Source organism: Leucopleurus acutus, assembly GCF_964270905.1.
Source record: "Leucopleurus acutus genome assembly, chromosome: 10".
Taxonomy (NCBI): Eukaryota; Metazoa; Chordata; class Mammalia; order Artiodactyla; family Delphinidae; genus Leucopleurus; species Leucopleurus acutus.
The window spans coordinates 78,402,508-78,939,602 of NC_139153.1; the positions used below are offsets into that span (position 1 = coordinate 78,402,508).

Here is a 537,095-nt window from a genome sequence, read left to right on the forward strand (position 1 = left end):
TGCATCAGAACCAAGACCTAGAAGCGAATTCTGTTTACAATTCCTGAGCAGTCTTTTTCTAATCATTTTCTCGCATCATTTTTTTTCTCCTATTAATTTTGTTTGTATTAGTAGGAAAAAGAAAAAGAAGAAAAACTACCCCCACCCCAGATGACCATTCTCAACACGGCCTGATAGGATTCTTCCTGGAGAAGACTTGAGCTTGGTAGATGCATCTTGTTCTACAGGGATCTCTGTCGACTTCTCTTTTTATGCATTTAATGTGCTTCCCCGGTGATAGCCTAAGGGTGCTTTCACTAAACAATTAATGTAAGGCATCTCCTGGGAACCTAATGGGTATTTAGCAGTAAGTTCACTTCCAGTGAATGTATAATGTGATATTTTGACAATGCATATAGAGGAGGCGCAGAAAGGTGAACTTTTCTCCAACAAGGTAATAAACTACCTACCCAAACTTCTCACCCTTCTGCTATTGTTTGGGGACAAAGGAGAACCAAGCTGTAATTTAGTATATTGTTGTGTGTGCCTGCCTTTGCTGTTTGGGCATAGTACCACACCACTGTTCACTGGTACTAATGTAACGTACAAGTCTCAATCTATTAGTGAAAGTAAAATTTGCTGTGACATTTTGATTCTGAAGCCGCGAGCAATGAAAGGGGTAGCACGGCACAGGTTATTTGTATTATGTTAATAAAAAATGATGCTACCATATAATACCAATGCTGAGCAGAGAACACTGATTAGTATTTTCCCAAAGTTACAGTCTAATGTTAAAGTGGTTGAATACCAAGGTTTTAGATTTAATCACGTCATCATCTTAATAAATACTTTCAAATGTTGCCTGAATTGTCTTTGGTTAACAAGAAAAAACTAAAACAATAAGATGGATACTTAGCTTTTCGCCCTCTGTAAGAGTTTCTAAAGATAAAGATCATTTGTATATGAAGAAGGTTTTATCAGAATAGTCCATTTTCCCATCTCAGAATATGTTCTTAATCTGGATTAAAATTATAAGCAGAAATAAACTAAAATAATAACATATTTCTCAACAAACAGTAGATTTTGATACAGTACACAGCAAAGTAACTCATGTATTATTTCAACTTTAAAGCATACTTTAAAAAAGCACTTCCTTGTATTCTTTCACCTGTTTGCTTGAAGTGCTCATTTAATACACACAGGTATGAGCATATATGTGTGTGTATATATTGAGACATATATAGAGACATCTATTCATATAGATGGTTCAAATGTTTCTTTTAAATAAGCCTGGTAATTTACAAAGTTAATAGAAAGCAGTCCCCATTCCAAACTTATTTAAATCTACGTAACATACTTTTTCAATTGTGCTTGCTATCCCCATGAAGTTTGCACTCACACTTTTATTTCAAATTAATGTCTTCTTTATAGTGTCAGAAAATACTGGAGGAAAACCCTGTAACACAACATAAAGCACACACAGAACAAATAACCCCCAAGGAAGGAGAACTTATTGTCATATTATCGTCGCTGTTACTGCTCCTGTATTTTCACGTCCATAGTGATCTATGAATATTTCTGCGGCATCTTGAAGAAAACAAAGCCCAACTCTGCAAATATCTTCCCCAAATCAGAATTCAAATGATTTCAGTGACTATCCTCAGAAACTGTTATTTCCCAGTGAGACCAAACGTGGGCAGTAACAATTACAAATCAATTACCATAAAAACATTCTATCATTTTTGCCCTCCTCTTCCATATCCTTGGGGCTCTCAACTGATATTTTCCCATGTACAGTGGACTCTGTGCTCCTGTCTGTTAAGCTTACTAAGCGGGTGTGCCTGTTTGAATTATTATTGAACTTGTGTAGCCAACTCATATGTTGTGAAAAGCATTGCATAAACAGCTGCATCACGTATTAAGCATAGCAATTGCATTATGAGGTCAATAAAAGATCGTAGGCAAGATATCTGGAAAGTAATTACTTCTCTTTAATGAATATATAGCCTACTAATTTCTGAGTGCTGTAGGCATAACAGTGCTATATATGTTTTATAGTTTATAAATAAATCGTTATTACCTTACACAAAGAGTAGAAATACATCCTTGGAAGAAAAGTTAATTTGTTGTAAAGCGGAACATTTTGTTTAAACTACTAACATGTAATGGATTATCATGTAAGTCCAATATGCTGTAATTGAGGATTACCTCTCTCAATGTGGAATATTCAATTGCATTTAGTACATCTGGGAGAAAACTGTATTTTCATCTCAGCTCTCCTCTACGTTAAAAGCATGATTTATAGGGCTTCCCTGGTGGTGCAGTGGTTGAGAGTCCACCTGCCGATACAGGGGACGCGGGTTCGTGCCCGAGTCCGGGAGGATCCCACATGCCGCGGAGCGGCTGGGCCCGTGAGCCATGGCCGCTGAGCCTGCGCATCCGGAGCCTGTGCTCCGCGGTGGGAGAGGCCACAACAGTGAGAGGCCCGTGTACCGCAAAAAAATTTTTTTAAAAAAAGCATGATTTATAGCATATATTTTATGTAGGGAATAATGGCAATACAAAGTCAACCTTATGCTATGAATAATTTAGAATTATTTCTTTAGTTTAAATATATTTGCATGCAAATTACATGATATAATTATTCTCACATAGAAGTCTGGCTTGCCTTGGTTTTTTTTGTTTGGTTTTTTTTTTTCCCAGTAGCCCATTTTTCAAGGTGTAACCTCCACATTTATTATGAATTGCCAATTTAAGTGTGTATACTTTGCATGTGTGCTCTCTCTCTCTCTCTCTTATCTAAGCAATATTGAGATTAGAATGTCATGTTATAATATCATTTATTAGATAATATTGCAAGAGATGGTTTCATCAAGGCATTAATTTCCCATTTTATTAAATAAAACCATAATAAACACCTCCTGATAATTTTAAATTTTAGAAGTCTGAAGCACATTTCGCAAGTCTACAGAGCAACACCACTACCTTCCTAATTCTTGAAATGTTGGGCAGACATCACAGAAGAAGAAAATTTTTTTCGGTAACAGAAACTGTGACAAAGCAGCAACAATTGTTAATGCTCTATTGTTAGTACCACTTGCTTATTTCTAAGAAGCTCTGGTCTTTTTACAGACTCCAAACACCAATTGAGAAATCACTAATGTTTAGCAGTTAGAATGAAGTCCTTCAGAGAATTTTGAAACTGCAAAGATTCAGTTCTTTACATTTAACTCTCCATTTATTTCTTAACTTGTTCATATTATCTACATACAATTGAAAAAAATATCCCATCCATGTTTGAAGATGACCTGAAGTAAAGAAGTATGGATTTCACCTGATTCACAGAACTAGGCATTTCTTAGACCACAAAATAGATAATTTAAAAAAAATCATTCAACAGTATTAACAAGAGCATCAATACCTGTTGTAAAGCGGACCAGCCATCCTAAAACACCAACGCAAGTTACCCTGAGCTAAAAGTTGCTACCCCTGCTTCAGGGCAGGGAGGAAGGAGGGCAGAAGGAAATGAAGAGTCTGCTCCAGCCTTCACCCTCCACCCACTGAAATCCCACGTGATCACGGAAACGAGATAACCAGCTTCTCATGTCACTTCTCTCTCTAACCATGTAACCTCAGGAGACCTAGACAACTCTTAGCTTTAGTTTCTGTGCGTGTAAAAGTTCGCCTTAAAAGAGTCACAGCTCCTTTCAATCTAAACTTTCTGTTATTTCAACTTCTGAAGGAGAGCAATAATGGCAGAGGAATGGAAAGGCAGAAAATATACAAAAGCCAACGTTTCTTAAGTGCCTCGCATGTTCCTGATTCAGGTTTAAGGGCTTTACTTCATTAGCTCATTTATTCCTCACAAAAACCCTAGGAGGCAGGCACCTGTATCACCTCCATTCTATCATTGAGGAGATTGAGGCACAATGAGGTAAAAAAGCACAGAACCAGAAAGTGGCAGGGAAGTCCCTGGCGGTCCAGTGGTTGGGACTAGGGGTTTTTACTGCCGAGGCCCAGGTTCAATCCCTGGTCAGGGAACTAAGATCCCACAAACCTTCTGGCGTGGCTGAAAAAAAAGAAAAAAACAGTGACAGAACCAGGATAGGAAACCTCCTCTGTCTGGATGGGATGCTTGTCTCTTAATCTCTACAGAAAAGGTACTGGCAGCATGGAAAAGTAAGGGATGCCAGGAGTGAAACCTGGCCTGGTAAGGAGCTGGTCTTACAATTGGCAAGAATAGGCTTTGAGAACTTACTGAAGGGCCATAAAGACAGGGGTCCACTCGCCTTCATCTTGGGCTTTCCCATCTGATACCATTTGTAGATATCAACCTTGCTTTAAAATATTAAGCAGTATCTACACAAAATTGACATGATTTTTTTTATAGCCACACAATGGACTGCTCATGCTGGCACTTAAAAAATAAAACTAACTTAACTAGGATTGTGTAAGTACCTTTCCATTAAGCATCAAAAATGAAAGTTTGGGAGTTCGCTGGTGGCGCAGTGGTTGAGAGTCCGCATGCCGATGCAGGGGACACGGGTTCGTGCCCCGGTCTGGGAAGATCCCACATGCCGCGGAGCGGCTGGGCCCGTGAGCCATGGCCGCTGAGCCTGCACGTCCGGAGCCTGTGCTCCGCAACGGGAGAGGCCACAACAGTGAGAGGCCCGTGTACCAAAAAAAAAAAAATGAAAGTTATCTGAGAGGTTATAGTGATAGAGGAATAATCTAGGAGTTTGAAGTCATAAATTCTGCTCCGGGGTCCATTTTTAACTAGCTCTGAAAGCTCAGCTAAGTCTCAACAACGGTAGGTCTAAGTTTTCCCATCTATAAAATGAAGGGTTGATTCCAGTTTCTCAACCACCTCTAATATTTCATAATTATTTCCTTAGCTCCATGATCATTATACAGAATAAGACTATTAAAGCCAGACCCACGTGCACTTAAACCATTCAATCCCCCATTTGGCCAAGATGGGCTGCCTGAGATGCACATTGGTAGATTTAGTTTAATATTCATGTCTAAAATATCTTTTGAGCACCTACTTTGTACAGAAACAAATAAGCTACAGCTCCTGTTCTGGACGAGATCACATTCTAGTATGATTCACTATTTTAATCGCATACAAACATGTTGTTACTGTTTTAAAGATAAGCACCATACTTTGATGACTCCATCTCTGACAACAATGTTAATCAAATTTTAGTTTGCACACAAGAAGTACAGGGAGACTTTGCTTCAAATGCATATTCTCACTCAGGAGGCCTTAGGGCCCCAATACTCTAGGTGATTCTGAAGTGAATAGTCTAAATTCGAGAAACACTAATCCAGAGCCCTGTCTTAAGTGTGCTGCATGGGACCTGTGCACAACCAAGGACCATCCTCTCAATACTATTCTAAGTTTAACAAAATCCATTTTACAACTACAGCAACCCCTACTGGACAGGTCTGAAAATAACAACCTGTTAAAGCTGTTTCCAAATCACTTGGAAGGGACAGTAAAACCACACCCTCTTCAGTCAATGTAGCCAAGCTAGAAGATGTTGAAAGATTAAGCATAGAAAGGTGCCAGTCCAAAAGAAAAACAGTATAAGTAACAGGGGCAAAATCTATGAGAAGCAGCAAAAGCAATTTAAGAGTGACATTTACAGTGATACGAGCCTACCTCATTAAATAAGAAAAATCGCAAATTAACAATCTAGCCTTACAACTAAAGAAACTAGGAAAGGAAGAATAAACAAACCCCATAGTTAGTAGAAGGAAAGGAATAATAAAGATCAAAGCAGAAATAAATGAAATACACACTAAAAAAAATAGAAAAGATCAATGAAACTAAGATCTGGTTCGTTGAAAAGATAAACAAAATTGCTAAACCTTTAGCTAGACTCGTTAAGAAAAAAAAAGGATAGCTCAAATAAAATCAGAAATAAAAGTTACAACTGACACCACAGAAAGGATTATAAGAGATTACTACAAACAATTATACTCCAACAAACTGGAAAACCTAGAAGAAATGGGTAAACCCTTAGAAACATAAAATCTCCCAAGACTGAACCAGGAAGAAATAAAAATATGAATTTCAGACTGATTCCTAATAAGGAAATTGAATCAGTAATAAAAAAAAATTCCAAGAAACAAAAGTCCAAGAGCAGACAGATTCATAGATGAAATCTACCAAACATGTAGCACCTATCCTTCTCAAGCTATTGCAGAAAATTTCAGAGGAAAGAACACTTCCAAACACATTCTATGAGGTCAGCATCACCTTGATACCAGAACCAGACAAGATAACGTGAAAAAAACAAAATTACAACCCAATATCAATGATCAAGTTAGACGCAAAAATCCTCAACAAGATATTAGTGAACTTAGTTCAACAATACATTAAAAGAATCATACACCATGACCAAGTGAGATTTGTCCCAGGGATGCAAGAATGACTCAAAATCCAGAAATCAATGTGATATGCCATGTTAACAAATTGAAAAATAAAAATTATATGATCATCTTATTAGATGCAGAAAAAGCTTTTGACAACATTTAACATCCATTTGTGATAAAAACTCTCAACAAAGAAGGTATAGAGGGAGCAAACCTCAACATGATAAAGACCACATATGACAAACCTACAGCCAACATCATACTCAGTGGTAGAAAGCTGAAAATTTTTGATGGGAAATTTTGACGGGAGAGGCCACAACAGTAAGAGGCCCGCGTACCGCAAAAAACAAAACAAAACAAAACAAAACAAAAGGCTGCTGGTGAATGCATTCACAAACCCTGTATTATGTATCAAATGCATGCAGTATCAAAGAATATCTAGAGGTTAAGCTGCTCAGCACTGCCTCCAGCCCAGAGAGATGACTCTTCTAAAACCCAGACATTCCCAAACTCAGGAGTGGACTTTCCTTAGTGATAGGGGCTGATGGCCTGGGCCTGGTCCCAGCTTCTAGCCCAACCCCTAACAAATGGAGGTCCAACAAATGGAAAAGGTAAATTAACTTTTTAGTTTTAATATTTTTTTCAAGGGCAGAAATTGTGGGGTTTTGATTGATTCCAATAATAACTTTCTTTTGCCTTATTTGGACTATAAAGGGCTAATTTTCCCCCTAATCTATCCATGAATGTATAATATTTTTAAAAGACAGCAATCAAGATTCCTGATGGTTAAGCAAAATATTTGGAAATGTTATCCATGTCCCCTCCATGTGAATACGTAGCCTTGCTTTTAGGAAAGAGCAGAGGGTATATGACATTCTCTGCTTAGGAACAAGGACCATAATCTACTAGCCACATCTACTCCCAAGAGAAGAATATTATACAAAGGTACCAGGCTCTCGGACTTCAACTGAGCAGTTTCCCAAGCATTTTATGACATAATGTAGAGCAATATGTATGAGTGAACACCAGAGCAGAATCCTGATGATATATCATGAACACAAGTTACTTGGGTAAGTCTCTGTATTATGATGGATCCTAAGTTTAATGGAAGTGGGAATACACTCAACCCCCATGACCCTGTGCCTGAAGGAAAGGAAAGTTGCAAGTCTCATTTGCTTTTTTTTGTTTTTTTGGCTGCACCGCACAACTGGTGAGATCTTAGCTCCCCAGCCAGGGATCCAACCCACGCTCCTGGCAGTGAAAGTGCAGAGTCCCAACCACTGCACCGCCAGGGAATTCCCTCATTTCTTCTTTATCACTCAGTCACTCATAACCTAGAGGTCATAAGTGCTTTCATCCGTTGGAATTTCAATTTCTATATGAACTTAATATTCCCTGTACTTTAAATTTATAGAATCAAGATTTTTACATATGGGAAGAGCTAATGGTAATGGTAACCCACATGTATTCCAAGTTCTTCCATGCACAGAAAGAAAACTGAAGCCAGAAGAGTGTATCAATCAATAGCACGGTTTTACTACCTAAGTCTGTTTTGTAGAGGAATAAAATTGATATATGTGAAGATCTTTGAATATCTAATACAAAAATTTAAAATTTTCAACCACATACTTGTACACCACAAACCACACTTGAGGTAGCAGTTAAGACTCAGTTCAGTCTAGAATGTTTTCTTATTGTATATTTTACTTTAATATCACTCCACCCCTTAGTAAAGATCTCTTCTGTCTTTGAACTCTTACTGCACCCAAAATCTACACCCCAGCTGAGCATATGGTATATAAGGGTAAGGGGCTCAGGACCTGTGAGCAGACAATTTGTTTCTGAATCCTGGTTCTATCACTTACTGACTAAATGACTTTTGGGATAATAATAACAAAATATTTGGTGGTGACTTCTAATTATGTATGTTCTAAGACTATAAAATCACAGAATGTTGTAACAGGGGACTTCCCTGGTGGCGCAGTGGTTAAGAATCCGCCTGCCAATGCAGGGGACATGGGTCAGGTCCCTGGCCCAGGAAGATCCCACATGCCGTGGAACAACTAAGACCGTACGCCTCAACTACTGAGCCTGCGCTCTAGAGCCCACGAGCCACAACTACTGAGCCTGCAAGCCACAACTACTGAGCCCATGCACCACAACTACTGAAGCCCGTGCACCCTAGAGCCCATGCTCTGCAACAAGAGAAGCCACTGCAGTGAGAAGCCCACGCACCACAAAGAAGAGTAACCCCAACTCGCCACGACTAGAAAAAGCCCATGTGCAGCAACAACAACAACAAAAAATTAATGTTGTAACAGAATAACTTAAATTTACATATCACCTTTCTCCAACTCATCTAGGGTATTTTACATACAGAACATTTTACGGAGATAGTCTAATTTGTCATACTGCCCTCTAGTGATATAAGGTAGTGTTATAGTAACCCCATTTTAATAAGATTAGTTTCTATTCTATATGGACTTAAATATATCAGGCATCAAATCATGATCAAAGATATAATATGTAGACAAAAGCCCCTTTGGCATAATTAAAATGCAAAATGAATGCCTGTCCTTTCCTCTAATATAACCTAATTAAAGTTCTGTGCATTATTTTCCAAATAGAGTAAATCAAGTTTAAAGAAATGAAAGGAATTTTCTAAGTTTTTGCACAAAGATTGTGATAGAACCTAGGCTAAGAGCTAGATCTATTCTCTTTAGCTTTTTCACAATTTCTGCAAGACTACACTATGGGCTTTTAAGTTATCACCTTTAAGTTACATGTCGCTGGTGGTGGTCCTTTGCAAGGAGAGAATAAAGCAATGCCAGTTGTCAGGCCACTGTTAAATTCAGTAGTATATACTATAACTTCCAAACATAATAAAGATTTCTCTGTCTTTATAATTGCTATAAGGGAACCATTTGAAACACAAAAGTGCATTGCTTTTCACTGTTGGCCTTTGAGCTCAAAAGTTTATGAAAACTTCCTTTGTGGAAGAAGGAACCCTTCTATGCATCATTCACTTCTTAAACAAGTCCAAGACAGGGAGATCTGAACATTTGACACCATTCAAGCTCTCAGTTTAAAAGCAATGCAGGGGCTTCCCTGGAGGCGCAGTGATTGAGAGTCCGCCTGCCGATGTAGAGGACACGGGTTCGTGCCCCGGTCTGGGAAGATCCCACATGCTGCGGAGAGGCTGGACCCGTGGGCCCGTGGGCCCGTGGGGCCATGGCCGCGGAGCCTGCGCGTCCGGAGCCTCTGCTCTGCAACGCGAGAGGCCACAATAGCGGGAGGTCACAACAGGGAGAGGCCCGCGTACCGCAAAAAAATAAATAAATAAATAAAATAAAATAAAATAAAAGCAATGCAATCCTTTTCAGTATCTAAAAGATGAATTTGGCCTCTGAGATATGTGTGATGTTTGTTTTTTAAGGCTGCCAATAGCCATATTGAATAGTTAGTTCAATAAGAGGTACATATACATATTCTGGTTCTTTGCTTCACTTCTTTGTATGAAGAAGTAGATCTGCAAAATTTTATAATACATTGTCTTTGCTTAATAAATTCCATCCTCCATGTAAAATAACCTTAAAGTTAGAATATCTAGAGATGTTAAAAAGCAAATGATAGTATTTCAGTAGTCTCCTGCCAGCTGCCCTCACACTCGGATCCTAGTGTTTAGCATGAGGCCAGGGGGTGGGACTGAAGGCTCCAACCCTCCAATCACAAGGTTGGGTTTCCAGGATACCAGCCCCCATCCTTAGGTGGGGTCCAAAGTCGCTTCATTAACAAAAGAAAAACGTATTAATGGCTCTCATCACTTAGGAAATTCCAAGGTTTTAGGAGCTCTGTACCAGAAACAGGACAAAGACCAAATACATATTTCTTATAAATCACTATATCACAGGCACAATGTTGAAAGATGGACGGCAGGAGGAAGAAAGAAGCCGAAGTTTTTCTCTCCATGCCCATTCTCTGCCTCAGCATTCCCACAATGGTTCCAGCTTTAACTGGGTGACTCCAGTCTCTGAGCTTAGGTAACATAACCCCATCCACCTTTGTCTTAAGCCTGGGGTTGGAAGTAACATTTTGCTCTTGCTAATCTCTGGGATGCCTCATCTTCCTCCCACAATTCTGCTCTTCTGCACTTCCATCACCTGAGTAACAAATTTCCTGCACTAAATTCTCTGTTTTAAATACTTAGATTGGTGTCCATTTTAATGGTAGACCACTGAATGATGTATTCTATAATAGAGAAAAACTGAAAATAGTTTGAATTTCCATTAACGAGAGGATAGTTAATTATGGTACTGTCACTCTGTAGAAAATCTCACAGCTATGATTATAAAGGCTTCTTTATAGGATTATAAAGACTTCTAAGGAACAAGGAAATGATTATGATACAATATATATTAGGTGGAGAAGAAACATACTGTCTAACTTTAACAGAATAATGAGAATCTCTGTTTTAGGGTGTTGATGAAGTTATGGGTGACTTTTTACTAGATTTTAAATTTTTCCTGTAATGTAATATCGTGGAGGGTAATCTGCTTTGTTCAGTCTACCGATTTAAGTGTTAATCTCATCCAAAAATACTTTCACTGAAATATCCAGAATAATGTTTGACCAAATATCTGGCCACCATGATCCAGCCAAGTTGACACATAAAATTAACCATTACAATTAACAATTACTCTTTAACTAACTTTGAAACCATCAGGAAAACTACATCCCAGGCTTAGGACTTGTAATTTCTCTCTAGCTCAGGGGACAAGGGGAGGTGTGGCAGTGTGACATCAGCTGGTCATGGGGCGGGGAGGGGGCACTCACATCCCTTGACCCAGTTGAGCATCAGGAACTGAGTGTCCTACTAGTTTGCATTTCCCCACATTTAAATAGCTAGTTCATGATGGAAGAAAAAAAGAAGATATAAAGTGAGTCAAATTTCCCCATCTGCCAACGTGATAAAAGATAGAGTAGATGGGATATTGGGTACCTTACACTACCCATCCCCAACTGTCACATACATCTCAATTCTTGGTATTCCTTACACATGCTTTTTTTGTTTTTAACTCAGAATTTATCCAGAGAACTATTCAACTATTTCCAAGGCATCACAGCAACTCTTCTCTCACATAGATGAGAGTATGTGATGGGGAAAAAATCTTCAATATTGGGAAGCAGGAAAAATGCATTAAAAAAGAATTTGAGAGTGAGTACAGGTTATAACTTAATAAAGATGTTAATTCCTTATTGCATTATTAAGACATCATTCCCTAAGTTAAGGTGGATTTTTAAAAGTCCTTATGTTTATACTATGGCTTGTCCTTTTTAAGAATTATTCAGAATGCATCATATTTGGTAGAACATCTGTATAAGGAAATTAAGAAAGATCTCAAACAAGTATGTGCCTTAAACCCAGGAAATAATTCAGTCTGGGTTATTCATTGAATGAGAAATAAAACATGAATTCTGGAATTCATTTTAATGCCAGTGTTTTCTTAAAATATTTTATTTCTTTGAGTGAGTATGCATATGATTCTGATATTAGAAACTTCAAATTATGATATTCACTCAGAGTTTAGCATATAGTAGTAATAATGACATGGAGTGATGGTAGCAAAACATGATTCCTCTACATAAGATAGAATAGCAGATGAACATTAAAAAAAAAAGAAGCAAATTCAAAGAGCAATTTATTCAGTGGCCAGCAAGAAGGGATTTGTATAATCTAGCCTAGAGGAAACACACATAGAGATGTGCTTCTGGGAGTCTGGTCTAATGACATAGATGACCAAAGCTGAACTTTAACAAAAATAAATTGATTCTTCTCTCCAGTCAAACCTCAAGCCTCTATGTTTAGTAGCCATGAGCTTACCAGCAGGTTTCCTAACATGAAAAAAGATTCAGTGAAACATCAAAGAACAACATAGATCCTTAAAATATCTTAGTCACTGATCCAACTAGAGTAGGTGGTACTTCATGAAATGGTACTAACAATCCGGTCCCTGCAGCATTTAAAACTCCAAGTTAGAGAACTGATACAATTGCACAACAATGTTAAATGAGACTCAATTATGTAAGTGAATACAAATACATGTTCACTTCTTCAGATATATTAGTTTATATTCTGGAAGCTTTCTGTAATAACATTACAGCAAATGACTCCTTAGTTCACCAAAAATTTCTGCACCCCTTTCCATAGTGTAGAGTAGTCATAAGAATTGTTGAGGGGGAATTGTTTCTCAGGTTCTTCGTATGTAAAGGAGCTGTATGACTCATTCTTGACAACATAATAGCAGAAATGGTATGCTGCTGCAGATGATTGAGTGAATATACATTCTCTATCCTCATTCTTCCCATCTGTCCATTGAATGAAGAAGACTGGTGCCCCAGAGGATAGTATAATCACAAGCCCATAGCAGACTGGATCCCTGAATCACCACATGGAGGAAACCCACACACCAATCAGGAACACCTGAATTGGATTGTTACGTGTGCAAGAAAATAAGAATGCATGGATATATGGCTCTAGAGAAACAATATTATCAACAGGCTTAAGTTTGAGGGCTGTGTTTGTCTATTATTTTGTGTTTTTGTAGTACCTAATGTTCTAGCAAGTCCAGCACATGCATAGTTGATTTATGAGTTATACTTTCAAGGTCATAAAATATCCCTCATCAAATTTTTTAAATCTCCCACTTTAGTTTGTCATATCCTCTGTATCTCACCATTAAGACCTTCTAAACCAATCTTCCTTAAAGCAATTATGTTTCCTGAAATGTCATCAGATATCAATCACTCATTAGTGTCCTGAGCCATGGATCAAGGTAGAGTCTTGAGGGAAAAGACCCTAGGATGTATTTATTTTACAGAAGGAATAGGGTCAGAATGATGGAAGAGTTCTTCCCCGTAAGGGATACATAGCAAAAGGGTCTAAGCAACGCTAGAGTTGCATTAAAGCATTTGGATCCTGAAAATGGGAGTTACAGAGCTCTAACATTTGCCAGGAATAACTATTACAGTCTAAACTGTTGTTGGATATTCATCCTAAACTCCCAGACACTGACAAAAGCTGCATTTCTTGATGTAAAGGCAGAGAACCTATATTTTGGCATGTGTTGAACTTCAGTATAAAACTACTTTCTGTCCATATTTTTACTGTGTTGTGCCCATAGTACCTCCAGGTGTGCAAAGGGCTCATGGAAGTTAGAGTGAGAAACCGTATAAGTAACCCACATGCCAACATCAATACAGTGCTCTCAGTAACTCTTTAGAGATGTCATCTAAACACTTCACAGAGAACTTCTCTCCCTGCAGAAATGAGGGAATCATATTCTTCATAACCCATGAAAATCTATTTCCGCCAAAGAGCAGGATATCTCAGCATCTGTTGTGTGGTTCAAGTGACCTAATAGATTATGTAACATAAATGAAAAACAATAAAGTATAATGTTGACACAGACACAGATTGAGTTGGCTGTCACAGTAAACAAGGGCTGATTACCACAATAAAACAAAAAAGAAAAATAGGGATATGCGAAACAAAGATGAGAGTCAGGAAAAAGTCCTTACTGACAGCCATTATAGTTATGTTATTGGCATATGATAGTTTGGATGAAGAAACTTGAATTAAGTTTCACCCCCCAAAATCATTTTGAATTCTTTATACTTTATCAATGATCATAAATCTCAAATCAGTTTTAGAACAGTACATGGTATATAGTAGCTATTAAATAAATATTTGTTCGATGAATGGATTCATTAAAAAAGACACAATGTAGACAACACTATGTGAAGTTGATATTTGAAAAGAAAGAGGTAGGTTGGCTACTAAAGGAAAGAAATGAAGGGCTCAGTAACTTATTTTTAGTGGGAAATATGAAGATTTTAAAAGACAGCCAGAAGGATCCATCAGAATTAGAGAGGTTGAAATATAAGCAAGGAAAAAACAGAGTAGTTTCAGAGAAGAGATGGGCTCAAATCCAAGGATAGATTAACCTTAAGAAGAGGGAGAGGGACTTCCCTGGTGGTGCAATGGTTAAGAATCCGCCTGCCAATGCAGGGGACACGGGTTTGATCCCTGGTCCGGGAAGATCCCACATACTGCAGAGCAACTAAGCCCATGCACCTCAACTACTGAGCCTGCGCTCTAGAGCCCGTGAGCCACAACTACTGAGCCCATGAGTCACAACTACTGAAGCCCGTGCGCCTAGAGCCCATGCTCCGTAACAAGAGAAGCCACCGCAAGGAGAAGCCGACACACCACAATGAAGAGTAGCCCCCGCTCACTGCAACTAGAGAAAGCCTACGCGCAGCAACAAAAAAACCCAACCCAGCCAAAAATAAATAATTTAAAAAAAAAACAAAAAGAAGAGGGAGAGTGGGAGATACCTGGCAGTCCAGTGGTTAAGACTCGGCACTTTCACTGCTCAGGCCTGGATTCATTCCCTGGTCTGGGAACTAAGATCCCAAAAGCCACATGGCACAGCCAAAAAAAAAGAGGGAGAGTGCTCTAATGCTCTAACGTAACAGAAATGAAGAGGATGGACTAACGACAGATGCTAATAGGCTTTGGTGCTTCATATGGGGAAATGAGGAAACTCCCAAAAGATGGTGAGTATTTTCTCTATAAAACTAGAGATAAGTGAAGAGAGGAGGGTAAAGACCAGAATCACAGATTTAAGGAGCCCAGAAAAGACTTGAAATAGACATTATGGTAAGTGGGAAAGTGAGTCGCTCTAGTATTATGGGTCAGTGTTGACAAACACTTGAAATTGATTATGAGTCTAAGTGAAACCATTTTACCCCTGTAGTGGGGTTTTCTTCCACAGCTCTTAGCTTCTAAAAATAGGCGTACAGAATTTTCCAAGAAGAAGAAGGCTGCAATTCTTCCAGAAGAGAACAAAAAAAGAGAGGATCAAGTAATTATTTAACATCACTTAGAGGGTTTTGAGATGACAAGCTATCTGAATATAAGCTGAAAATGGAGGGAAGTGACAAAAGAAAACTGATGAATAGGGCAAAAATAGAGTGATCAGTAGACCGCAGGTTCTGGTGAGGTACAGGTATTGAACAAGCAACAGAAAGGAGAAAACACTATGATCAGAGAGCTAAAATAGGGATTTTGAAGGGGGAGAACTCGTCTCTGCTGATAAGGTCCAAGTGTGAGCTAATGAAGAAGTGAAGATGGTTGCAGATGGGGAGTTTGAGGAATTGAGAAGCCACGCTATTGGATAAGCCATCCAAGGACATTGGATCCCCAGGATGAAAGCCAGATACTTTGTGGGAGTGATCTGCAGCTACATGACAGCATCTTTACACACCGTTGTAAAGCAATGATACTCCAATAAAGATGTGAAAAAAGTAAATAAATAAATAAATGAGGTAGAGTGACTGCACTGAGGAGGGGAGGAAATACACCTCAAGAATCCAGGTATTGTATAAGATGGGAGAGAGGTAATGTCTAAAAGAGACTGTAGGATCAATAGACACCAAGCACACCCACTCTTCATAAAAAGCCCCTGCCTGGAAGGACTTCAGAGGACCTGGTGCCTGGATGGGAGTTCACCTGAAGGATAGGGAGAAAGGTCTGAAGGCTGAGGCTGAGCAGGTAAGGGAGTTACCTGGGTACGGAGTGATAGCTATAGAAGGCACAATAGTCGCATTGAGGATTGAAGGAAGGAGAGGAGGAACAAGGAAGTTCAGAGCATTATGGGAATAAACCCAACCATAGCAGGCTGAGTGACGATCAGTATTAGCAAGGCCTTTGATTCGACACACATAGGACTTGATGCTTTTTTGATATTATAAAAGATAAGTGAGTAATTTCAGGTTATCTTTGGTTAATCACTAAATATGACCATTTATTTCTGTTAAATAAATTATGCAGATCAGCTCTAACCGGGGCAAGTCACACACCGCAGTCCCAACTATATATTTTATTATAATTTGGGATGAAATTAATATTACCTATTTGTCTTGAAAATATAGCACACGTGTATACCTTTATTTAAAAGTCAAAGGTGAAAATCTTAAAAGGATTTAGCAAATAAATTAGTTATAAGTCGATTGTTTAATTTTGCTAATGAAGGAAGGAAAATAGTTCTATGTTTCAGAAAAATATGCTTGCCTTTGATGATATCAGATTGAAACCAGTAAAAATTAATAAATTTTCATTAACTCCGGCCATGTCTTAGAAACAAGGAGGAGGGAGTATGTCTGGGGATCTTGCAGGTACACTGGAGGATAGCTGCCTGTCAGATGTATTGAACAGTTCCAGGGGCGGCTCTGCCTCGGTGAGCAGAGCTGTGATAAGAAGCCAGAAGAAAGGAGCACACTTTCTATGGGGCTGGAAAACAAAGGGCAGAGCATGAAACACACACAACAAACACTCCGAGAAGAGAAACTACACAAAAGAGCAATCAGTCTCTGTGTGAAAGTATTGTTTTTTTTTTTAAGGTGAACTTCCTCACCTATTTGAAGATCCAATTTACCAAATTATAACATTTGAAAATTACTGTGATCTACTATCATAACAAAGCCATTGATGTGTGCAGACACTGGTGCGTGTTCTGACGCCTCTGCCTTTGTCTCTTGTTTTTCAAGTGACTGCCTGATAATCGGCGCTCTTTATCTCCTCAAAGACCTCTTAAGGTCTAAAGAAATTAAATCCTTGGAGGAATCATTGAGAGATATTAGATGTGCAAGAGTGAATTTCTAGTGTGAAGGAGCTTAGCACAGGCATCTTTTCTGTTTGTGTGAAAAGAAGAGCATCCCTCCTTTTTGTGGTCCACCTGGCAGAGCTAGATCCTTGGCTAGATCTAACAGCATTATCACAGCAAGTGAGGGGTCTGACTACTGGAAGGGGCACTTCCTAATTCAATGCTTTGGTGCCAGGCATCCTCTTAGACGCAGCATTGTAACAGGATGTGGTTTGGGCAGTACTTTTTCTCAGAACAAAAACATGAGGAATACGGTGCATCTGTCTGTCCATCAGCTCTCTAGGTGACACACTGAAAGGCAGCAAGACCTGGAACTCTGTCTTAGGAACCCATCTGACATCCAAAACACAAATGCTTCCATAGCCTAAGTTCATACTACTTTCCACTGCGTTCCTAGAAGAACTCAAAAACTAACCCTTCTTAGTTAGCATCTGTAGTTGCAAATAATCTCTAAAGAACGTTTCCTTCATAGTTTCTTTAATTATTATAAAGACTTCTCAGATATTCCCAAGGATATTGACAAGGGCTCAAGTGATATTAGAATCTCTCCTTAACTTTGTTGATATCTGGGGGGAAAGAATTGCCTGAGTCATTTTAAAACAGAAGACACTGTGTCTATGTCTAAACAAAGAAGCACCTCCAGACAAAAAGGGGTCAATCATATAAAATTAACTGAAAGACCAAGACATGTGCTGAAACTTACCTCTTTCTCCCCCATATTTCTCTACCCAGCATTCAGACTACTCTTCCCCTTCCTTTAGGCTCAGTGTCTTCCAAAGGTCAAGAGTCAGTATTGACAGGAGGCAATGGAAACATAAGGGGTCTAATTTAAAGTCCTGAGTCTACACTTCTGTTGCCACCGTTCTCATCTGTTCGCTTGTGTTCCGGCTGTGACAACCTGCCCAGTTATGGTCACCTGGCACCTGCATGTGAATCCACACGATAGCCCATCTTCCATGAAATGCTCTTTATTTAGCCATGTCATGAGCTATGATGTGTGAAAAAAATTCACGTGACCACCTGAAGTCTATAAAGTCAATGACAGAACTAGACTCACACCAAAAGGAAAACTTACAAACATTTGTGTTTATTTACTGGTAAGCTTTATTTGACAAATTTCATCAAGGAATTGAACGGAGGCTGGATTGTAATCAAGGAAGATAAAGTAGAGGGGATAATATGTTTTAAATATAGTCATTTTAAAATGATGATAACTAAATTGCTTTTCTGTTTGTGCCACGGGCACATGATTGAAAAAAGAATTTAGACTAAATTCAACGATTACTTGAAATAATGGAAAGTGAAGCAACCTAGGTGTTAGGAGTTGTGCATGCTCTCCTGCAGGCTCACAACCACGCCCATATACCCCGGTAAGATACTAGGCAAGTCATTTAATACCTCCTTTTCTCTCGTTTGTATCCCTATCTCAGCAAAAGGTTCATGCCCCGAATCTCCAGTTCTGAATTTATCAGAATCGGTTAATGATCAGACAGGAGCTCCACCCCAACCCCACCATAACCTCACCATAGATTGAATACTGTCAGCTGATCCAGAGTTTGCATGTTGTATTTTATGGATTGACACACTGTCAAACGTGCTAAAAAAATAATAATAATAATAAAAGTCAATCTGGTCATGGTATATAGTATATTAAAGCCAACTGCTGTAACAGGCAAACCTATAAACAGGTGAGAAAGATGATTTTTCATTCAAGTAAAGAACAGCAGTTGATGTGGAGCGGAGGGTATGATGACCCCATGTAGTGGTTTAGGGATGCAGGCTCATGGGGTCTCTGCAGACTTCAGCATGTGGCTTCCCACGGTTGCCCTAAGTTCTCACCAGCATTTGGAGGAAAGAAGGCAAATGGAACAGCAATGCAGTTTCCAGAGACCAAGCCTGGAAGTGTTATATGTAACTTTTGCTGTATTTTCAAAAGGAAGCGAAAGCAGATTTGGAGAGCAGCTAACCGGTCTTTGCCTTGCAAAGACATATCCAAAAAGTCATTTCACAGCAGCATATGAATGTATACATCCTTGAAGTCCCAGCTCAGGTCCTCTTTATTCCAGAAAAATTTGCTTGATTACCACAGGCCTCAACAATTTCTTCCCCCTCTAAATGTTTTATCTGTACAATGTATTTTGACACTTTATTATCTTGTCCTGCTATTTCTTTGTGAAAGTATGTCTTATTTATTAATACCACAGACTCTTGAGAACAGAGATAGCCTTCAACTTCCTTGTCTGTCTTATCTCCCACCCTCTCCATTGCCATCTAGCACAATGAACCTAGTTAAAAACCATTAAATGAAAATAAATTTCATTAGTTCATCTTGGTGATTTTTTTTTTCAAAATACTCATACATGTAAGCTGTATGAGGGGCATCTGTTTTTCTCCCAGTCCCCTTCCCAAGAACAGTGCCTGGCATGTCAAAGGCACTCAAAATTGTTTGTTGAATGAAAAACAGAGGTTTTATAATTCTATATTCTGTGATCATCATGCCCTGCTACTTTCCTTTGGGTCAAATACTTATAAGAAATTCTAGCAGTTGATGATGATAATAATAATAATAGCTAATATTTCCATAGTGTTTTTTATATGTCAGATATATAGAAAAATTCATTTAGTGCACTATTTTGAAGTAGTCTCTAATGTAAGTTCCTTGTATATATCTATCTTCTGAGCCAACGCTAACCTTCAGAGAGTCCTTGTGCAAATTAGAAAAGGCACAACAGGCTATACCATTCACTAATCTATATTATCAAATAGCATCCAGAGCAGAGACTTGTTCGTGATTGTTGAATGGATGGATGATGGGTGGACGGATGAAAAAAAAAATACCATTTGAGTGGGCCCAAGTGATAATACTTCCATATACTTCTCTTAATTGTCTGATTTGTTCTGATTTTTCTGCAATAATAATATGTCATTCAATGTATAAACTTATTTCAAAGAGAAAAAAAGAAACATATAAGTAATAAGTGAGAACAACATGCATCAGTCTGGATGAGTACATTTTTAATTAAGAAAGAAAATGGGTATAATGTTCATACCTAATGTCCCTTTAATTTCTAAGGTATATTCTTTCTTTGATAGAATTTATAAAAAGTTACAAATGTTCATTAAGTACTAAACCGATTTATACTTTATTTCTGCGGTTGAAGTTTGTAGAAGTTGAGCTAAATATTTATAATTAACCTTTTATTTTTAAATAATTATGGATACACAGGAAGTTACAGAAAAATCATAAAGAAAAGTACCATGAACCTTCACCCAGTTTCTCCCAATGGTAATATCTTAAATAACTATACCACAATAACAAAACCAGGAATTGATTGTACACTGGTACAGTCCACAGACCCTATTCAGATCTTAGCTATTTCAGATAGTCAAATTTCTCCAGTTTTATGTGTGTGTGTGCGTGTGTGTGTGTGTGTAGTTCTATGCAATTTTATCACATGTGTAACCACCACCAAATCAAGATACAGCTAAAGGATAGAGCCAAATAATGTTTTAAGATTAAAATGTCCCCAAAATAAAATTGTTAAATCTTTTTCCTAATGTTGTCATTAGACAGTTGGTGGAATTATAATTGTTAGTTGTCAAAATAATTTGGACAAATAAATAGGGATTATTCTCACCATTTTTCTACTTAAAAATATATCAGGATTTGTAGGGAAAAAATCATCTTAGATGCTCCCAGGGATTTTTCTATTTAGAAAGGAATCTGGTAGAGACGACTTTTGTACAATAATCATCTCATCTTTTGGTCATGTTCTTTATCATTTTATAAATAAAGGTCTGTAGTTTCAGCGTTCAGAATCTTTATTCATCTCTTAATAACAGATGATGCAATGTAAGTACTCTGCCACCAGGTGGTGGTCCCTCCAATATGTGCTTTGAGATTCAAATTAAAACTAGGAATGATTTTCCATTTAACTCTCCAGAATATAACTTCCTCTGTTCTTTATATTTAGCTATTTCAATAGTCAGATTTAGCCAGGTATTCAAGGATATCTATCACCGGCCCTCAATTTCTTTCTCAGGTCTATCTCCCATACTTCCCCTGTATGAGAAACATTTGCTATGTCAAATCTGGTCTGTTCACTACTTCTCACATATGTTTTTTCTCATTACACTTCTGTATCATATTCATCTTTTTTTTAAAAAAAAAGTGTCAGAGTATAGAGCCTGGTACTAGCAGGGGCTAAATAAATGCTTACAGTAGCCTTTGCTCGTTCAATCCTCTTATCTAAAGGGCCTTACCACCTCCTCTATCTAGCTACAAAAATCCTTCAATGAAAGCTCAATTTCGATGTCACCTCTTCCACCATTATCCCAGCAGGAAGTGATCTCCCCCCTGCCATACTCAGGTAGTGTTCTGTTTTTAGCACCACTGTAGCTCTTCTACACTGCCTTAAGTTATAGGTTTTGAACATTAATCCTCTATTTTAATCTCCCATGGCCCTTAGAACAGTTTTTTGGGTATTCAGTGACTATTAGTTGAATTAATGCATTTCAATATCATAGTTTAGAGAAAAAAATTAAAAGGAAATTCCTATAACTATTACCTTTTTCTGATTCTTAACTTTTCTTTATGATTTATCCTGAATTCTAACTTGAAGTCAAATTTCCTACACGATAGTTTAAAAGTCATTGAAGCACCACATCGTTAAACTTTGGGTGGCTGGAATCAATATTCTTTGAAGTATCAACACTTCCTTGAGATACTCAGCCCTACTGTTGAGGCAAATTACCAACCTCTTTCCAGGTTAATCAAAAGTTGGATTCTCTTCTATCTTACCTACTACTTGAATCACTTAAAGAGACTCTTCTTTTCCAGTCCTAGCTCCCTCTTTGCCCTTGAATCTCTCTGCTTACTGTATAAGCTTCGTTTTAACATCGAACATCAGAACCTTTAAGAAAAACACTACTCTTTTTTCCTTATTAAAAGGACACATTACAAACCCTAGCTATGTTTTCTTTTATTAGAATTAGTTGCTAGATGACCTTGAATTGTATGCGCAATAGATCTTCTTTCAGAAACATTCTAGTAATAACTTGAGTTCCCAACCTGTCCTAGTACAGAGTTCCCAGAGCTGTTTCCTGAAAGAGTTTATGTTCTTCCTAAAGAAGAGAACATTTTAAAATAAAACTATTTTAAAATAAGGTTTGGGGATGGAAATTTAAGGCAGTTTCATGACAGTAACATTGATCTCTTTTGGCAGTTCTGATATTTATGTATTGGGTTTTCTCAAAGCTAGGTCACCTTTCTCAGCAACCATTTGCTGTTTTAAAAAGTGATTTCCTAAAGACCAAAGACTACCTTTTTCTATTTAGGGTCCAGCTTCACTGTCAGAACTTAAAATTCTCCAGACTCCTATGGCAGAGCTGCTTTAGGTCAAAGTACAGCTAGATATAAATGCCCAGATCTACCCTCAAAAAGGTCTCAGTCTCCAGAAGGGTTAATGGTACTGCTTATGACACTCGATAACTGTTCCAGTCGACTATTATGACTACAGACCCCCATGCCTAGAGCTCAGACTTGGTTTTTATTAGTTCTGCAAAAACTGGATTCAACAAACATTTATTCAACATCTATTATGTGCCACATATAGTACTAGACTGAGGATGTAAGATGTGATTTCTACCCTTGAAAAGTTTATTGTATTTTGGTAATTTTTTTACTCTGACCCTGAGCCTAATATCATCTAAATAATTGATTTCCCAGACATCCTGAATCTTAGAATGTTTCAGACCTCACCATTGCTATGACCTGTGATCAAAAGATTTTTTCTTTTAGTCTTAATCCATTGAGCTCTGGCAACCACCCAATAAAAGAGGAAAAATTGCTCAACAAACAGTAGATAATTAAATCTGAGATCACCCTAAGTCTACAAATTTTTTTTAAAAAAGGAGGGGTGGGCAAGAGAAATCATCTAAGTCAGTGCTCCTCCAGTACTTTAATGTGTATAACGATCACCTGGGGATCTGGTTAAAATGCAGATTCTGATTCATTAGCTCTGGGGTGGGACCTGAGACTCTCCATTTCTAGAACTCTCTCAGCTAATATCCATGCATTTGGTCCATAAGTCACACTGTAAGCAACAGGCTCAAGCTTTTTTCCCAGTTCTAAATGAAAGCAAAGCACGAGGACCCAGTTAATATGGTTCTATACTCAGTGAACACTATTGAAAGAGGTCGGTCAGTCAGTACAAGAATTAGTGTTTTAAAAAGTTAGCAGATGGAGTTACCCGGTGGTCCAGTTGTTAGGACTCAGCACTTTCACTGCTGTGGCCCGGGTTCAACCCCTGGTCGTGGAACTAAGATCCCGCAAGCTGCGGGGCGCGGCCACAAAAAAAAGGCTTAAAAAGTTAGCAGAAACTTTGTTGGGGTTCAAGAGGTGAGCAGCGTTCTTTTTACCTAATCAGGACATAAAATTAAAAGAGGTTAAAACAGTAAGACCATTTGTTAAACACTTAAAAATTGAATTACTATATGATTCAGCAATTCCAATTCGGGATATATACCCTCAAAAAACTGAAAGCAGAGACTCAAGGAGATATTTATACATCTATGTTCATAGCAGCACTATTCACAATAGCCAAAGGATGAAAGCAACCTAGGTATCTACTGACAGATAAATGGGTAAACAAAATGACATCTGCTCCAACATGGATGAACTTTGAGGATATTATGCTAAGTGAAATAAGACAGTCACAAAAGAACAATTACTGTATGATTCCACTTGGGTGAGGTATCTAGGTAGTCAAACTTGTGGAGACAGAAGATAGAATGGTAGTTGCCAGCGGCTGGGGAAAGGAGAGAATTGGGATTTATTGTTTAACAGGTACGGAGTTTCAGTTTTGCAAGATGAAGAGTTCTGGAGGTGGATGGTGGCTATGGTAGCACAACAATGTGAATACCACTGATCTGTGCACTTAAAAATGATAAAATGTTAAATTTTATGTTATGTGTATTTTACAAAATTTTTTTTAATTAAAGCATGTTTTAAAACATTTATACAAGGGTGTGAACTATCCAGTGGAATAACAGTAGGGTGTCTTTGGAGCCAGATTTGTCTTATAAGAGTTCAAGCTCAAACCAGCAGTGGAAGAAATTATAGACTTCTCTTTATTCAATTCAGGCAGAAAAATCAATTAATAGGATGACTTGTACCCAGGATTACAGACTATAGGACTAGCCCCTTTGTAGCACATGAAGCTTCTATTGTCATGGAGACCACAAACAAGGACTCAACACATCTGTCAGTATTGTAATAAGAATTACCCTGTAGCTCTATAATCTTAGGTTTTGTGTCCTGGCCAGAATTCTCTGGTTCTATGTTGATAGCCACAACTTTCATGAAAAATAAAATTGTTCACTAGTGGATAAGTGTCTTTTAACTCTGAGAGCTCTTGTTTTAATTAAGTACATTTATTAAGTAAATCCCAACCTTGTTAATGATTTTGGGCAAAACTTAATCTGCAGATTTGGTATTTAAACTATTTGTAAAATTAGATAAATATCTTTTAAGATTCAGCCTTGTGATTGAATATGTAATTGTGGATATATAATTAAATATGCAAAATATGTAATTAAGTTAATTGATTTCAGCTTTCTGATTTCAAATTGAAAGCTATAGGATCATCTAATTACATTTGTAAACATTCTTGAAATGATTAAGAGTATGTGGTTCAATATATCTATAAATTTTAGTTGTTAGATAGATCAGAGTTCAGTACCTGGAAAGTTTTACTTGTTAGGTTAAATATTTGAAGTATTTATAAATGAAAGTTGAATATATTGAATTTATACAGTTTTATTCTCTATTTTTTTATTGAAGTATAGTTGATTTATAATGTGTTAATTTCTGCTGTACAGCAAAGTGACTCAGTTATACACATATAAACATTCTTTTTTTGTATTCTTTTCCATTATGGTTTATCTCAGGAGACTGGATATAGTTCCCTGTGCTATACATTAGGACCTTGTTGTTTTTCCATTCTAAATGTAATAATTTATACCTACCAGCCCCAAACTCCCAGTCCATCCCTCTCCTTCCCCTTCTCCCCCTTGGCAACCACAAGTCTGATCTCTATGTCTGTGAGTCTGTTTCTGTTTTGTAGGTAGGTTCATTTGTGCCATATTTTAGATTCCACATATAAGTGATACCATATGGTATTTGTCTTTCTCTTTCTGACTTACTTCACTTAGTATGTTAATCTTTAGTTGCATGAATACAGTTTTAAAGGTTTAAGGAAATTAAACCAATGAACTGTGAAAATGGACTGATTACTAAAGTTGTTTATTCTTTTCTATCTAAGTTGATTGAACATTGATCAAAAGCCCCCTTAAAAATGATTACTAAAATTCATATGAAAATACATATAAAATATAAATGAATATCAAACAGCTTAAGAAAAACAAGATTTTGAGTTTAATGCTTTAATAAACTTAGTAGCAATTTAAAAGACTAAGGAAACAGAATCTTTTCTGTGCACAAAAACTGCTTTAAAACCACCAAAAATCTCCTATTAGTACTCCTAGATCATCTTAGGTATTCTGCCTATTTGAAAAGATCAGAAGTAGATTCCAAAAACTTGTTTGATGAAGTTATACAGCCTTCAACCACTTCATCATTCCCCCTGTGGTTGAGTAGCCAGGACAAATTCAAAGGCTTGAGGCAAAACTAGGGTCCTCAATAGGCCTGCTTGAGAGGACGCTGGGTCTAGAGAAGGTCTGAGAAATTAGTTGTCTATGCCAAGCTGGGTAACCAAGTGTGTAGTATGACGGGGCTGAAAGCCAGAAATCAATTATGTAAATCATAGCTGAGGAGTGGATAAGGTATCAGTGTTAGAGCTTGCAGTGGGGTAGAAGCCAGGCAGAAGAACTAGAAGGCTAAAAACAGACAAGAAGCTTCCTGAGAGCAAATAAAACATTATTCTTATTCACCGCTGTGTCCACAGGCCTTCCAGGGCCTAGCAGGGTTTCAAGCATAAAGTAGGTGCTCAAATATCTATTGAAGGAATGAAAGACAAGATAACAAGGCTTAAAAAGGATCTGGGAGACAAAAACTAACGGAGAGGGGAAAGTAAACGGAATGTCACTTGTACAAAGACTTTAATAACGAAAGGAATGAACATCCTGCCCATTGTTGTGCCTTTCGATGTGGTCAGCATTGATTCAACAGGTGATTGATAATATCAGGAGGATTGAGAGGGTTTGTGGGCAGAAGCTTCTTCTGGTAACAGATAATACCTCTAAACTAAAAGCAAGTCATCAGTGAGGATCTCAAAGACCTCCAGCATGCCCGATTTCTGGAATGGATAGGGATTACCATTCCCATAGACCAGTATTTCTTGGGGTGCGCTCTGTATCCCATAAATCCTGTAGGATGGTAATAGGTGTAACTTGAAAAAAAGGCATCCATACAGGATTGCCTGTTAAGTAATTCCCAAGCCTAAATTATTCCACCTAAATTAACTAACTTTTCAGAACTCGTTGGACGAACCTATATCCAAGCTAAAAGAAAAACAAAACAAAAAAAACCCAAAACCCCAAGCAAACAAACAAAAAAACCAGATATGAATAGATACTACCCTTTGCCAAAAAAGAGGTGGGGGGGTTCTCTCATCAAATAAGTTTAAGAGGTGTTAAGCTAAACAAAAATAAACACAATGGTTTTTCTCTTTGCAGGACTTATCAGAATAATATTTTTACGTTCATTGTGAATTTTGAAGGGAAGTGTGCCATTTTGACCCTTTAACCCAGAGTAACTCTGGGAAATAATGCTTCATGGAACCTGCTTAGACCACCTTAGGTCTGAAAAATAATCCGCAAGCAGTGCTTCATGGGATCGTGAAATTTGGCTTTGTGGGAGGTCGATTTTTTTTCAATGTTTTAGTTCATTTGATTCTATTGTTGGCGATATTTTCCCTCCAAACAGAGCTATGATATGCAACTATGCAACGTCATGCCAACTTTTAAGAACTGTATAAATACAGGCAAAGTTTGCATGCTACTTTCACAGTTTTCAAAGAACTTTCCGTCATTTGTTTAAGCCCCTCCAGTATTCCTGTGAAAGAGTCAAGGCACATGTGTCCATTAGAAGCAGAAGGACCAGAGATGTGACATCTTATGCACAAGTCACGGCTCAGTTCTATTTCTTTTTTCTTTTCTTTTTTTTTTTTTTTTTAATTCTATTTCTTGATTTAGAGGTCAGGTTGCACGATTTTTTTTTTTGCATGATTTATTTTTGAGATGGGTTTGTCTGTTATCAGCTGAGCAAATGTTTATTCTCTTCCCTTATCAAGTGTAGTATAAAAGAAACCATGATGACACAACTGAAATGCAAATTTGAGGAATTAAATATGTATACTTGAATTTTTTTTCCACAGGCAGAACCAGTTACGATAGTGATCAACCCAGCAGCTTCCATTAGAATCTTCTTCAGATGAGGTGATATCTCATCCAGAATATGCAAAGTAATCTTTCTCCCACTTATGTGTACTTCGTTTTCTAAATAAACCTTCTCAACTTTCATCAATCACACGATCAATCAATTAAAATGGTTTCCCTTTCTTGAGTATTGCACTAGCCAGCTGACTCAGCAAAAATGCATCTCAACATGACTTACATGTTTCTACGTAATTTCTTTTTCTTAAGTTTGGGTGAAATGTCAAAAAGATTGGTCTTTGCTGACACAGGTTGTCAAAGTCAGAACTAAAAACTATCCTCAATTCTTGATTCTTCAGGTGACCAAATCCAAGCCACTCACCAAAATCTCTTTGCATAATGGATATTACAGGAAATCTTTCATTCCTGAAGTTCCCCCAAAATAAGTTGACAGTTCCATGCTTAGAGCACTTAAAGAATTCTAAAGTAATAAGAGAGGCTGATATAGATTCCCCAGCATCTCAATTTCCTTTCTACAGCCTGTAAATATGAAACTGTCAGTGTTTACAGGGTAGGAACCTTATTTTATTCATCTTATGTTTTCTAAGTGCTTGGTACAGTGTCTGGCCCAAACCACAGGTTCTAAAAATGTTTATTATTCTTATTAACTTTTCTGCCTGGCAGATATAAAAAAGTTGCCATTAGTGTTTGGCCCAATCCCAGCATTAAGCTGAAGCACTGGGAAATCTGGTTCCACGATACTTAAAATTCCTTTCCCCAAAATATTCAAAGTATCAGATTAGCTGACAACATAAGGGCCAGAGATAAGAGAGCATCCATCAGGATTTTGGTGTTTTGGTTTTATGAAAACCTTGAGAAATTTTGTTTTGAAGCTGATATTTTCAAAAAAGTTCTTTGAATTTTTTTTAGAACATTTCAGTCACTGTTTTTCAAGGGAAATTTTAGTAATTTTTCCAACTGAATGGAAAGCTATACAAAGATTAAACAACAAAGATTTTTTTTCCTTTGGAAATTATTCATGCCCTGCTTCTAGGATTGCCAGGGGAATTGAATTTTTTTTAAAAAAAATTAACCAAGCAACAGATCAGCGTTATATTGTGCTAGAGAAAACCTAAACTCCAAAATTCAATTTTATGTTTCTTTCTAAACTTGGAGCCCATGGTTTTCAAATGGCTTAAGTTACCCAAATAATTTTGCATGACCTAGAGCCAAGTTTATTTTTTTATGTTTCTTTATTGATCTTTACTAATTTTTCTTTTCTTTCTTTAGTCTCATGTGGGTAACATAAAAGGATTTGAGTTTGTTTATATCCGTCAGCAATAGGGCAACCCACATTTGGCATAACACTATTGATACATTCACCATGTTTTTCAGAAGTCATTTTTCCACTGCAATTCTTGTACGTTATTCTGTAGTTGGATGTGATATTACTCCTATTTTAAATGCAAGAAAACTGAAGCTCAGTGTCAAACAGCTTAGTAGAACAGTTGCAATCCACATGTAGAACTACTAGATTCCAAGGCGTAATGACGCTCCGCTTTCCAGTGGTTCTCAAACTTAGGTATGCATAAAATCACCCGGGATGGTTGCTACAGACAGATGCTCAGGCACTGCTTCTGAGGACTGTGCCTCAGTAGATCTTCTTTGAGCTAAGAAACCTGAATTTTTAACAAACATCCCAGATGGCTCTGAAGCATTTCTTCCACATTCCAATTAAGACTCGACTACACCTGCTTCCTCTTGTCTGCCTCTAAAAATGAAGTAAGAACATACATACCCACAGTCTCAGCTCTACCACCAATTATGTAGCATAAACCAGAGTAAACCACTTTTCCTGTTTGGATCCTCATGTATTCAGCCTGTTAAATGGGAATCATTATATTTTCTTTACCTCGAAGAATGGATACAAAGATCAAATGACATGGTAGATGCCACAATGTTTATAACAGTGGAAAGTGCTATTTAAAAGCAGAGTATTAAGGTGTATATTTCAATGACAAAAAAAAAACCATAAAACACAAAGCTTATTTGGATGCTTTGACATAGGGTTATCTAATCACAATATAGCAAAAAATAGTTATACATTCAGTCCACATCCATAAGCACTTCAACCGACTTAGCCTTAGCCAAAATGGCTATGGACTGTAGAAAATCCTTTATTAAAGTGCACACACATGCATGTGGACCTGTGCGCACGCACACACACACACGTGCATATACACACATTGTTGCCACTGCTAAGTTAGTGGGCATATTTTCCACTGTCTCCCCTCTAGACATCACCAAACGATAAAAGATAACAACTCCTTTTAAAACAATGCAGATGGGTTAACACCCAAGTACCCATGACTGTTACTGACACTCCCGCCAACCCACATGGGCATCCCCAGACCCCATGGTGGCTCCTTTCTCAGGTATATGCACTTCCACTACCCTCTTCAGAGGGAGAAAGTTTCTGAAACAATTGGTATGACAAAAGAGACTGACACCAAACAGTCACAGCTTGACTTCATGGCACACCACATGGAGTTTTTCTAAAAATGAAGAAACTTTAGCATTTCCTTGTTATTTGAGGGTGTAATGCCATAAGCCTCCCACCTATCCTGTGTCGGCTTTGAAATGAGCAGACTGGCTGGAAAACAAGAGGCAATTTGCATGTGAAGAATAAACAAACAGAAGTCTGTTGCACACCATGTAAAAAAAAATAATGTCTTTGTTTAGAAAAGAGGAGCAGCAAAGTTTAAGAGAGGGAGATAGCAGGTTAGTAACACAGCATCTTTCCCTTTCTGCCTCCTAATACATATTTTAAATAGCCTGACTCGACCTCAATACATCTTCAGTAGCCTTCTCCCAGGCCTCCCTGATTCAAAGCTTTTCCCCACTCCAATGCATCAGGCACACAGCTTCAACTTTCTTCAATAATGTTCTCACCATCACCCTGCACTCATTGATTCAATCGTTTTATAGTCAATAGCATTGAGTCTATATTCCTTGCCTGGTATTCATTGCCTTCCCTAAAACTTTTTCCTCTGTCAAATTTCTAGTTATTCTTCCATTTGTATCTCACCTCCCCCCTCATCCCCCAACCTACACACATTCATACACATCCACCCATTTCAATAAGGTCAATATCTTCGTTATCTCCCAATTCAGGTATTCTCATCTCTGCTTCCTTGTTTCCACTGATTTTCAGATCAGTCTAAAGATATTTAGTGACACTCTGTGTGCTTAAGTGACTTACAAAGCCCAGTAAGGAAATTCTCAAAAATGTTAAGATTTAAAGAGGTGGTATCTAACACACGTAACAAAACATTTATTCACATACACACACACACACACACACACAAATACATGCAGAAAAGACAGCCTATGTGATTGCTAAAATCTATTTTCTATTTCTCTTGAGAACACACTCATCTTCATGTCCCAGCCCTCCTTCAGAAAAGTGAGGCCACATGTCTCAGTTCTGGCCATGGGATTGGGACAGAAGTGATATATGTCTCTTGCAGGCCTGGCTCATAAAAGCTTACAAACATCTATCTGCACTCTTTTTCTTCCTCTGTCTTTCACCAGCTACAGAAGATCAAAGGGAGCTCTGGAACAGTGCAATCTAATAGAAATGCAATATGGTTACATGTGAAATTTAAAATTTTCTAGTCATCATACACACACACACAAAAGAAAAAGTAAAATTAATTTTAATACTGTATTTTATATAATCTAATACATACCAAATATTGTCATTTCCACATGTAATCAATTAAAAATTATTAATTCGATTTTTTACATTTTTTTATCACATTAAGTTTTCAAAATCCATGTGTATGCCACACTTGCAATACATCTCAGTTTACACATAGATCACATTTCAAATGCTCGCTAGCCACATGCGGGCTCGTGATGACAATTTTGGTCAGCGTGGCTCTAGGGGATGGTGGAGTCCCGAGATGGAAGGAGTGGGGACTCTGAATCACTGCATGAAAGGCCACCTCCAAAGTACTCTCTATGAATTGCTACATGAGCAAGACCTAAACTTCTGCTTTGTAAAGCTACTGGGATTTTGAGGTTGCTTATTACAACCTTACTTAATACATTCCTATTATATAAATGCATGACAATACACTTTCAGATACTTTTACCATCAAATCATTGGTACAGACAGAGGGCACCATAGGAATCTAGAGGAGACAGGAGCTCCGTAGGCTGGAGTAGCCCTGGGTGACTTCACAAAGGAAAATTGTATTGGAAAGAAGAAAAACTAAAATAAACAAAAAAGAACAAGGAAGACATTCCAGGGATGAGTCAAGGGCCAAAAAAGTCTGTGCATATAGAATGTAATTTCACAACAAATTAGTCTATCATAGTAAACTGTTCTTTTAGGAGAATGGTGAAATTATGGCAGAAGACATCATTTGAGACCCTATTGGGACCATTTTAACTGACAGACTGAGTGGATCTGAACTTTAAATTTTCTAAAGTACATCTCATAATATTACTTTTTTGCTCAAGAAATATTTTTTTAATCCTATGCAGAATAGTCTAGTAGAACCGTTTAAATGAATTAAACTAGAATGACTTGAAACAGAGAAGTCAGTTTGGAGACAGTTGCAGTAATTTTGGCAAAAGAAAATAAGGTCTGAAGTAGGGAGTCTGAGAAACGAAAGGGAGAATGAAAAAAGGAAAAAAATCATTTAGGTGGTACCTATCATTCACCAAGTTCATTCACGTTTAATCCCCCTTAAAATGTTATGAGTAATATCACCATTTTTACTAAGTAAAAGTAAGCTTAGCGAAGTGAACTAACACATTCAACTTTTCACACTAGTAGATGCTAGACCTAGGATTCAAACTTAATTTCACTATTCTTTCCATCTTAGAAAGAGAGTCATTGTGGACTAATAAATTGGCTTTAAAGCATATCAATTTGGCGGCACTTAGAAGAGTAGTACAAAGTACAACGGGAGAAGGAACGGTTAGAAGTTTAAGAATATAGGAGAGCAAAGCTCTCAAAGTGGTAAGGACTCTGTGCTTCCACTGCAGTGGGCATGCACGAGTTCAATCCCTGGTCAGGGCACTGACATACCACATGCTGCTCAGCCAGAAAAAAAAAAAAAGAACTTGCCACAATATTGTGAGTATCTATTGGTGATGAATTGTTCAACTTTTGTGTGTTTGATATATTCAGATACTCTGAATAATACAATATTCTCAAATGTAACTTTGTAAAAGTTCCTTCATGATTTTTTTGTCTATAATTCTAAGATTGATTGATGATTTTTCTATTACAAATATTGCTCTTCCCTATCAGATCACGATCCCCATTATCATCGCAACCGTTTACTGAGCACTTACTGTTTTCTAAGAGTCACATGAGTACTGTAACATACAGTATCTCGCTGCATTTTTGTAACTAGAATGAGGTGTTATTATCCTCACTTTGCCTGCAGGGAAACTGAACTCAGGTAGGTTGCATTGCACAAGGTTACTAAACCATCAAAACTCTTGATGACACAAAGAACAGTATTGTTTAGAAAAATACTGACCTTGAAAAACCTAAGTTTAAGTGATCCCAAGTAGACTAGACTCTGAGCATGAAAAAAACTTTATAAATATCTTGAACAATTCATTTTATTTGTATACTTTTATATGCATATCCAAGTGTGATAAAATATAAAATTTATGTCTAAATAGATATTAAAACCTATCTTCCATATGTAGAAAATCGGAATTTTCTTTCTTTTAAAGTCATATAATATTTTTCTGTTATTTATTTGTTTATTTATTTATTTATTTTTGGCTGGGTTGGGTCTTCATTGCTCCATGGGGGCTTTCTCTAGTTACGGCAAGCGGGGCTACTCTTCATTGTTGGGTGCGGGCTTCTCATTGCAGTGGCTTCTCTTGTTGTGGAGGATGGGCTCTAGGCGCACGGGCTTCAGTGGTTGTGGCGCACAGGCTTAGTTGCTCTGTGACATGTGGGATCTTCCCGGACCAGGGCTCGAACCTGTGTCCCCTGCATTGGCAGGTGGATTCTTTACCACTGTGCCACCAAGGAAGTCCTGTCAGCATCTTAGTAATAAGAAACCATTGTATCATATATAATTCGCATCATTTTTTTCTTTCTTTACCAACAAGCCCCTTAACCATGAAATTTTGGGGAAAAAAAAGAATGAGCCAAGGGTGGGGGGGAGGGAACAGCTAAATGCAATTCCCTAAATAATATACATAACATGGAGAGCTATTGAGATGTCTTTCTCTTCTTCTTATCAAAATACTCATCTTCTCATTATGGAATTGACCTCCCAATGATATATTTCAATATCTCTTGAGAAATTCACTGTGTCAAGCTATCAGTAGCATGTCAAGGAAGAGTAGGAAGTATGAGAGGTCCACCCAGGGTGCCAGCAATAAGAGATTATGTTGTCTATAGAAAACCTTAAAACAATGATAAAACCAACTAAAAGTTGATCTGCTTTTTTTTGATCACCATGTACCAGATTTTGAACAATGTCAGTCATACTCTTCTCTGCCAGAGTGGGCTACTCTCACATATCATTTCCCCTTGGTTCCCAACTGGATCATCATATGCAAAAAAGAAAATGAGGTTAACATGGAGAAGTATGGGACAGTAAATGCTGCTTGGAGGAGAAGCTTGTCAATCATTCCAGGTGCCGCTACAGAAGGGTTAACTGATTCCCAGGATATAGAAATTCTAATATTCACAGAGTTAAGAGCTTCACACAGAAGGTTTCTTTAAAGGTTTTCCTACTCACTCCCAATACACACAAATAAGAAAATGATAACATCAAGCTTTTGTGTAATTAACAAATCAGATTAAAATTGGCAATAACACATTTCCTTCTTGTTCTTTTCTGTCATACACCACACCCTAAGGCAGAAGCAGATCTCACAGAACAGCTTTCTCTGCAGCCTGGAGGACTGCTTGGCACCTGGATAATGAGGCAAAAGCCTTAAACCCAAGGTTTTTGAAGCTATACAAATTGAAGTGTAGCAAGATCATTGGTCAGGAACCAAGAAAAGTGGAAAAATTGTGACTTTTTTATACATAACATTTGTGTTCTTCTGGTCCCTGTGGTTACATTCACAGTAGACAATCCGTGTTGACAAACTATCTTTTATAGACTTTGTGGGCTAGTTGCATAGGGCTTTTATTTAAATTTTTTTTTTTAATTTACCCCTCTGGAACCATGTGGGTAGACAGGTGTTAGGGTTAAAAATTCATATGGTATGTGATAGGATTTTGGTGAGGAAATGGAGCAGAAGGGATGGACATTTTAACAGCTTGTGAGGTTTCAGAAGTGAAAAGGGAAGGGGGAGAAGTATTTTGCCCATTGAAAAAATAACTGAAATATACAATTGTGCATACTGAGGAATCAAAAGGTCTGGCTCTAAAGTTAGAAAAGAAATAAGAAGTCAAAGATATTTTGTAAGGACTAAGAGTCCATGTAAAATAGGGATTGTTTTTCTTTTCTAGAGATTTTTCTACTTAGCCCAACGACACATTAATTCCATTATTAATCAATAAATCAACATGAGACACACAGAGAAAGAAGTAGGCAGACTCCTCCTGTAATTTTAGTTCTTAAGAGCCTGTCTGCATCTATTCATTTATTCAGCAAGCATTTGTTGTACTCTTAATATATGCAAAAATCCTACTAGCAACTTTGCAGGAGGTAAAGAGATTTTTTAAAAAATCAGTGATATTCCATTTAGTTTATAAATAGGAAACAATATAATAATAAAAATCGTTATAGTTTTTGCAAGCCTCTATATACATCTTTGGGAAGGTGTTTTACATGAGTTATTTATAATACTAACAATAATGACATATTTTATTTATTTATTCCCATTTTATAGGAAATTGGGGCTCAGAGAGTCTCAAAGATCACAGAAATGGTACACAGAAGTCAATATTTGAACTCAAATCTTTCTGTACATTGCTATATGAAGAACAACGAAAGAACATGTAGGAAGCAGCAGTATCACAGTACAAAATAATTCAAAGGAAAAAAAGAAGTGTAATTTCAGCCCTCTTCTCTCTGCATTTTCATGAGTTTCAACATCATTAACATCAATTTCTATTTTTCCATTTATTCAATAATTCATTTAACAATGAATCCCTAATGATACCTGGTGCTATTTTAGTGTTGGGAGGCAGAGGTAAATAAAACAAAGTCCCTGCCCTTATGGAGTTTACCTTCTAATGTGGTTTATTGCAATAAACAAATAAACAACTATAATGTCAGGTAGTGGGAATTCCCTGGCGGTCCAGTGGTTAGGACCCGGCACCTTCACTGCTGGGGGCCCAGGTTCAATCCCTGGTTGGGGAACAAAGATCCTGCAAGCTGCGTGGCATGACCAAAATATTTTAAAATAAAAATAAATAAATTTAAATAATAATGTCAGGTAGTGAAATGTGTCATGAAGAAAAATAAAGCAGCATAGGAATAGAGAAATGGTTCTACTATAGACCATTTACAACAATCTTTCAAAAGACGCCACTCTGGGGAAATGACATTGGAGGTGCTGCAGTAGAGTGAGCTATGCAAATACTTAGAGATGGACACTCTGAGTAGAGGGAAACACTATTAAACTAGAACATATTCAAAGAGGTCAAGGGACAGCAAGGGTCCAGTGTGTGTGTGGCTACAGCAGAATGAGTGATGGAAAGATTGGCGGAACTTCAGGTCAAATGTGGAGTCAGGTTATGTATAAACCAGATACTGTGGATTCTTGGGGGTCATTAGATTCTTTAATTTTATTTAAAGTGTGATAGGAAGCTATCGGAGAGTTTTGAGCATGGAAATCATATCATACAATGCACAATTTTTTAAAAATCACCCTGATTGCTACCTGGAGAACAGACCCTAGAGGAAGCAAAACTGGAAGCAAGAAAACCAATTAGGAGATTGTTTCAGTTCTATAAGGAAAGGATGACCTTTTCAATACATGACACTGAGACGTGGGTATCCATATGGGGAAAAAAAGTGAATCCTACCCTCTCTCTCTTTTTTTCTTTTTTTAAATTTTTTGGCCGTGCCATGTGGCATGTAGGATTTTACTGCCCCTACCAGGGATCGAACCCTCACCCCCTGAGGTGGAAACTCAGAGTCTTAACCAGTTAACGCCAGCTAAGTCCAAATCTCGATCTCTAATTCACATTAGACACAAAACTTAGTCTGAGAAGGCTTATAAGCCTAAATGTAATTGATTGTGTACTTTTAATACTATTAACTATTGAATTTTGTCAAATGCCTTTTTTCTTATCAAATGATAATACATTTATTCTCCTTAGCTCTATTAATATTTTGAATTATATTAATGGTTTTCCTCTTGTTGAACTACCCATACAATCCTGAAGAAAACCCCACTGGGTCATAATGAACTTTTAAGTGTCCTTGTAATCTGTTTGCTAATATCTGATTTACAAGTTTGGCATTGATCAGCTATAGTTTTCTTTTTGGTATAATTTTTTCAGGTTTTTATACCAATTTATACTTGTTTCATCACAAGAATTAGGAAGTTTTTCTTCTTTTACTATGCCCAGAAAAAAAGTATAATTAGCTTCATGATAACCTTATCTTTACCTATTTTGTAGAATTTTGTATCTTGCAACTCATACCTAGACTGGAAATTTGAGAGATATGATAGAAAAATATCATAAAATTAGATTTTGCCGGCTACTTCTGTGAGGGGTTACGAATATATATTTGAAGGGAGGCTCTTCAGACTGATATATCCGTTGAAAAGAAAGAAGGTAACAGCAAGAGTTTTTGTTGCAAGAGATCTTATTTTGCCAGGAGCAAGAAATCTAAGACTGCTAAGGGTTATATTATCATGCATTTTTCAGAATTTGCAAAAGCCCATTAGGTAGCTTCCAGTCAAATAAAGTATAAGCAAAAATTAGGTGTGGGATGGTAGAACTTGCGGAAAATTGAGTTGTGATGTAGGAAGAGCTAGAGAAAGGGGGAGCATGATCTGACAGCCTTCCCCAAAACCCCTCCTGCAATGTGCTCTAGCCTGACAAAATAGAGATGCAGACGTAGAGAATGGACATGTGGACATGTGGGTGGGAGAGGTAAGGGTGGAGGGGGAGTGGGACGAATTGTGAGATTAGGATAGACATATATGCACTACCATGTGTGAAAGAGATAGCCAGTGGGAACCTGCTGTATAGCACAGGGTGCTCATCTCAGTGCTCTGTGATGACCTAGATGGGTGGGATGGGGGTGGGGGGGTGGGAGGGAGCTCCAAGAGGGAGGGGATATATGTACACATAAAGCTGATTCACTTCATTGTACAGCAGAAACTAACACAACATTGTAAAGCAACTATACTCCAATTAAAAAAAAACTCCCTATTAACTGTCAATAAATAAAATAATTTCGCTATTGTGAGGTTTAAAAAAATAGTAATAATTATCTACATTATAAACACCATCTACATGGACAAAAAAAAACTATTGCATGATATCACTTATATGTGGAATTCTAAAAAGCCAAATTCATAAAAACAGAGAGTAAAATGGTGGTTACGAGGGGTGAGGGTAGGGACAGGAGGCTAGGAATAGGAGAGATGTTGTTTAAGGGTACAAACTTGCAGCTAGTGAAGCCAAGCAGGACCCTGGGGGGCTCCTAGGCATGGAAGCCTTTCTGTGTTCTCCATTTCTTTTTTGAAAATAGGCTTCAGTCTCCACGAACTTCCCCAAGTTCCAAAGGGCAGGTTCAAACAGTTGCTAATCAGGGAAGGGAGGGGATGCAGAGACAAGGGAGGAGCGGTCAAGAAACAAGAGTGCAACCTTGGGACAGGGTCCTGGTTCTGCCTCAAGGGATACACATAACAATATCTTTGAGCTCTTCTACAGAACTAAAACCCCCAACAAATGGAAGATGTTAACTACCTGAAGAAGCATTCTTCATTCCATAGAGAAGGTCACTGTTTGATAACCTCAAGAACCACGGAAGCGCATCAGGAGATCACCTGAGGCCAGATTAAAGGAATGCAGGCCCAGCACACACTGTGATCACTATCAGCAGTCTCACCCTTGAACCATTGCCATAAAACTCCTCACCAAATGCCCCCCAGGTTGGGACACACAGTTTTGAGCTCATGAGCCTCCTGTGTCCTCCTTTGCCTGGCAAAGCAATAAAGCTATTCTTTTCTACTTCATCCAAAACTCTGTGTCCAAGATTCAATTCAGCACCGGTGCACAAAGCTGGAGTTTTTGGCATCACTAAAAGATAAGGAGGTCCTAGAGATCCAATGCACAGTATAGTGAATATAGACAACAATATTCTATGACAACCATCACACTTGCTAAGAGTCTAGATATTAATTTTTCCAACCAAATATTATTTCCACAAAAAAGAAAGGGTCATTATATGACATGATAGAGTTGCTGTTGCTACAATGGCAATCATATTACAACATATAAATGTATCAAATCAACACACTATACACCTTAAATTTACACAGTGTTATATTTTAAATATATTTCATTTTGATAGATAGATAGATAATAGATAGATAATAGATAGGTGATAGATGGATAGATAGGTGATAGATGGATAGATAGATAGATAGATAGATTAAACACCACCATCCACATACAACAAACCTGGGGAAAACTTGTCCTTTCCTGTTGATCTAAGGAACAAGCAAAGACTAAAGCCAGTGTTAGGAGGATGAGAGAAATGGGCAGAGTTCTGAAGCCAATTGCTAAGGAGCAGGAATTACAAAGGGAGGCAAGGGTGAGGATTTTGATAGCAGTCTGTATTCAAGGACCGTGACTACATGAGAAAATCCTGAATAGCTGGTAATGTGGAAAAGAATTTCAATAAAGTAGCAACTGATTAGACTGTTACAGCATTTGCATTGTCAAAAAACAAAAAGTCCAAGTGTGACAAACAGAGGCTTGTCCTTCATTGCTTATTCCCTGGGCTTAGGTAACTCATGCTCTACCTGTTACCCCATCCCCCAACAAACAACTCCTGATAGAGGTAAGAGGCTAAAGTGGTGCAGCTCCTACAAGAGAAATCCCTCTCTATCTCCTTCCGCTGTGGTCCTGGGAAACAAGGAGCCAGGCAGAGTCTTCTGTTGAGCTAACCAAGAAGCCACCTCCCCTGCCAAGACAGAGATTTCTTGTTCTTCCTGCCCAAGAGAGTGTTAGGGACAGTTAAATGTGTAATTTATTCATTGTCAAACCACGTGGAGCCATACCTGGACCGAACCTCAAGGAAAACATATCATCTGGAATGGGCACTAGATGCAGTAGCTATAAGTGGCGAGGAGGGAGTGGTTTTCTAGTTGCAGCTGATACTGTTCTTAAAATCATCAACAGGAACAAAAACACACATGTGCGACTGTATGTGCGTCCCCACACAAGGGGTTAGGAAACCATAAGTCAAATACAATAGACTGTTATATTTTCTGTCTAGTAACTCTTATCTCCTGGAAGAATTGCTCTTGTCCAATGGATAATCTATTATGTATGGTTCAGACAGGGCCAACCTCACCTCCTCCCTGGCCTCTGTTCTATGTATTGTTCAGATACAGCAGTCAACAAAATAGACCAAATCCCTGGCCTCCAGGACTTCTCATTCTAGCCATTAGAGAAAGTCAGAAACACAAAAATTAATGCATATAAGATATGTCCAAAAATCATAAATGCTAAAAAAACCAAGAAGTGGAAGGGGGATGAAAGTACATTATTTAATAAGTCCATAATTGTTTTCAAAATAACATTGATTAGATTTTTATGCACAATATGTTCCATAATTTTGGAAGACAGAGAAACTCAGATAGAAAATAATAATCACCGATGAGTAACTTTTGAAAATTTGTTTCCTTCTTCTTTATCAAAAAAGTTATTAAAGTTTTCTCCTACATCTGAAGCTTATCTAGTCAATACTGAAAATATTTTCAAGCTGATGTAAAATAACCACCAAAATATACCTTTTCTTTCATTTTATGAGATGGTGAAGAAATCTGCAAATATTCCAAAATTCAGTTTTCTTTGTGTAGAACTGTCAAAGCAGAATCAGTGACTTTTAAGTATTTCAAATCCACCTGTACAGACTCTTTCTACTTTTTCAGAAATATACCATTCGTGTGTAATCATTTGGCTTTAAACCATGTGCAGAGGAAACAATAGAAGGAAAGGTTAGTCATGTAATCATTTTTAAAGAACATATATTAAACCATATTCCTAGAAATTCATGAAGTTTTAAGAAGAAAAGATTGTATGTCATCAGCTTAGCCATGCCGAATAAGAAAACTCATGCATTAAACATCGCAAAAGGAAGTAATACAGCTTTAGTTCAATCTGTAATTTGTGAGCTATCACAGAGATTCTGGCTTGGCATGACTCAGAAATGTTCACTGAATGTCATTGTAAAGGTTTGAGAGGACTCTCTAAGGACCAATTAAGGGATGGAGAACTAGGGAAGATTGTTCACCAGTAGGAAAAGCAAGACTAATGGTGCAATATGGATGTGGTTTTCCAATTTTCTTGTTTTGTCTGTAACTAGGGAAACACAAACCTAAAATTAATAATAATAAAAATAATAGTAAACATCACATTCAGCTGTTTATGATCATTCAAAAGGGATTTTCGTGTACTTCATTCTGGACTTGTCCCTTTAATTTCCAACAGCCTCCACCCCCAAACACCGAAGGAAGTCATCGACTGCATTGTCACTACTCCTTTGCCATGTGTGTGTGTGTGTGTGTGTGTATACATCTATATATATATACACATATATATTTCCAACTTGAGTTCACTTTATTATGACTCAAAAATAGAAATCAAATATTCTTATTTAAGTATAGAAACAGAAAATTTTAAGAAATATTCTTTTTTTTTTTTTTTTTTTTTGCTGTACGCGGGCCTCTCACTGTTGTGGCCTCTCCCATTGCGGAGCACAGCCTCTGGATGCTCAGGCTCAGCGGCCATGGCTCACGGGCCCAGCCGCTCCGCGGCATGCGGGATCTTCGCAGACCGGGGCACGAACCCGCGTCTCCTGCATCGGCAGGCGGATTCTCAACCACTGCGCCACCAGGGAAGCTCTAAGAAATATTCTTTATCAACTTAGACTCATTATCAACTATCAGTTTTCATGTTTTATATATTACACATTATGCGTGGATAATTGATACATATCTTTTAGCTTCTAAAACAGTTGAGAGCATGTAATGGACACTCAAGTGTTGATTTAATTGTTAAACATATGTTGATTTAATTGTTTAATAATTAACTAATAGAGTAATTGGGCTGGCTGGACTATGTGTCTTTACTATGACCTTTAGGTAAAAAAAAAAGACTTTCCTCTCTTCTATGATGTATTGTTAACCTAAGCCTAGCTGATATTTTTTGAGATTTAATGAGAAAGTTACTGGGTTCACTACAGATAATGCTTCCTTTCACTTAGGAGTGGCTGTAAGTCTGGACTATGAATGGAGAAGTCTACAAAAGGAAGGGGGACGGAATGGAGGGATAAGCAGGTTTTCTCACTGAGCCCATGGATTTTAATTTTCTCAAACGTGAGGATCTTCTTCTATATTTTTCTATACGCTCACAATGCCTGATGATAAGTAATAAATCCTCAAATAACATGTGTTATGTTAAGGAAGAACAGAAATTTAGAGAAAATTTAAATCCCTTATAGTGACTGTCCTGAAGAGTTTCCTACTTTCTCTTTGGTCTCATTTTCACTTCTGGGTTGCTTTCATGATTTCAAGTTTAACTTCTGAAATAAACCAGAACAATTTCTGTTCTCAAACTGTGGAAGGGTGGAAAGCCTTGCAAAATAGAAAAGTCCAGTACCAGGTCCAGTTAGAATAACAAGTAAAAACTATCTTAGAGTCTTGGGTTGAGTGAAGTCCTGGTCCAGAGGTAGTGGGTGGTGAAACAGAAAGAACTCTGGGTTGACAGTCACCAGGCTTGTCCTTTTAACCAGGTTGCCTTCCCTCTCTGAGACCCAGCTTCTTCATTTGCAAAAATAAGAGACTGAATCATATGTTGCATTCCAGCTCTGATTTTTTGTAATTCTAACAATTTCCCTAAAGCATGTATCTCACAACAATTTACAAATACCACGGGTACATTTCACACAGACATGCCAAATATCAAAGTGAATAAGTATTCTCTGAAGATCTTTTGTTATTCACTTTGCTATGACCGATTGGTATGTAAAAGGCTGAGTTCCATCCAGTGTAAAGTAAGTCATGAGCATATTTTGTACAACTACTATAGAAATTGTCACAATACTTTTTCTCTGCTATTAGTTTAAAGGTCCTTCAAATTCAGTAGACTGTGAGCTCCTCCAGGGCAGGTACTCTTCCCTAGTCATTTTTGTATCACCAGTGCATGACATTTAGCATGAAAAAACATTAACATCTTTAATAATTGACCTGGACGGTTTATCCAGGCTGGAGAAAAGCATGCTGACTTGATCTCACTTCTAATGTATGACCATGAACTTCTAGAGGGTCCTCAAAGCTGCCTGGCAATCATACTGTATTTTCCTGGTTCGCTCAAGCAACACTTGTAGATGTTATTTCAGAATTCATGTTCTATCCTCAATCCTCCAACACCCCCTGCTTCATACTTGCTTCAAAAGTAAACAGCCACAAGCTCCCATATGCTTCCTATCAGCACCTGTACCCATATGATATTTCTTCCTGCTACTGTTAAGGATGAACTGTCCATGCTCCTGAGCAAGTCGACCCACCCACGTGTACAATAGATTCCATCCTCTCACACCAATTCAAGGATAATCATTCCTTCAGTAATTTTCCTCATTCTCTATAGAATCATCACGTTCTCCCTCTCTACTGGATCTTTTCCATCAGTGTACAAACATGTTATTATATCTCTCATCCTGAAAAGAAAACTCTCACTTGACTCCACTTCTGCCTCTTCCTGCTGCTCTATTTCATTTTGGAATCCAATCAGACCTCTCATTTTTTTTTTTAAACTGAATCTACACTTATCAAAGTCACCAACGACCTCCACCTGCTGTTAAGGTTGGCAATTCTCAGTACTCGTCCTACTGAATCTCTCAGCAGCAAGGGGCTTCCTTAAAACACTTTTCTTATTTGTCTTCCAAGACACATACTCCACTGGTTCTCCTAGTGGCTCACTGCATTCCTTCTCAACCTCCTTTGCTGGTTTCCTCTCATTTTCCAAAATGGTGGACACCAAGGCGCAAGCTTTGACCTTCTTATTGTCTATCTTTTTATTTATCAGAGCCATGCCCATGGGTTTTAAAATGACTAGAATGTTGACCACTACAAAATTTATACCAAATGTATACCTTGAGGACCAACTTACCTCCTAATAACCAAAGTTGTATATCCAGTTGCCTCCTTAACACCTCCCCTCTGAAGTCTGATAGGCTTCTCAAACCCAGTCATTCCTCAAATCAAAGTCATAAACTTCTCCCTCAATCTGTTTCTCTCTCAAGCTTTCCGTCCTAATTATCACTCAGCAATTCCAGTAGCTCAAGCCAAAAACTTTGGAGTCATTCTTGATTTCTCTCTTTCTCTCACATCGCAATCTGTCATCAAATCCTGTGAGATACAGCTTTAAAATATATCCTCAACTACATCGTTTTTTACCACTTTCACCATTCTGGCTCGAGACACCATCATCACTCACCTGAATCATTACAATAGCTCACTTCTTTTGGTGTGCTTTCCTTGAGAAAATGCTCAGCACAGCAGCCAGAGTGACTTCACTATGTCAAAGAGATCAGAATTCTTCAATCTTTTCATACCTCACTCAAAGTAAGAGCACAAGGGGGTGGGGTGGGGGAGCGGGGACATGGAGCCTCATCAATATTATCAAGCCCCTTAAAGTTTCTCTGATCTCCTCCATTCCCCCTTGCTATCTCCCCACCAGCCACAGTGGTCCCCTTGCTGTCCCTTGGACACTCCAGGTACACTCCTATTCAGATCTTTTTCTTGCTATTTCCTCTGCCCACAACATTCCTCTCCCAGGTGGCTTGCTCCCTCACTCCCTTCAGGTCTTACTCAAATGTCAACTCAATGAAATTGTCTCAGTCCTCCCTTTTTTTTTTTTTGGCCTCATTTTTTGCGGGATCTTAGTTCCCAGAACAGGGATCGAACCCATGCCCCCTGCAGTGGAAGCACAGAGCCCTAACCACTGGACCACCAGGGGAGTCCTTCAGCCCTCCCTATCTAACATTTCAACCCTTCCTCACCAGCCTTCAGCAGTCTCTAACCCCCTTTTCTGCACTATTCTGGAACATAGTAAGAGCCTGTTAAATATATATTTAATGAGTGAACCAAAAGAAAGTAAGCAACAAAAAGTCTGTACTAGATACTTTTTCATTTTATCAAATGTCTCAGATTCATGAAGCATGGCCTAAGAAAGTCCTCTAAAGTCTTTCTAGAATTAATAGATAGGAGCTGTTTGTAATTAGCATATAAACCTTTTGGAAACAATTGGTTTCCAAAGGTTAACATCTTACTTAAAATAGTTTGAAAGATAGTTTGAAGAAAATGCTCCTTGTGAATGAGAAATATTAACAGGTGAAAATTACCCAGAAATAAAGATAGTTCATCTTTGCTACAGACTTAAACTGGAATTCACTTTTTTTTTCTCTAAGAAGACCTAGAAAGAGGAGGACAAAATTTAAATATAATTTGAATTAGATCTTCAACCACTAAAGAAAAAAAATTAGATAACACACCAAAATATACAGTACCTACCTAATACATACACAGTAGGGAAATAGCACATGGAAATTCCCTTCCTCTAGTACATTATATATATTATTATTTTGTAAAGTATTTTCATAATTTACCATAGAAACCATTTGTCATATCATAACCACAGTATTTTCCAAAGCAATTTAAAATATCTATCCCTGGGGAACTTCCCTGGTGGGTCAGTGGTTAAGAATCCTCCTGCCAATACAGGGGACACGGGTTCAAGCCCTGGTCCAGGAAGATCCCACACGCTGTGGAGCAACTAATCCTGCACGCCACAACTACTGAGCCTGAGCTCTAGAGCCCATGTGCCACCTACTGAGCCTGTGTGCCACAACAACTGAAGCCCGCGTGCCTAGGGCCAGTGCTCCATACCAGAAGCCACCGCAATGAGAAGCCCACGCACCGCAACAAAGAGCAGCCCTCACTCGCCACAACTAGAGAAAGCCTGTGCACAGCAAGGAAGACCCAACACAGCCAAAAATAAATAAACTAATTAATTAATTAATTAAATAAAAAAATTCTATCCCTGGGACTTCCCTGGTGGTCCAGTGGTTAAGAATCTGCCTTCCAATGCAGGGGATGTGGGTTCGGTCCCTGGTCAGGGAACTAGAATCCCACATGTCACAGGGCAACTAAGACCATGTGCCACAGCTAGAAAACTCACATGCTCTGGAGCCCTCGTGCCACAACTAGAGAGAAGCCTGTGCGCCACAACGAAAGATCCCGTGTGCCACAACTAAGACCCAACGCAGCCATAAATAAATAAATGTATATATTTTTAAAAATAGATCTATCCAAATTATATAGCTTTCTGCTATAAAGAAAGAGATTTGACTACTAAGTAGAATAAAACTTAAGACTTTCTTTTTTGCTTATTTTACTATTTTTTTAAGGAAAGACATTACTACTTTGGCATTGCCTTCATGAATTACCTTATTTAATTGCTATTGCAGATATTTCAAATATCTACTATTGCAAATATTTCAGATATTGAAAAATAAAAGTCATGAACACAGTTGAATTTAAATTTTATACTTCATCCTGGATACTAAAGGGTAAAAGGGTGGTAACTTGGTTAGTAACTTCTTATCATATAATGTAAGTGAACATTAAATGAAAAGAAATACAATCATTATTTTTTTGAGGAAAGAAGATGTTCGGCCACCTTCTGATGATTTCTTAGCCTGGAGGGAAGCTTCTGAATATAAGCTGCTAGAATGACAGTGGAGATTTGAAGTTCAGCAAAGTCTGGAGAGATTTAGGAAAACAAAGAAAGAGGTTTAAAAAAAAGAAGAAGAACTATGAAATTAGTTCTTAATCCAGAGGGCCAGGTTCTCCTGGTTTCAAATGAGCTCTTGAACTGCAGTCAAGCTGCTCAGAAATGGGGGTTGTTGATTGAAATTTTGAGGAAGTGGCTTGCTACTTCTGTTTGTTAGTGATTTACCCTTCCTCCAGACATTATATTACCTTCTTTCAAACCTGCGGCTGAGTCTACTGTTTAGTGGACGGTTTTCATTTACCCATCAAAGCACCCTCTGCTCTTCTTTTCAGAGTATTGTCCAGGGGTGCATACAGGAAGATGAAAGGAAGGATATAACGTCAATGGTCAGAGGCAGAAATTAGCTACAGTTATAAAAATAAGTAGTAGATATCCAGTGGTTTTGACTTTCTTCTCTTTGAACATCTCCCTGGAAAGTTGGGGCAGGGAGAAGAATGTCCCTTCAGTTCCTACAGAGTTTTCCTCTCTAGTTAGTCATAAACCTGAGTGACAGAGAAAGGATGATCTAAGGCCCCTGCTGCTCCTAGAAACAGAAACCTGTTTAAGAATGCTTTTACATAATCTTGCACAGAAGCCATCATTATATGTGTGCAACTTCTAACTCCACCCCAAACCGCCGCCAATTAAAGTGACAACAGTCCTAAAAATCATGCTGAGAATCATTTCTCCAACCTCCGCAGCCCTTCCTTTTTTGGATAGAAGGCATATAATTTCTCCTTTCTTCCTTTCGGTTATATCCCTGTGCATTTCCACTGGTGGATGAGGTAAAAACCTTGAACTATCGCACTAGCCTCCATTCCATGGCAAATTGCCATATAACGGCAGTCGCACCCCCTGTCTTTTCACATAAGGCCATCAGCCTTTCTTAAGATGATAAGATATTAAATGTAAACATCATATTAGCCATTAAGATGGATGAAAACTGAGTTTTCAAACTTATTAGTCTGTTCTGCTTGTACTTGTGATAAGCCAAAGAAAAGAGGTGAAAATAAAAGCTACCTAGAGTGATGATATTGCTGCATGACTAGCCTTGAGCCCTCAGACCCCAAATCACAAGCTTGTGAAAAGTTAGCCAAAGGGAATGAACATCTATGTTAGTAGTCTAGTTAGCAGGGAACACAAGCCAGGTATGTATATGCACATGTGTGAGTGTGTATGTGTCTGTGTGTATCTTGCTACTTTCTACTGATACACTTTGGAAGGCCTACTTCATCCCTGTGTAAACCATGCAATACATTCCCACTTGAAGCAAGGGGAAACCAAATAAATCATAATTAACAGATTCTATCCTGAACCAAATGCCAGCCTCAACCCAATCTCTATGCTGGATTTTGCTCTGCTGTAGATTGTACATCATTGCTTTAATTGGCCTGAGTAAACAGGAATCCCACCTACCTACTGGCATGATATTTGTGTGTCCTCCCTTGTCTCTGTTGTGGCTGAAAGATCATAGCCAAGCAGAAACACAACACACTTTTCACTTTCACTCTACAACTTGCTGTCCCCACCAAACATATACTCTGGTGAGGACGTGCTGACAATCCTCTATGACGTGGCATTTGTCAGAGGTGTTTCAAAAGTAGCTGTAATATGTATGAATACTCCCACAATATTTGCATTATCCAGCCAACAAGCCATTCAATCTGGGCATCCTTACCAGAAAGAGAACCTCAAACTTGACTCACTATAACTCTACAGAAAACTTATTTTAGGAAAAGTAAAGTGTCATTGGTGAAATGCGGCCCAAGCACTGCTGAGTGTTCTGGAAGGTTTAAAAAGTACACATTCCTAAAGATGAGAAGGCCAAGGCCTGAAGGTTTAGAATCGTTCTGGAGATTTTCCAGAAGATAGTGGGAAACCAGAGTAAAAGTGCTAGTTAACGCTGGTGCAAAACAAGGACTACTCCCTGAAGAAAGGGTCTGGAGGAAATTTAATACAGTAACTGAAGTAACTAGAGAGATGGGAGAATCTCAGGAAAGTAAAATTTGAAAAGTTGTCAAGGTTTGTAATTTATATAAAAGCTACGAATAGGGGCTTCCCTGGTGGCGCAGTGGTTGAGAGTCCGCCTGCCGATGCAGGGGACATGGGTTCGTACCCCGGTCTGGGAGGATCCCACATGCCGCGGAGCAGCTGGGCCCGTGAGCCGTGGCCGCTGAGCCTGCGCATCCGGAGCCTGTGCTCCGCAACGGGAGAGGCCACAACAGTGAGAGAGAGGCCCGCGTACCGCAAAAAAAAAAAAAAGCTACGAATAAGGTCAATTAGACTTTGTCACCAAATCAAAAAATTTCAAAACCAGGACCTAAGCCATGAAATTTGAAGGAGATGTTATTAGGATAAACCAATCACCTTTGTGAATAGTACATTTACGATACAGATTTCATCAAGGAGTGGCATAAACTAGAAGTTAGATATGTTGGAAAGAGAGCAAAATGATAAACCTATAGAGAAAGGAAATCAGGTTAAATGTCTCTGAGGTTTTTCGTTTGTCTGCTTGCTTTGCTTTTGTTTTGTTTTAAGTAAAAGTAAATGAAGACCATGTTGTTTTCACACAAAACACCATTTTATGTTCTTATTAGTCTGTCAGCACTGGACACAGTGGACTGTTTGTCTCATCTAAAGAGATGTTTCCTTATTATGTCAATGTCAAGAGTATGGTCTTACGCCCACTTGCCGGTTTGAATCTTGGATCCACCACTTACCAGCTAATGATTGTGGTAAAGTTACTGAACCTCTCTATGCCTTCATTTCCTTAGTTCTAAGATAGTAATGACCTGGCCCACCTCTGAGAGTTATTGTGAAGATTAAATAAGATACTCCACGTAAAGCATCTAGCACAGTGCAGGATATATAGCAAGCGCTCAATTAGTTTAAAATATCATCCATAATAAATAAGCCATTTACTCTCAAAATAATAAAGTGACAGGCCCAGTGTCTTAACGATTCACCTATGCTCTGGGAATCCTTTTTCCTCGTCTTGATGTAACTATCACAAAATGTTAAATCAATGAATTTATCCATCTGTAGAATCAGCTATTGCCACAAAAATACTGCATAACAAATAATCTCATACTCTTGGTGTCTTATATCAACAAATACTTATTTTTCTTGTTCATGGGAGTTCAAGTTTTGCTGATCTCAGCCGGATTCAACTGGGTTTGGGTCTAGGGCAAGAGCTAGTTCAGACCTGTCCCGTGGGTCTGATTCTGGGGTCAGACTGAGGGCCAGCAGCCACTGGGACAGAGTCTCATGGCCATGGCAGAAGTGCAGGAGCAAAGCGAAACTGTGAAAGTGTATTTTAGACTTCTAGAACACTCCTTGGGCCAAAGCAAGTCACATGGCCAAAGCCGATATTAAACGGGGCAGTAAAGCATCCTCTACCCTCAGTGAGAGGAGAAGGGAGTGAATGTGCGCTGAACAATAATCCTATCGCCAACTGATAGAGAAGGTGGGAATTTTAAAAGAAAGAATAGTGTGGGGAGGAAGTCCTGCCATTTGTGACAACGTGGATGGACCTCTAGGGCATTATGCTAAGGGAGATAAGTCAGACAAAGACAAACATTTATCCATGGAATCTGAAAAAGCCAAAGTTGAAAAAAAGGGTGGCATGGTGGTGACCAGAGGCTGTGGGAGGCAGGGGTTGGAGAATTAGGGAGCTGTTGTTTAAGGGTGCACACTGGCAACTAGTAGATAAATAAGTTCTGAAGATCCAAAGCACAGCAGTGATTATAATCAACAATACTGGTAGACACTTCAAAGTTGCTGAGAGACTAGACCTTAAGTGTCCTCACCACAAAAAGAGGATGATAATTAGGTGATGTGACAGACGTGTTAGCTAACACTATTGTGGTCATCATATTCCAATATATCAAAGTATCATACCAACAGATTGTGAAGCCGAATCCAGCCTCTGTACCCGGACATTGAATTAAATCTCAGAGACAGGGTGAAGTAGAAAAGAATAGCTTTATTGCTTTGCCAGGCAAAGAGGGCCACAGAGGGCTAATGACCTCAAAACTGTGTGTCCCAACCTGGAGGGGGTGGTGAGCAGTTTTATAGTAATGGTTCAGAGCGGGCATGATCAGCACATGGACCTTCTTCTGATTGGTTGGTGGTGAGGTCATCGGGAGTCAGCATCATCGACCTTCTGGTTCCAGCCTGTGGGCAGCATACTGTTAATTTCTCCCACCTGGTAGGGGTTTCAGTATCTGCAAAACAGCTGAGATATTGTTATGTATATCCCTTGAGGGGGAATCAGGACTGTGCCCAAGGCTGCACTATTGTTTCTTTTGACTGTTCCTCTCTTGCCTCTGCATCCCCTCCCTTCCCTAATTAGCAACTGTTTGAACCTGCCCATTGAAACTCAGGGAAGGTCACTGAGGCTGAATGAAGCCTATTTCCTGTCATCAAGAAATAGGGGAGGGGTCTTCCCTGGTGGCGCAGTGGTAAAGAATCCGCCTGCCAATGCAGGGGACACGGGTTCCAGTGCTGGTCCGGGAAGATCCCACATGCCTCGGAGCAACTAAGCGCGTGCGCCACAACTACAGAGCCTGTGACCTAGAGCCCGCGAGCCACAACTACTGAAGCCCACATGCCTATAGAGCCCATGCTCCGCAACAAGAGAAGCCACGGCAACGAGAAGCCCGCGTACCACAATGAAGAGTAGCCTCCACTTGCCGCAACTGAAGTACGTGCACAGCAACGAAAACCCAACGCAGCCAAAAATAAATAAATTAATTAATTTTTAAAAATAAGGGGGACACAGGAAGGCTTTTGTGTCCAGGAGCCCCACAGGGTCCTGCTCAGTATCAATCGTACACCTTAAACTTAAACAATGTTATATTTCAGTTATATCTCAATTAAAAATAAGAAAAAAAGGAATGTGGGGAAAGATCCTCATTGTAAAGCAGATAGCCAGAACTCACACTCAAGATGCATTTTTCACTTTAAAATGAACAGAGTCAAATTTGACAAATACAGAGGGAACGTATAATGGGAACATTAGGCTATTCCCTAGGAAATCCAATAGACCCCAGCACCCAGAGCTTCTAGAAGGAGAGTGGCATGATCTCAAAAGTACTCATTGCATTGACAACATGAAAATGGTAACATTATTACTCACTCAAGAATTATTACACATTCAACAGTGTGCTTATGTCTTTCAATTAATATTTCTTAACGGAAGGATCTATGCTGTTCAAGAAATGTCATGGAGCCCGTGGAACCATGGTATGGCCTCATTTGTCTTAACTATAAAATACCTTGTTAGAATTTGCATATCAATAACAGCAGCAACACAAAACAACAATACATCTTTAGCCCTATGTTATGAAAAAATATTAGAAAGAAGCAAAGTCCTGAAGGAGATAAAAAGATGCTGGGACCGTATGTCCAGAAGCAAATGCACTGCGAGGGTTCTGGTCAAGGACATCAGTTACTTTGTAAGTGAATTGGAAGTCCTCATTCTGCTGTAGCTTAGAAATCTGATTATCCCAGAGCTTGTAAGAAATCAGCTTTAATCCTCTTTTAAATGTCATTCAACACGTTCTCTGCTGCACATGGGATGCAAATGAATTTCCTTATCAGATCCTTTCTAATTCATTTTCCTTCCACAGGACATTCTCAGAAATTATTTAAGACTGGACTCTGAAAATTGTTCCAATCTTAAATAACATGTGTTTGAAGCATATTGTCTCTCCAACCAGCAAATCACTCCTGCGTCATTATTCAAAAGCAGTTTCTTGTTACTCCACATAAAAATTAAACATGAAATTTTTCTGACATATCATGTCCACATCTAGGCTTCTCTCTGTATATTTCAGAGTTGGCTCAAAATGAAATTTAAAAATCTCAGCATTGTCTACCTTATTTGAAAGAAACCAGATTTTCTTAGTATTGTGAGATCATAGCCAAGATTGCAAGGAGTTGGGGCATATAATTCAAGTTTTGCTTTCTTCAGATAGAAAAAAATAGTACTGGTAATTTCCCCTCAAGCAGACCAAAAGGAAAATGGAGTCCAAGTCCTTGGTTTTGAAACAGGAGGGAAGGAGGCAGGGCACAACTTTTGAAAGAATGACGTAGCCCGATGACATGACATAAATTGATTGGAACAAACAAGCCCAAGATGGCGGACAAGTCGACTTCCACTAGACCTTGAGCCTCAGTATACCCTCTCTGTAACACATCAGCAAGCTAAATGACACACCCACAGGCGCCATGACTGTTCAAAGACTGAAGGTAAGGATCAAAAGTAGGTGGTGTCCCAATTCCTGGAAATCCCCGACCCTTCCTAAAATAGCTGAAATACTCCTCCCACTCATTAGACTATGAAATTACCCACTCCTATAAAAACTGACAACCCCATACCCTGGGGCCTTTTCTCACCTTCAAAGACGGCTCACACTGTCTGTGGAGGGTGTTTCTCTCTAAATAAATCCACTTCTTAGCTATCACTTTGTCTCTCACTGAATTCTTTCTTCAATGAGACATCAAGAACCTGAACTTCATTACGTCCTGAAACCAGGTGTGTGATCTCAGTTGGAAGAGTGTGGGTTTTGACCAGGTTCAAGTCCCGGCCACGTGGGTTCAAGTCCCCATCTGAGGTGCACGGTTTCAGCTTCAGTCCCAAATCTATAGGATAACATGGGGAAAACTACATTTTTGTAAATTATTTTCAGTTGGGAAACAAAAATTTGCTGTTGTACGGATAATTAGGCCCTTTCAAGAGGCATAGCTGTCGAAATGTGCCTTTAATCAGTATAAGATGCAAAGTGTGTATTATCTAAAACTAAAGCTACACAGTTGGTTAAATCCATGATTTGGAGATTTAAGGTGAAATGTATAAAGCTTTATTAACCATGTGCGGACCACCTAAGGAAGACTTGGGATGCATGATTTATATTTCTCTTTTTGCTTGGACCTTGATGCTCGTGTAAGTATTAAGTGATTTCATTTACTCTACACCAGTATTATGTTTTTGGTCTTCTTAAAATTTATCTTGTTATTGAAGATCAGTATTAGGTTTAGAGCTGGGAGAACGTCAGTCTGTAATTTCCCTAAGATACAGCATTTTTTTTGGATCACCTGGACATTTTATATTTATGATATAGATGAAAATGGATACCTATGTGAAGTTAACATGTATGACTCCCAGTATTTGAATCCCATTCCCATGTTTCTGAAACCAAGCAGGACCCTGTGGGGCTCCTGGGCACAAAAGCCTTTCAGTGTCCCCTTCTCTGAGTTCCAAAGGGCAAGTTCAAACAGCTGTTAATCAGGGAAGCAAGGGGATGCAAAGACAAGGGAGGAGCCTCAAGAAACAATAGTGCAACCTTAGGGGCAGGGTCCTGGTTCTGCCTCAAGGGATATACATAATGTTATCTTTGGGCTCTTCTGCAGAACTAAAACCCCACCCAATGGAAGAGGTTAACCACTTGATGAAGCATTCTTCATTCCAGAGGTCACAGTTAGCCCTTCATCACCTGACGCCAGATGATCTCTGGATTGAAGGGATGTGGGCCCTGCACAGCACCCTGATCCTTATCTGCAACACACCCCTGGACTATAAGATTCCTCACAGGTACCCGCCCCCATCCCTCCCACACCCCAACGGGTTGGGACGCAGTTTTGAGGGCATTAGCCCTCTGTGGTCCCCTTAGCCTCACAAAGCAATAGAGCTACTCTTTTCTACTTAACCCAAAACTCTGTCCCCGAGATTTAATTCGGTGTCGGGGTACAGAGGCCAGATTTGGCTTTGAGAATTCCTCACTGAATGGGTTTTGGTAGAAGAAAAAACCTGTCCCCCAGGGTGGGGGAATTAAACATCTAGATACTTGTTTATTTGGCCTCTTTTACAGCTAAGCAGTACGCATGAACTGGGACTGGTCAATCAGCCATAGCTGCCACAGGTTTGATTCCCTGAACTAACAGAACAAAACTCAAGAGTGTGGAAGATCCATGTTGGAGGTGGTAACAAAGGTTCAAGATAGACTCCAGGGTTCCACAAGCAGAGGCAGTCTTGACCTCGCTGGGATGGTAAGGACTCCTGCCCTGACTAATATGGGTCACCTTGGGCAAGTGACTTAACTCCTTGAAGCCAGTTTCCTCATCTATAAATTGTGGACAACAATAATGAATACTTCCTAGAATTTTGGTGATAAATATAAAAGATAATATACGTAGTTAGCGTAGTATCTGGCACATAGTATGTGCCAAATCAATCGTTATTAAGAAATACAGGCTTTTCCCTCGTGGTCCCGTGGTTAAGACTTCACGCTTCCACTGCAGGGGGTTCTGGTTGGATCCCTGCTTGGGGAACTAAGATCCCGCATGCCTCGTGGCAGGCGCTGCCAAAATAATAATATTTTTAAAAAGAAAAGAAATACATTTCTGTGGGGTCTGAGTAAGGCAAAGATATGTCTATTTCCCAAGCACGACAGTTGGTGTGGGACACTATGGTAGGCACCCACCATGGTCAGCCATTGGCCTGAGTCAGTTAAACTAGTATTTAACCTCATGGAGACCGCCATTTCTTTTGTTCACCTTCACCTAGACCAAGGGTGATATAAGGACCTTAATATATCTAGTGGAGGGTATTAAAGGAAAGGCAGAGATGGGAATTCCCTGGCGGTTAGGACTCCGCGTTTCCACTGCAAGAGGCACGGGTTCAATCCCTTGTCAGGGAACTAAGATCCCGCATGCCTTGAGGCACAGCCAAAAAATAAAATAAAAAAAAAATAAGGAAAGGCAGACACACAAATATATAACAGTAGGAAGACACAGAAGAGAAATGATCGTCTTAAACCACTTAAGAATGTTGCCTGGAGAATATTACAAAATTCTAGCAATCATTCTTCCCAGCTTTAACATTTGGGGGCACAGTAGGAATTCTTGGCCTGAACAAGAAAATATTAACAAAAAGTCCCAAAACAAGTGTCCTAGCCCACGGAGTGAATGCTTTCCCAATTTCGAAAGTCACGCAGTATCACTCCCACAGCATTCTATTAGTTAAAAAGAATCACTAAAGTTAGCCTAGATTCAAAACTAAGCAAAACACACACATACACACACACAAACACTTCTTGATGGAAAGAGTGTAAAAGATTTTGCAGACAAGCTTTTAAAACTCCATTTGATATATTATTATATTTATTATATTTTTGACTCAGGTTCTAGGTTTTTACATATGTATTCTGGGTCTGGGATACTGAACATACCACATATTTTGAGATCTAAGACTATAGCTCAAACATTATTTAAACAAAACTATTATATAGCATGTAGTAGATATTTTTAATTAAGGCATCTTTTACCCTAAATTCTCTTTTCAGAGTTTGGAAATATGTAGCAAATGTAACAGACAGAATATATTAGCAAAAAGCATTTGTCATAGTGGGAACTTTCTCAAAATAATTGTTAAAAATACAAATTAGATGTAAATGCTATGTATTTTTGTAGGCAACAGATGATATTAAATAGTCTTGTAGATAAGGTTCCCGCAAACTTCCCTCCCTAGAATTACCAGTGCATTAGAAATGATGCATTTGTTAAAAAGTGATGTCCTTAGCTTAAAAGTTTGTATAATCAATTCTATGGTACACATATTTTGGCATTATTTTTTAAAAAATTTTATTTATTTTTATTTTTATTTTTGGCTGTGTCTTCGTTGCTGCATGCAGGCTTTCTCTAGTTGCAGTGAGCGGGGGCTACTCTTCGTTGCGATGCACGGGCTCCTCATTGCGGTGGCTTCTCTTGTTGCAGAGCACGGGTTCTAGACATGCGGGCTTCAATAGATGTGGCACGTGGGCTCAGTAGTTGTGGCTTGCAGGCTCTAGAGTGCAGGCTCAGTAGTTGTGGCTCAGAGGCTTAGTTGCTCCGTGGTATGTGGGATCTTCCCGGACCAGGGCTCAAACCCATGTCCCCTGCATTGGCAGGTGGGTTCTTAACCACTGCGCCACCAGGGAAGCCTTTTGTCATTATTTTAATTAGGAATTATTCATCACAATTTGTTCCAGATCAAGTCTAATGTCTGAGTCTGTGACCCTCTGCTAGTTCATTACTTTAAAAGAAACTCAATTTAATATTCATTGACAAGTATATTATCCTTATTTAGGGAAGACAAATTGTACAGCTAACCTAAAAATGATCAGATACAAACAAAATTCACTAAAATTGACTCTCGCCTCATGCTTTTGGTTTGATATGGTATGACCTGCACTTCTGCCCTAATGTAATTCTCTTATCCAGTTATCATCCAAGCAGTCCCATGGGAAGTTCAGGTTTATGCTTTGAATGTGAGTATCATTTCCTTCCTCAGAGCAAAGAAAACATGAGAGTTTCTTGGGGGAGAAAAGCCTTTATCTGAAGGACAAAATGATAGCCATGTTCTAATATAAAACTGGGGGAAAATTTTTATCTGTCAAAGAAGAGTTAGAAGTTGAAAATGTGAATAAATTATTATGATTCTGTAACTTGATTTTTAATGCCATGAATCAAAGCCTGGGCTGTGACCATGATGTTTAAGAATGTCCCTCTTCATCAAGTCCCAGAAAACTAACCTACACCATTCTCTGTCCCACTTCATGATGTCACATTTTGTTACCACATTTTCCTTTCATTATATATGGTTTTGTACTCTTAATTAACTGTTTTATATGAATACTGTTTCCCCAACTAGATTGTAAATTCCCCAAACACTAAAAATTATTTGTATACACTTCTTAATGCCTTCCTCACTATTTAATAAAGTATTGGATATAAATATAATGGGCCCTTGCTAATTATGTAATTGTTTTTTATTTGAATTTAATTAAATTATTGAGAAGTAACATGTTAAACTTACATCTAAATAGAGTCAAAAATAACAATGGATATCAGAATCAGTTTAATTTTGTATAACTAATCTCTTCAAAGTAAAACAAAACTTTGATGATAAAAACATCAAGTAATGACCAATAATTATCATTTATGTTTTGACAAACAATTAATTATTCAGCAATAATACAAGCTAAAGGAGTAAAAAAATAACAAACAGTAAATTGTCAGAGAAAATAAGTGAGAGCTGAAATAATTGTGGTGATTCAGCTTTGTTAATTAAAATCTCCATTTAGTTATCTCTTTATTAAAAACAAACTAAAAAGAGTGACTCAAAGAAGACAATTTTTAACTTAGATAAGAACGTCATGATGGGACGTGGAATGAAAATTTCAGGAGTTGAAGATGTTCAGTTAGACCATAGAAGGTCAGAGCATGAAGAAATCTTAAAAATGGCCAATATACCAGCCTGACATATCAGAGATCAAGAGATTTGCTATACATGTAAAAATTGGTGACTAAACCAAGAATAGAAAAAACTCCCGGTAAGTGCTCTTTTTAGCACAATATACAGATATTCACTCATCTATCATGAAGAGTAATGCACATTGGCTTAATTGTAAATGCTGTTGTTTGGAATCACCTAAAAACTTCTTCTTTTCCAAGGAATGTCTCAAATTGTCCATTTATCATCTTTTTTCACCCCCTGTACAATATGTCAATAGAGTATTTACTGCTAACCTTCCAAGGTGGTAGAGGAAACATACCTGTTCACATCATCTAGCACATCATGGACAAGGAAAAACCTGGATTGAAATGGACTCTTTACCAGTCTGAGACTACTTATTGCCAATAGATAAAGTTTGGGCAATCAAGGGTTAACTTCGTATTCAAATCTCTCATTATATTCTTAAAAATTAATTCCACTAAAAATTAATGTAAAATTTAATTATTAAGTGCATATTTTAATAAATACATTAGCTTGTATTCCATGAGCATTCTGGCAAAAGAAAGCAAGCATTAACCCAAATGAAGGGCTTCTTTCATTAATTTAAGATATGTCCAAAATATGTAATCAAAAGATAAGTTTGGCAATGAATGCTGGAGAGGGTGTGGCGAAAAGGGAACCCTCTCGCACCGTTGGTGGGAATGTAAATTGGTACAGCCACTATGGAGAACAGTATGGAGGTTCCTTAAAAAACTACAAATAGAACTACCATATGACCCCAGAATCCCACTACTGGGCATATACCCTGAGAAAACCATAATTCAAAAAGAGTCATGTACCAAAATGTTCACTGCAGCACTATTTACAATAGCCAGGACATGGAAGCAACCTGAGTGTCCATTGACGGATGGATAAAGAAGATGTGGCACATATATACAATGGAATATTACTCAGCCATAAAAAGAAACGAAATTGAGTTATCTGTAGTGAGGTGGATGGACCTAGAGTTTGTCATACAGAGTGAAGTAAGTCAGAGAAAAACAAATACCGTATGCTACACATATACATGGAATCTATAAAAGAAAAAAATGGTTCTGATGAACCTAGGGGCAGGACAGGAATAAAGACACAGACATAGAGAAGGGACTTGAAGATACGGGGAGGTGGAAGGGTAAGCTGGGACAAAGTGAGAGAGTAGCATTGACGTATATACACTACCAAATGTAAAATAGATAGCTAGTGGGAAGCAGCTGCATCGCACTGGGAGATCAGTTCTGTGCTTTGTGACCAGCTAGAGGGAGGGTGGGAGGGAGATGCAAGAGGGACCGGATATGAGGACATATGTATAGGTATAGCTGATTCACTTTTTATACAGCAAAAACGAACACAATGTTTTGTAAAGCAATTATATTCCAATGAAGATGTCAAAAAATAAAAAATTAAATTAAAAAACTAATAAAATAAAAAAGATATGATATATTTGGAAAATATATCATAAGTAAAAATCATCAGAGTACTCACACAGAGTCGGTAATCAATAAATATGCACTTAATAAATAAGACTATTTTCTTCTAGCTAGTGATAGAGCTTTATCCCTTTTTGCCTGTGGACTTACTGTCCAGAAAAATTGTAAAAACCTTGTACAAAAATAAGTAAGAGCACCAGAAAGTAAATTATCAGGGCCAGATGTAGATGCATAAAACAGACAATACATGCTCCAGTAGTTCAGTGGACAGAGAAATGCTTGGCGGGGGTGGGAGGAAAGGATGACTCACATAACTGGACTGGATGTTGTTGTTACAACAGAAACTCCTCAGAAAAAAATAAGAATGATTCTGCAATTAAATCCTTTGAAGAGTTGTTTCACTGTTTCCATACAGACAGCTTTTGAACGCGTTATTGTAGGACAGCATACCCAACTGAAGAGCAAAACTCGTTTTCAAAAAACGCCTTTTCCTTATTACCTGAGGATCAGATAATAAATAATAATAATAAATGCAGCTTGAGGAGGAAAAGCCACACTCCCATTTATTCTTTTTTGTGTTTTACCTTAAAAGAAGCTTTGATATTTTTATACATCAGTCAGCATCCAGCTCATTTCCGTGCCGGTCTGTTAACCTTCTCCCTCTGGACACTTGGGATATTAATATTATCCTCTGTAACAATCAGCAGAAGAAATAAAGCATTTACACAAATACTGCAAATTAGATTAAACTGCAGTTCTGATGTAACCCTGTGACACACAGTTTCTTGTGAATTAAGCCAAATGTACAAGCATTTAATGACTAATCCTTTTAGGTATTTTAATGCCCAGATGAAGATTTATTGAGGAGAAAGGGAAAGCATATGCGGTTTTCCGTTAGAGCCTGCCTGCGGGCGGAGGATTGAGCAGATTGGCTTTTTTTAATTAATATTTCAGTTCTTTGTGTTTTGGCGGGCAGGTTGCACGTGGCCCTGGTACTGAACGGACAGCTCCTTTCTCTTAGGCTGTGTGCTGGGGGCTAGCAGTGTAGGAGGGCAGTGGCAGACCCAGGAGAGAGAAGAGGACGAAGGGGCGGGAGAGTGAAATCGAGTGCTGACTCCCCCCGCCCACGCTCCACACAGCCATAGGCTTGCCTCCTCTGGAAATTAACCTACTGATGTATATTGGTAAAATCAGTCATACTAGAAGCCTGCTCAGTTCATCCACAAAAGAGGAGGAGAAAGCTTGTTAGACCCTCCTCCCTCCCCTGGGCTTACTACAAACAACTTTTCTAATGCTGGGAGGAGACCTTTGAAGATAAGAAAGGCAAGTTCGCCTGCATTTTAGGAATCCCTCCTGCAGATGGGAAGATTCTAACTACTGAAATCTCCAGGATCACATTTGTTTTTAATGTTATGAAACCTTGTTGAATAAAGTAATACATGCGAGTGGAGTGTGTGTGTGAATACATGTGTATATACATGAGTGTGTGTGTATATATCTGTAAGTATATAGAGAGACAGGGAAATAGAGTAGATATAAATATAGATAGATACAGACACAGAGCCTAATCCATGAACTTAAAAATATCAATGATCTTGAAAAACTTCTGCTTTTTAATTTAATTCAATTGTACACTGCTTTCAAACAAAGTTTGAACTTTGTTTTAAGGTTCATCTAGAAAATATATATATATAAGGCTCATCCAGTTATAAGAAAAAAGATGTAAGGAACTGTGAGCTATTGGTAACCACATGTTGTGTTCATTTAAGGGCCTCGAAACATTAAAATGTTATCACAGAAATGTGAGTTGGAAAATTTAAGGATTTTTCTGACTGTGTTCAACGTCATTGCTGATGTCCTCTGAGTCTAGGTCTCCTAAATAAAATACTTTAAGTATATATCAACTATGTCACAAGTTTGTGTTAAACTAAGACCTAGAACTTGTATTCCTATTTACATTTCTCCCCTTATGGCAGATATTAATGACTATTGTTTCTCATTTTCAATTCTCCCCTTCTTCTGGGCAAATAGGGAGATTACACTCTCCCTGCCCTGTAGTTAACCAGAGCCACATGACTAGATCTGGTCACCATATTTCTGGAACAAAGGGTAATTTACTTGTACCAGAACCTGCAGAGCCCTCCCCAACCTTCACCGCCTGATAATGCAGAGATAAAGATCTCACTAGATCCCTGAGGCTACGGAAATGGAGGCTAGCCGCCCTGGCGAGGTCTCCAAACCCACAATAGATTGTGTGCTTGAGAGAAATAAATTTTGTTGTGTTAAACCACAGAGATTTTGGACTTGTTTGTTACCACATTGAAGCATGTTGTAATTTGACTAATAAACTCCTTTAAAAGAAAAAAAAAACCAGTAAGCTGCCCATGGTCAGAATTGTCAATGATTGACATTTCTTGGGACATTATAAACCAACACTCTTCAAAAAAAAATAAAATGCAAGCCACATAAGTAATTTTAAATATTTAGTAGCCACATTTTAAAAAGAAACAAGTAAACTTACTGTTAATAATATATTTATCAATATATCCAAAATATTATCTTTATAATTAGTACAAAAATTGAGATATTTTACATTACCTTTTTCATACTAAGTATTTGAAAATCAGGTGTGTATTTTACACTTACTACACATCTCAATTTGGACTAGCTTCATTTCCAATTGCCAGTGCCTTCTAGTCAAACACCACCAAACACATGTCTGTAGCTGAAGAAACTGGGTTTATAACATGTTGTAATAAGGGAGGACACACATCATGAGGGATCACGGAACACCCAATAAAGTGTGTTAGAAAGAACTGATAGGATCTGGGTCTTGGTTGGGTGATTTCAGGGATGGTCCAAGGGAGCAAATGTTCACACTAGATTAAGTGCTCTCAGAAAGAGGGAGAACTTTATAATTGGGTATATCAATAAACTTTTTATAGAGAGGAAAAACTGAAGATAAAGCTGTATTGGTGAAGAAGCAGCAGTCACCAATATTAACCAAGAGAGGTGGGCTTCCCTGGTGGCGCAGTGGTTGGGAGTCCGCCTGCCGATGCAGGGGACACAGGTTTGTGCCCCGGTCCAGGAAGATCCCACATGCCGCAGATCCCACATGCTGCGGCTGGGCCCGTGAGCCATGGCCGCTGAGCCTGCGTGTCTGGAGCCTGTGCTCCGCAATGGGAGAGGCCACAACAGTGAGAGGCCTGCATACAGAAAAAAAAAAAAAAAGAGAGAGAGAGGTGTATGTCGAGCACTTTTGTGTTCTGTGTTTGGAGATGCTTATAGAGTAGTCTTGTTTCTGTCTTGATCCATCATGGTCACAGAGTGGCCCTGTCTGATGTTGATGTTCTGTGAGATGGTTTGTGTTCAGCCAAACACCAAGATCTGACTGTGAGTGTCAGGCCAGCCTGTAGCAACACCAGGGCCTAACTGATAATACTAGTCCAACTCTTGGACATTGGGCGGGGGTGGGGGTGGGGGGGGAGGGTCAGTTTGTTTTTTTATTCTCAGAGTGCCTGTGTTAGTCTGCAAAGTCTGCCACAACAAAATGTCAGTGACTGAGTGGCTTAAAGAACAGAAATTAATTTTCTTACAGTTCTGGAGGCTGGAAGTCCAAGATCAAGGTGTCAGCAGGTTTGGTTTCTCCAGGAGCCTCTCTCTTTGGCATAAAGATGGCTGAGTTCTTATCATGTCCTTACACGGCCTTTTCTTTGCAGGTACACATTTCTGGTGTCTCTCCCTCTTCTTATAAGGACATGAGTCATATTGGATTAGAGCTCCATTCTTGTGACCTCATTTAACCATTTTTTTTTTTTAAATATTTATTTACTTACTTGGCTGTGCCGGGTCTTAGTTGCGGCATATGGGATCTAGTTCCCTGACCAGGGATTGAACCCAGGGCCCCCGGCAGCAGAAACTCAGCGTCTTAACCACTGGACCACCAGGGAAATCCCAACCTTAATTACCTCCTTAAAGGGACCATCTTCAAATATAGTCACGTCGGGGGTTAAGTCTTCAATATATGAATTCTGGGGACACAATTCAGTCCATAACAGTGCACAATAGCCACGTGTGCCTAGTTGTTACTGCATAAGACAGCACAATTATTTCAGACAATCTGAAATTGATTGTGTCTATCTGCTAGAGTCACACTGACTGGAGATATTTCCCAGGAGACTCCAAAAGATTTTGCAAATTTCACTGCTAGTAATGGAGCTCTGGATTTTCTTTTGTCTTTCTTTTTCTTTATGTTTCTTTCCCCTATAATGTAATGCACTGACTTCATGGTAGAGTTCTGTAATCAGGTGTGAAGATGGCCCAATTTTCTGCATTGGTGTGGAGTTGCATGAGTTAAATAAAATGGGTGAAACATCTTTCTGCTTTTTAGCATTTCTTAATGCCCAGTCAATGAATCACTGCTTAAAAATAGATTTTATGGTGTCATAAAACACTAACTCTGTCATTTCAAGTCACCCTACTGACATTCTTTCCAACCAAGTAAGAGTCATAACACAGCCTCAGTCTCATGTTCGATATACCATCTTGGGAAGAGATAAGATTACCTTTCTACACTTATTTCCTACTAAGCCAGTAGTCTTACTTATCTGTGGAAGTATGAGTTAGGTTCCATGTTCTCTGGGAAAAACACAGATTTTGGAGTTATCTTTGGTTTGCTAATTTTGTAAAGGGAGAAAAAAATGTTAGCGTGAATAATTTGAAATCCTAGACTTCTTTAAAACTTGGGTTATTTTGGTCACCATAATCTATACAACAGTGGTAAATAAGCACATGGTCAAGGTATACAATTTCTTCATCTCAAGAATTTTGAATTTTGCTGCCAGTGTTAGACCTGCGCGGTCTCCTAGGAGTTTCGACTCGCCCAGGAAACAACAAGAGTCGGAAGCCGATGCAAAACGCAAGAGGTTTATTGAAGGCCGGTGCACCGGGGTTCCTTAGTCCTCACGTGGGAGGTCGAAGAAGGAACCCTTTTGGGCGCGAATATGTCAGTTTTATAGGTTCCCACTTCCCCGTATGTAAATTATAGATTTGGTTGTGTTCTCCTGCTGATTGGTCCCGGCTTAGGCTCGGACCAGAGAGGGAACTTGTCCCCAGCTGCCTGATTGGTCTTTGACAGACATCTTTTTTACATTTTGTTATCTCCCTCCTTCTCCCCAGCTGCCTGATTGGTCTTTGACAGACACCTTTTTTACATTTTGTTATCTCCCTCCTTCTCGGAAGGGGGCCGGACATCCTGGAAATTCACCCATTGTCTAAGAAGCCCCTATTGTCTGGAGAGTTCTTAATCATTAGCTGGAACAATGTCCCTCGAGTCCCACACCAGCTGTATCTGAGATACACTGGACCTCGTCAATGAAAAGTCCATTGAAATGATGTCTCTCTAACATCCTGCATTACTACACCTCCTCTACCACCAGCGTCCAGATAATTAATGGAAGAGCTTCTTCCTCTAGGTCAAAACTGAATGTACCAAAGCAGAGAAACTACATGTGCTTAGTTTTGTCACCATCTAAATCTTAGCATTCAAATTGGAACACACTCCTGAAAGACTAATGCTGTTTCAACGTATTTAACTAGGGAAAGAAACCTGTTCTCTTTAACGGCTGGCACATAAATATATGAGAAGTAGATAGTGTTCAATCATACAAAGAACCGTACACTGTATTATTTATCAGAATGTCTGCATTCATTACAGATATTTCTAATATATGACACATATTTAATACATCAGAGTCTATACGTGTTTCCAGGGTCTTGTACCAGAGAGAAATCTCAATGCTAGGTTTAATCTCTAATTCCTCCAAAAGGGAAGGCTTGAGAGGTGTCATTTTCACATCTGAAGATCACAAAACATTAACCCATACTGTCCCACTTCACTGAACTTCTTAAAGTGGACATTCCGTGACACGATCTACTCCCAGCCAGGTTAGCAGGATATCCCTCAGGTGAAAAAGCTCCAAGTGGGCTGTCTTCTTTTCTGTGCTTATTTCTTCCTTCAGTTAAGACTCTCTACCTGAAGACAGAGAGAGAGAAAGGGAGTGAGTGGTTGAGAGAAGAAAAGGAAATTGATGGAGGGAGGATTACCAAAGGGCAGGAATGGCGATAGGCTGTTTCTGGGACGGCAATCTCCATCCTTTGCAGAAAACATTAAGAGACAGAGGAGATTTAGAGTGTGTCTATAGGGCTTCCCTGGTGGCACAGTGGTTGAGAGTCTGCCTGCCGATGCGGGGGACAAGGGTTCGTGCCCTGGTCTGGGAAGATCCCACGTGCCGCGGAGCGGCTGGACCCGTGAGCCATGGCCGCTGAGCCTGTGCGTCCAGAGCCTGTGCTCCACAATGGGAAAGGCCACAGCTGTGAGAGGCCCGCGTACCGCAAATAATAATAATAATAATAAAAAATAAATAAATAGATTGTGTCTGTAGGTTCCCTCAAGGCTTTCTGTGAATCCAGAATGGAGAAGTGTCCCCTTCTGATTCTAGACTTCTAGAACACAGTCTCTGACATGGAAATTAGTAGCAATGTAGACATTTCTGTGAAGACAGACAAACCAGAATTCAGTGTTGGAAAGGATGGTCGTGGAAGAGACACAGTACTGCTCATCACGATTAAGGTTGATACAAACCTAATGAGGCAACTTGACCTACCAGCAAGAAGGTTATTTGCAGAAATAAATCATAACCAATCATTTTAAAGCACACTCTCAGTTACGACGTGGTTCCATATACACGTACCCGCATTTAATGTCACCTGGTCGCGAGAGAGAGCTAAATGGTTAAGTAACTTTTCTGAAGCCACAGAGCTAACCGGTGGCACGATCTACGTATTCTTCATCATCCTCTACTTGCTCAAAGGGAAATCAAAAGAGAGAAATGTATCTTCACAATTCTCCAAGGACCACATGAACCCTGTAACCAGAAAAGACTTTGGAGGAAGGGGCGTTACCACAGGCCACCAAAAATGGCAGGGCCCAAGTAGAAAAAAAAATTTTTTTAACTGAACATCTTGTTGGGTAAGATGTGCAATAAAGCAGAACTGGTACACATTTCTGGACAATATCCCTGGGCATTCCAGGCAGCAGACAGATAGTGGGGAAAAAAGGAATACGGTAAATATGGGTGGACCTGGAGTTTCAAAACAGAACTATTCAAGGGTAAGTAAAAGACAGACATGAGGTTTAAACAGCATGCACAGAGCGTGGAGATTCGGCGAGATTACATAATGAAGTCGAGAAAGTGTAAAAGCAAACACTAGCGCAGCCAAGTTGAAGAATAAAAGGGCGATTGCACCAGAGATTAAGATAAATAAAATAATAAGGCATTGTTCCAGGACATAAGGAAGAAAAGGTCAATGGAAAAATAAATGGGACCTCTGAGAGGCTGCTGGGGTAATTGACAGAAGAGGAAGACAAAGCTCTTTTAGTTTAAAAAAAAAAAAAAAGAGGAGGCCTTGGTTGCCTGATTGCCTCAAAGCTCCCCAAGGCCACTAGGAGGGAGAAGAAGCAGAGGCAGGGGCTTGGGGTCAGCAACCAGGCAGACCCACAGGGGTTGGTTAGAAGGTAGGTGATGTGACATGTGCTAGGGTGACCAGGACTCAAAGTATTGCAGATGGAGAAGCACACACGCTCCCCCTCCCTCAACCATGTCACTGAGAAGATGCCCAGTATATTGAGCCAAAGGTGAGACAGAAGCCTTTGAAGATTAGCGGGGAGGGAGCTAAAACAGCAGAATCCCAGGAAGGCATATGGGGACCCTGGGGCAAAAGTGGGGGGAGAGGGGGAGGAAGGGGGGGATGAAGAGGGGGGAGAGAGAAAGTGAGAAGAAAGAGAAGAAAGAAAATTCAAAAAAAATTTAAAGACCAAAATGTTAATTAAGTCAGGAGGAAATACAAATTAGCCATAAAAGAAGCGGGAGGGTGCGGGTAGCGAGTGGTCCTTTCCCTGGATCCTGAATGAGGGGCTTTGGACTGAGTGGATGCAAGCGTCTGAGTTCTAGCTCTGGCTCCGGCCTTGTCGCTCGCTTAGTTGTGTGACTTTATACATCATATGTCAGCAAAGGGTAGGATCCTGTGACCTCTGAAGTCCCTCCCAGCCGGGTTTTCTTTGGTGCCATCTGTCCAAGGTCTGCAAAAATGGACCCTAGGGAAGCAAGGATGTCCTACTAATAAAGGCTCTCTTCTGGGGCCTTCTTAACAATCCCCTCCTTCCAAATAATAATACCCAACATTTATTAAATGCTCCCCTCAGTCCAGGCTAATGACAGAGATGATAGATAGACAGATAATAGATAGGCAATTTTTCCACTTAAGCCTCACAACAGCCAGAGGAGCTAAGTGTTAGTAACTTTTTTTTTTCCATTTTACAAGTGAGAAGATTAAGTAACTTGCTCAGGTAGAACCCGGGATTGAAGCTCAGGTTCTGTGGTTCCAAATCCAACAGTCCTATTGCCGCATCTCGGTTACGAGGGGGTCCCGGAGGCCAGCAGTGGATCCACAAAGCCACAGCCTCCGTGGGGCTGGGAAGCGCGTATAAGAGGAGCCTGGCGGGTACCGCCGGCCGCCCCTGTGGCCTGGCTCCGGGTGTGCGCCGCAGCCTCAGAGCATCCGTGCGGAGCCGGCCGGCCTCTGCCACTGCCTACCAGGGATAGAGCCAGAACCCGACCTGCCTGGGTAGGGCGGGCAGACTCTGGAAGCCCCATACGCAGTCTGTCAACAGGAAACTGAGGAGTCAGATCAAGGAGCCTGGATTTGCAGCCAGAGGCGTCAAGATGACCCTCCCTTACTGCAAAAGAAACCTGGGCCGGGCCTCAATGTGGGTGCAATGTGGGTATGTTCTGTTAGGCATCTAGAAAGGAATGGAGATGTGGGATAAAAGGAGGAAATTAAAACCTGGAAAAGTTTAGATGCAGTAGAAGCCAGAAGATGTAGTAGGGGGGAAAAAGTCTGGATCTGATGCCAAAAATCACTGAGTTAAAAGCTCGTGTGACCTAGGCTATCACTGAAACCTCTTTGACCCCCACTTTCACTGCTTGCCTACCTGCTGGGCGAGGGAGGGTCCAGGGCTTCAGGGTCCCCGTTTGCACTCATACCTACCTCATACTGACACTAATACACACTCCACCTACCCCAGAATACGTAACTCCTTGGTATGCTGTAAGGATACAATGACACCATCGTAAAGAGCTCGGAACGGATCTGACACGTTTAAGTGCTCAGTGTTAGCTGCTGTCACTTTACTGTTATTCTTTGCTCTATAAAAAGAAAGTAATGGGGAGAGGGAGTGTTCTCGGCATCAGAGGAGTCAACACTTGTAAAAGTGCTTAGTAAACGAAGGTTCCATTTACTGAAACGGCCGCCGGCCGACTTCCCAAAACCCCTAGTGCGCTGCAAGGCTAAACCACCGAGGGAGGAGAGAGCACGCAGCGCGGTCCTTTCCGAACTCATGCATTTCTTAGCTAAAAGAGGCAAGTTTCCCTTGGGAGAGCTAGGCCTCAGCTTCCTGTCACAAAGAGCACAGCCAGCCCAGAGGTCTCCAGGCGCCGCGCCCTCCCGGGCTCGCCCCGCTGCCTGGGGTTGAGCGCCCCCAGACCACGCGGGGACGACAAGGCAGGCGCTACAGGCGCCCCGGCTGCGCTGCCGGGAGAGGGTGGGAGCCCCGGTCCAACCAGGCAGCTGCCGCAGAAGGGCGAGGAGTCCGCCCTCTCGGATGAGGGCCTCCGCTCCAAGTTTCACTGTTATCAAAGGGAAGACTTCAGACGGGAGAGTTCTTCTGTTTAATTTTCGACTAATAAGTTCGCGAGGCGTTTTAATTGCTTGCAAATGCATTTTCTCTGTACGATTACGGAATCCATGTTGCCTGTGGGCTGCAAGGCTAAGGCGGAATACAGATCCGCATTAGGCTTTTGACAATCAGCCCAGAGGGCGGGGCGGTAGGGTCCTGCCGGAGGAGGTTTTACCGAGGGGGAAAAAGAAACAAGAAAGAAAGAAAAAGAAAACGGAGTTTAAAAAAATCAATGACAACTCTTAAACTGAAATGACTGGGGAGTCTATCAGAAATGTTAATTTCCCCTAAATATCCCACAGCTCTTTTTAAGACTGGTCTGCCATTTCTCATTTGCAATTAAGGTAACGTTTTTCAAAAAGTGACCCTTCTGTTGTTGAAGGAAGAATGGGGATGCGGGTGGGGATTACCAAGAGGAAGAAGAGTTAGCAAAGCCTAACTGGAAAGGAAAGGGGAGGGACCTTTAGAAAGACACCCAGAGTTGGCACCAGCTGAGGCTAACTGAAGTAAGAAAGGCAAGTTATTCATTTTTGGCTGGGGGGGGGGGGAGGCGGAGTCTGACCCCGAGCACCTACATACCCACGTTGCCATGACTTTTCTCCCTTAATATCCTGGTCCTGTAACTGGGTCAAGTTTTCGATTTCTGCCTCCTGCCCAGAATCTGCCTGATTTGGAGCACTCTTCTCTGTCCACCTTGGCTAATCAGGAAAACTGAATGAACCAGGGATTAGGATACTGCCTGGTGGACCCAGCATGTTTCCCTTTCCACCACCTGAAGGATTGACACCACCCACCCACTCTCCCACGGTTACTGCTGGTAGATGCTAGGAGAATCACACCAGAGTAGGTCCTTGAATAAGAAGAGGTTGCCAGGTCATTAAAAGCTTGAGTAACTGTGAAACTGGGGCTTCTTGAGCGAGGGCCCCCGAGGGCTCCCTGTGAGGTTGGCTCTTGAAAACCCCAGGCTGAGTTTGTCTTAGAAGACTAACCAGGGTGGAAGTGCTCATGGAGATTCACAAAGAAGTGAGGGCAGATAGAACCAGAATAAACACCACTAAGATAGGACACAGCAGTTGTTTACTTTTTTTTTTTTTTTTGAATCTCTAAAGTCACTTCTGCTCTTTATGTGCATCCGGAATAAGGAGTGGAAGGGGCTTGGAGGCTTGGAAGGGTTAGGAGAAGTACTGATGAACAGATCTACACTTCTTGGTCACTTTGTGGAAAGAACATAGTAGATTTTTCAGTGTTCCACTGTCCTCCTGTACAAGTACCCTTCCAAAGCCAGGGTCTTCGCGATCATGAAAACTGTCTCCTATTGTGCCAGCTCATGTCTGGGCTCTGGAACTGTGTGCCCCGCTGGAGCAGAACACACTAAATGTCATTCTTAGACAATGTACACACATGCTCTCTTAAGGCATAAGTTTAATGGATTCAATCTCATCTACCTTCCTCTAAAGAGGAAGGAAGAAACAAAAGAAATGAGGAAAAACAGAGGGAGGAAAGAAGATACTGTGGTTGATGTATGTGTGTATCCAAGGAAGTATTTTTGGTTGAAAATGCCCAAATAATTACAGTCCTTAACCACTCTACTTCACTTGGAATTATGCAAGCAATTCTGTAGGAAAAGTCTGTTCAAGCAACAGGAGAACAAAGTCCATAGAAAATCCATTTGGAGGAGCAAAAGAAATCCCAAGTAGGAATAAGAAGAAACAGGAGGAGGAGAAACACATGTTTGATAAAACTAGGGACAGGCACTTGCTTGTTGTTACTTGTCCACAAAACTCAAACACGCACTGAGTGGCAGATCCTTTCTATGGAGATGCTTGGGACTGGATGAAAACTGGGGTGACCAGTACGGTACCAGCCTAGAAGCCCAGGAAGGGACCTGAGCTTTCTACACCAGAGTCTGAACTGTAGGAAACCATTCAGAAACTCTCTTCTCTAGCTCTGGATCCTAACCAAAACAAACCCGTTAGATATAAAGATTTCTCTGCTGATTCCTAAAGTGGCTGCGGTGGAACAATCCCTCCTGGAGTGGAGCGTGGACTCAGAAGGCAGAGCAGAAGCGCTGGGTGCTAAGAGAGACCCTCTCCAGCTTCTAGGGTGCCGGGCTGCAGGGTTGCTCTGTGCTTTTATGAGCTATCTTGAGTGCACCGGAGCGGGGCCGGCTTCGGGCTCAGGCTGGGATGCTCACTACCGGTTTCCCCAGGGAGGGAGCCCCAGGCGATTGTCACTGTGTCTCCAACTCACCGTGGCCAGTTAATTCAATTACACCTCCCGCTGGAGAATGTGTGGCCAGTCGCTCTCCCGGAAAGGGCCAAAGCAGAGAAAGGGGAATTAGCTTCGCTGAAAAGCCCAGCCTTTGGGTCAAGCAGGATGGCACTTATTAATTGCTCAAGACTATTAATTGGATGGGAAGGGAAGGTGGTGGGGGGGACTGTCTGACAGAAACAAACCCCGCGCGCGCTCATCACACACACACAGACACCAAGCACAGCACACACCTGCCTCAATGAGTTTCTTTAGAAAAGGGGCGCGCCAAGCAACCCCAGAGCAGATGGAAGGGAGCTGCTGACCAGTATGTACATATGGCGCTGATGATTTCCCCAACTTCTCTTTCACGGACAAACAGCTTTTTTTCTTTTTCTTTCTTTCTTTTTTTTTTTTTTTAAAGTTGGGATGAGGCGAGAGGGAGCAGTTGGCCAAATGGGGTTTCCCTACCGTTTAGACGCTGGTGTGGGAAGCTGGGGCACTGGGATGGGAGGAGAGCTTTCCAAAGAAGCCATAGGCCCTGGCAAAGTAGACTCCTAAGCTAAAGGAGATGCTGTTTACCCTCCCCGCTTCATCTCCTTTAAATACAAGTTTTTTTTCTCATCCCTCGTGATCTTTACTTTCCTCTGATACCACGGCGTGGGGGGGGCGGTCAAGAAGCACAGTAAATGAAGCCTGGACACCTTTTGTCTTGGTACCTAGAAGTCACTCAGGAAAACCGGGTGGGGTTAGGGAATCAAGGGAGAGGTACGTTTGTCAGTTCTTCGGTGATGTCCAGAAGGGTTCAGATGGCCGGGACAAATGGAGGTCATTCTGTGGATGTACTCAGCTCCAGGCCAGAGCTCATTACCGGGAGTACCAGAAGTGCAGGGGCCGCGTGTGGACCTTCGCCCCGACAGGGCCAAACGCAGAGGCCAAATGCGCTGGGACAGCAGTCAGAGCAGGCGGCCAAGACGTCCTGAGCCTCCTGGTCGTTCCCGAGGGAGAGGGTTTTGCGTCTGCTGCCTGGACCTAAGCCGGGCAAAGAAGGTCCCTTCGCCTTCAATGAAGATGTATCTGACAGTAGGGGAGTTGAGGGAGGGGTTTGCGGCTTGTCTGAGAAGGGGCCGTCCTTTCCCATTTGAGCTGGGATTTACTGGGAAACCAACAAGGCCACCAGGAAAAGCGCGTCTGGCCATTCTCTAGATAACCTACGGGCCCTGCACATTCTTCTGGGGGGAGGTTTGTACCTCCGCAGGGGCGGGTGTTCCTGGGGTAAGGTGTGGGGGGCAGGCCCCGGCTGCCACGGACGCGTATTTTGTCTGTGGGTGGAATATAGAGGCCTCTCTCCGTCCTGGCAAACAAAAGATTCCACTGCAAGCATTTTGGGAGTCAGCCTCTCAGTGGCAACGGCCTTTATCTCACCCCTCCTACTTAAAGATCAAGTTGGTCATCCTTCCTTTTCATCTCGTTGAGCTGACTTCATTAGACCAAAATATGGAATTTCGAGAAGTTGGGAGGGGGGCACTTGCGCACCCTGAAAAGGGGAGCAAGTGCTGGCAGCTGATCCCTGCGCAGGACTGAAGCACCGCGGATCTCCATCTCAGACAGTGCATTTCAATTCTTGTCGTGTGGCTTTGTCCATTTATATAAAGCAAAGAGTGCTGAGTGACAGCCCCAGTTAGCCTGCATGAGCAGATCCTAATAAACCCTCCCAAACCCCGACCTAAAAAAAAAGGAAAAGAAAAAAAAAAAGCCACATGCCTGCCTGTTTGCCTGCGGCTTGTTATTAAGACACCTTCTCAGCTTAAGCACTCAAAAGCCAACCAAATGCAATGGCAATTAAGACGAAATTACCCCTTCTATCTCTGAGATGAGTCTGGGGCCAGCCGGTTCTTAGGAGGTAGGCAGGGCTGGTGAGCGGACTCAGCAGAGCCTCAGTATTGCGGGCCTGTAGCCACTGCTACCCGCTCTAGGCGCTAGACCACTTGATGCGGGAAGATGAATTTTGAATGAAGCGAAACTCAAATACTGTTTGGAAGTCGAGAAATCCACCGAGGAGACAGAGATAAGTGTGCACTGCCTCCTTCCTGCCCTCTCTTTGTAAAATATTACTTTCAAACATTTAAGGGTCTGGGGGGGGGTAATGGTATTCAAATACCTGGTGCCCCTGCTAAATGGTCCATACAACATTCAGCAGTCTTTTCGAAAAAGAAGTAGTAAAACACAAAAAGAGGGGGAAAATAGGTTGGGTTGAGGAGTGGAAGACAACGTTTCACCTAAATGTAGAATCTTGTCACAAGTCTTTATTCTCTTATATTTTTCTTAAATATATGGCCAGTTACACTCTTTCTTTATGATGGAAACTTGGGACTGTCCATCATGGTTATTTGTTTTAAAGCTGCTGAAAGTGTAAGCTACTGCCAGGTGTTGCTTTTCAAAAAAGGGAAAAGAACCCAAATTCATGTAAATATGGAAAGAGGAGTATTGTTCCCACTTGGGCAAAGGCAGATACCCCCAAGTCTGGGTGAAATTGATTTGGGTACTCGTTGGAAAAAGCAGCTTTCAGCATCCAGGGAGTGGAACCAATAGGCATGAACACTTACTTGTGTAAAAGGAAGCTTTAATTAATATATATTTCTATCTCTAATATACACACATCGGGGCTAGATCTTTATCTTCACAATAAAATGTGTGCAAATGCTCTCTGCAGAGATGAGTCCCCACCTCAGTCGGTATAGAAAAGCATGATAAAGGTTGGAAAAAATGGATAAAAATGTTGAAAGAACCTCCAGTTCCTTATTAGGCGAAGATACAATATTTATTCCTTGTCTCCTGGGATAAATCTCTTCTGCCTATTGTCCGCCCAGTTCTCAGTGCTGATGCTTAATTTTCAAAACTTCTATATTACCAAGGGACCTACGACATCAGCCAAAGAAATACTCAGCAAGTACAAAATCTGTTCCAGGGAGCTGCTTTTGTGCAGAGGGAAAATTTTGTTCCTACAGGTTTTTAAGTGGGTACGAGGCAAGGAGCTATCTGATCTGGGCAAAGCCGTTACAATTTAGATCTCTATCTATAGAACATTTTTTGTCCTTAAAAAAAATTGGAAAATACAAGAAGTTTGGATTTTTTTCCCGATTCTTTTTTTGGAGGGGGAAATTGCATCGTAAGCTTTCGGAGAAACCCAACATGTCAACTACCTTTCCGGGACTAGTCCACGATGCCGAGGTATTATTACTTTTTTTTTTTTTTTTGAGCGCGCGTGTGTGTGGCGGCGGCGGCGTGGCGGCGGCGGTGGAAGCTTCCCCTGTCTCTAATTTATATCGGACCGTTACGTTTAATTATAATCTGGCTTTCGGGGGAAGTTAAGGAAGGAAAAGGGAGAAAGTTCGTTATGACATCTGTCGCCAGGAAGGGCAACTCTCTGCCACGTTAAGAAACATTTGGCATAATGAGGGGAAAAACATAATCCTAATAATAAAGAAAGGGAGGAGGGGGTGAGAAAAGAGATAGAGATGGGAAAAAGATACTCAGAAAGGCAAAGAGATTGATGGGGTGGGGGGCGGTAGGTGGACAAGGGGGTGGGGAACACGCACCCCTTTTGGAATGGGCTTATTCTAGGAGACTAAAGCAGAAAGGGGGGAGTCGGATTCCCTGCCCCAAATGGTTAAGAAAATGAGCAAGTTGGGCGATTTGCACAGACTGGATTTTTTTTTAATATATAGATAAAAGATTTTGAGCAGCTCTGGCAGAACATCCCAGCGTGCACAGCCGCGGCATCTCGTCGTTGGCAGCGGGTTGGAGTGGCGAGGCGCTGCGCCTGTGGACGCTCTCGTTCTGCTGCCCGCAGCCCCGGAGTCAGTGGCAAATCTGGCTCCCGGGTCCGGCTCCCTGTGCAAGTTGGGCAGGGGCTGTGTGCGTGTGTGTGTGTGTGTGTGTGTGTGCGCGCGCGCGCGTGTGTCACCCGCACCTATATAGGGTGGGGGATATTTTTCCGAGCTCTCGACTGTGAGGACGAGGCCGCCCACCCCCAGTCCGCCTGCTCGCACAGGCTCCCCGGCGAAGGCGCGCAGCCCGGCTGCGGCTCGGCACGAGCCCTGCGCGCTCGCGCCCCTCGGAGAGCCGGAGAAAAGCTCCCGGCTCCGGGACAGCCGCGCCTCGGTTGCAAAATGACAAACCTCAAGTTTTTCTGCTCTCCCTTTTCCCCCTCTTCCTTCCAGATACGTCACGACGGATCAAACAGCTACCGTTTGATGCAGCTTGGCTGTCTGGAGTCCGTAGCCAATTCCACTGTCGCCTATTCCTCCTCTTCCCCTCTAACTTACTCCACCACCGGCACCGAGTTTGCGTCCCCCTACTTCTCCACTAACCACCAGTACACCCCGCTCCACCACCAGTCCTTCCATTACGAGTTTCAGCACAGCCACCCGGCCGTCACTCCCGACGCCTACTCTCTGAACTCGCTCCACCACTCGCAACAGTACTACCAGCAGATCCACCACGGGGAGCCCACCGACTTTATTAACCTGCACAATGCGCGGGCGCTCAAGTCGTCCTGCCTGGACGAGCAGAGGCGGGAGCTGGGCTGCCTCGATGCCTACCGCCGCCACGACCTGTCCCTCATGAGCCATGGCTCTCAGTATGGAATGCACCCAGATCAAAGACTCCTGCCAGGGCCCAGCCTGGGGCTGGCCGCCGCGGGAGCCGACGACTTGCAGGTAAATAAGCATGCAGCGAATTTGCGCCCTCCCTCCTCTCCTCCCCCTCCCGCGCCGTTAATAATCCGACTGTAAGCCGTCTCCCCGCGCCACCTCTCTCTCTCTCTCTCTCTCTTTATCTCTCTCTCTCTCTCTCTCTCACACACACACACACACACACACACACACTCACACACACGCGCACACACACACACCACTTAGGGAAAGTTATCAAAACAATTAAAGGAGGCGTGTGCCACTCTGTCCCTCTCATTGGAGCAGGCATTTCACCTGGACGCTCGGGAGTCCAGCTAGCTGCGGGTCCCCCACTTTCCGGCGTTCTGCACTGAGGTCTTTTGTGAATCCACATTTCTGTCCCTGAGGCATGGGGTGGGGGAGATCACGTAGGCTGGGGTTGAGCCAACTGGACTCAGCGTAAGACCCGATGAGTTGATGACCAATCGTACCCTCAGTCTCGGAGCTTTGCTGCGTCTACCCGCGTGTTCCAGGCATTTGTCCCAGACTGAACTTGTGGGGCGCGTACTATGAATTGGGGGGGCTGGTTTGTTCTCAGAACATTTGGGGGACCCTGAGCGCCAGCTAAAATTTCACCAAATATCCTAGATCGTTGTGGACAGTAAAGAATCGCAAATGTAAGCCTCAAAAATTTACCCCAATGAAAGGCTCTGCACAATGCAATTGGCCGGGGTGTGGGCTTGAGCCTGATTCTCGCTGCCCGAGGAGCACCCAATCCCGTCACCTGGCTGAACGAGTCACAACTTTGTTTTCACTCTCCAAGCCATTAATTTTTACAAAAGATGCAACTCCTTAGAAAGAAGGAAAGGAAACAAGGGAAGAGAGAGGGGGAGAGAAAATGAATAGGAAGGGAGGAAGAAAGGAGAAAAGGTAGGGAGGGAGCGAGGGAGAAAGTAATAAAGGGAGAAAGAGAGGAAGGAAGGAAGGAAGGAAGGAAGGAAGGAATTCAGATATGGTGAAGGCCATGACTCAATCAAATGATCTCTCCTACTTTCTCTCTTAATGTATTTTTGCACATTGTTTGCCAACAATAGAATATATGATTATGCAGACATACTGTCACAGCCACATTTCAAACAAATAAGTCCACACATGTCCCAAACAGAACCCAGAAGACACGAATTTGTGCATTCTTTTGGCTGAAAGTACAGCTCTGCCTCCGAGTCCACACGAAGGTGGCCACTTTCTCCAAGGTCCCCAAAATGAAAGGAGAGATACTGGAAGAGCACGAGTCGGAGACATAAGAGATCCCTCGTTGCGCACAGAAAATCTTTCCCCCTCACTTACCTCTGAGCAAGGGATTATTTAAAAATTAAAGCGAAAGCTCTTACAGCCCCAACAAAGAGCCCAAGCCAAAAAATCCGCGCACGAGAAAAAAGGTTTGGCTCCATAAACCTTGCTTTCTACATTTACATTCACAAAATAATTTTATACGCTCAGGGCATTTTTACATTTTTCACAAGGATCTCCTTATGTCTCAAGAGGAAAAAAATCTGCCATTCAATGCTTAGCTCAACTAAAACCTATTTACTCCTTTTAATAGCCACGTCTGCCGCTGATTTTTTTGTATCTGTACAAATTTTTTTCCTGTGCTAGGCACAAAGCCGGGCATTTTTCAAAAGAGGGGATTAGAACATTTGCAAGCACGAGACAAAGAGCGAATCCCGTGCAAAAGAACACCGTAGTTTATCCAATTTTCGACTTAGTGCCATTCAACTGGTCATTTATGCAATGTCATCCGACCAAACAACATGTTTTACTTATGAGGGGGAGAAGTTTGTTAAGTGAAGAGACAAAGATTCATTTCCTCTAAGAAAATAAACATCTTAACGGTGCGCCAGAGACAGGGAGGGAAAGTGATTCACTTCCTTGGAGAACTTCTGGCCTCTACCTTTTCCATTTCAGACATTTTGAAAACTTTACTTTCATCCTATGTCTTTTAACATTCTTAACCTCCTTTTTGCCATTTTTTGCTCATAGTGAGGGAAAATTCATCATGAGAGAAACACTCCAAGACACTAGAAGAAATAGAGGAGAATGGTATATATTTATGCATCTATGTCTACAGAAGGGTGTATATACATTTTTGATACAGATATAGAAGCAAGTTGTAAGTTTGGCAAGTTATTTTCTTCCACCCCTCCTGGACTTAGTTGTCAGAATGAAAAAGAAAAAGAAAAAAAGTCATAGCTACTTTTAAAAAGAGAAATGGGGAGGGGATGTGTGGGAGAAACCCGTCTCTCTCCTTTTATTTCTTCCTTTTTAAAACATTCATCAGCATATGCCTCATTTCAAATGCAACAAATGTAAATATACTTTTCCCTGCACAGAATTTTAAGTGAAAGTCCAATGGTTTGGAGGGCGGTCTAAGTCTGCCTAACAGATGCAAACAGTCTTGTGGCTTCAGTTCCATCTTTGAGTCCCCTAAAAAGATTTGCTATGGCCAACAAAGGAAACTGTCACACCTTTTCCCATCACCGCTTTAATTTATGCTCAGTCTCCAACTTTTTTTTTTTTCATATTGATTTGATAATCACTTTAAGGCAGAACAGTTAAAATAAGAAAGAACTCGTGAGTAGGTTGAAAAGGGGGGTCTTACAGGCCTGCCTCAATATGGTGAAAATGGGGAAGCGAAAGGGAGCCAGGGCTGTAAAGGTTGTTTTGTAAAGTGGGTTTTTATTATGCACCGACTCTCTCCGCATTTACTTAACTCTTCACGGGCTGTTGGGTAGGTTAACACCCTTCAAGGCCTCTTTCAAGTCCAATACCTCGTTTGTTTGTAAAGGAAAATGAGCCTTTAACACATTTCGACTCAGAAAAAAGAAAGAAGACAGAGAGAGAGAAATTTTTATTTTTCTTCATCAAAAATCAGCAGACCTTTTCCTCCTTCCCAGCTGAAATGATCCCTCAATCCATTAGGAGGCTGAAGATCTACAGTGAGTGACACTGAAGGTGTTTCCTCCATGAGACACACTTTGGGTAGCATGATAGGATGCTCCTACATCTGGCGTAAAACAGAACCCTCCTAAGATATCTTGAATCCTGCACTTGAAATAGCTCCTCTGAGCTCCCAAGAAACCCACAGTGCCAGACTTGACGCTTCTGGTGTCATTTGCTTCACGCAGAAAATGCCGTGGAAACTGTCTATATATGTGCTGTGTGCCTTGACGGAGACTCAAAGGGTTTCTCGTTCTCTTATGCCAAGATAAAAGGCACTCCTGCGCTTTGAAGTGTAATATTGTATGGTGCTGTAAAATGCATACCTTAAAATTTATACAACTTTTAGATTGTGGTTTTTCTGGCACTTTTTCCCCTTAAAATTGTGTGTGCTTCCAAACTTGCTTCAGCTCAGCGGTTGCATTTAAATGTCTACTTTGGGGTTATGGGGAGATGGGGTTCGGGGTGGGACAGGTTGAAAGACTTAACTAATGTATCTCTTAGTATCTATATGAGTGATTTTCTTTCTTTTTTTATTAAGGGCTCTGTGGAAGCCCAGTGTGGGCTCGTTCTCAATGGCCAAGGTGGAGTGATAAGAAGAGGTAAGGAACAACATATTAAAACTAAACATTCTTCTCTCATCTGTTACTTTGCCTTCAAAGTCCAGTGATGCTTTTAAACATCAGATCCCCAGCTGATGATAGAGGAAACAATGACTCTTGGTCAATTACTCTTGTCCCACACAGGCATACCCACATGAAAAAGTTTCCCTTCCTCTACTGAGGCTTGAACCAGCCTGTGTCCAAAAGGCTGTGATAGAAGAGATTGGCTCTTCCTCAATGGAGCAGTGACAGAACCAAAGTTAGAGGCAAAAAAAAAAAGGGAAAAAATCCTTCTCACACTCCCTTTTCCCATCACCACATCCTCGAGCAGAATTTCTGGTCTCTTTTAGCCCTAAATGTGCCAGCCACAGCCTGGGTGTTTGAGGTAATGATGTTAGCTTGAGGCTTTGAGAGGTTAAATTCATTGGGCTTCAGCGAAGGCTAATGAAACACCAATATTGTAGCTGCCCTCGTTTTTCTAAGTGTCCAGAACATTTCTTTCTTTAAGGGAGGGTGAGAGGAGGAGGTGGTGTTAACTGTACCGGATAAAGCTTTCTTGTTCCCATCTGTTGAGGGAAACATCTGAATCCAGAGTTGCCCATGGAATTGGAAGGTGGGGGGTAGGCAAGAGTGGAGAGCTGCTGATTTTGGCTCAGACACTGATGGGAGCTGCATCTCAAATATTCCATTTTGACAAAAGCTTTTGAACTATGACATTTTAAGGGCCTCAAGGCAGTGCCAATTTTGCTGGCTTCCCCACTTCACTGTACCCAGAGCCTCTGAAGCTTATTTTCCTAGCAAGCTGAGTAACCCGAGGAGCACACGAGGCAAGGCGGACCAGCTGTTACCCCAACTTCATACGAATTAATAAGATGTGGCCTATTCACTAGGACTAATTCCAGCTCCAGGGCCGCAGTTGTCTCTAGTAACCGAACCACTAAAAACTGAGTCATTTCTGATAGCACCAAATAAATGTCCTTCAGTCCCTCTCCACCCCTTTCAAAGCTTGTTAAAAGACTCCAGTGTTTTTCCAAAGAAAAAAATGCATCTATAGGAAGCAATGGATTATTCCATGTTTAAACTGCAGGTTTTACAACCCAATGTCCAATGTGAAACTCCGTTTAAATTGAGCTGGGAAGAAAACAGAGTTTTCCTTTGGGAAACTGACTATTGTCAGAGTGGATATTTGGAACTTCCATTAAATGGAAGATGGCTATTTAGATCTTTTGTTTCACCCCATGGCGATTTGAAAATTATTATTTTTTAAACTACTACTGTTGCTCCACAGAGATTTTTAAAAATGAGCCGTATTAAGCTTGTCAGACAGGCCAATACTCAGCCATTTTGAAATGACATGAAATAGGCCCAGACTAGTGAAAATTGAAATAAAATATACATATTATTGGAAAGAGGGATTAAAATACACAGTGAAAGAGGGACCAGGTGACGTGCTGATCCGGGTCCGTTGGGGTGTTCACACGAAAGGTGAGGCCAAGTACTCAGGGCGCACGGAGATGTCGGTGGTGCTGAAGGACAGCGCCACTAATTAGAGCCCGGAGCTGTCTCCTCCCAGAGCCCGGCTCGCGCTACTGCGTTTTTGCGTTCAGTTCCGCAGTTGCTCCAACATCACCTTCTCAAATGCTTGGCAATTACATCCGATCGTACAATAGCTGGCAGGGGATGAGAATTATGAGGCCGAGGCGGAGAGCTGGAAGGGAGGCGGCTGTGCAATCAGTTGAATTTTCGTTAAGAGATTTAGGGGATAGCCCTCACCACCCGCCCAAGAAAGGCCAAAGCTCTCCAGTCACTACAAGATGGAAACTGCGTGCCTGTCCTCTCAGGGCCATGGAAATGGTCTTCCTTAGGTAACGTTTGATTGCTCTTGTAGAATTCGGTGTCATTCACCTAAAAATAGGAGCCGAATTTATTTTAAACCAAACATTGATCTTTTAGAAGAACGGCGTGGCTCCAAGGAGAGAGGGGAGGTAACTTGGGGTTTACGACTGTATTGTTTGACTAAAGCCTAATCCTTCCCCCCTCCATGCAAAGGCATTCAGAATTTAGCTGCTGAGTTTATTCCATTTCCACGTGTCTTAGAGAAAGGCCAATTAATTTAGTTGAGCCTCGGAGACCAGGGTGTGTGTCTCTGTGTGTCTGTTTACTCTGAAAGGATCAATGTTCAGGACACTTTGCAAATGGATAGCAAGGAAGTCTTGCATTAAAAGGTGATGTTTGTCCTGCCGCCTGCCCAGCTCTTTCATCTCAGGACTCCCCGTTTTTGAAGAAACGCTAAGGAAGTCCCTTCTCTCTATTGTCACTGGTAGCACACAGGATTCTAACATCAATAGCTCGAGTCACCTTTGTTCATCAAAAATCGGGAGGGCTTTAACTCAAGCGCTCTGCTATGTCGCCATATTGTGCAATAGCTCAGATGGAAAAGTCTGTTTCTCTTCTAATCCATGCTTTACAGGTGACTCACCATATGAAACATGATTTCTTGAAAAGCAAAACTTTTTGCCATTTTTCCTCTCCTGCTGAGCTCTCGGATGAACTTACATTTCTAATGATTTCCAGAATTTACTGTGGGAGGAAAAAAATAGATTTCACTTCTCAAGACCCCTGGATGCTCTTTTAGAAAAAAAGACAGTGCCCTAAATGCCCTACACGAATTCATCAGGGAGAGGCTGTCCTGTTTGCAGTGTGGTACGTGTGCTTGTCGGGGGGAGGTGTGTGTCTCAGTTCTTTAAATTTGGCCACTTCTGTTTGCAAAGAACAAAATACCATTTCCCTGACTCACTCTGGTAAGTGGCAGTTACACTGTCTTTGCCCATAATGAAGCCCTATAGCCAAAGAACGCGGAAGAGGGTCAGCGGCGAGGTAATTACCACCTAGATAAAATATTTGCCACCGCGTCGGAGGTGCAGCTCCCCGAGCGCTCACTCTCGGTTAATGGTGTGCGCGATTTTGCCCGCAGCTCCGCCACTCCAACCATCAGAACCAATAATCTTTACTTTACCCTGTGCTCGCGTATCGATAGCTTCTCTCGCCTCCGGCACTGGCTTTGATATGTTAATATTTCTGAGTAGCAAATTCTGCAGAGATCATATTAATGTTGTACGTACAGAGTGGAGCTTTGCCTTCGTTGAATATTCAGATACTGGGTTTCAAAAGGCATCTCTTGAAGAAATGAAGCTTCTATTTACAGGAGTCGTCTGTGTTTTTAATCATTAAAAAAAAAAAGGAGAAGAAGAAGAAAAAGAAAGGGAAACCCACTCTTCTTTTCCCCTTGAATCTTCCGAGGCTCCCTTATGGCCCCTTCCCCTTTGTCAGATGCTCATCCCTTTCATTTCTCGCTCTGAGAATTTAATAGTAGGACAACAAGTTGATGACGACGACGATGATGATGATGAAACTAATAGTGAGAGGATCCAGATTGGAAATGCAGGAGTAGGGGTTCAGTTGGCCCATGGCTTTCAGAAGAGGATGGAGATGAGATGAGAAGACCCAGCTTTTTCATATTTGGGTGGAAAGGGACATTTTGGCCCTGGTCTTTTTTTTTTTGTGAAATCGGGATGGCAAACTCAAAAAAAAAAAAAAAGGAAGAAAAAAAGAAAAAAGTGAAGAGGGGAAGCGCCCTTGTTTCGCTTTGTGATCACTCTGCCTTGCAGCCCCAGGCTAATTTCAGAAGCTTAAATACCGCCATAGCCTCTGGGCCACGCGGAGAGGGAGCGGACCCGGCCACGGGAAGGAAGGAGCGCTTACTGGATTGCCCGTGGCTACACAAAATACAAACTACTTTGAATCAAAACATTTTGGGGGAATTAATATGATCTGAACTCTGCACGTTTTAAGAGAGCTGGAGTGCGTCAGATCGCTTAGAGGTGACTGGCACACCAGCGGAGGCATTTACGCTGCGGTGCAAACACTGTCAGATCTGATTTAATTTAAAAAAAAGGAAAGCTTCCGTGAAAGGGGGCTTACCATCAGTCGCCCAGTCTGCCATTAACCGGGTGGATGGACCCGACCACTCTTCCCGTCTGCAGCCTTCACGGCTGCCCACAGGCGGCTTGAGCAGAAGGATGAGATTTCCTTTGTTTTTTCGGGTTTCGCGAGGGCCCTGGGCTTTGGAACTGGAGTTAGAGAGAGACTTTGACTCTTTCAGCAGCTCCTGGAAGGAGTAAGATTAAAGGGGGGGGGGGGTGAGAAGCCCTATTCCTTTTCTTTTGTCAGAGCCCCTGGAATCTCTGTTTATTTAAATCACCAAAACTCATCCCTGTGGCTCATCCACTGTGAAAATATTGTCAGAAATACACCTGGGGCTTCGCCTGCCGTCTTAGTGCCCAAACACAGATGCTGCAGATGCAGAATTCAGTCTCCTTTATATGAAGTATAAAATTCATGTACCAAAGGATCTAGAGGCATGGTTTGTTGGAAATCTATTTTAGGGGCAGGGGGAGCTACTTTTCCATAGCCTACTGATGTCTCTCTAATTTCTTTATTGCTTTGGACATCACCAAAAGCCAAAGCACTCCCTGCACACACGTTACACACCGACCACTACCTTTAACCAGTAGGTCTCTCCGTGCAGACCTCCCTTTCTTTTGTTCTGCGTGGAATCTCGACCTGGATAAGCGCATTCAGACTTGGTAACCCAGTAATACCTGTAACGACATATCCTTCCCCCAAACAGTGCAACTAGCCGCGGATGCAGCATCCGAGGCCTATTTGACTGCAGTTAGGCCCCTTAGCCCTTTACTGTTTGATTACAATTAACATCTGCTTTGCGTGGAGGGAGGGGATTACGTGGGGCGAGGGGTGGGTAATTGGGACTGAGAAGGGCGAGAGGCTAGAGAGAAAGCAGCCGAGAATGCTCCTACCCTACCCCGTTTACACGCGCACCTCACAGAAATGCAGCCGCAGAACAAACAGGGACAGGAAACTCCTGTAATCACACATTTTTTAATGTGTCAGAAAAAAACGAGCGATCACTGGAGATGAAGAAGGGGAGAAAAAAAAATCCCTGCCATTTGTATTTCTTTCATTTGAATTGTAAACATCTGTTTGGCTGTAAGGCGAACAGAGCATTTATTTTGCTCTCCAGATTTGGTCTAATGATGTCAACACCGAGGCGGCGGCGAGTGGGGCGGCGCTGCGGCTTTGGAGAGGCTGCGCGCACGGGCCCGCGCCCGGAAGCCCGCGGGAAGTATTGATCGCACCTGCGTAGCGTGCGGGGCCTCTAGCCGTCCTCAGCTCTGCTCCGAGGCGGGAAGGCACCCGGAGGGGAAGAGTAGCTTAGAGGCAGCTTTAGGGGTTCCAGGGGAGCCGCAGTTCCTGGGAGAGGGCGCGGATTCTTACCTCTGCCCTAATTGCCTGGAAGGAGAAGAGGAAAAGCGGACCCAGGCAGAGGCCTGGCTTTCCGATTCCGTAGCTGCGTAAAAAGTGGGCGGGCCTTGTCGCGCTCTGCAGCTTGCGCCCAGCGCCGCGGCGGTTGTTCGACACAATGGTAAGGTTGAGTGGCCTTAACTCGGGTTAACGAGCAGGCGTGCGTCCGTTTTCCGTTGTACCTCCTCACAATAAATAAGGGAAATAAATGGAGCAGGTGTGAGCATCCCCATTTTTGAGATGGGCAGACTGAGGCCCAGAATTACCCGCCTAAGGTCGCATGGGTCACTAGTTGGCCAACCTTTTACCTCTTTCCCTCCCCCACATCGTCCCCAGCACGCCAAGGCGGGTGCAGCCCCATCCCCGTGCTTTTTTGGCCTCACGGGATCTGACAAAGTCTGGCCGCTGGAGGATCTGCATCTCTGTATTTTGTGCTGGTTTTGTTCCCCACACAGGCTTTGGTTGACTTTTCACTGTAGTTGTGGCAAAGTTATCCCTTTTATGATAGCCGCGTCCTAAAAAGTGACCTTGAGTAGATGATTTCTTATGCTGTTACTATAGCTACCCATCTGAGTTTGCAGCATCACTGGAAGTAGGAAGCTCTATCTCCAAATGTCGATTTTTAAAATAGTAAATCCCATGGAAGTATTGCATCTGTGCACTATGAATGGAAAAGGGGTGTACTCTAGAGAAGTTTGGCATGAGGACCCTAGCTATGGCACCAGAGACACCCCTAACTGGAGTGCTGGGTCTAGAATGAATATTGCATAATTTCAATAAGAGCTGACATTCAACACAGGCACCAAGAGGAACTTCAGCTAGTGACACTGGGGAGGAACACTCTAAATGGCTTGACGTAGTTGACCCTTTCATGACTTTCCTTTTCTGAAATCTCATCATTGCCATCTGTAGTCTGGAGCCCCTTAGAGATGTCCCATCTTCATTCCAAATGCAAAACTCTGGTTATGTTGACCTATTACTCTTTTCTTTCTCCTTAAAAAATAAACCACTGGGAAGAAAGACATCAGGTTCCCCACATGCTGCTGTAAACTCTACAAGTTGCCAAATCTTTAACCAGGACAAGAGAGTTCCCCAAGGCTGCAGCAATGCCAAGTATCAAAGTAACAGAAATTCCCTTTAAAGATGCTGTGACATAAAAAATAAAAGACTCTAGAGTTGATGGCTAATCCTGAATACAAAATAAATCCTCCAGGCGATTTGTGGGTGCATAAAGCATATTCTTAATATGCAGCCTGTGTGACTTACCTAATAAATGCTTATTTGAGCATAAGCCAGAAGGCTAACCTGGATGCAGGAGAGAAGACCCAGGGCCCAGAGAGTTCTCTCTTGGCTAGCTGGCAGACTCAGTGACTTCCCTGAGAACAGCTGGCTTTCAGCACAGGGGGTTCACTTTGCCCAAAGGGGGCAGTTTTCCAATTGGAGAAAGCCCAATATAACTCCTTCTTTTACAAAAATTATAATCTTCTGCAACTCCCTAAATTTGATTTTTAACCTACCGCAGATTAACAAAGATAGGAAAGTTCTAAAATTGTGCCCTTTCCTTTCCTGGAAAACAACATGTACACTGATAATGAACTTGAGACCAGCTGGGTGAGAGTCTTGTGTTCTCCACTGTGTGTGTACTGGCTAGCATGCAAGAGAGGAAGATTTATGTAAGAATATAAATTTGCTGATGATTCATAGTGACCATAGTTGAAAGCCCATTTTCAGGAGAAAATGTGTGACTTTTGAGTAAAAACATTATTATTTATTTCCTTTCTTTTTCTTTTCTTTCTTTCTTTCTTTTTTTTTTTTTTCGGCTGTGCGTGCGGCTTGTAGGAACTTAGTTCCCTGACCAGGAGTTGAAGCCAGGCCCCCAGCAGTGGAAACTCAGAGTCCTAACCACTGGACCACCAGGGAACTCCCTTATTTTCTTAATATTTTTGCTTCAGATGACCTCACTATTGCCTAAGTCCTAAAGCTAACAGGGTCATGATTCTTACAACACAACAATAAAACCCAGATTCACTGATATCTAGCTTACTTTCCTGTTCATCTCAACTTTTGACAGGTCACTTGAGTTTACTTTTAAAATACATTTTGCATCTAGAGGTAAAAAGTGAGAGTATCAGTGAAAGTATAGTGGTAGTTTCTAGACCAGAAATCTGCAGAAATTATTATTATTTGTTTAAAAATTCTCTCTGAGATTGTGAGGTGGGGAAGCACAGTTGAATTTGTTTTTCCAGCTCCTGAGGCAGGCATTTGTATATTTTTTCACTATGTTGGCCACAAGTTTAACTGCCAAGAAGAATTTCAGTTCGATCATTGAGACTATGACCTTTCAGGCTTCAAACTGAGGGCAGGTTTCCAGACACCAGCATTGGGAATTTAGCCAAGTGTACAGGACTCGTCTTCCAGCCTGTAGAGAGCTGGCTGCTTGGATGTTCTCAATATCCGGTCCTGTGTTTTGGAGTAGGGGGCATTCAGGGTGATCTCCAGCCTCGGAATGCTTAGGGTGAAAGACCCGGGTCCTAGCACTTTCAGGGGAATCTTGGATAACTGTAGGACAGCAGGAGGAATTCCAGAAAGCACAGGGGTAGAAACACTTTAAGAGTGGGGCAAAGTTAGCCTGTTCTCTGCACCCAGGTCCAGGGCCCCTTTTTCCTTTTAAACATCCTCCCAGATTCCTTAGCCCTGGTGCCTAGAAAACACACCTGAATCTGAATGCCACAGACCTGATGGACATAACATTCCATCTGAGCTGCTCACTCAAGGAAGGGAAGGCAGGTGGTGACTCCTACACCAGTGCTTCTCAAAGCGTAATGAACAAAACTACAAATAGAACTACCATACGACCCAGCAATCCCACTACTGGGCATATACCCTGAGAAAACCATAATTCAAAAAGAGTCATGTACCAAAATGTTCATTGCTGCTCTATTTACAATAGCCCGGAGATGGAAACAACCTAAGTGTCCATCATCGGATGAATGGATAAAGAAGATGTGGCACATATATACAATGGAATATTACTCAGCCATAAAAAGAAACGAAATTGAGCTATTTGTAATGAGGTGGATAGACCTAGAGTCTGTCATACAGAGTGAAGTAAGTCAGAAAGAGAGAGACAAATACCGTATGCTAACACATATATATGGAATTTAAGAAAAAAAATGTCATGAAGAACCTAGGGGTAAGACAGGAATAAAGACACAGACCTGCTAGAGAATGGACTTGAGGATATGGGGAGGGGGAAGGGTAAGCTGTGACAAAGCGAGAGAGAGGCATGGGCATATATACACTACCAAACGTAAGGTAGATAGCTAGTGGGAAGCAGCCGCATAGCACAGGGAGATCAGCTCAGCGCTTTGTGACCGCCTGGAGGGGTGGGATAGGGAGGGTGGGAGGGAGGGAGACACAAGAGGGAAGAGATATGGGAACATATGTATATATATAACTGATTCATTTTGTTGTAAAGCAGAAACTAACACACCATTGTAAAGCAATTATACTCCAATAAAGATGTTAAAAAATAAGTAATGAGCACATGAATCACCTGAGGGACTCGTTCAAATGCAGACTCTGACTCAGAAGGTCTGTGGTTGGGCCTGAGATTCTGCATTTCTAACACGCTGCCAAGGAGATGCCAATGCTGCCAGTTGAGAAGTACCCTTTGAGTAAAAATATTGGACAACACTCTCTTGCCCATTTTTCTTCCTCCACCTACTTTTTCCTCATTTCCCTCATAGAACTTGACCGTTTTCTGGAGATGGGTCTTAAGATTACCCATAACTGAAGAAATACAATGTATGCTCAGAAAAGCAACCTTTGAATTTGAACTTGCCACTGAACCTCCAAAGCTCTGCCCTCAGATTATTCAGGGCACAGGGAGGAGCCTTGGATCCTGAGGCTGTACAGCCACTGCATTAGCAGCGTGGACACTGGCTCAGGATTTTTGCGTTAAGGGAGGATCCGGCAGTAGGAAACCCTCCCCACTGATGATCACTTTGGGTCCTCAAGTCTACTTCAGCTGCCTGAGGTTAGGGGATGTTCTCTGTTATTCCTGGAGGAGAGAAGAGCTCCAGGGGGCTTTCTGGACCTTGGAGACAGAAGGCTTCTGCTCCAGGAGCCCCAGCAGGGCGAAATTGCTTTAGTGATTTTGCTAACAGCAGTTAACTTTGCTTTGTTCTCTACTAGTAATAACGATAATAACAAATACAGTAACATTATTGGCCATTAACATTTAATGTGTTACTGTTACTATGTTCTAAGTCTGGTGCTGTGTTTGATTGTGTGTGCTGATCCTGACAGCTGACATATGTAGAGAAATTTGACCAATTATCCACTCACATGGGTTGGGAGTTTCTGGCAATGGGCACATGAGTTTTAGTGGTACCTGGGGATTGAATGACTCTGGTGCCTATAGTTGTTAGATGATCGAGGGGAGAGAGATGGCGCTTCTCAAACATTTTAGAAAAGAGCTTCAAAACTTTTGTCTATATAGTAAGTCATGGATTAAAAAAAAACCCTATCCATTGTGTATATGCGTGCACATACAAAAACACACACACACAGAGCCATGGATATATAATATCTACCCTTTGTGGGTATTTACCTAATTGAAGTGTTTCTTGTTGTGGATGATGTCAAAATTAAATTTGGTGGGCCAGCCAACACTCCATAGGATGCTAATTTTGGCTAAAATATTTTAATTTTTATACCCTCACAAATATTTTCTGTGTGATATTTGAAAGACAAACCTTGAGTGTTATTTGAAAGGACATCTTCAGAGCAGCTTTCTGAGATGATCCAGGTGATATATGTATAAGGAAAATTGTGCCAGGTGTTTCCAAATCCTATGTAGTGTTGTGATAGTAAGTTTATCACATGTGTTTTATGTTGTTATCTGCTCACACAGTCACTAATATATAATATACATTTCCCTCCAAAGGTGGCACCTGCGTGGTCAACCCCACAGACTTGTTTTGCTCTGTCCCTGGTCGTTTGTCCCTTCTCAGTTCTACTTCCAAATACAAGGTGACCATTGCTGAGGTGAAGAGACGCCTCTCACCACCTGAATGCCTCAATGCTTCACTCTTGGGAGGCATTTTGAGAAGGTAAGAAAAAGGTGTTTTCTGGCACTGCGGTCTTCTAACTGTACTGGTACCACGCTCCCCAACCCTCAGCCCTTACATTTTCTGTCCCATGTTGAATACCCCATGTAGTCAGGTCTTCTCATCATTTTACTCCGAATGTCAACCTTCAAAACCTAGCTTTTGTTTGTTTTCGGACAGAGCAAAATCCAAGAATGGGGGTCGCTGCCTGAGGGAGAAACTGGATAGGCTTGGCCTGAACTTGCCAGCCGGAAGACGGAAAGCAGCCAACGTTACCCTCCTCACTTCCTTAGTTGAAGGTATGACTTTTTAGCTCTGCAAGGTAATGATGGAAGGTTAGCAATTCTTTGAAATTCACGTTTGTTTGATTATGCTGTTTCATTTTTGTCTATACTGTTACGATAGTTACAGGTGAATTTCCCAACTAATCATGATAATGAAGATTAAATTAGACTTAATATAAGGCTTAGATATGGATTCATAAACTATCATCTGATTTACTAATCTTGGCAGTAATAGGAAAGAAGATAACAGTAGAAGATTTAGGTACTTAGACAAGTATTCCCCACATAACAGCAACAAAAAAACTCTGCAATTGTCATTTTTATTATTGTTTATTTTAGCGTTCAGATAAATCTGGTTTAACTCATTGTTATTCAGTGCAACATGATCTACAGGATAAATAATAATCCTTTATAGAGAGTTCACAGGACTCAAGGCATGGCACCAAGCCTGAGAGCACATTGACATCTCTTAAAGTACAGTGAAGTTCCACGGCTTTATGTGTGGGTAAGCTGACTCACAGAAAGGTTAAGGTTCGCCAGTGGGGTAGACGCAGATGTGGAAACATACTCCCAGAAGTTTTTGTTTTCCAATTTACCTTTTCCCTTGTGTTTCTTCTGTAAGAACTAAACTTTACATATTCTCATTCAGTCTTCTAAGAAGAGGTATTATTGGAGACCTTTTAAACTTTGTGGAGGAGCTTTTGAATTCAAAGGAGAGTTCTTCCATAACCTAGAATGCTATTGCTTTAAATATGAACGAAGAAGCCTTTTTGCCAAACCTTATCTGAACACACCTATGACACTTTTCTTGCATTGGTTTCTCACTTGACCATAAGACACTGTAGGAAGTAAAAGGTAAGTGAAACATACAAACAAACATCTTGCCTTTTTCCAAATTATCAACACACACTACTTACTGAACAACTCTGTGAAGTAGTGTGTTCTTGACCTTGGTCTTGGCAAAATTGCTTTGGTGATTTTGGTTTTTTTTTTAAAAATATTTATTTAGGCTGCACCAGGTCTTAGTTGTGACACATGGGATCTTTAGTTGCGGCATGTATGTGGGACCTAGTTCCCTGACCAGGGATCAAACCCGGGCCCTCTGCATTGGGAGTGCAGAGTCTTACCCACTGGGCCACCAGGGAAGTCCCTGATTTTGCTATTAACAGGTATCTTTGCTTTACTCCCTAATTGTAATAATGATAACAACCACAATAGTATTATTGGTCATGAACATTTAATAAGTGTTAACTGTTACTATGTTATATATCTTGTGCGGTTTGCTGTGTGTACTAATACTAAGAGCCGGCATATGGTAAAGGAAGTTGACCCATAATCCATCCATGGGGGCTGGGCGTACTAAAGGAAGAGCAAAGTAGAAAAAAATGACTAATGGATTGATTCTAAAGAGAGACAGATTCCCGCTTAATTTAAGTGAAAACATCATGAAAATGATAGCTATCTAACAAAAGAACAAAATCTGTTCAAAATATAAGAGTGGATTCAAGAATCGTATGAATCGTAGAACATGATTGGTTCTCAAACCCAATTCCACAGTAGAATCATGGGCCTGGGCCCCATTCCCAAACCACTTGAAATGCAATCTCCGGGGGTACGGCATAGGTGTCTACATTTTCAAAAACACCCCCTGATGTGTAATGAGGCTTAAGGATCATTGACTTAAATGTTCCTTGAGATACTTTTCATGTAACTGGTGTGAAAAGTAAAGGCCCTAAGAGAGACCTTTATCCAAGGTGTCTGTGAAATGTCTATCCAGTAAAACCTGAAGAACCCTAAAAGGGTATATTCAGAATTCTTCTTATTGATTTTTATGTTAGCCCACAACACCAGAGCACCCTGTGTGGGAATCACTGATGGACGCTCACAGAAAGGATACAGGTTAAAACGTGAAATCCTAGGACAATCCCGTGGTCTTGCCATCTACTCTTCCAGCAAAACTCTCCTATCACAAAAGTGCTTCGCTTGCGTTCGCCTCTGCTCACAGAGGTGTCACATCAGCCTTGGCTGATGGAACTTAAGACTGCGTCCTTCTCAGATACACCTCACTTTAACTGGATGCTTTTGAAATCCCCCAAATATTCATGGTGTAGAGAAATAAATATTGTTGAATTCCAGGCATTCTGATGGAACTGAGGAAATGAGATTTAGGGGCAAAGGGACCTTTTACATTCCTCAACTCCCCACATGTTACATTATGACCCTCAAATGTGTGCATTCTCTCTCTCTCACACACACACATGCGTCTTAAGTTTCACTACTATGTACTATGTTCTGTGGTATTTTTATTCTATTTCATATTTTTGTATTCTTTTAAAATGCTGATTGTAAACCCACTACTTTTAAATGCTGAGTGTAAGCCCACTAAATTTATTTCAAGACTCATTGTTGAGTCATGGGTCATGACCCATGGTTTAAAAAACTACATAGTGGTCTTAGGACAAGAGGAGAACCTAATATGTGTGACCTTTGTCCTCTTTGTGCTAACATGGATTTAATTCAGTTATTTCAAGCTTGTTTTGCTTATACCATTTTAGCTGGTAAATTAAAACTTTACCATGGTTACTGGTTGGTATTCATAGACCTTGAATCGACCATGTCTTTGGTAATATTTTTGCCCCTCAATCAAACATTTTTGCGGGAGCCAGTGACATTTTAGATTAGTTTTTTCCAGAAATTCTAAAATGAGATTTCCAACTGTCAAAAATGGTCCATCAGCTTTCTTGTAGACCTAAGGTTCTGTAGGAAAGAATACTAATTGTTTTCATCATTTAGAAACTTTTTACCTTCCTGATGGCCCAAGACATTGCTGGGGTTCAGTCCAGCAATGGTTCAATCCTTCCCCATTTTGGTACAGCACTTGAGAACAAGATAATTCTGACTGGCTTTATTCCTCCTCGACCACACTTGGAAATAAATCTCCTTAAGGTCGATCTTCTGCGACTTTTTAGTACTTGTCTCGGCCCCTTTGTGGGGATGCTTTGAATACAGCCTTGCCATTGATGCTGTTTTGATAAAAATCCCAAAGAAAGAGTAGTGTATGGGGACCCTGCTAGACTCTCCATGCAGACATGATTTACCCTTTGTCAAGATTCAATCAGTGAACAGTAAGGTACCTTATAACAGGGAATGAAATTAGCAAATGAAGGTATGGTTTTCAAAAACTACCCTTGTCACTAACCTCACAGTGGTTTCATCGTGATATTCCTAGGTTTCCACATTTGCCTTGGGTTTTCAATCATTTTGCTTTAAATTATTTTATAATCATTTCCCCCTGTATTTCTTTTAAATGGAGTCACTCTACTAATAGTGCCATTCTAGCATCATTGTCAAATCAACATCTTAGAGTCATTATTTTAGGAATTTATGAGAGGGCTATTTCATGCAAATTTATAATATTTAAATTATTCACAACATTTCTGTTACAAATAGCATTGTGCCTAATAATCAGTGGGATGAAGAACTCAAGACTGACTAACTTTTTTCATCAGATAAAGTTGTTTGAAAAGTGAACATTTTAGTAAGGCACATATTTAGAGTGGGGATTTTTTTTTGGTCCACGTAGCACAGATATATTTGACCTACAATGAGATATGAGTATTTGAATTCAGAGTCCACTGAATGTAATACTGGATCATATTCCTTTTTTACCCATATGTCTTCATTTAATGGGGTTTAGATATATAACTAATGGTTGGTACAACTTCTTGTACCCACTTTTCATAAGCCTGGAGTTCTTTTTATTTTCCCTTGTTAATCACATTGCTATGACTTCTCCTTTGTCCACTCTGGTATCTATAACATTAGAGAGTTGTCATTTTCTGGAAAATTCAGGGGATTAGAATTGCTTAACCCGATTCGCTGATCTTCCTGAGATCTTGGGATAATCCCAGACTCTTCCAGAGTGGGAGAAATTCTATATCTGGAAAACATTCAAAGAGTTTGGCCAATATTATTGTTCTAGTTCTAATACTCTTGCTATATATTTATTATTTATGAATCACCAATTAGCTGCTTCCTCTATATTTTATTCCAGAACAATCTTTGCAACGTTGGTGGTTGTTAAAACAAGTATAAGGGGTCAATTATGGCAGGAATGAGGAGTCATTCCTGTCTATCTCTCCCACCTCACTTGAGGTTTTCCAAGATGGCCAAAGTTGTGGAGTGCTGCTGGAGGGAAGTTTTGTTCGCTTGAGGGGGGTGCTTTCCTGGGACTTGCAAAGGCTCATAGAGCATTCTCAGGCAGCACCAGGAGTTCCAAAAGCATAGTTGAGTCCTTAAACATAAATGCCTTGGCTTTCAGTTTGTCATGACCAGATATCAAGTTCTGTTTATATATATATTTAAAAAACAGTATGGGGCAGTGAAGGGTATAAATATGCATCAGCAAAAGAAAGGGGACCATTTACACATATTGTGTGTGGTATCTATTCACTCTTTTCAAATCTAAACCTTTTGTCCCTTTTACCTCCTTCTTTAGTTTTCCCTCCCTCCCTCCCTCCCTCCTTCCTTCCTTCCTTCTTTCCTTCCTTCCTTCCTTCCTTCCTTCTTTCCTTTCTTTTTAAAGTAAGCTCCCGGCCCCTGTCCTGCACATCTCACCTCATCCCTTGGCCTAGTACCTCCACCTCTGCCCCCAGTAATAACACTTTTGACATTTGGCTGACTTTGGGCAGGTTGCTTAACCTGACTGACCTTCATTTTCCTAACTTACAGATAAGGATCACACTATCTGTGATGTTTAGGGTAATGCTAGCTGTTATAACAGTTAATTTCCAAATTTTCAGTGGCTTAACACAATAGAAGCTTATTTCTAACTCTTCACAGATGACGTGGGTGTTTCTCCTCCGGGCCCTTCCTTCCTCTTAGTCTCATTCAGGGACCAGAGTACTTCCACCTCTAGCTATGCCCTCCTCGAGGTCCTGGGAGCCCTAGGCATTCAGCTCACAATAAGGAAAGACACGATGGTGAAAGGACACAGCTTCCAATCCACTTGGCCAGGAATTGGCCCACGTTGCTACCGTATACATTCCATGACAACTAGTCCCATGGCTATGCCTAATTCCAGAGGCATGAGATATACCAGAAAATGTAGTGTCTAGCTGGGCAGAATCTTCTCAGCAACAACTCTATAGTATAAAAGAAAGGACAAATCTTGGACGGTCCAGGTCCCATTTCTGCCACATCTGCCTTGTGTGTCTTTTGTAGAATTAAATACATTCGCTACATTAAACACTTGACACAGTGGGGCAAAGAGACACTTAATAAAAATTAGTACCTGTTCTCTTGTCTCTTTCTCCCTAAACAATAGTGTTACTTAATAGCAGAATTTACTCAGGATCATAAAACTTTAACCCTGGAGGGAAATGGAAGATTGAGTAGTCTAAGGCAGTGGGACATAGCGCACATGGTTAAAGAGTATGCTTCTGGAGCCAAATAACCTTGTTTGAACCCACTTCTACCACTTACTAGCTGTGTGCTCTAGGGAAAGACTCACAACCTCTCTGAGCATCAGTGTCCTTACCTATAAAGGGGTGTTAATAATAGTACCCTCCTCATAAGGTTGTTGCCGGAGTGAAATCAGAATGTTTATAAAGCAGTTCACAGGGTGCCCAGCAAAAAGTTGGTGTCGATAAATTTTAGTTATCTTTATTCTCAAATGAGAAAACTAAGGTACAGTGAGATTAACCATTCTGCACAGGATCACGGGAGCAGCAAGGAGGAGAACCCAGGTCTTCTGGTTTGCAACGTCACCATGTGTTTTCCACTCGGATTTATGTTAGTGGCATGGATTCTGAACAGTTGCATTGCTGAACTACTTCTGAATTTAACTATATATTTATAGTTAGAGTTACAACAGTTATAACAATATAACTAAGGAATAGAAAGAAGTTATCAATTCCTGAGCCTGTTTTTCACCATGGATTGGACATCCGTGCTGCTAGGAATCCTGGGCAAGCTTGTGGGGCTTTTTTGCATCCAATAGTACAAGCTGTTTTTAACATCCTGATGCACCATCTGCTGCCACTTAATCCCCCAAAGTTAGGATGACATTAAATCTTGGTTCTTTCTGTTTTTCTGGAATAATTATCAATAGTGTCTCTTGTACTTTCAAAAGGGTGCCAATCTAGTTAGTTAGTTAGGAGACTATCCTACAAAACCTTTTCCTTCCACTTCAGCCAAATCAACCTAAGGTAGGAGACAGGAATGTAATCACTTGGTGCTATTTCCCCTTTGTCTTTAATCCTGAGCCTATATGGTTGCATTTCCAAGAAACCAGGGAAAAGAACGATCAACTTGACAATGAATGCTTTCCTATAAACGAGATATTAGGGAGTAAGTTTTCTTCGTACGATTAGTCCATGGCTTTTTAATTTAGGAAGAGGTATTGTTCACTACTTGAGGCTTGTAGGATTCAAACGCCAAAATCCTTTTGCCAGGTATCAGTGATAATACACGCACAGGGCACACTCAGCATTATTTGCTCTTCTCTCGGAATTTAGGACAAAGGTGCTATTCCCCTTGTCTTCACACAGGTACCAGAGTGGGTTTCTCTGGGTGTGTGGAGCTTAGGGCTAATCTCTGAGGACGCACAGCATGGCTGTAGGTCTGAAAGGACCATCATCCCAACATAACTCCTTCACCAGCCATTCCAGACATCACATTTCCACCTAAGTCCCTCCTCTGGGATAAAGGTTTCCAGCTTTCTTCTAAAACTGTATGTGATATTAAAAGGGTAATACATTGACCCCTTGTTATATTGTTATAATAGTTCTAACTGGTGATCACTTTAGTCACACGATGACCTGGAAGAGCCTAATCACTAGGGGACCCTGGTGTCCCCTTTTGCACACAAACACTCTAGCATTGACAATGTCTTCTCGGGCACAGCTTTGCATTTCAGAGCTGCCAGTGGAATTGGACTCAATAAGTAAATGCTAGTGCAGTCTATGTTAGTCATTTTAAGGTCTTTCTTGGAAAAATGCCTTTTTTTTTCAGGTATTATCTGTAAATTTCTTATTCTAAGTCATGGAATGGTTTCTATCGAGAGACCCTGCTTTGATAATTGATCATTAGGTAACAATTCGATATTGTTGTCTAATAGCTGAGAACTCATGTCTATCAGAATTTTCAATAATTGATCTCAGTATCTTACAATATTGTGGATAAATAGACATCATCTCAGAGGAATCTTCTTAAATCATTCGCTTACTTCCTAATAGTGCTCCCCTGACCTGTATCTTATGGTTTCATTCATTTTCAGGGAGAAACGTGTTTACATGTAGAGGGTAGAGGATATAGGCTATTGCACATATGCCCTTGTGTCTGACTGTGTGCTTGTGGTGTGCTTGGATTCCTACTCCTATTCTGGCACAAAAAAACAAATGTATCCAAGCCTGTTCGGCTCAGTCCTGCCTTTGCCCCTTTGGTCCAGCATGCTACTCACTCCTGCAAATCACGAAGCTTCCTCAGAAGCACGTCTCTGCATTACTTTCCTAGGTTTTTTCTTTTTTCTACTATGCTGTCTTTCAAAGTTCATGCCAACTAATGCGCTTCTCAAAACTCAGTTTCTGCTTTTCTCCATTGTTTACATTTGTCAAAATGCGTAGGTGTTCTAATAAAATGGTAGATTGTAATTATTCCTAATGATGTCTAACTCCTACTGAATAGTAATGAAAGTTTTGGAATTGCTTAGGTTTTAATTTACAACAAGTATTTGAGTTTAGATGAAATCTTTCTAAGAACTGAGTCAGAGAGCAGTTTTGCTTTTTAATTAATATAATTTTAAGTAGGTAATTCGTTAGATGGTAAAAATTCAAAAGTTACAAAGGATATATAGTGAAATGTCTCCTTTTCACTCTATTCCCCATTTAGATCCCCTCCTGGAAGAAACAAATGTTACTGGTTTCTCTATTTCCTTCCAAGGATATATATGTATATGCATAGTTTTGGTTTTTATTTTAAAAATTATAGCACTCTATACACACTGTTCTACACATTTTTTCACACATTATCTTAGTTTTATTTTCAGTTTTTACAAGTTGTTCATTCTTTTAAACATGCACAGTATTCCGTTGTTTGAGTGCATCATAATTTATTTAACCAGTGACCTACTAAATATCATATAGGTGCTTTTAATCTTTGGCTATTACTAATAATGCTACAATAAGCAACCTCACACTTACATAAATAATTCTTCAGATATGCAAGTATATCTGTTCAATAAATTCCTAAGAATGTGTTGCAGGGTCAAAAGATATTTGCATTTGTAATTTTAGAAGATTATTGGAGGGAAGAGATATGGGAACATATGTATATGCATAACTGATTCACTTTGTTATAAAGCAGAAACTAACACACCATTGTAAAGCAATTATACCCCAATAAAGATGTTAAAAAAAAAAAAGATTATTGGAAGATGGCTCTTTACAGTGGTTGTAAATTTATAATTCTATCAGTGATGGGGGTAAGAAGCATCGATATGCTAGTACTTCCCTATACTCTAGCCCAAGCAGGGTGCTATCAATTTTTTGATCTTTGCTAATTTGAGTGGAAAAAAAAATAAACTACCTCTATTATGAAGGAGGTTGAGTATATTCTTAGGAGAATTTTATGAGCTTTTTTGTCTGTTCACTTACTTTGTACCAATAGGGTAATGTTTTACATTTTTCTCATTCATTTGTAAGTGCTCATTGTATATAAGGAAAACGGGCTGTGTGCCTCTGATATGAGTTGCAAAGCGTCTCCACCCCTGGCTCTGGTTTGTCTGTTTACTATTATGAGTTTTTTGTTTGGTTGCTTATTTGTTCAGATCTATGTCATGCAGAACTTTTTTATATTGATATAATCATATTTCTCATATATTTTATTCCATGGCCTTTCATTTTTATTGTAATATTTTGAAAGTCCTTTTTTATCCCAAGATTATAAAATATTTCTCCCATGTTACCTTCTAATTACTTTGTGGATCTATATTTTATGTTTAAATCTTTGATCCATCTGGACTTTTTGTTGTTGTTGGATGTATGATATAGATCTAATTTTACTTGTTTTTTTTCCCCGGATGGCCAGCCAGTTGTCCCAACATCTTTTATTGATAATCCGTTTTCCCCTACTGTTATGAAAAGCAAGTTTCATCTTACACTAAATCTCCTTAAACAAATATACTTTTTTAATCGACTGACGACTTTGGTCCCCTAACAGTGTCTCTCCTTTACCCCACCACATAGCCATTTTTGTTTCTAGAGTGTGTATTATATCAGCCAAATAAGGCAGAACTCAGTATGCAAGAACCCAGATAGACAGAGGTCTTTACAGTTTAATATTAACTCCATGGTAACTGGTTTTTTTTTGCGGTACGCGGGCCTCTCACTGTTGTGGCCTCTCCCGTTGTGGAGCACAGACTCTGGACGCGCAGGCTCAGCGGCCATGGCTCACGGGCCCAGCCGCTCCGCGGCATGTGGGATCTTCCCGGACCGGGGCACGAACCCGTGTCCCCTGCATCGGCAGGCAGACTGTCAACCACTGCACCACCAGGGAAGCCCTGTTTTCTTTTTTATTGATATAAGCCACAGAATCCTTGTTTTGGGGGAAGGTGTATATTTCATCCCCACATAATGCTTTCCCTTCACCTTAGGACAACCCTGGTTTGAGATGAGGTCAGGAGCTTCCAAAAAATGCAGATGCCCTGGCTCCAGAGATTGAATGACAGGGGGTGAAACCCTGGTGTGTGTGGAGTGTGTGTGTGTGTATGTACACATGCTTGTATACACACATATTAAACAAACTCCCAGGTTATGGGAATAGCAAGGATTGAAAAACACTGTCTTCAAGCATAATCTATTTTACTAAATGGCTCCACTGATGCAATGATATACTCAACGGGTTTTTTATATATTTCATTCTTTCTAGCAATTCTCTTTTGCTCTAGTTTTTCACTTATATACTTTGGAAGGGGTGCCTCGCAAGATTATTGTTATAATTAACCAATAAAATATTTGAAAGCTTTTCCATTTAACAAATGTTTACTAAGTACCTATTACGAATTGGGCACTGTACTAAGCACAGAGTATGGAATGGGGAACAAAACTATCGCTTTGAGGAACAAAGTGTTGGTATTTAAACAAAATCCTCGTTAAATAGGGAAACTACCACATTATAAGGCACTTACCTATAGTGTAGATTATGTGATATATAGTGTTACAGAGTGCACTCCTTTTAGAATCTTTCTGGAAGCCTGTAACGGGTACATTAAACCTGTCCTTCAGCTCTAGGGTTTACTGAAGCTTGATATTTTTTTATAACTTTTTAAATATCTCATCCAGATTTGAAAATATTCTCAAATTTTCTATCTAATAGGTGCTTCTCAGAATAATCCCAGAGAGAGGTTTGAATGTGCTGTTTTCCATACATGTAATTAAAATTGAAATCACAGATATGTGACTGGAATTTAACACATATGAATTGTTGCTTTCATTTAATAATATTGGGTATTACAATAAGAAGTTAAACCTGAATTCTTTCTAAGGCAATGAATTTAGTGACAGTTGGTGAGAATTGTCTAGCGAATAACAATGTAAAAGTATCCTTTAGTACAAATTAGTTTTAGATATTGATTTACAGTTGTCTAAAGTACATTTTCTTCTAAAATACAATAATTCTAAAAGGAGAAAAAATCCTTAATGACCGGATAAAATGTTGAAATTAGGTGTGTTCATTTCTATTTTAAAAATGCATTTAGACCTGTTTCAGGTAAAATAATGTGGGAACCCGGGATCTCAGTAAAATGATCAATCCACTTTCCTCAGAAAACATGTTTTCCACTAACTTTCCATTTCTGGGCTTCACCAATAATTGCCATGTAAGTGTTTCCTAATATTTACCTTTAGTTTCTTACCTTTTGCTTTTGAGTGTGAAAAATGGATGCCCTGAAAAAGAGCAGTCTCTTTTTATGCTCTTCCCGTATTCTGTAACTTTGCTTGTGTTGGTTTTTTGAGAGAGAGGTCCTCAACATGAGTCATTAACTGCTGCTGTTACTATTGAAAAATGCTTAGTGTTTTCCCCTTTTTTGGAAGGGGGGTGTCACTACTTGGCATAGAGAGCCTAAAGCCTTGCACTTAGAATATTCTGTCCAAGCTCTCAAACTATCCCGCATGTATCCTACTTCTAAAACAGTAATTTTTGGAATGACATGAAGTACAATGGACGTATTTGCCAAAGTTACTGTGTTGCTTCAGTGGTGTAAAGAAGCAGAGGTGGGGTGGTCCTGGTTTGTCAGGTGGCACAGTGCATTGAAATAAAGGAAGAGCTTAAATCCTCTCTGGAAAACAACCACCACGGGGCATCCCACCTCATCGTGCACAGAAATGAGACAGCAGCTGCCATGTTTGCTCTATGGGATCTAGCCCTCCAGGGATCACTCTGTCACCCCAGATTACTGCACCTACTTGTTCACGTGGGTACTTCGTCTCCCCACAGAGACAGAGAAGCTCGTAATTCTTTATTTTCACAAATCAGTCAAATCCCCTAGAGTCTTATTCACATGTTTTCTGCTCCAAAATTTTCTATTTTTCTTAAACCCGTTGACTCTAAGATATCTGTGGTACAGGATTGAACTGTAGATTTGTCATTGTTCCTGAATGTCATGTGTCTTTTAATCCATGGATCCATTAATTAATTCATTCTTGGGTCCTCACACACAAAGCTTTTGTGGCATGGTCTACACATTTTAACCACACATCAGAGTGTCTTCACTTGCCACTTCTTTTGATGTAGCATCGCTATACATCCAGTAACAATGTTACGTCGCAAGCAGGAGAAAGCAGTAAACAGAGCTAAGGGAAGGAAGGATCTGGCTGTCAGTGTAAATGTAAATAGCAGCTGTTCCATTCAAACTGTTTTTAAAACTACCACACGGTGAGAGGTTTGCCTAAAATGGGCCAGATCCTCAAGAATCAGGTTTTAACACAAAATTTAAGAGGCACGCTGCCATCCTCCTGTTTGCACTGTTTCACTTCTCCTACTATTGCACAAACAGTAGAGGGGAAAAAAATATATGTATATACACACATATATGTGTTGATATTATATATCAACACATATATTGATATATAATATCAATATAATGTCAGTGAACACGTACAGACTATAGATAATGCTTATGTAGATGCAATATAACTTATAAAGTGCTACTGAGGTGTTTCTGAATTTGTTGTTGTTGTGACTACTATCATTGATATGACTGTCATCTTCCTAGAAACAGGGACAATCTTTGGTGCCCTTTTATATCTGCCTTTACTCCTCCCTAGCACTTTGCCTTGAATGAAGTAGGTGCTAAATATATATGTGGTGAGAGCTTGCTTTTTTAAAGTTTTAATGGTCAAGTAAGTATTGGCTTGATTGAGCTTTAAAAATACTGTTGTTTTCCAAACTGGAGTCCATGGCCAAATCTTGCCTTGCCAATAAGTCATTTTTACCCCATGTCTTTCAGATTTTGTGAAAGAACGAAAGTTATTTATCATTATACTGTACTTAAGAAGCACTGTATTTTTTATAAGGTACTGAAGAAGTACTATACATAGTACTAAAAGGTACTGAGGCTCACCATAAGGCCTGATAACGCTAGTCCTGTAATTAGGCAGTATAATCTCTTTAGCAACATAATGTTGTGAAATTGATATAATTCAATTATTTCCCTTTCCAAAGTGTTCCCACTTCTTTGAAAATTTATGTGGACCTTTTGCCAGTGTTTTGATAGGTCTCCTGGAAAAGATATCTGAATATTTAGGATACATTGAGAATAGGTTGTAGGTTGGGCAGCAACAAAATGACATGCCCATAGAGCTTTTCCCCCAGGGCATTCATGTGTAAGATCTCAGATGTCCATCTGGTCTAATGGTCAGAGCCTCCAGGGGAATCAAAACTCCTAGACTGTGCTTCTGATTTTCCCCCTCAATTTCCCAGATACCCCTGCCGGGTAAGTAGCTTCTGTTTCTCCTTGTTTCTTAACCCCACCCCACCCCCAAAGCTCCTTTCTCTTGGATTATTTAGAATGAATAGGAAAAATGATTCACATGACCACAACCAGGAATGAGGCTTGAGGAAAGAGAAGGTGTTCCTCTTGTTGAATTTGGACATTAGTGAGAAACTGACTTTTATTGTCTGCCAACGAAATTAGTGAGAAACTGACTTTTATTGTCTGCCAACAGGGGAGGCGTTACACTTGGCTAGAGATTTTGGCTACACTTGTGAAACAGAGTTTCCAGCCAAAGCAGTAGGAGAACATCTTGCCAGACAACATATGGAACAGAAAGAACAGACAGCAAGAAAAAAGATGATCCTAGCGACCAAGTAAGCAGAATGGGGAAGACTCTGTGTGCGTTCATCCTGTTTTGTTTTTTTTTTTTTTCATTTTCTTTGAATGAGGGAAACAGTTTAGAAAGCACCTGGTCTCTAAGGGGGGTCTCACACACCAGCAGCTAGATGTATTAAACAAGGACTTCCCCAACATTGCACCCATAGCAAGATTTGCAAACTGTATAGTGATGGAGCTACCACCGACACTGACAAAAGTTCTTAGAAAACCTCTTCGGAATAGTAGGAATGCCTAACATGTCTAGGAGATGTAGGTTCCAGGCAAATATGCTGGTTGGTTGCTATGCAATTCGGTCTAAGCCACTCACTGTGCCTTAATAAATGAGAAGAAAGATCTTAAAATGCTGTAAGTTCTCAGAGAATGTGAAACATTGAGGACCCAGATGCATGAGAGGTAACAGAGAGACCTCTGGGATCAAGGATTGGCATCATTGCCCCCATTTTTTTCTTGTATATAATTAAGCAAATAATCCCAGAACTGCCCCAGCCCCTGTAGTGATATTGTCGAAAAGAAAAGATAGAATGTGTGAGAAAGCTCCTGAAAATTGTAAAAAGTTCAATTAAAATGTGAATTAAAATAATGAGGGAAATGATGTGGAAAAGGGGAAGCTTTCATAAGATAACTTCAAACTCCCTCAAACTTGAAAGTTCTTTGATAATTAATGAAAGAACTACCATTTACTGTGTGAAAACCCAGCAGAACCTTAAGTACTACTCAAATCACATTCAAATTTTTAGAAGAGGACTTCTAGAAACAGTGCATGTTGGGACTCCATGCTTCCACTGCAGGGGTTGAGGGTTCGATCCCTGGTCGGGGAGCTAAGATCCCGCATGCTGCGCTGCATGGACAAAAAAAAATTTAGATGAAAATCTTTCAAGTGGTAGCTAATTCTTGCTCTCTTCTCTTTACTGAAACAAGTTATTGCTACAGATAAACCATTAATAATCTTATTTAATTTCCTAACTCTATATTCAGATTTTAGAACTAAGAGTCCCAGGTGGTTAAATTATCATTTATACATTAGTTTCTTATTTGGGGAAAACTTGTAAAGAGAAAGTATGTGGTAGATCGTGTTAGAAACATTGCTTCTTAGAAACTGATTTTTTAAAATGACTTTACGATATGTTGGCTAAAATGTAAATGTCTCAAAATGCACAAAACCAAAAATAAATATTCCTCCTTCTACTACATCTAAAGTAACATGGATCTTCTTACAAATTTAAGGTTTTGTGTGGCATACCTACCACCCGCCAGGCTTTTGCCCAGGAAACGTTAAGTCCATTATTTGGGGTTTGTGCTGCTTGTGGCTGTCACTGTTTGGGTTTCAGATATATTTATTCATTGCTCTTATGAGAGTACTAGATAATTCTCTCACCTTGCCCCAAAGAAAAGGGAAATGAAAGGTGGTGGCAAAAGAAGAGAAAAGACAAAACAAGGAGATAAAGGGGAAAGGAATAGCAGAAAGACAGAAGGAAGACTAAGAGTTAGAGAAAGAACATTATAAGGGATGTAACACTTGGATTTAAAATTTTGAGAGGAGCTTTGTGCTAGGGAAGCTGCTGAACACTTGCTAGTAGAAAGACCTAAACCTAGATTTTTTGTGCAGTTTATCTCCCTGGGGGTGGTGCGGGGGGTGGTCTTCACTTCTACTTTGCTTCTACTTTTTCCCTCTTCCAAACAGTTTTTGACCCAGAGGGGTCTTCATCCTCCATATTTCAGTTTTACCAGAAGGAACTGAAAGTACATGTAGTTCGTTCGTTTGTATCCTTAATGTAATCTCAGGAGACTATAACAAATTACTACAGATCAGGAGAAATAGACAGTGCTAGAAGTTAGGTAGCATCTCCTAGGTGTTCCCAAAGCATATCATTCTAGCTGGTAGGATTTTACAAATTTCCCAACATGCATACCCATGTGATACCTCTTGATACTATGATACTATATACTATATACTAATGATATATACTAATCATATATATATATATGATACTATATACTATATACTATATACTAATGATACTATTATCCCCAAATACTAATTATCCAAGAGAAAACACCTTCATGTTTCCTACCTCAAAATTACTCGGTGGTGGTTTTATCATGCATTTTCTAAGACTTTCACCCCCTGATCCAGAGAAATCCTTCTTGTCTTCCTTCCTCCAGATTCTAGAACTGTTCACTCCCACCATCCACAGCAAGGCCACCATTAAATTTCCAAACACAAGCTCCCATTTTCTTGGGAATTCCCATCACTCTGTCTAAGTGTTTGGGAGTCAGTGCATTCAAACTGATGTTGAGATTTTGTTTTCACAGAAGTAAATGTTAGAAGAACTTGGGAGAAGTACTTTCATATTTGTCAAAGTTGTATGGAAACATCTATTTTATAGTAGTGGATTCAACTAGGGAGTAGTATTTCCCTTTTACATGGGATCTAAGTAATGTATATTATTTTAGGTGATATTTTGAACTTTGATTTCATGAAATATTTCAAGAACATGTAATTCTCTTTGATCCCTCTTCCTGTAGCTGGACATTTGCAGACCATTACATGTCAAGCAAGAATTGAATTCACTAATTCCAATTACCTTACTTTAAGTAAGAGTAAATAGGCTATAAACATCTAGAAATTAGGAGACAGACTAAATGTTTTGTTTTTGTGGTTATTTATATCCATTCCATCTTCTTATTAGATCATGTGAAACAAGAATTGAAGAATCGGAGACTATGCAGTCATAGCAAACATACTCAATACAAGTAGTCATCAATATAAGTAGATAAATTAAGGGGTGTGTGGGAATAAATGCCTTTCTGCAACATATTAATGGATCCAACATGTGTTCTGAGTAGTTTCTAAATTTTCCAATGGTAAAGCATTGGCTGTTTTCGATTAAAATGCTCAGTGTTGAAATTAAGTAATCTACCTGGATATTCATTACATTCTAATCAGTTCACCTTTCTTTGTTCACAGGACTGTGACAATTGTATCAAAAATATATACAAAATTCAAAATTCTTTAGATGAGAGATCCAATTGCTGATCCACATGGGCACAATGGCTTACATATTTCTTTTTTACCTCTATGAATAACAGATTCTGTTGTATTTAATTATACTGCCGAGTATACAATTGTAAGAAAGCCTCATTGATTAAGTGCCGTTACCCTCCTAATTCCTCTTTATTCCCAGTGCTTTGTTGATTAACCAAACATTTTCGTGTAATTAGATAATTATTTAAGGGGGGTAATAGAAACTGAGTTAGACAGTTTTTGAAATCTAAAAATGTACTGGACAAAACATTTATTTGATTTATGAAAAACACATTTAAACCTCTTCATTGAATTTAGAACTAAATATGATTAACCCTTGATCTGCATTAGGGTAAAGCGGAATAGTTAGCGAGTTTTAATTTTAACCATAACATTAATAGTCAAAAGGAGAAACAGAACTTTAAATTCAGACATCAGCTAAAAAATTATATCCTTAAGGACAGTGACGTAAGTGATAAAGTTAGAATTTATGATTCATCGAAGATCATCTTGTGTTACGTAATTCATAATGTGACATTTTGTTTGGAGAAATAAGAGTATTTCTTACTGTAGCTTCATAGATAAAAATTTAAATAAGAATAAAACTAAGCATAAAAATAATAACTCTGTAACTGTCATAATGTGATGATGATAATTGCCTAAAGGAAATCTACAAAATTGTCATCTGTTTTTAAGTCTGGAGGCTGTCCAAAGTCAGTGAATTAAGCAGAAGAATCAAATATCAAGGCTGAAAATTCTGAAACTTCTCCTGATACAGCTTCATGTGTGGAGTAGTTGAATTGCTTAGCATAAGTTAAATTTTTCCACACTTGCCTTTTCTTCATTTCTTCCTCAACTTTAAGTTTATTGTAACTTGCTCTGTTGTTTAAACAGTAAAGAAGTTGATTTGCCAACTTTAAATTAGTTTATTCAATTATCCGAGAAATTCCCATATCATAACACACGAACTAAAGCAATGGTTTAACCTCCACTTAAATTTTTAATACATTTTAATCTGATAGAAAATTAAGAGACCAGTCGTTAAACAACTCCAATATTCCTTTGTAATAATGCATCATACTGATGACCTACCACGTAGTAATTCACATTGCTAGTCTGAAAAGTGATAGCAAGAGTCTGTATTTTAAAATTTAGTAAGACATTTTCTAAAAACAAAGATAACAATATATCTCACTATTAAATAACATAAAGCACAACAGATAATGATGCCCCACCAAATGTCATCGTTTGATGCTAACAAATAATATCAACATTTAATTTAAGTTGCTACTCGTTAATTAAACATAGGCAATGCACCTGAAAGTCAGCCAACTGAGTCTAACTCAGAACAGAAAAAGTGAGAAGTTCAGATAAAATATTTTCAGTGGAAGTACACACATGCACTGTTAAAACATGCCTTTAGATACTACATCTGAGACGCAACCAAACATTAACAGGTGGTGTGGAGGATCCTGTTTGATTTAGAGCAGGTAAAGACTTACCTGTTTGTTGTTTGGCTTTTCCTTTCCCTATGACCCTCTTTTACTTTCACTTCTGTTCAAAATGAGTAAGGCAAATTCTGTGAAATGATGATATTTGAACACTGGCATTAAAACTGAGACTCATTGCTTGTAAAAAAAAAAAAAGTCTCACATGATCTCCAGAAGAATTCAATAAATATGGGGTACCTTATAATAAACAAGCCTCCTCTGATTTTAACTCAATGGTACGTTGTTTGGGCCTCAAGACATTTTGTCACTTTGTAGTAGTTTTTTGCTTAATGACACCAATGCTTTGGAGAGGACTTTGTGGCTGGGCCCATGCAGTGGCTTTCACTTGGAATAATTTGACCCTTCTGTACTTGATTTTGGCCCCATAGGTAATTATAGTCAGGGCTACATTATTACATTTTGTGACTGCCCATTGCAAATCCAGACAGAAAACCTAATCACCATCATAGTATGCCTTGAATGTGGAGTGGTTTCACTTAGTTGATGGATTCTTTTGAGCGATTCCTCGGCAGTCTTTTACTTCACTCTTCAGCTTCTGCATTAATCTAGTGTTTTGTTGTTAAAAAACACACACACACACGGTTCCTTCATATGTTTGCTTCTTCAGAATTGTATCTTTTGGACTATGTATCACAAGGGCTTTACTGTTATCGAACAATCATGGTAATATGAAACCAATGATCAGAAATCATAATCATTTAAATTAAGAAAAGCAGCAGAAAAATGCCCTTGCTGATACTTTTTTGCAAGAAACTATCTTACGTGGAGCACAATGTAATCATTTTTCTGAGACAAAATGAGGCTAGTAGACTAAATTTGGGTGATTGTCTACTTCAAATATTAAAAACACAAATTTAGTCCAGAAGAGTCTGAATTATAATGAAATATTGGGGAAAGGGATTTCCCAAAGTCTACTTGAATCATGGCTCTGAAATAAGCCTATAGCTTGATTTAAACTTGTTTACAGACAGGATACCCCACCCCCAGAATCACATTTTAAGTTTTTTAAAGGAATTATTAATTGCGGTCCTGTTTTATAGATTTTCCCTTATACTGAGGTTAATCTATGAATATTCACCTTAAAAATGAACGTTGGTTTTGTCAATGTTCCTGGACTGTTACTCACTTGAAAGTCTTCATGATCATCTTGAGAGCATGATCAACTCGAGAGCATAGTTGCTATTGTAACTCATTGTAACCTCATCTGTATGTCGTAGATGGAACTTCAGAGGTTGCTTTATGATACTTATCTAGTCCTCTTTTAAGAGAGAAAACAAGCCTTTGGAAAAATAGCATGGGATGAAATTAAAGCCCCGTCTCAAGAGTTCAACTTTAATTTTGAATCTTTTATTTTAGACAAATTTGTAAAGAATTTCAAGACCTCTTGAGCCAAGATAGATCACCGCTGGGATCCTCCAGACCCACTCCAATTCTAGACCTTGACATCCAGAGACACTTAACACATTTCAGGTAAGAATCGTTTTTCAATTTGTTCAGACTCTCTTCTAAATTGTTAAAACCATCTTTATTAACCCAGACGTGTGTAGTCCTATCACAGTTCCATTTAGAGATAAAACATATATATATATATATATATGGTGACTGCCTGAAATTTTTGAAATTCCAAGCACCTAAGATCAAATTGTAAAAGTAACTAAAGCATGAAGCACTTTGGATCAGAAAACTTATAACTTTGTGTGATTTCAAAGAACCTGTGACTGTGAGCACTATTATTTCAAACAATAGCACTTTTAGATCAGGATCCTGAAATCCTTTAAACAGTTCTTTACCTTGATTAGGTGAATCGTTGAATAGGCAGACGATGTGATAGAAACTAATGGGACATCCGAGACTGATTTTCCAGGAGTACGCTAATGATTTCTCTGCAGTTAGAAACCGCGCATGGTTCTTAAGTTAGACCACACAAGCATATTTTAAAGAACCCAGGATGTATTATTGAAAGTATATCTTAAATTTCATTTTCTGAAATTCTTTGGAAGAGAATAGACTATTTTTCTTGGTTAATTTATGCCCTGGTTGCAATGTGGAAACGAACATGATAATTTTTCAGGTGCCTTCCAAATGTTAAACTCTAGAATTCTAATGCCTACATGACATTTCTCATCAATAAAAATTTTTATTTATCCTCTTTTTATTATTATCATTTAGTTTAAAAAATCAATGCTAAGGAAAGACCAACATAATTAAATTTCAAAATGCTTTCAATACCTCTCAATGATTATAATGCTTTTGAGGAAGATATTCTGTTATACAAAATAATGGATATTTAAGTAAGTTGGAATTTTATCTGCAACATCAGAGACTTTTAAATAAAATACTTAATTTTTCATCATGTCACAATACTCCTCAAGGTGTAATAGACACCTCTCCGAAGATTAAAGGATTTGTCTTCTAAAAATGCACCAAATGTAGGATAAGTTCCCAGGACTTTTCTTCTACCATACAATTGGGTTAGTGAAGGTGAGTGTACTAAAACTGGGAGAAAGCGTATTGCTTAAAAGTTAAGAGCAAAAGACTTTGGAGTCAAGAGAACGGTCTTCAAATCCAGACCCTTAATACATCTGAGCTGGATTATTTGGGGTAATGTATGTACTCTTCTCAAGCTTTTCTTTCCCTAGCTTTTAATGGAATAAGAACCGCTCCGTGACATGGTGGTAGTGAGCTAAAATGAGAAAATGAATACCGAGTAAGCATTCAATAAATGATATACTGTTTACTGCACCACTGATCCAAGTTTTAAAAGTACAAACTGCTCTACTATCATATCTGTACAAATTTTTCCCGCATTTTTATTTGTATACATACTTAAGGGATTAATAGTTTTTACAGAAGTTCAATTCACAGCTTAATAATTTTTATACAAGTTCAATTCTGGATTTAAGGAGGTTTGTTGAGTTACAGATTTACTCCAAGAAGGAACTTACTGTTGGAATACAGAGAACTGGGGCTCTCTGTCATGTCTGCTAGGTCATTTCCAATCACAGAGGTCATAGCCTTTATTGGACAGTGAGCTGTCCTTTTTCAAGGCTCAAAACAGACTACGGCATCAGTGGGTAAATTGGATATCAGCTACAGTGTAAAATAAATAGGCAAACTATTTGTCTGTTTAGCGTACGTACAATCTGCTAATTTGTTGATACCTGAGTCATCTGCCAACTTAATGCCACAGAACTCTTTAGAGAAAACTTTCATTTCTGAACTTGAGCTGAATGTTTCCTACATGTGCTTTATATGCTCTTTGGTTCCTCCCCATGCAAAATATAGTAACAAGCTAGTCTAGAATTACCCAGAGAAGCTAGTCTGATGTTTCCTAGAGAAAAGCTAAATATATGGTAAATTGTTCCTCCTCATTCTCCGTAAAAAAGAGAGATTACATTTTGGGTATAAAACTCTCGAGAAGATATATAGCTGCAGATTCTCAGTCACAACAATTTGAAATGTACAGCCATATCTTAACACATTTACCATTACATGGTATATCTACTTATAAATGTATCACCTATAAAACTTTGGTATTATTATTGATATGTTGAATAGTTAGCTATCAGAAAGTTACGACTCCCATTTATTATGCTTTTGTAATGTTTGTCAGATTTTTTCATATATTTTGCTTTAACTACATTCTGATTATTTATTTAGATGAAATCTTCTGGATTTCACAATGGCGGGTAGTATGACGTTAAAAATCACTTAACCAAAATTCACTTTACGGCAAATTTCCTTAATTATATCTTTTTTTAAAATTGTGGTTAAAAAAACACAACAGCATTTACCGTCTTAATCACTTCTAAGCGTACAGTTCAGTAATGTTAAGTATATTCACATGGTTGGGCAACCAGTCTCCAGGATTTTTTTCATTTTGCAAATCTGAAACTCTATAGCCATTAAACAACAAATTTCCCCTTCCCCCCAGCCCTTGGCAACCACCATTCTACTTTCTGTCCCTATGAATTTGACTAAATACTTCAAATAAGTAAACTCATACAGTATTTGTCTTTTTGTGATTGACTTATTTCACTTAGCATAATGTTTTCAAGGTTCATCTATGTTGTAGCACATGCTAAATTTCCTTTCCTCTAAGACTGAATAATATTCTATTGTACATGTATACCACATTTCGCTTATCCAGTCATCCATTAGTGGAGACTTGGGTTGCTTCTGCCTCTTGGCTGTTGTGAATAGTGCTGCTCTGAACATGGGTGTGCAAATATCTTTTGAAGATCCTGCTTTCAATTTTTTTGGATATATGTCCATAAGTAGAATCACTATGTCTATGGTCATTCTATTTTTAATTTTTGAGAAAATGTCATATTGTTTTCCAATGTGCCTGCACCATTTTACATTCCCACCAACAGGGCACAGGGTTCTAATACCTCTACCTCTTGTTATTTACTGTTGTGATTTTATTTGCGGGGCAGATAGTAGCTATCCTAATGAGTGTGAGGTGATATCTCATTGAAGTTTTGATTTGCATTTCCTTAATGAATATGACGTTAAGCATCTTTTAATATGCTTGTTGGCCATTTCTATGGCATCTTAGAAGAGCTCTTTATTCACATCCTTTGCCCATTTGTAAATCTGGTTATTTGCTTTTTGTTGTTGAGTTGTGGGAGTTCTTTATATATTCTGGATATTAACCCCATATTAAATATACAATTTGTAAATATTTTCTCCCACTCTGTAGGTTGACTTTTTATTCTGTTGTGTTCTTTGATGCACAGAGGTTTTTGATATAGTTCAATTTGCCTATTTTTATTTTTGTTGCCTGTGTTTTTGATGTTATATCCAGGAAATCCTTGCCATATCTCGTGTCATGAAGCTTTCCCCCAACTGTGTTTTCTTCTAAGAGTTTTAGAGTTTTAGGTCTTATGTTTAGATCTTTGATCCATTTTGAGTTAATTTTTGTATATGGTGTAAGATGTGTCCAACTTTATTTTTTTTGCATGTCTTAAACAATATTCTTTTAAACAAAAGTTTTAAACATGGTTGACATTTCCAATTAAAATCCAAGTTTAAGTCTGCTGATGTAAACCGAATTTAAGTGTGTGTTTCTTTTGGTTTTTACTGTGTATTTATTAAAAGTAGCCTCAATAAAATATCTTAATAGGACTGTAAGATCAGCTCGTTGCCTGACCTTGGAAAAATACCTCACACTTTAGAAGTGTAGCTCTTAAACCTGGGTTCATAGTGGAATTTCCCTTAGAGCTTTTTAAAAGTCTTGAGGCCAAAAAAAAAGCCAAAAAAAGAAGACAAAAGGGAATTCCCTGGCTGTCCAGTGGCTAGGATTCTGTGATTTCACTGCCGAGGACATGGGTTCGATCCCTGGTTGGGGGACTAAGATCCTGCAAGCTGCATGGTGTTGCCAAAAAAAAAAAATCTTGAGGCCTGAAGTATACTTTTAAAGATCTATCTAATTCAATAGGTCAAGTCTAGGATTGGACTCAGGCATCTGTATAACTTGCAAAATCTGAAGTTGATTCTGATAATTAGACAGCTTTAAGTCTAGACAGCTCACAGTCCTAGGATATTCCAAGACTATTAGCTTCTTTTCCCTTGGAAGAAAAACATTTCTAAGTCTTTTTTTTTTTTTTGCGGTACGCGGGCCTCTCAGTGTTGTGGCCTCTCCCATTGCGGAGCACAGGCTCCGGACGCGCAGACTCAGTGGCCATGGCTCACGGGCCTAGCCGCTCCGCAGCATGTGGGATCTTCCCGGACCAGGGCACGAACCCGTGTCCCCTGCATCGGCAGGCGGACTCTCAACCACTGCGCCACCAGGGAAACCTCTAATTCATTTTTAAAGTGACATTGAGAATTATGTAAAGTTCTGTCTTATACTCTAATGAATTAAAGAGATTCTGCATCTATTATCCTGCTAGTAATCTGGGTAACAATGTGTTAGCATGGAAGGTGTCTCTTTCATAATTTCCTACTGATGGTGGTAACTTTAATTTGATAGAAGCATCAGCTCAAGAGAAAAATGTGTTAGAAAGGAAACATACCACATCTGATGTTGAAAACAGTCCATTAGCAGAGTCTGATTTTCCACTGTTTTTGCTGAGTGCTGTCTGGGAAAGAAGTAAGGAGAGAGTGTGACTGGATAAGCATAGAGACGACTCTGATTAGTAGCATCAACTTGTGCTACTATTTTATTTCGTCAGAATCTCCTTCCCAGTGCAAACCACTTGAATTACATCTTCCAGGGTGGCTGATTTGGTACCTGGAGAACCATGGCTTACTTTCAGCAGATTGAATATGTCTAGGTAGAGCTAGGGAATGATTTGGCCTTGGAAAGCCCAGATAACTACTTCCAGTTTTCTGTGGTAACTGACATATCAGGGTGCTCTGGGAAACGGTGGGGAGAGTAGTGACCCTTCTCGTGATCGACTCACAGCCTGGAAAGCTGCTTGTTTCTATCAAAATGACAGGAGGCAGGTTTATCCATTATTTATACTTTACTGAGTACCATCCAAAGTGTATATTGCTTTAGAGACCAGAGCAGACACCACAGCATCTACTGGAAAGGGGAAGATGATTGATTGAAATCTGCGGAAGTCCCCACAGACACAGTTCCCCGGAATGGTGATGACAATTAGACCAAGGTGGCGTGGGACTTCGCGGACAGAACAGACTCAGCTCAGATGAAACCAGAGCCCTAATTTTCTGAAATGTTAGGAATTCCCTTCTTTGAGATCTCAAGAAATCTTAATAACTTTGCCCTTCTTTGTGTCTTATGTTCTCCTAATATCCTTGAATCTAAAGTCAAGCAAAAGCACGTTGAACAACGTAAGTAAGGGGAGGAAGCTAGACTATTTTTAATGCTCAGTTCAGAGAAAACAACCTGTTGGGAAAATGAGGTTGTTTTCTTTCTCAACACCCACCTTGGGAGCGTGATATTTTACTGTTTCTTGTATTTTACTGTGCTAAGGGCAGGTGGTGCAAAGATGGCCAAAGGATTGTCCCATCTTTAAGTACTTCTGAAGTGGAAGACAGTTACATACAAAGACTTAAAATATAACATAGAGAGATTATAAGAGTGTTAAGTAGAGTGCAGGTAATTACCTGGGATAATTGGGAAAGGATTTCCCCCCCTTTTTTTTTTACTGTAAATATTTTTTTATTGAAATATAGTTGATTTACAATACCGTGTCAGTTTCAGGTGTACAGCACAGTGATTCAGTTTTACATACATATGTATCTCTTTTTTTCAGATTCTTTTCCCTTATAGGTTATTGCAAAATATTGAGTATAGTTCCCTGTGTTATACAGTAGGTCCTTGTAGGATTTCCTCTGTCTATCCACAGTACTTAGCACACAGTATGTGCCCAATACCTATATGTTACTAAATGTAGAATACGATACTAACTCTGTTTTGTCTTGGATATATTTGCCTCTGGTTCATTCCCAGGGCCTTGGTGTTTTCATTGGACCATGGGCTGGGGAAGTGAAATGTTCAATGTGCTTGAATTCTTCTATTTGAGTCACAAAGTATACTGACATCACATCTTCTTAGAAATAGACCCTCCTACAACTCCCATAACGCTTTGGAAATAAGAAATGCATAGGCTGTCCCCGATGTCTGTGTTTGCTGGTGATTAAATTCTCCTCATTGATTCTCCGTGTTGGAAGGCCCCTTAAGTTCCCCACTCTCCTCCAACATTTGAATCTTCCCTCCAACATCCCTGTCAAGTTGTCACCCATCCCAGGCTCGATAACTTCCAGTGATAGGCTGCTCTTTTCGTGCCTCGGCATCCCTTCTATCTCTGACAACTCTATTAGCAATGCCTTCCCTCCGTTGGGCCAAGATCTGTCTCCCTAACATTCCCACTCCTTGGGGGCCCTATAGAGTCAGTTTAATCCTGTTTCCCTCCCAGTTTCTAGAGGCAGCGCTCATGTCTCTCTGAATTTTCTCTTCCTGGGCCGTTCATCCCCCTTCTCTTTATGTTCTACGTATGACATGCATTCCAGTCAACTCAACTAGAATCTTCTGAGTGCTATGTGCTTGACAACACACTGAAGATAGGATGTGTGTCTCTATTTAAATGTGGACACGTCTTCTCCAAGGAGCCTAAGATGTGTATAGTTTTTGTTTTTTGTTTTTAGTTTTTCATTTTCTTGGGACGGGAAAATGGTGGGGAAGGCAACCAGGAGTGGAGGATTTTATTAATCTTGTGGAAGCATTTTTAGTGTCAGAAGAGAAATAAAGAAATTTCAATTAAATCTCTAATCCCAGAAGAAAACATCGTAAAATAAATTACATGCCTAGGCTTAGATTTAAGAAACAGAATTATTGACCCCTTCAGGATGTTCTGCCAGTTCAAGGGGACTTTGAAGACCATTTTATTTAAGAATGTTGGAAATAATAGGCCTGAATTGTGAAGGAAAAAAAATCCTATGTTTTCCACACTGAAGCTCCTTTATGTAAGGCTGAAATTAAACTTTAAAACTTTAACCTAGACTCCAAAAGTGCACTTACATTCTCCACTTCAAAGAAAAACATACCTGTAAGTGGTCTTATTCACTACTTAAGTAAAAAAGGACAGCCTGTATTTACATAAGAGAAAAAAACCTCTTTCCCTTGAAGTAAAACTTTCAATAGAAAAAAATGTAGACTATAAAAACAGGCAACAGTTTTCACTTCCTTAGCAGGTAAGTGGAACCATGATGCCCTTCTTGCATGAATCTACATTAAATTACTTACCTTTACTTAACGTTAAGCAAGAAATTAAAGTGTAAATCACTTGCCAGTATTTATTGTCCTTCACAAAGTGCGTGGCCCCAAACCAAATGCTGCAGGAGATATGAACATAAAAACATCTATTGCAGGTGATTTGATGACATTTTAATGGATTTTTAGGTTCAGCACATAGGAGACTGGTAATTCAAACAAAAGAAACCAGAAGCAACTGTTTCTAATAAAAATTTACAAACATTGTCCCCTAACCATTACATGTGAATAATTTGGTGAATTTGTATTTAAATAATTTCTATCTTTGTTGATCTGTGGGTTGGGGGAGAGACAGCACGAAATCATGGGAAATACTCAGAATGGATATCAGGGCGTCTAGCTCAGTCTCCTCTCGGTTTCCGGCTGGAAGTGTGGATTTAGAGCAGACCTTTACCAGTCTGGCCTCTGCACGTTCATCTGTAAATTGACAACAGTTAAGCTGGATGATCTTGAAGGCTCCTTCTAAGCTTCTTTATTCCATTCTCCATTTACTGCTCAATCAGTCATTTATGCTGTGTTTCCATGTGATCTCACTTCTTCTCTTTATGTTTTAGCAACTTGTTCATTTAAAAAAGTCAACAGCTGATGGAAACTATGTATTTGGTGGTGAGCACACTGTTGTATATACAGAAGTAGAAATATAATGTGCACATGAAACTTACATAATGTTATAAACCAAGGTTACTTCAATAAAAAAGTTTCCCCAGAAGTCAACAGTTGACTAAATTCATCTAAGAGAGCACGAGTCCTCAGCTTAGCATTTTCCTTCCCCTATTCTACAAAGAAAATATGAATTGTCTGATAGGGAGAAATATAAGGACATGGTTAATTTATCCCCAAAAGCTCTATTTCCATATGTAAAAAATAGGGTGGAGATATCAAAAAAAATGTCTTTACCTTCAAAAAATTGACTTGGATGTGATTGACTTTGGTCTCTCCTAATGTGTGTGCAATGATTATACCCTTAGCTTCCTTTGCTAATGAGATGGAGTGAAGTAAAATGGAATCACAAGGACTCAATCCCTTTGGGACCTCAGAGTAAGTGGCTGAGAAAAACAGGAGAAACGTGCCCTTAGAGTGATGGATAGGCAATCACGTCTCCCAACCTGGCAGAGGTTCAGGACAGTCATAAATGCACTTCTCCAAAGTGAGTTTCACAGTCCCATGAGCTGCTCCTTGAAAGTGTGTCATGGTCAAGTGTTTTTTTTGACTCAAGAAACCCTGACTACCATACTCCTCTAGAGGTACGCCAACGCAATTGGCATGTTATAAGCTCCCAAAACTGGTTTTGAATGGAAGGAATGCTTAGCTTCCTGTCTCCAAAACTTGATCACAGAAACTGTTTTTTTCTCAGAATACCTATTAACATTCCATGGAACTAAGGCTCTGCAGAAGTTCTTGGGGGAAATACTGGAAAAGTTCAGCTTCCTCTTTTACCCGGGGAGGTTAGCCAACCCGGTATTTAGGTGTCATTTCTTGGCTCTAAGGGAACATGCCTAACTCCCTAGCTACATTTAAACTATTCAGTACTGTTTCTAAAATACTGATGTTTTGGACCCATCCCAAACCAATTAAATCAGGATCTCCGGGGTGGGACCCGCACGCTGGCATTTTTTTAAATAAACTCCCTGGGTGATTCTTGCATGTATCTAGGGCTGAGAACCACCAGCTAAAGAAACCATAGAACATTTGTGGGTGCTGACAAGGCCTTGCTAACAAGTGAGTTGCTACTCACTACCAGAGAACCATATACCTTAATTATGCACCTCAATTAAACTCCATTTTAAAAGCCCTGGGGGCTAGGGGATAATATAATTTATGTAGAAAATAAGCACAATCAGTCAGTTTCCTTTTTCTCTGCTTCCTCAACCAGTTTGGCTAGAAAGGATAGATGCCATCAAGTTCTGGGTGCTTAAGACCCAGCTGCTTTCCTCAGGCTGAGGTCTCTTCCCATGACCTATATTCAGGAGTTGTGCCACTTCAGAGAGAAGAAGCATCTTCCCCTCATGGTTCTGAAAAGAACTAAGGTTTTGCAGAGAAGCCCCACAATCCTTTGCTGGTGTTCTCCAGGGTCTGTCTCCCAGCCTCCTGCCCTCATGGCTGTTCTCATGAGTGGAAGAAGGCATTTTTCCATCTGCCACCTAAAAGAGTAGTGAGGAGTACAGACTGAGCCTCAGGCTACAGTTGGACCTAAACCTGCAGTCTCTGAATAATCCAGGAGAGAAGGAAAAGGAGGCTTGTCTTCCCTTTAAATCTTGCTGCCTGCATGCCTCCCAGAGGCCGGAAAGCAGAACTGAGGTTGATAACAGTGGCATCTCTATGCTATTCGGAAAATCAAAGGTACATGAGACCAAACACCCACTGGAATGATGCAACATAACAAAATGATAGGAACAATAGCCCAAACTATTTCAACCTTTACACACACCAAAAACTTCTCCAGATAGAAAGTTGAAATTTGACAAAGAAAAATCAGCTTTTGCTTTAATTATCTAAATGATGATGGTAGAGTATTTTCTCTTGATTTTCAGTCTTCTAGCTTGTAGTATAATAGTATCTACTACTTCCAGCTTTTTGTATCCCAAAAGAAAGCTAGAAGAATCCGTCCTTAGTTGTCAGACACAACTGAGTGAGGCAGTCCTCAGTGGCAAATAGGAGTGAGACTTTTATTTTCCTTTTAATCCTGTTAAATCAGTGTTCCCTTAGTAGGTGGAAAGGATGTGTTTGATCCCAGGCCCAACTCTTTTTTTTAAATTCAAGTACAGTTGACTTACAATATTATATTAGTTTCACGTGTACAGCACAGTGATTCAGTATTTTTACAGATTATACTTTATTAAATGTTATTATAAGATAATGACTGTAATTCCCTGTGCTCTACAGTATATCCTTGTTGCTTATCTATTTTATACAAAGTAGTTTTATCTCTTAATCCTGTAACCCTAACTTGCCCCTCCCCCCTTCCCTGTACCCTCTGGTAACCACTAGTTTGTTTTCTGTATCTGTGAGTCTGTTTCTGTTTTGCTATAGTCATCCGTTTGTATTATTTTTTAGATTCCACATATAAGTGATTTCATACAGTATTTGTCTTTCTCTGTCTAATTTGTTTCACTAAGCGTGATATCCTCTAGGTTCATCCACATTGCTGCAAATGGGAGGTTTTAATTTTGTGTGTGTGGCTAATACATACCACATCTTCTTGGTCCATTTGTCTGTTGATGGACAGTTGGGTTGCTTCCATATGTTGGCAATTATAAATAATGATGCTATGAACATTGGGGTACATGTATGTTTTTGCACCAGTGCTCTCGTTTTTTTTTTCTGGATATATACCCAGGAGTGGAATTGCTGGATCATACTGATAGCTCTATTTTTAGCTTTTTGAGAAACCTCCATATGGTTTTCCACCAATTTACATTCCCATCAATAGTGTATAAGGGTTTCCTTTTCTCCACATCATCACCAGCATTTGTTATTTGCAGACTTTTTGATGATAGCCATTCTGACAGGTGTGGGGTGATGTCTCATTGCTGTTTTGATTTGAATTGCTCTAATAATTAGCAATGTTGAGCATCTTTTCATGTGCCAGGCCCAACTCTTGCCAAGATAGGAAGAATTCAGGGGAAGATTCCATAGGAATTTGCTTTAGGCTATGTTTTAGAAAATTGCCTGAGTGGTTTAATTTGAATTCGTTTAGACAAATCAATTAAAGTAATGATAAAACATTTCCAAAGGACAATTAGAGCAATATGGAAACAGCTTTGTACCACGGCTCTAGCGGACAAGAGAGCTGGTGAAATGTAAACCATATTTACTTAGATTAAGGAAAGTTAAGCAGCTCTTGTTCCTCTGGTATATGTTCATTCAGAATCCTATATTAACCTATATTCCAAGTAAGCACTGAAGCTTTGGAGTGTCTAAAGCTAAATACGTAAGGCCTTGTCCACAAGCAAAAGAAATTCATTTAGCCAGAGGTCACAGGGAGTTTGTGAAATTTCTATTATAATTCCTCATCATTAATGTCAAATAGTTTGTAAGTATAAATACTGTTGGAGTTAAAGATGGGTTGTTAATAACACCTTATTAGCAAAATTACACAGGGAAAAAGGAGAAAGGATTATAATTTATTCTTTTTCAAATAGCAATCTCTTTTCTACCATCCTCTATTTCCTGTTTCATTTCTGTCTCAATTTCTTCATTTTTAATCCCACTGATAGAGAATACATTTTGAACTGTTGCAGTATATTTTCCTTTAAAAAGTTAAAATCTATATCTATAGGACGTATTCAGGTTAATAAAAACAGTGTTAAGTCAACAACATGTACATGTGCACGCACACTCAAACAAACACCGTCTCCCTAGAAAGGGTGGTTCTACCCTGTGGTATCTCTCCAGCTGCTGAGATGTGAACACACTTTAACACTTAGGGGGAAAGTCAAAAGTAGAGCTTCACCTCTGGATCCAGCAAACAGCCAATTTGAAGGGATGGTTTATGTGGAAGAAAGATGCTCTAAAGAATGTTAATTAGGAAGTCTAGCAAAATAGGAGTTTTTAAAACCACGAATAAAATTAAGTAGATGACCGTTAAATATAAGTTACATTTTCTAGAACATCAGGTGCGTAAACAGTCTGGATTTTCTCAGCAGGTGTCTGTCAGAACCCTGCTCCTCAGGGTGAAATAGGAAAATTAAATCAATGAGCTGGAATCTGCTTAGACAGAGAGAGAATAGTTCAAGGTAAATGGAGTTCTAAGCCTGACTAGCTATGATCTGAAGCTCACATTTTGATCCTCCCTTTATGGTTTAGACTTACTGATCTGGTGTGCCTTTTCCCTAAGAATTGCTTGAGTCAACTCTCTCCCTCTCTCAACATACTGCAAACAGATATGTTTTCCTTAATCTTTCCTAAATTTCACATCATTGATTTAGCCCACCAACTAAGCTTTTTACCACGGGAAGGTATTTCAGCACTTTGGTTCTGCTAACCAGTGCAGGAATTTTTCTCTCTGTTTTAATACCAGCCATTAAGTTACAAATCCATGACGCTGTCAATCACATTGTCAATTAAGGTGTGGAGGAGAGTGGGATTAATGGGAAAGCCTTGCAGCACTCCACTGGAAACTGAGGACCCTTTAGCCCTTGTTAACTCAATTATTACTGAAGCCATGCAGCATTTCAGCGATCACTTCTATTTCTTAAATATTAGCCCTTAAATTAGTAATAACCCATTACATGAACAAATTGCAATAATCCCATTCAATGGAATACCTACCAGCAATAAAAAGAAATAATCTATTGATAAACACCAAAACATGGATGAATCTCAAAATTATTAGGCAAAGTGAAAACAGACAGTCATAAAAGTCTATAGACTTCATGATTCAATTTATACGACATTCGGGGGAAAAAGTAAAAACTATAGAGATAGAAATTAGAACACTGATTCCCAAGATCTGGGGGTGGGATCTGACCGAAAGGGATCACGAGAAAATGTTTTGGGTAATGGTGGTCATTACACAACTGTATGGGTTTGTCAAAATTCAACGAACTATATACCTAAAAGGGCTAATATTATCGTATGTAAATTTAAAGTCGGTATACCTGATTTTTTAATATATCCCATTTTAAGAAATTCGTTAAGGACTAATTAAATGTAATTTAATAACCTAGAATTTCTAAAATCTGTCTCTTTTCTCCTGCTTTAATTCTTAAGGCACGTTACTCTGTTCCATTTCACTACTTCCTCCCCATTTTCCATGAGTTTTCAAAGGTTACCTAACCACTCAAGTGTCTCAGAAACACATGCCTCTGTTTTCTTTATCCTGAAATAGGAGTTTCCTATACTTGAAAAAAAAAGTTGCAGTTCCATTAATACCATTGCCAGTTTTAAAGATTAAACTCTTTGAAAAGAAAGCGAAGTTTCTTAATTACCATTGAATCTTTCACTTGCTAACGTAGCACTCTCTCCCCCAGGCCTCTCTCTGCATTGTTCCTCTTCCTCATTCTTGGAACAGAACTTCAAACTAAATCCTATAGGCCTGGGCAACAGAGTCTCCTGAATGAAACCGAGGAAACTTTAGTCTTTGCTAAGTCAATTATTCCATACACGGGAGTCCCACCTCTTCATCCTCAAGGCTGCTGCCTCCTGGAAATGATAAATGCCCAGATGCTGGCAGCAGACGATGTCAGGTAGAGTGTAGGTTGACAATAGGAGCGCTCTACCTCAGTCCTGTTTGTTTTAGTTGTTGCTGTTGCCTGGTGGTTTGGTTTTATTTTGTAACAACCCTTCGTATTTTTCTTTTCTTAAGATTAGACTCTAACTTTCTTTTAAAATTTAATTTCATTTATTTATATTTTATTTTTGCCTGTGTTGGATCTTCGTTGCTGCGCGTGGGCTTTTCTCTAGTTGTGGCGAGTGGGGGCTGGTCTTTGATGCGGTGTGCCGGCTTCTCACTGCGGTGGCTTCTCTTGTTGTGGATCATGGGCTCCAGACACACGGGCTTCAGTAGTTGTAGCACGCGGGCTCAGTAGTTGTGGCAGTTGGGCTCTAGGGTGCGCGGGCTCAGTAGTTGTGGTGCACGGGCTTAGTTGCTCCGTGGCATGTGGGATCTTCCCAGACCAGGGATCAAACCCGTGTCCCCTGCATTGGCAGGCGGATTCTTAACCTTTGCACCACCAGGGAAGTCCAAGACTCTTACTTTTGATTACCAGTTTATGGTAAGAACTCAAGCCACAGATTGTTGGAGATACATATAACATCTTATTTGCCATTTACGTTAAAATCTAGGATACTTCGATGATCACTTATGCTCTAAGTGATATGGCTGCATATAGCTCCCACTTTGATGATGAGATCTTGCCCTCACTTATTTTCTTCCCATTGTCTTCTCTGGGCTCTAGTTTTACACTTTTGGGGGGGAATGTTACTCCTTTCTCCTCAGAATTCTATTTTTCTCATCACTTTGGCAAGTTTCTATCCTTTAGCAGGAGCACATCTTTTTCAATATCTTAATCAAGGGAACAGGAAACTAACTCCTTTTTTTCCGATATCATCCAAGATACTTTGAAGGTTGAGTGATTTTTAGATTGGCTGAAAAAAAAAAAGAGGGAGGACAAACAAAGGTACACAAGCAGGAATGACCATCGTAGGTTTGAGGATAGAGAAGAGATAAGCCTTTCAAAAGTAAAATAATAGAACATATGATTATAAAGGGTGAAGGAAGGAGAGCTGGAAAATGCAAATACACTAAGAAATCTGATACAACATTTGTATTGTCTGCCACTGTTCAGCAAAATGTTTTAAACGTGGCATGAAGATGATACACCTAGAACAATGCTGATTGTCTCTCTAGCTTGTCTACTTGAGGACAAACTTTTAGATGAAGTTCAATTTAGAAGGACTTCTATATTTTGACAACCTACTTCAAACCATCATGGCTGCTGTTTAGTCCAGGTAATATTTACTTGTGAAATGCTCTCTGATATTAATCTGATGAAAATAGATGCAAATGCCAAATATAACTTAAAGATTAAACCTGTGGCTAAAAAATATTTTCTAAGGGCAAAAAAATGACCTTATCAAAGATTTTAGAGATTTGACTATAGTGTGTTACCTTACAGATAGATGACCTTAGTTTATTTTCTGTCTAGGACTGAAAATCAGCCTCTTCTTTCTGTTTTTCTCTTATTTTTCTGCAGACTCTACATTATCCCTTTTCTCCTTTTTGTATGTCACTGTGAATGAGATATATACCTATTTTTCTGGAATGGCTGGGGCTAAAAGAAAAACATGATGTTCCCAGAAATTCTTTTAATCATTCTGTGATTTCACATTTTGTTCTGTGCTGTTCTCATATAATATTAGATTAATTATTTAGATTCATAAACCTTACCGAAAACTGCTAGAACAGAGGCTATACCTTGCTTTTAGCATCATCCTATGTCGTGTTCCATGCATAATTTTGATGTGCAGGTCATGTGAAATCAAGGACATTAACAACATTTACATAATGTTTTTTATGCAGAATGATAACACTTCGAGTCCTTACTTTTTTTTTTTTTTTTTTGCGGTACGCGGGCCTCTCACTGTTGTGGCCTCTCCCGTTGTGGAGCACAGGCTCCGGACGTGCAGGCTCAGCGGCCATGGCTCACGGGCCCAGCCCCTCCGCGGCATGTGGGATCTTCCCGGACCGGGGCACGAACCCGTGTCCCCTGCATCGGCAGGTGGACTCTCAACCACTGCGCCACCAGGGAAGCCCAAGTCCTTACTTTTCTTACGTTGACTATTTCACAGTTTGAGACTTACCTGTTGAGATAAGTGGTTTTTCAACATCTATAACCTTCTGTCATGTCCTTGGTTTTAAGAAGTGTGCCATAAGCATTATACCAGTGAATTGAAGCTTAGTGCTGGAAAGAAACTTGCAGATGTTTTCGTCAGACTGTTGTCGTCTTACAAGGCTACATAACTTCCCACAAATCACACAGTGCCCAAGGTTGAAGGCAGTGTGAAGAACTCTGTGCAAGGAGGTCTCAATCCAGGGCGAAGGTGACAGTGCAGTTTACTAAAGACCAGGTACATATTTTAGAAGTAAGGAAGGCCATCAGTCAAGAAGGGATGCCAGCCTGAGAATTTTTCATTATGGCAACCACTCTTCTCAACATGGAAAAGTAAAACATTTATACAGACACATCTACTTTGTATCTGGCCTTTTAGAACCCTGGTCTTAGACAGGAAAGTGAGGAGGAATGATCTTCCAGGTCTACAAGTCTGCCCATAGAACAAAGTTAAGTTAGAGAAGCTGAGCTAAAACTGCCAACAGAATGCGATTTCTCACAGAGAAGGTGTAGAACGCACCCACAGCCTGAGAGGAACATAGATAAGCACAGAGGCAGTACGGAATTTCTCAGGCAGATTATTTAACATTTCTGGATATCAGTTTCTTCACCTGTAAAATGGAAATAATAATACTTACTTCTTACAGTTGTTGACAGGATTTTGTGAGGGGGTACAGAATAAAGCAGTTAGAACAGGGCCTGGCATGTGGTCAGGACTCAAATATTGGCTATTAACCTTAATGTTTACCCAAGTGGAACTAAATTCTCTATATTCAGCCTAGATGAAAAGGGGAGTCACAACTGAGAGAACACGGCAATAGAGAGGAAAAACAAATTATCTAACGGTACGAGGAGCCCTGAACAGGAGTAAAACAAGAGAAAAGAGGCAGTTTTTGCCCAGGGCCAAGCATCTAGACACTAATAGATGGCTTCATTTGGTTCTTTTTTTCAGGTGCCGCCATGATTAGTTCTTCTAGCACTTCAGTTAATTCCATTTATGTCCTTCCTCCCTGATTAAGTCCTAAAACATTTGGATTCCCCTCTACTTATATCGTTGGAGAAATAGAGCTGAAGTCAGTTTTCCTGCTCAGCAATGCAACGTATGCATATGCTTGAACTATGATGATGCCTTATGTTACAAACTTTGGTATACCTAGTTGGCAAAACATTGACCAGTCTTGTTTTCTAAATAATTGGAGACTGAAATCTTTTTTTCTTTTTAACATATGTTAATTATGACTTAGGCATAGGGCAGGCTTTGTAAAATGTCTGGATGAAAGATGGTGGCAACCTATAAAATATAAAGGACATGCAGAAAAGTTTCCTCTCAGCGTGAACGTTCCACAGCCAACAATAGCTACCATTTATTGGAGCACTTCCTAAAAGTCTGGCATCGTCTTGAGTCTTCTGTGTGTATTAACAGAGCAACAACTCCATGTGCTAATCTTATTATTATCACCACTGAGGCATATCAATAGGCTACCTGAGATCCTAAATCCCTCATCTGCAATAGTTTAAGATCTTGTAATTTTTGCCCCTAAAGATTACATACCCTGGGCTTCCCTGGTGGCGCAATGGTTGAGAGTCTGCCTGCCAATGCAGGGGACTCAGGTTCGTGCCCCGGTCCGGGAAGATCCCACATGCCGTGGAGCGGCTGGGCCTGTGAGCCATGGCCGCTGAGCCTGCGCGTCCGGAGCCTGTGCTCCGCAATGGGATAGGCCACAACAGTGAGAGGCCTGCGTACCGCAAAAAAAAAAAAAAAAAAAAAAAAAGATTACATACCCTAAGAAGGATAATTAGCTAGTTAACAGATTGTGAAGGATGGTACTATTTGATTTTAAAACTGCTAATGGGACTTCCCTGGTGGCACAGTGGTCAAGAATCTGCCTGCCAATGCAGGGGACACGGGTTTGATCCCTGGTCCGGGAAGATCCCACATGCTGCGGAGCAACTAAGCCTGTGCGCCACAACTACTGAGCCCACTCCCCCTAGAACCCAAGTGCCACAACTACTGAAGCCTGCTTGCCTAGAGCCCGTGATCCACAGCAAGAGAAGCCACCACAATGAGAAGCCCATGCACCGCAACAAAGAGTAGCCCCCGCTTGCCACAGCTAGAGAAAGCCCGCACACAGCAACAAAGACTCAACGCAGCCAAAATAAAGAAATAAAAATTAATTAATTAATTAAAAAACTGCTAATATCACAATAACTGAACAACCTAGGGCTTGTAAGCAATTAATGGCTTCATATATTGAATATACAGTATATATGCCATGCTATTTATAGATAGATATAATATATGCATGATATATGTCAGTCATGTTTTTCTATATTTTACAAGATATGAGTTATGGGGAGAACCTGGCAGTGTCACTTCAGAAACAATGGACACAAATGAACCATCTGGGTGGGTTTTGTTCACAGAAAGAATGAATCTACACTTATGTATTTGTTCAGCTAGAGATGATATTTGTTGTGGTTGGAAGGGCTACCGACGCTGAAGTTGCTCCAACCCTCCCTACGCTGGCTCACTAGTTATGATTATTAATGAATTAGTCATCTGCGGAAACCCCCAAAAAGAGTGGCTTGCATTAGATAGAATTTTATTTTTCTCTCATTTAGGAGACTGGAGGTGAGTAGGTTCCTGCCATCTTGTTTTGTCCTCAGCTGCACAGGTCCATAGCTATTTTGAGAGGAAATAGAAGGCACACCCTTTCCTTTTAAGAAGGTGGGAATTGCAAACATCGCTTCCTCTGTGGTCTATAGTGGAAGGATTAGCTCTGTGTCTAAACTTAGCGGCAAGGAAAGCTTGGGAATGTTGTCTCCAGCGGGATGGCCTTGTGCCCAGATAGAACTCCATAACCTTGAAGAAGAGAAGAATGAAGTTAGAGGAGCAGCTAAACCCCAGGCAGACTCAGCCAATTTTGATCTCTTCTCGGGTGATATATGCTTATATAAGCATACGTGCCATTCTTAAAAACGAGATGATTCCCACACAATAGAAAGTTGTATTTTCTGGCTTTCTTAATGAGATCGAGACTCAGAGTCAAGTCGTGCGTTAAACACTCAGAGCTGCTAATAATTAGTGCCTATCAAGTCTATCAGTGACGTTTTCTTCCAGATAGTCCCTGAATTTCTTATTGTTCAGAGCAATACATTGACTTGTATCTACCTTCCACAATGCTTGGCGCCGTTTCGGATCACAATAAATGCCTGTTTAATGGACTGTTCTGGATTAAATGGGGGGATCTGTTGCCCCATATCATACTGCAAATTGCTCATCTCTTTTTTCCTACCGCTTCTCATTTCCAGTTTGATCACTCATGGCTTTGGGACCCCAGCAATATGCGCAGCCCTAAGCACTTTCCAAACAGTCCTCAGTGAAATGCTAAACTACTTGGAAAAACACACTACTCACAAAAATGGCGGAGCGACGGATTCTGGCCAAGGACATGGCACCTCGGAGAAAGCCCCCCTGCGGAAAACTTCAGAGGCTGCTGTGAAAGAGGGCAAAACAGAAAAGACTGACTAGCTACATCAAACAGAATCTATTTCCAGAGAGTCTTGCTGCTGATATTTTTTCTAATATATATATCATTGAGGGTGATTAATCTTCAGTGGACCAAATCTCTGCCCTCCCCCAACCCTCCATAAAAAACAAAAATGGAAATGAAAAATGAAACAAAAAAGGACAAAACCAAAAAAAAAAAAAAGACAAAAAAAAAAAGGAAAAGAGCAGTGTAACTGTGTGATGAAATTGTCACTTTTTAATTTTATGTTATGATAAACTCCTTTTGTGCACGTAATTTATTGTTCCGAATTATATACATCACAGTTTTTAAGCACTTCTGGACTTTGGAGAGGCAGCACATGCTTTTTCACATCTAACTGTTGCACTTTCTTATCCAACTCTGTAGTTAGGGATCAGAAAGCATGACCAAACTGGACTCCACCACCAGCGCATACAGCGCCAGTCTTTCTTGACTTAATCCCCTATAACAAAACAGTGCCTCTTTCCATTAAATAGACCAATCTGGCAATCAATCCATCAATAAATGCTCTGGGAACTGAAAAGGGCAGTCATGAATCTTTGTCCTGTGAATTGACAGCAATTTAAACATTTCGGTCACCGCTAACCCACTTAACTACCAGTGCCTTGGTGGTATTTAAAAATTCCAGAAAACTCTGTCCCCTCTTTGTGTGACTATTCCACCCCACCCTAGGTCCATTTTTTAAAGAAGAGACTCAGCAGAATATCGAAGAGAAAAAAGATGACCTCTCCTATCCATTCTCCTCACTTCCCCAACCTAACTGTTCAAGGAAACAGACTGCGTATACTGGGTCAGGGCAGGCTGGATATAGGAAAGGGTAGCTTTGCCACCTGGGGTCCTGACGGAAAGCTGTGGTATTGTCTTGCCTGGAAAAGCAAGGGAATAGGAACAGCGATCTTTCCAGGAAGCCCTGCCCCTCAGAGACAGAAGAGGAGCCCAGGGAACTAGTGGAGGCCCCTCAAAGTGTTAGCGGCCAATGATTGTATGGTTAAAATGACAGCCGTTATTCTTTTTCTACTTTTGTGATTCTGCAACCTGCCCGATAGCTGTGTTCTAAACCGTTAGAGGCACAGAAGCATTCAGGTCTGTGTTCAATAAAGAAAACAAAAACAGAATGATCAGAGAAGGCTTTTGCTTTTAAGATGTTTCCTTTTTTCATAGCTTGTTCTTAAGCTTTATTGTCCTGTAGTTATAATACTGAAAACAAGGGGTTCCTGGCTGCAAAGGCCAAGGGCTAATTGAATGAAAGTTCAGACCATTAAAACTTGAATGTGTCAAGAAACCTGACTGGTACCACATAGTACTAACCTTTCTACTGTTAACAGTTTTCAAAGTTCTAAGCAAATAAAGATGTAGGTCATCGTCTATGAAAAAACTCATTTAAAAAATATGTGGACTCCAGACATCGTTTAGCATGAAAATATTCTCCTATCGTTAACATATATCAATTACTTTCAGAATGTCTCTGCCACATTATAACCCGATGAGGAATATTATTATTTTTTTAATTGAGAGAAAATTGCTTAAGAATTTTCATTAAGGGATCACAGAAAATATTTTTACCTAACAATAATTCTTAAAATCATTCGACTTCTATCTTCAATCTTATACAGAAAAGAGGAACATAATCAATGAATATCTAAATTTTCTAGACTAAATTCAGTTAACAAAACACACTAGTAAGGAATTCTATAATAAAGGGGTTTTATAGTTACACAGTAGAAGAATTTAAAATAAAGAAAATGTAAAAGTAATGAATTGTGACTTCATGAGTTTATCTAGTTCCATTTTTTAAATTTTACCGTTATTCATGGCTTTAAATTTTTTTGAAATAAAATAGAATAAAGCTGAGATTCTGCTGCAGTTCCAAATTTTATCACAAAATAAATTGTTTCCATTTACATGAAAATTCTCATACTGTAAAATATACATGTGAAACAAAAATGAATATTTCAGTTTAATAAGTAGTAGGAAAGCTATATACACGTAATGTGGGCTACTAATATTTCCTTAATGAAATTTCCACATTGACTTTTATTCCTTTTAACAATACATATGTATTTAATATGGCATTTTCATATGCATATCTGCTAAGTACTTAATGTAGTTATATACCATGTCAAATGTTTACCCATAATCAGATAAAAAATTAGATCTGGCTTATAGTACCAGCTTACTTCTCAACCCATAGTTGTGACTAGTTGGGGTTCTTAACACCTCAATGGGGTGTTATTATTTATTAGCCTTGGAAACAGAAGTATAACTATAACTACAGTGCATATTATTTACCAGGATTTTGGGTGTCTTCAGAGCCTTAAATGGACAGCACCCATCATTTAACTTAACCAGCCATTAGGACATAAGTGAATTAATGGACTGGTCATGTTTAGAGTAATTATTTATTATCATATTTAATAGACATTGTTAACATACCTACTTTTGCCTTGTATATAAGGTACTCAACACTTTTTAAATAAATGAGTAAATGAATGTGTGTGTGTTCTTTGTCCAAAGTGGGCCAAAGGACTTTTTACTTTTGATTTTTTTTTTTTGATACCCATTGCTTCAATCTGGCTGGCTTCTTCCATGGTAATTTATGGATAACACATTTTAATGAACAGGGAAATATTTCCACTCTATCACATTAGTTGCAACTAGATGCATTTAATATAAAACAATAAAAACAAGTAGGTAAGTATCATAATTTCAACAAAAGTAAAGTTATAATTGTTATCAGTATCATAGTTTATAGTTAAGGAAGGTAAGTCACCAAAATCTGATTTTCAGTGTTACAGTCAATAATAAAGCAATGAAAAAGCTTTCCAGATTAACTACCACTGGCCAAGACAATTTGTCCAAACCTCTCATACTTACTCAAAATTAATATACTTAAACTTAGGAAAAATTGAGTCAAACTCCTATAAAAAGAAATGTTCATTTTAAGGCTGTTTCAATAACCAATTTAAATGCCACGTCTATGGCTATTTCACTAGAGTTACCATTTGACTTAAGTTTGGTGGTTCTCGAAAAATAAAGGAAAACTGAATTATTCTATATCTTCTTCTCTGGAAAGATCAGATTCCTGGGAAGATGCCTACTCTATTCTCTTGCATCCTTCTTTTCAGATGCTTTAAAAATGGGTAATTCTTTCTGGCTTTGCAGTTCCTTTTTCCTTTCCCTTCTTTGAGGGTGTGTTTTCTTCACTGTCTAAGACAGAACATGACCCTCTAGCACCTATGAGCATCCTGACCCTAGTGTGACAGTGATAAGAATTTGACTTTTGTCACCTGGCGCTTTTAAAGTAAATGTGTCAATGAATTATCCTATATTTTCATTGAATTTCATTCAAATTTCATAATTTCATTACCCTATATTTTCTTCCTTTTGGGCTTCTTTGGAGGCATTTTTGACCAGTGCAATTTTTTCTTTTTCTTTTCTTTTTTTTTTTTTTTTGCGGTATGCGGGCCTCTCACTGTTGTGGCCTCTCCGCGTTGCGGAGCACAGGCTCCGGACGCGCAGGCTCAGTGGCCATGGCTCACAGGCCCAGCCGCTCCGCGGCATGTGGGATCTTCCCAGACCGGGGCACGAACCTGTGTCACCTGCATCGGCAGGCGGACTCTCAACCACTGCGCCACCAGGGAAGCCCAACCAGTGCAATTTTTAAAATGTATCAGCATCCTTTACACAATGAATATGCCATCTCCCTACATAGGCCAAGTCAATATATGAGAGGTGACCTGACATAGTGACTAAGAGCGTAGACTCTAAAGCCAAATAACCTGGGTTCAAATCATGGATCTTTCGTTTGCTTCTGTGCGGCCTTGGGCAAATTGCTGAACCTCTCTGGGTCTCCATTTCCCCTTCTGTAAAATAAGGATAATAATAGATACCTACTCACAGAACTACTGTCAGAATCAGAGTTAATATATATAAATTGCTAAGACCAGAATAGGGGCATGGTTAGGGCTATGTGAGTGTTAGCTATTGTCATTAATACTTAGAGTTGGGACAAACCATATTTTTTATCTAGATATCAGTTTCTCGAATCCTTCCTATATGTCAGGCTCTGTCTTAGAGACTGAAGATAAAGCGAGGAATACAGCATTTTTCTTATGAGTTTCTCGCAGTCTCCTATGAAGATCCCAGCCGTTATAATATGGTAAGTGCCCTGATGTAAATTTGCACGAGTTATCCCAACACAAACCAGACGCAGGTCCTGGGAACTGAGGGGAGGAGAGGGGAGAGGGAGAAATCAAAGGAGGGGTTGTAAAGGTGGAAGGGAAGGGAAAGGTGGAAACCAGGAAGAGGAGACTTTACGGTTCTGGGCGAATTAAAAATATTTGGGGCAGGATGTGATTTTGAAAACTAACCAATGCCATTTATATTTCTGGTTATTCCTATACCTCTGCTCCATTTTCGAGGGCACCTAACATTTTGTCCATACTGCCTCAGGGAAGGAACTTGACCCAAGGGAATGCAGGCAACAAAGGAATTGAACTTTTATACAAGTTTTCAGTTTCAAAATCCTAGGCCTTAAGGAGGACTTGAGGTTTAAAAGTATATCAGTCCGGACCTTTTTCCTTCCTCCGCACAGACACACACACACACACACACACATACACACACACACACACACACACACACACACACACACACACGGAGACACAGACACATTGGAGCCCATAAAACAGTTCCCAGTTTGGTGAAAGAAGGAGAGGATTAAAGAAGAATTGAAGAAAGGGTAGCTATCGTTGCATCTCTCTGAGAAGGGGCCACATCCTGGGGGTGCGTCTGGTGATAGAGGGAACCACGTCTTCACCCCAGGGGAAGGTCCAGGGAGGAAGACCACCCAGCATCATGCAGAAGCAGAGGTGCTGTCTATGTGGGGTGTGTCTAGGCAGATGGTTCTCAGACAACCTCACAGGGTTTCTCCAAAGGAGGTTCTCTCAACATGGCCTGGAGAGACCAGGATGATGTGTGTGGGAGCAGAAAACAAAGAAGCAGCTATTCCTGAAACCCATAGAGATACAGCAAAAAAAAAAGGATATTTCAGGCCCACCCAGAAGCAACTCAGGTAGCGGGCAAGCAATGCAGGTTGGACCCATGTACACACAGGAGGAACATGACACACATGTCAATCAAAGACCAGATGGGATATTCAGATGTACCACTTGGAGTCCAGTCAGGAGGACAAAAACCTTTTTAGGGATTTCAAAGAGAGAGGATTTAATAAAGATAACAGGTGAAACAGGTGTTAGAAAGTTGAAAGAGGAGAAAATGAGACACTGAATCACCCAAATACTAGTAATTTGAAAAAGTAGTGACCACCCTATAGATGAGAGAACAAAAGGAAAGAGGTGAGGTTACCTGAATCTGGGAGCTTGGAAGAGGGCATCCCCCTCCCCACAGTTGTTGCTTGAATGTCTGAGATTAATGCTGGTGGTACCTCTGAGGGGGTAGAGTTTGGCTAATGCTGGGATTGCGAAGAAGCTGGAGGCTAGAGCCATAACCTTCCTATTCTGCTTGAGGGTTGGGGACAGGAATCGGAAATACCTGGAGCATCTTTCTGTCTCCTCTTCCTTCGAATTCTGACCAGTATCTCCCATTGTCAGAACCTAATTAGAAGCTTGCTGGCAAAGGGTTATGAGAAAGATAGTTTCAGAAAGGCAATACAGAAAGGTGGGCATCTCTGCAGCTGCCAGCGTCCACAGATGGCGATCCAGGCCACATGGTCCCCCACACAGTTTGGTGGTACATGAACCTTCTCCACCCAGTTTTGGGACACAGATGCAAACCAAGAGGACCCTGAATGGACTGAGATAAAATTTCTGCCACGTTTAAAATGAAGGCTCAAATATATATAAAATAAAGTGACATTTCTCATATATCCAAATTGACACAAAGGCATTCATACCTACTACTTTTAAAAACTGTATTTCAGCTACTTCCCATGTGCATTGCAGAGGATTCAAAAGGACCAAGACACTTAAGAAAATTTGAAATAACCCCCCATAAAAGGCAGAAAAAAATAAGTAGGGCTTCCCTGGTGGCGCAGTGGTTGAGAGTCCACCTGCCGATGCAGGGGACACGGGTTCGTGCCCCGGTCCGGGAAGATCCCACATGCTGTGGAGCGGCTGGGCCCGTGAGCCATGGCTGCTGGGCCTGCGTGTCCGGAGCCTGTGCTCCGCAACGGGAGAGGCCACAACAGTGAGAGGCCCGCGTACCGAAAAAAAAAAAAGCTAACTGTATGCGTAAATATTAGTATCATTTATCTTCCTACCACACCCATTCTCCCTGGGCAATATTTTCTTGTATAATTTCAACTATCATGTCTTTTCTTGTGGCAAAGACCAATAGCCATCTGATGAAAGTCCATTGGGCATTTGTCCTGGGTGTTTACCTATGCTGAGGGTTGGCAAACTTTCTCTGTAAAGGGCCAGATAGTAAATATTCTAGGCTACACAGGCCATATGATCTCTGTTGCAACTACTCTGCCATTGTAGCATGAAAGTAGCCATAGACAATATGTAAGCAAATGGCCATGACTGTTCCAAATAAATCTTTATTTACAAAAATAGGCATTGGGATGGATTGGAGCACGCATTCCTGTAGTTTGCTAACCTCTAACCTAGATTAAATTTCTCAGCGTTTCCTGCTGTTTGTAGCTATATGATTAAGTTCTCTCCATTGGAGGAATAGAAGTGATATTTGCCATGTCCAGATTTTACCAATAAAAACCAGCCCTGTCCTTACTTTCCTTCATGTTATGTCCTCTTCTTCCTGCTGCATGAGTTGACAGTGAGGCCCTAGGGCAAGAATTCTCAACCTTGGCTCTACTGGACCTTCATTGTGAGGGGCTGTCCTGTGTGTTGTAGGATGTTTAACAGATCCTTGGCTTCTATGTACTAGATGCCAGTAACATCTCTCCTAATTGTGACAATCAAAATTGTCTCCAGACATTGTTACATGTCTCCAGGGAGAGAAAATCACTCCTAGATAAGAACCACTGTCTTAGAGTTGCCAGAAACACAAGATGGAAGGTACCTGGATCCCTGAATGACCATATGGAAGAGAAGTGCACATTTCTCCAAGCTAAACTTCTACTACACTAAACCACTGAAATTGGCGGTGGGCGTGGAGGGTAGGAGGGTCTATTTGTTAGCCTACCCTAACACAGTACTGATGAATTCCAAATCCATATCTCCACCGTTTTTCCAGCCTCTGGCCTTGCTCTTTTTTATTCCATTCTCCACACCACAGAAAATCATTCTGAAAAGCAAATCTGATTTGCACATCGCAAATAAAACACTTCATGGCTTACTGTTGCCCTTACAATAAAGTCAAACTCTTCTAGAAGATTTACAACATCCTTCTGACCTGGTGTTTGCACTCTTCTCCAGCCTCCTCCAGCTTTATCTAGTATCTCTGTTTCCCCCATCACATTCCCTCCTCCTCCCAACCACATACACACTCCATGGTCCAGCCACATAAGCCTTTTATAAATTCATGAAACGCTCCATGATCTAAGATTTAGCTCATTAGTTCTCTTAGCTTGAAACCTTATGTTCTACCTAAGCTCCTTCACAAGCCAACTGCTGTTTATCTTTGGGATATCAACTTTGAATTCACTAATTTGGTGCAACTTTTATGAGTTTTCTATTGCTACATAACATTTTGCCACAAACGTAGTGGCTTAAAACAGCATCCATTTATTTGTGCACATTTCTATAGATCACAAGCCAGCCAGGCTTAACTGGATTCTCCGCTTAGACTCTCAGAAGGCTGAATTCAAGAAAGCAGCCAGGATGGGAAGGATCCACTCCCAAGCTCATTCAGATGGTTGGCCAAATTCATTTCCTTGTGGTTGTAGTATACTAAGGTCCCCATCTCTTTGCTGGCTGTCATCCAGGGGTCACTCAGAGCTCCCAGGGTCTGCTCTCAAGTCTTCATCACATGCTTCCCTCCATGTTCAAAGCCAGTGACAGCACATCAAATCACAAGTATCTCTCTGACTTTTCCTTCAGCTACCAGCTGGAGAAAACTGCTTTCAAAGGGCTCACAGGATTAGATGGTGCCCACCCAGGTGATCTTCCTTTTGATTAACTCAGCATCAACTGATTAGTGGCATTAATTACTTCTGAAAAATTCCTTGATCACCCAAGTTAATATGCTTATGAATGTGATATCACATTATATTCAGAGTCCCCGGGGATTAGGGTGGGCAATCATGGGAGTTCATCTTTAGAATTGGTCCTACCACAGAGGCCTTTTCTGATTCCCTAAACCAAGTTGCTTTTCTCTCCCATTTATCCCTATCATGTCACTTATTAAAGACTTTTTAACAATAATTTGCTCAATTATCTTTCCTATCAGACAGATAATCCCCAGTTTCCATAACTGTAACATGAGGATAATTAAAGTATTCACATCATTAGGTTGTTATAAGGGTTAAATGAAAATGTCCATGTAAAACAATAACTGAGCCTGAGGCATACTAAGGGCCCAAATGATGTTAGCTGTTAATATTATTGCAAATATTGGAATTGTTAGTATTAAACATCATTAGGTTTTGAAGTGGGAATCCATATATCTTGCCTATTATTGTATTCTCAGCAACTAGCCCAGCGCCTACCTGGCATATGACTGGTAAGACATGAATGATGGGCAAATGAGGCAAATTCAAGGACTTGTCCAGGGTCTATAGAGAAAATATGTAAGGTTCTTTCTAAGAAAAGAGACCATCATAAATTACTGGGAGCCCCAGAAGTGTTTTCAGATTCACAGTGCCAGAAAGAAAAGTGATAGGTGCAAAATACCTCCTGCATTAACACAGAAGGTCATTGTCATATTCAGTCTCCAATGTATAAACCCTGTAAGCATGTTGCTAAAACCAAGATTTTGAATAAAAGAGCAATGCAAAATAAAACTGACAACTTATTGTCTCATGGACAGCAAAGCATTCTTGGTACAAAGTATCATATCGTCAAACGGCACTGAAATGGGTATAAATACTTACTGTTCCTCATTATCCTAATTATCTCTTTAAAGCCTATTTACTAGCAGTTAAGATGTTTTCTTTTTTCTGGGGTAATGGAGAGGGTATGGAGAAGCTGCATTTCCTTTCTGGCTTCCTAAATGTTTTCTCTAATTAGTTAACTTCCATTTACAGTGGAAGATAAGTTCTGTTTTCTTAATGAATGACAGAATTCCATTGAAAATTATAGTCTTTTATCCTAGAGGTTATAAAGCCATTATAAAGGCTTTGAGACAGAAGACTGTTATCATGGTTTTATTGAAAGCGTTTTGGAGAAGATTGCCTGTGACTGCCTTAGAACAGTATTATGCTCAGAGCATACTGTATATAAGCTCTCCCTCTAATGCCTACTACCCTGTATGAAAGCATGTATTTAATTGTTACATGGACATATAACTCCTAGAACAAGTAACAGTAACTTTGGGAATTCCACATTTCTTTACAAATTGGTCAAGCTAAAATTCTAATTATCAGCAACAGATCATAGTGAATAACAAAGACTTTCTTGAACCGAGAAATTTTTCTTATAAAATCCTCTCACAGTCATTATCAGGATGGCAACTAATCAAATTTATTCATCTATTTATTCATTCAACAAATATTTATTGAGAACTTAGTATATGCAGGTCATATGCTAAACATTTAATAGAAGATTCTGAATAATTTCAGCCCTAGAACTTTAAATCCTATTCAACTTTTTGTTTTCATTGGTCTTGTTTCTTTAAGATTCATATTAATTTCTAGTCCTAGACCTGAGAGATTAATGCTCATTTCCTGGCTATACAGCAATTCTTTTTATGTACGTATTTTTTAGTGAGTCCTTGACTAGAAATATGGTATTTTATTTTATGCATTAATTCATGTATACCCCTAGATTCTTCAAAAATAAGATTTAATACAGCTTTCAGAAACTTAGACAAATAATAACGTACTACATGTTAGGAACAGGAAGAAATACAAAGGCAAATTAATGATAAAGGTACAAAATAGAGCCAGAAATAAGGCTAAAACAAAATAGAGTTATGAATATTTACAGTACTGCAGGTAAGTAACAAGTTTAACTCTGAGCTTTCTCTAATAGCAAAATGGAAATTGAGCATTTATTCAATTCACTGTGTTTGTGCCTAAGACTAAGCCAAAACAGTTGGTCAGCAGAAATACAACTATTCCTGAAACTTAGATTAAGGGAGGAAAAACATTTTTCAAAAGAATCCTTGGAAAAAGAACTACGCATGACATTCTTTCAGCAGATTAGAGTTTCTCAGCCTCGGCACCTTTGAAATGAATTAACAAATAGACCAATTGTGTTAAGTGTGATGATGAAGACAAAATGACAAAGATTTAATTTAGACAAGAAGAGATAAGGCAAACCCCAGGAATGGAAAAGAATATGACCTGAAGGATGATGGCATTTACCCAGTCCAAAGCGGGAGGGGAGAGCATTCCTGGTGGAGGAACTGCGTGTGCTGAGCCCCCAAGGAGGGACAGAGCTTGGCGTCTGTAGGAGCTGTCAGAGGTCAGTGTGGCTTCCATGGGGTGAGTTAGGAGCAGGTGAGTCAGGGGTGGGAGTGGGGATGAGACTGCAGGAATGTTCCAGACCTGCGGTCCCACTGAAGATCCTGTGTTTCATTATTAAATGCAATAGAGAGCCAGTGAGGGGTTTTTTGTTGTTGTTTTTTTTTTTGCGGTATGCAGGCCTCTCACTGTTGTGGCGTCTTCCGTTGCGGAGCACAGGCTCCGGACGCGCAGGCTCAGCGGCCATGGCTCACGGGCCCAGCCACTCCGCGGCATGTGGGATCTTCCCGGACCGGGGCACGAACCCGTGTCGCCTGCATGGGCAGGCGGACTCTCAACCACTGCGCCACCAGGGAAGCCCCAGCCAGTGAGGGTTTTTTAATCCAGAAAGTGATGAAACCAACTGGGGTTTTCAGTCCTCAAAACCTCTTACCATCTGCCCTTTAGAACTCTTTATCTCCTTCTTTCTTTTTAGGGCTCATTTCCCGTTGGAAACAGGTGAGTGATTTTGGGAGCGTGGAAATAAGTGTTTTAAAATCTTATTATTGATTAAAAACAAAGCAGGTGCATGTCCGTAGGATCAGGTGGACAAAGAATGTTGGCAAGATCCCAGGGGGCGACGCTAGTATCTGCCCGGCCCCCTGACTCTCAGAAACAGGTGTGAGCATGATAATCTTCATTTTCAAAAACCAGGGTTGCTGAAGCCCTCCGTGAAGACACCCACATAAAGATCACGTCAGAGCCACTGTCTTCGAAGTCGAGGTTTCGAATTTCCGGGAAGGAGCTGCTGATAGTGGATCTGGCAGTCAACTGATGTTTGGGTATTTGCCACGTCATGTTTTATCTTTAGTATATGGCTTCCTTGGGAAGTGAACTTGACATTTTATATGTATTCCAACCATTTTTGTAAAGTATAGTCAAGCATGTTTCTGTTTTGTTTTTCATTGAGATATAATTGACAAATAGCATTATATTGCTCTTTTCCGGTTATCGCAGCGCGAGGCACCATGAACAGCAAAGTCTCCGGCGACTCCCTCTACGAGGTGGTGCGGGAAGTGCTGCAGGGGAACCAGCTCGAGCGCTGGAAGTTTTTGCAGACGGTGTAGCTTCAGATCTGCCTGAAGAACTATGACCCTCAGAAGGACAAATGCCTCTCAGGCACCGTCCGGCTTAAATCCACTCCCGTCCCAAGTTCTCCGTATGTGTTCTGGGGGACCAGCAACGTAGTGATGTGACGAAGGCTGTGAATATTCCGCGTATAGACATCGAGGCACTGAAGAAAGTCAACAAGAATAAGCAACTGGTCAAGAAGCTGGCCAAGAAGGATGATGCCTTCTTCTCTTCAGAGTCTCTGATCAAGCAGATCCCACGAATCCTGGGCCCAGGCCTGAATAAGGCTGGCAAGTTCCCTTCCTTGCTGACCCACAATGAGAACATGGTGGCCTAAGTTGATGAAGTGAAGTCCACAATCAAGTTCCATGTGAAGAAGTTGCTGTGTCTGGCAGTGGCTGTTGGCCACCTGAAGATGACACGCGATGAGCTTGTGTTCAACATCCACTTAGTTGTCAACTTCCTGGTGTCATTGCTCAAGACAAACTGGTAGAATGTCCAGGCTTTGTACATTAAGAGGACCATGGGCAAGCCCCAGTGCCCGTACTAAGGCACAGCTTAGTAAACCATACTCCCACCATTAAAAACAAAAACCATAAAACATTATCTTGGTTTCAGGTGTACAATATAATGATTGAATAGTCGTATGTATTGTGTTAACGATAAACCTAGTTAACATCCATCACCATCTACAGTCAAGTGTTTTGAACATGTCTGTGAACTGAACTTAATTTTCCATATAAACAAGGTTAACAATTTCCTTTCAGAGAGGTGAAAAGAGCAGTATTGGAGACTAAACATGTGTTAAACAAAAACTAACCTGGGTTGGGCTTCCCTGGTGGCGTAGTGGTTGAGAGTCCGCCTGCCGATGCAGGGGACACGGGTTCGTGCCCCGGTCTGGGAAGATCCCACGTGCCGCGGAGTGGCTGGGCCCGTGAGCCATGGCCACTGAGCCTGCGTGTCCGGAGCCTGTGCTCCGCAACGGGAGAGGCCACAACAGTGAGAGGCCCGCGTACCACAAAAAAAAAAAAAACAACTGATCTGGGCTTAGTTAAGGAGAAGCTTCATTCAAAGTGGTCATTCAAAGGGGTCAGGAAGGGAAGGGGGCCTATTGCGGTAGGGAGAACCCCCCAACTGGAAGATCTGCGGGATCTCAACGGTCCAGCAGGAAAGAATTTTTCTTTAATACAGGATGGGGAGTAAACAAGGCTAGAAGGAATCTGGTGTGGGGAAATAAGTGGAGTGGCAGGACAGTTAATCCAGGAATGTCTTTCCTTTGGGTCAGCTGATCCTCAGAAGGGTGGTTAAGGAAGGCTTGTACACTGGCTCAGAATGAGCGTAACTCAGAGTTCAAGGGCTCGGGGGAAGGAGACCAGCTTCACTCTAGTTTGATCAAGTCAGGTATTTTGTTCAGATTAGTCAGTGGGTACAAACAGTTCAACCCGTCGTTTATGAGACAAGGAATGAGAATGTGGAGGGTGTGTGTCTGGCATTGCCAAAGGTCAGCAAGGGGACATCTGGCTCTTATCTAAGTCATATGGGGGAAAATGTTTCTTGTCAGTAAGGCATTTCCCTGCACATAGAAGAGTGGGAGGATTTCTTAACCATTGCTGTTTCCCAAGAACACAGGGCTCCTGTAAAGTTTAACATTGTCACACGAATGAGATTGTTCCCAAAACTGATGCACAAAATAAGCAAAAAATACTGAGACTAGCCTAAAGAACTCCAGTTCATGCTGTGTTAATTTTTAAAACTATGAATGTTCCTGTGATATCAAGGAATATAAATATTGATGACATTAGTATAAAAATGCCCACCTTACCTTCTTTAGAGATAAAATGGGAAGAAGCCACTCCTATTTGAATAGGTAAGAGTCATCTAGATTTAGCATACAATTGTTTATTTAAAAAACAGAGGACAGAGATGGGGCAAAATCAGTATGTGAAGTTGAATGTGCTTTGGATTGATCAATGGTTTTAAACGAAATGAATCTTTCAAGTGTGAGGTTTTTTCAAAAAAAAAAAAATCCTATGCCTACCTAATTAAGCCATTGGTCCTGTCTTCTTTGGTATGTTAAAGTACTTTTACCCATGCAACCCCCCGAAATGGCTGTTTTGTATGTTTGACAAGTGTATCATTTCTCATTTTTTAAATTCATAATAATTATTGCGTAAGAAATGAAATATATGTTGTATGAAAATATTGTAACATTAAATTTCAAATTAACTAGAGTTCTAGAATTAAAAGTAATAATTAAAATATTATTTATATGATTAAAAACCACTTAGAGACACTGGCAGAGTAAAGTAGTCATCAAAAAGGATGCCCAATTTAATATCTAATTAAAAGTTCAGCCAGAAAATTCTCGGTGGCAATTCCTTAATAGCTACCACCTTGACAATTTTTAAAAATTGAAGTATAGTTGATTTACAGTGTTGTGTTAATTACTGCTGTACAGCAAAGTGATTCAGTTATACATATATACATTCTTTTCATATTCTTTTCCATTATGGTTTATCACAGGATATTGAATACAGTTTCCTGTGCTATACAATAGGACCTTGCTGTTTACCCATTCTATATATACCAGTTTGCATCTGCTAACCCTAAACTCTGAATACATCCCTGTCCTACCCCCCACCCCCTTGGCAACCACCAGTCCGTTCTCTCTGACAATTTTACTAACTAATTTTTGAGGAGAAATTTATTTCTGGGTAGGTTTTTTTTTTTTTTTTGCGGTACGCGGGCCTCTCACTGTTGTGGCCTCTCCCGTTGCGGAGCACAGGCTCCGGACGCGCAGGCTCAGCGGCCATGACTCATGGGCCCAGCCGCTCCGCGGCACGTGGGATCTTCCCAGACCGGGGCACGAACCCGTGTCCCCTGCATCGGCAGGTGTATTCTCAACCACTGCGCCACCAGGGAAGCCCCTATTTCTGGGTATATTTTATCCTACCTTGTTCTTATCTTTTTATATAAACACATAAATGCCACATAAACAGAAAATGCTGCCTTGAAGTTTGCTAAAATGTGTAACAAACTTCCAGCAATAATAAAAGGGAGTATATAAAACCCCAAACCTCCCAGCCCCTCAGAACATGTCTGTAGGCAGGACTAAACTCTGCAGATCTAATGTACAGAGGCCAGCTAGTCACAAAAGCTCACCTGTACAGACCCACTAAGGATAGGTCTAGGTATACTGTTTCTAATCAAAGGAGCAGATGAACTTCAGTCTTATTTTGGCCATGTAATAATATTGTGGCCCAGGTTTTAAGTTGACTAAAACAAAGACAAATCTGTCGGAAGACTGTTCTCCATGAGTCTCCTGTGTTTCTCTCTTTTGCACTGACAACTCTGGTCTGAACTATCTCTTGGAGGTTGTTTGTATTGTAAACATTCGTGGGAGATAAAATAGTGTCTACTTCTGGGGCAGGGGATAATCATGCTTCTGTTTACTGCCCTTTATAAAAGACGTGTTCCAGGGGAACACATGTGATCTAGGGGAACAGTTCCATTTTCTTAACTCCTTGCACTTTGTCTTCCTAATCAAAACTTGGCACCGACAGTGATCACCGCAGTGGAAGAAGGGATGAGGGCGGTGGGGATATTTGTGGATGGTGGAGATGTGTACATGCAGGTGACAGGGAATGAAAATATGATCAAACAGGCAGTGAGATCAAAAAACTGAGGGAACTTCCTGCATATCTTCACACACTTACAGGAGTGGCATAAATACACAAGGTTTGGGATAAAATCATCTATAGAGGCGGGGCTCTGGAAGACAATCTCTGCCCCCAAAACTTTTTAAAAGTTATTTTTAAATGTTTCTTGAATAACTAGTAAACAAACAAGCAATTATAGGGCACAGGTTTATCTGACTACTAAATATTTTAGGAACTATAAGGCACAGATTTACCTTACTAAATAAACTAGTAACCATAGGGGTTATATTTATTTTCCCTATAACTCATTTCACAAGGAAATACAAAATGGATGAAATATTATGCAAATATAGAAGATAATTCACAGAGATACAGGAAAAGTACAGGGTTATGTCATGATGAATGTTTTTGAGTCATGCACCAATTACCAATTCCCTGAAGAAGAAAAGAGTTACAATAAAAAATAATTTTTCATTCTCATAACAGGAATTAATGTAACCCTTACTGTGCCTCTAAATTTTTGCACCCAGAATTTTCACATTATTCACATTACTGTCTTCAGACGTATACTTCCTTTCCAAATATCAGCAATAGCTCCCAAGGCCTTGATAAGCAAGAGAGCGTATTCTACTGCCCTCTGCTGGAAGATGGAGTTATCACCCATCAACTGGAGAGGAAATGGCTGCTCTCTCCATAATCCCTTCAACTACTAGTTATCACCAGACAGCTAATGTATCATCTAATGTAGATGATGGATATGGATATAGATAGACAATATATGAATAGATTGATGGCTATCTAGATATAGATAGATAGATAGATACTAGATGAATGGCAGATAGATGATGGATAATAGATGATAGATAGATAGAGATGATAGATAATTAATAGGTGTATAGATAGACTATTATTCAGAGACAAGACTGAGCATATTCTGCCACTATACTAGATCTATTTTCCGATCTAAGTCAAACTTCTATAAACCTGCAAAATAAATCTAGGATAACACTTTTAAATGGTAAGCACTTGACAAGTAGGGAATGTGGAAGGAGATGCTCCTAACCAACGTACAGATAACTGATAAGCTGAAGATGCTCAGGAGAGGGGAAAGATCTAGGTTAGACACAGGAAAATTGTTGTCAAATCTCCATTTACTTATGTGAAGTCCATGAGCGCACTTCATACAACATTTAATAAATAGCTGCATTGCACTGTGCCTTAGATCACCCACCTTTAAAGTTTTTACTCCAACATTCTGAGCACACTGAGGGTGACAAATAAACTGTGTGTGCTTCTGTGTAAATTTTCTTAAAATATGGATGCTATATTTAATGTCATAGTATTATCAGAAGCATAGATTTAACTCAAAGTTTCCAGAAGGGTTATGTGAAATATAATGGCTTAAAAATTTGATAGGTCTTAGTTTGGGAACATGCTGTATCCTCCCTTGACAGGTACTGCTGACACTCCCTTCTGAACGATGCCTCCATCCATGACTCACTGGGGTCGTGTTTGGGCTGGAACACTGGCTCAAGGGTGTTATCCCATCATCAGGCAGGGAACAGGCATGGGTTTTAGACTCAAATAAACTTGGAATTTGATCTTGGCTCTAACAAAACATTGAATAACTGTTAGAGCAAACACTTGTGTAGTATGCACCGCGTTTAAGAGCCCCTTCACGTACTTAAGCCCCAGAGTTAGTAAGTCACGCAGTCTCTTCCCTGAATTATATTATCCTCATTTATAAAATGAGAGTAAAGAGACACAGCTTGCTGGATTTGGGGCAGAACGAGGGAAAATGTATACAGAGTGTGGAGCACAGATCCTCGTAACTAGTAGGTGCTGAAAAAAAATGTTGCTGGTATTTTTGTCCCTTAACGACTTGGTCCTTATGGACTACCTGACATTTATCCAGTTTCTAACAGCAGTAAATCACTCAATAAAGCCACTGCAGAGTCTTTCTGCAGAATTCAGAGCTAGAAGAAAACCAAAAAATGACCTTTCCTAGACCCTCCATTTGGAGGGTGGAGACCCAAGAGCATGTGACCAGCTAGGAGAAACTGGAGCCCCTGTAGAGAATCGGAAGAGAGAGAGAAACACCCTTCTTTTCACATGTGCTATTGCTTCCCCAGCTCTTTCCCCCTTATTTATTCGTGACCAGCTTGGTTAGACACAGCCATAAGACGGTTTCCCTTTCTCCGACCTAGCTGAGATGATGTTCGCAACCAGAGCGGCTATGAAGGTGGGGTTTTCCTACTTCTAGCACTCACATCTTAACTAATGGAGTAATCCCATGACTTACCAAGACCTGGACCAGCCCACCCTATTTGAACTTGGTATTTATTACAAGAATCTACATGTCCCAAATGCATAGAACAAGTGAAAATCAATCCATTCTCATGAGTCATTATTTAGAAGCAACGTGAGATCCGGGGACCACAGTAGAGTTGTATTAGGTTGTCATTCTTGACTCACAGAGTCTCTTGGGCAATGAGGTTTCCTCCCTGCAGGTTCAATGGCTTTAGGAAAGATGTGTTTTATTTCCTTTCAGCAGGCATGTCTTCAGCCCAGATTACTCCATTAATCATTCCATAATGTCCTCCCCTGTACAGAATGTTTACACTCCTTGGTTGCCTTAACCAGGTGAAGTGGTTCCTCCAAAGGATCAAAATGTTATCCTTCAAATCTTTCCTCATGTGTCTGTGGCTCCAACCTGCATAACTATGTAACAGATGGGATGGTGCCATGACTACACCTTACTTGTGAGCCACGAAATTATGTGGTTCATTCATAAACCCTCTGGTGAAACAGGCTTTTATGACTCTAAGTTGGAAAATTTGAGGGGATTTCCACTTAACTTCATGTGAGTTTCCATGGTACTAATCAGTACATTCCAACTGCATGTGGTATCTTTATTTCTTAAAAAATACTCTAAATTACTACCCCTGTAAATATAATACAAATTTATATGGCAATAAAGTCACATTTAAGAATTCTTCACTTCTCAAAATATATTATCAGTTTCCTTTTTTATAAATGATCTTTTAGTGTCTTAAAAATATGCTTTGTTTTGTAAACACAAAAAATAGCAATTTTACTAACCTGGTTTTTGAAGTCTCATTTTATCAGCTAATTAAGAACGTGAGAGAAATAGGTGCTTCATATATATTTATGCATATTTTTCTTTGTTTTAAACATACCTTGTATTTTTGTTTGCTTCCTGCCATTAAATAGACTGAACTTCTTCTGACACCTTCTTGAATATATGGGAAAATAGCTTTTTTTTTTTTTGAAGTACAAATGTTATATTAGTTTCAGGTGTACAACATAGTGATTTGACATTTATATACATTATGAGATGGTTACCACCATAAATCTAGTTACCATAATTTAAAATTATTGCAATATTTCCTATCTTGTACATTATATCCCCATGACTTATTTTATAACTGGAAGTTTGTACCTCTTAATCCCCTTCACCTATTTCACCCTCCCCCCTCCATCTGCTGCTCTCTGGCAACCACCTGTTTTCTCTATGCTTCTGTAAGTCTGTTTCTGTTTTGTTTATTTATTTAGTTATTTTAGATTCCACATTAAAAGGGAATCATAAAGTATTTTTCTTTTTCATCTGACTTTTTTCATAACACCCTCTAGGTCCATCCATGTTGTCACAAATGGCAAGATTTCATTCTTTTTTACGGCTGAATAATATTCAATTGTGTGTACATATATACATACTACATCTTCTTTATTCATTCGTCTGTTGATAAGCACTTAGGTTTCTTCCATAGCTTGGCTATTGTAAATAATGCTATAATGAACATGGGGGTGCATATGTGTTTTCAAATTAGTATTTTTATTTTCTTCATGTAAATACTCAGAAGTGGAATTGCTGGATCATATGATATTTCTATTTTTAATTTTTGGTGGAAACTGTTTTCCATAGTGGCTCCTCCAATTTGCATTCCCACCAGTAGTGCAGGAGGGTTCCCTTTCCTCAACATCCTCACCAACACTTATTTGTCCATATGGTCTTTTTAAATAAAGAGCAAATTATTATCTAGGCTCAAAAGCTCCCATCAGTTAATCAGTAAATGTTTACTGAGGACCTACTGTGCTCCAGACACTCTTCTAGGCACTGGGGATGTATCAGCAAATAAAACAAACTGATGTCCCTGCCCTCATGGAGCTTGCATTCTTACTTGTGTTACCTAATGGAAGATCTAGGAAACAAGATTTGAGTTCGAATCTTTATTGTGCAATTTATTCTCCATTGATCATTTCACTTCTCTTAGCCTTATGGCTTTCCTTCCTATTAAATAATTGTTTTTTAAGATACCTTTCATCCACCTCATTTGAGTGTTTTGAAATTTAAAATAGCAAGGATACAGAAAGCCATGTACACAAAAGAATAGAGGAGGCATTTATGGGATACACTAGGGATAAGTTGTATTGTCTACCCTCAAGGAAGTGTTAATCTTGTGCAAGGAGATGGCTATGCCATGAGATATATAATGATTAATCACTAAACTGCGTGCTGCTGACTTTAACTGCAGTTGGAGAAATCAAGGAGCACTAACTACTGGGGGATGATTCAAGGAGAACGTAAAACTTGGACTGGTTCCTAAATAATATTGAAATTGGGAAGAGAGTAACAAAAGTCACTAATGGAGATTGGAATGATGTAACAATTATGAAATGTACAATTATGTAATGATGTACAATTATGAAAATTGCTTGACAAGGACTGAGAGAAACAATAAACCGTATGAAGGGCATGGAGAAACATTTTGGAGGCCTTAAAGTCCAGACAAAGAGTTTGATGCAATAGAGTGGAAGTCTCAAGCATGAAGGGGAGACACCAACAGTGCTGTCTTAGGAGGGTCTAAGCTAGATACTGAGTCTGCTGTAAGTTTCCCTCAAAAATAGGCATGTCCTGACATTGTCAGCCTCTCCCAGGGATCAGAAGCCTTCCTTTTCCAGACTTAGTGAACTTCTGAAGTCTTGGAAGAAGAGGAGAAATATATGTACCCCTTGTGCACCAGAAGAAACCTGTCATCACTATACCTCTAGGTCCTCCACCTGCAACTATTTGGGAAGATCCAAAGGTGACACAAAAGTCTTGACTCAGCCTCCCTCCCTAAACCTAAAGAAGAACAAATATTAACATTCTACCTCATTTGCTTTTTATATATCCATTTGAGAACAAACTGCAGGCATAATGCTGCTTCATCCTGGAATACTTCAGTGTGTGTTTCCTAAGTGTAAAGGTATTCTCTCTTTTTTAAAAAAATTAATTTTTATTGGAGTATTGTTGATTTACAATGTTATGTTAGTTTCTGCTGTACAGCAAAGCGAATCAGTTATACATATACATATATCTGCTCTTTTTTAGATTCTATTCCCATATAGGTCATCACAGAGTATTGAGTAGATTTCCCTGTGCTATACAGTAAGTTCTTATTAGGTTATCTATTTTATATACAGTAGGCAAAGGTATTCTCTTATACAGCCACAACACAACTTTCAAAGTCAGGAACTTAGTATTGATAGGATACTATTTATAATCTACAACCTTATTTAGATTTTGCTAATTATACCAATAAGGTCTTTTAAAGAAAAAGAGAATATCAAATTATGCACTGCATTCGGTTGTCCTATCTCTTTAATCTCCTTTAATATGGAACAGTTTCTCCATCTTTCTTTTATTATATGAGCAATTATTTTGTCATATATCTTTCAAATTGCATGTGCCCTGTGTTCCCTCCTCATAAGGGAAAAGGAGTAATTTTACAGTAGAGACACGTGGCAGACACCATTGGAGCCAAGCAATCAGCATTAATAGCACCAACCATGACAGAGGCTGACATCATTTGCCTCCTGATAGGATGCAATGAGAACACATAATTTCTGTGCTATTCCTACCCAAAATTCATAACATGAATCTAATTTTGTTCTTTTATGTCTAGTAATATGCCCAAAACATTCAAGCAAAATGTCTCTACTTGCATTCTACCCTTGTCTATCTGTCATAATTGCAGAATGAACCATGTGTCATTAGATCACAAGGACTGAGTTCTACCACCTCTATTTTTTTTTTTTTTTTTTTTTTTTTTGCGGTACGCGGGCCTTTCACTGTTGTGGCCTCTCACGTTGCGGAGCACAGGCTCTGGACGCGCAGGCTCAGCGGCCATGGCTCACGGGCCCAGCCGCTCCGCGGCACGTGGGATCTTCCCGGACCGGGGCACGAACCCGTGTCCCCTGCATCGGCAGGCGGACTCTCAACCACTGCACCACCAGGGAAGCCCCTACCACCTTATTTACTTCATGATTTACTTCATGAGCAAGAAAAGGGTGAGTGCTACAAAGACAACTCCAAGTATATTTTTTTCACTTGTAACCACATCTGGGTGTCAAGGCTCCCATCATTTCCTCTACCCTTTGTATCTAACCAATTATGTTCTCACTATTTCTCTGGATGTAACTATGTACACCCATAATCTGGAAAGCTGAAGTGAAAATTTAGTTCCTATCCAATGTCCCAGAATTTGGAAAAAAAAAAAAAAAGATTGCTTATTATGTTATTTTTTATCTGATTCCTTGAAGCTGGTGTAGACTTTTTCACTTGAATTAAAAGGCCCAAAATATTTTTAAAATATTTGTTAAAGTAAATTTTCTTTCTCTTTTCCCATGAATGCTCCAAGTATAATATTGCTATTATTTGCATAGAAATTGAAAGCTATATTTTTCCCATTGTCTAATAGCGAACTATGCCAAAGTTCAAATTTTCAGAGCCATATGAAGTTTCATTCCTTATGAAACCCAAGCTACATGCTAATGAAAAGAAATATTTTCTTTATCAGCATTTGCTATTTATCTTCCTTCACCATATTTCCTTCATTTTATTTATTTCATTTCGTATCAGGGATTAATCTGAAATGTCTGATTTTAATTACAAATCCCCTTTATACAAAACTTTTTAAATATGATTTTTTTTTTTTTTTTTTTTTTTGGCCACGCCATGTGGCATGTGGGATCTTAATTCCCCAATCAGGAATCGAACCTGTGCTCCCTGCAGTGGAAGCGTGGAGTCTTAACCACTGGACTGCCTAAATATGATTTTTAATATAATTTATTCCTAACCTGAGATCTTGTGGATAGGGAATGTCAAAGGCTTATAACAACTTTCTTTTAAAGATTTCAAAAGTAATGATCCAGGGAATAGACACGTGAGAACTGCTGGGAAAAAAATCAAAGAGGTGAAAGCAAACATAAATCAGTAAGTAAAAGTAGAGCCAGATTTGCTTTCCAAAAGGATGGTCTACTCCCTAATGATACAAGTCGCTGCGTGGGCCCAAGGGTGTCCCTGAACCTTGCCATTCCTCCTGATTTCCTTACAGAACAAAAAAGATAACCAGGCCTCTGTTGCATTAGTTCAACTAGAGGTAGCTCCCCCCCAAAAAATTATAGTAAATTAGTAGACTATATTTTTTAACCAAAACCATTCTTTTTAAACATAGTTTTAATAAACCACATAATGAAATTTCACACCTAGGTTTTAGGATTTTGTTACAATGTCTCTAAAATAATTTTAAAGTAATTAAGTAGTGTTATTAAACCAAAGGTGGTATTATTGCCGCTTTTTAAAAATCAACTCATATATATAAGGTTTGAATGAGTTACACCACTGAACAAAAATATTTGACGACATCAGTAAGCCAATTATCCACCATCCTATGCACATTTCTGGTCAACCGGGAAAATAGATATATATTTTTTTCTTTTTTCCTCCCACTGCGTGAGATCGTTAGCTGGATGAAGAAACAAACTACTGAATGCTCTTTGGAGGCATGGACATCCATTTCTGCATCCAGGAAGAGCGCAGTCCCCCTGCTGGAGCCCCACCCAGCTCTGGCTGCCTCTGGCTTACACACAAAGTCTTCATTCAGGTCCCAAATTCAGGAGTGTCGAGTTGAATTAGATTCATCTTGAATCATTTCCTTAGCTTTAGAGCTCCACTTTCAGATATAACCATGGAAAAAGATCAATCAAGGGCACGTTCCAGTATCATTCACAGGATTTCTCAGTTGCCATTGGGAGGGGGTGTCTTTATATTTTCACAATGCCTGGTACACGTTCCTCCTGCGCCTCTCTTTGTGTTCTTCCTTCTCCTCTGCTTCCCTTAAGTTGTTTTTTGTTCATGTTTGTTTGTTTGTTTGGTTTTGTTTTTTGCTTCCCTTAAGTTTTAGCTGCACATTTACATTCTTCTAGAAATTCTTTATGAATACAATCATATTCTGACTAGCACTAGCTTTCCCTCCTACCCGTTTCCCTGGATCAGGCATTTACATATATAAGAGGGTTTCAGTCTCGTATGCATTGCTTCTCTAATTAAATACATATTCCCAAAGGACAAAGGAATCCTACTTCTATTTCTTCTCATTTCCAGATCATCCAGCGGCTAGTGCAGTACATGGGATAACACCTAGACACTTAGAGCTTTGCCTGACACAGAGAAATGCACAGTTCATTCATGTATTTGATTTTCATTGTTGAGCTCATTCTCCTGTGGTTAAGTTACACTGATACGGAAGTCAGACACATTTGAAAACTGCATTAAATGAAGAGAAACACTCAATTAGTATTTTCATCAGTTACTGTGAGTTATAAAAGCTCATGAACTACAGTCATGGCAAAACTGTAATCTGGTTCTATCAACTGCAGTACTTCATTATTCTTATATGTCTCTCCACAGAAGAAAGAGCAAATATTGTATCCATCATCACAAAGCTTTTAAGAGAGTGTGCCAATGTTAACGTGTGTGTTAGGGGACGTGCTTGTGTCTTTAGATGCTTTTAATCAGTAGACCCGCGGAATTAAAGAGAAAGATACTTAAAAAGTCATTTGCACGTGAGAGTTAGTAATGAACTACAGAAGCAAATTAGGTGAAGGTGAAAAACTAAGAATTAGAAGGTGGAAGAACCGGGGTTTTGTCCCAGCCCAGCACTTGTGATCTCAGGCGAGGCATTTCATCTTCCTGAGCCCCAACTTGCTCCTCTGTAAAATGAAGGGCCTGGCATAATGATTCCTTATGTTCCTTCCAGCTCCAATACTGGCCTCCCAAAGTCCTCACACAGAACAGTTAGAACTAACTGTTCAACCTAGGGCTGCTTCCTTAGAGCTGGCTGGATTTAGTTGAATTGAAATTTGCATGGAATAATACATATTTTCAATTTATATTAAAAATATAAACTGTATCACTCTAAAACTACACTATAGAATATTTTTCTTTCAAATCCTGTAGGAAAAAAAAAAAAAGAGATTGACAGTACTAAGGCTTCTTTCTTTTATGTGCCCTAGACTTGTTTGAGGATTATGATTTAAAATCTCTTAGAAAATTACAAAGTTATTCCAAAATGTCCCATCTTAGTGGTTGGACCAGCAAACCCTAGACTACTGTTTCTCAACCTCAGCACTTTTGACCTTTTGATGATTCTTTGCTGTGGAAGCTGTCCTATGCATTGTTTAATGTTTAGCAGCATTCCTGGTCTCTACTCACTGGATGCCAGTATCACCCCCTACATGCCAAATCGTGACAATTAAAAAATGTTTCCAGACATTTCCAAATGTCTTTGGGGCATTAAGATCATCTCCACGTTGAGGACCACTTCCTAGACAGAAAGTCAACAGCCCACCACTGGCTCTATCTGTTTACCTCCCTTTCTGTCCATTTTCTAACTTTCTTTCCCTATTCATCTTTGTTCCCTTTCCTCCATTTGATTTCTTTTTTTCTCTTCCTTTTATTCTTCTCTGTTTCTTTTTTCTGTCTCTACTGCATGTGATTTAGCTTTTCCATTGTCCAAACCACTGGCACTAGGAGGTCAGAGAGAAGCTGACTCTGGACCTTGCTGAGCACCCATAGAATGGCTATAAGGCTAAGGGGACAGCGTTGAAGTCAAGGGTGGGCTCAAATCCTTTTTCTGCAACATTTACTTGTTCTGTGACAACTTGGCAAAGTTGCTTAATCTCTTTGGGCCTTGGTTTCCTCATCTGAAATGCCTTTTTCATAGACCTTGTGAAGATTAAATTAAGTGAGCTAAACTATTTAATGTCCTTAGCTTAGGGCATGAAACATGGGGAGGTCTCAATAGGCAGCAGCTATTACTTAATAACATTATGTTACTAGAAATGAGGAAGCTATACCTCAGTCACAGTGAAGAGATTTTAAGAATATAAGAGCTCACAATAGAAATTAAAGCATTATCACTATATATATATACCATATATAGTATATACTACAGTATATATGTATATACGGTATATATGTATATACCGTATATAGTATATACTACAGTGTATATATATATATATATATATATATATATATGTTGATGCAAAAAAAACCTTTTCAGTTAAAAGTTGAATAAGTTCCAGTGATCTAATGTATGGTGAAATTATAGTTGCATTATGATTGTATTATATTATTATATTATATTATATTATATTATATAATGGACTTGAAAGTTGCTATGAGTAGAGCTTTAATGTTCCCACCATAACAACAACAAAATGATAATTACATTAAATGAAGGGTGTAGCTAACCTTATTGTGGTAAACATTCCACAATATACATATATGTGTATCGAATTCACATTGTTTGCCTTAAAATTATACATTGTCATATGTCCACTGTATGTTGATAAAGCTGGAAAAAAATCAGTAAAGTTTTAACTTAGAAATAAAAAAAAATGAAAGCATTATGTTAGTTGTCAAAACAGGTACAATCTAATTAGCCGAAGAAAATAAATGTAGAATAAAGGGCCAAGTTAGTGATGGTCATCCTTTCAGTCTTTCTGCCGAGTTACATTAAAAAATTGCTAATTCCATCCAAGTGTCTGAAATGTGACCCTTTCACAGGAACAACTGCATTTATTCTCGAATGTAAGTCAGTGGTACTAGAAAATATATTACTATAATAATCATTCCAAAAGTAATTGCTCCCTTCTTCTATTGAAGAAAAAAATGTTAGCTGGAAACAATAATTAAACTCACTAAATAATGTTTGGAGAAAATTTTTGAAACACCCTGATTTCCAAAGGCTTGAACTGATATGCTGCTTCCCTTCAGGTTGAATGTGATTTGGAAGGCCTCTTTTTGTAGCCAAAGTCATTTTTGCTGTTGTTGGAATCACTTGGGTAATAGGTCACTTTGCAGCCAACATTATAAGATGCTTTAAAGTTGTATTCCTCATTTTCTAGTACTGTCGCCATACTAGAACTGAAATGAAAAGTATTTGCAAAAATAACATCAAGCTCACTGATTTAAAAAAAAGAGCCATTGTCCCAAGAAACCAAGTTAAGAATGATCTAAGGTCAGGCTTGTATTCAAGATTTGTGAAAATCAGAAAAGCTAGTAAAGCTGTTAAGTCCTGGAACAGATCCTTTTTAGCATCTCCAATAACTGACTAGTTGCTGCGTTGCTGCCGGAGCCAGCTCTCTCCTTGATCTGTCATTCAACAGGCAGGCACAGTGAGTCACAGAATCCTGATCTTGGATTCTGAGACCCAGGGAGGTCAAAAGACCAGATACTAAGTACACTGGTGTCAAGGCCAGGAGTAGCCTCCTCTTTGGTTCACTGTCCAATGCTGTTTTCTTTCCTTGGACCAAGGGTGATAAGAGATGTGGCCCTGAAGGTAGGCTTCCACTAGTGCGTGTGTAAATCAAGATCTGGGGATGCTCAGGGTGAGACTTTATGAGACACACTCACCAGTGGCAGAATAGGGAACAGTTTCTCCTATTAAGAAATGAAAACTCTGGGATCGTAGATCCTGATAAAGAACAAATAGACCCTCCCCCCTACACATACACACACACATGCGTTTCATTTACTAATCACTAATCATGATTTCTATTTGAAATAAAACAAAACTCCTAGGCAAAAACGGAAAATTTGTCTGAACTAGGGCATTTAAACTCTAGATAGAAAGTGATAAGTTACTTAAGGCTTTACATTAGAATATAAAATACCATTTAATGTAGTTGCATAGTCAAAATCACAAACTCTTCTCAGCCTATAATATTTCACCTCCTTTGATAAGACAGTAAAATCTTTCCAAGCAATTTCCTTCTCTGATTTGCCTTTATATCTGCATAATGTGCTGCAAAAAAAAAAAAAAAAAAAAAATAGGCCCTTGGTAAATATTTATTGAAATAATGGGCCCTATAAAAGCATCAGCTTCAGAAGTTGCAAATACGACCTAATGCAAATTTCCATTTCAATTCCCTGGAAGCTTACAGAGAGTTTTCATGCCAAAAACTCCATATTTCATCTATTGACCAAAATTGTGAAGGAAACTGGTGAGAGAGAGAGATGATTAAAAACTGACTGTCCATGCTTAGTTGGGTCTTAAAATATTTTTTCACTCTTTGTTTAGGTTGTGATGGTGGAGTTAATAAAAATAGTTTACAACAGGAAAAGAACACACTTCATAATTTCTTTAGAAAAAATAGTGAAAGCAATTAAGGAAAGATTTAGAAAGAATGACTTTTCTATTATTGTGTGCTCATTAAATTGTCTAAAGATTTTGTTGTTGTTGTCATTGTTTAAAATCATTTATAGGGGCTTCCCTGGTGGCGCAGTGGTTGAGAGTCCGCCTGCCGATGCAGGGGACCCGGTTTCTTCCCCCGGTCTGGGAGGATCCCACGTGCCGCGGAGCGACTGGGCCCGTGAGCCATGGCCGCTGAGCCTGCGCGTCCGGAGCCTGTGCTCCACAACGGGAGAGGCCACAACAGTGAGAGGGCCGCGTACTGCAAAAAAAAAAAAAGTATTTATATATACCTTTCTGTGAGTTAAATTGACACAATATTACTGTAGTATGGGGAGCAGAAAGATTTGATTACACAAAAGAATCCAGAAATAAACGTTACTGTTTATTGTTTAAAGCAACAAAGCTCTAATAGCTTAAAGAGTTTTGAAACTGGCTCCAAACTGGTTTGGAGTGTGATCATTGGATAAATCCTCTGCAAAGGGTTTATTACTTTTCTGGAGCAAACAAACGTCCCTCAAAAATGATGACAAATGAAAGCCTAAGTGCCCTTCATCCATAACCTAAATAAATAAATTTCCTTTTTTAATTCTATAAAGTTACCTACAGAAATCCAATTAAATACAGAAAAAAAGCGATAATGACAGAAGCAAAACAATCAGAGACTGACAGACCAATAAGGCTACTGAGTATAATTACTGTGATGTTATTTCTACTAATAGAAATCAGATAACGTGGGCAGTACATGGAAACATGGGCTCAGTAAATGTGTGTAATTCCCCAGTCAGATAATACTTATACAGATGCAGAAATAATGGCATCTTCCACATATTCCTCTCAATGCCAGTCCTTTACAATTAGTAACCTGCTAAAGTTGCAACAGAATGTCAAGCTAAGCTCATGGAGTAGAATCCCAATACCTTGGCCTCATTAAGGACCTCCCGCCCAGCGCTATACAGGCTGTGTTACACCACCCCTGACAGAGGTCGCCCAGGCTCTGCTTGTATTTTGCAGGGATGGTCAGTTCACAATCAAAGCTGCCTTTCCCAGAACTTTAAATTTTTAGGAAAAAATTTTTCTCACATTGAGTTTAATCGGCCTCCTGGTAACATCTCTGTACTGATCTTTATCCTGTATCTTTACAGGAAAAGAGCGTTATTTCACCTAAAATGTTTTGAGCACATCTGGGCTAGCCACTTTGCTATATGCTGGCAATGTAAAATTAAATCGACAAATGCCAACTTCTCCCCCAGTCTATACCTTCTTCCCCAAAACCAGCCCCAAATATTAGAAGACAGGGTTCACATCCCCAAGTTTTCTCTATTCTTGGATGACTATCCCAGTCTCCTCAACTCCTTCTCCCTTGACATGGTGTCCAGGATTTTCTTTAATCTGGTTGCTTTCTTTTAGCGTTATTTGTATTTATCAATGAGGTCTTAAGCAGGTCACCCCTGAAATTTACTAATGTAACCTGGGATTTCCCTCACTCTCTGGGTTTGTCAGTCTCAGTAAGTTGTTGGGTATGATGCTGATGTGATCATTGTGTTCCAGAAACCACAAGGACCTTCTGCAGGGGAAAACTGTACATATTTTCTTTTTTGCTGCTCCGCGCGGTTTGCAGGATCTTAGTTCCACCACCAGAAACTGAACTCGTGCCCTCGGCAGTGAAAGCACAGAGTCCTAACCACTGGACCGCCAGGGAATTCCCAAACTGTACATATGTTCACCTCTATCAGTCTCTGATCTTCCCCTTCACACAATGTTTTTGCTACTTTTATCTTTGTTAAGTTATAGCTTTGGGGATTTGTTCCAGAGTATTAGCCTGTTAAAATGTTTTTGAATCCTCATCCTGTAATCCAAGGAACTAACTCTTCTCCCCAATGTTTAGCACCTGAAAAATAATGGACACATATTCTAATTCTTCTTCTGAGTCACCATTTTTCTTTAATATTAGAAAGAATAAGACTAAGAACGAGCCCCATAGCAAAGTATTGAAACAATTGCCTCAAACTGGTTTCCATTCATCAGTCAACCTCTTTGGGAGAGAATTATTCAAATAGCTGCCAATCTGTGGTTGTAACAGTAACTACAACATACTGAGCACTTTCCTTATGCTGGAGGTCATAAGCATTTCTTATGTATTATCTCATTTAATCATCATGAACACACCCATGCAATGATTATTGCTATGCACATGTTTCATATAATGAATGTGTCTCTTATATGGAAATATATTTCAAGTGTTTCTTTCTTTTTTTTTTTTAATTTTAATTTTTTGGCTGCATGGCATGCAGGATCTTCGTTCCCAGACCAGGGATTGAACCCACACCCCTTGCAGTGGAAGCGCTGAGTCTTAACCACTGGACGGCAAGGAAAGTCCCTCAAGTGTCTCATACAGGAAAATTATGGGTCAGGGAGGTTAAGTAATTTTTTAATATCCAAGAGAGTAAGAAGTGGATCTGCAATCACACATGTCTGTCCCACTCCAAAGCCCATGTCCTGAGTCAGAAGGCAGGCCGTCTCCACATACCATGGCATCACTCAGCTCAGACTGGGGAGCCAATGAGAAAGTTTTGAAATGTCTCCGTGAGCTCCAGATACATTATGGGCCTGATACTCAGTCTAGTAAATCTATAGCAAAGGACATGAGGATACATGGAATGATCTCTTCTTCCTGAAGCCACACTGGTGCCTTGGGATATCCCCTCTTTCCCTCCCAGACCGCATGACTAACCACTTTGACAACCTAAACTATCATTTTTCTGAGGAAACAATAGCGTAATTCCCCACCTGTAACTTCTAGAGCCCCTCTTCTTCCCTCTTTCTGAAAAATGAAGTTTTTTTCCAGCCTCAGCTATTAGACATTGCTTCCCTTTTGCATGTGTTATCAAAGGTTACTGATCATAATTTCAAGATCAAAACTTCAAACTCTTGACTACATTAAGATGTCACTCATCTAGACTTGACGCTTCATCTCTTTCAAAGCGTTAGTTAGGTACTAACTATTAAAATGATAGCCTCTTCCCTCAAGCTGTATTCTTTTCTTTTTTTACATCCTTATTGGAGTATAACTGCTTTACAATGGTGTGTTAGTTTCTGCTGTATAACAAAGTGAATCAGCTATATGTATCCATATATCCCCATATCCCCTCCCTCTTGCATCTCCCTCCCACCCTTCCTATCCCACCCCTCTAGGTCAAAGAGCACCGAGCTGATCTCCCTGTGCTATGCGGCTGCTTCCCACTAGCTATCTATTTTACATTTGGTAGTGTATATATGTCCATGCCACTCTCTCACTTTCTCCCAGCTTACCCTTCCCCCACAGCCCATGTCCTCAAGTCCATTCACTACATCTGCGTCTTTATTCCTGTCCTGCCCCTAGGTTCATTAGAACCTTTTTTTTTTTTTTTTAGATTCCATCTATGTGTGTTAGCATACGGTATTTGTTTTTCTCTTTCTGACTTACTTCACTCTGTATGAAGTAATGTCCATCCACCTCACCACGAATAACTCAATTTTGTTTCCTTTTATGGCCGAGTTATATTCCATTGTATATATGTGCCACATCTTCTTTATCCATTCATCTGTCTATGGACACTTGGGTTGCTTCCATGTTCTGATTATTGTAAATAGTGCTGCAATGAACATTTTGGTACATGACTCTTTTTGAATTATGGTTTTCTCAGGGTATATGCCCAGTAGTGGGATTGCTGGGTTGTATGGTAGTTCTATTTTTAGTTTTTTAATATATTCTCCATACTGTTCTCCATAATGGCTGTATCAATTTACATTCCCACCAACAGTGCAAGAGAGTTCCCTTTTCTCCACACCCTCTCCAGCATTTATTGTTTGTAGATTTTTTGATGACGGCATTCTGACTGGTGTGAGATGATATCTCATTGTAGTTTCGATTTGCATTTCTCTAATGATTAGTGATGTTGAGCATCCTTTCATGTGTTTGTTGGCAGTCTGTATATCTTCTTCGGAGAAATGTCTATTTAGGTCTTCTGCCCATTTTTGGATTGGGTTGTTTGGTTTTTTGACATTGGGCTGCATGAGCTGCTCAAGCTGTATTCTTATCCTTCCTTTGTTTTCTTCTAAGATGATATTCCTAAAAATGTGTGTGTGTGTGTGTGTGTGTGTGTGTGTGTGTGTGCGTGTGATTAGTATTTATCAAAAGGTCAGGGTCAGTTCTCTTAAACTCTACCCTAGAGGGTCCCAGAGAGCTGAGATTTTGCTGCAACATGTTCAGACAGAAATACTTCCATTTTAAACTTTTCATTCATTACTATTTGCTGCTTTTAAATCTCATTAAGTCTACGTCTAAGAAAAAAAAGCTTATATATCATCCAGTAAATTCGCCTCATTTTATAGATGAGAAAACTGAGACATGGAAAGGTCAAAGGACTTGCCCAAGATAACATAGCTGGTAAGTGAAAGAATCTTCTTATGTTAAAGAAATAAAGAGAGTCATAGAATACACATCATTCTCTATTTTTCTCAAAATGCATGAATGTGAGTTTTAGGAAGTAGTTCCAAAGTAATGCTAATTTCTCCTAAATGTTCCTTGTGCTTAAGAGACATTTCAGCTCTGATGTTATGCATCGTTATGTGTTTATTCATGCTTTAAAGGTTAGATTTCTGCTCTACATCTTTCCATGTCTTTATTTGCAAATTTTTCCTCTCCGATATGTATTGGTCTATTGGTTGCATTTTGAAACCAAATTGTTTAGTGTTCTCACCCTTTGAGATTGCCCCTTCTTAAGTCAATAATATGGAAAATATCCAGAATGATGGAAGTACCTGTCCTCCTGCATTGGTCACGCCAGGGAAAATGAGCACCTCTCACATTGTGTATGTGAAGTATCCATTGGTATTGGAAACAATTGTTCTCTGGCTGTTTGCACCATTTACTCCAAGCCCACTCCCCGCCCCCCGCCCCCACCTTCCATTCCTTAACCTCTTTATCTCCAGGAGATAGAAATTTGAAAACTGTCCCTTTGGCAACTTCACAGCCCCACAAGTAAACAGAAAAGCCTGAGGACTTCAGAACATCTAAAATATGCAATAAAATTACTTCTCCTCCTCAAAGTTCAAGACCAAGTAGAAGTTTCCATAGTCACACTGCTTTTCATTCTCACAAGGGATTTCACTTTAAAAATTCACAATTGTGCCCTTGATTAAATATTGTGGTTAAAGTAAGAAATGCTATTTCCTTTTCAATGTTTGCCTCAATCTGTACGATCACGAAGAGTCGTTCTGGAGATCATTCTACCCCCGTTTAATTTTTTTAAAACCCCCTTATGCAAACATTAGTCTCTCTTATTTTGTTATCTCATACCCAGATCGCTGACACCTATGTGGTAGCAAAGCTCTATAAATCTAAGGGCAGGGGTTCGAATTGTAGTTTCACACATTCAACAGTAATTTTTCCAAATTGATGTTAAAAATACATAATCAAGATTCCCCCAAAATATGATCATGAGAAAGCTTCCAGATAGAAACACGGTAGAAAACTAGAGTTAGACTACCACAATGAAACGTGCTCCTGTCACAACTTATTAATCGACGTGGTGATCGTGCTTCGTGAGGAGTAAGAGGTGGAGGTAGTATCTTGGTATGTCACAAGTCAGTGCTCTCTCGTCTCTCTTCCTTTGCCTGTTTATGAATCCAGGACAAAAATAACTCTGGAAAAAAGTAATTGTCCAAAACTACTGTCTTCTTCATTTCGGAAGGAGGAAGGAAATAAGGAAGGGAGGGAGAGAGGGAGGAAGGAAAGAAGAAGAAAGACAGTATCACAGCACCGTGGGCAAACTGCTGAGCCTGTACAGAGTCGGGAGATCTAGGCTGGGGTTCCCACAGACACTTTCTAAACAGGAAATTGTGCACGTCCCTAGCTGATGGAAGCCTTCACTTACTTGACACGCAGCTCGTGTCTTGAGTTGATGAGGGGAAATTAAATTGTTTTACAAAGTGACAGTATGGAATAGATTCCTTTCATACTGTGTTGTTGTAACAAATTCTCACCTACATTCCCATCGTATAGCTCAGTACCCTGGCTATTAAATAGCTTACACGACCGCCCATAATGAGAGGGGTCGGGGTCCTGACTGTGACAATAATCCTAAGTCTTGGTGTTTACCATTTTATTATTTGTGTGTCTTAGGAAGACGGAAAAGGGAAATCCAGGCGGACCGTGTATGGTGTAAGAGAAAAGGCAGTCCATCAGGCAGCCGCAGAGGGAGAGAGCTCATGAAGCCTTAACTCACAGGTGCCAAGGTAAGGAATAGGGGGAGGAAGGAAGGAAGTCTGAGAACTTTAGACAATTCTTAATTAGATTTTTTAGAAGAAAGAAGAAGTGAGACAAGAGAGTGCTAACAGCTGACCTTGATTTAATATAATGATATTTTTCGGTGAAATTTAAAAAAAAAAAGTTAGAAACTTACTCGGAAAACCGCCAGCAGAGGGCTCCAAGCTAGGTGCATTCACCTCCATTAGTGGCTCCTACATTTATCGGAAAATAGTCCCTCTATCCGAGGCTGAGAAAAGGGGGGTATTACTAACTCGCCTGTCTACTATTATAAATATAAGTGAAATAAATATAAGTGAGAGGGGAAAATACGAATATAACTACTTGGGATGTCTCCAGTACGCTTCTATTTAGGCAAGCCTGTGCCACCCCTGAAAAAAACAAAAACAAAACAAAAAAATGGGCATAGGACAAGACGAAGTGGAAAATGAAATGATGATGAAAATACATATTTTGCTCGTTTATCTTCCCTTCAAAATCAGAGGGTTTTTTGCCTTTGCCTTTATTTTGTTTTGCATTTATTGAGTCCTTGCGGAAATCTTTCCTTACCTCGCGTTGATTGGAAGGTTAAAGCGAAATGCAACAGAAAGTTAAGAGCGAGAGAAGCTGGCTCAAGTTAGGAAATTTTTCTTAGTAAAGAATGAGATTTTATTTGTACATTTTTTGAGGCACTTGAACTTTATAGATGCTTAAACACTTATTTCTAAAATTAGTAGATATGATAAAAATCGAGCTTTTAAAATGCTCTTAAGCAATAAAAGGTTTTCAAGAACTGGAAGAAATCGCTGGAGAAGAAAAAAAAAATCGAGCGGCCGTGCAGGATTTGCTTACACAAAATCCCGACAGAGGGCGCTGTTGCCCGTTCAATGACTTACGGAAGGTTCCCTAAGAAAAATTTCCCTTGCAATTTCTAGGATTTTTTGAACAAGGCTCACGTTGAAAAATTGACTCGGACTTTAATTGTACTTATGTATTTCTTTGAGTAGCTCTTTATATGTGTGTATATTTTTAAATTTATGCTTCATTCTTAATAAACCAGATTTCAGTTTTTCTGAAGAGTTTACATAAATGTTAACCAAATATTTCCAGACGTTTCTAATTTTAAAAATATCTATTTCACCATAAAATAAAATTACATATGAAAATTTGAAATTATATCTATGTGTATATGGCTATATAAATAGTTACACTAAAAACATATATTTTAAAGTAGTTTTTTTAATATAAAAGTATCCCTCTGAGGTTTTCTTTTAGTTTCAAGTTTTAGAGTTTATTTATTATAGACTAAGCAATGATATACCAAAAAGAGATGAAAAAGGTGTTAAAAGCATTCAGAGGAAAAAAAATTAAGATTTTTTTCCAAGTGCTTTTTATTTGGGTTGGAATGATCTTTAGGTAAAAAAGATAAAGGAGTTATTGGTTTGAAAAGGAAAAGACAGTTATTCCCATTAATAAATTTCTGTCTAGAGAATCTGAGTTTCCAAGTCTATAATATTTATCTTGCAAAATATTGATCTGGGACTGATTTTAGTTCTGGAAAGGGAGGGTAAAAGCCGTTTCAAATCCCACCACACAACAAAATTAGGAAGAATGCCTCCCCATGTCCAGACTAGCTCTGGGAGCAAAGAAGGAAATCTTCGCTCAAGCTCCTAGTGGAAAATCTGTACAGATTTTGTATACTTTAAGCTGTTAATGTTTAACGTAGAGGAAAGGAGAAAGGAAGGAAAAAGGAAGGAAGGAAGGGAGTCAGGGAGGGAGGGAGGGAGGAAGGAAAACGGGATGGAGGAAAAAGGAAGGAGGGAAAGGGAGGGAGGGAAAGGCAAAACATAAAAATTAAACAGGAAATGAAGAAAGGGTTTATTTCTGAAGTTCCTTCTGAAGCACCTTCTTCGAGTTCCTTTCATTTGGCTTATCTTTGAAAAAATTAAATTAAAAATCTGCAGAATTTTTCATTCTGCACGATATGAAGCATCTCCCTGGTTTTTATCGAATCGATATCCACCGTGGTTGGCCGGAGCCCTCTCTTCTGAGCGCACAGCAGCGCTCAGCAGTCCTGAGATTTACAGACAATCGCCCTTTGCAGATTCACTCTTATCAGGTTTAATAACTTCCACCCCAAATTGCCGTGGTCCCTCCTCATTCCCTCCTGTCATTTATTTTCTGCCCCAGGGGCAGAGAGCCTTCACTGGACTTCCCTTCTGGCTGTGGGAATCCTTCCGCACCCTGGAAGGAAGTAGAAAAAAGGGGAGGTGGGAAAAGGGGCCAGTGAGGCAAGTATTCACTTTATGATGAAATTCGGAAACGCTGTGCCTTAAAGGGTGCCCATTTTCGAAGTTTGGTTAACTTTGTTCTTGTTGATGTTTATGTTTTCCTTTTCTTGGGGGGATAAAAAAGCTATACAAATCACCTTACCAAGAAAAAATACACTCAAAACAAACAAAAACCCACACACCCTATAGTATTTTTCAATATCTCCTTGAAAAACATTCTGCTTAAACCTTCCAGAGGTTCAGGTGACCATTTCTTGACTCTCCATGATTAAAATCACTGAAAAGTTATAGACAGCAGATGCAGATATAAAATGTCCCATGTCTCTGCAAAGAAGGCTTGAAATTAATATTGTGTTATTGTGCATGTATGTTGCTCCCTACATCTGAAAAAAGAAAGAAAAGAAAAAAACCTTCATAAAATGGAGACTTCAGCCAAGAAAAGAATGGCACATGAAATCCATTGAAAATACAGACAAACAACCCTTAAACGATAAGCAGTACAGACTGAGGTGCTTCATACAGTATTTAAGGTTTCAAATTTGTTGGGCAGAATGACCGGAAAATATGAGAAATGGTCACTGTGGTGAGCCGGGTTTTTTGTTCTACAGTGACTAAGGTACAGTGAAAAAAAAAGAAAAAGTTGTGTAGCCATCAACACAGAGAGATCACCCTTAAAATCCCCAAATCCAGCTTTCAAAACCCTCCTGCTGAACAAACAAGAAGAGGAGCTTTTGTGTTTAAAAATCTCAGTAATGGTCCCCCTTTAAAAATCTACATAGAAAATGGGGGACTGTTGGCACCCTGGTTTCTCCTTATGAACCATAAAGACTTTAGTCAGTGGCTACAGTGATTCATCATTTTCAATATAGAGGTTTTTAAATGTCTATATTTATATTAATCACACTGACCGAATCTCTCTCCTTTAAATGCATGTTCAGAGTCTGTAGGCTCTGTGTGACCCAGGGGTGCTTATATAACTAAATGTGGGTGTCTGGGTATAAATGCGTGTTTATGATTTTTATAATATATATGTCCGTGGGTTGCATCTAACTCCTGTGTGTGTAATAATGTTTTTCTCTCAGCTGAGGCTTACTTCTCCAGCCTATTGTTTGAGACAACAGATATAAGTTGCGATGGGAGAGGAGCGTCGGATTTGGTGTGTATCCCCCATTTCCAATTATAGATGGATCATTACAGACAGCGGAGTCCTGAGAAGCCAGACATCTGCTCCTCACATGAATGCACTCACCTCCTAGAGACCCGGCTGCCATCATGCTCTGGAAGCTCGTGGAGAATGTCAAGTACGAAGATATCTATGAGGTGAGCCGACACCCCCGGTTGCATCTTAGAGCTTTGCAGATAGAGAATTTGAGCTTCTTGACACCCCCAACTCATCTATATTTTTAAGCTTTTGCTCGTAGGTTTCCGGTCGGTTTTCTCAGCTTTCTCCAACTTTTGGAAAAGCTGGCTTGGGGAAACTTCGCTATTCTGAAAAAGGACTTTAAGATGGAAATCTGACTACTTTAACTTAGGGGATTTCTCTTTTTTTTTTGTTATTTTATTTTTCTTTCTTCGTCGCCCCCCCCCCCTTAGGATCTGATGGGGAACAGTGGTGCTAGTGAATGTGGGCAGAGAAAATAGAGACTGATAAAGGCAGAGGCTCTCCACGTTTTGAGTGTGGGAGAGAATTAGGTTTTCAAGACTACTTCGTAACAGATTCGAGCTTTTAATTTTTGTTTTCAATAACATTTTTGAAATCGATAACCAACGGATCCCAGTAGAGGACGAAAATATAGAAGGAGGGAGGTCGACGGATAGACGGACAGATGGATAGATGGATGCAGAGACAGCACAAGCCAAGGAGCCGTAGCAGACAATTTTTTAATTTTCTTTTTTTCTCGTGTTTTGCTTCTTTGAGAGTCGGGGCGTCCAAACCACCCCATGTCTTGGCATTTTTAACGAAAATTTCTGCCCGGGTTGAGTGCGCACCATTCTTTACCGCTGAGGCCAGGGAGACTCGGGTGGAGATGCTGCCCGAAGCCAGGCGGGAGCCTGCCTCCCCGCGGGCGGGGCGCCCCGGCCGTGCGCTCGGGTCTCGGGCGCCGACGGAGCGGCGGGGCGGCGGGGCTGCCGGGCGGAGAGGGGACGGCGGCCCAGGACCGCGGAACTTCGCTCCGAGCTCACCAGCCTGGGAGTCCCCGAATTAGGCGTGAGGGGAAGCGGGGAAGCGAAGATTCCGAGGAGACGTCGAGGGAGGGAAGCGGGAAAGAAAAACTTGGCGGAAGGCGAAGAGAAAGGGGCAGAGGAGTAAGGGACGGGGAAGGTAGAAGCTGGCGAGCGGGCAGTAGTCGGAGGTCGGAAGGAGGGGAAGTCGGAGAGGGGAGGGAGGACGAGAAGCCAAGTCTCGGGCGATCGACGCGGGAAGCGCTCGGTCGGACGAGGCGGTCGCGATGGGACGCAAAGAGGATCCCCAGCCCGCGGGGGACACGCCATCCCGCCGGCTCCGGGACGACTCCTGAAAGCCGGGCGGGGAGCCGCCTTGCGGACGCTAGAAACGGGCTCCTCCCGACGCCGCCGGCCCAGCCCCGCGACCCAGACTGCGGCTCCGCGGAGCCCGCGCGCGCCCCGCCGCTGCCCGGTTGCGTTTCGCAAGCAGCGCCCGGCGCCCGCGCCTGGAGCCTCCCAGCTCTGCCCAGCCCCGAATCCTGATTTTGGGGTGTGTGTGAGTGTCTGTGCGTGGGTGTGGGTGTATGTGTGGGAGAGAGAGAGAGAGAGAGAGAGAGAGGAGATTCGTCTTTCTGCGGAATGATGATTGGGGCTTTCCTTTCCTCTTTGTGGTTGTGTATTGACTGTAACGAAGAGCCGCGCCTCCGCCTGGTGGGGTTTGTTTCTGTTCGGCCTCCTCTTCCTTCTTTAACAGGCGGGATAATGCTCTAGTCGAAGGAGCTCGAACTGTCCTAAAGAATGTGAGCGCCCGAAGTGGGCTTGGCACGGGCGGGGAAGGGGCCACGGTGTAAATAGCTCAGGGTATACAGAGAGGGACTTCACTGGGTTCCGAAAAGTAAGCAGGATAAAACTCGTTCTAAGAGTCTGGAAGGTAGACTGGCTAAATGGGAAAGGAGGGAGGGAGAGAAGAAAGCAGGGAAGGAGGGAGGGAGGAAGAGGGAGGGGTGGAGTGGAAGAGGGAAAGAGGGCAGAATAAAGGGGGAGGGAGAGAGAAGAGACACACACACACACACACAGAGAGAGAGAGAGAGAGAGAGAGAGAGAGAGAGAGAGAGAGAGAGAGAGAGAGGGAGGGAGAAAATACTGCAGGTATTCCTATCTGCCTAATTTTTCTGCTCAAAAAATATAGGAGAACCCGCAGCCCGGTGGAAGGAGCCTATTTAAGTCGGGAGGAAGGTTGAACTTTAACAGAAATGGCAGTTAGGCCAGTTGAACGGGTTCCTGAAACATCCAAAAAGGTTTTCTGTTGCCCCTGGCTTTGCCTGGAAAGGATAAGTTTAGTGTACTTGAAGATTGATTGCATATATTTTAAATTGAAGTAAAAAAAAAATCACAGACTGCAGGAGCACTAAAGAGGGAAAGGCTGCACGAGGGATGGAAAGCCCCCATCTCGCCCCTATCCTTTAATAAATAAGCATAATCTCCAGTATGCGTGAAAGTCTGCAAACGTCACTGTAAACAACAGGGCCCACCGGTTTACTTTGCTCTCCCCTCCAAAGGAGGAGGCAACGCCTTTTTATTTTGTTTTTTAATCTGCACAGGAAGCACCTAGGGCGATCCATTCTTCCCAGTAGGAAAGTCCCTCTCCAGGAACCAGGACACCTACGTTCTGCACAAGCCCCCAGCGATGCTCTCTCCCTCACCGCCTGGTCCAGGGGAGCAGGGGCTGCTTTACGCGCGTCCCCGGCTCAGTTAATTGAAGTTCTGCCTCTTTCCTGCTAAACTTTTTCCCCGGTCTGCCTTCGCCAGCCCCCTCGTCTGATTACATCTAGTAATTCTCCACTGAATGAACGTCATTTACAATAGTAGGGAGCTCTGCGTCCGCTGCTGCTTCACGCTCCATTTGTCCTCCATTCTCCCTTTAAAGTACTCGTGTAATATTAATAGTCATGAATATCAATTATTATGAGGAGGTGTAGGCAAGCGGAGGGAGGAAGGGGCGGCCGAGCAGTCTGAGCCCAGCTTCGGGCGGAAGAGGACTGCTTCTGGAGCCCCGAAGAACCGCAGAAGAAAAAAGCCAAAAAAACAGCAAGAGACCGATGAACAGCTCTGTGTGTGTGTGACAGGCGACGCCAATCTCGTTTGGTGGGGGGGTAAATTTTTTTTTTTTTTTTTTGATGGCTTGTCCTGGAAACACCTCAAGCTCGGCTCCTGTGTCCAGCTCGTTTCTCTGCTGGACTCCTTGATTTTTTTTTTAAAATCATTGTTTGATTTTGGGCAGTAACCAGGCTTTTTTTTCCAGATGTTAGTGCACACCTATTCGTCCATGGTGAGTCCGGATTCACGTTGTACCAGAATTGCATGCTCCCTCCTCTTACTGTCTCTCTGTCTCTGTCTCCTGTGTGTGCGTCTCACTCTCTCGTCTCTGTCTTCCTTCGAGCGCCTTTGGCTTGGTAATTTAGCACCATAATTGGACGAGGCTGCAGCTGCTTCTCTGCATTGTGTGTTCGTCTGAGCTCCATGAGTCAACTGGGGAGAGGGGGGAGGCCGAACAGAAAAACTTTTTGCCATTGCAGTTTGGAAATTTAGGTGATTATTTCTCCAAAAAGAACCATGGGGACTTTACCATGGCATTTCCACAGAGGAGAGGGAGAAACTCACACACACACACACACACACACACACACACACACACATACACACACACACCTCCCCCCTCCCTTTTCACTGAGTTTAACACTCAGGACCAGCGCTAAGTTGTCTGGGCCTTTATTTGTTCTTTCCCACCCCCTCCCAACCCCAGGTCCTTCATCTTCACTCCCTGGAGTAGGACAGCAATAGATATATTTAGAAAAGCAACCTTAGAAAAACTCCTGTGAACCACAGTTCAACTTTAACAGGGACTCAGGATATGATTTTGAATGAGATCCATTTCAATCAAACACTACATAAATTATTTAATTCCTCTTGGGGAGGGAGGGGGGACTGGAAACTCAGATCAGGCAGATTCCTGGGTCTCCTGGAACGACCAAGTCGTGTGGGGAGCTCCTGGTCAGCCGGCTGGGTTAGGAAGAGTAACAACAAAGCCAATAGTATGAAGTTTTATTTGTCATGCTTTGGGCCTCTGGAAGCGTTAGGAAAAAATAGTTTAAAACACCCAGAAAAGCAAATACCCTATGTCAGACTCCTGTATTTTTCATTAGGGAATTGAGAATCTCCCCCCATACACACTGTTACTTTACCCTCACCCCTTTTGCCGGCTTTGCACCCCAACAGAGGGCTTAGATGTTGGTTAAGTGGGTGATTCTACCCCTTTTCCCCCAAAGCCTCGCATTTGGAATTGCTGAAATCATGTACCCTCTGAGTCAGCTTGGGGGTCTAAGTTTCAGACTCTTGCGTCCCCTGTCTCGGGAAGAAGAAGATGCCGTAGGTGGGCTTCTCCATTTGTCGATTGTATTTTTTCCTCCCCTTCTCTCTCTCTCTCTTTCTCCTCTCCGCTCCCAGGACCGGCACGATGGCGTCCCGAGTCACAGCTCACGGCTCTCCCAGCTGGGCTCGGTGTCCCAAGGACCTTACTCCAGCGCTCCGCCGCTGTCCCACACGCCGTCGTCCGATTTCCAGCCACCCTACTTCCCGCCCCCTTACCAGCCGCTCCCCTACCACCAGAGCCAGGACCCCTATTCCCACGTCAACGACCCCTACTCCCTGAACCCCCTGCACCAGCCCCAGCAGCACCCCTGGGGGCAACGACAGCGGCAAGAAGTGGGTTCAGAAGCCGGCTCTCTCCTGCCCCAGCCTCGGGCCGCCCTGCCCCAGCTCTCGGGCCTCGACCCCCGGAGGGACTACCACTCGGTCCGCCGGCCGGACGTGCTCCTGCACTCAGCACACCACGGCCTGGACGCGGGCATGGGTGACAGCCTCTCGCTGCACGGTCTCGGCCACCCCGGGATGGAAGATGTCCAGGTAACGGCACACAAACAAACACACAGTAAACAAATAACAAATGCCCCGGGTGGGGGGTACAGGCGGGGAGGGACAGCTGTGTCTCCTTTGGGGGAGGTAGTTTTCATCTTTAGAACAGCACCAGCTGGACACCACGTACGTAACTGTGTGTATACGTGTATGGCTCTCTAGTGGCGATTTCTGGAGGTCTGATGATGAAAGCCAGAAGCACTAGAAATGAAAGAATGAAGAAGAAAAATATATGTGTGTTTGGCTAGTTTAGGATCATCAGAATCAAGGCTAGATGTTTTTGCCTTAGCTGGGTGACTGCTTCCTGTTCTCTTGCGCTTCGTGTGAGCAAGCTGGGTGCCCTCCCCAACCCACCCGCTCTGCATGCCCAGTAGTGGGCCTGGGCCCCCTGACATGGCAGGTGGAGTCCTGACTGCCTGAAGCTACAGCATGGAGGTGCAGGGACCTCTACAGAGGTTCTTGCTGGATTTGCAGAGACGTTGTTAAGCATGACAATGCACAGTGGAAGAAAAACATGTGCTATTTTGTCCAAGCCAGGTCTTACTTTGAATGTCCCATGAGCTGTTGAACCCTTTTCCAAGATAACTGAGTTCCAGGGTCGTTATCTGAGAAATTGAAGACTTGTGAGGAGAGACCCAGAAAGTCATAATTCTGTTTGGGAATTCATGAGGACACATATGATTTTGGAGATTCTTTTCCCCCTTTGGACCATTAAACGACTGTGGAGCAATGTTCTCCACATCCCTCTCCAGTCCTCCTGTCCACTAATACCCTCTCCCCAGTGTCACCACCCCAGTTGAAGAGACATCATATGTTTGTTTCTTAAAAGGCTCCAAACACTCCCCCACCCACTCACTATCCCATCTTCAATCTACACAATGGAGCCTGATTTGGTGGAGAATACTTGGTTAAACTAAACAAAGAAACATCAAAGAAATGATTTATAAAAACTCTCTGGGTGATTCTGAGCAGGTCTCCTTTTCCTCCCTAATTTAAATAGTCTCCAGAAAAGATAAATATGGTTGAAAGGTATTCAATGGATCCTTCGGTCTCATTGGCATGGTTGTATATATTATGCATCATTATGGACATACCTCTGAAGAAAAGGAAAACAATATGGGAAAGGGAAAGGGTGCATGAGTCCTTCCTCTTTACCTTGCTGAAGAAAATGTATTTTGAACAGTTAAAATGTGGGGACAGAATTAAATGCTGTCTGTGTGTAGTCTATGATGGCTTACTGCTTTAAAGGAAATTCAGTTATTTAATATTTCCAAAAATGACAGAATCACCTGAGTTGTGGCTGGATTTACCCATAGTCATAAGAATGGTAGTTTTGTTGATTTAGCCGAGCTTAACTGTCCCTGTCTGGAGATAATGCTCATTTCAGAATATCATATGAGAAAGGAAATATTTAATCGTGTTTTTTTTTAATGCATTGGGGTAATATATGTCTGGGGGGAAAAGTTTTTAAATTAACCTTTCTGGGTACGGTTCAAAGTGCTAGATAATGAAAGTGGATCAACTCATCAGCATTGCTGTTGGCAATGCTGCACTGGCCGTGTCACCACACTCGGCAGGCCTAGTGGTTTAGGCGACGGAACCCAAGGATTGCGCCCAAAGAGGGAACAGATTTCTTTGGTTTTAGTTTTTTGTTTTTTGAAAGAGAGAATTGTGAGAGGTTTGGAGTGTTTGGTCAAATGCAAGGGACCAGAGAAAAACAGGGCCAGGTCGGTGTGCATTTGGGAGAGCACCCTTGTCCGAGTTGTGGCCGGAGCTTAGACCCGGGAGGTGGACAGAGCCCAGAGCAGAGACGGCGCAGGCCCAGGGCCCTCGCTGCTCCCCGCCCACCCCACCTCTCCCCGTTCCTCCCCAGATGCATCCCAGCAGGTTGCCTGGCGAGGTGGGGAGGCCCGCGGGACTTTCTCGGGTCGACCCTCACTGCAAGGGGTCGCGGGTGATACACTCTGCGCCCGTCCCAGGAGGGGAACTACAGGGGCTGGGGCGATCTCTGTCTCCGCCGTGATGACAGGCGTCCTGAGGCCGGGGTGTTGTTGACGTGACACGGGGCAGGTGACAAAGAAAGACAGGGGAAGAGATGGACCTAGGACCAGACCCTCGAATCCAGAGGCTCTGCCTCCTCCGTCCAGTCCCGGAGGATCCACTTCTGACTTAGGAATCTGGAACGCGGTGGGGGACGGCGGCTGAAGTTGCAGGAGCTGATGGCGGTTTCGGCGTTTCGCGTTTCCTGCAGCTACGGGATGCGTGGGCTGCGCCCCACCTGTCTGTAAAAGGGACCAGGGGTGCCTCAGCCTGGACCCCAGTCACTCGTTCCATCTCAAGGGCCTGTTGTGTGTGCCGGATCCTCCTCCCCAATCCAGCCGCGGATCAGGCAGATCCCAGGGCGCTGCCAGGCCGGGGGCCCTCACACCCAGCGGTGCTCACCTGGCCTAGGGCTGGGGGGAGATGTTGTGTGACCCAGACACACGCGCGGGGCCACCGCCCCGACCGTGAGAGAAGCAAATGAGGAGAGCTAATTAACCAAATGCTTCTAATAATTTTTTAAATGAAACTATAAAACCCTGTCAATTTCTATTTCAATTTACTCACAGGGGCTATTAAGCCAGCAGATCGCTGCTTGGGTTCTGGGTATGCTACATTCTACCCATTGTGTGTGTGTGTGTGTGTGTGTGTGTGTGTGTGTGTGAGCGCGCACGTGGGGAGGGGCGGCTGTGTTTAAAAGTCAGAAAAACAACATCAGAAAGAAAGAGAGCGTGAGGTGACAGCTAGTTTGGAGCTTGTTTAGTTGCTGTGAACACCTCTTTCCTTCTTCCGATCTTTGCTCCCTAACCTCTCATCACCTTTACTACCTAAGAGTGTAAACATATAAGGATGTTAAGTCAAAGCCCTTACACACACACACACACACACACACACACACACACTCAAACACACCCTAGTGTCTTAAAGCAACCCCTGGTATCACTTTTAACTAAAGAAGTCTAGTAATTACGAGTCGGAGTCGTTTTTCTGAGCTTCCGCACGCAGTCCTAATTAAATCTTTACGATCCTCCCTGTGACGATTAAGCGCCAGCATGCTGCGTGAATATCCTGTACAAAAACCCAGCAGGCGTCCGTAATTAGATAGAAAATCAGACAAGAGCCTTCTCATTAACTACCACAACTACCCCACGTCGCTGATGAGGCGTATATACATATTTACGTACCGACGTGAGGGTGAGGTGTGGGCGCTCACGGTCCGGGGCCTGTGAGATCGCGGATCTGCCCACCCACAGACACAGGCGAATATTTCTGTTCTGCGTGGACACGTCGCCACTGTAGACACGTGAGCACAAAAGGCGTGAATCGTGTGTGTGCGCGCCCGTGTGCATGGTGGGGTCTGCTGGGAGTTCCGAACAAGTTACATGAAGCATTTTTCTTTTTTTTAAAGCTTTGTACTATTTCTTAAGTTGGAGATGGCATGTTGCGATATGGAAAATGGTCCTTACGGAGAATAACAATTTCCCCCATCTTTCTGAGAACAGAAGAGTGGCTACGAAAAACGAAAAGAAACAAATGAACATGACCCCTCCATGATTAGATTGTCTCGTTTCTAATGTGCTGCTTGTTTGGGGTACACAGTCTCTTCCTTGTGATGAACACACGCCCTGTCTGGGGACGCAGCTTAAGTGGGTGGGAAGTGCTGTCTAAACACAACCCCCCTTACAAGCCCTTTGCTTTTTACTCCTCTGTAGAGTGGGTGACAGATTAGTCCAAACGCAGGTGTCTAAGGATCAAGGAAAGCAGCTGTACGTGGCAGAAAGGCCTAGCATTGATTTTCTCTTGGGAGTAGGGGGAGGGAATCCACTGCCTTTGGATGCCCTGGGATGCCCTGTTCTGGTGCATCCTGACAGTAAGAATATCATTCTAACAGCTATTTCCCCTCTGAAATGCAGCCAACAACTAGGGTCGAAACTTTCCTTCTCTGGGATGAAAATGGCAAGGAAGGTGAATGTTCTTTGCCATTACCCAGGTGCTGACTGGGAGATCCTCCGTGTGTGTGTGTGTGTGTGTGTGTGTGTGTGTGTGTGTTGGTGTGTCTGTAGTTACTGCCTTTCTAACAGGTGTGCTTCTTGCTGGGTAGCAGAGGTGGCAGGGTTGGGAGGGGAGCAGATTGTGCAGGTCCCCCCAAGCGATTGTCCTGCGGCAGGAAGCTCACCCAGCACAGGGATGTGTGTGAACTGCAGTGGGTGTGCGGTCCTGACAGCCTGCAGACGTGTTCCTATGTGTTGCTGTTCGCATTCCATTCCAAATTGCTCAGACTTTAATTAAAATCCTATAACGTAAACTATTATGTATTTGTAAAATGACTCTGGGGTTAAATGCACTGGGATAGCATAGAAAACAGAAACTGCTCTGACTAATATTGGTGAAAATCTTTCAGTGCTGCTAGATTTTCACAACTCATAAGAGCAAATAATATAAAAGTTTATGTGTCTATGTAATATCTATGTTTAACGTAATAACTAAACCAATCCTGCATCCCAGATGTCTCTCACAGTTTCCTTTTTCCTCTTCTTCCATTGGAAGAATTTATAATTTGGGTGTATTTCATTTCTGTGTCCATTTGGAGGTAATAATGATAATAATAAAACCTCCCTTTGTGAATTAATATAAATGGAAATAACAGCAACTCCAGTTTGGAATGACATGATTTATGAGTGTGATTCTTTAATATCCAGTCGATTTGAATAGTGATGTTTTTATATTCACAGTCAGTTGAAGATGCCAATAACAGCGGCATGAATCTATTGGACCAGTCTGTCATAAAAAAAGGTATGGATTCTTCCCCCCGCAAAGTAAGAAAAGTTTCCTCTGCGTTCATGTCTTTATGATGAGTTTTCACTTTGAAGGATTTCATTATTTTATAAGACACAAATGTTTGTTCACAATCATAGCACAGCGACTATCTGGATGAAAATGCCTGTTGGGAAGAAGGAATGGGGGTGGGGGACCGCAGGGAGAAACCCGGATGAGAGAGACAGAGGAATAGAAACTATTGCCATTTTTCTCACAGTACCTTCGCTAGCAATTCTGGATACATTGTAAATAATTGAACTACCATCACGTATGGAACTGGCTGGGAGACACTGCTTTCAAAAATATGCTATAATTATTTCATTGATAACTGGAGTTTGTTGAGCTAAAAACCCTATGCCATTAGGGGTAGCTCCTTCTCTCTTGGCCTTTGTATTTGATTTTTGGGGTGGTAATTTTGTTCCTAGTTCTCTGTGTTTTATGAGTTGTTTCTTCAGATTTTTAAAAATTGTGCCAAATGTGTTGCTAAATATGCTGTTCCTGAGAAGCTGAGCCGGGCTCTGCACATTTCTCAATCTTCCTACATATGCATTCATGATTTAGTGTGACTGTGGAATCACCCCATACTGTTAAAGGGCATGTGATATTAACAAATGTTTGCAGTCTCTTGTACAGCTGTAAGCAAAATAATTAACTAATTAAACTAATTAAATGTAATTACAATAACTCATTTCGGGCGTATTGCAGCTGCTTAATTTTTCCCCCCTCTTCTCTGACAGTCACTGAGAGAATGCCTGGCGATTAGAATGGCTGCCTGCCGAAAGGCCCCAATGTCACTCACATGCCACAAATTTAGGAGTTTGAATGTGTAAACAGTGCAATCTTTAATTATCACAAGAACTGGTATTTGGAGCTACAATTTTAACTACTGTAACTCTTTCTTATCGATGCTGGACAAGGCCTGTCCTTCTGTTTGGTGTCAACAATCCCTAGCTGCAGTCACTTCTGATTCCTTTGAGCCAGAGGACATTCACAAAAACAATTAAAAGAGAAAAAGATGCTTCAGAAAGTAATGCAGAATCAAGCCGGTAGAATAGGAGGGTTGTGAAGGAAGGATTCCAAACAGGGTGAGGTGTCCTCAATTTTCTTCTCTCACAAAAGCAGAAAACGTCGCTTTGAGAGGTGGGAGGTGGGAGGCGGAAGCTGTCCCTGAAATGATGCCATTTGGCTTTGGAACGTAATATCCCCAAGAAGACTACTAGGGTTTGGGGCAAAACTCTTTTAAGTGTTGCTCCAAACATCTCTCCTGCTCTTCTTTAGATAGTATCGTTTGGGTTTTTAATGCCGGGGTTTGGGTTTGCTGGGACACTCAGGCTCGTGCTTTGATTTGCAACTGCGCTGACAGCTCACTTTCACCATTTCCTCCTGGGTCTTCTCTTCTGGTTAATTGCTGGTTGATGGGAGGTGGGTATGGGGAGGAGGAGAGGCGCTTCGTCATTGGCTTTCTTGGTTTCTTTTCTGTTTTAGTTTCCCGTCCCTTTTCATGGAAAGCTAGAACCCCTTAGCTCAGGGTTCTGTATCCTAGAAACAGCGTTGGGGCTGGCTGTAGGGCATGCCCAACTGATGACCAATCAGAAATGTTCTTAACAGCCAGGCCAATAAAAATATTTGGAACTTAGCTTACCTAACAAAATGGAGCTGAAAATATTCTTAGATGTGGGATGCTTTGGTTTCAGGGCTTGTATATGTTTGTCAGTGAAATGTGAATACATATGTATATGGGTATCTCCAGGAATAAGAAGAGGAGAATGCTGACTGTCACTGGTTCTGTTCTGGAAACTCAGAGTACTTTTTATGGCCTCCAGAATCTTTTTAAAAAATGTGCATCTTAAAGTATCTAAGTGGCACCCCAGTCATTTTATTGATTTAGGGAGTGTGGTATGAATATAAAGTGTGAGGTCAATTCTATTATTTAATATTTCAAGCATTTGCTTTATTACATGATGAAAATATACTAATATATTTTTATCTTTAGAGAGCCATGGGCAAAAGAGGAATAAGTGGTTGATTTACTTTTCTAGATCACTGTGAATCACTTAAAATAAGGTTATGGGTTCATTAGCTCCTTCCCTGCCCTCTGGTCTCCCGTCTTTGCCCCTCCACCACATTTATGAGGGATGACTCCCAGAGATTAATTTCATAAAAGAGGAGGTGAGAACGTTTCCTGAACTAAATATTCTAAATTTCAACAACTGGCAAGGGACTAGGTTGCTTTATTTGTTTTCTAATGGGCTTTTAGAGAGATTTAAAAAATTCTACCTTATTAATAAAAAAGGCAGCAACTGGCCCAGGTTTAGGTGTCTCTGCTTCTGTGTGATGTATTGAGGCGGAAGACTTAGACATACAGGATATATGTCTCTCTGTGTGTGTCTCTCTCTCTAATTATGGAAGGTCTCCCTCCTAAAATTTAACCAGTCCCATTTTCACCCCATAGATTGTAGGTGAGCTCTCTTGTTATGTTTGCTATCTGGGCTTAGCTGACATTTCTGAAGTAATTTAGTTAAGAGGAAATGAGTTGTTCCCAGTAGAGAGAGCAAACGAGTGGAGTGAAGGTAGCCAGCGTGATAAATGGCTCTTTCATTTGAAGATCTCCAGAGCTCGTTTACGGCTAATTTTCTGTATTGGCCCCCTTTGAGCTATTAATGCAGTCGGCAGGGACGGGGGCCCCTCTCCTCTTAGCTGCCCCATTAGAGCTCCCATTAAGCCAGCGAGTCTCAGCTCCATGGTAGGAGTGGGGGGAGTAATGAAAGGTGCTTTTTAAACTCTCCTAATCTAAACCGGCAGAGGGTGGTTAATACGATTTGAAGGGGGCTGGTCCACGAGCAATCAATAAAGTAATAATGAGAAGGATTCGGTGCATTAACAGTCTAAAAATCCAACGAGCCATTAAAAAATCATTCTTAACTCTCAGTTCCATTAAGATTAGGAATCTGGGCTGGGAGGGGACAGGGTGGTGCCCAGCTCACGTAAATGATCACTGCCACCATCCGACAGCCTAACCTAAAGGAGGCTCACCTAGGCTTTCAGAAAAAGTTTTTGGTGCAATTAGAGGCCAATATGCAATCGGCTTGACACCTTAGGTAGCAGAAAAGATGCTGGGATTTCTTGGAAAGGCCAGGGTGGCTGGAGTCCAAGGTCCAAATGTTGTGACTGTGGGGCATTTTCATTGGTCTTGGGGATATCCTGTTTGGTTAGTTTCAGTCCAACCTCCTGTTCTCTCCCACTTTTTCCCCGTTAGTCTGGCCCCTTCCCCACATAAGCACTTTGATTGGTGTGGATTTTCTCTGGGTGGGGGGAGATATGGAAATTGCCAATTTCAATTACAAGGGGTTCTGTTGGGATTCCTCCTTCTGGCCTAGGAGGTGAAAGCTCCCAGAATCTGTTGGAGCCTTTGAGAAGGGTATGAGTTTCCTCTCAAATGGAGAGGTTCACATTTCCAGAGCTGACTTGGATCCCAATTGGTATTTATTCAACTAGAGACTCTCAGTTTCCAGCCACCCAGGGAGTAATCAGAGTTCATAGAATTTCAAAGCTGGAAAGGTTAGACACTCTTCTCCAACTCCCATCCCCACCCCCCAGTGTGGAAACTGAGACAGAGAGAAGACAAATTATTTTCTCAAGGTCCCACACACCGAGTAAGTGATGGGACCTAACTCAGCCTCTTGAAGGCTTTGCCCCCAAAGGATGCCAACACTGGACGTCTTTTTTTTTTTAAGTTCCAGCTTTCTCTGTGGGAATCCTTTTATTTTTCTTTCCAGCATTTCAGTGCTCACATTTCTACCCATGCTCTTATATACACGTGGAATAACATTTAGCCAACAGGTAGATGAGAAACAATGCAAGTATGAGGAAAGCGGTGATCTGCTGGTAAGAAGTAATTATTTCAAGCAATGCTCTACCTCTTGTGGCTTCCTGGTGTAGTTTCCACATCTAAGTCCAGGTACATTACAGAGGGACTTATGCTTCAATCTATTAGATGGGTTCATTTCTTCCTTCTCTCCCACCAGCAGGTCACACCCACAGAGGACCTGCCTCCAGTCAAACACAAAGATCTCAAAGCTGTGATTTCATACTTAAGTTTAAAGAGTAAGGATGAAGAGCTAACTTATTAACACTTGGGCTCTGTAGAGTCCACTAATGAATAAGATTTTCTCCAGTTTTCCTTCCTCTCTTAAATAAAACTCCAGTCCTTGTAATGAAATATTGATCGTTTTTTAAACCTTTCTGTCTTTTCCTCCCATATAATGCAAGTTTAAAGAGAGGGGAGCAAATGTGGGAGGTGTTACGTCCAGAAGTTGGCCATGCTATCCAACTGAGAACTGAAGAAGAAAAAAAAACCTCTCAGTTTTAATGTATGCACAGAAAATTGTAAACATGTAAAGAACTGAAAGCTTCACGCTGAGTTTTGCTATGCTCCATTTCCTTACCATTTCCTGCTGTCGCTTTAAACCTATCTTAGTCATCTCTGGGTTCCGTGAGCAGGGCAGTGCACTCATAATTACTAACAAATCAACCGGGCCCTGTTGCTCCCTGGGTTTATTGATAAGCTGGAGGAAAGCAGAAGGGAAAAGACAAAGAGGATAAAATATGGGGTTAATCAGCTGAGGAAAGCATGTGTGACAGTGGTGGGGAAGGTAGATGCTAACAGTAGGATGGACTTAGAAAAGCGCAGGGACAAGAAATATGTAAAGTCTAGTTTAGGGGACCAGCGCAAAGGCCCAGGTGGGAGAGAGGTTTAGAACCTGAGGACGGGAGAGTAGAGGGTGCAAACAAGATTGATACTTAAATTAGAAAATAGAAATATAACCTGAAGCACCTCTGCTCTAATAGTCTTGGTCTTTGAGGGGAAAAAACAACGCCACCCTCCTCTTCCCCCTCCCCCTAGACAGCAGAATGCTGAGGGGAGCTGACTGAGTGGGTGATGTTTAGGCGATAATGTATATGCAAAAACGTACAGCCCTTGGGAGGGAGCGATACACATTCCCCAAAGGAAATTGCTCTTGTCTGGTAAATCAGGCAATTAACAATAGTGAAATTAGAGGGCAGGTTATAGAATGTCTCTATAGACCTAGGTTTTCAAAAGATTTGGCGCCTGGGACTGTGAAAAGCAGGTAGAATTCCAGTTCTCAGGAGATACTCAGTTATCCAGTCCGGGAAATAGGAACTGAACTTACTATTTTCAGCTTGGTGCTAAGGTGTAGGGCAAGCCATTAAAATATTCTTTCTAAATAGTATTGACATTTTAAAATGTTGCTGAATATCAAAGATGAGATTTTTTTATACATTTTATTTCTGTATTTCATACCATGTTAAAACTACAAAGGGCCGTCTATATTTTGGGGAAAAGTTTTTCCAGGGTTACCATGATTATATATTATTTGCTTATAGTGCTTGAATATGAATCCGAAATATAGAAATCAGGACTGCAGTGAAAAAAAAGACATATTAAAATAGATGTGGATATTGTGCAAGATAATTAAATGACAGGGTGTTCCCACCCCAATCACTGTTTTTTTAAGTAAGTCACTTAAATCCGTATTTTACTCAAATTTAATTAATACACTTCAAATTTGCATTGGTTTACTCTCAAATGAGAAGCACTTCACTGATGAGACTATGATCAGGAGAATCAGAAATAAGAAAGCCCCTCTGTAACTCCCCACCACCACCGTGACAGGGCAGAAGAGTCACTCTGGTACCTAACATCATTCATCTGCCCTGAGACAGACTCTGTAGACAGATCCAGAAATCCCAAAATGTCTACTAAGAAGTAGAAAAAGGGAATGCTTCAGTCTTCCCATCCACTTTCCTCAGAAGGCCCTTTCTGCAGGTGTTTGTAAAGGGCCAAATGCAATTCATAGTGAATAAAAGATCTGGGACCTACCTGGCTTTTAGGAGTCTCTAAATAATCATGGAGGTCTGAGTGCTAGGATCTGTGGTAGAGAGAATAAGCTGTTTCAAGAACCCTCAGGGTGGTTAGTCTGTTCTAGACAAGGGAGGTTATATAACTTATTTGGTGTGTGGGGTTCTAGGCTCCAGATGGTAGAAAGAGCATATCTTTCTCTTCCTAGAGTTATAGAATGAGACAGAGTCTTTATTAAAGAGGGGGAATGGAAGCATCCTTTTCATGCCAGAAACATTGCATAAATCCCCTGGACTGGTGATCACCAAATAGTGCTTGAGGGGCTTCAGATCCCAATGGAAGTAGCTAAGGTGTAGGGCAAGCCAGGAGGGGATGTTGCCTGCCCAGTGGCTTCTAGAGCCTGCAGAAGAAAAATGGGCATCAGCAGTGTAGAAGTCCAAGGGAAGGAGACGGTCAGGGAACTGGGAGGCTGACCTTTCACTGTTCCTCATTCCCAGCTCATTGCCAGCCTCTGGTTCTATCAAGCCCCGCCTCTTCCTGAGGTGCAGATGACACTGAAACACAATTAAACAGAAATACAGGCTGAAGAGACTGAATGCGCCTGGGTAGCAGTGGCAACCAGCTGTCAGCTCTTATTAACTTCCGCATAAAACATACCTTGAGTGCGGTTTGTTATCAATTACTTGCCGAAATGAAACAACTGGGGCAAGGCAAGACCGCTGCTCACATGAATTAGAGTGATTGGTTGATTGATCAGGGCACCTGTTGTAAATCATAACTGCTCCAAACAATCACCAGCCGGTGCTTTACATTAATTTGTAAACAAAATTCATGTCACCGCAGAATTGCTTTCGCTGGAGAGGAGCATTTGGGTTCATTTCTAAACGAATCTGTTGTTAGGATGTTGGAAAGAATGGGATCCACTGTAGAGAAATGAGCAGCTCTTTGGGGCCCAACTCCCCTGTTTAATGGTATTATTACTTGGCTGTTCTTGGGCAGGGTGACAGATGGTGCCCACCCTCCTGATCCTTGCCAGTGATGACCATAGATTTGTGTCCAATAGGAGAGGAGGGAAGGGTTCCCATAAAGACCATTGGTATTACTATTTTATATCATTGATAGGGGTGATCACCTTCAGGCTTCAGCACCAAATGTGATTATCAGGAGACAGATCAGGACACTAAGATTCAGAGAAGTTTAGTGAGATGTTTAAGGTCACACAGCCAGCACGTGATGGAATCGAACTTGCCAGGTTTCACAGCACAATCCAAACTCTGGGTTGCTTGTTTTTCTTGATTTGTGTAGTGAGCGGGACAGTGGCAAGCGACTCTCACACGTCCACACGCATGGGGTAAGTTTCCAGAGGGGTGATGGCTTTTGCATTTGTTTGTACACAGTGCTCTGAACGCACCGCAGAACCACGGGAACAAACACTTCCTCCTGCAGCTTTCCGCTTGGCTCCTGCCCTGTGGCCTCGCCCCTGCGCACTCAGCGACACATTCTATCGGCCGGTCACCAGGATCGAAACCCGGTCACCTTTATGGCATTTTTTTTTTCTCCCTCTCTAGTTCCGGTTCCTCCCAAATCTGTGACTTCTCTGATGATGAATAAGGATGGCTTCCTGGGAGGCATGTCTGTCAACACCGGTGAGGTGTTTTGCTCGGTCCCCGGCCGTTTGTCTCTGCTCAGTTCAACTTCAAAATACAAAGTAACTGTGGGGGAAGTTCAGAGACGGCTGTCGCCCCCCGAATGCCTCAATGCGTCTCTCCTCGGCGGCGTCCTCAGAAGGTAACCCCCCGTATCGACCACTTTTGATACTGCGCGGTTGCCTAGCAACCGGATCCCTAAGTGCGTGCAGCTGCCGCCAAGGGCTCCGCGCGCCTCCGTACGCTCCGCCTCGCCCTTCCGCTCACCTTGAGGGCTGGGAACCTTCCACTTTCACTGCCCGGCACCTGGCGCCCCTCTTCCCATCCCCAGGACCCTTCGGGGCATTCTCTACCTTGAATGGGACCCACAACCTAAACTTACCTAAAACAGGAGTTTCATGGAGCAACCCCTTTCGTACCTGCAATGTACTCTGATCTCTACTTTGTTTGAAAGTGCACTTGGCAGCCGACTAAGTTGGTCCAGTCCCACTAATGCGTTGTGCCTCGCAGTTTGTAAAGCTCTGTTCTAGACTTGTGTGACTTCCTTTCTTCAGTACTACCACCAGTAATAACAATGACACCACTTTAGAAGTATTGACAATTATTCCTTGGGGCCATTCATATGCTCTCCGATATTGGAGAAAGACAATCTTATAGACTCCTTGTGGAAACTGGGGAAGGAGGTGGCTTTTATCTTAAGATTCAACGCCTCCCCCAAAGTCCCTGCTAACGCCTGAACCCTTTGGTTAGTGTCCCTGATATGCAAGTGACATTGCATGAGATGAATTTTTCAAGTTAGCCTATCTTGGGGGTTGAAAGTCCCTTTCTTTCCTAAAAGTGGCTGGGTGAACAGTACAGCAAGAGAGGTCAGAGTAACTGTTTATTTCTTGTAGTTTTGCTCAGACCTTAGCACATAAAGGAGGGTCGTTGGGAAGCAGTAAGGGTGTGACCCACAGACTTTTCTCACTTTGAGTCCTTTTGCTCTGGTCTACTTTGTAGTTCAGTTTTCAACTGAGTCCTTTGAGCCCCACAATGTGGAAGTTTCTTTCAGTCACCCCTGGGCATTGATGGTGGGTGTATGAAACTTACTATGCGATTAAGTGAGATAATCAATATAAAGTGCTTATCCCATAACTAAACTCTCTCTAATGCTAGTTTTAGTGTTATTATGATTACCATCGTCATTAGTGCCCTTCCCCCTTTAACCCAATTCCATTTTATAGCAATTCTTGACCTCTTCCTCTCAAAGCCCATCTGTTTCAGGCCAAGCCTTCTCCTTTCTGGACCACACAGTTCTTTCCCTTTTTTTGGCAAGGTTGTACTTGCCCGGTTTCTGCTCACCTCACTGGCTCCATGACAAGGAAAGAGCTGGGCTTGTGAATGTGCAACTTCTACCTTCTCTGGACCGACAACCTACACCCTAATTATTCCCATCTGGTATCTTTTTTTTTTTTCTCACCAGATAAAAACAGTAAACGACTCAATTTTTTTTTATGCTCTGTATTGCAGAAATTAAGCAAACCTCAGCAAACTATCAGCAAATAACCAAAAGGAAGAAAAAAAAAAGTGCTAACCTCAAGTTAAAACCTCTTCAAGCTCCACTGGGCTTTAGATTGCTAAGTCTAAACTTTGTTTCAGGAACACTCTGAGGTTAATCAGAATGTTAATTCTTGCAATTTCAGAGCCAAATCGAAAAATGGGGGGAGATCTTTGCGAGAAAGGCTAGAAAAAATCGGTTTGAATTTACCCGCGGGCAGGCGCAAGGCAGCAAATGTCACGTTACTCACCTCCCTGGTGGAAGGTAAGCAAGACGTTTGGCCATTTCACGAAGTGGTGGAGCTTAACTGTCGGCTGAAGGCTGACATTTTACATGTTTTATGATTAACTGGAAATCATTGCAATTGTTGTGCCCTTTTGAGTTGGATGTCAAGCGATTGCTTGAGAGAAGTTCAAAGGTCCTTTTACTTAGAGGGAGTGGAATTGTCCAGAGGCCAAGGGACAATGCAAGGGTCCCTGAGCTCTGGAGAGTGCTCAGGTCTAGTCTCCAAGCCAGTGTAGGGGTCGTCTCTGCCGCCAGGTGCAGGACATGGTGCCTGAAACACCCTCTGTATGAACTCCTGCAACAGTAACTCTGTAAGAAGCAATGCATTCTATACCCCTTCTCCTTCCCAGATTTTACCTGAGTCGTCAGTAGTAGAAAACACAGTTGGTTTATGAAACTATTATTGCATTCATGACCTCTAATGGTTATTTTAAAACTCATGTCACTCTCAGGGCCCCTATCTCCTGCTGATTACCTGGGACTTATTGTTATTGAAATACAGCTTTGTAAGATCAGTGACCCAGGAAAAATATGGGGTGGGGAGTGAGGAAACATGGAGGGGAGTCGTGTATGATCTTCAGCTGTGAATTTAAAGGCCCATACTTATAACAAACACACTCTAATTTGCTCACCATTTTGGGATTGCGGATGATATTTATGGTATGTAATAAACAGGATCTTCTCCACAGTCTAGAACAAGAGGATCTGCATTTGAATCTGTGGGATGTGGAAGGGATAGGAAATAGAGCCAGATGGACCTAATGGAGGAAGTTGTAGAATTTTCTCTAGAGTCTAACATGTAGGTCTTGGTTTTTTCTTCTACTTTTATGGATGTGATATTATGACACTCCTGTGGGGAGTTAGTTTTTAGAGGAGGGGATCTTAGAATATTTAGGCAGCAACCATAAAGTCATCACATTTACAGGCAATGCACTTTGCTATCTTTAAGGCAAAGTTGCCTGGCCCAAACTCACCCCCAGGGACAGCGGTCACTAAATGTCTAGACCACATTTATTAGTGGTTGACTTTTAGCCTGGGGGTTTTACTTTTTGCCCTTTAAGGCATTGCTAATATCACAATCTTCATTTTGAAAAGCAGTCAAAGTAATTTCAGCCCAAGACGGATTTAGGTGGAAAAGGAAGGAAACTGGAAAACGCACTGAAATGCCAATATTCATTTGGCAGTTTTCAGTGTTATGAGCTGTTGTAAGCACTGTACCTGAAGTCTTTGGTTACTATGCTAATGATGATTAAAAGTAAGTCATGCTCCTTAAAATAACGTAGCTATGGGATAATTCAACATATCTCTTTTTCCTGTCGGGATCTTCCCTTGAACCCTGAAGGCTGTGCTTTAAAGGGCAATAATGCTTTATTCGAAAGGGGCTTCCACATAAGTTAAGGAATCTTTCAGCTGTCCAGGTTTTCTATAGCTGCTGTGTCACCTTTGTGCAGTAGAAAGTCCTTAAGTAAGAGAATGATGGCAGAAACCTCTGAAGAGGAGAAACCTGAAGCCTAACTGGCAGGAAACTGACAAGGAGATTAAATATTTCATTGCCGGATAGAAACGGATCCATATACGATTTACATGTTCTTTAATATATGTGGACATAGACACACAGGGATCTATATTTGTATATATTAGTTATTATAGGAAGATACAAAAGATAGGAAGACTTTTAAATTTTATTTAAAGCAGGTGTAACAGATGCTTTAAAAAAGAAAGGGGGAATCTGGCTTGACAATCCAGCTCACTGTCTATCTAGGTTGACAGTTGTAACAGTTGTCACAGTTGTCTATCTAGTGACAATTGCAAGGTGGTTCCTGAATGCCTGCCCATCTTTCCCTTAAGACAAAGCATGGGGTGTGGGAGACCTGAAGCTGTTCAGGGGATGTCTAGCTAGGACTTGGCTGGAAGGATGATCAGGGAGAGGCTGGAAAGAGCGGCAGGAACAAAGTTTGTTCCATCAACGTCAATTACGGTCTGAGAACCATGTTTAGTTTGGGCATCTGTCTCATCTTTGCTATTAACCCTTAACAGTTGGCCTCTTTTGTAAATAATAACAGAATTGACCAGGGAACGCCTCCTGCCCTTGGGATGGTCAGGGACTGGGTGCCGATTATTTCCTCTGCGGTTGTCTTTTCAGGAGAGGCTGTTCACTTAGCTCGGGATTTTGGGTACATTTGCGAAACGGAGTTTCCCGCCAAAGCTGTTTCTGAGTATTTGAACCGGCAGCACACGGACCCCAGTGACCTGCACTCCCGGAAGAATATGCTGCTGGCCACCAAGTGAGTGTCCTGGACTCGTGGTCCTCATCCCAGACTCCCAACCTGCGGAGCCGCCTCGCTTGGGAGGAGGCGGTGGGAGCGGCAGCGCAGACTTCCTCGGTGGGGCAGGGAAGCAGCTCAGTGGTGGAAAGCCCGCGGATGGCTGGCTAGGGAACCCTCCCATCTCCGCCCCCCTCCGCACCCACCCCTCAGCGTTGATTATGGGCTTCGTATTTGTGTGTTTTCTCTATTTCCTGGTTTCTGAGAGGGATGGCATTATTAATCCGAATCCAGGCTTTTTACAATTCACATCCCCAACCCTGGGGATGGCAGGCAGACCTTTTCCGGTTGGGTCCCTGTTCCAGTTCTTTCCTGCATCCCTGGATGCATTTTTCTCCGTGGGGTCCACATCTCCCTGTCTTATCCACACAGCCACGCGTGCTCGCTCAGGGTGTCTATATGTCACCCACGTTCACCCATCTCTACCCGCAGCTCTAATTACTCTCTTTCCAACGTTGCTGTTTGGCATCTTCCACAGACGTAAAATTTACTACAACTCCAGAGGGGAAAATAGTAAATCTCTGGCTAAATTTAGGTCTAGAGCTCATTTGAACTTTTACAGTGGGTTTTCTATTTATTTGATTTACTCCTGTCTTTGGCTTCGATGTCATATTGCTGGTGTTTTATGGCCGGCTCAGGCCTGCAGTGGGCGGCGCTGCGTGCGCCAGCACGTTTCTCTCGCAGGCGCGGCCCAAACAGCGGCGCTCATTTATTTAGTGCTGGAGGACGCGGTTTGTTCCGTTGACAGCGTAATTTAAAGAAATATATGGAAGGCTGAAAAATCATTTGCTCAAATTTGTCCAGATGTTTTTGAGACGTGATTGGAATTTGATTGCCCCTTTCCGCAGGGTCAAAAAATATTAATGTCCCAGAACTTTAATTGCTTACAGACCCTGGTTTGGGCTTTGAAGATTTAAAATGTTTGACTCTAAGCATTTGTTCTCCTCAGTTCAGCATTTCCTTTTTGGCACTTTGGTAATGAGTACAAACTTCAGGAAAGCCTTTAACCGTCTCTTCCAACGATCAAAACCTGGCACCCACCGTCTTTTTAGAAGGCTTTCCTCTGATGTACCAACTAGCAATATAATAGATCTTTATCAGTAAATCGCCCTCTTACCCCTTGCCCTGGTGGCTAGTGGCAGGGGAACTGTTGGTGCTTTATAAAGAGTAAAGGTACTTTGGGGAAAAAATAAAACTAAAGTGGCTAAATTAGATGACAGGATTCCACAAACAACCCTGTGGTTTCCCTAAAGAGTGCTTGTGGCTTCTCTTAAGGCCAGCACTTCTTAACCTGGGGGGAGTATCAGAATCAGCTGGGGAGCATTTTCAAGATAATTATTTGTGGACCTAGCCCCAGGCTCCCTGAGTGGGAATCAGTGAGGGTGGAGGCCTGGATGTGTGTATCTGAACCCCACAGATGATCCTGAGGTATGTCTGACTTAAGAACTGCCCTATTTAGGTCAGAACTGTTACCCGTTTCTTCCTGGTTGGGAGGATGTATGTATGCATTTCGAACAGAGAAACGAGTGGTGAGAGGATTCCTGGTAGTGTCCTCTACCCATCAGCCTTAAAACCAAACACCTTTTCTGGCTGCTGCAGGTTGGGGAGGAGGTATTCCCCATCTAATTTGGCCATTTCTCCTCCTGGGAGTAATCCCCTGGGAAAAGGTGCCCCAGGGTCACTGACGTGGGCCTCCAGGTATCTGCCCTATTCACCTGTTGGCCAGGCCAGATGTCACCAAGTGTCAGACTCTCCCAGGGAGGCCTGTGATTGGCGTTCTGTAGTTTTTCTTTTCTCACCACCCTGGAGACCAGGTGGAGGCAGGCTGGCAGAAGTCTGCCAGCTTGTGTGAAAGGCTATGACCTTTGGGATGCCATACCCCTGACCACAAGGTGAACCAAGCCACTGGACCTTCAGGGCTAAAATCCTTTTGTCCACCTCCTATATTAAAAATTTCTCAAATAAGTTTAGTCCATAGTTAGGCATGCAGGATTTCTAAGGCTGGGAGATTCCTCTAAATTGTCAGTGCCTTGAAATAAAAACCTTCAACAATAAAAATCTACCCTCCCTGGAGTCTTAACCATCTACCTTTAGGTTTTATTTAAACAATGTGGGAATCCTTTTATATGGACAACAATATTGTTGTACAAAGATCTTCGGTAGCCTGTACTTTAAAAGAAAGGGAAAAAGGGGTGGTGGTGGTGGGAATACTTCCCTTCTCACATGCTGCAGGTAAACAGCTTTCTGCTTTGAATGGAATCAGCATTCTCTCCTGGAATAAACAGTTGCTTGCCCTGGGCCACGCAAGGCTCCAGCAATCTGCTTCTGTGCCAGGGACAGGCTTGTGGCCCAGGGCCCTAACTCCTTCCCGGCTTTTTGAGTCTGATCACCAAGAGGTTGGAGAGGCAGGGGAGAGGAGGGGGAAAGGGCTTTTAGAGGAACTGTCAGGTAAGAGCTAAAAGTTACTGAAGATTGCAAATCAAACGCTAAAGCCTAAAGCACATTTCCCAAAGCCGGGTTTATGCAGTCCTGGGATGAAGGGGGAAAGACGGGCAGGGGGCGGGGGGGGAGGCCAGGCTTCGGGATGGAAGGGGTGCCTAAAATCCCCACCCCCGCTTTCCTTCCAGTCCCAGCTGCTCTAGAAGGGAGAATGCTGGGAAAGGAAACAGAGCGGAATCGCCCACATTAGCCTCGCTCTCCGGCTCTCCCGTGACTGGCGCCCCTGGGCTCTTGTGAGCGTCTCCTTTAGAATGTCAATGACAACGACACTGAGGGTGGTTTTTGTTGTTGTTGCTGTTGTTTTGCTTTCTTATTGTTGTTGTTCCTCTCCTGCCCCTTTGCAGGCAACTTTGTAAAGAATTTACAGATCTGCTTGCTCAGGACCGGACGCCGATAGGAAACAGCCGGCCCAGCCCCATCCTGGAGCCGGGGATCCAGAGCTGCCTCACGCACTTCAGCCTCATCACGCACGGCTTCGGCGCCCCCGCCATTTGCGCCGCGCTCACGGCCCTGCAGAACTATCTCACCGAGGCGCTCAAAGGCATGGACAAGATGTTCTTGAACAACACCACCACTAACAGGCACACGTCTGGGGAAGGCCCAGGTAGTAAAACTGGCGACAAGGAGGAGAAACACAGGAAATGAAAAATTTAAAAAAAAAAAAAAGGAAAAATGTTTTAAATACAAAAGGAAAACAGAAAAAAATTTTAATTTTAGCTCTAAAAATATTGGATTGGCTTTGGAAGAATTATATTAGGTAGAATACACATACAATCAAAGTTAAAAAAAAACAAAGCTAAATAACTTAAAAAAAAAAAAACTTGAGGCGTACCACGGAGCAACAGTATCGGTTCTCAGTGTCTATTTCAAGATACACTTGGAGACAACCGTCCGGATTTTCCACTTCGGTTCTTTCGAGCTTAGTAATACTGATAATAAAAAGAAAACCATGATTTTTTTTTCCCTTTGGAAAATAAACATAAGACTAAACGTGAGAAAACTCTAACTTATTGGAAGAAAATCGGAGAAACCGTGTCGGTGTCAGTGCTTTGAGAGCTGGTTGACTGAGACGCACGAACTTTTTAAATTTTTAATATATTTTTAGGAAACTCTCTGGCAGTCCCCGCCCTTCCACCTCACCTCGCCCCTCTCCCAGCCACCCTTTTTCTACGTTGCCCTCCCTCTCTCCGGCTGTCACGGGAATCTTCCGGGATGAAAAGGCGTGTGGTTAGCCCTCTGGTGCGCTGTTGTGGTCCCCTTGGTGACCCCGCCCCCGCCCCGCCCTGTGTCCTTAACTCAAGGGGGCCCAACTCCGGGCCGTTTGCTTAATTAGGGAGGGCGAGGGCGGGCGGGGCGGGAGGCCCGCGGGGACGCAGGCGGTGGCTGCAGCTCTCGGGCCGGCTGGCCGAGGAGAGGCTCCCGCGGCCCGGCCGAGGAAAATCCAGACCAATAAGTTGATTCAGCCTCCTCATCAGTTCTTTTCCGAAACGTTACTAGTTCCCAGCCTTGCCAGCATCTGCCTACAGAGCATCTTGCATTTGTTATCATATGTGTCATCTACCAATTTTAAGAACAATAGTAAAACCCAAACACAATATGAATACGTTGATTAGTATGTAATTCCTTCGGAGGGGTATGTACCATTTCATTCTCTTCTGTTTTCCAAAGCTTTGCCCGCATGGTTTATGAGCTTCTTCAAAGAGGACTTGGGCTTCCTACACAATCTATAAGGTACAGAGAAAAAAAAATTCCGATCCCTTTTTAATCACAGCCTGTGTGTCAGAATTCTGCAGGTGCACTTCTTTAAAGAAGCTCAAAGGGAATAATTTAGAAAGTGGCCAATAAGAGATTGAAGCAGCTTTGAGTCTAGTTGCTAACAGATACCTCAACACAGAATTCCGGGGAAGTGGGGAGCTGCTAAATGAATGTTAGGGGAGAGGAGTAAGTGTTCTTGGAGCCCAGTATTTTAACATTATTGCCTTGCCTTTAAAGCGGATTCCATTTCCTTGGGCTCTTTGGTGATTGTGGGGAAAGCAGCAGCTTTGCTAGTGGTCGAGTGGTCGCGGGGAGGGGCGTGGTGCAAGCTCCCGTGTTTCAGCAACAACTGCTTTCTTACAAGATGCTTTATGAATGAGGCGTTTTTCCCCTCCCAGACGTGCACTTGTTTTTGGCAATAATGGTAAAATAATGCAAAGTGAAAGGATATGTATTTCAGCTTTGAATGGTACTGTCTGGATACACTGGGACTATTCCCAGTGGATAAAGTTTCATACATTTAATATCTCTCACTTCTGGCAGCCCTGCTCCTTTCTTGGGCTTCACCTGAGCATTATCTTGAAATAAGATCTGAAACCCATTGTTCCCACCATCCCTAAAGCAGTGGGAAATCCCCAGGGGCGAAGGAGTGGATGACCTAGGTCTCTAAATAGAGTGTGCATGAACGCATCTCTTTAAACAAAGTAGGCATTAGGACCTTTGCAGCATCCCTTGAATAGAAAGATCCAGAGGTTTGTTCTGCAGGATTTACAGTTAGGACCCATGGGGACTCTCAGGTCTGCTGCCCCATGGGCCTTGGCCTGGGGAGGAGGGAGGTTAGAGGGTCGGATTTAGGAACCTGCTGAGTTTTGCACTGACATTTTAATGGGGGGGCTGAGTTAGGGAGCTGGTTTCGGAGCACCAGGAGGGCCCAAGCAATGGTTGATGTCAGACCCCAGCCCATCCACGTCAGCTTCTTTGGGGGCCTCTGGGTGTTCAGGGCTCAGCCATAGATGAGTTGACAGGAGTGCAAAGGCCGGGAACTAGACCTCAGGGAGCGTGTAGACACTCCATCTCTTCCCAGCTCAGAAGCCTGCGCCTTTGTCCGAGGGCCTGGCCGCTTGCATTAGACGTATTCTGATTGCCAAAGGCCGGGAGAAACCGCACTGAAAACCATCGTCTCCTTTCCTTGCAGGGCAACGCGCCCCACGCGTGTGACGTGCGAGAGACGCGATGGACGCGCCTTGCTCTTACTGTGCAGGTCCCGAGAGCGTGGGGTCCACTCGCGCCCAGTCGTGTTGAGGACATAGAATCAGCCGCTGGAGGGGCCGCGGGCCGCGCGGGCCCTTCCCGCTCTCGGTCTCACCCTAAGGGCTAAGGCGACCGAGAAAGCCCGGTGCTCCAGTAGGTAATGGGGCGGCGCCCCGCGGGCTGCAGGCGGGAGGGGTCTCAGCGCTGCCCGAGCCCCTTGCTGCCAGCGGCCGCCCCGGGCGCGTGCTTCCCGAGGGCGAGTGGCCTAGAAATGTCCAGGGGATCGGAAGCTTCCCCCGCCTTTGCCGGTACGAAATCTCTCCACCCTCAGGCTCCCAAAGGCGGGTGATGGGGTAGGAATTGTCTTACTGGGCTACGCAGGCTCCTTCGTCGCCCTTCGCCCTCCTCCGGGCGTTCCTTTGGCGCCCGGGCTGAGCAGAGAGCTTAGCATCTCTCCCCCGCACCCCTCCTCCACGCAACGTGGAGAGAACCCACTGCCCCCTCTCCCTACCCCACTTCTCCTTTCCTGTACGACCCCCGCCCCCTTGCTTTCGTTAGCCAGGCCTGCTACGTTTATCTGATAATTGAGTTATTAAAAGATTTGGTTTCCTTGGGCCCATAAATCAATAAACAGTGGGATTAACTCAAGAGTTTGCCTTTTAAGTCAAGGGAAACGTTTTAAAGCAAGCCCCTTTGAGTCTTGTTTCCAAACTAAACAGGTGAGTTGCAGCTCTCGCCCCCCCCCCCCCCCCGCACTCTTAAGACACTGTATCCAAGCCGCGTGCCCACTCCTAAGTGCCCGGTCCCAAACCAAAAGAGCTAAAGGTAGAAAGCAAGAGTCAGGACGTGGCAGCGCTGCCCTCACACTTTCCACTCTGCAAGTTCCTTTGGAGGTTCTAAAGGTCTCCTGACCATTCTCTGTCCAGTCCTGCCTCCTCTTGCACGTATTGTGGCTCTCCTGGAAGCAAAGAGAGAAGAAAAGGGCTGTTCTGGGCGAGGATTCTCCCCTAGTTAGCTCGCTTTCTTTTTTCCTTCTCCCTGGCACCACATCCTTAGCTTTCTCCAGCCCTACATAAAGAACTGAAGAACCTTTCAAAGACCTGGCTGTTTTATTTTCTTTGGCCAAGGAAACCACTTTTTCTCAAGCAACTATTTTATATCCTATGAAAACTTCGGTCGAATGGAAAACCTGAAATACCCCAAACTTATCTACACACTGTTCCTCCGGTACAAAGCCTTACTTAAAAGGGCAACTCGTCCCTACTTAGAGTGTTTATAGGGAGTTTGTCCTCACATTTGATATCCTGTATGCGTAATACATTCTGTGGAAAGGAGTTAACCTTAAACCATCTGATGTTGCCTCAAGAGCCCAAACAGTGTTTCCCCTCCTGTGCTGATGTATGTTAAATGATCAGGTTAAAAAAAAATAATAAAATTCGTTTTGTTTTCTTTTAAAAAGTAGAATGAACACTATTCTTCTTGAAATGCCAAAATCGACTCCTCTGTTGAGTTGGTCTCTAATTCACTAACATTGTTTCTGACAACAATCGAGAAATATCAATCTATTGACTCTTCACGAGAAGAGCTCTGGAGGGTATCCATGTTAAGTTTGTATATATTTATTTATGCTTAATTTAATGGGAATGTGTAAATATGGTGAGCAGGTAGTTTGGGATTATTTATCTGTGAATCTATACCTCTGTGAATGGGTGGTTAAAAAAAAACAAACAAACCGCTTGACCCTAGGTAGAATCCTATCTGAATTTTTCTGTTCTTTATAGACAAGCTGTTATGGTAATGGGTAGAAATTGGTTTATTGTCCAGTGTTGACCTGATTTACATAAATAAAAAGATTGTTGTGTTTTTGTTGTGTTTTCATCTTCAGTTTCTTGAGTATAGATATTGTTTAATTCTACAGACAGAAACAATTTATGGCCAAGAATTTTTTTCTTTTTGTCCCCCCCAATCATTGAAACACAGGCAGTGTTTTCCTTACAATAAATACAATAAATTTTGCCTCCCAGAAAAAATGGACACTTTTGTTTTCACTAGAAGGTGTTTTTGATTCATTAAAATTCCAAATTGACACTCTTCTCTCCTATTTCTAGCTGGATTTGCAATAAAAGCCCACGTTAACTGCATCTCTTGGTTTATATTGCCCTTTAAAAAAATGAGGTTGTCAAATTACTTACTTCCCAGGTTATTAAGAGTCTGTGTCCCAGGAACGAAGGGCCTCTGGGTCCAAGTCAAAGATAATGCTCCCTTCATGTTGCTGGTGGGATGGCATTCTGCCATGATGTCTTTGACGGAGATGGTGCAGGACAGAAGCCCACAGGGCCAGGTATGGGCTCCTGCACCCCACACCTTGGGATCTGGGGGAGTTAACTGGCTCACTTCAGGACTGAACCCAACCCTGACCTCACCAGCAGTGCAAGGCCTTCCGTAAACAAATGAGGAAAAGCTCCCTTGACCAGAGGAGGAAAGAGGCTGTCTTAGGAGGTTTCCTACCTTAGGCTCAGAGGATGCCCAGGGAAGCCAGAGCTTTTCTCATTTGGGTTAATGGGCTGCAGCCCAGCCCTAATGGGCTGCAGTGATCAAACATCTTCTCAATCTGTATTTCATCCCAAGGCTTGGGTGTCTTCCCTGAGGCTAGGAAAGTAAATCCGTCCAAGCTGTTAAACGGTATGGGTATGCACGAGTCACTGTTTCTCTTTGGACCTCAGTCTTTATCTGTAAAATGTGGGCCTCCTAAGGTCCTTTCCAACATTGTCTAGTTTAATTGTAAAAAGCAGGAACAGCAACATGTATATATTTAAGGATAACTGGCAAAGTTAAATCTCGAAAACCCTGGATTAGGAGAGTGCTTAGCATAGAGTTGGCACTCAGGTAATTAATAATATGCCTCCCATATCAATTTTCTGTTTTTCAGATGACTCATTCCCAGCTGGACTTCCCTATAGGGAAAGACAGAAAGGACAATGGAATCTGCTTTATGTGAGATTTTCCACTTCTTGGCTTCCCTATTAACTAAAGAAGGGGGGGTATCATGGCTAGAATTATAAATGAGTGAATCAAAAAGGGAAGGGAAGTAGAAGGAAGAAAAAAATACACAAGGGAAGTGTGATTAAGAGGGCGTGCAATCCATTTATCTAGAAAGAAAATAGGTATATGCCTTTGTCTCTGGCTCAAATGTTTTACATTGAGTTTCCTTTTCATTTGCCTTTTGGAGAGTGAGGGGTTGGCGGTGATGAGTAATTTCCATACCCTATGGCAAGTTTTCCTACTGAAGGGTTAACACCAGCTCTGGAGAAACAGACCTTCCATCTATTATTCCATAGGTAAATTCCAGACCACCTCCTCTTTCCACCACCATTTGACAAGGATCTGAGACAGTCACCCCAAACTCAAGATCCTGAGGGGCCTGAATGTGGGGAAAGAACTTGAGGAGAGGGAAGGAAAGATAGGAAGCCAGAGAGAGCCTTGCCTAACAAAATGGCCCTGGGCTGCTAGTTACAGCTCCTCGCCGGCCCTTTTGTTACTGTCTTAACCAGGCTGCAGAAGGAGTAAGGAAAGAACGGCAGCTGGAGCCGCTAGGCCGTGGACCCTGACCACAGGCCCAGCGCGGGGACGCTGGGTGACCTTGGAGGAGGTGACCTGGAGGCAGCCAGCCCAGGTGCGTGGCTTCCAGTGGCCAAGAAGCCCGCCTGCTCGCCCGCCCGCATTAGCGGCTTACGGGCCCTGATTAAAAATAACGCTAGGAGGAAGAAGAGCCGATTGTTTTTTTTATGAGGCCACATTGTTTCTCTTCATTTGCAAAAACAGCCCCATGGGGTCCTTTCCCTGGGACCCCGGGCAGCCAGAGCTTAGAGCCACCAGAGATATACTGGCCCGATGGGACGTGTGTCTTCTTGGGGGCGCTCATGACTCCCGACGCAGGCTGCCTTCCGTGCGTGGACTTCGAAGGCGGTTGTGTCATGTCGAAGCCTCAGAAATTAAATGTGCAGCTCACAAGTCCATTAATTTTAGCTTCCCATTAATCTATTTAAAAAGTGAACCAGCAATGGCTCTATAAATACAGTCCTATAAAGTTGAACTCCTTCCCATAAATCTTCTGAGTTGTTTATTTACATGTATTCCCTCGCCCTCTAACAAGCTTCGTTTCAACTTGGGGAAGACCCGAACCGACCCGACCCGCCACGGGGTGGGCTCACCCCTTCCCAGCTTCCCCGCAGGAATCGTGGGCGCCTTGGAAAGGAGGAACTGCGCGGGGGCAGAACACGGAGGGCGAAAACTCAATTTTCCTTCTTGACTTTGTTTCCTTGTGTCTATCCCAAACTCATGCTCTCCGTTATTTCCCATCACAAGCTCCACACTGATTTATACCGTCATAAACAGCATTCTTACGACTATAACTTCTGTCATAGCTTGGGGTGAGCTCCTTTTTCACATTCCTGGCAGCCACTACTTTTAAATCAGGCCTCATAAATAATCCCAGCGCTTCCTGAGGGCGAGTTCAGTCAAACGTCTCCCCGGGTCCACTTTCTTGGCACGGGTCCCTCCCTCAGGTCACAGGTTGGAGCACTCCCACCGCCTTTTCTCACGTTTCCAGGACGCAGCCGCGGACAGCAACGCGGAGACTAGGCACCAGCGCTGAGCCATTCACACCCCTGGCCCAGTCTGCGTGCGTACGTATCGCGCGTAAGCCGTCCCTGCCCGCTTGGAGCGCACGCACGCGGCGCCCCTGCCCGCGACTAGGCACGCTCTCCGGGTGGCTGGGCCGAGTGTCAACGAGCGCGCACGCGCGGACGCCTACGCACGCGCACGCACGCACGCGCCGCGGCGCCCCGGGGCGTAACTCCGGGCCTAGCGACTACCCAGGGCGCGGTCGGCGCGTCAGGCTTTTCGCTCCGCGCCCTGGAGGTTAAGTTTGCAAACGGCTGCGGCGTGAGCAACGTTTTTCTTTTTTTTTCAAACTGTTTATGCTGAGATTGAGGGAGCCTTTTTGTCACACAAGTTCAACACGTTCTACGCTGCCGCTGGTCTCAAACTAGCAAGGTCAAGCGGCGATTTTTGGCCCATTTGTTCGGAACCTATTTGTTCTTTCCCACTCTGCTGCTTTTCGCTTTTTCCCTTCTCTCGGATGGGCTGCAGCCTTCTGGAGCTGACTCAGGCGAGAGGCGTCCAGACTCAAATAGGGGTCACACATGCTGCCGGGAGAGGCCTCTGCATAAAAATGCTCTTTAAAAATTTTAAAAAGCAGCATAATAGCCAATGGACTTAGCAAAGCGTGACCTGCCCAGGCCGCTCGGAGGGCAGGCCTGGCAGTCATCTGTGTCTGGACCACCAGTCAACGTCCGGGACGTACCTGTTCGCTGACGTATTAGCAAACGTTTCAAGGATGTGGCTGTCAGCTGTCATTAGCCCACGCGTTTTACCGGGAGGAGGGCACGTCCGGGGCGTGTTTGCGTAGAATATTCTGGGGAGGTCAGAATCTGACCTCTGGAACAGTCAAATGTTCCTTCTTGTACAGACATTTATCAAATGACTGGAGAAAAGCTGGCACGTGAGCACTGGGGTACAGAGGCGTGGAAGGGACGCTTGCAAGTCTTTGGGGAAACTCGGACCCAAATCGGACACAAGTCACCCCAATGAGTTCTAGCGCTCCCTGCGTGAACCGTCAGGTCCTGAACGCTAGAACCTGGCGTCCGGATGCGCAAGTAGAGGCCGGGCAGCTCGGAAACACCTGATGACCTGGAAGCGCCGGTGGCTGTTCAAGTGGGCAAAGTGAGTGCGACCATCATCTGAGTTTCTAAGGAAACAGGATATTAGATAGCTTCTACACAGCAGTGGATTTTACTGGGAAACGGTCCACCCTTGTAGGTTTGGGAAGGGGTGGGGAGGGGTTGTACAAAATGGCTGGGAAAATGCCAATCAATGCAGAGAAAACAGGTGTAAAACCAAACCAAATCTTAGTGCTCCATTAACCAACTACCCCCGCCGCTGGCGCCCCCAGAAAAGGTGCTAGTGCTGACTTTGAGGTCAAAGTATCAATCTTGGACTAGGTTGAATTTTGTGTATATGTTAAACTCATTGATAAATGATTCTACCAGAAACAAGGTATGAGACCTGTTTTGGGGGTTGTAGTTAGGGCTGTCTCTCTCTCTCTCTCTCTCTCTCTCTCTCTCTCTCTCTCTCTCTCTCTCTCACACACACACACACACACACACACACACAATATGGGAATTCCCTAATAGCAGGACTACAAAAACGTCCACAAAAAAACATTTACCAGTGTGAATTTTCTTTTCCAAGGGAGTCCTATGTGTTAAGGAACCCAGGAAAGGTTTTTTTTTTGTTGTTTGTTTGTTTTTTAGGTATTAGGGCTCTTGCATTCAAGAGAATTCTTTTGGCCAGAGATTCCTAAAGATAGGAAACTACCAAGATTTGAGGCAGAAGCACAGTTGACTCGTTTTATGGGTTGTTTCACGCACTTTCCCTTTTGCTGTTTTTAAGAAGGGGTTAGGGTTAGGGTTAGGGAAGGGGTGGGTACGGCACAGGCCTGAGCCCTACCAGCAAAATGGGCCCACTGAATGATTTCATTCCCTTTTATGTGCAATATAAATATTCTTTTCTTCTTCAAAGATAAGGGCCATTCTAGACAATGGGGTCAAATAGTCCAAAGAAGGATCAAGCTGATCTGGGTCCCTGTGACCTTTACCCTTCCTTTAATTCTCAATAGTGAACATCTGTGTTTGGTGGCCAGTGCCTGAAAGTAATAAAGACAATTAGAGCATTTTATTTTTTCTTGGGGGAGGGGTTTGGATGCTGGTGTGGAGAGGTGAAAACTTTATGATACTAGTCTGCAGGATGAAACTAGGGCAGTAGCAGCCGTTAGACCTTGTTGCTCTGTAGGCCCTGAGGAGTGGAGTGTGGTAATCGTGTACACTGAAGCTGTAGGTGATTCATACTGCTCCTTTCTCGATGAGGCTGTGGGCAGTCTTTTCTTACAGTCCTATCATTTGTCACCTCTGCACCAGAAGAAGATAACGTCCACCTCTCCCCGGCACTGTTCTGAGTTTACTTCCAGCTGTGAGGACAGTTAATGAGGTTCCTGAATACCTCCTCACTTTCCTCCTACTTTTGTGAAAGCCCTTCTCTCTCTTGCACCTAAGAACAAACTAAAGCCAAACCAAACCCAAACAACTTGACAAAACACAAACACCCACCACATGTTAATTTATTGAGAAGTATTTCAGCTTCCACTGTGTAAAACTTCAAAGTCCACCCATCTTGAGGCCATTTGAAAGGGGCTCAAGTTCTGAAAGAATAAGATATTCCAGAGATAACCAATTAGAGAAATTTATTTCCAAAACAAATATCGAGTGAAATAACACGTTTTTCTCAGTATGTGGTGTCCCTGTGGCACTCTGCTGTGGGTTTTTGATGATTCAAAGCTTGTTTCTTGTAAAGGACATGTATCTGATCTTGAATGAGCAAACCTATTACTAATACATGCATAAACTTACATAACAATTTAAGACTCTTGCGTGAAGTTAAAGTTGAAAAGTAACAAACTACACACACATGCACATACACAGATATAGAATCTCAGTTGCAGTGAAACATTTTTCCTAATGGAGATTTTTGGAAAAGTCCTATTTTTAATATTCTAAAATTCGTACAAGGGGTATGTCTAAGAATCAGAGGATGAAGCCTTCAAATGAGGGTATTGTTTTCCTGTCAACTAGACACTGGATGGCTTCTCTGCATGTCCTCACTCGAACGTGTACCCAGGAACATGTGTCTGCAGGGCAGTCGTTCTGCGTTTAGTCTCATATGTGCACAGGCACACGCAGAAGACTGTTTTCATTCATCATTCCTCCTTGATGTTAAACATGTGTTGGGAATTTTAGAACTCAGACTTCTCCAGATCATATTTGTGACTTTGTTATCACACATGCAGTTTAGAAACCTACAAGGTGATAACTAGGTTATTCTTCCTCTCTCTCTCATTTTTTTTTTTTTTTTTTTTGCTGTTAATAACTCTGTCCTTCTTCCTTTCCTCTCCCCCACTGGCTCCCCCCTCCCCAGCATTCTGTCAAGCAGTAGGCTGTAAAATAGTTATCCAGACCAGCAGCCAGGCAAGTGCCTTTTGAGAGTAATTTCTGCCCCAAGCGTTTAGCCCAGGGCAAAGCAAGCGTGCTCTCTAACTGATCAACCTGGATATTTCATTATTCATTAATTTACTGTTTAACCAAATCCCACTCATTATCAGAGGCAACGCTTGGCAGAGCCCAGCGAACAGTAGCAGTTGGTGTCAGGCGTGGAGAATTGGCCCATTTGATCCTGGGCTGTTTTATTATTCAACACCACTGACTGGGAAAAAGGTCCATGAATAATAAAGAGCCAAAGCGTGTTTGAACTGAGAAGCATGACACAGCCTTACAAAACAGCAGTTAGAAAATTAAAGGCAAGGTGGCCCAGACTTTGCATTTTTTATCTTGGCTGTGGGCACAGACATTTATATCCCTACATTGTTTTCAATGATTTTTTTTTAAGTCCTGAAGACAGAGGCATTTGTTTCAGTCAGTCTCACCCTTTCAGAACAGACCATTGAAGAACTCAGGAGCAAACTCACACGGTAAGAAACAAACATGCCTCCAGATGGGAGCTTGAAAACATAATTTCTAACCTCATAATCAATTAGGTCCTTTGTGGCCCTTCTCAGCTTTGGGGAAGATGTGGGTGATTTTAATTCTCCTTTGGACCTGCCGTCATTCATACCCTGGGTTGGTTTAATAAGATAATTCATGATGCTGATCAAATGCACGTTAAGTTCCCTCTCTGTCCAATTGGTTCCTTGACAAGTCTTTGGCTTTATAAGTACCTGGCCACAAAAATACATATAGCAAGGGTTTTAGAGATCCAATAGGTAATATCTAAAATCTCATTAATATGAGAGAAGGGCCTATGAAATATATAGATGTGAAGGGAAAGTTTATGTTCCCCCAGAAGCACCTTTTTTTTGTTTGTTTACACAGGCAATGGAGGTCATAAATTCTTTCCAGCTCTGTTAGATCTGTAAATGCAGTTGTATTGAATACACCTGTTGGATCCACTGGTGGTGGGCCTGAAAGTATGACTGTCTTTAGAACTGACCCGCCCTGTCATTCTACTCACATATCCTTTTTAGTCATTGCTTTATAGTCCCTGAATAAGTATGATGAGACAGAAAACAGTAATTGTAACAGTACCTTTCGTATGTTGCCTTCTACTGCCTCGCAGCCCCTTCCTTTTATTCACATACAGCCTACCTTACACAGAGAAATAAAGCACATGAGCTGTAGCTCTTTCATTTAAATGAGCATAGTTGTGTAGGAGGAAGTTTCTAGGGACCAATAAAGTCCATATGGGCTGCCTATACTCATAAAAGTTATATAGATGTAATCTTCCAGGAGTCTTCAGAACTTGGTCAGGGTAGAACTGCCTTGGTGCTAATATACTTACACAAAAAAAGGCCCTGTCCAAAGGTGGTGGTGGTGAGATCAAACCTCAGAGGATTTTTAATGTGGAAATCGCTAAACAAATGTTGAAAGCACTAGGGGGAGGCTTGGCTTTTTCTTACCTCAGGATAGTCTCTTGCTTGCCTTGGATGCATTTGGAAACTATTGTCAACGTGTTGAATGTAAAGTAGGACAAAATGTTAACATGGAAAAGTTCCTTTTAACGACATCAGCCTGACCACTTCATTTTACAGATGCTTAGAGAATGGCTTGTCCAGTTTCACGCGTGTAGATCCTGGCAGATTGCCATTAGAACTTTAGTTTCAAAGTGCTCTTTCCTCTACAAAAGATCTTAGGACTTTGGTTTTTATTCTAAATAAGTGTCAAATTGTTTTTCTAACATATCTTTCAGTAGTTTTGAAGAAGAGGCCTTAAAAAATTCTGATCCCATGGGACTGAAGTACAGTATTTTAAAGACAGATCCCTTACGACAGATACTCTCTTGGCATTACAATTTTTTGTATTAGTTACAAAAGGAAGGTGAAAAGTGTTCCTCCAACTTAGTTGGGATTGGAGGGTCAGGTTCATAAGATAAAGAACTCCCTTGTTTGTCCCTCCTGATGTGGTGGACCAGGTTCTTCACTTATTTTCAATAAAAGTGAGTGTAAGTTAACAGAACTCAGTGTGAACATGATTGAAACTTGTGGCAGATAAAAACGATGCTTTGACTTCTCAGATCATGCCAGTTATGATTAAATCTGAAACCACACACCTTTAATATGATCACATGTGAAGAACTCCCAAAGTGAAGAAAAGTGGACACTATGAGCCAATTCATCCATTTGAGAATCACAGGGTCTCTGTTCTGCCTTTTATTCCAGTCTTGCTCCAGACTGAGGTACTGAATCTTACCCTCCAGGGAGGTGTGACTTTAGGACTCTGAAGCCTCACTGATGCCCCTTTCAGTCCTTGAGATTTATAACTTGGAAGAGTCTATAGAAGCAGTGTGGGAGAAGCAGGTCTTCATACTCCCTAGAGAAGAGACGCTGTGTTGGAAATTGGGAAGGGGAAGAAATCTTAGCATTTTTCTGGGCTTGATGGATCATAGGGACAAACAGACCCAACTTAAATATCACCTCATCTGAGAAACACTTCTTTCCTAACTCCTTTACCTGCTGTTATAATTACTTGTTTTAACTTCTTGTCCCAAGATTCTCAACCTTGGCTGCACATTAAAATCACCCAGAGAGAGTTTAAAAAAATACTGATGTCCAAGCCCCATCCTCTGATTTGAGGATTTGATCTGAGACACTGGTATTGCTTCAGAAGATCCTCAGGTGATTTTAAGGTACAACTGAGACAACAAATCAATGCATTATGTTCTCAGAGCACTAACTTCATAACAGGACACTTCCCCATTGTCCTATTATGAAAGTTTCTCCCTGGCCACCTCATATGATGAACTCCAAGTGTAAAGACCACGTCTTAGTCAACTTACATGAAACATGTAGTTCTTACTCATTCATTCAGCAAACTCTTGCTGAGCAATTACTAAATTGCAGAATTTGGGGACACATCAGTAACAAGACAGACATGGGCTTTTACCTGTGAAATGTACAGTCTTTAGTCCTGGAAGGCAAGTATGTTGACCCTGCCTTTGTGGATCTATCTAGGGTTATCTGATAGTTGGCCAAGAGGCATCTTAGTATGACAGGTAATTGTTGAGTGCCTTCTCTGTGCCAGCCACTGTGCTAGTTCCTGGCTAGGTTAGGGCAGATGCACAAGGCTGTAAGGGCTCTCAGTTTGGACATGGTTTTATCTGTGCTTTGCATTGACCCACCCTGTGTTTCCTAAACCCTGTACATTTGTGAAATTTTTGTTTAACCCTCACCTACACAACGTAGCTCAGATTTTTAAAATCTAAAAGTTTTCGACAGATTGCTAAAATTCCTGGTGGTTTCAACTCCTAATGATGCACTTTAGATGGTAAATAGAATGAGTATGTATTGATATTTATAGATTGTTTCCATTTCTTTTACTCTAGTTCCACCCCAAGCTAGGACACAGTATATTTTTCAGGTAATAATGAATTTGAAGTTTATATCTGCATATCTTAATATGGTATGCCTCATCAACATTTCCTTCTAAATCAAAGTATCCATTATATTTACAACATTTGCATTCCACTTTATGAAGTATTTTCATTGACTTAAGTAACATCATGTAATTTGGTCCTCGCAACAAGTTGGAGATGTAAAGTGGGTGCAAAAGCACCTCTCTTGATTTTATCGGATGAGAAACCTAGGCTCAGGTTGAGACTCAAGGTCAACTTGCAGGTAGTTGGAGCGCAGATAAGGTCCATGCTCTTTCTATCATTCCATACTGCCATACTTAACAGGAGGCTGTATCTACAGGAACCACAGAAATTCACAAATACTGTACTAAGTTTTGTTACAGAACTTGATATGCAAAAACGACAATGGTAGTGTTTTATTGTATAATAGCATGATACATATTTTAACACATACTAATTTATATCAACTGGACAAAAAGGTGTATACATTTGTGAGAAGTTGGAACTATAGAATATTTTAAAAGGATGCAGCTTTACCTCTTTCAAGTATACAGAAGAAGCATACTTGAAATAATTAAAGAATCCTTTCAGAAATTCTTAAGAGTACTCTGGTTAATAATAAGATTGCTTTGTAAGCATACTCTCAGTTATTTGTATGTAAATAAGTGCTCCTCAAGTGCTCAAGAATACTAAAGACAGTGTATTCTCTTAAGCAGTTTATGTACTCTCCCTGTAATCTGTATTTACACTGGCCAATTGTTCAGCAAGTCTTTTCTCCATTGATATGGTAAAGAAAACTTCTGCTCAGCCAGACCTTTGTCAGGTCAGAAATTCTGATTTAAGTGAGTCTGAATTAATGAGGTTTTACTTTATTTGCAACTTAACAGGTTTTGAACCACATATATGCTTTTATATACACTTATAACTTTACTAATATATGCATTTTTATACATGTAAAAATATTCTGCAGAGCTACCGACTTGATTTACCAATGAACCTGAGACGTTTCAAATTATTTTATAGCTTCTTAGCATAGATTTGCCTTAGTCCATCTGTAGCAGTGGAGGAAAAATTCTGTTTCCTTAAGTCCTTTTATGAGGGTGCCAAAAGGTATAAAAATATGAAGCCATTTAATAGCCAGGCTCTTTGAAAATACCGAGCATACACAGTGTGCATGCTAAGTTTAATCACACTGATGGATTTACATGTAATGTCTCAATTCCAGACTCCCTCATTAGTGCAGTCAATCTTGAAGTTCTCCCCGGTGAGTGAAGGGTGAAGGTGACTTCGACACGCGTGAAAGAACGGCTGGATATTGCCAACACCCAGAAAAAGACAGTGGGAAAAAATCTCTACCATATGAGGCTATAATCCTAGCTGTGGTCAGTGTGTTGAAAGCTTTATATTTCCTGACCACAGGCTCTTTCTATAAAATGGACAGGGAGAAGGGATATTCCCAGGATTAGCCAGCTGGCTATTTCTATATGCTTATTAAAATTTCTGGAAGAAATGGTGGGGCCTTTAAACCCTTTTAAAATATATCCACTTGAGAAATCCTAAATTTCCCTCTCACCTGAATTTAGTGCAAGAGGGCTGGATAACATATTTTCAAACTTAACTTTTGACAGTTGCAGCAAAGAAATGGGAATACAGAAGATGGTGGTAAAAACAGCGGTAGTAGCAGAAGCAAGGAGAGAATCCAGATGTCACCTTCATAGGAAATCTTCTGTTCTAAGGACCCGCAGGTCAGGCTTTATTAATTTTGGACAAGACACAGTTTCATTCCATCCCATGCAGGGTGCAGGGATGATCTTGTCTTTTGGAGGCTGCATTTGGAAACTACTGTCTCTTTGTATTCAATATCCACATGCTATTCCCCTAGCTTGCTGAGTGAATCCCTGCACAATAGTGGCGTTAAGGAAACCACAGCACAGGCAATGCATTTGACTCTTTGTTTAGGGAAGAAAAAGCAACTTAACGATTAATGTTCATCAGTAGACACTGGTCATCAGGTATCCTGTAGAAGTAGCATTAGAATCAGGTCCACTAATGAGACATCCTCAGTATTTAGTCAGGCCTGCCGGGCCCGGGGACATTCTGTTTCATGGTGTTCCTCCTCTTTTTTATTTTAGAGAGAGATTTAATAAGTGAAGCTGAGATGTGCACTCTTTCTCTCTTTTAATCTCCCTCTTTCTCTTTTCCTCTCTTGCACTTTATCTCTTCGTCTCTCAAGATAGATAGATAGACAAATAGACGTAAAAGATAGATGTAGAAAATGATCTTCATCCTTTCCTTCTTCCTCTTCTCCTTTGAATAGATCACTGAGCCCACCAAATCTTCCTTTTTAGGTGTAGGACTCCCAGGATATACCTAGGGGAAATCTAATGTACTTTTCTGTCTTGGAGTTTTATCATTCCAGTTGAGAGACTATGTCTCTTTCTTCTAATTGGTATCTTCAGAACCAGTGCCTAAGCACGTGTATCAGACTGGTGCCTTGAGCAAATTCAAAGGATAATCTTTTGTCTAAAAGAGTAATGAAAGCGGTAATTTATATTTGTTTAGCTTTATTACAGTTGATAGCGTGCCTTCACCTATTTTGTTTCATTTAACCCCCACCACAAGTTGTCTGGAATATTATGAACTGCACAGAGTTGGCTGAGTAAAGGGAAGTCAGGGAAAGTTAACAGGCTTTGTCCCGTGACAAGCAACGAAGAGACTTTCGGCTGATTCTCTGGAAGCCTTCTAATTGGCAGTGGACATCCTGTCACACCAGAATCTTCTAAACTACAACAGAAAACCACACTTATCAATCCAACTATGATAATTTAGGTAAATAATGAAAGAACGAATTAGATGAATTTTAAGTGTGTGTTTCCAATCATCTAGCACCTGAGGAGAGGTGTATGTCCAGGTCAAGGACAGTGGGACAGGAGAAAGAGAGGACACTGAATTTTGAGAAATATCTGTCTTTCTGGCGTCTAGCCATCAGTACTTAGGGCACAGGAAGACAAAAAGTAGCTTATATGATTATCCACAGAAGGAAGGAATGAAGGGAATATAAGGACAGAAAGGAAAGCAAGATAGAAAGACAGAAATAAGAAATAAAGAATGAAGTAAGGAATGGGCAAGTGAGATCATAGTAATACCACCATTCTTTATCACAGAACACCTGATATTTAGGACCCTAAAATATTATGTTTAGCGTCGGCCAGACATTTAGTAAGACTTTGAGACAAAAAAAGCCTTCCTCCCCTCTAAGGTCTCTTCTACTTGATTTTTGATGCCAGAAATTTCCCTGACACGAGGCAAAGTTTTTCAGTTCTCTACTACCAATTTAAAAAACTTAAGTACCACTATACACGTAGAAGAGTATGTGGCACGGATGACTTTCAATCAAAGTAAAAATGACGATTTCAGCTTATTTCCTGTTTGGATATAGGGGAAGTATTTATAACTAAATATTCTTTGTGCCTTTGACAATGTGATGGAGTTGCTGTTGAACTGAAAACGAGTGGAGGAAGTCAGCGGGGCCTCTTAACATATCAGTGGAGAAACCTGGCCTCCACTGCCTTAATCAGGGCCAGGCGCCTCCTGTTGTGATACAGTGAGAAGAAGACAATGTCACTTACATTGTCACAATGGACTTTGATATCTTGCAAAAAATGCATAATCTGAATTTGATCACAGGGAAACATTAGACAAACCCAAATCAGAGGATAATACGCATGACAAGTGGTCTGTTTCAAACTGCCCTGGTTCAAGTCTGGCCACTTGCTTTTTCTGTTATCACCTGGTATCACGTTGATCCTTGGCCCATGCTGATGCATTCCATCTTACAGTGGCCCGTGTAGGCTTGGTCACTTATTTGGGTCAGGACTGATACATGAATTATGGAGAATTCTTAGTCCCTCTACTACAAAGTTTAGCATTTGAAGTGTCAACTCCTTATCTACTGATTTTCATGGCTTTAGCTATTTGCTTCATATTTCCTACTATATGGATTCATGCTAACGCTGGACATATGATTAGCCTCTCATTTGGTGCTTGTTTAGTTATTCTGTAGCTGCCTGGAAATAAATGCCTTTTCTTTGCAGTGGTAATGGAAAGGTTTTGAAGATTCTCTCAGATTTAAGGGTGGGAAATAGAACAAACTTCAAGCTGAGCACTAGTTAAAAAAAAGTCTCCCCCACTACTCAGAAGTCATTTACTTTATTGTTACTTCCTGTGTTTTGCTATCAAGGACCCCCCATGACATCAGCAGCCCTTGGTTAAAAGCTGTTCACTGGCTGCCTCGACAGGCTTTTACTGTTTAACTGTTTCATGCCCAGTTGAATATGTCATATACCCATGCTTCCAAGTGTTCTCAGTGAGTTTTACCATGACACATGTTCTAGGTCCAAATCATAATCTTTAAAGACATGTCTGTTTTTTTTAAAACTAGCAGGTTTAGAGTTGAGCTATAGGAAATAAAGGGTGGCACATGCACAGAATCCGTGGGGCTTGCCTGAAAACTTTTACTGTCAAATTTCCGTCATAACTCAGGGCACATCTGGATAGTACAGTGACAGTAGGAATTTGGGGATTGGAAAGGGGGAATGTGGGATGTTTCTGCCTCTGTATAAACATTCTGAGCCCTGCCTTGCTCCCAGAGAACTAAAGGCTGTACAGCTATCCAAGCCTCCGCCTGAGTGATTTCTGCTGTATCTGAGTTCTTTCTGTGCCAGCATCAGTCAGAACACAGCCGTTAGCAGGAACTCTCACGAATGTGGGGAGCAGCAACACAGTAGGAGTGATTCTCCCTTCAGCAGCAGTGGGTCCTTGGGGTCTCTGTAAACATAGCCTCCTATCAGGCTGGCTTACAGATTGTCATAGTGTTTACAGATTGTCCTGAAAATGAGATGTCATGTGAGGGGTTCCCGGGGTGCAGCTCTTGAAATGAATTCCATATGAAAAATTAAAGTGATGTGGGATCTTAGTACAAGTCAAAAACCTATGCAGAATTGTAGATGAAAGGAGTTAGTACTGTAAATTATGTTATCATGGATGGGGAACATTTATATCAATCATTAGGGCTGGAGGATGAATTTATATACAGGTAATTGATGAGTCACATTAAAAAAAGGCTAATGTAGATAATAGGTGACTAGAAAATAATACCCCTGATGTTTGGGCCTGAAGCTGTCCTCTGAGTCAGAGTAGCTAACAGTCAGGAAATTATTTTTAACTGTGTGTGTAAGAAAATGCTGAGTACCTTTTCCTTTAGACATCCCTGAACATTCCAAGTCATTACAGGTGCTAAAGCCATGTAAGGATTTTAAAGCACTACTTACAGATTCCAGAAGAGAAGGCCTGTGTGGTCTGTTTTACTGCAAGCACAGTAAAAATTAGTGGGCTCTATTTATTCATTACTAATCTGGTGGCAGAGATGTATCTTAATTCCTCATGTGCTTTAAGTGCTGCTGCTATTATTTGTTGAGAAATTTTCCCTTTTTCCCCCCTATTAAATCTTCGTTCCAGGAGTTGTGTTTATTTGGCATTAAGTTAAAAGGACAGGATGTTGTTAAAAGAAGGGACCACTTTACTGTTCCTATTAACACAGTATCTTGGTACCTACTGCTGCTAAAACCCAATTGACTCAATCTCTGAAGTCTGTCATCAAAGGGTAATTTGGAAACTATTGGAGTTCACAGATATAATTTTTTTAATCTAAAAATACGTCATGATCAAATGGTTGAAATTGTGTGCAACGTTATTTCCCTTCTCTAGGTTTTGGTAATAGCCATATCATATTTTAATTTTATTATTTTTCCATGATATTCATAAAGTATGTTAGCTTCTGTCCTAGAGGTACAAATGTATTTAAAAAAAGAAAGGAAAACTTCTTTTGATAAAGAGTTCTATCTATGTTGACATGGACAAGTAAGAGCATTTAAAATTGGAGCAGATGATGGGAAACATCTGAATATTAGCCACAAGATTGAAGTGGTTAATAAGGATGTATCTGGCCATGTTTTAAAACTGAAGTGCAGAGCATAAACAGAAATTTAATGAAACCCAAAGAAATACTAAATAGTGCATTCTTTTCCTTAAGAGTGATGATTTAATTCCTGAGATTTCCCTTTTTCCCCAAAGAACTCAAGTGACTAATAAGGTGAAGTTCTTTGAAGTATCTTAAATTTCATATTGTATTATGCATAACTGAGTGAACTTTCCTTCTTATGGACTGAATGTTTGTGTACCCCCACTTCCCAAATTCATATATTGGAACTCTATCCCCACCCCCAGTGATATTATTAGGAGGTGAAGTCTTTGGCAGGTATTAGGATTAGATGAGATCATGAGGGTGGAGCCCTTATGAATGGGATTAGTGCCTTTATAAGTGTGATGAGCGAGAGCTTGCTTCTGCCCTTTGCTGTTTACCATGTGAGGATATAAGAAGTCAGCAGCCTGCAACCCAGAAGAGAGTCTCACCAGAATCTGATCATGCTGGCAGCTGACCTTGGACTTCCAGCCTCCAGAACTAAATTTCTGTTGTTTATAAAGCCATACAGTCCATGATATTTTTGTTGTAGCTGGCTGAGCTAAGACACTCCCTGAGAAAACCCCCTTAGCTTTTAAACCTGGGGCCCAAATCAGTGTTTCTTTGTAATATGGGTAAATTTGTACCTCGGACATTGTATCTCACCAGCTCCTACCTAGCTCCCTGGCACATGTAAGAGGCTCAGAAAGACCACCCCTGGTTATTGGCTTATTTTGATCTCAACCCAAGTTTCAGATGTCCTAGGAGTACCAGAGTTTAAAGCTGGTACTTTTTTGAGGGTACCTGAGAGAGTCAGGTGAACACTGTGGTTTGTTTGTTTCCCCCTCTTGTCTCAGGCATTCTGGAAGTAGAGAGTTATGGCCACTCAGTGTGCCCTGGGCAACTCCAGATAGAGGACCATTTTACGACTACCTAGGGTAAAAGGCACTAAAAGCACCCTGAATCAGATGAGTGGAAAACCATCCCAATAACATATTTTGGATAAAAATGAAAAAGAGGAAATGGGACCAACATTTATATTTTAGTGACGTTACAGTTGTTTCAGTGGACATCTGAAAGAACAATGATTTGTGATTACTAGGTATAATTAAGCTTTTGAGAAAAACAAAACAAATTGCTATGTTCTCTCTCTAAGCTATGAAAATAGTTAAGTAGCACATTAGAGATTATTTTTATCAGTGTGAGAAGAACACTAGATCAGTGGTCAAGATACTTACTTGGGCATCAGTGCTGGCTCTGTCACTAAGTAGCCACATGGCCTTGTAAAGCTCTTCTAACTTCGTCAGGCCTCAGTTTCTTCACCTGTAAAATGAGAGAGCTGAGGTAGACCAGTTGGACTGTGGACCCTGCCTCTCCATGCCTTACAAAGGCATTTTAAGAAATAATAATCATCTGACCTTCTTTATTTTATTTAACGTTTTACTTCTTCTGTTGGGGTATGTACCCAGGTGACAGCTGGGGGCTCTGTTCTGTCAACTCATTAATGAAAATATTACTGGGTTTGTTCAGAACATCTACAGATATGCTAATTGTCAGTGGCTCCATTCTTCTCAGGGAGCGATTCCAAGTAAAATATTTGGAATTGGTTTGAAATACTTCTTCCTTATTCCTGCCTGGGGGATTTATGTAAAAGAATAAAAAATTTACCCTAAGTCAGAAGATTCTCTGGTCTGATCCACCTCTTCGAGGACTTTAAGAGCAGGAGGGAAGGTTATGGCAGTTTTTCATTTTCTGCAAGAATGTCAGCACGTGGAACAATAATGAAGTCTGGAATTGCTCTTCATAAAAGTGTATAAAATCATCAGCAGAATGGAAGGGAAATGCAGCAGGTGAGATCAGAGATATAAAAATAATTTTCCTATTACAAAATAGTTTTCTTTCTTTAAATGGCATGCAGGGCTAATCCACCCTGATATCCATGTTGGGTATTTATCTGGTAATATATTTCTTTGCAGATAACTTCATACTATATTACTATTGTGATAAATTCTCCTCTTTCTGGAGCTTTCCCAAGTGGTGCGACACCTTAAGTAAAGCAGCTTCTGTCAGTGATGCAGGTGACTGTGCATACTGTTTAGAGCTCCAGACCATGGATGAGGCATTCCATGAAACATGACATCCCAAAGGCTAGTAGAAATGACCTTTAAAATCTTGACTAAGTTTGCAAAAGAAATGGGGATAAGGCAACTCGAGTATCCCAGGACAAGCCAACCACAATGCCTGCAAGGAACTGGCATTCATGTAACCCTAAGAATGTAAATTGAATAATAAGTTTGTAGACTTTAAAGCCACAGAAGATGCCTGGGGTCAATGTTAAATGCAGAAAAAAAGATACTGTGCTTAAAATTCTGTTATAGAAACTTGAAGACTTTGTCAGATTTCCAAGCCTTTCTCTATGCAGAAAAAAACCCATTTTTTGTTGAACACATGCATGATATATTATACATGCACACATTCTAGGGGTTTATGGGTGGTGGTAGAGGGAGTAATTATGGACTGCTGCTCAGAGAAAAGGCAAGAGAAAAGACAATTGCATTTTGATGTCACAAATATTTCAAAGACAAGCTGAGACATTTTTAGAAAGGTAAGAAGGTGGGCAGGAAGATGCAGAGCTGTTTCCAAAGAGATTTGCCCAGAGCCCTCCAGATCATCCTCTGGAGAGTGGTCTTAGAGTCAGAAAGAATCACTGAAGACCTGGCAGTTAAACTTCCTTCCCTTCAGTCTCTGTCTGGAAATGGCGCTTCTCTTTTCTGTGTTTGCTTTTTCTCTTTTCAAGGAAAGATATCAGGCCTGGCTATTAATTCCACTTCAAAGAGTTTCTTTAATTTACAAAACTAAAAATTTTAATTATTTAATTCCAAATTCCTTACATTCAAAAGTCAGTAAATCAGGCCTATTCTAGTCAATTTCTATGTAATTCAGTTCAATTCAATGCAATTCAGAAACACAGCCTACATTTCTAAACATAGGGGTCAATATTGGAACCTACAGGAATTGTTCTTCTTGTTCCTAAGCTAGCTAGATGCTACAAATAACACTTCTGGCATCTTGTAGAGAAAACTCTTTACTTCTCCGGAAATGAAAACTGTAGATTAAAAGTTTGGCAATAATTTATGCTGACTCAAACAAAAAGAAAGATGGGCAGCCTTGGGTAGTGAAAAAGAACAGTGACCCTGCAGTCAGAGAGGCATGTCTGGCTCTACCACTTACTGATAGTTTGGTCTTGGGGAAAGGTGCATAAAACCCATGCTTCAGCTTTCTCATCTGCAAAATGGGTTTATAATATTTATAGGAATATTCTGAACAGTTAAATGAGCAGGCAGCATAAATCACTTGGCACAATGCCTGGCAAATCACAGAATTCAAATCAGTGCTAGTTTAGCAAGTTCCCCCTACTTCACTGCAGTCATATTAATGGAAATGTGTTCCCTCTACAATTGTTGACTCAAGTAGTATATAAGCAATGCAGCTCTATTTGGCTCTGAAATGTGGCACTCCCTTCTTGGTGTGCAGAGCCCCTAATGTTTCCCACCTTTTTTGTTTCTTATCAGCGCCTGCCTCTTCTACTTTTCCTTCTCAGGCCACAGATCTCTGTTCTGAGGAGTGTAAACTAATTCAACTCTCGTTGGTTATACAGCAAGATTACTCTTTCCTAGTGGCCTTCAATGAATGGTTCAGAGGGATAACATAGAACCCACTACCTGCTAAACTATATCCCTTTTTGTACTTTTTCTGTATTTAAACTTCAATATTACTGTTCCACTCTATTGTCTAACTTGTTTAATTAAAGATTTTATTAGTCCTTTATACACTTTTGATGTGAATAATTATAAATATATGAAACTATATACACACTATACTATCTATGCAATGACATTGGTACCATTTCTTTTTAAATTTTATGTTTCTTGTTTCCTCCTTTTAAACACAGGTCCCTGGGTAGGGGTTTGATTGGTGATTGGTGGGAGGGATAACACCTCCCTGAGGCTGATGTCTTCCAAACTAATGCCACTTATGATGAGACTTTTTTTACTTTGGTCAACAGATTGCCTCTGACATAGCTGAAGACTGGAGGCCTTCAATATAAATCCAGCTGATATAATTCAATTATAAACTGTTTGAGTATGGTACCCACGATGTGCTTGAAATGGAAGTGTGATTTTTGCTATATGTGGCCTTTTGCTATATGTTTTAAAGAGATAATGACACTTCATGGGTCTGTCCATTTAGGGCTCCAACCAACCAACAGGACAACCCCCTGGGACAGCCTGAGGCCACAACTTGCTCCCAAGGTGTGTTTGCTGTACTCTAATTTGCTGACAGACATTTCCTTAGCCTAGATCTCCATTAAAGAGGCTGAAGAGGGGCTTGGGCTTGACTGGGGTCATTTATCTTGGGAAGTGAATGCAAGAAAAGGAGTGGGGGACTGGGAGGTGAGAAATCAGGAAGAAGGAAAAGCCAATCGAAAAGTGCATTATGGAACTGATCATGATCACAACTGTGTGCAGTCAGGAGGAGGGAAAGAAGTGCGTGCCCTCCAACTCCAGACCGCACGGGTCTTGAGTTGCCAGGGGCGCACATGCATGGGAGAGGCTGCGTGTTTTCCGCACACCCCTCGTGGGGAGGGGCTTGGGAAGAGAATACAGCGTGGTACAGCGGGAAGAGGTTCTTCCTGGCCCCTAGGGAATATCTGGAGGAAACCAAATGTCCTGAAAGGCGTAAGAAGTCTCTAATCCAGAAGTGCACGTTCCCTTCCAGCCAGCTGAAGAAGGACCTAGTTTCCTTGGGGAACTGTCTGGTTTGATGAGAAACCGGAAATTTCTGACTTTACAGTTAAGGTCCTTAAGCTTCAGTTACCTTAGGGTACTGTCCTGGGTTACCCCGAGAGCAGAGCCTGCTACAGAAGTTGGGTGGAGGTCTTTTATTTAGGCATTTCCATCTCAGGGAGCCAGAGTTCAGGAGAGGGGTTGTTACAGGGAATGGGGAGAGTGAACTCAAAGGTGCACTAGGATGCGTTATTGTTTGGTCACCCAGGGGCGACGGGGGCTTCATCCTGCTGGGACTTTTGAAGGGCCTTGTGAAATGCATCTTTTTCATTATCCTCCAGGTTTAGGGAAGTTCAGTACATCTCCTTAGGTCACAGGGCTATTAGAGACAGAAAACAGATTTTAATCCAGGATCTGGTTGAATCCCAAGGTCTCTTCCTCTTAACTATAATATCAGGCTATAGTGCTCACTTATATTGCATATTTTCCATATGATAATTGCATACCTATCCAAAACCCACCTATCTAGAAGATCGTTAGATGGTAGGTAAGAGCAAAATTATCACACATTTTTAGTTATTAGGCATAGTTTTGATCTCCAGTGGAATCTTTTGTAAAGACTGTCAGGTCATTATGTCCTGCCAGGGCTAATTCCCAGGCTACTAGACATAATGTAACAGTTAAGGTCTCTTGGAGGAAAGCATTACTTGTTAGATGCATTGTCATTGTTTTAGTTTGTTTGTTTACATGGAAAACAATTAGGGAATCTAATTTCTAGAGAGATATGTGTCATTATAAAGACTTAAGAGCTTATGAGATGTTATACACCTTGGACATTTTTTCTGTAATGAGAATGAATACAGCCGTCAAAATAATGTTTTGATTAATCATAACATTGGGGATATTTTTGAGATTGTCTGAGTGTGTTCGTGGCTTAGTTGTTTATGTTGTAGGCAAGCTTAACCATCTGTGGATGGTGTTTTTTGATGTTAGTGGGGAAGTTGTTTATCTGTCTCTACAACTGCTTAGGATCTGCCTAACCAAAATTACAAAGGAGCAATGTTTGTCTTTCATGTCTTAAGTTTCTTTTTGATATCGGTTTTCCCTTTCTCCACACTCTCAGATGCCAAGTCCATCTATTTAATCAAGAAAGTCTTTGTTATCCATCATATGTATAGTTTGGTATGGATTTAAATCAGTGTATTGGTATTTATTGTATTTATTACCCTTTGTCCCTTCTGGTCTCACTCCTTAGGCTCCGACAACCCTGAATTATCTGTAGTAACCTAAATCCAGCATGCTGCCTCTGCTCTTTGCTGTACTCAGGAGGTCCCCTTTGTAAGGCTCTCCTCCCTCCTTTCTGCTTGGTTATCTCAGTTCATCTTTCGAGACTCAGCTCAGGGATAACCACGTTAGGAAGTCACCCCTGATACTCCTGTCCTTTCCAGGAGGTTAGGAGGCACTCTTTTCTGGTCCTATAATGCTCTGTATAGATCTCTATTATTATACTTACCACATTGTTTCATAGCTGTTGTTTGCATTACACAGTGATCGTCTTGAGGGCAACAACTATGTTTTATTCACATTTGTCAGCTCAGCACCTGGTAAATAGTAGACGCTTCATATATGTTTACTAAATTGAATTTGAACCAAAATTTAATATTTGGGGGGCAGGAGTTCTTTCTCTAGCTCCTAAAATAATAAAATAAAAGACTGCTTCTTCTACTTTCCCTGGTGGAATATCAATATTTCTATTCTACAACATCTTGCATTCAGGGTTTATAACTTGGTAAAAAGTTAAGCTTGATATACATAGTTTCACTTGATTAAAATAATTTTAAATAGTAGTGGTGCTGTAGAATGATGTTGGCATGGAGTAGCAAATGTGGTTCTGAATTTTAACTGACACAAGAAACCAGTTTTCAAACCAAAAGCATATCCTTTGGTTTTAGTGACAGTGTGTGCCAATTCTGAGTCATTGCATAGCCAACTGTAAGGTTTAGAATATTTAAAAAATGTCCGTGCTCTGTAGATGGTGCGATATCCAGAAAGTTGTAACCTTGAACTTCTGTACTCACTGTTACTTTCCCTGCTCCTTGCAATTCCTTCATTTTGGGGACCATTACCATATATATGTAATCACTTATATTTGAATGTTTGAATTTAGTGCTTAGGCAACCTACATAATTCTAAACTTTAAAGACTGCATAAATACATGCTTATGGATATTAAGGGAATTTTCAGTTCCCACTTCATACATAATCATGTCATGCATTCTAAAAGCACAGTGTTGGGGGGAAAATCAAAGTCATTTATATCTAATACTGTTAGTGAGAAAACTTTAATATTAAAACAGTAAACATCAGTTATTGCCATCACAATGACAGCTTGGTAGAATGAACTAAAAAACTGGGAACCTAGACGTGTTTAAATAAAATACGTGTTTTGTTGCATTTTAATTATTTGGAATTCTGTTCAAATAAATAGGTGGATATAGATATGGTTCACTGTTTACTTGTACTGCCACTGTTTCAGAAGCAGTTTTCTCATTTTGTTCTCTACTGTTATCACTACCAGCCTATATTAAAAACTTAGTGACTTCATTTCAAAAATTTTTCTTTCCACAGGGTCCGTGATTTACTGGCTTACTCTTATAATTTTTTTTCGATGACTCAGCTTTTGTTTATCCAGTTTATTCTGTGTATTTCTCTGTGCATATGATACTTTGTCTCAATTTTAATGTCTTAGGTTTATTCAGTGGTATCAACTAGGTTCCCAAATGTGAGTTTATGTGTATGTGTGCTTGTATGTTACGTATGGGGGGAGTTTAAAAGAGAAGAGATGGTTCTTTCCACTTACTGTGTGTATCAGTCAGCGTTCAACCAGAGAAATAGAATTGGTAGGATGTGTGTGTGTGTGTGTGTGTGTGTGTGTTTATGTACATGTGTAAAACAAAGAATTGGCCGACATGATTGTGAGGGTTGGCTTAAGCAAGTTCAAAATCTGTAGGGCAGGAAGGGAAGATTATGGTCAGGATGGTACTCAGTGGGCATAGGCCAGAGCTGTTGTCCACAGGCAGAATCAATCACTCTCTCTCTCTCTGTATCTTTAACTCTTATTTTAAGGCCTCCCAATCAGGCCCATCTAGATTATCCAGCATACTTTACTTAAACTCAGTTGATCAGGGACACCGAAAACATCTGCAAAATCCCATGACAGCAACACGTAGATTAGCATTTGATTGAATAACTGGGGGCTGTAGCCCAGCAAAGCTGACACATCAGAAAAAGCAATCACACTACACTTACACTCTGTTTGGGAGGAGGGGGAGATAAGGTATCCTTTAATGCAGCAACTGAGCAAGAGGATAATCCACAACTAGCGAGTGCTGTTGGAATGCGAAGGATGTGAAAAGTTATTGTTTACTGAAGTTAGTCTGGGAAGGCTTCAAGCTAGGTCTTGAGCTAGATTTGAGTATGGTAGTTGATCTAGAAGAGAGGCTATGGAGAATGTGGCAGATTGAGAAGGATGAGTATAGGCAGATGGGTAGCAGATGAGGGTCAGGGACAGGAATGAGATTAGGTTGATTGGCCGGAGTTGCAGACCCCAAAGTCTCTATGAACTAGGTAGGTAATGTAAATTAATTAAGTGGGCAGCCATGTGAGGCAGTTAGGAATGGTGAGACTGTGCTGACCTGAAAAGTCGTACCCAGTTTAAAGTCGTTCAGATGAAAACAAACAGGCAAAAAACGCTGTTTGAGCCAAAAAAATATACTGGGGGTGTTGCTGTAGAATGAAAATGTTCCCCACCTCCACCTGTATTTGGAGGTGGTGCCTTTGAGAGGTGATTAGGTCATGAGGGTGGAGTCCTCATGAATCAGATTAGTGCCCTTTTAAAAGAGATCCCAGAGAACTCCCTTGTCCCCTCTGCCATGTGTGGGCACAGCCAGAAGATGGCCATCTACAAACCAGGAATTGGGCCTTCACCAGACACTGAATCTGCCAGTGCCTTGATCTTGGGCTTCCAGCTTTCAGAACTGTGAGAAATAAATTTCTGTTGTTCATAAACCACCCAGTCTATGGTTCCAGTATTGTGATTTATAAGAAATATATATTTGGTATTTAGATGACCAAATATATATTTCTCATATATATAGTAGTTCCCCCTTATCCATATGGGATACATTCCAAGACTACTAGTGGGTGCCTGAAGCATGCACTATGTTTTTTCCTATACATCTATACCGCTGATGAAGTTTAATTTATATTAGGCACAGTAAGAGATTATACATATATATTAAGACCAATAACAACACATACTCAATAATTACCATGAGCCATAATAATTACTACTAAGCATTTTCATGTACTAATTTTTTTTAACCTATCCAGTGGGTACTATTGCTATTCCTAGTTTACAAGTGAGAAGAGTTTGGAATAGAGAAATAATTTACCCATGGCCACACAGCTAGTAAGTCACATTCTCTACATAGATGCCTCTGGTTGATGCCTGCCTTAGTCAGCTCAGGCTACTACAACAGAATACCATTAAGTGGGTTCTAAGACCAATTTCAATGTGGGGAGAGGGGTTCCCCAACACCAAAAAAAATTTTCAGACACCAGCAGGGTGTTGGAGAATTCAACTCGATTCAACTCAATTCTGACACTACCTGGAGATAGCATCAGATTCCACAGGTTAAGGGCTCAGTCCTACAAGACTGCCTCCCAATTCAGGGCTGATCCACAAGTCTGCAGACCAGAAATTGAGTTTTCTTCTACAGTTGCTGCACGTTATTTATCCATTTCTCTTTCAGCATTCCTTCATCTGCTTCTGACTTCTGCGGAGCTGAAAGAAGGGATGATAGGAGAGGGGCACATGCCTTTTAATTGACCTGTCCTGTGGATATAGATTCTCTTGGCTGCTGGATACCCCCTGTCACTTCCAGAGTCTGATGCTGTCAATCTCATACAGGGGCCCATGGGTTCTTTGAAGAGTCCCCTTTGGGAATACACTCTAGGTGCCATTTTAAGACTGACCTCTTGTCCTCTAGCTAGGTGCCTCTGCAGTCTGCCAGGTAGCCTTCTTGGGCAGAGTCCTTTCAAGATGTTTCAGGTCTTTGGCTTTCAGCAGCATCAAAGACTCTGAGAAAAACAGTAAATCTTTTTATTTTTTAAATTTATTTTATTTTTTTACATCTTTATTGGAGTATAGTTGCTTTACAATGGTGTGTTAGTTTCTGCTTTATAACAAAGTGAATCAGTTATACATACACATATGTTCCCATATCTCTTCCCTCTTGCGTCTCCCTCCCTCCCACCCTCCCTATCCCACCCCTCCAGGCGGTCACAAAGCACCGAGCTGATCTCCGTGTGCTACGTGGCTGCTTCCCACTAGCTATCTATTTTACGTTTGGTAGTGTATACATGTCCATGCCTCTCTCTCACTTTGTCACAGCTTACCCTTCCCCCTCCTCATATCCTCAAGTCCATTCTCTAGTAGGTCTGTGTCTTTATTCCTAGAACAGAAAATCTTGTTACCTCCAACCTCCAAATAATATTTAGAATCTAACCCTTCTTACCACCACTACTGATGTCACTTTGGTCCAAGGCACTGCCATCTTTTACCTGAATTCCTGCAGTGGCCTCCTCTGGCTACCTGCATCTGCTCTTGCCCCTCCAGGACCTATTTTCAGTATAGCAGTCAGAGTGGCCCTTTTAAAATATAAGTTAGATAGTGATCCTGCTCTGTTCTAAGCCCTGCAGTGGTTCTCTATTTCACAGTAAAATACAGCATTTTTACAATGGCTTGCAAACCATTACATGATTGGCCCCTTCCCCTTGCCCCTTTCACTTCATCTCCTACTTCTATAAGCCTTCAGCCCCGTGATCCAGTCCTAGCCACCTCCTCGCTGTTCTTCAATCATGACAGGCAAGTAGCCTCCTTAGGACCTTTGCATGAGCTGTTTTCTCCGCCTGGGGTGATCTTCCCTCCAGTTATCCATAGGTTAATTCTTTTATTCATCAGGTTTTTTTCTCAGAGGCCATCTTGCCAATGAAGATCCCTTTAAAAATCCCCTCTCTTATCATCCCTTTAAAATTATAAACCCACAGACCTGGTCACTCCTATTAGTCTTAATGCTACTCTCATTTTCTTTTATTTTTTCTTAACACGCTTATCCTGTTTAATATGTCAGGCAGTTTTCCAATTTGCCATGTTTATTTTTATTGTCTGTCTTCTTCTTATGAACGGAAGCTCTACAAGGGCTGTGGTCTTTGCTTGGTTCACATATGCGTCCCAAGTGTTGAATAGTGCTTCACAGGAAAGAGAGTAGATGTAGATTTAGTGTAGCTATATATTTGAATGAGTGATTCATGGTCAGTTAGGTCATCCCTGGTCTTCAGCTTTGAGCCTCAGGAGAAATTTCCAAATTTCTAGAGAACAGAAAACGTCTCATTTAATAACTATCCTGATACGTAGAGTTTTTGTAGTGTTTTCGTAGACATTGTCTCATTTGGTCCTTATAACAACCCTGTGAAGAGAAAAGGTCAGTTTTCCTTTCCCTTGGCTACCGTTCCCTTCCTTGCTCCTTGCGCTTTCTTCCCCACTCTCTTTCTTTTTCTTACCGTCTTTTTCTTTCCTCTACCTGTATTTTTTTGAGTGCTTAGCCATGCCAAGTTCATAGGAGTTTTCAGAAGAGGGAGGAGATGGACTTTTAGTACAGGGAATACTGCAGTGGGGATATGTAGGAGGTACAGTCAGCCAATATCAGGGCACAGGGATGCTTTCCTGGGTGAATGATGTCTAATCTGAGACACGGATCGTAAGTAGGCATTAGCTAAGTGGCTGAGGAGCAGAAAGGTACGGAGAGCATTTCTGGCAATGGGGATAGTAGATGCAAAAACAAAGAGTGGAGCATAGTGCTTTCTGGGAACTACAGAATAGTTCACTGGCTAGAAGAAAAGTGAAGACAGTTGAAGGAGAGGGATGGAGGAAAATGGGGCAGTACACATACTTTGAAAATAAAAAAAATGGGAGGTCAAAGAGTTTACGTCACTTTCCTGTGGTCACGTGATAGCAGAGCGAGAACAAGGTCCTTCTCTGCCTTTTTGCTGCTTCATTGAGCTCACATCATGCCACACGTCAGAGCCCTCCTCTTTACCAATACCAATGAGAGAGTAAGGCAGACAAAGGGTCCGATTGCATTCATCCCTTTACCCAGAGACTCCATGAGGAAAGAGCACGTTCTCAAGTAATAGCCTTCTGAGGGAATGTTCTGTAGACAAAGGACGTTCAGAGGGGAATATTTGGGCTGCATGGACATAATCCACATCTTTTTATGTCTTCCCTGGCTTTTTGTATTATTTAACATTTTTGATCATTGGATTCTTTTGTTTCTTTGTACATTCACGAACTTTGCTTTTTAGGCCTCCACCATAGTGAAAACTGGCATCGCTGGGGAAATTCTTGCTTCTGGCTGGGTCTTCACCAGTGGACTGTAGTGTAGGCAGCTTTGCAGGAGTTGTTTTGGAACCTGATGGTTGCATGATGACACATGGTGATCTTGCTGCATTTGCATTTCAGCTTCTGCAGCATAATACCAATAGTTTGTTAATAACTTGTTCACTGTATCGTATTTTATATGCTGCTTAGATATTTTGTTGAAGGATTAAAATACATGGTAACAACTAATAATGAAATAATGATGAGGTCCAAAAGCTGCTTTTATATACTAAAGAAAGAAATGTTCTAGTCATAATACAAAATTTTCAGCTGATACAAGAAGCCAGTTCCTTGTAACACAAATGTGGTTTTAGCTGTATATTTTATATTGCTGAAAAGTTGACTGCAGCAGTCTTGGAGAGCTTTCACATTTGCAAAAGGCTTTTAAATCATAGACTATCCTATGATTTGTCTTGTGCTGTTTTACTCATAAGTGAAACTTGGAGGCAGTTTCAGAGAAACTGGAGACAAAATTAGGAAAAATGGAGTTTTAAGCAATTTATTTAGATTATTGTAATTTAAAAAATCACAACTCTGCCAATCATGATCACAAATATATTAAGATATTTAAAATATTATTAGTATGTTAAAATGCATAGGAAGAAATTCTAGAATGAAATGTATCAAAAGGTGGAATGATGGACTATTAAAAAAAAGCTTTTCTATATTTTCCAAATTTTCTACCATGAACATGAATTACTTTTATAAACACAGAAAAGTGAAATGAGCATTTCATTTTAAGAGCAGAGAGCAGATACCTGTGCTGTTGAACTGAAAGCATTTTTCTGGAATGGAAGAGCTCCAGGTAGACCGTGCATTTATGAGCTCACTGCCCCATTCACAGTATCACTGCTCAGTTAGCTAATTTGCCTCTTTAATACAAGCAGTATAATAATGGACAGACATTTCAGTGTAAACTGTCTGTAAGAAGGGCTCCTGCTGGCTGTTTGGACCACTCTGTTTAGAAGACTAGAAGACTAATTAGGAAAATCTCAGGGGACTTCTACTTTTTCAGACATTAGAAATGGAAGGAGTCTGAAATTTTGATTAGTGAGTTTTGGTGGTGAAAAGTTAAAAAAATGTTAATAGACTTTATTTTTTAGAGAACTTTTAAATTTAGAGAAAAAGTGAGCAGAAAGCACAGAGAGTTCCTATATACCCATTCACCCCTGTACACACACACACACACACACACACACACACACACACACACACACAGTATCCCCTATTAACATCTTGCATTAGTGTGGTACATTTTACAATCAATGAGCCAATATTAACATTAGGGTTCACTCCTTGAGTTGTACATTCTATGGATTTTGACACACGTATGATGACATGGATCCACCATTACAGTCTCATAAAGAATAATTCCACTGCCCTAAAAAATCACTTTTAAAAATCTTAAAAGCATATGGAGTCTGTATTGGCTTCCCATTCTGGGCCCCCCCTCTCCTTTTTCCTTTTTCCTTTTTTAAAATACGCTCACCCTAATTAGATTTTGGGTCCATGGAGAGTGCCATGGATACTCCACTTATGACCCATTAGGAGAAGAAAACCACTGAAACAATCATCTCACTCTAATGGGAAGTTCTAGGGCTTGAAATATGGTTGGATCCAGGGACCCAAATGGGACTATCCATTGAAATGTAGCCTCCCAAACATCCTGATTTCAACCGTGTAGTTTTTCTTGTTCTCTTGTGTTAGTTTCCCTTCCACATACCTTCATTCTATCCATACAGGTATTAAACTCAAGTCCGCTTGATTCTCTAAAGCCTTCTCAGGAGCTCCAGACCTTACCCATTTCACTCTTTCTGTATTTATGTGACATTTGACAGTCTGTAGCCTTCAATGTAGTATTTAATTATATGCTATTACTATTTGCTAATGTTTAAAGTAATTTGATCTTGTCTCCATAAATGGAATGTAAGTTTCCAGAGGGTACTGATCAGAGGGGTTGGGGCCATCTATGTTTGTATTTCTTTGGTAAGTCCTACATATAGTACAGTCTATAAAAAGCCTTCTTTTTTTTTTGATTTGCAAATTTTTTAAAAAAATTATTTTATTTATTTATTTTATACAGCAGGTTCTTATTAGTTATCTATTTTATACATATTAGTGTATATATGTCAATCCCAATCTCCCAGTTCATCCCACCACCACCCTCCCACCACCCCCGCTTTCCCCCCTTGGTGTCCATACCTAAAAGCAGTCTTAATGTGTTAAGATCTCAGACCAAGTGGTAAGTAGAGGCATTCCCTGCACTATTCAGATTGACTGCATCTTCATGTTCACTCACAAATTGATAACTCCTCTTTTATCAGTGAGAATCTTTCAGACCTAGGAATTTAAAATCTATAGAATGAACATTTTTTTAGGGTTTAGCAAAATTACTTATTCATTAAATTTTGGCTAAATTGAATTTATTTGAATTTAGAAGTGATGATAGGAACCAGTAGTTCCATGTTTAGCAAGAAACAGGGAAAGTAGTTATGAAATGTAGAACAAAAAGTAGGTTGACAAAAATTATGCCTGAACAATTTTAACTTTTATAAGTTTCTGGTAAGTGTAAATATTAAAAATGTTCATAGTACAAATAAAAGAAAATAAGTGTATTTACTTATAAATGTCCTAGCGATTTATAAACTGGGACAAGCCCCATTCTTTTTGAGCCTCAGAACCTCTTCTGTAAAATAGGACTAATAATTATAATTATTCTAGATACTTTCTTGTGACCTCTCTTGGCTCTAACATGTTAGATTTTTGGATATTTTTATGTTTTCCTCTGCATTGAATAAATAATCAAAGATCGTGTGTGTGCGGTGTTTTTCTGTTAAAATCTTCTTAACTTAAAGTGAGACTGTACAACCAAAGTATGATTATCCAAGGAGTCTGTGAAAATACTGACAGATTTAGCAGAAGGAATACATTCTAGGGGGTTCATTTTGGAGTTCAGATGAAGACATTGGAAGCCTTAGGCCAATTCTGAGAGAGATTATATTATTAAAGAAATTTGGATAGAATATAAAGGGTTGCAAAGTAGCATCACTTTATGAGGAGCAACTGTTAGTGATGATATAATGAGGACTGTTCAGCTGTGGGTGTGCCACCGGGGAGTGCTCTTGGAGATCTCTGAGCGAGGGAGACTTTGGATGGGGCCAGTGTTGAATCATGGGCTAGGCAGAGCAGATGTGCAATGGTCCTTAATTATGTAACTCTTGCATTATTAGAAACTTCATCTGTCTGAGTCTTACCTTCAAAGTGGAATTTAGCCTTTTGTTTGTGGCACTGTTGTAGTATTCTACGTACGAGGTGCCCAGTAGCTGCTTGTGGAGTGATGATATGAGTGACTGCTGGGAATCCACCAGGGGAGCCGTATCTTTTGACTTGCAGCAGTCAGAAATAAGAGGGAAGTGGAAAGCCAGTGAGGTGAGGGACCGAGCTCTTAATAGTGTTAGGCTCTGTGAACAGACACATGTGGCTGGAAACATTAGAATTCACAGCCTGAGAAGAATTCAAGTGTCTCTGTTCCACACAGGTAGCTGATGCGGGCAGCAGCTGCCTCCTACTTCAGGGGCAAAGCAGAGAGCTAGAAGAAACAGCTCTCAAGTCTGAGGTCATCTGCTTTATTCTCCTTTATGCGGCTGAAAGTTCATTAATAATTGTATTAGAAACTCAAGTAATAAACCTGGATCATTTTAAAAAGGCGATAAATATTCTTGAGTTTTTAGCAAAATAGATCCAACCTGAAAGGCACTGTCTTAATGCCAGTGATCAGACTGGACAGTGCGTGTTACAAAGGGGTTTAGCGGTGGTTGATGTTAATCTCTAGGGACAGCTTACCTGGAATGACCAGGGATGGGAAGGGATTGAGTCCTCATTGGCCTGTTATTTCTCAATAGCTTTGTAGCTGTTACTTAAGACCAAGTGTTATGCCTCTTTTCAGCTGTGTGGCTACTCAGAAATGAGTTTCCTACAAAGTCCAGGGATAAACAAAGTAATCATAGCATACTCAAACTAAATATATCAACTAAATAGTTTGTTCCTTCAAAGAACCAGCAACTGGAGTTGGAGGAACCATCCATTTACACACTTGTTTCTAATAAAATTAGAAACGTTGAAACAAATACCCATGGGACTTTTCAACCATCTGGAATTCCAACCTATTATATTTGAAATAATAATCGTGCCTGGAACATAGTAGGTGTTTGAAAATATTTACTGAAGAATTGAATGATTATTTTCTTCAACTGCATCTTTCAAAGCTTTATAATTCTCCCTCGAGTGTTTACACAGAAACCCCTAATTTCTACAATGAGGTGAGAGAGTTTGAGTATCTATGCAGGGCTTATTACTGCCGGGAACTTTGCTAAGCACTTTACATATTATTTCATTTAGTCTATACTACAACACTGTGAGGTAGGTATTTTAACCATATTTTACAAAATAAAAATTGAAGCTCAGCATGATCAAATAGTGCAGAGTTCCAGAATGGTGGAATTAGGATTTGGTTTGTTTGCTGTGCCAAAGCTCTTTCAATTCATGTTGGTCTCTTGTTTTTACATGTTGCAACCATGTGAACTGAGATGATAAATAATAAGAACAGCTCCTCCATTTCCTCTTCCTAGAAAATCATCTTCTCGCATTATTCTCTGGTTTCAAAAATAAATCTGGCAAAAGTTGCATGAGTACTTATTTTGGAGAAAGACTGTGAAACAATTTTGGAGAAACAATAGGGCTTTTCTCCAAATATTCTCTCAAACATTTGAAAAAGTATCATGAGAAAGCATGGCTCCAGTGCCGATGGCATCAGGCTCAGTAAATTGTGATGCTTCCAGTTTTCATTGGAAATGAAATGCTTCCAGTTTTTATATTCTTATTGATATTTAAATCATCTTGTTGAGAGTTAAGAATATATACTCCGGAGCCACATTGCCTGAGTTTGAATCCGAGCTCCTCCACGTATTGGTTAGTTGACCTTCAGAAAGTTACTTAACCTCTGTTTCTTAGTCTCCTTGACCCTGTAAGGTGGGGATAGTCATAGAACCACATGGGGTTGTTATGAGGATGAAATACTTTGAATTTTACAAAGAACTTAGAATAGTATCCAGCACATAGTAAGCTCTATATAATATTTGTTAAGTAATTACATAGATTTTTCTGTTCCTAAAAGCGAGAACTTGTTTTATAAAACATCTCTTCAATATAAGCAAACCTCAAAATTCCAGTTGTTTTCTGTTCAGGGAATGACAATAAAATTATGCTTCGAATGAAGACCCCATATATTATCAACATACAAGAATTAATGTGTTTGATAACCTGTATGTCTTATTTTTTTGTTTGCCTTAGAAAAATTGGAATGGAGAGAGTTTATTCTTTTGAATTTATTGCTTGACTGTCTCTACTTACAGAGAAACATCACAGTGACCAGTACCAAGCTTTAATCTTAGTACAGATTAGGAGGTGGGGATTTGGCAAGATCAAAAGCACAGGACAGCATCACAAAAGATAAAATAGTCTCTGAGGTTTGAACTAGTTACAAAATGGTTACATTTGACATAAATGACATGATAATTGCCACTGAAAATACGTTTTAAATAATTGAATTTCTAAATGCTAGGCTGTCACATTTTTTAGATGACTGAATTCTAACTCAGGGAGAAAGTGACTATGAAAGGACTGAGTTGATATCTGAGCAGAATATCAAGAAATATATTGTTTTTTTAAAAATAAATAAATTTATTTATTTATCTTTTTATTTTTGGCTGTGTTGGGTCTTTGTTGCTGAGCACGGGCTTTCTCTAGTTGCGGCAAGCGGGGGCTACTCTTCGTTGCGGTGTGTGGTCTTCTCATTGCGGTGGCTTCTCTTGTTGCGGAGCACGGGCTCTAGGTGCTCAGGCTTCAGTAGTTGTGGTGCGTGTGCTGAGTAGCTGTGGCTCCCGGGCTCTAGAGTGCAGGCTCACTAGTTGTGACACCCGGGCTTAGTTGCTCCGCGGCATGTGGGATCTTCCCGGACCAGGGCTCGAACCCATGTGTGTCCCCTGCATTGGTAGGTGGATTCTTAACCACTGCGCCACCAGGGAAGTCCCAAGAAATATATTGTATCTAACCCTCATTTCCTACACACAAGCTTTTACAGCATTTATCAGAAATCTGTTCCTGGTGCAGATTTTAACTGATTGTAACTTTGAAAATGAGCAGAAAACAGGATGGAAGCAAGGGATACAGAAACTGCCAGATTACCTGTGTTACCTCTTTGGAATCTAAGATCCTGGAGCTTTAGATTCTGTCGTCATCAAGTCGTGACATTTAAAGTAATTCTGACCTTTCCCAGTGTTCCACTGAGGGCTAGGGACCCACCAAGTTAAGTATATACTTATTCATCTTCAGGAAGATATGTTGTTTCTTTGCCAACCAGTTCAGGGAAACTTCCAAGCATGCAGACACACAGGTGATGTCTATACAGCATGCAGAGGGGAAGAGAGAGGAGCTAACAGAGAACACCTTTGGCTCGGCTTTCCTGCCTGCCAGTGGTGACTGTTACCTTCAAATAGAGACATTGGAGCTTTAATCTGTGCCTTTTGTGTAGTCCATTTGGCTCTCTAATGAACATCTAATTCCTTTAACTATGCATTTTGGCCAATAAAGTGACTTTATCTGTTAGAGGGACAAATATAGTTAGTGTTTTACTTAGTCATAGTGAGGGTCAGATTATTAACTGAATCAGAGGAAATTATGAAAAGATTAAATTTCTTTTTCCTATGGAATATTTTGGTTTCTTATTTAAAATTTGAGAGGATAGGGATTTGATTCTATATTCCTCTGCTGAATCAGTATATATTCTTAGAAAAATTTCAGGACTTTTATTTCAGAAATGTAGAGTGTATGCTATTTCTCAGCAATTTGCATATGATAGAATGATATATGAGGTCCTATCTAAAAATTTTCTTTAAGGACTTTGGATAGATGAAGGGTTTTAACATTAAAAGAACAAAAAGTTCATCTAGTTTATTTAAAATTTCATTTATAGGATATTGGCATTGACGTTAATGTTACGGCATCTCCTAGTCCATGCCTGCTTCATCTAGAAATGAGGGAATTGTGTTCCAGAGGGGACTCATGCTTGCCCTGGATCTGTAGCAGAAGTGCAGCTAGAACCCAGGGCTCCTGACTGAGCCACACACAGACTGAATTCTGCTCACAAAGGGCACTTTTTAAAATACTCGATTCTCCACGGAATCTGGAAGCAAGCCAGTTGCTCTGTGATTTTTATCCTTTTTTTTTTTTAGAAGATGTTGGGGGTAGGAGTTTATTAATTAATTAATTAATTTTTGCTGTTTTGGGTCTTCGTTTCTGTGCGAGGGCTTTCTCTAGTTGTGGCAAGCGGGGGCCACTCTTCATCGTGGTGTGCGGCCTCTCACTATCGCGGCCTGTCTTGTGTAGCACAGGCTCCAGATGCGCAGGCTCAGTAGTTGTGGCTCATGGGCCTAGTTGCTCCGCGGCATGTGGGATCCTCCCAGACCAGGGCTTGAACCCGTGTCCCCTGCATTAGCAGGCAGATTCTCAAGCACTGCACCACCAGGGAAGCCCTTTTATCCTTTTTGGTATGAATTTTTAGCTCTAATTTTGCACAGGTTGTAGTGTTATAGAAGGGGGCTGTTGGAAGACAGCAAGATTCATGGGTTTTAGACCTTGAGCCGCAATAAAACGATGCAAGAAGAGGAGGGGGCTTTGTGGGCACGTGATGACAAACGTAATACATCACAACACAAACTTCCACCGGCCCCAGCAGCAAAATGTGTGATGACCAAAGCCTCTGAAAGCATAAGAGCGAGAGTGTCTGCTGTGAAGCTTTCTTTAGAGAACAGCTCACCAGCTCCCAATTTACTTGCAATATTGAGCTCTAAGTGGCTAAGACAGGAATAAACTATATGATTATTGGTGAAACAGCAACAACGGCAGCCTTCATGTAAGCAAGTCAGCAAAGCAATTTGCACATTTGGTAACATAAGTTGAAAACCTCTTCTAAAAAATTATTAAATTTTATACTTCTCTTTTTTTGCAATCTCTACTTTGCACCCCCATAAAACCTCGTGTTACTGGGTTTATCATAGCATGATCACAATGTATTGTAAATTATCTAGGCCCAGTACTAGCTTGAAGTTCAATGGAAACAGAGGCCTCTAACTTCATCTGGTGTCAGCACATAGCACGTGCCTCTTAAATAGTTGCTGAAATAATAAATGAATATATCACACTTCCCCCCTCCCCCAGTCCCTAGTTTAATAATGGCCAAGATTAAGATAGAAAATGATGATATATAAGATGAAAAGTCATCTGCTTCAATTAGTTAATCGAACAGTCAGTATTTTTGAGCCGAAGATAAGACTGATGTCAGCTAATTTTTATGTTACTTTTTCTGATAGCCTGTTTTGGAGGTTTCTCCTCCATTACCTTTGCTCTCCACAATTTATAGGTGTTTTGTAATACTGCAGAGCAGATTGAAGCTGCTTCATAATCTTAATAGGGGGTTAATGTCTTCTAAACCCAAGTCACTGAATCATGACCTGAAACGAAATTTCTTCAAGGTGGGTTTGGTTGATTTCAGGAGCTCTGTGCACTAGGAGGGAACATTGTGGGGTGACAATAGAGAAGATGGGAATCATGGGAAAAAATGAAGGTGGCCAACTTGTGGACCATCACGGGCCACCAGTAAATCAGGAGGGCCAAGTCAGTGGTGGGGTGAGAGAGATCTTTGATCTGCAAAACACAGGCTATGAACCCAAAGAAATAAAAATTAAACACCCCAAAGTTAATTTCCCTGAGAGCATCTAACCCATAATAGCTAACCATTCGAAGACTGAAGTTCTTGCAGGTAGGAAAGCCATTCCTTGTCATCCTACCCCCCACCCCAACAGGCCAATAAACTAAAATCAACGGTTTGGAGCTTTCTTCCATTCTAAAGCATAATAGTATCTTCACAGTAATTTGAATAGGAATTAAACACTAAGAGAATAGGATAAAAGATAAGCTAAATCACATCAAGTCTGTATTTTCAGCATTGCACACACTCTTTCATATCATGCTGTGATACCACTTACAAGTTTTCCAGTTGTATTTTATTTTTACTCCCCCCCCTCCCTTTGGGTTACATATATACCGAATGGATGATCTGAATATATACTTTCTAGTCTGTCTTTCTCTCTTTCTCTTTTTTTTCTGTAATACTGCAGCTAATGAGGCAAAAGGCAATCCTAACCATTTTAGACATGGCAGTTTGGCAACTTCTATTTCCCTAGTTCAGCCGACTTTGTTATTCTCCTACATGTTTATAATTGCTATTTTTCAGCTCTCAAGTGAACGCAGGTAGAAAGAAAGCTAGTTTGAATCTGAACCTGGTGCTAGAGGTCCCAGGAAGATTATTTCACGGGACTGAGAAGCCTTGTGAAGTGTTTAAACAGCAGAGCATTTCTAGTGGAGTGCAAGGACATAAAAGTGAAACCACAAACCCAAAACATTTTGCAATTACTGGCAAAACTGTGCTTTGTCCGATAATGCTGGGGAATAGCTCAAGCAGAGGAGAGAGTTGCTAAAATGGCAATAAAGAGCATACATACATCCTGACTCTCTAACAACTGATGGCTTGTGTCCGATTTCTTGTCCTAATGGTTTCCCTTGAAATTTGGTAGGAGAAGTACATAAGACAAAGGAGGAAAAAATTCTATTCTCTGTCTGAATGGGGTGATAGACATTATGGGTTATTTTGGGAAGCAAACTAAAAATTGTAGTTCAGAAGCTTAAATGTGGACCGAGGGACTGTGTCCTGTTTCTCCCTGCTGGGTTCATTTAGGATAAATCCCAGGCTGTCCTGCGTTTTAGTTGGAGACACTCACAGTGGGGGTGATTGGACTTTCTCTGCCCTAGGCACAACATATGCTACTTCCCATCCCTTTAATAGGCATTAGTTCTGCAGACAGCACTGGTCAAATGTACATTATTCACAATCACTTTAATGCAAATACGCAAGGCCGAGGGAGAAAATATGTCACAAAGAGGCAGTCATCCATTTCTGCTCTTTTCTGGTTCCCTTTTTTTACAGGCTCTCTCCTATATGTTTGATTTAAAAATAAATACAGTATAAAAATAATAAAAGAATATGTAGCATCTACTGTGAGAACTATAAAATAGCTCCCTAACAATTCCCCGGAAATGCCTTTTGTAAAATTCCAATAACTAGAACCCTATAAATTATTTTGTTTTTATTGTTCCCTTTTCTTTGCGCTCTCTTTCTCTCTCTCTCTCTTTTGGTTACTGTGTCTTTTTAATTAAGTGGAAGCCCTGCATGTGCTCCAACACTGTCGCATTTGTAAGAAACAGAAGAGGAATCAAAGCCAAGGGTAGAACTATATTTAATCTGTTAAATGAAAATAAAACACACAATTAGTTTTGTACTGCAAAAATTAGCTTCTGCCTCATTTTCAACCTCTATTTAAAGAACTGTTTGATTTCTCAATAACAAAGCATCTGATCTGTAGCAGAACATTTCTAAGACAGATTTGCAAATGTGTATTACACAGGCATGCATTTTAAATCTGAGCAGAGATTATGTGGTATTTGTCTGTCTAAACCATGAAGATATAACTTACTTTGCTGGTAGTGAACCTGAGTTGCAAAATCATCTGCCAAATATGGGAAAGACTCCTGGATTTCTGGTACTCTATTTCTGAGAAGTTAAACAGTTCTGTTTTGTTTTAGAGTGTATCCAGTGAATTTATTTATATACAACTATTTGTCACACAAGACAACTTGACATGCTAAGCCTTGCTTTACATTAAGCACATGAAAGTTCTTATATGTGCAGAATGAAAAACTAAAATGTAACCATATGCACATGATATTTCGAGGTACATAAAATTGTGCCAGGGACCCTGAGAAGCCCATATGCGTGAACAGCAATACAGAACTAAAAAAATATGCAGAGTAAGAGAACATTTGGAAGACATTGTACTTCTTAAAATAATACAATTAAAATGTTAAGCAAATCCTACGTTAGTCTAAGGTACAAGTGTAGCAAACATTTGCCATATGAAGGGAACAATATGCTTTTATTGTGACTCCATTCTGTTAATTTAATGATCTATGTCAATGTGCTTACATATCATGTAATTCACTATCCTGTCTTTTCAAAAGCAGTCACTCTAATCTACCTTTATGCTTGCTATCTTATTGTTATGCTTATGATTAACTTAGAGAGTAGGGAAAATAAAAGCCAAATGAAGTGTCAGGTCACCGATTATTCTTTACTATGTCATTTTAATGTAGTCTTAACCGAAGATAATTACATTAAAAACATAACTTTTTTTTTTCTTTCTCCCAAAATTATTTTTTAACTGAAATAGCCAGTTACCCAGTAGTTGGGGGAGCTCGCTTCAGTTGTTGGTGCCTGGTGATTTACATGGACACCTATTAATGCTAATGGAAGATTTGTGCATAAATCTCTCTACTCCAAAAGGATAATGGCCTCCTATTAGTCTCCTATAAAAGGGACATAAGCAAAGTCTGTTTTTATATATGACCTAGGTAGTGAATTACTTAAGGGAGATTTACATCACATCTAATTAAATAGTTTAATGATTTTGGCAGAATTTTGTTTACATTGTTATAAACTTAAAAAAATGCCAAGTATGTCTTTGACTCTATATAAACTGCCGAAGTTAATTGAGGGCACTATCATCATTAATTAAATACCTGGATTTTCAGAAACAAATATGTTGTGATGGTGAAAATAGATCTCTTATTGCGCCTAGGAAAAAGAATGCACGAAACTTTTGTTTTATTTCACTTGCAGTTTTTACAAAGCATTATCCTATGCGCAATCCTGGTGAAAGAACCAAAACGGTTATTTTGGATGGTATTATATCCATTTGCATTTAAATTTACAAAGAATGAAAAAGAACTAGATTTTGAAATAAAAAAGAAATGATCTTATTTAAGTGAATGACACAGCCAGCATTAGAAACAGGATTCCACAAGACTGAGATGAATAAGAGGAAGAAGGTACATGTGAAGTGTTACCCTGAAGGCTCATCTAATAGGCCTTAAGTAATTCCCAGGCCCTTGAGAGGCTCAGAGTATTATAGTAGTTAGCCAGACACCTGCACAGTGCTAAAACTAACATTTGTCAAACTGACATAAATGGAAATGTGTTTCAGCACCAACTTTCCGTGTCTACACTAGTTTCAGCACCAACTTCCCATGCCTACACTAGTTTCTCCTTTTTTTCCCATCCTTTTGCTTCTTCAGGCATTTAATCTCATGCTTAACAGAAATAGTTCTCTGGAAAATTACATTTCAAATCAATCATTTAAGTCTTATCAGAAATCTGTTAATGCGTATCCCACCTCTAAGGACATTTGCATTTTTAACATCATCTTTAATAGTTTTCTTTTGAAATGTTTTGCCTCCTATTAAAGGACCCAGGTGTATAGTCAGAGTCCTTGAAATTGTATTAATTTGCTTCTGCTTGAATTGGCTTTGGTTTATGGCCTTACCTGAACTTTGCTGGAGAGAGTACAGAATAGGGGAATGGGAGAGGGTTTGGGAATCTTGGAAACAGTCATTTGGTGACTTGATGTTCTCTAGTTACATGGACATGGTTGTCTTAGTCTGAATTTAAATGGCTTTGATTGCTTCCAGTTCAATTCATTTAAACCCTTGAAGTTAGTATTCAGGGTTAGTGCTGGGCTACTTGATTTGGGGCCTAAATAAAATATATGAGATCAGATTCAGAGGTTCTACTTACTGTACACGGTCTTGCTCTCTCCAAAAGTAAGGTTATTCAGGTTATCTATTTCTTCTTGGATGAGTTTTGGTACTTTGTATCTTTCATGGAATTTTTCGTTTCATCTGAATTGTTGTTTTGGCATAAAGTTGTTCATAATAACTCTTTATTATTATTTTAATATCTGTGGAGCATGTAGTGATGCTACCACTTTAATTTATGATACTGGTAGTTGTGTTTTCTTTCTTTTCTTCCTGGTTAATTTGGCTAGAGATTTATAAAATTAATGAATTTTTCCAAAGAAACAGGTTTTCGTTATAATTTTTTCCTATAGTTTTCCTCTTTTCTATTTTGTTTTTTTCCCACTCCTTTTATCTTTATTATTTTCTTCCTTCACTTATTTTGGATTTAACTTTTTCTGTTTTAAATTTCTTAATATCACTAATTTGAGGCCCCTCTTTTCTAATATAAGCATTTTAGAGCTATCAATTTCCCTCGAAGCTCTGCTTTAGCTGCATACTACAAGATTTTATATGATGTGTTTTCATTTGCTTTAAAACACTTTCTAATTCTCCTTGTGATTTCTTCTTGGATACAATGTCTTTTTTTTCTCTGATTGCTCTTACATTTTCTATTTGTCATTGATGTTCAGCACATTGATCATGAGGAGACTTGGTGTAACATTATTTATGCTTATTCTGCATAAGGTTTGTTGAAGTTTATAGATCTGTAGATTTATAGTTTTGGCAAATTTGGAAAATTTTCTTCAATTATTATTATTTTTTCACTATTTTCTTCTTCTGATACTGTAATTACATGTATGTTAGACCATTTGTTATTATCCTTCAGCTCACTGATGCTCTGCTCGTGTTTTCTCTTTTCCTTCCCTGCTTATTTATTTGTTTTTACTCTGTTTATCTTTGCTTTATGTTTTCAAGTTTTATGTTTCAAGGTTCTATGTTTTCAAGTTCACTGATTTATATTTCTGCAGTGTTTAGCAAGATGAATAACACCTTCCAGTGTATTTTTTCTTTCAGATATTGTATTTTTCACCCCTTCAAATGCCATTTGGGTCTTTTCTTAATATCTTGAATTACTCTTTTTATCATATTCATAGCTCCCTCTACCTTTTTGAACATGTTGAACATATGTGTTATAACTTTTGTAATACTTTTTCTGATAACTCTCATATATGTAATCTCTGTTTTTTTAAAATCAGTTATTCTTTAAGTTATGGTTCATACTTTCCTCTGATGGTATTGTCTCTAGAGCCTCAGAGAGTATTGTCTGTTGTCCCTCATGGTGCTGGGCAATGCCTGTGTTTCTCTCCTAAGCAGGCCTATCAATTCCACGTGGTGTCATAATAATTTTTACCCAGGGTTTGTCTTATCCCTAACCTTTCCCCAAAGAGTATGTTGTTTCCTCTGTTTAAAAACATTACAAAAATAAATCTTAAAGTTAGTTTTTAACTTTCATTAGGGAGGATCCAGAGGAGCTTTTACTATAAGGCTAATTTAACCCTACTACTAAGATGATATCCTTCTGATCACTCTAATCAGTGACCCAGACATATTAATGCACTCTAGCCTTATGTGAGCTCTAAGCATGGCACTGTTTTCTGGTGATTCTTTTCCTGGCCTCTCACACATACACAGATCAATACTCAGCCAAACACTCAAGGAGACCTCCATAGATTTCCAGATTTGGGCTTCTAGCCTCTACAACAGTAAGAGAATAAATTTGTGTTTTTATAAGCCACCAAATTTATGGTAATTTGTTACAGCTGCCATAGGGAAAATATACAAATTTTATCTCTTACATTTAGGACTATCATATATTTTGAGTTCCATTTTGTATATTGTGTGAGAAAGGGTCTAACTTTACTCTTTTGTATATAGATATCCAGTGTCTCAACACCACTTGTTGAAAAAATTCTTTCCCCATTGAATTGTTTTGGCAACCTTGTAGAAAATCCATTGTAAATATAAGTGTATACTTTTGAACTCTCAATTCTATTCTGTTAATCTGTGTTTATCTTTAGGCCAGTACCACCCTTATTTGACTACTGTGTAGTATGTTTTTTTTTTTTTTTTTTTTTTTGCGGTACGTGGGCCTCTCACTGTTGTGGCCTCTCCCGTTGTGGAGCACAGGCTCTGGACGCGCAGGCTCAGCAGCCATGGCTCACGGGCCTAGCCGCTCCGCGGCATGTGGGATCTTCCCGGACCGGGGCATGAACCCGTGTCCCCTGCATTGGCAGGCAGACTCTCACCCACTGCGCCACCAGGGAAGCCCTGTGTAGTATGTTTTGAAATCAGAAACTGAGTTTTACAACTTTGTTCTTCTTTTTAAAGATTGTTTTAGTTATCCTGGGTCCCTTGCATTTCCACATGAATTTTATGATCAAATAATGCAAAAACAGTACCTGGGATTTTGATAGGGATTGTGTTGAATCTATAGATCAATTTGGAGAGTGTTGTCATCTTAATCTTAAATCTTTCAATCCATGAACATGGAGTAACCTGTTATTTACTTAAGTCTTTTAAAATTTCTTTTAATGAAGTTTTGTAATTTTCAGAGTACCAGTCTTACACTCCTTTTTCTTTCTTTTTTTTTTAACATCTTTATTGGAGTATAATTGCTTTACAGTGGTGTGTTAGTTTCTGCTTTATAGCAAAGTGAATCAGTTATACATATACATATGTCCCCATATCTCTTCCCTCTTGCGTCTCCCACCCTCCCTATCCCACCCCTCTATGTGGTCACAAAGCACAGAGTTGATCTCCCTGTGCTATGTGGCTGCTTCCCACTAGCTATCTATTTTACGTTTGGTTTACACTCCTTTTCCTAAATTTATTTCTAATTATTTTATTCTTTGTGATGCTCTTGTAAATAGAATAGTTTTCTTAATTTTCAGATTTCTCATTACTAGTGTATAGAAATATAATTGATTTTTTGAGACTTCCCTGGTGGTCCAGTGGTTAAGACTCCATGCTTCCAATGCAGGGGGCGTGGGTTCAATCCCTGGTCAGGGAAATAAGATCCCACATGCTGCATGGCCAAAAACTAAAATTAAAAAAAAAAAAAGAAACATAATTGATTTTTGTATGCTTATTTTGTGTCCTGTAATCTTTTTGAGCTCGTTTATTAGTTCTAATATATTTTGGTGGATTCCTTAGGATTTTACATATACAAGATCATGTCATTTGCAAATAGTGATAGTTTTACTTCTTCCTTTCCAATCTAGATTCCTTTTATTTCTTTTTCCTGCCTGATTACCCTGACTAGAATTTCCAGTAAAATGTTGAATAGAAGTGGTAACAATAGCCATTCTTGTCTTGCTCCAGATCCCCGAGGAAAAGCATTCACCCTTTCACCAGTTAGTATGATTATAGATATGGATTTTCCTTAGATGGCCTTTCATATAATTTTAAAAAAATTAATAGGCTTATTTTTTAGAATAGTTTTAGGTTTGCAGAAAATTTGGGCAGAAATACAGAGAGGTTCCATATATTCTGCCTTCACATACAATTTTTTCTATCAGCATCTTGCATTATTGTAATACATTTGTTACAATTAATGAATCAATATTGATATATTATTAATTAAAATCCATAGTTTACATTAGGGTTCACTCTTTGTGTTGTACAGTGCCATGGATTTTAACAAATGCATAATGTCTCATATCCACCATCACAGTATCGTAAAGAATAATTTCACTGCCCTAAAAATCCCCTGTGTTTTTCCAAATATTCATCCCTTCCCTCTCCTGAACCCCTGGCAACTATTGATCTTTTAACTATCTTGATAGTTTCCCCTTTTTCAGAATGTCATGTAGTTGGAATCCCTTTTCAGACTGACTTTTTTCGCTTAACAATATGCACTTAAGTTTTATTCATGTCTTCTCATGGCTTGATAGCTCATTTTTTATTACTGAGTAATGCTCCATTGTCTGGATGTACCACAGTTTATTAATCCATTGACCTGCTAAAGGACATCTTGGTTGATTCTACATTTGGCAACCATGAACAAAGCTGCCATAAATATCTGTGTGTGAGTTTTCTTGTGGACATATTTTCAACAACTTTGGGTAAGTATCTAGGAACATGGATTGCTGGATCAGATGGTAAGAATTATGTTCAGTTTTCTTAGAAATCACAATACTGTCTTTTGAAGTGGCTGTACCATTTTGCATTCCCACCAGCAGTAAACGAGAGTTCATGTTGTTCTACATCCTTACAGCATTTGGTGTTGCCAGTATTTTGGATTTTCGCCATTCTAACGTGTGTAGTAGTATCTCATCTTTGTTTTACTTTGTAATTCCCTGATGACATATACTGTTGAACAGTTTTTCATAAGTTCGTTTGCTATCTGTATAACTTCTTTGGGGAGGTGTCTGCTCCAGTATTTTCCCCACATTTTATTTGAGTGATTTGTTTTCTTATTATTGAGTTTTAAGTGTTCTTTGCATATTTTGGATACAACCCATTTATCACACGTGTTTTGCAAGTATTTTATCCCAGTCTGTGACTCATCTTTTCATCATTTATTTTTTACTTAACTTTTCAGTTCCTCAGTTTTCTCATATGTAAAAGTGGTCTAATAGTAGAATCCCACAGGGTTATTTTCAGGTTGGTATCAACTAGGATTCAGTGCTTTAATCCAAAACCATTTTTGGTTATCTTAAATAATAAGATGTTTAATACAGGTTAGTTATGTGCTTATAAAGTTGTTGGAAGGGCTAGAGAGCAAGCACTAGGCTGGACCTCCGGTGAAGCCTCTGAGAATAAGACTACCGAACTGGCCTGCCAGAAGAGCTGCTGCCTCTGCCACACTCAGGAAAGGAGGGATTCGAGAGGCTGCCAGACAAACCAGGAGTCAATAACTCACTGAAATCTAGGATTCAGAAGCCTGTCATTGCCACTGTTCCCATCACTACCACTCTACAGCTGTTACTCCAGCTCTTCAAGAGCCTTGTGTGACTTTTCAGGCAGTTATCAGTTTTATCCTGAAAATAATGGGATTCCATTTATTCTGAGACTTCTCACTGGAGAGATAGTTTGACAGTTTCCAAACTTTTGAATACTGCTTCCAACTAAATCTATAAACAAAATGAAATCAAGGCCCTAATGTGACCAGAAACCTGAAAAGGGTGACCACATTGCAGTTTTTGCTATGTAATGACCAAAGCTGGGTAAATGAAATTGTGAGAAGGCCTCCCTCACTCACTGGATATCTGGTTACATTTACCATTCATTTCAGCTGACTGCTAGCCCTGGAGATGTTCAGAGAAGGTAGCTAAGAAGCCACTGCTTAAACTAACATGTTTTTATATTTCCTTTTCTATGCTGCTCCACAGTTAATGCATTGGCTTACTGAACCAAGCAGAGCAACAAAACAATACAATTAGGAATAGTAAGCCTAGGGCAACAACTGCAACTCAAGTTTTATATAGATACCTCGCCGCTAGCATCTGAAGTGGAATCCTGAGTAATCACCATCCTCCGGGTGTTGGTTCAGTTAGGGGTATTTGTGCAAAGACAAGCAGTCAGGAGGGACTGCTCACCTTCACCTTCACCCCAAAGTGTGATGGTACTTGATGGAACCTTGTGCCCGATTTTGCTTGGCTTTTGTTTTTAGTGGTCGATTTATTTTTGATGTCTGAAAAATGGGGCTGACACTATAAATCTACAGACATACACACAAACACACAGTTTCTCAAGCTTATATTGTTCTTTTGGGTTGAAAGATAGGAAAGAAAGAAACCACTTTGGGAAAGTCTACAGTACTACCTTCCAGGAAGCTTAAAGACTAGCCAGGGGGAAACCTGAGAAATTAAGGACCAAGTCTTTCTGGGTATTTGCGTCATATTTTCCAATCTATTATGAAAAACCTGAATAGGGCAATCATTTTGAGGATGGCTTTTGATTCTTACGAAGAAGAAGGAGCCAATTACATTCAGCACTATCTGGTCCACATTCAGTCATTGTGCTGTCGGGGCCTGCTTTACTTGAGAAAGCTTCTTTTTTTTTCTTTCTTGCTGCTCATGGCCTTGTCACAGATGATTTTGCTACTGCAGGACGTCTTGTGTGCAAAGAATCATAAACTGTACTAGGCTTCCTTTCTCGGGAATAGGATGGATGAAGAAAAGAAACCTCACCGGCTGCCACGTTCAGTTACTCTGAGGTCACGTTGCCCTTTCCAGGATCTGTCTGTAAAGTGATCTGTGTGCCACGGAGGAGTCCCTGAACAGCCCCATGTCTCTGCTTCCACCTGTCTCTTGGCTCCCAGAAATGTTTATAACTTTTTTTTCTTATTTTTGGCCGGGAGGCTTGTGGGAACTTAGTTCCCCAACCAGGGATCGGACCCGGGCCCTTGGCAGTGAAAGCGCCGAGAGTCCTAACCACTGTTCTTCTAGGAAGTCCCTATAAAATTGATGAGGTCATATGTTTAAAGCTCATCACCTATCTTTCCTAAAGAGAAGTGTGGGACTTTAACTCCTCAGTCATTCTAAAGGGATTAGCAGTTAAAAAGGTATGTTAAACTGGTTTCTAGGGAAATTCTCCAATAAAATACCAATCTTGTCTATGGAATGGTCCCTGCCACTTGAGTAAAATTTGTCTCCAGGCTCTGTGGGAAAACCAGAAATGTTCACAGATTAAACTCATCTCTAAAGAGAAGCTCCTCGAAGGAAAAAAAAAAAAAAAAAGCAACATATTGATTACAAGAGTGGATTTTGGAGCCAAGCAGTCTGGATTCAAAGCTCAGGTCTGCCACTTAGTAGCCATGTGAGCCTAGCTAAGTCTTGTAATGCTTCTGTGTCTCAGTTTTCTCATCTGCTAATTGAAGCCAACAGCAGAATCTTCATGTTGGCGTTGTCTTAAAGATTCATTTAAGTGATAGTGTTTGTAAAATGCTTGTAACTATGCCTGTACACATTAGTTGCTAAGTATTGTTTAATAAAATAAAAAATTTTTTGATCCTTCTGCTTATCCCACCTCTTCTAGGGGAAATATACGTTTGCTTGTGGTTTTATTTTTTTATTTTTATTCTGAGTGGAACCAACATCTCACCTACCTTTCCAGTCTTTAGTGAAATAAAGATCCCATATTAAAGGGGATATATGAATTTTCTTCACCTCACTAAGTTTCTCAAGCTGTCAGCTTATCTGCCAATATGGGAAGTCCAAGAGAGATTTCTTAAACTTCCTGGAGAGAAAAAAAAAAATCTTTACCTGTGTCTGTCTCTATCAATGTTCCATTTTGGAAAACAAATGCCATTGAAAACAAGGTTTTTAGTTATGTTTAGAATGATTTCCTTATTTTCTCATGGACTATTCTGGATATTTTAAAGCTGATCGTGACAATCAGTTTCCTGGATTATTAACACACCTTCTTCCATGTTTATTTCCTTCTTGATAACTACATTTTCAGGTCCATCTATAAAATGTTTCAAATGTCAAGTCAGGTGCCTCTTTTCATGTATTAAAAGGATTTCTATCATTGTCCTCTTAAGAAAAAACTTGCTTCTGCTAGAACTGACTGGTCTCTGAATGGACACTCCTAAAATATTTAATCAGCAGGGCTTCCATAGATCATATGGACAAGAAATAGAAAAGTAAGGATAGAACTGGGAGAGAAAAATAGAGGAACACATACATTAATATGGTTATGGTAACTTCTAGTTCTGCAAGCATGTAAATATTTAACAGCATACCAGTGCCTTACTAGGCATATAGTTAGTCTTCCCTGAGCAAATAAATCCATTAGTTTTTTGATCTACGCAATCTCCTTGCCTTCAGGCTGGATTGTAACTCATCATACTGATGAATGTCCCTTAAGTTTTTGTTGTGGCCGTTCTCGATGTATGTTTAATTTTCAACCACACCATAGTTCGGGGAGGTATGGTGATCTTCTCTGAAGCTCCTGTAAAATCGCAAAGTTTTGTTGCAGCAAGTTGCAAATGGTTGGTTTGTTCAAGGCATTTTTGTTTATTGTATTATTGGCCTGAAAATGTGAGATTTCAACCAGATGTTCCTTTCCAGGAACATGATTTCTAAGTAACTTAAAAAAACAATTCTTTAAAATGGTAAAACTTTAAATCCTGATAAGACTATTATCTTTTTTTTTTTTAGTAGCCAAAGACACATGGCTGGAGGAAGAATCCATAAAGTCTGTTTTATTTTTTCAACTCAAATGAGAAGGACTGAATTATCAAGCATGAAATTGCCATCTGTGCTCCCCTTCCCTGCCCCCCACGTTTTAAATAATTTTTTAGCAGATCAGGTGAACTCAGAAATTTATTTTAGAAAGAATGATGTCATTGTACAGCTGAATGTATGCCTTCATGAAGCTACCTGGGGCAACAACTTGTCACTGTAAAAATATGAATGAGATAAAATTTTCTCTTTCCCTCTGCTCCTCTGGACTCCAGCCTCATACTAATAATAAATGCTGCCGGTTTTGTAAGCATTTGACGTATGCCAAGCGCAGTGCCAAGTGTATTATGTTCATTATTTCTCTTTTAGTCCTTTTAAGAACCTCTTTAGGTGGATATAATAGTGTAATTATTCCCACTTCATACTTGAGGGCACTGGAACTTGGATAGGTTAAATAACTCGCCAAATACCAAGCAGTTGGGGTCAGTTTTGGGTGTCTGTCTTATGTCATTAGACTACTCTTTAAAATTTTTTTTTTAAAGGGAACTTTATTATTTTTATTTATTTATTTTTGGCTGCATTGGGTGTTCGTGGATGCGCGGGGGCTTTCTCTAGTGGCGAGTGGGGGCTACTCTTCGTTGCGGTGTGTGGGCTTCTCATTGCGGTGGCTTCTCTTGTTGTGGAGCACGGGCTCTAGGTGCACGGGCTTCAGTAGTTGTGGCTCACGGGCTCTAGAGCGTAGGCTCAGTAGTTGTGGTGCACAGCTTAGTTGCTCCGTGGCATGTGGGATCTTCCCGGACCAGGGCTCGAACCCGTATCCCCTGCATTGGCAGGTGGATTCTTTTTTTTTTTTTTTTTTACATCTTTATTGGAGTATAATTGCTTTACAATGGTGTGTTAGTTTCTGCTTCATAACAAAGTGAATCAGTTATACACATACACATATTCCCATATCTCTTCCCTCTTGCATCTCCCTCCCTCCCACCCTCCCTATCCCACCCCTCTAGGTGGTCACAAAGCATGGAGCTTATCTCCCTGTGCTATGCGTCTGCTTCCCACTAGCTATCTATTTTATGTTTGGTAGTGTATATATGTCCATGCCACTCTCTCGCTTTGTCACAGCTTACCCTTCCCCCTCCCCATATCCTCAAGTCCATTCTCTAGTAGGTCTGTGTCTTTATTCCTGTCTTACCCCTAGGTTCTTCATGACATTTTTTTTACCTTAAATTCCATATATATGTGTTAGCATATGGTACTTGTCTTTCTCTTTCTGACTTACTTCACTCTGTATGACAGACTCTAGGTCCATCCACCTCATTACAAATAGCTCAATTTTGTTTCTTTTTATGGCTGAGTAATATTCCATTGTATATATGTGCCACATCTTCTTTATCCATTCATCTGATGATGGACACTTAGGTCGCTTCCATCTCCTGGCTATTGTAAATAGAGCTGCAGTGAACATTTTGGTACATGACTCTTTTTGAATTATGGTTTTCTCAGGGTATATGACTGGTAGTGGGATTGCTGGGTCATATGGTAGTTCTATTAGTAGTTTTTTAAGGAACCTCCGTACTGTTCTCCATAGTGGCTGTACCAATTCACTTTCCCACCAGCAGTGCAAGAGTGTTCCCATTTCTCCACACCCTCTCCAGCATTTATTGTTTCTAGATATTTTGATGATGGCCGTTCTGACTGGTGTGAGGTGATATCTCATTGTAGTTTTGATTTGCATTTCTCTAATGATTAATGATGTTGAGCATTCTTTCATGTGTTTGTTGGCAGTCTGTATATCTTCTTTGGAGAAATGTCTATTTAGGTCTTCTGCCCATTTTTGGATTGGGTTGTTTGTTTTTTTGTTACTGAGCTGCATGAGCTGCTTATAAAATTTGGAGATTAATCCTTTGTCAGTTGCTTCATTTGCAAATATTTTCTCCCATTCTGAGGGTTGTCTTTTGGTCTTGTTTCTGGTTTCCTTTGCTGTGCAAAAGCTTTGAAGTTTCATTAGGTCCCATTTGTTTATTTTTGTTTTTATTTCCATTTCTCTAGGAGGTGGGTCAAAAAGGATCTTGCTGTGATTTATGTCACAGAGTGTTCTGCCTATGTTTTCCTCTAAGAGTTTGATAGTGTCTGGCCTTACATTTAGGTCTTTAATCCATTTTGAGCTTATTTTTGTGTATGTTGTTAGGGAGTGATCTAATCTCATACTTTTAAATGTACCTGTCTAGTTTTCCCAGCACTACTTATTGAAGAGGCTGTCCTTTCTCCACTGTACATTCCTGCCTCCTTTATCAAAGGTAAGGTGACCATATGTGCGTGGGTTTATCTCTGGGCTTTCTATCCTGTTCCATTGATCTATCTTTCTGTTTTTGTGCCAGTACCATACTGTCTTGACTACTGTAGCTTTGTAGTATAGTCTGAAGTCAGGGAGCCTGATACCTCCAGCTCCGTTTTTCTTTCTCAAGATTGCTTTGGCTATTCGGGGTCTTTTGTGTTTCCTTATAAACTGTGAAATTTTCTGTTTTAGTTCTGTGAAAGATACCAGTGGTAGTTTGATAGGGATTGCATTGAATCTGTAGATTGCTTTGGGTAGTAGAGTCATTTTCACAACGTTGATTCTTCCAATCCAAGAACATGGTATATCTCTCCATCTATTTGTATCATCTTTAATTTCTTTCATCAGTGTCTTATAATTTTCTGCATACAGGTCTTTTGTCTCCTTAGGTGGGTTTATTCCTAGATATTTTATTCTTTTTGTTACAGTGGTAAATGGGAATGTTTTCTTGATTTCACTTTCAGATTTTTCATCATTAGTGTATAGGAATGCCAGAGATTTCTGTGCATTAATTTTGTATCCTACTACTTTACCAGATTCATTGATTAGCTCTAGTAGTTTTCTGGTAGCATCTTTAGGATTCTCTATGTATAGTATGTCATCTGCAAACAGTGACAGCTTTACTTCTTCTTTTCTGATTTGGATTCCTTTTATTTCCTTTTCTTCTCTGATTGCTGTGGCTAAAGCTTCAAAAACTATGTTGAATAAGAGTGGTGAGAGTGGGCAACCTTGTCTTGTTCCTGATCTTAGTGGAAATGGTTTCAGTTTTTCACCATTGAGGATGATGTTTGCTGTGGGTTTGTCATATATGGCCTTTATTATGTTGAGGAAAGTTCCCTCTATGCCTACTTTCTGCAGGGTTTTTATCATAAATGGGTGTTGAATTTTGTCGAAAGCTTTCTCTGCATCTATTGAGATGATCATATGGTTTTTCTCCTTCAATTTGTTAATATGGTGTATCACGTTGATTGATTTGCATATATTGAAGAATCCTTGCATTCCTGGAATAAACCCCACTTGATCATGGTGTATGATCGTTTTAATGTGCTGTTGGATTCTGTTTGCTAGTATTTTGTTGAGGATTTTTGCATCTATGTTCATCAGTGATATTGGCCTGTAGTTTTCTTTCTTTGTGGCATCCTTGTCTGGTTTTGATATCAAGTGGATGGTGGCCTTGTAGAATGAGTTTGGGAGTGTTCCTCCCTCTGCTATATTTTGGAAGAGTTTGAGAAGGATAGGTGTTAGCTCTTCTCTAAATGCTTGATAGAATTCGCCTGTGAAGCCATCTGATCCTGGGCTTTTGTTTGTTGGAAGGTTTTTAATCCCATTCTCAGTTTCAGTGCTTGTGATTGTTCTGTTTATATTTTCTATTTCTTCATTGTTCAGTCTTGGAAGGTTGTGCTTTTCTAAGAATTTGTCCATTTCTTCCAGGTTGTCCATTTTATTGGCATATAGTTGCTTGTAGTAATCTCTCATGATCCTTTGTATTTCTGCAGTGTCATTTGTTACTTCTCCTTTTTCATTTCTAATTCTGTTGATTTGAGTTTTCTCCATTTTTTTCTTGATGAGTCTGGCTAATGGTGTATCAATTTTGTTTATCTTCTCAAAGAGCCAGCTTTTAGTTCTATTGATCTTTGCTATTGTTTCCTTCATTTCTTTTTCATTTATTTCTGATCTGATCTTTATTATTTCTTTCCTTCTGCTAATTTTGGGGTTTTTTATGTTCTTTATCTAACTACTTTAGGTGTAAGGTTAGGTGGTTTATTTGAGATGTTTCTTTTTTCTTGAGGTAGGATTGTATTGCTATAAACTTCCCTCTTAGAGCTGCTTTTGCTGCATCCCATAGGTTTTGGGTCGTCATATTTTGTCATTTGTTTCTAGGTATTTTTTGATTTCCTCTTTGATTTCTTCAGTGATCACTTCGTTATTAAGTAGTGTATTGTTTAGCCTCCGTGTGTTTGTAGTTTTTACAGATCTTTTCCTGTAATTGATATCTAGTCTCATAGCATTGTGGTCGGAAAAGATACTTGATACAATTTCAATTTTCTTAAATTTACCAAGGCTTGATTTGTGACCCAAGATATGATCTATCCTGGAGGATGTTCCATGAGCACTTCAGAAGAATGTGTATTCTGTTGTTTTTGGATGGAATGTCCTGTAAATATCAATTAAGTCCATCTTGTTTAATGTGTCATTTAAAGCTTGTGTTTCCTTATTTATTTTCATTTTGGATGATCTGTCCATTGGTGAAAGTGGGGTGTTAAAGTCTCCCACTATGATTGTGTTACTGTCGATTTCCCCTTTTATGGCTGTTAGTATTTGCCTTATGTATTGAGGTGCTCACAACAGTGAGAGGCCCACATACCTCAAAAAAAAAAAAAGTTAAAATGTAATAAAAAAAGAAAAGAAACAAAAACCCAGACAGACTGAACCCTAGGACAAGTGGTAAAAGCAAAGCTGTATAGACAAAATCACACAAAGAAGCATACACATACACACTCACAAAAAGAGAAAAAGGAAAAAAGGAAATCTTTTGGGAAGTCTGAGCCCTTCTGCCAGCGTTCAGTAGGTGTTCTGTAGGAGTTGTTCCACATGTAGATGTATTTCTGATGTATTTGTGGGGAGGAAGGTGATCTCCACGTCTTACTCGTCCACCATCTTGGAGGTCTCCCTCAACACTGGTGTGTTTTTTTTTTTCTTTTTTGCGGTATGTGGGCCTCTCACTGTTGTGGCCTCTCCCGTTGAGGAGCACAGGCTCCGGACGCACAGGCTCAGCAGCCATGGCTCATGGGCCCACCCGCTCCGCGGCATGTGGGATCCTCCCGGACCGGGGCACGAACCCGTGTCCCCTGCATCGGCAGGCAGATTCTCAACCACTGCACCACCAGGGAAGCCCAACACTGGTGTTCTTGATCTCTAACTTCTGACTTCTTATTCTCCTGTGATAAATGTCAGTTTTTTTTCCTTTCATTTTTACGGTTTCATTTCACTTTATTTATTTATTTATTTTATATCTTTTTGAAGTAAATTGCTTTACAATGTTTTGTTAGTTTGTGTTGTACAATAAAGTGAATCAGCTATAAGTACACATATATCCCCATATCCTCTCCCTCTTGAGCCTCCCTCCCGTCCTCCCTATCCCACCCTTCTAGGTCATCACAAAGCATTTAAAAGTGTTTAAAGATGATTTCATTACACATGCTTGAACATTGTGTAGCAGAACTGAGATTATCCAGAGATCTCAGGTTCTATTAATCATAAGATTTCAACTGAATTCACACTGCATTTATCTTTGGGGAGACGTATGTAGACAGAATGATAGTATTTTTACATGTTACTTGTATCTACTATGTGGTACTTGATCGTAATACATATCTAAATACACATATAGATGTATTTAATTTTTAAATGTCACAAGATTTTATGAACTCTTTAGTTAGCAGTGTGGCACAGGGAAAATAGTACATATGGCCAAAATTTGAGTTTTAGCCATAGATTAATGAAACTTGTTATGAGGTGGCCAGAACAGCCAGGGAAGCCCATTTATTTCTGAGCAATATTAATAGTCAGTTTTAGAAAAAATAGCTGAATCTGTTATCTTCACTTCCTCCAGTTCATTGTGCATAAATTTACCAAATTAATTTTCCTTAATCACTGTTTCCACGTTGTCATTCCTCTTCTCAAGAAGTGTTTAGGAGATTTGAGTTCTTACTGGCATGGAAGGGAGCTGCTTTGCCTTTCTTTTAAGCCTTTATACACTATTGGCTGCACCTTTCGTGTAAATACCTGCTTCCTCTGCTCCCTTGTGTGAGGCTTCCAAATATGTCCGAGCTTTCTGTTTTCAGCTCATCTAATCTGACCCGCTCATTTCCTTCTTGGTGTCTTCTCATATGTTTTTTTCTGCCCCCACTCCACCAATTTACTTCTCCCCTATTTCCTCAGGTAGATCACCTTTACCTCCTTAATATAACTTCCATCACTCTAGCCCTCACTGATTCCTCTTTTCTCTGTTCATCAAAGAATGTGTAAATTATAGAATTATATGTAACCAAGCTATAATATTGTGTTGGGATCATTTAGCCTAAGCCATTTTTTTTTTTTTAAGTAGGAGGAATTGAAACCCATGAAGTTTGTAACTGGTTCAGCCTCACACAGGGAGGTTCCTGTATCTTTGGTCACTGTACTTTAAAAACTGTGCACAAAATTTTATTAATTTGTTCATTCATTCCTCAGATACATACTGTACACCTTTTATGACCCAATCTTTTAACCCACACAAAAACCCTAAGCAGTAGGTACAGTTTTCATGCCCATTTTACCCATTTTGATACCCATTTTAAATGGGTATCAATCCAAAGCATCAGAGGTTACATGGCAGAGTTGGAATCCAGACCCCTGTATTTGGCCTAGGACCTGAGTGTTTTTTTGTTTCTTTTTTTTTTTTTTTTTTTTTGCGGTACGCGGGCCTCTCACTGTTGTGGCCTCTCCCGTTGCAGAGGACAGGCTCTGGATGCGCAGGCTCAGCGGCCATGGCTCACGGGCCCAGCCGCTCCGCGGCATGTGGGATCTTCCCGGACCGGGGCACGAACCCGTGTCCCCTGCATCGGCAGGCGGACTCTCAACCACTGCGCCACCAGGGAAGCCCAGGACCTGAGTGTTTTATCATCATGTGACACTGCCTCTTTTCGCTGCTGGTCCCTGGCTAGTTTTTACATACTTGAAGGATGAGACCATGTTCCATACTTTTGGGTTTCTCTCTGTCCCCCAGTAGGGAGTAAGCACCCAGTGTACCTCAATATTTGTTGATTGATCGGTTCTCTGACCCAGCACATTTCTCGTTAAGATAGCCCCCAAATGTGAATCCACATTGCCACAGTCATATTTTTAAAGAAATCACTTGAACCCAGCCTAAAGCTAGGTCTGTACACAGAAATTAAAGTACACAGAAGTTAAAAGTTAATCATGCAGATAATTAAAACAAAACCCTGCCTTTTACTTTAATGGTCTCATTTTCTTTGTAGTTTACGTATCTGTCTGCAAGCGTTCCTGTCTTACCCTATCGGTGTAGCAACTGCAGCTCAGTCCACTTGATTTCCACCAATGATTTAGGTTTTTTCACAAAGTCAGGAAAATATGTAGGGCAGAGCCATAGTCATTTCTTTCTGCTCCTGACTGAATTTGATTCATTCTCAACACACAGTCCGGTTTTCAATTGACTCCTTGCACACTCTGGTTTGTGTAGACTGTGCTTAGTCATCTCCAATATTAATGCTTCCTATGAAAAATACATAAGAATGAAAGCATTTTGTATCCATGCTAAAATGAGTGAATATGGAACCACTCGGGGTCCACTGAGATCTTCAGGAGGATATTCTGGATAATTACACAGTCTCAGCATCTGAGACTGAACAAAGTAAGCAGGCCTCCAAAACAGAAAAAAAAAATCCTTCTTGTAGTCAGGCCATTCCAGCCTAAAACAAAACCCTCCCAAATTCTTATTGCAATAAGTATAATGTATCAGGATAGAGATTTATGACATAATGAAGCAAATAAAAAATAGAACATTATTGTCTTTTCATTTAATTCAAGATTAATTAAGATTGATTTGCTTTTAGCCTTTGAGTGAATGCTGGTGATCTCAGGTCTATGTGACCAATTGTGGACTTACTGAAATGATAGTGTATGAATCTCAGTTTTTCTTGATATTGACATATACATATATTTTTGAGACATTCTGTATAATTCATGGATTACTACCCTTTCCTCCCACAGGTAAATGATAGATTTCTTCTTGAATTGAAGTGGAAACAAAGGCCCACTTCTAGCCAATCAAAGGTACTGTGGAACAGATTTGATTTGATCTCCTAATGATCTAGAGAACCAGCTTGATTATTGTCTTGATTCTTCACCTGAATTCATTTTAAAAGCTCCATAATAGTTTATAACTTCTTGTTCTAGGAAAAAAATGAGGAAGAGGACATTGTATATCTCCTCCTTTTTATTTATTCTAGAATAGTTATTTAGATGTCATGTTTACTACTAGTATTACCTTTTAGAAATATTACTTACCAGTTTTAGTTAAATTTCCATCTATTAGAAGTAAAGATAGAACAGTTTTTACCCCATGATGGAAATGAAAAACTGTGCTGTTAATGTCTTTTAGCCGAATAACTATGCTTATTATCATGCTTTAGCTGAACTCACTGGAACAGATATAATGTCTAACTTTAGCTGTGTCTACAGAATGGCAGTATGCAGATCATTTGCTGAAAAACAATTGCAGATGATTTGAGTTTTCTTATAAATAGTAAAATATATTATTAAGGGAGGCTGCTACTTGATATTTATGAACTTCATCTGATCAACTGGATCTGGGATTGTAGAATGCAGATGTACCCTTGGTTTTCAACACTCTCCCTCTTTCTCTCTCTCTCTTTTTTCTAGTTGAATATTTTTGTTTTTGTTACTTGGGAAAGATCGCCACCATATTATGAAGCATCATTACTGAATCTAAATGATGCCCAATTAGGATGGAGGCATGAAAGGTAAATGAGAATATTGACAAGAGAAATTCAGCCAGCTTAGTGGGCAATATAGGAAGAGACCTTAATCAATGCATTGGGTCTATTTAATCGTAATCAGAGATGGTAATTGACTTGGATGCAGCCTACTAAGTGCTTGGCACGGATCTGGAAAACATAATGCGGAACAAAGACAGACTGGAAATTTCTCCGTGGGCCCTAGACTAGGGATCACATTTCTTCTTTGACAAAACCACATATCAGTCTGATGTCTTTTCTCTTGGGCTACCTGGACACACTTCTCTAGTGTAAATGAATGCATGTGGATAGCTGGTAGTATCCATTCATGATATTTTCTGCGCCATCTAGACATGTCGTAGAGGTGGTGTGTAGTAGTTTAGTGACTAATACTGATCAAATGCTATCACTGGATTTGAATTGATCAATGGAGACTAGTGTGCTCTGACAGCCAAAGTGCCAAAATTAGCTGTGCTGTGGCTGGGTTTCTTGGACTTCCACATGTCAAGGCAGTCTAGGTGGTTGGGTCTGACAAAGGCACGAGTTACTGCATGCCCTTTGGGTTCTGAGCTTGTGCTGGCCAGTATCGTACTGAGGCTCGTCCCTAGTGTCCTAGCTAGTGAGTCTGAGCTGTGATAATGGCACCATTGGCAGATCCTTTAGGATCTTTTGTTAAGTGCTCTTTGACCTGCTTTAGATGAGTAAGTGCTTTGATCCCTAAACTGCTCCAACTCTGCTGCTACTACTGCATATTCTTGAGAATATATCAGAGGTGGAGGCAACCTTTAGTCCTATAGTCACACCTTTCACCACCAGGCCAAACATGATTCATTACTTTATTTCACCAGGGGTTGCGATGTTTTGGAAACTCTAGAGGTATGTGTACTTGTATCTCAACATTAGGTCTTATCTACTCTACTGCAAGGTCCCATGGACCAGATTAGTGGTTCTTGAGTCCCTTCCACTCCTTGACAGAGTTTTCTCATTGGTAGAACCCTGCCCAACCTGTGTCTTCTATTCAAGCTACTGAGGTGGGCAAAGGGGCTTTGTGAGGTTCCTTGAGTGATCGATAACTATCCTGATTGGGGGGAGTGGTAACCTAGCAAGGGCATTGGCAAAACTTTCTTACCTGCTCTGTGGGCATTGGAATCTGGAGTGCATCCTGATCTAATTTAATCCCATAGAAGTGAGAATCCATTAGTTATTTCACTTAATCTACTAACCTAAATTCCATACAATAACTTTTTTTTTTCAATTTTTGAATTTTAATTTTTTTTTATACAGCAGGTTCTTATTAGCCATCCATTTAATACACACCAGTGTATACATGTCAATCCCAATCTCCCAATTCATCACACTACCACCCCCACTTTCCCCTCTTGGTGTCCATACGTTTGTTCTTTACATCTGTGTCTCAATTTCTGCCCTGCAAAGTGCTTCATCTGTACCATTTTTCTAGGTTCCACATATATGTGTTAATACACGATATTTGTTTTTCTCTTTCTGACTTACTTCACTCTGTATGACAGTCTCTAGGTCCACCCACGTCTCTACAAATGACTCAGTTTCGTTCCTTTTTATTGCTGACTAATATCCCATTGTATATCTGTACCACATTTTCTTTATCCATTCGTCTGTCGATGGACATTTAGGTTGCTTCCATGACCTGGCTATTCCGTACAATAACTTTTGTGGTCTGGAGAATCAGCATGTTAGAAAAGTGACTTGGACCCCTCAACAATTGTGTCCTCTTGCCTTGCTACTTTTATTTACTTCCAAACATTTGTTCCATGTTCACTGTATTTCAGTTATTTAAAAATAAGTATACATGTGTATGTATACATTTGAGAATAATATTTCAAACTGGGAAAAATCTTAGTTTCCATCTGTATCAAACATTGAGTAAAAGGTACCACTGGTATGAGATGCCAAAATTATGAGGATATTTATTGAGAATCAGTTATGTGTCACACTGTTGTTAGTCTGATGAAAAAACGTGGGCAAAAATATATACCTTGACAGAGCTTACATTCTGTCTAGGTGAGTCAGGGTGGGGCAGGTGATAAACAAAATATATAAGTAAAATGTGTGGTATGTTGGATGGTTGATAAATGTTATTGAAAAAATAAAGCAGATGAGACCTCACTGAGAAGGTGACATTTGAGCAAACACCTGAAGGATGTAAAGGAATAGAGAGCATCCCTGGCAGAGGGAACAGCAAATGAATTCCAAGAGTGAGGCTAGTGTATTGACAGTAAAGCAAGGCATGGCATGAGCAAAGGGAGAGACTGGTAGGAGATGAGATCTGAGGAATAATGGGGGAGGTATAGGTCAGAGAGGATTTGATTGTTTTTGTGGTCTTAGTTGATGTATTTGAGTCTGTTAACCCACTTGGAATAATGTAGCAATTTTCTTGAAGGATTGGCTGCCCAGGGAAATTTACAAATAAAATTTCTAATGTCCATGAAATTATTCCATATACCAGCATCTCTATACTGACATGTTTAGAAGGGCACAGGTGGCAAGTGAATAGCCAGTCCCATTGTGGGGAAGAATGAAGCCAAGGTAGGCAGAACTCCTCATCAAGATGGTTTAGTAGATAGTATTTTACCTTGTCTTCAGAAAACTGTGACTTAGCAACTGAACAAGAACAGCTGCTCGTGAATTTGCCAGTATAAAAATGTTTAAGAAGGTTTCACTTTTTAAAAATCTTGCTATTTTTTTGCTTTTTTGAGACATATCTAGTATTTATTATTTTTCAACTTGAAATAATAAATAGGACAGATGATTTTGGGTGACAATCTCAAAATAATTTGAGAACAGTTTTTGGAGGAAAAATTAAATATTTGGTGATAATGTTATATAGATAGCTAGATGGATGGATGGGTGGATGGATAGATACAGAGCTAGATAGATAGATAATAGACAAAACCCTGCTTGCCTTTTATCAGTCTAAATGAAACCATAACTGCTGGATAAAATATGTGTTAGATTTACTCCTCAAATGGTTGGCCTTCTGACAACATTACTTTAAGCCAACAGGTAACATCTTGACATTCTAAAGTAAGAGAGATACAGCTTCTCTCTTTCATGGCATTGCTCATTCCCAAAAGTGAATTTCGTCTCCTGTGTTCCCATTATCATCTTGATATGATTCGTGGTGGCCTCTTAGATTGCTTCAAGGGAGGTGGATAATTTCATGTACTTTTATTAAAAAAAAAAAACAAAAAACCCTTTTCTACTCCAGCAGGGTTTTTAACTGGGATTACCATATAGTGGGTCTATAGAGAGGCTTTAGTGGTTCTCTTTACCCCTTGATATCATATGCATGCATTTATGTATGTCCTCATGTATATTGTTCTGAGGAGATAATTCTAACCCTCATCAAATTCTTAAAGAGATCTGTCATCTGAAAAACATTAATATCACTTGTTTAATAGAAGACATTTTAGTGGGTGTTGTGTGGCAGTAAGACACAGCATGAGGTGTCCACACAGGAAAAAGCATGGTTGGGGTACTGAGCGTGTTCATATCAATTAGCAGGCTTGAGAGGCTCTATACCAACCACATTACCAAGGAAATACTCCAAGGAGGAAACTTTCAAAGGAAAAAATAAGATGAGGTTTCCAGGGACTGATGAATTCACTTATGGACCCAATTCTTGAGCAAAGATAGATGGAAGGAGGATGAGTTTTGAGCTGCTCTTTGCCATTTATTGCCCTCCCAACTTGGAAGTATGTCCTTTCTTGGGGTAACTGTTCAAACATCTTCTTTAGGACCATATCCTGCATTGGATTAGAGAGAGCATATTTGAGGACGTAGGACACATGGTGGTTTCTGTTGTGAAGAGTTGTAGAACAGGAACAGCTCTTGTGTAGAAAGGGAAAGAGAAGGCTTCATATTAGAGACTTAAAAAAAATTCATATACCATTTTGGTGAGGTCCTGGTGGACATCAAAAAGAGATAATTTTAAGGTTTAAGAAATCTAAACTATCCTTATAAGGATCTCTAAGGGGATTAAAAGACAGGGCAAGAGGAGAAAATCTCGCTGATGGTAGACCAAGAGAAAGTGCATATTTCACCACCACCTTCTAGTTGAGAGGCTTAGAAACTTGGCGGGGACTTGGACTGGACGTGTTGTCCAATACAGATAAGTATGAATTCCCTTGGTAGGTTGGAGGAATTACAGCAGCATGTAGCATATTTTACACAGTAGCTCTCCAGATGTGGGTGTTAGGGAGAGCAAATAGTAATAGCTGGGCTAAAACATGAGGTATAATGAAAATATTTTATGACCAGCTTGCAAAGTTTATGTAAAAGCAATAATAAGGGTGGTCAGCAATGGTGACAAAGAATTTACTTTCCTAAAGTCTTGCTGGGGGTGATATAAATGCTGAAGACTGTAGATTCTTAAAGTTTCAAAGAAGACTGACTGAAAGGAAAAAAAAAAGCAGCTATAATAAAAGGAGGAAATCTATAGAAAACTTTAGTCTAATATTTTTAACTCATTTCAACAAATACGTTATATGCGCTGAGGAGGGTATAAAGATGAATAAGAAATATTTGTATTTTCAGGGAGCTTCCAATATACTTACACAGTTGAGAGCAAACATTGTCGTAGTGTAGATTACAGTACGATGTACAGGAATAGCATGCACAGAGCCCTTTGCTAGGGGCTATAGGGGACGCAGAGATGAATTCTCATCTTAAGGAGCTTAGCTTATACCAGTGAGGGGAGTTAACGTCATGCATACAACTAAGCTCCACATAAGCGAGAATGTATTAACTGCCACTAGAGACAATGGTATCTGTGTTCAGAGAAGGTGAGCTCCTATATGATTAAGGGAAATAGGAGAAGGCTTCAGAGAGGAGGTGATATTTATAGTGGACTGTGAAGGATGTATAGAACTTTGTCAGGCTACTAGATGTGTTCAAAAGGAATAGATACATAAGTGTGGTAGGGATCATTTTGGTTTGGTCACAAAACACTTGTATGTATGAGTAAGATATGAGTGAAAAATAATCAGTGGTATCTCATTCTCTGGGCTTTTATAGAAAACTGTAGATAATTACCCTTTTAGAGGCATGGAGAAGACACAGATAATCCTTCCAACTCTATAACCCGGGGATCTAAGCCTGCACCCAAGGAAAGTAAACACCTGTTTATTTAAAATAAAATGTATAACCCTACCTAAAAAGACTGGAAAAGTCTTATAAAAGCCTCTATTAGTGATAATAGTATCACTATTTAGTATTTTACCAAATTCTCTGAAGAACCTTATGAGTAATGAATAATCATCCTCACTTTTCAGATGAAAAAAGGCTCAGAGCAATTGTCTCAGGTTCACACAGCTCTTAAGTGGCAGAGCTAGGACTCCATACTATGTCCAACTAATTCCAAAGACTGTTTTCTTAACCACTACTCAGTACCATGCTATTACTTTTTTACTGGAAGCATAGCATACAGAGTGATTGTGTAGGAGTTCCTATTTGTCAGCAGTGAAATCCCCTCTAGCTAATGGAAGTAGAAAAGTAATTCGTTAAAGGCAATTGGCCAGCTCACAGAATCTCCAGGAGGGCCAGGGAGTCAAATTTGAAGGCTATGCATCCAAAAAGCATGCCCGGTCCCACTGCTGCACTGATTTAGGGGAGACCCCATGACTTCTGGCTGTGCACACAGCTTTGCACGGGGTGCTGCTAGCAGTGTTGGGGGGGAGGGTGCCACAGCTGGGACCTGGGCCACTGCTGCTCCTGAATGCTGGATATTGCAATGCTTCTTGTGGCAGAATAAGTTCCACGTGCCATCTCCTTCCTCATTTCACTGTCTTGAAGTTGTGTATGGGTATGTCTAATTGGCAGACCCTAAGTCATATGTTGTGACAAATTACAAAGGAATCTGGAAAACAAGTGTCTAGCTTGTAACTTGGGGAGGAGAGTCATAAATTAAGAAATTCCCCATATAGGAAGGATTTTCAAAGCGTTCTGGAGAACTGAAAATCAGTGGCCAGTAGAGATTCATTTTGTGTAAGATTCTAGCATTTACGTAAATTGTTCTTTATCTGTCTGGAGTTCCCATCAGCCCTTTACTTCCTTGTATTCAGAAGGTGACCTTCCCAGCATCTCAATTCAAACACCATGCCAGCAGTGACCCAGGCAGTAAAAAATATATCACTGAATTAATTTAGTAGAAACACTAAAACATTCGTGGTCTTAAAATTTTAACAGAAGCCTGTGTTTTCTCCATTAAAAAAAATTAATCGGGTAGGATGTCTTTAATCAAAAGACAAGTCAACTGGGTCACACAAAAGACCAAATAATGGCATTGTAACTTTACAAATTCTCTGACTTTTGGTTGTTTTTTATAAGTCTGAAAAAAATATCAAAAGCAGTAAAGACATATTATTTCTGTCAGTAGTCCTTTTCATAAAATATTGTGAAAACAGCCTCTTTAAGAAGGAAGCAACATACTGAGCAGCAAACCTCAGTCACAGGAAGTTCATTTTTTCTTTGGCTTACAGCCCAATGCCATCAGAACTAATTAAAAACAGAGCCACGCTGGTATGGGGCTCAGTGTTTGGGTTTTACAATAACAGAGTCACAAAGCAGGGGGATGTCTAATGAGAATAGTTTCTGAGTTTGTTTTGTAGCATTGGGCAACTATGTCAATTACTGGAACTGCAGCTCAGGGCCAGCACCCATGCTGGGATGTGAGAGAGTCTTATTGCCTTACAGATTGAGCTTCCACTTTGATACATGTGATATGCATGTCACTTGTATACTGGTGCCGCTCCTTGGCTGCAGACTATATCAGAGGAGGCTAATGCCACCTTGCTCCTCTTGTCTGAGGCCAGATCAAATGTTACCAGGCCTGGATTTCATCTGCATCATTAGCTATGCTCCAGTTAAAACATGAAGCATGTCTTCTGGTTGGGAAATTATTGGAGATGAAGGCTGTGACTTACACAGCCATATGTAATGAGCTGCTGGAGAATTAATGTGGAATGGGAGAGGGGGCAGAGAAAGACATACATACCAAGGTAACGAGAGAAGAACAAAGCAGTATGGCCGAATTCTAGGTAATTCAGGGCTGAAGTATCTCCCTTGCTTTATGTTATGTGTAATAGTAATAAAAACAAGATATTTTTGTTTCTTTTTTCCTTTTTTTCCCCCCACTTTGGTTAAAGAATAAAAAACTCACTCTCCCCCATGCCCTTCGGGGTCGGGGGAAGAACCTTTATTTTCTCTGTGTGTGTGTGTGTGTGTGTGTGTGTGTGTGTGTGTGGTGATCACGATGCATATGCTTTTCTGGTCATTTAAGAAATTGATGACAAGCAGGAGGTACAGTGGTGGAAAAAGCTGGTAGTTTTAGACGAGAAATCATCAGCAGGGTACTTGCAACTGTGTGCATAGCCTCTTCAAGTTTACAATTTAATCTTACGTTCAAGGTGATTTTTCTTTTCCTTTATGCAAAACATGGTGGAAGAACATGTCAGTGTCAACTATAAGGACCATTGAATATATTAAAATAGAACTGCACTAAAGCTTGACGAACTTTGGAGTCATTCTTTTCTGTGACTTAGTGCATTTAAAGATAGTTGCGTTTATTTGTATTGTTTCATTTATATTCCTATTTCATATGCTAAGAATATATGCAGAGAAAATAAATAAATATATAATTCTAGTAGATGAATTCAAGTAAATGTGGAAATTTGTTAGTTAACTTATGTAATCAAGCCATTAGTCATCTCAATTATTAATGGCTCATGAAATATACACCTAGTTATATACAATCTCCCTTTATGCTTTTAAAGTTGTGAGGAGGCAAGTATACCGCAGATTAACGTGTCATGGGAACAAGTTTCTAAGAGGGTTGACAGACATATTCTAGTCCAGCAAAATTTATAGAAATTAATCTGAAGGACTTAGTGATTTACATATTACTTCTTAATCTCAATGGTGATTAGGCATAAAGAATGAGGTATTTTAAAAATGCATGCAGTTAATAATACTTGGCAAAATAGAGCATAACTTTACACTTTTTGTTTTCTCACTTTGATCGCTCTCTGAGCTCTTTAATCAGTGTCAGTATCAGTAATTCTCCTGATAACATGTAGAGTGTACTCTTCATTACAGAAACATGTATCTGTTTTGAGAGTTATACATGCTAAAACCTAACAGGCTGGGATTTCCTAATGCCTCTCTTTCAAGCACCTCCTCCCACCGCTCAAAGAATGCTTCATTCAACACCATGTAACAACTTTAAATAACATTTTGAGCTCGCTATTCTCTACCTATGCTTTCGAGTATCCTGGGTTTTAGAGGGTTCAAAGAGCAAAACTCTGGACAGAAGAGTATCAGCAGAGTCTGTTTGGAGAATGTTGATAGCATGAGGACCCTGGGATTGTCACGCTAGAGCACTCAGTGATGCTATGGCCAAGAGGAGATTGATGCATAAAATGAGCCTTGAGATCCTGGTGCCTGTTAATCTTGGACCAGAGAAAGGGACAGGAAGGGCAGGAGGAGAGGAGGGAAAAAGATGGAGACTGAAGGAAGTTTCAGCGAGCAGCAGAGACTTCTTCAAGTTAAACTCAGGTCCTGGGACTGTGTCTGAGGGAGATGGACCAGCCTCCTCCCAGAGTCTACTCTTTCCAAATAGAAAAGTACTCCACGAAATCCATCTTCAGTGCAACGTTTACAGGGGAGTAGTGCTTGCACTACAAATCCTGCAGATGTGGAAACTTGCCTGAAAGTCGCTGGTGGTGAAGGGAAGTTAGAATGTCAGTAGTATAAATGAAAGGCATTTGACTTTTTTCTTCTTTAACAACAAAAAGAGATTAGAAAACATGAAAGTGCTTGGGGCATGTGTGGGAGGTTTGGGTGACTTTACAGTTTTTACTTTAGTTCCTGTTTACACTCAATGGAACCGACTTATGTCAGTGATTCTGTAGAGCAGCCACAGTCCCTTGTATAATCCTCTTAATGCACACGTTGATTTTATGAACTATGGCCCTTAGTGTTATAACCAGGGAAGGGGAAGGGAAAAGAATGGACATTTAATCTGATATATGTTATGTGCCAGGTATGTAGTCTCATTTATTTCTTAATACTACTCCCAAAACAGAGGGTGGTAATTATATTTCACAAGTAAGGAAACTGAGGCTCAGATGGAATTAAAATTAAGGCCATATAATAGTTTGTAAAAGACAGAACTGAGATTTGAATGCAGTCTTCCTATGTTCTCTCCGTTTCACTACCTATCATTTACGTTTCTATTGTATTTCTTAGGGAATTTGAAAGTCATTATAATCCAATGGCAGTTCAGAAAGTAGTACCTTTTAGGTACCCCCTACTTAAACAGGAAATTTATCTCCCTAATAAAGATAAAGATAGCATCCTTGGCTAGGGTCCATATGATGGTGATTACACTTAGTGTGTATTCGTGAGGTGATTTCCCATATAGGTAGCAGATTTCCAAACAGTGTAGGAATCACCGTATAGGAGATTCATGTTTAAAAAATACTGAAGACAAGTACAAGGAATGCTTCTGAAATGAACTAGGAAGATCAGTATTGGGTTTGATTCCTTACCCCTCTGCATTGTTCAAGGATTCTGCTGGACTAGAGAGAATCTACTTAAGATGGTACTTCATGGCAAGCTAAGGCTTTAGAAAAACTACTTCTGTGGCCAGTTTTCATCCAACTCTTGTAAGAGGTAGGTTTCCAAACAGGAAAAACTTTTTAAAAAAACATTCCTGGCCACTGAAACATTGCCAGAAATTTTGACATGTAATGATGTTGGTGTCAAGAAGTTGAATAAATGGTAAATGAAGGTTTTTGCTTTCATGCCACCCAAATTTGCCTCCTATAAATTCAGTGGTACCTATGCTCCTCATTTCCTGTTTAGGTATCACAATGTGGCACTGGTTTGTGGGGCTGGTGTGTTGCTCTCCGAATGTGGCATAATTTCAGAGATGTGAGGTGAGCTTCTGACAAAAACAGGATTGGTGTACTTTACTAAGAATGCCTTTCAGTTGGGCAGCAATGTTGCCCTGGTGCAAATTAAAAAGGACTTGTACTTTTAATATTGTCATATTCCTCTTGACCATATCAATTCTTTCATTTATAAATAATTTATGAAGCTCTCATTGGATGCAAGTCATTTTGGGAAGGTTACAAGAAGAGAAAACCAAGTGCTGTACTCACAGACCTTCAGTGTACTAGGGAGGTTAAAGCAGATGGAGACAAGAACAGTTAGAAAGTGGCCTCAAAAAAGTTCTTGGGAGTCCAACTTTACTGTTCTCTAAACCAGTCATTCCTTCTGGCCCTGAGATATTCGAAGAAAACAAATATTAGTAGACAAACTTGGCTTTTCCAAAAAAAAATAAAAGCCAGTTCTCTTTTTTTTTTTTTTTTTCTTTTCTTTTCTTTTTTTTTTTGCGGTATGCGGGCCTCTCACTGCTGTGGCCTCTCCCGTTGAGGAGCACAGGCTCCAGATGCACAGGCTCAGCTGCCATGGCTCACGGGCCCAGCCGCTCTGTGGCATGTGGGATCTTCCCGGACCGGGGCACGAACCTTTGTCCCCTGCATCGGCAGGTGGACTCTCAACCACTGCGCCACCAGGGAAGCCCCAGTTCTCTTTTTTGATAAACTCTTTTGGAATTTTTTTTTTGTAACTTGTTCATGTAATTTGCCCCTGAATAATTACTGTTAGTGGTACATGTATGTGGGGAAAATAAATAACTGAACAGATTAGCAAGATGATGTGAGATGCCGCCACTTCTCGGAAACACATAGTCATTACTACAGCTCTGACTTGGTTCCAAAACAGAAGTAGATAACGTTGGCACATCAAAGGGATTCTTCTGTTTAATGTGAGTTTTGGTTTGTTGGCCTATCTCTTAAAGTATGACCTCAAATTCATTCACTGAAAATAGATCAAGAGAGCCTAACGTTATGAAGGTTTAATTGGCTGTGGTCCTATAAACAGTTGGGACTAGCTTTTTGTGTCCTCTAAATACATACATTGTGGAAGGAAGCCACTAAAATGAGGTCCCTTGACCTAGCTATAGCCATTCTGTATGAGTTTGTCTTGGTAACATCTAGCTTTGTGGTAATTACCACCACAAAAATTCTCCTTAGTTGAAACTTAAGAACTGCTTTTAAAATGTTGAGTATTTCAAAGACCAACAAGCCAAAAGCACTAGAATTGAATAGTCTTGCTAGTGGCATGGTAGCTTACTTGCCTACATTCTGTCTTTACTCATGAGAAACTTACATGTGAATGGGCAGAATAAAGGAAAGAAAATATTAATTGACTGGATTGTTTAGGTTTAAGTGGGATTCTATAGTATACATTTTCCTAGGTATTAAGTCTGAGTAAAGAATGTTGCCTGAAGTGGGAGTATACAGTAGTGCACCTGCTTTAGAAAACAATCTGGCAGTTCCGCAAATGGTTAAACATAGTTATCATATGACCCAGTCATTCTACTCCCAAGTATAGGCCCAAAGAGACGTGAAAACATATGTCCACACAAAAACATCTACAGAATATTGATAGCGGTTTTATGCATAAGAGCCAAAAACTAGAAACAACACAATGTCCACTGACTGATGAGTGTATAAACAAAATGTGGTGTATCTGTATAATGGAATACTACTTGGCAATGTAAAGAAATGTAGCACTGATACGTGCTACACCATGGGTGAACCTTGAAAATCTTATGCTAAGTGAAAGAAGCCAGTCACAATGCACCACATATTGTATGATTCCATTTATATGAAATGTCCAGAATAGGCACATTGAAGAAAGTAAATTCGTGGTTGCCTAGATCTGGGAGTGGGACTAGGGGACCAGGAGGTGATGGCTAAGGGGTGCAGGGTTTTTGGGGGGGATAATGAAAATGTTCTACGATCGATTGTGGTGATGAGTACACAACTCTGTGAATAACTAAAAGCTACTGAATTGTACACTTTAAATGAATGAAATGTATGGTATGTGAACTATATCTTGATAAAGCTGTTGAAAAGGAAAGAGTAGTCCGGGTGTATAAAACCAGACCACTTTATCTTATCAATTTTAAAACTCTCATTGGTATTGTGCCAACTGACTTTTGGTCTGTTTTAATAAATATATATAGTAAGACTTGTATTCCATTTTATAAGGTGGGTATATGAGAGCTGGGGGAGCTATCTGATTATCACATATAATACACCAGCAATGCTTTCGGTCACTATGTCAAAGAACCCCCTTTTAACCATGAAAAAGCTTACTGAAGTCACTCACCAGAGAAGCACATTTATTTCAGAAGGATTTTGTAAAAGCAAAAGTAATTGGCAATAATATATTTAGGACTCGTAAATATTATATATACTTCATGAAGTTAGGTCTGAAACTTCTGGGCTCTTGTCATGTGGTACTGTATTTGCACTCTGTTCCTATAGCATGAGACCTCTCAAATTCATAAAGAAACATTAAAAATTGTTTTTAGCTCTTTAGGACTGCACATAGAATTTGAGATGTGATTGTCATATGCTCTGTGTCTCATCACACAGCAAACCATAGAACTGGGACCTTGGTCTTCTGCTCACATCATATGAAACTACTGCTTGGCAAATCTGAACAGACTAATATATATTTTCCCCCTTCCTACTCATCTCATTAACTATATAGTAAGATATTGGTAATAGAAAAAGGCCTTGATTCTTCTCAAATTAAAAAAAACACAACCAATTTAAATGTCTATGAAAACAAAATTCTTAAAGTATCAACAGTAAAAAACTGATGATACGATTTTACTCTGCATGCTTTCAGTAACTTGACATGTAATCGTTAAGGCTACGTTTTCTTTCAAGGAATAGATGTATAGGTTTATCAAGTAGTATGTTGGTAAATGGTTCACAACCAGCTTTCTGGGGGGAAAAAAATTCTAATTTGTAGCGGTGGCTGATTTTTGTGTTGTAAATATTTCCACCATGGCTGATTTCAAGCTACCTGTGAGATGTCTCTAATGTGGAGTCGGGTGAAGACGCACAAAATGACTCTAGAGAGCTTAAATAAGCTGGGGGCTTCCTAAGACACATACACAAATACACAGACACCTGTAGTTGTGCATAGGCATAAATGCACCATTATTTGTAATTTATATAGCTCTGTTGGGAAATGAGATGTTCAACAACATGTTTTTCTTGATAAACACAAGGCTATTTAAAATGTTAACCAAATTGGAGGCTTCTTTTTCAAAAATAATTTATCAGATGAGAACTTATCTTGCTTATGATATAGAATATACTTCAAGAAATGTAATCTTTTATGGATTATTCAAAATCCATTGCCAGAGTAGTGACGTAGGACTAAGGTTCTCATTCCACCTCAATCACGAAATAGGTGTGTGTGTGAGGGAGGGTGTAAAAGAGAGGGAGAGAGAGACAGAGATAGACCACCTTAATTGAGCACCAGTGAGCACATTGAATTAGATAAATTTCAAGGTCCCTTTCATTTCCAAACTGGTGAATGTAGTCATTATGAATTGATATACATCAAACTACTGGTCTCAGGGCAACATGATTTAGAGTGATTATACCTGTTCCTTAGGAGTATTCTCTTTAGCTGTTTTTGATATTACCCTTATTTTTGCTCTTAGTCTCTAGATTTCCTTTCCCAGCCTTTAGTTTGCTGCTTCTAATCTCCTATGGGTTTGAAAGAAGCAAGTTTATAAGAATGGTTTGTAAGCCATGAGCAACAACTGGTGTTTGAGGGGCTGGTTGTCCAAAGAATAGAGTGCCATGTGCTAGATCAGGTCAGGAAGTGTTTCTTGCTCCAAGTCTTTACAGTGATTGGAGAGCCAAAGTTGCCATATAAACGGTATCTGAATGATTTCATTACATTTTTACTGTGCATTTCATTACCTAGTGGTTATTCTATATTTTTGTTATATTGCAATATGTTGGTAGTTTTTAATAGAGGAAATTTCAAGTAATTCAGGTTTATTTAGAGGGCAAATTTAAAGAAATTAATTTTTTACATATGGGAAAGTTGAGGAAGGGAGATTATTTCAAAGCTACATGGTATATTTAATGCAGAAGTGAGATTAGAATTCAGATTTCCTTATTTTAGGACCATTCACAGATTCCTAATTCATCATCCATCTAAGAGTTTCAGTAGATGGGTCATGGTCCCTATTCTGGAGAAAATTTTATTTCCAGGGCCTTCAAAATAGATGCATAAAATATGAAATGTCACATTCTATACTTTAAAAGCTGTTTGGTTTTGATTCATCTTCTCTGGTGGGAAATGCCAACTTGGTCATTCTTATGGGTTCCCTATGTCAAGGTTAATAGGTCTTGAGCAGAACCAAAGGTGATTACAGGCCTTGGCTGGTGGCCACCTCTGGCCATTGACCCTCTTTACAAACAGGTTCCATCTCAGTTGTGCATTTGCTTTTTCTGCACAGTGACTTCAGGTTTGAGGGTTGTTGTTTTCATACCAGAGTTGGGACATGGGAAGTTTTTCAGGGCTTCCAGTATTGCCATCTCTACATTTTTAAAGATGCTATTTTTCTTGAAGGTCTTACATCCCTTGTTTTTCACTCCTCTGGGACCATAGATCTGTCTCCTTTCCACAGGTCAGTAAGAAATTTTTTTTTCTCTTTTTTGAAGACCAAGCTTTCCCTTTGCTTCTTTCAGACACTCTGTTTCTTCCTGCAAACTCTCTTTGCATACTTGCTTTCTTTGCCAACTCTCTATTTTCTCCCAAGGCCTAGATTTTTTAGGAGAAAAGTCAGGAAGTCTGCCAGGCTAATTCTGCATTTTCTCCTGTCATTGACTACATCTGACCCTCCCACCCCCAGGTATTGAAAATATAACTATTTGTTTGAAAGTGGAAGCATAAGAAATGTGTGTTAATGCTGGTTACTTCGGGCAGGAAGGAGTAAGGGTGAGATGGAGAAAGATTATGAATATTTCCTTTATTCACTTTTGCTATTTTTGATCTGTCATAATTAACATGTATTACTTTTATAATTAAAAATTCTAATGACATTTAAAAAGGATTAGTTGAAGTCTGGAAAATAGATTAGAGCTTTGCTAAAATCACTTTTAAAAAAAGCTAGTGCTTTTTTTTGTAGGTTTCTGTCTATTTTCCAAACTGAAGTTTTATCTACATGAGCTACAAACAATTGGAAACTGAAATTCACTTACAATAGCATAAAAATAAAATACTTAGGGATAATAAAATGGGGAAAGGACAGTCTTTTCAACAAGTGGCTCTGGAACAACTGGATATCCATATACAAAACAAACAAACAAAAAACCCTCAACTATTACTTAATACCAGACATAAAAATTAACTGGAAATGAGACATAGAGTTAAAAGTAAGAGTTAAAACTTTAAAATACCTAGAAGAAAATGTAAGGGAAAATTTTTGTGACCTTGGGTCAGATAAAGATTTCTTAGGTAGCAAACAAAAAACATGAAACATAAAAGAAAATCGATAAGCAGACTTTGTTAAAATTTTACTCTTTAAAAGACACTGTTGGGACTTTCCTGGTGGCACAGTGGTTAAGAATACGTCTGCCAATGCAGGGGACACAGGTTTGATCCCTGGTCTGGGAAGATCCCACATCGCGCAGAACAACAAAGCCTATGTGCCACAACTACCGAACCTGCACCCTAGAGCCCGCAAGCCACAACTACTGAGCCTGTGTGCCACAACTACTGAAGTCCGCGTGCCTAGAGCCCATGCTCCGCAACAAGAGAAGCCACTGTAATGAGAAGCCCGTGCACTGCAACGAAGATGAAGAGTAGCCCCCGCCACAACTAGGGAAAGCCCACGTGTAGCAAGACCCAACGCAGCCAAAAATTAAGAAAAAAGACACTGTTAATAAAATTAAGAAATAAGCCATAGAATGGAAGAAGATATTTCCAAAACACATCTGATAAAGAGCTTGTATCCAGAATATATAAAGAACTCTTACAACTCAATCATAAGATGATAAACTAGTTGATAAATAATTGTGTGTGTCAGATTCTGCGTTACCTGGTGATCATAGAGGCATAGGGCTTGTTTGGGCAAAAAAATCTGCTTGGATTTAGAAGGAGAGTTTCTCAGTGGGCTGTTTCATTCTGAGATAAAATTTTTAAATCTCTGTGTTCTTCTGGTTCAGAAGTAAATTTCTGCATCAATTTTGGTTACTCCAGCATGGATACGTCTCGTTCTACACAATATCTTTCTTTTATACATTATTTCCACTTTCTACCTTTCTAGAAAGGCTGATTCATTTGTATCTCAGCATTAATAAAGCAAATCATCAGCTTATGCCTTTCCATTGCCTATGTTGTCCCAAGATTCCGGACGCACAGGCTCAGTGGCCATGGCTCACGGGCACAGCCGCTCCGCAGCATGTGGGATCTTCCCAGACCGGGGCACGAACCCGCGTCCCCTGCATCGGCAGGCGGACTCTCAACCACTGCGCCACCAGGGAAGCCCTCAAGATTATTTGTAAGCAGTTTTCTATTATTTTAAATTTTTTATTTTGAAATAATTTTACAGTTGAAGCTGCAGAAATAGTACAGAGAGTTCTTGAGTACCCTTCATGCTGCCTCTCCTAACATTAATGTTATAATCCTATAACCATAGGACAGGTAAGAAAACTAGGAGAATAAGAGTGGTATGATACAAGACTCTTGGCTTATCTTGGCTTATCTACAGACCTTATTTCGCTGCTCTCCCACAATGTCCTCTTTTCCGGTCCGGGATCCTGTCCAGGATTCCTGCGTTTAGTAGTCATATCTGTGTCTCCTCTGCTTTGTGACAGTTCCTCAGTCTTTCCTTGTATGCTATGACTTTTGGAGAGTATTGATTATTTTGTAGAAGGTCCCTCAGTTTGAGTTTGTCTGATGACTTACTCATGCGTAGACTAAGGTTAAATATTTGTGGTCAAGAGTACCACTGAAAGGAAGCAGTGCCCTTCCCTGTTCATCGTAGGAAAGGCACAAGATATTGATGTGTTTTATTACTGGTGATGCTGACCTTGATCACTTGGTTAAAGTAATGTCTGCCAGGTTTATCCATTCTTTTCCTTTTTGTAATTAATAAATATTTTGGGGGGAGATATTTTGGGAATATGCAAATATCTTGTCCTCATTATACAGTACCTCCTTCTATTAAATTCTATAAAGAAAAGCATCATTTTTACCTTGATCCTTAGCCAAATGGCTCAGAAAAACGAATTAGGATTTAGGAGCCTTGACATATGGGTGCCCAAGAATTGGGTATTTGTGTATATCTTAGCACTGAGTCCTTCTGAATATGCCTGATCCTCAAGGCTGAATGAGGAGAGGAAGTAGGCTGACATGTGCATTGCAGGTGTCTGAGACAGCTGCCGGATTCAGTCACATTCACGGCAGATTTCTGGAACTTATGTCATAGAGCCCCTACTGCCACTCTCTGGGACTCTAACTGACCCCCATCTCCAAGCCATTCCACACTGGAATTTGTGAGGATTTCAGCTCAATGTCCTGAGGGTGTTTATTTCCTAGTTTCTCAGAGGGAAGGCACAGTGTGTCTACCCCGGCCTCCCTCTCCAATCAAAGAGTCAGCTACCTCCACAGATGCCCGTGTAAATCATCTTTAGTAGAACAGTGAGAATCTAGGGAAAACCCCTCCTAGGGAAACGAGTGCCATTTCATTATAAGAGAGAAAAAAAAACAATCCTTCAAATCTGGTTCATCTCACAGTCTAAATGCAAGTTCTTAATTAAAAGCCAACAGAGATTTCTAAAGTTGGAGAAAAACTGGAGCAACAACTTTAAAAATTATCCTGTGGGCTTTTCTTCCTTCTTAGTCTCTTAAAGGGAAAAAGGCTAATAACCATTCAGTGGGAAATTGCTGTTCCTTCAGAACAAGGAAGTGAATGAGAATGAAAAGTGGCATCCCAGGGGAATGGGGAGTCATCCTGCAATTAGACTGGGCACCATGTAGAGAGGCTTATTCTAGCTTCTAGTTTCTGAAGGAATAAGTAAAAGGCCATGCCTTGCACTTCTGTGTGTTTCCACAGAACCTAAAGCAGTGCTAAGCATGAAGTAAGAACCAGGGCATCCATGTTTATCATTCTGGGGATTCTGTAGTTCAAAGTCTTTGGTGCTTTTGTAGGCTGTGGTTTTTGTTTGATCACACCAGTACTGAATAATGGCAACAATAATATGTTCTTTACATCCCGTGTTTCTCTACCTTGTACTATTGGCATTTTAAGCCAGATAATTCTTTGTTGTGGGGACTACCCTGTGCATTATAGATGTTTAGCACCATTCCTGGCCTTTATGCACTAGATACCAGTAGCGCCTCCAAGCTGTGACAATCAAAAATGTCTCCAGACATTGCCAGATGATCCTGGGTGGGAATCACCTCCATTTGAGAACCGTGGCTTTATTTCTTTATCCCAAGGTCACACGGCAAATAAATGGTAGAATTGAGACCAAGATCCAGAAAGTCTGAGCCCTGGCCTTCAGTAATTTCCATGATATAAGCCTACTTGTTGCATTGCCAAGTACATTGATAAGAACGTAAGGTTGGGAGCATTGATATAATCAGTGCGGAGATTTTAAAAAATGGATTTTGTGCAAAAGTCAGGTTAATGGTGGCATAGAGACCACCTTGAAAAATCAAGAAACTGTCCATTTTGCAGGAGAAAGCCCTGATCACAGAGCCATGCAGTAATCTAAACAGAGGAGATTTGGCTTTGCCTCTTGCTGAGAGCTAGCAGAGATCTAGGGCAAATCTGAATCCACGTCTCTTTCCTTAATTTACATACTGCCTCCCTTTTAGCAATACAGAAGGGAAATGAATAAAAACAATTATCCTCCAAGACATTCAGTCTGGTCTTGACTTGTTAAGAATGGTAAAAGTCAGCAGTTAGAAGCATTTAATACAGCCGAACAAACCATAGAGTCTCAAACAGCTTCATCTGGTGCATTTCCTCTCAGTGGCAAATAAAAGGAAGACGGTAATTAGGGCATGATTCTGTTCAAGCTATCCAATAAAAGCTTGCAAAAATGATTTGCCCTCATGGAAGGCAATGTAAGGAACAAAGGAATCTTGCATGGCTTCTTATTTGCTTATTAGTATTACTGTATGATAATCTCTACTTTTTGTATTTTAAACCAAAGGGAAACACTAAAATGCTCACATGATTTCTTAAGTGTATTTTTGACAATACATTAAAGGACACTGGCTTCTCTATCTTGAAAGCCAGTTCTCAGGTTTTCAATTAATAAGTGTTTATTAAACCCCATGCTATTTTCCAGGTCTGGGTACTGCACAAAGTTTTGTTGAAATATCTGTCCCCTCTACATTCTAGAAATTGAAAGTAGACTGAGGAGAGAAATCAGTGACCTTCAGTCTTCAATGTGCACATGAATCACCTGGGGGAGTTTATTAAAGTGAGTTTCTGAGTCAGTAGGTCTGGAGCAGGGCATGAGATTCTACATTTCTAAGAAGTTTCCAGGTGACGCTGATGTTGCTGGTCCCATGATCACACTTTGTGAAGCAAGAATCTAAATGACAAGTCAAGGATACATGATATAAAGTAAGCTGAGCTCCAGTTACTAAATTCAAAGTGTGGTCTCCTCTAAGCTCAGAGTTATACTCTTCTCATCTCTGTGGCGTAGCAACCACTGAAGATGTTTACGTGTCCCGTGCTTAAGCACATCGCCAGTGCTGTGTGCTGTTCCTGATGCTTGCAAACATGTTTGCTTTCGGCAACATGGATAGAGATGGGCGTCCACTGTTGTGTGCCTCTGATAAGTGTCTAAGCTGCTCAGAAGGCCATTTGCCATCTGGCATTGGCAGTTGGCCTCGACTTCCACTGGGACGTCCATGACTCCTATTTTCTATTCAAGTTATATGACCCCCAGAGACTCTTCAGATTGGGGTCTTTGGCCCAACCCTGTACTATTCACATAGTCTCTTGGGGACATTCCTAGTCACTGTCTCTGAACCAGATGCAGCATGGGGGGGAAACAGGAATAACTAGAGTCCTGTTCTCCTATTTCCTATGAATATGTGAAGGCCTTCCCTCTGCAGGTTCACTCATAGCTGATGGGGACATTGTGCTCAGTTATCAGCTGAGCTGCTAGGTCAGTGCTAATAAATCTTCCTGTAATGATGGAATTTTCTCTTTCTGTGCCGTCCAATTGTCAGCCACATGCATTCTTGAGAACTTGAAATGTATGCTTGTGTGACTGAGGAATTGAATTTTGAATTTTAATTGTGTTTAATTAAATAAAATTTAAAGTCAAATACTACATGTGACTAGTGGCTACCTACGGAACAGCACAGCTAGATGAATTTCTCAATGACACATGCACTCATAGGAAAAGAGCAGGAAATGGCTGGATTCAACCAAGACTGGACTACTTTTGGCCTGGCTTTCTAATTTATCAAGGTCTTGAATTGACCTGGGGAAGTATCTCAATTTCTCTGTTCATTTTTGTACCTTTCCTAGAAACATGTGAAAGACTAGGTATTTAATTTACATTTTAAAAAGACTTTTAGTTTGTTGCGTAAGAGATAGGTAGTAGAAAATTTAGAAAATATTGTTACACAAAATGAATTTTAAAATCTTTCATAACCCCACCATCTAAAAAGAACCACATTGAGCGTACAGTGTGCATTTTGGTGGCTAGCCTTCCAGTTCTCTGGTGTGTGTGTGTGTGTGTGTGTGTGCGCGCGCGTGCATGTTGTGTGTATCTTACATAATGATCTATAAGTTTATAGATCTATAAATCTATACACAAATAAACATTACATAAAGGAAATTTAATTTAGATACACTACATTTGGGATGGGTCATAATGACATAGTGCTGGGGAACATGAACCCCCAGATGCCACTGGAAGGGAGAGATAGGGCAGTTTACTTCCTTTTTTGGGGAAAAAGCAGAGCTTTGCTTTACATGATAAATATGACCAACCCATGAAAGTCTTTTGTAGGCATCAAGGAAATGGCGTCTGTGAGTGACTGATCAAAACTCATGGGCTAACAGACGCACGGTAATCTAGGAGCCCAGGATGAGCACTTAGCCATCTGAGTTGCTGTCAGTATCACTGGCAAATAACAGATGGAAATGGGGGAGAAAGTAGACCCAGCAAACTCCAGGATGAAGTGTGTCTTCATTGTGCAGTGTTAAGTACTAAGCAAGATGTTCTCTAGTTAGTAGAGTTGTTTTCCTAAATGCTCTTATGTTACTACGTAAGCAGCCCCTGCCTTTGTTCAGGCCCACAAAAGGGAAAAAACATTCTCTTGAGGGTCAAGATGGGCATGTTCTGGGGGCAGCTGAGTGGAAGGGGAAAGGTGCTTTGCAAACTGAGCTTGGAAACCTAGAATTTAAGCTTTTAATATCTGATGATATGCAAGTCATTTTAAGGAACCTAGATAATTTTCTGCAGGAAGGAGGAAGGAGGAAGTGGAGGAAGGAGGCTACAGAGGTCAAAATATAAATGGGAGATTCACCCAGAAAGATTTTGTAACAGAAGCTCCTTAAATGTAGCTCTGTTTTTACTTTAGATCATGTGCAGTGTTGAGAGCGTGTGCAACGTTAAGTGCTCAATCAATCTGAAAACACTATCATAACAACATAATAAGTACATTTATTCTTTCCTAGCTGCTTCACATACTCACATTGAACGACAAGTTCAAAGTTCATGAACTCCAGCAAGACAAACAGACTTTTCTCTTGTATTGTGTGAAAGCTTTTTATTGTCCTCCTTGCCACCTAAGCCAGAAGTACAAATAAAGGTGCAAAAAACTGATGACCCCACTTATGAATTACCAAAGGATTCTTCCTTCTTGAATTTTCTGCCCTCTTTTTGACCAGATCCCTGCTTACTTAAACTTAGGACTTGGGCAGTATTTTCAGTCTGGAGTGCTGGCCTTGCTGTTTGGTCGTATCTTGTGGAATGGCACGTAGTTCAGAATATAGATTCTGGAGTCACACTGCTGGATTCAAACACTGGCTCCAATGTCATTTGGATACATTTCTAAGCAGCTGTGTGTCTCAGTTTCCCCTTAATGTAGCCTGGCAATAACAATAATATTATTACCTGTTATTAGTATCCATTATGGACTAGAAATATGTGTTCCAACCTCATAAAGTGGTTGTGAGGCTGAAATTAGTCAATCCTTGTAAAGTGCTTATCACAGTGACCAGTGCAGTAAGCATTCTAAAGCGTGTCAGCACAGACGAAGTGCTTAAAAATGTCCGGAGCACACTGGACATTTCACCCGTGGTAGGCTTGGTTCTTCTGGAGAAATGTTTGCCTGTCAGGGGAAGGGGATTTTTCCTTTAGATTGCTGCCTGCAGTTTGTGCCTGCCATGATGCAGGCTCTCTAGCAGCTAAGGTCTAAACTACACAGTCAAAACTACTAGTCTTTGAACTAGAGCAGAATTGCAACTATATTCATTTTAACACACATATTTGAGGGCTTATAAGGAGAGATGAAGGGCCCTGACTTCAGAGTCAGATGGATTTGGGTCCAGATCTCAGCTTTATCATTCACCAGCTGTGTGATCTTGGGCAAGTTACTTAACATCTCTTGTCTTCAGGTGCCTTATTTGTGCACTGCGTACACTCATTCCAACCTCATAGAGTTGTTGTCAGTCTGAAATCAGAGAATCCTGGTAAAGTGCGCATTATAGTGACCAGCTTCTCAAGTATCTATTAGTAAAAGTTGCAAACCTTTGTCATTTTACCCCAAGAGAAGTTATATAGCCAAGCTCAGAAAGAACTTACTCTCTGAAGAAAAGTTTGAATGACACCTACCAAAATCAGATTCCAAACTGGTACCTCCTACTGCAACATTCAATTCTGGGCATACAATGGGGGCTTGATTTTAAAAAGGTACACGTACATATAAATATAAATATAAATATATATATATATAAATGTATAAATATAGGAATGTATGTACACATATACCTCACTTAGCACTTATTCTGTGTAAGATACTGTTCTAAGTGCTTAAAATATTAATTAATTTTTATATTAACTTCTATGATGTAGTACCATTATTATCATCGCCATTTTACAGAAAAGGAAACTGAGGCAGAGAGAGGTTAAGTAACTTTTCGGGATCTCAGAGCTACAACACGGTGAGGCTGGGATTTGCACTCAGGGATTTAAGTGACAGGAATTTGTGTTCTGATCCACTACACTTTGCCACCTGTAAGTGTTGCAGCCCTGACTCAGAATCTCTATCCTGGAAAAGGCAGGTGAAGCCACGTAAATTTCTCTTTACATCCTTCATTTTCTTCTGAATCTGAAATCAAACAAGCAAATGCAAAAGAAATATTTCTTTTTCAAGTCCCTTCTTTCCCTTTCTTCTCCCCCCCTCCCCCATTCTCTTGCTGACCCTCCACTTCCTCTGTCAGGCCATTCCATTCTGTCAGTCCCATTACGGGCTGCTGCTGTCACACTTTGAACACAGTATAATTCAACATGACACATGGTGAGTAAAGATGTGTAGAAATACCTGAAACTATTAGAACCAAACAGCTTTCTGTTAAAGTTTTTTACGGCCGCATAAATATTCTCCTAGCTGGCTGGAGTCTGTGAGGTATAAATGCTCCATTAGAGAATATGTCTATGGCGGCAGCATGGCCCTCTGGGTCTTGTCCAAGAGCCCAAGAAAATGCAAGAGTCAGGTGGCATCTGGTTTCTTTGTATTTAAACAGCCTTCTCCAGTTTCCAGAGTACAGTGGCATGATTAACAAGGTCCATTTGGCTTATTTCTTCCTTAGGAGAAATCTCAAGGATCAGTTAGGCGACTCATATTATTGAGTTCTTACTACGTGCCCAGTCCTGTGGCAGGTAGTATGGTAGAAACAGGTAAGGGTTAAAATACCACACCCCCTTGTCATGAATATTCAAATACACATAAGCTTTCAAAATGTAATCTGGACTTGAATGAGGTAAGGGATCTCTCTCATCCTGAGATAGCATTTTCACATGCCATGAAGATTTGTGAGAGAAAACATTCATTATTTATTTTCATTTGACCAAATTTTGCTTTCTGGAATAACTAACCATGTTTCCAAAGTACAGACCAAAAAAAAAAAAAAAAAAGACTGTCTTGACGTCTCTTTTTTTACCATATTTTCTGAAAAGGCAGAGCTTATCTCTGATGAATCTGGATGGCTGGCAACACCATACTCTCGATTACTTTAGAATTAATCATTTCTCAGGAGGCATAACTTGGGAGGGAGGATGCGGGTCAAGAGTGTTCAGGCCCAGCAAGACTGCATCATCAGCTTGTTCACAGATTTGCCAGATTTACCCACCCTTGCTCTCCCTCTGCCCCAGGTTATGCCACTCCAGAAACACGGGAACAGGGCTGCAGCACAGAGCTGGGCACTGTATGCAGGAAAATGAGGCAAACCCCCAGTCCTGCGTAAGGACAAGAAGGGCATGCCTTGGTCCCCTCCGATCCATCCACAGACCAGAAAATTAAGGTCAGTGTTTCTTTGGCCTATACAACATACCAGCGAGATGGGGGAGAAAGGAGGCAGTCGGCCTTGTCACCGTTTCACAGGACAGAGAATAGGGACAGAGGGAGGCCACATCTGCAGAGGGAGAGATGAGGTGCAGCTTCTCCCCAGTGATGTCCCACAGGTTTTCCGTTTGCCTGAGCTTCCTCAAACTTGGCTTCTCATCAGCATCTCCTAGGATGAGGGTTAAATACCCAGATTCCAAGGCTCACCTGAGACTCTGATGAAGTAAGTCTGGGTACTAGGAATCCATATTCTTAATCAGCTTCTCCAATGCTTCTAAAGATTAGCACTGCATTCAACTACTGCCCTGCTGTCTCTGTAATTATCATGGGATGGGAAAAAAAGTCCCCATTCAACAAGCTGATCAAAACCACAGTCAGACAGGTATTACCCTGTTGCATGGGATGCAGTTGGGTCTTAAGCAGAAGACGCCTCTTGAAATAAACAGCTTTGGAGAGGAAGCAGTCAAGCCAGTCCCAAGCAGCTGACACAGGACCTGCCAAGGTGTGATTGGAGGAAAGGAACGTGAGGCTTGCACCCACCAAACGTTCATTTTGGTCACAGACACTTCACGCTCTTTTGCTTCCTGCTTATGTCCTCTGGGCTACGTTCCATGAGGTTTTGAAGTCTCCGGGGTACTTCAGTGTGAGAGGGATGCCAAATTCATCTCATGAGGGAGTATTCTTTAGCCATGGAATGTCTTGGTCTCATGGGGATTCGGTCTGTGCTCTTTTCAGGGAACTGTGTGGAAATGGCACACAGATATCAGGCTTGGCATGAAGTATTGCCCTCATTCTGATGTTGGTTCATTTGGGGGAGGGGTTTGTTCAGTTTTGTTTCAGCCAGTGGGCAAGTCACTAGATCAAAGGATGTGAATTCTCAGAAATTAACTTGAATAAACTCAGTTTATGATATCCTCCATTTTGTTCAGTAAATCACCAACTGAACGTTATCTGTAACAAGGAATGGGAATAATGTGGATAACGAAAACACACGCATAATTACTACTCATATCATTTTTTATCCTGACTCACGAGAGCCCAGCTTTGTTAGTAGAAAATCAGGTAAACTGGTTTAAATTCTTTCCCTTTTCTTGCCCTTTCTACCTTCCTGAGGAGTTATTCCATTTAAAAAATGTGTTTCTGGGCTTCCCTGGTGGCGCAGTGGTTGAGAGTCCGCCTGCCGATGCAGGGGACACGGGTTCATGCCCTGATCCGGGAAGATCCCACATGCCGCGGAGCGGCTGGGCCCGTGAGCCATGGCCGCTGAGCCTGCGTGTCCAGAGCCTGTGCTCCGCAACAGGAGAGGCCACAACAGTGAGAGGCCCGCATACCGCAAAAAAAAAAAAAAAAAAAAAAAAAAAAAATGTATTTCTTTGAAAGGGAAAGGAGGGGCAGTGGAATTTTATCATCCACTTGGAAATACAGAAAAATTCAATTATACTTATGCAGTAGTCTCTGTGGATGATTCCAAGATCCAGATGGACGTATTGACATATTTGATCATCCCAGGAGCAGCCTGCAAAACCAGAATTTCCAGGTGCATGTAAAACTGCAATGATATGCTTAAGTGAAGAAAGATCCAAACCCTTGGTTAATTCAGCTCTGCTATGTATATACACAGACATGTGTAGGATTTTGCAAAATGTTTAAAACTAAATACTTAAGGGAGAGAGTATTAGTACTTTGCCTGTAGATGTGTTATGGAAAGGCCTGTGTGTGTATAACTTGCACACTGTTTGTCAGTACTTGGGGAGGAATCCCAGGAGCTGGACCCTCCCCTTCAATGGCTGGCTCCACGTTAAGGTGGTGTGACAGTGAACCGGGTCCAGCCTTTGCCCGTTTCACCACATGAATTAGGAAGAGAATACAGAGTATTACTGGAGTGAATTCAGCTCTGACTGTAATTTTTTTTTGCTTCCCTCCTGATGCCAAAGTTCAAATGATTTTCCTCCCAGCTTGCCTCCCAGTTCTTTAAAAATGATTTTTTTTTTTTTGCCAGTTTCATGGTGTTTAGACTTTTCTAATTCATTTCATGACTAACCCTCATTGGTTGGCAGCAGTTTGGTTAACAATTTAGCTTCTAAATCGTGTTAGTCCCTACCCCCAAAATTCCTCTTATTCTAAATCTCTGGAAACTGTTGCTTTGAATGAGTGATGCCTTCCTTCCTAACTTTTTACTATCAGCACATACTAGATGGGGAATTTAAACAGCCAGTAAATACATCTGAAGGAAGTTTGAGGTTGGAACTAAATTTTGTTTAATAATAATACAGCACTGGGTTTAGCAGCATCAAGAATTTGAAAATGCATCATACTAATAGGATTGGAGGTATAAAATGGTCATCAGAAGACTTCATACCAAACGTTTGTGGAGACTTTCTTACTCTAATGAGAAGTACTTCTCATTAGATCTGCAGAGATTTTTTAAAATGAAATTTATTTACATAATATAAATATACATTTACTATTCCTCTTCCACCATCAAAGCCAACACAGTTTCTTATAAACTCAGACTTCTCAAATATTCATAATTTTTTTCTGCATCTGTTTCCTTCTTTTTAAAAAAATATCTTGTGGATGGACCTACAGACTGTCATACAGAGTGAAGTAAGTCAGAAAGAGAAAAACAAATATATAATATTGCTTTTATGTGGAATCTAGAAAAATGGTGTAGATGAACTTATTTGCAAAACAGAAACAGAGACACAGACATGGAGAACAAATGTATGGATACCAAGGGGGAAAGGGGGGGTGGGATTGACATATACACACTACTATGTATAAAATATAATGAGAACCGATTGTGTAACACAAGGAGCTCTACTCAATGCTCTGCGGTGACCTAAATGGGAAGGAAATCCAACGAAGAGGGGATATAGGTATACATATAGCTGATTCACTTTGCTGTACAGCAGAAACTAACACAACATGGTAAAGCAACTAGACTCCAAAAAAAAAAATGTCTAAATGTGCTTTATCTTCTGGCCATCTCTTCCTCAGACTCTGACAATGGATTTGTGCTTTTATAGAGCTTCTTTATTCCCAAGATTATAAATGGTTTCCCTTCTGAGATCTTTCTTTTTACCAATACCACACAAATGCTTTCTTTGAAACTAGTCGTATTCCACCCCTGCCTTCTCTCTCCTAGTTCTGGTGAGCTGACTCCCACTGCATGTGGTGTATACAGAAAGGCTGGACATTGCCACTACTCTTCCTCACCACACAATTATTTTAAGAGGTGCCACCTCCTCTCCTAGGAGATTGTTGGGTTTGGTATGTAGGTTGGCATGGAAGTATGTCATGGAAGATAAGTGTAACATAGCTTGGCAATGTTCTAGTGACTCTATTTTTGGCAGCCTCTCAAAGGTTTTAATGTTCTATCCTCAGCCTTCTTCTCTGTAAACTTCTTCTCCCTTGCTGAGATCACATATTTAAGGTTAAAATCAATACTTTCAGGCCTCCTTTCTTTTTATGAGGTTGATTCAGCAAATGCTTAGTGGGTACTAACTCTGGGTCGGACACTGTAATGGTGCTATCGATATAGCAATGAATAGAACCGATGGAATTCCAGCTCTCATGGAGCTTGCACTTTTAGATAGGAGAGACAATAAACAGAAGTGTGAGGTGATGAATGTTATGGAGACTGTAGAGTAAGGTCAGTAGGAAGTGAAAGGAATGCTGTAATTTTTAAGGTGGTGAAGGAAACCCTCTCTGATGACACTGAAGCAGAGACCTGAAGAAAATGAGGGAGGGACTGACCACGTGGCTATGGGGGGCATGGTGGTCCAGACAGAATGAAGAGCAGGTGCAAAGGCCCTGGGGTGGGAGTGGACTGGAGGGGTCCTAGGAAGAACCAAGAGGCTGGTATGGCAGGACAGGATTGAGTAAGGGGAAGGAAGGCAGGAGGAGAGGCCAGACAGTAAGCAGGGGACAGATTTTGTACAATGAGAAGGACTTTGAATTTTATAGTGAATGAGATTGGAATATTTTGAGCAAATTAGTGACATAACCTGACTTTTTAAAAAAGCATCACTGGGACATCCCTGGTGGTCCAGTGGTAAAGAATCTGCCTTCCAATGCAGGAGACACAGGTTTGATCCCTGGACAGGGAACTAAGATCCCACATGCCACAGGGCAACTAAGCCTGCGTGCCAAAACTACTGAGCTCGAGAGCCTCAATGAGAGGGCCCGCTTGCTGCAAACTACAGAGCCCAAGTGCTCTGGAGCGCCCATGCCACAACTAGAGAAGAGAAAACCCACACTGCCACAACTAGAGAGAAGCCCATGCACCACACTGAAGAGCCCGCGCACTGCACTGAAGAGCCCACACGCCACAACGACAGATCCCTCATGCCTCAACGAAGATCCCCCACGCTGCACCTAACACCTGACACAGCCAAAAAAATAAATTAAATAAATATTAAAAAAAAAAAGCATCACCGATGTTGTGTGAATAATAGAAGCCTGAGAATAAGGGAGAAGTAGGGAGAGCTGTTAGGAGGATATCACGATAATGCAGGTAAGAAATGATGCTGCCTTGGACTGGGGTGGTAGCAGCTACAAAGGCAGGGAGAAGTGGTCCGATTCCAGACGTACTTTGAAGATAAAGCCAACAGGATTTGCTCAAGGAGCAATGTCAATAGATGATACAAATGAACTGGGAGAAGTAAGGTTGATAACATTGGGTACATGGAGAATTTCAGGTTTTGATAAGTTAAGTTTGAGATACTCATGTGATGTCCAAGTAGCAATAATGAGTAGAAAGTTAGCTATGTGAGTCTTCATGTCAAGCATGGATATATAAATTTGGGGATACTCAGTGCATAATTGATCCTTAAAGACATGAAAACTAATTGATCATCTAGGCACAGAGAAGGAAGAGGTCAGAGAAATGAATACTTGGGCCCTCAAACATTTAGTCTAGAGGTTAGGAAGATGAGGAAAAACTAGCAAAGGAGACTGAGAAAGAATGACCAGTTAAGTAGAAATAGAATCAAAAGAAAATGTGCCAGAAGCCAAGTGAGGAAAGTATTTCAAGATTCAGGATTCAGGGAGTAATCAATTATATGAGCTGAGAAGTAAGATGAGTGCTGAGAAATAACTATTGGATTGGACCACATGGAAGCCGTTGGTGTCATTGATAGGGATGTTCCAGTAGAACGGTGGGAAAAGAAACCTTAGTTGAATGGGTCAAGAGAGATTGGAAGGAGAAGATGTATAGAAAAATTGTACTATTTTTTTTTTTGGTAAAGAGATTAACAGGATGGTTGTGAAGTTCAGGGAGACTTTTTAAAGACAGGAGATGGTATAGCATGTTTGTTGTGGTGGATGATCCAATGATGCCAGAGCAATGTAGGTGGGGAGGGGTCAGGTCTAGATCTGTCTTATAAAGAGGGTGCTACAATAAAGACCACTTGGCAATATCAGTGATGGAAGTCTGATTGTTGTGTCATATATTACCTTCACAATATCCATGTGAGGTTTACATGAACTTTAGTGTTCCTGTTTCAAAGAAAGAGAAACTAAAGATGCACAATGGATCAAGAATAAAGCTTTAACACACTGGCTTTCATGTGCATGTTGGCACTGAATTTAGATGACTGCTAAATAACAGGAAGACCTATCCAAAGAGCCATCTGGAAGGAGATCTATCTCCCAGCTCTGTTGCTTACCACCAGTCTGATTTGACCATGTTGTTAACTTCAAGGTCCTCATCTCTAACGTGGGAATAGTACCTATTTTACAGCATTGTTGTGAAGTTTTAGTGCGATAAGAATGTTAAGTGTGGAATATCATAAGTGCTTAATAAATGGAAGTTATCATTAAAAAAAGGGTGGTCTTAGAGAAAACCTCAGAATAAATGTAATGATTATAATCCATTCTAACAGGAGGGAAGGCAGAGTAAATGGGTGCAGATATATCTGGGTGCATAGATTTCTTGGTGAAACTATGTGAAAAGGGGTGTTGCCAACTAAATGTTCCAAAGACGCTTGACATATAAGATGATGAGTACAACTCATCATCTGACCCCCATCCTGACTAATGAGACTTTTGTTAAAAACACTACTGTTTTGCTGATCTCTAAATCAGTAAATTTTTATTTCTGTTTATTTATCATTATTTTGTCATCTCATTATTTCTCATATCTGTCCCCTTTTTACCAGTTGTGGTGCTACAATTCCAGGTCAGTGAGGTCATTTGACTCAAGTATGTGTATTTGATAACTTTATAATTTCTTTTTGAGTGAAAAGACTTATTTAACATGTTTGTTCTTTACCATCTGATAATTTCCTCAGTATTAATCAACATATGTTCTTTTGATCTACAATTTTTTTCTTGCTTTTTGGGTAGTTTCATAATGAATACCATTGTCTCAATAGTTTTTCTTTCTGTTCCACCTTTAATAGTTTTTTTTTGTATTATTACCATCTCTTCTTTTTTTCTTATATAAGGAGTCCTATATTTAGTTTCTTTTTACTATCTCATCTACTTCACTTTGTCTGTAAACATTTTTCTCAATCCCTCTTTTCTATTTATGCTTCCTTTTATTTGCTTATACTATTTCCATTTACTCTGGTTCATTAAACACTTCTGTAGCTGGGAAAGTCTCTTTTGTTTGGTGTAACCTTGTGTCCTTCCAATGGACATTTTCTTTATATCCTATTTTAACATGTTACCACCTCCCTGACATCTTGAGAGGAAGGCTTCTTTCTCTTTTATCATTCTTCTTATCATAGTTGGAATTTTTTCTTGTTCTAACAGGACTTGGTTTATCCTTATTTTATTTATTCAGTAATCAGGGATTTTGAGAAAGTAATATTAGTTATTACCATAGAATGATTAACAGAGAGGCTATCATTCATTTTATATTATGCAAGCTCAAATTTTATTATAAATAAATCTTATTCACTGTAACTGACTCATTTTTTCCAAGTTATTGTTTTTTTAGACTGTTGGTGTAATCCACAACAAACAGTCATAAAATAGTTTCTTGGTATCTCAGTTTAGTTTGCTAGGCTGAGCTCATATCCAGGGTAATAAAGTTTTTGTAATAGTGGCATTTAGCATAAGAAATAGGAAATAACCATAGAGGAAAGGCATTTGAGTGTCCTGTGCTCAGTCTTGGAGATATTATTTTTCCTACCCTAAGTCATGAAGTCAGTAGTGTCCCTCTAACTATGGCAGTCTAGGAATTAACAAAGGAAATTTGAATGGGGGGCATGCCCTCTATATTTTATGTATAGCATCAATTTTCATAGTAACAATAAAAATATAGACAGAAACAGAAATGGCAGTAGAAACACAATGGATAAACTTCTGTAGCTAAAGGAGGAAATCTGTATCATTGAGAAATTATAGAGCTCATCGCTGTCAGCCGATCACCACTGGTATCTGGAATGAATGAGATGTGCATGGAGCAGGAAGGAACAAGCCTGAAAGTCGTACCTCAATACTCGGCAATTCTCCTGACAAACAACTTCTCAGGAATAATTTCTTGAGGACGGATTTGTATTTACACTTATGTATTATTCACAGGTCTTGTTTTTTTGTTTTTTTGTGTGTGTGCTTGTTTCTGCTTTGTAACAAAGTGAATCAGTTATACATATACACACGTTCCCATATCTCTTCCCTCTTGCGTCTCCCTCCCTCCCACCCTCCCTATCCCACCCCTCTAGGTGGTCACAAAGCACTGCTGATCTCCCTGTGCTATGCAGCTGCTTCCCACTAGCTATCTATTTTACGTTTGATAGTGTATATATGTCCATGTCACTCTCTCACTTTGTCACAGCTTACCCTTCCCCCTCTCCATATCCTTAAGTCCATTCTCTAGTAGGTCTGTGTCTTTATTCCCGTCTTGCCCATAGGTTCTTCATGACCTTTTTTTTTTTTTTTTAGATTCCACATACATGTGTTAGCATACAGTATTTGTTTTTCTCTTTCTGACTTACTTCACTCTGTATGACAGACTCTAGGTCCATCCACCTCACTACAAATAACTCAGTTTCGTTTCTTTTTATGGCTGAGTAATACTCCATTGTATTTATGTGCCACATCTTCTTTATCCATTCATCTCTTGATGGACACTTAGGTTGCTTCCATGTCCTGGCTATTGTAAATAGAGCTGCAGTGAACATTTTGGTACATGACTCTTTTTGAATTATGGTTTTCTCAGGGTATATGCCCAGTAGTGGGATTGCTGGGTCGTGTGGTAATTCTATTTTTAGTTTTTTAAGGAACCTCCATACTGTTCTCCATAGTGGCTGTATCAATTTACATTCCCACCAACAAGAGGGTTCCCTTTTCTCCACACCCTCTCCAGCATTTATTGTTTGTAGATTTTTTGATGATGGCCATTCTGACTGGTGTGAGGTGATATCTCATTGTAGTTTTGATTTGCATTTCTCTAATGATTAGTGATGCTGAGCATCTTTTCATGTGTTTGTTGGCAATGTGTCTATCTTCTTTGGAGAAATGTCTGTTTAGGTCTTCTGCCCATTTTTGGATTGGGTTGTTTGTTTTTTTGATATTGAGCTGCCTGAGCTGCTTATAAATTTTGGAGATTAATCCTTTGTCAGTTGCTTCATTTGCAAATATTTTCTCCCATTCTGAGGGTTGTCTTTTCATCTTGTTTATTGTTTTCCTTTGCTGTGCAAAAGCTTTTAAGTTTCACTAAGCCCCATTTGTTTATTTTTGTTTTTATTTCCATTTCTCTAGGAAGTGAGTCAAAAAGGATCTTGCCGTGATTTATGTCATGGAGTGTTCTGCCTATGTTTTCCTCTAAGAGTTTGATAGTTTCTGGCCTTACATTTATGTCTTTAATCCATTTTGAGCTTATTTTTGTGTATGGTGTTAGGGAGTGATCTAATCTCATACTTTTACATGTAGCTGTCCAGTTTTCCCAGCACCACTTATTGAAGAGGCTGTCCTTTCTCCACTGTACATTCCTGCCTCCTTTGTCAAAGATAAGGTGACCATATGTGTATGGGTTTATCTCTGGGCTTTCTATCCTGTTCCATTGATCTATATTTCTGTTTTTGTGCTGGTACCATACTGTCTTGATTACTGTAGCTTTGTAGTATAGTCTGAAGCCAGGGAGCCTGATACCTCCAGCTCCTTTTTTCTTTCTCAAGATTGCTTTGGCTATTCGGGGTCTTTTGTGTTTCTATACAAATTGTGAAATTTTTTGTTCTACTTGTGTTTCTATACAAATTGTGAAATTTTTTGTTCTACTTGAGAAATGCCAGTGGTAGTTTGATAGGGATTGCACTGAATCTGTAGATTGCTTTGGGTAGTAGAGTCATTTTCACAATGTTGTTTCTTCCAATCCAAGAACATGGTATATCTCTCCATCTATTTGTATCATCTTTAATTTCTTTCATCAGTGTCTTATAATTTTCTGCATACAGGCCTTTTGTCTCCATAGGTAGGTTTATTCCTAGATATTTTATTCTTTTTGTTGCAGTGGTAAATGAATGGGAGTGTTTCCTTAATTTCTCTTTCAGATTTTTCATCCTTAGTATATAGGAATGCTAGAGATTTCTGTGCATTAATTTTGTATCCTGCTACTTTACCAAATCCATTGATTAGCTCTAGTAGTTTTCTGGTAGCAGCTTTAGGATTCTCTATGTATAGTATCATGTCATCTGAAAATAGTGACAGCTTTACTTCTTCTTTTCCGATTTGGATTCCTTTTATTTCTTTTTCTTCTCTGACTGCTGTGGCTAAAACTTCCAAAACTATGTTGAATAATAGTGGTGAGAGTGGGCAACCTTGTCTTGTTCTGGAGCTTAGTGGAAATGGTTTCAGTTTTTCACCATTGAGGATGATGTTGGCTATGGGTTCGTCATATATGGCCTTTATTATGTTGAGGAAAGTTCCCTCTATGCCTACTTTCTGGAGGGTTTTAATCATAAATGGGTGTTAAATTTTGTCAAAAGCTCTCTGCATCAATTGAAATGATCATATGGTTTTTCTCCTTCAATTTGTTAATATGGTGTATCACATTGATTGATTTGGGTATATTGAAGAATCTTTGCATTCCTAGGATAAACCCTACTTGATCATGGTGTATGATCGTTTTAATGTGCTGTTGGATTCTGTTTGCTAGTATTTTGTTGAGGATTTTTGCATCTATGTTCATCAGTGATATTGGCCTGTAGGTTTCTTTCTTTGTGACATCTTTGTCTGGTTTTGGTATTGGGGTGATGGTGACCTTGTAGAATGTGTTTGGGAGTGTTCCTCCCTCTGCTATATTTTGGAAGAGTTTGAGAAGGATAGGTGTTAGCTCTTCTCTAAATGTTTGATAGAATTCGCCTGTGAAGCCATCTGGTCCTGGGCTTTTGTTTGTTGGAAGATTTTTAATCACAGTTTCAATTTCAGTGCTTGTGATTGGTCTGTTTATATTTCCTATTTCTTCCTGGTTCAGTCTTGGAAGGTTGTGCATTTCTAAGAATTTGTCCATTTCTTCCAGGTTGTCCATTTAATTGGCATAGAGTTGCTTGTAGTAATCTCTCATGATCCTTTGTATTTCTGCAGTGTTAGTTGTTACTTCTCCTTTTGCATTTCTAATTCTATTGATTTGAGGCTTCTCCCTTTTTTTCTTGATGAGTCTGCCTAATGGTTGTTTATCTTCTCAAAGAACCAGCTTTTAGTTTTATTGATCTTTGCTATCGTTTCTTTCATTTCTTTTTCATCTATTTCTGATCTGATCTTCATGAGTTCTTTCCTTCTGCTAACTTTGGGTTTTTTTTTTTTTTGTTCTTCTTTCTCTGACTGCTATAGGTGTAAGGTTAGGTTGTTTATTTGAGATGTTTCTTGTTTCTTGAGGTAGGATTGTATTGCTATAAAATTCCCTCTTAAAACTGCTTTTGCTGCATCCCATAGGTTTTGGGTCGTGTTTTCGTTGTCATTTGTTTCTAGGTACTTTTTGATTTCCTCTTTGATTTCTTCAGTGATCTCTTGGTTATTAAGTAGTGTATTCTTTAGCCTCCATATGTTTGTATTTTTTGCAAATTTTTTCCTATAATTGATACCTAGTCTCATAGCGTTGTGGTCGGAAAAGAAACTTGATACTATTTCAGTTTTTTTAAGAGTACCAAGGCTTGATTTGTGTCCCAAGATATGATCTATCCTGGAGGATGTTCCATGAGCACTTGAGAAAAATGTGTATTCTGTTGTTTTTGGATGGAATGTCCTATAAGTATCAATTAAGTCCATCTTGTTTAATGTATCATTTAAAGTTTGTGTTTCCTTATTTATTTTCATTTTGGAAGATCTGTCCATTGTTGAAAATGGGGTGTTAAAGACCCCTACTATGATTGTGTTACTGTCAATTTCCGCTTTTATGGCTGTTAGTATTTGCCTTATGTATTGAGGTGCTCCTATGTTGGGTGCATAAATATTTACAGTTGTTATATCTTCCTCTTGGATCGATCCCTTGATCATTATGTAGTGTCCTTCTTTGTCTCTTGTAATAGTCTTTATTTTAAAGTCTATTTTGTCTGATATGAGATTGCTACTTCAGCTTTCTTTTGATTTCCATTTGCATGGAATATCTTTTTCCATCCCCTCACTTTCAGTCTGTATGTGTCCCTAGATCTGAAGTGGGTCTCCTGTAGACAGCATATATATGGGTCTTGTTTTTGTATCCATTCAGCCAGTCTATGTCTTTTGCTTGGAGCATTTAAGCCATTTACATTTAAGGTAATTATCAATATGTATGTTCCTATTACCATTTTCTTCATTGCTTTCGGTTTGTTTTTGTAGGTTTTTTTCCTTCTCTTGTGTTTCCTGCCTAGAGAAGTTCCTTTAGCATTTGTTGTAAAGCTGGATTGGTGGTGCTGAATTCTCTTAGCTTTTGCTTGTCTGTAAAGGTTTTAGTTTCTCCATCAAATATGAATGAGATCCTTGCTGCGTAGAGTAATCTTGGCTGTAGGTTTTTCTCCTTCGTCAGTTTAAATATGTCCTGCCAGTCCCTTCTGGCTTGCAGAGTTTCTGCTGAAAGATCAGCTGTTAACCTTATGGGGATTCCCTTGTGTGTTATTTGTTGTTTTTCCCTTGCTGCTTTTAATATGTTTTCTTTGTATTTAATTTTTGACAGTTTGATTAATATGTGTCTTGGCATATTTCTCCTTGGATTTATCCTGTATGGGACTCTCTGTGCTTCCTGGACTCGATTAACTATTTCCTTTCCCATATTAGGGAAGTTTTCAACTATAATCTCTTCAAATATTTTCTCAGTCCCTTTGTTTTTCTCTTCTTCTTCTGGAGCCCCTATAATTCGAATGTTGGTGCGTTTGATGTTGTCCCAGAGGTCTCTTAGACTGTCCTCAGTTCTTTTCATTCTTTTTTCTTTATTCTGCTCTGCAGTAGTTATTTCCACTATTTTATCTTCCAGGTCACTTATTTGTCCTTCTACCTCAGTTATTCTGCTACTGATCCCTTCTAGAGAATTTTTAATTTCATTTATTGTGTTGTTCATCACTGTTTGTTTGCTCTTTAGTTCTTCTAGGTCCTTTTTAAATGTTTCTTTATTTTCTCCATTCTATTTCCAAGATTTTGGATCATCTTTACTGTCATTATTCTGAATTCTTTTTCAGGTAGACTGCCTATTTCCTCTTCATTTGTTAGGTCTGGTGAGTTTTTGCCTTGCTTTTTCATCTGCTGTGTTTTTCTGTCTTCTCATTTTGCTTAAGTTACTGTGTCTGGGGTCTCCTTTTCTCAGGCTGCAGGTTCGTAGGTCCCGTTGTTTTTGGTGTCTGTCCCCAGTGGCTAAGGTTGGTTCAGTGGGTTGTGTAGGCTTCCTGGTGGAGGGGACTAGTGCCTGTGTTGTGGTGGATGAGGCTGGATCCTGTCTTTCTGGTGGGCAGGTCCACGTCTGGTGGTGTGTTTTGGGGTGTCTGTGGACTTATTATGATTTTAGGCAGCCTCTCTGCTAATGGGTGGGGTTGTGTTCCTGTCTTGCTAGTTGTTTGGCATAGAGTGTCATGCACTGTAGCTTGCTGGTCATTGAGTGAAGCTGGGTGCTGGTGTTGAGATGGAGGTCTCTGGGAGATTTTCACCATTTGATATTACGTGGAGCTGGGAGGTCTCTTGTGGACCAGTGTCCTGAAGTTGGCTCTCCCACCTCAGAGGCACAGCCCTGACCCCTGGCTGGAGCACCAAGAGCCTGTCATCCACAGGCTCAGAATAAAAGGGAGAAAAGAAAGAAGGAAGGAAGGGAAGAAAGGAAGGAAGGAAATAAAATAAAATAAAATAAAGTAAAATAAAATAAAATTATTTAAATAAAAAACAATTATTAAGAAAAAATTTTAAAACGTAATAAAAACAAGAAACCAAAAAAAACCGGACAGACAGAACCCTAGGACAAGTGGTAAAAGCAAAGCTATACAGACAAAATCACACACAGAAGCATACACATACACACTCACAAAAAGAGAAAAAGGGAAAAAAAAATACATATCTTTGCTCCCAAAGTCCACCTCCTCAATTTGGAATGATTCGTTGTCTATTCAGTTATTCCATAGATGCAGGATACATCAAGTTGATTGTGGAGATTTAATCCGCTGCTCCTGAGGCTGCTGGGAGCGATTTCCCTTTCTCTTCTTTGTTCGCACAGCTCCCAGGGTTCAGCTTTGGATTTGGTCCCGCCTCTGCGTGTGGGTCACCTGAGGGCGTCTATTCTTCGCTCAGACAGGACGGGGTTAAAGGAGCAGCTGATTCGGGGGCTCTGGCTCACTCAGGCTGTGGGGAGGGAGGGGCGCGGAGTGCGGGGTGGGCCTGCGGCAGCAGAGGCCGGCGTGACGTTGCACTAGCCTGAGGCGCGCCGTGCGTCCTCCCGGGGAAGTTGTCCCTGGATCCCGGGACCCTGGCAATGGTGGGCTGCACAGGCTCCCCGGAAGGGGGGTGTGGATAGTGACCTGTGCTCAGACACAGGCTTCTTGGTGGCGGCAGCAGCAGCCTTAGCGTCTCATGCCCGTCTCTGGGGTCTGCGTTGTTAAACACGGCTGGCACCCGTCTCTGGAGCTCCGTTAAGCAGCGCTCTGAATCCCCTCTCCTTGTGTACCAGGAAACAAAGAGGCAAGAAGTCTCTTGCCTCTTCGGCAGCTCCAGACTTTTCCCCGGACTCCCTCCCGGCTAGCCGTGATGCACTAACCCCCTTCAGGCTGTGTTTACGCCGCGAACCCCAGTCCTCTCCCTGCGCTCCGACCGAAGCCCGAGCCTCAGTTCCCAACCCCGTCCGCCCTGGCGGGTGAGCAGACAAGCCTCCCGGGCTGGTGAGTGCCGGTCGGCACCAATCCTCTGTGCGGGAAGCTCCCCGCTTTGCGCCCCGCACCCCTGTTGCTGTGCTCTCCTCCGCGGCTCCAAAGCTTCCCCCTCCGCCACCCGCAGTCTCCGCCCGCGAAGGGGCTTCCTAGTGTGTGGAAACCTTTCCTCCTTCACAGCTCCCTCCCACTGGTGCGGGTCCCGTCCCTATTCTTTTGTCTCTGTTTTTTCTTTTTTTCTTTTGCCCTACCCAGGTACGTGGGGGGTTTCTTGCCTTTTGGGAGGTCTGAGGTCTTCTGCCAGCGTTCAGTAGGTGTTCTGTAGGAGTTGTTCCACATGTAGATGTATTTCTGGTGTATTTGTGGGGAGGAAGGTGATCTCCGTGTCTTACTCTTCTGCCATCTTGAAGCTCCTCGTTTTGTCTCTCACAGGTACTGTTGAGTACAGTTATGTTTAACTGGAGTAAACGCCATGTAATTCTTTTCCTACTGTGTGTTCTGTTCTTAATAAATGGTTTCTTCCTTAAAAGTGTCTTCCTGTAAATAGCTGCTTTAGGACGAGCAGCAGAACATGAACTGGATGAACATTTACTATAATTTTCCTGATTGCACCGGCCAGGAATTACCTTATGTCTAAGAAACATGTTTGATGGATATTTTTGACATACATCCATAAGATTGTGTTTCTTATTGTTTCCTTATTCTTCTAGTCCTGAACCTTCCATCCCTGAGAGTCCAATTTTCAACACCAATTTTCAACACCATCCTTCTTGTCTGCAGGACTCATGCCACATCTGTTTGTATGCAGTCTGTCTCTTTAGATCCATAATCTTGTTTCTTGATCTCAAATTAAATCATTGTTTCATTCAGAGTGCCATCTTGAGCGTTAAGCTATTTTTATTACATGTCTACCTTTACGTTGTGTTATCCCTGTATTTTTGAGAATTTAGTTATTCTTGGAGCCTTCCTTCTTTTTCTTAGACTCTTGTCATTCTATTTAAAAAACAAAACAAAGGAAACTTCCTACTCATTGTTTTTCCCTTCTAAGGCTTTGGCGCCATATTTTTTGGACATGTTTTTCTCTGTCTTTATTTTGATCTTGTCCATTAAATTCTCTGGATGCTTTTTTTTTTTTATCCTAAGAACTAAAAACTGAATTGCCTCTTTTGATAAGTTTATTTCTCTGTTTTCTTCCATTACAGCCACCCTTTCCTTGATGTTTTCTCACTAATCCTCTCATCCATCTCCAGGATTTCTGATTTCTCACTATAATAGGAGATTCCTATCTTCCTGAAATCTTCATTTGCTGAGTTGTAATCCCAGGAGACAAACAGCTTTCACTCTGGGGCTTCAGTACAGGATGAACTTTGCCTGGGACTCCATCTTGCACAGGTGGCCTCCCAGTAAGTGTGTTCTCATGGACCAAATTGCTGTGGGCTTCTAGGTCTGTTTATAACCTTTGTCCAGACTGCACAGTGCTTAGAGAAAGAAGCAGGTACAGCAGAGGCCTAGAGGTCCATTAGGCTGCCCAGAGAGCCAATGCAGGATGTAGGGGAGACTGAGGGGGCGCAGCCAGGACCTCTGCTTGTGTCACCAATGTGAACACCTCTTATGTACTGGGATTCTGTATAAGGTTTACTTTTGAAAGAAATGGTTTTGCTGCTAATAATGTAATTTTTAAAATGTTTGGTATAATGAAAGAGCATTGGCCATGGAGACAGGAGGTTCTGTGCCTACCAGCTGGGCAATCTTAAATCCTGTCACCTGTAAATTGAAGATTGCTACATTTTATCCAACATATTTAGGAGGATTATATGAGAAAGGGTGAGAATGCATGGATAACTGAAAAAGAATTTAACGTATGAGATAAACCCCTTATATCAATGTGCGTATACCTCAAAAAACAATGTTTAATAAAAAAAAGCAAGTTGCAGAATGGTAGACAACAGTGTGATAACATTTGTATTAATTTAAAGACAGAACAACAGTGATTATTGCTAGAGGCTTAGGACTGGACATGAGGACAAAATGGACTTGAGATTGATACGAAATGCTTATTTTTTAAAATGAAGCGATTAATCAAATATTATAATAAAAATAACCATACTTGTGTTTGATCTCTCTCTTGCTCTCTCTCTATATACACACAACCAAAATATATTTATATCCTCTCTCTCTCTAGTCCCTGAAACTATATCTGTTCCTAAATGAAACGTCTGAACAGAAGAGAAGAGAACTAATTGATGTTTGCTTTTTAGTGGCACGTTCACACATTGGAACATATTTAAACCGGTTCATAACCTCTGGTCTGCTCATTGTTTCGTTCCTGAAAAAATGAAGGAAAGCTAGAATTCTGGGGAGTTTCATCATTTACTTTTTTCAACTGTCTTGTCCCTTTCTCCACTCAGAAACAATCTCCAAAGTGAATTAATTTTTCACTGCCAGTTTGGAATACAGATCAAACTTCTTTCTTCCTGGGATTGAATGCCTGCCTATCAGCCCTTTGAATTGACTAATCAGGGACTCCACTGCATAGCTTCCTACTCACCAGGATCCTGAACATTGATCTCCCTCAAAGGGTTCTGCATGCTGTCTCTCTTCATGGAAACGGCATGTAGCCAAGGCTGTATTCTCTTTTCTTTCCTTCTTCTATTTCTAGCCACTAAGAAAGAGAAGAATATTTCCCATTTCCTTTGCTCTCTAAATCTTCCCAGTATCTTTTTTCCTTTTCTCTCTTCTTTGACTCTGTTGTAACTGATGGTTTACTGCCCTTCTGAGTGTATCCCTTTGTAGCTTAGAGTTGACATTACCTGGGAGGTGGGAAAGAGGAATTTGGGGCTGGGGGCTGGAGAAACGGACTGCAGCACATTTTGGATTTAGCACAGTTTAACTCTAGCCCTTTTACTAGCCTCTCCTCCTCCCAGTATGGGGTGGTATGTCTTGGGCACACACATTTGCCTCTTTGCCTGCTGGCAGTGCGTCAACGTCTTCATGGTGACTTCTCACAGTAGAGACGTCGTGTGCCTCCCCTCAACGGTAAGGGTGGGCAGGCATGGATGATACTCCCATTTCACAGCTTATGAAATGGACGTGAAGAGACCTTCATGCCCACCTCTGATACAGCTGTGATTAAGATTTGGGTCCCTGGATGCCTAACTTCAGCCTGTTTCTACCGCACTTTTTGTCCTAACTAAGCAGTTTCCTAGTCTTCGCTGGATCCTGCTGCACTCAGCCCTAAATGTGAGGACCTTTTCTCCAGCTGGACTCACTTTCTTGGTGATCCCATTCAGTTCCACTTTCAATACCATCTCTATGCTAATGACTCCTAAATAGATATCTCTTGACCTGATCTCTCCCCTGAACTCAAGTTTCATTTATCTTATTTACTTGACATCCATCAGGATATTTAACAGACATGTCAAATTTAGCTTGTCCAAGATCTTAATTCTCCTCCATCTCAAAACTGAAGTCTTCCCAAGCTTTCTCAATATGAGAATTTCAGTCACCTATCTAGCTAGCTTTTGCTAAAAACCTTAGCGTCAGTATTGACTCTTATCTTTTATTGAAGTCATCAGTTGATTGTTTTTGCCCTACTTTCAAAATATACCCCAAATCTGACCTTTTCTCACCATGCCCTTCTATTATAAGCCAATCTTCTCTCATCTGGTTTCTTACAGAAGACTCCTAACTGGTTTGCCCAATCCCATTTACTTGCTACAGTCTGTTTTCCACACAGCTGCCAGAGGAGTCCTTTTATTTTATTTTATTAAAAAATTTTTATTTCATATTGGACTATAGTTGATTTACAATGTTGTGTTAGTTTCAGGTGTACAGCAAAGTGATTCAGTTATGCATATACATATATCTATTTTAAAGAGATAACCAACAAGGTAGAGTAGGGAATTAAGAGGTACAAACTACTATGTATAAAATAAATAAGCTACCAGGATACATTATCGTACAGCACATGGAATGTAGCCAATATTTTAAAATGGAGTGTAACCTTTAAAAATTGTGAATCACTGTGTTGTACACCTGAAACATATATAACATTGTAAATCAACTCTACGTCAATAAAAAAAAAATGCAAAATTCAAATGAACAAACATAAGTCAGATTGTGCCACTCCTCTGCTCAAAGTTTCCTAATAGCTTCTCAGCGTATTTTTAGGTACTCCAAACTCCTGATTGTACATCTGGTCACCTATACAGTAGGCCACTGGTCAACTCTGATCGCGTCTTCCCGCTTCTCTCCCTCCCTCCCTCCCTCTGGCCACACTGACTGCTCTTCCTCAGGTCGCCAAGCACACATGGCTTTAGCCTTTGCTGTTGCTGATCCCTCTGCTTGGAATTATCCCAGGATATTTGTGTCTCACCCTTTTTCACTTCCTTCCAGTCTCTGTGCAACTGTTACCTCTTCAGAGATACTTGAGCATGTGAGCTGGAAACTGCAGCTCTATTCCTCATTATCCCCTACTAGCACGTAAGCTCTGTGAGAGAGAGAGGGACATTATGATTTTTTTTTTTTTTTTTTTTTTGTGGTACGCGGGCCTCTCACTGTTGTGGCCTCTCCCGTTGCAGAGCACAGGCTCTGGACGCGCAGGATCAGTGGCCATGGCTCACGGGCCCAGCCGCTCCGCGGCATGTGGGATCTTCCCGGACCGGGGCACGAACCCGTGTGCCCTGCATCGGCAGGCGGACTCTCAACCACTGCGCCACCAGGGAAGCCCGGACATTATGATTTGTGTTCACTGTTGAGTCCCAGCACCTAGAACAGTTTCTAAACCCTAGGAACACATTAAGCCAGACTCAATAAATATTTGTGGACTCAGTGATTAGTGAAGGGTGCTTCAGACTAGGCCATTTTGATCACCAGAACCCTCTGACCAGGAGCAGTCACATACAAACCTCGTCGTGGTTGAGGGTATACTATGCAAACCATACAGTCCAAACTTCTCTGGGGGACAGGTCCAATCTCAAACAACCTGTCTTACCTTAGCTGTTAATGTTATTTTGTTTCCATAAGTACACAGGCATTTCTCTGACTACATATTTACTGGTGTATGTTAGAGGCAAGGATCTGCAACGTTCTATTCATTCCCTCATCTAATTCTCTCCAGAAGCAAAAGTGTGCGACTGAGCTTCAGTAGCTTGTCCAAGGCCACATCACTGACTGGTCAGTGGTGGAGCCAGGATTTGAACCCCAGAAGCCTGTACTGCAATAGCTCTGCTTCACAGTCTCCTACTATTTCTTGTGTCCCCCGCACCTGCCCATTTTTGGTTTAGAGATGTGACTGTTATGCACAGCATCAGGGTAGCAGTGCCCTCAGAGGACTGACGGACCAGTCCACATTTACTGAAGGATGGTGATATGATATTTTTCCTTTCAAGATTCAACAACCCATTAATTCTGCAACTTTAGAACAACCTTCCCTCTGCACTGCCCAACGGTATTCTTCCCACGTGTGATCATTGGACAATGAAGAAGTCGTGTTCTGGTCATCTCTCTGACCCTTGCCCTGCCCTCCTCCTAAGAACTGATTGTTTCCTATGTTCTGCAGGCTGCTCGGTCAACCGGCCGCTGTGATATCCTGAGTGCTAAGGACACTGAAAGTGAGAGTCAGGTTTGCACAGTTAGATTGATAAGCAGATGCTGAGTCGATGTGACACAGCTGCTACTGCAGAGCCAGGAAAAGCGGGTCAAGGTTATTAGGAGAAAGTGTGGCACTTGCCCATAGCTGGGAGCAAAAATATCCCCATGTACTGTTTCCTTTCCCAGACCCTGTCTTTGAATTCCTTCTTGTCCTTTCTTTTTATTTCTTTCTGTCATCTCTGTTTTAGAGGTTTGTGGCAAGAGAGAGACATATTGAAAGCACTGGGCCTCTCTAAATGAAGGACATCTATGAGTGAACCACTACGTTTTTCTAGCGTTATATGTGTTATTTGAGCTTCTAAGTAGCGCCATGCTTTAGAAATCAGATTAAAAGATTAACAGTGACAATTTGCCATTTATCATTTGGTTTTGTTTATTTTTAAGACATGGTTTTACATCTGAAACATACCAGATATCTTGTGCTAATGCCTCAGCTACCCATGGCCCATTAGCATATATACAGTGTAACCAGGGAGTCTAGTTTCTTATTTCCAGTTTTCATTGAATTGAGTTTATTGGTGGCTAAATCTGATTTTTCATCCAGAAGAACCTATTTCCCCTAAGATCTTTTTAGCTCTTTCTATGTAATTTTGAACTGAATATTATTTAATTAGGTGAAAATGACCACATGAGATAAACCGACCTTAAAACCAAAGCCATTTAAAAATTATCCTCTTCAGATCAAGGGTACATCGGTATCTACTGGTAGAACTTGAAGTCACGTCAGGCAGATCACCGGCGGTAGATGTTGCCATACCCGTTTGGGATTGCTCTAATTGTTACCGGTGGCGTAGCACCTCTTGGAAAGCCCATTTCTCCTCTAGTATCCCCACACCACACCCATCCCCACCCTCCTTCTGACCAAGCCCTGTCCTATGCCTGAAAATATTCAGCCTCACCAAAAGTTTGGAGATCTCTGCCTCAAGTTTTTAAGACCATTTTCCCCTTACAGTCCCTTCAGGATATGTCATGCGGAAATAGAGAACGCGGGCTTGAAGTCTTGCTTTATATTTGAGCCCTGACACTCATCAGCCAGGTGAGCTGGGAAAATTACTCATCTCTCTGAGCCTCGATTTCCTCATTTGTCTGAGAAGGGAGGCAGCAGTGAGATAAACTCTAAGAAGTACCTAGAATTATACACTTGCTTGCAGTGGACAAGAGCTATTTTTATAATATCACTATTGTTTCACTGAACTAATTTTAGCGCTCCTGGTAATAAAACCATTGGAGACAGAGAAAGGTTAAGTGGAAGAGAAATTAAAGTGACTCTTCACCAATATTTTTCTTGTGAGATATAAAATTTAAGCAAACAGAAAACAAACTCTTCATACTCAGTCCAGGTAACTGGGCCATAGAGCAGAGACTCCAGGTCTTAAAAGGGTAAAAAGTGGTCCCAGGGTTGAACAGTATATGTTTAGGTGACATCTGTAAAATGGGAATAAAATAATGCTTACTGCATTGGGTTGTTATGCAAAAAATGATTTCATATAATGCACTTAAAACACATAGGAAAAAAAAGTCAGGTATTGTCATTAATGGATAAAAAGATTTATATTTTTTAGACCTGATGGCATGCCAGTGATTATGGGGGAGGGTCTCCTTGGGTTGATTGTGGTGTTTCTCAAGCTTTGGAGGGTGACTAAACTGTCAGTATCCCGAGGCATTTATTTGTTTACATATCTTTATATCTTATCTCTTGGTACAGAGTCTGGCACAGACCTAGCATTTAGTGAATGTTTATTGAATGAGTGGATGAAAGAGTAGAAAGGTGACCTGTCTTGTCTAGTTCTGAGGGTTGTTTGTTTGAGATCATAACATTTGGGTATAAACTGAAATTCCTTAATTCTCCTCTTCACTTTGTCTACCCATCCCATCACATCAGGTTTTGAGATTCTAAACCAGGCACAAAATTCTGTAGCCCCTCTACCTCTTCTCACTCCAGGAAGCATTTCCCTGGAAGTCGTCTGGTGTCACCAGCCCCCAAGCCCTCTCAAGCCAACAGGGGCCAGTCAGGGAGCCTGAATGAGTAGAACAGGCTGGGTGACAGTAGATTATGAGTCCCACCAGAAGCAAGCCCTGCGAGGGCAGTTGCCTCATCTGTTTTTTCATTTCTGTCCATTTAGTACCTAGAACAGTGCCTGCCACATAGTTCTTCATGGATAAATATTGGTTGAAGGAATGAATAAATAAATGTTCAGTACAGGCTGACTTTTGCAAGACAGCAATGAAGACCCAGTGTTGTCCAACACTTAGATTTCTCCAGAAAGAGCAGAGAATCCACTTTTATGAGAAATCTCTTGATTTCAAATGTTGGCAACAAATTAAAAATGTTAAACACTGTGTGGGTCAAACAAAAACATAACTAGGGGGAAAATTCAGCTCCTAAACTCCCAGCTTTAGATGTCTGCTGTCAGCAGTAGTTATGCAAGGCGCTACTGTTTGCCCTTCTTCCTATGTGCTGGGGAGTATAGATTGCATTATCTCCATTTTATAGATAAGGTCACTGAGGTTCAGAGAAACTGATTGACTTGTTCAAGGTTACATACAGGGCTGGTATGTAACGGAACTGGAACCAGAATCCAAGTTTTCTGGCCTGAAGTCCTGTGCACATTCCAGGACACCCTTCCGATTATTCCACCACATGTCCTTTGGGAGCAGAAGGTAAAATCCCAAACCATACGCTTTTGATACTTCACAGATTTGGGTTTCTATTCTTCCTTCCTGATGCTTCTCTCCGTCTTCCAGCCGATCTGTCCACGCTGCTATGATATGGCAGTGTAATTGCAAGTAAATAGCTTCCACTTTGGTGTTATTAGTTCACAGGCAGGCCTATTTCTATTTTGTTAAACACCTGGATTCACAGAAATCAATTTGAATCACTGAGAATTTATAGCTTTATTTGTTTGGATCTAGATTTGCATCTAGACCAAAATAATCATATCTCAAAACAAGATAAAAGTTGTTTTTATTTTCCCTATTTCACGTAAATCTGAACATAAATAATCCAGGGATGCTATGGTGGCTCCAAAGTGTCCCAGAGGTAGACCTCTTCCATCTATTTACTATGTGGTTGTTAGCCTTGCTGGCTTTGCTAAGGTCTCTCACCAATATGTTCCTATTAAAGTCAGAGATACAGAGGAGAGAGAAGAAGGGACCGCATCACATCCCCTCCCTCTTATGGGCATGCAGTGGAGGTTGTACACATCACTCCTGCTCACAGCATAGTTCTTCTGCTCATGACTTAATCTTATGGTCACCTTGCTGGAAGGGGGTGAGATATAGTTTTCAGCTGGATGTCCATGAGTCTAGCTGAAAATTCTATTACCATGTGAGAAGACAACAAATATTGGGAAACAACTTGTCATCTCTGCCGTAACAGCTAAGCATTAACGTGTTAGTGTTTAAGTGGCGTTTTCTAATTGCTAGGGTGTTCTTTGATTCAGATACTTAGTCCTGTTTTACCTTTCATCTGTGGTGTTTAGTATGAGTAACAGATATTTGATGGATGAACATAAAAACTAAAGTTTTAAGATTGTTCTCTGAATTATTTGCCAATTATCAGATGACTTTTGAAACTTGAAATCTGCAGGGAATTGGAAGAGCTAAATATATCAGGCCTTGTAGTTGATAACTGTTGACAGGGGCCCTTGAACAGGAACTCATCAGATTACTCTGCGGAGATAACGACCGTGCCTTCGCAATTTAGGCATCTCATTGAGCCAGTCACTTCCTGTATCTGCTCCCCTTCTGACCTTTGGGTGGTCTCGTTGGTGCGAACACTGAAAATACTCCAGTGAAAGCTTCCTATGGCTGCTATAACAAATGACCACAAACGTGGCGGCTTACAGCAACAGGAGTTTATTCTCTCACAGTTTTGAGAGCCAGAAGTCTGAAATCAGTACTACTGGGCCAAAATCAAGTGCTCAGCAGGGCTGCACTCCCTCTGGAGATTCTAGGGGAATATTTGTCCCTTGCCTCTGCTAGCTTCCAGGGACTGCCAGCCGCCCTTGAATTATGGTCCTATCACTCCAGTCTGCTTCTGTCGTCACACAGCCACATAGCCTTTGCTTCCGTGTCAAATGTCCCTCTGTGTCTTCTTAGGAAGGCACTTGTGGTTGCATTTAGGCTCCACCTGAATAATCTAGGATAACCTCCCCATTTTAAGGTTTTTAATCACATCTGCAAAGTCTCCACCGATTAGGACTTGGGGGAGGCATTATTCTGCCTCTACAGCAATATTATTGTTAAAAACAATAGCTACTTCCATGGACCTAGAGATTGCCATCTCTTCACAGAGCGAAGTATGTCAGAAAGAGAAAAATATCGTATATTAACGCATATATGTGGAATCTAGAAAAACGGTACAGATCAACCTATTTGCCAAGCAGAAATAGAGACAGATGTAGAGAACAAATGTATGGACACCAAGCGGGGAGAGGGAGGGGGTGGGATGAATTGGGAGATGGGGATTGACACGTATGCACTGCTATGTATGGAATAGATAACTAGTGAGAGCCTGCTATATAGCGCAGGGAACTTTACTCGATGCTCTGTGGTGACCTAGATGGGAGGGAAATCCAGAAGGGAGGGGATATGTGTACATATATGGCTGATTCACTTCGCTGTACAGCAGAAACTAGCACAACATTGTGAAGCAACTATACCCCAATAAAAACAAACAAAAAACAAAAAAATAAATGCAGTAGCTACTTACTGAAGCTATACTATGTGCCAGACATTGTGGTAAGTGTTTTATGTAGTTTATTTAATTTTAGTCTTACATAAATTTATTTGACTTTTCAGGAAAGTAAGGTTCAGAGAAGCCAAGTAACCTGCTCTATGTCCCTCAGCAGGCTCCACCTCCTGCTTCCCCACTCTTCCTTCTCTAAGCCGGTACCAAAGTGAAGCAATTAAATGTTCAATCTACCTAGAACAACAAGAGGGAATGCCCCCTTCCCCACTGCCATCACCAAGTCAATTTAGGTAGCACACCTGCACCTTCCTTCTAACCTTTATGAGGCCCTGGGTGTCTCCTTTTCCCCTGAAAGGCTGCCTGAAGGTCTATTTCATCCTCAGTTCACCTGTGTGCGAAGCTGTGCGTCTGGGAGAGGGACCAAATGCCTGTGCAACTCCAACCTGTCATAACTCACCCCTGGGACAGTGGGGGGAGTACGAAGTTCCCTCCCTATAATTGAGTCCAGAACTCTTCTGTACTTTGGTATTACAAAGTTGGGTTACAAATGTCGTGGGAAAAGGCTCTCTGGCCGGTTGTCTAATGCTACTGCTTCCAGTCTCAACCAGACACAGCAGGAGACTAACTTTTCCCAGGGTATTTTAGTGCTTCAGGTTCTGGTTCCGACTGGAATCAAAGTGGTGAAACGACTTCCAAGTAAACATTCAGAATGTTAGTGAAAAAGCCTAGCTCAGTATTAAGTGTATCAATAGGTGAAGGTGAGGGGATGGGGTGATGAGAATGAGTGGAAGGAATAAGGGCAGAGTTTCCCCCAGTTTATCCCTGAGTTAAGGCACAAGCTGGAAAGGCCTAGATGGATCTCTTGAATATCTGATATGTCATTTCCGAAACAGTTATGTGCAGAGGTAGGGCCAGCTCCGCTGTATTGCTGCTGTTGCTAATGTGGTGACTTAGCCATTTGGAGTTAATTGTTAATCGAGCCAGACATTATCTGCAATACTATTCTGAGAGGTCGAAAGAAAAAAATCCAGTATCTTATTACCCTTGTCATCAAAATGCTCTAAAAAGTTTTGTATAATAGCCATAGAAATGGCAGAGATGGGGCTCAAAAAACGCCTCCTGTTTTTGCTTTCTATTTTCCAATAATTTTATGTATGAGCTGAAATGGGCTAGGAAGGATCGACCACATACTGACAATTGCAAAGCCTGGCTTCCTGCAGCACCCTCTCTGTGACTCTCATTTTGCTATTAAGAGAAGCCACTTAACAAACCAGTTGTCAACAGGGGGAGATGAAAACAACAATAGTTAATCAGGTTTTACAAGGTCACACATCTAATTCGAATTGTAAAAGAACCCCATTCGTTCCTTCTTTCCCTTGTTCTTGAATGTAGCCTTTCTGCAAATTGAGGGCTCCCCACTTCGGATCCCCCTACAAGATAGCAGTGGTTAATAAAGGCTTGAAGTACTATTTTACTTACGGAGGGCCCCCTTTGGAGCCTATTAACACCCTTCTTTTTACGGCAAGCAGAGCAAGTAGCCACCTTCTGACATGTGTCGGCACTTTCTAAAAGGTCATTAATGCTTCATATTTCAGAGTATAACAAACCCAGGAAGGCTCACAGGGAGGCCAGCAGGGGTAAAATAAAAACAGCGAGTAATTTACAGAGCTTCCAGCATCACTGAGGTGCTATATGCTAAATGAGAGAGAGAATTAGGACATTTCCCCCGCTCCCCAAACCCCAGGGAATTTGCAGGGTCCTAGGAATTTCTAGGTAAAATCTAGACTAGTGAGCTTTTATGAAACAATCTTGGTCAAATATCTGTGCTGTAGCAAAGCAGCCTCACAGTGTTGGATTCCTCTCTCTGCCCTTGTCCTTACTCATCAGAATGAATTTTCTACATGGGTGGGCCTTCTTTGCCTCTTGATTATTTCTGAAGCTTTATTGTGATTCTTTGATAACATACCGCACCGAAACTGGAAATGGATGGGCAAATCTGCAGCTTCATTTTCAAATTTCTCAGACCTTCTTTTTTTAGTAAACGCATCCTATATTTTCCAGGGAAGCTACTTGCATTTTAGCATGTTGTTAAAACTTGCATCGGACACTAGATTGATGCGGTTTATTTCCTTAAATTATATGTGAAGGCCTGAGAATGCATGGGAAGAGTTTTAATAAACTTCAAAGTGTTATCACAAATGGAATATATATCTAAAGTTCACTTATCTAAGTCTGCAGACCTGACAAGCCAGTGGTCTTCCTGTGTGTTTAAAGATAGATACCGCACCACCATACCAACTAGTGTACAGAAGCCCCTTCTTGTTTATACCATGGTTTCCCCAAGGTATAGAAGGATCATCACCACTGGCTTTTATCCCTGGTGAGGTGTTTCTGTTTCTTCAACTTATTTTTGTGCACCACCCCATCATCTGATCGTGAGGGTTCTACTGAGAAGTATCCTCTTACCATTCATGCCGTCTGACAATAATAGGGCTGTTCGTGGCCCGTCTTCTATAATTTTTCTGATCCTGCTACAGAACCAGAGAGGTAAGCAAGAAGCAGTTTGAATCATGGATGAAGGAAGGATCCTGTAATAGCTGCCAGGCAATATTTTTTCAGATAAATAGGCTGACTGGTAAGAGTCACGGATTTGTCATCCCATCTTGAATTCAGTTTTCAAGGTGACACCATGTATTCCAGCAACCATAGTGCGCACCTGCTGTGCGGCAGATACTATTTCGGATTCTAGGGAAACAACAGTGAACAAAGCAGACAAAACTCCTTGTTCCCATCATGCTTGTATTTGTGTGTGTGTGTGTGTGTGTGTGTCTGTGTGTGTGTGTTTAAGACAGAGACAGACAGACAGAAATGATGAATAAGATATACAAACAAGCATTATGTTATTTAAGGTTGAAAGTGTTATGGAAACAGGAAAGCAGGGAACACATTTCTCTGAGAAACTGCCAGTTTTGAGCAAAGACTTGTGGGAAGTGCTTTTCCTACTAAGTTGGTAATTGGTGGATAAAAATGATGATTTTTATAAAGAATTTACATTAGGAGAATTAAACACATTTCACTTACAGTTCGAGAAAAATACAAGCTAAGTGTCTTAAGAAATTTATAAGCAAAGCAGTGGGGTAGGTCAAGAAGGAAGGGAAGGGAAAGTTGGTGAGAGGAGAGAGGTCACCTCTCATTGGAATGATCAGAATTTGGTTTCGTTAAACTTGAAGGTCACTTTAGATGTTTGAGATTCCCAGTAGATATCCATTTCCTAGATAGATCTATGAAGAAGCTTTGTCTCCAGACTGCTCATAATCTGGTAGAATGTAAAGATATTATTGCTGGTGATTGTGCCTTTGCTGACTTGGCTACAATTAAGCGTAGCTTATAGGAGAACAGGTAAATTAGGCCAAGGATCCTGCTGCCGTGTTGTCAGATCTCTGGGAAAGGAAACCTAAGTAGGATTTGGAATTTCTGAGTCCCCTCATCTTGCTAACCATTATGCTTGATTCCAAAGGTGCAGGCCACCCAGAGAATACTCTAGTTAATACTTTATTTATTACTGGTGAGGACTTTGGACCAATTTCCTGCCTGGTCTCTTAACCTGGCAAGGAGGGTTGGCTTTGAGAATGAATTCTTTTTACCCCTCTGCCTCTACATTCCCAGTCACTGGAGGGCTCTGCTCCTTGGCTCCTTGACCTAGGTCCACACCTAACCTCAGCTCTGTGTTTTACACTTATATTGTGTAGTCATGGAAGAGAGTGGGAGTGATGACTTGTCCTGACCCGGATCTATTTATTATACCTCTTTAACTCCATGTAAAGTATTTCTGAGGCTTCTATTTAGTCCTTGATTTTTAAGAGCTCTTCCTGCCTGTAATGAATGACTGGGAGAAGCCCCAAGCTCAAAATAGAGCTTGAAATGGACGCTGTCTTGTAGGTCTGTGGCATTCATTTAAAGGACTACAGGGTGTTCCACTGAACGGAGATACCATAATACAGTTACTAAATATTTAGTAGAAGGCACTGAGTTTGTTCCTAGGCTGTTGTTGTTGTTTTTTTCCCCCTCTTACAGGGATGTATTTTCTAGATAGACCTTTCCTACTCTGTTATAGAAGTTTTTGTTTTATTCCAATACTACTTCGATTTTTCTTTCTTTTTACATTTTTATTCACTTATGTTTTACTCTAGTACTTTTTTTTTTTTTTTTTTTTTTTTTGCGGTACGCGGGCCTCTCACTGTTGTGGCCTCTCCCGTTGCGGAGCACAGGCTCCGGACGCGCAGGCTCAGCGGCCGTGGCTCACGGGCCGAGCCGCTCCGCGGCATGTGGGATCTTCCCGGGCCGGGGCACGAACCCGTGTCCCCTGCATTGGCAAGCGGACTCTCAACCACTGCGCCACCAGGGAAGCCCCTCTAGTACTTTTATGGTTTATTTGTTAAATTTTGTGTTAAACTTTAAGTATTTAAATCATATTCAATAATTTTATGGTTTATTATAAAATATTCATACATTATATGAACCATTGGGAGTTTATTTTAGAATAAAGAGTGAGATAGAGATACAACTTTCACTAAATATAAATGCTAATCAATTTCCAAATACTACTTATAATCCCTAGGTCTCTGTCACTCCTAAATTTGGAATGCCCATTTTTATAGTATACTACATCCCTATATATGCTTGGATTTATTTCTGAATTTCTATTTATTCTGATATCTTTATTCTATTTCTATACCACCAGACCAGCATACTGTTTTATAATTTAACATCTGATAGAAGTACTTTTTCATGAATTTTCTATTTCAGAATTTTCTTTGCTGTAACAACATGTTTATCTTTCCAGATGTAAGTTTTAATTATTTTGTCAAGGCTCAAAAATAATTCTCTTTTGGGGACTTCCCTGGTGGCACAGTGGTTAAGAATCCACCTGCCAATGCAGGGGACGTGGGATCGAGCCCTGGTCCAGGAAGATCCCACATGCCGTGGTGCAGGTGAGCCTGTGCGCCACAACTACTGAGCCTGAGTGCCACAACTACTGAAGCCCGCACTCCTATAGCCCGTGCTCCACAACAAGAGAAGCCACCACAATGAGAAGCCCAGACACCGCAACAGAGTAGCCCCCACTCGCCGCAACTAGAGAAAGCCTGTGCGCAGCAACGAAGACCCAACACAGCCAAAAAAAAAAAAAAATTCTCTTTTGGATTTTTAATGTGAATTACATTGGATGTAATAATTAATGTAAGGAGAAATTATATTTTTATATTACTAACTCTACTGACCAAGAAACAAAATATGGCTTTCTAGTAATTCAAGTTTTTTGTTGTTTTTTAGTGTTTTTCAGCAAGACTTTGTTTAATTCACACATATTATATCAGTTAGGATTTGTCATTGGTTAGCAGCAGAAACAGTTTAGCTAATTTAAGCAGAAAAAGGAATTTATTCAAAGGACATTGGTAGCTCAGAAAATTGCTAAAACGTTGGAGAAGCAAGTTTGGATAAAAGTCAAAACTCAGGGCAGCCCTGGCAGGAAGCACTAGGCAGTCTTGTCTGGGAACTGAAGCAGGAGAGATGAACACTGACCATCTTCTTATGTTCTTGCCTCATGCTGCTTAAGATCAAAGTCCTGTTTTGAGAGTGAGGTGTCTAATTGGCTTGGCTTTGATCATGTGTCCAGCCCTTGATATAAAAGAAGGCTTACGTAACTCTGGTGCATCTCTGTTCATGTAGCAGGGTGTCCCTCCTGAGTCATAAGGGAAGATGGACTCTGGGATGTGGGTGACCTTACCCTCACCTCGGTTTCATATGTCTTGTCAGACCTATGGAGCTGAGAAGTGTCCTGTAAAGATCATGGACAGGATCAGTGACACACTCCAAAGACATAAAGACATCCCAGAAAGGAATGGAACGATGTAATGGGAGGCAAAACACAATGTACCAAGCTAGACTCAGCAACAGGGTGTACAGGAGAGTGAGATGAGAGAAGCCAATCTCAGTGCAGTGTATGACTGTTACCTGGACGTGCCTGTCCCAGGCCCTCTGGCAGCGTGACTGCCTCCTTTGCCCCCTTTATTTAAATGATATCTGTATAAAAAGTAAAGTAGTTATCACCCTGGGCTCTACCAATTATGCGTGAAGGTAGTTGCGAAGTGGGAATTGGAGAGTGGAAGGCTGTTTCTCCTTAAGTAGTAAGGGGTGAGCACTGAGGGTTTGGTTTAGCACCAGGGCTATCATGTATGGTTGTGCAGGCTGTACACTGCACAATTTCAGGAATTATCCTTCACAGGCTGCAGTGTGCATATACAACCTTTATGGCTGTACTTGGTCGCCCTGCCAAGAGTTAGCATCAATGGAGGCAGGAGAGACTGGAGCATTCCAGAGGAGCATCAGTGATCTGCAGTGGAGCAGCCGTGATAGGGTGGGCCGTGGGCTGACCATACATGATGGTCAGGTGTGGACAGTCACCAGAAGGAGCTCAATGGCCTAAATTAGAGTGCTGGCCTGAGGAAACTCTGCGTGTATGAGACACTCCTGGGAGCTTCCAGAGATACTAGGGTGGTGGAGGGACTGGCTGTGTCTGTTACAATTAAGAAAACCTGGACAGGTTCATGTGGCTTGATTTTGTACCCCACATGGTAGGACCCTGGAGTTTTTGGATTGTTTACGTAAACAAACATAGTTTATTTTCAGATCTCAGCTTTAGGGTTGAACCCTATTCCTTGTTTTGGGGGGTTAGACTTGTTAATAGGAAGAGCACCGCTGCCCCTTACATCCTCCACGTGCTACCTGGCTGGGAAGGAGCACGCAGCCAGCTGGCCTGGTAGTCACTGCTGTAGTGTGTTCTCACTGAACCTTGTTAACTGGTACAGATAGTAAAGTGAAATGACAGTAAATGGACTGATGACCTGAGTTCTCCATGATAAACTACCAGGAAATACTTCTTGGCTGTGACATTTAAAGAAAAAGGAAAAAAAAATTAAAATGATGATTTTAAGAGACCTTCAGCAAAGGGAAAAAATTCAGAATTTTTACTAAAGACTGCACAGGCAGAGGGAGACTGGCCAGTGGAAAATTTTTTTCCTTTCACCGTAATCCTAACAAGATAGACAATGATGAGAAACATTTTTAAAGGTGAGGCTTCTACGTCCAAAGGGCAGGCAGTATCTGCAAGACCCTGGGCTCCAGCACTTCATGGAAACTGACAAAATGCTGCCCCTGCTACAACCTGCTCCAGAGCCCAAGCAGGGCAGTGTGGCAGTGAGCAAAGTGGTGGAGAGACAAAGTTGAGTCAGGCCCAGGGACCTGAGTGGACTCTTCCTCTTTTAACAAGGTCACCTGTCTGGTACCTTACCGGACCACACGATTTCCAACATGGCGGGGTCACTTTATTCTGAGCATTTACAGAAGGCCCTCCAAAGGCCTTGTTAGGCGGGACCTGTGAGGTGACAGCTGAAAAGAAAGAGGAAGTAACTGGCCTGGTACCCCATATGCTATTCTCTGGTAGAACTAGTAAGAGGGTTTATAAAGTACTCACTTCTTCAGCTCTTCAGAATGGGTTTTGCGGCAAAAGTGTGACGCATGTGACATCTGCAGTGAAGAAAAACAGCTAACGTGTGTGAGCGCCCTCTAAGTAAATGCCAGGAACTTGGTAGTATCTTAGGAGGTGTGGATATAATTATTCCCATTTTACAGAAGAGGAAAAGGAGGCCCAGAAAGCCCAAGTTACTGCCCGCGTCATACATCCAGTGCATCGTGGAGTCAGGACTGAACTGTACCTGCAGGAGTAACGCATGTGCTCTTTCAGCCACAGAAGACTTCTCATCCGCCTAACCTCCCTCCATCCCTGGCACCCCATCGTGTTCACTTGGGTAGGTGCCCTCCTCCGAGTGTGTGTTGGCAAACAGCCCGTCACTTGTAGGTCAAGAAGTTAGCGCATCTCTTGACCCTCCACTGGCCACAGGAGGGTATCAGCGGCTTTGCCATCCACCTGACCTCTCACTGATCCCCCAGCCCTCACAGAACTCTGCCAACTATTGTTTAAATATCCTTGGGTTAGGGTGATAATGTTTATATTCTATTGAGTCATTATAATTAATTCTGCTAAGCTTTGTTAGTCAAGTGAAAAACGAATTTTGAAATTCCAGAAGTGGAGTTTAGATTCATCTTTGTAGAAGAAGTGGACTGGTATGGCAGAAATACCAGACTCACCCAGTGAGCCACTGCTGTCGCCAGTGGGTCCTGGGAGAAGGAAGGAGAGCTTTCGTCCGTCATTACTCCTGGCAGAGCCTGGCACGTTCTGGGCATGGAGAAGCACTGGCTGAGCATTTTTCCTGGAGCTGCTGGGACTGCAGAGGATGTGACTGCAGTTCTGCCAGTGGGGTCCAAGAGGTGTATCTGCGCTGCACAGAGGGCTTGGCCTGCAGTATCAGGCCACCCGAAAGAGAGGACAAAGCCCTCTGGTTTATGCGGCTATCTGGGAGTCTCACGGGGGTGACTAGCCTTTCACTGGCTAAGGTGCCTGCTCACAAGTAACTTTGCCATTCTTTCAAATAGTAACACTAAATTGCATCTATGCCTAAATCCAAACTACCGCACAAATAATAAAAAAGTTGCTTCTTTTTCTTTTTATTTAAGATCCAAAGGCGGCAGCTAGTTTAGGAAAAAGGCCGGTGATCCAGGGAAGAATCTCTTTATTGTGGGACAGTTGCTCGGAAGGCCTATTCTACATACAAAGGAGATTCTTTTCAGAGACCCCCTACTTTGTCTATGTGTACAGTTCTCAAAGCTGAAGTCCCGTAAGAAAGCATTTACATCATTGTGCTTATGTAAACACTGTTCATTAAAGAAATGCCATGTTCCCCTTCCCCCTTTATGCCCCTGCACTGATCAGGGTCCTAGTGTTAGGTCAAAGGAACTCCTTTTACTTACACTCCTTCAACTTCTCCAATCTTGTCACATTTTAGTTCATTTCCTATTTAGACTATACCTTTTTGAACAGCTTTCTTTTCCTGGAGTTTCTAACTACCAGCAGGAGAAATGTAGCTTCCTGTACCATCTTATTATGACCTTGCAGTGTCTCGCTCGTTCCATCTATGGAATGGGATCCATTCCTTTCTCTTGCTTGAAAAGTTAGCTGTGGAAGCCCACGGGGCGTCTGTTCTAATTCGGACCAATTGCTTTATGGGTTGTCTAGGCTGCTATCAACCCCTGGTTCATTTTTACTGGATTTTAAGTCATTGCCAGAGGTTGTTATAGTTCAAGGTGTCTTCTTTCTTGGATTTCACAGTTTGTTGTAATGGATCTTCAAGTTACTTCTTCAAAAAGAATATGCAGGAGGTAAACTTTTTTTTTTTTTGTATAAAAATGTCTTTATTTTGCTATTACATTTGATTGATAGTTTGAAGAAATGGAGAATAATAAGTTCAAAATAACTTTTCCTAAAACTCTGAAGGGGCCACTCCTCTACAGCCTCTTTTGGCAGGTTTTCTAGGCCATGGCTTCCTCCTGTTTTTGTGTAAAAAATGCTTCCATATATTATTTATCTTCAAGGAATTTGTGGAGTTTCTCTCTCTCTCTCCCCCCCCCCCACCCCACTGTTAGGGATTTATTCCCTTTTAAATAAAACTTTTATCTTTTATCATCAATTTAACTATTTAACTGCAATCCTGAAGGGAGAGGAGACAAACATCTCTATTTTACGTGTACTCAGTCCCCCATCTTGAAAAAAACAAAACAAAGCAAACAAAATCTTGGCCTTCACCTGCTAAAGTGCAAATACCTTTGCGGAAAGGGTGAAGGAGGCAGCTAACTTTATCACGTGCATTCTAATAATCTAATTATTCTGAACAACTTGAGAGAACAGTGAATCAGAGCTGTACAAGGATTTAAAAACAAGGCTTCAGAATATCTCTTTATAAGAACTAGGAAATGGTTAACAGTGTCTTTGGAACTGTAAGGCTGACAGTGCTAGTAACCAGGGTTTAATCCTAGCTCAGGGAGAATTACGTCAGTGTTGGAAATTCTGTTTACAAGTTGCTATTGATTGTTTTGTCAGCAGTGTCACACATCTATCTATTTCTAGATCTATTTATCTATCTAGATATAGATGCCATATATACACACATATACATAAACATGTCTATATACATACACAAATATATATATATAAATACACATACATACACACAGATACAAGTTTGAGCCTATATTCGTATTATTTTTTATATAGTTCCTTATTTTCTAAATCTCATACTAGAACGTCTGTGTATTTGGTTAATGTAAGGCTTAGAGGTCACCAATCATAGAAGAACCTGGGGCATGTGCCCACATGAACTTTGATGCAACCAGTCTTCCAAGATCTTTTAACTCTTAGAAATGTTCAGACTTCTTTTCTGACAAAATTGTGGCCCATGCTTCATGATGTCCTCAACAAAAGAACATCTTCTAAAGTTGATTTTATCAGACAGATCTTCAGGATGACCTTATTGCCATTTGAGACCAGAGATCCTCTAACTGCAAGCCATCTACCCCTCATCTTTCGTCTCCAAAGCATTTCAGGCAATTTTTGGCCATGAGACTACACAGGTGAATCTGGCTGTTGACACAGGGCGACCAAGGCCATTCAGGGAAGAGACCATTTTCTCAGGATATTTCATTCCTCACTAAGTCTTCACTTTGTCCCACTGTCTTAAATTCCACAGGTGGGTTACTAAAGATCATTCCCTCATAGTTAAATTGATTTAGATGTTTGAGTATTTTTCTCCCCCTCCCACCTACCTTGGGGAGTGTTAAGGAATTGAAGTTTGGAGATGGAGGGAGGGAGAGATCATTGAGAAAGGGGGCTCTGGGGTGTGTGGGGACAGCGTGGCCTACTTCCACAGCCAGGTCTCAGTGTGCAGGCACCTTGGCATCTGCGAGCTGCAGAATGACACTGCCCCTATTTCTGGTAGCTCCCTCCTGTTGTGATGACAGGGCAACCTAGTGCTCATTTCTCCCAAAGTTTACCACTCTGGGCTTGAAGGCCTGTAACCCTAGTTCCCAAGGTGTCTCGGCCTTTGAGGCCAATGCAGTTCAACCATGTCCATGCTGAGAATCCTCGCGTCAGCTTCCTCACAGCTGGAGCCATGTTTGATCAAGCGATGACTCACTGGGCTGTGCACTCCAATTTCCCTGCAAGAAAGATAATGAGGAAAGGAAATGCCTACAGGGGTAGGAGGAGAGAGGTGGCTTTGGACTTCTTCCTGAAAATATGAGGCAATATTTATCTTCTAGGCCTTGGTTGGGTGCTAGCTGGGGGAGGCTGACTCTGTATCCTTCTTTAAGAAACCTTGCTTTTTTTTTTTTTTTTCTATTAGAATTAAGGAAGAGGACATTTTTTGGTTTCATGTTTAGATAGTTGCAAATTGAGCATGTTCGTGGGTCAGGCTAGCTAAGTTGGCCTCCCGAAGCCATGAAAATGTGGAATCAGACGCCTGAAATGGCGCAGGACAAGTAGCTGTAGAAGGATTGAGTTATACGTCTCTGACAAGTCATTTTCAGTTAGCTTTCTCTCAGCAGTGGGATGGCATTATTTTTACTACATTAATAATTCATGCCTCATTCTAGAAAACGAAAAGATTCACATTTTGGATTTGGAGTAATTTGGAGTTTTTACACATGAAGGGTAAATTTGGGTAGAGGAAGAAGGAAAAAGGGATTAATGTTTACTGAACATGTTTTATATGCCAGGTATTGTTTAGGTACTTTACACGTTTTCTTATTTTGTTCTTCATTACAACAGCAGCGACAATCACACCTCTCTGAGAAAAGTATTAAGATATTTTAGAGTTAAGCAAATCGACTTTCAGGGAGCTGAAGCAAATTGCTCAAGGTTACTCCACTTACAAGTGGTTGAGTTGCATTCAAATCCAGGTTTTTGTGACATCGAATCTGGGCACTTTCTGTCTCCCCGTGGTGTCTCTGAAAATGATGCTTAAAAGTGTATTTGGTCAGAAATATCTCTGTCATTGATCTGCCACAGGGCCTGAAACTGCCCTCACTGAAGTCACAGAAAGACATCGTTTCTAAGAAGGCGCTTATTAAAATGCAACTGTGCACCCAGAGCAAGTACAGCTTGGGGGGTTATACTAATCAGCCCCTGCCTCCACCCCAAACCCTTACCACAGTTCAGTGAGACACTCAATATTAGAGCAGACAGGGGCTTTGGGAGAATTCAGCCCACTTTCTTCTTTTTATAAATGATGAAACTGAGACTCCGAGAGGCTAAGGAAACTCTTCATAATTACATAACTTGTGCGGTGGTTAGTTTTATCAGAAATCAGGGCCCTCGGGGGATGGCAGACAAAATTGGATTTAGGGCGTGAGGAAGGGGCAGACAAGTTGAGCGTGCTGGGTGCTTCTCACTGGAAAGCACCGTGGGAAGGAGCACACTGAGGACACACGCACGTCCTTGAGACCACTGCTCTGGGTGCCGCAGGTGGAGGGAGCCCCCAAAGTAGGGGGGATCCCTATCATGGTGAGGTGAGCACTGCAACTTTGCTAGGGACCGGTTCGGTCAGAAGGCTTAGGTCATTAGAAACGTTTGCAAAGGCATTTACCGTTGTTGCCCCTTTCTTGAGAACGCCTCCAATCACTCCTTTCTGTGTTTAACTCAGAGTTGATGAAAGACTCAAAGTCAAGCAATACCCTTTGAGAACAGTTTATGCACAACTGTCGGTCAAAGCTCCAAAGCGCCTGGCCCCTGGAAGCGGAGCATCAGAAAGCAAGGGGTTAAATCATGACCCCACCAGATATTTGTCACGTCAGGGTGACCCCACCGGACACCCACACCAGGCAGCTCCCACTTAACCTCTCGGATTCCGATTGATAACTGGAGCTCTGGGGCTTCCCTGGTGGCGCAGTGGTTGAGAGTCCGCCTGCCGATGCAGGGGACACGGGTTCGTGCCCCGGTCCGGGAAGATCCCACATGCCGCGGAGCGGCTGGGCCCGTGAGCCATGGCCGCTGAGCCTGCGCATCCGGAGCCTGTGCTCCTCAACGGGAGAGGCCACAACAGTGAGAAGCCCGCGTACCACACACACACACACAAAAAGTAATACGATAACTGGAGCTCTGAGGGAAATGGCAGGTCCTGCAAACGTGAGAGCATTCTGGCTGAAGGCGGAAGGTTTTAAGACTCATTGAAATGTGAGGAGAGCCTTTTACCTCAAGCTTTAAAAAAAGAGCAATTCTGGTTCCTGAAAGAGAGAAATGTTACCCTGCTCGCCTCAGCCTAGGAAGCAGCACCACTGGCAAACTTGGCAGCTGTTCTGAGGAGGGCTGTGTGGCCGGCTCTTCAGGCTACAAGTGTAATAGTAACTGCATAATGATGTCTGAGAAAATCAAAGACCAAAGGAGCAATTACAGTTTGGTAGAAACAAATATACAGCCAAGCCCAAGTTTTGGGTAACTTCTGAAAGGATGCCCTTGGGTCTTGGGGAGACATCCTGCTTATAGATTCTGGAGGAAAATCATAATTGTGAGTGGGCGTGCAGAGGATCCAGTAACCTGTGGTTATGTCTCTGTGTGTAATTGTGATTAGCTGGTCCAGGAAGGCACTTGGGGATCAGGAAGCCCAGAATGACATGTCCAGGTACCACAGACAGTAGAAGGGAGGTGTGGGGGCTTGCTCGGACAGAGCACAGAACGGAGGATAGGAGGACCTCATTTCTCGGCCTCACACAGCAACTTCTGGTGGTGTCTGTACCACTCACTGTCTACTTGCTTCTAGAAAGTCACCTGGCCTCCTTGGACCTCAGTTTTCTTTCCTGTAAAAATAAAAGTTTCAACTAGATGATTTTAAAGGTCCTTTTGGCTCTAACAGTGCATAATCCGGCTGAAAAACACAATCTAGGTCTTCGGAGCATTTTTTTTCTTTTCTTGCTTTTTTTTTTTTTCTTCAAATGTTTGAATGCCTACTGGAGAGGGTCAGACAGTTTGGTTGGTACTGGGACACTTGCGAAGAGTAAAAGTTCTAGTTCCTGCCCTTAAGAGATTGATCCTTCAGTGGTGTTAATGTCCTGAAACATACATGAAATTCATGCTAGGGGAGTATTTATTCAGAGTGGTCTACATGATGAGAGAAGAAAAGGAATATAAGATACTACATGGCCCCCTGCATTTAGGAGCCTGAACTAAGACACGTGAAACCATTAAAAGACAATTAAGAGGTAAACTTTTGGAAACTAACTGTAAATGCAACTGGGATGCATAATGTGGGCTGGGAAGTCAGAGCAAGCATACTGGAGAAAGAGGAACTTGGCGGGACCTTGGAAGAGTGCTAGGATTTGCATAGGCAGAGAAGAGAGACAAGGAAATGCCAGCTGGGGAAAATAGTATGATAATTAATAGAAAAAATATTCATAGTTTTTCTCAGAAGCACCGAGAGCTTCAGCTGTCCTCAGCCAAATGCTAACCCAGATGGTATATCCACATTTCATAATTAGCAGTTCACCCAGGCACCACAGGTGCTAAAGTGTCTCATGTTATCTATTTGTGGGGCCACTGCAGAAGAAGGAAAACACCTAGGGGTAGAGAAGGAGGGTGGTTAGGGGTGATACTCCGGGGCAACTTTCCAAGATGGAAGAGTTTGATTAGTTTCTGTTTCATCAGTGTTTCTGAAGTTGCATGTAGGTTTCATCTCTGTGTGCAGAGGAGGTATCTGTTTCGCCAGGAAGCCACAGATGGAGTTCACAGGGCCAGCAGACCAGTATATGCAAGGGTACAGTACCTGGCACGATGCTGTCCCTTATTTCCCTTTGCTTTTGAGACCAGAGCAAGGGAAGGTGGGTAACCAATCAGTAGAAATTAACCATTATCTCTGTTGAAAAGCACACGTCAGAGCAAATCTTGGACTGCTGATGGATTTGGGAAGGAAATAAATAGCGGCAGCACCCTTAGCACTCTTCCCAGACACAGGGCTGGAGCCTCACCGGGCTACCTGTGAGACTGGGTTTCATCCTCACCCTCTGCTCCCTGCAGCAGCCCCTTCCGCAGAGGCACACAGATGGTTTCTGCCTTAAAGGCCTTAAGCAAAACTGCAAAGTGAGCACAGTTTATCATTTTCGGCTGTTTCTTTTCCTTTCTGGCCCTCTCCCAACTTCCATGCAGGAAGGTTTAACATGAGTTATTCATTCCATCCTTGGAGTTTTGTGTTTAAACATCCTCTTCTTTTGAAGTAAGATGGTGGCATTGGGTTCCAGTCCCCCAGGTTTTAGATGACATTTCCTCTAGATACATGGTGTTTGGTTGGCCCTTGTCCAGTCTGAAGGTTTCTTATTGTTCCAGTGATGATGCTGTTCCTTTGTTGGGAGAAGACTACATTCTTAATATCTTGCTACATTTTTCAGTCCTCTTATCTGCCAGCGCCAGCCGCATAGCTGTCCACATTGGCTGTGCATGGCCAGGCTAACCGACCATGTAAAGGGAAGCTTAGACTCCTTCTGAGAGGAAATCAGGAGGCTTTTTGTTTCCTTCTTTACTTTTACAAGGTGCACTGATTTAAAATGATTTGCCCCAAACACCCAAGAAACTGGGCCTACACTTGGACTAGAATATTGGTCTCCTGGTACTCTTCAAATCCACAGATTTCTACTTGTCCAGAATTTTTGCTCATTCATGAGAGGCAATATAATACATTAATACTTTGACTAAAAGAGGGGGTTCTAAGAGGGATGAACCTGGAGGGGTCAGATTCTGCTCCTCTGCTTACTAGCTGTTTGAATGTGGGCAAGTAACTAATCATTTCTGCACCTCAGTTTGTAAAAACATAGAGCCCTATAATGTGATAATGACTAAATGAGTTCATAGATGAAAAACACGCAAAACAGCATCTGGAAAAGTATGAATCCAATATATGTTGCTGTCATTACTATTATTATTTTATTGTTATCATCACTCAGGTATGCGCGTTTATTCATCTCCAGAATATTTACTGCGCAACTCCTGTAGGCAAGACACCAACCTAGACATTGGAGATGATTAAGACACAATCTCTGCTCTCAAGAAATTGCTGTCTAGTGGGAGAGACAAAATATAACTTGATGTGACAAATGGAAGCCATGTCCGGGGGTCCATGGAACTAGAGTGGGATTGTCTTCTCAGTAGAGGTAACCCCTGAGCTGAGGCTTGGAGATAAATAAGGCAGGGGCGGGGCAGACTTGTACGCAGTATGCACAAAGGCTTGGAGACAGGGAGAGCATGGCCCATGTGAAAGAATCGAGGGGTCAGTTAAACTGGAGCTCAGAGTATAGGGTGAGGGGGTGGGCCTCTTGCCTCCAGGAGCATAACTGTAGCAGTAATTACAGCTTGGTTAGTAGAAAGTGGGCTGGGTTTCACCCCTATCCTTGTGCACTGTACAACCCCACAACCATATGCAACGTCAAAGTCTACAGGATCTTGTGGCCAGTTAGGATCAGGTGAGAGAGAAGAAAGATTAAGGATGATTCCCATCTGGACGGATGGGTCATGCCAGGCACAGAGAAGGGCACCCGGCAGGAGGTGCCTTAAAAGTCAGCAGGGAGAGGGACTTCCCTGGCAGTCCAATGATTAAGACTCTGCACTTCCACTGCAGGGGGCACAGGTTCGACCCCTGGTCAGGGAACTAAGATCCCACGTGCTGCGTGGCATGGACAAAGAAGAAAAAAGTAAGTGGGGAGAACAGTGAGTTCAGTTTTGTCCATGCTGAGTCTGAAGTGCCCTTAAACGCCCAGCTCGAGCTGGCTGCTACGGTCAACAGTAATGAATAATGTGTCCACGGTCCTCACTAGGTGCCAGGTCATCTTCTAATGAAAACTCTATCTGTAAGTGGGGCTTTCTCATCCCCAGCACACTTGACATTTGGGGCCAGATAACTCATTGTCGTGGGGGGCTGTCTTGCACATCGTAGGATGTTTAGTAGCCTCCCTGCACTCTACCCACTGAATGCCGGGTGATGCCCACTGATGCTTCCACCCAGTTGTTAAAACCAGAAATGTCTCCAGACATTGCCAGACGTCCCATGAGAGGTAGGTGTGAAATCACCCTTCGTTAAGAGCCATTGCAAAAACTCACATAATTCTCACAACAATTGTATGATGTGCAAACTATTGCTTAGTTTAATCTTATAAGAGGAGGAAACAGAGACACAGAGGGTAAGTGACTTGCTTAAGGTCTCACAGTGAGTAAGTAGCAGAACAGGAGTGTTCTGGCTTTCAAGCCCCCCCCCCCACCCCCATCACTGCCACCCAGTAGTAAAACAGGGGCTGCAGAAAAAGATTTTAACACTTCAGGCCAGAGTTGAAGTCACAGATCACCCAGGAAGTCTATTGGGAAAGGAAAAGGTCCCATTATGGAACCTGTGGGACATTGTCATTTAAACAGAGGGTGAGAACCTTTGAAGGAGGCTGAGCAGACATGACAGGGTAGAGAGGTAAGAGGAAAACGGGAGCTAATGTGGGCAGAAACCCTGGAAGGGAGACGATGTTTAGAAGTAGGAAGGAGACAGGATATCAAACATTCCAGAGGAAAGTGAAGGCTAGAAAGCAGCTCTAGGGCTTACTTTCAGTATGGGGATAGATGTGGCTGCCAGCTAGCCAGCTGAGGAGTGGGCATTGGAATATTCATTCAAAGATACTGGGTGTGAAGCAGGTTCAGGCCTTCTCAGTACTGTGCTTCTGCTAATGGTGGGAGAGGACTGAGTGCTAAGACAGTCTGTCAGCTGCCCTGTCCTAAACGGAAGCAAATCATCTGCAGAAAGAGACAAGTGAGTTGCAAACGTTACCCTTGAACTTGATAAGTAGGTCCTTCAACACGTCATTTCTGTCCCCTTCGGAAATGTTGTTACTAATGAAGTGTGTGCAAGCAGGGAAGAGGGGCTTTTCTCCTCAATCCTAAGGATTCCAGAGGCCTTTCATCTTGCCTAGCTTCTCTCCATCAGGGATGGAGGGCGCTTTGTTCTGGAGCAGCGAGGGGTCTTCTTTGCCCCACCCACCCCCTTTTTACTCAGCAGGAGTAAAAGATCCTGAGGGCTAACTGCCCACAGCCGAAGTACTTCCTGTCGGTGGTTCCCAAACTTGGCTGCTGGTTCGGATCGCCTGGGGGACTATTTAAAGCATAGATTCACGGCCCTCACCCTTAGGGACTCTAACTTAGTAGGTCAGAGCCCTCCAAGTCCAGCTTATAAAAAACAGTCTGGATGATTCTGAGGCAATACTGGGATCAGGTTTTTCTCTATCACAGCAGCCTGCAAGCTTTTTCTGTCAAAGGCCACATAGGAAATATTTTAGGCTTTGCAGGCCATACTGTCTGGGCTGTAGCTGCTCTGCTGTTAGCCTGTGAAAACCATCACAGACACTGAGTAACTGATGAGTAAGGCTGTGTTCCAATAAACACACTGAAATTTGAATTTCATATAATTCTCATGTGTCACAAAGTATTAATTTTCTTTTAAAAATATTTCCCCCCAGCCATTTGGAAATGTAAAAGCCATTCTTAGCTTACGGGCCATAAAAAATAGCAGTGGGCCATATTTAGCCCACGGGCCATCGTCTGCCAACTCATGAGCTATATTACTGGGGTATTTAACTGCAAATACTGAGTAAATACTAACATAGTTTAGAATATGGGTTTGTAGTGCTGGCTTTACCACTTCCCAGCTTAGTTGTGATCTTAGGCAAATTAGTTGACCTCCCTGGGCCTCCAGTGCCTTATCTGTAAATGGGAGAGTTATCCTTCATATTTCTTTAGTTGTTGTGAAGATTAAGTGAGATGTTATATATGGGTTCCTGTAAGGAATGGCACCAAAAACGGAAGAGAGCTTAAACAAGCTTTATTTGGGAATGCTCCCTGGCGAGGTTCACTGGTCTGAGAGAAAGGGGCCAGAGGAGTCACACCCGGGGAACAAAATTTATAGGGGCGGACGCAGGGGAGGTGCTTGCTGTGTGAAGCAGCCCTTTTTTGGATGTTGTGGCAATGTTGGATGTCGGTTGCATCAGCCTCAGAGCCGTTGGTTCCGTCCCTCGGGGAGCGGGAAGACTGGTCGGTTGCATCAGCCTCCCTGGCGGGGGTTCTGTCTGACTCTCTGGGCCCTTCCCTGGACCTGCTGGCCTTACAGTTCCTAGCATAGTCTGGTGCCTGTTAATTGAAAATGCTCAGTAAGTGTCAACATTCATATCATCACAAGGTACTGTGCTTGGCACTGCAGAGATCAAACAAACAGATAAAGCCAGTTCCTCAGCCTTAAAAGAACTCACACACTAACCAGTAGGATAAGACATGCATACAAACAATTCTTCTATGACAGACTATAAGCTCCACTGGAGCTGATAGTACACATACAGTATGTCTGCAGACATTGGGGAATGTGTTGAGGGCTTGCAGATCTGTAACCTTGCTTTGCATTCCTGTGCTTCTCTGCTCTGCCTTTAGAAACAGGTTCACGTCCATCTTATATTATGAAGTTCATCAGTTATAAGAGAGGCTCGTGTAGACAAAGAACACCTTGAATAGGGTCTGTAGCTCTGGGCACCAGAGTCTTTGTTTAATTGACTTGCCCATCTAATTCACTGTGAACTGGGAAGGGACTGAATACATCCTGTCCTTAGGATGTAATTGGTTCCTACCTCTGGAGTTCCCTGAGTCATCAAAAAAAGGAGGGAGAAACACTTTTGAATTAGCCAGATGATTTTTGCTATATTTTGCGGAGTTTCACTGAAAACAAAACAAAACCCAAAAATGGACATCCTTGCTGTAAAATTAAAAGATATATATATATATATTCAATACATTTATAGGAGAACACAAAGAAAAAGTTAAAAATAACTTTTGTTTTCAATATTTAGCTATAATCATTGTTAATATTCTGTAGCATGTACTCCCAATCTTTTGGGGATTATGCCTTGATATATATCTTGATATATGCATTTATATGTAATGTATTTTTTGAAATGACTGAGCTTATATAAATTATTTTTAAATCTTTCTTCAGCTTAATAATATTACATGTACAATTTTTCACGTCATTAAGCATTATCCAACAGCATCCCTATAAAATCATTCCATGTACAATTATTATCATATGCCTGGAAAATGAAAATCACAGTATATAAAAGGGTATTTTGGCAGCCATGGTGGCGTGCCCCTCGGAGCTCCCTCTAAGAGCTGCTGTGAGGAGTGTAGTTAACTCACAGCCTCCAGCTGCCATATTTTCAGAATCTGTCCCCGCGTGCATGCAAAGCCTCAGTGTGATTGCACTGAACGTGGAGAGGTTTTTGGAGCCAGGCTATTTCTGCCTGACGTTTTAGTCCTCCAGCAGGCACTGGCTGCTCTGTGGCGTGGCTTTGCTTTCTCGGAGCTGCGTTGCACTCAGGGCTCCTCCTACCCCATCCTTCTTGCTTTCTTCTCTCCTTTCACAGGTGTCAAACCCACATCACAGTCTGGAGACGCTCCCTGCCCACTCCTAATCTCTTTCCCTTTTATCTTTCACAAATGTTTTCCCCCAATAAATCTCTTATACTTCTGATTTCGTTTTGGCAGCTTCTTCCTGGACAACCCAAATCGATACAAGTATGTTAAGTCTGAGTCTCCCTCCTACTTCTGCATCTTAACCACTCAATACCCTTCCCCAAAGGCAGCCCCTGCTCTTAATTTCTTACGTGTCCTCCCAGAGTTCTTTATTCATATACAAGCATTTCATATATTTCTCCTTCTCTTTCCTTTCCTCTTCCTCTGCTCTATTTTCCTTCATCCTCTCTTCTTCCTTCTTTTTCTTAGCAAAAGACTTGTAGCATATAATGCTTATGGTCCGGCGTGTTGCTTTGTCACTTATATCTTGGAAGCAGGTCTTAACTTAGTACATATAGAATTGCCTTATCCTCTTCTTTTCTTTTGATTTTGTCAGATTCTTTTTTAAAATTGAAATATAGTTGATTTACACTATTATATTAATTTCAGTGTACAGCATAGTGATTCAATATTTTTATAGGTTATACTCCATTTAAAGTTATGACAAAAGAGTGGCTGTATTTCCCTGTGCTGTACAATAAATGCTTGGTTGCTTATCTATTTTATACATAGTAGTTTGTATCTCTTGATCCTATACCCCTATCTTAACCCTCCCCACTCCTTTCTCCTCACTGGCATCCACTAGTTTGTTTTCTGTATCCGTGAGTCTGTTTCTGTTTTGTTACGTACATTCCTCTGTTTTACTTCTTAGATTCCACATATAAGTGATAACATACAATATTTGTTTTTTTTTATATAAATTTATTTTTATTTATTTATTTATTTTTGGCTGTGTTGGGTCTTCCTTTCTGTGCAAGGGCTTTCTCTAGTTGCGGCGAGCAGGGGCCACTCTTCATCGCAGTGCGCGGGGCTCTCACTGTCACGCCTCTCTTGTTGGGGAGCACAGGCTCCAGAAGCGCAGGCTCAGTAGTTGTGGCTCACGGGCCCAGTTGCCCTGTGGCATGTGGGATCTTCCCAGACCAGGTCTCGAACCCGTGTCCCCTTCATTGGTAGGCAGATTCTCAACCACTGCGCCACCAGGGAAGCCCACAGTATTTGTCTTTATCTGACTTATTTCACTAAACATAATACCCTCTAGGTCCATCTACATGGTTGCAAATGGCAGAATTTCATTCTTTTTTTGTGGCTGAGTAACATTCCACTGTACTGGATATATATACTTCTTCTTTATTCATTCATCTGTTGATGGAAACTTAGGTTGCTTCCATATCTTGACTATTGTAAATAATGCTGCCATAAACATTGAGGTGCATGTATCTTTTTTGAATTAATGTTTTTGTTTTTTTCAGATATATACCCAGGAGTGGAATTATTGGATCATATGGTAGTTCTATTTTTAGTTTTCTGAGGAACCTCCATACTGCTCTCCATAGTGACTGCACCAATTTACATTCCTACCAACAGTGTATGAGGGTTCCTTTTCTCCACGTGCTTGTAACATTTGTCATTTGTAGAGTTTTCGGTAATAGCCATTCTGACAAGTGTGAGGTAATGTCTCATTGTCATTACGGTTTGAAATTTTCTAATAATTAGTGATACTGAGCATCTTTTCATGGGCCTGTTAGCCATTTGTATGTCTTGTTTGGAGAAATGTCTATTCAGGACTTCTGCCCATTTTTTTTTGATACTGAGTTATATGAGCTCTTTATAAATTTTGGATATTAACCACTTATTGGATATTAACCACTTATTAACCACTTATTGGATATTAACCACTTATTTAAATTAAGTTAATTTAAACTTAATTAAATTAAGTTTAATTAGGTCCCATTTGTTTATTTTTGCTTTTGTTTCTTTTGCCTTAGGAGACAGGTCCAATAAAATATTGCTATGATTTATGTCAGAGTGTTCTATTCCAGGAGTTTTATGGTTTCTGGTTTTACATTTAGGTCTTTAATTCATTTTGAGTTTATTTTTGTGTATGGTGTGAGGAAATGTTCTATTCCCATTCTTTTACATGTAGTTTTCCAGTTTTCCCAGTACCATTTATTGAAGTGACTCTCTTTTCTGCATTGTATACTCTAGCTTATTTAAGTGGTCATCTTCAGTCCTTACTATATATTTGCTTTCCTAGTGGGATTCTTCATTTCTCTTGCTGCCTTTAGAATTCTCTCTTATCTTTAGCTATTGCCATCTTAATTATGGTATGTATTGATGTGAGTATGTTTGGGTTCATCTTTTTGGGGACCCTCTGTGCTTCCTATACCTGGATATCTGTTTCCTTCTTCAGGTTTGGGAAATTTTCAGCCATAATTTCTTTAAATACATTCAACCCCCTTCTTTCTCTCTTCCTCTTCTGGGACCCCTAACCTGTGAATGTTTGTGCACTTGATGTTATTCCAGAGATCTCTTAAACTGTTCTCATTTTTAAAATTTGTTTTCCTTTTCGCTGTTCTGATTGGGTGGTTTCCATTATTCTATCTTCCAGATCACTTGTGCGTTCTTCTGGGTCACTTAGTCTTCTGTTAATTCTTTCTAGTGTGTTTTTCATTTCAGTTACCATATTCTTTATTTCTTATTGCTTATTTTTTATATTTTTTAGTTCCTTTTTAAAATTCTCACTGTGTTCATCTATTCTTTTCACTAATTCAGTTAGCATTTTTTATTACTAATTCTTCAAATCTTTATCTGGTAAATTATTTCTGTTTCATTTTTTTTTTTTCAGGGGTTTTCTCTTGCTCTTTTAGTTGAGACCAGTTCCTCTGTCTTCTCATTTTGCCTAACTCTGTCTCTGTGAATTTAGGTGAAACAGTTACATATTGTGGTCTTGAAGGAGTGTCCTTATGTGGAATCATCCTTATACAATCTGCATGTGCCCAGTACCTTTGGTGGGAGAGCCAGATTTGATGTGAATGCAAGTCACATCTTTCCTGAGGGTGTGCTGGCAGCTATCACCTTGGCAGTAGGTGGGGCTGGAGGAGGAAGGGCTGGGGCTGGAGAAGGAGGGGCTAGGGCTGGAGCCAGGTGTGAGCCAGGGCTTCCTCTCTGCTCAGTGGCCATCACTGTCTTATCAGGGGTGAGGTTGGCTTGCAAATTGCTGGAGTAGAAGCCCCGAATTTTGGTTGCAAACTGGCTCTGTTCCTCTTAGGTTCTCCCTTCTCCAAGCCCTGAGACCCTTGAGCCAGAGGGGAGCAGTGCTGGAGCATGAGGGCCTGAGGGGGCTCTCGGCTCATGACAGAGGCCTCTGCTGCCTCTCACGTACTGCCTCTGCAAGCACCAGCAGTGGCTGCCCCTGCCTGGCTCAGAAGCAGCCTCAGGTCCAAGACTCCTTGTGGCTCACAGCCGATCACTTCCCTCGTGCTCACTGCCGCTGCCCTGTTATGGAGCCGTGCCACAGGGCAGGCAGGGCCTGTGTGCGCTCTCTGCATGTACTGGGGCGCAGGCTATGACAGTCTGGATGCTGTCAGGCATCGGGGCTGCTTCTGATGTGCTGCCTGAATAAGCAGCAGCCATGGGCACCTCTGCCACCCCCGCTCAGATGCTGCCCTGGGTCTGAGTCATCTCTGTGTCTCCCCAGACGTGGCAGTACTCGGACCAGCGTGGAGCAGTGATGTGAGGTAACTGCGGCCATCACGTTCTCTCAGCTCAGGCTGGGGTATGCACCGGGGTGGTCACGGGAAACTGGGCAGCCACTGGAGCAGTCCTCAATCTGCCCTCTACACTCTGCCTTGGGAGCAAGCCAGCTCTGCGTGCACTACTCTCCAGTGGAGTCCAGCTTTCCCAACAGCACTCCTGTTAGTCCTAGCGGCTGTCCCACCAGCCAAAGGGGCTCGTCTCCCCTGTGTCAAGCCCCAGGACTGGGGCACGCAATATGTGGTTCAAAGCTCACTCCCCAGGGCTGATCTCTGTTCATGTATTCTCCTTTTTCTCTGAGTCCCCTCCCTGGGGCACAGGCCCCAACCTGATCGCTTCTCTTCCCTTCCTACCGGGTTCCATGTGGATCTTTGTTATAGCCTTTGTACAGGAGTCTTTCTGATAGTTTCCAGTTAGTTTGCAGTGAGAGTTATGCCATGTGTCGATGTATTTTTGATGTGTTCACAGGCAGAAGTGAGCTCCACGTCCTCCTACTCTGCCGTCTAGATCAATCCCCTTTTCTTTTCTTTTCTTTTCTTTTCTTTTTTTTTCCAGTTTTTGAATGTATTATAATTCATTTAACCTACCCTCTATTATTTGTTTATTGGAACATTTTCTCTTCAAAACAGTGCTGCAATGAATATCTGTGTCTAACTGTTTTTACACCCATGTGAGAGACTATCTTTAGGAACAAATTAAGATGTGGCATTGCTGGATCAGTGGGTATGTGTGTTGTGATTTTGATAGATATTGTCAATTTCCCTCCCTGGTGGGTACGCCAATTTCTACTCCCAGACTTATATGGCAGCAAGGGCGTCACTCGTTATGGCAACATAAACAATTTAGAATTGAAGTAGTATCATTAAACTCTTCTCTAGTGTTTGTCTTTAAGTTTCTAATCTTTGCATACTTTCATAATTGCTTTTTTCTGGAGATTTTTTTCATGGGGGTCTTGTGTACAGTCAAGGAAATTAATGTTATTATTTTTGTAAGTTAGAAAAACCTGGCTGAACATACTGTATTGGTTAACAGGGAATGAGAACCATTCATGTTGGTTGGGGCCACTTATCGCTATTAAGGTATTAGGATAAAGTAGAAAGACACCAGAAGTAGAAGTTTATATCTTTAGGAAAAATGATTTACATATTAGGAAGAGCACAGAATGACAGTCAGAAGATCTGTTCTGTTTACTTATTTATCTTTGTCTTCTCTATGGTTCCTCAATTTACTCTGCCCACTCACTTCACAGGGTTCTTTTGAGGACAGGATATGAAAGCAAATGGAATAAATTATTAATGTGATCGTTTATTATTAATAAGGATAAGATGTCACTTGCAAGTGTCAAATGTCAGTGACAGTCATTCATTCAACATGTATTTATTGAGAACCAGCACACTTTTTATGGTGAAATTCCTCTAGTACAGATATGATTTTGGTGAAAAAATGAAGAGGGTTGGCCTTTCTATGCTTTAGTGTCCTCATCTCTAAAATGGTGCTATTAAGAGTCATTGCCTCATAGAGTTGTTGTGAAGATTAATTAATAATGTAAAACTCTTAGAAGATCTCTGCAATCTAATAGGTGCACACTAAATATTAACAATTATCATAATTATTATACCATGGTTGCCTCTAACTTAACTTCTCTATTCTTTGAGTTTAAGGTTTAAAACATGTCATTTATTAAAATCTAATTCAAAATTTAAGAACTGAGAAATAGCCCTAGAAAAAATATTTTCAAAAAATAGTAAAAAGAAATAGCTGCAAATGTACCAAAATTATTAAGAGTAACACAAAAAATAACAGTAACCAGAGATATCATTTGCAAAACAAATCATACCAATGAAATTGTTTTGCCCAGTGTGTGCACTCCTGAATTACAGAATGGGCTACCTGTGACTGTCATCTCCATTGGGCAAGTCTTAGGGAAAAGTTTGAACCATGTAAAATATACTTTGGAATTCATCCCATTCTCTCTTTTTTTTTTTTGTATCACTTCGCCAGCTCTTCTATTATAGGAGTGCTCATCTTCCTTTCCCAGATGCTCAAAGCTGTGAACCCCTCCTCGAACCACAATGCTTTATGCCAAGCAATACAATTTGTTCTCAAATTTTCTCTCCCTTCTTCCATTATTGGAGGAAAGTTATAGATAAAATACTTCCTATTAGACTTTATACTCTGTCTTTATGAAAAGTAGATGATTACGCGAAATCAGATTCCCATAGTATAGATGGAAAACACGGAATCCAAAGGTTAGAAGTTCAATGCACTTGTCTGCACACCACGCCCCCCACCCCCCACCGTTGAGAGTCCTATCAATTCTACCTCTTTAACATCATTTGAATTCATTCCCTTTTATTTTATTTATTTATTTAATTTATTTTTAACATCTTTACCAGAGTATAATTGCTTTACAGTGTTGTGTTAATTTCTGCTGTATAACGAAGTGAATCAGCTATACATATACATACATCCCCATATCCCATCCCTCTGTGTCTCCCTCCCACCCTCCCTATCCCACCCCTCTAGGTGGTCACAACGAGCTGATCTGTCTGTGCTGTGCAGCTGCTTCCCACTAGCTATCTATTTTACATTTGGTAGTGTATATATGTCCCTGCTACTCTCTCACTTCGTCCCAGCTTACCCTTCCCCCTCCCCGTGTCCTCAGGTCCATTCTCTACATCTGCGTCTTTATTCCTCTCCTGCCCCTAGGTTCATCAGAATCATTTATTTTTAGATTCTATACATATGTGTTAGCATACGGTATTTGTTTTTCTCTTTCTGACTTACTTCACTCTGTATGACAGACTCTAGGTCCATCCACCTCACTACAAATAACTCAATTTCGTTTCTTTTTATGGCTGAGTAATATTCCATTGTATATATGTGCCCCATCTTCTTTATCCATTCATCTGTTGATGGACACTTAGGTTGCTTCCATGGGCTGGCTATTGTAAATAGTGTTGCAATGAACATTGTGCTACATAACTCTTTTTATAAATTTATTGATTTGTTTATTGGCTGCATTGGGTCTTCATTGCTGTGTGTGGGCTACCTCTAGTTGCAGGGAGCGGGGGCTACTCTTTGTTGCAGTGTGTGGGCTTTTCATTGTGGTGGCTTTTCTTTGCTGCGGAGCACAGGCTCTAGGCATGCAGGCTGCAACAGTTGTGGCACATGGGCACAATAATTGTGGCTCGCGGGCTTTAGAGTGCAGGCTCAGTAGTTGGGGTGTACGTGCTTAGTTGCTCTGTGGCACGTGGGATCTTCCCGGACCAGGGCTCGAACCCATGTCCTCTGCATTTCCAGAAGGATTCTTAACCACTGTGCCACCAGGGAAGTCCCCATGACTCTTTTTTTTTTTGTGGTACACGGGCCTCTCACTGTTGTGGCCTCTCCCATTGTGGAGCACAGGCTCCAGACGCACAGGCTCAGCAGCCATGGCTCACGGGCCCAGCTGCTCCGCGGCATGTGGGATCTTCCCGGAACGGGGCATGAACCTGTGTCCCCTGTGTCGGCAGGCGGACTCTCAACCACTGCGCCACCAGGGAAGCCCCAGGACTCTTTTTTTTTTTTTTCCCATGACTCTTTTTGAATTATGGTTTTCTCAGGGTATATTCCCAGTAGTGGGACTGCCGGGTCATATGGTATTTCTATTTTTAGTTTTTTAAGGAACTTCTCTACAGTTCTCCATAATGGCTGTATCAATTTACATTCCCACCAACAGTACAAGAGAGTTCCCTTTTCTCCACATGCTCTCCAGCATTTATAGTTTGTAGATTTTTTGATGATGGCCATTCTGACCGGTGTGAGGTGATACCTCATTGTGGTTTTGATTTGCATTTCTCTAATGATTAGTGATGCTGAGCATCTTTTCATGTGTTTGTTTGCAATCTGTATATCTTCTTTGGAGAAATGTCTATTTAAGTCTTCTGCCCATTTTTGGATTGGGTTGTTTGTTTTTTAGATATTGAGCTGCATGAGCTGCTTGTATATTCTGGAGATTAATCCTTTGTCAGTTGCTTCATTTGCAAATATTTTCTCTTGTTCTAAGGGTTGTCTTTTCATCTTGTTTATGGTTTCCTTGGCTGCGCAAAAGATTTTAAGTTTCATTAGCTCCCATTTGTTTATTTTTTTTAATTATTTTTTTTTTTTGCGACACGCGGACCTCTCACTGTTGTGGCCTCTCCCGCTGTGGAGCACAGGCTCTGGACAGGCAGGCCCAGTGGCCACAGCTCACAGACTCCACCGCTCTGCGCAACGTGGGATCCTCACGGACCAGGGCACGAACGTGCGCCCCCTGCATCGGCAGGTTGACTCTCAACCACTGCGCCACCAGGGAAGCCTCCATTTGTTTATTTTTGTTTTTATTTCCATTTCTCTAGGAGGTGGGTCAAAAACGATCTTGCTGGGATTTATGTCATAGAGTTTTCTGCCTATGTTTTCTTCTAAGCGTTTTATTGTGTTGGGCCTTACATTTAGGTCTTTATTCCATTCTGAGTTTATTTTTGTGTATGGTGTTAAGAAGTGTTCTAATTTCATTCTTTTACATGTAGCTGTCCAGTTTTCCCAGCACTACTTATTGAAGAGGCTGTCTTTTCTCCATTGTATATTCTTGCCTCCTTTATCAAACATAAGATGACCATATGTGCATGGGTTTATCTCTGGGCTTTCTATCCTGTCCCATTGACTTATATTTCTGTTTTTGTGCCAGTACCATACTGTCTTTATTACTGTAGCTTTGTAGTATAATCTGAAGTCTGGGAGCCTGATTCCTCCAGCTCCGTTTTTCTTTCTCAAGATTGCTTTGGCTATGCGGGGTCTTTTGTATTTCCATACAAATTGTGAAATATTTTGTTCTAGTTCTGTGAAAAATGCCATTGGTAGTTTCATCAGGATTGCACTTAATCTGTAGATTACTTCGGGTAGTATAGGCATTTTCACAATGTTGTTTCTTCCAATCCTAGAACATGGTTTATCTCTCTATCTATTTGTATCATCTTTAATTTCTTTCATCAGTGTCTTATAGTTTTCTGCATACAGGTCTTTTGTCTGAGGTAGGTTTATTCCTAGGTATTCTATTCTTTTAGTTGCAGTGGTAAATGGGAGTGTTTCCTTAATTTCTGTTTCAGATTTCTCATTGTTAGTGTGTAGGAATGCAAGAGATTTCTGTACATTAATTTTGTATCCTGCTACTTTACCAAATCCATTGATTAGTTTTCTGGTAGCATCTTTAGGATTCTCTATGTATAGTATCATGTCATCTGTAAACAGTGACAGTTTTACTTCTTCTTTTCCGATCTGGATTCCTTTTATTTCTTTTTCTTCTTTGATTGCTGTGGCTAAAACTTCCAAACTATGTTGAATAATAGTGGTGAGAGTGGGCAACGTTGTCTTGTTCCTGATCGTAGTGGAAATGGTTTCAGTTTTTCACCATTGAGAATGATGTTGGCTGTGGGTTTGTCTTATATGGCCTTTATTATGTTGAGGTAGGTTCCCTCTTTGCCTACTTTCTGGAGGGTTTTTATCATAAATGGGTGTTGGATTTTGTCAAAAGCTTTTTCTGCATCTATTGAGATGATCATATGCTTTTTATCCTTCAATTTGTTAGTATGGTGTTTCACACTGATTGATTTGCATATATTGAAGAATCTGTGTATTCCGGGATAAACCCCACTTGATCATGGTGTATGATCCGTTTAATGTGCTGTTGGGTTCTGTTTGCTAGTAATTTGTTGAGGATTCTTGCATCTGTGTTCATCAGAGATATTGGCCTGTAGTCTCTTTTTTTGTGACATCCTTGTCTGGTTTTGGTATCAGGGTGACGGTGGCCTCATAGAATTAGTTTGGGAGTGTTCCTCCCTTTGCTATATTTTGGAAGAGTTTGAGTAGGATAGATGTTAGCTCTTCTCTAAATGTTTGATAGAATTTGCCTGTGAAGCCATCTGGTCTTGGGCTTTTGTCTGTTGGAAGATTTTTAATCATAGTTTCAATTTCAGTGCTTGTGATTGGTCTACTTATATTTTCTATTTCTTCCTGGTTCAGTCTCAGTAGGTTGTGGTTTTCTAAGAATTTGTCCATATCTTCCAGGTTGTCCATTTTATTAGCATATAGTTGCTTGTAGTATTCTTTCATGATCCTTTGTATTTCTGCAGTGTCAGTTGTTACTTATCCTTTTTCATTTCTAATTCTGTTGATTTGAGTCTTCTCCCTTTTTTTCTTGATGAGTCTGGCTAATGGTTTATCAATTTTGTTTATCTTCTCAGAGAACCAGCTTTTAGTTTTATTGATCTCTGCTATTGTTTCCTTCATTTCTTTTTCATTTATTTCTGATCTGATCTTTCTGATTTTTTTCCTTTTCCTAACATTGGGGGTTTTTCTTCTTTCTCTAACTGCTTTAGGTGTAAGGTTAGGTTGTTTATTTGAGATGTTTCTTGTTTCTTGAGGTAGGATTGTATTGCTATAAGCTTCCCTTTTAGAAGTGCTTTTGCTGCAGCCCATAGGTTTTGGGTCATTGTGTTTTCATTGCCATTTGTCTCTAGGTAGGTTTTGATTTCCTCTTTGATTTCTTCGTGATCTCTTGGTTATTTAGTAATGTATTGTTTAGCCTCCATGTGTTTGTTTGTTTTACAGGTTTTTTCCCTGTAATTGATATCTAGTCTCATAGTATTGTGGTTGGAAAAGATACTTGATACGATTTCAATTTTTTTAAATTTACCAAGGCTTGATTTGTGACCCAAGATATGGTCTATCCTGGAGGATGTTCCATGAGCACTTGAGATGAAAGTGTATTCTGTTGTTTTTGGATGGAATGTCTTATAAATATCAATTAAGTCCATCTTGTTTAATGTCATTTAAAGCTGTGTTTCCTTATTTATTTTCATTTTGGATGATCTGTTTATTGGTGAAAGTGAGGCATTAAAGTCCCCTACTATGATTGTGTTACAGTCAATTTCCACTTTTATGGCTGTTAGCATTTTCCTTATGTATTGAGGTGCTCCTATGTTGGGTGCATAAATATTTACAATTGTTATATCTTCTTCTTGGAACGATCCCTTGATCATTATGTAGTGTCCTTCTTTGTCTCTTGTAATAATCTTTATTTTAAAGTCTATTTTGTTTGATATGAGAATTGCTACCCCAGCTTTCTTTTGATTTCCATTTGCATGGAATATCTTTTTCCGTCCCCTCACTTTCAGTCTGTATATGTCCCTAGGTCTGAAGTGAGTCTCTTGTAGACAGTGTATGAATGGGTCTTGTTTTTGCATTCATTCAGCCAGTCTGTGTCTTTTGGTTGGAGCATTTAATCCATTTACATTTAAGGTAATTATCGACATGTATGTACCTATTACCATTTTCTTAATTGTTTTGGGTTTGTTTTTAAAGATCTTTTCCTTCTCTTGTGTTTCCTGCCTAGAGAAGTTCGTTTAGCAATTGTTGTAAAGCTGGTTTGGTGGTGCTGAATTCTTTTATCTTTTGCTTATCTGTAAAGGTTTTAATTTCTGGATAGAATCTGAATGAGATCCTTGCTGGGTAGAGTAACTCTTGGTTGTAGTTTTTTCCCTTTCATCATTTTAAACATGTCCTGCCGCTCCCTTTTGACTCTCAGAGTTTGTGCTGAAAAATCAGCTGTTAACCTTATCGGGATTCCCTTGTATGTTATTTGTTGCTTTTCCCTTACTGCTTTTAATATTTTTTCTTTGTTTTAAATTTGTGATAGGTTGATTAATATGTGTCTTGGTGTGTTTCTCTTTCGGTTTTTCCTGTATGGTACTCTCTGTGCTTCCTGGACTTGATTGACTATTTCCTTTCCCATGTTAGGGGAGTTTTCAACTACAACCTCTTCAAATATTTTCTCAGACACTTTCTTTTTCTCTTATTCTTCTGGGAGCCCTATAATTCAAATGTTGGTGCATTTAATGTTGTCCCAGAGGTCTCTGAGACTGTCCTCAATTCTTTTCATTCTTTTTTTCTTTATTCTGCTCCCTGGTAGTTATTTCCACCATTTTATCTTCCAGCTCACTTATATGTTCTTCTGCCTCAGTTATTCTGTTATTGATTTCTTCTAGAATATTTTTAATTTCAGTAATTGTGTTGTTCATCATTGTTTGTTTGCTCTTTAGTTCTTCTAGGTCCTTGTTAATTTTTTCTTGTATTTTCTCCATTGTGTTTCCGAGATTTTCGATCATTGTTACTATCATTACTCTGAATTCTTTTTCAGGTAGGTTGCCTATTTCGTCTTCATTTATTTGGTCTTGTAGGTTTTTACCTTGCACCTTCATCTGTAACATATTTTTTTGTTGTTCCATTTTTTTTGGACGGGGGTGCTGTATTCCTGTCTTACTGGTTGTTTGGCCTGAGACATCCAACACTGGAGTTTGCAGGCAGTTTGACAGAGCTGGGTCTTGTTGCTGAGATGAGGACCTCTGGGAGGCCTCATTCTGATTGATATTCCCTGAGGTCTGAGGTTCTCTGTTAGACCAGCGGGTTGAACTTGGAGCTCCCACCACAGGAGCTTAGGCCCTACCTCCAGCCTGGGAACCAAGATCCCCCAGACTTCATGGTGCAGTTAAAGAAAAAAAAAATGGGAAGAAAGAAAGAAAAAATGAAGCAGTAAAATATCAAAAAATAAAAAACAAAATAAAATTAGAAAGATAAAAAATATATTAGAAAAAAAAACTATAATTGAAACAACTGCAACAAGGTAAAATAAAACCAAAACAGAAAAAAGAAAAAGAAAAAAAGGGGGGGAACAAGCGAGAAGGAGAGAACAATAACAAAGTATGAAGAATAAAATAAAATTATAAAAATAAAAGAGTTATTAGGAAAAATAAAAATATAAAGGAATCAACAATAATGAATCAACAAGGTAGAACAGAACCCCAATCCAAAAGAGGAAAAAATAAAAATTAAAAAAAATAAAAAAGCCTTGGCTATGGGGGCAGTGTTTAGGCAGGGGTGGAACTTAGGCAGGGATGGGGTTTAGGGTGGGGCAGGACCTAGGCGGCTGGGGTGGTGACGTTTGAGTGTGGGGCGGGGCCCCTGCTTAGGACCTGCAGAAGGGGTGAGGCCACAGGTGGAAAGCAGGGCCTCTGGAGTGTGGAGTTCTGGGGTTTGGAGGTAGGGCCGTGAGTGAGGGTGTTTGGGTGGGGTTTAGGCCCAGCACATTGGAGGGGGTCTCCGATGGTAGAGGCAGGGCCCTGGGTTGGGGTGTAGGGGCAGGGCTTGGGCTCTGTGTGGCAGGAGAGAGGCTCCAAGGACAGAGGACTAGGCCTGGGAGACCAGCAGGCTCCCCGATGCCTAAGTGGATGGGGAAGGCACTGGCTGCGTTTCCTTCTGTTCCTTCATGCCCCTCCCCCACCATCTCCCCCAGGGTCTCCCCCATCGCTGCTGGACCCCTAACGGTGGGTGGAACCCGCTGGGTGTAGGAACTCCTCCCCTCCCCCAGCCACCCCTCAGGGGTGCCATCCTGGAGGTCCGGCCTTTACTTTTGCTCCCCCTTCCCTCCCTCCCGCTCCCTCAGGACCCGCATGGCTGGAGGGGGCCTAGGTGGGCAGAGGATCAGGCCCGGGATCTCAGCAGGTTCCCGGGGCCCCAAGTGGGCAGGGGAAACCTGGCCACGCTCTCTTTTGATCCTCTGCACTCCCAGTGGTTCCCCAATTTCCCCCTTCGGGTATGGGATCCCTTCCCTTCCCCCAGCCACCCCTCAGGGGCACCAGTCCCATCCCGCCTCCACTTCTCCTCCCCCTTCACTCCCCCCACGCCCCACATCCTACCTGGCTGCTGGAGGTTCCCCCCGTCCCCTTAGGTGTCCATGGTCCCCCACTGGTGCCTGGTAGGTGCTCTAGTTGTGAGGAGAGGTGAATTCTGCATCCTCCTAGTACACCATCTTGACTCAGGACTCTCTGAATTCATTCCCTTTTATACAGCTCTACGGCCATTACCTGAAAGTCCTCATCAACTCTCACCTGGATAACTGCCCAGGCTCCTAAAATAAAAAAATCTGTCCATGTCTATCCCTCTGAAAGCCTCATTTAATTTGGCATAAACTCATCTCTGTGCTCAGACACGACTACCTTAGCAGCTTCACCTGTTCTCATTTTCTACACCCAACCTTCGCTTCAAACCTCTGGAAAGTACTCATTTACCTTTTACTTATTGTTTTGCAAATGCTTAACCTGAGACATGTTGGCTCTTATTTTTATTTCTTCTCTCTGTTTGATGCCTGATCTATGACTTCTCCTTTTTGACTGCAAGGCTTGGAACCAAACTTGTGGTCCTCATCTCACAAACATGTAGACATCAAATAGCGTGCAGTTAACTTCACTCCTAGGCCCACTGGTTCCCCCACTCTTTTCTGTTTACTCTCTCCCACCCAACTTTTTTAAAAAAAACAAAAACTTATTTTGCATTTGTAATCTTTTGGCGTTGTATACGTCTTTGAAAGTTTCTTTAAATTCTTTGTGGAGCAAGGTGGGCCGTAACCAACTAACTAAAAATAAATAGATGAGTTTGTGCTCCTACTGACCCTTCCAAACCCAGCTCAGATATCCCCTCCTTTGTCTGCGTGGACCGTGCCTTCCTTCCTCTGATCTAAATCTGGCCCCCATGATCTCGTAGCACTTTGAGTTACTATTATAACTGCAATAAATCGATATTGTAAGGGCTCATCTGTTTGTCCACTAAACTGAACTTCATGTGGGTATGTTGGACTTTACCACTGCATTTCCAGCTTCTAGGGTAGTATTTGTACATGGTAAACACTTGATAAAATGCTCACTGAATACATAGATAGATAACTGTAAAACCAAAGATACAGAGCTTCTGATCAGGGCAACTTCCTACTAGGAGCATATCAGAGAGTATGGTTACCTTCCTGAACATTAATATACTACTTCCTTGATCTCTTTCTTTGAAACTATGAGAGGGCACTTTTTCTGTGCTCACTTCTAGAGCTGATATTTTCAAGGTAACTATCTCCAGGTTGATCACAGTGTGTTTGGTGGAAAGAGTGCTCAGAACACAAGAGATGTTTGTTTAAGTTGTTGGTGTTTAGTGTCTCCCCTGAGCAGTGAAATAACTGAGCTCTGGGGAGAAAGGTGATGGCCCCTTTGCACAGGAGCTGAAGAATGGGGGAAAATGTGGAAAAGGAAATGGGCTAGCACAAGCACGTGTTCTGACCTAAAGAAAACTCAGCTCAGCTCAACTCAACTAACCCCACTTCCCTCACTACAGAGTTCCTACTTGTTAGGTTTTAGTAATTAAGAGGTTTACGTTCTCTGTGTTGGTCTAATCAAAGCTCCCAGGATGGGTGTGTAAGCAGTAGGACATGCCGCTCTGTCCATTGGCAGCAGGAGTGAGTTGGCCATTTGGTGATAATTTTGCAGTGATTGAGCCTTTGCCATGAGCTCCAACAAGTCTTACATGGGTCTGTGGGGTTTCTTCTCTGTAGAGCCTACAACAGGCCATCAGCAATGTTTCTTGATGACAAACAAGAAGCTGAAAGAGCACCGGAGAAAGGTGTAGATGCTTGGAGAAATGTTAACCACTTAAGGAATAAGTTGTCTTTTTTGTTGTTTTTCTCAGTTCTTCCGTTTGGATCAAGGAAAATAAAGTTACGATTATGTCTCTTAAGTTGAAAATCCAAATGAAAAGAGTTGCCCAGCATTTAGTATACATTTGGGGTCACCTGTGTTGTATTCCCAGGTTTCCTTTAAACTCTTTGGAAACCAGCAAGCATGGTATGAGTTAGGCATGTCATCTTTCTTATGTCCAGCCATAGATTAATCACCAAGTTTTGGGGACTGATGTCAGATTTGATGTCTAGGTCTTTTAGGTTACTTATCCTGGATGAATTTAGTATTCACTTTGATATCCCTCTCAGGTCCCCTGATGTGAAAATTTATGTCTGTGCTAGAGGCCTTTGTTGTTCCTTCCAATATATTCTTTCCTCATTCATGCAAAGGACACATTTTATACCTTATGTTCTGTCCAGATTCATTCCCAGATGTATTTGGTAAGGTCTAAAAAAAGAGCTTCAGTTTTGATGCATTTTCTCTTTGGTTCTTTAAGGCACATCTATTACTGGGCACCAGCAGACAGGCTACAATGCCTTGTTACTGGTCGTTTTGAGAACAGAGAGCTCCTTAGGGTAGGATGGGCTTACCTGTCCTACCTCCAACATGACCACAAAAGCTAGAGATGTCAGGGGAACTTTTTGACTGTGATGAGTGGAAAGGGAGTGGCAGGGTCTCACCTAACTTAGTGTTTTGTGGAGTGCTGGCACCCTGAGATGCTTGATAGAAAAGTGCTCTGTATCAAGTTAGCATATTATATCTCCCTTTTGTTCCTCCATAACATATATTAATATGTTAAATTCCTTAAAAGCTCTTGCATGGCTATATTAATTTTGTTTAATTCAGTGTTTCTCAGGAGGTATTGATAATGGAACTCCTTTTCTTAACATAATGTTATTAACGTCAGTACCAGTTTAATATGCTGGTTTAACAGCGTGCTGGTCTTTTTTATGGTTGTGAAAACTTTCCATAGTAACTGCTAACATCAAATGTACACACAGCCATGATTCTCTAAATATACAGAACAAAACTCCCTGCTTAGGTTAATTCCTATAGCAAGTGCTTAAGTGCTGTATGAGGTATTATGACACATGAGGATGTAAAAAATAATGGAATTATATTTTTGTAGGGTGCTGTCTTGTTTATAGTTTAGGGCTTCAAGGGGAGGTAGTGATCATTATGTTGCAGGAAATGTTCCTGGAGGAAGGGAGAAGGCTGGACGTGGGAAAAGGAGCCCTGGACTGAATCACAAGATCAAGGTCAGATAGAAGCCTCAGCACTGGACAGGCTTTTTGATGGTGGTTGATTCAACCAAGGTTCCGTTTTGTCTTCTGCAAAGTGCGTTTATGTAGTAGACAGAATTCTCAGATGGTCCTCTCAAGATTCCTGTCCTCTGCTTCTTTAATCAAACACAAATCTAGGTACTGCTGTGAAGGGAATTTTGCAGATGGAATGAAAGTCTCAAATCAGTTGAGCTTAAAATACGGAGATTACTGGGTGGACCCAATCTAATCACATGTCCTTTAAAAGCAGAGTTTTCTCTTTTTTTTTTCTTTAATTTTATTTATTTTTGGTTGTGTTGGGTCTTCGTTGCTGTGCACGGGCTTTCGCTAGTTGCGGCGAGCGGGAGCTACTCTTCGTTGTGGTGCGGGGGCTTCTTATTTTGGTGGCTTCTCTTGTTGCAGAGCACGGGCTCTAGGCACATGGGCTTCAGTAGTTGCAGCACGTTGGCTCAGTAGCTGCAGCACACGGACCCTAGAGCACAGGCTCAGTAGTTGTAGTACACGGGCTTAGTTGCTCCGCGGCATATGGGATCTTCCCAGACCAGGGATCGAACCTGTGTCCCCAGCATTCGCAGGCGAATTCTTAACCACTGCACCACCAGGGAAGTCCTGCAGAGTTTTCTTAGCTGGTGTGAGAATATGTCAGAGAGATAGGTTTCTGCTGTCTTGAAGGAAGAAAGCAAACAGCTATGTTGTGATCTGTGGGGACAAGTGGCTTCTAAAAGCTGGAAGTGATGCTGACTAATGGGCAACAAGACAAAGACTTCAGTCCTACACTTGCAAGGAAATGAATGTTGCAACAATCAGTGAGCTTGGAAGAGAACCTCAAACCTCAGATGAGGATGTGCAGCTTGACTTCCGCCTGTGTGACCTGAGCAGAGGACCCAGCTAACTTGTACTGGGACTCCTGACCCAAGGAAATTGCGAGATAATAAATTTGTGCTGTTTTAAGCTGCTGAATTTGTGCTAATTTGTTAAGGCACCAATAGGAAATTAAAACAGCTTATTACCTATCCTATCTTGTCAAGATAAAAATTGACGGGACAAGATGTATGTGAAAGCACACTGTAAAGTGCAAAGACCAGCGCACATGTCAAATCCAAAACAAGCCCTGTGAATCCCCACCCCACACCTGCCTCTCCACAAGCCTTCCCTCTTTCAGCAATTGGTACCATCATCCAGCTAATACAAGCTGGAAACCTAGGAGTTATCTACTTTCCTTCTTTATTTTTCTGTATCTTCCATATCTAATTTACCAGCAAGTATTATTGTTCCTAGAATACTGCCTTGCACATAGAAGGTTCTCCAAAATATTTGTTGAGTAAGTGAATGATAATTATCCCCTGAATTAAGTCACCTAGAAAATCTCATCCATGAGTTCCTTCCTCTTTGGGCTGTCTGTCATTGTGCATTGTGGAAGATTAGAATTTTTTTCGTAAGTACTTACTCCCTTTCCCACTTCCCACGTCAGTGGAAGAAGTCTGCCTCTCTTCTTTATTCATGTTAAGCTTGGCTGTGGACCACTTTGATTCATGGGAGAAGATGGAAGTGACAGTCAACTAGTTTTGAACTGAGGTCTTAGGGGGCATTTGTCTTTCCACCTGCCCCCTTAGGGAGCTTCCCAACTTCTACATCAATAGAACATGCTCTGGGTATTTGCTACCCTTCAACTTGGACCTCAGAATGAGACACACAGAGCAGAGTTGCCCCAATCTTCTCATCTGTCACAGGCTGAGGCCCAGCTGTCCCAGCCAACCGCAGACGTGTGAGTGAGAGAGTAAATAATTGTTTAAGCCACTGATTTTGGGATTGGTTTGTTATGCAGTATTAGAAAAGCAATCGTTGACTCATACACTTTCCCATGGCTGTACCACTCCTCCAGTCTAAGAAATAATGTGCCTCAGTTTAGCGATTTAATGAGGCTATTTAAAAACTGATTTCTGTCAGTTAATTATACTGAGCACTCACTCATTTTGAGGCTGAAGAGACATAAAACTGGAAGGAATATTAGAAATCATTCAGTTTGCAACTCTCATTTTGCAGATAAGGAAACTGATGTCCAGGCATGCCCCAGCTAGTATCATTAATTTGCTCTAGAGAGAGGACTGACTAATGTCCAGAGCTCCTGAAGCAGTGCCTCAAAGGCCTTAGTGGGAGAACTTGATGATAAGGGGGCCAAACTGTATGTGGAAATCAGCTCATTTTGTAACTTTCTTTGAAATATGCAAAGAACAAAAAGCCCAATAAAAAGCAACAGTGGCTTTGGGAAAAGTGGGACATATTTTTAAATATCTTTTGGGAGGAAACTGCCCTGTGCACCTGTTAGCTACCGTCATTCAGAGGCATAATTTTAGCTAATTGATATGCTGATTACACACAGCCTTTGGATCTAAATTTTGATTCAATTAAAAGAATAAGTGACATTCAATTGGTAAATTTCTTCAAGTTAAACTTGGTTAAAACCGTTAATTCCAGATCACTTCTACTGCTGCCTGTTTTACAAGCACAACTGCCCTTACATTTGAAAAAAATCACATAAGGCATTTTTAAGGGGATTAAATAAGAATTGTATTTTTTTAAATTAATTTATTTATTTTATATTTATTTTTGCTGTGTTGGGTCTTCGTTTCTGTGCGAGGGCTTTCTCTAGTTGTGGCAAGCGGGGGCCACTCTTCATCGCGGTGCGTGGGCCTCTCACTGTCGCGGCCTCTCCTGTTGTGGAGCAGAGGCTCCAGACGCGCAGGCTCAGTAGTTGTGGCGCATGGGCTTACTTGCTCCGCGGCATGTGGGATCTTCCCGGACGAGGGCTCGAATCCGTGTCCCCTGCATTAGCAGGCGGATTCTCAACCACTGCGCCACCAGGGAAGCCCAGAATTGTTGTATTTTGCTGGATTTTTTAATTTGGGAAAGGCCACTATCTTCAGAAATTCCATTAGATTATAAGTTTGATTCCACGTCAAAAATTTTATATTATAACATCAAGACATTGTAGGGTTATAAATTCCAGAGGCTTCTGTATCATTAATTCAGCACTGCGTCACCCTTTGCTGTTTTTACCTGGTGGACATTTTAGCCAAATATCACATTTAATTGCCTTAGAAATTCTATAGGTTTTATAATTGTAGTAATTCAAATCCAGGTGTACTATATTGCAATAATTAAATATATTTGATTTCTTTTTTAAAGGAACATCTTTGACATCAGTCTTAGCAGTATTTTTTTGGATCTGTCTCCTCAGGCAAGGGAAACAAAAGTGAAAATAACAAATGGGACTACATCAAACTAAAAAGCTTTTGCACAGAGAAGGAAACTATCAACAAAATGAAAAGGCTGCCTACCAAATGGGAAAAGATACTTGCAAACCATATATCTGATAAGGGGTTAATATCCAAGATATGCAAATAATTCATACACTCAATATCAAAAAAAGAAACCAATCTGATTAAAGAAGATTAATTTAAAAAGATGGGCAGAGGACCTGAATAAACACTTTTCCAAAGAAGACACACACATGGCCAACAGGCACATGGAAGGATGCTCAACATCATCAGGGAAATGCAAATCAAAACCACAGTGAAATCTGTGGTGACCTAAATGGGAAGGAAATCCAAAAAAGAGGGGCTATACGTATACGTATAGCTGATTCACTTCACTGTACAGCATAAACTAACACAACATTGTAAAGCAACTGTACCCCCAAAATATAAAAAAAAAACACAATGAAATATCACCTCACATTGGTCAGAATGGCTATTATCAAAAGGACAACAAACAACAAGTGTTGGTGATAATCTGTAGAAAAGGGAATCCTTGTGAACTGTTGGTGGGATTGTAAATTGGTGCAGCCACAATGGAAAATAGTATGGAGAGTCCTCAAAGAATTAAAAATAGAACCACCATATGATCCAGAAATTCCACTCCTGGGTATTTATCAGAAGAAAATGAAAACACTAATTCAAAAAGATACGTGAACCCCAATGTTCATAGCAGCATTATTTATAATTGCTAAGATATGGAAACAAGAATCCATCAACAGATGAATGGATAAAGATGATGTGGTGTGTGTGTGTGTGTGTGTGTGTGTATATATATATATATATATACACACACACACAATAGTATATTACTTCGCCATAAGAAATCATGAAATATTGCTATTTGTGACAACATAGTACCTAGAAGGTATTATATACTAAGTGAAATAAGTCAGAGAAAGACAAATACAGTATGATTTCACTTTTATGTGGAACCTACAAAATACAACAAATGAACAAACATAACAAAACAGAAACAGACCTATAGATACAGACAACAAGCAGGTAGTTGCCAGAGGGGAGAGTGTGGGGGGATGAAAGAAATAGGTGAAGGAAATTAAAAGGTACAAACTTCCAGTTACAAAATAAATGAGTCACAGGGAAGAAATGTTACAAAAAAAACCAAAACTCAAAAAACAAAAAGGAAATTTATTACATGATACAGGTTCTCCTCCTCCCCTCCCCCTCCTCCTCCCCCTCCTCCTCCTCCTCCCTTTCTTCTTTTTTTAATATTTAGCTTGTTTTTATTAAACAGGGGAAAAATCAACACATTTTCCAACGAGGCAGATATCCCAGTAGCTTTAGTAAAGACCACCATAACATCAGTTTGTTTGACAAGGCTTTCAGAATAAGTGAGAAGTTAAATTCTTCAAGTAAGAATAGAACATCAACAAGCTCTAGACCCCAGAACAGTTACAAGCCAACAAATTAGGTATTGTTTTGCTTAGCAATTTTAGCTTTAATGTAAATATGTATTTTTATTTAGAATATTAGCATCTGAACTACATAATGAATATCACTTTAATTAAAACCAGGATTTCTGAAACCTCCAAGTAGTCTTTAAAGTTTTCCACAAAACAAAAAAGGAAATTTATTACATGATACAGGTTCTTTTGGAAGATGGTGAATTTTGGGTAAAGAGCCAGCTCAGTGTATGGTGCAAAGTAAGCAGCCGTTCAAAACATTTATATTTACTTAGTGACTAAAAGTCATTGGGAACTAGGTGAATAAGCATTTACAAAGTCATATTTCATAGTTCTCCCAATGAATAATTCAGGCATAAGCACATAAAATCTATTGTTTAGAGCCCAAATTAACAAAGTAGGAGTGCATATCAAACTTATATATGAAGCTTTTAAAAAATGCACTTGCGGGCTTCCCTGGTGGCACAGTGGATAAGAATCCGCCCGCTAATGCAAGGGACATGGGTTCAATCCCTGGTATGGGAAGATCCCACATGCCGTGGAGCAACTAAGCCCGTGTGCCACAATTACTGAGCCTGCGCTCTAGAGCCTGCGTGCCACAACTCTTGAAGCCCGCGCACCTAGAGCCTGTGCTCCACAACAAGAGAAGCCTGCACACCGCAATGAAGAGTAGCCCCCGCTCGCCGCAACTAGAGAAAGCCCACACACAGCAACGTAAACCCACCCAACACAGCCAAAAATAAATAACTTTATTTAAAAAAAAATGCATCTGCTGGGCTTCCCTGGTGGCGCAGTGGTTGAGGGTCCGCCTGCCAATGCAGGGACACGGGTTCGTGCCCCGGTCCGGGAAGATCCCACATGTCGTGGAGTGGCTAGGCTCGTGAGCCATGGCCGCTTGGCCTGCGTGTCCAGAGCCTGTACCCTGCAACAGGAGAGGCCACAACAGTGAGAGGCCCGCGTACCACAAAAAAAAAAAAAAAAAAAAAAAAAATTGCACCTGCTGGGCCTGGCTATTGAGACGGATTCATCAGCACTGGGATGGGACTGTGCTACTCTGGTGATATTGCTTTGTATTTGCAAAGATTTTTGTTTCGTTTTGTTTTTTCTTTTTTGCTTAGCATCACTGATCTGTTTTCTGGGCAGGGCTGAAATGGCATTCATTCTGATTGGTTAAGTATTTGTCCTTATTGATTATTGTCCATATTATACCAATGATAAATATATTGACTATCACCTCAGATTGTGAGATAGCTAGTCATTTATTGAAAAATAATATTTTTAGTCTCAAGCACCATATGCAGCATTGCATTCCTAGTTATTGGAGCATAAAGTCATTTCATTTTCAGAATTTCTCTTCTAACTACCAGAGGGAAATGTCAATATAAAAAAAAAGATAAGAAAAGAAGACTTGCTTCTATCAATCGATTAATATCTATTGAGTGTCCAGAATCACCCAGGTCACTGATAAGGAGATATAAGAGTTATATAAACCCTTTAATGGGCAGGCATTTCCGGTCCAGGATTCTGGATGGTGAAAAGATAGGCCTCTAGTGTTTGGTGCAACTTAAATGTAAGGGCATTACCTTTCTTTCCTTTCTTCCAAACTCAGCATTGCTTTTTCTCAGGGAATGTCTCTCTTTTCCAGTGTGGAGTCCTAGCAGTTAAGGTTACCTTGTCTTTGCAGTTGTTTACATCTGTATAGCTCAGAAGACCGCCCAGGTTCAATGAGTGACAAATCATTACTGACTGTACAGTGTAATTAAAAAGCACAGGCATTGATTAGCGATGAGCTAAACCTGAGACCAAAAAGTGAGAGACCCAGAATAGCTGGCGAAACTTCTCATTGGATCTGTCTGAAATGGAAGATGTTTGCCCCTGCAGGCATGGCGCAAGGCCCATCGTGCATTTCCATTAGAGATCCACACTGAATCTGAGCCTGCCATTGATGTCGGCCTATTTATGAAAGGCTGTTGAAAGAGGTTTCAGAGCTAATTGAAAAGAGATGTTCCTGCACTGCAGTCACTTCAAACAACATGGCTCCAAAATCTATTTCCATAGTTTGGAAACAAGCGCATCTCAATAATTTGCACATGAAATTAAACAAATGATTTGAAATGAAAGCTCTGTTGGCATTTAGTAAGATTTGGTTCTTTAAAAAAATTATGAATTGGACAGTTGGCTGAGTTTATTATAACAGTCCCTGCCCACATCTACCTGTGCTTTTATTTTGTGGTCTGTCCCAGATTTCAGGGATGTCAGCTGCAGCTGCCTACATCTACCTTGTCTGAAGACAAGGCATACAGTTTTAATAGGATGCTGTCAACTACTGTTCAGTTACAAATTTTTATCTTCTAGGAAAGAGGAATTTCTCAAAACCTGCTTTGCAAAAAGAAAAAGTAATAATAACAAAACAACACCTTAAACGTGCTTCCACAAGATTTTTCTCAAGGTAGAATGTAATAGAAACAACTTCAGAGAGAGCCGAACCTCAACCACATTGAAAATTGAGTGAATTTATGTGAACAGAATGCAAACATAATTATTAAAAAATGTTCTCCCCTAGGCAGTTTTCAATCAAGATCTGAAAGCATTAGCAAACATTGATTTCTCCCTTAACACTTGTACTTATTATTGGATCTGATTTTTGTCTATTCTTAAAGCAGAAATTGAGGTCTGATAACTGAAGCTGGTGTGGCCAAGTTTATAAGTTAGCCATTGCCCACTGGGTGGGAAAGCAGTGGTTGATGTATAGCTATTCCTCAAAGCAGAGGGAGAATCAAGTTCATTGTTATTATCTCAATTATCATAATTATTCTGTCCTTAATGTTTTAACAACATGTGTTTTTGTTTTGTTTTTTGAGCTGGGGATAGTGGTGCCGAGCAATTTACCTGGTTAGGCATGTAGTCGGGCTGAACCAGAAATAAGACACATTTATCACTGGCCCCTTATTTTAGTGTTGTTTAAAGCCAAAAATTAGGCTTTAAAGGTTTAACTACTGAGGGGAATACCGAGTCCCAGTTTCTATGACTGATTGAGAAAGGTGTTTAAGGCTTAATTGCTATAACATCAGTTAGATTTCGCCACAACTGAGATAATTTGATTGTTTGAATGACTGAAGGAACTGGATTAAAATGGTAGGTGCGATTACTTTGGCTGTGTTTCTGACTGAGTTGTTTTAGCTTAGGAGAAACATATCCATTGCCTGGTGGACTGCTTGGTCTGACAACAGAAAATATCCTCAAATTACTCCTCATTCTGGCTTGTGCACTTAGTGGCTGTTTTGTCATTCCATACCCTTGTCTGCTTCTTGAGGGTCAGAGTGACTTTGAGAGATCGGAGGACATGCAGAAGAGGTGGCACAGATGGTAGGGATACAGGCAAAAAAGGAGTGAGGTAGTCCTGGCACTCACTTCCCTTGGAAGATTCAAAGTTGGTTTGGGGAGTGTAGAAAATTTAGGATTGCATGATTCTGCCTCTTCCCAGGTAGCCAAGGTGCAGTACACCTTCCTTCCAATAGGTGTTCGTGAACTACAGTGGTAGGGTTTTAGTGCCTCTGGCTTGAACTAAAACCACCTTGAGCACCATTCCTAGCTCACGTAGCTTTAGCAGATGCACTCTCTGTGATTTTCCTGAATTAAGGCAGACTTCCAGGAGGTGACCCATGGTTCCTTTCGAGTTTGATCCCAAGTGAATTTCCTGGGGATGTCCTAGAACTTCAGAGCTTCAAGTGAGGTGAAATGCACAAACACAATAGTGGTGGATAGTGAAAGGACTTAAAATAAACGGATCTCATTTGAAGGGCACCAAGCAGAGCACTGGCTATGTGGGACCTCATATATAATGACTGTTTGTTTAGAAATAAAAAGGTGGCAGTACATTTTAATGGGTGCTCATTCTGGGTATCTTGTTACCAGTTAAGCATTTATGGAAGAAGAGATGAAAAGGGGCAGAGAATAGGTCAAGTAACATTGTGCTTCTTATGTGCCAGGCATTGCGCTGACCTAAGCATCCTGTGATGCTTATTATTCCCACTTTATAGATGAGGAAACTGTTCTTCAAGCAGAGGGAGAATCAGGTTTATGTCCAAGGTCAAAGTCACACATTGGTTTTCAGACCTAGGTATATCTTATGCCTCACAACTTCCATTTATGTCAGAGTAAGGCAAAGAGAAGACACAAGAGGAGAAGGAAAATGATTACAGACACAAAATCAAGATTCATAGATAAACTGACTCTCTAGAAGTTAAATGTTTTCCAGGTGGTCCACCCATTATTTTTTAGGGTTGTGTATGAGAGCTGAGATCATGGGAGATGGAGTGGGCTAGCCATCTGACAGACCCAGAACCACATCATCAACATGGCTATAATTGTGTTATTAGGGATAATAATGTGTGTGTGTGTGTGTGTGTGTGTGTGTGTGTGTGTTTGTGTGTGTGTGTGTGTGTGTTTAGGGCTGGAGGAGCTGGGAAACAGAGAAGAAGTATAAGGCAGAAGTTTTCTTTTAAACTGTAAGTACAATTTGAGAATAGTAGTGCAATTAAGCAAACACTGAACATTAGTGTAAGTTTTTAAACAGATGTAATTTTTTAGAGCACTTTTAGGTTCACAGCAAAATTGAGTGAAAGGTATATTGATTTCCCCTTATCCCCTGCACCCACACATGAATAGCCTTCCCCATTATCGACATCCCCCACCAGAGTAGTATATTTGTTATGACTGATGAATCTACATTGACACATCATTATCACTCAGAGTCCATAATTTACATTAGGGTTCACTCTTGGTGTGGTACATTCTACAGGTTTGGACAAGTATATAATGACATGTATTCATCATTTTGATATCATACAGAGTATTTTCATTGCCCTAAAAATCCTCTGTGTGTGCCTATTAATTCCTCCCTCTCTCCCCCCAGCCCCTGGCAACCACAGATTTTTTTGCTGTCTCCATAGTTTTGCCCTTTCCAGAATGTCATATATTTGAAATCATACAATATGTATGATTTCAGACTGGTTTTTCTCACTTAGCAATGTGCATTTAAGTTTCCTCCATGTCTTCTCATGGCTTAATACCTCATTTCTTTTTAGTACTGAATATTATTTTATAGTCTGGATGTTTATTTATCCATTAACCTACTGAAGGACATCTTAGGTTCCTTCCAAGTTTTGGCAATGATAAATAAAGCTGCTGTGAACATCTGTGTATAGGTTTTGGTGTGGGCATAAATTTTCACATCCTTTTGGAAAATACCAAGGGGCACAATAGTTGTATAGTAAGAGTATGTTTAGATTTTGTAAGAAATTGTCATACCGTCTTCCAAAGTGGCCACACCATTTTACATCCCCACCAGCAATGAATGAAAGTTCTTTTTGTTCCACATCTTCGTCAGCATTTGGTGGTGTCAGTGTTCTTGGTTTTGGCCATTTCTAATAGGTGTCCAGTGATATCTCACTGTTGTTTTAATTTGCATTTCCCTGATGACATATGATGTGGAGCCTCTATTCATATGCTTGTTTACTATCTTTATATATTTTTTGGTAAGGTGACTGTTAAAACTTTTGGTTCATTTTAAAATCAGGTTGTTTGTTTCTTATTGTTGAGTTTTAACATTTATTTGTATATTTTAGATGACATTCCTTTATGAGATGTACCTTTTGCAAATATTTTCTACTTGTCTTTCATTCTCTTGACCATATTTTTCACAGAGAAGATGTTTTTAATTTTAATGAGGTCCAGCTTATCAATTCCTTCTTTGATGGATTATAATTTTTATCTTGTATCTAAAAAGTCACCAACCCTATGGCCTGCTGGGTGTTTTCCTATGTTATCCTCTGGTAGTTTTATAGTTTTGCATTTTACATTTAGCGTCTTTTTTTTTTTTAATCTTTGGCTGCACCACACGGCATGTGGGATCTTAGTTCCTCGACCAGGGATCAAACCCATGTCCCCTGAACTGGAAACATGGAGTCTTCACCACTGGGCCACCAGGGAAGTCCCACATTTGACATTTAGATCTGTGATCTGTTTTGCATTAATTTTTGTGAAGAGCATAAGGTTTGTGTCTAGATTTATTTTCTGCATGTGGATGCCCAGTTGTTCTAGCATCATTTGTTGAAGAAAAGACTATCTTTGCTCCATTGTGTTTGCTTTGCTCCTTTGTAAAAGATCAGTTGACCACATTTATGTGGGTCTATTTCTGGGCTCTCTGTTTGTCCCACTGTTCGATTTTTCTATTCTCTCACCAAAACCACACTGTCTTGATTATCATGGCTGCGTAGTAAATCGGGTTGTGTCAGTCCTCCAACTTTGTTTTTCTTCATTATTGTGTTGTTTATTTTGGGTCTTTTGTCTCTCAGTATAAACTTAGAATCCAACTGTCAATATCCTCAAAATAACTTACAAGGATTTTTATTAGGATTGCATTGAATCTGTAGATTAAGTTGGGAAGAACTGACATCTTGACAATATTAAGTCTACTATCAATGAACATGCACTCTCTCTTCACTTATTTAGTTCTTCTTTGATATCTTTCATCAGAGTTTTGTAGTTTTCTTCATAGAGATCTTGTACATATTTCATTAGTTTTATACCTGAATATTTCGTATTTTGGAAGTGCTAATATAAATGGTATTAGGGTTTTAATTTCAAATTCTACTTGTTCATTGCTGGGGTATAGGAAAGCATTTGACTTTTGTATGTTATTTGTATCCTGCAGCGTTGCCCTAATTGCTTATTAGTTCAAGGAGTTTTTTATCAATCCTTTTGGATTTTCTACATAGACATTCATGTCATCTGTGAACAAAGAGAGTTTTATTTCTTCCTTCACAATCTGTATACCTTTTATTTCTTTCTCTTGTCTTGTTGAATTAGCTAGGACTTCTACTATGATGTTGTAAAGGAGTGCTGTTAGGGGACATCTTTTTTTTTTTTTTTTTTTGAGGTACACGGGCCTCTCACTGTTGTGGCCTCTCCCGTTGTGGAGCACAGGCTCCAGACGCGCAGGCTCAGCGGCCATGGCTCACGGGCCCAGCCGCTCCGCGGCATGTGGGATCTTCCCAGACCGGGGCACGAACCCGCGTCCCCTGCATTGGCAGGCGGACTCTCAACCACTGCGCCACCAGGGAAGCCCTAGGGGACATCTTTGCCTTGTACTTTATCTTAGCAGGAAAACGTTGAGTTTCTCAAAGTTTTATAATGTTAACTGTATGCTTTTTGTAGACAGTCTTTATCAAGTTGAGGAAGTTGCCCTCTATCCCTAATTAGTGAGCATTTTCATCATAAATAGGTATTGGAGTTTGACAAATGCTTTTTCTGCATCTACTGATATGATTATGTGTTTGTTCTTTTTTAGCCTGTTGATGTGATGGATTACATTTATTGATTTTTAAATCTTACATACCTGGGATGAATCCTATTTCATTCTGGTGTACAGTTCACTTCATACATTGTTGAATTCAATTTGCTAATATTTTGTTGAGAACTTTTACATCTATGTTCACGAGAGATATTGTTTGTTATTTTCTTTTTTTTGAAATGTCCTTGTTTGGCTTTGGTATGAGGGTAATGTTGGCCTCATAGAATGAGTTAGGAAGTGTTCCCTCTGCTCCTGTCTTCTGAAAGAGATTGTAGAGAATTGGTATAATATCTTCCTTAAATGTTTGATAGAATTCACTAGTAATCCCATCTGGGCTTGGCACTTTCTCTTTTTGGAAGGTTATTAATTATTGTCTAAATTTCTTTAGTAGATATAGGCCAGCCAATTCATTTTGTCTAATTCTTCTTGTGTAGGTTTTGGCAAATTGTGTCTTTAAAGAAATTGGTCCATTTCATCTAGGTTATCAAATTTGTGGGCATAAAGTTGTTCATAATATTCCTTGATTATCCTTTTAATGTCCACAGGGTCTATAATGATGGCCCCTTTATAGTTTCTGATATTATCATTTGTGTCTTCTCTCTTGTTTTCTTAGTTAGCCTGGCTAGAGATTTATATATTTTATTTATCTTTTCAAAAAGATGACTTTTAGTTTTGCTGATTTTCTCTATTGATTTCCTGTTTTCAATTTCATTGATTTCTGTTTTAACTTTTTATTATTCTTTTTTTTTGTGCTTATTTTGGACTCAGTTTGCTCCTCTTTTTCTAGTTTCCTAAGGTGGAAGCTTAGGTGATTGATTTTAGATCTTTCTTCTTTTCTAATACTATATACATTCAGTGCTATCAGTTTCCCTCTGAGCACTGCTTACAGTGCATCCACAAATTTTGTTAAGTTGTTTTTTTATTTTTACTTAGTTCAAGATGTTTTTACTTTCTCTTGAGATTTCTTTGTTGAGTCATGTGTTATTTAGAAATGTGTTGTTTAATCCCCCAGTATTTTGGAATTTTGCAACTATCTTTCTGTTACTGATTTCTAGTTTAATTCCATTGTGCTTTGAAATCTGATATTGTATGATTTTTATTCTTTTAAATTTGTTAAGGTGTGTTTAATGGCCAAGAATGTGATCTGTTTTGATGAATGTTCCATGTGAGCTTGAAAAGAATATATATTCTTCTGTTGTTGGATAGAGTAGTCTAGAGATGTCCATTACATTAAGTTGATTGATGGTGTTGTTGAGCTGAACTATATCCTTACTGATTTTCTACTTGCTGGATCCGTCCATTTCTGATAGAAGGTTTTGAAATCTCCAGCTGTGATAGTGGATTCATCTATTTCTCCTTGCAGTTCTATCAATTTTTGCCTCATGTTTTGACACTCTAGTGTTAAAAACATACATATTAAGGATTGTTATATCTTCTTGGAGAATTGACCCTTTTATCATCATATAATGCCCCCTCTTTATCCCTGATAGCCTTTCTGGCTCTAACATCTGCTCTGTCTGGAACTAATATAGCTACTCCTGCTTTCTTTTGATTAGTATTGGCATGGAATATCTTTCTCTATCCCTTTATTTTTAATCTATATGAGCCTTTATATTTAATGTGGATTTCTTGTAGTTAGTATATAGTTGGGTAGTGTTTTTGATCCACTTTGACAATCTCTGACTTTTTATGGGTGCATTTAGATCATTGATATTCATAGTGATTACTGATATAGTTGGATTACTATCTATAATACTTGTTACAATTTTTTATTTGTTGCTCTTGTTTTTTGTTCTTATTTTTGTCTTCCTCTCTTTTTCTGCCTTTTGTGGCTTTAATTGAGCATTGTTATGATTCCATTTTTTCTCCTCTCTTAGCACATCAGTCATACTTTTGAAACTTTTTTTAGTGGTTGCCCTGGAGTTTGCTGTATACATTTACAATTGATTCAAGTCCACTTTCAAGTAACACTATATTGCTTCATAGGTAGTACGAATAGTTTACAATAACAAAATAATCTTAATTCTTTCAACTTGTCTCTTTTAGCATTGTTGTCATTTACTTTGCTCATACATGAAAATATGTAAGTACACACACATATACATATATATACATAAACATATCTAATTGAATACATTGTTGCTATTATTATTTTGAACAAACTGTTATCTGTTAGATCAATTCAGAATAAGAACATTTAAAGTTTTCTTAGTTTACCTTCATTTATTCCTTCTCCAGTGCTTTTTCCTTTCTTTGCATAGATCCAAGTTTCTCACCTGTCATTTTATTTCTCTCTTAAGAACTTCTTTTAACGTTTCTTACAAGGCAGGTCTACTGACAACCAATTCCCTCAAGTTTTGTTTGTCAGAGAAAGTCTTGATTTCTCCTTTACTTTTGAAGGATAATTTTGCAAGGTACAGAACTCTAGGTTAATGTTTTTTCTTTTACTACTAAACATTTCACTCCACTTTTTCTTTGCTTGCATGATTACTGAGAAGTCGGGAGTAATTCTTATCTTTGCTCCCCTAGAGTTAAGGTGGTGTTTTTCCCCTCTGGCTTCTTTCAGGATTTTTTTCTTTATCTTCCACTTTTCTGTGGTTTGAAATGAAATGCTTAAGTGCAGTGTCTTTTTGTTGTCGAAAACTTTTGTTTTTTGTTTTGCATTTATCCTGATTAGTGTTCTCTGAGCTTCCTAGATCTGTCAGACATTAATTTGAGGGAAAATCTCAGACTTTATTGTTTCATTATTTCTTCTGTTTCTTTCTCTCTTTCTTCTTTAGATATTCTCATTACACATATGTTACACCTTTTGTAGCTGTTCCACAGTTTTAATTTTGTTCTGTTTTTTTTTTTTCAGTCTCTTTTTCTCTTTGCTTTTCAGTTTTTGAGATATCCTCAAGTTCAGAGATTCTTTCCTCAGCCATGTCCAGTCTACTAAGTCTGTCAAAGGCATTCTTCATTTCTGTTGCGGTGTTTTTGATCTCTGGACTTTTTTTTTTTTGGTTCTTTCTTGGCATTTGTATCTCTCTGCTTACATTGCTCATCGGTTCTTGCATGTTGCCTGCTTTATCCATTGAAGTCCTTACTATCTTATTCACAGTTGTTTTAAATTTCTGGTCTGATGTTTCCTCTTCAAAATGTCTTTTTTGCCTTTTAGTATGTCTTGTAATTTTTTCTTGACTGCTGGATACGAGGTACTGAGTAAAAAAACTGCTGAAAATAGGCCTTTAAGAATGTGGTAGGAGGTGTGAGGGGAAGGCAAATATTCGATAGTCTTATGATTAGGTCTTGATCTTTAAGTGAACCTTTGCCTCTGGACTACGAACTTCCCATGTACTTCTCAGATTGTTTTTTCCTTTTGGGGTGGAACAGGATGGCTAGAGTAGGCTGGAATTTGATATCTTCTTTCTTCCATGTGGAAGGCTCAATGTGCTAGAGCTGGCTATTTCCCTTCCCCCAGGTCAGTTAGGCTCTGATAGAACCCCAGCAGGTTAGATTCTGGTTAAATAGTTTCTCCTGAGGGCAAACCTTGTTAAGAAAGACAGAATGTCCTTGTTCATTTCAAAATGGGTCTTTCCCCCTCTCCTTGCCAGAAGCACAAGTTGATTTTTCTTGGTTATTCACTGTGAAAACCTGGTACAGGTTTAGGAAGTAACACTCACAAGAGTCTGCCCTCTCACTCCAATGACTTGGTGCCTTGGAGTTTTTAACTCTCAGAGTTGCTTACGCTGAACCTCTAGCAACTTGTTAATTATACTTGAGATTTTCCTATTCTTGCACAGCTTCCTGCAGAACTTTCTGCTCCTGTGCATTGTGATTCTCTGTATTCACCTGTCAGTTCTTCCAATATTGGTGACAGTTATTTTCCCTGTGACCTACCTCTCTTGTGGATCTAAGAAAAGTTGTTAATATGTTCTTTTTTTTTCCAGCTTTTTGCTTGTTGTTATGATGGAATAGCAACTTCCAAGCTCTTTTCATGGTGGACCGGAAGTCTCAGATTATATTTTCTGTGAATGCTTTTAATAAAGGTAGCAAACAACCTTTCAAAAACAAATGATAAATATGTTTTCTTCAGGGAAATTATTTTTATACTTTTTATTTTTAAAAATATTTGTATTTGTTTTTAACTGAGTAATATAGTCGTGTGGTCTAAGAAGAAAAAATATAATCAAGTATGCATGGAGAAGGTTGTTCACATAACTGTTCTAGTTCCCACTGCTTCCTATAGATAGTCACTTATGTTAGGTTCTTGTATATACTTCTAATATATAAAAGCAAATGCAAATATATATTCCCATGAATTCCTTTTTTACCCAAAGGTAGCACACAATATATATTTTCTCTATAACTTGCTTTCCCCCTCCTAACAATATATCCTAGAGATTTGAATACCTTTCCATATTAATGTAGCTTTCTTTGTCTTTTATACAGTTGCATAGTATTCCATTCTGTTGTGTGGTGTACTATAGTTTATTTAATTGGTTCACTATTGGTGGACACTTGGATTGTTGTTTACAATTCTGCAAACAAATAACCTTGTACACATGTTATTCTGTATGTAAGCAAGTGTATCTGTAGCATATATGACTAAAACTTAGGTTGCTTGGTATATTTTTGATAGATATTGCCAAATTGTCCTCCACAGAAGCTATATTAATATAACGAACTCCATGGATAAACCCTAGTTTTCTGTTTATAAGTGTTAACCATATTATATGAGATAAGATGGCATGTTGGAAAGTGCAAAGGATTTCAAAGTAGGGAACTTCATTATCCATAATGAAAAGGAGTAGGATATAATAGTTACAAGTTTCCCTCCTACAAAAGCTTTTAAAAATAATGAAAATTCATACTGTCCATCATTACCAACACTGTGTACTTTATGTTTTACATTAGCCTAATCCTGTGATCTTTTCTGATCACTGCAAAACCTCTCACCAGCTATTTCACCCAGAACAAGTTTCCTAAGAATAATAACTACTATTAGTCACTTAAATGACATAAAGTGAAATTTAGATGCTCCCTAGAGTAGAATTCAGCTGCCAGGTGGTTTGACCAGCTCACAGCATCACATTTCACTGCAGCTGTGGTGTGAGCTGGAAGTTGTATGGCATGGGTAGCAGCTGGACTAAGCTTCATCAGGTGGGTAGCTATGCAGCAGTGCTGCCAGCACTGTTTCAATGGGCAGGCATTGCCAGCCAGCCATGAAGAGTCCTTCTGCCTTATATGCATGCACTAAGGTGGGCTCCCCAGTAAGGATGCTAAAAGGCATCTAGCTGACAATTGCAGGAGGAGGCTCGGTCGTATTAGAAGTAGTCTGAATCTTGCTGTGAGTTCTTAACTTGAGTCTGGGGGAGTAGACTCTAAGGTTTTAGAGAGAAGGCGGCAATAAAATCAGTATTGCTTGTCATTCTGAATTTTTTATTTTGCCGTCTTATTGCAAAATCACAATCACAGTCAACTTCCAGGAGGCTAGTATTTGAAGCAGAATATATTTATTGTAGGCTATCCCATTATATAAGTATCCCAGTCTTTTTATTCTGGTTCTGGAAGTTTCAGTGAAAGAGAAGAAGAAAAGCTTTCTGTAGCTCATGGGAAAAGGGGGGAAAGGATGAAAGAATATACTATTTGTTGAATGCCTACCCTGCCAAACTGAGCTGGCTGTTTTACATGTAAGCAGAGAAGAAAGCTAGGTTTTTGTTTTCCCATGAAACTTAGCAAAGGCTTTTTGATCTTAAGGTTCTGAGTCGCCTTTCTGACCCAGAAAATGAAGACCAAAATCAAACAGTGCGTTAGGTGTATACGTTATTATGCGACAGGGAGAGAACGTTTATTGAGGAGCTGATCGCATTTTAGATGTTGTACAGAACACTGTGGTTGCAACAAAATTAATTGTATCTGTGCAGATAAATCTGCCTAGAACACTGAAGCTATCAAATCTCCATCTCTTCAAAGCCCCATACCTATATGGCTCCTTATCAGGAATAAAACCACTCACAGATAATAGTTCCCTAGGAGTAAATTTCTTGTCTTATTTTCTCTTTTCATCTCACAGATAAAAATTGTAATATGAAAAGATAATTCTTCCCAACTGTCAGAAACCATTAGAATTTCTACAGCCTGACGCTCTTTAAGGTAAACATGCCGTATGCATTTACTGCAGTAAACTCATCAGATTTACATTTTGATTGTCGAACACTGTACAAATTGCACATAATTGCCTTCTCTACGGCTACACTCTTGCTATTTGAAACTTTTGAAAATCTTCCTCATCTGGAATTCAGTAAGCGATTAATCTTCCCATCAAATAAGGGGACAGGAAATTGTCTTTTGCATTTGTATCCTGTGAGGACACTACTAATTAGAAGCCATTTCCTGCTCTCTGACCGCTTACTTGCAGCCCTCCCTGGAGGTCCAAGAGAGGCCACGTGACAGCACTTGAGCTGAAGCCCTTGGTGGTCAGCAGTACTTGTCTACACGCCCTGTTTGAAGATAGTAGGAATCCAAATTATTTCCAGATCTGTGCTGTCTGTAGAGGAGGGTTCCTCAACCTAGACACTATTGATATTCAGGCCAGAAAATTCTTTGCTGTGGGGGCTTTCCTGGGCATTTTAGGATGGTTAACAGTAGTCCTACCCTCTGCCCACCGACGGCCAGTAGCAACCCCCCAAGTTTGACAACCAAATGTCTCCAGATGTTGCTGAAAGTCCCTGGGAGGCAGAATCACTCTGGTTGCAAATCACCGCTCCAGAGCAATTGGAATCACATTAAGTGATCCAAGCAAGGCTGAGCTCACAGGCAATGTTCAAATACAACCATTTGGGTGAATTTCTTCCCTGTCTCCACACAAATGTCAGGAAAAAACTGATTCAGGCATTAGCTGCTCTTCCAAAAGTTCCTTCTGGGTTAGGTGGAATCAGAACAGGGGCTTGACATCTTCTATCCAATCTCCCTGCAGGTGGAGGAAAGGTAGTTCTAGCTTCCATTCGTAAGTTTCCAGAGTCCACATCTTGTTTTCTTTCCAATATATGCAGTTGGTGGCCTAAAGATGGTAGGTGTAATTTCTAGGAATGGCAGTGAAATTTATCTTTGGGATCAGTAAGAATTCAAATGAATATATTCTTTAGCTTCCATCATCATACTTGAATGAGCTCAAAGAAAAATATATCTTTCAAATATGTGTTTCCACTTGTGGATGGCAGATTGTCTGTAGTTGGAGGATAAGAGACACCTGACCCCAATACTCAATAATAGTAAGTTTCTTTAATCATGTGGTCCACTATGCATACACTTGACAGAGCAATTTTAACACTACAGGTGCTTATTTATTTGCATATCTGCCTCCCACTTGTAGATGTCAGCTTCCACATGGTGGGAACCATGCCTGTTTTTATCTGTGTGTCCTCATTATCTAGTACAGTCATGGAACATACTGGACCAACAGCACTAGACTATAAATTCCGTGAGAGTGGAGTTCTGTTTAGTTGTGTTGCTGCTGTTTTTCTCCGGGTCCTACACAGTGCCTGGCACGTAACAGGCATTCAACACGTGTTTATGGAACAAATGCATGATTGGTAGCCACACTGGAAGACCGGTTGAATCCTGGCTGCACAGGTCAAAGAATTTTGGCTTCATAGTTCAAACGAATCCAAACTAACTCACTTTAACCTGTTTCAGCTAGGGTTTGAGGGAAAAGAACTTTTCTCCTTTTTAAATGTGCTTTCTTCATAGGCAACCGAAAAGAGAATTCAGTGCTTGCAAAAGCACCAACATATTCTGATAGACGAGTGCAAATTGGTGCAAACATAGTTTCTTCCGATGAATGAAGTTTCCTCTATCTGATGCAGCTGAAAGGAATGAACACATGTTTATGTTACTTTATTAGCGCCTCCTTTCCCCCACATTTTGTTTTTAAAGGCAGTTTAGCATAGTGATTAAGAGCGCCGATGCTAAAGTCTGACTGCCCGAGTTCATACCTGGTGTGAATGTGTAACTTTCAAAAATTGCTTAACCTTGCTGTACTTTAATTTTCGTATCTAATAGATAAGGTAATTTTCTTATCTAATAGATAGCCGAGTTTAAAAATACTACCCACCTCATAAAGTCAATAGGAGGATTAAATGAGTAAAAATGAATAAATGTGCTTAAAACTCCTAAATGGCATGCTGTGTTAAACAGTACTTTTTTCTGACATACATATTCAATCTGAAAAGTACTAACATACCAAAAAGTACTAACATACATGCACACTTACACCTATATATAAATACATATATATCTATACCCTGACCCTTTTTTATTTGCATACATTAGTATATATTAATATATATTATATATTTTATATATATATATACACACACACACACATACATACACACCTTGGTTATATATCCTTATCCTGATATGTTTATATATATTATATGTAATGTAATATATATATTTTCCAGGTGGAGGAATTAGATAAATTCCTGTTTCTCCAACTTTAAAAGTATGTGAACAATTGATAAAAAGCAAAACTCTATAGAAAATCCTAGAGAAAGAATATCCAAGTTGTCAGCTTTGAAGGCGTGAAAGCCTCACGCCATTGCAGAGACATAGCTGGCCTTGTGGCTTTAGCAAAAATGAAATGCTAATGAAGAACGCAAAGGGAGCAGCTTTAGGGGAAACAAAGGAATAATGTAGCACAAATTGCAGACTCGGGGCCTTCCATTTTGTAAATATTTGGGTTGGTGGAAATTTGTTAATTGAGGCAATTGATTTTCACTTGAAAATGGTAGCAATATCTAATTCATTAAAGCCTGAAATAACATCCTTTGGGCCAAATGGGGTTATTTCATTCTTAACCTCTTAGTGATATATTAACAGTAGGAAAGCATTTGGACGCATATCTTAAAAAGTGCCACATTAACAGGAATTCACGCTGGAAAAAAATTAAAAGAACCCAAATCTGCACCCGCACTTGCTCTAAGAGGGGAGGAAGCCCCCATGTATTTTAAGGTCTGTCTGTGTTTAATATTGCCAAGCCTACTTGAGTGATAAATGTAACTATATAAAAATTACTTATTACAAGCTGTCATGTTGCCTCACTCACATCGGCTGGGCTGCAGGCGTTGTACATAATACTTGAATCTCTACCTTGACAGCGTCAGCTGCACTGGCTTTAAAGTAAAATGCTTTCAGTCATGAATACAAAACATAATTTACCTTTCCATAATACTTCAGTTTGAAACAAGTTGGAGAGCTCGTGTTACCGTCAGACCAGTACCTGTGCCGCGTGGAGAACCAGCAAATTCCAAGCTGTCATCTGAAAGTCACTGCTGCTCCCCTGTCGTCCCTTGGAAGCAAACTTAAGCTGCTAAGTTGTGGGGCCTCTAATTTTTAAAGTTGTATTTATGTGTAATTCCTTTTTGCAACTCCGCAGTGACAACATGTTGTCAAGACGGATTAGCTCGTTCTCTAAATTGGTATTTGTATTGGAATTCCTGGCTGAATGGATTTTTCTCCTCTGGAAGCTCCCAGACTCCTAGCAACAGTTTGTTGGAGAGGTCAGGAAGCATGAACTGATACACACCCACTCCTTAAAATCGAAGCCCGGACTCATCTGCAAACGATGAGCTCTCTGAAACCAGTAAACACGTTTCAAACCAGTGGCTCAGCCCAGCGAGTGAGGCCCCAGCGGCCTTGGACTCCTGGGTTAGTTCCGAATGTCTGCTTAATCGAGCTGCTGACTACAACGTGCGGACGTCAGCCAGATGGAAATTAAATGTGAAGGTTCCAAGGAGCCTCTCCGCGGCACGGCTGATTCATTGTGACTGTTTGCGTGGTTGGTCGTGATGCAGGCAGTATGTGAGGCTGCGTCCGCGGGGACGTCTGCCCACCAGCTTCCCCGCCACATCGTCGGCCAGGCCCCCACCAGACCGCGGTGGCGCTGGATCTGTAGACGCCTCGCGTTAGCCCAATTCCTTTTGACAATGTTCACATTCAGTTAGGGCCCAAAGTGCTTGTACTTGTCAGTCGAAATAAATGATAAAGAAAATATCCCCCCCCCCCCCCCCCCGCCGTGGAAAGCGAAAGGGAATGGCCACTGGAAGGACTTTTCTTGCCTGATCCTCCGTGCGCCAACCTAAGCACCCATCCTTAGGAAACAGCTCCTGCGTTTGCAACTTCTCCTTCGCTTTGGCAGATAATGAAGGCTGGAGAAAAGACAGCCGACCTGCAGGGGCATTCAGTATCACGAGGTGTTCTCTTTTTGAAATTTTAGGACAAGTGAAACATTCTGAAGGAAAACAGGCAGGGCAGCGTAAGTCTTGCTGCTTAGACAACTCCCCCTGAGATGCTGGGTGTGGATTTCATAGTTTGCCCGTTTGTCTGTACAGCACCTTTCGCTGAGGAACTTGAAGCAGCATCCAACCAAACACTACTTTTCGTCTTTGTAAAAGCCCCATTGGTGCACATGGTAACCTTTTAACAGCAGCTTGAAGGTTTTCCACCCTGGAGCTCCAGACCTCTCCTGTCCAGCTCTTTCCTGAGGCACACTCTCCTCCCTCCCCTCCCCCAGAGGGACTTGTCTTAGGCAAAGGTACCCCATCCTGACTTCCCAGCTTCCCAGTGCTGCCATTACACCTAGTGTACCAGCCACCCACCTCCTCCTCCTTCAGTGCCGCCTTCTCTGATTGATGGAAACAAGTTTTTCTTTATCATATGAGGTACTGAAGGCACAGAGAGTAAATCCCCAGTTAAAGAGGTAGAGCCCCTTCCCTCTCAGGTGTGCCTCTTGTTCCATATACTTCCTCAGCCATAAGACGCCTGCAATGGACACCTGTAATAAAACATCATGTTATACCCCCATTTCAACATTTGTTGATTGATATGAATGTTGCCAGTGGACTCTTTCTCCTGCTACAGTTATCTCTTTTCTGCACATAAATAGAGTTTCACTTGGACAGTATGTTCTTTTAAATGTATAAGACCTTTGGAGAGTGCCCATTTGAACTTAGAAGCATATGAGCTGTTGTTGGGTCTAGGTAATTTGTTTTATGTGAGGTCTTGAATGAGTCCTAATTGGATATGAATGTCTGCTAAATAATGTTTGCTTGTTTTCAGATACTAATTTATTTTTAAACTATCTAAAGATTGAATGGATTCTTACTGGGTTCTGGAATAAAACTTTAGTATGAGGTAGTTGTATTAGATCAGTTGTCAGATCTGCATTTCTTTTGTCCCACTGATGCCACTGAAATCACATTTATTCATTTGTACCTTTATAAGTGTTCTATTAACTTCTTCTAAACTTATAGTTGCATTGCAGTAATGTTGTAGAGCATTGTTTCACAGATCACTTCTGATTACCCCTGTTCATAAACATGCCTCTGCACCAGGTAAGCTGATTATTCCAAGTAGAAATTAAATTCTTTCCATACATTTAAATCACTGTCACATGTAGAGATACATCAGAGCATATAGCTCTATGGAAAGCAAATAGGGTCAGCTGGAATGTAGGGAGGGAGTACCTATTCATTAAATAAGAATTAATTCAGAATCCACTCTGGGTTTTAATAACTCTTACTAGGTGCCAAGGAGGTGGTAAGATAAGCATATATTATTTACTGCCAAATTGAACAGTATGTTAATAAGTACTGTAGAAGCTCAGAGAAGTGAGAGATTAATGGCTCCATATAAAGGTAAAATGTGAGTACAATTTGGAAAAGCAGAGTGGAAGGGAGAAGGGGGTGCGGCAGTTACAGTGTTTGCTGTTGAAACTGAATACAGTATGTTTGGAAGACCCCAAGGAGATCAGATTGATCGGAGTAAGAAACTTGGGCTGGGACAAATGGGAGATAGAATTGTTCAAATGGGTTTAGAAGAAATATGACTGTAGAGGAGATGCTGAGGAGGTTGTATTTATCCTGAAAACCACAGTGAACCAAAGATTCACTTGCCCTGATGAAAGTGTGTGTGTGTGTCTGTGTGTAGTGGGGGGAGGTTAATACTTGCTGAGTGCTAACATGTGCTAAGTATAGTTCTAAGTGTTCTAAGTATATTTTGTCATTAAACCTCATAATGATGAGGATGAAATGGCTATAGTTATTCCAGTTTTCCTATGAATGCTAAGACTGAGAGAAAACATATTCCTGCCCTAAGGCTGTTCAGCAAGTCATAGAAACAGAAGCTGGATCTTAAACTACTTGGCACCTATACTACAGTCTCTAGGGTCTCTGGGGACATCCTTTGACTCATCATTTAAATATTATGGCTCACTAGTTTGTAGAACACGCCAGGTAGAACATACTGGGCAGACATTTGATTTAACACATGGCCTAGAAGTGCCGCTTAGCAACTGCTTGCCAATTATAATGTTACTGGAGCTGGTCAAAATGATAGACCAAGAAAAGGAGCACAGTTCTTCAGTTCCAAACAGTGTTTCATTTAGACTCTCTCATCTCTTGACTTCAAACACTTTTGAAACTTTTCAACGCTTCATTATGAGTTTCTAATAATTATGATACATTCAGGACAGACAGACTGATGCTAAAATATTGTTGCACAGATAACTTTCTTTAAATCATTATTGGGCAGCGTGGCAGCCTGGAGAATGTGCCTGGTAGACCTCTTGTTAAGAGTGAGGTCATTGACCAAGGGCCCCAGATGCTGAGTTTTGAAATCCAGATCTATGTTTGCCCTGAGGCCACGCTGCCCAGTGGGCTGCTCCTGCAAAATCAGGATACAAGGGTGCCTGGAGGACACTGGACGTCTTTGACAGCTGACTTTGCCTGACGTACGTGCCCAGGCTTTTGCCCCACGTTTCTGAAACTGCAGGGCCACCCAGGTCACTTCCACTCAAGGGTCTCTCACTCTCCTTTCCTCACCGTCTGGTGGCTCTCCTGCCCTTTTCAGACGCTCTCCCTATTTCCTTTCACACAAGCACTTCCCGTAATAAAATTCTTACACATTTAATCTCATTCTGAAATCTGCTTCTTAAAAAGCCCAGACTAACAGAGATGTTAATACAACCGTTCATTTTCTCAAACATCTAAAATGTGGGAAGTAACATAAAATAAATGTAAAAGCTATATAAGACATTGATAAATGGATTAGAATGAAGTTCACACAAGAATATTTTAAGAGTGATTTTAGATTTTTTTCTTGGTTTTCACATGACTCTTATTTTTGAAAAAAATTGATGTACAACTGTAAAAATATTTTGAAAAGAAAATGTCTATTATCTCATAACCATAAAATTTATTCTCATTTTTGCATATAACTTATTAGCCCTTGACTCCATGTATGTGTTTTTATGTAATTGGCTAAAATATGCATACCATTTTGTTGTCTGCTCTTTTATGTAATAAACATTTCCCCTGTGTCTACATAGTTTTTTTTTTTAACATCTTTATTGGGGTATAATTGCTTTACAATGGTGTGTTAGTTTCTGCTTTATAACAAAGTGAATCAGTTATACATATACATATGTTCCCATATCTCTTCCCTCTTGTGTCTCCCTCCCTCCCACTACATAGTTTTAATATATGTTTAATGACTGTGTGATAACACAGTAGTTCCAAATTTCAAATTTGTTATATTATTCTCCTATAGTGAACTTTTACATTGTTTCCACCCTTTTTTCCCCTATTATAAATATTCTACTATGATCTTTCTTAAAACATTTTGGCTATGTTAAAATATTTTCTGAGCATAAATTCTGAAGCTAACGTTTACAGGGCCAAAGGAAATGATAATCTTCATGTCCCTTGCTATACTTGGCTATTTTGCTTTTCCAAAAAGGTAGCACCCACATAAAATGAGAATTCCAAATTCAGCTTCATCCATCAGCACTTGAACCTTGGGTATTACATAATGCTTTTCTCCTCTGTTAAGTTAAAAAAAAATTGCTGTACACCTTCTTTAATTTGTACTTATTTAACTATTAACAAAGATAAACTTTCCAATTGACATATAGTCCAGAGTAAAAAGAAAAAATTACATTTAATTAAGATAAAAGCATTTACAGTAGATTTGAATATTGTTATCCAAGCAGGAATAAATATATATATTTTCATTATAGGAATACTCGCTTTGTGTTTTTTTTTTTGTTTTTTTTTTTTGTTTTTTTTTTTGTGTGTGTGGTACGTGGACCTATCACTGCTGTGGCCTCTCCTGTTGCAGAGCACAGGCTCCGGACGCGCAGGCTCACCGGCCATGGCTCACGGGCCCAGCCGCTCCGCGGCATGTGGGATCCTCCCGGACCAGGCAATGAACCCATGTCCCCTGCATCGGCAGGTGGACTCTCAACCACTGTGCCACCAGGGAAACCCCGATGCTTTGTGTTTTTAAAAGAGTGTTCCTTCCCTTGAATATCAAACAGCTGTTCTTTTTTAGTTCCATAACACCAAGACAAAACTGCAGCCACATTTTACACTAGCAGGTAGAACCCATGCACACTGTAGATAACATTATTTAGCATCATTTATTTAACATCTTTTTACCCCAGGAAAGCAATAGCAGAAATCAGAAAACCTCATACAGGTTATATAACAGAATCTCATCCTCCCTCATGCATATTCACATTTCCAGGACCAAATAAGAACATGTACTCAGACCAGCCCCCTCTGAAGCAAAGGCAGGCAAGACTGAAATTCCATGTGGGCACCAGAGTCTCATTTCACTCCTGCACATGGTGCCTTCTTCCAGAGAGCTGTTAGTTCATTTGCTTGAGGAGCTGGAAGATAATTTCCACCTTTTTCATTTGTTTGTTTGTTTATTAGGGGTGGGCAAGCGCTGAAGGAGAATTAAGGAAGGGACAGTTTTGGACTATTCATTTTGAAAATTCTACCAGGGATCTTCCTGGGATTTTTTCTTAATGAAAGTAGTCCCACTGCTGGCACTACTGCTAAAATAAGTTTTCCAAAACCGCCCATTTTATAAATGAAGCAACTGCAATGTGAAATATGTCTTCCTCAAATCATATAACTATTGAAATAATTATGTAGTCACTCAAATAAGTTTTCCTATGACGGACGTTATTACTCCCTCCTCTATTCTCCAAAGCATTTTGCATATAGTTTTATTATTTCATTGCTACCTCATTGTATTTATAGTTCGATTTTTATATGCCTAACTCTCTTTATTGGAATGAAAACTCTTAGTTGCAATGTGTTGGTTATTATTTTATCCCATGAAACTTCTAATAAACTAACATTCAGAGGATGCATCCCATTTGGCAGAAGCATTTTATGTGCTTGGTATCATTTAATGATACGAAATGAAATGAAATAAGCACTATTATTATCTCCATTTTACTGATGAGACTTGACGAGGTGAAGACACTTGCGCAGGGACGCACAGTCGCTTAGTGGCAGAGGTGGGATTCACATCAGATCTGTTGAACTCCAGGATTTAAGTTCTTTATTACAACATACTGGGTTATAGCAGAATATCATATTTATGGTATTGCCTTTCTTTTCTTAATGAATGGCCAAGCCTGCGGGAAAACTTTGGCCCATGTGTTTGGGACTTTTAAGAATGTCCAAATTGGGACTTTCCTGGTGGCACAGCGGTTAAGAATCTGCCTGCCAATGCAGGGGTCACATGTTCAAGCCCTGGTCTGGGAAGATCCCGCATGCCTCAGAGCGACTAAGCCCATGCGCCACAACTAATGAGCCTGCGCCCTACAGCCCGCGAGCCAGAACTACTGAAGCCTGCGCGTCTGGAGCCTGTGCTCCGCAACAAGAGAAGCCACTGCAGTGAGAAGCCTGTGCACCACAACGGAGAGTAGCCCCTGCTCGCCGCAACTAGAGAAAGCCCGTGCACAGCAATGAAGACCCAGCACAGCTAAAAATAAAAAATAAATAAATAAGTAAATAAATAAAAAGGAGTCAGTGCTGATCTAAACAAACTTAAAAATCAGAGTTGAAACAGTACTAATGCATTTGATACAATATTTATTAAAAAAAAAACAAAGGAGTGTCCAGATTATCAGGAGTCCAGGAGTGCGGTGGCTGGGTGATTCTGTCTCAGGATCTCTACAAGGCTGCGATCAAGGTGTTAGCCAGGATGCAGTCATCTTGGGGCTCAGTTGGGGAAATGCCACTTTCAAGCCCATTCACATAGCTGTTGATAGGACGCAGAAGATCCACTTCCAAGTTCACTCACTTGGTTGTTAACAGGCCTCACGTCCTTGCTACACTGACTTCTCCATGAGGTTGCTTGCTTTCCCCATAATGAAAGACTTGATGGAGAAAGGATGCGATGAGGAACCTACAAGATGGAGATTGTAACCTAATCTCGGTGACGTCTCATTGCTTCTCATGTATTCTGTTCAGTAAAAGTGAGTAACTCACTCCAGCCCACACTCAAGAGGATGGGGATTCTGCCAGGGCATGAATATCAATGGGGCAGGAATCATCGGGGACCATCTCAGAGGCTCCCCCTACAAGGAGAAAAGTGAAGCATGAAGAGGGAAGTAACTTGTGGCTAAGTCACACATTAGGTGTATCTGACTCCAGTGTCTCAACTCTTGGCAACTACATTTTACTGTTACCATAAGTACGTTGTATGCTAGGAAACTCGATAACATACTTGCTAGAGAAATACAAAAAATACTATTAACAGGCTCCTTTAAAGACTTTTATGAGGTTAAGCATGTATCCTAATGCCTGCTTTTAATTATTCAGTTAAGTATCAGTACATATATTGTGACAGAAATAGCACGTTTGTCAAAATTAAATGTAATCCCTTTAGAAAATTTCAGCTTACTATTCAGCAGTCGGATTATGTTCTGGTAGTAGCTTTGGTCAGCTTCCGTGATGAGAAGCCCATCTGATACAATTTAGTTCAGAGAACTTGGACAAATGTTAGTTAACAAGTATGGCATCCCTGTGTACCCGGAGCCCTACTGTACGAGGGAGATGATGCTTTTTCAAGGGGACATTGAGAGGCACATCTGTAATTTCTCCAACATGTAACAGATCTTTGCATATATGTAGCAGTTAAGAAAGCTCAAGTGATTTTAGGATAGTTTCACATTTTCAGGACAGCACTCATATTTATTTCCTAGGTGTCTCCTGCTCTGTGGGGTACTATGAGAGGCTCCGTGGGAAAAAAAAAGTGTCGTGGAATACGTTTTGTGAATAAGTTTGTGAAATGCAGAGTGATCAGTCTGTGTTGGACGTAGTCATAAACTGACAAAAATCAGAGAAGGGATTTGTGGTATCGTAGTTGTGACCCCCACAAACCCTTTCAAATGAATTGCTGCCTCCCAGGGAAGTGAGCGAGAGGTGGACGGGATTTCTGTAGGCTCTGCTGTAAGGAGGTGAACCTGTCTTGTTCCCTCTTATCTTACTGTCCTTTCAGTGGGGTTCCCACCAAGCAAACCATCCCCTCATCCCAAAGAAAAGCAGTTCCATCTTTTTCTCTGTGTTTCTCCCTTGACACCGGCAACCAGGATGTGGCAGGCTGTGTTCTGCCACCTTTGCCTCAGTGGCAATGACAGACTTGAAATGGTCAAAATCATATGTAGCTTTTTCATCAGTTTCAAAGAGGGATGCTCATGGACCACTGAGAGGAAAAAAATGATGAATAATAACAAAATATTACAAGGTGCCACAGAGGTTATGCAGATGTATAAAATCCTTACAAAGTGCAAAAAATGAATGATTTCACAGAACATGCTGAGTATTTTCTCTTTGTGCCCTTCAGATCTTCATCCTTCTCCCTGTACTCTGTGCACTTGGAAGCTGAAGCTGACTTCCATGGAATCACTGCAGCCTTCTCTTGCAGTCTGGCTTCCTCTTGGGTTTGGTCAGTTGGAGGCACCAGCAGAGTGCAGAGTGACAGAGGTATTTATTCCCCTGGTTCCTGCCCTGTTGGGCCACAGTTTGCTTTTGGCTGCATGTCTCACCAGCTTTTGGAAAACTTAGTTGTTTCCTACAGCTAAGCGCTCATTGAATCTAGTACTGGCTTCACCTCTTGCCCTGGAGGGTTTCGCAAGGTTGCTAGCCTTCATGGACTTCACCATTCCTTGCTAGTTTCTCTTAGCTGCGCCCTTATTACACTCTCCTTCATTTCTCCTTCTGAGTATGTCATCCCCTTCCTCCTTGGGTCCCCAACTCTAAACAGACTAAATAAAAGTATGAATCAGTGTGATAAAGGACAGCGACTACAGTAACTAATCTAGCTTAGAAAGACATCTGCACAGAGAGGGCTGTATGTTCTCAAAGTCATTTCTGAGAGGAGTTTTGAACCTTTTCAAGATAAACCGAATATGTGCACTAGTCATGTGACATTTATCAAATATCTCATTGAATTATTGGCTTCCTTTTCATTTGTGTATGGGTCGTCTCACCAAGAGGGAGAGGGACAATTAAAAGCAAAATGAACCAAAGCAACTGTGTATATCTCCTACTGGTAGGGCTTCCAGATTTAACAAAAACAAAACGAAACAAAAAACATGATTCCCAGCTAAATTTGAATTTCAAATGAACAATGAAGAATTTTTTAGTATGTCTCATCGAAATAATTTGATGTGAACATACTTATACTGTATTTTATCTGGAAACTCTTCCTACAGGGCCTTTTACATAATGTGCTTTTGATACGTGCTTCTTGATCAATAGATTTAGATGTTACAGAAAACAGAAGTCCTCCAAAATAATCAGGCACTGGCCAAGGATTGCTATAGGCAGAATGTGTCAGAAATCATCAAGCTTTCCTGAGGCCACACACTCCATCTCTACAGGCTCCCTTGGTCGTAACATCATTCTTCTCATCACCATGTATTATTTCTTATTTCCTCTGGGCTGTGTATCTTCTTAGGGAGGCTGGGGAGAAGGGTAGAGTAAAGAATGTAAGGTTTGGATAATTCTCCCCGTGGGTAGCAGGGAGACCTTGGACAAGTCAGCTAAGCCCCACATGCCTCAGTTTCCCTAACTGTAAAATGGCAGTGAATAATGACTTATTCCTGAGAAGGTTGACTAGGGTTAGAGCTGGAGCACGACCAGCTTAGTGCACTGACCGGAACATAACAGACACTAAAATAGCATAACTATCATTATACAGGTTGATGGGTGAGACACAGAATTGGCTTCTTGGTAACACAATGTGACTATTCATGGGACAGAGGAAGAAGTCTTACACATTTAGGCTATTGCTGGGAATATCAAATGCTATAATAAATCCCAGAAAAAAATTTTTGTAATAGTGTCCTTTCAGGGGGCATAGAGATAATAACAGGCCAGTAGCTTGCTTTTACAGATAATGCTATCTCTTAACTGAGGAACCACCTTTGAAGTAGAGAAATTATGTAAAGAAATAAAAATTGGACCTTTTGATGACCCTTTACATTTTATGATTGTATCATTACAAAAATTTATTGTAAAATTTTAACCAATTCTGATAGCATCAGCTATGAAAGAAGCATTTTAAAACATGAATTCAGATCTTGTACCTTAGCTAAGAGAGCAGTTAATTTTTATGAACATGATATTGCTTCGAGCTTTCTTTTAAGCATGATGTCTTTAAGTATATCCTATAAGAGAGCCTCCTCAAACATGTACATTTGCAAAATCTATTTTACCTGCAAATCTTGCCAAATATCTATCACTTCTGCTCTATTTTTTGTTCTCAGAAAGGTATTTGACTCCACCTCAAAATTTGAAAATCATTAAAGAAAAATAGTAAGTGATTACAATAATTCTTTAAGCTTTCAATTAATGTGTGGTTCCATTTGACAGAATGAGATGGAGGAATTTCATTTTATAGATTTGCTTGTTGGGGAGAAGCTAATGTACAGATGGTAAAAGATGGTTTAAAAGGATTAAAGAAAATAAGAACCCTTTGAGGATGTAGTTCATACCTTTATGTATAAAAAGTTTCTAGTTTCTACTCTTATTTTAAAAGAGTTTGCTTTCTGTGGAGAAGCACCAAACACATGGCCTAATTCTATAAATGACTTATAGGAAAAACTCCGTAGATGGGGAATCAGCATGCCAGGGTGAGTTTTGGTTCGTATCTGTAACCAAGCATTTGAGGTCTCAGTTTCTTCACCTATAAAATAAGAGATGCTGGACTGGATCTTTTCTCCAAGCTATTTCTTGATATTACGATTCTCTACAATATATTTTGCCCAGTGTAGACAAATGATTACTTCAAAGCCTGAATTAAGTGCAGTTAAAAGTCCTGAGAACTAGACTAGTTGCCAAGAGATAGCAACATCTGAGGAAGCCCATCCTACTCAGAGGGGTCCCCTTGGTCCTCTTGGGTCACCTTAACGCCTCTGCAGCGTTGCCTCATGCCGTGGGGTCCAGGTCTTCCTGTTTCTGTGATACATGTTCTATTAAAATGCTGTCTAGGGACTCAGACCTGGATAGTTTCAGTGTTATTTAGGCTGGAGAGGGAGGCCCAAAAGAAGCCAGTGAGGGATCTATCTTAATGAAGTCAGTCGCATGGTTTTCTGTGAGGCTGAGCAAAGGCAAGCTGGTAAAACACTGGTTTTGCACTGCTGTCTCCATCTTTCATTTCCATATAAATTCAATAACAGTCTCGAAGCAGCAGCAGAAACAGTGCACTGAACAAAATCCTTTCAAAGAGCTCATTGCTTGAAGAATTTCATGAAGCAGCAGCAGCTATGTAAAGCGGCATGTGTGTCATTTTCCATGAGAGGACTGAACCGAAGAAATATGCTTTTTCGTTGGTGTTATCTTCCTAAATTCTAGATATCTTTATAGATGTGCTATAGCTAGAGCCCAAATATTTGTATTCCAAATTAGCTTTTAAAAGATTCCATCCTTTTTATCCCCAACCAAGAGTTCAATAAAAACAGTTTGGACTAGCTAGCATGATTTTATGGTACATATCACCAGAGACCAAATATAAAACTTGAGGAATACGTTTTGCAAGAGAATTATATCTCTTTCCACATATTACCATTTTAAAAGCCTAGCACTTCAATATTTTTCCTCAGTCATCATGGTGGCAAATTGCTACATGAATAACTGTCCAGCTAAAATTAATGATCACTAGCAGTGAGAACGCAAATAGTCAATTTGGAATATATCAGCATGTCTCTTTCTCTTTGGTGCCATAGAACGAGAACAACAATTAAAAGAACAACAACAACACCTGGTTCCCATTTAAAAAAAGAAGGATTGAACTGTATATTTGCAAGGCTGACCTCCCGAGACAGAAAGGTGAATAAGAGGTTGTGTGTTTGTGAGTGATGCAAACAATTTTCAGAGCAATGCAATGTTTGTTAATAAGGGCAAATTGTATTTTAACCTCTTCTTAGGCTGGGCTTGGAAGTTTTGAAGTGCTATTTGTCATATCCTGATATGACAGATATGGAAAGCATCAGGGCTTGGGGCCCATGCACAGGCCCAAGGACACAAGGATTCTCAGTTCCAATCCTGTCTCTATTCACGGTAGCCAACAGTAAGTAGTTCAAGGAACATAACATGTTAGGATGCTTCGGGTTCTCAGTGCCTATCTCAGTTGGCTTAAAATTAGCCCAGAAGATCTGTAAAATAAGGATGTATGAACACTCAGAAATAACATTCTGAGAAGTGCCGTTAGAATAACAACACCATCTCTTCTCTTTGAAGGAATCTATCATTTAAAAAAAATACATATTCCCTGGATAACAGTTATGTATCATGTATTACCAGTGAGAACTTTGAAACTAAACTATCAGTTATCCTACTTTGTGACACCTGCCTAATTGTCAGGTGTGCTCAAGGACCTTGTAAAGCAGCATCTTTGTCTATCTTCTGTTGTCAGTGTCAACCCCCTGGGGGCAGAAGCATCATCTTCAACTTCCTTCATTACCAGATAAGTAGATAGCAAATGCTAAAAAGGTTGGCTGACTGACATATGTTGGCCACTGAGAAAATTAAAATTAAAAGGTGGAGTTATTGTTTAATGGCTACAGAGTTTCAGTTTTGCAAGATAAAAAAAGTTCTGGAGATGGATGGTGGTGATAATTGCACAACAATGTGAATGCACTTAATGCCTCAGAACTTAGCAGTGGTTAAAATGGCAAATTTTATGTTATGTATATTTTAACACAAAAATAATGGAGTTATTAAAGGGGAAGGAAAATAGTGAAAGGGAAACTCAGGCTTATTTCCATGTTTCAGTTCACATTTGTTGATTCTTTTCTCTTTTCCTGCTTTTTCTTTGCTAACATCAGAGTGGCTGATCACTGAGCAATGGGGCTGTTAAGATCTGTCATATATAGCCTGAAAATGTTTCCTTTCAAGTATTCTTGATTGAATTGGAAGTTTCTTATTTTCTTATCTGATTTGATACAGTCAAAGAAGAAGAGAGCGAGAAGGAGAGAGATAAAGGGAGAGAGAGAAGGAGTGAGAGAGAGAGAAAGAGAGAGAGAAAAAAACCAGAAAATGACCAAGATTTTATTAATTGGAGGATAACCACATCTAAGCCAGGGCATGTACCACTGATGGAGATGCCCGACTTTCTGATCCAGTATCTGTACCACTACTGAGACCAACTTCATCTTTCTGCAGTCACTCTGGGGTCATACCTAGATCTTAGTATCCTTTTTCAGATGTTTAGGCAGAAGCCAAGAAGTTCTGAATTCACAAGAGAACTGTGACCCAAAAATGGGGGGCAGAACCAATGAAATTTAGAAATAGATACTTTAGATCCAAAAAAAGGAAAGGAGAAAAAAAAAAACCCTGCCGTATCTCCAGTGATGAATCTTTGTGATATGATTAATCTGTTATATTTTAACTGTTCTGGAAAAACTGTTCTAAGCATGTAAACATTTTCCTGTGTGTGCTTTAAAGCAATAGCTATATATATTTAGTTTGCATAAGTGGATGTATCATATAGATATATAAATAGATACATAGATATGTAGATGTGTCCATATACTGCACAGAGCAATAGATTAGTATTCACACATTTCCCTCCAAATTTCTTTGGTATTCTTAAGATATACATTTTTCACATGTTAAGATATAAAATATGATTTTATGCATTTTTGAAACTATTAGAATGAAATGAAAAAGCAATAACAAGTCAAAGATGTTGGCTTATAATGAACAAAGCAAAGCTGGTTTGGAATAGTTTGAATTTTTACATAGAAGTTGAATGTTGTGATTAATTCCCTTTGTTTCTGTTGTGAAAAATGCAACTAAATGAATTTCCTCCAATAACAATCCTTCAAATACATGAACTAAACTTGATAGCCTATTATTTGGTGTTCATGTTGGTGGAATGCCTGAAGTGTGTTCTCGTATAAACCAGCTAGTAAATGCAAATTTAGGTAAGATTTTTGAGAATACACATTTCTTACTGATTTCTTATATGGTATAAAAGATAGAGTATTCTGTAAAATAAAAGGACTGGCTAGAAACTGAGCATTCTTCTTTGAAAGCAGTTTTTGACCTGAATGTGTCCTGTGGCAGGTGACAGGTATCATGATATCCTGACCTATTTGACTTATTTAATCAAAAGTTTAGTGCAGGGCTTCCCTGGTGGCACAGTGGCTGAGTGTCTGCCTGCCAATGCAGGGGACGCGGGTTCGTGCCCCGGTCCGGGAGGATCCCACATGCTGTGGAGCGGCTGGGCCCGTGGGCCATGGCCGCTGAGCTTGCGCGTCCGGAGCCTGTGCTCCGCAACGGGAGAGGCCACGGCAGTGAGAGGCCCACGTACCACAAAAAAAAAAAAAAAAAAAAAGTTTAGTGCAGAGTAGAGCATATATACTATTCCCTGGATACAAGAACAGACACAATGAGCTCATTTCATAACCACTTCCTCATCAGTGCCCTTCTGAAGGCTAAAATACAGAGGTGACTCATCACCTGAAGTCTGTACTGAAGACACTACAGCAAGTAATGGACATCACAGTTCAGGCCCCAGGCATCACCTCCTCCTGGACAGAAGGCACTGGAGACTGCCTTAGAACTCACTGCTCTTATGCTGTATTAAATATGGTTAGGAATTTTATAGCAAAGAAGGTACAATCTGTTTGCAGGACATATATTAAGCTAACCTTAAAAATGCATTCCAATATACATTAGGTGCAAACTAATACTGTTTGATTCCTCTTATATGAGGTACCTAGAATAGTCAAATTCATAGAGTCAGAATTTGGTAGATGCCAGGGGCCAGGGAGTTGGGGTGGGGTGGGCAGGGGGAATGGGGAGTTAGTGTTTAATGGAGACAGAGTTTCAGTTTAGGAAGGTGAAAAATTCGGGAGAAGGATGATGGTGAGAGTTGTACAGCACTGTGAATGTTCCTAGTGCCCCTGAACAGTACAGCTAAATGTGGTTCAAATAGTATGTTTTATAGTATGTGACTTTTACCACAATAAAAAAAAAAACATTGATAAAAGAAGAGTATGGAGCCAGTCATTTCCCATACATCCTCCACTTGGCTTCATTAGTTTGATAATATCAGTGTCAAGGTTTTGTTTTTCAGAATAAACAAAACAAGATAAACATCATCTTTTGGATATTTTATTTCTGTGTCATGTTAAATATGTCGTGTCTCTGAATCTCAGATTCTTCACCCCTGTAATGAAGGACTTCAAGCAGATATACCCTAAAAAGCCGTTTTAACCATAAAAATTGTAGATTCCAAGGCATAATTGCTGTTGGACATAGACATTCACTTAGAGTTCTTTCCCTGAAGCTCCAGACAGTGAAGCTCAGCTGTGTGTGTGTACTCATCCATACTTGTGTTTGATGGGCATGGGAACATGGGGACATTTTCCTGGCTAGTTACCCTCTTCAGCAGATGGTGTGGGAAGCCAGACCCTCACTTAAGGAGGAAGATCCTCCTTGGTGTAATTCATGTCTGGTTTTATCTTCCTTCTTCCAGAGCCACCCTTCACCCCAGGAAGAGAAGGTACATGGACACCCTCATCATCTCTAAACAACAGAAGTTACTGCGTGGCAGGAGGTAGGTGCCTGTAAGTTCTGCTGGGCAGTGCGGTACTGGAAAGCGTGGCTTTTTGTCAATGCTAATTGGCCACGATGGTGATGATTGCGGATGACTTGCAGCCTGAGGAGGGCCAGGAAAGGTGTGAGTTCTACATGATGATGCATAATTGAATATTGCTCCTCTCAGCCTTGTGAACACCAGGTCTGGCAGGTTTGAGTCAAGGCCTGTAAGTTGTTTTGCCAGTTTCCTTCACTACAAGTAGCCCAGGCTGGGCTGACCTGTGCCTTCGCTCGTCCCTCTGGCAGCTGCCCATGTGCAGGGCATGCTTCCACATGGCACATCTGCTGTAGCCTCACAGATTTCTTCTTCTGCTTCAGATCTGTGTGTGATGAAGGGTCCTTTTGTGCAGAAATCATCCAGCCTCCACCACACAGTTCAGCAATTTTGCTGAAGCAGTCTCGGCTGCACTTGGTGAATCAGAATGACATTAGTAAGCTTGCTTTGTTTCTGCTTTGCAGAAAGAGTAGTCACAGCAACTACCCTTAGCTTGTGCTATGGCCATATATTTGACACCTTCTTCGTAAGACCTCTGTGAAGAAAGATCGTGTGAGTCTTACCTACAGTAACAAAAAACCTTTCCATTTTCTGTGAAGTTGCCTATTGCAATTAAAGCAAGGAGAAGGTTTTTCTTAAATATTTATTTATTTTTTGATTTGGCTGTGCCGGGTCTTAACTGCGGCATGAGAGAACTAGTTCCCTGACCAGGGATCAAACCTGGGCCCCCTGCATTGGTAGCTCGGAGTCTTAACTGCTGGATGACCAGGGAAGTCCTAAGGGGAAGGTTTTTGATGAAAAGACAAAACTTGTTTGGTTGCTCAGTTCTTTCAGCGTCTTTTATTCAGGTTCTTTATCTTCTATTTGTCTGAGTTTGTCAGTTGCTATTTGGCATATGAACAGTGGGACTAATAACCTTTTCTCAGTAGCACCTACTCTGATTTTCACTGTACTGTGGGGGAGTCAACACTTTGCAGTGTTTGTTGGCTCTGATAAGAAGCCCTAAGCCTGGAGCTGGAGGGAATTCCAGTGCATCCTTTGAACTTCCTTTGTCCCCTGTGATTGTGCTATAGCAACTGCATACTTTGGGGCTCTTTATTTGTATTTCTGACTCAGACTGACAGGCTGAATGCTTCTTGAAGATAGAGACCACAAATCACTTTTGTTTTGTATTCCCCTTACCTGTCTTTGTGCTCGTTTGAGAAGGTAGATGTATAAGTGCATTAATTGATGAATGAATGAATAAGAAATTTAGGCCTAATATTTGATGTTGACGTTGTTTATAAATGATGTTTTAGGTAGATAGTCTAATAATCTGAAGGAGTTTCCTTCATAGATCTTCAGATGCTAAATAAAAGTGCTTGTGATAAGTTTTAACTTTCCTGCAACTCCAAGTTCTTCCCTCCATCACAACTGCACTACCTTTATTTGCCTCTCTGCCAAGCCTGGAGTTCATGGATGGCCATACTCTCATGGCCACCATAAAATCCCTGACATCTCCAATAGCTCCAACCAATTATTATCTTCTCTTCCTTGAAATTCTCTCCTTTCTCTTCTAAGTTGCACCTCTGACCTTCTTCTCCTCACTGCTTCTTTCAAAAGACTGTTCTTTCACCTCCCCCAATATTGGTTTTCCTAAATATTCAGTCTCTGTCTCTTTTCTCTCAATTTTTTCCCTCTCTTTTTGGGGCATCATCTATCATTCATCATCTCTACTCACACTTGTTTCTGTTGCCCTGCCTTCTTTGTTATGATCCAGGTCCACATTTTTATTTGTTCATTCCACAGTCCTAGTTAGGTGTCCTACCAGCTCCCCAAACTAAACATTTCTTCAACTGAACCAATTTTCAGAGACCAGTTCCTTCTCACTTTCTTAGTTCTGTTGAGAGCACTTCTTTTCTCCTCATCCTCTGGCTCAAGGTCTTGGTATCACCTTTGATTCTTGTGCTCTCATTCCTCTGTTACCAGTGGGAAAGTCCTACAGATTCTGTTCCCTACCAATGTATGTGCAGTTTGTTCTCCCCACTTCATAATGTATTTACCTCACAACTCCTTATCTTTCAAGATTCAATTTAACTAGTCTCCCTAACACAGTGTTTCCATGTAATAGATGCTCAATATATTGGCCAGTGAATGAATGAATGATGTGACATGATCCTCCTCCTAAAGGAAATTCTGCTATTTTTACAAAAAGATTGTAATACTTTTAAATTTAAGATCAGGAACTATGTTTTGGAAATATTTTATTCCCTGTACTGCCTATGATGATGTCTTGTGCATATTGGAACTTAACCATTTTTGATTGAATTTGATGCCTTACTTTTTTTTTTTTTTTATGCTTAAAACCTGTGAAGCTACTACTCTGCTGAATTAGTATGTAAAGTTGGAGCTCATTTGGGCAAAATCCAAGTTTGTACAGATAAGGATAATGAAGACCAGGGAATTGATCTTAAGCCAACTCATAACCTCATAATGTTTATTTCATTATTTTTCTTTTTTTGATGTTCATTACGTCAGTCACATCTTTTATCACTTGTTTAATTAGAGAATGGGCCTGGGAATAGGCAGAGAACTTTGTGACTCTCATACCCGTCACTGGAGCTATAAATTGAAAAGACTTTCCTATTTGAGGAATTGACTCAATTCCAAATGAGCAGGAACACAGAATTAGAAATAGTACTACCTCAGGAGTTAGGAGACTGGAGTTGTTTTAGTTCTGCTACTATCTAGTCTTGTGGGTACAGAAAATAAAGTCATCTCTCTGTGCCTAAAATGAGTGGGTTGGGCTGGTGAATGTTCTCTAAGTTTCTTTCCAGGAAAAAACAAAAAACGCCTCTGTGACAGTCTCCTGTGAAGTAGGTGCTATATATCTCTTAAACAAAGTCAAGCCTGTAAAAATTTAAACTATTTGAATTTTTAAAAATTAGTAATTTGCAGATAATATGTAAATTGTGATAGAAAAAAATCATAGAAGTCTGAATAAGCCCAGAAAACTAGAGTTCTGAGAATAAGTAGCTGTACCCTTGGGAATCATAAGTCCCCCAGGATGTGGTGTTACCAGCTCTAGTGCAGAAGCCCTTCTGGGAAACTGGCCAGCAGGTTTGGTGAGATTCAGTAACCTTCAGCAATTGCCTAGTATTTGTCTTTTATTCCATGTCAACATTTCTAGTAGGAGCTTCTCCTCTGTCTGGCACAGAGTAAGTACCCAATAAATATGTGTGGAATGAATGAATTTTAAAAATATTCTTTGTGTTCCAAGTTCCTTTTCCATGACACCATGATTAGGCATCTGGCATATAATAGGCACAACTGTAAAAGCATGTCGAAGGCATCCTCTCTTCAACATGGTAAGGATAGTAAGATCAGGGACTTTGGAGTTGGACTTAACTTGGGTTTAAAGCTATGGACTTGCAAAGGATATGTTCCTTAATCTCTCTAAGACTCCGTTTCATCATATGTAAAGTGGGAGAAATAATACAAAATTAATTTCCTACTTCAAAGGACTATATGTAGTGAGAACTATATGAGAACATATAAAAACAGTGAAGTATAGTGTATGACCCAGAAATTAAGCTCAATACATTTTAATTCTGTTTTCCTTCCTTTTTTGCTTCACTTTCGTTTGTAGCCACCTCTTCTCTATTATTACAGCCATGCAAAACAAAACAAGATGAAGTAATAATAATCACATCAAAGCCCACAGTAGAATTAGAAAACTCTGTGTGCATATGTGTGAGTCACCCTGTGTGTTCCATTGGCCAGATAAGATCTGGTTATGTTATACATGATAATATATACATGACATTTTCATAGATTTTTAAACTCTTAGGAATTAAAAGCATATATTTTGTGAGATTTTTGAAGGTGATTCGTTAGAATTGGATATTAATGATGTAAGTTATTTTAACAGTGTAACATATGATGACATCACTGAAATCCATGCAGGGGAAATGATTTTTGTTTCACAATTTAATCTATCCCTTCTAAGAGCTGTTCATTGATCAAATTACTTTCATAAAGTGCATGGTAGAGGGCGAGGGTGAGGGTGTGGATGGGGCTGGGTGTTAGCAGGGAGGAAATAAAATGGTCTAAGTATTTACAAATGAGATTTCTCTAGATAAGTAAATGTTACCAGTCAATGTAGATTTAAAAAATAGATAAAATAAAAAAAAATCGAAACTAATGATTCTCACCTGCTTTCTCATTCTTGGTGTACATGGAGCAGAATCACTTGGATGGTAGGATAGGCAGGGCTGGTCTTTGTAAACTATATTTGACCCACAGGAGATTCCACTATCTCCACTGATTATGAGCCCTTGGCAGTCATTATTACTGTTGGGAATATGATGGGAGAGAACAATGCTTGAAGATATCTAGGTCTGTTGTTTTCATGGCTTATGAACATACAAACCGTGAGTTTTCAATCAGATCATTTGGTCAGTATCACAAGTTCAGATACAACATCATCTCTCTTCACTCTTGTTTCTTCTTCTACTGACTTGACCATCAATCTCATGCCTTAGGTTACTGTGTCTAGTCCCAACTAGGAATTGTAATGGTGCTAATTCCTGGGAATTTGAATTGGGGATGAAGGAAGGGAGAAGTAAGTATAGACAACTGTCCATTATGAACAAAAAGACTGTGATTTCTCATAATTTATTTGTCTCTAATACTGTAGTGGAATCTGTGAAACATAGTCTGAATTGGACACGGCTGCACAGCAGGATTCAAACCACTGAAGTTTGTTTGAGAAGTTCTAGTCAATGTCAGTCCTCTTGACTATTGTTATTTTGGGCAGGAACCTTCACAAGGCCCTTTGGACTAAGGAGTTGGTAATTTGAGGAAAAGCAGAAAGGTTGGAATAGATTTTATTGAATCCCTGAGTTGAAGAGTTCTGTAGCTGAGGTTCTTATCAGTTGGCCGGTGGAGGCTGGTCTGTTTTCATTGGTTTTTACTTGTTTGATGCAAAATTAGAAGAATATAGATAACATTACAGTTTTCCTTAAGGCTAAAATATTTTAATTCAAATTGCCATCCTTTATCCTGAAATTTAAAAACATTTTATTGGGAAAGAATTATTTTTCTTATGAAATAATGATAAAATGAATGGGAGCCTTTAAAAATGTTATTACTGTCATGAATTGGCAAAATACTATTTCAGTCTCTTCCCCCAATTAATAAAATTATGATCTGTGAAAAAACAAACTGGGAAAACTTTGCTCTGTCATCTATTCTAAAGATATTTTAAAATGTGGCTGAACAACCCTTCCTTTTTTCCCCCCAAATGACATCTTACATGGAAATTTACAGGCAAAGTGGAATTCTCTGAATAAAGTGGAGGTGGGGCGTGGTCTCCTTGCCTTTCGCTCAGCTTCTGAGATAACCCTTCCATAGAATCTTTGGGTTCCCTAAAACGTAGTTTTATGTACTTATGTATGCATGTATTCAATTTATTTCTTTCAGCTTTATTGAGGTATAATTGATATATCAAATGGTAAGATATATATTTAAAGTGTGTATCCTGGTGATTCGATATACATATACATTGTGAAAGCATTCCCCCCTTCTCGTTAATTAACACATCCATCCCCTCCCATATTTATCCCTTTTTTTTTTTTTTTTTTTTTTTTTTTTGCGGTACGTGGGCCTCTCACCGTTGTGGCCTCTCCCGTTGCGGAGCACAGACTCCGGACGCGCAGGCTCAGCGGCCATGGCTCACGGGCCCAGCCGCTCCGCGGCATGTGGGATCCTCCCGGATCCGGGCACAAACCCGTGTCCCCTGCATCGGCAGGCGGACTCTCAACCACTGCACCACCAGGGAAGCCCTATCGCTTTTTTATATAAGAACATATAAGTCCTACTCTCAGCTAATTTCAATTTTACAATACAGTGTTCTCAACTATAATTACCATGGCTTACATTATATTCTCAGACCTTATTCATCTTTTAGCTGAATGTTTGTACCCCTTAGTTTTGGAAGCAGTGGTTTAGACCAGTGTTTCTCTCAACCTTGGCTTTATTTGACATTTTAGGCTGGAAAGTCTTTGTTGTGGGGTGTCCTGTGCATTGTAGGTTGTTTAGCGACCTCCCATGTCTTCACCTACTAGAAGCTGATAGCATCCGCCTCCTCCAGCTTTTTGGATGGAGACCAAAAATGTCTCCAGACATTGCTAAGTATCCCCTGGGGGGCACGATCACCTCTGGTTAAGAACCAACGGTTTAGACAGCAGAAGGACCCACCCAGCGGAGATGTGAAGAGATGAGCTAAGAAGTATTAAATGATGTTTTTTATTTCTTTGGTTTTTGTTCTTTTAAATCTGAAATCCTATTGCCTTTCCTATGTTCTAACTATGCTTTGGCCTCCATGCATCAGGAAAATGGAAGTCATAGCTGAAATGCAAAAAGAAACTAAGTGAGATAATGCTGAGCTTCTGATCTCCTGAGGACTAGATCTCAGATTAAGCAATAACTCTGGAAGAATACTTAGCTATCCTCTCTAACCTGGCACAGGGAATGAATACAAAAGCCTCTGGGCTGGAATAGACAGGCTAGAAATTTTGGAAAGGGAGTAAGAATATTAGGTGAAGTGTGAAAATTCTGTGTGTATGGTGAGGGTGGAGGACAGACTTTTTTAAAACTTGATCTGAGATTAAAGGCACTGTTCCTCTCCCTGTGGGTGATGAAGGCAAAAAAAGCAGAGAATTGTCCTGTGCCACCATGGCTAGATGCCCAAGAGTAGAAATGGCAGTGTGGTGTGTCTAGGTGTGAGAAGACCGAAGAAAAACTGTTAAGTTTCCTGAAGCGACAGAGGGGGATGGGAGAATATGCAGAGGTTCTTGTGCCTCATTCCCTGCCCCTTGCCAAGTGTAAAGGAAGATTAGTTAAGAAAGAGATCCATGGGCACACAGGGGTTTTATCCACATTGGAGGATGTGGAGAACAACCCTCTAGGGACTGGATAAGCCCCCAGTTATGTCTCAACTTGTGGGGGCAGAGATGGGGATTTTGTCTGAGGACCAGACAGGATACAGTGCATCTGAGAGGATTCCATCACAGGAGAGATACTGGTCAAGATTGAGAAGTAGATCTATCCACCTCTCTGTACCAATGCCTCAGTCCCTTTGTGTCAACCCCAGAGAGGAGGAGAGGGGTGATGGGTCAGTCTTGAATTTCACTGAGTTTAAACCTGAAATATCTAAGGAAAATCATGATCATGAAAGCAACCTAATTTACCTCAATTTGATTAGATTACATTTTCTGTGCTTTGCTGAATAGAGCTTGAGATAGAAATCTATTCCTCTTCATTCCCACTTCTCATATTCCCCATAATATTGCCAGTAGAATGATCCTGTAAGTAAAACACCTTCATTCAAGTAAACAGATTCAGTACTGAAAAAATATCTTTGCAAAAATGGCTAAAAGTACCAATGCAACCATTTAGCGACTAGGGTAGCACCAAGTGAAAGAGAAATAAAAACCACTCTGAGATGTAGCGGTACTGAGGTCTGTAGCCTACTTTGAAATGCTTCAAAAAATAAGATGGGTAAATTGGTGGATATATGAATATAGCAAAATATTATTTGTAGATTCTAAGTGGTGTGTATACGAACATTCACCGCAGAGTTCATTCAGTTTTTCTGCATGTTTGAAAATAGTCATTATAACATGTCAACAAAGCAATAAGGATTGTCACTGTACGTGTGACTAGTGTTCAGATTAGGTTTATTATATAGTAGTAGAAATGTCAGAAATGGTTTTAACTCTTTAAATACATCTATGTGTGTGTGGAGCTATGTGTATGTGTGTATACAGCTGCTGCCCTGGACTCTTTAGGGTCATTTTTAGGATTAGCTGGCATTATCCCCACTTGCCCTTGCTTCTCACATTTCACAACTCCTCCTGGAATTTTCTAATAATTGTACATCAGTGTGTTGTGGTTCATCATCTTGACTTGACACTTTTTTGGGGGGGTGATGTAAATAAAAATACTTCTCACTACTACTGAGGCCTTTGAAACATAAATTAGAATTCCTTGTCCTAATTTGCCGTTGACAAGTCTTAGAGGCACAGGTAAAACAAAATTCTTGAACCAGCAAACTTGCTTCCACAAGTACAAAGGAATTTCAATAGTAGCCTCAGGAAAAAATGGATGAAACTGTCAGTCACATAAAAGAATTTAAGGGGGGAAAAGGACTGATGCTTCATCAAATGGGAGAATTCAAATGTTTCAGCATGTCACTGACCCCGGTACCAAATCTTACATTCTTTCAATCCCTAAAGATAAAGAAGATGGTTAGATGCCTCCATTAAGATCTACTAGAAAATGCTCACATCTCACGTATAATTACATGGACCATTACCCTACGTAAAAATACCAAGTCTTAAGAACTTCTGGTGTGTAACTATTTTGAATGTTTGTGATGTTTCTTTTAAAATTGAGATATTAACATGTAATAAAATGCATTTATCTTAACTATTCAGTTTGATGAATTTTGACAGTGCAGCTGCTATTCAAAAATATTTATGACATTCTTAAATTGAGTCAAAACTTTAAAATAGTTTCAGGTATCTCACTGCTGATTAGCAGTGGTATGAAATCAATAGTGGGTTTTGCTGTAAGTAATAATTTTGAATAGTGCATGATCATCTTGAAGTCGTGTATAATAATGAACTTTCTTAAAATTCACTGTGATACATTTCCTGGGGAGGAAGAAACCTAACTAGTTGACTATAAATGTTTGGTTTTTATAGGCTTTAAAAATCTTAATGACCAAACCTGGGAGTCTTGACTGATGTAATTAATTTCACAGAAATTAAACTTTATTATGGCTGGGGAAAATGAATTCCAAAGAAAATAGTAAATTTGTATTTGATTGGTTTCACCCTGTCCAAGGGTACTGTGTTTCCCAGAAACAAACCGACTGCTATCATGGCCACTAGTAGCCATTGGCAGTGGAACCCCATCCTCCCAGCGCTAGGGATCCACCTCCAGGTCTGTTGTAGGGCCAGACACACATCTGGTGGGTCTGGTGTGCAGTGCTGGAATCTTACACCCTGGCCCAAGGGCTCTTCATTCCAACAGGAACATTAAATATATATCTGCTCTGCAGCAGGTATTGGATAGGTACACTACAGCCCTTATAACCTTGTAACCTCCTTATTATACTATTCCCATTTTCAGGATGAGGCATCTGAGGCTCAGAACAGTTAGAAAACTTTCCAAGGTCATCCAGCTACTAAGTGATGAAGCTCTTAAGTAGTGTTTGTTGAACCCTATTGTCCAGAAAGTCAAAATAAAATTAAACTGATTCAGCAAAAAACCCCACCAAACTATATTAAAACACAGTTTCCTTTTAGGTATTCAAAACACATAGTTAATAAACATCTAGCACCATAAAAATTAGTTACCACCAATCCTAATGGTTTCTAAACTGTGTTCCTACTTAGAGAAGAGAAGAAGGGGATAACCCATAAATTCAGTTCAAAACTGCTCTACTTTTATCTCTTTAGTTTGTTTATACTCAGGCTGTTATAACAAAATACTGTAAACTAGATGGCTTTGTAAGAACAGACATTTATTTCTCATAGTTCCGGAGGCTGGGAAGTCCAAGATCATGGTGCTAGCATATTTGGTGCCTGGTGAAGGCTGCCTTTTGCTGTAACCTCATATGATGGAAGGAACAAGCTAGCTCTCTGGGGTCTCTTTTATATGGGTACTAACCCCGTTCATGAGAGCTCCACCCTCATGACCTAAGCACTTCTCAGAAGCCCTACTGCTAATATCATCATCTGGGCATTAGGTTTCAACATATCAATTTTGGAGAAACACCAATATTCAGTCCTTAGCACTCATTTCATTTGAACAAGAGTTTCCACGGGAAGGAAGTCTGAAGACCACTGATCTGGTCTAACTATCCCATCTTACAGGTAAGGCAACTGGACCTACAGAGTGGCTTGTATACGGTTATATAATACCAAAGAAAGTGGGAAAGCCTATACTTTCAGTTCTACTCAGTTCAGTAAGCATATGTAGGGTTTCTGCTATGCATGTGGCCCTGAGCTAGATAAGTAAGTTAATATACAAAATCTTGGTCCTCTAGCAGCTCACAGTCTGTGGGGGAACTCAAGTTTCTTGACAACAAGGCCACTAACGTTTACCCTATCATTTTGCTGCTTGTTTAATCCTGCCAGTTCATACACACTGTCTCTAATTGGCCAGTCCTTAAAAGAGAGGACCATACTACACTAATGTCACACTAGAATGAATAGCTTTGCTTGCAACTCACTTATTAGATCCGCTTCCCTGCTCCTAAGAGGTTAGCTGCAGAGAATTGTGTACTTTGGGAAGAGGAATTAAGGAGAGAAAGAAGGGGATTGTCTGAAAGATAAAGAACTAATTGCTGAGGTGTCCTGAGCCGGTGGTAGGCATGAGCAGACAAACTTTGACGATACTGTGTCTTAACCCAAACCCCTTCTAGGCTTTAGAGTCTTGTGCATGGTACTGCAGGATCTTGGAAAGTCAGATAGCCCAAGTAAAAGTGTAACCATTGCCTTTGGCATGTAATAATCCTTAACAATGTACTAATAATTGTAATAATTCTTAACATCAGTTTTCTCATCTCTAGAATAGTGATTACTATAGTACCTACCTCCTAGGACTTAACTGAAATGATGCATACAAAGTATTTGGGATAGTGCTCAGTAAAAGTGCCTCATAGCAGTCCTGACTGTGGAATGGTACCCAGACTGGGTGAAGGGAACTGGCTATATTTTGAGATGAATCACAATGACCTTGCCTGGTCATCTGGCCAGGGCATTGGTTTCCTGTGCTTATCATAAAGTCAGAGTTCTGGGAAGGTACCTGGAGAATCTCTGCAAGGCATCTTGAATTATTCTTATTTTTGACTTGCTTTCAGAATTAGCTAATTCCTGGAGAGATAATCCAGATGCAGATTATAAACTTGCATGATAGACCTGCTCATGTGGGGAAAACCCATGGCTTCCTGACAGTGAACTTGGTCGCACCAACCAAGAAAAGAAAGGCCCTTGAGCAGATTGGAGCACAATTGCTCCTCTCGATGTTATCACTCCATGAACCAATGCTAGCCCTCTGCGCAGGTGGAGGTTCGTGTCTGAGCGCCATTGAACACTACCCATTTCCCTAATGCATCATAATTAAACACCTGTGCTAAAAAACTTCTCACTGATCCACTGTGGCAATTTGCTGGGTGCTCAACAGTCCTTGACATTTTCTATATCATACTTGGGAGGGTGGTCTCAAGGTTATGCTTTGGTTCTCTTAAAAAAAAAAAAAAAGGAGGGGGTAGCCTCCTTCCACTCTGTAGAAAACTCTGAGGGGTGGATTTCAGGACCTTTCAAGGACGCTCAGGTAAGAAAACATTTTGTGAATTTGGGAGCCATTTGTGCTTCCTCAAAAGCACAGTAATTGGGGCTTCCCTGGTGGTGCAGTGGTTGAGAGTCCGCCCGCGGATGCAGGGGATATGGGTTCGTGCCCTGGTCTGGGAAGATCCCACATGCCACGGAGCGGCTGGGCCTGTGAGCCATGGCCGCTGAGCCTGCGCATCCGGAGCCTGTGCTCTGCAACGGGAGAGGCCACAACAGTGAGAGGCCCTGCAAAAAAAAAAAGCACAGTAATTAAAATACATTGTCCAACAGTAAGATGACACAAGAGCTATGTATTTTTTTTAAAGACATCACTGATGCAGTGAAGAGAATGTCTGGAAATGCAGTGCCTTTTTAATGAAGTTGGCTGTGCTAAAATGAGGAATATATGTAAAACAGGTGAACCAGAGTTGTCCTGTGTCATAAGGCTCAGCAAAAAAATGACGCTTTTAGGTTATCTTGTTCATAGTTGCAATACACATCCATACCCCATTGAGTATTTTTCTTTCATCTTGAACAGCAGATAGCAAACAGGTTTGGCCCTGGGCTAAAAGTGTGGCTTGAGTGAAGACTACCTTCAACTTGTAATACTTCCCTTTCTTGGTGGTTACCTCACATTTTGGGTGTTGTGTGTCTTTGCTCTTTGAGTTGTTCCCTCTGTCAAAACAAGAGACAGTAAGACCTAATGGATACTGTTTGTTGAGTATCTATCTATCTACATCATCATCATCATCTGCCTTACCTGTATTGTTCATGTAAAGTGAATAAGGTACATTTTTAATGTTATACATGAGGGCATTTATACTGAGAGAGGTTAAGGCATGCTTATCATGTCATATAGCGCTTAAGTGTTACAGCTGGGAATTGAACCTACAATCTGTGGGACACTAAAGTCTGTGAACCTTCCACTCATGAGGGGCATCTGAATCCATGATTTGTGGTTGGTGATTAGATTACGGTATTTCTATAATTAACCTTTCAACAGTGTATCTTCTCAACTAGGAATTTTAATTTTAAGCTTTTAATTTCTAATACTGGAGGTTAAGGGAAAATCCTGTACATTATCAAGAAGATAGGGAGAACCTTGGAAATCCCTTCAGATATGTTGTATAAGTAGGAGATTCTCCACATTTTTCTTGATTTTGTCACTTTAAGTGATGGATTGTGGGAAAGATCTGTACCCTCAATTCTCTTCCCCTTTGCCCTTCTTCTTTATCTTCCCAGAAAAATCTACAGCATTGACTCCTGGTCTGTAGAATGAGCAAGAACCCCTGAGGAAAATATCATCACTGTGGGTTTGGTGACTAGTGCTATGATTTTATGTTTCCAGAATCAAATGAGTCCTCACTTCTTCTCAGTGATTCCCAATTCTTCCATTCATAGCAATAGCAATTCCACATTTTTATCATGTTCCGTGGGATTTAACTGTCTCCCAGATGATGACCTCACCTACCATTCACAGAAAAAAAAAATAACAAAGTTCTCAGGTGAGAATTTCATATGCTCTTTGGGAACTCAATGAATATTAAAACCACATCTATTGATTTTCTCTTTCTCTCTTTTTAGGAAATGATGTGTCTGTGCTCTTACTCAGAAACAATCATTTCATCTCTGTTCTAGATCCTCTTGGCCTCCCTACCTTGCTTCATCATTTATTCCTTTTCTCTTACGCAACTTTTATATTTTCATCTCAACTGATACCTTCCTCTTTCTTATCTGATACTCTAATTTCTCCTGTCTTAAAAAGAAATAATAATTTTGAAAAATAACCATATTTCTCTTGATTTTGTATCTCTCTATATTATTCTGTCTCTATATTTTTCTTTCAGGTTTGTTGGTGTGTGAAAGACTGACTTTTATTTTTTTTAATTCGGGTATAGTTGCTTTACAATGTTGTGTTAGTTTCTGCTGTACAGCGAAGTGAATCAGCTATACGTGTACATATAACCCCTCCTATTTGGATTTCCTTCCCATTTAGGTCACCACAGAACACTGAGTAGAGTTCCCTGTGCTACACAGCAGGTTCACATTAGTTATCTGTTTTATACGTAGTAGTGTATATATGTCAATCCCAATCTCCCAATGCATCCTAACCCTCCTTTCCCACCTTGGTGTCCATACGTTTGTTCTCTATGTCTGTGTCTCTAAAGACTGACTTCTTAACCATTCAGCCCCATCAACAAGCCAGTGACTTCTACTACCTACACTCTGATGATGTGAAATTCCGTATCTCTATCTCAGATCTTTACTTTGAGTTCTTGTTGACGTTACCACTTGGATGTACCATGGGATCCTCAAACTCTTTTTTTTTTTTTTTTTGCGGTACGCGGGCCTCTCACTGTTGTGGCCTCTCCCATTGCAGAGCACAGGCGCTCCGGACGCGCAGGCTCAGCGGCCATGGCTTATGGGCCCAGCCACTCCGTGGCATGTGGGATCTTCCTGGACCGGGGCACGAACCCGTGTCCCCTGCATCGGCAGGCAGACTCTCAACCACTGCGCTGCCAGGGAAGCCCCCTCAAACTCTTTATGCATTCATTCATCATCTCCCCTTACACACCTCATCCTGCATCTTATTTCTGATCCTGATTAAGGACATCGTCTTCATCCAGATTCCCAAGCCAAAAATTGAGGAGTCTTTCTGTATACTTCCACCTCCCCACTTTCCTTCCAAATGCAATTTGTATCAGTTCTTACTCCTAAATATTCCTTAAATTTGTCTTTTTTGTCTTATTACCAAGGCTTCAGTTCAGCCCTTCATCGTGTTGCCTGGACCACTCAGCAGTCTCCTGATTGTTATGATTATTACTATTGGAAACAGAGAAATCAGTTAAAATATTTTGCAGCAGTTTACTCCCCAAATAAAGGTTTCCTTAACTACGGTAAGGGCTTTGGAGACAGAGGCTGAGGGAAGCTTTGGCAGGGTGACCAGTGTGAAGAAAACAAAGAAGGTATAAAATAGTGAAAAACTAGAAAGATTACATTACCCCCCAAAATGAAATACTTAGGTATAAATCTAGAAAAATATGTATAGGATTTATATGAGGAAAACTACAAAACTCTGATGAAAGATATCAAAAAAAAAAAAACCCTTAAGTAAAAGGAGAGATTTTCCAAGTTTATGGATAGGAAGATTCAGTAATATCAGGATAGCAATTCTTCCCAACTTGATCTATAGATTCGGTACAATCCCAATCAAAATCTCAGGAAGTTATTTTGTGGATATTGACAGACGGATCTAAAGTTTACACAGAGAGGCACAAAACTAAGAATAGCCAACACAATATTGAAGGAGAAGAACAAAGTTGGAGAACTGGCAACTTCAGTTGGAGAACCTGACTACTTGACTTACTATACAGCTGCAGTAATCAAGACAGTATGGTATTGATGAAAGAATAAACAAATAGATCAATGGAACAGAATAGAGGGACCAGAAATAGACCCACATAAATGTAGTCCACTGATCTCTGACAAAAAAGCAAAGGCAATACAATGGAGCAAAGATAGTCATTTCAATAAATAGTGCTAGAACAACTGGACATCCAAAAGCAGAAAATGGATCTAGACACAGACCTAACACCCTTCTAAAAATTAATGCAAAAGGGATACAGACCTAAATGTAAAATGCAGACCCATAAAACTCCTAGAAGATAATATAGGAGAAAATCTAGATGACCTTGAGTTTGGTGATGATGACGTTTTAGATGTAAGAGGCATGATCCATGAAAGAAAAAAAATTGATAAGCTCAAGTTCATTAAAATTTAAAATTTATGCTCTGTGAAAGACAATGTCAAGAGAATTAGAAAGTATACTACAGACTGGGAGAAAATATTTGCAAAAGGCACATCTGATGAAGGATTGTTATACAAAATATGATAACTCTTAAAACTTAACAATCAGAAAACAAACAACCCAATTAAAAATGGGCTAAAGAACTTAACAGACGCCTCACCAAAGAAGATGTACAAATGGCAAATAAACATATGAGAAGATGCTTCATATCACATGTAATCAGGGAAATGCAAATTAAAACAAAAATACCACTGAATACTTATTAGAATGGCTAAAATCTGGAACACTGCACTGACAACACTGCTTTGGAAGATAGTTTGGCCATTTCTTACAAAACCGAACATATTCTTTTATTCCATGACATTCTTCTCCGTGGTGAATGGACTGATAAACTGTGGTACATTCAGACATTGGAATATTATTCAGTGCTAAAAAGAAATGAGCTATAAAGCTGTGAAAAGACATAGAGGAAACTTAAATGCATATTACTAAGCTAAATAAGCCAATCTGAAAATGGTTCAGTCATCACACTGTATGATTGCAGCTATATGACATTCTGGAAATCGTAAGACTATGCATACGATAAGAAGATCAGTGCTTATCAGACTGGCAGGGAAAGAGATGAATAGGTGAAACATAGAATTTTTAGGATTGTGAATATACTCTGTTTGATACTATGATGATGGATATATGTCATTATACATTTGTCCAAACCCATAGAATGTGAAACACCAAGAGTGAACCCTAATGTAAACTATGGACTTCGAGTGATTATGATGTGTCAGTGCAGATTTATCAGTTGTAACAAATGTACCACTCTGGTTGTTGAGAATGGGGGAGGCTATGGATGTGTGGGGGCAGGGAGTATAGGGGAAATCAATATACTTTCTGCTCAATTTTGCTAAAAAAGTAAAGTCTTAACAACAACAATAATAAAGAAACAAAAGAGAGCTGACCAGGGAGATGCAGGAGATCCCTCAAGCAGCCCAAGACCCACTTGAAACACTCTATCTAGTGGCCCCATTCTGCACACTTGATGCCTCCAGCAGCTCCTATATAGGCGAAGAGAAAGTGGGCATAGGGCTTTGTAGTGGGTGGAGATTTTTGTGAATGTTAGGGTGAGGCAAATATATTTTGCCTATGGGATGGGTATGAATCTTTAGGGGTCAGTAGATAAAGTATAGTAGACACAATAATGCCTTTCTGAAATAAATAGATCCTAATCCCTGGAATATATGAAAATTACATCATGTGGCTAAAGGGACTTTACAGGTGAGATTAAGTTAAAGATTTTGAGAGGGGGAGATTCTTGATTCTTACGGTGGACCATAAATATAATCAAGAGTGTCCTTGTAAATGGGAGACTGAGGAAGACTTGACCAAAAGGATAACCTTATGTGATCACTGGAAAAAAAGGTTCAAGTGATGTACTTTGAAGATGAAGGAAAGGAGCCATGAGCTAAGGAATATAGGCAACCATCAGGAGGTGTAGCAGGCAAGGAAATAGATTTCTCCCTCAGAGCCTCTAGAAAGAACTAGTTCTGCTGACGCCTTGACTTTGGCCCAGTGAAACTGACTTTGGACTTTTGATCTCAAGAACTTTACGAGAATATATTTGTTGTTTTAAGCCGCTCAGTTTGTGGTAGTTTGTTATAGCAGCAATAGGAAACTAATACAGGCTTGATTCAGAGTTGAGGTTTCGGCAGAGACATGGGCAGAAAAGAAAAAGGCAAGATAGTAGGGAAGAGCTGGGACAGAGTAGCTGAAGTGATATTCCAAGTATTCAGTGTATTAGGGCAGAAGTGGAGATGTACAGGGACTGATAGGGAAAAAGTAGAAGGCTCAAGGGATTGGAGAGTCCAGTGCAGGACCAGGAGATTTCTACTTCGTTTGAAGTATTTGGGTGAATTGCTTGTAAATTATACAAATTAACCTGAGGTCAAAAACATTCCCGTACTACTGCAGCTAGTAATAATATAAATATCATTAACAATGGGTCTATAAATTCATATAAATATCTTTGTTCAATTGTGGGACCAACAGATATTGGGTTGAAAGATAAATGGGAGTAAACATAAGAGACTATAATTTCCTGAATATTGTGGATTTTTCTAATAGGCACAACAGTGTTAGAAATTCTCTCTTTCATCTTCAAATATAGGTTGATCAAGTTGTTAACAAAATATTAAAAGTACATGCTTCATAAATACACTACTATATTTAAGACAGATGACCAACAAGGACCTACTGTATGGCACTGGTAACTCTGCTCAATATTCTGTAATAACCTAAACGGGATAAAAACTTGAAAAAGAATATTGTTAATCAACTATGCTCCAATACAAAATAAAAATTTTTTAAAAAGTACATGCTTCAGTAAAAATTTAGGAAAATAGTAGCTCAATCTGCATTAAGATAGAAATGAAAAAAAAAATCAGCTAACAAACCTGAAAATCTGCTCTTTGATAAAAACAAATAAAATAATAAAACTTTGTGATATATCTGAGTTCAAAGAAATGTCACAAGAAATCCACACTCACAAATGCACACACACATAAGCAATTATGTGACTAGTAGAAGAGGTATAGCAAATTTGGGAACTTAAACATATCAAAGCCCATTGCAAAATATAATAGCAAATACAAGCCAATTTATTATTTGGATATCCATAAACAGTCACCAAATAAATATTTGGAAACTATTCAAAAAGATGTGCTCCTTCTAGATATTGTCTCACCAGAAAAGTCTTTCTATACTAAGACATACACTTGGCCATAAGGCCCTACTATTATAGTGTTCATATCAGATTCATAAGAGTAATACGGAGGCATTGTATTTATGTGACACTTTGCTTGGTACTTCTGTTACCTAGGAAAGCCTGCCTTCTTTTAGCGCTATTGGATGACTTAATTTATAGAGAAAGTGGCTGTCACTTTTTTCTGCATCTCTTCTCTCCTCTGGGTGGTTATGTCTTTCTATTGCTGTGAACTTCATGTAGTCCAACTATAAACCCATCCAAAGGAAAACTTAAACAGCTTCGTTGTCAGCTGGACTGTATGCCTTTGTTCTGTAAGCAATAAAGCTATGTATCCCTGGCTAAATGTAAATAGATGAGGTTTAGTATTATCTTTCTAGAGATAAACTACAATGGTTGATTTTTCCACACTGAATCGTTCAATGGATTTTTTCCATGTGAAGTTTTTTATATGCAAATGAAACATATAAAGTATGGCATTAAATAGCATAAGTGTTTAAGTAGCACTGACATGGTAAGACTGGAAAATTATTTTCTAAGTTCTGATCCTTGTAATGCATTTAAAAGTCAGTACAATCAAACTGTCTTTGGCAGTAACACATTTCAATCATTCCAACAATTGTTACAAATAATATACTGACTAATTGCGTCAAAAGTGTATTATATATTAGGGCATAGATCAGCAAATTCCAGTTGATAGACCATACCTGGTCAGCTACCTGTCTTTGTAAATAAAGTTTTATTGGAACATAGCCACACTTTTTCATTTACATATTGACTGTGGCTTCTTTAGCTCTGCAAGGACAGAGTTCAGTAGTTGTACCAGAGACCTAATGGTCTGCAAAGCCTAAACTATTTGCAATCAGTCCTTTTAAGAAAAAGCCCACCAACATCTGCATTAGACACATATGCATGTGGTACTTATATTGTGCCTTATTTTGCTATTTATCTTGAATGTTCTGAGATAATTTTGATTTCAGATTTTCTTTTTTCTTCACAAATGATTTAAGGGTCCTAGGAATTCTAGCCTCAATACCCAAACTTCACTTGTGCCTTCTTGACAAAATTTTTTTTTTTTGAAAATGTGGTGCCTATTTCTATAGTGTACTCCTTTCCTTTTAGAAAGTAAATGAATATTGAATTGCCTCTTATATTCATGTTGTATGAGATTTTATCTAATGTGTGATTTCAAATCCAAATTCAAATCCTGTGAGTTAAATCCATAAATAACAGAGCCCATTCTGTGCAGTTTTATTAACAGTGGTAACTTCTTAAAAAAAACAAAACATTGGTAACTTCTTTAATGCCACTTTCACGAACTGTCTGACTTCAGACTCCTCATGCGATTGTGGTGTAAGCTAACTTACCTTACCTGTAAAATCAGACCAATAACTCTTATCTTCAGGGCGATGAAGCCCATTGGACTTCAGAGTCTATGCTCTTGACTGCTACTCCATGTTTAGTTGGAAGTGATGCTTCTTGATGGCCTAAAATATTATTAAGGGTCTATTTGTTCCCCCCAAGAGTCGCATATTTTGTAAAATGGGAGCCCTCATCATCTGCTTTCGCATGTTGGTCTGTGGGTCTCCATTAACCTGTGGCAGGAAGCACAGGCCACTCTATATGGGCCCATCTGTCTTCACACAATATGTTTTGGTATATTGGGTGGACAAATGAGGCATGCGGTCCTTGGAAAGAAGAAGCAAAAGGGAGGTTTTCTCCTCTTAAAAGGAAGCCATCCTATAGTAAATACGCTGCTCTTTGCATTCCTGAGAAAGGTACATTTTCTTCTGGAGTCATGAGGAGGCAACCACATAGACCATGAATTAAATAGACAAGGTTCTTAAAAATACTCAATGAATTCTCTCTCCCAGGCCACCACAGTATTTGTAAGTGATCTCCTATAGGTGGTGGTTTAAATTCATTTGGACCCTTGTGTGCAAGTGAATTTGTGTTGAAATCTCCTTTTTTCCTAGAACAAAGCTAATGGAAATCTAATTCTGAGAAATAAAAATATACGTTAAATGCATTCAGATTCTCAACCATTTCCATTTCATTGGTTTTGGAGGAAGTTTAGTGACACTGCCCATAGGCAGAAGACAAATTCAGAAAAGATAGGAACCTGCCTGTATAGAAGATTTTGTAAGAGTTAAAATTCCTAGTTTTATTTACTAAGAAAAAAGGTTTAGTTAGGATTAAAATTACAATGCTTTCTATTTTAATGAGTACTGAAAATGAAAGACCCAAGCAGGGCTCTGTGACCCCCCAGGAGTGCTGGGAGATTCTGTGATGCTAGTGAAGGATGCATTTTAGAAATTTAACTTCTCTTTCTGTATTTTTATTGATGAGGCTTTTTAATCATTTTACTGATGAGACTAAACAATCATTGAGACTGTTCCTCCACCCACGCCTCCATCTAGCCAACTCTCAACAGCACCAAACCAGGTTAATGCAACTTCTACTCTTTCTGTGAATGGCCCAAAATACCTGGATTAGGAATTCTATGACTCTCTCATTAGGTTCATTTTGTGCTGTATTTGGAAATATCTATTCCATTAAACCAGTTGGTGGGTGACACTACTCCATGCACACAAAATGTTCTCTGTGACCTTGCTAGAATGGCTCCAGATGAAGCTTTCCTAAGCTGCCTAAGTGTTCAGTGTGCCTGCCCTCCTGGTTCAGGGTACAATGTTAGCACCTTTCTGCCGTCCACAAAAGGCAGGTACTCACCTTCACCTCTGCTTTACTTTCAACTCTCACCTCTGATCCCTTAAGATGAGAGATTAAGAGCCATCCAACCAGTAAATTCCTGGTCCATTCCTGACCAGGCAAATTACTTAACCTTATCTGTAAAATGGAAATTATAACAATAGTATTGACTTCATAGAGTTTCATAATGAATAGATATTTTTAAAGGGCTTAGAAGAGTATCTGTGCCATGTTGTATACCTCCAAAGAATTAGTTCTAGATAATAAAATCAAAGTGTCCTCTGAAATGTGCAAAGCAGCATTTGTACAGAAATAAGCAATGATATTAATGTTCATTATTCTTATTAAGCTGAATATCAAATTAGCTTATAGTTATAACTTCACTATGGTCTTATTCTTTGTTTCTTTTTGTTTATTTTTTTCCCTTGCCACCTTCAATCTTACTTAGAACCCTTTCCCAACCGGTCTTCCAAGGATCTATGTCTGGTGTATTTCTATTCTACGATCTTGTTCACAGGTCACTCAATGCACTCGTCACCTCATTATCCAGCTATACCTCAATATTGGTTATGGTCTTCTTGGGAATATAAAACAATGGTATATCTTTCCAGAATGGTATATCAATAAGCTTACTATGTGTGTATGTGTGATGAGTTAACTAGAACCAGGGCATAACTCCAAGCATTAAGGTTTTGTGGGATTTGTTATTTGTATTTTTTCAATTCCTTTTGCGTTTATATATTTTCTTAAATAAGGACATAGCCCATCAAGATGGCTGTTACATGAGAATTCTGAAGACCCAATTCAGTTTCTCTTCTTACTTTTTTATACCCACACTCCCCAGACATACTTGCAGATGTATCTTCAGTCTCTTCTTGGCAGTGGCCAGGTGTCTGACCCCTTGAACGACCAAAAATTATATCTCAAGCTCCATGTTACTCTGTCAGAGAAGTACACTTGGGGCTGCTACGGAGACCCTCATTTGCCATTTTGAGTTTTGCTGATTTTAGCGATTGAAAGAATGATTCCTGAGGCATAAACTTGACTGTAGGTCAAAGGATGTGACTTTCTCCAATTCTAGCAGTGGCTCTGGTTCTTTTATCTATAGGTCATCATAACCCACCTCCACAGTGAAAATCCCAGGCTTCTATTCTTAAATTCCTGACCCAATAATCTGAAGAATACCCCAATCTCCTCCCAAAGACAGACTTTAACTTCCTTTTTCTAGTTCTGCTTCTAGAGAATGGATGCCTGATCCTAAATCTTACTTCTGTGACTGGAAAACTGCTACTTACTGTTTGGTCTCCATTTCTTTGGCTGACTACCCTGATCTGAGAGGTCTAACTGCTGGCCCGGATGGAGATTTGCAGTTCCTATATATCTTGGGTATTGTGTTTCTATATTAGGCGGACCCTTCTCTATTCACAGAAGGCTTCTTCCTCAGTACCTTCTAGGTCATTATCCTAATTCATCTCCAAGCTCCTTTCTGCTTTAAGTAACTAGGCTACAGTTGGGCTGGTTTCAAGTTGTTACATATTACAATTATAGAATAATATGTAATTGAATATTAGATTGTGTATTGCAGTTCTATTTGTGTATATAAGGTTTTTAAGAGATAATATGAATCAGAATTCTTTCACTCTATTTACTTTGAAATTTCCTATTTCAACTTGTAGTTCTAATAATTTTTATTTTATATATATTATGATATTTCTATATGTAAACAAGTTAAATATTGTTACACATTTCTAATGAACTGAACTTTTTTTTTGTTATGTTGTGACTGATCTTTCTCCTTATAATAATGCAAAATATATTGCGCTTGATACTAACATAGTTACAACAGATTTCTTTTGGGTATTAGTTGCATGGTTTACCTTCCAAACTTTCTGTATATATATGTATTAGATGTGTATACATATATATGTATATATATGCAAACTGAGCCCTTTTTTGTCTTCAGAGCATTTAGCCTACTTTATTTAATGTAATTACTAATACATTTTAATATATTTGGCTTTATGTATACAATTTATTTGTGTTATCTCTTCTGTCTATTCTATATTTCTCTTTCCATCCTTTCTTTGGTGTTAATTCCATTTTTTCCTTCTAATGGTTCATAAGTTACACTTCTTTTACTGCTCATTCTGGAAATTTTATGGTATACATTTTTAACTTGTCAAAGTCAAAAGTTAATCATTGCCCTCGCCTTCTAACCTGATAATGCAAGATTCTTAAAACATTTAACTTTATTGTTTATGCTTCTTCTTAAGTTAGTATTGTTCTGAATTTTACTTCTGGGTTGGCATTTTAAAACTCCAAAACATTATTATTGTTCTATTTAGTATTTATTTAGAACTACCCCCATTATGTTCCTCCATCTTTGTTATTTGTTTATTATCACATCCTTTTTTTTTTAACATCTTTATTGGAGTATAATTGCTTTACATTGTTGTGTTAGTTTCTGCTGTATAACAAAGTGAATCAGCTATACGTATACTTATATCCCCATATCCCCTCCCTTTTGCATCTCCCTCCCACCCCTCTAGATGGTCACAAAGCACCGAGCTGATCTCCCCGTGCTATGCGGCTGCTTCCCACTAGCTATCTATTTTACATTTGGTAGTGTCTATATGTCAGTGCCACTCTCTCACTTTGTCCCAGCTTACCCTTCCCCCTCTCCATATCTATAAGTCCATTCTCTACATCTGCATCTTTATTCCTGTCCTGCCCCTAGGTTCTTCAGAACCATTTTTCTTTTAGATTCCATATATGTGTGTTAGCATACAGTATTTGTTTTTCCCTTTCTGACTTACTTCACTCTGTCTGACAGACTCTAGGTCCATCCACCTCACTAGAAATAACTCAGTCTCATTTCTTTTCATGGCTGAGTAATATTCCATTGTACATATGCGCCACATCTTCTTTATCCATTCATCTGTCGATGGACACTTAGGTTGCTTCCATGTCCCGGCTATTACAAATAGTGCTGCAATGAACATTGTATCACATCCTTTTTAAGATTGCTTCTGTCATTTTCTTCTGTGCTTTAGAATTTCCTTTACTATGGGTTGCAGTTGATAAACTTTGTCATTTTTGGGGGGGGCAGAGGTATCTGAAACAGAATAGACTTAAAATATCTTTAAGTCTTTCTCTTTCTTAAAAAATATTTTTGGTAGGTATAGGATTTGGAGTTGACAGTTATTATATTAAGCCCACTAAGACTTCCTTTCACTGACTTCTGTAACCATTTGTCACTTTAAAGACAGTTGTCAGTCTGTCATCCCTTTTAAAGTAATCTATTTTTCTTTTGGTTGTTGTTAAATGATTTTAACACTTAGTCTTTAACTTTTTTTGTGTTTGGCAGTTTTATGATGTGTATAGGTGTGGATTTATTTTTTTTATCCTGCTGCAGATACCCCGTGCTTCCTGAATCGATGGATTGTTCTCTATTGTTATATTTGGGGAATTCTCTCCATTATCTCTTCAGATACTGCCACTGCCACATGTTGTTTCTCATCTCCTTCTGAGATGCCAATTAAATGTGTGTCAGACCATTTCATTCCATACATTCTCCATGTCTCCTAACTTTCAGTTACCTAATTTTCTCTTCAGTTATGTCTATTCTGTGGTTAAACTCATTTTTGAGTTTTAAATTTTAGTTATTTTATTTTTTATTTTCATTTTTTTCACATCTGATATATTTTTAAAAACTAGCTATTGATTCCCATTTGATATTTTAAGCTTATCTTTTATTTCTTTAAACATAGTCAACACAGTTATTTATAATCTTTGATAATCCCAATATCTCATTTCAGTAATTCCAATATTCAATGTTTTGATGGTCCTATTTCTGTTTTCTCTCTTTACTGCTATTTATTGCTCATTCTGCCTTATTGGTATGCTTTGTTATTTTTATTATTTGTGTCTCATTTATCTTATAATATTATTCATAAAAATTCTTTCAGCACTAAGTTTAAGAGTTATAATCCTCCAAGGAGAGTTTCCATTATCTTCTGTCAGGTGCCTAATAAACTAGTTTCATGGCATGAGGTTTTCCTTTTTTTTCAATGAGAGGAGGTATATGAGATTTTGTATTGCAACTCCTACTGAAGGCAAGCATGTCACCACTCATAGACGTGACCGCTCTCTCCCAAAGAGAGATAAGACAACTTTACCAAGGGGTGGCGAGCTAAGAGAGCTTTGCTTCTGGTTCATCCTTATGCTGAGGGGATAGCCTTGTGAAGTCCCAAGCCTGTGAGTGGGAGAATCTTTTATTTAGTTTCCCCACTGTGGGCAGATCCTGGCTTTTGAGTATCTTGTGTTCCCAGACAGACTTGGAAGCCAGAGTCTGCTAAATTCAGCAAATGCCTCAAGACAAAAGTGGCTTCATTTAATTCTTTGAGTAAGAGCTTTTACTTAGATTTTGGCCTGTTAATTCTCTATAAATTGTCCATCTTTTGTTTTAATATGATGAAAATACATTATTCCTTTTTATCATAATATTTAGTTTTTTCTTTGGGAGAGGGGGCCAAGGAATGGTCTTAATAACTTAACTCACAATATTCTAGAAACTTCAACCTTTTGATTGGTATTTTATATTCATATTTTACATCTATTTTATTAACAAGTTTACATTTATTTTTAAACAGATTCAAAAATTTTTTTCTCTAATTTTTTAAGTAAATTTTTAGCTGGCCTTTCTTATTTTAAAATTCTAAGGCTTAAACCTGTATATCTATGCTGATTTCCTACCATAATTAGTCTTGGTAACAGCAAATAAGAAAAGCATCAAAGAGAGGGTTTGTAACAGGTCCTTTCAGGATCTGCCTTATCTCACAATCATGGATGGAAATTTGGTATCAAAGCAAATAAAACAAAATTAATGGAGAAGTATTGGAGAACCTGGTCAAATAATCTGTTTAGTGTCAGCCATGGGATAACAGATTAGAGAGATTCAATGGTCCTTGGAGAGAGGGTGTGATAACTTCTTCCTAAACCTATTTCCCTTTCCCTTGTCTGGGCAGTGTTCTCCCAGTGGGTGTTCATGGATTCTGTTTAAAAAGTCCATCATATCTTTCTGTGAGTTTTACTGCTGTAAGATGACATTTAGAAATTGTTCAACCAAATCATAATGGAAGGATTTGGAGGCACCGTTGGGGGTGTAAGAATTTCCCTCCCCTGTAGCTCTGTTAGTAAGAACATGGGCTCTCAGTTCAGAATGCCTGCGTTCATCTTGGGAGAGTGACCCATCCACTCACTCAGTGACTTAATTTCTTCATTTGTAAAAATCGGAATAATAAGAGTATCTATCTCAGAGTTGTTGTGAATATCGAAAGAGTTTATACATGGAATGTGCTTTGAACTAAACCTTACACTTAGTGTTTTATGAATCTTAAAGGGAATGGAGCTTTTCAATGCACAGTGGAGGATGAGTGAAAATACAAATACTTCTGGGAGAGGAAGTACATGGATTATGTTCTCCTGAGCAGACTAGTTTTAGGGAGTGAGGTGCAACAGGGATGGAGGGCATTAGATGCCTAAGGGATGGAAATGAGAAAGGAGTTTAGGACAAATGTACAGAGGTGGGGTTCTTAGCCTATTCACATTTAGCCCAGGGCTATTGCTTTTTTTGCCCCTCACTGCTCTCTTCCTTCAGTTACATAGGTCTAATTCTCTTTCTTAGAAGCCAGTGAGTATACAGACTGATTTTTCTTTTAACCAAGGAATATGTTAAGTAAGGTTGAACATGAATTTTTATTGTGCCACAAGGGGAAAAAAACTGATTCAATTTGATTCTCAAGTGTATTCCTACACTGAATAATAATGACATCATTTAATTATTTAGACATTAGCTTCATTCACATGTGTAGTTTGGGACCATTTAGAAAAAAAAGAACCTAGAAAGAACAATATTCTGTTTTTATTGTAGAACCTCACTGTTAAATATCTCACAGGCTAATGTTTAATCACATTCTTAGGCTTGCACAGTTCTTGATAATAATTAACCTGAAATAACTACTTTCATACGTGAGTTGGGGGACACGTTTGCTCTTGTTGTTTCAATTTCCTTTCTCAGGAAGTTAAATGGTTAAAACTTGCAGATCTAAATTGCCCGTGAATAGCCATAAGAGGAAAAAGCCCATGAAATATGGAGATTGGGAAGTTTGTATGTATTTGCCAATACAAACCCAAGCATTTATCAAACATTTAAAGACTATATTTAAATGACTGTTTCTTTTCAATGTCATGGGACTAGAACATTAGCAAGTTTGAAAATCTTAGACCCCACTATGGGCAGTTTTTCTCCTGTTCTGGTGACTAAAATCAAGAAAAGGGAATTATCAAGCCACTCATTAAAGGTAACTTCGGTGAGCCAAGTTGTAGGTGTACCACACAAGGATTTTATGTATATATCTCTTATTTTCTCTCTACTTTTTCTCCTTCATTTCCTCTACCATACTTTGAACAGACAAGCCTATTCATTTATCCAGGAGATGATATAATAGTTTTCCAATTAACTATAACAAAATCAATAATAACATGTTTCAGAATTTTAAAAGATTGCTGAATCACCAAATACGTATATTTATTTTGGTAGATTGTATTACTTTTCTAACTTTTCGATCCCTTCCCTGCTTATTGCCATAAAAAGTCTTCTTGTCTTCAGAGTTTACTTCCTTACCTCATTGTCAGTTGGCCAAATAATTTGTTGGGCCATTGGAATGTGAGAAGTGACAGAACGCCAGACCCAGGTGGAAGTTTCTAGAGGCATCTCATGTTTCTGCTATTTCTTGTGCTTTTCCTGCTGCCACAAGAAGGCATATCTCAAATAAGAGCCACTTCTTCAACCAGAAAATGTATGTAGTAGAGCTACTGCCTATAAACTTCAGCCTCTGACTCATAAGAAAACCCAGAAATAAGTGTCTTTGTTCTAAACCACTGAGATTTGGAGTTGTTTCTTACTGCAGAAAAGTTGACTAATACATATGTTAAAATGACCTCTGATATTTGTAATGAACTATAAACCTACTGAAGCTACATTGTGTAACATTATGTAACATGGTAATGCCTCTCAGTGAGCCGTTTCGTTCTATTATTATTTATTTATTATTATTATTTTTTTGCGGTACACGGGCCCCTCACTGTTGTGGCCTCTCCCGTCGCGGAGCACAGGCTCCGGACGCGCAGGCTCAGCGGCCATGGCTCACGGGCCCAGCCGCTCCGCGGCGTGTGGGATCTTCCCGAACCGTGGCACGAACCCTCGTCCCCTGCATCGGCAGGCAGACTATCAACCACTGCGCCACCAGGGAAGCCCTCGTTTTATTATTTAATTACTGGTCTTTGAAAGCAGACCACTAAAAATTCTCATTAACAGCTAGATAAAAATGAGAGTTCACGGTCCTAGGGTACTTCAAGGCTTCAAATTTTACCAGCTTACTATCTAAACCAAAATTATGTAGACAATTCACAGAGTGCAAATATTTTATTTTGTATTTGATATAATTACATATTGAGTCTTATATTTGGGGAAAATGTCCATATTTTTCTTGGCATACTTTCTTTTCATATTTTCAGTGTGCTTTTTGGAATTTTTAAAGCACTTACAGAACTAATTTTTCATGAAGATTTAGATTAAAGATAGAAAAGGGTATGTTGCCATGCATGTCAAATGAGGGAAAGCATGCAGAATATCTTTCTCTCCTTTGCACATCGAGTTTCTATTGTCAACAGGATTAAGTATTTCTCTTAAGGCATATGTGTTTTGGATGCTTAAGGGATACATTCTCACATCCATGTGATAGAGTAGCTTCTACTTTTACTAGAGGGAGATACTTTCATGCATCAAAAGTATGTGAGATTACTTTTTCAATTTTAATTGTTTCCCCCCACTTTTGATTGAAACTGTGTCACCAGGTTACTATTTTTAGATTATTGTCTCAGAGAAGTCACACAGGATGTCTTTATATAAATACCTGTAGCCTATGGCAATATAGTAGCTGATTATTAATTCTTGGATAGAACCTCACCAGATTCTGCCTCCAAACACATTCCTAAAAGACACTATAAATGATCCTCGTACTTCAGGTTCTATCCTAAGTCAACTCCATCACCTCCTTGAAACTCCCTGATCACACCTGCCAGCACCAGTCTCTTCCCCTCTTTTACTCATCCATGTTGTACACTGGTGCCCATTAAATTGGGGATGCTTTGAGGGTGGGGAGTGGTACCCTGCCACACCTCCATGCTCACTGAATACATGAGTCTGTCAGAGAAGGAGAGTATGCACTGATGAATAAACTAGATCCTGTGAAGTTTATTAGGTGGGTATCAGCTGGTTTTTCTTATACTCTCATTAGCTCTTATTGCCCTTGCAGTACAGGGAGCTTCTTGAGGGCGGTCATCGTGTCCCTCCACTGTTGTCTCACACAGCACAAGGCACACAGTTGTTGCTGAGTATGTACTCACTGAATGTAATTGAATTGAGTTCAGTGGGTAGGAAATAACAAAGATTTGTTTGAATTGGGCTTCATTCATTTAGCATTGAAACACCAGTCCTCAGAGTCACAAATCTAGTCGTCATCACCTCACTGTTGGGGACAACTTGCACTAAAAAAATCCATGGATGGCTGCTGAACCCGTTCTCATTTTGTGAACAAAATTTAAGCAGTTGAGAGAAGAGAAGGACTCAGGCATTTTTGTTATTCATTCACACCATCAGTGTGTGCTGGCTGGAGTAGGTGTTGGGTATAATGACCATTGTCACCCCACTCCATAGTACAGACATTTTCTGACCCCTGTGACAGTGCCTGGGGATGCAGGCATTTTGAAGTGTTTCCAGCACATGCCCAGAAGTAGAGGAAGCTCTCTGGATCTGGGGAGAAGAGCATGGTATCTTCCACCAGATATAGACATGAGTTTGAATCTCACTTCCAGTACTTATGCTTATGAGCTGAAGTCTTTTCACGTAAATGCTCTAAATCACAGTTGTCTCATTTATCGAATGGGAATCAATGCCTACTTCACGGGCTTCTGGGAGTGTAAGAGAGAAGGTGATGAGGTGCCCCTGCAGTGCCTGACACAGGGCTGAGATGTTAGCCTTTGTTACTGTTTACATCTTTAGCCCCTAGGTCTGGTATCTGGTAGGATAATAAGTGCTAAATCAAATTGACCCCAGTAAAAAAACTCTGTTGGGCTCATGAAACAATTTCTGTTTTGATGACAGGAAAAGAAACTATGGAGAGGTCCATTAAACGTGAATTTTTATGAATTAGAGGAGGTGGAAAAGTCTTTGTTCTCCTAGCTATATATGGAACTGTGTGGTATAACTTACGCATCAATACTTTATTAAGTGTCTACTGTCTGATTAGCACCGAGAGCACTTTTTCATGTACCACAAAGGATTTAAAAACAGTAAAGACAGAACTGGTGTTGAATATTGGTGAATTCCGTTGTGGAATTAGAGGGATGGCGGACAAAGCATCTAAACCAGAAGCACCTGCTGTCATGGTATCTGAAATTCTGTGATTAGAAACCCATCCCTCTGTTGTTCATTACTACTTACCATGACAATGCCAGGCATTTGTGTAGCACCTTAGAGTTTATGATGCACTTTAATAGACACTATTTTAATTTATTATTTTTATACCAATCCAATGAAGTAAGAAGAAATTATTACTCCTATTTTGTAGATGACCGTATAATTGGAAGTTTATGAAGCCAGGAAACCTCACTTCTACTCCAGAGCTCTTTTCCTCTGTGGACTTCTAAAGTCCTCTACGGACTTCAAAAGTCCTCTACTAATAGAGGAGATCTAGAAGTCTAGTTCCCAAAGAATGATGGGCCATTGGCTTCACAACGTCAGGGGTTCTTGGAGGGGTGAGAATTCTCTAAGGTAGGGTCTTCAGCCTGAACACATTGACATTTAGACATAACAGCTCTTTGCTGGAGGAGCTGTCCTGTGCACTGTAGGATATTTAGCAGCATACTTGCCTTTAGCCATTAGATACCAATAACACCCCTCAACTGGGACAACAGAAAATGTCTCCAGCTGTTGCCAAATACCCCTTGGGAAGAGGGAGCAAAATCACATTCTCGTTGGGAGTCAGTGCTCCAGAGAAGAGGTAAAAAATAAACTTCACCTCTTCTGTAGTTATCATCATGGCCAGATCTAAGCAGAAGTCCTGGAACCAAGGCAGTTACTATTTTTCACAGATACAGGTACAGCCCTGCTTCTTAAGAATAGTTTAGTTGGTGCTGAAAGCTTTAGAATACAGCGGGGATAGTGAGACACTCATCCCTGAGGAAGAGATATGGCTGGTCTCATAGGGAGAAATCTGCTAATATTTCAAGGCATAAGCCCAAGTAAGACTATTCATTGAAACATAAAGAGGGAGAATATTCCAATGAAATGTACCCAGGGTGGACCAACCACACATGCTCTTTTGTGTAGTGTGCTATATAACAAGCATGGGTGGTGCCACTATCTATTTCTGTCTCCAAAATACCTTGGACCCTTTCTCGCTGTCAGAACCACTCTGCTTTAATACTCTAAAGGGTGAAGTGTGGGAGAATACAAGGCTATGAGTCTGGAGATGTAAGATTTGACTTTTTCGGGCTCTAGTCACTAGTGTGTAACCTTAGGCAACGCACTTTACCTCCTTGGATCTAGTTTTCTATATCTGAAAAGGAGATTAACTTCAATATCTCCAAGCTTTAAATTTGTATAGTTTTCCTACTCTTACGACCACAACTAAATCACTACTAATACTGCCAGCTAGTATGAATATAAGATTATACTGCAATGCACACCACCAGAAGTAATATGGTAATATTGGTGGTATCATTCCTGTAAAGTTAAAAAAATGTTCTAATGAAGCAGATTAAGGCTACTTACAATATATGCATCCTTGGGCTCAGGAGGACTAGGTAGGAAATGATCTACTTGGATATGAGAAATGAAGTAGCCAGGGCATTGAAATCCATAACTCACCATGGTTAATGAATCTTCCTCTCCCTAGCCCAATACCCCAGGCAAAAGATAGGCATTGGTACCTATTAAATAAGAGCTAGGAGAAAAGGAATTACAGTCAAAACCCTCTTAAGACATTTTCAAAGGAGCAGCCATTAAAACTTCTAAACCAGGAAATCATCCTTGGAGAGAAGTGAAAAATCGCAGGTACAGTGCCATGCAAATGTGGCCACTTAATGAATGCTAGTGGATAGGAGGATGATAAGCATAAATGCATGCTGGAGGGAAAAGTGGGAAGCAGGAGCCTCTAAGGGGTGGTTAATGTTTTAACAAACTGTGAATTTGTACTAGAGGAAATGTCATCTGACCTGAAGATAGAGATTCTTAATGGACTGATTTCTCTCACTTCAAATTTGGGCTTCGGTGGTCATTATGGCCACACAGATGTAAGGGGCACATTTTCCGTTTTTCTGTTTTCAGAGGGAGGGACCATCACTTTCACAGTCAGATGCTCTCTTTGAAATGAAAAGGCCTGGACTTCCCTTCCCTCACCTGTGACTACTTCCCTGGGCAAGTAGGGGAAGTTACTGGGCACCTGTCCCTCTAGCCCTTAGTTCTGCAAAAGCAACAATAAAGACATGCAGACAAGCAACAATTAAATGATTGATTTCCTGAATTTATTGATTAAGGAAGTGCTTATAGGTGTTACCACAAGAGAAAAGTTAGCTTTTTAAGTAACTATCAAAATGATCTCTCAAGAGAATTTAGAATTGGTCAAATTCCTTTGGGAACCTTTACTACCCTCTCCATAGAAGCATAGATATGGATGAATATTGGTGTTCTCTGCCACATCGTGCCCTTCTGGTCATCAGGTATCCACTGACTCCTTCCAGTCCAAAGTCCAATCAGTTACTGCATTGATCTTCACATCTAACCTCCAGATATCTGGTCATGATTTGATGATCTAAGAACCATAAAGGCAAATTATCCAAACATCAACTTTATTTAATATAAAATGGAGCAGAAGGGATGAGTTAATTGGAATATAGTATCTGTCACAGGCTATCTCTCCAGGAAGCAGACTCTAAGACAGGGACTACCATGCAGGAAGTTACCCAGGGAGTGCTCTTGGAGCCCACATGTAGAAGGGAAAGGAAGAAAGCACAGTCCTCAGCCAATCCCATGATGAAACTGCAGGTGGCCCTGCAGAATTGCCCAAAGGTAGGATGAGCAGGCTGGACCATTATACCCTAGGTTGACCAGTTCTTGGATTTGGATGCCTCTGGAAAGGGGCATGACCTTGGACAAAATATGAGGCAGCTCTCAGCTACAGCTGAGGCAGTTATTGAAATGTGCTGCCTGAGTGCTGCTGTCATGTGGCAGTTTTACCAAATAGTTACTACTGCACAATATAGATCAACAGTCTGCTATATCTGTTTCTTTGTCTTATATATTATGTATTTGAGATATTCATTTTTGCAGCATCTCACTTCAAGCTACCAATTTCTGTATTTGTCACTAGGTTTACCACTAGAACAATCAACTCTCAAATCTCAGTGGCTCAACACTATGCAAGCATCTTTCTCATTCATATCATATCCAATGCATGTCACGTGGTTCTCCTTCAAGCACTGATTCCAGTCTTGTGAATCAGCCCCCTTCCATCTTTTGATACCACCATCTGCAACAAATGGCATCTAAGATTTTCTAACAGGAGAAAGAAAACAGAGGATGGAGCTTGGGGGATTTGGAAAGGCTTGAAAATTAGGCTTGTTAGGCTGGAAAATTTCAGACATCACTTCTGCTCACATTCCACTCTCTGTGACTCAATCAAATGCTTCTTTAACTGTGAGGAGGCTTGGAAATATATTTTAGTGTGTGTATAGCACGAAGGGCACAAATAGAGTGTTGATGGGCAGCCATCTTTTGCTCCAGATGGGTTGGAGCAAGAATTTTTTAAAAAGTTGTGAAGGACCTTGTATTACCCCGTTATGGAAGCTGGACAATAATGTTGAAAAGTGATTAAGGGAGGTGGCTAAAGAGAAAGAGAGGTGGCCTAAAGAGAAAAAGTAAAGGTGGCTGGCGATGTATAGGAGAGGACGATCCAGCAATGCACAGTGAGAAGCAATATTCAGAGAGGTGTTGAAGAGTCTTAGGAGAGGGTGAGGTTCTAGAAGCCAAAGGAGGAAAGGTTTTCTAGAAATCTAAAGTATCAAATACTAGAGTGATCAAAATGATGGACAGTGAAAGGGCAAGCAATACCAAGTGCTAGAAAGGTGGGGAAACGGCTTGAATGTTGATATACACACTTTGGGAAACTCTACCGACCAATGATGAAAAAGAAGTGTATTTTTATGTGATCCAAAAGACATGTTTGGATGTTAATAGCAACACTATTTGTAATAGCCAAGAACTGGAAATGATTCAGATGCTCATCAGCAGTAGAATGGTTAAATAAGTTGTGGTATAGTCATGCATTGGAATATGCTATTGTAATAAAAGTAAGCATTGTGGATAAATCTCACAAACAATGTTGAGCAAAAGAAGCCAGACGCAGAAAGTATATTCTACTTACATAAAATTTAAAACAGGCAAATCCAATCTATGGTATTAGAAATGAGGATAGTGGTTATCCTTGGTGGTTAGGTGTGGCTGGAAGGGGACAGGAGAGGTCTTTCTGGTAATGTTTGAGATTTGGGTAATGGTTACATGGTGTAATAGAATAATGACTCCCCCAAAGTATCTGGAATCTGTGAAAATGTCACCTTACATGGCTAAAAGGATTTGGGGTTGAGACTGGAAGATTAGATTAGTCTAGATTTTATGTATGTATAAAATATGTGTGTGTGTGTATATCTATACATACATTTATATATCAGACTTTAGTAAAAATTTATATTAAGAGAAGGATTGGACAGGAGAATTGTCTTTGGATTTAACAGTTAGATAGTCATTTATAACCCTATTGAAAGTAGTTTCAGTAGAGTGGTAGCAGTAGGAGCCAGATTATAGTGGCTTGGAAGGCAAAAGGAAGTTGAGGAAGGCAGAGTGGGTATGGATTCTTTCTTTAAAAGTTTACCAGTTATGGGAGAAAAAAGTTATGTTTTTAGTTGCGGGGTGGTGCATTGAGATGGGATTACAGGAAGAGTTCTATTTAGGCTGAGAGAGCCTTAAATAATGTTTTAGGCTGAAGGGAAGAAACTAGAGAAGTTATAGGAGAGAATGCTCAAATAAGAAAGAGTTGAAAATAGTCTCTTTTTCAAAGATGAATATTTCCTTTTCTTTTCCCCCAGTAAGCAAGAGGAGAACTGAATATTTATCAACACATAAAGGAGCATCTGGAGATTTTATGCATATGGGAAGCTTAGTGCCCTTTCTGCTGCTCCATTAGGGTACCTGGACTAAGTTGTTTTATGTATATCTGTGTCAGTTAGCTATTGCTGTGGGACAACACACGCCAAACTTAGTTGCTTATGCCGAATATGACTTATCTAGCTCCCGAGTTTGTAGGTCAGTTGGATGGTTCTGTGGTCTGGGTTGGCTTGGTTGATCTTTGTTAGGCTTTCTCATTTGTCTGCCGTCAGCTGAGGAGTCAGCTGGTCTAAGATGGCCCCAGGTGGTCTTGTATCCATCAGCAGGCTTGCCTTAGCTTATCTCACGGGAGAGGCAGGGTTTCAAGAGAGCAAGCAGAGCTATGTAAGACGTCTTGAGGCCTAGGCTTGTAACTGTCACCCGGTCACTTCCACCTCATTCTTCAGGGCAAATCGTGTCACGAGACAAGCCCAGATTCAGGCAGTGGAGAAATGAATTTAACCTTTTAGTGGGAAGAGCTACAGAATCACATTGCAAGAGGCATAGATACAGGGAAAGAAATAATTCAGGCCACTTTTGCAATCAATATACTAAAATGTTCTTCCTTTTTTGTTGTTTTGGCTTCGCTGCGCGGCTTGCAGGATCTTAGCTCCCCGCCCAGGGATTGAACCTGTGCCCCTTGCAGTGGAAGCACAGAGTCCTAACCTAGGGACCGCCAGGGAAGTCCCTAAAATATTCTTTCCAAGTCATGGAATTATGGCCAAAAATAGCATTTGAGGGATAGTTTTCTGTGTTGATTTAGCTCTAGCTTTGTTGTTACTCTGACTTCATTTTCTCAGGGGCTGCCTTCTAGTCCATAGGACAGACTCCTTTGGCCACTGGACAGTCAAGAATTGGGATGACTGGTGGTAGAGTGTTTGTTTTTCTGAGGTGTCCAGAAACTATTGACCCAATGTTCTGTAAGATCGTGCCTTTGTACCTCTCCCAGTTTTAGAGGGAGGGAAATTTTGTTCATTAGTAGCTGAGATATGTAGTCAATACAGTATTCAGGTTTAGATTTATCAAGAGATAATTCAAATTATCTCACTTAACAGATTCCGGATCTGGTTAAACTCACTGAAAATCTGGATCAAATATTAGCTTTTCTATTACAGGGATATCAAATTTCGGATATGCTTCATTATGATTCAACTTCTTGGCACATGCTAAAAAGCACACCAGTGATCTCGTGAGAACGAATGTGAAACAGATCACAGACCAGGCTTTGGGTCAAAATGTCCCCTCCTCCTCTCCACCTTCTCATTCTATTTTTTTTCCTGAATAGGATATACCCCATATTAATATTCAGTACAGATACCTAGTATGCAATTTATTATGTCCAGCTGAAAAATGCCTGTGGTAATACAGGTTTTTATAGCTGTGGTTTTCTCCAACTCAAATTGTTTTGAGTATCTATGTGTCGGCAGAAAGTTCGATGTAGGCTGGATACAGAAACCATGAGTGGACAGAAGACACCTTTAGGAACTACAAACCGGCAACCAGAAAGCCTTTTAGCTGTAAGTCAGCAGACTTTTATGTCAAGCTTGGCTGACTAATTATTGCTTATAATTTGCATTAGGATTAATTAACTAATTAGAGAGGAATGTCTGAAGGCAAAGTTATGGCTCTGCTTGTCAAGCTGAGGAGTTTAATTATTCTGATATTTTTAATTATAATCAGCTGCTGAATGAGTATTACATTGTCAGCTACTATCACTGAAACTAGGCTGGGCCACGGAGCCGGAGGAGTGATGGGTCGTCACTCTTCCTCCTACAGCACGGGAGAGGTATGACCCAGCCACCCCTAGGAAGAAAAACTTCTAACAGCAGCAGTCTTTAAAACTGCACGTACATCTAGATAAACCACTGCAATTCAGGTTGGTTTGCCAATTAAAAATGGAAGTAGAGACTTCTCCTAAGCAGAATAAAGAGATCTGCCTTGTGCCTATGTCTGACTGTAGCTGGCAAGGAGTTTTGGGAGGTGATCCTACGGACAGACTGGGCTTATCCTGGAAACTGCTTTGACTGTTCCAAAGAAAGTTACTAAATAAATGTGCCTAGTACAGGGTAAATACTCAGTAAAATTATTGAATAAATTGCAACATATTGGTATATACTACACAGAAACTAGCAAATTCAAATTAGCCCAGCAGCTAATTTCACAGGATACCTGGTAATTCTGCAAGAATATCAGAAATAAAAATCAAATCCTTCATCCTAGATGTTACAGTTAAACAATGGTGAGAAACATAGTGGAAAAAAAAGGCCTCCAAATGAGTCATCGAAAGACGAAAGATGATAATTTTTTCTTGGTGGTTGAAGAGCTAAAAACTTCTCAGATAATCACAACAAAGAAAGTCTAAACTGAAGTGACGTTAAAGGTTCCAAATGACTTACAAACTGGCAAAGGCCTGCAGATTTACTGTCCAGGCGCAACACAAATGTTGTGCTGATTTCTTAAGATGCCCAGAAATGAATTCAAAGATCCTCAGTCACACAGACACTCCATAAGAATCGGCAGTGTTTTCTTTGAGAATGTGGTTTGGGAATGAGGTCAGACTATTAGCCCTTCATTATAGCAAAAATGCTCTGCATTTAGCAGTTTTCCACCTTCGTACAGAGGGGAGCAAATAAGGGGACATGGCCATTCATAAAATGATAGCTTTGTAAGACCTGGAAAAATCTGTAGTGTTTAAGAGCATGGGTGCCTCTTTTTATTTATTTAACGAACACTTGTATAGCCTTTAACTTGTGCCTGGTACTGTTTGAAGCACTTGCAAATGACCTTATAAGAAACCCCCATATTGCTGAGGCCCAGAGGTTAAGGGACTTGCCCAGGGTAACACAACCAGCCTGCGCGGGGCTGGGAATTGAGCCCTGGCTCAAGAGGCCGTGCTCATCATGGCTATGATATGCTGACTCACTCGATGTGACTTGAATCCTGACCTCTCTTAATTCTCGTGTTCTCATCAGTCAGTGGGGAATAATAATAATACTTACATCATGGAGTTTTGGGGAGCATTCAATGAAGTAAGGCCTGTGGAGCATTTCTCACAGATCCAAACTATAGCACATGCTTCATATATGTGCTGTTTAGGTAGATACAGGTCCAGCTCCCCAATTTTGTACTGTTAGGAGCCAGGGATCAATGGTTAACTGACTTGCCCAAAGTCAACATCAGCAGATATCTCAGCTAAGAGAGGGATGTTTGGTATACAGTTCCCAGTCCAAGTTCTTTCCAATGACTGCATCATGCTTTTAGAATGACTAATTTGCCTCCCAATTTGTCCGGGACTTTCCCAGTTTTACTACCGACAGTGCTGTATCTCAGGAGACCTCTCCAACCCCCCTCAAAAACTCATCACCCTGCTTCTCATCTAATTGTTCTCTGCAGCAGACAGGTCATCCTGCCTCGCTCCCTGACTTCTGACTTCTTGGTGAAAAGTTCCCTCCAACTTTTAAACCCTTTGCACCAAACATAAGTGAGAAAGCTCTAAATAGTCTCAGAGCATGCAAATATTTCTACTACCTTGGAAAACAATAGAATTGGCTGATTCTGTCACTGCTTTATCAAGTGTTCTTGTGTTTTGTTCACACACACACACTCACACACACACAATATCACAGAAGGTACAGCACCATGATAACACTTTAATGTACACTGCTTTACATTTTCAAAACACTTTCAGACCCGTTATCTCATTTGGCCTTGTTTAATCTTTGCAATGTTCTATCTCCATTTTGCCCGTGAGGAAATGGGAGCTCAGATAGTTATGACTTGCTGAAAGTCACAAACCTGGGCCTCTTACTCAAAGACTAATGCTCTTTTTCCTACCCGGTATTAGTACATGGTAGGACTTTATAATAATGGATAATTCTTTTCACTCAAGCCAGAGACAGGATAAGAATAGGGCACTTGGGCTTCCCTGGTGGCGCAGTGGTTGAGAGACCGCCTGCCGATGCAGGGGACACGGGTTCGTGAACTGATCCGGGAAGATCCCACATGCTGCGGAGCGGCTGGGCCCGTGAGCCATGGCCACTGAGCCTGCGTGTCCGGAGCCTGTGCTCCGCAACGGGAGAGGCCACAACAGTGAGAGGCCCGCGTACCGCAAAAAAAAAAAAAAAAAAAAAGAATAGGGCACTTACCTCAGTGCAAAATTTAAGGAGTCATCAAAAAACTCAGTAATCAAGATAAATAATATTCTAATTTAATATTTGAGAAGTAAAAACGTATGCAAAAAACCATGATGAGCAAAATACCAACTTTAAAAAAAATGATTGGACATTCATATAGAAAAAAAATAATTTAGACAGACCTTATAGCCATCACAAAAATTAACTCAAAATGGATCGTAGACTGAAATGTAAAACACAAAACCGTGAAACTCCTAGAAGATAACTTAGGAGAAAACCTAGATGGGCATGGCAGTGCCTTTTTAGGTACAACACCAAAGAAATAAGTTATGAAATATTTATGAAAGAAATAATTGCTAAGTTGGAATTCAATAAAATTAAAAACTTCTGCTCTGCAAGTGCTCTGTGATGACCTAGATGGGTGGGATGCGGGGGGAGGGAGGTCCAAGAGGGAGGGGATATATGTATACATATAGCTGATTCACTTCATTGTACGGCAGAAACTAACCCAATATTGTAAAGCAGTTATACTCCAATAAAAACAAAAGACAGTATCAAGAGAATTAGACAACAAACCACATATTGGGAGGAAATATTTGCAGAAGACATATCTGATAAATGGCTGTTATTCAAAATATACAACAGTAAGAAAACAACCAACCTGATTAAAAAATGTACCAAAGACTTTAACAGATATTTCACCAAAGAAACTATACAGATGGCAAATAAGCAGACAAAAGATGCTTCACATCATATTCCATCAGAGAAATGCAAAGTTAAAATAACAATGAGATACCACTACACACCTATTAGAATGGTCAAAATCCAGAATGCTGACAACATCAAATGCTGGTGAGGATGTGGAGCAACAGGAACTCTCATTCATTTCTGGTGGGAATGCAAAATGGTACAACCACTTGGGAAGATAGTTTGGCGGTTTCTTACAAAACTGAACATAGTCTTACCATAAGATTCAGCAGTGATGCTTCTTGGTATGTATGCAAATAAGCTGCGTACTTATGCCCACACAGAAATTTGCACATGTATATTTATAGCAGCTTTATTCATCATTGTTAAAACCTCTAAGTAACCAAGGTGAGTGAATGGATAAATAAACTGTTGTACATCCAGACAATGGAGTATCTTTCAGTGCCTGAAAGAAATTAGCTATCAAGCCATGAAAAGACATGGAGGAGCCTTAAATGCATATTAACAAGGAAAAGAAGGCAATCTGAAAAGGCTACATGCTGTATGATTCCAACTATACGATGTTCTGGAAAAGGCAAAACTATGAAGACAGTAAAAAGATCAGTGGTTGCTAGGGGTGGCAGGTGGGGAGAGATGAATGGGATGGGCAGAGCACAAAGGATTTTTAGGTCAGTGAAACTACTCTGTATGATGGTATAATGATTGATATATATCATTTTACTTTTGTCCAGATCCATAGAATGTACAACAGCAAGAGTAAACTATGGACTTTGGGTGATTATGATGTGTTAATGTAGGTTTATCCTTGGTTAAAAAAGTATACGATTTTGGTGAGTGGTGTTGATAATGGGGGAGGCTCTGCATGTGTGGGGCAGGGGGTATTTGGGAAATCTCTGTACCTCTCTCAATTTTGTTGTAAACCTTAAACTGCTCTGAAAAAAAAAGTCTTAAAAAAAGGCAGGATTTAATCCTGTGTTTTTGCAACCTTGCCTCACTCTCCTCACCCTAATCCTGGTCTTGCACACAAGTTCTTTTGCTGTAATGAAGAAGAATGAACTCCCTTGGTGGATTGGAATAAAGATTCAGTTAGCAAACTTTCTGGGTTCAGCAAACCTACCTCATTTGTTTTCCTTTTTATTTTCTAACTTATTTCCTTCTTGGAGCATTTTCCTCTCTTTTTTTATTCAAGTGTAGTTGATTTACAATGTTGCATTAGTTTCAGGTGTACAGCAAAGTGATTCAACTATACATATACAAATATATATATATATACACACACACACACACACACACACACACATACATATATATATTCTTTTTCAGATTCTTTTCCCTTATAGGTTATTACAAGATATTGAGTATGGTTCCCTATGCTATACAGTTAGGACCTTGTTGGTTATCTGTTTTCTATATAGTGGTGTGTACACGCTAATCCCCAACTCCTAATTTATCCCTCCCCCCTTTCCCCTTTGGTAACCATAAGTTTATTGTCTATTTCTGTTTTGTAAATAAGTTCACTTGTATCATTTCCTCTCTTGTCAATACTTTTTATAATAGTTCTAAGAACCCATCTTCTGAGTCATCTGTGGGTAATTCTCCAGAACCTGGGCCTCCTAGAAAATGTGTGGCCTGCTTAACCTAGGCCCACCAAACACAGCTCACCCAGCATGGGCACGTCTGTGAGAATGGGCCATGGTGCAGGAGTGCTGCTGGGTCTTTCAGAAGCATGAACTGTAGCCGGAATTGCAAAGACAGCACTTACAGGGCCAGGGCGTTGGGGGACTGGGAGGGTCATCACGAAGGCGATGCCAGCAGCTCCTGGGGCTGCAGGTTCTTTCAGATGTTTATGGTTTGGGGCCTGCCTTACAAAGAAATCTTCTGCTCCAAAAGGAAGTAGTGTACTCACCAGCAGGGGCTGGCTGACTGTTCTTGATTAGAGACCATCTGTGGTGAGTATTAGAAGTAAACGTCTCTGGAAAAAGTGTACACTTTTATGCTCTGGCATGCCATTTGCATCACACTGCCTCCTCGGCAAAATATGTTTAAAAAAATCTCAAGCTGGTTGCTTCTTTTTTTTCTTCCTCACCAGTCAGCATTCTTTTGCTTGAAAGGGCTTTCATCTACAAGGCTGCCTCTTCCTGTCACTTCCCTCACCCCTTAGGAATCAAAAGCCACTTCATCAAGCTCAGGCATCAAAATGAACAAAACAATGAGATTGTCAGTGTTCAATGACTAATGCAGGTTTGCTGCCCATGATGCCGATATGGAGACAAGTGTGGAATACCTGTAATGTTTTCTAATAACAGCAGGCGGATCAGCATTGTTTTCTCGGTTATATCACTAATTGTAAAGTAGAGCAAAGACGAAAATAGGGCAGAAAAACTTAGAGATGCTTTCACCTGAGAGGAAAAACAGGTCCTTCATTCCCAGAACACCAAAAAAGGGAAAATACCAATGTGGGTTTTTTTTTTTGTTTTTTTTTTAGAGGGAAAAAACAGAGAAATGTATAGAGGGCAAACACACACGTGTATGCACACGTGCATATAACCCTGACACAAAGGGCACTAAACAAAAGACAGTGGTTCCCCAGTATGAGCAGAATACTGAGTACCTTAGAAGGAGAGATCTTATAGCCTCTTTGAATTCTTATTGTCCTTATAAAAGAAGTGTTTATCAACACAGGACCACCTCTGTTGTCACACATGGCTGTGAAAGAAACTATTCCACAAGAGTAAATATTTTAGGAAATGGGCATTTTTAAGGTCCCCAAGCAATACATTGATCCTTTGGCCACTAAGGGGGTTGACCACCTCATGAGGCTCTACCAGCCGTGATCAGTTATCATCCTGTGCTCTCACCCGGTGGTGCCTCTGGCGTCTTATTTATGTGCACAGAGTTTCTTGCCTGTATGCTAAGTCGCCCCAGACTCTACTTTTTCATCCAACGCCTTGTGTCAATTTCAGTAGTTTTTATATCCCCTCTGTTGACAGCTATCACTGTTGTCAACATTTCATCAAATTGTATCTGTCTCCAGAGGTCTTCCTAGCAGACCCAAATGTCTCTTCTGATTTATTCTTTTTATCTACTGTGGGTCAGTACACTGGGGAACGAAACCTTTTAGATTTCTGTCTAAAAGAGGCTCCAAGAAAGGGCTTTTCTGTAGATCACGAGCATAGGCTTTAGATCATGAGTTTAAGCTCCAACTTCTTCCTGTGTTCTGGATAGCTGAGCCTGCTAGGAAACTGAGTTTCAGGTACGTAGGATGTCTTGTTGTGAAGTTATTTTTACATAGGTCATCTCTCCAACATCACTATAAGCTCCCGTGTGGCAGGGACCCCTGTCTTACAAGATTCTGAATGTGTGCACTGCCTAGAGTGGAACTTTATACAGAGCTGGACTTTAACAAACATGTGATACATGGACCCTCCGAGCCTCAGTTTCCTCATTTACAATGCAATGGATGTTATCGCCACGAGCAATTCCCTGGGGAAAAGGGCCGCTAAAAATAAGATTATTCTAGTGTGTGTACCTGTGACACTATAAGGATGGTGAATCTCTTTTGTTCTTTCTAAGGTTATATTGGTCCTAATACTTGGTGCTCAAACAGCCTTTCTTTTACGAAATGGTGACTATAATAAGTGATTCTAAAAATGTCTTACCTGTGATGATATACTACATTGGCAATCCATTTCAGTATCTCAACTGAAATGAAACAAAACTATTATTAGTTTGTAAAAATCAGTTAAAAGTACTGAACTAGAGCAAAATTCCAATCATAACATTCTATTCATTTATAAGTGGTTCTTAAAATACACATATTTCTTAAAATATGTATAAACCTCAACAATACATGATAGATTGAATATATAAATAGGTTTAAGAAAGATTGGTTAAATTCCTTTAGGCACAGTCCCTCATGCATACTTAAAGTCAGCAAATTTCTGGAGGGACAGAGTTTACTTACTTCAGTTGATGTCATGAAAGCCTCCTGCACTTTCCAGCCTTTTCCTTTAGTTCCTCACAAAGTCAGAAAACAGGCCAGAACAATCGGCTATCTGACCCTGGAGGGCAATTCTGAAAGGTGTCTAAACATTCTTCCTTCACGTTCCAGCGGCCCCCATCCCACTCCCCTTGCCAGCTCTTGGTTCAGAAGAAGGTGAAGAAAAAGAGGAAAGAAGGGACGTTATTTTAACCGTTGGGGTGTCTGCAAGAACACTTGCTTGAAACTCTCATCCGGGCATTTTTATGCTGAAATGCCCTTAGTGTGCAACGTGGCTCTGCTGAGTGAGGCTCAGTGAGAGTTGATACGTGTCACATGGGAAGCTCTTGGTGGGACAGCCATACGCTAAGGTGGGACAGAGCCGCCCAGCACAGACGAGTCATTTCTCCCCCGTGTTCTCTTCTGTCCTTGCGAAGAGAGGGACCGTGTGTGTCCCTGAGGACACGGGAAGGAAAACACTCCGTCTAGCCTCCTCGGCTTTCTTGGCTGCAGCTTGCTTGGAATTGCTCGCCTGAACCAGTGGTTTCAGCGACGGCTGGCGAAGCGGCTACCCTCTTTCCCTTCAGGAGGTGGTGAGAACGGAGCGGGAAACTGAGTGGCAGGGGCAGCTGTGGAATGGAGTGGCCACAGCCGGGGTCACTGCCGTTGAGGAAACTCAGGAACAGTGCCTGGGACGTTACCCCCGCCCCACAGTTGTTTAGAAATGCTGAGTACTCAGCAAACACCTGAAATCCTTTGGAGGACAGACTATGTCATCCTTAGGGAACATTTCACTGGGCTGATTTTCTTTCATGACCTTTTCAAACCTTCATTTAGAGAGCCACCTGGTCTCGACATTCATACACTTACTTATTCAATAGGTATTTATTCAGCACTGAATGTGTGCCGTGTGCTGTGTGAGATTCTAGGGATTCAAACATAAATGTCTGCCCTTGAGGAACCCATAGTCTGGCAGGACCTAGAAAGAGATGAGCACCCAACAATACTACAATAGACTGAAGGGTCATCAAGGCTCCCACACTGTGTTCCAAGCATGGGTGGTGTGTGTGTGTGTGTGTGTGCGCGCGCGTGTGTGTGTGTGTGTGCGCGCGCGTGCGCGCGCGTGTGTGTGTGTGTGTGTGTAACTCTGCTGGTGATGACGAGAAGTAATCAGGGAAGAAGTTACCAGGGAGGTGAGATTGAAATTGGATATCACAGAAGTATGGGACCTTGTGGTGTACCAAGAGGGCGGGAAGGAAGTTGAGAACAGGGAGAACCACCTGTATGGAGACATGGAAGGATGGGCACGTTTGTAACTGGATAGATGAGGATGGCTGGAGTATTGGGTGTGGGTTTGCTTGAGCTCATGGGAGATGCTGCTGGAAAGGGGACAGTTAAGACCCCATAGAGTTCCACAGGTTCTCATCCCCACTGAGGAGAGATGGTGGATTCCAGAAGCCCATTTCCGTTTTATGTCCTGTTCTTCATCTGAAACACAAAGAAGCAGGAGGGAACCCATGGGACATGAATTATGTATGTCAAGGTCAGCCGCTGAGCTGGCCGCTTTATATGTTATCTTAATCTTTACGAGCAACCAGAGAATTATGAGATGTTCACATTTGACAAATGTGAAAACTGGGTCTTGCCCAAAGCCACACAGTCGGCATATGATAGTCTTGGATTTCTACTCGGACCTGTATGGATTTATAGTCCTTCTCAATTGTTGTTTCTGATGGTTACTTTCAAAAATGATGAATGACCCTCTTAATATGAATATAAAAATTGGATTAATTTTATGGACTTGGTGAAAAAAACGTGGGCTTTATTCCACAGACCACAAAATGCCCTTCAAAATGTCCTTCACGGGGACAAGGAGACTGGGAGCCCTGGAGGGGCTACCTAGGACTGCCACCGGCTGTCTGGGGGTGCCTGGCAGGAACAGAGCCCATCAAGCGGGAGAGAAGGGAGCAGCAGATAGCCAGTTGCAAGCCCTGGAGAAGCATTCCCAAATCAGGGGATTTGCATACTAAAATTGAAAGCATACTTGCATTCAGGAATCAAACGCATGCATTACCACTGTCCTGGAAATAGGCTGACTCAGACCATACAACTAAATAAAAGAATAATGTTTACTCAGAACTGATGTACTTGTTTAAAAAGTTAATGTTTTAAGCTTTCTGCCTTCTAGCCAAACATAGCTAATCTAATTAGAGCTTTCCAACCCCACTTGGCCTGCAAGCAGGCCTGCAGTGCATTGACTGCTCACCAGACAGGATGGACCCCAGGCCCTTTCTCCTCGCCCCCTCAGCTTAAAAAGTTCAGCTCTACCCTCCTTCCCATCACCAAATGTTTTCTTCTCATTTCTAAGCCAGCCACCAGGCACATTCCAGCACTTTGCACTCACTCCCTAGAATCCTTTCGAAAGTGAGTTTATTTGGGTGATAGGTCTTCCCTTAAAGACATTCTTAGAACACTGTGTGGTGAACAGCACATATCTAATTGCAAAGGCAAGGAGATTTTAGCAGCAGAGGGATTTTATAACATAAGGCTGCTTCCAGAGGGGAAGGATCTTTGAGACTCTCCTACCTCAGACTGCAAGTTGGTTCTTTGAAACTTTTCCCCCATTCTCAAGTTGTAGCCGGCTAATTTTTACTGTCTAGGGGACTGGCAGGTGGTGGGCTGGAGAGGTTGTGGATGATGAAGTTTAAGTTTAGGTAGAGTTAACTAGCCATAATCCCATTCTAAACCTAGTTTGCTTTTAATCTTTCAAGATCCAGGAAGGAGCGAGCGCAAAGGGTGTTACAAAAAAATCATGAAATAAAAATATGAATGCCAGTCTGTGAAGTTTTCCTGCAATTTACACAGAATGGGAACTAGTCTGGCTGCAGTGGTGTCTGGGGGTGCTGGTTGAGAACAGGGGTGTAGTCCTGCGTTACTCCTCTCCAGTTCCCACAGCTGCTGACTCTGGAGGTGATGAAGGGATGGAGTAGAATTGGGATGAGGGGTAGTAACAGTGAACGTCTGGATCCCAGGACTCCCATTGTCTCAGAGCCCTCCCCTGTCTATCCCTCACTTCATATTTACACAACCCAGGAGGGGAGTTAGTGCAGGTATTGGTGTTCCCAGGTCACAAGGGAATCACGTGGGTCATAGCTGTTACGTGGTTTGCATAGCAGTGCACAGATGTTTCACACCACAGGTGGGATTAAACACTTAGTAAGTGCAATTTTCAAAGTTCTGAATGGTTAGGGTACTCAGTGTAAGGATCGATAAGGTTCCTCCTCTTGCTTGTGTAAGTTTCTAGAAGTGAGATGGAGGGAGGCAAGATCATGACCATCTCTTCCTCATGTCAGCCCCTCCCCCACCTTCCAAAGGTTAAAGTATGTGTTAGTGTCACCTTCAAAAGGTTGAAGTATGTGTTAGTGTTAGTGACAAGGTACCCTGGGACCCAGTGAGGCACTTTTCCATCTTTGGATTCAGAACTCAGTGCATGACCCTTTCACCCTCTGCTGGGGCTGAGCAGCCTGACCCTTGTCCACACCCCAGGAGGCACTTGACTCCTGCCTTTGCAAGCACTTGGGTCTCTTCGAGTCTGATGGTCTTATTTTCTTCCAAATCTCAACGTCTGAACCTTACATTAAGTTCTGGTGGGTGAGGTTTAAGAACCCTGGTGAGGAAGAGTTATGCAACTGTGAAACCAGCAGTTAAAACCAAAACCAAAACCAAGCAAACAAACAAAACAAAACAGAAAGTGTGTTTATTGTGCAGAACAAATATGGTAGAGGGAAACCAGCATATTTTCTCAAGCTTTTACTCAAACATATTAATGTTGAATGAATTTGGGGGGCACACTCTGATTTAGTTCATTTCTTCATGGTTTGCTTGAGTCAAATTCTGTGTCTTCCACTGAGAAAAAAGCTGTGGTCCTGCTTCCTACCTGCCTTGTTAATTATACTCCGCCCAAACACAGCGGTAACGTTGCCATTATCTTATGGATCACGTGCCACGTTGCACAATACTTGCATTGTAACTCAGAATTCAGCCATCACCCAGTTGCAGTATAGGGGAGATTATATCAAAAGTAGTGTTTACAGTGTACTAATAGCCTCATAAAGATAAACATCGGAAATTCATTTGAAAACCTAAATCATTGTGTCAGTTCTTAAGTTTCCATAAACAGCTTCCTTATGTATGTGTCTCTGCTTTGGTGTGCATACAATTGCCAAGGCTTTCAGCAGACCCTGCCTCTGCCCCATTCATAGGAGAGTACGAGCACAGCCCACGGACACAGAGGAACATTTGGCTTCACACGCCACCCCCACCGCCACTTCCGTTTGGTTCCAGGGCCAGACACACAGGGAGAGGAGACTTTCAATTTAGAAGCTGAGCAGACTGTTCAAACATACTTCTTGATGATATGTCTGAAGAGTCTTGTTCTGTTTGTGCTTCTACTCAGGAACGGAGTCTACGAGGCAACGTTCTGACTCACTGTTTGGGTTCACATTTTTGAACGAAGAGAAAAAGGTTGATGCAGGACACCTGAAATGCCCATATTTCCCTATGGGAGGGCTAAGAATGCTGGTTCTGGAGTCAGAGAGACTTCAGATTCAGCACCAGTTCCATCACTTGCTAACTGTACAAATTGGATGAGGTACTACTTAACCTCTCTGAGCTTCAGTTTGCCTGATATTTCAAATGAGAATAACTTATCTCATAGGGTATTTGTGAGGATTAACTAAGTGCACATAAAGCACCTATCCCAGTGCTCCATACCAAGCAAATGATCAGTAAAGGTTAATTAGTATTATTCTATTTGCCACCCTGGAGGACCACCTGCAGGGTTGTTACAGAGAATAAATATAATAACGCCAGCGAAAGCTCTTGGCACAGCCTTTGGTCCATGCCCTTAGATTTTCTCGTATGGCAAGGAAAAAAATTGGTATTCATAGTCAATCCATGGATTTTAATTAGTGAGTAAAATAAACTATCTCTCTAGTTTCCATGAGGATACAGGTGTGAGATTCTCTTTTAAAGGCCCTTCTCATTTCTATTTGCTGTTCCTTTGTTCTGAAACATGCTGGGTAGGTGGGCGCATTTCCAAAGCTGAAACATCTGGATTTGGTCGAGTCAAAACTTTGTCTGTGGTTTATCTTGTGCTCGCTCAGGTTATCCCAGGAGACTAGAGACCACCTGGAGACTTCAGTTTTGGCATCCAAAGTAGGCTAGCATCCTCTGTAGATGAGCGCCCAAGTACCAGGAATATATGTCTATTGATACATAAATATATAAACAGACTGAAAGCCAGTACCCTTTGCTGGTAGTGAGTCAGTCTGAGCCTCAAGAGCCAACAGGACTGTGAGGTGCTTCTTACGCAGAGCCCAGAGGCCCTTGGGTTGAAGTCTGATAGGATTTTAGGTCTAAGCACACCTTAGCAGGTAATAATGCCACCTGAAATTTCCATGGCACTATGTTCTTTCCAAAGAGCTTTCACATAAAATATCTTATCACAGTTGTTCTGTGATGTAGGCAATGCAAAAAATTTCATCCCCACTTTACCTTTAGAAGAAAATGTAGGTTCAGAAACATTAAGTGGTTCCAGGAACACACTGAGCTGGGACAGCCTGGACCGTGAAAAGGTGCTCCCATGGCACTGGAGAAACAGCTGTGCCATGAGGAGAGGTCCCCTGGAAGGGTGAACAGAGGGGTTGCCTCTTGTTTCTGGGATGGGGTCTCCTTATAAATGAGTTACCTCTGTGGTCCCTTGGATCCCACAAGCTGTGCTGATGTCTCCTGATTCCCAGTCCTTCTTGCCTACCTCAGGGATCCTCAGGTAGTTTGTGGTTCCCATTTCTTTTTTTTTTTTTTAGTTATTTCTGAGACATACATTTTAAAGTAATAACTAGAATTATGACTTATAACATTATAACAGAACATATAAGATTTTTAGGAATTTCATGTAATGTCTGAAGCATTTATATTAACATATTTCCATACAAATAACCCAAAGAAAGTTTAGTATTAGATTTTTGTTTTGTTTTGTTTTGTTTTTTAATACAGCAGGTTCTTATTAGTCATCAATTTTATACACATTAGTGTATACATGTCAATCCCAATCGCCCAATTCAGCACACCACCATCCCCACCCCCCTCGTGGTTTTCCCCCCTTGGTGTCCATATGTTTGTTCTCCACATCTGTGTCTCAACTTCTGCCCTGCAAACCGGCTCATCTGTACCATTTTTCTAGGTTCCACATACATGCGTTAACATACAATATTTGTTTTTCTCTTTCTGGCTTACTTCACTCTGTATGACAGTCTCTAGATTCATCCACATCTCAACAAATGACTCAATTTCGTTCCTTTTTATGGTTGAGTAATATTCCATTGTATATATGTACCACAACTTCTTTATCCATTTATCTGTTGATGGGCATTTAGGTTGCTTCCATGACCTGGCTATTGTAAATAGTGCTGCAATGAACATTGGGGTGCATGTGTCTTTTTGAATTATGGTTTTCTCTGGGTATATGCCCAGTAGTGGGATTGCTGGGTCATATGGTAATAATATTTTTAGTTTTTTTTTAAGGAACCTCCATACTGTTCTCCATAGTGGCTGTATCAATTTACATTCCCACAGACAATGCAAGAGGGTTCCCTTTTCTCCACACCCTCTCCAGCATTTGTTGTTTGTAGCTTTTCTGATGATGCCCATTCTAACTGGTGTGAGGTGATACCTCATTGTAGTTTTGATTTGCATTTCTCTAATAATTAGTGATGTTGAGCAGCCTTTCATGTGCTTCTTGGCCATCTGTATGTCTTCTTTGGAGAAATGTCTATTTAGGTCTTCGGCCCATTTTTGGATTGGGTTGTTTGTTTCTTTAATATTGAGCTGCATGAGCTGTTCATATATTTTGGAGATTAATCCCTTGTCCATTGATTAGTTTGCAAATACTTTTTGTCTCCCATTCTGAGGGTTGTCTTTTCGTCTTGTTTATGGTTTCCTTTGCTGTCCAAAAGCTTTTAAGTTTCATTACATCCCACTTGTTTATTTTTGTTTTTATTTTCATTTCTCTAGGAGGTGGGTCAAAAAGGATCTTGCTGTGATTTATGTCATAGAGTGTTCTGCCTATGTTTTCCTCTAAGAGTTTTATAGTGTCTGGCCTACATTTAGGTCTTTGATCCATTTTGAGTTTATTTTTGTGTATGGTGTTAGGGAGTGTTCTAATTTCATTCTTTTGCATGTAGCTGTCCGGTTTTCCCAGTACCACTTATTGAAGAGACTGTCTTTTCTCCATTGTGTATCTTTGCCTCCTTTGTCATAGATTAGTTGACCATAGGTGTGTGGGTTTATCTCTGGGCTTTCTATCTTGTTCCATTGATCTGTGTTTCTGTTTTTGTGCCAGTACCATATTGTCTTGATTACTGTAGCTTTGTAATATAGTCTGAAGTCAGGGAGTCTGATTCCTCCAGCTCTGTTTTTTTCCCTCAAGACTGGTTTGGCTATTTGGGGTCTTTTGTGTCTCCATACAAATTTTAAAATTATTTGTTCTAGTTTCGTTAAAAATGCCATTGGTAATTTGATAGGGATTGCATTGAATCTGTAGATTGCTTTGGGTAGTATAGTCATTTTCACAATATTGATTATTCTAATCAAAGAACATGGTATATCTCTCCATCTGTTGGTATCATCTTTAATTTCTTTTATCAGTGTCTTATAGTTTTCTGCATACAGGTCTTTTCTCTTCCTAGGTAGTTTTATTCCTAGGTATTTTATTCTTTTTGTTGCAATGGTAAATGGGAGTGTTTCCTTAATTTCTCTTTCAGATTTTTCATCATTAGTGTATAGGAATGCAAAAGATTTCTGTGCATTAATTTTGTATCCTGCAACTTTACCAAATTCATTGATTAGCTCTAGTAGTTTTCTGGTGGCATTTTTAGGATTCTCTATGTATAGTATCATGTCATCTGTAAACAGTGACAATTTTACTTCTTCTTTTCCAATTTGTATTCCTTTTATTTCTTTTTCTTCTCTGATTGCCATGGCTAGGACTTCCAAAACTACGTTGAATAATAGTGGTGAGAGTGGACATCCTTGTCTCGTTCCTGATCTTAGAGGAAATGCTTTCAGTTTTTCACCATTGAGAATGATGTTTGCTGTGGGTTTGTCCTATATGGCCTTTATTATGTTGAGGTAGGTTCCCTCTATGCCCACTTTCTGGAGAGTTTTTATCATAAATTGGTGTTGAATTTTGTCGAAAGCTTACTCTGCATCTGTTGAGATGATCATATGGTTTTTCTCCTTCAATTTGTTAATATGGTGTATCACATTGATTGATTTGCATATATCAAAGAATCTTTGCATCCCTGTGATAAATCCCACTTGATCATGGTGTATGATCCTTTTAATGTGCTGTTGGGTTCTGTTTGCTAGTATTCTGTTGAGGATTTTTGCATCTATATTCATCAGTGATATTGGTCTGTAATTTTCTTTTTTTGTGGTATCTTTTTCTGGTTTTGGTATCAGGGTGATGGTGGCCTCATAGAATGAGTTTTGGAGTGTTCCTTCCTCCACAATTTTTTGGAAGAGTTTGAGAAGGATGGATGTTAGCTCTTCTCTAAATGTTTGGTAGAATTCACCTGTGAAGCCCTCTGGTCCTGGACTTTTGTTTTTTGGAAGATTTTTAATCACAGTCTCAATTTCATTACTTGTGATTGGTCTGTTCATATTTTCTATTTCTTCCTGGTTCAGTCTTGGAAGGTTATACCTTTCTAAGAATTTGTCCATTTCTTCCAGGTTGTCCATTTTATTGGCATAGAGTTGCTTGTAGTATTCTTTCATGATCCTTTGTATTTCTGCAGTGTCAGTTGTTACTTATCCTTTTTCATTTCTAATTCTGTTGACTTGAGTCTTCTCCCTTTTTTTCTTGATGAGTCTGGCTAATGGTTTATCAATTTTGTTTATCTTCTCAAAGAACCAGCTTTTAGTTTTATTGATCTTTGCTATTGTTTCCTTCATTTCTTTTTCATTTATTTCTGATCTGACCTTTATGATTTCTTTCCTTCTGCTAACTTTGGGGTTTTTTTGTTCTTCTTTCTCTCATTACTTTAGGTGTAAGGTTAGATTGTTTATTTGAGATGTTTCTTGTTTCTTGAGGTAGGCTTGTATAGCTATAAACGTCCCTCTTAGAACTGCTTTTGCTGCATCCCATAGGTTTTGGATCATCGTGTTTTGATTGTCATTTGTCTCTAGGTATTTTTTGATTTCCTCTTTGATTTCTTCAGTGATCTCTTGGTTATTTAGTAACGTATTGTTTAGCCTCCATGTTTTGTGATTTTTACATTTTTTTTCCCTGTGATTCATTTCTAATCTCATAGCGTTGTGGTTAGAAAAGATGCTTGACATGATTTCAGTTTTCTTAAATTTACTGAGGCTTGATTTGTGACCCAGGATGTGACCTATCCTGAAGAATGTTCCGTGCGCACTTGAGAAGAAAGTGTAATCTGCTGTTTTTGGATAGCATGTCCTATAAATATCAATTAAATCCATCTGGTCTATTGTGTCATTTAAAGCTTCTGTTTCCTTATTTATTTTCATTTTGGATGATCTGTCCATTGGTGTAAGTGAGGTGTCAAAGTCCCCCACTATTATTGTGTTACTGGTGATTTCCTCTTTTATAGCTGTTAGCGGTTGCCTTATGTATTGAGGTCGTCCTATGTTGGGTGCATATATATTTATAATTGTTATATTTTCTTCTCGGATTAATCCCTTGATCATTATGTAGTGTCCTTCCTTGTCTCTTGTAACATTCTTTATTTTAAAGTCTGTTTTATCTGATATGAGTATAGCTACTCCAACTTTCTTTTGATTTCCATTTTCATGGAATATCTTTTTCCATCCTCTCACTTTCAGTCTGTATGTGTCCCTAGGTCTGAAGTGGGTCACTTGTAGACAGCATATATATGGGTCTTGTTTTTGTATCCATTCAGCAAGCCTGTGTCTTTTTTTTTTTTGCAGTACGCGGGCCTCTCACTGCTGTGGCCTCTCCCGTTGCGGAGCACAGGCTCCGGACTCGCAGGCTCAGCAGCCATGGCTTACGGGCCTAGCCGCTCTGCGGCATGTGGGATCTTCCCGGACCGGGGCATGAACCCATGTCTCCTGCATTGGCAGGCGGACTCTCAACCACTGCGCCACCAGGGAAGCCCCAAGCCTGTGTGTTTTGGTTGGAGCATTCAATCCATTCACGGTTAAGGTAATTATCGATATGTATGTCCCTGTGACCATTTTATTCATTGTTTTTGGGGTTTTTTTGTAGGTCCTTTGCTTCTCTTGTGTTTCCCCCTTAGAGAAGTTCCTTTAGCATTTGTTGTAGAGCTGATTTGGTGGTGCTGAATTCTCTTAGCTCTTGCTTGTCTGTAAAGCTTTTGATTTCTCCATCGAATCTGAATGAGATCCCTGCTGGGTAGAGTAATCTTGATTGTAGGTTCCTCCCCTTCATCACTTTAAGTATATCATGCCACTCCCTTTCCCTTCTGGTTTGTAGAGTTTCTGCTGAGAAATCAGCTGTTAACCTTATGGGAGTTCCCTTGTATGTTATTTGTCATTTTTCCGTTGCTGCTTTTAATAATTTTTCTTTGTCTTTAATTTTTGCCAATTTGATTACTATGTGTCTTGGCATGTTTCTCCTTGGGTTTATCCTGTATGGGACTCACTGCACTTCCTGGACTTGGGTGGCTATTTCCTTTCCCATGTTAGGGAAGTTTTCTTCCCTGGTGGCACAGTGGTTGAGAGCCCGCCTGCCGACGCAGAGGAAACTGGTTCGTGCCCTGGTCCAGGAAGATCCCACATGCCGTGGAGTGGCTGGGCCCGTGAGCCACGACTGCTGAGCCTGCGCGTCCGGAGCCTGTGCTCTGCAACGGGAGAGGCCACAACAGTGAGAGGACCCCGTACCGCAAAAAAAAGTTTTCAACTAAAATCTTTTCAAATATTTTCTCTGGTCCTTTCTCTCTCTCTTCTCCTTCTAGGATGCCTATAATGCGAATGTTGTTGCGTTTAATGTTGTCCCAGAGGTCTCTTAGGCTGTCTTCATTTCTTTTCATTCTTTTTTCTTTATTCTGTTCTGCAGCAGTGAATTCCACCATTCTGTCTTCCAGGTCACTTATCCATTTTTCTGCCTTAGTTATTCTGCTATTGATTCCTTCTACTGTAGTTTTCATTTCAGTTATTGTATTGTTCATCTCTGTTTGTTTGTTCTTTAATTCTTCTAGGTCTTTGTTAAACATTTCTTGCATCTTCTCGATCTTTGCCTCCATTCTTTTTCCGAGGTCCTGGATCATCTTCACTATCATTATTCTGAATTCTTTTTCTGGAAGGTTGCCTATCTCCACTTCATTTAGTTATTTTTCTGGGGTTTTCTCTTATTCCTTCATCTGGTACCTAGCCCTCTGCCTTTTCATCTTGTCTCTCTTTCTGTGAATGTGGTTTTTGTTCCATAGGCTGCAGGATAGTAGTTCTTCTTGCTTCTGCTGTCTGCCCTCCATGGTTCCCATTTCTGATGTGAAATCCTTCTTGTGGTTACACACCTACCAGCTGCTTCCAGTATTGCTACCTCTATGAAAAGGTTCTCACACTTTTGTGTGCAACAGACTTATCTGTAGTGTTCCTTAAAAATGAACTCTGGATCAAATTTTGAAATTCTGATTTAAGAGACTCTGGATGGAAGTGTGTGTGTGTGTGTTGTGGATTCAGTGGTTGCTGAAGCTGGCTTGGAAGAACCTATGGGGTGCATCTTTTCCTATGTCTGCATTCTGTGCCATAGTGTCTTGAAATCGGCTTTGGTGGGAGTTTTGGCCCATGGAGATCAGAAAATGTTACAAATCAGCACCTCTGCCCCAACCACTAGTTGGTTGTTGAACATTTACTGGCTCACCACTGAGTGGTTCTATTGAGTTCCAGCTGCTCACTCAGCCCTCAGATAATTCAAACCTGTGCCTGTAAATCATAGGTGAGATACTCGGACAGACAGATCATAAACTGACAACTTCCTTTTCTTTGCCCTATTTTTCCCTGTGAAATATTTTTAAAAATGCAAATTATGCTTTTCCTTTCCAGGAAGGCTTAATTATATAATTTTTGTATTTCTAGTATATGTCACAGCTCTTTCCATAATAAGAATCATTTAGCACCTACTATTCCCAGCCCTATTCTAGTGAATAAAATAAACCCCTTTCTCTTTTGGGACAAGCACAGAATTCAAAAGTCTATATAACTCCTTGGAAATTTCATGGAATTGGAGGAGATTCCATGTAGCTGGAGCAAAGTGAGGGAGTGAGAGAATGATAAGGGATAAGACTGGCTTTGTATGCAGACGCAAGTAAAGAGTTTGTATTTAATTTGAAGTTTAATAGGAAGCCTTCTTAAATCTCAAGCAGAGGAGATTTATGTTTCAAAAAGATCTCTCTGTTTGCTGTTTGGGAACTTACTGTAGAGGGCAAAAAAGAAATCTGGGTAATGAAACTCATTTTTTCTTAAATTTTTTCAAAGAAAAATTTTCTACAATCCCTTTAGGCCCTCTTAAGGACAGATTTCTTCCTTACAACTTCAGGAATCCAAATCTTCGAGCTGAACACTGTGGGAGAATTGCATCATTGGTAAATAGGTGGAATCACTTCAGAAGCAACATGTTGTAAGAAGTTATATAAGTACTTTCTATTTTTTTAATACTTGATCTCTTTTGACCATTAGGCCCAGGTCCTAGACTTCAGGTTAAAAAACATTCAACCATCACTATCCAATAGAATTTTTTGCAGTGATAAAAGTATTCCATAGTTATGGTCTCCTAAAATGGTAGCTATCCTCCACATGTGGCTAATGAGCACTTGAAAGATAGCTAGTGTGACTGAGGAGTTGGATTTTAAATTTTATTTAATTTTCTTTAATTTAAATTTAAACAGCCACATGTGGCAAGTGGCTACCATATTGGACAGTGCAGCCCTAGAACTTCTATGTCTCTGGCCATGCAGGTGACATCTCTGAGCCCCTGTATTTAGTTAATAATACTTATCTGTTAGAAGAGGATTAAATGATACATGTAAAAGCATAAAGCCTGGTGTCTGGCAGCTCCCAGGACCACAGTGGAGGTTGGATTCAGTGGTGCACTGGAACAGGAATGAACTGGCTCATGAGAGTCAATTTCTCACATCCCTTCCCAATTCTGAGTTCATTGACAACATACTTAGTCGTGGTTGGAATATCTATACCATGGAAATCAGCAACCACTATACTTCGGGGCCCCCCACCCCATCCTAATCCAAGAGCCAGCTGTTAACAGTTTACCAACACACCATTGGTAGGGTGCATTTACACATCCTATTTATTTATACTTGTTTCTACTACCAGAAATTTAATTCTTTCATGGATCCTTTTTCTTTTCATTATTTCTACAACATCGTTTTAGTATTCCATTTCCTTCCTTACCTGACTTTCACAAGCCTTCTGTGCTTTTGGGTTTCTGCTTCTGTGTTTCAGAGAAGCTTGTGCCTGAGGAAGCTATGCATCTTTTTTTTTTCTTTTTTTTTTTTTCCTTTAATACAACTTGTAAATTTTAGGTCATTCCGGTTTGCCTATTCCTTCTTTGCTGTGAAGGAAGCAACCAGCTGGCTACACAATGTAGTCACAATGACACTTTCAGAGAAAAACCCGGATGCTCTGTGTCTCCCTCTGTCCCACCCTTATCTTGGGCAGGTGCTCTGTCTTCAGTTCCTAAACTTTTACACTCACCAGCAAACCATTTTGTAAAATGGTGCAAAGTACATCTCTGTTTTGCTCCTGTCTTCCTGTTTCCGGTTATTTTTACTGGTGTTTCATCTGCAAACTAGATTAGGAAGATTATGTATTCATTATTGATGACTCTTTTTTCTCAGCAATATGGTTTTAAGGTAACTATCCAAAAATTTTACGTCCCTAAACCCTATCTCAGCCAGGGACTTAGTAAAACATCTACAGATAGTTTATCAGTTAAAAAGCTTACATTAAAGATGATACTGAATGAAGACCTTTTGCCGTCAAAACTGTTGAGAGCCTGTTTTGACTTGTGAGCTCTGACCTCTACCAACAGGTTAACCCTGATTAAATTTCCAGGTGTGATCCCATCTGGGTGAACTCTAAGAAACTCTACCCTATTGATTTTCAAAATACTTTCATTTTTTTTTAAAGCAACAGAATCCTTTCTTCAAAGATAATTTACATGGAAGTCCAGTACATAAGAGGCAAATGCTGAGTTTTTCTGGTTTAGGTGTAGGCAACAAATCTACCCAGAAGGAGGGACTTTAAATAGAATCGTTTGAAAAACATTGACGAACCCGACTTAATTTTTTTGAAGGCAGTTCTATTCTTTACCAATATTAAACATCCATTCTGTGGGTGGACAGTCTTTCTGAACTATACTATATTTTCTCTTTTAAAAAACTATACATCTTGGTTTCTGAGGCCAATACTTTACATAAATATCAAGAGAGCAAGCAGGCTTTAGGTATGTCTTTTCTATCTAAATGCTAAACAAACAAACAAAAAGAGAGAGAGAGGGAACTGCTACAAAAAATGGATAACTGTTGAATCATATGTCTCTGAAAGCTAATATTATGTTAACTAATTTAATGCCACCTTCTATAGTTACCTGCCAATATAACAACCTTTAAAGCAAAAGAACAAAAATGAATTATTTGTTCTTCATAAAACACAAGATTTGAAAATGTATGAAATCCTTTAAGACAATTTACAGCATAATAACAATATACTTAAAATAGAATATTAATTTAATTTAATACGTTTCTTGTGAAGTCATATAAGGCATAAATAAGAAAAGCCTAGAAAGGTCTTTTCAAAAGTCTTGTACTCTTAGCAACAAATTTGCCTTGGCAGATTTATTAGTCAACAGTCTTACTCAAAATAACAATCTAATTTGAATAGTATAAGGGTCAAAGTGAATTTGGAAATACTCAAGAGTAAAGAAGATTGGGTGTTAAATAGATTATTTATTCACTAGTAACCTCTGAACTGTTTCTAGAGAATAATTCGTTTTGACAAACAGCATGTCTATGGGCCACCATGTGGAAATAGGAATATTGTCTATGAAAGGAGGGTTTTGTTTGGGCTTCTTGCTTGATTTCTGCAGTAAGTCAACTGTTCATGTGTTTTCTGTAATTACTCACATTTAATTTGTTTCTTAGTGCACAGCAGAAGCTCTGATGATAGAAACAATGTCTATTGAGTATTATAGGAAAGATCTGTAGTCTTCTCTTCTTCCAGGAAAGATTCCTAATCTGGAGTCCCAGGACCCACAGTCAGCAGCTGACAGGTGGGATTTAAGAAATTTTTCAGCTCACTAAAATTGTAAAAAACAAAACATTTGTATATATACACATGTGTGATCTTCTAAGGAGTTCTAACTTTTACAATCTTCTTAAAAGGATTCGTGTGAAAAAAAAAGATAAAGAGAACCTATCAAAACATTATATTCTTTTTTTAAATTAAAGTGTAGCTGATTTATAATGTTTCAGATGTACAGCAAAGTGATTGTTTTATATATATATATATGTATATATATAGATATATAGATATACACACACATACATATTCTTTTCCATTATGGTTTATTATAAGATATTAAACATAGTTCCCTGTGCTATGCAGTAGGTCCTTGTTGTTTATCCAATTTATATATAGTAATGTATATCTGCTAATCCCAAACTCCTAATTTATCCTTCCCCCACTTTCCCCTTTGGTAACTGTAAGTTTGTTTTCTATGTCTCAGTGTCTGTTTCTGTTTTGTAAATAAGTTCATTTGTATCATATTTTAGATTCCACATATAAGTGATATCATGTGGTATTGTCTTTCTCTGTCGGACTTAATTCACTTAGTATGATAATATCTAGGTCCATCCATGTTGCTGCAAATGGCATTATTTCAATCTTTTTTATGGCTGAGTAATATTCCATTGTATGTGTATATACATATAACGTCTTCTTTATTCATTCATCTATTGTTGTACATTTAGATTATATCCTTGATTGTATTATCTTGAACCTTGTCTTCCTGCCTGACTCACTTACCTCCTTCTTGCCCAAGAATAAACCAGGCTAAATGGTGTTTCAAGTTTGAACCCAAAATTTTGAGAAATAGACCTGTGAAATCTTTAATTCCATCTTGTTGGAAAGCTGCTGAGGATATTGTTTATCATGTTATTAAGAACCTTCCCTAAGAAGACCCATTTCAGAAAATTCTTTTACAGATTATCCTTCTTAAAGACTTCACTTCTCCCATGAAATTGACTCTTATTTTTTTTTTGATAATAAGTCTGGAATCAACTCTAAGCATCAAAAGCTGCGTGAGGGATCACACTACCTGCCTAGTTTTGCACGATCCTGGCCCTGGTTTTGAGTTTCTGCTCTTATTGTTATTTTTCTTTCTATTCTTATTTATATGTTCTATTTTTTATTCACTGTTGATGTAAGCCTTCTCAAAGGAGAGTTAAGGGGAAAAATAAATGAATATCCAACCTGCAAGTGGGGAAATTAAATAGGTGGCTATTAAATTAAATTTGGTGGCTACCTCAAAGTAACAGAGCCCATTCCACGTGTATTCTTCAACCCAGGCCTCTCACATACCAGATCTGTTCTTTGGATAGTTTGCCCTATAGACGGCTCAAAATACTGGTTATTAGGAAGCAGGGAAACTTGTACCTCTATGGGAAACTCCCCTCCCCTCTCTCCCTTCCCAAGTTGTGAAACTACACCCTCTTTAGCTTTCTGGAAGTATTACCTTACTACAGGCAATGTAGTGACTATGAAACTTGTCTTTTCTGTTTGCAAGAGCATTTTAGGAAAGTGGGAGTAGGAAGACTTCCCTGGTGGCGCAGTGGTTGGGAGTCCGCCTGCCGATGCAGGGGACACGGGTTTGTGCCCCGGTCCGGGAGGATCCCACGTGCCGCGGAGCGGCTGGGCCCGTGAGCCATGGCTGCTGAGCCTGCGCGTCCGGAGCCTCTGCTCCGCAATGGGAGAGGCCACACAGTGAGAGGCCCGCGTACCGCAAAAAAAAAAAAAAAAAAAAAAAAAGTGGGAGTAGGAGCAGAGTGCAAGACAAGCGTGGGGGCAGAAAAGCTTTGGTTGCATGTCTTCCTGCTCTTTCTGCCTGTGTCCCCTCTTTCAGAGAGAGATAGAATATTATAGTTGTGAGAACATGGACTCTGTAGCCAAACAGATCAATGAAGTCCAGCTCCCCACTTGCTACCTGTGTGACCTAGGCAAAGTTGCTTCACCTATTTGTGCAAAATTATCCTTTATCCTCTAAGGAGAGGATAGTTGTGCCTATTGAGGAGTTACTGTATATAAAGCACTTAGAACAGGGCCTGGTATATAATACAGTCTCAGCATGTATTATATATTATACTTACTGCCAGAACTCTGGATAGGTACCGCATGAACATTCTCACCTTGTGGAAAGAGATTGCTTGGAAAACGTAGGAAAGTCAGCTCTTTCTCCTACCTGTAAAAAACATTAGTCCTCTGTGTATTTTCACCAGGGCAGAATTCAGTGAGCACAGAAAATGGGTTTAAGAAACATCCAGATGTCATTTCGCATACAAATCAAGAGCAGGGTCTGAATTTCAAACCATTCCTCTGGTACCTGCCCAAATCGATTTTGGCTGAGAGCGGGAGGGATGGAGTGGGAAGAAGTCATCGAAATTGCGTGCACAGTGTTGTTGTTCCAACTTGGGAGGTTGGAGTGAAGCCACCTCGAAGGTTTGGCCTTGTATGTTTGTGATCCTAGGAAATTTCCCCAGCATGAAAGTTGTGCTTCGGGGAACAGAAAGAAATAATGATTTTTGTATCTGTAAATAAGGCCGTTGCTATGTGTGAGTGGCAGTGTTCCAGAGACATTAGCTATTTTCACTTTCTTGTGGTCCACCCATGAATTACAAAGCGCAAAAGGGTGTTCCCTTCCCAGCTGAAAATAGCTTTTGGCAACATTTTCTGACACAGTTCTTCAATGCACCACGGGACCTGTCACCTCAATCATTTTGTGTTCCCTTTCATCCTCCCACAAAAGTGATTTTAAGAAGGGAGGGTAACTGATCAGATGAAGCCAAGAGATGTGTGAGTGTGTTAATAACAACCTGTCAAAACCTGGGATAGCCAGATGCAAACATGTTAGATTAGGGGTGAGGTGGGCTCCTAAACTGCTCATAACCTGATTTACCTTAAACTCTGCAAGTGTCCCTTTCTCCACCCATCCTGAGAATGATATTCTCCTCTCACCTTCACCAATATTGTGATAATCAATAGCAAACCTTATTTTTTTTAATTTTTTTAAAGCATGTGCAAGGCTCACAACTCATAAAAATCCACTCCTGGCCTCCTTGATTCCCAAAAGAATATTCTTTACTGGGAGAAACTCAATCACATCATCATCAAGTATTTCACGGGAATTTTAACATCATGAAGTCCAAATCTTCAAGTAAGCCTTGGCACTGGAGATAAATGGAAGCCTTAAGAGATACAAAATGGACCACTTTGGTCCAAGTATTGTTCCAAATGCTTTACTTATATTAATTAATTTAGACCTCCATAAAGACGTCATGAGTTTAGTACTAGAATTATCACCATTTTACTGGTAAGGAAACTGAGGCACAGAGGAGCTAAGGATCTTGCTTATGTTTGTACAACCCACTAGGAATTAGAGGAAGGATTCAAACCCAGGTAGGTGTCTCCAGGAAGCTTTTCTGGCCGTACCATGTGGCCTCTTGTGATAAAGACAACGTACTACAAGGTTGTCAGTTCTTCTGAGAGACAGTGATAATTGAGAATTCAGTGAGGTTTCTTCCCTTCTTATGGATCAGCTGGAGTAGAAATATAAAAAACTCCAGTTGCCCAGGTACATTAGAGATTGCTTAGGTCCAAAGACATCTCACAGCTAGTTGGTGAGAGACCCAGGGCTCAAAATCTGGCTTCCTTTCTCCTTGTTTCTTGACCATCTCTTATACCACGAGTGACTAATTAAAGTGGGTTTCACTGAGAAATATTCTCAAAGAAGTCTTCCGTGTTTCCTCCTGTGTTCTGTTCCACTCCCAGTGCCTCCTACTTCAAGATGTCGAATGCCAGAAGGAGGATGGCCAGGTGGTCAAGATTCTGGGATTTGAGTCCCGACTCTGACATTTTCTAGCTGTGTGAACCCAGGCAACACTCTTTATCCTGGGACCACGTATCTCCTCATCTAGACAATGGTAGTAAATGCCTGCCTTTTTTGTATTTAAATTGGGGTATAGTTGTTTTACAATGTTGTGTTAGTTTCTACTGTACAGCGAAGTGGAATTCCCTGTGCTATCCAGTACGTTCTCATTAGTTATCTATTTTATACATAGTAGTGTATATATGTCAGTCCCAGTCTCCCAATTCATCCCACCCTTCGTTTCCCCACTTGGTGTCCATACATTTGTTCTCTACACCTGTGTCTCTGTTTCTGCCTTGCAAACAGGTTCATCTGTACCATTTTTCTAGATTCCACATATATGCGTAAATACACGATATTTGTTTTTCTCTTTCTGACATACTTCACTCTGTATGACAGTCTCTAGGTCCATCCGCATCTCTACAAATGACCCAATTTCATTCCTTTCTGTGACTGAGTAATATTCCATTGTATATATGTACCATACCTTCTTTATCCATCCATCTGTCGATGAGGATTTAGGTTGCTTCCATGACCTGTAAATGCCTGCCTTTTTTTCATGTCCTTGGTTTTTTTTCAAGAATCAACATTTCTATATCTGTAGATCTCTGCTACTTGAGGTATGGTCCACACATCAGTGGCACTTGGGCCAGTTAGAAATAAGGGATCTCAGGCACAACTTCAAGTCTACTGAATCCGAATCAGCGTTTTAACAAGATCTTTGAGGGATCTGTGTCACATTAAAGTTTGAGAAGCACCATGAAAGTGTCACAGCTTTCAAGCACAGCACAGAGAGGAAGGGTTGCTATGGCTTTCCACCTCTTCCCACCTCTCCCTTCTGCTGCTCTAAAAGGGTAATTCAGGCCATGAATCCCTTACTCTCAAAACCAGTTTTGGAATTCAGAATTTTTTGTATTTTGAAAGGCAATATGCTACATGTGCTGTATATTATTTAACACCTTCAGTAGCATCAGGGTAGCTAGCACCCTTAAATAAAGCACAGTGACTATTATACTGAGTGAGATAGATAAAGATGAAATAAATCTTTATTATTATCTTCAGTGTGGTTGCTGCAAACCTTGAAGATAACTTTTGGGTTTCAGAGATTTTGGGGGTTTGGAATGGCTGGTGAAGACTGTGGATTTGAACTTCCCAGGGACGTGCTGACCTTGGTCTGGTAGAGCTCTGGGGTGTCATTTTCACCTGGAGCAGCTCTTCTCTGGGCAAAGCCTGTGTGGCCATGGTTGGACCAAGGGTGGGAACATGAGGTCCCAGGATGATGCTGCCCCAGGATTCTCTGGGGTACCATCTGGGGCTTCCTGCCTCTGCAAGATCCTACTGACCGCCTAAACCCAAGGCAGATGCATGGTTTGGGGGAGAGAGACAGCTCATTTTCTCCTTCATCCTGGAATATTAAGCCTGAGCAAAAAGTGGAGTGGGTAGTAGGTGTAGGCAGCTCTCTTCACATCACAACAAAAATAGCATGATTGCTAAAAAGAAGGGAACTTAGCTTATTGTTGCTTTTTAATCCTCCAGAAATCAAATAAATAACTCAATGAAATTAAAATGTCTCTTGAAGGTATTAATGATGAGGGTGCTTTAATTACATAAACAAATGTTCTAATGATAAAACTTCTCAAAAAACAAACAAACAAACAAAAAAACAGAACAAACTACACCCCCAATCTGATCCTTTGCACTCTCCCTTTTACAACTACCTTAAACTTACTCAAATTATGTCTGAGGGCTCCAGCAGGCAGAACATTTGGGCTGCATCTCTAGCATGGATGCCTTTGTTGTAGCTCTGCTGGAAGAAAAAGAAAGGGGAAAAAAATCCATTAGTGTAACTTCATCACTGATACTCAAAATAAGATCTACCTGAAAGGAAAAACCCTTTGAAGAGCCTGCAAGTTTTAAAAGATGGAAAAGAATAAAGCATCTGGTTCAGAAGAGTTAGTGTCTGATCCCAGCTCTTCCCCAAGCTGCTGGGAGGAACTGGGACACTCTCCTCTATTTGTCATCTGGCGGGTAGGTGATGCTGGACCAACAGGGTATGCCTTTCCCACCAGAGATATCTGCCAACTCACCCCAGAGCCCTTCCAGAGACAGTGGAACGGAAACGACGAGCTGCTCCAAAGTGAGCCAGCTCTGGAGCGTGTATAGGAACTCATGTCTGATGACACCCAGAGCTTCTTTTATTAGGGCAGGATCTTCATTTGTATTATTTCAGTTAATCTTCATAAAACCCTGGGAGATTATTCCCGCATTCTATGGAGCAGGAAACTGCAGCTCAGGAGGTTAAGTTAATTGCCAGAGGCCACACAGCTAGAACCCAGGTCTGCCTAACCCCCAAAGCTGTTCTCTTAAGCACTGTGGCTTCCAGTTTTATCCCGAGGCTTAGACTTGCTTGAGGAGCCCCGGAGTTCAGAGTACAGTAGAGGTGCCCTGGGCAGCAAGGCTGGACATAAGTACTGTCCACAGAAAAGGTGTTGGGTAAGGAGTGAGGGGGCAGCAGGACCAGGACTCATGAGCCCACAGGTGATTTATGGCTCCTTTTCAACCTGCCTTCTTTCTTATAATCATAGGATTATAGTGATGAAATGAAACTCCTAAAACCAATCTATCCCCTGCCTTTAGGCAGTGGTTCATTTAAACCAGACAATTTTCTCCCTTTGTTTAAAGTTCTTAAGAGGCAGAATTTCCAAATCACTCAAAGATACCTATGACAGGGGCTCACAGGTCTCGTAGTGATTAATCTTTTTGTGATAATAAGCCCAAATTAATTTCCAAACATTTATTGAGTCCCTACATTGTGCCCTGTGCTAAGATAGATGGTGTGTGTGTGTGTGTGTGTGTGTGTGTGTGTGTGTGTGTGTGTGTGTGTGTGTGTGTGTGTTAGGTGTTATAAGGAGGCACAGGTAGCTTGTCCTTAGATTTCTTATAATTTTCTTGGATCAAGAGTAATACACTTGTAGTAATTAAAACCCACTTTAAATATATTCAAAAATTACTAGCTAAGTAGCAGTAATCTACTTCTGATTCTGCCAGAAATGAGCCATATGACTTGGTACATGTCACTGACATTCAGCTTCCTCTTGTTGGAAAGTGAGGGGCAGGCAATCTTGCCATGACGGTTGCCTAGCAGCCTGCAGAATACAGGTTCTGGGATGTGTGCTGGAGACTGTGAGGGTGATAAGAGCTCAGAAGAGGAGACCTCCCGGAGGGACTGGCTAAGGCTTTGGGGAAGAGGAGGGACTTCAGTTGGTTCCTGAAGAATGGGTAGCCTTGGCCTAGGGAGAGGGGAGGACACTTAGGAAGACAGCAGGAAACAAGAATGAGCATTACCTGTCGACCAGCTAGTGAGGGGCCAGCTGAGGGCACAGCTGGGAAGGGAAGAGTGGAGACAAATTAACTAAAATTGCACTTAGACTTGAGGTATTGGGGTTAGAGGGGGCATCTCATTAAAAACAACAACAACCAAGAAGAAAGGTAAAAGAAGAGAGAAAGGAACTTATAGAGCCCCTGCAGTACCCCAGGCACTAGGCTAGGTTCTTGAGATCTAGAACCCTCTCCACCTTCCAGAAGTAGAAATTAGTTTTCTCACCCTACAGATGATGCAGTGAGGCTCAGAGAGGTAAAGTAACTTGCCTCTGGTCACCTTGTAAGAATGGATTCAGGTCTATTGAGCTCAAAGCCTGAGATTTCTGGATGGGCCAGGATATGAATTATATATGTGGTGGAAGTTTTATGAAAAAGTGGAGTGAGGGCTTCCCTGGTGGCGCAGTGGTTGAGAGTCTGCCTGCAGATGCAGGGGACATGGGTTCGTGCCCTGGTCCGGGAGGATCCCACATGCCGCGGAGCGGCTGGTCCCGTGAGCCATGGCCGCTGAGCCTGCGCGTCCAGAGCCTGTGCTCCGCAGCGGGAGAGGCCGCAACAGTGAGAGGAGTGAGTGGAGTGAGAATCACCTAGCGTTAAGGAAACCAGAGGAACGCAGAGGTGAGGCAAGCTTAAGGGCAGCAGGATGAGGCAGAGAGCAGTCGTTCTAAGGAATATTCTGGAAGACTTGAAGGGAAAGTAGATTGGTTATGGTGTTACGGTGCTAGGAATGGATAAATAAAAGATGATGACAATGTCTGGAATATGAAAAACTTGGAAATCCTTGACTCTACAGATACCAAGTAGGAAGAGAAGCTCGTTTGGAGATGAAGAGGACAAATCTCAGACATGCGGAGTCTGAGGCGAAAGTGATCTCCTCCGTGGCGTGTCCGGAAGGATGCTGCCGCAGTGGATGCAGGAGTCTAGGCTTAAAGGCAGGGCTAGTGACAAAGCCATGGGGATTATTAGTGAAGAGAGCTAATGGAAATCTTGAAAAAGGGGGAACTCTGCAATGGAGATAAGAGAATGGAGCTCTCTCAGGAGGTATATGGGAAGAGCAGCAGAGGTCTGCATGGGAGACAGAGTGGGTATGCAAGAACACAGGAACACCAGAGTGCAGAACACCTCGAAGCTGCGTGGAAAGCGACTTACAGGAAAGTGGGGCCGAATGAGGAGGGCAGGGGTGTGGGGGCGCATTAATCCTCAGAAATTCTCATTATAACAGAGAAGTCTATTAGAATGGAAGATCCAGACCATTTGTGTGTGTGTGTGCATCATTTCAAAGATCTTTTCTCTTTTGCTATTTCCTCAGGCAAATTGTATAATTATAATCCTCAGATTTTCTGCAAGAGAAAAGCTCTATTGCAAAATTTGCTCTGATATAGCTTTATACTGGAAAACAGTACACTTGCCTGGGTTTCCACAGGGTGTTAACTGCCGAAATTGTCATACAGATCTTTGGAGCAATTACAGGCTCACTTGATAATCATTTAAGTTCCTCCCGTGAGCCAGGCTCTGGGTTAGGCAGGCAGAGTCTCACCTCTCTACTCATCCACAAGCCCTGTTATCATCAGCCCAGCTAGACAAAGGGAGCAGAAGAGGGAAAAGGATGCCCCTGGGAGACTGAGGGCAGCTAGTGGCTGAACCAGTTTCAGCCTCAGTAGAGGCTGGGGATAAATTGCATTTCGCTTCCAAACAGTGTGACCCTCAATTGCATAAACAAGCCTGAAGTGAATGTCAGCTGTAGCCCAGGAAGCCACTTTCCTCAAGGCAGATTGGCAGGGAGCTCAGGGGTTTTGCCCCTTTCCCCCCAACCGTGATCATCTGTTGGGATCAGGTGGGTGTCACCCCAGCAATCAATACCCTGGGTGAGCTGCAGGGGCAGGAAGGGCAGCAAGTGGGCTGGGCCATTCCTCAAACCTCCTTTGACCTTCAAACTGAGTGTTCGCCTGCCTGCTTTGCAAAGGTAAATCCAGTCTGTTTGAAATGAGCACAGATTTAGTTAAAAATGAGGTATGTCCCTTCTTCCATGATGCTCATTTCCCTGACAAGCAGGAGTTTTGGAAAATCGCAGTGGATTCGTCTCTGCAGCTCTCTCTCTCCATCCCCTGCCACACCACTTAGACACACAGAAGCTTTTCTATTCTGTATGTTTTCATACATGCAGCCAAATATGGAGGAAGGAGAAAGCCTTTAAAAATAATAATAATCTTCTATTTTTCTTTGTCGGATGAAAATTTCCTGCACTTTTGTTCATGTCAACGCAAAATTATGCTTCTGCAAGTTGAGGTGGTGGCAGTTCCTGAACACAGTTATATTTTGCAGATAACAGGATTAACTTGGATGTGGGTAATAAGTTGGTGAATCTCCCCCCGGCCATTTCTCAACACTGTGAGAGCACTAATCCTTTATGCTTTGATGTCTTCTAGCTTTCCATCAGGTGCGCCATGGACTATTTGTCCTGGGGCAGTCAGCTCTCTTATAAGATCTCATAGTGTCCTCATTAGCTGCGCCTATTTACCCAGCCAGCCTGTTGAACCCAATTTATAGTTTATGTGATTAATTCCCAAAGTACAGTAAACCCTAGCTCTAAGGCTCTCTATTATATGACTGCATCTCCTTTAAGGGCAAACACAGCTCCAGCTCTTTTGCTATGTGACTGCCTCGTATACGATACGCTAATAATTTTACTCTTGACGACGCATTGAACATCTTTCTATACACTTTCTTTACAGCACAAAAGAATGTTCCATAAAGAAAAGGATACTCCATATTGGACTGTAAAGTGCTAACTCTATGCGGGAGTCTTTGTTTTTTTTTGCTTTAAAAATGTTATTTTAGCTGATAATGTGGCACCACCCTCCTGTCAGGTTTGAATAGGAAATTGGCAAACCATGTTACTGTACAACTCTTTATCTACTGAATTATAAGTTTCAAAAGGCTTAAGAGGTAATGTGGCAGCACAAACCCATGGGCTCCTTCTCATCCTTAACATGCAGGCTTGGAAGATAAAAGGTTCAAGTGCATGCATGTGCACGTGTGTGTGTGTGTGTGTGTGTGTGTGTGTGTGTGTGTGTGTCTGTAGGGAGCCAGAGAGGGAGACAAAGACAGAAAGCAAAATGAGGAGAGGCGCTCTCAAGGCACCGTATGTCAACTTTGTTGCCATTTTTTCTCACAGCAGAAAGAATTATGGAAAAAGTCACTTACAGTTGGAACAAGAGGAAAAAAAATAACCGCTACACCAGTGGTTCTCAGCTGGGAGTATTCCCCTGGGACACTGGACATTGTCTAGAGATATTTTTGGTTATCACAACTCAGGGGCCTGCTACTGGCATCCAGTGGATAGAGGCCAAGAATATGGCTAAACATTCTACAGGCAACTCCTATGACAAAAATTATTTGGCCCCAAATGCCTAGAGTGTCAAGGCTGAGAAATCCTGCCTTGCACCTTTGGGTGATGGAATTGAAAGTGGGAAACTTAATCGCTTCTGCTTAACTGACCTCAAAGTGCATGAAGAGACAGTGGCTTCATGTCATTTCAAATATTCTGACCCTCAGTCTGCAATCCTTTGAAATACAGAGAGTAATGCTTGACTCTGTCATGGGGATGCAGGAAGAATCATTCATAAAACACACTGTAAAGTTTTTATAAAACTTCCAAGTACTGTAATAAATTTGACGTTGATACCTTTCAGTTCCAAAATTCTTGACTTTATGACTAACCAGGGAATTATCACAATCTGTAAAAATTCAGTCTGTGCTAGACTGTCCTAAGGCAGAACTTAATTCTCAGTGATACTGCATATTTTTTGTTTTGTTTTTCAAAATACCGTCAACTCTTGATTTTCCTCATAAATGGAAAAAGTGATAATCTCAAGAAGATGAGATTCAAAAATTTCTTTTAATTGAGCAGCATAAATTAGACATTTTTAGTATTAAAATAAGCTTACATTTGCAGAGCATGTAATGATGACAGATCATATAGAAGAAGTGCTTACTCTGTCCTAGGAACTGTGCTGAGCATTCTAAACAGATTGTATCCATTAATCCCTAAAATAATCCTATGAGGTAAATTGCTGTTATGGTCACCAATTTACTGAGCAGTAAACTGAGGTTTACAATGGTTATGTGACTTACTTAACCACACATAGTAAGAGGCAGTGACTGGATTCAAACTGGAATCTTTCTGACTCCAGAATCTGAGCCCTTAGCCACTCCATCACAACATATTGCTTGGGTTCTAACTACCGAGGAATTTCATTAGGACTAACATTCATGGTTTTCCTATTATCTGTTATTGAAACACACTGGACTGAAATCTCTTGAATTTAGCAACTCAAGCATATTTTTATTTCATAGTTGGTAAAAGTAGAGTAGTTCCTGAGAAATAGGTAGAAAGTAGAACATTCTTTTATGTCCTCTTCAGTTGCCTGAGGAAAGTTAGAGAGTGACAATGCCTTCTCACAATTCAGCATAGTGGGAACCTCAGCAATTCTTTGCAGAGCAAAGCTTTTCCTCTTCTGCCTGGGGAGGGGGTACTTTAGGATGCTAAGTAGATCAGCTCTGGGCTCAGAGAAAAACAGTCCTAACTAGACATTGGTTAATCTGGAATAAAGAGCATGATATCAATAGTGATAACAAGGTAAGGTTTTCCTTTCTTCTCTGACCATCATCACCACACCCTCCCCTCAAAAAAACAAAAACCCTTTCAACACTAGAAGGCTTATGGTAGACATAATTTCTCTGAAATTTTCACATGCTCCACAAAGTAGCTTAGGCATATAGAGGTTGGGGAGGTGTAGAGTACTCTGAGTTTAGGAGGCTGAGAGAGAGAGAGAAAAAAAACGTAAAACAAAGACAGTGTTATGGGGCATCTGCTATAGGCCATTGAAATGGTAGGTGAGGAAAAACCAGCTGGTGAGGTCAGTTGAACTCTCATAATGTTGAACTCCGAAGGGACTTGGATTCCCCAGACATCTGCTGGGTTAAAGACCCACGAAGGATCAAAGGAGTTACTGAATTGGAGAACTGCAACTTTCCGTTACCAACCATAGCTAATGTAATTAAAGGAGAAATTATGTTCGACCCCCTGCTCGTGGACAGGTAAGATTTTATTGAAAGTAGGAAAACAAGAGATAGGTTGAATACTATTGCCCATGTGATGATGTGTACATAGCAGAGTAAAAATGAGAAAACTGAATGCAACAGTACCGGGGAATTAAACTCTGAGGAAGCATATTAAGCAATGGAGCAAGGATGCGAGAAAATATTAAAACTCCGGAAGGTGGTAGCGGGCCAGAGCAGTCTTGGGGACAGTCATAACTGCAACTTTCTGGACTGCAGTTCCTCAGAAAGAGAAAGGTGGAGAAACGATCTAATAAACCCTCACGCAGCTGAGGCTGCGTGTCAGCTTGGGGTGGGCTAGGCAATGCTGTCCAAGAAGTGCTGCAGCCCCACAGCAGTTAAAGCTCTCAGGGCAGCGGAGATAAGGACAGCAAGTCATCTAGAATCAATTAACGATAACAAGAGGGTTAAAGTGAAACCGGGAGTTTTTTGAGATACGCTAGGCAGACGGAAGAGGTCAGAGAGAAAGTTGTCCAGAGTATCTTACTGAAGCAAGGCTGAGAGTTCAGAAGTCATGAATTCAGATTTTAATCCCAGTTCTTTCTAAGATATGAGGACAAGGACTCGACTTATTGGCATCTAAAGTTTCCCCTTCAGTGAGAGTGAGAGGAGCCAGTGTTCAAGTAACTAAGCAGAAAGATACCGATTGTTGAAATTTCAGGAAGCTCTGAAAAGCTCCAGGGTTCCCCCCACATATCATCAAAGCCATTAATGTCTGGCTGTATTCAATAGTGAAGTTAAAATATGCCTGGCAAGGATAACACATTACATTTCATCAAGGGGACACAGGTACTTTCCTCCGAATAGGCTTTAAATTGGACCTTGGCATTAATTTGGCCATTCGAAGATGGAGGTCACCAATGAGTAGGAAGACATGGCCTGAACTGGGCGATGGTGAAGTTGGAATACAGGTTTTATCTACCTCATAAGCTTGTGTCAAGACAGTTACAAAATGGTACTAATTCTCACCATATCATGGTCTACCATAGGTGACACTTCTTTAACGCAGCCAAAAAAAGAGGGGGAACAATAAACTGGGGGAAGATCTTTCTTAACTATTCTCTCTCTCTCTCTCTCTCTCTCTCTCTCTCTCTCTATATATATATATATATATATATATAGTGATTGTTGAGGGCAGTAATTGCTGCTTGTAGGAGAGAGAGAGGTGATTGGTCCATCTCAATTCGCTTTTTGCCTTGGGGATACATTCCTGGTAGAAAGGAACTTCCCTTCTCCAACTGTAGAGGAAAAGCATCATACTCTGATAGAACTATAAAATAGCCCATCTGCAAGGGGTCTTAAAAGTAAACTAAATCCTGCCTCCTCTCTTTAGAATGAAAAAATTGAGACACAATGAAGATGTTTGGCCCACTCAGCTCATTATTAGTGTCAGATCCTGGAGACTCCTGACATCAAAGAGACACCATTGGCAGTAAAGTGATATATGGAATAACCAGAAAACACTTTTTCTCCCCCAAGCACTTCTAACAACTTAACTGCTTAGACTGCTGTCTCCCTTTCTCCCCTCTTGCCTCTCACTTCTGTCTTTGACTCTTACATTTTTGGAAAGTAAGAAAATAAGCATTCTGTTTTTCAAGAAATTGTAAGATAAAAAATAAAACTAAAGCTTCCTTTGATCTTTCTTTCCCCACACTGTGGTTCTCTATTGCCATTCCTAGAGGCAATGACACGTGCCTTTAGGAATGGCATGAACTTTTTTTGGTTTACTCTTTTTAGTCTTTTTTACATACCCATATTTGAATCCATTGAGAATATATAACACTGAAAAAATAGGTAGTGTGTGTGTATTTAAAATTATAAATGATTTCATGCTGCACATATAATTCTCAGCCTGCTTTTGCTGCTCAAGCATTTTTTTGGTATTAATGTTGATATAATATTGATCTAGTTCATTTCTTTACACTATGGTATAGTATTTTATTTCATAAATATTTCACATTTTCTTACTGTATTCATTTATTGATGTTGTTTTGATTTTTTCCTATTATAAACAATGATGATTGAAAATGCTGTATCTGCCTCTTGGTGTACATGTACCAAGGATTCTCAAGGTTACCTACCAAGAAATTGAATCTTTGGTTTATATGAAATGCATAATTGTAGGACTCCTAACAATCTGACCTCCAAAGTAGCTAAACTAATTTGCACTACCATCAGTAGAATATTAAAATACTAATTATTTTACATCTCCAAACCCTCTGCTGTGATTTATAACAAATTCTACATTCCAACTTGAGCCTTGAAGTAATGTAACAAACAAACCCCTAATTAAGTTATTATTCGTTCACTTTTTTCTGTCATTTGTTCATTTATTTAGTGAATGCTGACTGCCCGCCATATGCCTGACCCTGTGCTAAGAGCTAGTGATGCAAAGATGACCAGTCTAGGCCCATGAGGACCTCAGAGTTTAGTGAAGAAAGAAAGGTATAAGTAAGGAAAACCCTACGTTTTTATAGATATAACAAAGGTACAGGCAAGGAGTTCTTCAAGGATAGAGATGGAAGGGGTTAAACTAAAAAAAAGGAAGGGTTGGAATATGGTTGGAGAAGACTTGAGCCAAGAAGGAGGAGGAGACATTCTCTGGAAGGACAGTAGGTAAGGTGAGAGAATGTTCCAGAAATAGAATTTGTACCATCGAGTAAAAGTTATACAACTCAGTGATTGAGTTCTTTTATTGAGTACCTGCAATGTGCGCACCTTAATAAACACAGTCTCTGCTGTAAAGTGCTCATAAAACTATTGAGGGTTCATGCAGTCTTTAATGGAGCCAGTATTCAAATCCGTGTCTAGCTGACTCCACTGCATATGCTCTTAGCCATCATGTTCCCCTGCCCCTGATGGCATTTCTAATCTCTATTCTACTGTTTGTTTATTTATTTCTCATTATGGAATCCTACTGTATCAAAAGACTGTTTAAATAATCTCCTCCCTTCACTCATCACCAAAAGATAAATTAGTATCTTCTCAACAAATTTTACCTCCTTGAAGCCAAATCAGTACTTTCAAAAAAAAAAAAAAGATTATCACTCTGACTAACTAAACTAATATATTTTGGTAGCCTCCATAATCAAAGAAACCATCAGATAAGTACAAAAAAAGTACAATTTCAAGTTGTAAATTCAATAAAGCACCTTTGAATAATTTGCTCTTGAAAGACATTAGCTGGTTGACAGATGATCTTACCACAGTATTTGTCTCCTCCCCATAAAATACATTCCAATGTAGTAAAACAAATCACATACAACTGCTCTCCTAGTTTTTGAAAAGAAAAATTCCTCTCCGTCCTCTAACATTCTGTCTATACTGATTCCTTTGTATTATAATACACCCCTGTGTTATCACAGTACTATGGTATTCTCTCTGCTTCTTACAAATTAAACACCTGTGAGATAAAATGAGATATGGAATTGTTTTGAGTATTCAGACCAGTTCAAATATTTCCCAAACTTTCTTGGTATAGGAAAATACCAGATGTGTTTTCCTTGAAAGAAAAAGATAAATAAGCTTAGATGTATTTCCAGGTAAATTTAATCCATCTGTTGTTGATTAGCTGATTGATATAAAAAATATTTCACTGAAGCGACACGAATAAAGGACTCTTTATTAACTCTTTGTAAAAGTGTAGGTAGATTTCTTTGTTCTTAGATATGAGTAAGAATTTTTTGGCATAAGAATTTTATATTTCTCATGTATAAAGTTTGGTGTTGAAAATCTGATGATTCTTTGGAACGTTGAGATTTTAGAAGGGGGGATTGCCATGTGTGAGCCCTGATGGTTATCACACAGGCAGCATGGTGCAGTGGTTGCGTGCGTGGGTGACAGAGTCAGACTACGTCAGTATCAGTCCTGCATCTACCAGTTACGAACTGTGCAGTTTTATTCAAATTATGTAACTTGCTATGCCTCTGTTTCTTGTTTCTACAGTGAAGATAATAATAGAATTATCCCAAAGGTTAAATAATTTAAAGCATGTGCAACAAAACAGGCACACAATATATGCTTATACACGTTGCCCATCGTTACATATCAGACTACAAGGATATTATCAATTCCTAGCAATAAAATGGTTCCCCAATGTTATTTCACATTCCTAGAACCCATCCCACCAAATCCGAGTCAGCAGTGTTCTTTACAGTCACTTTAGGTGGCTGTGCTGTAGGTGGCTTTCATATGTTGGCATGAGAAACACTGTGCTGGGAACTGATTTGGGACAGAAGCATCATATTTCATGTAGATATCAATTCTATGGGAAGCTGTGTAAATTTTTTCCTTTGGAAGATTTCCTGTTGACTAATGTAAAGTTTCACAAATTTGGTCAGTGCTGAACCTTTCCAACAGGACTCTTGTCGGGCAACGAGTTTAGGGTAGCCCTGACCTCTATAAACCCACCAGATGCATTCAATTCAATGTGATCTCTATGATCGTGAAGATATATTTTAATCACATTTGCACACTCCTGACATCATGCTTTCCCACCATTCCCCTCAGCTCCATCAACACCACAAGGAGGTGTATGATTATCTTGGACATTGATTAAATTCAGCTTATTTGATGAGTTAGAAACACGGGATCAGTATTTAGTGGAGAAAGAGCTGTTCATGTTCAAATAAATCTGGCATTGGGGGTCCAGTGGTTAGGACTCTGTGCTTTCACTGCTGTGGGCCTGGGTTCAATCCCTGGTGGGGGAACTAAGATCCCACAAGCCGCAAAGTGCAGCCAAAAAAAACAAAAACTGGCATTAGGCAAACAGTGCAGTGACTGGTTGAGTAAGTACTTTCCTTTTGTCTGCATTCTATAGTAGCAAATGAAAGAAAGTCAGACCAGAAGTGTTCTTGGTCGCTGTTTAACACTATCACAGCAGGCTTTTGACTTATAGGGACATTTATAAGCAAATGAAGTATATACAAATTAAATCTCAGACATCAGCAATATTAAATATCAAAGGGATTATCTCATTGTTTACAGGCACAGGCCTGGTTGATATTCAAAATATTTAACAGCTGTTATATCTTTGACACTCACTGACTAATCAGAACAAACAAACATTAGAGAAAATCATCTAGTACAGCTGTATTGCCCAGACCAGCTGAGTATTATCCCTTCTATGCTCTTTTAGTCATTTGGGAATTAGCGAAGGCAAGTATTATCTGAACACATTCATAGAGATGTTGTGGTCAGGAAAACAGAAACAGATATGTCAACAGAGAGAATTTAATATCGGAAATTGTTAAACAAGGGTTGGAGGACTGAAAAAAGCAAAATAGAAACACTGAGGTAACAAACATATAAGAACTGTAAGAAGCAGCTACCATTCATAGAGCTGGGGGAACAGAGTAAAGATATTGGAATGACCAGAAGCAATAAACTTAGTGAAGAAGCAACACAGATTGGGATTCAGCTTCTGAAAAGGGTATTCCACTTACTCAGGAGCTCTGAAGGGGCCCAGTGGAGCTAAGTACTCAGACTTCTGAGCGGGAGACACTCCTCTGATGGCATGATACTTCTGAGACAGAGTGATGGGCGGTTTCTGGATTACAAACATTACATATGTATGGAAAGGTTGAGAGACAGTAGCTTCAAAATCAGCACAGTTGACTAGATGTTTCTGTAGGTACTGATAAACTCATAAAGAGTCATCATTTATGGCATATACATATATATATAACAAGAACTTATGTATATTTATTGTTTGATATATATGTATATGGTTATGTAAAGTTCTAAAGCCACAGAAACTTTGATAAGTTAAATAACTTATTTACTAATTTTTTTTTTTTTTTTTTTTTTTTTTTTTTTTTTTGCGGTACGCGGGCCTCTCACTGTTGTGGCCTCTCCCGCTGCGGAGCACAGGCTCCGGACGCGCAGGCTCAGCGGCCATGGCTCACCCGCCCAGCCGCTCCGCGGCATGTGGGATCTTCCCGAACCAGGGCACGAACCCGTGTCCCCTACATCGCAGGCGGACTCTCAACCACTGCACCACCAGGGAAGCCCTACTAATTTATTTTAAATGTATTTGTGAGGTTCACTTACTGGCAAACGCAGTAAGCTAGAATCTTGAAACCCTTCAACCACAAAATACCTAAAAATGCCAGATAAAATAGTTTTAGGCCCTCTTTTTTTTTTGTTTGTTTGTTTTTGCGTTACGCGGGCCTCTCACTGTTGTGGCCTCTCCCGTTGCGGAGCACAGGCTCCGGACGCACAGGCTCAGCGGCCATGGCTCACGGGCCCAGCCGCTCCGCGGCATGCGGGATCCTCCCGGACCGGGGCACGAACCCGTGTCCCCTGCATCGGCAGGCGGACTCTCAAGCACTGCGCCACCAGGGAAGCCCTTAGGCCCTCTTTTAAATAAATATTCTAAGAAACAGGAACAGGAATATAGGAAAGTAAGTGTACACTGAAGTCACTGGGTGACAGAAGCATCTACTGATCAGATACCTCCTGATAATGGGAAGTCGGGGCTTAGGTTTCAATGTCTGCCTAGGGGTTGGGGTAGGAAAGATAAAGCTCTGAGATGTCCAGGAGGTGAGGAAGTAGAACAAAAGGCTGCCATTCCTTCCCCAGCCTGAAGTTTTCTATGATCCAGGAAAATCTACACCCTCAGGGAAGTGAATTGGGAAAAAAGCACCCTATAGCTGGAAATTGGTGGTCTAGGTTGTGACTCTAGGTAGAGAAGAAAAAATTCTTCCTGGAGAATTTGTGTCCAAAAGCCAGCATTTATATGGATTTGGAACTTGAATTCATATCAGTTTCTTGAAATGAGAACTGTAAGTTGAGAATTCTTTTTTAAAGAGTACCTAGGTAGGTAGTACCTCTAAGTGCCTACAGAAACAAACAGTATCCTCTCTGGAGGAAAACATCTTCAAGCCAGTTCTAAAAGACTTTCCTGAGATAGAGTACCAATGATTAAGGACGCACAAGGAAAAAGTAACAAAGCCATGAGAAAAAAAAAACAAACACCACGAGTGAGAGTCAGCAAAAACAATAAGCAGTAGAACCAGACCTCAGACTCAAAAGTCTTCAGATATTGGAATTTTATGATATATAATATTAAAAAACTATTAAAGACATATAAAAGTGAATCAACAATATGTATCAGAAGCAGGAGTTAGAGAAAATGATAGTCAATTTGACAAGGAACCAAATAGAAAAATGTAAGAGAAATTAAATATTCTGTGGATGGAACAAGGAGGCTCTGGAACAAGGAGGGAAAAGGGGGGGCCTGTGTGGATGGATAGCTTCACAGTAAAAGGAGATGGGCTCTGTGAGAGTAATCCCATGTGTACTGAGGGTACACCAGGGACCAGATGCACCTTACAATGGTTTTGAACTTATTTATATGACTCCAAGACAAAAAGAGAGTCGAATCCCCAATTGACTGAAATTGAGTTCCCTTCTGTGTGGGTTTGAAATAGAAGTAAAGGTCAAATATAGAAATACATTACTTTTTTGTACATCTGATTGTGCATCCTTTGGGCATTTTGAAAATCTGAGAAAAGGTCATGTGATTACAAAACACGTTGCTGAGACTTGAAAAGCTGAAACAAGGAGAATGCAAAGTGTAAAAGATTTCAAATTTCAAGTCAGTAGGAGCTGGATGGAAACATTTTAAAAGAGGTATACTTTTTAGGAGAGGGAATCTGCTAAAAAGGAATGTTTCTTGAATGACATAAGAAAGCAATTTATGAAAGGGGTTATCTGGCAGTTCTGGGGGGTGGGTTTGGTATACATTTACTTTCAAGAATTTGTTTTTTTTTTTAAACACATACATATGCATTCAATGTTAACCTTAATGTTTTAATCCTAACCCCCCGTTTTTTTAATGAGCCCTGATCTTGCCAACTGTGGCTTTTCCAACCATGGCACATTTAACGAATATTGCTCTTAATTGGCAAGAAATTTAATTCCACTTATTAAGAAGGAGGAGGGATGGGTGTACTTTTAAAAGAGTTTCCAAATAGGTTGAAACAAACAGGGCTTAATTCCTTATTTAACAAAATTAAGTACCCAAAACACTCAGTTGCTGGACTGTTCCAGGTAATATTGATATGCTTTTATTAAGTTTATACTTCTTACTTTTTAGTGGCTCCTATTACATAGTCAGCTCTAGATAATGGAAAATCTTAATTTGGAGAAAAACTATGCATTGATATATAGGGACTAATACTAAAAATAAATCCTCAACTTAAAGTTGCAATATTATTCTACCATCAGAATTCAGTATTTATGATATTTAATGAAACGATAAGCAATATTTTTGAGGTTGGAAAAGCAGAAGAAAGAAAATCAAATTTGAATTATTATGATATGCTAGTCATTGAATCTATTAAATCCACTTGCCCTTAAGACTTCTTGCTGTAGTGGAAAGCATTTCACAAGGTTATAATTACATTTTGTTTCTTCCCCCCTTTGCATTTAGGCTGTAGCTTTATTAAATTATTCATTATAATATACCAACTTTAAACCCAAATAGTGTATAAATACAAGATCATGTAACTTCAACACAGTATTAGAGCCTTAGGAGCTAAACAGAGGTATGTATTCTACTGTATTATTTTCTGATTTTCACTTGTATTCTCCATGGCTTTAACTGCCCTTACTGCCATAAATTAAATACTCTGCAGCCTTACCAGTGTAGCTTTATTCCTTCTCCAGATGTAACCACTGGATACCCAGACCCTGGATGAAAGGCTGGGTGACTCTTACACTTACATATTACTTTTCTCCAAATGACAACAAACAACACAGTGCAGGCAGTGAGTGTATATGTGGATTTTTTTAATTGGGGAAACTAAGTTACGGGAAGGCCAGAAAAACATGTTTCAGTAAAGAAAATAATATAATTTTATTATATTTGTACAAAGGTTTTGTCATAATCAGAAGTTAGAAGGCATTGCCCTGTTTTCCAGCTCTTATGACTTGTGATCATTTGAGTTAAAAAAAATAAAAACCAAAGAAACGTCCAAATTGAGGGTTTCAGCACTGCATCTTTGTGTGTGTGCATGCATATGTGTGTCGTTGTGTTTGTTGTAAGAGATATGCTATTTTTAACTCAAAATTTGCATTGGGATAGTGCCACCACCAGCTTTACCTAAACTTCATCATGTCATTTCTGTATTTTCATCTATCTACATATAACTGGCTCCAGTGTCAGTTTTTCTCAGCCCCACCCTGATAAACTTGTTTGAATGAAAAGAAAAATCTACATTTACCTTCTTTTGGAGGGGAGAAACAGACTCATTTTTGCACTCCTTATGTATCATAGAGTCTGAACATAATAGGTGCTCAGTAAATGTTTGCTAAACCAATAAGAGAAAAAATTGTAGATGTCTGCAACCATGGTTTTACATAATATATCCCAGTGTACTTCTCCAAGTTCAGGCATAGTTCCTCAGAAGGAACGTTGTTACCAGTTAACGTATTTCCTTATAGTTCTTTTTATATTCATTTATGTACACATACATCGATTCACATACACACCCACAAACACAGAATTTTTCTACTTCCTGACATAAATGGAATCATACTATCTTCTAAAATATGATTTTTTGGCTTAGCAGGTATTTTTTAGAAATTTTTGCCATGTCACTTCGTAGAGATGTACAACATTTTTTTAATGATTTCATAGGATAGGTGTTCTATAATTCTTTTAATAGCTCCCAACTTGATGAGCATTTAGGCTGTTTACTATTTTTCCTTTGCAAACTTTTATACTTTAACAATTTGATGGGTGTAAATCATACCCCATTTTAATTCTTGAACAATCCTCACCACAAGTGAGGTTGATCATTTTCACTCATGAATGCTTTCAGGCACACTATTTGCATACTTGGCCCATTTTCTCTTGGTTGGTTAATAGAAGAATTTATAAGCTCGGACGAGTGTGATTACTGCTGTGCTTGGACTTGACCTTGTCAACCTTGCTGTGTGTTTATTGGCTGTGTTTCCTTCTTTCTTTGCTCTTTTCCTTCCTCTTTCTTTCCTGATGCTGTCTTGTGTGAATGGATTGAATTATTTTTATTTACCTCATTTCCTTCTATTTCTAAAATTCTGGCTAAATTTTAGCCTATGTATTTAAACTTTTTTGCCATCGTTTGGGGTTGATCAGTGTGTTTTGTTCCTCTGAAGATGACAAAAAGCTTAACATGTTTCCATTTCACTCCTCCTCAGCATCTCCTGTGTTGAGATCATTTGAGATTTTAATTCCAAACTATTCCTTTATATTACACATCTATAATTATTCAGACTTAACTGTAAATGTCCTGTATCTAAAACATCCTCCTTCATTTCTATCCATTAACTGTTTATTGTAGTTACAGTTGATTTTACAATTTGTCCTGGAGGATATTATGCTTAGTAAAATGTCAGACAGAAAAAGACAAATACTGTATGTTTTTACTTATATGTGGAATCTAAAAAATAAAACAACAAAGGAGTATAAAAACACAGAGATAGACTCAAATACAGAGAACAAACTGGTGGCTACCAATGGAGAGCGGGTAGAGGAGGGACAAGATAGGTGAAGGGGATTAAGAGGTACAAACTACTAGGTATAAAATAAATAAGACACAAGGATGTAATGTACAGCACAGGGAATATAGCCAATACTTTATAATAACTTTACATGGAGTAAGAGCTATAAAAATATCAATCACTATGCTGTATACCTGAAACTAATATAATATTAGAAGTCAACTATACTTAAGTTAAAATAATTAATTAAATGTTTTCCTTAGGTATTTTTTTGTTTCAGTGGAATGTAACTTTCTGGAAACTTTTTTTAAAAGAAAGTTTTTGTAAACAGTACATTTCTTTTGCTCTTGCACTTGAATGCTAGCTTGACTGGGCATGAAATTCCTGGTCAAAGTAATGCCATCTCTGAATTTTGAGGATATTGTTTCATTGTCTAGCACTCAGTGTTGTCAATGGGAAGTCTGATGCCAATCTGATTCTTTGGGCTTTGTGGGCAATATTTTTTTCAAAACATTTTGTGATTTGGTAATAATATTTGTGAAATTTTACAAAAGTGAGCTTAGGATACCGATTTGCTAATCCCTTTGGAAACTGAGTCTACTCATTATGGAATCTTTCAATATTCAGTCTTATTTATCTTTAGCTCTACTACTTATCAGTTTATCTCATTCAGCATTTTCATTCTCTCTAGTGTCTTTAGAACTATTTTAACTATTTTAACTATTTAACTTTAGAACTATCTTTAACTATTTTAAGAACTATTTTAAGGTGTTGGCCTCTGGACACAGTCTCAGTATGTGTTATTTCTATTTAATAATTTTCATCTCTTTGTTGTTTAGTGATTATTCTGGGAGAATTCTCTGACTCTCTCCACATATTATTCTCCCAACCCTCCCTAACTTTATTTATTAATTTATTAAAAAAATTATTTATTTTATTTATTTATTTTTGGCTGTGTTGGGTCTTCGTTGCTGTGCGCGGGCTTTCTCTAGTTGCGGCGACCGGGGACTACTCTTCGCTGCGGTGCACGGGCTTCTCATTGTGGTGGCTTCTCTCGTTGTGGAGCATGGGGTCTAGGCATGCGGGCTTCAGTAGTTGTAGCACGCGGGCTCAGTAGTTGTGGCTCATGGGCTCCAGAGCACAGGCTCAGTAGTTGTGGTGCATGGGCTTAGTTGCTCCGCGGCATGTGGGATCTTCCCAGACCAGGAATTGAACCCGTGTTCCCTGCATTGGCAGGCAGATTCTTAACCACTGCACCACCAGGGAAGCCCCCTCCCTAACTTTATTGTGTACATTCTGCTGTTCACTCCATACACTTCAGTATATTTAAAATTTTGAGAATTATTTATTTATTCCAAGACAAGCAGTTGTGTTTTCTAAATGGCTGATACAGCTTTTTTTTATTTCTAGGAGATTCTGTAAGGCTTATTTAAATTTTTTTCAGTTTGCACTATTAACTCTCTTTTCCCAAGTGTTAGTTCTTTTCTTGATTTAGTTTGGTGTTTCTCTTTCCAGGTGTTGGTTGAACTTAAATATCTAGTGATTCTTCCTTGTCTGCTGTCACCTTTGTGTTTGTGTTGTGTTTGTGAATTTCTCTTTGTATATTCATGCATGTTAATTCTTATTTAAGATTTTAATTTTGGATGATTGTTGGGGAGGAAGACAAGTGTGCCAGTAGCTTATCTTCTGGGTAAAGCGTTTCCCTCTTCCTTCTAGATGCCACTAACTCCCTATGGTTCCTCCCTTCCCTGAGTACCCAGACTCATTGCTTTGCCTGGGGGTATATATACTGTATTGCAACCTACTAGGGCAAGCTGTGGAAGGATAAAAGCCAGGATGCCCAGGTATTCTGTATGAATATTCTCAAATAATGGCTCTGATGATGACTTTGGAGCTCTTTTCCACTCCCTGTCTCTGTTTCCTCAAGAGTGAAGCATTCCCAGCACCACCTCCACTTTGGCAGACATGTTCTTATGGAAATTTTGATTGCTTTTTTCCTAGAAGCTCAATCTCATCTTCTTTCAATATTTCATGAATACTTAAAAATTTCTTACCCCAAAGTGGCATGCCTTCTTATTTCCCTCATTGTCATAGATGAATTGATCTCTCTAGCTCTCTAATTCTGTTCTTATCTCTGTCTCTCTCCTCATATCCATAACATCTACACCCATAACCATTTCCATAAATAAATCCCTATTATTATGCATAGTTCCATGTCTTTTGGGCCATATCTTGGGGTTTGGGGTAGACAAGATGTAGGTACCTAAGTTTATTCATGACATCTTGTTTTAATCTCCTAAAGTGGTCTTTAAATTGACCTTTATTCTGTGACCTTTATTCTTTATTTATTTCTATAAAAAGGAAGGTGTAACATTATAACTTAGGTTAGTGAAATCCTTTCTGTCAACACCTAAGATAGTAGAGCCGAATAGCATCGTTTCCAATGATTTAACTAATGTAGGTATGGAGCTCAAAGATCCTAAAGGAAGAGAATGTTAACATGTTACTTACACTGTCTTTCCTAAATATTGGATATCTCCAAACAAGGTTGTAGCAAGTACAGGATCAAAGGCAATTAAAGACTGGATTTTCTGAAAACTGCCTGAAGTGTCTATATTCTGGGTTGTTGATTAAACAAAGATTGATATGCTTGAGATACCATATGGGCAGGCCAGAGTTGACATTCCATTATACAAATTTAAAGCATATCCTTATCTTATCCTTGTCCCGATGGAAGGCTGTCCTCTATCTGTAGGAAGGTTCACCCAAAACTTCTTTTTTTCTTAAACAATGAGCTCAGACTGATCTATGGTAGAAAGCAGACAACTATTCATGCGAAAACCGCATTTCTTGGTCATAAAGTATAGAAGACATAACAGGTCCCTTCCCTACCACTGTAATGTAGTAATCTCAACACGATTCCTAACACTGCTTCTAAAGGATGGGTAAAGAATGTTGTAAAGTGTTTAAATCACAAAAGAATCATTATGAACTTGACTATAAATTACTTTTATTTTCGTAATCTTACTGCTTATATAAAAGGTCAAGCACAAATATTTTTAGACCCGTGTCACAATGAAGTGATCACTTTCAATGTAGTCTAGATGTTGATGTCAAGAAAGGAAAAAAGGCCAAAACAGTAATTCTAACTCTTGATTAGAGGCACAAGTGAAATTGTCCCTTACTTATGTCATAGGTTGATCTTTACCCTTATTTGATTCTGCTATGGAAGAGACCACTAAAAGTTGCTTTCTTCACTGAACCATTCAGAGATTTTGGGAAGCAATAATCCAATTCAGATTTTCTATGGAAGAAACTCTACTATATTTATTCTTGATCCTGGCTCTTACATATTTTATAAAACTGTTAGCTCATGAATGCCTGGTGTTGACAAATTAGTTCTAACATCTAAAGGAGTCAGAGACTGAAAGCTAGACCAGAATAAAAATATATATGAGTTTGTATAGGTGACAGGTATCTTAGAAACTGACCTACTGAGTTTAGTGCGGGCTAGTCTGCCCTGATTTCTTTCAAGTTTGTTTTGCCAGGAGATTGGTTGGGAAAGGATTTAAAATTAGGACAAAATGAGGTATCTTGAAAACAGATACTCTTAGAGGTGAGAATAGTAGGGCACCACTCTCCTTTGTTCTGTTATATTCTCAGCAGAGGGTCTTGCGGTGTAGGCAGGGATTCTTTGTTTCTGTCATTCGGAAATGTTCAGAAAGTCCTTATGATCATAAAAAACGAAGTAACTTGCCTTCCTAGAACTATTTTGTATTTAATCTATTTCAGGAATATGTAGCTACAGCTAGGTAAGCCAGACTCCAAAATGGATTTTTACTTTACATCCATTTTGCCTGTTTATATCAATGAAACTAAACACTTAAGCGCTATATACCTCCTTCACATGTTACTGAATATAAGCATTTCAAAACATAATTTTGGACTAGACTGTATCTTACATTCTCTCTAAGCGCAGAGATATAAGAACACACACACACACACACACATGCATGCACACATGCACATACGCACTCACAGATACACACTTGGTAGTTTTGTTTTAGCTTCATCATAGAAAAATAGCTGTGTATGCAAAGACGTGCGCCCAGTTAGCATGCCATTAAGACAGGCAAATAGAAATAGAAATGGGCAATGGAAATTAAATAACACGAATAACTTCTTGGAAGTTGTTTTTCCTTGCAATTAGCAGCACACACCTCATGACTTCTTGAGGGGTCCTGGTAGGCCTGAAGAGTAAATATTCCTTGGCAGTCGCTTTATATTTTCCCTCAGATGAGTTGTTTTTAATGGTAAAAGCAGTAGGGTGCAGCCGATATATAGAAAAAGTGACAGGTGCCAGTTTTGTTATTAAATCCCAGCCTCGGAGCCTCTGAATTTCAAATGAGGCCTCTTATTGGCTGCGTGTGTGAGGGGTCAGGGATGGGAAAGCGTGACCGGAGCAGAATGGGTTTCACTTCACTGAGCCACTCCAAAGTCTTCATTAAACATGGACATAACATTTGCACTTGTTTTGTTTGTTCTAGACAGTTTGGATAATTACCCTCTGAAATGGTGTGCACCCATGTAGATTTGTGTATTTATGAAGGGGAGGGGGTATTGGGGCACGGGGAGAGGAGGACGAAGCTTCATTGCACTATTTATTTTAATCCTTCAGTGATGATTGTATTTCTCAACCTCCATACTGAACCTTATCAGTTGCCCCTTAAAACTGCTAGTTCAGGTCATTCAATTGAAATTGTATTTTATTCTAAGGGTAGCTTTTCACAGTTCTCATTTCTTTTTCTCCTCCCCCTCCTGGAGGGTCTGAGGACCCCCATTGACTTGGGAAAGAACTCTGCCCTCTACCAGAAAAGGCTAAAGGAGAGAACTCAACCTTAAAAGGAAAAGACAACCAGCCTATGAACTGCCTCCCCTCAAAATAAAAGAGGTCAGACAGAGATGGGAGGCAAGGAGCAGGGTCCTTTGTCATTACCTTGTCATTCTCCTTAGAATAGTGTATTGAGAAGGTCAGCAATTCCGAGAAAGCCATTGTTTAGTGGTCTGTACACAGGATTCATGATCAAGCACATCTAGGCAATAAGTCTTAGCCTTTCTTCATGAATTTTGCAGGGAATTTAGTTTTTTGTTAGTTAGTTGTTGGTTAACTGTATCTTTCACTTGATTAGCAGGCCATTTGCTCCCTCCTTACCTGAAAAAGTAGATAATCTCAATATTTCTTTGTAGTGAGGGGAGAAAACCGAGGCAGCCAGTCCTTTAATGCCACCTAACAAAAACCCTAGTCACCATAACTGAAGATGGGAGACATTATTTCTGCAGACAACTATGGCATAAGAGAACACCCAATCATAGCATCTTACTTTTCGTTCTCTCAGGTACATCATCAGAGGTAGGTATAGGTAACATTATTAAGAGCTTATTATGTGGAAGACACCATCCTGAGTGTTTGACATCTATTTAATTCTCATAACAACCTCATGAGGAAAGTATTATTATTGTTGTTATTATTGTAATTATTTTTAAAATGATGATTCCTTTTTTTTTGACCACACCTCACAGCATGTGGGATCTTAGTTCCCTCAACGGAGATAGATCCCGTGCCCCCTGCAGTGGACTTGCAGAGTTTTAACCACTGGACCTCCAGGGAAGTCCTGATGATTCTAAGGCATTGAGAAATTGAGTAACTTGCCTAAGCCAGAAAGGTACTAATAAGTACCTGAGCTGGGATTTGAGCTCACATAGCATTTGGCCCCAGAGCGTGTGATCTTAACCACCATGCCTCTCATGAAAGGGAGGTAGAGCAGGCATTAGATACAGTGAGACCAAGAACTTAGAGACACTCTTTATAGTCCAAAGTATTAGAGCTGGATGAAGAGCCAAGTGTCCCTACATCTTTGTCTAGATTTCCCCAACTGACACCATCTAAGGATTGTATATCTCTAGAAATGGCACCTGAAGAGCCAGTCCTCCTAGGTAAACAGGGTACAGAGAAAAAATCTCTTTCATGGAGTTGCCATCCTTGGGATGTGAAGGGTTGAAGGCACCAGAGCCTATGTGTACCTCATGCTCTACTAGATACTGTGTGCAATTAAACCAAAAAACAGTTTTGAACTTAAGAATCTCACAGTCTAGTAGGAAGCCAAGACATGGAACTAATGGGACGCAAAAGTTAATAGAGTTTTCCTTATTTCAGGATGTGCCTACCCGATGATTGAAAAAAAAAAGATCAACCAACTGATTATTTTGTCTAACAATTTGTTGCTACTTTTCATCCTTAAAAAAGGAATGAACAAACCTCACTGTTGAAAATTCCAGAGTGAAGGGGAGTCCATGTGGATCAACAGTGCTTTCTGAGGACATGTTTGCAGCTCAGCCGTGACAGACACTTTCAGATACAGACTCTTGGAGACAGAGTAGTTAGCAGGCGGTGAGCACACACGGTCCATCAGAGTGTGGATTGAGCCTGTGCCCTCAGCGTCCAGTTGCATGAGAGTATTGTTCAAAGGAGGTGACAGACTCCATCCACAAATAAATATGGGCACAAATAGTCGTAAAAAAAAATACCGTATAGGAAAGTTTCATAGACATTAGAAGAGAGAGACAAAGCTAATATTTACAAGGACCTTATACTTGCATTGGAAATAATATGATGTAAACTTATTTTTAAAAACCTAGAGAAAAGGGGCTTCCCTGGTGGCGCAGTGGTTGAGAGTCCGCCTGCCGATGCAGGGTACTTGGGTTCGTGCCCCGGTCCGGGAAGATCCCACATGCCGCGGACCGGCTGGGCCCGTGAGCCATGGCCGCTGAGCCTGCATGTCCGGAGCCTGTGCTCCGCAGCGGGAGAGGCCACAACAGTGAGAGGCCTGCATACCACAAAAAAAAAGAAAAAACCTAGAGAAAAATATAAGACCATACACCCAGGTACCATGGGTGCATACTTGTGTAGGAGTGAAACTAGTAAGGGGAAAAGTTAAATAGTTTTAATGTTAGTTTATGTCAGCATTTGTATTGTCTTCTCTTAAGATTTTTTTTTAAAGCCTACTTAGAGTGAGAGTGATGAACGTATAATTTGTTAGTTTATGGCTTCAGATGTGATCTCCTTCTCTACAATAAGCTTGCCTGATGTGCTCAGTTTTAGGTGTGTTAGGTAGGAATGGGCATATTTACTTGCACAGTGTGTGCTGGAAACCCCAGCTGGTCTGCCCACCTTTCTTCTGGGGCCTTGATTTTCCAAGTATGTTGAAAACTTGGGGCCATTTGCTGCCTGGTGCTTCCTACAATGCCATAGGGTATGTGAGACCAGGAACTGTGGCCGGCCTTTAGCAGCATGGGGGAACCTTGCTGTTCAGGGAGTCTTGCATGTTTAGTGCCTGCAGGAAAATACAGGTAGTGGTGAGGCTACCCAGGTTACTTTTACATACAACTGTGTATGCAAAAAACTATATACTGCTGAAAAAGAGGTTACGTACCTGATTTCAGTACAAGGAAATGTTCTGGGTTTTAGCACTACAAGAACCTTGGAAGACATTGGATTCAAATCTTTTCCAGGACAGAGATTCCTTCCGACAACACTCGAAACCCTTATCTGCTTAAACTTGCAGTAATGAGGAATTTACCAACTTTCAAGGCACCGTATTCCTTAAGTTGAAGCATGCCTTTCGGCATCTTTCCCTGGCTCTTCTTTATAAAGCTGCACAAAATAAATTGTTCTTTCTAAATCTTCAATAAACCAAAGTAAACTCAGACCACTGACCAGACCTCATATGGGCAATCTTTCACCTTCTGAGTTACTCTGCTTTCTGTTTCATTTGCACATCTTAAAATGTGCAACTCAAAATTAAGCACCACAGGTGTCCTCAGACAAGAGCTCAGGTGGTAAGACGTGTCTCCATTGAGCAGGACACCATGTCTTTTTTAATAAAACCCAAGATGATGTTAACTTGTTAGAAGCTCTGTATCCCCTTGACTGGTGGTTGTCAACTGGGTGATTTTGCCCCCAGGGGACATTTGGCATTGTCTGGAGCTTGGTTGTCATACCTGGTAGGATACTAGAAGCATCTAGTGTAGTGGGTAAAGACCTGGAATGCTGCTAAAAATCCTCCAAAGCACACCCACAACAAAGAATGACCTGGTCCTGAATGTCAATAGATCTGCGGTTGAGAAATCCCCATCTTGATTACAGACATCCTGAAGACAAGCTTCACCTGAACACCAAAGCTAGAACTGAAAGGAATAAGGGAGTCAGAAATGCACTTAGTTTACAGTAAGGAGGAAGTCTAAGTGTGCAGAAGGGTGTGAGCCTCGGGCTGATACCCCTCCTGCAGCATTAGCCAGAAAGAAAGCTTTGGACGTTTTTAGGAGGAAGAGACGGACAGAAAGCTCAGTGTATCACAAGGGCATCAGATTGGTACGGCGAGTCTCCCCAGAAGGCAAGCCAGAATGTAAAACTGCCTCTGCACCAGAAAGGAAGCAATAGTAATCACGTTTGCAAATTAAACGCTTAGCAGAAAACAAAGGTCTTGGTATAATTAGCAGTTTAAACATTCTCTGGTGGGAGGATCATCCTTGGGAAGTGATTCAAATCTAAAGTCTCTGGGACTGAGGAGAGTGAGGTGACATCAGAAGAGGTCACCTTTGTTATGAATCATTTAGTAAGCAGTAAGAGAGTTAAACACAGGAAATTTATTGATTTTCTTTAATAATTCAGAAAATGCAATTTAAAATGACATAACCCTGACAAAAATGAAAATAATACCCATTTTGCCTAGAATGTGGATAAATAGGCATTTCCATAGTGGTTATGGGAGTAGAAATTGATATACTTTTCTAAAATATAAGTTAGAAAATCTGTAAGGAAAGCCCTAAAAATGCACAACCCGATGACTCGTCTCTCGGAGATTGTCGTAAAGGATAATTACATTTAAGGAAAAATATTTAACAGTAAGAAATGCTTATTTCTATACTGTTTGAGGGACCAGACTAAATATTTTTAAATGGGGATAGGTTAAATAAATCATGACATATCACAGAATAGAATATTATGCCATCATTAAAATTATATGAGAATATATTTATTGACATGAAAATATGGCATGCCCACAAAATTGTATTAAATGAAAAAAGAAAATGCACATATTTTTGTATGTAGCCATTAAGTGGGCATTGCAGGGAAAGACCTGGATTAAAAATTTTTGTTGCATGTTTGTACTTTCTCATTTTTGATACTAAGTGCTGCTTTTTTAAAACAAAAAAATAGAAGTAATTTTTAAATATGAGTAATCTTAGAAAAAAGAAAGCCCATAAAACAGTCAAAAGAAATTTATACCACTTTAATAAGTAATTAACAAGAGGTATGTATAATAGACTGATGAAAAAAGCATTTTAAAAGTCTGAGGAAACAGTAAAATTAGGCCAGGTAATAATAATGAATGTCTTTGATTGCCCAGACTTAGGCAGGATAATATAAGAGATGAGATTTTCACAAAGAACAAAGGATTGTTTCCTAGAACAGGCAGTCCACAAGCAAAAGAAATGCACTCCTTCGACTGTTGCATTGAAGAGCTGATTCAGAAGATAATGGTAAACGAGTCCGAAACCAATTAGAAAGAATCTTTACTGAAAGGGAAGGAGCAAATCTGATCATTGTTAGGACTTCTAAGTATTTAAATAGTATTGAGACGAGGATTTGAAACAGGGATGAAAAAAACAAACAGCAATATAGGACCCACTGAGGGGTCCTCTGTCTAGAATCCTACAGTGAATTGCATAGTCATCTCTGGATTTGTGAGCTCCCCTCAGTATCCAAGTGGTTAACTACGGGGTTCAGACCGACCAGATAAAGCGTTTATGGATCAGTGCGTACAGGCCAGGCATGGCAAAGAGGGTGTTAAGTCTGTCTAAGGCGTAAATTGATGATCCTATGCTATTGGTTACAACTAGGTCTTACTGCACACGTCTTTCTATAGCAAAGAGGGCCATCCAAAGGTTGGCAGCCAAAAGAAACAGTTCAAACAAAATGTGAAACACCCTTTTCCCTTTGCCTAACTGTATAAGGAGGTCTCTGCATCTGGTACTCCCTGTGCGGTCCAGGTGTCAGAGCCTCCAGAGAGGCCTGTTGAAGTTAGAGAAAATCCAAAGCAAGGCTGCAAAGTAGACTTTGCAAGGAGTAAGCAGTAAGGAGAGGTAGGGAAGGAGAAAAAAGGAGGCAAATTGGATGTAATGAATGTTAGTTTTCCTTCCAGGTAACAGAAACTGTGCTGGGCCTTTGCACAAGATACCTTATTTATTCCTCAAAGTTCACGTAACTGGCAAGACAAACGATCTACCAATCCAATTTTTATTATTCTCAATTCTTTTCGAGAACATGGTGTATCTCAGCTCCTCACTTTCTGGCTGTGTGACTTCAGGGAGTGATTTAACTTCCCTGTGTCTAGTTTGTATAATAAGTCTGAAAACCACCATTCAAGAAGTGGTTGAACTCTGTGGTCTTGTTCACTCAAGTCTGGGTGCTCTAGAATGAGGTGCTCTTGAAGTTTGAGTTTTGGCCAAGCTGTTCTCCCTCCCTTCGCTTCACGTGGCTGGTAATGAGCTTAGGATGGCCTTCAGGTGGATGTGACATGCATGAGGCTGCTACCTACAGCTGGCCTGACTTAGTCATATCCCTGTGTTTCTACATGTGAGACAATCTGCTAGACTCATGGGAAAAAAAAGCATTCCTCCCCTTGAGCCCCAAGCTGACACAAAGGCAAAGACTGAGCTAAATTGCTCCCATCAGCATTTGTTTTTAAATGAAAGGAACGAGGATTTGAAGGGAGTGGCTAACCCAGAGACCCCTCGGCTGAGGGCACTTAGAGGCTTATCTTTGCAGGCTCCAAAATGTAATTTTATTAAGGGAAAATAGCAGCCTAATGTCTCCAAATGTTTTAATTATTTATCCACCGCTGTTTCAACTTGTCCTCTGATGTTGGCTGTGAGTCAGATGCAGATTTAAGCAGTGTTTTAGCAATTATTACACCAGCATTAACTTTTCTTCTGTATTAGAAATCAAATCAAAGGACTTTTTCCCCTTGTTGTTAATTCATATTTTTACAACAGGGATGAAAATATTAACATCTCAGGAGGGAAAATAAAATCGTAAAATAGTTCAGAAGGTCATAAGCATCCCTGTCAACAGAGTTCCAAGAAAAAACAACAACAACCCAACAACAACATATATTTGCACCTCCAAAACATAAGCTTCCTGGGCCAAATGTATTTTGGAAAGAAGCAAAAGCCTCAACAGCCAAAGGGGGTGAGTCCCTGCCTCCAAGACCGACCCTACCTGAGTTACTAAAGCTACTCTGTGTCTTAGTTTTCTTATGAGAAATAAGGTATGTGAAAATCCTGCTGCACCTTACATCATCTGTTTAATTTGATTTAAATGACTATGTTTTGAGGCATCAAGGTATGGTTGGCACTTTGATGGAGCTGCACTAATCTATAATAATGTTTTAAAGTACCAGACAAAATTACCTGCTGAATAGGAGCAAATTAAATCTTTTGCCTTCCTGAGTGTGAAGTATTAAATAGGGACGCATCCTCTTCTGTCTTTAATTCCATACCTTCCTTGAGAAAGCAAAGAGAGGAAAAGTGGCTGTATTACTCCATATGTGGAACAGGAAGCTCTAGCTTTCTGATGAGAGAATTGTAGATTCTGAAGGTTGGCAGAGGCGTTAGAGGCGAGGCAGTGCACCCAGGGGGTCCTCCGTTTAAATAAAGTGAAACTGACCACAGTTTTAGGGAGGAGGGCCAAGTTGGCCTACCCTGCATCTTTTACAACTTTCAGATCAAATAGTCTTCAAAAGCTGTTTTTAAAACAGTCCTTATTTAGGGCTTCCCTGGTGGCGCAGTGGTTAAGAGTCCGCCTGCCGATGCAGGGGGCACGGGTTCGTGCCCCGGTCTGGCAAGATCCCATATGCCACCGGGTGGCTGGGTCCGTGAGCCATGGCCGCTGAGCCTGCGCGTCCGGAGCCTGTGCTCCGCAACGGGAGAGGCCACAACACTGAGAGGCCCGCGTACCGCAAAAAAAAAAAAAAAAAAAAAGAGCCCTTATTTAAATGATCGTCTACTGTTGCATAAGTTGTAGCCTTTTAACCATAAACTCATTTATAAGCTAAATTAGGTCAATGGTGACAAAAACCATGGGGAAAAGATTTATTGTACTTTAAATTTCAGTTAATCTAGATGTAGAGAAATATACTAAGAAATAAGTAATTCAAGATAGAAAGTGATGAAAGACACTCACCATGGTGCTAAATCAATAAAATGTATATTAAATGCCTGCTGGGTCAAGGCATGGTATAGTCAGCCCTCTGTATTGATTGGTTCCACATCCTGGGATTCATTTGGAAAAAAAATTGAAAAAAATTTCTAGAAAGTTCCAAAAAGCAAAACTTGAATTTGCAGTGCACTGACAACTATTTACTTTACATTGTATTAGGTATTATAGGTAATCTAGAGATTTTAAGTATATGGGAAGATGTGCATAGGTTATAAGCAAATACTACGTCATTGCCTATGAGACTTGGGTGTCAGCAGATCTTGGTATCTGCAGGTGTCCTGGAGCCAATCCCCCATGGATGCCAAGGGATGACTATAGTGGTGCTTCAGAGAAACAGACAAAGTACGATGTATGCTTTGACTCCAGGAAGACTATCCCTTCAGTGTTTTCAGAGACCAAGGCCTTTTTGCAGAATATGGAGGAGTCACCACTGGGGCCAAGGGAAGTTCAGGAAAGCACTGCAAGACCAGGACCCCTGTTAACTGCTTCACTCCAAGCATCTTTTGGGGGAGAGAGCTTCCTCTCACTATTTCACTTGAAAAAGATTCTAGTATTTTAAATTAAACTTTGAAGATCAGCTAATGCCTTTATTTTGGAGATGATAAAATATATAAGCAAATAGTATTACCCTATATACACATTTTTTTGTATTTCCTCTCATTGTTCCCCTTTTCTGTAAGGTCATCATAAATTCCTCAGAAGGAAAAAATTTTGTTTGCTTAACAGAATTTTAAAAAGCCACAGGTTATGGCCATCATTTTCCCTGTGGGTTGCTTGATGAAGAAATCATATACGTTTCTGTTACTGCCTCTACTTTTGGATTTATTTCGCATTGCAAGTCCAATAAATTTTAAGTTCTCTTTGCTAATTAAAATTAGATTTTTTCAACTGAAAAGAATTTACTAAATCCCTAATATAGATTCAGAATAGAAGTTTATACCAAGAGCAGGTAAGGGAAGGTGTAGATATAAAATAAGTTTAAAACATGGCCCTGCCCGTGAGGATGTTATAGTCTTGCTGGGCAGACAGGAGGAAAACCCAAAAAGTCACAATAATTAAGAGGAAGTTTCTTTATGGAAAAATTTCCTTTCTCCGGCTAACCTTCATGAGGTGAAGAGCATCAAATAGAAAGAGCAGACTGGGTAAGCGATGGGAGGAAGAGGTCATGTGAAAGAGAAATAAAAATGCCAGCTCTTAAGAGTTTTTCCAACATCACAAAATATTAACTAAGGAGAAAAACTAGTACCTTTGGAAGACGTTGCTGCCAAGGGGCTTGGCATTTCCATAATGGTGGGGAAGGAGAGACGTCTCTGATTTCCATAGTATTTTGTAATTAAGTTGGTGCTCTTATGGAAAATTAATTGGTTTTTGGATAATGAAATAGAAAGAAATATTCAGACTGTGGCATATTAAAAGAAATTCTCTTTAATAGACGCAGTGTCAGCCTGATAACGTGGTTTTGCTCCCCCAGGTGCTCAGATGCAGTTTCAGAGTAGCCCGAGAGAGCCTCAGCGGCTCAACAGTTAAGCAAGCTTCTCCCTTGCAACTAAAGCTAAGCAGATTAATTAAAACTTAAAAGCATTATGATTTAGTTATGAATAACAGTTTGCAGGTGACAGAGCTCCCCGTCTATAATTCACCATAACAAAATGACACTTGGGCTCGCTGCTGCTATAATTAGCTTTTGATATACTATTTCTTGGAAATTTCTCGCCAGCCACAGCCTGTGTGTTTCCAGATGTCCTGCACATACTTAAAAATGGTAAACATTAATTTATAGGGATGACAGCTGTGGGTCAAGTTTGAGGTTGATTGATAATTCCTTATTCAAATGTGTGCCTATGTGCCTTCATTTGTCATCTGCTAGCGAAACAGAAAGCCATTCTACCACATTCCTAGTTAATATTTCATTTTTTTCATAAATTATCTGTAAAAGCAAAAGCAATAGAATGTAGACCTTTCTTCACCATATGGCATGACATATTAATGGAGTGGAGGGTTTTAAAAAATTATTTTGCAGCCAGAAGTGTTGTGATCTGTTAGCCCAATACCCTGTATTTGCACAGTGATTAGCACACAGTGGGCACACAATAAATGTGGCCTAGTGACCGCAAGGGAGCTCAAAACGCTTTCTCGAAGACAGGCCGTAATTTCTCCCAGCTGCTGTCCCATTTTATAAATTAAGGAATAGCAGACCTGTGAAGTTTTCCTAAGAGGTGATAAAGTGATTCCTCTCTAGGTCAAGTTCAACTTGAGGGTAGAGAAAATGACCCGTGCTCACAGAAAACGTCTTCTCTCTGAATTATTTATTGGGTTAGATTCAAAATGCACACCTGACCGAACCTCCTTTTCTCTTTGACTCCTTGTATGAAGGCAAAAGAGATCCCTGAAACATAAAGAAAAATCCAGTCCTTTGGCTAATTGTCTTATCTATAAGGCATCAGGTTGGTTGACTGAACTTTCCACCAAATTGGCAGACTTCTTTTTCGGTTTTGAAATGAGAGTTGGTTCAGGATTTTGGTACTTTGGTACATAGTCAGAATGTACTGAATGGCATAGTCAGAATTCAGAATTCAGGCATAGTCAGAATGCCTGAATCCCCACTATGATATTATAGGCTGCAATTACATGACAACAAAAGATCTCATCAGTGCAATAAGGTATGCAATGGAACTAGTTTTAGCACTGTGTATCCAGCTACTTTATTACCATAACCTTATTCATACAAACAAGGGACTAGATACTCTTATTGAGGCACCAGAAACAAATTGAGATTCAGAAAGATACTAGGCTTCCTGGAAACAGGGCAGATTTGTCATCTATGTTTCATAGTCACTGAATAATCATGAACAGATTATTCTACAAAGTATCCCTGTAAACCAGAAAATGTTATTTCAGTTTAAAGTTATTATAAAATATTGCCTATATTTTCCTGTACTGTACAACGTATCCTTGTTGCTTATTTATTTTATAAGTAGCAATTTGTACCTCTTAATCCCCGACTCCTATCTTGCCCCTCCCCACTTCCCTCTCCTCACAGGTAACCACTAGTTTGTTCTCTATATCTGTGAGTCTGTTTCTGTTTTGTTATATTCATTCCTTTGTTTTATTTTTAGATTCCACATATAAATGATAACATATAGTATTTGTCTTTCTCTGTCTTACTTATTTCACTAAGCATAATACCCTCTAGGTCTATCCATGCTGTTGCAAATGGCAGAATTTCATTTTTTTGTGACTAATATTACACTGTATATATATATTAATTCCATACCTTGGCTATTGTAAGTAATGCTGCTATGAAAATTGAGGTGCATATATCTTTTTGAATTAGTGTTTTCGGCTTTTTTGATACATACCCAGGAGTGGATTGCCGGATTCTATTTTCAGTCTTTTGAGGATCCTCCATACTGTTTTACATAGTGGCTGCACCAATTTTACATTTCCACCAACAGAGTACTAGGGTTCCCTTTTCTGCATTCCTCCCCAACATTTGTTATTTATAGACTCTTCGATGATAGCCATTTTGACAGGAGTGAGATGATATCTCATTGTAGTTTTGATTTACATTTTCCTGATGTTTGATGATGTTGAGCGTATTTTCATGGACCTGTTGGCCATCTGTATGTCTTCCTTGGAATAATGTCTATTCATACCTTCTGCCCATTTTTAAATTGGAATGTTTGGGTTTTTGCTATTGAGTTGTATGAGTTCTTTATATATTTTGGATATTAGCCTCTTATCAGATATATCATTTGCAATTATTTTCTCCCATTCAGTAGAATATCTTTCCATTTTGTTGATGGTGTCCTCTGCTGTGCAGAAGCCTTTTAGTTTGTTTATTTTCGCTTTTGTTGCTTTTGCTTTTGGTGTCAGATTCAAAAAAATCATCTCCAAGTCCGATGCTGAGGAACTAATGCTTATGTTTTCTTCTAGGAGTTTAATGGTTTCAGGTCTCACATTCAAGTCTTTAATCCCTTTTGAGTTAATTTTTGTGTTCGGTGTAAGATAGTGGCCCAGTTTCATTCTTTTGCATCTGGCTGTGCAGTTTTCCCAAGACCATTTATTGAAAAGACTGTTCTTTCCCATTGTATATTCCTGGCTCCCTTGTTGTAAATTAATTGACCATATATGCATTTATTTCTGGGGTCTCTATTCTGGTCCATTGGTCTATGTGTCTGTTTTTATGCTGATACCAAGCTACTTTCATACTATAGCTTTGTAATATAGTTTGAAATCAGGGAGTGTGATGCCTCCAGCTTTTTTCTTTCTCAAAATTGCCTTGGCTATATGGGGTATTTTGTAATTACATACAAATTCTAGGATTGTTTGTTTTATTTTTATGAAAAATACCATTGGAGTTTTGATAGGAATTGCACTGAATCTGTATATTGCTTTGGGGGTATGGGCATTTTAAAAATATTAATTCAATATACAGGACTTTTACCTCTTTTGTTAAATTTATTCCTAGGTATTGATATTTTATTCTTTTTGATGTGATTGTAAATGGGATTGATTTCTTAATTTCTCTTTCTGATAGTCTGTTATTACTGTAAAGAAACACAACAGGTTTTTAGGGATTGGTTTTCATATCAAGCAGCTTTGCTGAATTTGTTTATTATTTCAAAGAATTTTTTGATAGAGTTTTGAGGATTTTCTCTATATAATATCATGTCATCTGGAAATAGTGACAGTTTTACTTCTTCCTTTCCAATTTAGACACATTATATTTCTTTTTCTTACCTAACTGCTCTGGCTAGAACTTCCAGTACTGTGTTGAATAAAGGTGGCAAGAGTGGGCATCCTTGTCTTGTTCTTGATCTTAAAGGAAAAGCCTTAAGCTTTTCACCATTGAGTATGATGTTAACTGTGGGTTTGTCATATATGCCTTTATTAAGTTGAGGTACATTCCCTCTCTACCTGCTTTGTTGAGATTTTTTATTGTAAGTGGATTTTTTATTATAAACGTTTATCAAATGCTTTTTACGCATATCTTGAAATGATCGTATGATTTTTATCCTTCATTTTGTTAATGTGGTGTATCACATTTGTGGATGTTGAACCATGCTTGCATCCCTGGAATAAATTTCACTTGATCATGATACATGATCCTTTTAATGTATTACTGAATTCAGTTTGCTAATATTCTGTTGAGGATTTTTGCATCTATGTTCATCCAGGATATTGACCTGTAATTTTCTTCTTTGCATGTCATCCTTGTCTGGTTTTAGTGTCAAGGTAATACTGACCTCATAAAGTGTGTTTGGAAGAGTCCCCCCTTCTGCTTTATTGGAAGAGTTTTGAGAAAATTTGGTATTAATTCTTCTTTGAATGTTTGATGTAATTCACCAGTGAAGCTGCCTGGCCCTGGACTTTTGTATATTGGGAGGTTTTTGATTACTGATTCAGTCTACTTGCTAGTAATTGAACTGTTCAGATTTTTTTAATTTCATCATGATTCAGTCTTGGTTGGTTGCTTGTTCCTAGGAATTTTCCTAATTCTTCTAGGTTGTCCAATTTGTTGGCATATAATTGTTCATGGTGATCTCTTATGATTCTTTGTGTTTCTGTAGTATCAGTTGTAATATCTCCTCTTTCATTCCTAATTTTATTTATTTGAGTTCCCTCTCTTTTTTTCTTGGTGAGTCTAGCTAAGTTTGTCAATTTTGTTTATCTTTTCAGAGAACCAGCTCTTAGTTTTATTGATCTTTCTTATTGTCTTTTTTGTCTCTAGTTCATTTATTTCTGCTCCAATCTTTGCTATTTTCTTCCTTCTGCTAACTTTGGACTTCATTGGGACTTCTTTTTCTAGTTCCTGAGGTGTAAAGTTAGGTTGTTAATTTGACACTTTTCTTGTTTCCTAAGGTAGGCATTCATTGCTGTGACCTTCCCTTTAGAACTGTTTTTGCCGCATCCCATAAATTTTGGTGTGTTACATTTCCATTTTTGTTTGTATCAAGGTATTTATTGATTTCTCTTTTGATTTCTTCTTTGACCCATTGGTTTTTCAGTAGCATGTTGTTTAATCTCCACATACTTGTGAATTTTCCAGTTTCTTTGTGTAATTAATTGCTAGTTGCATACCATTGTGGTCAAAAAAGAAATTTGATACAATTTCAGTCCTCTTAAATTTATTAAGACTTGTTTTGTGGCCTAACATATGATCTGTCTTGGAAAATGTTCCATGTGCATGTGGGAAAAATGTGTATTCTGTTGCTTTTGGTTGGAATGTTCTGTATCTGTTAAGTTCATCTGTTCTAGCATGTTGTTTAAGGCTGATGTTTCCTTATTGATTTTCTATCTGGATGATCTATCCATTGATGTAAGTGGTGCATTAAAGTCCTTTGCTATTATTGTATATCTGTCTATTTCTCCTTTTAGGTCTGTCAATATTTGCTTTGTATATTTAGGTGCTCCTATGTTGGGTGTATAAATATTTACAAATGTTATATCCTCTTGTTGGACTGACCCCTTTATCATTATGTAACACCCTTCTTTGACTCTTACTACAGTCTTTGTTTTAAAATTTATTTTGTCTGGTATGAGTATAGCTACTCCAGCTTTCTTCTGGTTTCCATTTGTATGGAATATCTTTTTCATCCCTTCACTTTCAATCTGTGTGTGTCCTTACATCTAAAGTATGTCTCTGTAAGCAGCACATAAATGATTATTGTCTTTTTATCTGTTTAGCCACTCTATGTCTTGACTGGAGAATTTAGTCCATTTACATTTAAAGTAATTATTGATAGGTATGTGCTTATTGCCATATTGTTAAATTTTTCTAGCTGTTTTTGTACTTCTTCTTTGTTCCTTTCTTCTCTTGCTCTCTTCCTTTGTGGTTCGATGACTTTCTTTAGTTATATGCTTAAATTCCTTTCTCTTTATCTTTTGTGTATTTACTATAGGTTTTTACTTTGTGGCTACCATGAGGCTTACATGTTATACACACACACGCACACACACACACACATACACAGAAAGGGAGAGGGAGAGAGAGAGAGAGAGAGAGAGAATGAGAGAGAGAGAAAAATCTTATCATGTACATGATTCAGATTTCAGAGTTTTCAGTACCTCTATAACCATATTACATTAACAAAACCTCTGGCATTTCACACAAAATGCACTCTGGCAGGTGATTGGATATTGTGGAGAATACTGTCTACTACTCCACACAACATCCCCTTCTTGTGGACTCAAGAAGAATGTTCTCTCCAACTTAACACTGGGAGAAGTTGAGCTGCTTCTTAGTAGTTGCTGAAATGTTGCCAATATTTTGGAAACTTTGAGTTATGCTTCTTTTGTCTTTGGACACTAGGGAACTCAGGAACCATTTGCCATCCATACTTATATACAGGAGTTTGTGTACACTTAGTATACTAATTTTATCCCATTTCAATTTACTTGTCTACCCTAAATTTCTCTTTATTTTTGGCATTTTCTCCTATGATACTATGTGCACTTTTTAGAGACCACAGTTTTTTTTGAAAAACAAAGCAAAAATAGGGTAAAAAAGATAAAGAACTAAAGGACAGAAGGAGGAAAATTAGGAGAAGAAGAGGGAAGAAAGAAAAAAAAAGAAAATCTGAAATGGGTTGAAAAATTGTACAGTTGATTTGGGCTGCATAAATAGCTAAGGGAATGATTTACACACCACCACTACATTCTTAGCAAATCAAATCTTGGAATGCTTTTTCAATGTTCTTTTCTGCCAAACTTCTTTTTGTTGTTGATGTTGTTTTTCGTTTGTTTGTTTTTGGAGTTGCCTAACTTCTTGTGAACTTACTCTGGTAAGAGTTCCCGGTGGGTAAGTAACACATCTCATTCATCTTAGCATTTCCCCAGCCTAGCACTTTGTCTAGAACATAATAGAAGCTTAGTAAGTAGGCACTAATTGAAAAACATCATGCAGTACTCAGATTTTTAGGATGGTATGATATATTTTGGTATTTATTTAATGTTGGCTCTTTTAATTATTTCACCAGAAGCACAATAATAAGGTGAAAAAGAAACAGCTAGTGCTTATGGTGGGGGTGGAAGAGGGTTCTGTCAATGATTTTTCTTCTGCATGAAAAGGACACAGCTCTTTCAAATTCAGCAGCTGAGTGGATCCATATGCCTTCCAGGCAGAGTGTAGCCAGGGTAATGCTACAGATAATGTAATTAATTAACCCTTTTGTAGTCTCAGAATTTCAAACTTCTAGGTAATGGCATTTGTATAGTAATTTTCCTTGGTTCTATGTAAGATCTTTAACAGAATCACAAGATTCGCATTTAAATGTAAATGGTGGAAGGAAGGCAATGGAAGTTATTAAAATGAACACTTGATAAATTTGGATAAAAGTGGCTTAGTACAATAAACTGTATCTTACATGGTTATTTGTATTCAGGAAATCATTGGTGAATGCCCACAGTTGTGAGCCCCCCATATTTGAAAAATAAACCAAAAAATTCATGTGCTCGATTTCCCCAATTCTCTCTGCTTCTCTCCCCATCTCCTGCTGCTCCTCCTCCTTTCCCATTCATTCATGTCTCAAAATTCGAGCAGAACATTATCTAAACAATGAACAATTCTTCTGCTTTATGATTATAATTGTACACATTTTGAAGAAGTTTTTTTCTCCTATCCCTTACAAAAGGATATCTTACCCCAACCCTTCTCTTTCCAATTGTGGAAATCACTAGTATTAATGTGCCGGGTATTCATTTGTATTGATGAAGGTATAAATATAGCTATTGAATTGTGAGTCTTTAAACAGACATACTTAAAAAATCTTCAATATAATCTTGCCCAAATGTTATTTCAATGCCAGTTAAATCCAAAGACTGAAGATGATAGTAAATACAACCCTCTTATTTCACTTCTGGGGCTGTACTCTTTGGCCAGCCTGCGGTCTTTTGCAGAAAATGAGATTGGTTGCCTCCGTTTAGTTTTAGAAAATAATTTATAACGAAAATAGCTTATGATAGTCACATTAGTAAAAAAGGATAGAGAGGATTTAATGAGTGGGCGTGCCTGGAAAACACTAAAGTGACACAAAGGCAGAGGGTGTGTAGGCAGAAGAGGAGGGATGTTCTGTCAAAAGATACAGTAAATGTTTCATTCTAGGGGAATTTAATATATGAAGCAAGTAGACTTAATTTTAGTTGAGTATCAAACATATTCTCAGATGTAAGTTAATTTTCCTATATCAATGAGGCTTCAAGTTTGACAATAGAATATGATTGTGAGTTTCTGAATTGACAGAAACTATTGTCAGGGAATGGACAATTGAAGGCACAATTGTTAAGATATCCAGAATTGGGAAACTGAGGGCTTGTTAAAATATGGCCCAAATCCAGACCTTGTGAGATCATTGCCTACTTGAGCTGGCATTTGTAATCAGTTGTGACTGTGTGCCATCCTTACATCTTGTACGTTTAGGGCTTTGGATAGCTAGGGGTAAGCTGTTTATAAACAGAAAAGAAAATAGTTTTATATCATAAAGTTTCCCATGGATTTATTTGCCTTGGGTCACATTCTGTCATTCCTGATGTAACACATATGCTATTTATATTATAATCATATCGTTAAAGCTATAGATATCTCTGCAGATGTGGATAGAAATGAAACATTTCTATTCCTTTTGTTTTGTTCTTTCCATTGGGTATCCTGTTGTACTTCGGTCTCTGTGAGATTGGAAGCTCTGAAAGCACGTGTTTCAAGTAGGAGGTGTCTCTTTGCTCTCCTCTGCAGGTGTCTGGTATCAAGCCACAAGCCCAGGGGACCTCCAATAAATAGACATTTACCGCTACAACTGCAACTACCACATATAAAGATCAATAGAATAAAAAACTGAGTCCTACTCTAGGCTCCATGGTAATTTTGTTTTGACGAAACCCCAGGGCCAGTAAGGAGGGATCTATGGGAGGGAAAGACTGGAGAAGAAGGAAATTTTACCTGGTTTCTTATAATGACAAAACACATAAACTTGTTGAACACAGAAACGCTCTTCTAAGCATCTTCTGTGGACTAAGTGGGAAGGAAAGAGAAAGAGATAGATTGCATTTCTCTTCAAATACCCTGGTTTGTTAAACTCCTTCCTCCCATAATATCTAAGAAAATGAATGCAGTGTATTGCTTTACCCTGAACGTGGTCCATTCCATCATCATTGTCATTTCAGTAGAAATGCATTTCCACTCAGAGGATGATTTAAATAAAAGATTCCCCACTTGTAATCCAAGCTCCTTGGGCTCTGTGTTGCATTTCCTTTTTCTTTATCTTTTCTTAATTTTTTAAAAATTTTATCTTTGAACTATTTAGTTCAATTTGTGTTTAGAAAAAAGAGGCCTCTTTTATCTAAGGGAATAGAGATATGGTGGTTGGCTATTTCATTCACATTCTCCATCTAAATGTAATTTCAACGTCTTTTTGTTTTGCATTTAACAAATATAAATGTTTGTACAGAGGAATTTAGCTAATTTACATCTGTATCAGAAAAAAGTATTCTTTGGGGTTTTTTAACTACTAATTCTGCAAGGAAAGCTTGTTAGTGGTTTTAGGGTAGGATTTTAAAAAAAAGAAGAAAAGTGGGGTCATCAATGAAAGGTCTGCCCTGCTCTTCTGACTTTAAGGCCGTGCCTCGTTTTCAGGTCTATAAACTTCTAATATTCTCTAGACCCTCCTTCAGTATGTACAGAATTCCAGCATTTGAGCTACTGATATGATGGCTTGCAGATCTGTCCTAAGGAATTTTTTCTTAATACATAAGAGGTTCTGCGGGATGTCAGACTTTCTCTAGTCAATACTTTTTTATATATTTAAAATAGTTAATCAACAGAGACCTACTGTATACCACAGGGAACTCTGATCAATATTCTGTAATAACCTAAACAGGAAAAGAATTTGAAAAAGAATAGGATACATGTATATGTATAACTGATTCACTTTGCTGTACACCTGAAACTAACACATTGTTAATCAACTACACTCCAGTATAAAATTTAAAAATTTTTAAAAATACTTTTTTAAATGATAAATTTGTCAAATTCTAGGGCCTTGAAAAGGAGGCCTCCATGCTGCATTTTTCTAAAGTTTCCATTTCCTTCATTCTTCACTGTAACTATATTGTGTTTTCCTTTGACTTTCTTTCCTTGCTGCTGGGTAAATTGATCCTTCTCATATTTGTTTCCCCAAACTCCCTCAACTTCATGTATCTCTTGGCACAGGGCTACCTATAAGCACCTTAGAAAATAGAGCAAAACAAAATATTCAGCTATGTGGCTAATGAGGTAGTATAGTATTTATAATAGCAACGTCATAATTTAATTAAACAAATTGCATTATACCCCAAAATGCTATTTTACTGCTATTAAAATAATGATTGTAAACAATTTACAATGATACAAGAAAATATTTATTATATAATAAGTTATTATAGCAACTACAAAACTATGGATAATATAATCTCAACTGCATTCAAAAGTGTATACATAGAAAAAAGGCTGGAATGTAGTACACCAAAATGTACAATGATTATCTTTGATTGTTTGGCTTATTTTACAAATATTCTGCCTTGAGCATGTATTTCCAGCAAAAAGTACTGACAACCAATTTACTCAGAACCTACTGGATGTTTGGTACTGCGCTAGGTGCGTGCAGCTATTATCATGTTTAATGCTTGGCACACACTGTAAAGTAGTTATGAATTTCATTTTGCATAGAAGAAACCATTATCTCAGAAACGCTGTATAAATCATATTAGGTCACACAGCTAGTAATAATAATTATCATCCCCATTTTACAGGTGGAAACACCAAGGCTCAGAGAGATTAATTAACTTGCTTAAGGTCATCTTGCAAATAAGTAGCAGTATGGATTTGAACCCAGATCTTTCCGAGTGCAAATGTTGAAGTATTTCCAACATATCGCACTGTCTCTCTAAAAACAAATAAACAATGACAATGGCAACAAAAACAGTACATTAAAAAGTGTGATAAAGAAAGAAGGATATCCAGTAGGAAACAGAGGAATACTTTGTCTCTGCATCATTATCTCAGCTGGTCAGCTGTTCTTGCTAAGCCCTCTGGTCATTGTCCTTGTTTGTAGATCTGTGTATCATGTATGAAACACACAATACCTTTTTCATAGTGTCTGTCTTCTGAGAATTTCAAAATTCACATAATAAATATTTCCTGGTGTCTTAGTAAATGTTTTTTGTTGTTTTATCTAGTAATAATCCTTGTTTAACACAAATTAAGCTTCAGAGAGTTGAAAAGTTTGTATCCATTCCCAGTCTGCAAATAATGCATGCTCTGAGATTATATTCATAGTGTTTTTCCTTGACTAATGGTTTCCTGTTATTGGGCTCAGAAAATGCATATAGAAAGTGCAAACATTACTGGCATAAATATGGTATGTCACCAAAAACTGCTGTGGAAACTCAAAGATAGATAAGAAATAATGAGGTTTATAGATTCATTAGCATTTGAATGATGAAACATGTATATGTGTTACTTCTTTGATCAATACTGCCCTGGAGGGAAAGTACTGTATTTAATTGTCTTTCACAGACCTTCCACTGTGGACATCTGGTTGTTATGCAGTCCTGTAGCAGGACATTTCATTGCCTCAGTGTTGTAGAATTCAAGTTGCTATTTTATTACCAACAATGGTATATGTTATGAGAAAAACGTATGAAAGGCATGGTCAAAATGCTAGAAACACAGCCAGGAGGGTGCCTCTATTCTCTCTGCATTGCCTGGACTTGACTAGGAGGCATGCTATAGGTAAACATGTCATATCATTCTAGGTAGTTTTCAAATTTGAGTGTTTTATTATATGTGTTGTTTTAATTATCTACATCTGTTAGCTATTTCATTAGATGAGTTCCACTGCATTATGAATGCTTCCTTTTCGTAGACGCCTTTCATTTTGAAATCTCACAAATTTGTGAACTTTGCATATGCATAAAAGGCCAAGGCAATGTTTAATTGTGGGGAAAAAATCAAGTGCATTAGAGGCAGAGAGACCTGGCATCAAGTGCTGACATCATTGTTTTCCAGCTGTGCGATTTTTCAGGAAATTCTTCAATCCATGAATGCGTTACTTTCCCAATCTGTGAAATGGGGACATTAGTACCTATCTCATGGAATCTTAAACAAGTAGCACAAATAAAAAAGCCTGACTCATTGTGTAAATTATTTTCTTTCTCCCTTTTACCTCTTCTCAGTTATCTGTACTGACGAAGTATTCAGAGTGAGCTAGTGTACGTAGTAATAATCTAAAACAAAATTTAGTAAAAGTTTATTTTTTTTAACTAGAAATGTATTAGATGATGTTTATGGGGGAGGGGCAGAGGTTTGCGTAGTTGAAGCCTGTAATAAAATTAGGTACCTCGGTGCTGGCCTGTTAACGTGGAGGAGTGTGCTGCAGAAGCAAACACATGGCTGATGGGAGCTAGCAGCCAGTGTGGATGTCAAATATACCCTGAATAATCTGTAAGTGGATAACTGAGAATTTCTTATATTTAGTTTCTATGCTTATGACCTGGTGGCACACATGAGGGATGGGGTAATCCAGGAGTTAATGGAGGGCAAATTTTAAAATGCCCCGAAACTTATCTTGCTATAGAGAAGGATGCTGGTGCCTACCAGGTTTCTGCTTGTTAATTTCTGTGGTTGCTGCTACTGGGGAAATTGTCCTCATTTGCATTGTCTTTCAGTGACCTACCTGGAGGCAAACACCTGCAGACACTTTATGTTCACAGAAGTATCACTTGGGACAGAGACCCACATCCATTCAGTGCAGCCAACTATGTTAAAATAACATTATGGGCAAATATTTCAAAGCTTAACATTTCAAATGGTCGCTTCACATACTGTTTTATCCTCTCTTATTGCTCTTGAGTAATATATATCGCTGCCCACATAACTTCTTGGCCACTCCTTTGCCCTGTGTTTTTAACTTTTCAGATGGAATTCTTACAGAGTTTTAATTGTAGGTTCAGTAACTGCATTCACTTTTTTTAAGAGAAAAGAAAAAGTCCCTGGTGAAAGAATGACTTGATTTCAGTGGGAAAAAAAAAGAATAAAAAAATAAAGCAGAAATGCATTTGGAAATGCGATTAGTTATATGTTACAAATTATGCATGTGTGTGTGATTACATATTAAAGAGAATCTGTTATAAAATTTATCATTTGCATATTGTACCATATATAAATTTGTTTATTCTAAATATAAGTATATATGTATGTATAATGAAAAATATATATTGTCCACATAATTATAATTTATAAATTTTACATTTTAAGAAAAATGGTCTGGACAGGAAAATTCTGAATGTGTATTAGCATTTTTTAAGAGGTATAAGTTTTAAAAAAAAATTATGTCCGGGGCTTTCCTGGTGGCGCAGTGGTTGAGAGTCCGCCTGCTGATGCAGGGGACACGGGTTCGTGCCCCGGTCCGGGGAGATCCCACATGCCGCGGAGCGGCTGGGCCCGTGAGCCATGGCCGCTGAGCCTGCGCGTCCGGAGCCTGTGCTCCGCAACAGGAGAGGCCACAACGGTGAGAGGCCCGCGTACCGATAAAAAAAAAAAAAAAAAAAAATTATGTCCTTTGACATAGAATTCAGAATTCTCCGAAATAATGGTTTGGAGTTGAAATGTTTCCTTTCCTGAATTAATGTTCAAAGTCTTGTTTTATTTAATTAATTTATTTTTATTTGTATGTATGTATGTGCTTTAATAGTTATAGCAAAATAGATTCAGCTAGTTTGGGGTTACATGAGATTTTTTTTTTTTAAAGTACTTCTTCCCTCTGTAATGTCAAGATACTGTTTACACTGAAGCTATAAACTTTATGTTGGCTTAGTTACAGAGCTCACTGAAGGAGGAAATGAGTCATATTTAAAGAAAAATAGGTTAACAATTTTCAAAGTGATCATGACAGATTAAAATGTTTAGCACAAATGCAGTCAAAATGCATTTTAATTTTAATACAAGCTTCAAGTAGGCAAACCTCTGCCCCTCTCCCGTAAACATCATCTAATACATTTCTAGTTAAAAAAAAAAACTTTTACTAAATTTTGTTTTAGATTATTACTACGTACACTAGCTCACTCTGAATACTTTGTCAGTTATTATTTTTTTTAATGGCTGAAATAACTAAAAAGTCTGCCTTAAAGACTTCTTTCCCTTAGGCAGCCATACTTAAAGATTCTGGTGTTTCGGTTTTAGCTTTTCATTTAGCCCCTACTTAACCATGGAAATAAAGAATACAATTTGGGGTATTTTATATACATGACATTCACCAATTAATCTTTTTACTGGTATTGAGAAGCATCAGGTAAATCCTCTAACGACTACTGGTGGTAGATTGGGTTCATGTGTATTTTGAAGAAGAGGAAACTGAGAGACAGAAAGGAAGTATGTTACATACACATGCAGAGACGGGATGTGGCCATAAATATATTCTGCTTAGCGATCCTAGGACTCACATTATAAGAGCAAACAGCAGATGAACTCCCATTTCCAGTAAGGCTACAAAGCCCCTGGCCAAGACACCTTCATTCCTTCATTGCCACGCAATAGCTATCATCCCGCTAGCGCCTGCGTCTTTTCTCCTCAACTCAACTGCGGCTTATGAGGATTTATACTTTCTTATTACCATCCTGGTCCACTCTGTCTAACATTCTACTTTCCATAAGGATCGAGTTTTATTAGATATTTGGTTGAAAAAAATTCCTGTGAGTATTGTAGTGCACATAGAATGATTTACTTTATAGAGTTAAAATATTTAAAGAAATGAAAGGAATACAGTGGATGCTAAAATAAGTGAGGCTTTTTAGAAATTATTATTATTTTTTAAAAACTTTTTATTTTATATTGGGGTATAGCCAATTAACAATGTTGTGATAGTTTCAGGTGCACAGCAATGATATCTATTGATGTGATTCATACATCTCGGAACTAAGTTCAGTATCACCTATTATGGCTTTTAATAACGGTTACTTTCTGTTTTCTTCTAGGAAACCATCAGGTGTCTCCTGGGCCCATAACAGAATCTACCTGCTCTTCCTGAGCAGAATTCAAGATTCTCTGTTCTCCCGGGCCATAGCCACTAAGTGGGGAAGCTGAGGCATTTCTACTCCTCAGATCAGGTAAAATACATCGTAGCTTCAAGAGAAGAGTAGCTTGATTTTGTTTGGATCTGAATTCTCCATAATGGAGAATTGTAATAATCACATGTTGACTATATTTGCTGCTATTTTCATTTCCCTTGCATAGAATAATCCAGCCAGGGAGAGTTTGGGGGAAGAAACTGGAAATGTATAGAACTGCTAGGAAGAGATGCACCAACCCCTCGTTAGAATTTGAGACCAGCTCAGCTGATTAGTGGATAGACACACTAAGACACCACACTTCCTCCCTCTGATGGAGTCCATGTTAATTTTGAAAATCTAAAACCAAAGACTCATTACCCCCAAGAGGATGTGTTCTAAGTCAAGGTGCAGAAGAGGCCAATGGATGTGCCCGGCATATCCATCCCGCAGCCCATGGGTGTATAGTAGAATCAGAAGTTGCCAGGATAAATTTCTCCCCAAGCAATCTCTTTTCCTAGATTTTCCATGAAGAAACCTGACACAAATCTGAAAATATTCATTTCTGATTACCAGCGTCTTCATCTGCAAGTCCTGTTCGTTTTTCCTTCTCCCGCTCCCAGCCCACCTGCTCTGACCCCTGGTACATTTCAGAGAGGGGAAGAGAATCCAGGAGGAGAGACTGTGAACTTAGCCACAAAATAAGTCAAGGGAGAAATGAAGTACTAATTAAGAAAGCCGGGGTGTTATGCAAATGCTCCTGCACCAAAGGCAGCCTAATGAGTGTGCCCGGAGTGGCTGGGCGTCTTCGCTGCGCTGACAGCTGGCTCCCAGGAAGGTCAGGCGCAGGCGGGGCGAGAGAGCATAATCCTTCAGATTGGCAGCTCTGCCCCCTGGTCACCGTTTGATTATCTCCCAAATTGCTGTATTTCACAGAGATAATGATTTTTTATGGTCACAGATTTGAAGACAACTGCTGTATCCTCAGGGTTGTCATTCTGCAAGGAGCTGAGGCTGCTTCCTTCAGAGGACAGAGAGGGGAGAGAGAGTTTCTTCTCCTTTTCTCTCCCTTGCAACTTCCTGGAATGTTTTCTTATCATCATGAAAGCAATATCTATTATTAAGGGAACCACCCCAGTTCTGATTAGTCCCAACCCTTTTCCTGTTCCTTATCCAGTGCTTGGGTCTGGAAGTCTCTTACTCTGCTCTTCCAAGTGTTCCAGAACTTTCTCACACTCAGGAGAAGGATGCTGTTCTCTCTGCATACCTCAAATTTTCTGTACGTAGAATGAGAAGAGGAAGGTTCACCTGGTGCCTCTTAAGAATCATGTGTATGAGTGTAAGAGTGAATGTGGATGTGTGTGTGTGGGGGGGTAATTCATCTGCACCATTACTTGGGGCCCATCTGGGAGCTCAGGACGGAGCAGGTCACCTCCGCTGAACGCAGGTGGAGCTTGCCCAAGGTGGGGAATGAGGCTGTGAGTTCTTTTTTAAAAATGTTTATTGAAATGCAGTTGATTTACAATGCTGTGTAAGTTTCAGGTGTACAGCAAAGTGATTCAATTATATATATCTATGTACGTAAGTATACATATACATATATATATTCTTTTTTAGATTGTTTTCCATTATAGGTCATTACAAGATATTGAGTATAGTATACTGTGCTATATAGTAGGTCCTTGTTGGTCGATCAATATCATTTGAGTTCTTTTAAAAAGCCTTCAAGGTGGAAACTTTTGCCTGGGGTTCCCAAGTAGGATTTTCATTTAATTCTGATGTAAAAGCAATCAGGAAAAAAAAATGTTTAACCATGATTACTCCCCTTGAAGACTGGTTTATTTAACATTAGTTAAATGATTACTTGTGAGCTCAGGACTAAAAAGAGCATACTTATTTTTCTTTAAGAGAGTGACCACCGAAGTTGCGAAGTTCCAGTGTGAACTTGATTGTCTATTGATACTGAGACGTGACTGTAGTAATCTGAACCCAATTTCTGCAAGGATGCTCTTCTGACCTGGTAAGTGAACATCAACGTTTTACCACTGGAAGCGCTGCAACTTGGAAACCATCATGTTTCAGTTCAGCCTTAATTATTTCAACATTGCTGGCATTTTAATATTTATGAAGAAAAGGATTGCCTGGAATTCATATTTTAAATCAATTCTCTCATCTTAATTGAAGGAAAGGTAAACAGTGTAAATGAAACCCACTTGGCTTGAGGTCTTGCTGATGTGAATCTAGAAAACAAATTCAAAGGTGGCTTGATTTTATCCTGTTTCCTATCAAATATTAATTTCCTAATATTTTTCACTATTTCTACTGTATTTAGTTAATATGCATTTATTTTATTTTAAAGTATGGAAGTTATTTATATGTGGGGGTCTATGCGTTGATCTACAGAGCTGTCTTCAGAATTTAAAAAAGGGAATATACTATCATTTATCTTCCCATATCTGCAACTAGAAAAAATGCAAAACTGAGCGCTTCTGCAGGTTGACTACCCACACAGGCATCAGCAGGTCTAGCCTTTTTTTTTTAACCTGAAAGGCCTGTCTCTACTCCTAGATAAGTTTACATTGAGAAATATGTTACTAGCCTCACTAGAGAGATAAGATGCTTCCTTGGCATTTTGGTGCACATTCATATTATGAGTAACAAAGCCTGATTTTTTTTTAGGCATTATAATCGGCCCTCTGTATTCTCAGGGGATTGATTCCAGGATCCCTGCAGATACCAAAATCCATGGATACCTTTTACAAAATGTTGTAGTACAGTTGGCCCTCGGTATCCATGGGATCCAGATCCGTGGTTGGTTGAATCCCTGGACGGAACCTGTGTATAGTGAGGGCTGCCTGTAAATTATTTTTCAACAATTTCAATGATTCTTACCAAGTATTGCTCTACGAGTAAAGGAAAAAAAAAAAACATTTAGCAAGGTTAGGAGGGCAAGGTGAAGGGATTGGGATTGCTGTTCTAGACGGGCTGGCCACGGCTCTTGAGCAGCTGGTATTGAGCTGAGACTTGGAAAGCCATGTGCATATCAAGGAGAAGAGTGTCCAGACAGAAGAAACAGGGGAGGTCATGCATGGCTTGTTTGAGAACTAGCAAGGAGAGCATTGTGTCTGGAATGGAGTATATACAAGGGAAAGGGTGGGAGATGAGAACTGGGCATGGCTTGGAACCAGGTCATAGATGTTTTATAGATGATGGGGGGAGCGTGGATTCTGTTCTAAGTGGAATGGACAGCTTTAAACAGCCTTCTGCAGATGGATGTTGAGGATTTCCACTGTTCACAATGATGAAAACACTGAAGGGGACATCCTTGCGTATAAACCTTTGTATGTGTACATTCATTCATCCATTAAATAAATATTATTGAGTGCCACTCTGTGCCACTGCTGTGCTAGGCACTGGGGATCCAGTTGTGAAGAGAGCAGACATAGTCTTTCCAACACAGAGCTTATAGTATATGGGGTATATGAGCTCCTATATTTATCTTCAGTGTATAGTTTAATTATTTTTAAGGGACCAGTCTTAGAAATGAAATTACTCCATCAAAATGGATGCTCATTTCAAACCATACATACATGGATTATAGAAGAAAGAAAAGTTGTACCACTGTACAACTGTACAGTCATATAGTGTCATTTCTAAATATTTAAAATATGCAAATGTTATAATGCTATAAGGACTAACTTTCCATGTTGATCACTGTGGAAATATTAAGTGTATCTGCAGCATAAATTTCTGAGTGGAATTGCTGGGTCACATGGTATGTTCATTTATAATTTTTTGGATAGTGCCAAACTTACGTCCACAGAGGTTGTACTAAGCAGTGTATGAAAGTGTTGTTTCACATAAACTACCTGCCTCCTTGATAGGTGCAAAATAGTATCTGTGTAGTTTCAATTTGCATTTCCCTGATTAGGAATGAGTTTGAGCATAGTTTAATATGTTTTAGAGCCATTTATTTGTATTTCTTTTTTTGGTGAATTTTCTGTTAACGCATTTTTTTGTTTTGTTTTGTTTTGTTTTGTTTTTTTTGTTTGTGGTACGCGGGCCTCTCACTGCTGTGGCCTCTCCCGTTGCGGAGCACAGGCTCCAGACGCGCAGGCTCAGCGGCCATGGCTCACGGGCCCAGCCGCTCCGCGGCACGTGGGATCCGCCCGGACCGGGGCACGAACCCGCGTCCCCTGCATCGGCAGACGGACTCTCAACCACTGCGCCACCAGGGAAGACCTGTTGATGCATTTTGCCCATTTTTTTTTGCACTAGTTTGTTGGTATATTTATTATTTATTTATATAAGCTCCTTGTGTTTTAAAGAAGTATGTGTTACACATATGTTCCCCAGTTAATAATCTTTTCCGTTTTGGTTTTACTTATGGAAGTTATTGCCACACACAAATTTTTTTTTTATTTTTATAGAATTGAATTATTCTATCTTTTCTTTTATGGGTTTAATGTTTTGTCTTCTAGGGGAAGGTTTAAATGAGTTGCAAATTCTATAAATTCATAAGATTCTGGTTTGAGTTTATAATTATGTCTGCCTTTCTCTCTTCTTCTGAATTTAAGTTGTTTGAGAGCAGAATCTGTGTGAATTAACTTGTATAAATGGCTTTATATGAACGAATCCCTTTAATCCCCATAATATCCCAAAGAAGTTGGTACAATTATTATTGTCATTTTACAGAGGAGTAACCTGAGGCTCAGAGAGGTTGAGTCACTTGCTTAGTATCACACAGCTACCAAGTTAAGATGTCAGGATTCCAGATCATGTATTAGGATGCATGGGAGGCATAGTCAATGAAAGTTAACAGATTTTTCTGTAGAACAGAATCAACTGTTGCAATCTGTGACCATAGGATACCAAGTGTCACCATAATCACCCTCTCCCAGACCCCGACTCCCCCCCAACATAGATGAACCGTCCCGAGACAGCTGTGCAAAAGGTATATTTTTCCAAAATCATATGTAAAAGAGTCTAAAGCTGAACTTATTGAACAACTTATTGAACAACAACTCTTTCTCATATAGAGACATTAAAAAAATGGGAATTCCTTCCCTGCCCCTCCTTATACCAAGAGAGGTTTGCATACCAAGCTTTCTAGACTTATCTGTGGGGTTGAGCTTAAGCCATCAGCCAAGCAGAAACCTATTGATGACCTAGAACTGGACAACAGTGGATTTAGGCATGGGCAACACGAAGAGGTATGAGTCATGTAGGTTTTTAAGCTCTAATGTGCTCCCCATTTGGAACTGCACAACACCTGGGTGCTGCATTTGATTCGCAGCATCTGTATGGGCAGGGGAACTTAAAGGAGTCTTCAAAGAGGCAACGTGCTGGCACTGCCCTCTTGAATGGGGTTTCTGGTTAACAAATTGATCAACTGGGCAGTCATTCCATCCGAATACCCATACTAAAAAGGCTACCTTTGCACATTTTCAGACAATAAATATATCTTAGAAGTTTGTCTTTGTGGCAACCTCTGTGTTCCTATTGAAGGAACATCATTAATCACTTCATTCAATGTTGGCTATGTTTATCAATTTTTCACCCCAGAAGCATTTTTCATTATTTTTAAGTGAGTAATGCTAGCTATAAGCATTAAAATAAAATCACTTTGCCTCCTTTTAACTCTAGACTTGACTTTTCTGTATCTAAGTATCCAGTCTCCTATGCACAGCACCACTGACAAAAATGTAGGAAATTGACCCCAGTTTATTCAATGTATGTGTAGTGTGAACCTGCTACTTGCCAGGAAATCTGAACCCCTGAATTCCAGGACTCAGAACCATCACCATGGTGAATTTTAGAGTATTTTAACACTCTCAAAATAAATCTCATACACTTTTAGCTCTCACCCCCTATTCTCCCAACCCCCTGCTCCTAGCTGTAGGCAACTACTAACCTACTTTCTGTCAACATAGCTTTCCCCGTTCTGGACATTTCATATGAGTGGAATATATATGTTATCTTTTGTGACTAGCTTCCTTCACTTAGCATTGTGTTTTCAAGGTTCATCCATGTTGTAGCATGTATCGGTACTTCCTTTCTTTTTTATGGCCAAGTAATATTCCGCTGTATGGATATACCATATTTTGTTTCTCTTTTTATCAGTAATTGACACCTGGGTTGTTTCCACCTTTGGCCTATTGTGAATAAGGCAGCTATAAACATTTGTGTTTAAGTTTCTTTGTGGACATCTGTCTTAATTTCTCTTACATATATATCCAGGAGTAGAATTCTGAATCATATGGTGACTCTGTGTTTAATCTTTTGAGGAACTTCCAGACTTTTCCAAACTCGCTTCACCATTTTATAGTGTCTCCAGCAGTGTACGAGGATTCCAACTTTTCTGTATCCTCACAAACCGTTGTTATTAGTTGTTAGTAATTTTGATTATAGTCAACTTAGTGGCTATGAAGTGGCATGTCTTTATAGTTTTAGTTTGTTGTTCCCTGATGGCTAATGATTTCCAGCATCATTTTGGGTGCTTATTGGCCATTTGTATATCTTCCTTGGAGAAATGTCTATTCATATCCTTTGCGTACTTAGTAACTGGGTTGCCTTTTTACTGTTGAGTTGTAAGAGTTCTTTATGTATTATGGATAAAAGTACCTTATCAGATACATGATTTGCAAATATTTTCTTCCATTCTGTGGATTGTTTTTTCACTTTCTTGATGGTATCCTTTGAAAAACGGAAGTTTTTAATTTTAATGAAGTCAAATTTACCTATTATTTTTCTTTTGATGCTTGTGCTTTTGGTTTCATGTCTAAGAATTTTTTGCCCAAACCAAGGTCATGAAGGTTTACCCCTCTATTTTTTTCCTAAGGTATGTAGTTTTAACTCTTATTTTAAGTCTTTGATATATTTTGAGTTTGTTTTTACATATGGTGTGAGATAAGGGTCCAAATTAATTCTTCTGCATGGGGCTACCCAGTTGTCCCAGCACCATTTGTTGAAAGGCTATTGTGTCCCCATTGCATCGTCTTGGAAATTTTGTCTAAAAACAGTTGACCATAGATGTATGGATTTATTTATAGACTTTCAATTCCATTCCATTGATCTGAATGTCTGTCCTTATGCTGGTACCACACTGTCTTGATTACAGTTGCTTTGTAGTGAGTTTTGAAATAAGGAAATATGAACCCTCCTACTTTGTTCTTGCTCAAGATTGCTTTGGCTACTCTGGGCCCCTTACAAATTCAGATGAAGAGTAAAATCAGCTTGTCAATTTATATGTAGAAATCAGATGGGATTCTGATAGGGATTTTGTTGAGACTGCAGATCAACCGGGGAATATTACCATTTTAACCATGTTAAGTCTTCTGATTCATGAGCAACGTATGTGGGATCTACATGTCAGCTCTGCTTCTACTCAGAGTCTTTGCATTTTTTTCTTTTTTTTTTTTTTGCGGTACGCGAGCCTCTCACTGTTGTGGCCTCTCCCGTTGCGGAGCAATAGGCTCTGGACGCGCAGGCTCAGAGGCCATGGCTCACGGGCCCAGCCGCTCTGCGGCATGCGGGATCTTCCTGGACCGGGGCACGAACCTGTGTCCCCTGCATCGGCACGCGGACTCTCAACCACTGCACCACCAGGGAAGTCCTGCATTTTTTTCTTTTGATGCTCACCCCTGAATGTTCCCTGACCTTCAGATGTTTCTTCAAATGCACCTTCTCAGTGAGGCCCTCTAGGCCAACACTTTATCCTTCACATGCACCTCTTTTCTCTGTTTTCTACATTATCTTATTTCTTAACAATTATCATTATTTATTATATTTTATATTTTTCTAAGCCCTAAGAATACAACAATGAGCAAAATGAACAAAAATCCTTGCTGTCATGGGGTTTACATTCTAGCAGGAATACAGATAATTTTAAAAAAGAAAAATATGTAAAATGTGCAGAATGATAATAATACATCCCGTGTGAAAACTAATGTGAGAGAAAGAAGAACCATGTTAGGATTGCAATGATGAATAAATACAGTCTTAGACAAGGTGGCCAGAGGCCAAGGACAAGCCAGGGAGGCAGGTGGGTATCTAGGGAAAGAGTATTTGGCAGAGGGAACTGTATGTGCAAAGGCCTAGAGGTGGGAACAGACTTGGACTTTCAGAGAGCAGTTGGGAAACCAGAGTGGCTACAGCACCGTCAGACTGAACTAGGGAAGTGGTAAGAGGTAAGGAGTGAGCCAGCCATTTAGGGCCTTGTAGGTCATTTTGAATAGAATTCAGTGTTCAAGGAGATTAGGGATTTTGTCTAAAGGAACATTCTCTGTATGTGGCTCGTGCTCCCAAGTGTTTATGATAAGAATAAAGGAAGAGAAAGCAGAAGTGAAGTAATAACATTGTCTGATGTCTAACACCATAGCAGTGTTTTATAAACTAGCTGGATATTTTAATTAACTGCATGATTGCCTCAGCTATCAACTGTGCCTAAATGGATACTAGTTATGTCATTTATTAACATAGAATATTTTAACATGCTAGCTTCCTCCCTCCTTTGGGCCTGGAGGACTTTAGTTGGTTTACCTCTCAGGTCTGCTGTAAAACCCACTGTTGGTATGTTTGGTGAAGAACACTTCAGATACCTTTAGGCCATGATAATATAATTTAATGCTAGCAATTTGGATCACTGGGTTGTGCGTGGGGAACTCAATGAGAGAGGCACATTTTGAATATAGTAGATAGGCAGATAGATGATAGATAGAAGCACTAATAGAAGCATGTGCAGTTTTGACTGGTTAGTATCCCTATTTAGCCTGCAGTTCCTCTGATCTGGTGATAAAAGTGTTTGTTTTGAATGATTCCATGGCACTTTTACAAATTTAAACGTTCCCAGGATAAGGACAATTCAAACAATAGTGTATAAACAGTAAAGAATGGCAGGGCCTGTGGCTAAACTGGAGAATATATGCCCCGCCTACAGGCAATCAAATTCAAATTTTTAAAAAATTCAACTCCGTCTAAACAAAAATTGTCAGCTCTTGGTTACTACACAAGGCTGGCACTCTGCTGAAATCATTAGGTGAATTACCTCATTAAGTCCTCCTAATAAATTATATGAGGCAGGTGCCCCTATAACCCCCATTTTCCTGCTGTGAAAACTAAGACTCAGCAAAGATAAGTAGGTAACTATGAAGATGTAGAGTCAGAATGTAGAGACAAGCATTCTGGTTTCATAATCTATATTCTTAATCTATGTTCTTAATCACTGTAATAAGCAAACTATAACTGGCAGATAATCAACCAGTTATTTTTCCTCCCCATGGATTATGAAGAAAGTAGGATTTGGAAACATGTAGAGGAGCATTATCCTATAGATATAAATGCAAGCCACATATGTAATTTAAAATTTTCTTATAGCCTCATTTAAAAGAATTTAAAAAACCATGAAATTAATCTCAATAATATGTATTTTTAATCCAATGTATTTAAAATATTACTGTAATATGTAATCAATGTAAAAATTATTGATGAGTTAGTTCGTTTTCTTTCTAATATGAAGTCTTGGGAATTGGTGTCTGTTTTACACAGCTCAAATAAGAGTAGCCACATTTCCAGGGCTCTGTAGCTATAGCGGGATTATGGCTACCATAGTGGATAGTAAAGATTCAGACGATTAGCTGCATTTTTCACATTTAATTTTTCCTTCTAGATGATTTAATTAATCATCTAGAGCTGTAATTTAATTAAACTCCATTTTCTTAGAGGTAAAACAGGAACTCCACCAGTATAATAATTACAGGGGAGGAGGTGCCAGGAGGTGCTATCTTCTGATCTCATTAGTAAGATTGTATGAACTCTCAGCACAAAGAGTTTGAGATCCTGTAAATTTATGGCCTAAGTTATATGGGGTTTACACATATGTACTGATGTTACCTAAACTATCCCTTCCTATAACATTCTCTTTATGAACCAGTTCAGTGGATGGAATATTTATATGCTTTTACTATGAACATAAGCATTATAAAGGAACTATGCTTTGTGCTAGCTTAAATAGATTTGGAAAGCAAAGTGGAAAAACTATAACTTTATGATAAACGTTATCACCCCCCTTTAATGCATTATTATATTTTATAGTTAGAATGGAACATTGAGGCACTTGTGCAGAATATATAAAAGCACTGAGGCATTGAAGGAGACCAAAAATTACATTTGAGCCTCTTAATATAGGAAAAAAACAAACAGTGTATTCTCAGACAGCTGCAGCATCCACTTAAGTTAAAAATATACTAACGTGTCAACAACCTCCAACCCGTAATCCTGCCAGGATAAAATTAAACAAAACAATCTCCCCCAAATTATTAAAGTTGAAGTCTTTAGGGGAATGCCCTATATTTTACCTTAAATTACTAAACTACAGGCGTAACTGTGTAGCCACATGTCTGTGTACCTCTGTACTGTGTAACTGTATACAGATGTACCCCATGTTATGCAATGGACTCTCTCCTTAAAAAAAAGTAGAGTGCAAATTCAATATTAAAAACCCTTTAAATGGACTAGGGGAGCTTACTATTTAAATTTTTTATAATGAGATTAATCACCCCCTAATTCCTCTTTATGGCAAGGTAAAGTTTTAATATAGGATTTTTGTAGTTTTTAAAAATCATGTTTCAGAAGGTATGGAGAAGCAAGAAAAAAAACTAGTACTACAGGTACACGGTCTGGGATGTACCCACCCTACACTGGATCCTGTTCCATTTCACCTACACAATTCTCTTCTTTTCCCTGTCTTATCATCATGCAAACATACTCTAGTTTTCCCATTAAAAGAAAAAATTCTTCTCATAACCCTATTTTGACTTTCGTCTACCACCATTTTTCTCCCCTTGACAGCAAAATGCCTGGAAAGGATTATCTACTTGTGTCTCAGATTCCTCTCCTCAGATGGTGAGTTCCATACTTCGTGAGTTTGTCAAAAAATTTCTGAGATTATTGTCCTTAGTTTTCTATAAAATAATAAGAACTAAAAGACCAAAAGTCTTTTCGATATTAAGGAAACAGGTGCACAAATGTGTTCAGACATTCCTTTTCCCCACCAAAAATGTCTTGTTTCTAACTGTGTTAGTTTGGTAGGGCTGCCATAACAAAAGACCACAAACTGGATTAATTAGAAACAGAAATTTATTGTCTCACCGTTCTGGAGGCTAGAAGTCTGAAATCAAAGTGTTGGCAAAGCCATGTTCCCTTTAAAGGTGTTAAGAAAAGATCTGTTCCATGCTTCTCTGCTAATTTCTGGTAGCCTCAAATGTTTCTTGTTTTGTAGATGGATGTCTTCTCCCTGTGTCTCTTCGTGTGTCTGTATTCAAATTTTCCTTTTTTATAAGGACACCAATCATATGGAATTAGGGCTCACCCTAATGACCTCATGTTAACTTGATTACCTCTGTAAAGAATGCATGTCCAGATAAGGTCACATTGTGAGGTACTAGAGGTTAGGACTTCAACATATATTTTTGTGGGGGGAGCACAGTTCAACTCATAACAACCAAAATCCAAAATCTGGTTTTCCTTTGATCCATCTGTAGGGATATGGATCTCAAATATGCTGGAAAAGCTTGACCTGTTCTTCAGAACAGGGTCTGCAGATTCATGTGACTCTAACTAGATAAAATGATTGTTCATAGTTGTTACTGAGATTGACCCTACTGTCCCTTATAAAGAAATGCAGGGGTTTCATGGAATATGTTTATCCATTCATCCATCCATCCGTCTGTGTCCATCTTTCTATCCAAATATCCATTTATTGTTTTCACAAAAATTATTGGGCACCTACTATAGATTTAGCATTCAGCAAAGTACTGGGTGGGGTGGGGGGAAGGCATACAATGGCAAGACTGAGTCGTCTTTGCTTTCAGGAAAGTGTAATGTAGATGGTAAGACAAGACTTAACATGGGGAAACTGAAGTAAACCAGACTGAAGGAGATGTCTTTTTGTAGTTTAAGTCATGACTGACCAAGTATTATGCTGGGGATATCACTAATTAAGATGTTAGCAACATTCTTCACAAAGGTATGACCTGGATTGGCACCATATCAGCTGGCTTAAGTTTTGAATTCTGTTTACGATAATCTTGTTTTGAAATTGACACCCTAGCTTTGAAGTCCTTGCTCCAGCTTGATCAAGCCTCGCAATATTTCTTCTCTCCCTTTTTGGTTGAAGGTGAGGCAATCACAGTGCTACCTATAGGCTCAGCCCAGCCTAAGTATGGGGCCAGTTCTCATGTAAATCATGTTCACTCATCAGTTCACTCAAGGTCTAGATTGTCCCTGACGGCCCATGACATATTCATCCACTGGTCTGTTTTTCCCTACTTACAGCTCTTGAAGGAAGTAGAGAAAACCTAGAAAGTATAGGGTCAGCCTTCTCCATGCAGTTTCTGGGGGCCCAGTGGTCCAAGGGCATAAGGGAAGATCTACTGTTTAACCCCTCATTTTCTACACTCCATGAGAGCTACCCCCCATCCTTTTTTTTTTTTTTTTTTCTTTTGCGGTACACGGGCCTCTCACTGTTGCGGCCTCTCCCGTTGCGGAGCACAGGCTCCGGACGTGCAGGCCCAGCGGCCATGGCTCACGGACCCAGCCGCTCCGCGGCATGTGGGATCCTCCCGGACCGGGGCACGACCCCGTGTCCCCTGCATCGGCAGGCGGACTCTCAACCACTGCGCCACCAGGGAAGTCCGTCCCACGATCCTTTTAGTGCACTTATTTTCCACTTAAATTATCAGAGCTGGTTTCTGTTACTTCTCACAAAACCTCTGTGACTAATGCACTCTCTACCTCCAAATCTCAGGCTTGAGAAAGTTTTCAGCCCCTCACAGTTGCTAAGGGGCTAATAGTGTTTATTGCCTCCTCCACATCCCTCGAAGGACTACCCAGGTAATCTCCCAGTGCCGTGAGAACTGCTCACTTTTTCCTCTTGATGCTTACCAGTATCTCTGGTATTCTTTATTCCCATCCTTGTCTACCATTTATCCTTGCTGATAAGATACACTTAGATTATCCTTAGAATAATATCCTGGCCTCTGTTCCTAAGTGCATCCCCTTCCAATTCTCTTATCTAGGCCCAACATCTCCCATTTCCTCAGTCTTGACAAAATAACGTCATCAATTATTCTGTGTCCATTAATGTTACATTTCATATCTCCTCTTTCACGCTTGTGACTCCGGCTGTGCTTCCAGATTGCATTTGCTGATCATATTACCCTTGCCTGGTATCCTCATCCTCTCAACCTTAACCCAAAACAAGACCTCAAAATCACACGGATGATATCCAACCCACATCTGCTTAATCTGAATCTTTGGCAGTGAGGCCCAGCAGAGGGACCATATATTTTTAGAAGCTCCCCAGATCATTTTATGCATAGCCATTTAGAATATACGACCTCACATTATGGCTTTACTTTCAATGGTCTCTCCCTCTGTCTGCATGTAGAGTTCTGCATACTCAGCCTTGATGGCCAGTATTCAGGATCACTCTTGAGCCAAGGGATTTGGACCTTCATTCTCTCCAGAGAAGAAACGGTTTCTAACCTATTTTACAATATCACTGGCTAGTTCAGATCACCTTGGAATGGAACCAGATTGAGCAACCAGAGTTGTTTGGGGTTTTTTAGGCTCTGGAATGATCTCTGTCTCCTCGTTAGACACCTATGTTCAATTATAAGCCCACAAACTTAATTGTTACCTAGGTATCAGGTCCCCTCTAATACCCGTTCATGTCACCGTCCTTCATAGCACTTATTGGTGGGTAATAGTATGCCTATTTTATAATTATTTACTATACATTTGTCTTTTTCACTATAAGTTTGATGAAAACAGGGATTTTGTTTTGTATAATTCATAGAACAGTGTCTAGTACATAGTAGATATTCAATGAGTATATGTTGAATAAGTGAATAAATGCATATCTCCACCTAGACCTTTCATAGACACCTCAAATATAACATGTCTTAAAAGGAATTGTTATCTTTTCCCCAAATCTTTCCTCCTCTACAGGTTGTCTTTTTTTCTTTTAATTAAACTTTTTATTTAAGAATAGCTTTAGATTTACAGTCATTGATCTGTTTACCATCTCTATGGTTTTGCCTCTTCCAGAACGTCATGTAAATAAAAATCATTCAGAATGTGGTTTTTTCATACTGGCTTCTTTCACTTCGTGATATACAATTAGTGAAATAAATCTATGTTTTTGCATGGCACGTTATCTCACTCTTTTTCTCACTGAATACTGTGTTGTGTAGATGTACGACAGTTTGCTTACCCTTCACCTATTGGAGGACATCTCAGTTGCTTCCAGATTTTGGTGATTTTGATAAACTGTTATAAAGATTCACGTTTAGGTTTTGTGTAGACCTACAGTCTGACACCAGCTGGAATAAATATCTAGAAGTGCAGTCGCTGGATAAGACTAGTTAGCTCCTTAAGGAACTGCCGAACTCCAGGGACTGCACCATTTTGCATCACTACCAGCAATGAATGAGAGTTCCTGTTGCTCCGTATTCTCACCAGCAACTGGTGGTGTCATTTAAAAGAGATTTATCCATTCTAATATGTACAGTGGTATCTCTGTTGTTGTAATCTTCCTTTCCCGAATAACAAATGATGTTGAGTGTTGGTTTGTCTTGTTGAATGTTTGACATATGTGGTATACAACCCTTCTGTCCCCCACTATCTCACAGACGCTCTAAGAGCAGAGACTTGCAATATCGTATTCAGCGCTGCATTTTCTAAACAGTGCCTGGCACAGAGCAGGCGTTCATTAAGTGTGATAGCTGACTGGATGACTATCTTGGGACTGAAGGTGAGGACTGGTGGTCTTATTCTTCAGAAGAGAAGGACCACTGTATTTTGCCCATTTAAGACTGCATTAAAGCAGTGGAAGTAGGATCCTGATAATAGGCTTGAAGAGCTCAACTGTCAAAAGACAGAAGATAAACATAAATCTCATTCATTCATTTATTCTCTGCTATTTGCCAAGCACTATAGGCTCAGTGCTCCCCCCTTCCATCTCCCATGCTAGGGGTTAAAATTAAAGCTGCAAAGTGTCTGCTTGCTTATTTGGTCTAGCATGAGACTATCTGTATTTTAAATATGACATGAGAATAAAACTCATCTCTTTCCTACTTCATGAACAGGCTCCACATAGGGTCTCAGTGGAATAACGTTTATTGCTGTATCAAACGTTAATTATAATCTCTGTTAGGATTACATTCTGTTCTAGAATGGGAGTCCATAAGAGCTTGAGAATGAGTTTTCAGAAAGAAACAAAAGGCCAGGAAAAAAAATCTCATCCAAAAAGCACACACTTAAGAACCTATGCCATATGTATCCATACGCATGCTGAGAAATCCAGTGATTTTATTTGCTAAGTGTGTTGTCTCATGTGCCTTCCACCTAATTTGTTTGACCACAGCATTACACAGGACACACACACACACACACACACACACACATACACACACACAAACGCTCAAAGCTCTTCTATTTTAAAATCCCCCAAATGCCACAAGATCTGAGTTTATGAACGTTGAATAAACTTGGGCCGTAGGGAGTGTAGAGAGGATCTGAATGCATTTTAACTGCCAAGCGAGTTACAAGTCTGAGGCACAAAGACCCTGCTGGACACTGTTCAGAAGGGCTCAGGACCTCCATCCTACAAGACCCACTGTGAGCCAAGCTTAGTGCCCTAATGGAGTGAAGTTTAGGCTCCCGGTCATGTCGAGAATTACCTCAGTACAGTTTTATTTGTGTCTCAAGATTTTATCTTTAAAAGAAAATAAGAATGAGATGTTTGTCTTTTACTGATTGAGATGCTTCCAAGAGAAAGTATTGAAGTACTCAGAGGTGTTTATGAGGTTTATCAGGTGACTGAAGTTTAGGAGAGAGAAACAGAGAAGGGAGAAAGTAGGAGGAAATGGAGAAAAACTCAATTTATAGGGATAGCTTTGTTTTTCCACTAGCAAATATTATATATCATCTCACCACCTTTAAGATGGTTTCCTGTGAATAACTTTAGTATTTCTTTTATTCTTTGGTAATTATGATAATGTAAACTTTAATCATTTATTCTTTTTTTTAAATTCATGCTAGATCCAGAAACCCCCCTCCATCTACTAGTTGCCCTAACTCTTATAAATCATCTTGAGTTGGCATAAGTTAATTGAAGTCTCATGGGAAAAGCCTATTATGAAGTAATGGATTCCAGTGCCTGCTCTTTCTGATAGCCTACCTTTGCAGTCTTCATTTTCATCCTGTGAACTTTTTGCGCTATTCTCCTGTCGCTTTGTACTATAAGTCCTCCCCTCTCATATATTCACATGCTTAACATTTTCCTCCTTCTTCCCTTTGTTTATCTGTTCTTTTACCTCCCTCCCTGCCTTTGAATGTTCTCATTTACCTTTGGGTTCTTGCTGGACCAAAGCTCTTTATCCTCCGGGCAAGCTTGGCGTTTAGTGGTAGTGAAAACAGGCATTGGTCATTGCCAAGGCACGTTCAACTTTTAAGGTACTTAATGGTTTCCGCGTTATTTTATACTTAATTCTATTTTTGCTTCTCCCAGCTCTCATTAGATTATGCATGTGCAGATGATTCATCTCTGCATCTGCCAGAATTCCTAGACTATATTTCATGCTCCCTTATTGTCTGTTGGATGAATATAGGAATGAATGAATGCACAAATAATGAATGTATGAATTTTACTTGTTTCCAAGGGACCCACCCTGACATATCCCTGGAGACACTGTCCATGGATGCCAGGCCAGCTTTCCAGCCCTCCCATAAAGAAGCCAAGGGGCATCACGGCCCTTTTCAGTTTGGTTGGTTTTAGAACTGCTTTAAAAAGTAATCCACTTTCATTTTTCATGAAATCCAGGGAAATCCTGCATCATTGAAACAATCCAAATGAAAGTAAATCAAAGTGAATTTAAAGTATTATTGCAGATATAAACACACAAAAAGGTTATTTGTCATTTTCCCACAAATGGGGCTAGAACCTAGATAGCATCTTGTATTTTCTGAGAGCTGACATTGACTAAGGTTTCTTTCTTTTTTTTTTTTTTTTTCGGTACGCGGGCCTCTCACTGTTGTGGCCTCTCCCGTTGCGGAGCACAGGCTCTGGACGCGCAGGCTCAGCGGCCATGGCTCACGGGCCCAGCCACTCTGCAGCATGTGGGATCTGCCCGGACCGGGGCCCGGACCGGGGCATGAACCCGTGTCCCCTGCATCGGCAGGCGGACTCTCAACCACTGCACCACCAGGGAAGCCCATGGTTTCTTTGATCAATGCATATAAGAAAGGAACTAGAAAGACCACACTTGGATAAGACAAAAGTCTACATGGCCATTGTTTATTTTACAGTAGAACACAGCATAACTGCCAAACTTTGAAGCAGGTAACTAGTAGTTCTACCAACTCATCTTTAGGTAACTGCCTTATATATTACATAAAAACATAAATTTGTGTTCTCCTCTCATTAATTACATTTTATCATTATTATGTCATCATGCATATAAACTTGTAAAATTATCATATACCAAAAGTGATTTTTAAAAATTAATTTATTTTTTATTTATTTATTTTTGGCTTCGTTGGGTCTTCATTGCTGCACGTAGGTGTTCGCTAGTTGCGGCGAGCAGGGGCTACTCTTCGTTGCAGCATGCGGGCTTCTCATTGCAGTGGCTTCTTTTGTTGTGGAGCATGGGTTCTAGGTGCATGGGCTTCAGTAGTTGTGGCACGCAGGCTCAGTAGTTGTGGCTTAAGGGCTCTAGAGCACAGGCTCAATAGTTGTGGCACATGGGCTTAGTTGCTTCGTGGCATGTGGGATCTTTCTAGACTAGGGATCGAACCTGTGTCCCCTGAATTGGCAGGAGGATTCTCAACCACTGTGCCACCAGAGAAGTCCCTCCAAAAGTGATTTAACAGCACATTTCATGCCACTGATAAGCAGAGACTCTTAATCATCTCAGTAAAAGAGATGTTAACGTTTCCTCTTATTCTGGATTTCCTACTCTCTCATAGCAGACTGCCATCTCTTTGTCTCCAGTGTTCCATGCACCTCACAGTCTTCCATGCACCTCAAAATCTATTCATGGAATAGAAGGTAGACTTTGGGGGAAACTGTGGAATGTATAGATCGCTATGGATTTACCTTAACCCATAATAGACTTTACCTTTTCAATCTCAATTTTAAGTTGTAAATATATAAAATATTCTGCTATTAAAGTACCCAAATTAGAATTTGTCCTTAGAAGATATCTCAAACATAGAGCAATTCAATGTTTTGCAAAATATTAGGCTTTCCTTTTCATGTAAATGCCACAGGCAGACAGGATTCTGTGCCTGCTCCTACCTCTGTGTGTTTCCTGAATAAACATCTAGAGTTTGATAATCTATCATCCGCGTGCAGCTCATCACCTTAAAGGCATGATTAAACTAGGGAATCACAAAAGCCATTGGTACAACACACAGGTATATAAGCACAACAAAGGAAATTTTCTGTCAAAGCAATGCCAAATTAATTTGCCCCTCCGTATTTAATCACGCATGATAGGTTTTATTGCTGCTTCTGTAATCTTACTTTTATTAAGACTGCTATCAAACTCAGAATTCAAGGATTTTATTACCTCAGGTGCCTCACAAATATAAAACAAAACATATTTATGCATAGGAATTTAGAGTCACAGCTAATGAATTCATTTTTATTTTTACCTTCAAAGTTAGTCTACGTATGTAGAAAATTCTTATGGTGAATATCTTAATTTCTTTACAATGGAAATATAATTAATATTGGTAGGTGTGTTCATACTCCTTCTCTTTAAAGAAGGATGCCCCCAAACCCCATTTGGCGTAATTTCCTGAGAACTACCTGTGTGAAGACACAAAGACACATGGTACATACACTTGAAATGATAATAATTAGAAAGTTAAAATGACTATAATTGAAGCCAAACAGAGCAGATACTCAAAACAGAACACTTCTTAATTTTCTCCTGATGTTTTTAAATACCTATATATTTAGTGTCTGCCTCTTTTTTTTAGAGTGTAAGTTCCAGGAAGGGAGAGATTTTGTCTTACATATTGATGTATCCTCAGTGTCTAGAACATTGTCTGGCATAGACAGTGTTCAATAAATATTGATTGAATGAATAGGATCCAGAGTCACTCTGTAGCTAAGTGTAGAATGAGCAGTGCTAACCCGCACATAGTCCCTGTGTACTTGGAATTACCAGAGAAGACCTCAGGAAAGAAGTTATACTTAAAGTTGGATGGGAAGGATGGGTAGGTAACCTTTCACTTCTCGATTTACTTCTGCCAACAGATTAATACCCTGAAGTCATCAGTCATTACTGGGATGATAAATCCTTGGGCATGTCAAAGATTCCTCTTCTAAAGAGTTTTATGTTTTAGCATCTATTTTGACCAGTTCAGGCCAAAACACCATAGTAAACAAAGCAAAATAAAATGAATACTCAGGAACGCATCATGCCTTAAATACATGCCTTAAATGATTTACTGGCTGGAGCCACTGATGGTTACACTTGCACGTGAGGATCCTGGCAGCGCATAGACCTCACTTGAAATGTATCAGAGGACAGATCCTGACAAAACAAAGCCCGTGGCAGGGCAAGTGTAGTTTCTTTGAATAACAAGTTTAGAGGGAACTTGGATTACTTTTTAAAGCAGTTCTAATACCAACCAAACTGGAAAGGGCCCATGATGCCCCTTGGCTTCTTTATGGGAGCACTGAAAAGCTGGCCTGGCATCCAGGGGCAATGTCTCCAAGGATATGTCAGGGTGGGTCCCTTGGAACTCATGCTACGGTGAAGTATGTTTGTATTCTAGACTTTACATTCACTCTAATTGTAGAAAGCAAGGTTTCAGTTCTGCTAAAGTCATAGCAGAGTTATGTGCCTTTATTATGATTAGATACCCTTATTGAGAACACATACATTTGGAGAAATGTGCATTGAATTTGGGAGAAATAGTGACATGATGGAAAGTACACAGATGCCAGGGTCAGACTGTCTTGTCTTTATGACTCGACTTAAATGTAACAGCAGTGTGATCTTGGGGAAGTTAATTAACTTTTGGTAGCTCCACATTTTTTTCATTAAAAAAAGACTACTTTAAGGATAAAATATCTAGAGTAGTACTTGGCCCATGGTAGGGATTAATTAAGTGTAGTAGTGAAAGTAATAATAGCTATTATTTATTAAGCATTTACTGTGAACCAGAAACTAAAAAGTATTTCATATTTATTATCCCAATTGCTCCTCACAAAAATGCTATGAAATGAGTATAATTATTATCTTTACTCAACAGACTTAACAGGCCTGGGAACTGTGATTCAAAAAATGTTAAATAACTTGTCCAAGCTCACAGAGCAAGAAAGCGGTAAAGGTGGGATTAAATCCAAGAAAAATGACTGAGCTTGAATCCAAGATTTCAGTCACTTTGTCAAACTTCCTCTCCAAATAATAGGAAATTTGTATTAAATAATAATAATTAATGTGGTATACTATCAGTCTCAAGCACATTGGCTTGACAACATAGCAAAATGGAAGGAGAATAATTAACTAAACAACCAGAATTTATTGAGTTACTCCTATGCTCCAGGTGCTGTGCCTTATACGTTTTCTCACTTAATCTTCAGAGGTGGATATTATTATTCTGCATTTTATAAATGTTGAAACTGAGGCTTAGAGAGGTTAAAGCACTTGCTTTAGTCACTTACAACTGAGAGCCAGTACTGGAACGAAGGCTCATGTAAAGCAGTGAACGGAGCCACAAGGAAGAGAAGAGTTCAGAAGTGAAGAGGGGAGGGTGGCAATGGCTGGGGGTGTGGCAGGAGAGGTAGTCAGGGCCAGACGTCCAGGGCTGTGGATGCCTTGCTGTGGACCTTAGTCTTTATCCTGAGTAATAGTTCTAAAACAGAGAATTAATATGATCAGCTAAGACATTTCTTTTAGGCTTTGAAAAAAAAGATTTCATTAGAAAACCTCCATCAAAAACAGTCTGAAATGTGTTTTGCATTATAAAGTTTTAAACATTCTATTCAAACCAACTTTCTTTAAGTAAAAACTTGATGGCATCATCAAAGCCATGTTGATACAATAATTCCATTATCCTCTTGCTTGATGGGGGAAGGGCTTGGTTAAGTCTCACCCAGTTTACCCTGAACAGTATGTCCTGGTTGGCGCTATTAACATAGAGATCCAGCTGCCTTTTGTCCTGCAGGGAGATGTCCAGTCATCCGCTGAATGGTGGCCTATAGGCAGGATGGGAAGGCAGAGGGTGAAGCCTCCATCCACCCACTTCTTAACGAGGTCCCCCCGGAAGGAAAACTGGAGACTAAGTAGTTTTCTCTGGTCTTGGTGTTGGTGACGGAGACGTTCAGTTGGTGGTGGGCCAGCTCAAGTGCGTTGCAGGGGAGAATCAACTCCATTCCGCTCCTTGGATGGCAGATGACGAGCAGGACATGGCAGCAATCTTCCCTCAGCTAAGACATATTTTAAAAAGATATCTCCAATATCAAGGTAGTGGGTCCCCTTAGAGAGCTCAGTGTGGCACAGAAATATCAGTGGGCTGCCTAGCTGCCCACTAATCATATTTCCTCCTCCTGGGCACTGAGAAGGACTATATTCTCCAACTTTCCTTGCAGTTATGTTGGGTCCACACAACTGAGATCCAGTAAAAATGATGTTCACTCCTTTCAAGTCTGACTATAAATCACCCTGGGCAGTACTTCCACACTCTTGTTTCCCTTTCCCCAATGACAATGGTAGTTGTGGACAGAAAATGGATCCCTGATTTATCACTTACAAGACTCCCAGCAGGACCACTGACCTTCATTGCTCTATGCAATATTAATTAAAAGGAGAAAACATTTTTTATTGTATTAAGCCACTGAAATCTGGAGTTTTATTTGTTACAGTCGATCAATCCTTTTCCTTTCTAGCCTATCTTGACTAATTAATATTCTGTATTCTCATAGGAGGAAAAGTACTTCCTATGGTATGCATGAAAGCTAAGATTGACAAGGCATGTGATCCTGATCATTCTATTTTTTTTTTTTGCGGTACGCGGGCCTCTCACTGCTGCGGCCTCTGCCGTTGCGGAGCACAGGCTCCGGACGCACAAGCTCAGCGGCCATGGCTCACGGGCCCAGCCACTCTGCAGCATGTGGGATCTGCCCGGACCGGGGCCCGGACCGGGGCACGAACCCGTGTCCCCTGCATCGGCAGGCGGACTCTCAACCACTGCGCCACCAGGGAAGCCCGATCATTCTATTTTTGCAGAGCAGATAGTGTTGTTGGTTCTGGGACTTGTTAAGATGTTTCCTGAGAGCAGAGTGCTTTGATTCTGTCCATGTGACAGCCAGCCTCCAAAATGATCCCTAATAATCTTTGCTTCCTGGTATTCGTGCCTTTGTTCAGTCCTCTTTTACATTGAATTAGGGCTGACTTATGTGACCAATGGAATACTGTGGAAATGATGGTATGTGACTTCAGGTAATAAAATGCTTTGCAGCTTCTGCTTTGGTCTCTTGGATCATTCACTCTAGAAGAAGCCAGATGCCATCCCGTGAAGACACTAAGCAACCCCATGGAGAGACCCATGTGGAGAGGACTGAGGCCTTCTGCCAATGTTCAGCATGGCCTTGCTAGCTGCATGAGTGAGCCACAGTCGAAGCGGATCCTCCAGCCCCAGTCAAGCCTCCAGATGACTACAGCCCTCAGCCTCCTGAGTTCTCCAACTGATGTCCCAGATGATGTGGAGCAGAAACAAGCCATCCCCACTGTGCCCTTTCGGATCCATGACCTATGAAACCATGAGAAATGCCAGCTGATTATTGTTGATTTAGTTCAGGACGTTTTAGGGCAGTATGTTATGCTGCAGTATACTACGACAGCCACTAATGTCGGATGGAATCAAAGAAGACCCAAATAGGATTCCTGAACACAAAGTGGCCTGGAGGCCTGATTCTGGGCTAGTGGGCCTGTCTGCCTCTGGTGTGGACTTCTGGCTTCTATGGTAGCTCTTCAGCAGAGCTGTGGCTGCTTTCCCTCTACTTACTCTGCCTGGTTCTAGGAGCAACCGCAGTAGATGATGCTTGTGCTCTCTGTGACTGGACAAAGAACCTGGGGCACCTTTTCTCATTGAATGATGAGCTTTCTAAGTAGAATGGCAAGACATTTCTTTTAAGGTGTGCTGTTGTTATTTAATCCCTAATTTGAATTATCTTGAAAGTCAAATGGAATTAGAAAGAGAGTGTTAGCCTGTTTTAGAGACACGTTCCTTGTCACAGATTGAACTAAAATGAAGGTTCTATTGGCCAATCCATTTTCTTTCTTTTAGAAACTGCGATTGGGTAATCACGTAGTGAGAAGATCACTGGATTGAAAGTCAAATGACTTTGTCTCAAGCCCTGACCATACCTTTTGACAGCTACATAATATTGAAGAAATTACTAAATATTTCCCTCACTATAAAATTCAGAAGATGCTGATGATACCTAAATAAAAGGAATTAGATTGTTGTGAGAGTGAGGGTAGATAATATACTGGGCCTGTTTTGGTAAAATATAAAAGGTTGCATCAATATTTTATTCAAAGGACATGTACTAAGTGTGTACTAGGGTTCAACCACCATTCTCGAATTTGCAAAGGAGCAGCAAATGGATTAAAAGCCATGCCTTCATAGAGATAACATTATATGCAGGTAGAGTCATGTATTAGTTTTCTATTGCTGTCATAACACATTACCACAAAATTAGTTACTTAACACAATACAAATGTATGATCTTACAGTTCTGGATCTTTGAAGTCCAACATGGGTCTCACTTGGCTAACATCAGGGTGGAGGTGGAGCTGCTTTACTTGCTAGAGGCTCTATGGGAGAATCATTTTCCTTGTCTTTCCCGCCTTCAAAGAGACTGCCTACATTCCTTGACTCATGGCCTCCTTTCTCCATCTTCAAAGGTAGCACTGTAGCACCTTTCTGACCAGTCTTCTGTAGTTGCATCCCTCTTTGATTCCCATCATTCTTCTGCATCCCTCTTCCACCTCTTGTAACTACACAGAGCCCACCTAGATAACCCAGGATATCTTAAGGTCCTTCAGTTAATTATGTCTGCAAATTCACAGGTTCTGGGGATTAGGTTATAGATGTCTTTGGGGGCCATTGTTCTGCTTACCACATAAAGTACACTTTAGTTGCGTTGAAATGCTCTAAATGACTACTTGCTCTTCAGTTTATATCAATATAACCAAAATCATACAGCACAGCTTACAATTTTATTAGTATTGTTTTGTTTTGTACCCTAAGCTTATGCCTGACTTACAAGAATTAGGTTTTAAGAAATTATTCCTTCCCAGTTCTATCTAGAATTTTGCAGTTGTTTTTCCCTTAAACTATTGGGAGGTAGAGGTGGAAAAGAACCTGATAGGCAAAGGAGAAAACCCAATTCATTTATTATTTCTATGTAAAGCCTGGGTGCATGATATCTTATTCATTGACCTGGATCAGAACCAGTGTTGAAATCTTATTGCTGAGATGTAATGCTATGACCCTGAGGAATGAATTTAGTTCAGAACAAACAAGACCATCAGTGACAGTCACTGTCTATTTCTGGCACATTAAGTCAAGATTTTTTGGAGTGTCAGAATCTGTTATAACTTGGATTGAAATATGACAACCTGTCAAAAAATTTCCACAACTGATAACATCCCCTTGAGGTTAATAGACAAAATTATAAGATGGAATAATTTGTGTAATATAATTCATAAATTCCTTGTCATGAAATCTCAGGGGTGGGATTTTATACATATGTAGTCAGTTTTGCTGCACCACTATGTAATACTTGATCCCTTATGCTTGAAATACATTTACAAAATAGAGTAAGACACATTTCAAGTCAATTCAGTTTGATAAGAGTTTGTAGGTAATTGATGATACATGATGCACACTCCTAGGTGCTGTGGGAGGTACATTAGAGGAATAAAAGATGGCTCTCACTGAAAAGCTTGTTGCTGTAAACTATGTAAACACGGAAAATAACTGAAGAACATTACAAATCAATATACTCCAGCCCGCCATAGACCAATGAACTATGAAAGCTCGGTGGGTTCTGTTGACATGATAAAGGCTGAAGGGATATTTAGGGACTCAGGATAGATTTAAAAAGTGTGGGGAGGGGCTTCCCTGGTGGCGCAGTGGTTGAGAGTCCGCCTGTCGATGCAGGGGACACGGGTTCGTGCCCCGGTCTGGGAAGATCCCACATGCCGCGGAGCGGCTGGGCCCGTGAGCCGTGGCCGCTGAGCCTGTGTGTCCAGAGCCTGTGCTCCGCAACGGGAGAGGCCACAACAGTGAGAGGCCCACGTACTGCAAAAAAAAAAAAAAAAAAAAAAAAAAAAAAGATATAAATGTAGTGTTTGCTGTTTATCTGTGATACATTGTAAATAAACTGGATGTCATTACAATCAGGGAGCCAACCTAGTTGGCATATGGCAGAATAACAATTGTTTCCTTATATTCAGAAATTTCTGGATCATCTAGAATCTTCTTGGTTTTATCTGAAGTACTGTCTTTTGGAAATTCAGATGAAAAAGAGAGAATATTCTTGCTTGTTTATCCCTCAATTGAAATAAAAGATAAAGGGAGGGAAAAAAAATCAGGGAGGTTTCCCTTCCTTACCCTACGTGCAGGTTTACTGAAAAATTTATTTCCGACCATGAGCCAGGGCTACAGATTCCCATGTGGGAGATGCCTTTAACTCATTTCAATTTGTCAGGCTGAAGAATCTTGGCGCTTTTATAGCTGGGGAGGAAAAACATTGGATCTTCATTTTTCTGTTGCTCTAAGTAGGGTTATATATGGAGGGAAATAGATTTGGGGAAAAAATGTCCAAAGAGTTTGACTTTTACTTACTTAGTTATTTAAACAGAGTATATATGGTTTAAGAAAAAATAGAATATCAACTTTAGAAGGTGTGTGTACATAAATAATTTTTAACTTTGTGGATGAAAATTAGGATTTTACTTGAAGGGCTGTTCGAAATTATTCATCGGTGCTCTGCTTAGCATATTCTCTTGGAAAATCCACTTAGAAGAAACAATAGGATTTCATATCTTCAAATAAGATGCTTAAAAATAGGAGACTCCAGGGCTTCCCTGGTGGCACAGTGGTTGAGAGTCCGCCTGCCGATGCAGGGGACGCGGGTTCGTGCCCTGGTCCGGGAAGATCCCACATGCCGCGCAGCGGCTGGGCCCGTGAGCCATGGCCGCTGAGCCTGCGCGTCCGGAGCCTGTGCTCCGCAGCGGGAGAGGCCACAACAGTGAGAGGCCCGCGTACCACAAAAAATAAAAATAAAAAAAAATAGGAGACTCCTAAAATCTCTTAAGATCTCCTAAAAATAGGAGACTTTATTTAATTGCTTTTATACGTCTCTTGCCTGTGTAAGGTTGTCCTCACCCTTGTTTCGTCCTTGGTAGTTTTTGGTCTAGTTTTAAGCACTCCTGGCTTTTTCCTGCTTCTTTCCATTAGAACTACTTCCACAGCCCAATAGACTGTTAAGAAAGTTTGAGGGGTTTTTATATAATGATTTTTTTTCTCTGAAATTCTTCTTCGTTTTTTTTTTTAAACAGTGTTTCTCCATCCAGTTATATCTCTCTTTAATTATGCTTTAGCTATGCCTAAATAATTCTTTCTCCACTTTAGTTTTCATACCCTTAGGTTATTTTAAGCAATCATCATGTCTCTCATCAGCTATGCTTTTAAGCTTGAAATGGCAGCCTTATTGACCGATGTTGCTATTTGAAATCTAGTGTTTGTAAATATAAGTTTGTGATTGTAGGACTTAAAGCATTGGATGGGAGTAAAATATTTTATTTATTTACTTTCATTTACTTCTTTGTGCTGCCAAAGGGAAAAGGACAGAAAACAGTATTTGCTCTGAAAACTGTAGAAGAAGGTGTTTGACTTAGTTCATTCTTTCTGTGCTTCTATGAACATTTTCTCAGAGGGGGAGAATTTAGCTCCATAGTATTTCTTTATGAAAAATTACCCTATGTGTTTTCTATAAGAAGTAAAGAGACTTTTCAGAAAAGTGAGAGCTAATTTATAAACAGATCTTAATGCATCTGAGATGTATAGGAGTTAAGAAAAAAGAAAAAACTGCTATATGTACTTATGTATATGTATTTCTGAAAATTTGTTTCAAACTGTATTTAGTTAATTGCTTCACTATGATACCAGTATTTTAGTTCCTTATGTGTTAAACACTGGAGTAAGAAAGAATAAGAAAGTCCTGGATCTTGCCCTTCAGAAGGGCATTCCACAGTAAGGAATAGAAACAGGTGAGCAGATAATAAAAATGCAAATGCAGTAAAGTGCCAAAATAAATGAGTAAGAACAATCTGGAATTTTAAAACATCGATTGTCCTGTAGGTAAAGTGAAAAATTCTAAAGAAATATAATCACTACCAGCTCCCCCAATTACTTTCTAAATTTGGATATTTGCATATTAGTTTTTGTTTTAATTGGGAGGGTAATTAAATTGTTGGCAAGGTATTCAGTTTCGTGTTTTTTACTAGAATTGGAGCTTTTATATGTCAGAATTAATGTATAATTATATAAAATGGGAAGAAACGTCTTAAAAAGACCACTTAAAAATTTGGTTCACAATTCAAAGGAAGTTTAAAAATGTGATTTAAAATACATCATAGCATCACACTAAAGAGAACTAGCCTCATTTACAATCTCATATTGCACTAAATTAAGAATTTGGTGTCATGGCAGCCAACTAATTGATATGTAGACACAAACCATTGGGAACATAGGGCAATAGTTAGGATTATGTTCACCATATTTCATCTAGATAATCCTGCTTTAAAAAGCTAGATATTTTATCCTATATTTTCAATGTCCTACCAAAATAAGGTTTTTGCCTCTGGCCTGAGCTGACCATTTATAGGTAAATTATTAATTGATTGACTGGATTATCACAAGATGAATAGGACCCAGCATTAAGTTCATTAAAATAATAGGAAGGAAAAACAGTTGGTCTACTTATTTTGACATCTAAGCTTCTAAATTAAAATTATATTTTATAGTTTTCTGCATAAAGGTCTTTTGCTCCTTAGGTAGGTTTATTCCTGAGTATTTGATTCTTCTTGTTGCAGTGGTAAATGGGAGTGTTTCCTTAATTTCTCTTTCAGATTTTTCATCATTAGTGTATAGGAATGCAAGAGATTTCTGTGCATTAATTTTGTATCCTGCTACTTTACCAAATTCATTGATTAGCTTTAGTAGTTTTCTGGTAGCATCATTAGCATTCTCTATGTATAGTATCATGTCATCAGCAAACAGTGACAGCTTTACTTCTTTTCCGATTTGGATTCCTTTTATTTCTTTTTCTTCTCTGATTGCTGTGGCTAAAACTTACAAAACTATGTTGAATAATAGTGGTGAGAGTGGACAGCCTTGTCTTGTTCCTGATCTTAGAGGAAATGCTTTCAGTTTTTCACCATTGACAATGCTGTTTGCTGTGGGTTTGTCCTATATAGCCTTTATTATTTTGAGGTAAGTTCCCTCTATGCCTATTTTCTGGAGGGTTTCTATCATAAATGGGTGTTGAATTTTGTCAAAAGCTTCTTCTGAATCTGTTGAGATGATCATATGGTTTTTCTCCTTCAATTTGTTAATATGGCTTATCACATTGATTGATTTGCATATGTTGAAGAATCCTTGCATTCCTGGGATAAACCCCACTGGATCATGGTGTATGATACTTTTAATGTGCTGTTGGATTCTGTTTGCTCATATATTGTTGAGGATTTTTGCATCTATGTTCATCACTGATATCGGCCTGTAGTTTTCTTTCTTTGTGACACTGATGAAAGAAATTAAAGATGATACAAACAGATGGAGAGTTATACCATGTTCTTGGATTGGAAGAATCAACATTGTGAAAATGACTATACTACCCAAAGCAATCTACAGATTCAGTGCAATCCCTATCAAACTACCAGTGGCATTTTTCACAGGAATAGAACAAAAAAAAAAAAAATCACAATTTGTATGGAAACACAAAAGATCCCGAATAGCCAAAGCAATCTTGAGAAAGAAAAACAGAGCTGGAGGAATCAGGTGCCCAGACTTCAGACTATACTACAAAGCTACAGTAATCAAGAGAGTATGGTACTGGCACAAAAACAGAAATATAGATCAATGGAACAGGATAGAAAGCCCAGAGATAAACCCACACACATATGGTCACCTTATTTTTGAGAAAGGAGGCAAGAATATACAGTGGAGAAAAGACAGCCTCTTCAATAAGTGGTGCTGGGAAAATTTGACAGCTACATGTAAAAGAATGAAATTAGAACACTCCCTAATACCATACACAAAAATAAAGTCAAAATCTATTAAAGACCTAAATGTAAGGCCAGACACTATCAAACTCTTGGGGAAAACATAGGCAGAACACTCTATGACGTGAATCACAGCAAGATCCTTTTTGGCCCACCTCCTAGAGAAATGGAAATAAAAACAATAATAAACAAATGGGACCTATTGAAACTTCAAAGCTTTTGCACAGCAAAGGAAACCATAAGCAAGACGAAAAGACCACCCTCAGAATGGGAGAGAATATTTGCAAATGAAGCAACCGACAAAGGATTAATCTCCAAAATTTACAAGCAGCTCATGCAGCTCAATATCAAAAAAGCAAACAACCCAATCCAAAAATGGACAGAAGACCTAAATAGACATTTCTCCAAAGAAGATATAAAGATTGCCAACAAACACATGAAAGGATGCTCAACATCACTAATCATTAGAGAAATGCAAATCAAAACCACGAGGAGGTATCACATCACATGGGTCAGAATGGCCATCATCAAAAAATCTACAAACAGTAAATGCTGGAGAGGGTGTGGGGAAAAGGGAACCCTCTTGCATTGTTGGTAGGAATGTAAATTGATACAGCCACTATGGAGAACAGTATGGAGGTTCCTTAAGAAACTAAAAATAGAATTACCATATGACCCAGCAATCCCACTACTGGGCATATACCCTGAGAAAACCATAATTCAAAAAGCGTCATGTACCACAATGTTCATTGCAGCTCTATTTACAATAGCCAGGATATGGAAGCAAGCTAAGTGTCCATTAACAGATGAATAGATAAAGAAGATGTGGCACATATATACAATGGAATATTACTCAGCTGTAAAAAGAAATGAAAGCGAGTTATTTGTAGAGAGGTGGATGGACCTAGAGTCCGTCATACAGAGCGAAGTAAGTCAGAAAGAGAAAAACAAATACCATATGCTAACACATACATATGGAATCTAAAAAAATGAAAATGGTTCTGAAGAACCTAGGGGGAGGACAGGAATAAAGACGCAGGTGTAGAGCATGGACTTGAGGACACGGGGAGGAGGAAGGGTAAGCTGGGATGGAGTGAGAGAGTGGCATGGACATATATACACTACCAAATGTAAAATAGATAGGTAGTGGGAAGCAGCCACATAGCACAGGGAGGTCAGCTCGGTGCTTTATGACCATCTAGAGGGGTGGGATAGGGAGGGTGAGAGGGAGATGCAAGAGGGAAGAGATATGGGAACACATGTATATGTATAACTGATTCACTTTGTTATAAAGCAGAAACTAACACACCATTATAAAACAATTATACTCCAATAAAGATGTTAAAAAAATAATATTTTAATGAACAGTACTTAGTCACTATGCCAGTGACTACATTGAAAAAGTTGCATTTTGTTTAATAGAATAAAACTGTAATTTCATGCCAGTACAAATCAAAACAGTAGCAAAGTAACTGCCAGCTTTAAATACATTTATTAAGATAATAAATTTATTAATATAATAGTTGATGTTTTCAGAGGTTCAGAGCACTGTCTCTGCAGTAATACTTCTATGGACAAGCTAAATTTGCATTAGTCTGCCTTGCCAAAGTAAGTTAAATTTTAGGTCAAATTAATTAGAGCTCTTTGAGCATTTGGTGTACATAAAGGTAGAAAAATGAACTTGAAGCTTTGGAAGATGGTGTTTAAGATTAAATGAGGAGTACTGTTGCATTTGGACTGGTTAATATTGTTATCTGTATACTCTTTACCATATAGTAAGCACATGTTCTAAGGATGGTTTGGGGAACAATTTAAAGCGTAGTTTAAATAGATTTTAGGTTCTCAACTTTCTCATCTTAAAAGCTGAGAGTAGTAATTTGTGCCTTGCAGGGTTGCTCCAAGGATACGATGGCTAGTGTACATACAGGACCTAGCACATAATAAACGTTCAACGAACAGAAGCTGTAGTTGTCAGAAATGTCTTTCTCACGTGCACATGTTTTTCTGAGGTGCAGATTATTGCCCCAAGTCATAAAGCTCACCATTATATAGAAAGCACGTTAAATTCATTAAAAGTGGGGAAATCTATAGGGAAACCGCAGAGAGGGAGATTCTCCCACTTTCAAAGTTGGCACTCACCCTAAGCCTCCTCAAAAACCCAGACAGACAGCACCAAGGACCCAGACAGACAGCACAAGGACCCAGACAGACAGCACGAAGGATGGGCAGAAAGGAAGTGAGGAAGGCCGACACCAGCCAGCCTGTGGTGCTGCTACCGTCAGGGCCAGCCCACCTGCCTCCCCTTGCAAACCCTTATGGGGCCTCACACTCACCTCCCCTGCCATCACCCAAGCTCCACGTGAGCACAGAAGTGTCCCGTGGTAGCCAGACCATCACTCAGTTACTGCCACAATTATTCACCTACAGCAGATTCCAGAATTCTCTGCTCCTGGATTCAGGGGATGTGCTGTAAGACTCTTCGAGCCTGGAGGCAATTAGCAGGAGACCAGAAAAAATAAAGGTGATGGCAGTCAAATTGTAAAAGCTGAAACCAGCTAGCAATGTGAGGGTGAATTTGATATAGTTTGAGAGAGGGAAATATCTGTCACGTGTCTCTGTTTTCTTAACAAATGTGAATGAGTATTCAATAAAAATATTAGTTTTCACTTAGCACTCTGAACTGTAGCCCCATAGCACAGTTGTTTGAGGTTCCCATTACTGTATTTCTGGGTTTAAGAGTAGAACTTTTAAACAAAAAGGGTCAACTGGTCCTAAAGTTAGATCTCTAGAAAAATTATAAGTTCTTTTGGTATTGATAGTTTAAATTTTACTTACTTGAATTTCTTCAATAAAAAGAAAGACAATAAGAGAAAAATACTGTAAAGAGAAAATACCCTATTTGCTGAATTAAAATGTATGATTTTTAATAAGAATTTCATATGAATCCTCCTCCACACCTAATCCCACTTAACTATTTACTTTCTATAGCAAAAAAAAGGAGTTATAAATACAGCTGAAAGATATGTTAATTACTCACGTGAAAGACAAGCGACAGTAAACATGAGAACAACACATAACAATACATGCATGCGCACAGAAACCATTACAATGCCTGATTCTTTTGAAAAAGTACCCATCTAGAAAAGAATATATAGCGTAGGGCAGGTTTTGCCCTTCGTGCCTATGATTAGAGTCCTAATGCTATGTTGCCTTAAACCGTGCCAATTTCATTTCTACAGTGAAATACACTTTAGAGGATGGGAAGAAAACTGATTATTTAATCAAAGGGAGGGAGAAAACCAAAATAATCCACTGTATCTCATGAAGGAGTAGAGGTTGGGGTTAGGAAAAACCTCAGAAAGCATTATAATAATGGTACTTCTTTATTTTAAGTAACAAATAAAATAGCAAAACATTTTTTTTCCCATCATAAAACTGACTTTGATCCCCAGTACAGCCATTGAGTGGAAAATTGAACCACAGTATAATTGCTTTCCCTGTGACTGATAAAGTGGTGTAACAAATTTTGTGTTTGAATGATAAAATCAGCAATTGGCCCCTAGCATTTCCCTCTGCCATTCCTCCAAGGACACTCAAGTCCCATCAGGCTCCAGGGCAAGAGAAAGTATGGAAGAACTAACTGTAAATCTACTCCAAGTTATTGTTGGATTTCTCTTGCTTACTTGCTTAAGGAAATAAAAAAATAAAATAAAAATGTCCATGTTTGTCTTTAATGCCTAATATAAATCACTTCCGAATGTGAGGGGGAAAAAAAACCAGCTTTCGTTGAAAACTGATTACAGATGTAAAAAAAAAAAAAAAAAAACAATTTAAAGCCATAGTAAGAAAAATTATTTTACTCAAGAGCAAAATCTTGTTAGAATGGGGAAATTGTCTTCGGAGTCCTAGGGACAAATGCTACAGCTGTTTAAGGCAGAGGCACAGCCAGAAAGATGCAGGAAGGAAACCATTTGTGAGCTCATTATGACAGCACTTAACTGTGGAAAGGCACTTCCACTTTCCGGGTGGAAGCTCAGCAGAGCTCACCTGCCCATCACCACAGCTGAGTTTCCCAGCTTATTTGGGGTAACGATCCCCAATGGCTGTGCCGGTTGTGAAATTCTGTGGATCCCTCTCAATTTTTTTTTTTTTTTTTTTTTTTTTTTTTTTTGTAATACGCGGGCCTCTCACTGTTGTGGCCTCTTCCATTGCGGAGCACAGGCTCCGGACACGCAGGCTCAGCGGCCATGGCTCACGGGCCCAGCCGCTCCGCGGCATGTGGGATCTTCCCGGACTGGGGCACGAACCCGTGTCCCCTGCATCGGCAGGCGGACTCTCAACCACTGCGCCACCAGGGAAGCCCCCCTCTCAATTTTTTAATTTAGCTGGTATATTTTCCAGAAGAGGGTAAATTCCTAGCCCCTAGAAGAGACAGTGATGGTATTAGTGTATCTGGTAGAGGGGGAGGGGAGAAGAAGATCCCAGTGAAGCAAGGGCCCTACAATGAAAGCCTGAAAGCTTCAATCTGGGTGTCTTTGTGGAAGCTCATCTTGCACTGAAACACTTGGTTTGCACACCTGGACCCAGATTTGGTCATCTGCAGGTACCTACTGAAATTCAGCTTTACACAAAGAAAATGTGTTTCTTGAGTAGTGCTTCTGTTTTTTTTTTTTTTAAATTTATTTATTTTATTTATTAACTTTTGGCTGCGCTGGGTCTTCATTGCTGCGTGCGGGCTTTCTCTAGTTGCGGCGAGTGGGGCCTACTCTTCGTTGTGGTGCGCAGGCTTCTCATTGCAGTGGCTTCTCTTGTTGCGGAGCATGGGCTCTAGGCATGTGAGCTCAGTAGTTGTGGCGCACGGGCTTAGTTGCTCCACGGCATGTGGGATCTTCCCGGACCAGGGCTCGAACCCGTGTCCCCTGCATTGGCAGGTGGATTCTCAACCACTGTGCCACCAGGGAAGCCCCAGTGCTTCTGTTTTGACCTGGAGATACGGCAACATGCAGAGTCCCAAGGAAAAATGTTTGCAAAGATCAACTTCTTCAAGCTTCACAGAAGCTCTTCATTTCATTTGGTGCACTCAGATTAAAGCACAGTCCTGTAGTAGGAGGGGTTGGGGGAGGGATGGAGTTGGGGGAGGGTTGGGGTTAGCAGACGTAAGCTATTATATATAGAAAGCATAAACAACAAGGTCCTGCTGTACAGCACAGGGATATATTCAATGTCCTATGATAAACCATAATGAAAAAAAGACTGTATATGTATGTATAACGCAGAAATTAACACAACATTGTAAATCAATTATACTTCAATTAAAAAAAAATAACTTAAAAAAAAAAACAGTCCCTAAAAGCAGTCAGCCAGCCTCTCCAGCACTTGGTACTTGATACAATGGAGAACCCTAACGGGCAGCCTTATGAGCAATTTTGTAAAATTATCCTAATACTTTTTTGTGTTTTCCAGATTTCTGTGTGAGCATAAATAGCATTTGTTTCATAGTTTATATATACTTTGGACCTCTTGAGTTGTTTTTCTAATTTTAATGTTGGAAATTTTCAACATGTGTAAAAACAGAAGTGTCAGTATCCTGACAGACCCATCACTCATGTCCACAGTTGTTAAGTGGAAAGCAGTGGAATCCATGGGAAACTGTGTTGTCTCCATGCTTTCACCCTTGCTGCTGCCAGAATACTCTACGTGGCAGACAGAGTGAGCCTTTAAAACATAGCAGGTCAGGTAGAATCCCTGTTCAGATCCTCCGCTGGCTCCCTGCAGTGGGTTGAATAGTGCCTCCTGTCCCCACTCAATAGATAATGTCTGTCCCGACTGCCGGAACCTGTGAATATGACTTTATTTGGGAAAAGAGTCTTTGTGGAGGTGATTAAATTAAGAAGCTCGAGATGAGATCATCTTGGATGTAGGGTGAGCCCCAAATCCAATGACAGGTGTCCTTATAAAGAGAAAGGCAGAGGAAAATTTGGGGCATACAGACATAGAGCAGGAGGTGATGGGACGACAAGGGCAGAGGCTGGTGTGATGTGTCTACAAGCCAAGGAAGGCCAAGGGTTGCAGCAGCCACCGGAAGCCAAGAGGAAGCCACAGAACAGATTCTCTGTCAGAGCGCGCAGAGGGAACCAGTCCTGATGACACCTCGATCTCAGATTTCTGGCCTCCAGAACCGTGAGAGAAAAATGTGCTGTTGTTTGAAGCCACCGAGTTTGTGGTAATTTATGATGACAGCCGTGGGAGACTAACCTTCACAGTTGTCTCCACGAGGCTCTACGTGATCCGGCCTCCGTCCATGTCTCTCCGACCTTGTTGCTGTCTTGCTCAGCTCCTGTTGTACCGACGCTTCTGCTGTTCTTTGGCCGTGATAGGTTCAGTGCTGTCTCAAGCCTCTGAACTTCACCTCTAGAAGGCATTTCCCCCAGATCTTCACTGGACTGGCTTCTCCTTTTCATTCAGATCCCTATTAAATGCTGCTCCTTAGGGAGGCCTTCCCTCATCATCCTGCTTAAAATAGCCACTTCATTCCCCACACATCGTTCTCACTTCTTGCACGGCTTTATTTGTCTTAATGTAGTACTTATCACCACCTGACAACCCACCAGCATTTTCCTGTTTATTAGATTATTTTGTTCCACTTTAATTTCAGGCTCCTTGGAAGCAGGAAATTTTCCTCTTGTTCACTCAATCTTCAACACCTAGAATAGTGTCTGGGTCTGGAATTAATACTTGTTGAATGACTGATTTAACCTGAAACCTAGAAAAATTGACTTGGATATCTATGGCAGCGTTCTGTTTTGCAGGAAATGCATCAGTGGTCCACCTCTCAAGGCATGCATCCTCAGAGATCTTGGAACTTCATTGTAATAATTGTCATCTTAAAATAAACTACCTCTCTGAAGCTGGATTCCAGGCAACCAGTTTTCAAAAACAAAAGGGGGAATCTTGACAAGTTTGCCTCCAGGGCAAGCGTGGCTTGGCGAGGCTCCCTGGGAAGCACACCTCGATTTATCCCATCAGGTATCCTCTTCGGCAGTCCCAGGGGGCGCTAGATGGCCATGGTACACCTGCTTCAGATGTATGTCAGTGATTCTCTAAGAAAGGAGAGAAGACAAGGATTGGAGTTGGTGTTTGAGCACAAGGTGGAAGAAAGCGAATGGGATTAGGAATATAGTTCATTTTTTTCCCATGAGCCAAACAGTCACTTTCCTTGACGTCAAAAGAAGAACCAAAGAGGATGCATTGACAATTTAACCATCTCTGGCTTAAGTTTTTTAAGAGGATGGTATTTGAAGATTCACCTTAGAGACCACTTGAAACTTACTTAGAATGTTGAGGGAGAGAATACTGCATGTTTCGGTCACCAAGAAAAGACAATGGAAGTATTTAGAAATATAGTTAATTTTAAAGATGATGACAACAACTAACAGAAACTACATTACCTTTGAAGTAATGAAGGACTTCAGCCAAGAAACTGGAGGCAAAGTCAAGACAAATGACAGTGTACCCAGTTGGGCAAATGCCACAGGGAACAGGACGAGCCAGGATCAGTGCTATTTAACATTTTTATTTATGAGCCGGTTGAGAGAACGAGGAACACAGTCATGAAATGTGCAGATGCTACCAAATTCAGAGGCATTGCAGATTCAAGGGAGAAGGGAGAAAGGAGACCAATGAGCGGGCAGAGAGAAAACGAATTTCCACTTGGAAGATCTACCAGAGGAAACAGATGAAACACTGAAAGCAGTAATGCTGAAAAGAATGTCTGTTATTCCAAAAAGAGGACTCAGATTTAAAGTAAAGCTCTAAAAAGGTTAGTTTGGGCTACCAGGAGCTCTAAGATCTTAAGACACCACAGGATGTAGGATCTTAAAAAACAAGACAGGGGAACAAATGGAAAACTTTCTGAATCTCATTCCAGCCCCTTTACTCCTTCCAAGGGGGAGACTAGGGAGAGGTCAACTGGCTATTTACAGGTTTCACATTCTAAGTATAAGGATCCTAGAAGATAGATCTGTCTGAGGTCCGGCTAACCCAACTCCAGAGGGTTTGACAAACTCATGTATCAACTTGTCCCACTGATCAACTCAGAGCTGGCTAACATTTTTATGAGGGTAAAATGAGACAAACCCATTTATTATGACAGGTGCATGGAAATTTACACTCTCAAGATTGAATAAAAATAATTTAATTTTTATACTTACAGATAGAAAAATGGGGAACAAGAAAAAGAGTAAAATAAAGGAAAGAAGGAGTGCAGAACAGTCCAGGCATAGGAGCCCTAGAACATGAGCTTAGGATAGTGAATGAGATGTTTTGAGAGGCTTTTCTCATATCTGATAGCCAGAGTACCCTAAATTTAACTAGTGATGGTTTCTCAGCCTCACCACAATGGACATGTTGAGGCAAATGATTCCTTGTTTTGGAAAGGGGGTGATATATGACCTGAGCATTCCAGGATGTTTAGTGACATTAGGGAACCCCACCCTAGTTGTGACAACCACAGTTATCACCAGACATCGCTAAATGTCCTCCTCCAGTGGAGAACTACTCAGCTGGATCAGTGGAATTGGAGAAACATCCTCCAAACTGGGAAATGTTTCTGTGGATTGCCAATAGAAAGATGCTTTTTCTCTGTATCTCTATAGACTCTCTATGGCCTGGTGGTTTAGGTAGCCTTTGAAGTTTCAGAAAGGATGTAAAGATATTTGGCCAAGTCACTGGGTTTGAGATGCGTTTTTTCATTTGACTCCAAACAGGCATGGAAATCTGGAAAACTCTCCCATTTCCTTTTAGGACTTCAGGATACACTTATGGCTTTAAAGCTTCCAACCTGCCGGCCCTGGGCTGGCCTATCTTAGGGGGGTGGTGACCTACAGAGATGACGCATGGTGGCTCTCCTTGGTCCATCCTTCCTAGAGCAGAGCGTTGCCCTGTCCACTGAGACTCGAGTCCACTGAGCTAGTGTTTGATTTTGAAAAGAAGGGTGGCCGAGCTGCAGCCTGACCAGCTTTATGCAAACCCAGCTGATACCCGAGGCAGGAACTGTAGTGTGTCAGCACCACATTCCCACGGTCTGGATGCCCCCGACCTGCACTGTTTGCAAACACAATCAGGTGGGATCAGAATCACTGCAGGTCCTAACTTTCTGGAGCAACCTTGAGAAAGTATATTGGAGGGTTTTATATATTGATTTAGTGCGGTAATAGGAATATGATTTTTACCTCTAGTCAACTTCTTTCTTCAGAACACTCACAGAGGGGACTGAGAAAGTTTCTCTGATTCCGCTGACTACTGATGTGGTAAACTTCACGGTGACTCTTTGACCTGTGCCTTTCCTCCCCTTTCTCTCATCTGCACCTCCCCCTCCTCCTCTGTTCCTCCGGAGAAAAGAGCTTTCCCGGTTTCACGGTGGGGCTCACGTGTCTCCGCAGCTCACCGCTGATGCAGTGACTGATGGTTGGCAGTGCTGCCTCTTTGACCTGGTCAACGTCAGAAGCTGCTCTCAAATCTCAGTCATCTCTGACAGCCTTTGAGCAGAGAAATGAGACAGCCTCCCTGACACAAAGGCTTCTGGCCTGGGGTAAAAAATTCCTTTCGAAAAAAAAAAATTCGAACACTCTACCGACCACACTGCTTTCCATTCATCTTGTGGTCTGGCCCATCCATCCCTGACTCCACATTAGCTTTCAGACATTAGAGCCTTTTCTATTTCTTGGAGGGCTAGCTATGGTAGCTCAGATGTTTGCACATTGTAATGGCTTTGTCCTGGTATAGCCTTCAGAGCAAAGAAGAAAACCGGGCAGTTTATACTGCAGCAGTGAATTTTGACTTTTGATTAGCAAAATGAGAGTTCATCTTATTTCTTACTATATTGCCCAGGTGTCAATCCAAATAATATGGGGAAAGTTACAAGGATATTTTGTACAGCACAGGGAATATAGCCAATATTTTATAATAACTATAAATGGAGTTTTTAACTTTTAAAAATTGTGAATTACTATAATGTACACCTGTAACATATAATATTGTACATCAACTACATTTCAATAAAAAATAATAATATGGGGGAAATAAAGGAAAGATAGGACCCCAGGATTAATATAGAGAACCATCAGTTTAATTGAATCAAAATGACATTCTGGAGTCTTGAATGAGAATATAGTATGTAAATAGAGGCAATGTATGTGATTTAACATTTAATTTAGTTTAACTTAGGCAAATGAAAAAAAAAAAAAGACCTGACTATTGATCCTGATTTCTTTCTCTATTTGGTAAGTAAACTGTCCTGATAGAGTAAAGCTCCATTTCCTTGATCTCAGAATGGGATAAAATTCCTATTTCTCTCAATTTTAGCCTCAGTCCACTTAAGTTTAAAAATGTCAAGTCTTTGAGATTATTAGAGAAAAATACCTTAAAATACTATTTATTTTCCCTTTGAGTCAGCCAGGTTGATAGTAATACTTTGCAGTGGCGTAAGTGGTTCGTATGCTCTAGAGCAACATAAAACAGTAGGTGTAGATTTTTGCTGAGAAGAAGCTGCCCAGCCGGGGCTACACTTCCCAGCATCCCTTGTATCTAGGTAGGGTCATGGGACAGAGTTCTGATGAATGGAAGATTAGTGGCAGTGGAGAGCACCAGTTTAAGGCTTGACACATAAAAACTTCCCAGCAGAGTTGTCAGATTTAGAGAATAAAAACAGAATACCCAATAAATGTGAATTTTCAAATAATTACATGACACATACTTATACTAAAAATTATTCACTGTTCATGTGGGCATCCTGTATCTTATCTGGCACCTCTATTTTCATGGAGGACCCTCTCTCTCCTCTCCTGATGTCTGTGCCCAGGGAGATTTTGGAAGCCACACTGAATCTGGAAGAGTCTCCACCTGTCTGTGCCCTCGACTGGCTGTGTGGAGCAAAGCCCAGCTCCTGCCACCGATTAGATTGTACACAAGCGAGAAATGTACTCCTATTGTGTTAAGTCACTGAGATCTAAGTATGTATCTCTTTTAGTGTATGTTAACTAATAGACATGCAATCCTAAAACAGGAAAAGTTTCTCTGCCTCTTGCACACTTACCAGTAGACCTCCGAGTAGCATTCAGAGGGACTCAGAGGCCATCTTGTCCAAGCCAAGGCTTTTATAGAAAAGGAAGCTGAGTTCTAAACAAAGGAGTGACTTGGCCACAGTCTATCAACTACTACAGAGCAAGGATTAGAGTCCCCCATTTTTATCTCTCCACCTGCTCCCCTTCCTACCTTGCCACAGGAGTTTTCCTCGTATTCTCTGTTCACCACCAAACGATGGACACCTACCAAACCCGAAATCGCCAGGGATACTAGACAATTTCAGATGGTTCTTTGTTCCTCACATGGCTTGTCGTTTATGTGAAAAGAAGGATGTCTGTGATGGCAGTGACATGGGACGCATGTTACAGGAAAAATGGCAAATGCAGACGATATCTAGAGCAAATGTTGCTGGAATTCAGAGACAAAGGTATTTCGGAGAGGGATGTTGGGTGGTAGTTGTTGAACTCGAACAAGACTGGACAAAAAGGACAGAGCTTGGACCAGCAGAGAGGTCTGGGTACAGGGGACATTCCATGCAGAGGGAAAGTGAAGAGCTTGGGAACAGATAGTCACAAAACAAGACTTGAGCAACTAATGTCGTAGTGTCTTGTGGCAAGTGGTCAAATAAGGGAGCCCAAATTAATATGATCTCCTTGGATTCAGTGGGACAGACATCTGCACTGGAAAACCAGGGGTGTTCCTGCCGTCTGAGGCTCACAGCGTCTTGACCATAACCCCTTTAAGAAATCATAAGCTGACAGGCTGCTCTGGACTTTAGGGACGCACCATAATTAAGATACATTGCGATAAGATTTTCTTCTTTAGAGTGGAGACAACACATACACTCAGTATTCTTCCTGAGGTTCAGGGAAACCAGTACCAATAGTGTAATATGGATTCTCCCACTTGTTAATGGGAAGTTAGAAAACCATGAATCTCAGTGGGCTGGGAAACTGAAGGAGGTGAGGAAGCTTTTTATTTCCTCTTCAGATTGTGGGAATGTAGTGTTACTTGCTGCTGGATCCTCTGCAGTAGGGAGGATCATTCTCCCTGTCAGCGTCCTCAATGATAATGTTGACTCCTGTGAGTATGGGCCTTACGCCTTAACCCACGACCATCTTATATGGTTGGTTGGCTTGTACTATGGTGTTCCATACTACAGTGTATGATAGGGTAAGGATTATAGGACATTTAAGAAAAGGAGAGAAGATTTTTGCTGAATTTTCTTCGAGAGGAAAGGCCACTCGTTATCTGAGAAAAGTCTGGATTTGGGTTTAAACACTGGTCTGACCTTGGCACGCTAATCTGTGAACCCTTCTGTCCATCTAGATGTGGCTGTATTGTGCAGAGTTCATGCATTTTATCACTGTTTCGAGTTTCTAAAAGCATAATTATTACCTATGAGGTGTTATCTGAGAATAGCTGTAGTAATTCTTTTTGGTTGATTTGTGTAAACAAAAATGTTTAAATAATTTATAATTTAAATATTTGTATATTTACAAAAATCAATAAAAATTGTTGTTGTTATTAATAGTAATTGTTATTAACCAGAGCTCTTTTTCACCCATTCCGTGGACATCCATGGACACAACGAATTTGGTGAAGCAGAAGAGCCTGTGATTAAGAGTGTGAGTGCCGGGGTCACATGCCGGGGAATCCTGGCTTCTCAAGCCATGAGTCTCATGGCCCTAGGCCTAAACCTCTCTTTGCTTTCTGTCTCAGTTACTCTTGCTGTATAAGAAATTACCCCCAAACGTTGTGGCTTTAAACAACTGCTTTCTTCCGCTCATGGGTTCTGAGAGTCAGGAATTCAGATATGGGCACCACAGGGATGGCTGTTTCTATTTCATGATAGCTGTGGTCTCAGAGGGGAAGACTTGGAGGCTGAGGATGACTTGGATGGCTGAAGACTCAAAATCCTATGAAAGCTGGAACTGCCAGGGCCGGGCTGGGCTGGACTGACCAGAACTGCTCACCAGAGCACCTCCCTGTGGCCTCTCCCTGTGGCTGGACCTTGTCCCACAGTGGCAGCTTCAAGGTGGTCATACTCCTCATATAGCTGCCCAGGCTTTGTGTAGGAATGCGCCACAAGACAAGCTAGAAGCTGCATTGCTTTTCATGACCCATTCTTGGGGATATAACCCTGACTTCTGCCTTCTTCTACTGGTTGAAACAGGACCAGGTCCTTCCAGACCCAAGAGCAGGGACCTAGATCCCTTCTCTTGCAGCTGTGTTGACAACTTGTAGAGTTTCTTTAAATGAGGATAATAATGGTACCTTCCTCATATGTTTGTTTTTCAGGTTTGTAATGAGACATTGTTCATTGACGGCTAAGAATAGGGCATGGTCCACAAGGCAGCGTTCAAGCAAGGACAGCTCTTATTATTCTAGGCATCAGGCTAATGCTGAGGCCTCAGAGATGAAGGGGACTTTCGGCTTGGCCTCTTTGAGAGCTTCAAGTCAGGTGCACTGAATTTGTTGGGGTCCTTTGTAGGCAACCTCACCCTTCCCCAGAAATCTAGGAGCAAAGTATTATCTAATCCCATTGCTCAGCTCATTTCATCCTCAAGTGGTCCTGTGAGGTGAGCAGGGATCAACTTTGTTCTTATCCTTATTTAACCAAGGAGAAAACTGAGGCCCAGAGAGGTTAAATGATTCACCTGAGGTCAGAGAGAAATAGTGGCAGAAGGCAGGACTGGAGGACAGTTCACAGGCCTGGGTCTTTGGTTTCTGTAAGTCACCTATGGGAGCTGGGAACTGGTCCTTTGCATATTCCTTTTCTGAAGGGGAGCGGTGGGGACTTAACAGCCACCACAAGGAAGGAGCAGGACAGGCGCTGTAGGCATGGGAGCCCAAAGCCTTCATCTTGCACATTGGTCTCTAATGAAGCTGTTGTCACGTTTCTATCCTCTCCGCTCTGTAGGGAAACCCTGCGACACTGGGGGACCTTGTTAAAAGAGATGCTGTAGCAGGAGGCGCAGTGCAGGGAGCTCTCCGCACCCCCGTGACTGCTCTGTGGTTACTCCCTCCAGCGGGTCCCTCCTCCGCTGTCCTCCCCACAGCGCTCCCACTTGCACTTTCACTAAAAATAAATCTCCCACTAGCTCCACCACGGTCTTCTGAACGGGCACAGCGATAAATTGAATTTCCAGCTTACATTAGAGCTTGGCAAGTGGAGAAGGAATTTTACAAGGGCTGTTCATTTGTGCCTCTCAAACTGTAGCGATTGTTCCCAGCAACAGAGAAGAGGGGCTCCTGCTCCCCTGATTCCTTGTATTTTCTTCCTGGTGGAGTCAGATTTGCATTCTCTTCTAATCCAGTCAGACTGCCAGGGCCAGGCCCCCAGGGCATGGATTCTGAGTTCTGTAGGGTCTGTGCCTGGGAGAGCTGCTGGTATAAAACTCGCAGGGGGCCTGGGAGGCTGGCTTTTAATCCCCAGCTGGGCCTTGGTATTTTTTTCTCCTTAAGGGCAGCAGGGTTATCGGAGCTGAGAGAAGGGTGACAGATAAGTTCCGTAATTCATTTCACCCCACTTTGCACCAACTATGAATGTCTTTGTCACTTATTTTTGCTCCTGAGAGCAAACTGATTATTGTGACAATCATCACCTACCACCTGGAATTTAGCATCCCAGATGAACTTGGATGAGGCTCCAGGATAGAACTGCTACCAGTAACAATGGCAGGAGATGTTATGCATGTATATTTAAGAGCTTCACTGGAAGATCTATCAAGTGTGTTACCAGATAAAAATCCAGTTGATTCTTATGCATATGAACTTAGAAAATCACTGGTGAGGACCTACAGAATGAAAATACCCATTTTACAGATGATGATAGAACTAGTAGGCAGTTGATCTGAGGTTTGGAAGATGGATGGGGGTATTGGTCAGAATAAGCTACTATAATAACCCCATGATCTTGGTGGCTTAACATAGTGAAGCGTTAATTCTTGATTAAGTTGATTCATCACAGGTCAACAGAGAGATTTTACTATTGCATTCATCAGGCAAGCAAGCTCCTTCCATCTCCTTCTGTGGTCTTGGGACTCCTCTACTGAATTTCATTCAAGTGTAATAAAAGAGAGTGTAGAGAGACATGTATATCCCAAAACACCTCACATATGACTTCTGATCATGTACCCGTCTTCTGTCTTACTTCTGCTCATGTTTCATTGGTGAGACTGAGTCATGCACCATAGCCCCTACGTGGGCGTCTAGGACATGGAGGCCAGCAGTGTGCTAAGAAAGTAGAGGAGAACACGGATATTATTGAGCACTAAGCTTGTCTCTTAGAGAAAGTACTGGCTAGTCATTTTAGGAGAAGAGAATAATGAGTACAAAAGAATCAGCAGGAGCTTTCAGAGGTCAAATGAAGAAGAATCACTAGTTAACTGAAAAATAGAGAGTATGGGAAGGCAAGTTATAGGGTATGTGGAGAAGTATCTTGCATAGCTTTCAATGATATTCTCAGTGTTGATGGATGACTGTTGGACACTATTGACCTATTAAAGTCTTCTCAAAACTTGACTTATTCAGTGACAGTTTCCTGATTATAAAATAGTGAGTGTAGAGTAGAAATTTTAGACAATGTGGAAACTACAAAGACCAAATTTCAAATCCCCTGTACTTTTAGGAAAAACTATCAATATTTTAATAAGTAAGAACAAGGCCTGTGGACTCAAACCATTTGGGTTTTTGTTATTTCTTCATCACTTACCAGCTGGGTAATCCTGGCAAGTTACTTGGACTCCACGTGCACATTTATTCATCTGGCAACTATTGTGAGGATGAAATGAGAAAACACACATAAAGGGATCAGAACAGTGCTTCTGCATGATAAGAACTCAATAAATGTTAAATAGTATTATACTGTGAGCATTTTTTCTATGTTGTTACACGTTTTTTTCAACTAGGCAAGATTCCCATAGATGTGCTTATTATAATGTATTTAACCAACATCTTCTTATTAGGGATTTAGTTTGTTTCTTTTCATACTGTGAGTGTGTATATATGTGTGTATATATGTTTCAAAGTTGCTTGTATCCTTCTTTATTTCTATAAGATAAATTATAAGATTACCAGATCAACAGCATATTTTTAAGCCCCTTAACATATAATACTTAAATTGCCCTCCAGAATTGTTGTGCCATTAATACTTTCACTAGCACAGTATGAGAAATTCAGTTTTCCGTCCTCTCTCCAACCTGTATTAATATTCAAATACTTTGAAGGTGAAGATAGTATCTTATTTCATAGAATTTTTGGATTCTGGTAAACCAAAATATGTGATGATATTAACCATGCCTATTTGTTAACATGTTAGTTAGACTTTTCAACTGTATGTGCATTTGAAAAGAGGACTCCCTAGACTAAGTGGGGTTTATGAATCTAAAGTAAAGTAAAGTAAAAGTTTTAGCTGGACATTTGGGGATATATTTTGGGCCCTTCAATCATGTTAGATGGAAACCATCTGAAATTCATTTCTTCAATCCAATTCCTTATTTCATGTGCCAGACTCTATCTAGAACACTAGCTTTAGAGAATTACATGCTTAGAGCTGGACAGAGCTTTACAAGAAATTGTGGGCCAGATGAGTCTTCCCATTACAAATCACGCCAGCTCTAATAGTTTCCGGAGGAGCAAACGATTTAAGGTGAGCAGCTGTTTGAGACGTCTCTAGGTACTACTTCCCACTAATCTATGGCCATCACACTACTTTTCAGGACTATTTGAAAACAAAATGACAAAGATGCTGTTGCCTTCAATTCCAAACTACCTGTAGGGGTTCATATCCTCTTCCAGGATTTGAGGAGACACTGATGGTAGGAATGTTGGTTTCTGAGTGTTACGACTACCTCTTATCAAAGCACCAAGTGGTTTTGTTTACTTCCTGAGTATGATTCAATAATGCAATTCAGGCAAGTTGCAAATTCCTTGTGGCAGTTCCTATGAGGACTTCCAAAACCAAAAACCAGGTGTTACCCATAAATCCCTGTAAATTACTCAAACATTAAATTCCCCCCATCAGAGAAAAAAGAGGGATCCAGTAACAGAGGATTTTACCCATGTTATCTTCAAATAATAAAACAGGACCACACACTTTCCTGAAACCAATATAATAAGAGTATGTCTCTGTGAAACCTAAATAATGATTTAGAAAGAGAATCATTCAATCTGTTTGCAAAATTGTTTGGAGTACTTTTTACTGAATTGACTTAAAAAAAGAAAAAGACCCTGCATTTTCTGAAACAATGGCTGTTTGGCATAGAGGATTATAGCATATGCCAAAGATCAGCAAACTTTGTCGAAAGATAATACATAAAAAGTACTGTGCCCAGTGCCATAACTTTTAGCTAGTATTATTATTTCTCATTAATTGTACTGTGTTTTACTCCAGACATAAGGCATACTTTGGATGAAGTTGAAAAAGAAAATAATAAAAGAAGAGGAAGTGAAGTGTAGAAATGGGAGACTGGCAATCATGGGGAGGAGGGAGAGGAGGAGCAAAGCAGAGGAAGGAAGGAAGAAGGGATGAAGGAAGGAAAGAAGAATGAAAGGAAGGGAAGAGAAAAAACAGACCATTCCCTCTAGATCCCGACTTTTGAATAAGGAATGGAATGACTTTGTATATCCCCCCTTCCCCTCCTAAACCCTCTGCAGCACATACACATGCAACCCTCCCCCACACTGAAAAGACATACGAGCCTTCAGTAATAATGAGTGGACAGAGCAGTGGAAGGAGTTATCTACCTTCACTGCAGGAGTTCTCAGGAAAAGTCATTTGTCTTTTCTCAAATGGTCATAAATAACACCATGCTCCAGGTGTTTAAAGACTCTGAAACAATTACCTTCTATTCTCTCCCAACCCCAAATCATAGAGAATTATCAACTTGGAATGACTTTCTGCTTGGTGTGTCCATTTTTATCTACTCCCATTTTTAATTAACGATGGGTGTTACAAGAATGGTTCTTACGACGCTATGGGCAGAAAAATAAAATATGGCACTCTCTTTCTTAAAGAAAAGGGGAATTAATGGAGAGGTATTAACTAAGTGGGACCAGTTAAGTTAGCACATCGTGTTCAAGATTTTGCAAGCTCTATTAAGGAAAAAAAAATTAAGGAGATTTCAAAATACCTGAGTTCCTTATGTTTTCTGAAGGCAATCACCTCGACTGCACTGTGTTACTTTTCCCAGTAGATTACTTATAAATAATGCCCACTCATGGCAAGAAAACAGAAACAAAAATATCTCAGTAAATGGCCTAATCAATTAAATCGCCTGAATCAGAATGCTGGGAGTTACACCTGATAGATCTTTCTTTCAGAGGCTCTCTCATGAAGTCCAGTCCATTTTTCTGCTAGAGTAGCTCTCCTGTCTGTCCATTACACCAGACCCTCTTCAAACTACCACCATCCCTCACCTATTGCACTGTTACAACCTTCTTGGTGCCTGTACCCTCCCATCTGTTTTGAAGCCAGAATGATCCTTTGAATATATTAAAAGGAAGCTTATATTTAAGGTGATGCTTAAAGTTACTTAAATTTGAAGCAACTTTCCAGTGCTTTGAGAATAAAGACCTACATCTTTAAGATGACTATGGACTACCAAATGTAAAATAGATAGCTAGTGGGAAGCAGCTGCATAGCACGGGGAGATCAGCTCGGTGCTTTGTGACCACCTAGAGGGGTGGGATAGGGAGGGTGGGGGGAGACACAAGAGGGAGGGGATATGGGGATATATGTATATGTAGAGCTGATTCACTTTGTTATGCAGCAGAAACCAACACACCATTGTAAACAATTATACTCCAATAAAGATGTTAAAAAAAAAAACTTAGGTTAAAATAATAAAAAAAACTAATAGAAGAAAAAAAAAAGATGACTATGAAGTCCTGCCTTCTCAAATCTCTGTCTCTCCCTCCAGCCCATTTCACACCACTTTACACCACTCTACACCTTAAAGTTTCACTTCTCAGAGAGTTTATTTCTTTCTACAGACTGTTCATTTCTTTTATGGCACATATCTCATGAGGTCATTATGTATGTATTTATTTTATTTATCAGTTGCCTTCTTTTCCAGTTTTGGAAAATGGTGAATAGTGCTGCTATACCCGTGTATAGGTTTTTTCAGTGAGTGCGAGTTTTCCTTTTTCTAAGGTAAATACCCAGGGGTGTGATTGCTGGATCATGTGACGAATATATGATCCATTTTCTAAGAAACTGACAAACTATTTTCCTGAGTGGTTGTGCATTTTTGTATTCCCACCAGGGATGTGTGAGAGAGCTAGTTGCTGGCCATCTTCTTCAGCACTTGCTTCTGTATAATTTATTTTAACCATTCTACTAGGCGTGCTACTATGGGTACTATTGGATTTTTACAGGAAACTAGAGTGTTAAGAAACATGCCCAAGGTCATACAACTGATTCACACAAAAAAGTCTAGATTAGAACTCAGGCCCACTCACTCTCCATTGTTGAATGATTCATTATATGCTAGCTCAGCTTTGAAGGGCAAATGGGACTAATTTACATAATTTAGTTAATTTGCTGCATGAATCAAATTCTATTTAAACTTTAACACTGAAGTGTAGTTATTGATGACTGTAGCCCTCCTGTTATAAATATGGGTCTGTATATCAGCATTGACTCAAACTGGGTTCTTGAAATTAAATGCAGGCTATATTACTTTCAAACATTGATGTAAAATTCAAATACATAGTCCTTTTTTTTTTTTTTTAAGATTATGGGGAAATGTTCACTGGGAGTCAGAAAACTGGGTTCAAGTTTTTCAACTAACCGAATGATATTAGTTTCTTTACCCATAAATTGAAGAAATAATGGCTAGTGATCTTGGAGCTCCTTTTTTTTTTTCATATTCAAAAATCTTTAGTATTTATATAGATGGTTTATTTTTAAATTGAAGTATAGTTGATTTACCATGATGTGTTAGTTTTAGGTGTACAGCAACTCAGTTATACGTATACATATACCCACTCAGTTATACATATATACAGTTTTATATGTATGTGTGTATATATATATATATTTATATACACTTTTTTCAGATTCTTTTCCATTATAGGTTATTACAAGATATTGAATATAGTTCCCTGTGGTATACAGTAGGACCTTGTCATTTGTCTATTTTATGTTTAGTAGTGTATAACTGTTAATCCCAAACTGCTAATTTATCTCTCCCCACCATTTCCCCTTTGGTGACCTTTGTTTTCTGTCTGTGTTGGAGCTCCTTTTTTTTTATTGGTTCCTATATGCTTCAGTTTTGCTTACAGACACTTGTGACTAATGAAAGCCAAAAAAAAAGTTCAAAAACTTTTTTTTAATTGATAATAAAATGAAGAAAGTGATTTAATTAATTATATTCAAAAAAATTTCCCTTCTACTTGTATTGCCTCAAGTTCTTTTTTGCCTGGACTACATGTATTAACTATTGGATTGCATAACACGTACCTAGAGAATTTTCTTCATGTGAACAATTTATAAACAGTATTTGCATAGTAGTTAATTCTTGCCATTTGAAGTTTCCATTGCCAACATTGTTATTCCTTAAAAATTATTTTTTCCTCAGTCAGCAGGACTTGATTGCAGGTTTTTTTTGCGAGGATGGTGATTCTGTTAATATGAGTTCATCCTCAGTTAGTACTCGTCTTGCACTCGCCTTTCATTACTTATCTTTTCATTTAAAATTTATTGTTCTATTGTTGTAGAGTCAATATTAAATAACAAATATTAGTGTCAAGTGGATTCCTTCTCAAGGTTTCAAACGTTTGTCCAAGTCTTCCTTGAATAAC

General features: G+C 40.1%; 3 protein-coding genes and 1 pseudogene across 7 annotated transcripts; all 4 read left to right on the forward strand.

Annotated features, from left to right (window-relative positions):
- Positions 1 to 74,503: 74,503 nt before the first annotated feature.
- TFAP2D (transcription factor AP-2 delta) lies at positions 74,504 to 129,200 on the forward strand (the record flags this gene model as incomplete). Of its 2 annotated transcripts, XM_082847498.1 has the most annotated exons (8): positions 74,504 to 74,542; positions 75,535 to 76,032; positions 79,526 to 79,586; positions 89,920 to 90,085; positions 90,263 to 90,381; positions 103,590 to 103,731; positions 109,649 to 109,762; positions 128,684 to 129,200. In XM_082847498.1, the coding sequence occupies 8 exons, from the start codon at positions 74,504 to 74,506 to the stop codon at positions 128,901 to 128,903; spliced, it is 1,359 nt and encodes a 452-aa protein (XP_082703624.1). In that variant the 3' UTR covers positions 128,904 to 129,200. The 2 variants fall into 2 exon arrangements, with proteins under 2 accessions (XP_082703624.1, XP_082703623.1); XM_082847497.1 differs by lacking the exon at positions 74,504 to 74,542 and having other exon boundaries at positions 75,484 to 76,032.
- An 11,278-nt stretch (positions 129,201 to 140,478) lies between these two features.
- LOC309967348 (large ribosomal subunit protein uL1-like) lies at positions 140,479 to 141,131 on the forward strand (annotated as a pseudogene). Its single transcript has one exon. The product of its transcript is annotated as a large ribosomal subunit protein uL1-like (transcript).
- Positions 141,132 to 166,604: 25,473 nt separating this feature from the next.
- TFAP2B (transcription factor AP-2 beta) lies at positions 166,605 to 193,505 on the forward strand (the record flags this gene model as incomplete). 3 transcript variants are annotated; one of them, XM_082847349.1, is made up of 8 exons in its annotated part: positions 166,605 to 166,685; positions 171,036 to 171,494; positions 176,276 to 176,336; positions 183,810 to 184,029; positions 185,570 to 185,688; positions 187,853 to 187,994; positions 190,877 to 191,136; positions 193,483 to 193,505. In XM_082847349.1, the coding sequence occupies 8 exons, from the start codon at positions 166,605 to 166,607 to the stop codon at positions 193,503 to 193,505; spliced, it is 1,365 nt and encodes a 454-aa protein (XP_082703475.1). The 3 variants fall into 3 exon arrangements, with proteins under 3 accessions (XP_082703475.1, XP_082703473.1, XP_082703474.1); XM_082847347.1 differs by lacking the exon at positions 193,483 to 193,505 and adding an exon at positions 169,834 to 169,860 and having other exon boundaries at positions 190,877 to 191,659; XM_082847348.1 differs by lacking the exon at positions 193,483 to 193,505 and having other exon boundaries at positions 190,877 to 191,659.
- A 5,260-nt stretch (positions 193,506 to 198,765) lies between these two features.
- LOC309966802 (uncharacterized protein) lies at positions 198,766 to 486,820 on the forward strand. The gene is made up of 4 exons (XM_082847113.1): positions 198,766 to 199,322; positions 369,129 to 369,268; positions 376,275 to 376,355; positions 486,748 to 486,820. Exons 1-4 carry the CDS (start codon positions 199,285 to 199,287, stop codon positions 486,798 to 486,800), a joined length of 312 nt encoding a protein of 103 aa, XP_082703239.1. The 5' UTR covers positions 198,766 to 199,284; the 3' UTR covers positions 486,801 to 486,820.
- The last annotated feature ends 50,275 nt before the right edge of the window (positions 486,821 to 537,095 follow it).

Bases quoted from the DNA above. Each gene is read 5' to 3' on its own strand.
- LOC309966802 (XM_082847113.1), top strand. From the start codon at position 199,285: ATGACCTGGAAGCGCCGGTGGCTGTTCAAGTGGGCAAA. The intron at 199,323-369,128 runs GTGAGTGCGACC...TGTGCCCTTCAG, and splicing joins TGGCTGTTCAAGTGGGCAAA to ATCTTCATCCTTCTCCCTGT. The intron at 376,356-486,747 runs GTAGGTGCCTGT...GTTTTCTTCTAG, and splicing joins AAGTTACTGCGTGGCAGGAG to GAAACCATCAGGTGTCTCCT.